General features: G+C 43.0%; 35 protein-coding genes across 57 annotated transcripts; 17 read left to right on the plus strand and 18 right to left on the minus strand.

Moving 5' to 3' along the window:
- Positions 1-25,355: 25,355 nt before the first annotated feature.
- Positions 25,356-40,612, minus strand: ppm1aa (protein phosphatase, Mg2+/Mn2+ dependent, 1Aa). The gene is made up of 6 exons (XM_076749467.1): positions 40,167-40,612; positions 38,341-39,194; positions 38,118-38,235; positions 36,628-36,739; positions 36,419-36,476; positions 25,356-30,493 (listed from the first exon to the last, which is right to left on the minus strand). Exons 2-6 carry the CDS (start codon positions 39,175-39,177, stop codon positions 30,464-30,466), a joined length of 1,155 nt encoding a protein of 384 aa, XP_076605582.1. The 5' UTR covers positions 39,178-39,194; positions 40,167-40,612; the 3' UTR covers positions 25,356-30,463.
- A 2,379-nt stretch (positions 40,613-42,991) lies between these two features.
- On the plus strand, positions 42,992-47,299 carry dhrs7 (dehydrogenase/reductase (SDR family) member 7). Of its 2 annotated transcripts, none has more exons than XM_076749468.1 (7): positions 42,992-43,234; positions 43,967-44,119; positions 44,418-44,524; positions 44,653-44,892; positions 45,145-45,267; positions 45,403-45,618; positions 46,982-47,299. In XM_076749468.1, the coding sequence occupies exons 1-7, from the start codon at positions 43,105-43,107 to the stop codon at positions 47,021-47,023; spliced, it is 1,011 nt and encodes a 336-aa protein (XP_076605583.1). In that variant the 5' UTR covers positions 42,992-43,104; the 3' UTR covers positions 47,024-47,299. The 2 variants fall into 2 exon arrangements, with proteins under 2 accessions (XP_076605583.1, XP_076605584.1); XM_076749469.1 differs by lacking the exon at positions 46,982-47,299 and adding an exon at positions 45,741-46,808 and having other exon boundaries at positions 43,004-43,234; positions 45,403-45,659.
- A 29-nt stretch (positions 47,300-47,328) lies between these two features.
- Positions 47,329-56,886, minus strand: pcnx4 (pecanex 4). The gene is made up of 11 exons (XM_076749466.1): positions 56,731-56,886; positions 55,076-55,850; positions 54,788-54,967; positions 53,353-53,891; positions 53,146-53,246; positions 52,741-52,863; positions 51,790-52,150; positions 50,091-50,194; positions 48,900-50,005; positions 48,593-48,779; positions 47,329-48,405 (listed from the first exon to the last, which is right to left on the minus strand). Exons 2-11 carry the CDS (start codon positions 55,771-55,773, stop codon positions 48,154-48,156), a joined length of 3,651 nt encoding a protein of 1,216 aa, XP_076605581.1. The 5' UTR covers positions 55,774-55,850; positions 56,731-56,886; the 3' UTR covers positions 47,329-48,153.
- Positions 56,887-58,651: 1,765 nt separating this feature from the next.
- Positions 58,652-75,613, minus strand: lrrc9 (leucine rich repeat containing 9). Its single transcript, XM_076748563.1, is given in 32 exon segments — positions 58,652-61,525; positions 61,631-61,787; positions 61,972-62,161; positions 63,268-63,393; positions 64,298-64,366; positions 65,231-65,448; positions 65,894-66,030; positions 66,802-66,935; positions 67,023-67,131; positions 67,252-67,382; positions 67,472-67,594; positions 67,688-67,908; positions 67,997-68,174; positions 68,369-68,509; positions 68,661-68,786; positions 68,877-69,068; positions 69,275-69,394; positions 69,473-69,634; positions 69,972-70,096; positions 70,184-70,324; positions 70,426-70,561; positions 70,918-71,032; positions 71,184-71,363; positions 71,449-71,580; positions 71,714-71,910; positions 72,057-72,212; positions 72,501-72,683; positions 73,500-73,570; positions 73,678-73,741; positions 73,936-74,076; positions 74,378-74,596; positions 74,861-75,613. Coding segments are annotated over 32 exon segments (4,485 nt in total). The 5' UTR covers positions 74,918-75,613; the 3' UTR covers positions 58,652-61,491.
- A 485-nt stretch (positions 75,614-76,098) lies between these two features.
- Positions 76,099-96,833, plus strand: rtn1a (reticulon 1a). Of its 2 annotated transcripts, XM_076748567.1 has the most exons (9): positions 76,099-76,321; positions 83,717-84,448; positions 84,913-85,596; positions 93,281-93,488; positions 93,860-93,998; positions 94,642-94,711; positions 95,091-95,137; positions 95,230-95,288; positions 95,972-96,833. In XM_076748567.1, the coding sequence occupies exons 1-9, from the start codon at positions 76,099-76,101 to the stop codon at positions 96,012-96,014; spliced, it is 2,205 nt and encodes a 734-aa protein (XP_076604682.1). In that variant the 3' UTR covers positions 96,015-96,833. The 2 variants fall into 2 exon arrangements, with proteins under 2 accessions (XP_076604682.1, XP_076604683.1); XM_076748568.1 differs by lacking the exons at positions 76,099-76,321; positions 83,717-84,448; positions 84,913-85,596 and adding an exon at positions 87,772-88,256.
- Positions 96,834-97,340: 507 nt separating this feature from the next.
- On the minus strand, positions 97,341-114,901 carry tdrd9 (tudor domain containing 9). Its single transcript, XM_076748566.1, has 35 exons — positions 114,647-114,901; positions 109,553-109,635; positions 109,349-109,416; positions 108,644-108,865; positions 107,495-107,617; positions 107,097-107,177; positions 106,844-107,008; positions 106,631-106,734; positions 106,434-106,553; positions 106,130-106,214; positions 105,995-106,052; positions 105,779-105,883; positions 105,588-105,685; positions 105,327-105,458; positions 104,617-104,779; positions 104,389-104,452; positions 103,838-103,901; positions 103,679-103,723; positions 103,312-103,365; positions 102,821-102,937; positions 102,548-102,655; positions 102,247-102,347; positions 101,953-102,123; positions 101,017-101,128; positions 100,704-100,919; positions 100,229-100,318; positions 99,868-100,125; positions 99,247-99,419; positions 98,717-98,794; positions 98,528-98,637; positions 98,310-98,406; positions 98,088-98,226; positions 97,857-97,975; positions 97,690-97,762; positions 97,341-97,574 (listed from the first exon to the last, which is right to left on the minus strand). The coding sequence occupies exons 1-35, from the start codon at positions 114,769-114,771 to the stop codon at positions 97,476-97,478; spliced, it is 4,020 nt and encodes a 1,339-aa protein (XP_076604681.1). The 5' UTR covers positions 114,772-114,901; the 3' UTR covers positions 97,341-97,475.
- Positions 110,481-113,611, plus strand: rd3l (RD3 like). Its single transcript, XM_076748569.1, has 3 exons — positions 110,481-110,939; positions 111,743-112,084; positions 112,736-113,611. Exons 2-3 carry the CDS (start codon positions 111,771-111,773, stop codon positions 113,100-113,102), a joined length of 681 nt encoding a protein of 226 aa, XP_076604684.1. The 5' UTR covers positions 110,481-110,939; positions 111,743-111,770; the 3' UTR covers positions 113,103-113,611.
- Positions 114,902-116,411: 1,510 nt separating the features above from the next.
- Positions 116,412-126,972, minus strand: kif15 (kinesin family member 15). The gene is made up of 35 exons (XM_076748565.1): positions 126,890-126,972; positions 126,547-126,577; positions 125,896-126,082; positions 125,702-125,778; positions 125,535-125,572; positions 125,338-125,435; positions 125,058-125,237; positions 124,565-124,774; positions 124,351-124,476; positions 123,776-123,898; positions 123,518-123,665; positions 123,215-123,294; positions 122,896-123,105; positions 122,417-122,594; positions 122,201-122,327; positions 121,640-121,781; positions 121,349-121,516; positions 121,130-121,258; positions 120,655-120,739; positions 120,385-120,550; positions 120,149-120,299; positions 119,971-120,056; positions 119,781-119,859; positions 119,585-119,671; positions 119,381-119,485; positions 119,114-119,236; positions 118,833-118,979; positions 118,618-118,713; positions 118,311-118,475; positions 118,079-118,173; positions 117,911-117,974; positions 117,759-117,796; positions 117,504-117,636; positions 116,734-116,865; positions 116,412-116,634 (listed from the first exon to the last, which is right to left on the minus strand). Exons 1-35 carry the CDS (start codon positions 126,930-126,932, stop codon positions 116,560-116,562), a joined length of 4,122 nt encoding a protein of 1,373 aa, XP_076604680.1. The 5' UTR covers positions 126,933-126,972; the 3' UTR covers positions 116,412-116,559.
- Positions 126,973-128,358: 1,386 nt separating this feature from the next.
- tacc3 (transforming, acidic coiled-coil containing protein 3) lies at positions 128,359-134,582 on the plus strand. Of its 2 annotated transcripts, none has more exons than XM_076749323.1 (17): positions 128,359-128,433; positions 129,862-130,018; positions 130,200-130,327; positions 130,410-130,456; positions 130,546-131,659; positions 131,765-131,807; positions 131,915-132,047; positions 132,226-132,284; positions 132,381-132,511; positions 132,655-132,742; positions 132,903-133,031; positions 133,415-133,482; positions 133,575-133,618; positions 133,706-133,866; positions 133,976-134,082; positions 134,157-134,277; positions 134,377-134,582. In XM_076749323.1, exons 2-17 carry the CDS (start codon positions 129,863-129,865, stop codon positions 134,440-134,442), a joined length of 2,595 nt encoding a protein of 864 aa, XP_076605438.1. In that variant the 5' UTR covers positions 128,359-128,433; position 129,862; the 3' UTR covers positions 134,443-134,582. The 2 variants fall into 2 exon arrangements, with proteins under 2 accessions (XP_076605438.1, XP_076605439.1); XM_076749324.1 differs by having other exon boundaries at positions 131,930-132,047.
- Positions 134,559-163,425, minus strand: LOC143332068 (fibroblast growth factor receptor-like 1). Its single transcript, XM_076749325.1, has 7 exons — positions 163,084-163,425; positions 162,280-162,375; positions 145,945-146,217; positions 139,893-139,979; positions 138,986-139,270; positions 137,960-138,313; positions 134,559-137,036 (listed from the first exon to the last, which is right to left on the minus strand). Exons 2-7 carry the CDS (start codon positions 162,362-162,364, stop codon positions 136,594-136,596), a joined length of 1,527 nt encoding a protein of 508 aa, XP_076605440.1. The 5' UTR covers positions 162,365-162,375; positions 163,084-163,425; the 3' UTR covers positions 134,559-136,593.
- Positions 163,426-164,824: 1,399 nt separating this feature from the next.
- On the minus strand, positions 164,825-187,875 carry zfyve28 (zinc finger, FYVE domain containing 28). Of its 4 annotated transcripts, none has more exons than XM_076748880.1 (14): positions 187,492-187,855; positions 173,916-174,056; positions 171,525-171,662; positions 171,127-171,329; positions 170,899-170,988; positions 170,678-170,767; positions 170,485-170,586; positions 168,848-170,392; positions 168,479-168,574; positions 167,984-168,147; positions 167,783-167,899; positions 167,086-167,187; positions 166,860-166,963; positions 164,825-166,730 (listed from the first exon to the last, which is right to left on the minus strand). In XM_076748880.1, exons 1-14 carry the CDS (start codon positions 187,525-187,527, stop codon positions 166,599-166,601), a joined length of 3,060 nt encoding a protein of 1,019 aa, XP_076604995.1. In that variant the 5' UTR covers positions 187,528-187,855; the 3' UTR covers positions 164,825-166,598. The 4 variants fall into 4 exon arrangements, with proteins under 4 accessions (XP_076604995.1, XP_076604994.1, XP_076604996.1 ...); XM_076748879.1 differs by having other exon boundaries at positions 167,086-167,190; XM_076748881.1 differs by lacking the exon at positions 168,479-168,574 and having other exon boundaries at positions 167,086-167,190; positions 187,492-187,875.
- Positions 187,876-189,816: 1,941 nt separating this feature from the next.
- cfap99 (cilia and flagella associated protein 99) lies at positions 189,817-194,880 on the plus strand. 2 transcript variants are annotated; one of them, XM_076748979.1, is made up of 14 exons: positions 189,817-190,136; positions 190,211-190,355; positions 190,463-190,557; positions 190,644-190,750; positions 190,843-191,020; positions 191,156-191,236; positions 191,415-191,483; positions 191,748-191,834; positions 191,910-191,998; positions 192,515-192,719; positions 192,922-193,063; positions 193,151-193,302; positions 193,392-193,597; positions 194,253-194,880. In XM_076748979.1, the coding sequence occupies exons 1-14, from the start codon at positions 190,023-190,025 to the stop codon at positions 194,473-194,475; spliced, it is 1,893 nt and encodes a 630-aa protein (XP_076605094.1). In that variant the 5' UTR covers positions 189,817-190,022; the 3' UTR covers positions 194,476-194,880. The 2 variants fall into 2 exon arrangements, with proteins under 2 accessions (XP_076605094.1, XP_076605093.1); XM_076748978.1 differs by having other exon boundaries at positions 191,748-191,998; positions 194,253-194,563.
- Positions 194,881-195,705: 825 nt separating this feature from the next.
- On the plus strand, positions 195,706-201,358 carry LOC143331725 (uncharacterized). Its single transcript, XM_076748853.1, has 9 exons — positions 195,706-196,019; positions 197,487-197,660; positions 197,834-197,972; positions 198,076-198,164; positions 198,347-198,410; positions 199,520-199,608; positions 199,735-199,847; positions 199,945-200,101; positions 200,694-201,358. Exons 1-9 carry the CDS (start codon positions 195,971-195,973, stop codon positions 200,849-200,851), a joined length of 1,032 nt encoding a protein of 343 aa, XP_076604968.1. The 5' UTR covers positions 195,706-195,970; the 3' UTR covers positions 200,852-201,358.
- A 1,389-nt stretch (positions 201,359-202,747) lies between these two features.
- On the plus strand, positions 202,748-204,164 carry mrpl35 (mitochondrial ribosomal protein L35). Its single transcript, XM_076748921.1, has 4 exons — positions 202,748-202,801; positions 203,040-203,205; positions 203,669-203,813; positions 203,901-204,164. Exons 1-4 carry the CDS (start codon positions 202,771-202,773, stop codon positions 204,087-204,089), a joined length of 531 nt encoding a protein of 176 aa, XP_076605036.1. The 5' UTR covers positions 202,748-202,770; the 3' UTR covers positions 204,090-204,164.
- A 1,406-nt stretch (positions 204,165-205,570) lies between these two features.
- On the minus strand, positions 205,571-212,017 carry reep1 (receptor accessory protein 1). The gene is made up of 8 exons (XM_076748923.1): positions 211,918-212,017; positions 210,296-210,368; positions 210,095-210,171; positions 209,839-209,959; positions 209,284-209,397; positions 208,884-209,046; positions 207,222-207,484; positions 205,571-206,430 (listed from the first exon to the last, which is right to left on the minus strand). Exons 1-8 carry the CDS (start codon positions 211,947-211,949, stop codon positions 206,359-206,361), a joined length of 915 nt encoding a protein of 304 aa, XP_076605038.1. The 5' UTR covers positions 211,950-212,017; the 3' UTR covers positions 205,571-206,358.
- A 1,131-nt stretch (positions 212,018-213,148) lies between these two features.
- Positions 213,149-216,220, minus strand: chmp3 (charged multivesicular body protein 3). The gene is made up of 6 exons (XM_076749512.1): positions 216,071-216,220; positions 215,474-215,534; positions 214,860-215,039; positions 214,577-214,698; positions 214,326-214,440; positions 213,149-214,177 (listed from the first exon to the last, which is right to left on the minus strand). The coding sequence occupies exons 1-6, from the start codon at positions 216,113-216,115 to the stop codon at positions 214,038-214,040; spliced, it is 663 nt and encodes a 220-aa protein (XP_076605627.1). The 5' UTR covers positions 216,116-216,220; the 3' UTR covers positions 213,149-214,037.
- Positions 216,221-218,104: 1,884 nt separating this feature from the next.
- On the plus strand, positions 218,105-226,738 carry hspa4l (heat shock protein 4 like). Of its 2 annotated transcripts, none has more exons than XM_076748643.1 (19): positions 218,105-218,588; positions 219,646-219,703; positions 219,827-219,967; positions 220,179-220,301; positions 220,389-220,488; positions 220,696-220,829; positions 220,916-221,160; positions 221,262-221,338; positions 221,429-221,580; positions 221,713-221,819; positions 222,009-222,142; positions 222,454-222,650; positions 223,041-223,115; positions 223,514-223,657; positions 224,335-224,460; positions 224,588-224,695; positions 224,866-224,985; positions 225,568-225,729; positions 225,827-226,738. In XM_076748643.1, exons 1-19 carry the CDS (start codon positions 218,482-218,484, stop codon positions 226,013-226,015), a joined length of 2,499 nt encoding a protein of 832 aa, XP_076604758.1. In that variant the 5' UTR covers positions 218,105-218,481; the 3' UTR covers positions 226,016-226,738. The 2 variants fall into 2 exon arrangements, with proteins under 2 accessions (XP_076604758.1, XP_076604760.1); XM_076748645.1 differs by having other exon boundaries at positions 218,168-218,588; positions 223,517-223,657.
- A 1,170-nt stretch (positions 226,739-227,908) lies between these two features.
- plk4 (polo-like kinase 4 (Drosophila)) lies at positions 227,909-233,902 on the plus strand. Its single transcript, XM_076748149.1, has 15 exons — positions 227,909-228,129; positions 229,062-229,157; positions 229,490-229,585; positions 229,737-229,851; positions 229,976-230,954; positions 231,035-231,126; positions 231,414-231,757; positions 231,848-231,952; positions 232,093-232,195; positions 232,287-232,436; positions 232,542-232,770; positions 232,858-232,960; positions 233,061-233,198; positions 233,292-233,398; positions 233,495-233,902. The coding sequence occupies exons 1-15, from the start codon at positions 228,100-228,102 to the stop codon at positions 233,598-233,600; spliced, it is 2,793 nt and encodes a 930-aa protein (XP_076604264.1). The 5' UTR covers positions 227,909-228,099; the 3' UTR covers positions 233,601-233,902.
- A 328-nt stretch (positions 233,903-234,230) lies between these two features.
- LOC143331364 (inositol-tetrakisphosphate 1-kinase-like) lies at positions 234,231-262,978 on the minus strand. Its single transcript, XM_076748150.1, has 11 exons — positions 262,749-262,978; positions 262,089-262,239; positions 257,841-257,865; positions 249,461-249,586; positions 246,370-246,487; positions 239,734-239,832; positions 239,439-239,479; positions 239,101-239,266; positions 237,803-237,870; positions 237,549-237,711; positions 234,231-236,979 (listed from the first exon to the last, which is right to left on the minus strand). The coding sequence occupies exons 2-11, from the start codon at positions 262,181-262,183 to the stop codon at positions 236,669-236,671; spliced, it is 1,212 nt and encodes a 403-aa protein (XP_076604265.1). The 5' UTR covers positions 262,184-262,239; positions 262,749-262,978; the 3' UTR covers positions 234,231-236,668.
- Positions 262,979-265,466: 2,488 nt separating this feature from the next.
- On the plus strand, positions 265,467-269,649 carry LOC143331554 (putative E3 ubiquitin-protein ligase UBR7). Of its 2 annotated transcripts, none has more exons than XM_076748562.1 (11): positions 265,467-265,683; positions 266,045-266,178; positions 266,269-266,329; positions 266,412-266,507; positions 266,614-266,667; positions 266,778-266,883; positions 267,011-267,147; positions 268,165-268,359; positions 268,529-268,685; positions 268,812-268,873; positions 269,057-269,649. In XM_076748562.1, the coding sequence occupies exons 1-11, from the start codon at positions 265,567-265,569 to the stop codon at positions 269,138-269,140; spliced, it is 1,203 nt and encodes a 400-aa protein (XP_076604677.1). In that variant the 5' UTR covers positions 265,467-265,566; the 3' UTR covers positions 269,141-269,649. The 2 variants fall into 2 exon arrangements, with proteins under 2 accessions (XP_076604677.1, XP_076604676.1); XM_076748561.1 differs by having other exon boundaries at positions 265,500-265,683; positions 266,412-266,510; positions 269,057-269,639.
- A 14-nt stretch (positions 269,650-269,663) lies between these two features.
- btbd7 (BTB (POZ) domain containing 7) lies at positions 269,664-291,778 on the minus strand. 2 transcript variants are annotated; one of them, XM_076748559.1, is made up of 11 exons: positions 291,414-291,778; positions 285,399-285,626; positions 280,962-282,104; positions 276,204-276,412; positions 275,645-275,720; positions 275,065-275,225; positions 274,825-274,968; positions 274,167-274,356; positions 273,746-273,924; positions 273,120-273,524; positions 269,664-272,977 (listed from the first exon to the last, which is right to left on the minus strand). In XM_076748559.1, the coding sequence occupies exons 2-11, from the start codon at positions 285,478-285,480 to the stop codon at positions 272,201-272,203; spliced, it is 3,366 nt and encodes a 1,121-aa protein (XP_076604674.1). In that variant the 5' UTR covers positions 285,481-285,626; positions 291,414-291,778; the 3' UTR covers positions 269,664-272,200. The 2 variants fall into 2 exon arrangements, with proteins under 2 accessions (XP_076604674.1, XP_076604675.1); XM_076748560.1 differs by having other exon boundaries at positions 269,670-272,977; positions 273,459-273,524; positions 291,414-291,757.
- Positions 291,779-295,684: 3,906 nt separating this feature from the next.
- Positions 295,685-328,707, plus strand: unc79 (unc-79 homolog, NALCN channel complex subunit). 9 transcript variants are annotated; one of them, XM_076748477.1, is made up of 51 exons: positions 295,685-295,971; positions 297,525-297,645; positions 300,913-301,226; positions 301,992-302,162; positions 302,424-302,519; positions 302,617-302,672; positions 303,007-303,136; positions 303,272-303,336; positions 304,798-304,886; positions 305,229-305,269; positions 305,644-305,672; positions 306,870-307,099; positions 307,345-307,516; positions 307,668-307,898; positions 308,217-308,407; positions 309,543-309,666; positions 310,430-310,570; positions 311,027-311,242; positions 311,564-311,791; positions 312,122-312,263; positions 312,820-312,899; positions 312,996-313,144; positions 313,253-313,410; positions 314,751-314,932; positions 315,089-315,290; positions 315,431-315,613; positions 316,262-316,330; positions 316,744-317,081; positions 317,225-317,407; positions 317,592-317,754; positions 318,138-318,287; positions 318,421-319,704; positions 321,067-321,168; positions 321,520-321,636; positions 322,106-322,208; positions 322,299-322,439; positions 322,566-322,604; positions 322,732-322,844; positions 323,266-323,351; positions 323,750-323,923; positions 324,206-324,274; positions 324,363-324,473; positions 325,768-325,872; positions 325,973-326,050; positions 326,173-326,262; positions 326,387-326,562; positions 327,037-327,220; positions 327,320-327,523; positions 327,748-327,825; positions 327,922-327,963; positions 328,079-328,707. In XM_076748477.1, the coding sequence occupies exons 1-51, from the start codon at positions 295,950-295,952 to the stop codon at positions 328,265-328,267; spliced, it is 8,151 nt and encodes a 2,716-aa protein (XP_076604592.1). In that variant the 5' UTR covers positions 295,685-295,949; the 3' UTR covers positions 328,268-328,707. The 9 variants fall into 9 exon arrangements, with proteins under 9 accessions (XP_076604592.1, XP_076604593.1, XP_076604594.1 ...); XM_076748478.1 differs by having other exon boundaries at positions 316,780-317,081; XM_076748479.1 differs by having other exon boundaries at positions 316,792-317,081.
- Positions 328,708-332,127: 3,420 nt separating this feature from the next.
- On the minus strand, positions 332,128-344,097 carry prima1 (proline rich membrane anchor 1). 2 transcript variants are annotated; one of them, XM_076749454.1, is made up of 5 exons: positions 343,287-344,097; positions 342,322-342,463; positions 339,762-339,894; positions 333,364-333,440; positions 332,128-332,779 (listed from the first exon to the last, which is right to left on the minus strand). In XM_076749454.1, the coding sequence occupies exons 1-5, from the start codon at positions 343,566-343,568 to the stop codon at positions 332,769-332,771; spliced, it is 645 nt and encodes a 214-aa protein (XP_076605569.1). In that variant the 5' UTR covers positions 343,569-344,097; the 3' UTR covers positions 332,128-332,768. The 2 variants fall into 2 exon arrangements, with proteins under 2 accessions (XP_076605569.1, XP_076605568.1); XM_076749453.1 differs by lacking the exon at positions 332,128-332,779 and having other exon boundaries at positions 333,199-333,440; positions 343,287-344,021.
- Positions 344,098-348,675: 4,578 nt separating this feature from the next.
- LOC143332157 (protein FAM181A-like) lies at positions 348,676-350,292 on the plus strand. The gene is made up of 2 exons (XM_076749447.1): positions 348,676-348,899; positions 349,019-350,292. Exon 2 carries the CDS (start codon positions 349,079-349,081, stop codon positions 349,853-349,855), a length of 777 nt encoding a protein of 258 aa, XP_076605562.1. The 5' UTR covers positions 348,676-348,899; positions 349,019-349,078; the 3' UTR covers positions 349,856-350,292.
- A 104-nt stretch (positions 350,293-350,396) lies between these two features.
- Positions 350,397-355,757, minus strand: asb2b (ankyrin repeat and SOCS box containing 2b). Of its 2 annotated transcripts, none has more exons than XM_076749442.1 (8): positions 353,258-353,463; positions 352,762-352,931; positions 352,457-352,612; positions 352,106-352,351; positions 351,851-352,022; positions 351,074-351,674; positions 350,827-350,980; positions 350,397-350,663 (listed from the first exon to the last, which is right to left on the minus strand). In XM_076749442.1, the coding sequence occupies exons 1-8, from the start codon at positions 353,389-353,391 to the stop codon at positions 350,533-350,535; spliced, it is 1,764 nt and encodes a 587-aa protein (XP_076605557.1). In that variant the 5' UTR covers positions 353,392-353,463; the 3' UTR covers positions 350,397-350,532. The 2 variants fall into 2 exon arrangements, with proteins under 2 accessions (XP_076605557.1, XP_076605559.1); XM_076749444.1 differs by lacking the exon at positions 353,258-353,463 and adding an exon at positions 355,567-355,757 and having other exon boundaries at positions 350,422-350,663.
- A 3,021-nt stretch (positions 355,758-358,778) lies between these two features.
- ccdc197 (coiled-coil domain containing 197) lies at positions 358,779-361,915 on the plus strand. Of its 2 annotated transcripts, XM_076749446.1 has the most exons (10): positions 358,779-358,923; positions 359,017-359,062; positions 359,269-359,445; positions 359,550-359,707; positions 359,794-359,876; positions 359,978-360,150; positions 360,231-360,341; positions 360,434-360,550; positions 360,631-360,847; positions 360,937-361,915. In XM_076749446.1, exons 1-9 carry the CDS (start codon positions 358,817-358,819, stop codon positions 360,814-360,816), a joined length of 1,158 nt encoding a protein of 385 aa, XP_076605561.1. In that variant the 5' UTR covers positions 358,779-358,816; the 3' UTR covers positions 360,817-360,847; positions 360,937-361,915. The 2 variants fall into 2 exon arrangements, with proteins under 2 accessions (XP_076605561.1, XP_076605560.1); XM_076749445.1 differs by having other exon boundaries at positions 360,631-361,915.
- Positions 361,916-362,248: 333 nt separating this feature from the next.
- LOC143331514 (ubiquitin thioesterase OTUB2-like) lies at positions 362,249-364,171 on the plus strand. Its single transcript, XM_076748447.1, has 6 exons — positions 362,249-362,376; positions 362,453-362,533; positions 362,625-362,743; positions 362,825-362,909; positions 363,547-363,738; positions 363,874-364,171. The coding sequence occupies exons 2-6, from the start codon at positions 362,453-362,455 to the stop codon at positions 364,078-364,080; spliced, it is 684 nt and encodes a 227-aa protein (XP_076604562.1). The 5' UTR covers positions 362,249-362,376; the 3' UTR covers positions 364,081-364,171.
- Positions 364,172-364,347: 176 nt separating this feature from the next.
- Positions 364,348-368,929, minus strand: ddx24 (DEAD (Asp-Glu-Ala-Asp) box helicase 24). 2 transcript variants are annotated; one of them, XM_076748444.1, is made up of 9 exons: positions 368,843-368,929; positions 367,756-368,630; positions 367,196-367,666; positions 366,951-367,104; positions 366,118-366,630; positions 365,396-365,471; positions 364,923-365,111; positions 364,707-364,836; positions 364,348-364,619 (listed from the first exon to the last, which is right to left on the minus strand). In XM_076748444.1, the coding sequence occupies exons 2-9, from the start codon at positions 368,624-368,626 to the stop codon at positions 364,348-364,350; spliced, it is 2,676 nt and encodes an 891-aa protein (XP_076604559.1). In that variant the 5' UTR covers positions 368,627-368,630; positions 368,843-368,929. The 2 variants fall into 2 exon arrangements, with proteins under 2 accessions (XP_076604559.1, XP_076604558.1); XM_076748443.1 differs by lacking the exon at positions 368,843-368,929 and having other exon boundaries at positions 367,756-368,756.
- A 482-nt stretch (positions 368,930-369,411) lies between these two features.
- On the minus strand, positions 369,412-371,080 carry serpina10b (serpin peptidase inhibitor, clade A (alpha-1 antiproteinase, antitrypsin), member 10b). Its single transcript, XM_076748445.1, has 4 exons — positions 370,477-371,080; positions 370,090-370,363; positions 369,689-369,836; positions 369,412-369,603 (listed from the first exon to the last, which is right to left on the minus strand). Exons 1-4 carry the CDS (start codon positions 371,078-371,080, stop codon positions 369,412-369,414), a joined length of 1,218 nt encoding a protein of 405 aa, XP_076604560.1.
- A 490-nt stretch (positions 371,081-371,570) lies between these two features.
- atxn3 (ataxin 3) lies at positions 371,571-376,761 on the minus strand. The gene is made up of 11 exons (XM_076748446.1): positions 376,695-376,761; positions 376,006-376,170; positions 375,878-375,922; positions 375,690-375,775; positions 375,528-375,594; positions 375,359-375,446; positions 375,151-375,280; positions 374,840-375,003; positions 374,526-374,667; positions 374,332-374,396; positions 371,571-373,490 (listed from the first exon to the last, which is right to left on the minus strand). The coding sequence occupies exons 1-11, from the start codon at positions 376,737-376,739 to the stop codon at positions 373,441-373,443; spliced, it is 1,047 nt and encodes a 348-aa protein (XP_076604561.1). The 5' UTR covers positions 376,740-376,761; the 3' UTR covers positions 371,571-373,440.
- Positions 376,762-377,299: 538 nt separating this feature from the next.
- ubr1 (ubiquitin protein ligase E3 component n-recognin 1) lies at positions 377,300-394,992 on the plus strand. Its single transcript, XM_076748394.1, has 47 exons — positions 377,300-377,367; positions 378,776-379,035; positions 379,732-379,810; positions 381,162-381,272; positions 383,123-383,250; positions 383,340-383,478; positions 383,604-383,666; positions 383,766-383,889; positions 384,042-384,149; positions 384,251-384,339; positions 384,424-384,522; positions 384,615-384,772; positions 384,930-385,029; positions 385,159-385,287; positions 385,452-385,632; positions 385,718-385,770; positions 385,920-386,030; positions 386,116-386,181; positions 386,282-386,383; positions 386,473-386,536; positions 386,627-386,751; positions 386,850-386,902; positions 386,994-387,096; positions 387,181-387,229; positions 387,318-387,472; positions 387,581-387,680; positions 387,786-387,889; positions 388,015-388,095; positions 388,297-388,478; positions 388,606-388,814; positions 388,909-389,008; positions 389,126-389,278; positions 389,379-389,479; positions 389,767-389,866; positions 389,948-390,096; positions 390,181-390,236; positions 390,344-390,440; positions 390,572-390,639; positions 390,838-390,985; positions 391,092-391,179; positions 392,145-392,281; positions 392,367-392,475; positions 392,581-392,637; positions 392,724-392,801; positions 392,891-393,061; positions 393,195-393,296; positions 393,864-394,992. The coding sequence occupies exons 1-47, from the start codon at positions 377,323-377,325 to the stop codon at positions 394,003-394,005; spliced, it is 5,226 nt and encodes a 1,741-aa protein (XP_076604509.1). The 5' UTR covers positions 377,300-377,322; the 3' UTR covers positions 394,006-394,992.
- A 930-nt stretch (positions 394,993-395,922) lies between these two features.
- On the minus strand, positions 395,923-398,589 carry prph2la (peripherin 2-like a). Its single transcript, XM_076748395.1, has 4 exons — positions 398,435-398,589; positions 397,428-398,248; positions 396,944-397,190; positions 395,923-396,218 (listed from the first exon to the last, which is right to left on the minus strand). The coding sequence occupies exons 2-4, from the start codon at positions 398,006-398,008 to the stop codon at positions 395,946-395,948; spliced, it is 1,101 nt and encodes a 366-aa protein (XP_076604510.1). The 5' UTR covers positions 398,009-398,248; positions 398,435-398,589; the 3' UTR covers positions 395,923-395,945.
- A 770-nt stretch (positions 398,590-399,359) lies between these two features.
- On the plus strand, positions 399,360-407,254 carry LOC143331418 (uncharacterized). The gene is made up of 20 exons (XM_076748267.1): positions 399,360-399,664; positions 399,821-399,980; positions 400,071-400,160; positions 400,245-400,388; positions 400,498-400,656; positions 400,750-400,831; positions 400,929-401,118; positions 401,264-401,407; positions 401,835-402,025; positions 402,158-402,293; positions 402,373-402,436; positions 402,534-402,666; positions 402,768-402,936; positions 403,022-403,361; positions 403,442-403,523; positions 403,639-403,715; positions 403,810-403,994; positions 404,101-404,566; positions 405,288-405,394; positions 406,768-407,254. The coding sequence occupies exons 2-20, from the start codon at positions 399,890-399,892 to the stop codon at positions 406,876-406,878; spliced, it is 2,961 nt and encodes a 986-aa protein (XP_076604382.1). The 5' UTR covers positions 399,360-399,664; positions 399,821-399,889; the 3' UTR covers positions 406,879-407,254.
- Positions 407,255-407,381: 127 nt separating this feature from the next.
- Positions 407,382-412,052, plus strand: tmem179ab (transmembrane protein 179a, genome duplicate B). The gene is made up of 4 exons (XM_076748269.1): positions 407,382-409,592; positions 410,082-410,219; positions 410,315-410,393; positions 410,474-412,052. The coding sequence occupies exons 1-4, from the start codon at positions 409,207-409,209 to the stop codon at positions 410,645-410,647; spliced, it is 777 nt and encodes a 258-aa protein (XP_076604384.1). The 5' UTR covers positions 407,382-409,206; the 3' UTR covers positions 410,648-412,052.
- c14h14orf180 (chromosome 14 C14orf180 homolog) lies at positions 411,731-425,140 on the minus strand. Its single transcript, XM_076748268.1, has 9 exons — positions 424,663-425,140; positions 423,848-423,878; positions 420,255-420,341; positions 418,618-418,738; positions 416,746-416,776; positions 416,383-416,491; positions 414,397-414,563; positions 414,107-414,239; positions 411,731-413,359 (listed from the first exon to the last, which is right to left on the minus strand). The coding sequence occupies exons 1-9, from the start codon at positions 424,813-424,815 to the stop codon at positions 413,154-413,156; spliced, it is 1,038 nt and encodes a 345-aa protein (XP_076604383.1). The 5' UTR covers positions 424,816-425,140; the 3' UTR covers positions 411,731-413,153.
- Positions 425,141-551,495: the final 126,355 nt, after the last annotated feature.

Raw genomic sequence — 551,495 nt, forward strand, 5'->3', positions numbered from 1 at the left:
TTAGCCTACAGTATGGTTGTAATAGTGCCGACAGCAGCAGCAGAGCAGGGAGGCTGCCTCCAGCCTGCGAGGGCTGTAAAACATGGCAGGAGAGAAACGTTATATTTGTGTACATGGGATTATCATGGCCCTGCCAGGCTACTCGGCTTTAGTATCAGACACACTCCGTTTTGTGCACAGGCTGATTTAGTAAATAAGAGGGCGGATAGATAGCGCAGATGGTTTGAAGTGTCGGGTCAGATTATTTCATGGCTGGATACAGTAGTAAAGTTCATTCTGACGGAAAAGCCTGATATTATTTTCACAGACCCCCCCACCCCCCACCCCCCCACACACACACATGCACACACACACTCTCTCTCTCTCTCTCTCTCGCTGCTCTGCATCCCTCTCTCTCATGCGCGCGCGCACGCACGCACACAAACACTCAAGCTGAATCTCCCTCGGGCTCTTTTTGCATGAATTATAGACTCTTGATGCGGGGTTATGAAATGCCTTCTGCACAGGAAGCTGTTCATTCTCTTGCTGGTTAACCGGAGACCGCTTCATCAAATTACGGATTTGAGAAAAAAAAATAAAAATAAAAATCTTAACAATGGCGAATTTGCACGTCATCTTTTAATGTTGATGGGACCTATTTGTTTGGGAGAAATAGGTCTGATTTGACAAACAAAATCGGCCGCACTGCCTTGATGAAATATCCAATTTACAGCAGATAGCGTGGCCACTGTGAGCGATGAACGGATTAGGACGATTCCGTCTATCGGGGTCGCCTTTCATCCACCCATATTATTACACCAACCGGTAAATATAGGTAAATAAAGGATGAGACCTCCATCAGATGCATCAGTGGAAGTAAATTACGAGGGCGACTGACAAGGTGCTGCTCTGAAATATTTAGCTTCCTGTAAATATTTCATCCCTGCAGGCTGCCCACCCCAACCTAAATTTACAAGGACTGCAATGCCTTTTCTAGGAAGCTCGCATCAATAAAATATAGTTGAGTTTTGGATCTCTTAAACGGAAGGCTGGAAATAACAATTGTAGCCGATGCTCTGTAAGCAACACGTCTAGGTTATAGGCACTGCTAAAACATTTATAGACTGAAAAAAAGAAGGTCTGGATGCATTTTTTTTTTTTTTTTCTCAGAGTGAATTCGTGTTTTAGACTCAAACCGGTGGCTGTGTTCTACATATATTCATCATCTGGAAACCCCGCAAATATTCGATTTTTGTTCACTTATTATTTGAATTGTTCGCCCCTTCCTCACATCTCTTCTGTATTTAATGCCCATATCGGGTTACCTTCCATATGAAATCATAAATGTTGCATGTCACCGTAAATATACTCTGACTCAGCCGAAGTGGCATAAGCTCTACTGTATCCCACTGACTGCAGGCCTATGTCACTGTGTCAGGAGATAGTAGGCCTCCTGACACCAATATCTCCGCACATTCAGCACAGCAACACAGTAGATCTCATTCAAACACGTCTATTTTTTTTCCCCTTTTGTCTGTTTGTTTCATGGATCCCACTGGCGTCCCTGCACCCAGTCCTCTGTCAGACAAAACAGACTGTGATGGTTTCCATGCTGGACCTGTTGATTTTTAATTGGCTTCTGTCTCAGTTTTAGATTTTAATAACGAATGTCTGGTTGATTTTGGTGCTCGTATTTGGAATTACATCTCCCTGCTAAAACCACTGACTGTGGAAACCAGGTGAGCAAGTAGTGAGGTACAGAAGGTGGACAAAATAACAAGAACGGCCGACAATACAATACAAGCCAGGCCACCCAAACTGAGACGTGAAAAAAATGAGTAGAAATATAATTCAGCACTTCTCTGACAGAGTTTCAACAAAAATAGACCATGCTAACCAGTATTTGTTGCAGGGTTATTGCATTCAGGTCTATTTTGCCAGATTTTCGGTTTGTAGATGACAGACCGGAGCACAATTTTTCTTAATTTTACCATTTTTACCGCAAAATATTAACAAAAAGAGGTCATTAAGTCATTTAGAAAAATGGAAATCTTCAATTCCATCAGCACTGTCAAACTGCAGCTGTCATTGAGGATCACGTGGTAAGACTGACAGCTTCAGAGCAGCTCATAAATGGACCTTTAGTAAGTAAATGTTTTATCAGCTGCTGTTTGCAGGGTCAAATATGAATCTTAAGCCTTAAAAATATTAATTAGGTTTCAGATTAGAGTAAAGTAACATTAAATGCCTGTTTACTGTGTGCACAGGTTATTTGAACTACTGTATGAGCAGTACTGAGGGCTCGGTAGTGCTTCATGGACACAACCAGCCGCTTACGTAGCTGCTGTTATACAGGTCCTTCAATGCATTAAACTGTTTGAGAAGATTATTGGCAAAGAGAAAAAGCTGGATACACTTTCAGTGACTGCAGCGACTACAAGGTGAAGAGCGGACTGATACAGCACAGAGGTGTGGTACACCTTACCGTCTCCCAATTTACAGTAAGAGACAAGTACGCTTACTTTGCGTCATCATTAGCATGTAGCTGGGTCGTAGCTTGCCCTGGGCAGAGGGAGGGAAGGAGTGGGGAATAGTTACATGTGAACAGGCTGGAAATGACCCAGATTCCCTAGGATCACTGGAGCAGATGAGACGCTACAAGAGCCTGTCGCCAACAGCCATCCTGCCACTATCCCATGCAGACCTACAGCACCTTTCTCTCTCCATCTGCCTTCCCCCTGCTCCCCCTCATAGTCGGAAACCCAGAGAGATGTGTGCAAGCGTGTACAGAGGCAGACACCCCAAAGAGTGCTCACACCAAAACATCACTAGTAAATGCCAATCTGAATCTGAAAGCCATAATATCATCTTAGCGTGAACATGCTCCGTTACTGTAAATGTCCTCTGATCTGTCTGTGCAGGCACCGAGCCTGTTTAAAGCACTTAAACAGCATCGAGAGAAGGCAGGCAATGATGTAAAACAGTGCCACACAATGCTAATGTATGCTGTTATAGTTGCCTGGGGCGGGTAGGGAAAGATGGAGGATGCAGACATTACTGTGTTTGTTCACAGGCTGCCTGCTTGATTTCAGTGTTTTGTTGACTTCTCTCTGCACGACAGGCTGTTTTAACTTAGAGTCAGCTGTCCCAGCAGCAGGATTAACTTTCCAATTAAGATATCATGTCAGCAACACTACCCATAACCCCTGGATGCCCCGGATGTATTTACAGGCCAGGCTCACGCAGTGGGACTTAAAGGGAAGTCATTTCGCTCATACGTTGCCTCGTGGCTCCGCAGTGACAGGAGGGTTATGCCAAAGCTCTCTGAGAGAGTTGTGTTTTCAGACCCATTTGCCCTCGGGGCAGCACTAGCTCTAGACGCTGCGTTTAATCTGCGGATTTGTGGTAACAGAGAAGACTTCTTATCCACTGACCCATTGGCCCCCCGTGTACGTAATCCAGTGCCGTTCAGTCACACAGCCCAGCTGACAAGGCTAGAGGAGAGCCAATACACTGCAGCAGTCAGTGTGGGGGGCGCACACACACACGCACACACACACATGGCCAGCCCTGCCCTGACACACATACTCCTCCCCTCTAGGCTTTTGTTTCACAAGTACTACACCACTGTTATTATAATCGGTGCACGTGATATTTGACCTTATGTCCACTAAGCCAATTCACACTAGTATGGTGAATAGAACATGTAATTCCATAATGCCCATTTCAAAACTGGGACTGACAGCAGCGCCAAATATTATTACCTGAAGTACAGATTCTCAGTGCTGCTATGAAAAGAGTAACAGAGCAGTGCATCATGTAAGCCACACAAAAGCGGAGACTGCCATTACACCTTGGCCAAAGAGTAAATCTCTGGAGTGCTAATACATAGTATGACAGGCTTTACCAACCATCTCTGGCCCGTAAACTTAACTTCACTGAATCCTGCCATTGTCGGGTGGCATAAAAGTGAGATCCTTTGTCGAAGATATCCCAGAATCTCCCATGTTTCATGTTCCCCGCAGGTCGCAAATGAAACTGATAGAACTACGTTTGGCTGTCACAAAACAATGCAGACAATACAGAGAGAGTGAACCTCGAATCCTCGGCAAAAAGCCATTATGAATACCTTGAAACCCACCCTTTTCCTTCTTCTTTTTTTGAAAACGCATTTATGGAGCATGTTATAGAGTGCATGCAATTATTACATCCATTCCACTCTTGAATGCAGTCAATTTCCAGCCAGATAAAGGGCTAAATGAAACTGGGGAGAGTGCACGATGCACAGCGCCTGGCTATATATTACCTGTGCTTGTGAGTGTTTGTGTAAGAGGCAGAGCAAGAGCGATAAGAAATTGCAAATGAACAAATGCATGCATCACCTATAGTACTCGCACAACAAAGTGATTGTGTGCGTGAGGCAGCATTTCGCTGTTAGAGCTAAAATGCCAACCTGGTAATTATGAACAGTAAATCCTGTATTCTCGCACAGTCACGTACGACATGCTTGAAATTGAAATTGAACAAGCAGTAAGTGATTTTCCACGTACGAAATATACATGAAATTGGCATCCAGTGGTGCGCTTTTCTTTTCAGTCCCTCCCTTGTTTTCAGTCGCATTGAACTGCAACCGCCGAGTGCAACAGTGAATGAATGTAAATTGTCCAAAATCAGTGTGTTTTTTTTAAAAATATCCAACACAATGGTCCGGTTGTCAAACCTGTGTACTGTATGAGAAGATATTTAACAAATAATAGTACAGAAAACCACCTTTTCACTGACTGTAATGTATTGATGCAGCCACAGACAAACTATCAAAACAGGTGGGTTGATTGAATGCTCGGTCTTCCTCTGCAGCCACCCACACGCCGTCTCCCTTTTTCTATTTCATTCCCTAACAAACGCACTTTACAATACATCGGGCGTACAATAGAAAAGCATAAGTGCAGGGTTTTTACATAACATCTCAAAGATCCTAATCTTTACATCTATTATGATACCTGTGCATTGAAAGTTTCGGACTGAGTTTGTAACACCGTCATTGTCAAGCATAACAGGAGGTTTCTAAAGAGCAAGCCTCTATGAATAGTTTCCCAATTATTCTGCCCGTATGTGACAACTGCAAAGCGTCTTTGTTGTGTTTCCTGGTGTCTTGACTCTGTCTGAAAAGCCTCCTCAATGTCTCCTCTCTTCTCTATTCCTCACTAGTGGGCACAGTGGTCACCCGTAAAGCGTTTTAGGCCGCAGAAAAGCACGCTCTCCAAATAAAAAAAAAGAAATAAGAAAAAGTCCTGTCCATGTCAGAGGATCTTGACGACACCCAAAGGTGACAGGAGTCAAAACTCATCACGGTCAGAAGTTCCTCTGGCGCCAGGAAGCTACATGATGCGTGAGTCAGGGCACAGGTCACAACGCCGCAGCCATGCTGCCTGGGCCTCACCTCCACTTCACATTGTCTAAGAGCCTCCTCGCCTCCTAGTCAACACACACGCACGCGCGCACACACACGGATGACTGTCAATAAATGTCTCTTCTAGCAACAGACTTTGCTCTTTTGTCTGCACTATCGCAGCTTTTTCTACGGTGACCTTTACACATAGGCTTTTTAGGATGTGCGATTTAATGTGTTGTATGGGAGGAGAAAAAAAGCTTGTTTGAAGAAAGAAACCAGCCACAAATACTTGGTTCTTGTATATATCCGGCATACTCGATTCATTTCATGCAATTACTTTTACGTGTTCCCCTAATAACTACCCATACGTGCTCTGGCAAATTGACAGAGAGGGGGGAAAAAAAATAAAAACAGAAGCCTGAATTGCGTCCATTAGCTCGGGGGGATGATTCATAGCGAGCCCCTCACAGAGCAGTGACTTCACCCTGAGCTCAGAATTACTTTATAGTAAATGGTACACTCATCGCTGCATTACAGTCTCCTATACTACAAGGATCAAAAAGACTCCTTTAAGTTCATTAGATTCCATAAAACACAATTGTTTCCTCGACCTAGTGTTTTATTAGTGCCAAACACAGATGAGCAGGAATTTGTGAGCTGCGGCGAGGCTCATTCTGAGCGCAGCCTCCTCGCACAATGCAGCGCGATTACATTCAGTCTCCATTGAATATTGAGATGTTTTCGTTGGCTGAGGTTGTTGTTTTCCAATCAAGGATCTTATCCGTGAAACGCAAAAGGTGCAACAGTAACGATCCTCGTCTGCTAAGCGCAGAGTTGCGCTGAAAGCGGCTCGTTTCAAAATCAGGGTGAGAGAGATTCGGGGGAACTGTGTTTTTGACGAAGTGAAAAAAGGATCATTTCAAGGATATCCAGGAGCCCTGAATCAGATCAAACCTTTCATGTAATAATCTGCACCCTGATTGCAAACGGAGCACTAACTCAGACTTTCAGAGTTGCGTCTACTACGAGGGCAGAGGCCAGGGATATCCTGGATTTCCGGACTCTTAAAGTCTGTCAGTTGTGCTTTATTGATGGCTTATGTCAAATGCCATTCTGACAGAGCTCATTAGGATGAAGGGAGTCGTCTAGGTAGAGGCAGGAGAAGGCAGAGCTGGCAAGCTGCCTGATCACTGTGTGCACAAAGCTCACCACTGTACCTAGAGGGTGATGCCTCTGACAGGAGATAGCTGACAGGGCTATCCGTGTGTGTGTGTGTGTGTGTGTGTGTGTGATACTCAGAGAGGGGTGAGGGAGGCTGATGGGAGTACAGAGAGAGAAAGTATATGTGTATGTGTTCATGTCATTGCTTGAGTTACCCGGTGTCACTGAGCAGGTCCCTGCTTGATGCCACGACTCCAAACACAACTGACAGGCTGAGAGTCATCTCGCTTTCGCCACTCACACATACTCAAATATTTATCCGCGCGCAGCCCTCTCAGAGCACTGTGTGGCATCAGCAGTCTTGTGCTACAAGGACAAGGCCCTGTGGAGACTTCAGAGACCTTGAGAAGATGAGTCAAATTTCTTTCCTCACTGGTCGCTGCTTCTCTGTCGCACAGTAAATGTAACATCCTACGACGCCTTTTAAATAGATACAAAGATTACGTTTTATTTGCAGCTGCATTATCACTTTTGGTATGGTTCCCGTAAAGGAAAAACACATTTTAGCCATCCTCCTTCAGCGATTACTCTCTAATAGCCAGCAGCCAGGGTCTAATACCGCTCTAAACAGCTGAATCCATATCTGCCATTGCCAGCGGCAGTAGTGATGAGCTCAGACTGTTATGTGACATCTTAATATACTGATTAAAAATGCATGTTTGGAGGGTAAGCAGAGGGGTGCTCTGGGTGCTCCTGCCAGGGAAGATTAAATCACTCTACTTAACAGACATGCTGGGGATTCGGGTCAATGTAAATGAGCAAGCTGTAAGACACCAAAGTCAGCAGTGGATTTTCTAAAGAGGTAAAAATAATAATATCACAAAGAAAGAAGAAGATATGATCAATAAAAGTCCTGGCTGTGAGCCTGAGGGCCGGCTGTGGTGATGATATGGCAGCGCTAATTCGGATGCTGAAACCAGCACAAGCAGGGTTCTGTGCAATTAACGTTTAATCTTCAGATAGTCCAGGAAAAAAAAAAATCCATATTGAAATCAGCCATGAGAGGTTGGATTCAGTCATTTAAGGAAGATACGTGTATCAAAAAAAAAAGACTGAACGCATGTGTTGTAACACTGTTTCAGAGTGTGATACAAGTTTGTTTGTGGTCTCATCAGCATCCAGTTTCATTAAAGTCCTGCCAAATGGTTTGGCACACTGCAGCACATCAGCACTGACAGCGGCAGGGAGGCTGAGCCGCTAAAACCTGAGACGGTGTTAACATGCCACCTTAGACTGGGAGTCGTGTGGAGCCTGGCCAAGGAGAGGTGTCTGATAATCCAATCAGCTAAAACACACAAGTCTATATGGGCCCTGAGCTGAGCTAATCAATTACTGTTGCTCTTTCTTTGCCCCGCACACAAACACAAAACACAACACTGCTACAGGCATTCATTTTAAACACACACACACACACACACACACACACACACACACACAATCTGTTCATGAATGTAAAATCTCTGAAAACAAGCTTAGCAGTACGAGCTGCTACAGTAACTGTTGCTGGAGTCAAAGGAAATATGGTCACAAATAGATAAAAATAAACAAAGTAGAAGGTCAAAAATATATATATATATACTGTATATATAGAATTATACTGTTTAATATTAAATAGCTACTATTGGATACGGGTGGAGAGTATAACTTTTTTATTAAATATTTCACATACTAGTAATAATGCTGTTAGTTTAATTAAGAGCTAAAACAGACAAAACAATGTAAAAATCTAAAAGTACACGTAAATTCCAGGTTTATTGGCTGCACAGCCTTAAGTGTCCTCCCTAGTTATTGTATCAAACACAATACATATCATGTTCTCAGGGAAACACAAGCTACTCTGTTTCTTTAGCCTATGGAAGCTATAACAAGGGTTATTTTACTATCAAATGCGAAGCCTATATCTTGTTCCAGACAATTTGTCGGGCTAACACGAATAAAAGGGAGCTATTGTATACAGTATCTTTTTTCCTTTTGTATCTCCGTGGGCTCCTGACAGTTTTTAGCATCACCATTTACAATCTTCCAAATGCTTTTAGAAACACTGACTGTCATGGCCTTGTGCTGAATAATACAGCTTTAGAGAGAGCAGGGGAATTTTCCTCAGGGCACAGGTGTGCCCCGATAGTCTCATAAGCCTCCGGCAGCACAAAGAAAGAAAGATGCTTTCTTGGTGAAAAGGAATAGGGAGGCACGAGGTGGAGAAACAGATCAACAATGGCTTTTTCGTTTGGGTGGATTTGGTTTTGACCTTCAGACAGAGCTTCAAATAAACGCGACACTGAGGGGGAAATCAAAAATCCCGATGACCCTGAATCCCTACACCCAGCGCTGGCATAGAATGAATATGTGATGTTCAGAGATGAATGGAGGCGAAAAAAAATGTCTAATTCTGAAAGTGTAATACATTTTCAGACAAACGGAGAGACGAAGTGCGCGGGTAATGCCTCTCCACAAACGGCAGCACCAGCAGCCGCAGTCGTTTCTTTTTATTTTGAATACTCTCGAAGGCAGAAGTGCTGCACACGTATACCTATACATGACAATCAAAAATATATTATGCATGTGACTGTGACTCAATGCTGACGCCTTTGTCATGTAGACTTTCATGCAAAGCCTTTTGGACGATGAAGCTACGGCAGAGAAGGGAAATGTCCACCGCTTTAAGACAGCACATACTAATATTTATGGGAATTTAGAGTCCGGAACCAGAACAGGAAGAAGCTGCTTTGGACTGGGAACTCTTTGCCTCTATTTCCACCTTACTCTCACCTCGCCTTACTTACTCCTAACTTCTGTCTGCAGATGGTCCTATGAAAGGGTCAGTGTGGCTGCATGGGGCTGAGATGCTTGACGCGCAGTGACTGGGGCTGACAAGGTAAGTGGTCACACTGCCAAGTCAGGCAGTCAGGAGATGGACAACACACTTATCGAACGAGGAGAGAGCTGAAGGAAGTGTCTGCTCAGGAAAACTCACTGAGCCTGTCAGAAACATCTTAGTAACCCTCCTCATACCGGCTCTAATTATCGACAGAATTTAGCTTTCAACGAGGAGGTAACAATCGTGTTTTTTATAATATCAGTATTTCAAATGGCAAATCTCCCACACAGCAATGCCTGCAGGGAGGTGGGGGCTCAGAGAAATCCTGCCTGTCCTTGTGTGTCACTTACCAGCCCCAGGAAGAGCCTTTTTTTTTTTTTTTTTTTTTTTTTGCTGATAGCGCAAAGTGTCTCCATGAGGCTAATGCTTTATGTCAGATTGTATACTAACTAGCACATTAGAAAGAGGGAATTCACCTTTACTTTGCCCATAAAAGCATTTTTCTTTTCCCACAACACTTAGCAGCAGTAAGGTTTTTAAGTATCGACATAGTTGAAAAGCTGATGACTAGGTTCTTAGTAGGTGCTAGAGGTGTACTGTAGAATCCTCCTTGATTCATCCTGTTTTGTCTATTTTCTCTTCATTTTATTATCTACACTTCAGAAACGAGGAGAGCTAGACAAGTGAATTGATGGGAGGGTGGAGCGGGGAGGGGAGGCGAGGTGGAGGGATGGGTGTGGAGGGGGGTTGATAAGGAAGAAAACAAAATAAAAAGGAAAACAGACAAGGAGTGCCAAGCTCTGAAAACTGGCATGCTGCAGTTGTATGTCAGTCACCTAGCAACAAGTCCTCCCCATCACTTACCCCCCGCTTCCCCGTCTCCCGCTGCGCTCTCTAATTCAACAAATCTGCTCAGAATGTATGGCTGCTCTTCGAACAAAACGCATTCTGCGCTGGGGGCTAAGGATGTGGGCCTCCGCTGAACACGCCACTCAGCTGCCCATTGACCACCGGGGCCTTTCTCTGCACACACTAAGGAGCGAGGGACAAAGACCCTGAAAGCAGGGGCAGCTCCACAGAGAAAACATTTGCTTGTAATTGTGTTTGACTGCATAATGAAAATGATGTTCTTTTTTAATTTGGGCTTGTTAAGGCCACACTATTTTCCTCTGGTCACCTGATTATTGTAAAGAAGCAACCCCTCACTTGCCCTATGGGGCACAGAGGGGGGAAATATTGAAAATGGTCCAAAGACCTCCCCACTCTTTACTTTAACCCCTCTTGTGTTTCAAGTGTTCTCTGGCAAAAACATAAATATGTAGACCCTGTTCATTACAGGATGGGAGAGTATGCTAGAATGAGTTTTTTTTCCTCCCTACTCGGAGAAAGGATAACGACAGCGAGGCACACACAGATGCACACACATACACAAATGGGAGTGCTGCCATGCTTGCCCTGAGTTGTGAAGCGCTGAGAAGGTTAGCATTCCTGGTGCTACTTCAGTGAAACAGGCCATTAGTGGGAGCATCAGGCTAGCACCCAAAAGAGTGCCTCAATGGACACATTCACAACCAGTGATTATTTGCACTTTTTAGCCCCCAATTTCCTGTTTTATTAATGCGCGTTTTTCACATTCATCTGCCTTCCCCTTTTTCTCCTCACTGCTCTCCTGTGGCAAAGGTGAGGAGCATTCAGGTGCATGTCTAAGCCTGGAAAAGAGAAAATGTAAACAACTCCAAGCTGAAGACCAACAGGTTTAGTTATTCTCTGAGAGGGTTGCACACTTGCACTACGCCAAATTTTGCATCATGTTAAAAAAAAAAAAAAAAAAAAAAAAAGTCTACCAGTACCTTTCTCTGATGCTTCAAATGTGCTTCAAATGTCATGTTACATATGATTTATGCCAGAAGCTAATGTCTTCCCTCTGGGTTTCCTGTCACCCTCCCTATGGACATCTATTCAGTGATTTAATTGGTTTAAGTCTGTCCCATTTTTACAGGCATCCCCACGAAACGGTGATAAAGTGCGAGTATGCTGAACGATCAAAGGTGAGAAGAAACAGGGTTGACCTCTGCTCACTGATATTCAAGTGTATTCTTTAGGTTTCTGTCTAGGAGGCCTAGATGGAGGGTCGGCTCATGCAACCCTGACGCTGAACTGTGGCTTTCACGACAAACAACACCTTTATCTGCAGGTGCAAGGGCAGAGTCATTCATGATCCTGGCTCATGGTATTGAATCTCACAGTATTTACAGAATTATATGGATTGTCAGAACATCCTCCAGGGCGCTTTCATGATCACATCAGGCAGTGCTGAACGTTCGCCTGCTATTCACTGCCGTCCTAATTATCTTATGTCAAAAAATGTGGACTTGATATGCACTTAATATTCTGTCATTATACATTCAATTTCATATAGCGAGAGCAATAAGCACCGAGCAGCAGCTTATAAGGTACAAGCTAAACGTATGCAGTCAGATTCAACCGTCACGAATGTTATTATGTTAACTGTTTTAGAGAGGCTTTGATTCAACTTTATGGTCATTCGGTTTGTGATACATCCACCAAAACCATCAAACAGTTGAATCAGTGCCTCTCTAAAACAGGTTCAACAAAAAATGAACATGGGACACATCCTTCTGCATACATTTCAGCGAGTCCTATCAATTAAACACCTGACAAATCCAATACAACCCCGGTTTTCAACAAACATGAATGAAACAGAATGTGTTAACTTGCTAATACTGTTTGACTCATACTCAATTAAAAACAGTACAAAGACAATATGTTTAATGTTTCACCTCATCAGCTTCATTGATTTTTGTAAATATCTGCTTATTCTGAATTTGATTCAGCAACACATTTCAACAAGTTGGGACAGGGGCAACTAAAGACTGAGAAAGTTGTGCAATGCTCCAAAAACACCTGTTTGGAACATTCCACAGGTAAACAGGTTCACTGGTAACAGGTGAGAGTATCATGATTGGGTATGAAAGGGGCATCCTGGAAAGGCTCAGTCGTTCACAGGGGAGGATGGAGCGAGGTTCACCACTTTGTGAACACATGACTGTCTAAAGGATGTTACTGCATGGGGACATTTTGTAAAACTGCTGTCGGTAAACACAGTTTGCAAATGTTTGCTTTCTGTTTATATTTCGCCTTTACACAGCGTCCAAACTGTTTTGAAAATCGAGATTGTATCATTATATTCAAGCAAAAATCCTGTAAATCCAATAACACCGTAAAGCAATTCAAGTTGCAAAATTGCCTGCAAAAGGTTTATCAACCAGACATATTAACACTACTTTGGTAGAAAACATAGCAAAATACTCATTGAAAAATCTCTTTAGCCTCACAGTATATAAACAAGTATTTGATTAATCGATTTGTGGACTTACAGAAAATTAATCAGCAACCAGATTCATTTTCTGAATTTTTCAAGCAGAAATGCTGGATATTCTGTTTCCTGCTTCTCCAAAGCGAGTCTCTGCTGTTTTTCTCTGTTTTGTATGACTGTAATTGAATACCTCTGAGCTTCGTACCGATGATGAGACAAAACAAGCAATTCGAAGAAGTCACCTTGACAGCTGGGAAATTATAATGGCCATTTCTCACTATTTTCTGACTGTTTTAAAACAAGTAATCAGTCAATCTGGGAAAAAAAAAATGTTAGCTGAAGCCATACCTACACTTACGAACAAAGGGATTTCACACACTATGATGAGATAAATGTCTTCTTCAAGGTGTAAGAGCTGTGAGATTAAAAGCAAATCTTGTCTGTCATGCTAACTTGGTACTTGGGACTGAGCAGGTGTAAAGAGGAAGGGTTGAATAGAGGGGTCAGATGGGACTGACTTAAATTGAAGGATCCTGTCAGACTGGAGTGGCTAGAGGGCCCGCAGTAACACCCCCAGACTATAGATTAACAAGTTTCAGCACCACACTGACGAGGCCCTGTTGCATGTGCTTCTTTTCTTCTTCTTTTTTTTTTTTTTAAGTGTCAACAAGTGAGCGTGTCTGTCTGTGTGGGTATTTTCAGGACTTTCACCATAAGGACCCCAACTTTGACACCAATTAAAGAGATTATGTCTGGAGATGAGAGGAAAACGGCGGCCGCACCACGGTGATTGCTTTTGACAAGGTCACAGGGTACCGTGCAACAGTGCACCACCTCAACAGAAAGCTGCTGATTTTACTGCGACGAAAGCGAGAAGAAAATAATCACTTTACAGACACTGAGACACAGCCAGAAAATAGAAAACAGGGGCCAGTGCAGACAAACTTTCAGCCTCAGGAACAAAAAAACAGTGATGATCAGAAGTTAGCAGCAGGCTGTGAGGAGTGATGTGACAACCTTACATAAACCTTCTCCACATTCACACCTGCAGCTGCAGCTCTGCTCCCCTAATCGTAAAATTACAATTGCAATACAATTATGCCTGTCATATGGCAAATATCTGTTTGCTTGAGTAAGTTTGAGTGATTTTTGATTTACTTGGTGCAACAGTGGAAAATGAAATGGCTGCATGTGCTTTTATCTGATGATATAATTTAGACCAAAGGCTTTATTACGACCTTGAAATGAAGCACGTGAAACCGAAAGGACACGAGCAAATGAATATTACTCAAAAATAAGAATAACAAACTTGTAGGCTGACTCTGGCTTGTGCAACCCGGGGGCCATGCCAGCGTTTTTCAGGTGCATGGGACCTCTTTGCGTCATATCGAGCGACTTCACCAATAATTCAGAGTAGTTTAACACCTGGAGGAGCAGGAATAAAAACCTACTGTGCGGACGGTTTGTGATACAAGCCTACAGAAACACGTTGGCCTTTCACCACATTCATATCCAAATTAAATCAAACGAAATATAGAGCCAAGGTGAAGGATTTATATTTATTTTTTAAAGCCCAGAAACGGCTCACAATGACATTTCTGTTGGACTTTCTCGCTGCTTTAGTCAAAGGAGGGAATGAATCAGCCTAACTTGCTGGCTTTCTACATTTGTCTCCTATTTTCTTCTCAATAAGAAACGAAATAAGTACCGAGTAAATGTGTTAGACAGTACGGGAGAAAATACTGACATGCCGTTAAAACAGAATAATTCAAGTCAAGACGTCAGTTTCATGCACTTAAAGCACTTCAAACAGGCCTGAGCACAGCTACAGTGTTAGCATTAGCAGAGAATTAGCTTGCGAGGAGCTAACTGTATGCTACATGCTAACGCCGTCGCCGGCGCTGCTCAGGAACTTTCCAGGAGTGTCTGGTGTCCTACCTTGACGTGGAGGGCAGGTTCAGCTGTGCGGCGGAGACTCCCGGCCTCCTCCCTCTCTCTGTGTTTTCCTTTTTTTTTGCGTGTTTTCACGTTAATTGGCAGCAGTTGAACTGTGAGCCGTAAATCAACAAGTGCGGAGTGTATTAATGAGTCGGACCACCCAGGAAAACTATTTTCTCTGCACTTTCTTCGCAGACAATGTGAGGATACTCGAGTGCGCCATGCTCTACAAACCATGAATGAACATTCACAAGAGTAGTGCTCCCCTGCTGCCACGTTTCCAGCAGGCTAATGGCTGCTGCAAGTAACCTGCGGATTTAAGCAGATATTTAAATAATAATGATAATAATCATAAAAGATGAAGCATTCTGGGCAAAAACAGATCTTTTTTTGGGGGGGGGGGGGGGGGATGAGGTTGAGTCACTGGAAGTTTGTGCTGCAGAGCGCTGGTCGTGAAGCTGAAAAAGAAAAAGATGTAACTTAAATGAACAAATAGTTGTTAATCACCACTGGCCTTGGCATCAATAAAAAAAAACCCTCCAGCTCCAGAAATGGTCCGCATTAGACTACACTACTTACTAAAGTGAGGATACGTTTTGACAAAATGACTTTGTTCAATTAATGCAGAGACTATTTAGCAATTTATTTTGGCAAATATTAACCTTTTTTTTTTTTTTGTAATACAAAGCAACGTTTTTAAAAACTTAAACGTGACAGACAAGTCATCTTATAGGTCAGGCTATTCAACATGTTTCATGACAAACCCAGAAAAAAATAAATATAACAACGAAATTTCCCTCTGCCAGACCTTTAAAAAAAACTGCCAAAAAATTTCTTGCTATAAATACATGTTTTTTTTTTTTCCTCAAGAGCAGATCCTCAGCAGTCAAAGTAGTGCTTAATTGTCTTCCATTATGAAACCTCACAAAGCTAGACCACTGGCTACTAAAATACCAAGGTTAATCTTGATTAAATGTCTTTCCAGGGTACAAAAAGCATATTTTACATAAAACATCCTTCAAGGGGACTGAAGCGTGATGTTGAAAAAAACTAAAATAAAATATTGCTGATGGCAAGGCCAAGCATCCCAAATCTCAAATGAAAGGTATCAAAGAGATTAAAGAAAAACCATTACAAATCAACATACCGCTAATACAGATTCATCTGCCTTCCCCATTATCTTCCTCCCCAATTCAAGTCACACCTTAGCAAGCCAAAGCAGCAACTTTAATCTTTCCTCAAAGTACATTTTAAGATTTCACATGAATGGTTTTCCGTGCATATGCAATACTTTCACATTTTCAGCTTTTCTAGCTACCATGCATTGTTAAAGGCACGTTTTGTGGCCTTTAAGAAGCAGCCTACAATAGGCTGTTGAAAATAAAAGTCAAAACCGACTAACATTGTTCCCTGCAGATTTCTTAACAGGCTGTGAAGGTGACTTAAATACAAGGGTTCATTCCAACTGACTCTTACACATGACTTTAAGCTTCATTGATCGTCAAATCTTGATATTTATTAAAGAGGAAACAAGTGCAGTTAATGCAGCTGAATGAATGCTTCTGCACAGCCAGCTGTATCAAGGCTTCCCTCTCTTCTTTCCTCTGCTGAGCGAGGAAATCCTCCTGCAGGCTGAATACCCCTTGCCAGCGACTTTTGTTCTCTCACACTTACCCCACATACTCCAAACGTAACATCCTTCTGCAGAGAGGAAAAAAAAAAAATTTCCTCCCACACCTGTTGATGAATTGTGTTTGTGTATGAGGCTCAGGCAGGGCAATAACACGTGCCTTTATACAAGTGAGGCATGGTCCCAAAATAGTAGTTCCCTCACATGGGTAGTGGTGAATGAGGAAAACCCTTTCACAAAACCAGCAAAGAAGCTTGTGGCCAAATTAGAGTAATCGTCATTGACAAACAGAAAATAATTCCCTGTTTGGGCAGGAAAGTCATAAGACGCCTCAATGACTGCTGCTGCTGCAGAGTGAAAGGGGCCTGTTTGTGCTGAGTGGCTGAATGGTGCCAAATTTCTTGCCAACACAGTCCGCCCCCCCAATGAACCCAAACGGCTTTATTATACCAGGAATACAGAGGAACAATATGGGAAGTCATGTTCAGTGTGCATGCTTCCTCTAACAGGTTCACAACCTGCGTCCAAACCCTTCAATTTCCAACTGAGTTCTGATTCTGTGGCCATTTGTGAAAAAGGAAAACACAAACATGTGTCACAATCAAGTGAATATATGCACAGATCATTCAGACAATCACAGTTTTGCAGTAATTTCACTTTAAAATCGAAAAGCACGTTATATGTTGCACCTTTTATTCTGCACTTTTTTAAGCTGTGAAACATCTAAAAAAAAAAAAAAATAACATGAATTTTAACAAATGCTGACAAATAAAATATTCTTTGGGAACTTTCGCTGCCTTGGAGGACCAGGTTTTAAAACTGACTCTAATTCAGCTGGAACAAGTTTTTAAAACATCACAAAAAAAAAAAAAAGATGTCAGATTACTTATAAGCCACAGAAACATATTCAGTAGCTGCTTTTCTTCTGAAAAAGTGATGGAAATCTCTGAACTGAAACTGTTCCATTGAGCTTTGTGTTTGCCTAAAGGTGCAGAGATCTTTGTGTCATGAGGATATGACATGTAAAGATGTACGTGCGTGAATCTCCCTCTAAATGTACTTCACTTACATGACCTTTCTCCTCACGACGCTGTTGCCAATTCCATGTAACTTTTATTACAAGGCTGAAAAGTTCAGCGGTATGAAACCACGACCATGCTCTAAGCTTACCATTCAGGAGGTCTTACTCATACACACGCAATCCTCTGACAAAGAGAACTATTAAGATTAAAATATGTCCTGGTTATTTAACACTATGAAGCTAGTTACACTCAACAAATAAAGAGAAATTTTCATTTCCTGGTATTGAGGGCTTGAATAGCCTGTGTCACTGAAGAAACTGTATGTACTTTTTGGTATGAAATGATGCAATTTTTTTTTTACATAACATGTTTAAACAATCATACAAACAGGGCACATTTACAACAAACAAACAGGGCACATTTACTCATCAAATCCTCAAACATAACCCTGCTCAAAATGGTCTAACTTAAAACTTTTAATTGAGCAAAAACTTAAAATCTAAATAGGTGGAGTGGCTGTTTTGTTCATACCTGACAAATGGGGTGATTTGTAGTATTGTTACAAAATCAGGAAAAGACACAAAAGTGTTTCGTGGGATACATCCTTGCTGAGAAAATACATGGTTTATATGAAATATGCAGGTACAGTGTGGCGTATTCGAGCACACAAATTCAAATAAGACCTTAATGAATTAGAAAAGAATTCATCTCACTGATATGCAGAAATCCTTTAAGGCTGACATTTAGTGTCACCTTCACTGAGTACTTGGACACAATGAAATCATACATTTACAAATTCATACAGAAACCTCACAGCCAGGCTGTTCAGTTCCTGACCTTCCCCACTCTTGCACCCTGCTTAATTTAGTGTATACAAATTGCAGAGTGTTCTATGAGAATGAGTGTATGTATGTTAAGTAGGAAGACCGACACAGAGGCAGACAAAGACACTGAAGGCACTTAATCTCGTCGCTTAAAGGATGAGATGTCACCTCGTCTGAATTGGCCGTTGACCTGAAGCGCACAGCCATGAATGCTTACAATGGCTTCCACATGACACAACATACAATAGAGTGACAGCTGTGTTCAAGGTTTTATTGGTCAACACAAATCTCAGACAGAACAATGTTGAAGATGTTCCTCTCAACCTCTTGGGGCACAAACATGTACAGTACAGTGCAGTGTTAACTTTTGGACTTGTAAGTGCTGGTCCGCGGGCTGCGTTGGTTAAATTCTCTGTGGTCGTGCAGCGGGAATAAAAACTCGTGCTACGTGTTCATGAGGGAGATTCAGCCTTAGAACCAGCAACTTAGCTCAGCACCATTGTTTAACACGAGACTATTCAGCTAGGAGTCGTGTGTTGGACCAGGAAAAACTGAGGAGCACAACCCACTTGGCTCCTCTTGAGTCGAACATACTGGCAGCGCAGATGAAGGGCTTTGAAGAAGTCAGCTCAAAGCCTCGCTAATGCCTGTTAACATATAATGTGATTCCAACATTTCTAAATGGCCTTATACTGATGTCAAAAAGTCAGACACATGGAGACTGGATAACAGGGAGGAAAGCTAACGATTTTTTTAACAGTGGCAAACAGCTGAAATAGTTATTGCTGCATGGAAAGTCACACTGAACATACTGTTATAACAGCTTTTACTGGCTGGATTCCTTTGAAATGGGGTTTAATGATTCTGCAGTAGGATGGAAAGGGATGGAAATGTTCACACACCAGGTTATTTCTTAAGTGAGAGGAAGGAAGCTCCGGCCTGATCATAAACAAAGGCAACTTGTGCATAATCAGACCATAATAAATAAAGGTTTTAGCTTAAACAGATGAGTCTCCAATTGTCAATGAGAGGGAGGGTTTTTTTTCATGATAGAGTAAAATGTGAGACCTCCAAAACTTTGCATTAAAAACCACCTGTGCACCTGCATGAACTGAAATTCTATGAATATTTAAACATATTGAACCTTTTGTGGATTATTTGAAGTGTGATTCATGATTAAAAATGTCACAGAAATCACTTGCTGTGATTAAAAATGTTCCTGCCAAGACAGAAGACGACATTAAGGCCATCAGAATGCAGTGTGCATCTCTTTCACTGCAGGTTTCATCTTCCTAATTCTAGCCGGCCATGACGCTGATGCTGTCTTCCATAATTTCCTTTTAGTTGTGGTGAATTTCACAGGTACGTGTTGCTCAACTGCCTCCACTCGAGCCTTGGGCCTCTGCAGTGTCCTCTCTTATCTTTAATCCACATTTAATAACACAGTCTTTAATTCTGTAACTTTGGAGGAGATGTTAGCAGTGGGTAGTGTGAAAAAGTGTGTGCCAAAAATGAAATCTTATCTAAATTCATCCATAACATATTTATCCAATCGGTTAATTGTGGAAACAATTGTGGACTAGAAAAACTGCCTAAAGAAGTAATAAAGTAACCGAATTCGGGGCACCTTTATAACTACACTATAACATTCTGCTGTGATTGATGTCACATAATTATTAACATGATCACATTTAAAAAAGTTAGATTATAGTGGACTAGCTAAATTCACATCCCTGCACAGTGTCTTAAAAATATTTAAATGAATACCTCAGGCCCTGTTTGGAGTGATGTTATGTAATGTCCAAGACAGGCGTAAGTAAGTTTTTAAAATGGGTAAAACTATATAGAGAATGACTTGGTATACCTGATGTATATGTGCATGAAAACCGCATTCAATAAATGGTGAAGTTAGAGTAGATAATGAAGGTGATGGACAACTATGAGGCAACAAATGCTCGCTCGACATCCTCTGATTAGTTCTTGTTCTAGCTGAAACCACGGAAGAAGAGGATGTCTGGGTCCTGGGGAGGAGAAGAGCGGGATGCAGATGAAGTGAAGTTCATAGATACAGATGAAGTGAAGTGACGGCATGCACGGAGGAATGACTCAATCACCCACGGGCTGCATGCCACCAGATGTCAGACAGCATGCAGAGCAAATGAAAAAGACAGATCAGTACAGAGAAAACAGACAAAAAAACACCTTGTGGTGTTTTGATTTTTTTTTTTTTTTTTTTTGAAAAAGCCATTAATGGTTGAGGGCCTACTGAAGACGGCATGATGACAGGACACCTATAGACAGTCATGGACATTTCCATCTCACCACAGCCCAATGACAGATGAGGGAGCATGCTGGAAACAAGAAAAGGCTGCACGGGTACAAAAGAAAAACAATTTGCTATCAGTCCCATCAATACATTTTAACAGTAAAGGACAATAGTTGGTCTTAGACAAACAGAGTAATGAAGAAAATTGCTGGTATGGATTGACAGAAGACAGCGACGAAGGTACAGAACAAACACTGTTCGCCTTTTGAAGTGCCTAAGCACTGAGAAATAAGCTTAAAGAAAACCTTGTCATTGACTGCGTAGTTAACCTATGTCTCACAGACTGAATTCCATCTCGTTCTTACGTGTCTAAAGAGTGGCCGTGAATTCTCAACGGTCATTTCTGAGGCTGCACTTTGTGGTCTGGTAAACACACCCTGAAGAGTATTTCAGTCAGTGCTGCTGAGCATCTACTTGTGACCACTGCTGGTCTTTGCTAATGCAGCAAAGTCATGTATTTTAGGACTTTCCCAAATCACAACATTTTGCTGTGTTTGCAAGTGACGAACCAGCAGTTCAGGTGTAAATCTCAATGACATGGAGAGCTGCAAGCTATACGTAACGTATTACGATTAATTAACAGGATTTAAAGGGCTCCTCCAGTGAGGTTAATAATCATTTTAATAACAATTTGTAGCAGCAAATATGCTTTGAAGGACACACAAGTAAGATTTTCTATTAACATAATGACATAAAGACATGTTGACACAGAACGTATCAGTAAAATGTTCATTGAGAATGTATTTCATTCGTGTCAGCGATGTAACACAATGCCCTCTCAGACTGTGGTCTTGTTGAATACAGAAAAAGTCTGCAGTGACTTGAAGTGTCAAACACAATCTGATTACCAACATTTACCCGAACCCTGATATTTGTCCTAATCACAGTGCTCTTGTTGTGTAAACCTAACCACACACAGGATTCAGGACGCAAAGCCTGTTCTCTGGAGTCAAAGTGCTGAACCTCATACAAAAAAAAAAAATGCTTTCTGTGAACACAATCCAGGCAGCGAACACGTTTCTAAACACAATGTAATCAGTAAACCAATTAATCAACGTGTAAATGATATTCATAGGAGATTTGGGTCGAAAACACCCATCATCATGGATATCTTATTAGACTTTGGAAAGCTCCTTCCAGAGCCACAGGTCTGCCTCACAGGTGGTAAGCTGTTGGTACAAGCCTGCCATTGGCTGACTATTTGTCGCCATTCTCCTCTTCGGTGTCAAAGTCCCGTCTCAGCTACCGACCTACATGCTGAAAATGGCAAGTCTTGACGAAGATTTGGATCATGCAATAAGGCAAACCTGCTTGGTCTCCCCTGCTGACACTATTTTGCACTGGCACCATCACTGCATCCTGAGCTTGGCGCCGCCCAAGCCAATGTGATTGGTTTAAAGAAAGCCAAACAAGCTGAGTGTTTTGTACTCTGATATACCAGATTGATAAGGGGTTCAGCCAGACTGGCACAGCACTAAAGCGAGGTGATGATGATGATTAATAATGATGAAATAACTTGCTTTGATCTGTAAAACTGCCCCTTTAATCCATCTGACAAACCTGTTCACTCAGTTTTCAGAGCAACGTAAAGAAACACGTGGAGGCTGAAGAGCAACTGCCTGAACCGCTGGCAATCAAGTTTAATCAAAACTGAACACATTATGAGAATCAACAAAATGGGTTTACTGTCATGTTCTGTTGGAAGGGGTTTCAGTTATTTTGTCCATCCCCTGTAGCTGTGACACACAACTAGTCAGCCACCTGCCAGACGAGCTATTCTGAGAAGGGTGTTTTTCTTTCCCACACAATGAAATATGGATAAGAGTGGTGGGGATAGCGGGCAGCTGTCAACAAATTCCACAGCTTCCCGCCACCACTGATCAATCAGTCGCATATCTGAACCACAACAGCACTGACCTGCTGGCTAGAGCTGACATTAATCCTAAACCTTCCAGTCAGTGCGGAGGAACGTCGGGACACGACGTGGTGGGAGCGAATTCTGATACAGGCTCTAACAAGCAAAGGTGCTGATGCTAATGAGTGTATCTGTGGCTGCCTAACAAGCCTGCATCGTTTGATGTCCTAATTTACAGTGAGCTGTGTCTCAGGGGTGCAGGATAATGAGCTGGCCCGGGATTCCCAGGGCAGCAGCTTGTGTAACCCACCTCATGCAGGGGACACTCAGTGTAAGTGAGAGACAGAGAGAGACTGTAAGCAGACAGAGCAGGAAGGACATATTTGATGTCTGTAGGAGAGAGGAGGGCATGGGGGTGGGGGGTGGGGGGTGGCATGTCATCCCTGCTTGATATGCTTGTTTGTACACACCAATCATTGAATCGCTGCAACCAAGTGAGAAAAGCTTGTGTTCTCTGTGACAAACTGACCTCGGGCAGCAAGAACACTCACAGAACGAGGAAATGGAGAGGGGAAGCATGGCGGGTGGGGGAGAAGCAGCAGCAGCAGAGATTAAAACAGAATAAACGTCGCTGGATTTCCTCATCTCATTCTTTGTCGGACGAGCTACAAAACCCGCCAACGACGTCCCTTCGCTTGCTCTGCTGTGATTAAGACAATCAAAAAAATTTCCCTCCGATTTACAGAGCAAACCCAGAAAATAAATAAATAAATAAATAAATCTGGCTCCAAGTGCACTCCAAAGCAAATTAGCAAATGTGGAGCTCAGTGACCTCAGTGCAGAGACCATCCACACAGAGTATGCGGTGTGCTCCACCACCCCCACCTCTTATACTGCTGCGTCTGCATGGCTGCATTAGTGAAGCCCAAATGGGTTTTTCCGCCATGAGAAGCAGAGCATGACATGCGCTAAACAATGGCAGGCAGATGACGAGCCAGCTCCATTTGATGATGGCCTCAGCCGATGCGGCCGCTTTTTTCTCATGTGGAGGAATATAAGGGCAGCATGATTCATTAGGGGTGCACAGGTGGCCCGGGATCTAATGAGTCACATTTTGTGCAGTTCTAACATGAAAATGGCTCGGGGTGGGGTGGGGGTTGTACACGCTTAAAAAAAAAACAAGCTTGTTGTGGATGGGAGTTATGATTTTCCTCTGATTTTCTAGTGGTGATGTGTGTCAGCCTTTTTTTTTTTTTTTCCTTTTTTCAAGAAAAAGGTTCCCAGAGCGACAGTAGGGACACACTTAATAGTAAAAAGCTAAAAGTGCAACAACACAGTGGCAGCAATCATTAACAGCAAACACAAGGATGATAAATTCAGGATGACTTAACACCTCGCCAGTCAAGAGGGTCGAATGCTGTTATTTCATGCAACTAAAAGCTGTCATCAACATCTACTTCATAAAGACTCCGACTGTGTCCATCAATTAACTTTCAGAGGACTGTTTGTCTGAGTGTCAGTGCTGCAGCTGGTGTTTCTAATCTGTCTCTGCTATTAACACTGCCCCCCTCTGGCTAGCTAGGTGCCTGATTAGGATGCTGTTTTGGCATGGATCAGTCAGAAATTGATTAGAAAGAGAAAACTATAGCATGGGAGGCTTTTTGTTCCACATCCGATAACAGGCACCCACTCACTAAGAAGTAATGCATAAAATACACACTTAGATGTAATTAAGCAACATTAACAGTTGCTGGAGAGACAAGACAAACTTCAAACTGCCTGATGAATCTAACCTTGTGTCAGCACCTTAAAGTATCCCCAGAAATATCTTGTTTCAGTATGCTAGTAAATTCATCACAGGGGCCACAACAATCCAAATTGTACCTGATCTATTAACTGCTCGCCACTGAGCACCGTTTGAACGTTTGACCTTCTAACACAGCTCATGACATTATGTTGACATTTAAAGTAATCCCTCCCACGGTTCTTAATCCCAGTGGCCGTGGACTGCCCTGACCCATCCTCTGAGCCCAAGCCCCTTACATGCACTCACCACACACCGACAGAAAAGGCAGGCAGACAAACACGGCTCTGATACCCTGATAAGTCGACAGCACCTCTGCGCTTTAGAAAGCTGGTGGGGCTCAAAGCGTGCGGCGATGAAAGGGCTCGCTGATTATCATACACACTCTGAAGCATTAAGTCACACGCTGAGATTGAATGTGTAACATGAGGACGGCCCCCGTTTGTGCCTCGCATGCCTTACCATCAGATTTGAGTCAGAGGGGGTCAGCATTGATTTTCTGAAAAATAATTAACAGGTGATGTTTGGAAAGCCAGCAAGTTCACTGAAGAGCACTTGAAACGAACACTCTTCTAACATCTGGATGAGAAACTGCACTGTAAAAAATGATTTTTTAATTTAACCCCTTTCTGTATTTCCTGGTAGCAGGAACTCAAAATGACACATATTTGTTCAAACATTAACGCCTTAAATGAGTCTTGAAGATTCGGGAGATACCTTCAGAACAGCTGTCAAAGATCTAGGTTTATTTTTCTGGAAAATCAGACTCTAACGCATGAGAAGCACAAACTGAGGCTAATGTGGACTGTCTGGAAGTCATTTTCAGGACACTGCCTTCTACATTTTAACCTAAAACAACAAAAAATGCAACATGCAAACTGTTCCAGAGGAGACACAGTCACTGCCATCTGTGCAAGTGCAGTGTTGAACTTCTGTTCCAGACAGAAGTAATCATGAATGCGTCTGCAGTTTTGTGACAAATAAAATGCTGCACTGCACGGCACACGGCGTAAATATTTAGGATCACTTAGCTGCAGATCTACACACCCACTCTGAGTTTGAAACTTACTGTAATGTATGGTCAGGTGGCTGGATGTTTTTTTTTAGCTATACTATAAACTAGCTTTCCATGTAAGAACTGTAGGAACCGAAGGAAGTTTCACTTGTGCAACAGGCCGACAGATTTAAAAAAAGGGATGAAATGAGAGGTACAAGATGACAACCCATTTATTTAGTAATACATTCTGCAAACTAGAAATTTTATTCAAACTTCAAAGGCTAAAAAATGAAAGAAAGGAGGGAAAGAAGGGGAGAAAATTTAAGGGGAGAGAAATGCATCAATTCACAAGCAAGGAATGCAATTTGTTCAATCGACAACACAAATAGTACAATTTAGTTCAGGGAACAAAGCTTTTTTAAACATTTTCTTTTTTTCTGCCATTCCTTTGGAGCTAGAACATAATACAAAATATACAGTTATTGAACTTTGTAAAATCACTCACAGAGGCCTCTGAGAAGCATTTGAATCAACATTGACAATACTTATCTACAGCAGTCTAAAGCTATTCTCGAATGTAACCATAAATATAGCAGACATGAATGTATGTATGCACATTTTGAATGCTTACGAGGTTACCATGTTAAAACACTTGCATTTGTTAAAAGTATGACATCATCTGCAGTGAAGAATTAAATAAGCTTTCGAGACCAAGATTCAATAAGAAAACATGGGAGGAAAAAAAAAAAAGCATACAAACCAGCGATGGCTGAAAAGTTGTACCTTGTGACAACCAGGACAAAGTCACTTTGTTGATAGCATAAGTACCCTAAACATGGGGACAGCTTTTAATCTGTGAGACTGTAACGTCAGCGGCATCACTCCTCCTCAGTGTTTTATTGAACAAGTACTTTAGGGGGCTAACATAAGATTGGGTAAGGCAAATCGGTGAGCTTATTTATGAGCTGAAAAAGGTCAGCAAAGTGAGGCTCAGGTCACCCTGCGAGGGGACAAATAAGCCACCACTGCTAAGGGTCACACAGTAAACGCCACAACCGAGGTACATCAATATGCACGGGAGGGCGGCGCAAGCATTTAAAATCTCTTCAACTTCTGCCAGGTAGTCCTCCGTACAAGAATATACACGATGCATTACAGGCAACCGAAGGTAACTCTGTAAATAGCTTTATAATCTTTTTCTCTACAATAACAATTTTCTGAAAATAAAAAGAAAAGAAAAAAGCTGATTATACAGATAATCAGTGCATATGACTATTGTCATTTAGTCACACATCTCACATTTCTAAAACCCTGAACTCTCAATACAATTCTAGATTTGAGCTAAGTGACACAAGTGGGTGAGATTACACAGGTGAGCATTTGAGGGTATTGTTGGGGGGGGGGGGGGCAGCTTATACGACAAGGCCGATAGTGTTCCTCGTTACTAAAATAGTCATTTGAAGTAGCCACTTAAATCCTTACTTGCTTCCTGAACATCAGCACAATTCAGTCAAATACTGTACATGAACACAGACGTACCCGTCGAGCAGATCAGTGTTCAAATCAGAAATTCTTGGGGGGGGGTGGGGGGCACAAAAGAACTGCTTTCTTTAAAGTCTCCACACGTGCACTGCTTTCTGAACAGTTTGAATCTACATAACACGAGACAAAAACACTTCCTAGAAATGTTATGAGGTATTTCAGTTCATGAAAACAAGGAGGATGGGTGCTAGGGGTCGTTTTTTTTTTGTTCTTTTTTCATTGAGGGAGTAACAGGGTTGGAAATTTTAAATAAAACAGCCTTTGCCAAGCCGCTGTTAATATCTGCTAACATAGAGCTACAGCAATTTTGAGCATTAAAAAGCTAATTTCTACATTTCTCATTCTGTACAGTCAGCCAGTTATAGAAATGGGTAACTAACCAGCATCATTTAAGGGCCACATCCCGAATTGTTATATTTCTGGGGCAATGCAGGACAGTTCAGGGGTGAGGGCGTATCGACGGCCCTGAGGTGCCAAAAAAGTTTGTTCCTTATTAAGCTTGAAGAACAATGTTGCTTTGAGAGTCAACACCTACCAGGTTCGCAACAAGCAGCCGGGGGCTGAAAACACGCAAAATAAAACAGCTTACAGATTAAATCTAAACCGCTCATCTAAAGTAAGAAAAAGCATTTTCAACACCAAGATTTTTTTTTTCTCAAACGCACTGAATAAATTTTAAGGTTCAACATATACAAGTATTGTAGTAGAAATACTGCGATTTTAGACCAAAATGATGTGAAATAAATGTCATTTCTACTGTTCTGCTGTTCGTTTAAATTTAGTCTTTCACTTCTTTTGTGGGAGGGAAAATTCAGCAAAACCACAGTTTCATGCAGAAACACACACAACGAAATCAACTTTTCCTATTACTTTTCCTGTTTCCAGTCGAGTCCGAACAGGAAATCCACTGGACTATGACGTTAGTCATTTCATTTCTGGAGTGAAAGAGTTTTTAAAGGTACCCTGTGGAGGTCCCACTGTAAACACACAGTTAGGTTTACATTCAATTTCTTACCCAAATGTATTTTGCGTGTCTTTAAGGCCTAACGTACATGTTCAATGCAATTCCACACATGACATAAACCGGCACTTTAACCCCAGCTTTCAGTCTTATTGTCTTACATTTTTAAATTTAACACTTTTGAGCCACGTTACCTTGACACCAACTCTTCATACACACATTACTGCCCCCTGCAGTCAGCAGAACTGTGTTTCTGTCCTGTATGTTCATCCCTGTGCTCACATTTCTCTACAGCACCACCAGTGGTCAATAACTCCTCAGAGTACCTTTAAAATCTATTAGCTAACATCATTCCCTAATCACTTCATATCTTTAACATCTAGATTCTCCTTTATATGATTACTTCTTATGATACAGACAAAATTTGAGTGGTCTTTGGCCTTTCTGCCACTAAAGCATGTTAGAAAGCAGCTAATTTAGGATTATAGTCAGAGTTTAATTCTGTTAAAGATTGAATAATTTACTTCAAACCTAAATGCAGTGACATAGTTAGGATTGTCATTTGATAAACAATTACAGATTTAGTACATTAATATTGTGTATTATATAAATGAAACTGTTCAAACCTTCAGCGTTAATGAGCAGGACACCAAAGTGATAGAGGGAGACCTTCGTTGGCCAAAACACACCCAAATTCAACTAACCACCCCGAGACAAACCAAAATCACATTTTATCCATGGCAAAAAACTAACTCAAGCGACATGATTTATTCCTTGAAAGTGTAAGTCAAAAATATATACATACATAAATTTCCAACAATGCAATTTTAGACAAAAAAAAAAAAGGTAGAAAATAAATCTGAAATAAAACCATTTCTCTTCAAGAAATATTTCTACTGTGTGTGTGTGTGTGTGTGTGTGTGTGTGTGTTAAATACAGATTTAGTAAGTGTCGATTCATCTTTTACGAGGGGGGAAATTCACTGAAAACAGAAAATCAACCCACAGATCATACACTATAGCAGCAAACTGTGTTGTGCTCTGGCTTGTGTGGTAGCAGAAGGTTTTAAGCAGAGCAAACCTGATGGGAAGAAAAAGGTGCGATACAACCATGAGAACGCATTGCAGTTCGCGTATTTGTTCTTGGTTTGAACGTCCAAATAAGGATTATGTAGGGGAAAAAAAAAAAGAAAAAAAAAAAAAAGCCTTGAAATTTTTAGAGTCAACAGTTTCTCCTATCATCAGACTGGTCATGGGCGATTTTCTCTAAAATAGTCAGTGCTTAAATTGTTTACATCAGTCAAATTACAGGATGTTAAAGGTAGAAGCTAAAAATCTATCTGTACCACATACAAAAACTGAATCTCGTGAAAAAACTTGGCATAGGCTGTCATAAAGCTGAAACAAGTGATTACAAATCATATGGCACCCACAGCGGGCACTGGTAAAAATGAATGTTTAGAAACTGATATTCAAATATGACACAACAGATGTGGAAACTAGCAGAGGCCTGACCAGCTGCAAACCATTGCACACCATGGGTAAACAGAACTACTCGTGTCATCTCAGGTTACAGTATAGCTCTGATATATAGCTTGAAGTTGTTCAAATAGCGTAACAGCATGTAAACTCTGTTATCCAAAGCCTTTTGGAATAAGAAGTAGTGAAAGCCGATGTCGGGGTCTATGTGGAACACTGGCTGAAACACGGGCAGACAGTGGGCGAGCACGAGGACAGAAATTCCCTTAAACTCCAGCCTGGTCTGCTGCTTGAACCACCTCAGCAAAAATTTCGAGTTGCACATACAGATCTGCCTTTACACTAACACACGTGCGCATATACATACACACAAGCACCCACGCACGCTTGCAAGTATCTATGTGCACAGACAAACGTGTTAACAGGGGTCTTTTTTTTTTTTTTTTTCATTAGATGCCTTGAAGAAATGAAAAAAACAAACAAACGAACGAACAAAAAAGATTATTTTTCACTTCACACTTCCAAAATGACTGAGAAACACCTTTGCCATTATTATTAGAGCATGTACAGAAAACCACTTACAAAAATAAAATACAATAAAAAAAGCACAGGGAAAAAAATAATTAGGATTTAAATGGTTTGATATAGAGAGCTTACTGTGCTGTCAACTATACAATTTACCCGTTTCTTAAAGGAGAATAGACTAAGTGGAAAAAAAAAGAAAAGAAAAGAAAAGAAAAGCGCAGAGACATTGTGCCTGGAGGACAAGCAGAAATATTCACTGAATAGACATTTTGTTACAATTCCAGAAGAGCAGGAAAAGGCAGATAGTGCATAAAAGGTTCTCTTTTTCATTTCTTTCATTTTTTAACTTAAAATCAAGCTGCATTAAATACAGGCTGTTTGTACAGGACAATTGCACTTCACAAAAACAGAAATATACAAACACACACAAGGAAATGTGAATCAAATTAATTACAGCAAAAAATCTTACTACTTAAGCTGATTATTGAACAAAAAGAAAGAAGACCTTGTGGGCTTGTTATGGGTTACTTTAGAGGAGAGCATTAAGGTGGGTGAACATAAAGGGGAGACAAGACGGTGGGGATCCTGAACTCCAGAGTGGACTGGTGCTGCACTATTCCAGGTTTGTGTGCATGCAACGCCTCTTCCTCCTCCTCCTTCTCCTCCTCCTCCTCCTCCTCCTCCCATGAAATTCCCTTCTTAGAAACCAAAAGCTCAGAGTGACGGAGAGACAGACTGCTGAGCTGAGCTGCTGTGGGTCTTGAGAGGATGGTGGTTTGTAAACTCTATGCTGTGTTAGTGGTAGGAGGTTGTGTTACCACATGTCGTCTGTGGACGCAGAGTCCTTGATAAGAGAGAAGAGGAAGGAGAAACCCTTCAGACTCTGGCTCTAGATCCACCAGATCTCTATCAAGAGCTGGACAGGTTAAGACATGTATGACACAATCTGACAGATAACAAAAATCATCCAGGAGCTGACAGAGAGACTTCAGCATCAACACTATTATTAATCTGGAGATGAAGTAATATGTCATTATTTTATCAAGTGTGCTTTTAATAAATGCTGCACTGATAAACTACTCAAATATACGACTTACCTAAAGATCACTGCCATACAAAACACTTGTTACTCATTGGCTGACAGGCGTAATTCCGGCGTAACACACACATACTCTAGCCACATGTGATTGATTTGGCTATTCATTTGTTGTATTGCACATTTTGCTTTAACAGTCTTCTTAGGTATTAACATGGTTTGTTGTACATTTGATCTTGGTTACTAAACCACTTCCACACTACTGAAGACCCTTCCCCTTTTGGAAGTAACTCCTCCACCGTGAAGCCAGTATTAATGTTATTTGTTGCTATGTGTACTGGTGTGACATCATTATGTCGAGGAGTCAGAATATTTCCATGATCATGACAGGATTTCTTTAACATATTGAAAGTTGTACCGATATTCTCACAAACTATATGATCTGGCACACCTCCAAACACTGGACACCAACCACCTGCTAACTCAGACTCGTATGATACTTCATACTTTACAAAATGTTCTGATCTATTTAAGGCCTCCTCTTTTTCAGGTTCAGGGCTATTTTAGGTTTGTAGGTAAGGAGGGAAGTTACAATGTTGGGAAACTCTTATTGACAAACAATGTGTAATTTGCCACAGGAAGCGACGACTGCAGCAAAAGTTGGATCCAAGTTTCTGCAAACTTTTTCAGACAGATTAACACGAACCTAATGACCTTTCATGAGGAGTTCAGATATAAACTTGGCACTGGCATCCTTTGGGTTGGAAGAATAAATCTGAAAATAAATTGATTTGCTCTCGTTCAATAACTACATGCAAAGAGCTCAAGCCTATACTCACAATGGCTTCCATTATTCTCGTAACTGCTCTTAGCACTACCTGCAAGATAAGCACTGACAATCACATTTAATTGCCAATCTTAAGGATCTATATCAAGGCCTATCCAGGCATATTTGAATGGATCGGCATGGGCTAAAAAACCTCATCAAATACCATCCTGTCCTTACTCTGCTCTGCTCTCCTTCTATAAAAAAATATTCCAGTGCTGTAGTGCGAGTGACTCAGACACCTGGATTGGCAAAATGTGGTGAGTTCCAAGACTAATGAATCTGTAGAAGAAGCTCCACTCTGTGATGCCAGGGTATAATTATAGAGTGTGTTTGCATTTGTAACTCAAACAGAGTGATATATTTATTTGATCACATCATGTCAATGTCAGTAATTCTCCCAGTTAGAAGGCGGACCAATAATATAAGCCTACCAACGTATTTGGAGGAAGAGGCCAACAAAAAATAGGGCGAAATTTAGTCGGGTACACTTGTTATTTGAATGTGCCAGACGTATATTTAATCAGCACTGCATATCCTTGGATGCTATGCATACATTTACTTTCACTGAAGCAGCTTTGGCACAAACTTTTCTTTCAGGATGAGTTAAGTTCTATAATCTCTCATTTTAAGGTTGTAGTCAGAGTACACTGAGCAGCAGTGTCATTAAGATAAATACATAAGATTTGGCAGATACCAAACATTAATAGACTCATTGTTATGATTACTTGATCCAGTTCAAAAGAAAACATTCATACTGTTCACGCCTGCAGGGACATTACCTGGATACAATGTGTGAACTGTAACCTTTTTGGCTCCGAATCAATTCAGAGCGTCCCTACAGTTTCAGTAAAGGCCTACACATTGGGATGGGCGACATGGCCAAATACTTCTACCATTATATATAATTGTTATGTCAACTCAGTTAAGAAATGGTTTAAAATAACCATACCGTGCCGTACATTTGCTTATTTCCTGCTTTTATTTGGAATGTCCATACAAACAAAACAGCTGCCTCACATGAAACTTTCTTTGCAAACAGAGGCTTTAAGGTTCCTAATGAGAACATCGGAGATGCAACAGAGGTGCATTATCGCCACCAACTGTCGCTCTCAGGTCACGTGAGAACATTGTAAGGAGTCCTGCTGCACAAATCACGTGACCTTGGCAGGCAGTTGATTATGACATTGCTCTGCCTGAATATATAGCAAACACTAAAGCCGTTTTCTCACATTAAGTCCAGACAATGTCTGCAGAATCATGTCCAGACATTGTTCAGGGTTATTCTTTCACACATATAGCACATTTGTCAGACACTTTCTCACTAACAGGAAATGCTCTGTTTGGTTTAGGCGAGGGGTGGCATCTGGGTTGAGCGTGCAGGAGGAGGACTCATCAGTAACTATGACTGTTTTTGCGTTAATATCAATACTATGTGTATTTGGATGTCTATATCAAAAAAAGGAGTGGAAAGCAATTTACAGGCAAGCAGAAAAGAGTGCGAAGCAGCTGCACTTTGTGCAATGTCATCAGCACGCCCACTCATTCCCTGTGTAGCAGGGCAGCAGTGCATACACTGTGGGGCTGTCAAAACTGGCCAAAAATGGCATTCAAAAATTCCTTCTAAAATATAAAAACAACCACGGCTTGAACCATTCAAATGTGTATTTTTGCGCATTATGTCCATAAGAGGGAAAACCAATATGAGAGACACAATACTTGTATATTATTTCAACATAAACATCTTTTAAAAGGTCTACATACCTACACATTACAGAATAAATAACACAATGTCCTATAACCGTGTTGCTGAATTATGTGCTCGTTCCAGTTTGACCTACATTACATCTTCAATCAATGAAAGTGACATTGTGTGCACTTGCACAGGTCCAAGTGTTATGAAAGACTTCAATGTCCCGAACAAAAGGGATGAATTCTAGTTGTAACATATTAACTGATCATGGACATATTTACCCTTTCATTTGGGTCCAACTGACTAATGGCTAATTCTTTAAGCTTTTAAAGTTTTGAGCAGGAGCGCTGCAGCCAGCAGCCACGAAACAGACTGCAACGTAATCCGTCCACGCCTTTGCGCACCATCAGTATACGTCCACCAAAATTGTTCGATTTTGCCACTGACAGGCTCAGATTGTTATAAGAAGTGTCTGACAATATTATGGAAAGGAATCCCGACAGAGATATCGTTTGTTAACGAGCAAGATCTGTCTTGTTTAACCAGAAAAGGCTGTTACACTGCTCTCACCAAAGCCACCAGACTCCATTCACGGAAACAGTCATTTTATTATCTTAAAATACACCTCATTCAAACACGACAAAAACTCGCTATAACTCATCAAAACCGTCTTGGTTTGTCTTTTCAATGTTCCAACAGTCACCACTAAGTCTGGTTTTAATCTAATCCAATATACCAAAATACTACGATGAAGATGGAACAGCAGAACTCCAGACTAAAGTCGATATGAGCTTTTTTTCTTGCCAAAGAAACACATTATCAATACGTTTCATTAAAGATAAGATATATCATTTGTCTATCATTGTGCCAAAAACCTCTGATTGTTAACAAAAACTAGCGCTGTGATTTTTATGGAAAGGAATTGTCATAATTATGCAGATGTGTAGAGAGTTTTGTTAAAAAACAGGATGATGTCTCAGATGTGACATAAAAAGCTGTAAGGAATGTATCAAACTATTGTAACCTACTGTTGATAACATTGCCCATATGATCAGCACTGAGGCACAGCAGCCACTGCTCTATTATTGACCCTTCTTTGCTGTGGACCACAAGCATTTTTTTTTTTTTTTTTTTTAAAGCCCACCAAATTTGAGGAAATAGCACAGTCAGGTGTTATAAAGAATTATTTTTTCTGGTGCAGGCAGAGTCATTACCGTCACAGGGGTAATGGAAGATTCCTATCACAGAGTCTCCAAGGTGAATCGCAGTTGACACACAAGGCGACAGATAAAATATTCAGCTAAGCTCACCTATTGCCACCTACCACTCAATGCGGTCATTGTGTTCATGACTACATCTGACATCCTTTCTTAAAGAGATTCAAGTTACAAGGTGTGCTTCTGCAGAATACTAGCCAGAATGCTTTACACCGTCTTAACAAACCACTCCAATTTGACTAAATAATATAGCCTTACTGACATATTTAACCCCTGTCCTTTCTATATTTTGTGGTGCTACAGGATGACTTTACAATGAGCTTTAAGGATATATTGTCACAGATCTACAATTTTGTCATCATAAGTGTTCACACCTGACACTGAATATATTTTACATTCAGCAGAATATTATCTATTAATGTGATCTTGTATGAAGTTGAATTGACACATCCAGTGAAGGATATAAGACGATTTCCATAAAGTTGAAATTTTACAAAGCACAGCAGACTCCATTACTTTAACTTTTTACAACACTGCAGATACTTCATAAAAGGTGGTTGTCTATCCAACCTTGGAAATTAGGCAAGGAGGACAGGAAGGGTCACTAGGATCATTAGAGGAACTTCAAGAAAAACAACAGCAAAGACAAGAAAGCAAGACTAAGAGCACAAGGCAACAAGAGCCACAAAAGATTGTGGAACTCTTCAGCCATAATGCTACGTGCTGTCAGACACAGTCCTGACAGCAGCACAGCGAGTGGTTGCAGTGGTTACAGACATATTCTTAGGGGAGAGACCAAATACTAGGGGAATGTGCTTCAAAAATACAATCACAGAGCACTAAGGGTGTAACAGTATCGTCACTTCACAGTTAGGTATGGTTCACAAAAATTTAATGAAGAATGACTAAGACAAACAGTAGAAAATGTCATCGCTCCTTAAGGCACAATTAATAAGTTGATATGTAAATCAATTTTTTTAGCTTCATGATTTCATATCATATTTTTAACTGTGCAATACCGTGCAAATGCTGCCTAAGGCGGTTCAAGTGAGTACTCACCCAATAGAGAGTATACAGTAACAAATACTGTAGAACATTTCTGAGCCACTTTGAATAAATCTGCAAACATTTGTAATAAGCTAATTTCACTTTCTCCTTGGGCGCTTTTGTGCAAATTTTGTTTCCAGGCTGCACCACATAATACTGAGGAAGTCAATGGGTCTGACGGTTCCCTAATTTCAGAGATAATTCAATGTGTGACAGTAATTTGAAAAGTCCATCTTTATACAAACATGAAATACTGAAACAAAATTTTCACTGTCAAGGACAAGATGACGACAACAATTAAAGTGTAGCTGACGCAGCGAGCTGAGTGGACAAGGGCAACAGCTTTGAGGTCTGTTTGTATATAAAGGGACGATGAGCAATGTCCCTTTTTCAACCAGTTTGTGAGAGAATGTAGGTTTTCATTACATCCACACAAGTGCCTGACAATTTCACTAATTAGCTCTTTCTCATCTTGAAATCAGCTCATGTGGGACGAAACTGAGCCTTTTTAGCACAGGACCTGCAATGCAATTGTGGTCCTTTGTCACAATGAAACCATGATATGCAACTTCTGTTTTACTGGGACTATTTAAAGGAAAACAAATCTGACCATTTTCTGACAGTGTCAGCATACAGAAAAATTGTAGTATTAGAATATAATGGTGCTTTAATAAATTTTCTCTTTTTTTCTGGATTCACGTTAACTGGACAGAAGGCAAAGAGACACCTTGGACAAGTCATTATGTCATCGCAGAGTCAATCTGTATCGTTTTTTCTGACTCCATTTAGAGTAAAATTCAACGGACAAGAATGTCTCCTTGTTCCATCTTGTTGAATACTAATGACATGCAAAAACGTGGTTAAAATTTGCTGGTCACACGTCAAAAAAGCATGCATACTCCAAGCCGAGCACACTTCCAAGGAGTTAAAAGACAAGCTGGGATACTTACTGTGTCATCACTTCGGTAGGGGTTGAGTTTGTTGTACATCGCTTCAATAACAGTTCGTCTGAAGCAAAGTAAAAGCACAATAACTTTAGATATTTTGAACCAGAAAAAATAAAAAAGATACCCAGTGATTAAACTGACAATCACTGTCAGAAAGAAAAACTTGTCATTGTTTGAGGCTGTCATCAATTCTAACCACAAAGCTCACTCACTTGCTTGCCAGCTCTCCTCCAGGGGGGAGGTTAGGGATTGCCTCAGATGCTAACGTCCGCATAACATGGACCAAATCTGGGACACCTTCATCCCCCTGCTTTTTAATGATCTCTGTTGGAAAACAAAAATTAGAGTGTTTTGAAATGTTTTACAAAAATGTACAATACAAATACACACAGAAATAATAAGAATTCTGATTGATTTGTGCAATTGGCATGTCAAAATGTGAAAATGTGGGTCTGTGTGAAGAAGAATGTGAGGTAGAGAAATATCGTCGCTGAAACCTCCCTTACTCACGTTTAGATTAAAGCACAGAAGTTGGAACAGGGTTGGGTTTGAAGTAACACCATCACTGATATTGTTCTTTAATAAGTTTTTAGAGTAACACACTCCTTCACTGATGTCACAGAAAGAGGAATGACCCCCCCCCCCCCTATTGATCTTTCTGAGTTTTTTTTTTTTTTTTCTTACTCAATGATGTGTTTTTTAGGAGTTTTTCCTCATCTGAATCAAGGGCATAAGGACAGACGGCCTGATACACTGTAATGATTGTTGTGATTTGTGACTTTGAACTACATAAAAAACTTCCCTTGACTTTTCCTTCCAATAGAAAACGTTTGATAGCGTAACACTGAAATGGAGTGATAACGATTTTTGAGACCTATGGCCAACAGTTGTATCTACAGTAGGAAAACATTAACCAGAAAAAGGTTTTATAGACACATACTTTTCCCGGTTCTCAAGCCAACGCTGAGCAACATGTGTTAGTTTAATACCCAGGTGAAACGGTCGACAATTTGAAAATATGAGTCTCATTCTTTCAAAGACACACAAATGGTTAATGTTACCTGCCAGCAGAATAGCCCTTTAGCTGAAAGCATTTTAAATATAATCTTTTCACATTAGAGTTGTGTCAACAAGCCTGCTATGCCAGAGGCCCTCCCCCTGCAGAGACTGAATGTATTAAAGTTGGTGTTTCAAACTTCCAGCATGACTATAATTCACAGACGTAAACACTGTAAAATGCTGCTACAGTGGTGATATATACTGTATATTCACCTGTTTTGTGTGATCTAATTAAAATGCATTAGATGTTTAAGAACCCTCAGCAGTTATGCGTAATCACACAAATTACAATAACACTTACACTCAGTGTAATGTTTTGTTTTGTTTTTTTTTTTTATTCTCCCTGACCACTGCAGATTCTCTCTGACATATGTGAAACATAGGAAAGCATCTGCTTTCTATCAGACAGGCTGTCCCTTGCTCAACACATAACTGTGGCATACAGACATGTACATCTGTCTTCCACATCAGCCTATGAGTTAATATGACTAACCTTATTTAAAACCTAATGGAATAAACAAGGAAAACATGGGGTTTCCTTGAACAAGGAAAAGTTCATAACAGAAAGAAAAAGGGGATTATCACATCAATATTCACTTGAGATGGTGGCCTACTAGCCCCAAGTATAATATTTCTCACCTACCTTCTACTCTGCCCTCCAGATATTTATCCAGCTCAGCCTCCCTTTTCACTGCTTCTGGAGATACCTTTGGAGCCCCTGGAAAGCAGATTAACACAACACTCATATTGTCCCGGCTTCCCTGAAAAATAAAGAACAAATACAGAAGTTGTGTTAATCAACCATGATATCAAAAGAGACAAGTGTGTAACAATACGTCAATGTAGTTATCGTGGACATGCCATACCTTGTACAGGCAGGTGTCAACAATTTCATTGCTGACTCTTTCAAGATCATCCGTCACCTCTAGCCTTGACCTGACAAAGTCACACAGTTCCTCATTGGCCATGACATCCCAGATGCCATCGCATGCTAGTATAATGAATTCATCTTCTGCCTCACATCTCTCTATTGCATAAACTTCAGGCTCAGGAGACACAAGCTGCTCTGTCGGCCCTTTTCCATGCACACACTTGTAGTCGAAGTCTCCCAAAGCCCGAGACACAGCTAGCGACCCATTCACTCGCTGGATCATGACTGAGCCACCGGCATTCTGGATCCTTTCCTTCTCCAGAGGGTTGCTGGGTTTGTGATCCTGTGTGAAGAAGTGCACAGCTCCGCCCCGGCTGAGGAGTCCCCGTGAGTCGCCACAGTTGATGAAGTAGATATGGCTCGGAGAAATCATCACTCCCACTGCAGTGGAGCCACTGCGGTCCACACCATGCTTCTTCTCGGATATGGTTCGCATGTGTTCATCAATCTGCAAGAACCCTGTGCGGATCCCATTCTTCACGCTCTCCACGGAGGCGTCCTCCTGCAGAGCACTCTGGAAGTCTGAGTTGCTGGTGATGTGCTCCAGCAGGTGCTCACAGCAGTACTTGGCCACCTGAGAGCCAGCATGCCCATCATAAACAGCAAAGAATGACCAGGGGTCAAGGCCATGTGGCAGACCAATTACTGCTGTGTGTGCATCTTCCATCTCTACCCGCCAACCTTGCATGCTACTCAGCCCATACCTCAGGTTGTTACCCTCACCACGGGAATTGTATTTTTCCATCTTTGGTTTATCCAGAAATGCACCCATTGTGTCCCTCTTATGACCTGTAATACAAATTAAAAGAAAGAAATCTATTTACAAGATAGAGCAGAAATTTTGAGTTTTCTAATACAGCCACAAATTTCAGAACTTTTTGTTAATATTCAGTCTCTAAACAAGATATTTTGCAATGGATGTGGGAAAGAATCCTTGTAATTTACCCAAAGATACACATACTTCATACATAAACTGAATGACACAACTCTCTTTATTAAGTTAGTTAACACAGATAGTCTATATTCCATCCATTTGTGGCAAAAGACGAGCATCTTGGAGCTGAGTTCAGGTCCCTGGTACAATCTAAAAATAGTGGACCCTTGTACACATTTTAGCTACATATTAGGAGCACTGCTGGTGTGGATCGGATTGTAACGCCCTTAAACCACTGTCTGATCAAGTTTAACATTCAATGTAATGGGTTGACTTAAGTTATTTAGCGTTAATTGTTTCATGAACACGCCACTGGGCAGCATCTCTCTGACCTTCGCAATGCACAACACTTTTCCACAGAAGCTAGTCGGGGTATTATTAGTTAAAGCCATCGTTACATGCCTGAAGAGCTAACGTTAGCTAACCGACTTACCAGTTACGCGATAACCACCACAAAACAATTACAGGAGATCTCACAAATCAAACATGAATGCTAACGTTAAGGTAAGCTAATTTACATAATCAACCTCCTCTGTAAGGGCAGCTTTTGCCGTTGGATTAACGGAAAAAGTTAGCTCTATAGCAAGTCCAGACCACAACCCAAATAAACAAACAGCCTTGCCTAGTTGCGGGCCTTGACCCTTGTCCCTCACAGCTAACTTTGACAGGCCTCTCTCTGCCATGGTTTGCTAACGTTATGTTGAGGCAATGAGAGCCCTCGGCCCTCTGCTAAGGTGTTAACGCTAAGTGCTAACATAGCTAGAACAGCTAACTGCCCAACGTTCCTCAGCAGCTGCTGGCTTAAGAGTTAACACTTTAAGACTTACCAAATATCCAATATACCAGTTGACAGCAACGACAGTGAGTAGGACTGACTGGCCGCAGTTCGCACCAGAGACGTACGCCGACGAAACTAGAGGGTCTGAAGCGGTTTCGCTAGGCTAGCTAGCCACTTAGCTAGCAATGAGCAATCGTCACTCAAGACTCAGTGCATATAAATTGCTTTTAAGTGCGGCGGTCCCTCTTTGCGTACGCCCGTGATGCATTACATTATCTCAGCTGGCGACATAAAGTATATTCTCACAGATTTTCTTGGGAATTTGTAGGCGGGAGCTTTGTGTGGCCAAGCCAGGGGGAAGCTGAAACGTCTGTCCCAGCCTCTCCACTAGACAGCTTGACAGCTTGCTAGCTAACGTTAGCTTCTGAGGAGCACAGAGCAAACCTCCAGGAACGGCGCTGTGCTGTGAAGCGATTTAGGCGTAGTGGCCGCACTGGGTAACTACAACTTCCGCTAGTTCAGTGGCACTCTTCTTCGCGTACCTCAGAGGGGTTAAACAAGGATGCAACATTTTCCCATTGTTATTTGTTCTGGCAGGAGAATTGTTGGCAAGTCTTACAAAACAAACAAAAAAAAAAGGATGTGAATTAACGGCCATACATGATTGCAACCTCATAGAAGCTTATAATATCAAATTTTCTGTGGAATAACGTTATCTCAGAATCCATGTAACCAAAGTCACAAAAATCATGAAACCTTAAATATACAAGACAAAATTCTTGAATATAAATATAGGCTGAATATATCTTTACAAAGAGGCCTGACAATTTTTGGAAGCACGTACCTCTAATGAGGTCCAAGGTGCATTTGTCCTGCTTGTTTGATGACCATACTAATAAATTCCTAAAAACTATCAACCAATTAAATGTTAATTTCATTTGGATTAACTGTGTTCATTGTGTTAAGAAATCAGAAACCATTCAGGAATGCAAAGATTGTGGTTTACAAGCTATTGATTTTGATAAATGATATTTATCCTGAATGTTTTCTGGATCTGCTTTTCAAAACTTTAGAACAGTTGTTCAAAATTGGATATCTGCAAAGGACTTTCAAAGACCCATGTTAGAATATAATGATATTAAAATTTGGAGTTATAAGGGAGTATAATAAGCAGAAATTATGTACATTAGCCTGATTATTATGGCTAATACATTTTTAAGAAAGCATATTTACAAAAACATAGCTTACTGTGCATATAGTGAGTTCTGATTAGACCCTGACCCTTTTATTTATTTATTTATCTGTTTATTAATTTTTATCTTGATAATGGCCAGACTTTGAATATATATTATTTACAAAAAAGAATTTTTCGGCATCGACCTATGTGCCCAGTGAGTAATCTAGGTCTACTAAACACATCCATGGCACAGAGCCACAGAGACCGGATGCTGCAGGTTGCATACTCGAAAACATGACATCATCCCTGAAGAATTGTGGCTGCTTAGGCAACACAGAGGGCATGTATACAAGACCATGAGCTCTACAGAATCTGATATATAGCCTGCACATCATTTTCCACAGGTTGCACTGTTAGAAACCTATCTTGCATCTTGAGTTTGGTATGCTTTTGTGATTGGGCACAGTTTGCACCTGAGATTCAAGAATTCAAAGGTGTTTGTCACATACAAGTAAGTAGGTAATTCTCCAGTATTTATTTTTTGTTGGCCTTAAAGTGGTCAAACTTAAGTTTATTAAGTCTAAATATATTGAAATCCATCAATAAATCATACATCATGTTTCTTAATTTAGAATGTAAACTCTTTTTGGTTGCTTAACTCTCAGATTCCCATATAGAAGACATGACTTAAGTGTCTTCAATGGTATATGCTACCAAGCAATGTCAAGTAATAAACATGTTATTTTTCTGCAGTGTTCAGAATTAGAAGAGGAATCTGCAAGCCAATGCTGCTAAAGCCATGTCTTAATGCAAAAAGATGCACAGCCTTTTTCAACAACAAAGGCACAATACAGGAGTCTATAACCTTGATGCTCAGAAACACTCTTGTCAGCTGGTGACGAATATGACACAGCCGGTACTTTAGAGACTTATTGTTTTATGTCCAAATATAAATTATGTAATATTATTATTCAGGATTCTGCTGCCAAAAAATCTGTATCTCTCTTCATAGAGGCCAGAATAACAGTCATCTGTTGACCTGTGTATCATTGCAACTTAAGGGACCATGGACACATTCTTTCCATGCTTTGTGCATTGCACTGCCGCATTTAATATGGTGAGAGTGAGCTTGGTTTAATTGTTTTTTCTGTTTCTGTTCTGATAGAGAATTTTGTTTGAAACTGTAAGTAAAAGACCAAACATGTATATCTTGTGTAACTGCTTTGCTTGAAGGTCATTGCTACAAAAAGCTGACATTCAACACAGAGAAAAAAAGGACAGTACAGCAGATAGATAGATAAATAGATAGATAGGTAAACCTTCACTGTTTAGTGAAACCATTTAAAAACTGAGAATACAAATATTAATATACATATTAAAAGAGTTAACATTAATAAGGACCTAAATCGAGTTTTAATACCTTCATTACTTCAGCTGAAGTTGTGATTACATGATGTGTATTCCAACATTATTTGATGCAATCTTCCAACATACCCTACACTGTATCAGTATATGATAACAAAAACAATGACAACAACAGCAATGATACTAAGAATAATAATAGTAATAATAATTGTTTTTGTCGTTGTCATTGTCTAATTAATATATTCATGTATTAATTTATCTACACTTCTGCTGGTGTTTTCTTTTTCCTTAATTGACAAGCACCGAGCTTTAATTTTGAAGAAAAAAACAGCGGAAGTGACGTAGATACCCGTCCGGTGCAGTATTGCATTTGTTAAACCTTAACTGTGTAGAAGTAGACAGCTACTTAGCTGAAGTCCCCAGTCTGTTTCTTCATTTTCAGGAAATGGACTGCTGTATTGTATCTGCGCTGTGGTGCTTTTTACCTCTTTACTTGCTTCTTCACTTCCTGTGTTTCTTTTTCGCAGATGCAGACTTCACTCTGCTGTGGGCCAGTTTGTTAGGACACAAACCAGGTGAGTTAATACTACCTATACCCCTGTCTGTTACTGAGTCCCGCTTCTTTTTCACAAATACAGGGGAAGTGTCGCGCGATGATAAGATGTGATGAGTTTTCTCGTGGCAGAGGGTGGTCGTCTGCTAAAAGCTGGTTGTATCGGCCCGCTTGTACGTTTAGAGTTACGTCTTTGTGAAACTTTAACGTTTCCTTTAACCGAATGATCACAGCTTTGGCCAAAGAAAGCGGTTTACAGTGTAGTCAGGCATGACACTGACATGGTTATAGTCAATATTAATAGTCAGCTGCTTTAGGTTCTCATGCAATGCATATCTGAACATATTTTAAACAACCCCTGGCTGTCCTTTCTATTTATTACCCCTATACAAAAACAAACGAACACACACACACACACACACACAAAACAAAACAAAACAAAACAAAACTAATTAAACTTGTGCTTGTGCTAGACCAAGCAGAATAAGTAGACAGTTGGGCTGTAAGTGAGGGGGCAGCAATAGCAGGCTTTGTCAAATCTGTCAGTACAACAGTTGTCCCAACACATACTTTAATTTTACTCAAAATCTATAATACAGCAAAAAGTTCTTCTGAAGCTACCTGGGGGAGACCAGAACCAGTGGTGGTTTAATTCACATTTTTAAAAAAAAAAAAAAAAAAAGCGAGAGTCATGTTGATGAGGAGTCGTCTCAGGCCCGGCTTGTGACATGAAGTGTGTCTTTTCGTTAACCAGAGAGGAAGCTGAAGGGGCTGGTGGCGTGGGTCACCGGAGCCTCCAGTGGGATTGGAGAGGAGCTGGCCTACCAGCTGGCAAAGTGTGGCTCACGTCTCATCCTGTCTGCTCGACGAGAGGATGAGCTACATCGGGTGAAACGCCGCTGTTTGGGTGAGAGAACGTTAGTATTATTATTATGGCAACTATTGTATGTGCTGGCTAAAAGAAACGTAAAATTCACCAGTGCTTCAGGAATTTAAACGTGTCAATTCAGGTGCTGCTCTGCGGTCTGATGCAATGATAACACTTTGCCGTAGGCCCTCTTCTTTTTTTCTTGCAGTCAGCCTCTGTTCTCAAACCAACAATAAATTGCATAAGGCTCTCAGTACTTCACCTGAGTTAATTTCATTTTCATTCAGTCTTGCTCTGTTGTGACCAGCTGAATCCTTTTCATCATTTATTCCTCAAGAGTGCTCCGACCTCCAGGATGAAGATATTCTTGTTCTTCCACTTGATTTGTTGGAGAGAGCATCGCATGAGGAAAAGACGAAAGCCGCGATCCAGTACTTTGGACACGTAAGGCCACTGCAGCTGCTCTTTTATAACACTGGTTTCATTACATTTCAGTTTGATTAACCACTGCATCACTTATTTAAGTTACTCATTTTCAGTTACATAATAGCCACTTTCCAATGCTCTTTCAGATTGATATCCTAATCAACAATGGCGGCAGAAGCCAGCGCTCTCTGTGTGTGGAGACCAGCATTGATGTGTATCAGGCCTTGATGGAGCTCAACTTCCTTGGTACGGTCTCCATCACCAAGCAGGTGCTGCCTCACATGACGCAGCAAGGCACTGGGAGCATTGTGACCGTCAGCAGCGTGGGTGGTATCGCTGGGGCGCCACTGGCAACAGGATACAATGCCAGCAAACATGCTCTTCAGGTGAAGGGAATACTTCTGTAGAGGTCTCATAACTTTGTGTTTTCCACTTGTTCTCTCATGTTTACAGTGTCCTCAGATAACGTGTTCCAGTAAGTTGTTGATTGACTTAATAGTTTTATTTCAGGAGGAGGAGCCGGTCTGGTATATCTGGATCTCTCCTTAACTTTTAATTAGTTTGCCTTGTGAAATGAACACCTAAGCCTTCCAGGCCTGTGTGCTTGCTGCTGCTGATTGTTACTGTACTGTCCTCAGGGTTTCTTTAATTCTCTTCGGACTGAGCTGACTGACTTTCCAAACATACTCGTCAGCACAGTGTGTCCAGGGCCTGTGCAGTCACAGATTGTCCACAATGCCTTCACAGAGGAACTGAACAGGGTAATGCATTTCATTTGTTCTAAAGCTGTTGATTGTGAACATAAAACCCCTGTATTTGATATGCGTTGTGTGATTTGACAGAGGCTGCTTCAGCTGCTTTGATTTCAGTAAACCATTTTCTTTCCATTACCTAAGCCTGTGGCCACAGTTGGCAGCCAGGAGCACAAGATGCCAACAAGTCGCTGTGTGCGTTTAATGCTGGTGGGAATTGCCAATGGTGTCAAGGAAATGTGGATCGCGCAGCAGCCCTTCCTTGTGTATTACTACGCATGGCAGTACACTCCCACATTTGCCTGGTTCATCACAAACCTACTGGGCAGAAAAAGGGTGCAGAATTTCAAAGCTGGTCTGGTAGGTATATAATCTCCTTTTAGCACATCGATGTGTACAAAGTTAATGTGGTGCATATTCAGTAGGTGATTTGTTAACCCCAACACTTGTAGTCATGTTTCCTCTAAAATCCTTAGTTACAGAGGTGGCTTGGTGTGGGGGAGTATTTCCAGCAGCACAGACAATACTGAATGATCAGACAGTGTGTCTGTATGATCCTCTCACTCTTCTGCGACTACACATTCCCACTTGTCACTTTAACCATGAAGGTGTCACTACTCCATAGAGTATATAGGCTGCAGTATTAAGTATTTAGATTATTTAGAGTATATAATTTAGAGAAGATTTTAGATCCAAGATGAAAGTGACAGAAGGGGCAGGACTGAGAGAAAAAGGCACTATTACAAATTCGTCTGCTACTTCAGCACCATGGACAGCACCATGGATTTATCAATACACAGCAGAGTCAAGGTGCTGATGCTTCAGAGTCACGGTCAGGGCCGGAGATTAGAACTTGCACAAACCTCAATCAGATGAAAGATCACAGAGTCAGGCAGACTAGTCTGACATAATAAAACTAAACAAGCCTGCTGCCCCTGCGCTCTCTTTGCCACTAGGATGCATTTTGGTCATTTTGCTAATTCATATTCAACCAAAGCATAGGCTAGATTTATTGTAAGTGACGTCCATCTGATGTAGGAGCCACATGCTCACACACCTGTTTGGGTGTATACGACCTTCAACAAAGCATTTCCTGTACTAATGCTTCATAATTTTCCAAATATAAGCACATCCGGTGAAATTCACATAAAAGGCACTCTCGTGTGATGGGGCCAGTTTGTGGTGACTGTATGGTTCACCTGGAACTGGGGAAGCCACACCATTTCAAAGCACTGAAAATACTTGATTAAAGCAGAAAGTGGCAGACGCTATGCAGAGCTCTCTTAACAGCTAGGGGGGTGCTCAGCTGTTATTGACCTTGCTTGAGTCTAATAAGAAGAAGACAGTGGTATGGGTATGACAGTGAGCTTCACTACATCCCTGCGGTACTGACTGACTGACTGACTGACTGACTGGCCAGTGTGTCTGTTGGCCTCTGCTGGACAGTGACAGCTGAGGGCCATGAAGAAAGGTCATGTTCCAACAGTCCAGACATTGGAGCATCACATGCTCATGCTTCAGTAAGGTATGTGATGAGTCCTGACCAAAAATTGAAAAAACAAAGTTGCAGCCTATACAACTTTACTAAATCTGCACAATATTCCCAAACAGTGAAGTCACTGGAGTCATGGTAATGCTTGTGACCATCACACAATTTACAAACCTCACCAGGAAGCAGCATGTGTCAAACCTCAGGGCTAACGACGAGCCTTTTCTCTTCCAGGATGCGGACTCCGGATACTTCACTAAACCCAAGACCTCCTGAAAGTCACACCCTGAAGAGGAAACAGGTTCACTGCATTCCTAATGTTTGCAAGTAATGTGGGTTTTCCTGCCAAATTTTGGGGTCTTTGCTTTCATCCTGATGGAAAAGATTTAAGATCATGACTGCAAAAAGCCTATATTTTACTGTTTTGCAACAAGCATCCTCAGATTATGTGATCTTCTAGTCGAGAGCCTACATGAATTATAACAAGGATTTTGGCTTCCACGCAGCATTGAAGCACTTCATAAATGCTTAATAAAATTTAGTGTGGATCAATTTTCTGTTTGTTTGGTGCAACACAACACTGCTTCTGCCAAGCTATTTTATTATAAGTATATACAGATACACTTATAAAAATCAACACTATGTACAAGAGACTATGGACAAATTGTAACTCTTCATTCTAAATTGTAAACAAGTGAATTGTAAACAAAACAATAGCACTAAACACCTTACACATACAGCAAGCCATACCCAAGGCACATCCTCGATATTCTCAACAAAACATTAAAGTTCTTGTCTTGTTTTTGTGGACACGGAGGGGAATCACCTGAAAATTGTGAAGTCTAAAAAGTACAATAAAACCAGAGGTATTCAGCAGGTGTGTTCTATAGGGCAGGTGGGCAAATGTATTCACTTCTTTATAAGCATTAACATTGATAAACAAACCACAAAACTTGTGTGCTTCAGTCAGTGGAAACCTATCAGGGGCTGTTTCAAGATACAAACATTCAAAGGGAATTTTTCATCTTTAATGTGCTGGTCTAGGAGGTAGTCCACATGGTCAGGTAAAATCTGAACAACATTTTGTATTTTGTACAAGCGTACAGTGGTGATGCCACTGCTACTTCTTCTGTGGTGCAGGAAATGAAGCACCAAAAAAGTCATATTCATGTAAAAAAAAAAAAAAAAAAAAAGTGGGTTCCTGCACGGACATTACACTAATGAACTCATGTGAGTCAACAGTTTCAAAAGGAAAACAGACTGAAGATTCCTCTTGATTTTGCTATAGTTTCCACATGACTTTCCTAATAATGGGAATGGACATTTTTCTGTGGTCTTACTGACTGAAAAGCATCCTCTTCCCTCTCCAGAGTATGTTCAGCAGAAAGGGCAGAAGAAGCCACAGGTCAGAGGCAGGGGAAGTGAAGGGGAGCTGAGGAGTAAATGGGGTATCCAAGAGGGGGATCGGCTGCCTGAACAGTTAGGTTCCTTAGCATGAAGGGGTGAGCCTGGATGCTGTAACGCTCCTCGTCGTCATTAGTAGCATACAGGAGCTCCCAGGAAAGGTTTGCCCACTGGCCTCGCACCCCCTCTCCATTCAGACGGCCCACGTGCACCAGCTGCTCCTGCAGGGACAGGACTCGCCCTGTGTATGTGCCCTGTGGACAAGGACAGCCAGTCATACAAATGTAATGCATACATTTCACTGAGATTGGATGGAAATTGCTATTGGAAATAACCTCAATGTTATGCCAATGACTGAATAAGATGTAAGGTATCAAGAGATGTGCTTTTTTAAATTGCAGCTGAGAGAGAATGTAAACAAGGACGGGTGGGTGTAATTACCATCGCAAGGTCATGTCCTAGAGAGAATAGGAAGGGTTTCTCCTGAAGTACACTGTCGTGCCAGCCTTTCTCTGTCACCAGGCCAATGTACCAGTCCTTTTCATAATCCTCCAAGGTGCTGAACAATTCCTCAGGGGACTCCATGGGCCCTAGACTTGCTTGATCAAACAGCAGCTTGAAACTGAACCTGAAGGAGAGCAAAACAATAGCGGCAGAATTCATTGAACACAGATCTATTTTTCTGGTATAAATAAGGTCTAGTGGTCAGAGTAACAAAAACCTAGAAACTCTAAACTGCCAATTTTACCTGAAAGCACGATGTGTGAGCTGGTAAAGTTCTTTACTTGAGGAGAGCCAGTCAAGTCCTTCCGTCCATGGTATATCTCCACAATAGAGTCTGTAGACGTAACTGGGACTGGTGAAGGCAGACTCAGCCCCCAGTGAGATGAGACACGAAAGTGCCACCTGTGCATGCAGCTCTTTTAAGGCCTCGTCCTCCTTCAGAGCTTTGGTCATGTCCTCTGGGGTCTCGCCCTGCACAGCAGGTCCAAACCGTCCCAACGTGAACTGAAACCAGTCCTCAGGAAACAAAGGCCTGAGCTGCAGCAAGCGGGATGGTAGTAAAGGTGCTGTCCTCCATCCTGTTGGTAGATTGAATAACTCCGACTGGGGACAGCTGAAGTTCAGCTGAGGGAGAGAGCCCGGACTATCTCTCAAGACCTCTGCATTGCGGCCTTTATCCACTGCTGGCATCCCGATGCCCAGACCCAGAGGCTGCAGTGGCTGCAGGGCAGAGAGAGCCATGTTTTCAAAAAGACTGTCCATCTCCACAGAGCCCGGCAGAGAGGCCCCTGTCTGCAGTGCTGTGTGTCCAGGCTGGGCCTCTGCAGTCACTAATGCCACTGTCCGCCTGGCTGGTTGAGGTCCAAATAAGTCGTCCTCATCTGACCAATCACCAAAGGAGGTCAAACTGGAGCTGTCCTGTCTGAACCTGAGAGAAGACACATTGGATTCCACAATGACAGCCTCAGGTGGCTGATTACAAGTGGTCTGGGCCAACTGGGAAGACTGGGACTTCCTGCTTCCAACCCCCGGCCCTTCATCGCTGCTCCATAGAAATCCTTTATGCTTCTGCACACAGTATCGGAGAAGCAACCAGACCAGTGCTTTTAGAAAGTCGTCCTGAAGTTTCCTCAAGTTGTCATGAGAGTCAATGATGCCAGAGAGAACATTGCGAGCATCAGAGTAGACTCGCACTGCGAGGGCAGCACAAGGGGTGAGGGCGTTCCCCCAGTGCAGGTTAAAGCCCTGGGTGAAACCAAGCCGCTCCGGGCGCTCAAAAGCGGCCTCGAACACCTCATCCACCCTCCGTGCCTCCACTGTGTGGCAAGATGTCTCCTGCAGCTCCAGACCCTGTGACAAAAAACACCACACACTGTGCAATCTGGTTGTAAATAACTGCAGTGATTCTTAATAGACAAACAGAAACACACAATACCTTAATGTTGACAGTACAATAGCCAAATCCTCTCTCCAGGATCACTATCCAAACCATGCGGTCCTGAAAGCGTCCAAGAAAATGAGAGCCTGGGGCTAAAGAACCTACAGAGGGGGAGAAAAATCATCAGCCATCCACGCATTTATCATGCGAAGACGTGATGTGCAAATTGAGGGCAGGAGGGAAGGCAAACACACAATACATGCACATCATGTAACATAAGTAAGTAAGGGACTCTTGGTGCACATCCTTTTCATTTTGCATCAGCTGTGCGTCCCTCTGCTGACTATGTGGATAACATGGCAACTGGATGAGCCGCAGGGAGACGCGTTCCATCACAATTGTACAGGAAGGTCATGATACTGTTTTAACTGGCTGACTGCGCAGAGATCTCAATATTGAACCTTTTCTTGGCCATAGCTTTCCATTAGTCTCTAAAAGCTAACTCCTTTTATGCAATGCAGGCTTTTCATTTTGGGCAGAAGACACCGGGCAGACATTCATTTCAACACAGATGAACAGCAACGGAAAGGTGATGGAGGCTTTTGTTTTAAGTTGACTAGTGCTTGCTGGGCTCAAGAATAATGTCACGTCCCATAACGACATCTCAGAATAGTCCCTGCCGCTACCTCATGATGGGAAGCGACATGCTGGGCAGGCTCCTTTCCTGCTCACTGCTCCATGGCCCCCAGTGTGAGCAAAGCAAAAGAACACCACAAACTGCCATCGTTAGACTGCGAGCATCAACCTAACAAGCGCTTATTCTGAATTATACATCACTGCTACTGGATACCGGGTTCACCAAACAAGATTGAGTGATGACATCACCTCAGCAGTTTTATTCCGTTTTGAATCATCAATCCATAAATAATGATTCTCTATTTGTACAGTTTTTTTCCTCTTGCTCCCCCTCCTGATTGAGTCCAGAACAAAAATCCTAGCAGCAGCTCCGTTTGGCCTAAGAGTATTACGCGGTTAATGGTGCGGAAACATTTGGATGTAATGAATACAGATCAGAGCTATTTTTTTTGGGTCACTTCACAGGAAGCTTAACTGGATCATGCGAGCTCACATTACTGCCAGCAATACCGAAGAGCTGCTCACAACAACATTCCTCTTACTATTAAACCATATGAGGTGATGGTTCAGTGCTCTTTGGTCTGCACATCGTCCATACTTGACCTATAGGATCGTCCAGTCACTGCAATTATTGTACAAGTCAAAACACACTAGTTTAAAAGAATAAAAAATAAGAAAAATATTATTGGGGCTCTGTAGACTGGTGTGTGTACTGTTGTGGGCTTTAAATAACATAATCAGCAAAAATAAATACTGTGTGTAACTGAAAGGAAAATAAAAAATCAATAACACTCGTAATATTACATTTAATTTTAGATATAATTATGAAACCTTTGATTAATCCAATTGTTAATGAGTGAAAAAAATCTGTTCCAAATATTTTCATTATCAATAAGTTCAGATATTCAGAGACAATAATAAACATTTCCAAGTTATTCATTGATTGGTCAAATGTAGTTTGTAGAGCATTATTTAGATCTGATTAAAATGCACTTGTCTGCTCTCAATTAGCACTTTAATAGAAAATTCAGATAGATTTGCAGATGCTAGATCTCTAAATGCTAAAAATAGTCATCACTGTTTACCAACATAGAGGAGATATCAAGCATGCACAACTAACCCAGTGACCCTCTTGCAAGGGCCGTCCTCAGAGCAGAGGCCAGACTTCCACTCATCTGCTGGTAGAAGATTGAGTCCGGGCACGGACAGGCGGTACCTACGGGGCCTGGCCAACTGCGCTGAGGCCTGGGGAACCCCACCAGGAAGATGGGCAGGGTGAAAAGGGGCAGCAGAGGGGCAGACAGCAGGGCAGATAGTGTCACCACCACCAGCAGCAGTGGGCACAGGGAGGCGTTCAGAGCCAAGAGAGTTCCAGCCGACTGCCGGCGCTGCTTCTTCTCTGTCCAAGATGTGACCAACACAGTCAGGGTGAACTTTAGCTTGGCAAGGAACTGGGCCAGTCTGTCAATCAGGAGGCCCACCTGCATCAGAAAGGCAAACATGAAGCACATCTACTGATCTACTGAAACACCATCAGGTCTTATCTGTAACATACAGTATGTTTGAGGGATTTGTGTACTTCATTCAATTTTCTCTTTTTTAAGTTTTGGATAATTTCACTGCAATATTAATATACACTGTGGCCTCTTTATTAGGTCCATCTGTAGACTCAAATTCAATCTAATATAGCTCAGCCATAATTGAATACAGTGTAGAATTTTTGCCACATGTTTTGAACCAGATTGAACTGTACAGGCGTATCTCATAAAGTGGACGTGTGTGTATTTTAAAAAGTTTTTTTTTTTTTTTTTTTAAATCAAGGTGAGGTGTAGTGGCATTAGGCCTTTTTTGAACCAGAAGAAAGAACCTCACTTTTATATTGTGTCTGTACTGTGACATTAAGTGTACACTGATTGGTCCAGATGTAAGTGTACTTTGATTGGTTTAACACATTAGCCAATGCGGCGCCATCTACTATTTAGGTCAGATTTAGGCGTATGCAGATATGATTTTTAGCGTACAGGGATCTAACACGGGCTGGAAATGAGGGGAAAATGAATGTTGACCTCACCAGAAGAAGCTGAACTCCAGTGCCCAGGCTGTCCCACCCTGGCAGCATGTTGTTTCCAGCTGCAAGCTGCATCAAGACCACCACCGCCATTTGCAGCAGCGCATCCTCTGAACTCTGCCACACCTGCACATCAACAAAGAGCAATCACTGAGCTCAACAGGCACAAAAATCAAGCGGAATACACTCTGTGATAAGTCCCTGTTAATTTTAAGGAAAAAACAGGAAATTGAAACGAACATGACAAACATGTTTTTCCACTGTCCTATTTTTCAGTTTTATTTTTAACAAAGATTTATGATTTGTGATGGTTACATTATGAATCTGCCTGGAGTTAGCCTTCACTGTGATGATTATTTTCTGCATGTTATACTCAAATTGATTCTCTGATTGTGAGTGTGACCATACCACTCTAAAGGCTCGTGTGAATCCCACACTGAGGGAAGCCCTGTGGAGCAGCTGCAGAGATTTGTCCATAGACAGGAAAGCAATCATTGCAAATGGAGACACTGTGAAGTAAAACCGTAAATGTGGGTCAAAAACAGATTCACATAGGAGCATTGTTGTTTTCACACGTGAGAGAGATGTTAAGATTGAATATAATCACAAACTCACCAAGATAAAGAAGGACTCTTCTGACTGCTGCAGCAATGTATAATCCTCTGTTCCTCTGCTTGAAAGTCTGCACACTGGACATGCCTTTGGGGTAGAGGGGATTGAGGAACACTCCTCCAAATACATAGGCCCCCTGGATCTCTCTAAGAGCCCAGCAGAGGCAGAAGAGTACGAGGAGGAGGTAGCTGACAGGAGCCTGGGGTCCCATAACCAGGCTCTGAGGCTGAGCTGAACCAAGGAAGTGATGCAACAGCCCTGCCTCTGCCATTGCCACCAGTAGCAGGCTCAAATATAGCAGCAGCTCCCTGCAGCCCAGATTCCAGCCAAAAGAACTGGGAGGAGGAGGTGGTGACCCCCCTCTGCGAAATCCACGGCCCCCAAAGGCTGCCCTGGAACCTCTGCACAGTGTGCCAACCTGGCTGAGGTCCAGGCTCAGCAGAAATCCCGCAGAGATGGAGAAGAGAACCACACCCAGTGTTGACGGGATCAAGTAATTACACACAGCTACGCCAGCAGATGCACCAAACATCAACAGCAGCCTGCGGGACAGCGTACACACAAAAAGTCAGAGCTGATGATACACAAACTACTGGCACACTTGTCATTTCAATGGAACTATTAGCATCTGATGAGGACTGGTTCCCACATAACATAACCATGATGTGAATGAACAAAAACTGTGTTGCTCAAACTTCCACAGTAAAGAACGCTGAAATTATTGCTTTAAAACTTAACATCCACACATACTATGATTGGATTTATATGTGGATGGATGCATTTTAGATCATTTACACTGAAGCACCTAATAAAACGCGATAACCCCAATTCCAAAGAAATTAGGACACTGTGTATCAACATAATGTGACAATTTCCTAATCCTTTTTGACATATACTTAACTGAAAACAGTACAAAGACAGTATATTTAAAGTTTTACCTCATCAACAAAACACCTTCTAACAGGTTAATTGGTAACAGGTGATAGCATCGTGACTGGGTATGAGAGTGGCATCCTCAAAAGGTTGAGTCGTTGACAAGCGAGGACAGTGCAAGGCTCATCACTTTGTGACATATGATTGTATGAAGGATGTTACTACATGGTCTCAAAAAATTCTGATAAATGTTGTTGGTAAACACAGCTCATTTGCAAATGTCTGCATTCTGTTTTTATTTATATTCTACACAGTGTATCAACTATTTTGTAATCGGGGTTGTAGATATATGAAATTACAAATACAACCATAGCCTTCATTATAGCTTGATTCTTTATTTCAATCTCAAAGCATAGGAGGGATAAACTGGTGTCACTTCCAAACAGGTTATGGTTGTTTATGACTTTCAGATTCTTCAACTCTTGGCACAGCTTGAAAAATAACATTTGTCAGTATCAGTGCAAAACTACTGATGAAAGCTGAGGCGTGCTTTTTCAATACATACCTGAGGTTGCTGGACATGGGCGAGCCTCCTAAGCCAAACACCAGAGCCTGCTCCATGCCCCAGAGGAGCAGGGCATCCAGAGGAGGCAGTATACCTAGCGCCCAAAGCAGAGGTAGGAAGAGAAACAGCACATGGAGAACCTGGCTGGCCAACTGGAGCTCAGGGACAGGGCCTGAGAACCTAAATCAGAGCAAGACATGAAGATTTGTTATGGTGGCAAGCACTGTAACATACAGTAGCATATAAGAGGACTTCTCAATTAATCAGACAACCGTTCGTGTTGCTCACCTGTCAGCCAAATCCACAGCAATGAAAATAAAAATGTAGAGAGGCCGGGTGAGAGGAGTGATCTCATAAGTGTCCTGTGCGTGGAAAGTGGCCGTCTCTGTGGCTGTATTTACGATGAGGGAGTACTCAGCTATACACAGCGTCACCCAACTCAGGACAAAGACGACAAGGGATATGCCAATGCTGCCGTACAGAGCAGTCAGTCTGCCAAGGAACACGTACCACGTCCCAAAGCCACACAGCACCCCAGCCAGGATTGTATGCAGCACCACATTGAGCCCAAACCTCTTCCCAGGAGCAATGAATCGGACTGTCTCTGGGCTGACACAGTGGGTGAATTCCACTTCCTCCTCATCAGCCAGGATGTTAGGTGCACCAAGTCTCTCCACTGCACCACTCCTCCGAGCAGCATACAATGCCAGGGCCTGGACACCCACTGCAGCCCCGAACATAAGCATACCAGAGAGCACTGTGGCATGGAGCTCCTGGAGCAACTGCAGCTGGCAGAGCAGAGTACCAATTCCCCCAAAAAGCCATGGTGTCAAGAACAAAACTGCCTGATTGACATAGACATATGGTGGAGCACAGTAGCCCAACTTGAAGCGTGGACCCCCCAATACTGTCTGGGGGAAGCGCTTCCAGAAGAACTCCTGCTTGTACTCATTAAGAAGGGGCACATCTGGCCCCATTCTGACCATTCCCAAAGGGGTGGCAGGTCATCTCCACACAGCTGAGAGAAGGTGTCCATTCATCGTCCCACACACAACGAAGCTGTCTGCAATGAAGCACACCTTGAGTCAGGCACTAATACAATATCATCATTATTATACAACAGCAGCCCTCATCTGTGCCTGTCATGTAATGACATAACACAAACTTAAGTGAAATCAGTTGTAAATAATCTAAATTTTAACGTGCACTATATTTCCATCTATTTTTGCTGCCTCTACAGGGATTTAGGGGTTTAGGAATTACAGAGAACTTCTCTAAACTCAGGATGTGAGTTACAGCTGGGCCCACTGCAATCAGAGTTAAACTGAATGAGCAGTAATTAATAATATAACGGTTACCTACAACTGGACAGGCATGTCTGAAAAAGTCTAACTCCTTTGGCACCTCATAATCTCTTCATCAATCTGATAACATGAAGTTGTCAGAGCATCCCTGAAACTCTTGGAGAGTTAACTGACATGTTGACATTGTTGTTAGCACCTCATACAGTAAGTCTATATTAAAACGGGATGTTTTAATTGCAGACGAAACGATAACAACCTTCGGTTTATAATGTATAACACAACAGGAGATACGGTACGATAACGTTACATGGGCAACAGCTGCCGAGTTACCATGAAAACACAGCACAGAGGCAGTAGCTTGTGGATGCGCTAACATGGGCTAACCTGTTCAAGCTAGAAACCGGACATTTCGACTCATACCTCATATAATAAACCAGATAATAAGCGAAAAGTAACGAGTTTTCTTTACCTTTCTGAGACTGCATTTGCCTCTTTATTTTAGCTAGCTATATTATTGATAGCTAGCGATGCCAGCAAGTCTTTTCAGCTTGACCATCCGTTAGCTTGCTATTACTATCAGGTAACGTTAAATAGCAGCAGGTTGGCAACCTTCGCTGTCACTGCTGTGAGACAACTTACCGTTAACAGCAGAACAGCCAAGTGAAGATACGCCTTGTGTAATATTTGTCGATATAAGTAGAATTATGGTGAAACAGGCGGAAATCGCCAGCGTTAACATTAGCTGCGGGCTAACCGCTTGAAAACCCAGCAAGAACATCGGCATGACACACAGACAGATTGTAACCAATACGAGTGGAGACAAGAGGAGAGCGCGTCCTCTGATTGGTTTAAAACATTTAAACCCCGCCCCTTCAACAACCCACCAATATAAAAGGAGCAAGAAAAAACCGTGTTTGTCTTCAATTTTTTTTTTTTTTTTTTTTTTTTTTCAAATTTATAAATATAATCAACGGACTACAACAACACGCTCAATCTAAAGGCAAATGACTGACCGTCACATCATCTGATGTCGGCCTGTTACACTGACAAACACCTGTCCAGATGTGCATCAGTGATGACCTGTGACTGTAAACACAAGAGCTGTGCATGGCGTGCGGAGGAAACCTTTGCACGCACTCGCCAGACGCGCGCACAGCTGCTGTGTTTACTGTTTCTGGAGTCCAGTGAACACCAACGTCTTTTGGAGTCCGTTCAACTGTGAATATTGAGAGGAGAAAATTAGCTGTCTTTTTCAAATATTGATTGAACACTGTTGCAATACATAAATACTTATGAAGCTCCAAATTATTAACAACTGGACAGAAAACTATGAAAGACTTCATGGGTATATAACCTTAAGACACATTAAAAAGCTATAAAAGATTTATTTTCATCAAGTGAAAGATTTGTAAAAGTTGGAATAACTTTGAACATAAGCATGATTAATGATTGTGATCTATGTATTTAATGCATTTAAGATAAAGCAGTGCTGTCTGCCCCATATAAATCAGGACACAGTAGACTGTGGTTGTCAGTTTTTCTGTACTGTAAGAAAAGGTGACACTGATGCAGAGTCAACTGAAAAATGCAGGTACTCCTCCTTAATAAATAAACAAGGATTTCATCACTCCAACTTGCTTTCGCCTGAACAATGAAAAGACCATCCATCTTTGTAATTATAATTACATCAAATGACACAACGGCTTGTTTATCCTTCTTATCCTAAATCATTTTTCAACCTCTTTCTTGCCAGTATCTTTAAATCCTAAATCTAATGCGCTTAGTTGACCCCAAAAACTGACAGGGGATTAGAAATATTAATATTACAATCTAAATCCTTGTTATCATGTTCTTAATACAAAAAGAGCAAATCCTACGAGGGTTTTGTTATTTCAATATAATGAAAGTGATTGCGGTAAAGTGTCTGCCTCTCCACAATGTTGATTTACTTCAGGAGAAGGAGGGCAAAAAGGAGGATCATAAAGTGATCAACTATAAAGGCCACTATATCAACACAAAGAAAGATAATAATCTGGAGCCACAGAGATTAAGTTGTTGTTGTTATTCTTGACGGGGCTGAGGGGAGGGTGGGCAGGAGGTTGTGCTTCCTTGTCATCTTGTAAAAGCAATTTCTGCTCTGTGTAGGACACAATAAACCACAACAGAAAAGCCCATCAGTCACGACAACATGTATTGCACCTTGTAATCCTCCCATAGCACCACTCATTTAAAATCAATGCCCCATTTTTGTCATGCTGCCTGATGAAGAATATCAACTTGAATTAAGACTTAAGAGTCATTAAAGGAGACACACAAATGCAAATACTGTGAAATAAAAAAGCCTAAATTGGCTACAGTCTACAAAAAGCAGACCATCTGACGGTGCTCTGAAAATTGATTCCTGCTAAATTTACAAGAAAATTGGGTATTCGTCTGTTGTTTGGTTACTGTTACCTTGTTTTTCCCATTTTAACCACAGAACACGCTTTGTGTGATTGAAATAATGTGATAAATAACACACAAGTTCAATAATGTGGTAAATCACACGCAAGTCCAGAAATGAGTGGCAGTTAAGATTTAATGCTTCTGCGAGGCGTGCTCTCATCCAAAATGTTTACACAAAATAAAAGCATTTTCCTTTTCATTCTAATTGTCGCTCTCACTACATTCTTTTATCTGTGTTTTCCCCATTCACTGTCTCCATCCGCTCTTTATTCTAGGGAGCCTCACAGGTAACAAATTACAGGAAAATGACGAGCGACAACAATAACTCAATGACAGATTTCAAAAGAGGCAATATGGCGAGATTGTTTTTGAATAGAGAATGTATTTGTGGAGATGAAAAATGAACTCGAGACATAATATGCACCTTTTAGAAACAAAATAATTTCTATTTTGATGATAACTTGTAGTTGTTTGCCATCAGCAGCCAAATGTGGAGAGGACATTTCATTTTTACAACAGCAATTCCAAGTCAAGTGGTGCTGTCGGTGTAATTGTAACCTCTACCGAAGCACTTCTAAAGTTAATACAAGCTGGTAAGTGTGTAATGCATGTGCAGTTTAATGTTGTTCATCCATTACACATACTGCATATAATGCTTCGATAAGCATCCCACAAGATGCAGCATTATCTTGGGCATCAAACATCAATCAACGTACTCATCCCTCTCACTTCACCCACAACATCAACCAACACTAGAACCAGAGTAGATAGCAGTGAAAACATGGTCCATTCAGCAATTATTTACAGAGTCTTGGACTAATGGTGCTCTGAATGCACAGACACAGCAAATGTAGGGAGTTAGTGGACCAGCAGTAATGGCCCCATACAGAGCATGTGTTTTTGTGTGTGTGTGTGTGTGTGTGTGTGTGTGTGTGTGTGTGTGTGTGTGTGTGTGTGTGTTGGTGGGGATGGGGATGGGGGAAAGAGCATCATCTATAACTGATGCACAACAAGCACAAACATGTCTAATTATGAATCCAGACTGCAGCAGTGGAGACCAACTCACATCCCCCTCTCCACCCTCTCTGTCTCTCTTTCACCCTCTCGGTCCCTCCCGCCCGAGCCGGGCTCCATATCAGGCAGATGAAAACATAACCTGTCACATTCCATCCCATTAAACCAGCTACGAACCATGTGGTCTGCTCACAGAGAGGGAGAGAGAGAAAGGAGAGAGGGAGAGAGACAGAGAGACCGGTGCATCTGGGTTCACTCAGAACTGATGAATTATTCACAATCTTTATGCTAATGTCATTTTAATGTTAAAAATAGTGACAGATATGCAAAAAGAAACATACCGTATGATGTGGTATGCCCACCATAAGCTTACTCCACACACAGAAGTACAATTGTTTTAAAAACACTTATACTTCTAACATATCCATACTGCACATACTGTACACAAATATAAAATGTGCAGTTATCCTTTGCAATACCTAATGCATCAGAGAGCTCACACTGAGCCCCCAAATCTGTGCATTAGAGGGTTTTTTTTTCTTTTTTAAATTTCAGTCCATCAGCTGCCATTTGATGTCAGGCAGAGCAAGGTAATAACAGTGCACTCACTTGCACAGTCATTAGCCCCGCTTAATGCTGGGAATTAACACAAATTAAGTGAAGTTAAGTACATGCATTAGAGGAGCTTGTTTGGGGAGAGCTTTTCACTTCTGCTGCCTAGAGCTGGCTGCTGCCTCACATGTTTAGCAAAGGAAACACAACACTAAGGCATACGCTCATGTGTCCACCTTCGACTGATAAATTGCTACCGACAGCACAGGTAGTAAATTCATTGAGGCCTGATTAGCAGTGTCACAAAGGGAGCGCTAATGGAGCTCTAAGGACACCTAGTGGTCACATTAACACCGCTGATTCATAAAGTCTGTATCTATGTATTCTAGAAATGTACAGGTCAAGTTTAATAGAAACAATTATTTAACTCTACAAGAAGTCATGGTGAGAATGGCTTTCTTTCCCTGCTGCTTTATAACTTGTATGTCCCGGCTGATGGATGGGAATGGATGTCCTATCACAATCTTTCACAGTATCAGTTTAGAGGTCCCAGAATGAAAAGGTTTTAGGTCACATAATATGGGCTGTATCCTCCACATTTAAGGCTCAGACTGGCGTTTTTGTTAACTACAGGACTACTAGATTACTAAACTGTGAGGAGGACCGGGAGGATTATAGTCTCATGTTCATCAGAACTAACATCATAAATATCAAGTGGAGTAGGTTCATTTCCAGTTACAACACACGAGATTTGCCTATTAGTCGAAACTGCAGTGGGCTTTTCGAAAAGAGGCTAACATGATGAAACTGACAATCTCTGAAATCCATTTGGACCTCATTCAAGATTACATCTTTATCTGAGTGACTGCAGATTATTGTCCACAGAGAGGTGTGCTAAAACTGGATTATCCACTTGTTGGGGATGCATTTGACCCAATGGATGCAGCGTGCCACCCTCACACGCCCTTACATCTGTGGGTGTTTTTTCACTCATTTGGGGCCAAGGATGGGATAGCAGCAGAAATGACACCAAAACCTCTCATCCTCAGATTACCATGGTTAGTGAGCCACATATGTGGATAGAAAATAAGGTCACAGTTATTATAAATGCATGTGAAAGGGATGCATAACAATCAACATTCAAGCAGCCGAATTTTTTTAAACCCCAAACATGATTTAGTTTGGGAACGGAAAGTTACTTATTGCTCTTGTTCTACGTTCACTATGCAGACGCTTCAGGCACACTTAGAAAAAGGCCATCTTGAGGAAATAATGTCCTAAAACACTAGGATATGTGACCACATCACAGTCATGGCTGTCGCATGTGTTCACCTTTGGATTGTGTACTGATTGATGTGTTATCAGTGTATGATCCACCTCTTCTGACCGCTACATGGGTGGAGGTTTGCCACCGTTTGGATATCTGGAATATAAATACGAGGGAACAGTCAGAGTATTATCTTTTAAAGAGATCTCTCACATTTTACAGAAGCATAATTTTATCTCTTGGATTTTGGATTTTACCAACCTGCTGTCTTGCTCCAGGTTGGGATACGTGATGATGACTCTGTTCCCATCAGGAAGGAGGCCTGTGGTTGTCAGGTTGCTTCCTGTTCTTCGAATGTGTCTAAAGGTGATATCAGTTTGCCCGCTTCGAGCAGCATTACCGTGCTTGTGCTTTTTGTCTGAATTGGGGATTAATACAAGGGTGTAGGATAGAGAGGCAAAATAAGTCAATTTAATTTAATTTAATTGTTATATTGAAAAGTGAATCTTTATTAAATCTGTGGCAATCGAAAGCTTGTTTTTATGCACAATCATGTATATCAAGAAACACATGATCTTCAAGAGGAGAAACGTCACACTCACGCTTGTACGTGTAATGAGATTGGGCCTCGTCCATGTTACTTGACAGGACATCGTGGCCCTGCATTAAGTTCTGCAGTCCTCCACTTATACTCATTCCTCTTAGAGCGGTGTGTCGAGGCATGAGGGGTAGCAGTCCAGGCAGGTTTATCTCAGTGGCAGGAAGAGAAGCTCCAGGGCACTGGGAGCATGGCTTTAAGACATGCATTAAATAGGGAACATAAGGAAGACAGAAGTAATACTCCCGGACAGGACTACATTGGAAAAGATAAGCAGATATTCAGATAACATGTAAAAATGATCTCCTCAGGGCCTCCAGAACCCGACCTTGAAGCTGTTATTTTTTTCTCTACCTTCATATTGCTACTACTGTCACTGCAGTGTGTCCAGTCCAAACCCACGCTTGGCAGAGGATTGATGATTAAATTGCCTTTTCCATATATATGAGCACCTATAGGGGTATAGTAATTACTGTTCATCAATAGCAATGTGTGCATTCAAACAGCGGCAGTCGCAGCCATAAACTCAGTGTGACAACTGAGATGGCAGTTATAAGAGTCAATAGGGGGAGGTTTGTGTTTGTGTTTTTAATGAGCGAACCCAGGATCTCTGCTGTGTCATTTCCACATCTACGATTAACAAGCGAAGGGGGTCGTGCTGACCTGGCTAATAGGGGGTAAATCCACTGGTGCATTATCGGCCGGGCACATTTCATCTAATCAGCAGGATGATGCCAGCAGGCTTAGGCTGCTTTTAATTCAGAATTGTAGGAGAATTACTGCCCTGGCCTCTCATTACATGAACATCGAATCAGTCAGACTGTAAGAGTTTGATCCAGGCTTTTCCCTTTTTTGTTTTGGTGTGTTTTGGCTGTTGTTTGTTTCTTTCAATTGGACTACATCGTACATGATAAGGCCCATCATGAGCTTTCAACATAAACAAGGTTTTAGTTCATTTGTTGTCAGGTTTCATACTGAAATACAAAGAGGGAAGTAGAGTATGACAGGGAGTGACAGATTTCTTTCCTGCAAACTAACCTTATTCCAAATCTACCAACGTGCTATAAGTAAAACATCTTGACTACTGAATATATGCAGGACTGTAGAGAATCTGAGATCACAAAAATACTAGAATCATCTATTTTTCAAAAAGATCAGAATTTTTCAGTCCCAAGTGGAAAAATTATACCGAGAAAAAATAGGACATGACCTCCGTGTCCTCAATGATAGCTGTGATCCTGTATATACGTGCATATGTGTGTGTTTCTGAGTGAGTATGCATGTTGTGTGCAGGCCTCACTGATAGATCAGTACTGAGGAGTTCAGCCCTGGTTCTTTCCTCCAGGGTAACCATCACTCCATCCAGAACCTGCAGCCGGGACAGACGGAGTACTACTGTTGGTCTGTGGAGAGAATTTCTGGCTACCTGGAAGAAAAAAAGGCATCTGTCTGATAAAACAACCTGGTAATAAATGACACTGACAGAAATGTTAACTGTGGAGTCTCAGTGAAGCCAGCCCTGTGACATCTGAGATAAATATGACGCTATGTGGATCCCAGTGTAGTTATCATGTTCCCAACAGCTATTCCAGTGACCCAGCTGACAGCAGCGGATAGCTCTGTGGCCAGCTGAGGGCATCCTGTGGCCAGGGTACAAATTCAGCCTGTCTAGTCACAGAACTTAATGTCCCTGTAGGACACTGCTGCTGTGATTAAGTTGTGAGTGCATGCCAATGGATGTCCAGTGGAGAGGAGTGGACAGACTCTGGCTAGGAAACATGGGTGAGGTAGTGATCTCATGCTGTCAACAGCAGGAGGTACTGTCTCTAGGGTGGCTACTGGCCTCTACCCTCTGGCAGGATTAACCCCTCCTGTGGGAGGAGAAGGGGGATGGGGTCGAACAGTACAGAGGCTATCACAGCTGAGCATAGCCCTGTGGACAGTGGAGAGGCCCGTGGGCTGCGGGCTCTGCTCTGGCCTGATCCATGAGCTCCAGATGGGTGATGTAACGGGGCCATAGTGCCCTGCCATTTGTTCAACGGATTTGTCTGTGATGCTGGCCAGTTTGAGGAGCAGCAGATGGCCCATCATGTAATCGCTTAATTTGAAACCACAGAGTTACACTGGGATCGTGTTTTGGATTGTGCAAGTGAGAAATTGGGCTTGTGAGCGTGCTTTTTGATAATTTGTTTGAGAGTGACAGAGTTCAAAGCATCCTGTGACTGACAGCTAGTAGATTCACAGCAAAGCTCATAATGACAAAACAAACCTGGATAATATCTCTTCCCAGTTCACATCACGGTAATTGTGTGTACACTTGTAATACTCACAGGATTGCCAACAACAGAGAGCTCTGTCAGCGAAGGAAGGACTTCTAGTTTGTTGAGCTCTGTGGTGTCCTACAAAAAGTCAATAAACAAAGATAAGTTCTTTTTCATTCACTGCCCACTCTTTTAACTTTTCTTTCCCACTGGTTGTAGTCTGCTGTGTGTTGATAATGGGGACATATGCATCAGAGCTGAACCTTTCATAATTTTGGTGTAGGGAGGATAGAAGCAGCTGATGAGAGAGATTACATGTGTGAGCTCTCATTAATCTCATGAAAGAGTTTGGGCACGCAACAGGGCACGCGGGTGTTTTCTGTCATTCCCAGGTTTACGGTTGCACTTGGCTGTGATTCAAAGACGCCCCCACTGTGAGAACTGCTGCGCTGGGATGATTGCTGTATTTTATGTCTTAATTGAATGCATGAAAACATTAAGGAAGTGAAGGGAGGCAGGAACTGGCAACAAAAGTGCAAATCACTCGCCCTGGTCGAGGGGGAGATGCAGACTGAGAAGCTGATTGCACGTTGTCCTGATTGTTCACCTCTTTCTTCACACACAGCCATGACCTTCAATCAAACTTGATTCTCCTTAATGCTACCCCTCGCATGCCACAGTGGGGTGGTAATGACTCATGATTACTATACTTCATGCCTGACTTTGCAAATGCAGGGAAAAGTAATATGACTGCACGCTGAATGAAATACATTCTTAAACATCTGACACATTCTGCATATGAACCAATCAGTAAAATCTGGTAGCAAATCAAAAACTGCACAAAAGCTTACTGTGACCTTGGTGGTCACGTCAGGAAGCCACTGCGGTGTGAGTCACTAAGGCAGTTTCATTTTCATTGAAAATCTGAATATGCACTTTTATTAAATCTCGGAATATAAACATCCAGCATATGAGGAGACAACTGCTGCTGGAGGAGAATACCTGCAGCTTGTTCATGCCAAGGAAGAGCTTTCGGAGCTCAGTCAAAGGATCTAGATGGCTGAGCTCCCGGATCCGGTTCTCTGCTAGGTGCAATTCTAACAGGACTTTCTGGGATATGAAAGAGTTATTGGCCAGGGCTTTGATCCGGTTCCTGTCTAAAACAAGCTCTCTGAGCTGGTGAAGCCCATCCAATCCTTCCACCTGGCTGATCTCGTTACCTAGGGAGAGAGAAAACCTCATCAAAATAAAGGAAAGATATCTAAAACAACAGCCTAATATTTCAAGAAAGAAAATGAGAGCGTTAATTGCACACCCTAAACAAAGTAAAAGGTGGTTTTTTAAGGCAATATAAATATTTGCTTGGTATTTGTTGTTTGCCCCTGGTGTTGAAATCACAGAGACAGACTTGACCAGTTTCTAAGCAGAAAAGGAAGGACAAGTAAGGTTTGCTTTGTGGGACATCATGACAAAGCAAAGCTCAATCAAAAGCCATCAAAAGCTGTTGAAAAGAAAGTCACTCCTTCTTTTCTTCGAGTCTCATCTCCCACCTGACCTAAGGCCTATTGGAGACTTTGTTGCTCGGTGCTTGCCTTTTCACAGGCTCTATACACCACACTTTTAACAGGCTTTGTGAGGAAGGGGAGCTACATCAACCATATGTACCTTGAAGAAAGAGCGCTTTAAGATTGGTGAGCCTGCTGAGCTGCAGATTGGCCATATTGGAGATGCCATTGTGACTCAAATGCAGCACCTCCAGGCTGCCCATCAGTGGTTCCAGACTGCCAGTGGGCCCAGTTTCCCTTAAACAGAGTCACAGAATGACAGTTTGCAACCTCTGTGGTTAAATGAACATCTCTCTCTCCCTCCCGCTGCCTCATTTAACTGGTCAGACATCACAGGTGCAGACCACCTAAAGGCAATCCCAGGCAGGGCAAACAAAGGCATTGCTTCCTATGAAAGGAAAACAAGACTGGAAGATCACATTAGTATTCCCATGATATTTGACATATGCTCAGTTGAAAACAGTACAAAGACAATGTATTTTATGTTTTACCTCATCAGCTTCATTGATTTTTGCATAAATGTGCTTATTCTGAATTTGATGCAGCAACACATTTCAAACAAGTTGGGCAAACGGTGGCTACTTTGAAGAATCAAAAATACAAAACATATTTTGTTGTATTTACACATTTCTGTTAACTACATAACTGCACATGTGTCCTTTTGTCATTTTGAAGTCTTCAGTATTGACCTACAATGTAGAAAATAATAAAAATGAAGAAAAAACACTGAATATATAGGGTGTGTCCAAATGTTTGACTGGTACTGTATATCTGCAAAGAATTTGTTTTATTTGGAATCAAATTTCAGTGTCTTGAAAGTGTGTTTACATGTAGATTTTATGACATTAGGCCACTGTGACAAACACACAGTATAACTGTCAAGAAAGCAGTTGATACATTGGCTGGTCAGTGCTGCCCCCTAATGGTTAAAGACTTCACATTCAGTTGAAGCTCTTGGAATTATAAAATGTAAATACAGATGAATTACTGACATAAAAGGTGTGTTACCCTTTGCCTTTGGATGGGCTCTGTTGGCCGTAACCACTGGAGTGAACTTTGCTGTAGAGCATCTGTCTGTTTGTCTGATGAGTCTTCTGTCTGGGCAGGATGGACTCGATGTGGTTGTAGTTCAGGAACAGAGCCTGTAAAGAAGACACTGGAAATAATGGATTTGTCCATGGTGCATTTCAAGCCAGCCTGTCGATTTCTGACATTCGTGTATTTTGTACTTTGATGTTGGGCAGGTAGACGAGGCCAGAGAAAGAGGTGAGGTTGTTGTGGTCCAAGTTGACACTGCGCAGGCTACAGAACAGGTCTGCTGGACACAGATCAACCATTCTGTGGGTGGAAAACAAAATACTTTTAATCAGCCTAATTTTTCAGCACAGTGAATCACTGTAATCATGTTCATCTCTGGACGCGTGTCATGTTGATCTGTCTGCATAGCCAAGCTGTTACCTAATGGAGCAGGACTGCAGGGTGAGGTAGCTGATGTTTGTGTAGTTTGAGTGGCCCAGCTTCTCTGCTACCATGTCAGGAGTTAGTCTTCCTCCGAACATATCCTTTGCAGTTTCACACTCAGTTCCCTCCTAGAGGAAACAACAGCAAATACAACACACTGAATTACCATCACCACAATATTTGAGATGCTCAACTGGTTGCTGTTGTCAGTACATACCACTGCAATCCCATCCAGAGCTTTTAGGGAGGGTAGGTGGAACACGGCATAGATCCGATAGTTTTCCAGTTTCTCCAGTAAAGGATTGCCATGAAGGTCCAGAATGATGAGGTTTGTCAATCCCTGACAAGAAAAAAAGGCCATATGAGCTCAGACAACGCAAGAAAAATGGTGGGAAAATCTGAAACCGACTGCTCTCATTTCTCTCCCACTTGCCTTCAGATAGTAGATGTCTTGCGATGTAGAAATTTGGTTGTTGCCAATGTAGAGCTCGAGGAGGGAGCGAACTCTCTGGATGCCATGCAGGGAGCTGATGGAGTTGTTCTCCACAGACAGAAAGGACAGGTTGGGCAGTTGATCTAGGACTGAGGCATCCAGACTGGACAGCTGATTCCCATCCACACTCAGTTTATTTAGGCAAGGCAGTTTTGACAGGCCTGAGAGCGAAGACAGACACAGAAATAATGATGGCTGTGATGGAACTTCATGCTGCACTTTTCCAACTTTATTGTCGGTGTGACTGACCTTTGAGTGTGCTGATGCTGTTCTTGTTGAGGGAGAGCTCCTCCAGCTTCGAGCAGCCGTCAAGACCCTCCACTTTAGAAATGTCATTGTCATTAAAGGAGGCCCAGCGCAGATTGACCAGCTTATTCAGATTGGTCAGTTTGGAAATCCTCTGGCTGTCAAGGTTCAGGGCAGTGATCTGTTCAAAATTTAGGGAACAAACAAAGAAAATATATATAGATATATTAGCTTAATTACAATTTAAACTACAATTGCCTCAGTATCAACATCATGCAGCCCGGTCACTCCCTGGAGGAAGCATTTTCCTAAAACTTTACAAATGCCTTTTTTAGAGATGATTCCTATGAAGAAATCCACATGCCTGTTGCTCACCTTTGCAGTCCAGTCTAGCTCTAGCTCTTGGCTGAAGCCCCACGGCGCAGGACTGAGAAGACACAAGAGCTGGGCTGTTGACAGCAGGCTGAGACTGCGGGGACGGTCACTGTTTGTACGCGAGTGAGCCAGAAGAGATGCCTGTGAGCAGTGTCAACAGGCCTGATTGAATTACGGTACATCCAGAAATATACAGGTAGATGTTCACATACTGTACTGCGTCCGTCACTGGAGCAAGTTGCTATTTATTCTTACTTAATAAAGGAACTATCTGTATGTGCAAGAGCTTAACCTGATCAATTTTGGATCCGGCAGCCATCTGAACTGCATGAGCAGCCTCCTCCTCTGCTACCATCATGTTGTCCAGGTGTGTGAGGGTGGTTAGACAGCCCAGCACGGTCCGTCTGACTGCTTCAGGCTGGAAAAAGGAAAACGTCTTCACTGTATGCCTCCTCATTGTGCCTTGTACAACATCTTTTCTTTGATTTTATGTGACAACAGCACACACCCGGTTCCAGGGGTTATATCGAGCATCAAGCTTAAGCAGAACAGGTGTGTGTTTTCTCAGAACAGCCATATCCTCTCTGGCCTTGGTCAACTTGTTCTAGCGCACGTCGAGCTGTTTGAGCTGTCCCAACGCCCTCAGCCCTTCGAGGGTCACCAGGTGGTTAAAGCTTGCATCCAAAAACTCAAGGTTGGGCTGCGATTTATATAACAAAGACAACAGTTGGTATTTGTTTCCACTTAATGCTATAGTCCAAAACTTTTGGTATTATGTCCCTACACACTATCAATTATCATTCAATATTACTGGGGCAAGTTGCTATTAAAATTCTGCTTTGTTACAACTTTAGACACACTGTTTAGTTTAAGCTCAATAACAACATTTTCTATTGTCACTTTTACCATGTGAGAAATGTCATTCAGGTGTGTGAACTCATTGAAGCTGATGGTAAGATGCCGCAGAGCTGTGAGGCGGGAAATCTCCTTGATTTTACTCAGGCTGTTGCCATGAAGGTTCAGCACCTGGAGATGTGATGAAGATCACTTATTGTGAGTGCATGAAAAGGCTTCAAAATCAAGGCGTCATTTGAGAATACTTACAGTGATCTGACTGAGGACATTGGCTCTGGCCACATTAAGCAGAATTTTGTCATCCAAACTCAACAACTTGGGTTGTGGTTTCAGCACGGGTTCCATGTTGAGGACTTCCTTGTCGAGGATGATGTCATTGGAAGGAGTATCGCCTGCAGGCTGTTCTTGATCCTGTAACAACACATCAAAAGGTGGGAAGCATGTGAATTGCCCAGGAGATACAAAATTATTGACTTACACTGGGTGTTAAAGTAAAAGAAACCGTAAAACAAGTGTGCAACTAGAGAAATACAAATCAGAATGATGTTTAATCATCTCTGAGTTTTGGTACAAAGACATGCATCATGACTTTTAATTGTATCAGAGCTCAGCATGACACAATTTCTTTTACTATTGTGATTTGTGCTCAAATTAAAAGTTCAAACGGACTGTTGAGCTCTTCAAGGCAGGCTGCATACAGTATTTTGTTTTACCACAAAAACAATAACAAAACAGGTGAATGATTTACCTCAGTGAGGTATTCAAAATATACGATGTACTCGGGCAAGACAAGCTCACGGTCAAACACAAACCACTGTCGTCGCCTTGGACTGCATTCAGGGCCAGTGTGTGTTTTGGAGGAGCGGGGTCTCTCTGAACCAAAAACACAGAGAGGCAATGCAATTGAATAAATGCCAACAGAAAAATAATTGTTTTCATGCCTTCTCAGATACCACATACCTTCACTTGTTGCAGTTCTTTGCTTCGTGTCCACATTGCAGTACACAGAGTAGGCTTTGGGATAGCTGCCCCGGTCCACTGGTTCTCCCACTCGAATAGGCATGCTGTGGCCCACAAACACTTTGGAAACAACAATCTGACCTACAGGCAAAAACTTCAGTGGTTTAGCTGAAAAAAAAAAAAACAATGGTCACAGCTAAGGGGAGTAAAAGGACATAACTCTATGAGAAGATCAATCTCACCATGCCTGAAGGGGATCGTATCCGTACTGTGCTTGGAATCGCCTTGGCTGGCCCGGCGCAGTGCATGTTCAATTCTGGGCTGCTCGGTCACACTCAGGCTATTGGATAGTGGTATAGCATCCTCTCTTTCCAAGGCCTAATTCAAAGCCAACATGACAAAAATCAGCATGTTTTGGAGTTTATGTGCAATTAAGAAATGACAGATTCTGCTTTGTTGTGTAGCTCAAAAGGGGATCATAGTGTTATGTAAAAATTGCCAACAAGACTTTTAATATGTTACAATTTCACACTAATAGAACCTGTCCTTCGTTACACTATTCACTGATTTCTGCTTACAAACTTATTTTTGCAAATGCTGTTCATTATGTTACCTATACAGCTAAAAAGCAGTGAACTGAGTCTTGTGATGCTCAGTGGAATAAACTGGGTGAGGAAACTGACAGTTGAGGGATGGTGGGATTGTGAAACTCACAACAACAGCAGTAGACACACCTTATATTGCTCAGCCGTCTTGAAGCCTTCCTCTAAAATGCGCAAAATTTCTTCCTTCTCAGTATTTTCAGGGTCAGCTATGTAGAATAAATGCTCCAGACGACGTCTGTAATTCCTGCTTGAAAGGTTTACATTAGATTCAAACTAATAATGGACGGTCCTGTTACTGTTACAGAGTTGACAATAATAACAATGACTAAATGTCTCTAAATCAATGGTAAAAATACAATTATTACCACTTTTCATTACAGTATAGTTTAACTTACTGTGAAAAGGTAGCAGACTCATCACTGGCTAGAAGGGCGTGAAGTTTGTCCTCAAAGCGAAGCCGCAAAGCACTGTTGTGGATGCGGATCACCCTGTTGATCTTAATGCCAGTGATGCCGTGAACCTTAAAGTCTGATTGAAAGAAGCGGGACAGCAGGAGGTCGCAACAGGAAGTAAACCTGTTGGGTACATAACACATAAACAGATTTTTGTCCTTTGGAAGTGGGAGTTTCATGATTGTACTTTATAAAACAAGGTACGCACCACGGGTCTGTGGGGCAGCCCTCTTCCAAACGAATATTTCCAACACTCTCTAGCTCAATCAACAGAAACTGGACAGTATATTCCATCCCGTTTGTGGCTTGGGCCAAATCCCGCTCATACCAGGCTTCAATCCTGAGTGTAGAAGGAACATTATTTTTTCCCATTAACCACATGCTTCAGTGTAGAAACATGTACTGTACAGTCTGAGACTAAACTGTATAAAACAGTGTAAAATTTTCTCTGTATTTTATTCAAATGTACAGACTCATCCAGCCTCCTTGTCCATAGCGCCAGTCTCTCCTTCAGTGCTTCAATCTTGCTGAGGATGGCAGGATCACGACTGATGTCAGTGGTCGGGTCATTTCGGTCAGTCGAACCTTCGACTAGGTGAGCTGATCCATCGCCCAACGTGCAGGTAGACTTCTTAGAACTGGCCGGCACCTTGGAGAGCTCACGTTCAAGCTAGGTATGCATCCAAATGGAAACAGCTCTCTTAACTTTGGACAGTAACAGCAACCTGCAGCTGGAGGTTACAGCTCAATAACTGATCCTATACTCTTGTTACAGCTGCCAAAATCAATTTAAAATGTTTCAAGGACTGTACATACATTCTTGAGCGCATGACTGACTGTTCTGATGCATTCCTCAGGTAACTGTAACATAGTCCTCTTCCTCTCCGCCAGACTGAGCTGAGCCTCTGCCAGGTTCCTCTGAGCAGTACGTACACGCATATTGTAGTACATCATTTTCTTCATTACTGTGGACTACAAGGAAAAAAAGGCAAAGAAAACACATAAGTGCAACATAAGAAAGAAAGAAAGAAAGAAAGAAAGAAAGAAAAGAAAGTATTACAAAGTTATATCTTGAATTTGATTGTGAGGGTGATATGTTTTTTTATTAATCAAGGGAAACCTTATTTTGCTATTATTTTGGCAAATCATTAGCAATCGACATAAATCAGAATTTGTCCCTTCAAGAGTCTAACAGAGACTCAAGTGAGCTCAGTTAGTGTAACGCAGGGGTGGCAGGGGTCCTGCTGGTCCTGACAATACCTCAGCTGCTTCCTTGACGTGCTTGCTCGAGACGTCATAGGTGTCAAGCCGCTGGAGGCCTGGCATGTGGTACAGCACGTGTGTGGCATAGTTACACAGCAGACACACTGGGTTTGGGGTAGACGTGGGGTCCTTCAGTGCTAGTTCTCTGAGACAGGGTAACCGGGCAAGCATAGTCAGCTCCTGTTGCGACAACAACAGAACACACAGGCTCGTTCACTGACAGGGTTTCTCTTCATTCGAAGACCCAAGTTGGGCCCTAAACACATGAATGATTCTCAAGAACAAATGAAGTCTTTACACCATTTTTTAAGGAAACAGCAGATGCTGCAGATGTCACCGAGGTCCACATTTTATTGCTCTACCTACATAATAGAACTGTCTGAAATATTTTTTATTTTCTTGAAGGCTGTTAGAAGCCACAAATGATTTGGCAACCACTGTGAAGACATAACATTTTTTTCCCACAATTTTTTTGGCCAAACACTTCTCTTGCAACGTGCCACTTGCTGCAGCAGCTCAAAAGAAATGTCAAAACGATAAAAGATAGATTGCAGGAATATGATCTGAGGTGTCAATCCAATCAAAGCTAGAGCCACAAAACATTTTTGTGTTGTCAGAATAACCTTGAAAAAGAGAACGACTGTGTAAATATTCTGAATCAGCGTGTCTGCTTGAGTATATATAATAAATGTAGAACTAGCACAAATCCACATATCAAGCAAATCTTAGATAGTCTTTCAAGATTATTTTTTAAATAGACACAATAATGAATGTATATCATTGAAATTATGCTGCTCAATAATTCAATGACGGTCTTCTACAGCGAGCCTATTGTAGAATTGATTGAAAATCTGAACTGACTGAGACCCTGACATTTCACAAAAAAATGTAAATACTCTTTCTTCAGACCAAGGATTTTAATAAGATTTTACAAAATAAGCAGACAAACTTTTCAAAGAAGGAATTTCAAAAGCATAGCTCTGTTTTTAATCTTACCTTAAAGGAACTGATCTTGTTCCCAGACAGATTAAGACTCTGAAGGCTGGCATTGGGATCAAGGCTGTGCCCTTAAGAGAAGTTACAAATGACTTGATTATTCATTTATTTATCTTGTTGTTTTCAAACAGGTCATTGAATCCTGTAACAGGAAATACAGAAGATTCTAAAAACCTACCAATCTTTTCAATATTGTTGTCAGCAAGGTTCAGTTCTCTGAGATTTTGAAGCGCATTCAAACCCTTTAGAGACACACACATAAACACATAAACAGACAAATGATTAAAAATGGGAGCGGGCAGCTTTCACAAAACATTCACAATCGTGTTTACTGTTATGGAAAATGTGTAAAAATGCAGTTTTGGTAAACCTGCATAGACACATGTATGGAGAGATAGACAGATAGACATGCAAATTCACAATTTAAAGTCCAAACCTGTATCTGAGTCATGCAGTTATTGTTCAGCCACAGGACTTCTAGGTTGACCTGCAATTCTAAATTCTTTATTTCACGGATTTGATTATCATAAAGGTAGAGTTTCTCTAGTTGTAGACAATTCTGTAGTCCAGATATTCCCTGCAAAAGGAGAAGACAGGACAGACTATTGTTTAATTTTTATGACAATTGGCTTATACAGGATAGTCTGACTTAAACTATGGGTTGTGATCTATAAATTGTGGTCCATGCATCTAAGGTTTGTCATCATTAGATGCCACAGAGGAGAAAAACTGTGATTACACTGTAAAAGGTTTAAAAACAGTTGCAATCACTCGCAACGTAAACCACAGTGGACTGCAATGATTCAAGGCATAGCATACTGTTGTTATCAGCAGTGCCAGTACTGATGATAGAAATCCAACCAGCATAAGAGACTTACTGTCAGATGGCACTGGACTACCCAGAGCTCCCGAAGCAGAGGACAGCACTCGAGTGCTTCAATGTGTTTTATGTTCTGGCCCACTATGGTCAGCTGGCAGAGCCTTGGGAAAAAGGAAAGGCCAGCCATGCGGGGAAAACCAGAGAAGAAGATCTCCAGGCAGCTGATGTTGCTTCCTTCTTGTGCAATTTTTTCATAGGACACTCCATTGGCCATGCACTGTTCATGTGAGAGAATAACTTATATTTATCCATCATATAAAACATATAACATAATCATAACCATTTGGATAATAAGATAATAATTCACTGAAAAAAACTAAACAAACTAAACAGAAAATATATACTGTGTGTGTGTGTGTGTGTGTGTGTGTGTGTGTGTGTGTGTGTGTGTGTTCTAACAGTTCAGCTGATGAATCCAGCTGTTACTAGAAGTTGACTTGAAGAGATTTACCCTTTTTTTAAGCAAATGAATCATACTCACCAACTCTTTGACCACCTCCTCATCACCGCGGTGCTTTTGTTTTTCACTCTGTATCATCACGTTTTTGTCTGAAAATTTACTGCAGCTGAGCTAACAATAATAAATGCTAATTGGTTATTTTGCCTTTACAATGCATGTATACTGTTTATCCCACTAACCAATAGTCTTTTGGGACAAAAGAAAAAGTCATGGCAAATTCGTCTGCCAGACAGAGTAAGTATGTGAACTAATAACTGGGGTTAGTCGGCAAACACGCTAAATATCACCACACATTCATGCTAACTTCGCTAGCCTTTAAACTTATGCTACCAGCTGGCGAGCTAACTTCAGCCGCAGAAATCGGGACTGTTCGCTCAGTGACAAAAATGTCAGTATTAAAATAAATCAACATGTCTAGTCAAACCTCGATTAAAAATTATCTATTTTCTGCGACGGAATGAATAATACTTCTGCTCAAACAGACACTCCGTGGCCCGTCTGAGTTCAGCAATGTTTGGCATCAATGTGTTTCTAGGCAGGAGCGTCTGGTTGCTAAGGAGCCATGTTGAAACTTTTGCGGTCCTGATCATTTTTTGAGTTGCCACGTGAGGGCGCCACACTGCAAGATAAATTTTCACAAAAACATAACATTTTGCTTAATTTGAAAGGTACGGTTTTATAAAACATTACCCTTGAAATTCTTGCTCTTTTAACGTTTTCAGTTCGTATCAGTGACGCGGGAATTTCGCTTCCTTTATCCTGCTCCCTCTGGGCCATACGTCCAATTACACTGAGTTTATCTGAGTCACTGTGGCCTCCTTCACCACAGCAAGCGTCATTTTGCTGTCATTCACTCCGCCAGTCTCAAACACTTGACTTCCTTTTGAGCCCAGAAAACGCCTTTCATATTTGACTCTGCCCCAAGTGAAGCGCCAACCCTGAGCCTCGCGGACACCATGACGTCACCGTCGGAGCAGTGAACTAAAACAATCACCCTCGCTCCTCTACTCCTGCTCCCCGACCGACCGCACCGCCTCATCTGTGGCATCTACAAACCCCAGGCTTCAGTTGACAGACGCCAGCCAGGACCTGCATCGCTGTTGGACTGACTCCGTCACCCACTCTAGCGCAAAAAGAGTAACCGCCGCTCACGAACAGTCCAGTCCCGGTATACGGTAGAGAAGAAGAAGAAGAAGACGAAGAAGAAGAAGAAGTCTAGTTGCTACTAGTATATTTTGTGTCCGATAACAGGAAAAAGCATGTCTGCTCAGCCCGGTGAGGAGCTAGGTTCGGAGGGGAGGTGGTTTGGGGATGACTACGAGAGAAACGGCCTGTTTGGGAACACGCCGACCCGGTTCGGCGAGTTACGCGAAGAATTGAAGCCTAGAGGCGGCGAGGTGCCGAGCGACCTGGATCAACAATTTCATCCTTTCCAGGACGACGGGAAAAGGCCTCCCGTTGCTATGGAAACTGCATCTACAGGTAAAGCGGGCAGTTATCGCAATTAACTCTCGCTGTTTACCAATTTACAGTGTTTCCGCCACGCTAGTTGTCATTTTACCAGGCATGAACAAACCCACAGCGGTGTTTCGGTGGAAATACAGCGGGGGGAGACGCAGTCGAGCCCATCTGTTCCGGACCTAGCGTCACGGCGGACGGCCTGTGTGCCAGCCGAGTTAAAACTTAGGGTTTGAAAACACAGAAACAAAGATGCTAGCGAGTAACTTCCACAGGATCAGAGTAAATCAGCTGTCACAGCAGTGATGCTGCAGCGAATGATGCCCGACAAATTTAAATCCAGTAAGACTTGGTTAGAGCTTTAGCTTTTGGTGGTTATGAAACATCAAATATGACCTATTGTTTCCCCCATCAGTCGACACAGGTCTTTGGTTGATGAGCACTGAGTCTGCAGGCAGGATTCAGATGGGATGCAGCGTGCATTAACAAATAGCCTGTTGAACTTTGAATGGCTTATGAGCGTTCACAGGCAAAACTGCTGCACCAGCTCCCACATGTAGGCTTACATTTAGAGTAAAATACCCGCATTCTGGATATGGTGAGGTAGAGGGGTGATTAACAGATCTCAGGCCCCTTAGCTTCCAGAGGCAGTGACTGGGTAGAAAATAATTAAATCCAGCAGTTTATCAACAGAAGGAGATTTAACAAAAAGATTTTACTAGTCCTGCTGTAACAAGTATCCTGCATGATGACAGGGTTGCTACATTCATGTTGATGAGATAATCATATTATTGGATTCTGGAGGCAGTGTTTTTGTGGGAACATCATGCAGACCTCAGTTGCAAGTCCGTCACTCTCCTCAGCACAGCTCGGCTCATGCTATTTTTAATCCTGAAGGAACAGGGCTCACTATTCGCTTGGCGAGCAAAACTAGAGCCCTGCACTTTCATTCACGAATTCACTGAAAAATTCATGAGATGATGTTTAAAAAAAAAAAAAAAAAAAAAAAAAGCCTAGTTTCCTCTCTTTGCTGCTCAGGCTTTTCTCATTTCACTGGCTGATGCTGGTCCAAAACAAGAAAAAGAAAATCAAGATGTGTTGTTGTAAAGATGTTTCGTATATCCATTAAATACGGGAGCATTATTGAATGTATAAATTGGACTTAAATCCTTCGAGGCTCAGAATTTGGCATGAAGGCAGCCCGTCAGAGCTAAAAGTGTTGCTTTGGGAAAAAAGGCACTGCAAAATTTATATAACCTACAAAAGCTAAAAATGATCCCCTCGAAGCAGACTGAGCGTAAAAAATATCTGTGAAACGTTGAACTGGCGAGCCGATGTTTGGCCTCACCTTCCACAAAAAACAAAACAAAGGATGTGCTCTGCTTTCATATCAGTGTGCCAGACGAGCTCAAACTTAAGTCTTGTGTGAGGTGCGCACACACACAAACACACACACACAGATTATGTTTTCATTCCTGGAAGAGGAAAGAATGGCTGTCTCTTATTGCTCTGGCTCCAGCTGAGCTGTGTCCACACCAGTGAAGTAATCCACTCTGTCACCTCTGTTCTTTGTGGGAACAGTGCACATCTCATCACATCCAGCAGGGCCGAGTGGACAGTTTCCTCTTGACCAGACATGTTATAGTCTGTTCTGATCTTTGTCAAGGACATTCACTCCCAAGCCCTTCTTTTCCACACGTTACATCTCTCCTTTGCTGGTGGATCATCACAATTATTTTGTGTTATGAGTTCAAGTTCTGGAAACGTATACGTTTTTCCTTACTGAGGCCAGAAAAGAGGTTTGGCCTGTGGAGAGCACAAACTGTGAAATAGTATCTCTTCAAGATGTCTAGAATTGCCTGGCGAGGTAATCGATCCATGCCTGTCCTAAATCTTGTTCACAACAGTGATCTACCCACAGGACGCCGATAATGCTGATTTCAGCTGTATTAAATTACCACGGGACAGGACCTTAGGCTTGGATCACAGGCAGTACAGTGCAGCATAGCCTCTTTTATCCTCAAAAGTTTCCCATCCCGTCAGGGTTTCAAAGAGTCATGAGAAATAAAGTTGTGGGAGATATTGCTGCATCCTGATCAGGTCTTCTGTGAAAATCCCACAGTGGAGTTTGTTTTTAGCACATGGCATGTGTACGAGAAGTGCGTATTGTACACAAAGAGTGACACCTCCTCCTTTTTTCCATCAAGCTCTTTGTAACTCCTTGCAGTGCATTATAATGGGTCACTTTATCATGTCCTGACAAAGTGCATCAGTCATGAGAAACAATCCAGTCCCTGATAGGTGGATTAGACTCAGGGTTTCTCCGTTTCAGCATATCAGCAGCGACAAGGATGAGACAGCATATGTCTGTCTGTCTGGGTCCTTTCCATACCTTTCGGGTAGTGAAAGCACTTAGTGGACTCCGCTGGCCTGCATAAGCCAGCGCAGCGCATTTGTGCCTTTAGCTGGTGAGAGCTCTGCTACCGTTCCCAGGGGGCCGAGCAGTGCTAGGTCTTTTCAGAGTAGATGATAAAGATGCAAGATAATACAGGGGTGGAGGAGGATAAGGAGGGGGGGGGGGCAGCTTAATGGCAAGAGAGGTGAGGCTGTGACAAGGCCGAGTTCAAATGGGCCGACTGTCGGGGAAAAGCTGGAAATACAAAGAACTGTCTTTTCCTTCACCTTTAATTCAGTAGCTTGCAGATGTCAGTGGTCAGCAGAGCAGGTGTCTGCATGTGCTACTATTAGCCACTGTGGTTATAAATGTGTTGTCCAACATCATACATAATTAAATAAGGCTTAAAGTGTGCATGATACATACTAACGTATTTGCTCTCCAGAATGATTTGGGCCTAAGTGCTTGTCCTGTGTGTTACCTGCCAGGTTTCCAATCTCATTCATCTTCATCTGTCTCCAGGACTAATTAGCTAATGCTGAGGGATAAAAGCACAGATAAAAGCGTGACAGGCCGAGCCCAAAAAGCTCCACTGCAGGGGACAATAACAAAGCATTACTGCTGTCGTCATATCTTTAAATCACAATTTCTCATGTCCTTTGATCCCCTGTGTTTACCCTGAAAACAATTAAAAGCCAACATGTGAAATATGATGCTATGTTTTCGATCTGACTGCCTCAGTCCAGCTCTCTAGCCTGTGGGCACAGAGTAATCCCTGAGCAGGGTATTGCAACACTGCTCATGGGATTAGAGCTACTATCAGCAGAGACACTTAAAAACAGCGCAGTCCATCTAAATCTTTTGTGTAGGTTATTGTAGTCGACGCATTCCAGCCTTCCTGCCTGCGTCTGTACTCAAGCCAAACTTCTGTCTGTACAATAAAAGTGAAACGCCAGTCCAAAGTCACCCTAATTTGACAGCTTTGACCCGAAGCAGACAGCTTGCAGACACTTGGTCTGGATCCTCCCACATCCTCTCCATTCATCCATAAAGCTCTATCCAAGCAAGAAAAGTGCGATCAATACAGTAGAAGACAGGTACTGTATGCACCACGGCTTAAGAATCTGAATGGGAACCGATTAGCTTTTATCTGAACTGGCTCTACATTGATTTATCTTTGACAAAGGCTGCTGGGACAACAACATTTGTCCTGTGTGGTCTCGAGTGATTTTTTTTTTTTTTTTTTTTTTTTTTTTACGAATGGTGGACACACTGACGTTTCTTACGGTAATTGTATGTCCTCGTTGTCGTGGATCAATGCAGCTCAGAGCAGTTGAATCACTCAGCACAGCTGTTCCCCAATCGACCTCTGCTAGTAGTTTTGTTGTACCTCTGCTCTGAGTATGTGATGGCTTTGTGCTCTCCATTTTCTTCCTCTTTACCGACATTAAAGTAGGACAGTTAGTGACGAGCCTTTGTGTATTTGTTCAGCCAAGGATAATGTAATCAATGCATTATATGAATATAAAAGTTATTGTAACCAAAGCTCTTAAAGCCAGAGCGGTTCTTCAGTTAAACTGTGACAAATACAGTGAATAAGGGAATTAATAAAGGAATCTTGTGAAATCCTGTGATTCAGTTGGCATCCATATGAATAATAAAAGGCAAATACTGAAAGTTCTTTATGAAAATAGCGTTATTGGTAGCATCATTTTGATTAGTTCGAATACGATTAGCATATATTATGTCATTATGTCATCATATGTCATTATGCAGTGGGGAAAGAAATCACCATAATTTTGTGCAGCCTTGATTGTTCACGTGAACTTGTGGATTCGTTTCATCATATGTATGTCGTATGTTGCGATGTTGCTGATGTTCAGGTGTGCTGCAAATACAGCAAATTTAATGTTGTTGTGCAACAGCACAAAAGTAGTACACTGGGAAGTTACTGTAGTTAGTGATTTAGTTTTTATTCCTGTGTCACGCCAAACATTTTACTCTTCCCACATAAGATTAAAAAAACATCTGTGCTTATCCAACAACAAAAAATGTAACTTCTATACACTTTCAAATAACATATTTATGTGAAGGTTTATGCTGATAAAGAGTAATTTTCTCTCTTCCCAGGCTTCTTCCAGATCATTAGTGTAGTAGTGCCAAGTCAGTCTTTGTGCATCATCATCACAAAATCCCTTTCTGTTTTTAATCTTCTAAAGTATTGCACAGTTCCCAGTGAACAGGACAGTTTATACCTAAAACGATAAAGCTGCATCATGCCATTTAACATCAAAGACGCTTTGAAAGGAGAGCACAGTCTCGATGCGTCTTGATGGATCGGTTTCCACAAAGTCACGCGGTGAAAGAGAACTCTCGAAAGATAACGCCACAGTGGAGAGGGCCACGGATGGCGTGATGGAATCATCACAGTGCAGTACATCAGCAGATGTTTAAAAGTACATCTGAATTACTGCTGGGATTCATGACGGTGTGTGCTCGGACAGCGCTGACTGACAGAGATTGTTCTTTTGAAAGTCAGTGCAGCTTGTTGCCGTAATGGTCTTTGGAACCAGCAGCACCTCCTCTTTATCCCACTTTGAGTAACTGCAGTTGATAAGTAAGTGTCTTCAAGGGAGTAAACCCTGCTGTGCACCAAGTCCCACAAGCAGCCCTGTAAACCCTTAATTTCAAAAAGGTAATATATTCATTTTGCAACTCGAGCTCTTTTGATATTGTCTGTGCTCACATGTTTTTGTCTGTAGCCTGATAATTAGGAGCCCATGCCTTGGCATAGCACAGATTGTCAGGCTGCATTAGTTTCGGAGCCGCACTGGCTGCACGGAGGACAACAAAAGGACTGCCCCTTCACAGCACATCCACCGGGACTTATTTATTTAACTGCACCATCCTTTCAGTGGCATGATGCTGTTGTGCGGCTACAGTGTGAGCTGAGAATTCCTCTGTTGTCATGTCCAATCCCATCTGAGCGCAGCAAAGCGTTTGTTTCGGCCTTGTGGGGGTTCTTCCCAGAGTATGGGTGCTACACCATATCAGCACATTCAAAATGCCCTCAATCTCATCTTAACACATCAACCCAAATCAAGTAGCTGCTCGGGTAAAGACCGTTAAAGCACCCGGCCTCTTTATTGCTGCAGATGCCTTATGCAACTGCTGGTGAGTTTATCTGTGTTGTTACGTAGAAGCTGTTGACAGAGGGGAGGGGGGAGTGTGTTGCCTACAGTCAACAGGATTACTGGCAGTTCATAGCACCAGAGATCACCTCTCTTCACAGTTTGTAGTGGCTTTGAGTGCTTCCCACATCTGCACAGTAGTACAGTGAATCAGTGAGTGTCAGATTATGATAGTGTTGCCAGGGTGATGGCTGATGGGACCCATACAATGGTAGTATACTAAGAGGATTATACATCGGTTCGCTTTAGCAGCACATCAAGGGCGTTCATGTCACTGAGCCGAACTCGGCTCAACAGCTGTGCACATCTATGTCGCATACTGCTTGGATCTATAAGCAGTTTGAATGTTGCTCTACAAGACGTTTGAGTCTATCAGATACAAAATAATGTAAAGGTCAAGAGTTTCTGGGCCTGCTTTGCTTTTCCTCTGTGTCACGTCACCCCTCCCCCCATGTCCCTGCATGGGTGTGTGGTGTTTATGCCATTGTGCTGCGGTATGATGTATTGTTAATGACTGAGGGAGCAGCAGTACAGTAGGAAGGACAGCAGAAGGGAAGGGTGGTGCAGCTTTTTAGAGGAAAAGGGAGGGATGTGACGTCCTGACCTGTTGGTTCTTCTGTCAGTCAGCCTGCATCCTCAAGAGCTAACCCTAAGGCTGCTATTTTAAATCTTCCCCCCTCGTCCAGCCCAGCAGCTGGACTCGGCCTATTTATAGCACCACCGCTGCCGTGGGAGAAGCAGGGCTACAGAGCGGCAGGAGGAGGAGCTCAGACTGTGGAAGTATAAACTCTGACTTGTACACAGCACAACAAAAACATTAGCGTCAGATGTGTGGCAATGTATTGTGTGTGTTGGTCCTGTGTTTATGCCTGTGCATGCGTGTATGAACAGCACGCAGTGTGTGTTTGTTGGCCGAGTTGCCTGACTGGGAGACTGGAATTTGGACATAAAGTCAACAAATCTGAATACTTGACCTTGACTTCTGACATGATGATTTTAAAATAACATCGCTATCAAGTGCGTCTCATCCTGTTTTGCAAGTCATATGTAATATGAGCATCCGTCACGTTACAAATTATTCAGTGAGATGTTGAGTGATAGTTTACAGCAGAGCACACACAAAGTCACAGCTAACACACACACACACACACACACACACACACACACACACACACACACACTGTCTGTTGGTTTTCAATTCATAACAGTGGTTGAGAACACTGTTAACACTACAGTTGTGTTATTGTTGTGCTGAGTACCAGGAGGCAGTGAGTGTGGAGTGTTGGGAATATTCATTTTATACATGTATCCGTGAACAGTCTGTCACCCTAGGCTCGAGTAGCGTAAACGATTTACATTTTTGGAGATGCTAGCTTGCACATACAGCACATTGTTCATATTTTCTGTGTGTGCGTTCGTTTTCGTGACACTGATTTGTCAGGGGAGAAGCCGGATTAGTGATTACAGAGCAGAGATGTGACTAGAGAAAGCCCTTTGCCTGCATGATTTAGAACAGACTCTGGTTGTGGCACTGTGGGTTTTTGGGGTCTGAACAATCCCCCTTTGTCCCACACCGGGTACAAGTACCCTCTGTTACTGCTGCCTCACTGATCTTCACAGCCGAGCACCCAGTCTGACTGTGCTGCTCTCACAGTGCCACAGCTCCTCTCCCCGCCAGCTGAAGCATAGCCTTGTTTAACTGGCTGTTTTCATTAATCAGACAGCTCATGATCGTGTGACACAGAGAGTGCTGTCATTCTTTCTTATCCTGTTTTTTTTGTGTGTGTCACCTCACTGAGTTTCACTTCTCTCTCTTCCTGGCATCCTCTGCAGATGACCCCATGTCTGGCCTGTTCAGGAAGCCTATGAATGATGATGGTGATGTCTACACTTCCCTGCTGTCAAATCAGAGCTTCACATCGGGTCGAGAAGCCTCCTACCTATCTGACGACCTGAAACCGTCCAAGCCCTCCTCTGGCTCCTCTGCCCTGGATGACTTCTCCAGCGACACCTATAGCTTCAGCTCCAACACCAAGATGACTTCTAACCTGGCTGATGACATACCAAAATCTCTGTTTGGCTCAGATAAGACAGAATCCTACAACTACATGGACATCAGCCACGGGGATGAGCGCCATGACCAACAACAGGGGGCTCTGCACAGCCTGGTGGACACTGGCTCAGCTGGTCGTGACTCATTGGGCAGCTACATAGATAAACACCCTGGACGAGATAAAGAGGAGGAAGAGGAGGAGGAAAACCTAGGTCCAGCACTGGGCTCCCATTCTTTCCCGTATGTGGAGGAGCCATCTGATGAAGAACTGTCAGACTACCGCTCTTACCGAAACCTCGGTGGCACCCCGCAGACGGCCAGCCCAGTGAAGATCACTTTGACCGAGTCCCAGCCTCCATCTGCCAAGACTGAACCACAGCACCAGCCCCCTCCAGTCAGCGTGTCCGAGCGTGAAAATGTCCTCAGTGTGGGCTTACAGGGGGTTCCCACCGTGACGCTATCAGAGCCAGAGGATGACAGCCCTGCTTCCACTCCCAATGCTTCACCAACACGTAGGTGCAACACACCCAAATGCCTGTCACATGGTCTGATATAAGAGCGTGTGATAAAATCCTGCATCATGGTATGTGTGATTTCATATTGCAATGTCACAATGGAGTACATTTAAGGCCACTAAGTGAGACTTTGATATCACAATTGTTGCAAAAATAACTAAAGTCATAAAGTCAACAAGCTGTTGTCCAACACTGACTATCCAATGTTTGTTAACATTAGCTAATATTAGGACTGGAAGCTACTGGTCACACCAGACCAAGTAAGGTTGTAACAGGAAACGCCTGAGTGTACTAAATTGAGCAAGGATGTATTTATTGCTTATAAAGTCAATATTTCATTTGCAAGAGGAGGATTGTGTGATTGCCTCATTCAAAAGTTAGATTATCTCGCTCTAGCTTTGGATTTGTAATGTGAATGAAGACTCTGATGTCCACTTTTCTCTGCATTTCTCTGTGAGCAGAAAAAGAATTCCCCTCCCATGACATGTTCAAGGCTGACGCAGTGAAGCCTGCTACTTCCAAAAGCACTCCAAGCACAAAGGCCGGCAGCAGGGAGAACGACGGCAGCAGCGCAGAGTCTGGAGACTCGGAGATCGAGCTGGTGTCTGAGGAGCCTCCAAAGGCCAGCAGCAACCCATTTGACCACTCGCCTAAAAGCAAGGGCACTTTCAGCCAGCCTAACAACCCCTTTGACAATCCCCCAGTCGCCAAGGGTGGTTTTGGCCTGGCTGGTAACCACGCTCCACCCACAGCCTACAGCATTCTGAGGGAGGAGAGGGAGGCAGAGCTCGACAGCGATCTCTTCATTGAGTCTGCGTCGGAAGAGAGCCCAAAGAGAGAGCAGGGCTTCGGTGGCCCCAAACAGGGAGTCAGCCCTCCCTCTCCCCTGGTTCCAAGTGCAGTCCCTCCCCGCAGCGCAGTTGAGGCGGTGCCTGCCGAGCCCCTAATCACAGAAAAGGTGAAGACCCCAGTGAAAACAGAGGAGGATCGCCCCGCCAAACCCAAGCCCCCCACTGCTGCCGTGCCCCCAGAGGTGCGATCAGAGAGGCCCCACCAGGACGACATGCACAAGCACACCAGTGAGGGCAAAGGAGACCTGGGAAAACCCGCTGCCTCAGTCTTCCCTGGCTTTAATAAACAAAAAGGTCAGTCTACAAAATTCTGATTTTCTCTTTTATCCAGAATTGGTTGTTTTTCTAACATATTGTGGAAGTAATTGGATTTCACAAAACATGTCTGTAATCTTTTCATTGTTGCAGTGGTTTCACCTTGGCTTATAAGTCACTATGTTGAGAACTGGCTTTCCAGAAATAGTGCTGTCAGCTTGTGGAACAGGTAGTGTTGCGTGTGCTGATGTCTATTCGTGCCTGAATGAAAGAGCTATCGCATGTGCGTTTTTGTTCAAAACCTTCCTCATCATGTTAGGGGATATAAATCAACAGCATATTTCTAATCATATCACTTATGCAATACTTGTACTTGTGTTTGTTTACCTCCTGGTAGCTCCATGCATGTTGTCAAGGCCAGAGAACAGGATTGCCGAGAAAAAGGGGTTGTTCCTCTGCTGAGTGTGTGTGACTTTGCAAGGGGTGGGTGGGAATCGCTTGTGTTGTACTTTCCTGAGGTCTGCTTCCCCCTGGTGGTACATTTGAGGAAAAAAGCAGAGTGAGGATGAATCGATTCACATTTATGCCAATGCATGACGACTGAAACTCAACAGCTACAACGTATAACCTGGAAACATTGCTCTGTGCTTTCACTGGAAACAGCACAAACAATGTTATTGCAGATGTTGAAAAAATAACAGTTTCTGCATCTTGATGGTGTCTGGCTCCTTACATCCCCCTTTAGCATCCTGTGATTAGATAAGTCCGACATGGCAGTCGCAGTCACAGTCAGCGGGAGTTAATGCTGTCTAAGCTTCACATTTGATGTTGATATTTTGACTTCTATTGGCTGCTCTCTTTGCCCTTGTAAACAGTGGGTTTACATAATGTCCTTATGAAAAACTGGGGCACACTCCTACTTAGCGGCTTCGAAGGCTTCCTCTTGGATTTCACACAATTACAGAGCAGAAGAAAATCACATTTAAATGAATGTTGTTGGCTCTTCTGCAGCGTCCAAAGAGACAGGTGCACGGGTTTCCTGAAACTCACAGCTGCTGATGCACCGTGATCCGACAGGATGCGACGATGGAGTCAGGTAAAGAGTTACAAATCTGAGATGTGTAACATTACGACTTGGTCGGATTGAATAGTAAATAAAAGAGGCTGTCCTTGTTTTGTTTACTCAGACTGTAAGAAGGTTCTGGAAATGCGAAAAAGCAGGTCACATGGGTTTTTTTCTCCACCGCTAGAGGGCGCTGTGTGCCTTTGTCATCACTGCTGTGTTGAAGACCAGCAGCAGATACTGTATTGTTTTCACTCATTGGTGCACTTCCACGCCAGTTGCCATGGCAACAGTGATGGGGGCGCGTGTTCAGTCTGGTTCAGAGAAGTCTGGTTTTTTTTTTTTTTTTCCTCCTCTCCTCTTGGTTGGTGTTGGCATTGAAGCCTGTCACGGTCACGGTGAGCAGAAGGAGTGAGGTGTGGCTGTCTGCAGGGGGGGCCCACCAAGGGGACTAATGGCTTTGATGGGATTGAAAAATGATGTTGGCCCTCAACTACAACGGAATTGTTGTCTGCTCAGTGCTGGCCCCACAATGACGGTGCTGCTTCTCTTGCATATCTGCTTTTAAGTGTTGCTAGGGAGGAGATCTTGCTATTCTAGGGAGGAAATCGTAAAGCACAAACACATCCTGAGGGTACTAAACAGGGAGCATTGTGCTGTAATGTTCAGTGTCTCCCGTTATCAATTATTAAAGTACAAGCACTTTACCTCTACAGTCATCAGTGAGTCATAGTGGAAACAGCTATTTCAATCTGGCTACAACCTTAAATATTGTTGAGTGCAAATGAAGAACAACAGATCTGGATGTTTGCCATATTTTCCCTCAGCAACATGATCTCATGTCCAGCCATTGTGGACCCTCCGAAAACATTGCTATGCTCCCTGCCTGATGTACAACATGGCATCAGACTATTAAAATTAATTAATTTATGTTGCACAGAATTTGTAGCATGTAATAAAAACCTAACTATATACAAGGAAAGCCAGAGCAGCATGCCAGAAAGTATACGACAGTGTTTTGGTGTCTCATCAAAGTGCATGTGCGATAACCCTCCCACTACTTGTACCCCCCCACCCACCCACCCACCCCCCCGCCAATTTCCAGTGTGTTCGGAGGCTCTGTTAAGGCTTTTATTGTGAAAGCTTGTGTACCTTCCCTTTCAAGAAAAAAGCTGAGCCTCCAACAATCACCACCCACCCTCTCACCCCCCTTAGGCTCTTAATCATTGCATGGATGGTTTGCTGCTGCAGCAACTGTGGTATGGTGTTTACAATTTAACCCCCCCGCACCCCCCCTCCGCCAGCACACAGACACATACGCAATTTCCCTGCTCCTTCTGTTCGAGCCAGCGCCACTCCACAGCATCAGTCTGTGTGCTCCGCGAGCCGGCAGCACCTTGGAAGCCTTTCCTCCCTCCCTTCCTCCCTCTCTGTCGTCGCCGCATCATTTTCGACCATTCATGCCTTTCTGGGATGAGTGAGTGAGTCGGTGCTGCCGAAGAGGGAGACAAAGAAGAAAACGGAGACGATAAAGAGAAGGAGAGAAAGAGAACAGGGACATAACTGATCACCAGCATGCAGGCCACTGCAGACGTGACCAAGAAGGAAAGCTCCTGGAGCAGCTGGAAGGGCCAGGGTACTGATGTGTTTACTGTCATTTACTCATCAGTGTGTCTGTCATTTGTGGCTGTGAGGGATGCACTGTTATCTTTGCATGTAGGTTAAATATTCATCACACTATTGGCGTGTATCCTAGACTGTGTGTATGTGTGCTTTGCATGTGTACATTTGTTATCTAGCTGCATTTGTCAAATGCTGGGGAAACAAACAGCAGTGTTTACCTGTGCCTTCTTTCACACGGACACGCCCTGACGACAGATCCTTTCTGCTGCATGTGTGTGCGTCTGAAAAAAAAAAACAAAGAGGAGAGGGGGGTGGAGACGCTCATGGGTGTTATGGAAAATACGTGTATACAGACCAGCGTGCTGGGAGCCATCTGTTTTGGGTGCATGTTAATATGGATGCCAGTGCTGTGCTGTGGACTAAGGCGTGTCATTGTTATCACCCTCCCCATTTTGCAACTGTGCAGGGGAGCTGGTTTTATGTGGCGTACACTCTGTTTTTGTGTAACAAGGCAGTCCGAGCATCTGAACGGCACTGTCAGACTGTCTCCATGGTAACCAGGGCACACCCATCCTGATTACATCAGCCCTATCTCTTCGGCTGCCATGGCACCTTGCAGAGACTGGGCCGGAGAAGAGCGTCCTCCGTCTGTCTGTTTCCATTGCATGGAGGGCTCGTAGACGGGGCCGAGAGAGAAAATGGCGTCCCTTCCTCCACACTGCTGGTCGTTTATTATCTGCCATCTTTTTAGGTTTGGCTGTGAAAATGCAATAGAAAGATTTACTTATTGTCTCCCAACAGAGACCACAACAGTTCCCGTCTGTGGACGTGCAGCTTTTTGATGACAAAACTCCTATTTGTCATTATCCATTTCATTTGGCCAAAATGAATGTGTAACACAATAGTCTATCTGATGGGATCCGTCCACAACACGAGGAACGCATCAAATTCAGCTGATACAGCTAGCACAGGATAAAACTGAGCAGATTTACTTTGTGCAGTTGAATGTTTGCACGTCACCTTGATGCTGGAGACATTTTTATGTTTAGTCATTGTTGCTGCCCAGGCACAGCACTGACTCAGTGCCACCAAGCTGCTCAAGAATTACCAAACAATGATGCAGGCATATCCAAAACTGAGTCATGCATGATTAAATCAAAATAAACACTTACATGATTCAAGATGACACACTACAGCCAATAGGTTTTCTGATGCATGCATCCAAATTTACTGCCAGACTACTGTGTACACTTGGTTAGAGGCTCCTAATCAAGTGGCTGCCTTTATCAGTCAATTAATATACCACAATGTGTCACAACATCACACAGACAGATGTTTTGATTCATAAACATGGCGTCTGCAGAATCAGTCTTACCATATTTCATTTAGCAGTTTCTCAAATACAGATACATGAACAGAAGTCAGAACACATACCGTCTGCTGTGGTATGCTGCATATTTAGTGGTGTGTGCAGACTCACATTTAATTTGCTGTTGTTTCAGATCATTATTTTGGTTGTTCCCCGGCAGAAGAAATCAATCTTTGGGATAGATCAGAAAGAGAGGAATAGGTCAGTTTGACATAACATGGTATGATTTAGTCAGTGCTCTAGAAATATCGAAGCATGCAAAAGTCTATTCAGTAGGTTCAGAGATGGAGAGGTCTGAGGAGAATTTAGAAATACACTAAAGATGGCTGAAACTTCTTTTAGTGCTGTTTTGGTTCAGTGTTTTTGTTAACTGGCTGCATTAGGACAAGCTGTCAGATTGATATCTGTCTCCGTCTGATAAGAAATTTGAAGTTCAAAATCGTCACGTCACACCCAAGTCTAAACTTATCACCCCCAAGTCCAAGTCCCACGTCTGAACCTCGAGTGCTGGATCTCAGCTGTGAGAGACTGTTGGCAGCACAAGTCCCTTTGCATGTTTGCTCACTCTGGCTGATGGCTTCTTTGAGGCCACAAGGATGTCTTTAGTGATTTAATGAGGTCAGGCTAAACTAGTTTCACTACAGAAAAGGGGGAGGGGGAATCATATGATTGTCACTGGTGTTAATCATTTGCTCTGGTTTTTGCTCAGTGTATCGGATTCAGAGTCATATCAACTAAAGTCTGATTGCACTTCCTCTTAAATCAACATGCTGCACGTTACACTCTCACCTATGCAGTTCCTTTTTTGCTACTGTCAACGTGCATGCCTTAATATGCAATATCAGCTTCAGGTTTCAGTTGAATGTAAACAATTGCAGTTCAGTCCAACTGTCACCTGATGTAAACGGGCTGCGCCTCACAAAAGAGCTGTTTTATTCTTTGAATCTGTCAGACGTCAGACTCAAATTTTGAAACATCTGAGCTTGTGATGTGATGCTATCAGATGATAATTTCAAATCCTTTAGACACAGCTTTTCTCATTTCCTTGATGACTAGCCGGCCTCGTGTTAAACCTGCCATTGTCCTTTTGTGCCTCACAATAAAGGGAGAGGCTGTCTTCCTGCGTCGGGGTGTGGAGACACATTATGTGCTGCTGATTCCCCAGATTCAGAGCAAATGAATCTCTCTCTGTTCCCAAAGGGACGCTCTTTCCCCTCCCTCCCTCTTCCTCTTTTGGGCCCCTCCCTTCCTCCCTCGCTCCATCTCTGAGTGAGTGGTGGGGAGAAAATGGAGCACGGTAACTATGGTAACTGCATCAGGCAGGTGCTCAGCAGATCCTTGCCGCTGAAGCATTTTAATGGAGCGGCAGAACATGGCTACAGTCTCTACGCGTTCGTAGCGCACATTGTTAGGGTGGTCGTATCGTCTTCTGCCACAGAAGTCATGATGCAATCTTCTCATGTAAAAAAGGTTTTCTTTTATTTCAGCTGCTGCTTGGCAGTCTGTGTCACGTGTCTGCAGGGCTGTGCTTAAAAACCACAGCGAAAAAGAGCTCACAGAGAGAGAGAGAGAGAGAGAGAGAGAGAGAGTGTGTTTGTGTGTTAGTGTCTGTTGGATTGCAATGTGATTCTTTGGCAACCGCACCCCATAGACGCCCCCTCCTTCCCCTCCTCCCTCCCTCCATCAGTCCCCCTGCGCAGGCAGATGCTGATTTGCTGGTATGGCTGTGGCCCCTCCCCTCCTGTGCAGGGGGGGGACTCCCCCTTCAGTGCTCTCCTTTTGTCCGCGGATAAAGCAGCTGCCTCTTTCCCTGTTCAGCCATGGGAGCCGCAGGTCAGTACATGCTTCTACTGCACTAGCTAAAGCTTCTCCGTCTGCGAGCAGTCTGTGCAGCACATCACGAGGCACAGTCACTGTCGCCGCTCAACACCTGTCTCTGGTGGAGCTGTCTGTTGATGATGTGTCTGTGTGTGTTGTTACAGCTGCTGTGTGTGCTACCTGTGCCTGTCTCTGTGTGTGGACATCTCCATTCAAATCAGTAGCCACATGGACTGTTTGTCACTGGTAGCAGCAACAATGGCTGCTGTGGGGAGTGGTGCATGTACAGCAGTGAGGGCACATGGATCCTGTTCCAACTGTTTCTGAATGAGAGGAGTCTTTGATTTGATAGTGGGCGGGTGGGTGGGAGCACTGATAGGTACTGTAAGCTGCTATTGGTTAGTCATAAGAAAAGACAGATTGTACATGTGATTATTTTACAGCTCGGGAACAGATAGTCTGCATGGAGCAGAGATTCACATAGTCACAATGACTGTTGCCACCCAGGTTTAGCTTGCCTTTTTGGCATCCACAGATGCCTTTTAGTGGAGAGTAAAGATGGCCGTCATCACTATGCTGCTCACAGCTCCACAGCTAAAATTAGAGCAGGCAGGCTGGCGGGCAGCTCAGAGAGGAAGAGTAGGCCTTATACACCCAAGAGACCACAGCCGCGATTCTCTCTTCTTAACTTCACACGAATGTGCCGGTTCTGCTGGCCTCCCCAGGAGACCTGATGGATTTCCAGGTGTCGGTACCAACAGATGAACATGGAAGTACTGTTAGACTTACAGTGGTGGTGGCAGCCGGGGAGGCAGCTGGTTTAGCAGAGGTGAAACAAGCAGCTGACAGTTCTCATGGAAACAGGCCCATGTTTCCAGCCGACACAGACGACTGCCAGCGGAGGACCATGTCGGCCTCTGGAGCTGTAATGGTACACTGGGCTAATCCTCAGTTTTCACTTCTCTCTCATCTTTGCAAGTGGCTTTGAATTACAGGCCCCGCCACCCAAAGAAGTGAGAAAACGTTAGAATAGAGGGAAAATGGTGCAGTAAGATGTACGAGAGCCTGCAGGCATGGTGGTTGTTGTATATTTCAACAGTTTGTTCCTGTAGGAGTGGGACGGTTTGGAGGATTCAAGGTGTTTCACTGCACTGATGAGACACTAAACTGAAGCATCATCATCCTTCATTACTGACCACAGAGCTGCTCGACTGGCCAGGTCACATTGCAGCATTATCTGTGAACTGCTGATAGTGCTTCTATTTCTGCTACTGCCTTCATCGAGCGACAGGTCAATCATTAATTCTGTTCTGAGAGCAGCTGGAGCAGGTGTGCCTTCACTGTACTACGGTTCCCTGTTTGTATGTATGTTTGTATATGTGTGAGACCAGACCAGGTGACACTGATGATAAGTACACGTCAGATGTAATATGCAAGACCCCACCAGTCCGGAGTGTGGCAACACAGACCGAGGCATCGCTCGGCTAGCCAGAGTCAGCTATTATCTTCTGCAAAGGTCGCTCTATATATAGGAGTAAAGAAACTGAAGTGACGAATCGTCACTCAGACACCTTCAGTCCCACGGCTCACTCTAACCTAATGAAAAGCTAGGTTAGAAAGCTGGGTTAAAACTGGATCACGTGACAGCTGAGGCTCTCTAAGGACGTCAGGTTGTGAACAGCTTCCAGATATTTGACCCAAATGTGTGGTGCGTAGCATGCAGCAGCCTAATCCACTTTGAAAAGGATCCGGTCACGGATGCCCAGGCCTACATGTCGCAGAGCGAGGGGTCAGGTCAGGCTGGTTGCGGGTCCTAACCCTGTTTGTCCTTCCTCTGTCCTTCCCTGCAGCGATTGACCTGCTCTACTGGAGGAATGTGAAGCAGTCGGGAGCCGTGTTCAGCAGCGTGCTTCTGCTCCTCTTCTCCCTGACCCAGTTCAGCGTGGTCAGCGTCGGAGCCTACTTAGCCCTGGCAGCCCTCTCTGCCACCATCAGCTTCAGGATCTACAAGTCTGTGCTGCAAGCTGTGCAGAAGACCGATGAGGGACATCCTTTCAAGTGAGTAACACGGAAGACTGCTGAACCAGACGGCTTACGGAGCACCTTAAAGAATCATTTTGTTTTCATTACCTTAGAATCAGCTTTTTATATCTAAAGAGGGAGCGGGTCCTCTTCTATGGAGTCTACCATATTGCACCACCATGTTTCTACAGTAGCCCAGAATGAACAAACCGAACACTGACAGAACAGAGCAACTTTCACGTTTTTAGTGGCCACCGTAGGTTCTCTTACAGGCTTGGAAGGGGTGGGTGAGGCAATGCCACTAAATCCTACACACTAGTCCTTAAATAAACCCTCCTTAAAAGATCTATGGCATTTAACTAACCGAGGGCTCTTGTCTGTGTTTCTGCCTTTGTGTTTGTTACCAGATCCTACCTGGAGATGGAAATCGCTCTATCCCAGGACCAGATTAGTAAATATGCCGACAAAATCCTGCTGTACACCAACACCTGTATGAAGGAGCTCCGCAGGCTGTTCCTCGTACAAGATCTGGTCGACTCCTTGAAGGTTTGCCTCAAACTCTTTTTTGCCTTCAGCTACAGTCTTAGATCAGCCCGGCCTCTGGTGGGGCTTCTTGACTGCAGAACAATCTGGTGAGACAACCCTGATTCCAAAGAAAAGCTGGGTGTGAAACATTAATAAAAACAGAATGCAATCATTTACAAATTAACTGTGTCTACTTACATTTAACAAAGTGTATTAACATCCTTCATACAATCATGTGTTCACTAAGTGGTGAACCTCGCTCCATCCTCACTTGTGAACGACTGAGCCTTTCCAGGATGCCTCTTTCATACCCAATCATGATACTATCACCTGTTACCAATGAACCTGTTTACCTGTGGAATGTTCCAAACAGGTGTTTTTGGAGCATTCCACATCTTTCTTAGTCTTAACTGTTCCTGTCCCAACATGTTTGAAACATTTTGCCGCATCAAATTCAGAATAAGCAGATATTTACAAAAATCTATAAATAAATATATTGTCTTTGTACTGTTTTCCATTGAGTACATGTCCAAAAGGATTAGCAAGTTATCACATTCTGTTTTATGTGTTACACAGCTGCAGCTTTTTTGGAGTCATTAAATTCATGTATCTACTGTCAGATACACAGGCTACAAAGACTAAGACATGTCTGTGTGTGTTTCAGTTTGCTGTGTTGATGTGGCTGCTGACCTATGTGGGGGCTCTCTTCAACGGCCTGACACTGCTCATCCTAGGTGAGGTCATCCCGATTCTTGCTCCGCTCCGTTTTATCTACAACAAACTTCCAAGCACTGCTGTTGACTCACATCCTCTCTGGCATTTCAATATCTGTGTGTCAGAAGTTCAGTCTTCTTCAGAAGAGTTGATGAGCAGAAATATATAATATCATTACTGAGAAGTACAGTGTTTCCTTATCACTACGCCACAACCACATTATTTTACTGGTCGTGTTTACTTCACTGTCGAACGTGTACAGTATGTGTTTACTTTTCCAGTGTACATTAGATAAGTGTCAGAGGTCCTGCTCATACAAGTGTGTTCTTGTTTGAGCACATTCCCACTGCAGGTCAGAATACTTTGACTTTAACCATTTCTCTCTCCATGGCTCTGCAGCTGTGGTCTCCATGTTCACCATGCCTGTGGTCTATGAGAAACACCAGGTAGGAATCAGAGTGTCATGACAACTCAAGTCAAGCCTGGTCTCCAAAACGCTGTCCAGTATTTACAACCAAAACCTTCCCTCTGTTTTCAGGCACAGATTGATCAATATGTGGGACTAATACGGACCCAGGTCAACTCGGTGGTGGGGAAGTGAGTGTTTGCCTTTCTTGTCCAAAGTTCACTTACAATATATGAACAAAAGCAGCTTCAAGCATTAAAGTCTGAGCACAAGAGGACATCAAGCAGTGCACTAATCCTCATCATGATCAGACGTCTTAATGTCGGAGGCAACCTGAAAGAGCAGCACTTGTGTTGTTTGATCAGAGCCACTGACGTGCCCTTGTGCAAGGCACTTAACCCTTACTCCTCCAGTGGAGCCACTCAGTTGCCAGCAGATAAGACTGGTTGTACTGGGCAAGTTACTGGGTGTAACTGGGAATGTGTGGAGCAGGGCATTAAAGCTTCGAATTTGCAAGCTCCATTCACGAATGAATAAACGGTTTGAACCATAAAGTCTATTTAAACAGATGCTAACATGTTGCAGAGTGGATCAGCATCACAGTTTTTGATGTTTTTAGGCAAACTGATAAATTTAACGAACAGAAACTGACGAGCCTGTTTTCATTGAATCTGTTGATCAGTTTGCAGCCTGACTGCAGTTTTTTGGGCAGACTACCATCAGTTTGCCAATTTTAGTAACACTGGTCTTGTTGGTTTGATGGATTCCCATAAAAAGAGAGAGCACAAAAGCAGGAGGTCAGAACAAGACCAACTTAATCCTGAGAAAATATCTTCTTGCACATGTGGTATGAAAGCCTGTTTTCTCTGTACAGGATCCAAGCTAAGATCCCTGGGGCCAAGAGGAAGGAGGAGTAGACCTGTCTGTCTCACCGTGAAGCTGACAGTCCAGTCCAGCTCAGAGTCAGGCAGCTCGCTCACTGTTGAAGAGCCTGGTCGTCATCTGTGGGGCGTAGTGCTATGTCATCTTGGTGTTCTCTAAAAAGCATCCACTGGAGAAGCCTTTCACCCTGTCTGTAGCAGTCTTGACACTAACACACAGTCACACGTACATAATCCTGTTTCTAGGTAGACAAGTACACAACTCGAAAAACAAAAAAAGGAAACTGACTTTTTTTTGTGTTGCTTATTATGAAGTGCATGAAGTCGAGCCTTGGGTAAATAAATATTTGATATCTTTTGTGCAGTTTTTAAATCATGCTACATTTTTGCTTTGCAGTGCTTGCCACAAACTGTATGGTTTGGCACAAAAAAGCTAAATGCCCTCAGACGTGCTCTGCTGCCAGTGTTAAATACTGCTTCATGTTTCTGAATTAGCAGACGGAGCTTCTCTCAGTCTATGTCAATATATATAAATATCAAAAATGATTTTCTTTTGGTGTTTCCAAGCACAAGATAATTTAACAATATGCGTCTTAGATGTGGTAATTGTAGGGTTTTTGCTTTTGTATAACCATAAGGAACAATACACATGCTCATGTTTTAGGTACTGTTGCACAACTACTATGAAGACAAGGAGTATCTGGTGATATTTAGCTTGTTTGAATAACTGTCCAACTTTGTACTATGTTCAACTATACTCTGTAGTTCTTTAGACCCTGGACTCTTTAACTATTTGCACTTACACTATGTATTTAATTACAAGAATAAGAAAAATAAATGTACCTTGATGTAGAACATCTCCTCAGCCATTTTACTGAACGAGTTCACATTCTCAAGATGACTTCAGGTCAGCGAAGACGAGTTTGAGTATGACACCACGGCTAAGTTTGAGGTGATAACACTTTGGATGGGAGACCTGGAAAGATGAGCTATAAATATAAGCCAATGAATTTTGGCACGCACGTACCTCTCATCTTGTAGTAGTTTAGTGTGTGTGTATGTGTGTGTGGGGACAAATTTAACTTGACTCCTGGGTCACAAAGAGACCACGTTTGAGTGACGACTGATTGACAAGCCTCATCTGTTGCAAAAAACTATTTTTAATGGGCCGCTGTGGAGGCGCTGTTACAAGGAGCTATTCAGGATGAACTTTTACAGCCACTTACTTAAACTGCCAGTAACTTCATCAGTGTTAACTGCAAACACCAAACCAAAAGACTGAGGATTTTTGCTGTGCTGCTTAAAGCAAATGTTTCTTTTGAACTTAAAATAAATGCATATATACTAAAAAGTATACTCCTCAGAACATAAAACAAAATTTGAACTTTTAAAAAAATACTCCTCTGAACATGATAAGATTAACTGCTGACTTGTTTGTGGTCCAACATTACAATTAGTTCAACACAAATGCTTGTGCGAGGCTTTTGGCAGGACTTTTTAGCTGTTGAGGAGAATGACGGGATGCAGCTGGAAGAGAACACCTCTGGTCTTTCTACCTTCAGACTCAACAATGTTCATCTTCAGAGCAGGATCCACCTGCAGGTTCAATACACAAACACTAAAATGTGCTCACAGAACAGCATGTGGCAGGACGAATGGTCAAATGAAAAGTAACAAATAGTCACTGCAGGAGCATCATCGTGTACCATACCTGGTTCCATTTGTTGGGCTTCTCATAGTACACTGGAGGGACGGCTTCCCTTGGCGGTGACTTGGTGAATAGTCTGCGTTACATAACATGAACACAATTCAATAATTGCATACTCATTGTTCGAACTTTAAACGTATTACTGATTTCTGTGGGTGTGTGTAATTGACCTTATGAGACGGTCCCGGCAGTCCTCCTGCAGGTGGTGGATTTTGTCAGGCCTCAGATGCAAAGTACCAGTGAGGCCTTCACACACCAGACGGTTTATAGCCACTCGCAAAGCATTTATCTGAAAACAGTAATACACGAAAGAGAATACTAAATCATGCAATACCTGCATAAAAGTATTCCTGCTTACTTCATCCCTGCAGTCAGTCACAACACATCTGCCTCTCCGTTACCTCAGTGATGTCTTCAACATCAAATCTGACGTCAAAGGTGAGTTCGATGTCACGTTCAGGTAGGATGCCCTCCTGGTTTTGCCTGTTCCAACCCAGGCCACAGAGGGCGCCAGTGTAACAGGTCCTTTCTTTGTCAGTGCTACACGAAAATGGGGGAAAAAACATGGGTTTCGAATTATACTGCCTTTAAGGAGCAGTGATGAGCCTGTGTGTCTGACTGACCGTAACTCCATGATGGGGGTGAAGAGCATGGTGACGAGTGCAGGCAGTCCGGGGATGTCTGGCATGATGGTGGTGTCTCTCAGGAGAATCTGTGTCCCTGCAACACAACCACACTTTAACCTCTGCAGTAACGGATTCTGACAAATACAAGAAGAACTTCAAGAGGAAAAGTAATTCATGTCCATGAGTTTGTATTTATGAGGAGAAGTTGTATCCACCTGCGGGGCTGACTGACACAGTCCCAGCCACCAGCATCCTCTGATGTTTGTAGTGAGGGTTTTCATTCAGGGCCAAGGAGTTGATGCTTCTCCTGTCAATGCACACCGTCCTGCAGGAAGACACATAAGAAATGGTGGCGGAGGGGTCTGTCATGACCTGCAAGTATAATAAGCATACGTAATGCTTACTTGTAGTGAATGTTGTGGCTCAAGCTGTGGACGTTCATCTTATTCGGACTGTTTGGTCCATACAGGGGAACCTGTGGTGTTAGAAGGAAGGCTGAAGTCAGACACATCACATGACGTATTCATGCATCCATCGGTTATTGTGATTCACACCCTGTCGTCATTGTTCTGCTTATCAGACAGAATGGGTGTGCCTATGAACGAATGCCAACACATGAACTAAGCCACTGAAATGGCTCCATCTCCTGGACAAACAGAGGAACAGACAGACAGTGCAGAGGCGATGCCATCACCTACCCGATCCCAAAATATCAGCATCTCAGACACTTTGTCCTATTTTAAATACCTCCTCGAAACCCATGTTAGTATGAAGGCTTCTCTTAATTTGATTGTAATTATTTGACTTGCTTTTAATCCTCCTTACTGTTTTTCTTTAGATTTGTAAAGCACTTTGTAACATTGTTTTTGAGAATTACTATGCAATCAAAAACCCAGATTTTAGTGCTAATATAAACATGTTCTGCAAGATGCATCTTGCCTTTGTCTTGGAATAGGACTGGTGGCTCTCGGAAAAGTGGGTGAGCAGGTTGTCAATGAGTTGCTTCTCCTCTTTCTTGCGATTGTGCCAGGAGCTGCTGACAACGGTGGGGATATATGTACCCATTTCCATGTCCTTGTAAAGTGACATCAGCACCTCATGGTTTCGCTGCATGAGCACACAGAAATAAAACATCTTGACTGAGAAGGGCACGCAGCATCTTTCTCAATGTGCGCTAGCATGGCTGAGATTAAAGATCAAGTTTCATCTCAACACATCAGGGTCTCTTGCAGTGCTTTATCGTCAAACCTGGGCCCAAAAACCCCCAAACTACTTCAGCGTTCATGTTTTTATTTTCAATGACACCAAAGTAATGTGGCTCACAGCATCCAACCACAACATCTGCTGGGAAACATCAGTACTGCAAGTAGAAAGGGGAACATTTGGAGGGGTCATTGTGTGAGGAGCACAATGTTGCTAAAACACACAAAGTATGTAATTCCCCATATTCTGGCAATCTGTGACTCATGACATGTCAATGTTTAATTATTTCCACGTTGCACACTGCCTACTACATTTTATGTGGGACAACCTGAGCCCCCAGGTGTTGTGTCACCTTGGAGTTGAAGCTCTCTTCAGCCTTCACAGCATGTCCTTCCTCCACCAATATGTCTACCACACTGGTGTTTGTTGTCTCTGTGTTGATGAGCAGCTGCACACGCATGACACCATGCAGGAGGGAGTACAGCGACACAACAAGTGAACGGCCCTTCACCAGGGCGATGAAACAGTCGCGGGCTCGGCTGCTCCACTGGTTCCCCAGGATGATGGACTGGGCTGAAGGACACATTCCAGTGATCTGGAACTCTTGAGCCTGAGACCACAAGCGGAGTGTTTGTGTGTTACTGTTTGTTCACAGTTTAAACAGAGAAACAGACAAGTGTGCATTCATTCTGACTAACTCACAGAACTCTTACCTGGAATGGGTGAGACACGAGGTCAGAAGGGAGCTCTCGGAGGCTGCTGCAGGCGACAACCGCTGTGTTGCCAAAGTCCAAGAAGAACACCTGCAGGACAACAACACACTCTGCTACATGAGGGAACATCAGCAGCTGCTATCACATACTCCCTATGCTCTACTTTACAACTGCTTTTCATTCTACAATTCATGTCTTTGGTAGAGATATTTCTTTTCCTGGCATCTGACTGGATCAGAATGGTTGAAGTGAGATTTTCCTCCAAAATTAAGCAAAATAACTACAGACCTTGGTGCAACCTGCTGCTGTTGTACGTAGTGGAATACATTAATGGAATGAAAGTGTTATTCGTCACTATGTAATCAGTTGTCCCACCATGTCAACATTCAGCATGGCTGAATACAAAAAGGAAATCATTCTTCTTGGTAGCACTACATCTTGACCAGAGAGCTGCAGTGTGTGAACACATATTCACCTCCACTGTGTTGCCGCGCATGTGCAGTATCTTGGCGCGGTAGTACAAGCTTATGTCATTGACCTCAGAGTAAGGAGCCAGACACAGCAGGTTGGGATACAGTGACACAGTTACAGGGTGCAGCACACGTTTGTTTATCTCTGCTGTCAGATGGCGCTGCTTCTCCAAGCTGGCTTCATCTGCCCGGAAACCCCAGAAATGACCCACATCCACCACCTGCAGCAGAGATTAGACATTCAGACATTTAGTCAAAAAACAGATATCTCTTTTGAAATTGAGCTCTGCTAGAACAAGGTAAATGTAATGGACTGACCTCTGTGATGTTGACCAAAAAACAGCGGTTGGGGGGTAGCTTGTCTGGGTCAATGATGCTACTCACCACTCCCACAGGGCAGACAGACTGGCTTTGGAAGTCCACATTCACCCTGCGCAGCAGAAGCACACAGAGAACTGGGCTTAAATATTATGTTCACTTTCACTGTACTCGCACTGAGCGATGTGGAAAACTTATTTCTGCTTTGATGTTGTCTGTCAGAACTCATTATTCTAATGAGTTAACAGAGCTGCTTGGCACCAGTTCATAAGGTATCCTAAATCACAAATTAAGCAGCAAAAATTTAAGTTTATTCAGTTCATGACTGATCACAGCAATTGATGCAATGATTTTCCAAGCACTGCTTATGAGACAAGAGTACTGACAATGCAGATGCTTGCAACATGGGGGCTTGAATCCAGTTCCTTTGGTTTGGGTGGAGCAGCACAAAAATTTTATCAAATAAGAATCGCAACATAAAATCTATTTCAGGATATTAAAAAGCGCAGACAGAAATACCACAGTTAAAGGGAAAGTAATCTGTGAGAATAGTCTGCGAGCTGTATTGTCATTGGATAGCTAAAAATGTGCAATGTCATCCCATCTCTCACCTCCCAGAGGGGGGAGAAGCTGGTGCTGTCTCTGCCTAAAACCTCCCCTCTGAGTCCAAGCGATAGCTGGAGAGAGTAATGCAGAGTGTGAGGATGTCAGATTACATTAAGGCTCAGTGCAGAGGCACTGACCAGTGCAGATTGTGCTGCAGGGGGCTCCATTTACCAAAAAGACGGTCAAGAACGGGACTTTTCTGCCCCCAAAACACAGACACAGTCGAACATTTGTGCTCTCGTTTCACTTTTTGCTCAACGAGCAAGTGTAAGATATATATTTTCCACAGAACTACAGTTGGTTTGCATCATGTGTGAGTAGGAGCCGCACCGTGCGCATTTCATGTGAGTTATGCTTCTGTTCCCAGCACTGACTTCTATTTGTTCAATGGGGTAGGCAGACAGCTGCATGGAGGGCTTATGCTGTGCCAGGAGGAGGGCAAGGGACACCTCGGGCAGCACACCCGGGTCTTGGGATGTCCTGTAGAACTCCACATACGCTCTGAGCAAACATACACACAAAACAAACACACACAGAAACACACACTCCGACAACTATGAGGATGCACATTTCAGTGCTCTTTCAATAAAATGGTTAGTGTAGATACAAATGTCTGATCAGCACCTGGAGCTCTCAAAGGAAATGGCTTTGACCTGTCCACACAGGCGGAACAGAGACTGCAGCTGCTTGTAATACAGGAAACTGTATGGAGGGAGGTTCCTCACCTGAAAACAACACGTGGTCTTAGGTTCTTTTTCATAATCCCTGTTTCCTACATAACAAGTCTAAAAGACTATAGCCATAGTAGTAGCCCAGAATGGGTTTTGATGATCATTACACACCAGAAAAGTGTCAATCAATAAAAAAAAAATGTTATGAGCTCAAGCAGTAATCAATTCTTGTGTCCCAGCACTGTGAGTCATACAATCACTGTTGTTCTGGGGTTGTAGCCACTCAAATCTTTGGAAGCCAGGTCTTCATCTATTTCCCCCTGGGCAAAGTAGTTGGGGTAGTAGGCACCAGCAATGACCACCTAAAACAGAGAGAGGGGCAACGTAAACCAGACATTTTGGTGTGTACGTTGAGACGATGAACATTTATTCACTATGATGACAAAGTGTACAAAGTAAAGCTTCATTTGGACCTGGAATGTCGTGTATGTCACGTACATCCCACAACGAGCAGCACCGACTCTAACCTGAAGGATGAACTTCTGCCTGTGTGTGCTGGTGTAATCCGAGGGTTCGGTGTTCTCGGGCACATGCATGTTGAACTGGGACACGCGATTCTTCAGGTCCTCGTACAGCTCTGCAACCTGGACAGTGAGTTACTGCTGAGGAGGTCTGAGCCACACTATTTTACAGACAGTTCAATTTCAGGTCATTAAGACCGGAAGGTGAAGTGTTAGGTGAAGGCTATAATCATCAACTGGATCAAATCTGTCATGAAGCTTAAAGAGCAAGTTATTGTTTATCGTTCCATTAAAACTTCACAGGAAATTAAGGAAACGTTTCAGGTTGGCTGAACAAATACAGACAGATTACATATTGACAGTGCGACTGAACCAACTTCAGTAAAGCCTCTGAAAAACCAAGACTCTCTGTCACCCAACAGAAGCAAGTTTAATTCCTTGACTACGAACTCCAGGATCAATGTTAATGTTGCCAGCTCTCTGCTTTATGTCCATACCTCCCTGATCCTCTTGATCTGAATGAAGTTCTCCTTGCCCCAGTCCAACTCATCCTAAGAGGAGAAAGCAGCAAAGGCAGAGAAATCTTACACTTCTATGGGGAAAAAAAAAACAGACAAAGTGACCTTTCTCCAACTGAAGAGAAATTGAATAAACCATCTAAAACTATTGCTGTGTTAAACGTTGTGCACACAGTGTTATGTTAATTCATTATCAACATGACAGAGCAATTATGCATACTTCAATGTCAACCTAGATGTAATGTAAGATGAATAACTGCAGGGTGTCGGGATGTGGCTCTGCACAACAGTAGCAGACTATTTGTATAAGTCAGCATAGTTTTCATAGTTTTTTTTTTTTGTTCACCTTTGGGTGTCTCAGCTTTCCTTTCTTTTTGGCTGTGTACCATGCCTAACAGTAAGAGACAATAGGGAAAAGGAAATGATTTTAAAACCAGCCATCAGGCAAACATGTAAATCTATCAAACACCACAACTGGCTGTTGACTTGGCATCAGACACGTTACCTTGAAGGCATTGACAAAAGCTATAGAATCACTTGGTACGCCACGGGCAAAGGCCAACTTGCTCCTGGAATTAAAAAAAATATTATTCATTGCACAAAAACAACAACATACAATAAACAAAACCAGTATCTGTTTCTGGACTAAAGGCAGTCTGATGGAAACATGTTGCAGGTTTGCAGCTGGGGTCTTGTAGGCATCTACATTTGTGCTCTGATTCACTAAAACATACAAACATCTAGTGGGGAAAATCAGATTTAAGAACAGTGCATGTATAGCTGGACATGCTTTCACACAGACTGTGACGTTTTCTATGTCCACAGAGGGCATCGTGTTTGTTTTCCACTGCAGGGCATCTCATCAGTCAAAAAACACTGTGACAGGACTAAAGATGTAAAAGTGAGTCAACAGTCAACAGACAGTCCCAGACTTTATGCAATAACATGACAATGTAATGTCCCAAACATCTTTTGCCACTTTAAAGGGACACAAAAATGATCGACACTGACAGCCTGGCAGTCTGTGAATCAGAGCAGCTGATGGATGTGACTCACCTGTGGCCAGCAAGCTGCTGCATGGATGGTATGGCAAAAAAACTCTTCAGAGAGTGTGCAGCAGCTGACAAGAGAAACTGTTATTGTAGTTTGTGCAAACAGCTCACAAAAACATGTTACATGTACAAAAACACATTTCCAAAGAGTGCAGTCACGAGAGATTTGTTGAACAAGCTGTCTCTGCAACTGTAACTGAGCTCTGTTCCAGTAGCACAACTACAGACAGACCTATGATGAGGCACTCATCCAGGCAGCCGAAGACGTGGCCCAGGACAACCATCTTCCCCAGGTACAGGTCCACAGGCAAATGGGCCAGCACTCGGCCCAAGAACGTTAGCTCGCCATCCTCATTGTGACTGCTGCCATCATTTTTCACAGACAGCACGCCCATCTAAAGATAAAAACATTCAGGGACGAAAGCTTGCTGGGTTTTTGTCTGAGGCTCCTCAGTTCTGACACTAATTGCCTGAGAATATCAGCGAGATTCAGATCCAGTAACATATTTTAAAATGCCCTCCTTAAAGGTAGCATCTTTTATCGATGTCTGTTACTGATGCACTGCCCTTGTCTTGTTGTTATTGTCTCTACTGTAAAGCACTTTGTAATCTAGTTTTGAAAGATGGTATAAAATAAAATGTATGTATCGTGAGTGATAGAAAGAAACCAGAATGAACATACACTTATTCCACTTTCTTTTCCCCACACAAACATATAATGACACAGCATTGCCCTTCATTACCCTCACCGAACAGACTTGGAGATGCTAACACTGGCTGACGCAAGGCTCCTGTCACAGCACTCCTGGTCTAATACTCTGTGACAGAGCTGGGTGGTCAGCTGCCCGCCCAGATACGTCATTACAACCGCACATTTATACATACTCGACTAGACATTAATGGCTCTCTCAGACAAGAATCATCAATCTGCACTTAACTTGCCTCTTTGAGTTGGAGCACTGTTCTCACAATGTCGCCAATGCTGGGGGGTGAGAGGGCTTTGGAGAGGATGGAGCAGGGATCTCCCATGTCCATCAACTTCACCTTCAGCAAGATGGTGGCCAACGGGGCAAGCTGAGAGGAAGGCAAACAGTAAGGAATGGAGTGATTGTTGCATTAGGGTTAAGGCGGTGTTAAAAAAAAAAAAAGAAGAAGAAGACAGGAAGAAAAGAAAAAGTCCTTGTCATCTGCACACTGTCGTACCAGCATCTCGGGGATCATGTACTCTGGGATTTCACGCCTCCAGAACTCTTTGGTGACAAGGCGGTAACAGTAGCCCTTAGACACTCGACCTGCCCTCCCTGACAGAGAGAGAAAGAACGTGTAAAAGGGTAGAAGTGAAAAGATATTTACACTTTAGAGGTCAAGTTATGTGCATTGTACAAGTATTGTACCTTTACGCTGGTTGCAGTTGGTTTTGGATGCCCAGGTGAGATGGAGAGACTGATAATTGGTCTCTTGGTCACAGACCAGGCGACGGGCCAGGCAGAAGTCAATCACTGCAATGACAAAAAAAAGCACCAATACCCATTAAGATTTTAGAAACCTTCATTACAAGAAACGCATTAAGGTAAGAGATAAAAACAAGCTGCAGGAAAAAACCCTCTCACCATATTTGACGTCTGGAACAGTCACAGAACTCTCAGCGATGTTGGTGGAAAGGATGACCTGTTAAAGTGAGCAGATCGTCGGTACAGCAGGTAGTAAGAACACCTGTGAGACAGAATGAGATAAATGGGTTTTACCTTCCGGTAACCAGGGACCGGTGACAGAAACACGCCATTCTGCTCCTCCAGAGTAACGGAGGAGTGGAGAGGATAAACCTGCAGCCTGAACAACAGACGCACATTCATGTTAAATGTTAACATTCATCATAAGTAAAAAGCTGCACAGGTTAACAAGCAGTACGGGTTTCAGAGACACTACTTGATTATTATTACTGATGCACAAAACCAACTTGTCTCAAAAGGAAGCGTGCAAAACAGACAAAGAACACCATAGTTATTGGCTACAGCGAAAGATGCAACAAAGATGAGTTGAAAAGCTCACCTTTTGTGGACCAGCCTGGCCAAGGCCTCCTGCAAGTAGCTTATCTCATGTAAACCAGGGAGAAAAACCAGCACACTGCCCCGCTCTGATGAAGTCACGCCACCTCCTGTGCATGCTTTGCTGCTCAAACACAAAGGCTAATTACTTTATGTGTCTGTGTTAAAGCAGTCAAGTGTGATAAAATACTGAGGACATACCTGGAATCTTTGCCCTCCAGCTCATCAAAGCTCTGGATGAGTCTGATGGCAAGATCGTACATCTCCACTGAAATGTGAGGCTCATTGACATGAGGCATCTCAACCTGATAAACAAACACAAACACAAACACAAACGCACACACTTGACACGTTAACTATCTGGCTTCATTACAGACAAACAGCAGCATCAGCAAACATCTGCCATCTTCTTACCCAGTCTGGAAACAGTTTGTGGAGATCATCCAGATAAAACTCCTCAATGGAGTAAGGGGCCCCCTCCACTTCAAACACGTAAGCCGGGGTCATCTTGCCCTGAATTTGGGTGCCAAAGTATTCAGCAAACTCTCTGCAGTTAATGGTGGCTGACATGAGGATGATCTGAAAAAATAGGGTTGAAAGATCGTATGATGGAGAACTGAGGCAGGAGGAGGACAGAGGAGGGACGTCTATGTGATCCTGCCTTTACCTTGACATAAGGAGAGTTGTAACGAAGAAGACTTCTCAAAACCAGCAGGACAAAGTCCATATCCTCAGTGCGCTCATGAACCTTGGGCAAAGGCAGAGTAGTTAAAGGGTTAAATTTGGATCAAATAGTCATTAAATCACAGATTAGATCATAGAATTGCCTACCCCTGCAGCAGCTTAATGCTGATGAAACCACAGCAAAAACAAAAAACACTGAACATATACAACAAATAACCACAACTAAATAAAGTAACAAACTTTAATTAAACAAGGTGAATATAATGGAACTGCATTTCTACCATTAACTAAAAATTACAAACTAAAACAAACAAAAAAACTGAACACATTTCAAAATATCAGTTAAGAGAGAAAAGCACATTAAAAATGATGTTTATGCACCTCATCTACGAAAATGTGGGAGTACTCTGCGAGGCACTTGGCTTGAACCAGTTTTTGCAGCAGCACTCCTGTGGTCATGTAGATGAGGCGCGTGTGCTCAGTAGCCATCTTCTCCAGTCCAACCTGAGACACAAACATGCAAAGTTGTGTTCATAGATCTGAACAACAACACACATACTTTTATTGCAGCACTAAAAATGACTATCATCTCTTTTCTGTACTCTACGGACTTAAAACTCACTGGTTTAACTGCTCACGGAAATGTCCAATGAGAAGACACCATCTATGTTTTGGTTTTCCTTTCTATGTGTGTTTTTGTACAATTTTAACCCAATGCACACTGAGTGACAGAGGTCATTACAACTCCAAAGTCTTTTGTTATATATTTTCCAATAACAAATCCAACTCCTGTCACTAAGATTATACAATTTGGTTCCTCTGCAGCAGCTTAAGGCCTCAACTTTTTCCACTGTCTTAAAAACAAATGTCTGCAACGCCAACATGGCTGTTTCTGGTTGGTCTTGGAGAAAACACCAGTGACCTGTAATCAAATCCAGTGCTACCCTGTGGGAAATACTCAGGGAAATACTTTTTGGTTCACTGACTTTGAGCACAAAAGAACTTTTCATTCACTGACTGCACGGCTTTTACACACCAAGACAAAAAAAAGGGAACAAGGAACGAGCTTTTTTCTTACAGCAAACAGATATTTCGGATGGGCAAAAGGCAAAAATTCAACAGGATCTCTGATATGAAATAATGTTCGGCTTATGCTGCATAGCTTGAGCATTACATCTCCAACTAACATTAACTGTTTATCACTGCTCCCACTGTCAGTGACATCATCCTTAACTCCAGAGGTCTGTACCGAGCGGAGGAGACAACAGTTATTATTAGACGTGCTGTTTCAGAGCCCTGTACAACACAGCCAGGCATCCTGGCAACAACGCACACACAAGAGATTCTTAACACACGCGTACAAACACTCGTTTAAGCTGTGATAGAGATGCAATGAGTGCCTTTTGGGCACTGTTTTTTTTTTTTTTCCTATTTTTATTTCTAAAAAATCAAGCAATTGGTAGGAGCTATGACTGTAGGTACAGGCTCACAGTTCAGGTAAAGAAGATTGTGTCTAAATGTTGCACTGACCTGATATCCCACCAGACTCCCCAGGGTACACTTTCGCTGTGTGGCAACCCATCGGGCAATGCTGGTGGCCCCAATTTTGCGTGGCTGGGTGACCACAATGTTGCATAAGGCATCTTTCTCATTGTAGTGGTCCAGAATGAACTGTGGCAGCTGGGTGGTCTTGCCACTGCCTGTGGCTCCACGAATGATCACTACACAGTTGTTTTCAATGAGAGAAATCAGCTGGAAGCAAGCACACACACACACACACACACACACACACACACACACACACACACACGCACACGCAGTTAAAACATCTTTTGTGCCATATCACTAAAATAAAACAGAAATAAAAAAATAAGTTATAGAGCAGATGGATGCTCTGAGATGATCTGAAACTGGAAGTCCATACTTTATAATCTGCATTAAGACAGAGCATCTTAAAAGACATATACACGTACTACTCTTTATAAAAGAGTCAAACAAAAAATTTGACACCAGTGAGTTCAAAGTTAGCTCTGGTTCTGCAACATAAAATACACTGAGTTCATCTTGAGCAAAGAGTAAAAGCTTAAGTGCACCAGTGTCCTGAGGACATAATGCTAATTTCAGTAAAACTCCTAACATGCCCAAAGAAGTTGTACTTGAGGAGAATGAAAGTGCACTTTCAGACCGTCAGGCTGTGCGGCTGGCCGTATGTGGCGTACGGATGGTAAAGAGTACCTCCTGTCTGTATTTGGTTATGGGCAAGCTGGGATACTCGTAGCTGGCAAGTTGAGGTGGAGCATTACCTAAGAACACAGAAACAAAGGTTAAACTATAAGGACAGAAAGTACATTCCTGTATATCTAACAATATAAATAATTTGTATTGTATTGTGTGTATTGTAGAGGATAAGGAAAAGCTAGCACACAGTTTAATACTCACTCCCTGCAGGTTCTGGTTTTTGAAACCACCCTCCATCAGATTTCACATTTTTCAGGCTGCCGTCATCAGGAACCTCTGATGGTCTGAAGCAAAATTAAAGCAACTGTAAACAGTTTAGAATGTTTGAGGTTTTATTCACCAATGAACTGCAATAACACCAAAATGCGTATAGACTCACGTAATGTGTTACAGACAAAACCGCCTTTCACTTCATTTTAAAGACGATACAAGAATCTATTTTATTTTCTTTTTTGTTCGTATGTGAAAGACAACAGTCCTTCTTCCAGAATGGCTCACAGCAATGAATAAGTAAAGAATTCAGTGCAGCTACTGCTCAGATCACACCTGCTTGTTTCATCTCAGAAAGCAAAGTCCCGAGGAGCATTTTGGTACGAAATGTGCAATTACTGAATAAAAATTGTGTTGCATGTACTGGTAAGGAGACGTCTGAGTGAAAGAATGAGCTTTAATCATTAATTTGTCAGGTGTTGTCTCCTTAGCTACATATGTTGAGGATCATGTTGGGCACTGCTGCATTTAACGGTATTCCACATGCCACGCATGAGAGAATACGGCAGTTTTCAGAAATTGTGTTTTTATAACCACAAAAAAAAGACAACCTTTGTTTCTAAGTTGAGCAACACTGAGGTTTTCATTAAAAGTATGCTCGAAATGTAAGCTCACAGTGGGTGAACATACCAGCAGCACTGCCCACTTCATTACTTGAAACTTTGCTCCGAGTCCCTGCCTCCTCTCGTCTTTCCCTCCAGTCAGCTCCACCAGGCCCACAGCACTGTAGCCGGGAGAGCATTCCCAGTTGCCTCTCCCTCTCTCTTAGTGAGGGGAGGATTTTATTGCAACAACAGGCACAAACCCTGACAGTACTAAGAGCAGCTCAAATACAACACACCCACGGCTCGTGCGCACACATGCACTCTCGCCCTCTTCCTTTCTCTCCAATGCACACGTTTCGTGCAAGCTACAAAGCAGCTGACCTGACAACAAAGCAGCACACTGCACAGAGGAGAGAGGGGTGAAAGGAGAGGAGAGGTGACAGCTCTTAGTCAGTTAGCAGTGTGTGACTAACTCTCCTGGAAAAAGTCTGCATGACAGGAGCAGTGGGAGGGATGATAAGGACAAGACAATAACTACAACACAAAGAGGACAAACGCTTCCCACAAACAAGACATTGGAGGATTGCTGCCAACACAAAAGTGATGTCCTCCTTTGATGGCATTAAGGGACGTAGTCAACTGCAAATAAAGGAATGATGGTAACGTGGACTGACCCATGGAGACAAGGAGCTGGGGGCCGTACCATGTGAAAAAGCTAATCTCTGCCCAGTTTCTGAATATTCCACAAAAGCGTTGCGGTGCAGTTTTCACTTGTAAGTACAGACCTTTCTTTTGAATTTTCAGCTGGATGTTAGTGTGATAATTCCTTCCTGCACATGCTACAAGACAGTTTTTTAAGTATTGATTATCATTGGAGCACTTTAACAGGAATCACATGAGATACGTGACCTGCTCAGTTTTGCAACCTTACAATGTATGGAGCCACGCATACAGTTTGTGTTCGGTGAGGCTGACCTCTGACCCTGCAGGCTGTGTAATCCATCTGAATCCCAGGTGGAAGGTGTGTTGAATCTATCAGTCTGGAGAAAAAGCCAAATACCTACACCTGGGACATCGTCCTTCAGAGTCTGACTTGGACTGATGGCAATCAGAGCAGCCATCAGGCAGGGACCAGGGGTCAGTTTACGGGGTGACCATCTTTCACTGTCAACCTTCAAGTATTAACCATAACAGAGCTATACTGTTGGTAAAAAATGAGAATCACCATTTCCTCATTCAGAATTGATCTTGTGATTTTCTAACACATTTCTTATCGAGGTCTTGAAGCCGAAAATGCAAACACATTTTCAGTACAAGTGCAAAAAAAAGTAGGCATAGGTGTATTATTTCGGCAGCAGGACTTATTTTGTCTTCATATTTCATTTTCTTTTTTAGATTTTTTTTCTTTTTTTTTTTTGGCTTTATCTGCTTTTGCACAGTTTGTCACTTGGTCTAATCCTGTGATTTGTAGGTGCAATTTAGAGAAAAATTAGCTCTTGGTTTGAAGCAACAGATATTGCTGTGGGGAAGTCCTGGCTTCACAATCCAGAATAACAAATACTTCTTGTGTCTTCAGTTTTCCAGGACTGTCCGCTGTGCTCGCCATGCCCCTGTTCAGATGGATGAAACTGTCCCATGACACAAGAGTGCAGGCTCAGGATGAAGTACCGTCTCGGAAGACCTCAGGGGTCGTACTCAGTCGCATGTTGATCGGAGAGCTCCTGTGGCATGTGGAAGAGCGTGAACGACTGGCGAGGGAGCTGGAGCGGGAGCACAGGCTGGCCCACAGCGCCCTGGGTTTTCACTGGTTTCAGAAGTACCCCAGGTTACGGACCCTCATCCCCACATCAGAGCTACACCAGCTGGAGTTCCTATGTGCCCAGATTCCACCCATCCATGCAGCCACCGTGCTCTCCAGGTGTTTGGCAGTGGTTATGCCATGCTCCGTCCTCACATTAGTATGCTGTCAACAGTGGCTAGCTGCTACTGCATCAACACAAAGCCTGACAGTAGGCAGAGAAGACCCAAAGGGAATGGGAGGCAGGGCGAGCTGCCAAGAAAGCCATTATGTGTTACTGTCAGAGAAGCAGGCAATGTAGAGTGTGAACATGTGAAGGTGAAGGATGCCCTGCAAGGCTGAATGAAGGCAGACTGCCGGGGTTTCCACTCATCATCTCTGTTAGCCATAATGATATATTAAAAAAAAAAAGGAAAAAAAAAAAGGCTGAAGTGTTGGTCTACACGGCTGAGCACTGTGACCTATTTACTTATTTGCCATAAAACTCACTGTTGGGTCACTATTGTGTGCTTACATAACCCCATTACCAAAGAATGCCATTTAGTAAGAAATGTATTATGATGTTTGTACCATTTCCACTAATCTGTGCTTCCAACTACTAGAGTTTAAACAGCTGGAAGACCATATCCATCTTGAATTTTGTGAAAGTTGAATTATGCAGTAGCAGAAAATACCAAGTGAAAATGTGTGATGCTGACATGGTGTCGCTCCTAATCCTTGCTACTTCAACAAGTGTTTAATTAATGCTGTTTTGGTCATACCCTTTCACAGGTTTCGTGAGGTGCTTGCCACAAACAACATAAGGCCCTGGGAGCTGGCGTCTGTCTTCAAGCAGGTGCTGAGGGACTTCCTGAGCCAAAAGGAATATGAAGAAGAGAACAAACTCTCTGTGCAGCCAGCACAGCTCCAACCAATGGAGGCTTGGACCAGCCGCTACAAAATGAAGCAGGGCTTTGTCACACCCACGGTCCCCAACTGTGGAGACAACCCAAGAGAGGAGATCCCAACAATTTCCGGATATGTGGACCGGGCCATGCGGCATTCCAGTTCTTTCACTGGGTCCAGCAGGGACTGGGACCTTCCATATTACTATCCAGTTCCTCACAGGCCTGTAGGGGTGTACAGCACGACACTGTGAGAGGACACACTGTTCAACTTGTCTGTGGCCCTGTGTTTAACATCAGAGAAAAAGTCACCACATCCACGGCATGGAGATGCACAAACCTATTTGTATTAGTTGTAGTTATATCATAGCTTGTGACCAAAAATGTGAAGACGATGTTAGGCTAGGCGGACAATGTATTAGACTGTTCCAGCTAACCCCTACTTCATGGTCCGTCTGTTTTCTGTAGTCCTGATTACAAACCTGTCACACTTTGACTGGGGCCTGCATTTCAAAGGTATATTGTCAGGTAGTGAGAGTGATGTCACAAGGGTACAGGATGTGAAAACATGCATGACTTAAACCAATGGGTCACAGTCGTCGTGGCTTGTGAGTCTTGTTACAGGCTGAAAATGTCTGTTAGATTTTTACTTTAGCAGTTCAAGCAAGGAGTGATCTTCCCCTCTCAGATTGTTTCATCTGGACAGTTTTTACGTAGGTAAAATTACCAAGTATTTAACAATAAAAACTATTTGTGAAATAGACTTTTTGTCTTATCTCCTGACTTGTTAATCATCCTGTTACCCCCAGTTTTGGAACTGATTCGAACCGTTTTGATTCATAGCCAACCGGGAACAGTACGCAACAGTTTACTACCTTCAATAAATTATTATAGTTTAAGAAGATGTAACATTTTACAGTTAAAAGAATTTATCTATAAAAAGCATTTAAACTGACTGTGATGTTTTTAGACTCAATACATATAAATGTGAGTACTTCTTTTACAAAGGGTAGAGAAGGCTTAAAAAACTTTAGATCTGAATGTTGGGGGGAAAAAATGCAGAAAATAACAGTTGAAAACATAACGTGAAAAATCTAAACGATGAAGACATTTTTCCTGTTGGTCTCTGTAAATATATTATGAGAGGGGAGAGGAGGGCTCGTATTGTCAGCCCTTCTAAAACTGTGGCTACAACACTGAAATCCTTTATCCTGTTTTAATTTGGATGACAGTCACCAAAAACTTCCTTTTGCAGTACTGACGCAGTTTCTAGACTGTGGGTATTATTAGCAAAGATCTTAAATCAGAGTTTACAACTGTGTTGATATCTGAATTCAACAGGAAAGTAGTTAAGCAGATGATGTTACTTTTGGAAACCTCATTCACACTTTTACTCAAGTCTAATGATTAGTGTGTCCATACATTGCTAGGCTGAATCAACCTTCTACTATTACAGTGTCACACTAACATGAGCTATTATACAGATTTTCATCTACCACCATAAAGCTAGTGGCAGCCGTCTTAGTACTGCTATCTAGTTTGCGGACAGACCAATGACCATCTGCCCCCAATTCAGACAGACGGGGTTAACTGACTTAGCAAATGTCAGCTAAAAACTCTTCACTTTTCTATGCTGTTCACACTAAAATGGCAAGCCAGTAAAGGTTTGTGGCTACAATAAAGTAACGTTGGTACCTGTAACGTGAATATGCATCTGTCACTACCTAAACAGGTTAGATGTATCCAAAGATGTTAGCTAGCATGACGTTAGCCAACTTCAAGCTACCGTTCGGCTCACCTGGATTCTTTCGATGATGGTTCCTCCAATTTTCTCTCCACCACTTCTGTGATTTTAATGTTAGCAAACGACGTCCCCGACGTGAACCAATCCGAAATTTGTTCAGCGGTAAACACTTTCTTCATGTTGAAGATGTTTACGATAACTGCATCTCTCGGTCCTGTCTGCACACGTATACTCTACAAGTAGCGCTAGCTGAAAAATGAAGCGCGAGGCAAGTGACGAATGTGTTCTACATCGCCCCCTGACGGCTAAACGCTTCACCTACACATATAAGACAAACAAAAGTACCCAAGTCAAGTCATGCAAAAAGGCCTCTATCTGTTTTGTAATATTAATACTGATGTATTATGTAAGCAGTACTTGTGGAGTAAATTTTGACTTCATTTAATTTTGAAGTTTTATCTGAACAATGCGTCATATCTTATAAACCAATCATATTTGTGGGTAAAATCTAGTGGAATACATGTATAAAATAAAATGGGAATACTCAAGTAGGAGTACCTCCAAACTGCACTAAAGTACAGTGTACAAATAAATGTACTTTCCGTCACTGACAAAAAAAAAAAACAAAGAAAATGTGACATGTTTATGTCATAGTATTAGTGAGTCAAAGGCCAGTGGTCCTTAACTGTTAATTTACCATTACTATTACTGTAGACATCCAAAGACATGGATCACATTTCTCAAGTTTCTGTGATGAGATTTTTTATTTTTTCAGTCCCTTTACCGTTCAGGAAAAAAACAGCATAACATATGAACACATGAAGGGAGACATATATACAAATGAGATGGCCAAGCAACTATCAGAGCACCAGACAAACCGTAAGCACCTAAAAAATTCTGAACATGAAAATGTTCAGTTTTCACATTGAGATGTTTATCAGCATTGTTGTAATTTCATTGTAGTCTGACACTGATGTGACAACCCATCAAGAAAAGCTGAAGCTGGTCTAAAGGCAGTAACGTCACAGCTGGTCAGTCCTTGCTGCTGTAGTAGCAGATCAACGTAAAGGTACAGTATGCTTCCAGGCAAAAACTTTGATATACAAGGCCCTCAATGGGCTGGGACAGCTTAACCATTTACCTTCAAGACTGGTTCACAGCAACAGCCCAGAGACAATGGGGGATGCAGCCTTTGCAGATTATGCTCCAAAGCTCTGGAACAGACTACATGTGGATATCAGGGACTCGCTAAATACTTAAAAGAAAGCTAAAAACTTATGTCTTCACTTTGGTCCTGAACTAGCTATGACTTTCCTGATACAGGCCTGAACCTTGTGTGCACTTTGCCTCACACTTATGCACGGCTGTGCTGCTTTTAAAATGTTGTATTTTATGCATTCATTTTACTCTCTATTTAACTTTAATGATATTATTCAGTGGATTTTATTTTCTGCCTTATGTTACTCATTCTCGGTTTTCTGTTTTTGTCTTTATTTTTACTAATATCATCAAGAGGGTTGTGTTCTCTATCATATTTTATGTTAACTGTGGCATTCAATTCCTGTTTTTATGAATCTTTATCTTATTTTTACTATTATTATCATCATCAAGAGAGCATTATTTACTATCTTTCATGCATTATTAATCTTCTATCCCTGTTTTAATGCTCATTCTATGTATTTTTTATGTGGAGCACTTAGTGTATGTGATTTCTTTGTTGTAAAGCACTTTGAGCTGCATTTCTTGTATGAAAGGTGTTATACAAATAAAATATTTTATTATAATGTGTGCACGTTATAAGAAAAACATTACTGCACATTCCCTGAATGAAAAAAATAAAAGACATGAATCACAATGCCTTTGTACTTGAAACCATTTTAAGATCTGACCAAGTCAATAAAGTAAAAAATGTTTAAAAAATTCACTTTTTCTCTGGTAAAAATGCAAGTTCATCACAAATGAAGAATTTACGTCATCTCTAGCGGCGGACATCCAATGTGGTCTCGCATCAATCCGATCTCCGTTCTGAGCTTTTCATTTTCCTTGAAAACAATAGAAACGCACAATGTTGGTTGAGGTGACATGTTCCCCGTGTTCATGTGAACAAAAAGAAACATTCGCTGAGCAGAAATGTCAGTTACCTCTTGAAGTTTGGTGTTTTCCTTTTTCAGCTTCACCAGATATTCAATCCTCTGTTTGTGGTTCTTATGCCCCACAAGTTTTCCATTCTCCTCCGACAGCTGAACATTCTGCTTACGGAGAACCTCGTTCTCCTGTAAAACAGAAAATAAGTGCTGTAGCTCAAATAATCAATTAGTCGATTAATAGAAGACTAAAAGGCAACAATTTTAATAATGGACCAATCGTTAAGGTTGAATCGTGGATCAAAAGATTTTTGTAAGTAAAAATACAAACATTATGGTTCCAGCTTCTCCAGCATGAAGATGTGCAGCAGGCCACATTACGCTTTTGGGCTTTCCCCCTTTCTTCTCTGTCTTATATAATTTTTTTGGATGTAAAAGGTCTGTAAAGTTGCAAAACCCAAAATCCATGCCAAGGGAGTTACTCTCTCCCACACAAAACTCTGCCTGAACTGCCTGAAACACCTCGTCTCTCTTCCGATATTTGTCTGCGTCACTATGTAACACAGCACCCCCTCCTGTTAGTTGACAGGTGACTGTCCCGCCCACTGCTAAGCCTCTTTTGAAGGCAACTAAACAACAAGAGTAAGAGATTGGATCGCAGTGACTGTTTTTCTTGTTCCTGTTTGTGTGTTTATACTGCAGTGCTAGCTCGGCTAGCCATTAGTCCATTACCTATATGATTACTATTTCATCATACTTGACAGGTACATCACCGAAAATGCTTTCTTTGGTGAAAGACATCCTCATCTACTGAGCAGAGCTCTGACCTGGAGTAGTTTCTCCTCATCCTGTATCCTGTGGCTCAGCTCCCTCAACTCTAGACAGCGGTTCCTCAGCTCAGTGGTCAGCTCCTGAACGCAGGTTTGAGACTGGGCTAACATTGACTCCTGCGCCTGCAGTCTAATCCACAGCACAAAAAACAACAAAGACATGTTTTCAAAGGTCAGTATCAATGAAGGATCAGAATGACATGCAATTACAAAATGTTGATTCATTTACTTAACTAAACCGCTGCTGCTCACCTTTTTAAAGTATCAGACAGCTTCTGCATTACTTTGCTCTGTTAATGAATAAGAGGAACAAATAATGAACTGATTATTCATTTCAAACAAAATTTATTGTTCTTATTATTATTATTGAAGCAAAAATCAAAAGCAGATAATGGAAGACAAACCTTCTCTGCTCTCTCCTGCTGTAGCTCTTGAATTAAGGATTGTTTGATGGTGTTCAAATCCTCACTGAAAATGACAAGATTAACATTATTCATTTCACCCTCAACAATGGATGACTGGAGGTATTTTAAGGTACCGGACTGCTCAATGATAGGATAAAGAAACTCAACCTATTATTATTTCCACTCTGGCTCTGCTTGGCGCAAAACCCATCAAGTAAAGTCTGGATCTCTATTCGGACCATCTCTTTCTCAGTCAGCTGTGTCTGAGGACAGAGAAAACACATCATCAATATTGATGGACTTCAAAGTTCATTATGACCTTAAACCTTTTCATATCTAGTCTAGAGTAGAAAAAAAATGAATGGCTATATATTAATTCAACCTTAGCACAGAGCTATACCTTAAGCCTTTGGATCTCCTCGTTCTTGGCAGTTCTTTCGGCGTTCAGCTCGGTTAAAAGAATTTCCATGGTCATCATGGAGGAGCGGCGATTCTCCAGCTCCCTCTCCTGGCTCTCCAGCACCTGGGTCAGGTCCCTACTGAAACTTCCTGGAGTGCACGGTGTCTTGAGAAATAGAGAAATTCAAGATCCAAAGAAGAGAGATTAGCACTTGTTGCATTTCTGGCTGGAAATTATTAAAAAGGCCACACAAGCTTTATTTGTGAATACAGAATTAAAGAACAAATAAACCACAGAAAAGTCTTACCCGAGGTAATGATCTGGGTGTGACTGTTGTCTCAACAAGGGGTTCAAAACTTCCATGTCTAATAGTTCTTTCAACAGCTTCTTGCTGTTTTCGCACCTGGTACAAAAGGAGAGTATTCATATTTAGTAATTTTGATTAGACGTTATTATTCAGATTTTTTTTTTAACTTCACTGATGATTTGTTTTCTGTGTTTAGGTGATAAAAACAACTTCACCTTCTGCTGTAGATTCTGTATCATGGTATCTTTCTGGGCTGTTTGCTCTTGAGCAGCTTGGAGGAGGTTGTTCTGCTCATCTAAGACCTTAGTGAGTCTCTCAATCTCCTCGGTGGTATAAGCAATCTCCTCCTGCAACACCTCGACCTGAGGACAGACACACACGTTTAATGTTGTAGCTTCATTAATTAGCCTAAATTTGTGCTATCTGCAAAACCAGTGAGGACATGAATTACTAAAATTTGCACAAACATGTATGATTTTTCTTTTTTCAAACATACCTCTATATTGTTGGATGCTATGCGTCTGTCTAAAGCTTCTTTCAGGTCACAGATTTCTTTGTGCATCTTGGAGTTTTGCTCCATGATATCCTCCTTTTCAAGGCAGGCAGCACTGTACTTGGCCTGGCAGAACAATGGCAGAATTACTATAAACATGCCTTGAGTGATTCAAACATTTAACCTACAGTACAAAGTGTAATAGGTAACTATTACAAATAGTGAGGTTACCTAAGACAAATATAAGGTGAAATAGGAGGAGTAACGTACTGTGATGTCTTTGATGTCTCCAGACAGGTGGGAAATGTTCTGGTCCTTCTGGCTCAGCTCACAGCGGAGGTCTCTGGTTTGATTAATCAGATCTAAAACAACATCCTGTCAAAATACACAGATGGGACTCAGGAATGTAGCAGACACATCAAAATCACATTTGAAAAAGTAAGAAAAGGGGAAGAATTGTTCACTCAGGCTTACTTTGTCCTGTTCAATCTTCTGCTCCAAGCCGTTCATTGTTTCATTGGCAGATTTGAGATTTTGTTCAAGATCAACAATTTTGGAAGCCTTAAAAAGCAAAAATCAGACAGACAGCTAGGCTTAGCTACTGAGCGGCAATGACTGTTATGCCACATAGTTAGAATTTTCAAACATGCACACTGTTCTTAGTACTGACCTGTTGTTGATTTTGTACTGTCAGGTCTGAGACTTGTATCCTCAGCTGTGTATTCTGCTCCACAGTTTCAATAAGTTCTCTGAGGGCACGCACCGAGGTCACTCATGTTAATACAAGCTATTTTAAACAATGAAATCTGCTGTCAGGTCATTTTAGAAAAGACAAAGCACACAGACTGACAAAAACTCACTTTGATGTATTTTCTTTGTTTTCTCTTAACTGGCAGATCAGGGTGCTTGTATGTTCTTGCTCAGTCTGCAGAGAATTATTCAATTCCTGCAACAGAAGAAAAATATATATAAGAATAGAACATATAGACAATTAGGAGACCACAGCCTACATTTCATTGAGCTCATGAGTTCACTGACCGTGAGCCGTGCTTTGAGTTTATCAATCTCCTGCTGCCCGTCCTCCAGCTGCTGTCTTGCCTGATCAGCCTCAAACTTGGCCTCAGCTTGCAGCTGGTCAAATGAATCCTGCAGTGTCCGATGCTGCTCCAGAAGCTGCTCCCACTCCAAGCTGGAATGAAGACACGGTAGTATTGGGTTCATAAACTTATCAGAAAAAGAAGAGCAACAGTGCAGAGGTGTTTGACTATGCTTACTGGACTTTGTCAAGTTGGAGCTGTGTGCTGATCAGACTGTTGGACAGCTGGCTCGTCTCTCTCTGCTGCTCGCTCTGGGCCTCTCTGAGCTCGTCCTTCACGGTGGCCAGCTCCTTATCAGATGACTGCAGCACCAGGCGTAAATCGCGGATCTCACCCCTCAACACTGCAAGGAGGGGAATGTTGGGAGGGAGAGTTGTCACCTTGGTAGACCAAACAGGTGATTATTCACAGGTTAAACACAGCACAGGAGAAACATCAGAACTTCACCTTCTGCGGCTTGCTGTTCAGACTCAAGGCTCTGCTGCAGGTTCAGCTGATCTCTGTTCTTGTTAGCTCGCTCAGTAGAAAGTAGCTACATCAGGTGTAAAGAACAATTAGGAACACAGAATAATTACAGGCATTTTTTTATTCCCAGACATTTATATATATATAATATATATATATATATATAATAACGACTGGCTTTCTGTATGAAGTCTATGTGTGTCAGCTGCCCCAGAGGACGACTGGTACCTGAGAATGTGGACTGTGATATGGAGTTGCCACAATTGAACTTTACTACCACCTACTGGACTTTCAGATGTATAGCATTTATTCCACCAAGACCAAATGATCTATCATGTAATGTTAGCAAAGTGAAAAATATCTGCCTTGTGATTGTGATCCTCTCCAAAATTTGAGGAGCTCTTCCTGGGCCTGTGCTACACTCTTCCAATGATAAGGAACATGAAGGAATTCCTACCTCATCCTTGCGGTCAGACTCCTGTGACATCACAGTGATCTGCTCCTCAAGTTTTGCAATTTGCTGCAACAGCTTGCTGTTCTTCAGCTCCTCCTCATTCAGCTGTGTCTGGACACGACTAGTTTGCTCCTGAGGAGAAATTCGGGAGAGTACAACACAATGAGAGGACTTCATGTGTTCTGTGGACATATATTTGAGAGATAATCCACATTTCTGTACCTGCACTTGACGCAATTCCTCAGTCAAGGCCATCTCAGTCATGTCTGAAGGCGGCTGCTCCTCCCAAATGTCGTCCGCATTGCCGTCTGTTCCATTCAGGTGGTCCGGGCTGGAGAGAGGCAAGAGACGGGAGCGCAAGTTGTATGCCTTGGTGGGCGTGGTGAGAATCTTGTGGAACAGATATTTGAAGGATGAAAGAGAATTTTTTTTTACAATGACAGCGAAGGTTTATTGAATAAAAAGGGTTCAGATATCACAGTATTCTGTCTACAAATTTCAGCATCCGCTCACCTTTATAGTTTCAACATGAATTCTGTTCAGCTCAGAGACCTCCTGTTTTTTGTGAGCGTTTGTGGCCTCCAAAATCTTTTCCAGATGCCTGTTTGACTTGTCAAGGTATCTTTTCTCAGACTCCAGCTGAGACATCTGTTTCCTAGAACACAAAGCAACATCCAAAAACCACATCAAGCTCTGCAGAAACCTGCTCCATAAGCCTACAAAGGCATTGAAGTCTTTCATTAAGATCACAAAATAAAACCACCTTACAATGAAGAAAACTATGATATTCTAGTGGTCTAAGTAAAAACAGCTTTGTCCTGAAGCTCGAAATAAGCCGTACAATATTTTAATGTGTCCAATAGGGAAATATTGTAACACTATAAGACATATGAGACAGAGTGAGATATCGTTTTCGACTATTTGCTGTTAATAGACTTCATGCTGGCAAAAGCTGGTGGCATATATTTTGAGCTTTTGGGGGGGCTTGCTCCTAAATGTTGGCTAAGCTTTCCTGGATAATGCGCATGTGCATCTGGTTTAAGAGTGGTTTACTTCACCAAATACCCTCCTTACTTGGTGACTTCTTTGTACTCCTCAAAGGCCTGAAGGGCAGCTGTGAGGTCAGACTGTTTCTGAAGCAGCTGAGCCTTCAGTCTCTCTGTTGTAGCTGCAGCCGTAGGGGTTGAAGAGGCTGCTGGAGCTGTGGAGGAACATGAGTTTATTCATACATGTATAGGATATAATACAGTTCTGTTACCTTTTCTCTGATAAAGATGATTAATATCTCACCCTCTGTGAGTCTCTCTGTCTCCATAGCCCTCTGGAAGACCTCCTCCAGCTCTGCAGCCACTGTGGCTGCAGCCTCTTCAGCTTTCACCACTGATTCAAGAGAGCGGAGATGACGGTTCTCCTGTCTGAGGCTGAAGTTCTCTGCTGCACATCGAGTCATCTTTGGGTGATGTTCAACCTGAAAGGGCATTGAACAGATTTAACATGTTGGCCATTATTTTAAGAAAAATAACTAATAGAGAATCTAACACCTGTTGAGCCTTTCAGACTATGAATACAAACCTATGAAGAGACCTATCTTGGATCTTAGGATTGGATTTCTTACTTTTGTCATTAGAATTGTTTGTGGTAACTTAAGGTTTTGAGATCTGAATTATAAGTCCTCATTACTAGCAATGTATCTACACATTATACACACATACTGTATATAGTCATGAGTAGCAGGTTAGGCAGTGCTCAAATTGGATTAGATTTTGTACCTGATCACTCAAGATCTTTATTTCTTCTTTCAGCTGGTCAATCAGAGCCTGAGACTCCTTGTCTGACAGAAAGCCTTGTCCCTCCTTCAATTTCTTTTCAAGGCGAAATATGTGGTCCTCTCGAAACTTGACAATCATTCTGCTGGAATGGATGAACTTGTCTTTCTGGGTCCAGGCCTCCTCAAGCTGAGCCACTTTCTCCAGCAGCATCTGAGTTTTGTCAAACATTACTGTAGGTTTCCCTGCACCAACATTATTTCTTCACAGCAACGTAATTTCCAAAAATAAACGGATACAATGCAGAAATACATTTCCATACCCTCTTCTCCTCTTCTCGCTTCTTCCACAGACGAACAGCAGCAATAAACTTTGCTCGATATGAGACATCGTGTTGAATTTCTATGGATGGACCAGATGAGAAACACTGATTTTCACTTTTGCAACATACCAGAAAAAAAAACAAAACAAAAGAAAATATGTTACTGTAATTGTACATAATAGAGTTATTGTGTTTAAGACATCTGTGTATTCCATTTTGGATGTGTGCAAATAGTTTAAAGAGGATGTTACTTTTACTTTCAGGGTGTTAAGGTAAACATACGTTCGATCTGCGTATCATTACCGTTAGAGAGTTGAGGTCCTCCTGGCGCTACATCTCTCCCACAGTGTACTGGCTGAGAAGCCAGTGCCTGTGCGAGCTGTTCCTTCAGCTTCTTCACCTCAGCTTGTAACTGCCTCACATTTCCCTGTGTGTCTTCATTGATAATGGCCTGGCAAGACAGAATAATTATACAGGGACGAGTCTATAAAGTGCGCTAATTTTTAAATCACAGAACTTGTTTAAGTCTGTTTTAACATAACGCTGAGTTGTGTCTGATACCTTATTCTTGATCAACTTTGCTCTCTGGGCAAAGTGCAGGGTGGACAGTGTTTCTCCAAAACACTTTGAACCAGGATGCACATTGGCTATGATGTAAGTCTTTGCATTTCCTCCAAGAGAGTCCTGAAATAACAAAAATAACAATAAAATTGCATAAAAGTGTATAATGTCTATTCAAATTGCAGAAAAAGTGCAATCACATCTTTGAATGTAATATTATAAACCTGAATGTCAAGTGTACAAGATTTATACATGCTTGTTTTAATTTGAACCAGCTCATATCATCACCAGTATTTGTTCAAATGGTTCATCACTGGGTTTAATGGATAACATACAATCTCTTTCCAAAACAAATATAGTGATTTCAGTAGACAAAACGGCAAAATGGAAACATATGTTTTATATAATAATAGCATTTAGTCATTTCCAAATGTTTCACATAAACACACATCACCCCATGCCACTGAACATATGGTTTGTATAATGCCATAATTCCAGGGAAACCGCCTCCATGCTGATACACATGACTATAGCACATTCTCCACTGAAGCCACAACCTCCACTCAGACACTCACCCTTAGCAAGAAGGTGAGTTTAGAATCCCTGTAGCAGATGTGGCGGTTCTTCCCATTGGACACGTCAACCAGTGCCATGATCACCTGACCAAGGCACATGAGGGAGCGATTGATACTGCTGGCCTCCTAAAAGAGAAGCAGCACAGACAACAGCTGTTAGCAACAGCTAAAATCATATACTCAGTACCTGAAGAAGAGATTGAAATCATCACACCTTGAGTCTAGAGCCTTCTGTGTGTGTGTCTTTCTGCCTCTCAGACCCTGCCAGATCTACCAGGTTCAACTGAGACATTCGGATGTTCACCACTTCATTGATGGACTCTTTGGACTCCAAAGTCATGGTGAACACGGCATGAGATCTGGAGGACTCGCGGTTCATGGAGGTGGAGGCCACTCTGCGATTACGCCAGCCCATAGACAGCACCTAAGAGGTTTCAAACACAAATTCTGTACACTCCCACAGTACATTTACACGTAAGATGGCATCTTAATTTAATGTCAACATTAGAGTAAAAATTTGACACAGCTCAATAAAGAATCCAGTTTATACTGCACAGCATCGTGTATTACATCATAATGGAACTGCATACAAGGTATATAGAAATATAGGGGTTTCATGCCAGCCAAGGATTCAGTTTTGAGTGTTACCACGTATTACAGTAAGAACAATAACCTTCCTTGAGACACAACAAGCAAATTATTCATACCTGGTAGGCTTCAGCAGCTGAGTTGACAAATTTCTCCACAGCTCCCTCAACAAACAAACCTTTCTTGATGTTCTCCCTGAGGAAAAGGCTGGCTGAGGCGGTGTCCAGAAGGTCATAAATTTGTTCATTGTATATCTCAATAAATGAACATTTGCAAAGGAAACTCTTTGACTGGCCAGACTTTAAGGAAAAAGAACAAACAAAGCACCAAATTCATTAGAAAGAAACATGAAATATTTGTTCTACAACACCTTCACAGTGATGAAAGGTTACAGCTCACCCTTTCCACTTCTCTGTTGATGAGAAAAAACAGATACTCAAAACTTCGAGGAATAACCCCCCTTAGTTCGTCTGTGAAGTTATCCAACTCAGACGGTCCTGGAACAAGAAAGAAAGAAATGGTCACTGCAATCATTCTACTGCTGGATCTGAAAGAATTTGAGGTTACACAATACATATAATATCTTGAATTCTCACCAAGCATGGTGAACGTTTTCCCTGAGCCTGTTTGTCCACTGCAGAAGCAAGAGAGGAATCACATAAGAAATTGAGTGGGTGCTGCACATGATGCACAGTGCAGTGTGACTGTGCCGTAACATATTCTTAATTTTACACCATACATAAACAATGTAAAGACCACTTACTAGGCAAATATGGTTCCATTATATCCATTCATGCAAGACTCAACAATATTCTTGCCCACACTGGTGAATACAGAGTCCTGTTGAAAAATCACATGTAAAGATCACACAGGGACCAACTTTATGCATCATACAGGCTACATCTCCCTCTGTACTGGTCACTCAAGGTTTTACTCATGCAAGGTTGTGCTCCCAACCTGAGATGTGTCCATGTCAGCAACATGATCATAGGTGAAGGTCCGTGGTTCTGGTTTTGAGAGCAGACGGATGGTGTTGGGTGAAGTGACTGAGAGACAGAGACTCTGATCTCCATCTGTGGTCAGCCCAGTACCCTGGGTCAGAGGTCGTACTCGCACAAAAACTTTGATGCAATCGCTGTCACTGCTGTAGGACCATAAATAATAATAAAAAAAGAATAAAAACATTAGCACCTGCAAAACAGGTAGATTATGTTGAGAACAAAACATCACCACAACACGTAATTGTTTGTTGCCACAGGTGTCAGTTAAGTTTAGAGGGACATTAAAACATTTATTCCTTTGTAGCTGTTGATTCATGATAGGTCATGATTCATTGACTATTAGAAGTACACAGTAAAGTTATACCTAATTGTCATACTCTCAATTACCGTACAAAGAAAAAAACACACAGATTACACAGACTTACTGTACATATAACCTATGGTATTAGCCCTGATGCAGGACCATAGGATAACTTATACTAATGGATATGGGCACACGACAAAGGTAGTTATATGTTAGTATGTGTAATGTTCATGTTAGCACAGTAGCGTAGTGTTGTCGTTTTAGTTTGAAAGAAACAAGCAAAGCGTCCTAAAGGTACATTACCTGGCAGCAAGCTCGGTTGAATCGCCACATCCTGTCAACAAAATTATAACGTTAACGTTTTATTTACCCTGTAGTTTGACATCCCAAAGCAGCAGTTAACGTTAACAGCTATATAAAATAGTGCATACACACTAGTATGCTAAGTCGAGATAGTAGCGTTACAGTCAGTTAGCTACTTGACGTTACCGCTAGCTGATTCCAACTAGCTTTAGGTTAACGCTAATTAGCTCGTGAACGTTGCCACAAAAAGCTGTGAATGTTAGCATCAATAAGCTTGGCTGACTGTGGCATTTTGACAGCATATTAGTTTGCTAACCGAACAGATGTATGTATTTTGCAGTACCTTTTCCGCTGGAATTCATTGTTGATAAAGAAATGTTCGCCATTATGCTGTAAAATTAAATCTCTTCATGTCGGAGTCAGACGCACTGTTTACATCCTTTAAAATTGGCGGGCTGGTCTGTCGCTACTTCTTCTTCTATTAGTTCACTGCCGGCTGAAATTTACATCACCGACACCGCCACCTACTGTACTGGAAGGTGCAACGTCACGCCTTCATGAGGAGTTTTGGGTATCATACATCACTTTCTCAAGATCAGCATTTTCTGCGCAGTTACAAACATCGATATGTCTGTTGTACAAATTTGTATGAATATCAGGTCTGCTACTAACTCAACTGTTTACGCTGAATTTTCAATGTCAGTCTATGACTTGCCGAAGATGATGAAATAAAGTAATTCCTACACGGTTTATCCCCAATTTAATAATAATCTAATAGGAGCAACTGTAGACACCAATTTATTACTTACATACATTAACTACTGACAAAATCAGGATTATGCAGTTGTAGGTGTGGGTAAATCAAAGATTGGGATTTAATTCGCTAAATAAATATAAAGTAGAAATATAACTAATTAATGTGAGGTTTTATCCAAGGTTTTATCAAAAATGGTCTTAGATTTTCTTTTTGTCAGGACACAAGTGAGAATTCATTAGCATTAATGCACAGAATTTGTGATATTTCAGGTTACAATGGCAGTTTTGTGCATACGAGATTGGTCAAAGAGCTCTTTGCTCGTTTTTTCCATCCAGCCCATCTTTACCGTTGACTTGTTAGCATTAATGTCCACTAGATCACACAGCAGTCCACAACGACACTGTTTACAATTGGCACATACAAAAGAGCACAACATTCACTGACGCTCAAAATTTAAAAAAAGCAACAAGAGAAGTCTCTCAGCATCACTTCCCACTTCGCTTTCAATGCGGGGAGACGATCCAAATTACTTTTCTTTTGACACACTCAAAGCAATCATGTTTTGACAGTGTATTCAGTGGGATTATCACTTTATTGCCTCGTTATGTATAGACAGTGTTATTTCTTTTTCAAGTGAAAATCAAGCATTGTGTTTCGCACATAAGGGAAAGTGAGTGAAAATGTCTCACTGTCATTACATAAAGCAACTTTTAAAGTGGTTCGTAAAGCAGTTAATGCCCTGATGGCACTCTAATGGTAGTGTCGTTGAAAAAAATGTCGTCTTGCTTATTTTCTTGCTGTTGCGTGCGGCGGGCGTGGGTCACTGTAGCTGTTTTTGGTTGTCTTTTCTTGCCATGTCTATACTCTGTGAAGTTGGCCCTTTGGGCGCAGTCGTCAATTGGATCATATCCGCTCTCTCGCGCGATTGGCTGCCTAACCAGGAAGCGCGTTTCCTTTGAATGTTTCCTGCAATTTTATTGGTACGTTTCAAGACTTTTAAATTCCAAACGGTTGTCGTAGAGAGAAGCGAGGACTTTTCAAAAGCTCACAATTGCTTGTTGGTCACCGAGCAGTTTGATGCTTTGACCAAAGACGGTGTAATTTCGGCCAACTGCATCTGTGTTTTTGAGGTAGGTGGTGACTATATGATCATAATATAGTAATTTGCGAACTGCTGTTGTCTTTTCATTAAACGTTTTAGTTTTCCTCCACTTTAGCGAAGTTTAACGTTTATCCAACGTTAACAGCTAGCTTAGTTAGCTAACGTAGCCTTTGTTGTTAATTTACTGTCAACGCTAAAGTTGGTTATGTAAATGTTAGCCTAACTTAGATGTCGATATAGGTTTGGGCTTTTATAAAATGCCTAGCTAACGTTCGGCAATGACCAACACGTTGAGTCACACGCTACACGGTCAGTATTTTGCTCTCTGAACGCTAACATCCCAAGAAGTAACGGATGGATGAAAACGTTGGCAACATTTGCCCAACACATCAGCATGACAAAAATGCAGTTCACTAACGATATGTGCGCACATGTCTTGCGTGGAAGTGTGGGTAAATCTCTGAATTCAGGTTGTTCTTGACCTTCAGTAATGTTACCAGCTAATCCAGAAGCTTGCATGCACACGTAATACCTCAGCATGTAATCAAAATGTTATTTGTCATTCAAAACTTAAGTTTTAACTTTCGTTGTCGCTGACGTTTATGTACTTGCTATTCGAATTGTGAAAAGTCTTGACTCTAAGGCCACCACACATTTATGGACATCAGAATCATTTAAATCTTTGGAGCAAATTAAAACCAAGTCATTTGGAGATTACTTCAGCCATTTCAAATCCTGTTCCAGGGCCCTGCATTGTGCATACTTACTCACCAGCATGGCTTACTGGTCTCCTTCATGGAACAGAATAGTTATAAGAGTTACAGTTTATTACACCAGTGCTTCTCCCGCTGTGACAAGTCAGAATGTAGATTATTAGACAGATCAGGTGACCAAGTCATCCAGCTATGCAGTTTGTCTCTTCTATCAACGCTTGTGAAAAAAGAACTTGTTAGTGCCCTCTGGTGGACAAACTGTGCAACGAACGCACTGTTTCTGCCTCAAAACCTTTTGGCATTGCTGTACTGCTGTCTTGATTTGACTTATTGGTCAAAATATACGCTACTCTGATACCGACGTGTATCTGCAGTTAATTAATATCACACAGCATCTTTGCCTGTGTGGCTTCAACCTCTTTGTAACTTTTGTAAAACCTAAACAGGTCATGGTTCAGCTCTTCAAGAAACTTTTCCACCTTTTTAAGCTTCAACATCTTAATGTATTTAGACAAGTTTATTATATCAGTAAAAACGTTATGCACATTCAAACCATGATTCACCAACATGAGTAAATTGGCAGAGTCACATTTGTCCTGATTCTGCTGTTAACAGATCATTTTTACACACCTCAGTAAACCCCATGACCAAAAGTGTCTTATCAACTGCCTGCAGCTGTCAGGAGGTAGCCTCCCTCAGTGCAGCCCTTTAACTTGCAGTTTGTCTCTCTCTGCGTCTTCCAGGATGAGTTCTGTCGATGTGAATGATGAAAATCGTGGGGTCTGCCCTGGAGGAAAGCAGAACAACGACATTTTTGCCTTGGATCAGCCAACTGGGAGGCCCTCCATCCTGCGTCAGACAGAGAACCTGCCCAGCAAGACTGTGCCAAAGGGGACCAAGGTACAGAATCGTCTCACTTCTTTAGATCTTTTCACACACCATAATGACACCAGGCTGAAAAAGCTCCTATTATGCATAAATATGGGGAAAAAACTGGTATTAATAAACTATTCATTTCTTCAGTAGATCATTTTGTTTCCAGGTTAACATTTACTCTACTGATCACATGACTTGTGTGTAGGTTTGTTTTCAGACTCCACGAAGAGACCCGATGACTAAAAGGATTCTATCTCCCACCAAGTCTGTCAAGATGACAAGTGTGGACGAGTGTACAAAAGCAATGGAGGCCTTAAATTTGGATAAAATAAAGTAAGTGACATTTCTCACACTGCAGCATGCGTCCAGTGAATTGACTGATCAATTTAAATCATGTCTGTTTTTGTTTTTACAGTACTTTGAAGCTGGATGCCACTGAGCCATCCATTGAGCCCCAACAAGGTAATTTATCCAACATTCTAAAGTTATTTCCCTTGAATGTCTCTGAATACTGAAAAAAAGGATGCTAATCGTCTTGAATTTTCCTACAGAGGTGTCCTCCTATCCCGATGATGAGATGCCAATACAGAGCAAAGGAAGCTATCAGTTGGATTTTGACAACCTTGACGCTATCAGTCCATTTCAGGGGTCTAATAAGACGCTCCTCTCTCCTGCGAGGCCTGCTGTTGAAAACCCTCCCACACCTCAAACTGAGCCTCAGCAAACAAACCCAGAGAATATTTTGGCAGAGCCTACCAATGTAGAATCGGCACTAGACGAGACACTTCCCTTCACCCAGTCTGTGGAAAACTCACTGGCTGAAGTCTCCTCTGACATCAGCTCCACAGAGAGCAGCGTGGTCACGGTGCTGAAGGTCCCAGCGGTCGAGGAGCCAGATTCATGCACTGCCACACCTGATGAAAAACCACCTGCTAAAATGTCTCAAAATGCTGAAGAAGACAACGTGTCAGGCAGTTTTGTGGATGATGCTCCACTGGCAGCGAAAGGTTCATACACCTTGGATTTTGACAACCTTGATGCAATCAATCCTTTCCAAACTGGTGGCTCTAAAATTCAGAATTCCCCTGTCCTTGGGAGGAAGGTGCCAGACAATGACCCGCCTGCAGAGGAAATTAAGGAAAATACGCCCACAACTGCTGTTGATATACCGGAGGCAGCTCAAGAGGTGCCCACTGAGCCTGAGGTGAAACCCTTATCTCCAGTGGCCCCAATCTCAACTAATGCTGCCAAACCTTCAGCTGCTGAATGCATGTCCCAGCCATCTGATGCCCCCAACAGGGAGGGACCAGTCAAACTTGAGTTCAACTTTGATGACGACAGTCAGGTCAAACTGAAACCGCCACCCAAGAAATTTGGCAAAAGGCCACCTGGTCTGAAATCTAAAGCGGGAAAGCGAGCATCTGACGTCAAACCACCGACAGAAACTGCGGTGAAGCCTGATGCCAACGATGTTCCAGTTTCCAAAGGGTCTTACTCATTTGACTTTGACAAGTTTGACAACCCAGACTTCAATCCGTTTGGCACACAATCAAACATTAACAACTCTCCAAAGTGCAGCAAGAAATCCAAGCCGGTGCTCATGGAAGCCCCCATTCCAGAGAAAACTGACAAGCCTGTGGAGAAGGAAGCTGTATCACCAGCATGGTATGTAAGCCTTTTTATCTGACCGTATTGGGCATTTATTTGTAGGAGACACTTGCCAACAACACTTTATTTCACCGTAAATTTCTCTGCTTTTTCCCTATGCAGCACTGAAGAGAGTGTCCCAGCTGCTGAGCCCAGCCCTGAAGCGGTAAGTGAAGTTTGATACAATCCTAATACATTTTCCATTCACCTTGCCTTCGTTTGTGTGCTATTCACAAAAAAAAACTAATTTCACTGTGGAATGCTGAACACAAGGCTGTCTCTGACCAGGGATTTCAACGGGCTCAACAACCCATGGAGAGTCTAACGGAGCTTTCTGAATTGTGTAAACCTGAGCAGACGTCACAGATATCAGAATTCAATGAGGAGTTTGTTCCTGGAACTATGTGTGAGTAAATGTTGGCCGTAACTCTATTTTGTCTGGTTCTACAAGGTTTTTAGAGTTGGATGTGTGATTGGGTCGAAGTTAAATGACTCTTCGTTATGTATTGCCGTAGTGTATTCTTTGTGAAGCATCATTAAACGGAAAGCTCATTTTCATGTTACCCTGTGATCTTCATCTTTAGTCATGGCCAATGATTTTGATGGACAGATCGATTACCTGGAACAGTTTGGGTCCAGCAGTGTAAGTACCACTGACACAAATGTCAAACAACTGAATTATTTGATTGTCCATGCGTGACCTAAAGTTATTTAAATGTTTAATTCTTTTGGTCTGCAGTTCAAGGAGTCTGCATTGAGGAAACAATCCTTGTACCTTAAATTTGACCCCCTTCTGAGAGAGAGCCCAAAGAAGTCTGCCGGCCCGGCCGCTCACACCCACGTCCCTCGCCCAAGTGCCTTACTTTCACAGTATGACGTACTTCTGTTTTCACTTAGTCTGATTGCTGCTGTCACTAGATGTTAGAGCTGAATTTGTTCTGCTTTGGACGTTTTGTTTGAAAATGTTACCACTTAAACTACTTCACAAGTGAGCTTTTTTTTCCTCAATACAGGCTTGAAACTCCACAGATGGCAGAAAAAGAGACTGCAAACGCACCACAAAAGGACGATTTCAAACCATTTGATGATGCTACAGTGCCAGTAAGTCACTCTGGAACCGCCACTATTGACTGTGCCTGCTGACTTAACGTTTCAAAATAAGTGGAAGTGTTTTGGACTGGACACTGTTTTGGAAAATGTATTCAAGGCATCCTTGCTGCATCTCCTAACTTGATTTATTTACACTGCAACTGTCATCTAGCCTCCAACGATCCTTGAGAGCCTTGTCCCTCCGTTCTCCCAGCCAGCAGACACAGAGGACGCCATTATTGAAGTGCTGAAGTACAGTCAGAAAGACATGGATGAAGCCACTGCCAAGGTTCAGGCACAAGTACGTCCTGCTCAGGGATTTGCTATTTGACTAATAACAGCAGCCGTTTCAAACTCTGACAAGGTTTTCCCATTTTGAAGTCACTTTGTTTGGGTGTGTGTGAATGGAGCATTTTTCTACAGACCACGACAGCGTGGTTTCTGTGGTTTTCCAAACAATCCCTGGAGCAGTTTCCAGTAATCCGATTCAACCACAGTGCAATCTGGAGCAAACACAAGCTGCTAATATCAAAGGAACGTGTTTAACAAGCAGTCGCACACATTTCAATTAAAATAAGTAAATTGCCTGATTTGGTTGGAAAAGACTCTTAATATTAACTAATAACTTGACTTTACATGAAACATAACCTCCAGAATAATTAAAGAGTTCATTCTGTCAAACAGGCAAAGGAAAAGGAGGAACAATGGAGTGCAAAGTATAAAAAGCTTCTTGACGATGGTCAAGAAATGAGGTGAGCCGAGCTTGTTGGTTTTGTTTTTGTCATTTAAAATCAAGGCTGCCAAGATTTCAAGACATTTGATGCCTTTCTTTCCCCTCATGCAGGAAAATAATTGCAGAGTTTGAGCTCATGATTGCTAAAATGATGGGTAAGTGAACATTTTTGCCACAGTTTTAAGCATTTTGGATGTAGTGTCATGTTAAAAAGAGCTTATTAATATCTATGTAATATTCAGCTGATCAAGAGAATGAGAGGGAGGTGTTCCAGGCGAAGCTCAACGCCGCCCTGCTGGAGAAGGAGCAAGTGTCGAATGACCTGAACACCATGGAGAGATCTTTCTCCGACCTTTTCAAGAGACTGGAGAAGTACAAGGAAATTATTCAGGGCTACAAAAAGGTTAGAAAGCATGAACACTTGTCCTGTTGGATAAACCACAAATACTTTGGTTTTTAACAAAAGTTGTGGCAGCTCGATTGGTAAATTGTTTTCTGTGCCTTTTCCCCAGAATGAAGAGACACTGAAAGCTTGTGCTCAGGACTATCTGGCAAGGATCAAGAAGGAGGAGCAGCGCTACCAGACCCTTAAAGCCCACGCCGAGGAGAAGATTGGCCAGTAAGAAACCGGATTATTGTGGTAATAGTGCAAACCGCAAGATGTGAAGTGTCTAATGTGTTGTTCATCTTCAGTGCAAATGAAGAAATTGCTGAGGTGCGATCCAAGAACAAGGCTGAGGTATCTGCACTTCAAGCACAGCTGCGGCGGGAGCAGCTGAAGGTGCAGTCACTGGAGAAGAGCCTGGACCAGAAGGTGAGTCATAATCAATGAAGACAGCGTGCATCTGCAGAGGTTTTGAAGATATCGTCATCAGATAGTATCTTCATTTTTTCCTTTTTCCCTTTTTTACAGGAGAAGGAGGCTGAAGAGCTCACCAAGCTTTGTGACGAACTGATCACCAAAGTCCAGAAAGGTTGAGCTCATTTGTAAATACTGTACGTTTTAATTAAGTCTTTTCTTTGTGTCCAGATCATTTTCTTGTTTGTCCAGTTGTCAATGTTCTTTAGAATACTGTAAAAAAAAAAAAAAAAAGTTAATAAAGAGGGTTTACAAGTTCACCAGTATCCTTGTGATAACTGTTCAATTAGCGTGATATTTTAACCTCTGCAGCATTACAAGCCACTAGGGGGCAGCGTTGGTCTTGTTGTTTTCAATCTTGTCATCTGGGTTTTGGATTTGAAGCATTATTTATGGATATGGAAGTAACATGGCTCTTTGAAGGCCAAAAAAAGCAGTTCTGTGTAGAATTTCTACTTTAAACAGACAAGCTATTCAACGTACTCACCCCTCATCTGTCTGGAGCCAAAGCTCATCCCCATCCTGCAATGCTAACAACAAAACAAGAGCTCACCTGACACAATGCTCCCCTTCTTTCCTGAGCAATCACAGGGTCCTGTCACATCACTCCCAGAGCAGGACAATGCACTTCCTAAACGGTGAAAGGAAATCCTACCTAGATTGGAGTTGAATGAGGTGGTAGTGCGGACCAAGGGGGGAGAAGGAGGAGGAGAGGGTCGATTCACTTTAAATGGGGGAAAGATGCTGGTCACTCGGTGTAGTCTTGCAGGGGCCATCACTCATCTAAAAAGGGACTGTGTGAGGCTGCTCTTGTGTCTGTACCGTATCTATTCAGTCATTCATCCCAGCAACTTCTGTCCCCCTGCTGGCTGCCCTCTGTGTCACCCTCAGCAGACTCTTCAACCGACTGAAAGGAAGAAAGCTCACCTGTCTGTGCCCGGCCTTTACTTTATGTTTTGGGACAGGTGACAGCCACTGTTACCGTTTTCTTTTACACCTTCGTTAGCGAGCGCAGACAGTGGCCTCGGAAGAATATTTATGGCTTGAACAAATTCATTAGCCTTTGTGAAGATTGAATTTGTTTCAGGTCATTTAATCAAACTACCAAACCATCACACTTTAGATGATTTAGTTTTTGAGCCTTGAACAGAGTACATCATACAGGATTGTCAAATATAACCAATTACATACAGAAATACCTAAATATTGGCATGAACTAAATGTGATTAAACTGGGTGACGAAGTACTCAAAATGTACTATACACGACAACGACTGTATACTTTAATAACATTATGTAGATACGTAAAACGCCTTACTCTGAAAAATAAACTTTTGATACACTTTTTTTAGCAAAATAAATTAAATATTCATGACTCAAGTTGATTATAAACGACTACAGCTTCATAAACTGTGGTTGGATAAGGTGGTGGTCTAAAAGACTCGTCCTCTGCTGGTTTACCTCAACACATTACTGACTGATGATGGGAACCTCTACCTAAAGAAAAATGTTAAAATGATAATAAAGACCAATTCAGTTAACGTGGAAACACAGTTCTTCCATCCCTTGCAGTCTTAGGCAAGGTTTACCTGCCGTGAAAAGGCTACAAAAACTTACCAGTCTACTCTATATCACTGTGAACAGAGGACAAAAGTGAGGGATGGAGAAAGGCAACATGAGGGATAGTGGTCAGCATTCCAAACATTTTGCATCTTTAACAAACAAAAGGACTACCTGAGTAGGAGCATAAAACCGGCCCCTTTGTAAATCTTGAGTACCATTTTTATCTCCACAACCAGTCGAAAAACACACGGAGCCTCTGCGCTCCAACAGCTGAAAACCTAACCCTCATTTTCTGCTACACCTCAGGTAGGAAAATGCTAAACTCAGCTGCTGAGGAAAACCTTTCAGCTGGCCTGAATAGCTGCGATTAAACTCACACGCTGCACAAAAAAAATAAAAAATGTCCTTGTCCTTTTTGTATTAAGTGCACAACAAGGATTCATGGATTTTAGTGGTGTGAGGAGGATCTGACAGGTAAAAAAAAAAAAAAGAGCACCAAATATGGAAGTTTGAATGTAAAAACACAAGGTGTGTATCACTGGCCACTGTTTTTTCCCATGTGCACACTCTTCCCAGCAATCTCCAGCTATGAGTTTTTTTTTTAAAGAGTAATGCCAAGTGAACGTCGCTGAGGAGCTGCTGCTCAGTCCACAGCTCATTGTCCCGCGGAGACACTGGAGAAGTCAGTGGGGGATATTTGGCACCGAGGCTAACACTGAAAATGAATGTGCTGATGCTGATGTACCTTCCCGTCCACGTGGGAGTGAGTGTGTGTGTGAATGTCAGTGTAGATTTTGGGGTAGATTTTCGGGGGGATCGTCGGTCCTCCCTGCGTGAGAAGGAGCTGCTGCTGCGCCAGGTACTCCTCATAGTTCATGGAGCTCATGCAGTCTTTCTCCGGGCTGGAGGAGCTGGAGGACGCGGCCACGTAGCCCCTGTCCCGCTCTCGATACGGCAGCCGGTGGGAGCTCTGCAGTACCTGCGCCGCTGCAGCCGGAGTGCTGGGAGGGGGGCAGTGCTTTCTGCTCTGGCAGAACCACAGCAGCACGGTGCCAAAGATGAACACTATTCCAGCAGGGATGCCAATGATGACAGGCCAGGGGAGGGAGCTGGAGGCTGGTGAGAAAATGGGCGTGATGGGAGGCTTCGTGTCTGCAAAAGAGGGCCAAAATAAAATAAAAACCAAGTTTTCCAACACTTCAATGTTGCCAAAAGAGTGTTTAAATGCACAGGTGAAGTGCTTTAGGGCTGATCACTGCAGGATCATTTTTTACTATCAATTAATCTGCTGATTATGTTTTGGATTCAGTGTTTAGTCAATAAAATGTCTGAACAGCAGTCCAGAGACGTTTTCATCTTTGAATCCTCTCATATACAACCATCTGTTATCAAAGTCTTAGGTCACGTGAGGAAAACTGACCAACCTCCTTCCACTGAGGAAGGCTGGGAGATGCCACTGGCAGCTCTGCAATGACTTAAATGTTTTTTGTCAAGTCAAATATGTTTGATTTATGATGCTATTAAACAGAGAAAGCAGCAAATCCTCACATTTGTGACAGCAAAAACTAACGAGAGTTTGGGAAGACTGACTAATAATGAATCAAAACTGTTGCTGATTATTTTCTAATCGATAAATTATCATTTTAACTCCTTGATTTCTTTCAGTTCATTTACAGAAAAACTCCAAAAACTAAAACTTTTTGCCTCTGCCGACTGAACTTGATGGGTTTCTCTAAAGTCAGTGGTCCAAAACTGTGTAAAACATGAAAAACTGATATAAAACGGGGAAAAACTAAACATTTCTGCTCATTAACATTGCTTTGTTGTCATCTGTCCTCATTACTTTTCCCTGACATCGACGCAGTCCTGCTTCCATTTAAGCTAAACATCCCTCTGATGTTATTGCGTTACGTGCACTAATGCAGATCCCTAACAACAAACAGCGGCATCAAATCCACAAACTGGTAGCACAGATCCTTGTCCAAGCTGCTGATCTGTTGCTCTGCAGTGTGTTTGTAATGCATCCTGCTGCTGTGGCAGCGGGACTCTGGAAACAGACATTCCCCAGGCCTCACCTGGCAGTACAGTGAGGAAGGCGCTGCGGAAGCTGTAGCCCATGGTGTTGGCGCCTAAGCAGATGTACATGCCGGCGTCCTCCTCCTTGGCGCGGGTGATGAGCAGCTTGTTGAGGTAGGAGCCGTCGGGCCGGGACCACACCTCCCCCGTGGGCAGCACCACGAATCTGTGGTCTCCCACCTCGATGGTGGAGTTGTAGCGGCTCTCCTCGTTCGACTCCACGCGTTTGAGCCACTGAATGACCGGCTTGACGTCGCTCCTCACTTTACACTGGAACGACGTGGTGCCTCCGTAGTCCACCGTCGTGTTGACCGGGTGAGTGCCCGTCAAAATAGGCTTGGAGTTTGTCCTCTCTACACAGACATGCAGAGAAAAAATGTCAGGAGGCACACAGACATCTTTTGACATGACAGGCCTTGTGTGGACAGAAGAGGTCTTAGTTGTTCATACCATTATTAGCCTCAGGCTTAGAACGTGTAATTGACAGAGAGGGACGAATACCACATGTAACACTAGAAGTATGTGTGATTAGTTTCCTCTCTTTCTTTGCTCCTGGTTGTACAGCACACATTTCTCATGGGAAGGGTGGCGGAGGGGGGGGTCTGGCAGACAGCTGGGCTTTAATCAGCTCCAGATTGGGTGGAGGGTCTCTGAGTTGAACAGCCCCCCCCCGCCCCGTGCAAACACCGGGGCACAAGCCCTCGCTCTCAAGCCTGCTTCCTCAATGTGCTTCTCATATACATGATTACACAAGCACATTCATCCATGCAGCGAGGATATGAATAAGACCTGCTGATGGCAATCAGACGTCAGGAGTGCGCAGATCAGAGAGGAGATTTTTTTTTTAAAGGTTACAGTTCTTCGAACGCTATTCGAATTTCCCGCAGCGATGAACAAAAGATCACGAAAATGATCCACACAAACAGCAGTAATCATTTAAATTAATGCCTCATCTGTTAGCATGAATATTTCCAGGTGAATATGTTCGGTATGCGCGGCGCTCAGCCGCTCAGCAGGATACTCACGTATGACCTCAACTTTATACGTGGCATTGATTTCCCCCGCCCGATTGGAGACCCTGCAGGTGTATCTGCCGCTCTGATCTGGCGTCAGGTTCCTCAGACTCAGAGTCCACTTCTTCTGACGGCCCTCGCCGACCTCCTGCTCCGTCAGTGGCCGGTCGTCCTTCAGCCACACAATGTCTGGCCGAGGATTTCCACTGGCCATGCATTTGAGCCGCACCGAGCTGCCGACGGGACGCGCGATCACCCTTTTTCTCATCTTAGCAGGCTGGGTGAAGCGGGGACGTACTTTTGGAGAAAGAAGAGGAAACATTTGGTAACTTATCAGTGGATACGTGACTTGAGCTGATTTACCCTAATTCTAAAGGACCATAACAGTATTTCTGTGAGGTTTTGCTCCTTAGCTATCATACGTGCAGCACCGTATACTTTTGCTGACCTTTTTCAAATGCTCGCTGTGATGTTTTACATTTTCATTTGTTTTGTTTCTTTCTGTTCCTGACGCCAATTGTTTTTTATTCATTTTCCAATGGCATGAAAATCAAATGGCAGATTATTGAAACTTGCTCAAGTCGTCTAATCCATCACAGTAAAATCTGCAGTTAAACTGCATCACCAAAGCAACAACAATGTCACTCTGAGGGAAATTAAACGCAGACATGATGTTCACTACAATGGATTCCACAGCTCAGAGTTTCAGGGGTCGGCTAATGGAGTTTCATATCATACAGAGATTAAAGGAAACCAATGGCTGCCTGGGGGAAAATACGTCCAAAAATCTTAAAACACAGCGGCATGGTTTGCAAAACATTTCACTGTTTGTGGTAAATATGATCAAACCTGCAGAACCACTGTTACGGTCGTTTCATTTACCACTGCGTCACAGAAATCATGCCAGCAGAGCTCTTACCAAATTTTTCCGAGAAGCCATCGGTGCCCAGGTCAGACTCTGCTCCGTCAGCCACCCTGGGTCCAGTTTTATCAGAGCCTGAGTCATCTGTTGAGACAGCAGGGCAACAGTTAGCCAACAGCTGAGGAGCAAACAAAACAGCGAGGTGTTCGTTTGTTTGCAGCGAAGACAGAAAATCCCTGCAGCAGAGAATTCAAACGACTATAAAAAACAACAGAATGGCTTAAACAGCAAGCGGTACATGACTTAAAAATGGAAAAAGCAGGTGGTGGAACAGGATATATGACATATATGCATATATTTTACATACATGTGAGGCCATTTAATCTTTTACTAATCCTGCAGGGGGACTTTTGCAGTGTTATAGCAGCAGCAATAGTTAGCAGCATCAGTCAAAGAAGCTAAATGTAAAGTAAACAACATAACAAGTAAAACAGACAGTGGTTGGATTCACATTATTGCTCAAATAAAATATTGATATTGCCCAGTTTAGTATGTACTGATGTTGCAATGAGTGAATTTATCAGTTTCGATGTGTGTTGCCCGCTGGGAGCAGTGACTGCTGATACCAAATCACTCCTCAATTAAACTTTAATATAAAATGTGAAACTGTATAGCTTTTGTGGAGCTTTGAACCACATTACCGACTCGTAAATGGGCCTTGATTTAAGATTATTGGATCAAAAAACTATTTTCAAGTTCAAGAATGAACTCAGATGCTCAACTTCCTTCCAGGGGAGAGATCATAGGTGCGTAATGCACCGCATGTATTCTGCATTGATATTAATCTGAAGCCTTAAACAGCAATTTCTCATCAACCTCATACTTCTTAAATCACTAAATATGCATTTTGCAGTTTGTCTAGAAATATTAAGGGCGGTGCACACGATGATACTGAAGATATATTTCTGCTTTTAAAGCCTGCGCTAACTTTGCATCAGTTGTTTTCAGTGTCACCGTCACAGCTCTGATGGCAGCGACCCAACACCAAACAGGCCCAGCAAAGTGTTCTTGGCTCTATCTGAGTAAATTTAGCATTTATAGATAGGCTCCTCTGAGCCGGGGGGCATGCTCGGGTCACACTCTGCAGCATTTGGAAGTAATATGATAAGTTTTCATAAGCCCGGTTCCAGGAGACAGCTGTGGAGTTTATGTCACTGGCTGACATCATGCAGTGGAGCTAAGACAGGGCTTAGAGAAAATATAATGAGTGAAACCTAATCGATGGTTTGTGATGCGTATCGACTTTTCGAGTTAAGCGCTGATGAATTAACAGAGCAGATCGGGTTCCTCGCCAATATCTGCCACTCTGTGCAGGAGGAGACGCTCAGAAGATGATTATTGGAGAAGGCCTGCTGTTAAATGATTTTATATGATACTACTGAGGTTCACGTTAGATGTGATCGTCTAAGTCATTGCCAACAACACACGAAGGGGAACACAAACTGTAAACTGTTAACTGTATGTTTTAATAACAAGGCAGAATGGAAAAACTGCGAGCCAGTTCTGTACCTTTCGTACCTTCCTCTGATTTCGGGTTCGGTGCAGCCTAACGCTGGGTTTTTCTAGATGCCATTTGGCACACTTTATTCTCTGGCAGGGTTTGATTGGGTCAGGTAAAGAGACCAGATGTGACTTCTAACCCCCTCGCTCTGCCTCCCCCTGAGTCCCCCCGAAACCCTCAAAGCTCTCTAGGGTTCTCTGGGTACAAACCCTCCTTTGTTTGTCCCCTGCAGCACCAAGCCCAGCCATGATGTCATGGCTATTTGAAGGGGTTTAACTGGCCAACTATAATAACCCATTCCTTTAAAAAACAGCCTCCACTGGAAGAAATATTTCTCTGTTGCTCACTTGGGCTCTCCACATTCCTCCCGGTTCCTGAACCTCCCAATCCAAACAGAACATGGTCCCACACTGCCGGGGTTTTCTTTTTGACTTTTTTTTTTCTGAATCTATTTCCTCTCTACTTTTTGCCGATTCTAGTGAACAATGGCGCCCTTCATACATCTGTCCTGTTAAAGCTAACCCTTGCCACTATTGTCTTTGCACAATGTTGGCTCATTAGACTGCAGACATGGGCGAGGTATGCCTCCCATATGATTGTTATTTTTGGGAGACTGAAAAATAAAATAATCAAGGGCTCTAAATATATGAGGGGGCTGTTGCTGTGCACGGAAAAAAACAAGTAAAAGCTGCAACTTATTATGGAATCAGTGATCAAACAAAAATCCCTATTCTTTAAGTACTGTGGGAAATCAAAAGGTTCATTATGCAAACTGACTTTCAATCACAACCACCATGATTCAGCTGCATGCTCATGCAAGTAAATGGTCCAAGAGAAGTATCAAATTGTCTAAAACGCAATCACCCTCCTTCCACACAACATAGATCCATTCAGGGCCTCGCTACAGTGTTTAGGGTCTGACGCCATCCCCTCCCACTTCATTCACAAATCCAGCCACAGGAAACGGGTCACTACACACTCTCTCCCTTGGCCTCCTGTGCCAGCTGAACAGCAGGAAAAGGCCTGATGATTTGAGGTCACAATGAGCTCCAGATGTTGTTGGGGACACTGTAATGTCCAGGGAAAGTTATGCGCAGTGGCCTTGCATCACTCTCTGGAAATCTCCAAACAGCTACCACATGTGATCAGTCACACACGGGGCAAGTTTATCCAACAGTTGGCCTGACAACGTCTCCAGAGGGGAGCGAAATGAAAAATGTGCTGCGAGAGCCAACATCTCCATGTAGACATTATGAGCGCTGCCAGCGCTGTATTAGCCCTGTAATATATTATCTGTGCAGACATAAACATTACAACCCAATGCTGTCAATGTTAATATGACAATCCCATGTTAATGTTAATACGAAGCCCGCTGTAGCCTGAGCAGCTGAGGACAGAGAGGCTGCTGCATACGTTGGTCTATCCTGGTGGGGGTGCTGGGAGGTGATGGGGGCCAGTTGTCAAGAGACCACCCCAAACAAGGCCCAAACAGCCAGCTGGAGGGATTGAGGAGGCGCCATGTTGCACTGACTGACCAGATTCTTCAGATAGCTCAGGGGAGGACAGGCTGTCCGCTGGCAGATGGGAGGAGGGATATCTCTCCAGCCGCAGTGGAACCCCCCCCCCCCCCTTACATCACCGTGCAAAGCCCCTCACTCTCCTCACCTCCAATCTCTCCCCACGTCTTTGCTGTCTCTTTATCTTACTGGCTCTCTTCTGCTCGGCCTCTCTGCTGGGTCCCAGGCAATGTTTAAAAAGTTATGCTCCCCACATTGGGCCTTGAACTTGAGCAGCTGCCAGGATTTCGTCGACCCTTCTCCCCTGACCGGCACTATAACCGACCGCGGTTGCTTCTCTTGCTTTTCTCCTCTGTGATCCAGTAAAAATAATAAACTGACATGATGGATACTGTATGCGGAGCGATGCTGGGAGCTACCCCTCATTTACAGTATCTCAAATAAATAATCTCTCCTCTGATCTTCATGAGCAACATAACAGGCCTCCCAGCAGGTCGCTACGGTTAACTGCACACAGCTAAATTAAAACGGCTAACAATTAGGCGATTCAACGTTGATGGAAAGTGTTGCTCATGATAATTGCACAGTGTTTGGCTGTTTTAAGCTTACTTCAATCCTGGAAGTATTTTGACAATGAGGCCCCCTAATCTTTGTGGCATAAAAAAAGCACCCAGAATGCAACGCAGCACTGATGGAACAATTACCTATAAAAACAAACGCTGTGGTGATGGCCTGCCAGAGCCTAATGGGATGACAGACAAGGGAGCAGAAAGAGGGGAAGGGGGGGGGGGTTTCTTGTGAGATGCAGACTGGCCATTTAGTATCTAGAGTCAGTCTGTCCCGCGCTCACTACCACCAGAGGACAAGTAGGAAGTGGAACAAACCAGATCAGGATTAAGAGTCAGGCCAGAAAGTCTCTAGGTAACTCCATAAAGGGCAAAAACACGGCTGATAAAAATCTCAGGGAAACATGCTTCCAAGAAAGACTTGTGATTGAACTTCCAATGGTATTTTTTCCTAAAGTAATCACCGAGTGGGAGTCGAGCAACGCATGCAGTCAGGTTGCACTGATCTCCCAGCGATCCCTGCCAGCTTCATCACGGCAGCCTTAAACTGTTTTCATTGACGTCTTCGTTCTCACTCAGTCGCACTGCAGCAGAGGCCAAGGCAGACAAATGATCTGTCACATAAACACACCACAGGGGAAAAACTTGCTATCTATCACCAAGATGAATTGGCTAATTGCGTGTGGGTGTCTCCTGTATGTGTGTGAGTGTAGGTTCACTTTGATTGATCAAAACTATCATTCTGGATCGCTCAGCTTTATATCAGTATTTAAAAATAAAAATAAATTACACATGCTAGTACAGTATTTGGCTCAATTGCTGAGACAAAGTCCAGCGGTCAGAGAAATATTTCAACCACTTTCATTGCTTGAACTTCATCTGAATCTTTGACTTCTTTCAGCACTTCCATTTTAACTGCTCATTCCACTTATTTCAGCATTTGTATTTCGACCGTTGCTTCAGCTACAACCCCGATTCCAAGAAAAGGTTGGGACACTGTGTAAACATAAATAAAAAGAGAATGCAACGATTTTCAAATGAGCTGTGTCTGCTGTCGGTTTTGCAAAGTGCTGCTGAGCACATCAATCAATCACGTGTTTCACAAAGGGGTGAGCATCACCCGTAGGAACTCTTCTGTTACAACTTGAAAGAATCTACATTTGCTTTGTGGAAAAACATTAAAAAGACTTAATCCATCACATCAAAATGTACCAAGAATTATGACAGCGTCCGATCAACAGAGCCTTAAAACAAACCTACGGTGACACGCTGGTTGTTATCCATCACATGGCTGATTCTGAACGTGTTTCACAAAGAAGTGTTCAGTGCGTGTAAAAACTCAGCGTGTCCTTTAATTGCAGTGCAGACAGAGACATAGCCACGTCTGACTTTGATACTATACAGCACAACTGTAGCATGAACCTTGACATTATAGCTGGCTCGGTGCCTCAATCTCCAACCTTTCATTTTAGCACAATCAGCAGACACCCTCTCTTTGAACTCACTGGCAACTTCATATTGAGGGGGACCCTAAAATAAACTTTGGTCCCGTCTATTCCCAACTCATGAGAATGATTTGCAACAAAAAGCACCATTTTCTGAAGTGCTCTGTGTTTTCCACATCTGCCTGATTATGGCTCTTCCTCTGAAGTCCGGCTGTCAGAAGACCATGCAGCAGCTCCCTCCACCAGAGAGAGAGAGCGCAGGCTCTGGCCCTAATTAGGCATCTTAGAGTAATTAGACTAAACACAACCTTCACGCTCCGCTCCGCTCATTCATCATGCTCTGCTCTCGCACAGAGGAAATGCACTGTATGCACACGCACACAGTCACACACTCAGTCAGACTGTGCTTAATCCTACAGGCCCCATTCAAGAGCTGTGCGAGAGTCTGAAGACAAACCGGCACTATTACACTGAATGTGTTTCTTATTGCAGAGCTGCAGACCTCCTGCCTCTACAGAGTGTAGCCTAAGGAAAAGGAAGAGTTTGAGATCCAATTGAGTCACAGAGGATGAAGGGGTATGAAACAATATCCCGCGCCGCTGTTGACTTTGGGCAGAGAGAGGTAGGGGCTGTAACACATACAATAGATGAGAGGATCAACCACTAAACCTCCATAAATCCACTTGTTTTAGACCTCGACCTCTGAGTGATGCTGTCTCTTAACATTTGAACTGTGGTGAGATTTTGACTGCAGAAAAGGGTTAGATATACGGTTCCAAGATATCACAGCAGAGGATGATTCGCTCTGATCGTACAAATCAGGAGACTGGCTCTCGGCCATGGTCTCTGGTTTCAGTTAGCAGTCAGGTGACTTCATGTTTTAAAGATGCTCAGATGAGCTTGGGTTTTTAACAAGAGTGACACATATCACAAACCTCAATGATCTAACCTCACAAACCTGCAGAGCAACAGGTTATACAAACTATTAAAGGTGAAGCATACAACTCTGTCCGCACTCACCGATGACGATGAGGGTATAGTTGACGTTGACACTACCAAAACCGTTGGTGGCTTTGCAGATGTAGGTCCCCGTGTCATCTGCCTCCACCTCCTTGATCTTCAGGCCCATGCGAAGGATACGGAAACGGATCCAGCCGCTGTGAATGTTGCGCCCATCTTTGGTCCACATTATGAGGGGCGGAGGGTCTCCTTCCACTGGACACGCCAGCTTAATGGCGGTCCCGAGCCGGGCTGACTGTCTGTGAGCGACCTTCTCAGACACCCGTGGAGGTCCTGAGGACACACAAACACAACATGCGGGAATTCAGTGAAAACAATTTTCCTTACTATGGTTTTTCAAAAGCAAAGCGTTGAAAATGGGTTTCTGGTTTCAAAAGCATCAAAAGTGTAAAGATTCCCCACAGTTTTATTCTTGTCAAGATGAAACAAACAATGAAACACCATCATCATCATCACCAGTGACTGACAGCGACTTTGACCTTTTGACTCAAATAATGCCATGTCGGTGAAGGGGGGTGTTCCCTTTTGATATAGAAATTTTTGGTTTTAATCATCTTTCTTCTCCTGTTATCATCTTTGCAAACCCTCCACCAAACATGAGGAAATATGGAGATTGGTGGAAGCTCACATCACCTACTGAGCTTCAACAATTTCAAAACCTTTAGTTTAACCACTGAATTGAAAGGGTTTACTCACCAAATGACAATGCAAAGACATTTTAGAGCATCACAGTGGGCTGCTTAGCATGTACTGGAATCAGCAAATAAAATGTCTGAATCCTGAGTTCCCTGGCCAAACACAGCCCTAAAAACCAGCTCGGATGTGGGCAGATGGAATGAGATAGAGGTAATTTGTCATCTTTTCGTCTGATTACCCAGAAATGTCGAAACCAGATTGTAATAATTGGACAAGCCCTGTCGTCCACTGCCTGCACAGAGAGGGTGAAGTGTTCTGGCTCTCGTTTTGCGTGCAAGAGATCAAAGCGATGAGGGGGGCGGGCCGCAGTGAGACGGACAGCAGCCTGTTCTCCCTGCTCTTAATTGGCTCAGGTCTGCTCCCTCAGATCTGGTGAAGTGGAGCGGGCCGAAACACCCTGTGATGGTGTTAGGAGGCCTGCACCGCTGCTCGCACAGCACCAGGCGTTCATCTAACCCCCCGACTAAAACTAAACAAAACCCCGAACCGCTAAGCAGACTAGACACCGGAGAGAAACAGGAGATTGGGGGGACGAAGGAGAGGAAATGCAACCAAACCCTATAGCTGCAACAGCCCTCAAAAGTACACAGAGCACAGTCTGTGCCCCAGAACAAATGGCCGGTCTGGTAGCAGTAAAAACAATGGGGAGGGTAAGTACACATGGCCTCTCCCAAACACATATACACACGCTCAAGCACACACACAGTCACATTCCTTTAGTGCATTTCACACATATGGTAAACAAGAAGTTCATTATACTGATGGAGGTGCGAGAGGGGGGAAGGTGACACAGGTAACTCCATCTGGCCGTTTTATCCATCAGGTTGCCAACACATGGATCTCAGGTGCAGGCACAACATCTGGACTGCTGGGTCGTTGACCTCTGGCGCTAAAAATGCTGAACTCACTTATGTTTTCGAAAAAAAAAAGAAGACATATAATGGTTTATAAGTCATGCCACAAAACTCAGCGGAAAAAAAGTGAAACTTGTGAGCGTAAAACCGATGAAACCTCCTTCCTTTTTTGTTTCCATGTCACACACACGCACATACACACACACACACACACACACACACACACACACACACACACACACACACACACACACACACACACACACACACACACTCTTCGACTTTTCCTTCCTCTCTGTGGATGGCCCTTCCTGGTCCACAGCATGCACAGGAAATTGGAAGTGTCATTGTTTATGTCTGTGGAGAAAACGCGACCACAGTTTTTTTGGCTGTTGTCAGCTGGCCCATATCTCACTCCTCTGCTACCAAGAAAGCGGAACAGAGGCACTCACTGTTCCATTTCTTACTCCGCGGACTTCGCTTCAAGACCACAAACAGGTCACAGCGTTGGCTGGGTGCTGTGGCCGCTCACATGGACCGAGTTCATTCTGAAAGACTGAACTGCCTTGTAAAAACACGAATACATTTCTACCAAATCTTGAACAAATAGGCTTCAGTTATCTCATCTGAGCTATGGCCCTGACAGCCACTCAACCATGTGTTCTGTCTGGATTAATGCAGGGGAATGATGTACAAAAACAAGGCCTGACTTATGTCAAAGGTTCAGCTGAAGCAAAGTGTCAAAACACACTGACCCAGTATAGGTACTGCTGCTGCCAAACAAAGGTTTTCTGAAAGCTGGAGGGACGTTTCTTCAGAGTTACATGTCAAGAAAATAAAAAGAGACAGTGAACATCTGAATGTTCTTTTCCATTCATAAAAATATACAACGGTGCACTGCAAAACCTCTCTGCAGTGATGTTTGCAACACCTTTAACACAGCAAGCCTTCAAGTGGAGGATCCCTCTTCACACTTTTTAAGCTTCTGACTGTTTTTTTTTTTTTTCCATTTATGTGATAAGGTGGCTTTATGTTGGAAGTGCAGTGAAACTTTGGCTAGTTTCCCTAAGTTAAGTAGAAATTTTATTTTGGAAGAAGATTGAAACCACTCTTTATTTCTGCACGCTGATCATAAGGCTACATCAAGTAGCTGGTTAGCTTAGTTTTGCACAAAGAGTGCAAACTGCTAGCTAGCTCTGTCCAAATGAAGTAAAACATGTCCACCAGCACATCACCCACCATGAAACCACAATGTCTAATTTTTAACACCATGTTTAAACTGATTAAACAAAGCATAATCCCCAAACTGTCTAATCGTTCCTTTAACTGTGATAAAGCTCTATGTGATCCTGAACTTGGGTTATTCAACACGACTCCAGCTCCCGAGCTTTTTGGCTTAATAAACTAGAAAGCTTTGGCTGGCGCTCCGAACGCAAGGAATGTGCAACAAATGATTTCCTCCCTCCATCTCCGCTATTGAAAAAACCTTTTGAAGTTCTTTTGAAAAACAAGGCATGAAGAAGTGTTGAAATCAAGGACATCGTCTGAATAACTTAATAACTATTTGCGCTGTGTGCATGACCACCATCCTTTCTTCAACAGGGACTCCTCCACCTCCTTCTCCTCCCTCTCAAGGACAGTTTCTCTTAACCTTGGAGTTCAAAGCTTTGAAACTACCACACAGAGGCCCTCTGTAAAAGAGTCAAATTCTGAGAAAAGGGTAATTATTGCATTATCTCCTTGACTGTAAGATACATAGTTCAAGATGTATGACTCGAACACGTAATCACTCTGGACTGGAGGTGGAATAGCTGCACTTTTCTCTGCTGTTTTAGCGTCAGCCTTCTGAGACTCTCTCCAGGTTGCTGAACTAAGCATTGTGGTCCTCTACAGAGGCTGTGATGAATGGGAATCCGCCAGATATATGACAGACTGGCGAGTGTTTACTCAAATTGTTAGAATTGTTAGCTGCTCTCTAAATGGAAAATGATACACATGACCATATGGGCTTTCCCATATTGCAGCGTCGGTACGGCGCTCCTTATTATAGCCGAGCCCCATGTGTGAATGGAATCTTTCATAGCGCAGGAAGAGGAGGAGGAGGAGGAGGAGGCCTGGCGACTCTCAGAATTAGCTCTGTTTTTCTTTGCTCAATTTGGTGATGGATTATTTTAAGAGAAAGGGGCACATTCAATAAGAGGCATTCTTGTGATTCAGACTAAATATAGCCATTTTTACGAAACCTTGTGAGCGGGTAAATGACCTGATCTGATGGGCAGGCATCTGCAGAGGGAAATAAGTTAGGAGAGAGGAGCACAGGAAAAAAAAAAAAAGTACAAACTACAAAGGCTGCCAGACTTGAGCAATGTTCAGATGTGCTGCTACCTCTCTCCTCATTTATTTTCTCTTTTACAAAACACCTGTGGATTTGTAATGATGTTGACATGCATTTTCCCCCCATACAAAGTGCTTTGGTCTTTCTAGCCATTGCAAACATGTCAATAAAGGGTTGGCTTGGCTGCTGACAGCCGCTCCAATAGCGAACACCTGGAACTTAACCAACCACAGTGAGAACAACTTGATAATGCACGCAACACCGTCTGCCCAATACAGGATATAGTTATTCAAAGAACACTGTAAACATCTTCTAATAAAAAGGATTTGGCCCTTAATCTTCAGCCAACTGCTTGAATTTCTTGCGCATCAAAAGGCTTTTGCACGCTGCCAGACTGAAGTGATTCATTACTTAGATAAACACTGATCTGAGTGAATGTGTCTTCAATATGCAGTATTTACTTAAAGGATAAGAGGCAGAGAGGCAGACAGAAGCAAGAGAATGCTTCCTCCTACTCAGCAGCACTGTGTTAGCTCAGCAGACCGTACAAGAGCAGACAGACCTCGAACACAAGAGAGGAAGTTTAATGGAGCCTGTGCTTCCAGGGAAATACTCTATCATGCATCTCTTAAAACCTCGGGAGCACTTGTATAATGCAAAAATATAACAAAATGGATGGAAAAGAGCAAATCGAGTTCAAGGGACATGAGAGAGAAGAAAAAAAAATGCACAAAAAAAAACACAACATGAAAGGTAGAAACTAAATCCAGAGCCGGTGACTCTACTTGAGACCAGAGGGGCCGGGTGACGGCGAAAGGTGAGGCAGACACCGCAGCTCAGGGAGTGTGTGAAAGGCCGGAGCTTCTGTTCAGAGCTTGCTGCTGCGCTATACATTTCACAAGCAGAGATAAAAATCGGCATAAAACAGTGAGAGGGAAAGAGAGGGGGAGAGCCACCTTGGCAAGCCAAGAAAGGAGGTGAGGTGAGGGGGGTAGGAGGAGGGGCAGCGACGGGGTGAAAGGGGACTGGATATGTGGAGTGGCCGCGGAGGCTGTTCTGACAGCAGCGGGGCAGTGGAGGGTGAAGAATGCCGTCTTTTCTTACCCCTCCAGACGTCCTGCCCAGCAGCTTCACCCAGTGTGGTAATCAATACCCGTTATTTTCTCCTCTCGGCTTTCCAATCAATAGATAAGAGCGGGGTAAGACCAGTCGGGACAATGGCTCTTTCTTCGGCACCATCTGATGTTGGCTGAATAGCAACTGCTTCGGTGGTGGGAATGGTGCAGGAGGAGCTATTGGGTGACATGAGGGACTAGAGAAACAGCAGGAGGGGGTGGAATAAAAAGAAAGCGGTAAAGAGAATAAGATGCTCCAGTCAATCTGTCTGATTAAAGCAGAGTCACTGGGATAACGCGGCCGCCTGTCTGCAGCGAATCTGCGTCTGCTTCCTCCACTAATGGCTCCAGAACAACAAGCTCCTGCCGACCCCTCATCACAAGAACAGGAGAGAAATTACTCCAGCGTCATAAAGCTTCTGGAAACATTTCCATCACGCGGCCTACCCTTAACAGGCCCTACTGCGGAGCCTTTGAACTCTAAGCTGCTATATTTCATTAAACTTGACTGCTTTCTCCCGGCCCCAGCTGCCTCTGTCAGAGGAAAGCAGCGCGTGTGTGTGTGTGTGTGTGTGTATTGTTCACTTACTACCATCATCTGTAGCTGCAGTGACACAAAAATCCAACCCAAAATAAATCAGTTGGACACAAATATTTGTTTGTTTGTCCATAAACCTTCAGGCAAAAGTTAAGTATGCGTGGCTGTTGTTTCATTATCATCATCACGAGACAGCAGGATCCAGCTGGATAACTGACAAATTTCCCGGCAGAAATCCTCCATCCTATAACTTATCGACACTTTGATTGTATGAAAAGCCCTTTTTAATTCAGCTTAAGGATTTTCCATATGGACTCCATACTTTTCCGTACTTCCACAAGCCAGGGAAAGCACCGAGTCCTTATGGAAAGTTGAATTAATAGAGGTCTTTCATATCATGTTTTTGGAGTGGCCATTTTGTCTTATTACTGGAACAGTTTACAGGCTGCTTTTCCGATGCTTTACCTGCTCTCCCACTGTACAGAGAGCTGGCTACTTTCTGTTGAAAGTTGTCACTGTTTTGGGTTATTACTATCAATATTACTTATTAAAGGAGGGGTGGTCCAGTATAGGATCATAAACTGTTTAACCTTTATTCTATTCTCTCAATAAAAATGCCAAAAATAAAATAAAATAAATACAATTATTGAGAGATATATTAAATACTTGGTCTGTGACTTTTCAATCAAATATAAGCACACAAAAAAGCATCCAGCGTTCAGTCAGTCATTATCTTTTTGAGGGAATGGTGCATACAAAAACATGTTTTCTGAAATATTCTTGGTGTATAGAAAACACTTATTCAGTAGCATAACTTTTCACGCAGATGTGAGTCAGTAATTCGCTGGTCCTGTCATAGAGAGGCGCGCAGTGAGTGGCACTCTAGTCGCTTTATCTCACTCCATTAGGCTAAGGCCCGGTGCACACACAGGGGCTGAGTGTGTGCTTAGGGCCACTTATCAGGGGAGAGGCAACAGCAGGGAGGCTGGGAAGGGAGAGAAAGGCCAGATAGAGTGACAGACAGAGACAGAGAAAGAGGGGTCAGAGGAGGGGAGAGAAATAAAAAAAAAAAAACAAGCCAAGGAGAGAGGGTGAGGGTTAAAGAGAGGAGGGCTGATTTAGAGAGTGGCGGGGAGCAGAGGCTAAGATGGCAGAGAGGCCTCCTTTAACACACAGCTCATAAGGAGAGGAGGGCTGCATGGGGGAGTGAAGGGGGATTAGGTGGGCCCAGGCGGCAGTAACCAGGAATCCCAACAATCTCACACCCCACTCCCTGGCCCGGGCTCAGCCTCAGCCACATGACACACTCAAACAGACCTCTCTCTCTCCAGAGCAGAGCAGGGCACCAAAGAGCACCTGTTTATTACTGTCTGTCTCATATGTTTGGAGATGGGCCGACCACTTGGCACTGAAAGGGACATTGTGTGGACGCTCACACATGTTTCGGCTGCTCCGGACCGCCTGTGTATTGTCTCTTATTCTCTCCCACAAACGCATGCAGATAGAAAGGTTTTGAGGGAAAAAGACTCGGATTAATCTGCATGTCGCTAAAATGCAGTCCTCATGTCACAGACAACAAAGGCTGATAAAGACTAAAGCCCTGACTATGAAGAATATAAAACATTTCCACTAAAAATCTATATTAAGAACACATATACCACATTAACTAGCTGCTTATTAGCATGAATATTTGTCGCACATTGGCTCTTTATTAGTCATTATAAAACACTTATTAATGCCTTACTCTGCATTACCATATTCTACAACTACTACAAGAGTTTACCCTCAATAACTTCCTAATTACTGCTAATCGATAGGAAGTAAGGAAGTTGTTGTACACGGCTTGACAATCTAAATAAGCGAACACTAACCATTAATAATCTTAACCCCCAACCCCAAGAATAAGGCATTAATAAGAGACTAATAAAGAGCCAATATGCTACTACTATACATGCCAATAAGCAACTGATTAATGGTGAGTATGTGTACCTTAATAGAAACACTTCTTTTCTTTTGCAAAAGCTTTTTTTCAAAACGCCAAACTTTCAAATGTTAAATGTTGAGTAACACAAGCAGCTGAACAAGTTAACCTAAATCAGAAACGTGTAATTAAATCAGAAATTATCAGATCAAAGAATAAATAAAGTACAAACACAGGCATGCATTTGATGCCAGCTTTCACACTTGAGAGCTTTCTGTCCAATCTTCAATGGAGAATGTGTAGCTGGTGGTTGGCCCTCTGCCCCATGAACTGTACATTCAGTATGCAACAGATGACACAAGCAGACACTGCTTCATCAAAACCGTTGGGAACCACTGCTCCACAGCCTGCTGGCTGGACAATAAACCCTGGCAGCCTGTAACATCATCTCCACATAACAAGAGCTCTGTTTATGTTTTTCATGGCCTCCATCAGTCAACAGCGAGGTGCATCCTGCCACTCCCTGCATGCCTCTTCCTTCAAACTTCCTGCATTCCACAACGGGAAAAAACTATCCAACCTGCTTTTGGCTCATTGTGTACAGTTGACACAGTCGGAGTCCAGTCTGGAGGTGCTGAATGAGATACAGATGTCTTATTAAGTCGAGCCACCGTTGCTCTGAGTTGGTCTGATGTTCTCCTGACTGGCAGAGGCTGTAAACAAGAATGTTTTGAGCCAGACATGCTGTCACCGGCGGACCAGTGTGTGTGTGTGTGTGTGTGTGTGTGTGTGTGTTGTGGTCACATCTGCGTGATGATGATGATGATGATGGCCAAGCCTGGCGCTGAGCTCCCCTCATTTCTCCGTCTGCAGGAACCCTACACCGGCGTACAGTCCGAGGATCAGCCAATCTCCATGACACTGGGAAGCGCTTTACACCAGCGCCTTTGTCAACAAGGTCTTTTCAGGAGAAGGCCAATGACAGACTGCGATGTAGCAGGAGTGTTTGGGCAGAATGGAGCGATTCAGACCCGAGCGGGAGGGAGGGAGAGGGTAGTAGAGGAGTGGGTGAGGGAAAGAGAAAGGCGGGTGAGACAGAGACGAGACAGACGGAGGGGGTGGAGGAACTGGCAAAGCTCTCACTGACAGCAATGGGGCCTCTTGACAATCCAGGAATATTGTCTGAAATCAATCTGTCATCATGGAGCTGTTGAGCCTGTCATTACGATGTGGTACTCGCCCTTTCACAGTGACAATTTGTTCAGTGCTTTCCCAGTTCACCTTACTGCTCGGCTGTACAAAGGTCACTGCCCTCTATCCATCTCTGTCTGCCAGTCTGCCTGTCTCTTTCTCTGTTCATCAACTGTCCTCACTGAGCTGCACAGTCCTTTTATAAAGATGAATCAGGCGGCTGATGACCAGAACAGAGGTCCTGCTGCAAGCACTTCTATTACATCACTGAATCTCCTTATTTCCTATTACCAAATATCCAATAAATGTAAAAATGCCTTAACCCTCCTGTTGTCTTCGCGTTCAATGACTGACTGAGAATTTCTCTCTCTAAATTATGCAGTTAATTTCAACTGTTTGTCATAAGGTTCCTTGACTTTGTTCACACATGGCATATGAACACACAAAATGAATTTTGAGATTTTTTTTTTATTCAGTTTTTGATGTTTTATTGAACTTACGTACACCTTCGGTCTTCCTGGTCAGAAATGACCAGTCATTAAAAATGAATGGGTAAGATTACAATTAGTGTATAAAATAGAGGTGTGTGTGTGTGTGTGTGTGTGTGTGTGTGTGTGTGTGTGTGTGTGTGTGTGTGTGCGTGTGTGTGTGTGTGTGTGTGTGTGTCTAAAATCCCAAACCTATCCCCGGTCTGACTGTTTTCCTGTGGGAACCACACCTGTTTGTAACATTGTTTGCTAAACTTTCTCGCAGATCTTGTATGTAAAGCTTTTTTGAGGCCTGTCTCTGAATTCATTTCTGTGGCAGCACAATGGCTGAAGCTTCGGATAATATCTTTGACCATAACACTGATGAGGAGGGGAGAGGGGAGGAAAATGACATTGAAGATGCTTTTGAAAAAGAGGTGTCAGAAGATGAGGATGAAACACGTGACGTGATAGATTGTGAAGATTTTTTGTAATTATCTTTTTTTTTTATTTTAATTTTTTCAAAGGGACCCAGAGAAACAGAGAATAAGATTTGATTTTTGCTTGGGCTTGATTTTGTTCATATGCTTTTGTTCTCTACTATATAAATCATACGAGTCAGTTTTGATTGGGAACATGGTATTTTGTGTCACTAATCATTGAGTGAAGTACCTCCTGCAATGCCACCACAACTGCCAGTTTAAAATTATTCTTTTTTGTATAGTACCGCATGATTATTCTTATATTATAAAAATTTCATGACTGTCCAACCAATAGTTGCTGTAATAATTGCAAAGAATAAAAAATTTGGTGCGATCAATAAAGCAGATCATGAGATATTTCTAGGGACTTTAAATATACGCACCAAATCCTGCTCCATGGATTGTCATGAAATATTGATCAAGACATTTCGTTCTAAACTACAAATGTCAACCTCCTTGTGGCTCGACAGGAAAAGTCAGAGGATCATCACGTCCAGTGGGAACTGTGAATGTCTGTACAAAATTTCATGGATATCCATCCGATAGCAGTGAAGATATTTCAGTCTGGACCACAGTGGAGGACCTACTGACCCACAGACAGACCCTACATTGCCATCCCCAGAGTCATGCCGCTAGCATGGCTAAAAATAAACAAAAACAACAGTCAGTTTATCTAATATTCAATGTAGACACAGAATTACTGTATGAATGGAGCAGTGCCCCCATCTGCCAAGCCTCTAACTCCAAGTACATCCAGGCTGGGGGCTGATCCAAGGCCAAACTCACATCCCAGTGCATGAGGAAATCAAATCAGTTTCACTGCATGGCGCAGAGTTCCAGTCTGGGATAGCAGTAGCCCTGCTATAAAATATGACAGATTATACTCTCTGCTCCTGAAATGACTTTTCCTCTCTTGTCCCATTCCACTCTTCGAGTCAAAGCAGGGACATATTTTTCCACTCATTACAGAGGTCCCCTGAATGAAAAATCAGGGCCTCTCTGCCTCCTCGCCACATCCCCAGTGTTGAGAGAGACTGCTGCTGCTGGAAATGGGTGCAAACAAATTCCATCATGACAGCCTATACACTCGCAATGAAAACTCCCATTTTGACGTACTGTGACAAGCAATCGCCCAGACCAGACTCTTTATAAGCTCAATCAATGGGGACAATGCGCACAGAATTTCCAAGGTCACTCAAAAGAATCGCTAATGAAAAACAAAGTGGAAGTGAAAAAGCCACAAAGCCATGTGGGGTCTCATTGAAGCTCAGCGGAGGTGAACTGAAAGGGGTGGGGGGAGGTTGAGGAGGGGAGGATGGAAGAAACTGGAAGGAGGGTCCGGGGGTGTGTGTCGAAGGCAGCGGAGGCCTCATTCAGAGCTTGTTATCCCAGCTGTCCCCTGGCTCGGCTTTCTTTGGGCTCAGCCAGCCATCGCTGTTGCCACCACCATAACTTTCAATCAGCCTTTTAACTGCAGGATGCCAGGGTTGGTGTGTTTGTGTGTGCGTGAGGGTTTGTCAGGACAGCAAGTGATTTCTAATGAAACCCCCAGAGGGGAGAAGGTGGAAGGAAAACAAAGCCAAAGTTTGGAAGTGAGGCTTCGAGGCTTGATATCCGATTACGAAGATGACGAGCAGCAAAAGTCATAAACATGAAGAAAACAATGAAAGACTTGATGGTGCGGAAGAGGAAAAAAAAAACAGATGAAGCTCATCTTCATGTTATAAGCAACAAGTACCTCCTGTCTGCCATGATGTGGTATTCTGATAAGTCAGTCTGAGGCTGCAGCAGCACAGATTCCAGCAGGCTGTGGCAAGTAGTAAGATGGGCCAGATAATATTTCTGCAGTTTAAATCAGCTTTTTATTCACTAACATCACAATGACAACTGCTGAACTTGTCCAAACCTGCTCAGCAGCATCCCAAAGGCCACCAGCTCATAAATACAGAATAGATATGTTTCCCCTTGACAACAAAAGGTTGTTATGGTACATGTTTTTTTTGCAAAGGTGGCTCAACACCAAGGTGCAACAAGGAGCCAATGCCAGAGGGAAGACATGGAGAAGCAGGGAGAAGACAGAAAAGTGGGAGAAAAGTTTGGATTTCTGCACCTCCAGCCTGCCTCTGGATGCAGACTCACGGCCAGAGTCATAAATCCACAAGCTCAAATCTACAGGAAAACAAAACCGGATTCTCCTGTTGAGGGGTGAAAGAGGAGAGCAACTGGAATCTCATCATTTCATTTACTGAAGGGACTGGGTGAACATCTGTGGAGTACAAAATGAAGGGGGGGGGGGGGGGGGGGGGGGGGGGGGGCATGGAGGAGGAGGGGGCGTCCCTCTCCGTGACTTGGCTCCTCGGAAGAAAAGGAGAAAACAGAGCGAGACTGGAGAAATGAAGGAGGCTTAGAAAGAGGGGTTGCGCAAGACAAACACTTCCCACTGTGGAGCTGAAATGTTATTGTAAGGTCACTTGTAAGGTTCCAGCGGGGCGGACCCTCACCCCCACCTACAGGCTCGCTTCCAGTCTCTCAGTCCATTCTTTCTCTCGGGGCCAAGGGTGTAACACAGCAGCCTGAACCGTGGAGTCTAAACAGTGTCCAGTATCATCAGATGCTTATTTAACAGCAAACAGCTGTCAATTAACAAAAATCTGTTATTCATACATCTGGTAAATCCCACAAGTCAGACCAAGGAAGCGCATAAAGTTGATTATCATCTCAATGGTGACAGCCTGGCACCTCCATGTGCACTTTGTAAGCAGCCACATGGGTTTTGTGAAGGTTAACGGGAGCAAAAGGAATTCTATTTAACTGAACCCAAATCCATTCAGCCAGCAGGAAGAGCGTGTGTGGTCTGAAAACACTCCTGGAGCCAACTGCCCAAAACAAACTAATGAGCATTGCACACACGCAGACCTTGGTATGATTCAATGAGATTTTCTGTAATAAATAAATAAATAAATAAATAAAATACAGCAAAAAGGAAATGCATCTCAGCATTAGCATACAGCTGAAAGCGACAAACACTGAAAGCGGACAATGCCGTGTTGAAATTCCACATGAATGCTAATTGAAGTGGCCATTAAAGTCAGTCAATGAGGGGAGTGTTGCTCACAGGGATTATATGACCCTGCTAAAGTAAACAGCCAGTGACCTCCATTATGACTACTTATCACAGCTACAGCCCTTTCCTTTCTTTCCCCTCGCAGGGGTGAAGTCTGACACATTCCTCTCTCCAAGTGTTTCCTCCTGAACTGACAGGGTCAGCAGTGTGCGCTGATAGATGTGGAACACAGATTGTTATAGTGGTGGTAACATTATTTCCGTGATAGAAACAGAGGGATCATAGCAGGAGGAATATTATTTCCACCTGGTTTGGAGGAGAAGGAGGTGGGGCGGGAATAGTTGTTGGTATACCTCTGAGGTTTTCCAAATTGCCCTGTGCTCCTTGGATGTCTCATTATCATGACTTTTCTCAGGGTAATTTCAGCCTGCTTAATAAAACGCACACATATATTCAGACGCACGAAAGCAGTGCTCATTCACTCTCGTAACTTCTTCTCACGCACCTCTAAATGGCAGCGCCTCAGTAAAGAGAGTCCCCCGTCTACTGTGAGCTCTCATAGATGGCAAATAAGTTCGCTCTACAGGGATGAGGAGTGTTTAAAATTAATCACTGCTGCCCTGTCCAACCTGGGGGACCGCCACGAGTAATAATCCATCCATTGTTCTCTGCAAATGGACCCAGACTCGGTAAATAGGGGCTACGGAGAGTTGAGAAAGGTTGGGTGGGACTAAAGGTCAGCTCATGCCTTGTTTTAACGACAGCACATTAACTTAACTCACTTCCTTCAACTTTACACTGGTAATAAATGGGAAGAAATGCAGAGAGAAGCAGGGAAAAAGAAGGGGGACATGTGTCGGGTGGGGGGGGGGCAGACAGTTGGAGGTGATGCGTTGAACAGTCACACAGATTAGAGCTGAAGCAGAAGACGAGTTTGTTTGACTTCCCTCGAGTTCCACTGTTTAGTGTGGGCTGGAAAACTAAACGTAACATGAAACTGATTTTATTAAAATACCTAAATGGAGCATTACAGTGTGACTTTGGCAAAGATCGTAGAAAAAAAAACATGCAACACAGCAGCGCAGCCAAGCTTTTTCAGCGCAATTCTTTCTCCTCTTCCCCCCCGTCTCACCAGCTCGGCCCACGGGCCAGAACACCACTGTTACACCTTCTTACTATTCGGGAGCTATTTAAAAAATAAGAGGACTTTGGGGCATTTGGTTACTGAGAAACTAGCCTCATTACGGTTAAAGGAAATGGAAAACTGTCTGGGAGCCAAATGGCCTTGTGATTTTAAAAGCCCTTGGCATACAATTTATCTCATAGTACCTTCTTGTTATGAAACCATGATGTAACGCTGCTATAAAATGTATATTTTCCAACGGGGTTGCAAAGCAGTTTGCAACTATGCTCTAAACTTCACCAGATGGCTCCAGAGGTGAAGCAAACATGTGCGTGGTTAGAAAACAGGGATAAAGCTGAGTCACATACATGCCCGAAAGGACACCACTGTATTTGATGCCTGTTTCTAATTAAAATGCATCAAAATAGTACCGATCAGTACGTGTGTATGTGGTTGTTGTTAGCTAGTCCTGGTGCAGAGCAGGCACCTGGTGCTTCTCTGTTTCTCCCAGGGTGCATTTCTGCAGATCCATATGTCCAGGGCGCCGCATTCCTCAGTTAGTGGAGCCCAGTGGTCCCCGGGCCTGTCACCACATTAGAGACTCTGCTGGGACACATCAGTGAGCACCTCCTCCAGCTGCTGGGGGTGGTGGAGCGCCAGAGGGGGAGGAAAGAAGGCGCTGGGACGGAGGAAGTGTGGGGGTTCCTAGGGGGGTCTTAAGAAATAATTCTTGCTCGGCCAGTCGCAAAGTCGAAGCAGTGGAGAGAGGGAGGGTCCATATGTGCCTGTGTGTGTGTGTGTGTGTGTGTGTGTTAGTGGCACAAGGACGGGGGGTCCAGGGTCAGATGTCGCCTGATGACTGACAGCAACAGGCTTACAATCGTTCACCCAAACATACTGTCTTCTCAGCTGCATTGTTTGAAATGTTTTGATAATCGCAGTTAAGTAATACTTCTAATGTCTTTTTGCCATTTCACACATAAGTCAAAGGGGGCCCTGTCCTTTATAATTTAAATTACATTTGTCAAAGATGTCATCATACATTGTTAAATTTTACAGGGACAGTTTTACAGCTTTTTTCTGGCCTTGGCTTCACAATAAAAGCACAAGCTGCGAGTCAAAACCCCCTGACTGTATTTCACAGGATGTCAGAGTCAAGCTGCTGCATTTGGACTGTAACACAGAGCTCACTGTATCACTGCTTCTGCTGGGAGAACTGTGGGATATTTGCACTTCACAGATTGTCAAGCATCATTCAAAATCATCTCACTCACTCTGTCTGCCAACTACATATCTGCTGATGTGTCTATCTGCCTGTGCATCTGTTACCACTTTCACAGAAATTATGAAAAACAGGCTGCAAATTCTTCCTTTTTGTCTGACATCAAAATGAGTTTAGACCCATCGGACCTCCAATCTCCACCATCTCGTCGGATTCTCCGCTGGGTTTCTCCTCCACTGACATCTGTTAATCTATAAACATACAAAATTGCCCATCTAATCTTATTTAGCCTTCACGTCTTGTTTACTTTTGGTTTAGTCGTGCCGTGAAGGCACGGCTGCCACACTGTGAATGAGGCATTGTCTGCAGCCCCACAGATCTAATCTCCCCCTCTAAACCGCCGCCAACGCAGCCCCCCTCCAACTCAAGCCCTGATGGCCACATGCAGGTATTGTACCTATCAGACGCCTGTTGAATTCACTTCCACGCTGAGCTGGAGAATAAAGAGAGCGCTATGGAGCCAGCTTGTTTTGCCAGTGCGTGGTCTTCCGGGGAAATGTGTCTGGCTTTCAGATTTCTCTCATTAAAGCCGGAGTGCAGCTTCGAGTTTTGCCTCGGTGTTTGACTCATGCCACTGGATTGCATCAGACATGGTTCAGTAGTCAGTTACGGTGGATGAAATCACAGAAATTGACTCGACAGTTATTCATGACCTGTTGACAAGCTCACTGTAAGTTGTCTTTATAAAGCAAAGTATTGATACTGGCACAATAAACACTGCAGTGAATTGTGGTCAGACTGAGGTCTCCCACTCTCCACTGTTTCGCTCGTGAACACACACACACACACACACACACACACACACACAGGCTGGTGTGAGACAGTCTCTTGGCTAGCAGCAGGAGAGCTGGACCCTGACTGACTGACTTGTGTTCTTTCACCCTGGGAAGCTGATGGATGATGTTTGTTTGGTTTAGCCGTAGTGAGTGTGCACACACACACTCACACACACACACACACACACACACACACTCACATGCATAGCCGTGACTGAAACACACACAAACTGGGGGTAGGGGTTGGCTTGCCCTCTCCCATTCCCCTGCCCTGTGTTGATTTTGGGCTCCGTTTAGAGTTTTTTTGGCTCTTATTTTTCCATCTCTTACTTCTCGGTGCGCACAATCTTAAGAACCAACTGAGACTTTCTTCATGCTCACAAGAAACCAGCCAGTTAACTTGAGTTTTAATGAGCTGGTGTTACCCTCCAGCTTTAAGACACGCATTAATATTGGTGTGAAAGAAAGGCGGTTTAAAAAGCAGCTCTCACCTCTTGCGCAGTCCGTCAGTAAAACAGCCTCAAAGATGAACAGCACGATCTTCAGGACGCCCATACTGTCCAAAGACAACTTCATGTTCCCTAAATCTGAAAGACACATGGTGACACAGGGTATATTCACCAATCCATGGAGAATAAAGGGGCTATAAGAGGAGTCAGTAGGAAAAAAAAAAAAAAAAAAAAAAAATCTTCACATGCTACGATTAAAAAAAACTTTCCTAAATGAAATATAACATAATGTACAGAAGTATTAGCAATGACTGTACTATAAATCACAGCTCAGTTTTAAAGTACTCAAAGGACTTTTTCTGACTGAATAAAGTTTTGGTTGAGTTGACCTCTAATTCCCAAACTAGACTCCTGGGACATTTTGAGGTCTACAGGGTCCAGAAAGAACCCAAAATCATGACGTTTATTGTCAGTGTTAGAAGAAATCACATATATTCCTTAACTATGCACTAAAAGTAAACTAGCCCTGTCACACAGTGTGAGACTCACAGTCCAAGTACAGTCAGACACACTCTGGGGTCTGTCTGGGGCTTCACAATGGGGTCTCTTAGGGTCCTTGTAAAGTTTAAGAAGTCCTAGTTATTTTAATAGCACATTTTGGACCATGTGCTAATATTCAACAAGCTAACTGGGGTCTTGCACTGTCTGTTTTAGCTCGTTTATCTTGGCTGCGTTTGGACTGAAACATCACTGATGCTGCTCACTTGAAGCTTTCATGCAAATACACGGTGAAAAAATGTAAACAAAGACGGAGGACAGGCCGGTGTGAACGTGTCGATAACGTACCTGGATATTCAATGAATGAAGTCAACCTTGAACCAGCCTCTTGACAGAAATGCCTTTAGCTAAAGTCCGTGTTGAGTCCATGAATCTAAATTGTCAGTGGTCGACTGTTCACCGACCTCCACCGGACCAGCACGCGCTCGCCTCTGACAGAAAAATAACGGACTCAAGGCCGAAACGAAACCGGACTCCTCCGCTAATCCACGGCCAAAAGCCTCATAAAGTCATTTTTTTTAAAAAAGTCAGTCCAGTCTGTGTAGTCCGCTTCGTCCACCGAGTGACTTCTCCAGCGCGCACGGAGCGGGGACTGGTTGTCCGTCCCAGAGCTGCCGCTGCGGGCCAATCACAGCCCGCGGAGTCCGGACACGTTTAACTCTTCATCTCTCACCCACACAGACCTCTTCATCACAAAGCCATTATCTCACCGCCGTCAGCTTAACGTACGAGACAGATAACAGCTGTGGAGTTTGATACTCACATCACTGCAAATTAAGTCTTTATTATGGGCGAGTTAGTGGAAGACTTTACTGATATTCTCCTACATGAGCTGTTGCTTATTAAATCACTGCTAGGCTTCACAAATCCCCACATTATTATTCAAATATTAACTTCAGAAGTCGCAGCTGGAAACACATTTGGAATACTTCATTTTCTATATTTTCGGTAGATTAAATAAAAATGTACGGTTCCGTGGTTTATTTCCCAGCGCTATGACTGACAAAGACCATTTTAATGCCACCCCATGAACAAGTGCTGCCACCTAGTGGTCCCTGTGTTGATCAGATCGCTTCCTACCACAATGCAGTTAACTGTGTTCACTCAGTTCTGTTTATGTTAGCAGGATCAGCAGTAGGAGATGTGTCAAACTGCTCATTTTGCCTTTAATCCAGTACTGACAGCTATATCTTTGAGGCAAAATGTTTTCCTGTGCTGGTCCAGTATGTCTGAGGTTACCCTTGTATTTTGCTGACAGGGTTACTCCAGAAAACATCCCACAAATTATTTCCAAGAGACGGATAGAAACAAAATTCATATTCAAAGCAGAGATATTCTGACTAGCAGGCTGTAACAAGGCCGACGCTCCGAAAGAAGCTGGATCTTAAACCTCCCATTATTCAATCAGTAGCAGAATTTCATTAGACCCAGCACGTCTGGTAAAAACCCAGGTCTTTCAAACTCAATGTCCCCATTTAGTAAGACAAACTTTCTCAAAATTGTACTCAGATTAAACAGAGGTTCATTGAAAGCTCCACGCTGATCCACACAAGACATTCATTATCTGCTGAGGTGGTTTCTCATGACAAGTAAACTGGTCTTTCTGTGTAAGTCAGCGTAGTGCCACTTTTAACTATGTGGGAAAATCTGAAGCGCTAAAAATGCGTCACTCCAACCCTCCAGAAAACTCAGAATTTCTGCAAAGCAGGGTGTTGCTCATCTGATGAGTAGGCCCATCCTGCCTACTCAAGTGGCAGGAAACACTGACAACTAGTAACTAAAATAGCCTCAAGCTGTAAATGAGCATCTTTGGAGAGTATTCAGTCCATCATTATTCAGCTGTATACTCAACTATTACAATGGTCAACCATGTCAGTGTTCACTGTCTCAACTTCACAGCCTGTGGAGCTGCACATCACTGTGACATTAGAAATGGTTATTGGATTTCAAGGACAGTAGGTCGATCAATGCAGGACAAAAATTCAACGGTGCTTTGCTGTAAAGGTAAAGAGAAGTTATCAGTCGCTAATTTTAAAGAGGAAAAAGTAATTTATTTCAATATACATCGCATTTAAAACTATATAACATTATTTGTTTGTTGAATATTTCACACAGCTCTTATCATGGAAATGTCCTGGAATTTTACAAAATAAGACAAAGCTCTGAAACAATAACAGGATATCCTGCCCTTTAATTACTGCATGATTCCTTGTATTTTACATTAAAGTAATTATAGCTTCATACATTACTTTTGTTCTTTATAAAAGAAAAAAACATACCTTTTCAAAGTGAGTTTACATGTCCTTTGATGAAAATAAGATCGATCCAACAGTAGCTGAGTGATTTTTTTTGATTATGTAATGCCTGAGAAACTGCTTTACATCAGAGCAGAATGGACATAAATGTGATATTTCATCGCTGTCGCTTCAATATCTGTATATGTAGATCCGCCACTTGAGACCATTCAGATGTACAAACTGTAATATATAATGAGCATGGAAGATACTTTGTATGCTGTCATTGCAATGGAAGCAGATTCAAGAGCAGAAAGGACGTCAGTTTGGGAACAAAACATCTGTTCCTGTCTGACAGTACCACCGGAGCCAAAGATGAAAATAATTTAGTGTAAACTCCAATCAAACTTCTCTCTTAAGAAATTACCTTTAACTACAATCTAAATAGCAAAGGGTGTCTCTAAAATGTGCAGGACCATTGCAGTTGGTAGTCACAATATTGCACTATATCAAGTGTGAGGAAGAGGAAATCAGTGGGCAACAATCGGCCTGTAGTCTGTAGGCCAGCACCTGAGAAGGCCTCTGGTTCAGAACAAATTGTTCCCAACAGGGGGACGAGAGGTCAACTCTCCACTAGGGGGCCTTCAAAGACCTGACTGATGACTAAGGAATCCCTTATATCCATCTCAATGTGCAGCGGAGTCCCCAGAGAAAACTAAACATGCTATGGCGCAACTGTAAAAGCAAGGGGCACAGCCCATTGCCATCAAGAGGTGAACGGTCAAACTTGTTGGAACCAAGACCCCCATTTCCAAAAGTGATACACGATCACACATTCATTGCCATTAACAGCATGAAGGAATCTCAATATAAAAGCCGTCCGTTTTTCATTTTTGCTTTACTGGGACTGGTGGTCGAGCCTGGTGGAGCCTGCTTTTCCAGTTCCCCTATAAACAGCAACCATTTACTGAAGACATTGTAGTGTAGCTATTACCAGAATTATCCTTATTTACATGTTTATCATGACTTACATTCTTTTGAGTAATCCGAGTCCCGTGGGAGCTCTGGCACAAATGTAGGAAGCTCGCTAAAGCATAAGAAAATATGTCACAAGTCCTTTCATTTACACCAAAAGCAACAAAACTAAGAAGGTGGCCTGTTCTGAGTTTGTGCCACAAACTGCTACAGAGGACTGTTGCACAATGCCAGTTCAAACCCTGTTATTGCCTGTTTATCCCCTCTCCCTTTTGCGCCTCTATAGTCAGACAGGCATTTGTGAATCATATGTGTGTGTTAGCTGGAAATCAAACCCTTTGGTTCCCAGTGACGCACCAGTCTCTCCGAAGCAACAGAAACAGGTCGAATCATCACTCGCGGCTGCGTGGCTGTGGTCTCTGCTCTGTCATCTGTCGTGGCCTTGCTCTGAAGCCTTGCTTAGCAGGTACTGTGACGACCATTAAGTTCAACCAGGGCACCTGTGCGGCATTTGCTTTGTACACAGCCGTGGATTTGTCCGTTGCATATGCTCCTGTTGTGGCATGCTTTCGATGATGATCGGATCTGATGGGGTCAGATGCCAGCCTTGTCGCTGTAGAAGGGGGTGACGTGAAACATGTAGCAGTGCGTGCACACCCTGACAGGCTTCACCTGGCCATATCGGGGCAAAGGTGCAGAATGGGAGGAGCAGCGAGAGCAGAAGATCTGAAATGACACAGTATGTAATGTATTAGTTATTAACCATATGATGATGATGCACAATGTATGAGTCATCAGTTTGATCAACTACGCATTAAACTGGGTTCGGCCACCTGGCTGTGTCAGTCATCATACCTTTCCACAGCTTCTACAGTGATGCTTCCTGCGGATGACAGTGAAGGGAGCCTTGCAAGCAATGCAGGAGTTGCAGGCTTCATCAGGCACCCAGTCCGGAGGGTCTACACAAAGCCAATGAGAAACAGTTAACACAAAGACAGCCTGGCTCCAGTCATCAGTACGTTTGCTGCAGAAAAAAGGGGGAAAAGGAACTCTGAGTGGCTCTGTTTGTGGATTTGCTGACCTTCGAACTGGCCCTCCCGGGCCTTGGCTGCCAATTCCGATGAGGAAATGGTCTCCTGGCAGAGAGCACAGTCCTCTAGCACTGCACTACGCATAACAGGACCTGCTGGACAACATAAAAGAAGACAGTAAAACCGCTGTAGTGTGTGATTGATTGTTGTTTTTGTTAACAGCCCTGTTGCAGAGTTATGGACCAGTTAGAGACAATGTAGTGAGGCATGCTGAGGCAGATGAGGAGGCATTACAGAAGTCAAGATGAGATATGAGAAAAGTATGGATGGCTTTTTCTAAAAGGTTCAGGGAGGGGCTTTTGAGGTGTCTTTTATTTGAAAAAAGCAGGACTGAACCACTGACTTCATGTGACTTCAGACTGGAGTCCAACCAATCAAGCAGATAGGTATTTATTCAGTTTTATCATTAAGTAGTTATACCTGCAATATCTGATTTTTTTGCCCTTGATTACAGTGGAAACAACATTGACATATTTTAAATTGAAAAATCAAGCACATTTAAGATTTTCAGCAACAGGGCCAAGTTCGAATACAGTATCAGGACCAATGACAACACTCCGCTTTCCCATCGTTCGCTCGAAGACATTTTTGGTCACACTAAAGCAGTTCTCAATTCTCTCTGTATCATATTAATAAGGGAAATACAACGTACTGTGACATACTGAATATCCAAGACATGTTCCCCACCTCTCTTTTGCTTATCATTGTCACCCTGCTCACACTTGGTTGCCATGACTTCAAACAGAGTCTTGAGGATGCTGCGAAGGTCGCTGGCATAGTTGGTCTGCAGCTGATCGGCAACACCTGCATCACACATAATGGATATCAGCATGAGAGAGACAAAGCAGTGGAGGGAGAGCGACGTACAAAGAGAGAGGGGGCTTCTACCTGATATACAAACAAAGAGGCGGTGGATGAGGTCGCTGCTGCTGTGGAAGCGTGATCGGATCTTGTTCCTGGCAGCCATCTTGGCATTTTGCAGGGCCAGCTGGATCTCCTGTTGGTCCAGGTCTTCTGACGTACCCGAGCTGGGGGTCAGACTGCTGACAGGACTGGAGGGAGCAAAGAGCAATTCACATATTCAAGTTATACTGCAGACATTGCATTAATGTTCAAGTTAAAAATTTGCTGTTATCACTGATTGTACTGGACATCAATACTCCAACATCTGTCTAATTAAATCTCCTCTCTAAGCCTGTGAGCAAATTAACGCTGTCAACCATACGGGAAGGAGTGACTGACACTTCAATCAGACTGGATATGAATGAAGTAATCTTTTCATCTATCCTGCAAGGACTTTTTAGTCACTATCAGAGCGTGGGCAGGAAAAAGAAACACTCACAATCATAAGACTGACACACACTTTCATGAGTGATTGGTTACCTGGGAGTGTATGCGCTGCTTGACAGACTACATGTGGTGACCGACACACTCTCACAGTCACTACCTGACACAGAGCTGAGGGGAGAGTTCTGAAAACTAAAGACAACCAAATGAATAGTAAAAAAAAAAAAAAAGGGAGAAATAAGAGAAGGACAAAATAAATGCAACGGTAAAATAAACACACAGCTACATAATTAAGGGAACATAAGGTTAACAATGGATGAAAGCAACAGAATGATCCAAAATATATGATGTAATGTGGTGAAATAAAACAGATATGTTGATGCAAGACTGTGTCGGGGTCATAGTCCCCCAGACAAAACCGATCACTCCAACATAAATCAAAAAGCTGGTAAAATGACAGCACACCTGGAGCTCCTCCTGCTGTCCTCTTTGGTGTCCCTCCTCAAGTCTTTAGTTCCTGGTTTGTCCTTATCCGTCTCCTTGTCCCTCTGTCGGCCTCCGCTGGCCTGCTGTCTCCTTTCAGTACCCAGCTGGTGGCTGCATGCGGAGGGTCCACCCCCTCCACTGGAGCCAGAGTCCTGAGCGTGCTGGCCTGGCCCTGGAGCCAGGCATTTCTCACAGAGCTGGAAGTTTGATTCCTCTTCCAGGGTCTCTGCAGAGCAGCGGGAAGAAGGGGGAGTCAACTGGGTGAGCTCACCCTTACTGTGAGGCTCTTGACCTCGTGGGGGAAGCCGGCGAGCAGAAGACTGGATGACAGTGCTGGGGGCTGCAGTCTTACAGTGTTTATCCAGTCCCAGGGCCAGGCCTAACCCGAGACCGGTGGTCTCTGTGGTGAGGGCGTCCTCGTGGCCATCCTCACAGCTCCCACAGCAGACGCAGGAGTTTAGCAGGCAGTGAGTGGCCACCAGAGGGCCGCAGGGCTCAATTTCAGAGGGAGTGGGCCGCGGCAGCAGCAGCTTGTCCACGGCCAGCTCTGTCAAGCTGGGGGAGCGAGGGTTGAAGATGACTGTGGCAGATAACTTCATCCCACCCATACGGTGGGCGATGACCTCAGCTGTTTCAGACGCTGTCCCTTCCAAACCCATCTCCCACCCGTTGGTGTAAGGCAGGGGTTCAGAGCCAGGAGCGGAAGTGCATGGAGGGAGCTTTGCATTGGGACAGTGTGTGTTCTGGCTGCGTGGCTGTGGGCAAGGCTGCTCTGACTGGGCCTCACTGTACCAGCCATTTCTGGTAGAGTCTGGCCGCGGTCCCGGCTTCCGCTGCACAGGACGAGCAGACTCTGGCGCTTTGGAGGGAGAGGCAACAAAATTACAGGCCTCTCTTGAGATGCTGGTGATGCTGTCTCCTGCTGCGTCCAGGTCCTCCATGAGGAAGACCCTGTCCTCCTCCTCTACATAGATGCCTGTCCTTCCCCGACCCCCCAGGAGCCTGTGGGGAGAGGCCTCAGTGCTGGAAGCCCCACTGGAGCCTCCTGCCTCTCCTCTGTGGGGTTTGTGTGCCGGGGACTGACCCTGACTAGGAGGCGACAGCAGGGTGGACATCTCATCGCCAACGCGGTACACCATCATGTTGAGCTGCTCCAGTTCCTCCTCATCATACTGCATGGAGCAGGCCAACTCGGCCTCCTCTGCCTCCTCGCACAGCAGGCCCTGTCCTTGCCCCTCCTCCCCCCTCTCGGTTTCCACCTCCTCCCAGCCCTTTTCCACTTCCGCCAGCTTCTCCTCCTCCTGGCTGGGACAGACAAACAGAGCCAGATGCTCCTGCTCCCCCTCACTCTCCTCCTTAGAGGTGTCATCAGCAGGTCTGCAGGATGAGTGTTTCTCTTGGACCGGAGCTGGTGAGCCATTTGTCGCCTGCTCCTGGTCAGCGGACAACTCCCCATCCTGAGAGATACACAGGTTCCTCTCCAGCGTAATCAACTCGTCCTCAGTCAGGGTCTGCAGCAGGTCTCTGCAAAAGCATCATTGTAACATGCTGATAGAGGAAAAAGGATCATTCAGAAAAATAAAATTACATTATGATACTATATCCACAGACGTTACCTGATTTTCTTCAGTAAAGTGCGAAAAGGCCGGAAGAGCTCAGACATGTCCTCTGATTTTTGGTCGAGGTTGAGAGGTCCCTCTGAATATACAACCAGCCCACTAAAAAATATGTTTAAAATGCTGTAAGAGAGAGGAGGGAACAGAAAACAAAGACGTGGGCGGAAGAATAGAGAGGACAGGCAACACTTACCACACAATGGCTAGTCTGGGAATTGTAAACATCAGTGCGGGTTCATAGTCATCGATCATGTCTTGTGTGAGATAGCCCAGCTTCAGAGCCCTGAGACAACAGCACAGAGGAAGACACAGTGAGGAATTAACCACTTCATCGCCACATATCATTTAGATTTAGTCAGCTGCTCTATAGGCTGTTATTCCTCATTTCAAATGCTCGGTCCTCTGTAATCTCACCTCTCCACAGTCTCACAGAAGAGCACAATCACCTCCTGCTGTACATAGTATTCTTTGGGAGACTTCACAGGCACCATGGCTGACACATAACTGGCAACAGAAGAAACAGGAACATAACGACATCCACAGCTTTGTTGAAAGTTTTTGGCAAACCTGCACCAACAAATGCTTGAGAGGATGATAAATGGAGAATAAGTTTGTTGCAACTGCCAATAATGTCTCATTTACCTGAGCTCAAACTCAGCAAAAAGGCTGTCGAAATGTCGCAATGCATCCTTCATGCGGTCCGTGTACAAGTTGAGGTCTCTCAGGGCCTGGTCTCTGGTGATGTTGCGTACCTCCTCCAGGCTGCGAGTGAGGTCCTTAGCCAGGGGTCTCATTGCTATACTCTCTATCTCCCTGTTCATGATGATGGAGCCAGCAGCCAGACACTGCACAGGAACACATACGTCATAAATTATCTCCCCTTGTAAAGAAGATTAAACCAAGAAAATGATGTATACTATGGCATGCTGGACCATCAGAAACAGCACAGTTGTAAAAAATTAAATACGTATATTTATGCATGTGTGGGGACTTGGGTAAGGTTGTTTTCCTCCAGACTGACACTGGAGGGAATACATTACCTCAGCTCCAAACCACAGCTGCCCGGCCAAGTTGTCATGACGAATCTCCTCGGGGAACTTGACAGCGAAGTCTCTGTTGGCCCGGTCGTTGGGGATACATTCATCCATGATCTGATTGATAATGTTCAACACATTGTCCTACAGATGAGCACGAGAGGGACAGAAAACAAAATCGAACAAACTAGTTAGAGGGATAAACACGAGTCTGTCAAAATTTGTTCCTGAAAAGCAATTTTCTCAGTGTTTACTTTTATCAGCTAATGTTGGTTGATAATCCAAGCTTCACCTCTTTCAAGAAGGCCACTGCATCGCAGCATTTAAAGACCATTGATTAGGAAATGAACGAAAACAATTTGACAAGCACATGAGACCATTACGGCGCTCGCAGCGACATTCTCCCTCAATAAAAACACTAAACTAAAGCCCATAATTCCAGCAGTGAAAATGCAGTGTCACACACAGCAAGAGCTAATCAAGAGCTTATGTGCCGCTGGCATGTACAAGAGCCATAACAATGACTTACAATGAGCCTTTCACTCAACCGCAGCTGCACTGTGCACTGTAATCTTGTCAGGCACAGCACTGCGTCTTTCTCTGCTCGCCCCGAGGAGAAAGATTAAAAAGCTTTGAGAAGGAGAGCTTAACCACTGATTCTTTTATGTGTGTGTGTGTGTGTGTGTGTGTGTGTGTGTGTGTGTGTGTGTGTGTGTGTGTGTCTTCCCTGGCCTGTTCAGAGTACCACCCCACTGTCTGTGAGCATCTCCCAGCAGGGGACACTGGTGATAACCTTCACTACCGTTGGTTTCGAATCATCCAGAGGTAGTGACTCCGGGGTGAAACCCGAGACGCCACAGTCACAAAAGACCAGCTTCTATCCTTTTTTGCAGCTTATCTCTTACTCCTCTCACCGTCTATCTCTGACCCTTTCTCTTCCCCTGTCTCTTGTGTATAGTGGCTAACTCAATCTTTGTCCATCTTAAACACACACACACACACACACACACACACACACACACACACACACACACACACACACACACACACACACACACACAGGCCTGCCTGTTCCAGCAGGCCACACTGTAAGAACAGCCGTGCCAACATAATATGAGCAGCATGCCAGCAACCCCCACAGAGGCCCATGAACAAGAGCCGATAGCTGCAGTGGCAGGTTCAAGTGCAAAATTTTGGCTTGAGTGCACTTGCCTTCTATTCCTGGAGCCTTGGGGCTGTGGGGTATCATGCTTAATTCATTCTCTGAAAACCTTGCAAGTCTAAACATTTTCATTGCAACTTGAAGGGTGAGACAATCAAAGACTAATTTGAGGCGCGGACAAGAGTTAGTCATTCACAACAGTAAAGGAGCCTGAGTTCGATCAACTCTGCGGTGATAACGAAATCAATTTCGTTAGAAGAAGAAGAGCATCAGAACAATGAAAAGAGGAAGAGGGCGAGAGGAAATACCGAAGAAAAACAAGGTGACAGATTGGCAGAGGGAAGGATGGGGAGGGAAGCGACAGAACAGTCGGGGATCAAGTGATGACCTTATTAAGTGGTTCAGCCCTGTGTGCTGTGGCGGCGGGGGGAGGCCAAGACACAACAGGCCAGATGACGACCTCCCCTCCACCTCCTCCAGCTCTGTCAGCATGATGCAGCATGGCAGCCATCATTCATGCACACCTTGCATCACCTTCTGAGCTTCTTCTCTCCCCACATAAAGACCTGAAGCAATAACCTGCAACACCTCATACAATAACATATCCTACATTAATATCTGTTTGAGTACCATTCAGCACTTTTCATACACAGTATAAAGTTACTCAGAAGAAGTTGCTCTTGTAACCATTTCCTAACAACCCACATGACACAGAAAAGTCTTAACAAAGTCTCCTTATCGTATCTTATCTGGGAAGCCGCTCGATGTAAGAACCCGGCCAAGCAAAGTTTAGTAAGGCAACGGTCATATCACCACACCTTTGTCCAGGAAAGGGTGATAAAGATGCTGTCTATTTTCAGCTTCTAGGCCAAACCAAGGTCCAGTCAGGTGATTATGTGAATGAAATGAAACTAGAGTAAACATAGGAATGTGTGGCTCAGAGTCAAATCCAAGCTGGGGATTAAATTAGGGGATACGCTCACAAGCCTCATAGCAGCTTCAGTTGCACAAAAAAGAGGAGTGAGAAGTCCCCCCATCACTTCCATTGAAAGCACATTAGGAAGGGACTCTTAATGGGCAGTGTGAGAAGGAGGAGCTTTACTCCACTTAAGGGCTACTTTCATGTATTATTTATAATGAATGAATGAAATATCAGCGGTGATTCAAACAGACTGAAAAGCATCCTCAGTGCATTGAAAGGCACAATCTGAGTGTGTTGATTTCTCCTTCCTGACCTGACATGATCGGAACTGGTTGACCAGCAGGGTACATCTCTGAGGGTCCTTCCTGCCGTCGAGGCTGTCCAGCTCAGTGGCCACCTGATTCAGCTCTTCATCAGCGTAGTAGAACTGGGCCAGGAGCTGAGGGTCCGTCCTCTGCACAGAAACACAAAGGGACACAAGGAGGTCATTTTCAACACAGGTATGGCTCTTCATGAGAAACAACAGTATGACACAATGCACAGAAACAATAGGAAAACATTATAAATCAAAATTACCCTGATGATTAATTTACTTACTGGCCTTGAAAATAGTCCACTCCCTCTCTATGTTACGTGTGATCAAGTTTGCTCATTCATTAACTGTGTTATTTATTAACAACTTATACCACAACGTCTGCACTCAGGCTGCAACCAATGACTACTTTCCTTTTCACTCAATCTGTCAATAACGTAAATATTGATTACTCGTTTCGTTGTTTGGTGTAGAAAATGTCAGAAAATAGATTCAAAAGTTCCTTACAGTTTCCTAAAGTACAAAGTGATGTCTTCAAATGTCATGTTTTGCCTGACAAACAGTCCAAAACCCAAAGATACTCAGTTTACTATCACAGAAGATGCAGACTTCTGAGGAAGACTGAGGAAGGATGTAGTCCAAACGTTGGAGATTTTAAACATATAACAGAAGATCTTTCATTGAGTGAACTTCACTCTGATCACAGCAAAGTCCTGCAACACAAAAACAAGACTTCTATTTGACTCTAAACAGAGTACAGGCCAGACCAAGCCAGGATCCACTGTGCTATATTTTACTCTTATCAGAATCTCATGTCTGACTGAGCTGTGAGAGATGTGAACAAACTCCCCAGTGTCCAACCTGCTTGTTGATCTATAAGGTGAGTCAATTATTCATTTCAGCTGCAAAATTTAGCAACAGACATAGAGGAAATCCAGCCAGGGAGTACAACACAATACACTCTTCATCTGCTCTATTTTAACCGTCAGGTCAACCAGTTGCTCAGGAGAAGGACCCGTGTTCATTCATTGCACTAGTTTCCATGAGTGGTGCTTTGGGGAATTAAGCTGCGCACTGTTTGGAGCTGTGCATGAGGGAAATACCGTGTCAGGCATGGACAGCTGCAGGCTCCACAAAACCAGCTTGATGCTTTGTGGCTTTCTGACTATGTGCAAGTCAATACATGAATTTTGTATTATATTCAGCAAGTCTCCTGGTTGCAACACTGTGCTGCTACGGCACCTTGGTGCTAACAGGTGGAGTATTTAAATCAGCGGAGTTTCACCTGCTCCTATTGGCTACACCCAGCAGTGACTGTAACTCTTTCAGGCACCTTCTGCTTTGAGGATATAAACCCTAATCTCATGCAAATGAACCATGAAACTGAGAGAGCAGCCAAGTCAACGCAATACAGCTCAGACATGAAGGCTGCATAGCACAGCAACATGCCCTGTAGGGACAAAAATAAAACCAGGTAAGTAGGCCATTGAATAGGCCACCTTAACAACAGATTGCTCTCTAATTTGCCAAGGTGGTGACTTATGAGAAAACACACAGCATGGAATATACAAATTCACACTCATGCCTAAACAATTTTTCAACAAATACAGGAAAGTAAATGATAAAAAAAGGGATTCATTCTGACAAGAGGAGTCAACAGAGGTTAATATAGTGTGAAAGCTCCCCAGAAGACTCGGTGTAATTAGAGAGCCTGGCCCTGGCAGAGGATTTTTGTCATTATCTCCCACCATGCTCTCCTCAGTGTGTGGGGGAACAGCACAGCGCAGAAAATCACTCGGCTGCCGCGTGAACGCACGAGGTGGGGAGGAGACGCCGGCGCACAAAAATCCTAAACAATTGATCATTTGCTAACCCAAAAGGAAAAAAACTGCAATTGAGATTTTGCAAGACCAAATTTTCAAACCACGACACCAACAAACACTGCATGCACTCACACGCGGCTACACACACATATCCTGGGGAGGGTTCACGTTGATCGAAAGGTTAATGGTTTTGAAAATGCGACCACATGCCGACGTGCATCATCACAAACCACATGCACCCAATGACGGCACGGGAGCTTAAAAGGACAGCATGACTGTGCAGACGGGAAGAAGGGAGAGCTAACACAGTAAACAGGCTCGTTGGGTTCGACTGCCGGGAAGAAGTTTTCGTGAAGTCGACCTGAATCCGGGTATTTACTGAAACCTCTCACAGGACCTTTTCCCTTTAGTTTGCAGTGCTTCCTGTTGCGTGATGCTCCACCCCGTGGGCCCTCGCTCCTCTCTCTGAATATGATACATGGTGCTGTTCTCTCACTCGCTCTCATTAATAATGAAACAAACAGCAAGGAGAAAACACAGAGATATAACCTACAGCTGGGGTACTTGTCGCATTATTACTGTGAGGGGGAAAACACATTTTGAACATCTTCAAGGTTATTTGGAGGACTGAGATATGTCACGACATGAGACTAAATCTGAATCAACGAGGGCTGTTTGTTGACGAATGGTAACTTAATGGTTTGTCAGAGTAATATTTTTGTTGGAGGGTAATGCAGTTTGCAAGAAGGATCATTTGCATTTTTTTAAACAACTAGTTTAGTCCTTTAATGCGTGATGCTTGATGACAGGTGAATCAGATCTACAGTTGGGTGAGTTACAGAAGAGCAGCACTGGATTAGAGCAGATTGGTATTTCTTCTCTTTCTTAAAAGACTTCAGTGGAGCAGATACTTGCCAAAATAAAACCCAGTGTGTCCCACAGAGCAAAATCAATAATATTCCTGCACATTTTGCTCATGTGTATGAATTTTGATGGCTCTGCCAAGTCGTGTTTGGTGAATAAACTGGAAGAGCAATGCAGAGAAGGCACCTAATCCCAAATGAATAAGGCAACGGTGAGTCTGTACTACAGCAGGAAAACACCGTAAGTGTTCTTTCCCAACAAGGTCACATACATGCTCTATATACACAACCCTGACTGCAAAAAAGTTTGGACGCTGTGCAACACATAATAAAAACAGAATTTGCAAATGAACTGCTTTACTTATGTTATGGACAGTGTCCAAACTTTTTTGGAATTGCAGTTGTAAATAATGTGTGAAGAATATGAATAGACAACCAAACAGAAAATAATCAGCAGAGAGAAAACAATATATAGGATTATTAATCACTGCACTGGCACTACTATAATAGAAATAAATTCAAGTGGGTTTCTCTGAATGTGGAGGCTAATGAGAAATGAGTATGAATTAAACCTTAATTAAACAAACAAACACAGTAAAAGAGGTACTTCTCTTTACATCCAAACTGAATCTCTGAACAGTAGAAGGGCGATGATATCACCAGTCAGGAGTCAGATTTGACTGAACTTTTAACAAGTGCACGACAATGAGTGAGTCTATGAGACAAATGTCATGATGACCAGACAGGAAACGGGAGTGGGAGACAGTGAACCCTTTTTCTCGCGCAGGCACAACACGGCCCACAGAGCGCTGGCATTCAGCTTTGAGATCTGTGAAGCATATAGGCCAACGCTGACGGAGGAAGGAAAGAAGCACTTGAGAGAGACGCCATCCTATAGCCTCCTCCTGCTGCATTCCTCACACAAGAGGGAACATTCCTGCAGCATTGAATCACAGGGGCAAAGTCAAAGGCAGGCAATGTTCAAGACAGGCTGATTTACTTTGAGATAGGCAGCAACGCTTCAGCTGCTTGGTGTACAAGTACCATGGAAACACGGTTTATCAATTATTAGAAAAAAAGGTATGAAAAGACTAAGTCAGAACTGACAAGGAAACTGGAATTTCATACACTGTAGACGTCTACTTCATCCCCATTACTGACACCGGTGTGAGAAGCAGGAGCTGCTGTAAGTTCAACTTTGGCCTCAATAGAATGGGAGTGGAGATTTACATCACTCAGTCAACAGGGTGAACCACAAAAACTAGTTCTTTGGTAGAAATGACTTGTCACTAAATATTTGCGCAGACTGACTTCCAGGTGTAACTGCATCCCAAACACAAACTACAGACAAAGACTAAAACAGCTCATCAGACACAGCTGACACATGACATTTGATTAACATGCTGTTCATTCAATTTGATTTTACAAAAGCAACGTCATATATCTAAGATTACAAACACTGTGCCAATAACGTTGGATTGAATTATGAAATATTATCAGTTTGGTTAGCATAATCAGACATTTCCAACTCATTGTAGACAAATATTTCTCAATGTATGTGTATATGAATCAAGGTCAGACCTACATTTACAAAGGAACGGCAGTAAAGTTTGATATATTGTTCAGCTTCCTAAAACAGCTATATTTGGCAGTTACGTTCCAGCTCGTAATGCTACAGTGACTTCCTGTTTACATATCTGATTGATTTTGATCGGACAGCACTACAGATGTTTCCTGACAGCTGATGATGATGTCAGACTGTCTTCTTCTGCTTACAAACAGGAACAGTGGTCGGCACAGAGTGAAATACTGGCCTTGACGTTTACTTTATACCTATAGAGTAAATTGTTTTTAAAAGATGAGTCTTACAATAACTTGCAACTATTAAAAAAAGCTAAAAAAAATTAGAGCTTTATAAACCTCCAGAGAAAAATAAATAAAAGGTGACAAAAAGAGGAAAAAAACTGACAGGTACCGATCAAATTAAGGGGATGAAAAACAATAACATCCTATAAGGGTGTCAAAATAGTTTTCCAAGTGTGTGAATCTGTGAGCTGACTCCTGAACTCGCCACTTGTGTCATCCCCACCAATGACAGCTCTACCTTGTGCAAGTGACGAAATGATTCAGCAGATTCAGCTCCTGTCCCCTGCGGCGCACCGCTCTCCTGTTAGACTCCTGCTGTCAGTTGTCCTGGCTGCCCTCTCTTTGAGATGACTCAAAAACTCGATCCACCGTGGTCGCAAACCCATCATTTCAGACTATTACGCTCCCACAGCTTCATCCAGAGTGACAATTACTGTTAAGCCCTTTCAATCACATCATTTTCGCAGTGACTCAGTGAAATTTCTGTCCCTTTTGTTTAACATTAAATCAATGACAGGCGATGACAGTGTGACTCTTATTGAAACGTGTTACTAACTGCCTGCTGCTGCACAATCAACATTGTCTCAGACAGCTTTCTCCTTGAGCCGCCGATTCGGAGCTTCATTTCTATTCAGACTGTGCGGATGATGGAGGCCGTCAGGCTAATGCTTCATGAACGTCCATAGCATCGGTGCGTGCACACTGAGCCCACTTAAGGGACTTATGAGAAACCTTGCCTCTGCCCTCCATACTCTATTCCAGGCTCAATTTGCTGCCTTCTGGCTGCCTTCCAAGGATCAGAGGTAAATATCGTAGGGGGGAAACCAGTTCACTCTGCTTTCTCCTGTCAGTTGGCAGATCGGCAAAAAAGCAGCCGGATACAGTTCATCACCTTATTTATTATTCAGGACTCAGCATAAAAGCCCTGGCGAGAGCGGGCCAATCTTTTTGGTAACAAACAAGGAAACTTCCTCGACCATTATTTATATTAAGTTTGGCAGAATAAAAAGTGCGCTCTCTCTAAGAATGCAGCGTTATGCTGAAGTGGGTTCAGTTCTGTCGAGTCATTCCTTTCATGTTCAGCTTGCATCAGGAGTTTCTGTCCTCACCTCTGTGTTGTCTGCAGCTACCAAGTTATTGATGATGATCTTTCAGGCATAAACGCCGACTGTCTTAATGTCACTCTGGTCACATTTTAAGACATATTAATTCATTGCATATGAAATAAATATGTAATCAAATAAACGGCACTGATCACAGAGTGCTGAGGAGTATTTCTGCACCATCCAGCTGAAAGTTGGATCCACAGCACACTACAGACTGAACCCTCCTCACTGACTCAGTATACTCAGAGTGGTCTGCCCATCTGGACTGATGGCATAATCTGTGTGCTTGTCTCCTCTCAGAGCGCTGCCCTAATCTGGCATTTGGACTACACAATGACCTGTGCGTGTGCCTGGCACATGGTTTAGCATGACAGGCCGAGGTGACACGGGGGGGGGGTGCGGAGGATTTAGGTGGCTAAGAGGTGTGTCCAGGATCCCCTGATGGTCGTGTGGTGACATGGGGACACCCCTCTTCCCTGCAACCGCAGGGAAGTTCTTACGCAAGAAATAATCTGGTTATACAACCCAGAACTGGCTGTTCAATTGTGGCAACATGAGGGGAAGAGGGACATTTTAGATCTACAAAATCAACAACTTGACATTTTCCATGGAGTGTGTGATTCTGTTTACACATTAACGTGCGTCTTGGGCAATCCAATTGCATGCGGACAGTTTTAAGTACAATCCAAGATGCATATTGATGGCAGGTGTAAACAATTCGAATGAGTCCTGAAGAAATTACAAGACTGGAGGAGATGCATGGCCCCTGTCTTTACACAAAAAACACCTGCGACAGAAAATACTGGCACACCTGACATTTAAGATTTTACCGAACCGAATGAAACTCAAAACAAACCCACCTATGCACTGTCATGATTCCTCCATGCACTGCTGAGGATGCACATAAGGCACAGTCAGGCTAATTCTGTCCACATACTGTTCATTGTTATGAACAGTCACTGAAAGCTGCCATTGTCCAGGCTGTCCCAAATTACACACAATGACAGCATGGACAGCAACAGTGTGTGTGTGTGTGTGTGTGTGTGTGTGTGTGTGTGTGTGTGTGTGTGTGTGTGTGTGTGTGTGTGTGCGTCCAAACACACATCTTTGATTGCTGTCTGTGGAGATTAAATGTATTCGAGTCAACATGCTCGCACAAATTCCACCTAAAATTGCACCGCTAACATCTCAATCTGTCTGCAGAGTCGCAAAAATCAGTAGTAATAAACAAATAAATATGCAAATATGCACATAATAAACATGTAGCAGTAATCTTTTGGCATCTTTCCACCTCTCCCAGTAAAACCTCTTACCCACAACAAAGATTTATTTTGCCCAGCACTGTTTGGTATGCGCACTGTCATTCACACAATCTTTTACATATTAAATACTGTATATCACTATCTGGCAAATCTGCTGTCACAGTGTAATCAATGTCCTGCATTCTTTTCAACCTGCTCCCATCCTCAGGTCAGACATTACTGAGTTTACTTCTGTAACTCCCCAGAATGAAGAGGACACAGACAGTTTTTAATACTCATCCAATGAGCACATACTGTTCAAATACAAGCAAGAATATCAATGTTTATCAAAACCTTGTTTCAATTTGTCAGTTCTTCAGGATTTTCTCATCATCGCAGCTCTAGACTCTGGTAAGAAGAAACACTGGAGCTGCTAAAGAGCCACATCTTCTCATCTCATCTCCTGCCAACTGTAACCAAGGCCAAAATCTAATCCCAAAAATACAGGCCTACTGTTCTCCTCCTCTGCCCTTTTCCCTCCCATTCTCCCCTGCTGCTGAGACAGAGCCCAGAGCAGGAGGGGTGGCATTTCATTCTACGGCTCTTCCAAGAACAGTCACTCCTGATATAGACACAGGGCACCTGGAGCGCATGCTGTATGTTGATCAGCAGTGAAAACGAAAGGAGGAATTTAAAATCAGAGAGGGAACAAATTATGACCAATGAGAAACAAGGTGTGGAAAACGAGCGCAGCCTCTCAGTCAATACCAGGACGGCCTGATTCTCTGTGGTACCTTTAAATCTCACTCTTCTTCCACTGCTACTTTCCTTCAATCATCGCTTCCTCACACCTCCGACAGCAGGCCCCTATTCCCCAATCCTGCAATGAATTTAAAAAGGCCTTCAATCGCCTGGCCTGTCTCGATCTGTACTCGGGTCAGCTCTCTAAATCCCGGCAGCTGACACCAAATCAATTACCGCATGGCTGGTGGGTAAGCAGAATGGGGCATCCACAAAGAACTCCAGAAACGGGGCTAAATATGAAGCCACGCTGGCCGCTGCTCAGCAGTTTGCTGCTCCCTCGTCCATCAGCCCTGTGCCAACTGCGCAGAAACAACTCTGCAAAGACAAGATCCTAATTGCTTTGCCTGATCTCGGCTCTTCTGGTCACATCTTAGCAATATTCGCAAACAACGCAGGGGAGTGATGAATGACAAAGGAAGGGCAAACAAGAGGGTGAGATAAATCATGTAAACAACAGCAGAACCGACAACAGCCAGGCCTGTCATACACTACATAAGAGGAGCAGTTTAAAGGAGGAAATCAACCACCACGATTCACCTGTTGCTAAAAGCTGTGACGAAATATATCAAAGAAAAAAGCTCTGATGAAATATACATGATAGGAATCTGTCAGTTTTAATTTTCTAATTCACATTTAAGAGGCTCAAAACAGTAACATTACTTTTATGTGGCCAGACGAACCGATTTATTGACTTACTGTTGCAGGTATAGAGTTAATGTGTATCAACTCAATGACAAATAAGGCTGTCGATTATTTTCTCCATTCATTGTTAGGTCTAGAATGGAATCAATGTAATGATTAATATACATAATGAATAATGGTCTATAAATATTCATAGAACAAAAGGCGATGTCTTCAATTGACTTTTTTTGTCAGACCAAAATCCAATAATATCTCATTTGAAATGACATAAAACAGAGAACCAGACTTTCAAATTTCAGAAGCTGCAAGTTTTGGGCAATTCTGGTTATCAATCACACGCTGACTGTTTGTTACATGATTACAAACAATCTGAGAACTGCTCTGTTCTTGGAAAGGATGCGCCTGCCCAGTGCTTTGCTTGTGGTGCTAAACCAAACACGCAAAGGTAAAAAGGCAGCACGCACACGGATCAATTTCACCAATTTATTCTGGGCACATCAACGAACATGCTAACGTTTCACAGCAACAGCTCTGGTGAAGACCACAAGGCCAGAACGTGCCAGAATAAACTGGTGAAACTCAAACTTGCCCTAAGGGTTTCCATCAGCTCTGTCGCAGATTGTTTAGAAGCACGAGGAATAGGAAACGTACCTCAAATGACCCTCCCATAATATCCCTCGTAATAAGACACAAATAGCGATTCCTGCTGATTTAACCATGTGTCATCTCCACCTCTTCATCGGTGAACACTTGCTTCCAAAATCAAATTCAACGGATGCATTTTAAGTAGGACCCACACAGCTGGCAACAGAAGGAAAACTGACTCGTGAGAGGACGATAAGTAAAAATGTGCTTTGTCGAAACCATCAGCTGTCAACCGTCTCTCTGACAGTGTAGACAAACATCTCTGAAGCATCTTTTATGATGGCTTGACAAGGATTCGTGACTACAGTGCCTCATCATGTTTCATTAACGTGTTTACAAAGGATTTCACACCATGGTTTCTTCATACAAAATGAATGATTTTATCAGATTTGACCTTAAAGCATTAAATATATGTGGACTGAACTTTTATTTAGAGCTGAACTGAGTAGCCAAAAAACAATAGAGTAATTTCTTTGTAATCTTTTAAACACAAATGCCTGAAGTTTATTGGTTCTTGTTTATCAAATGCAAACATTTGCTGGCTTTCTTAGTCCTCTAGCAGAGCAAATTGAATACATTTGTGTTTTGGACTGTTGCTCTGAGAAAACAAGACATTGGAACATGCCAGCTGGGGCGCTTCAGGGAACGGTGATGGGCATTTTTCCCCATTCTCTGACATGTCACAGAATGCATGATTGCTTGATTGACTGAGAAAATCATCTACAGATTGATTGATAATGAAAGCAATCACTAGCAGCCTAGTTAGGGCTGTAAATATTGTCTTACATGTACATGCTTTGTTAGTGTTCACTACAAGTATGGATTTAATGCTCCTAGATATGATCTTTTCACTGAAATGAAACTTTTTACTCCTTTGAAATGCAGTACAATCCCAAAGAATGCCAAAAGAAACCCCTGTTGACTCTACTTTGATGTTTTACAAGTTTTTGTTTTTTTTACACATTAAAATCAAAGCTGCAGTTAGGCTAAAAAAAACTACTCAAACTGAGAACTATTAAGATCTGTTAAGATTTCTGTCCATTAATTCTATTTCTTGAAAATTAAGGTGTATTTTCTCCTAGTTCAGCTGGATGTTGGGTGACCTTATCAAAGCAACCGGGCATTCACGTTACATATGTTCATCCACTTACTAACAGCTTACGTTGTTACACACTGATATCTGCTTGACATTTGGATAAGGAGGAGTGCAGCTCCCATCGCACTAAGCTGTCCGGTGGGGAGAGGGGGGAACGAAAGGCAAATCAGCAGCATCCTGTAGATGGAGGTGAGTGCACCCGGACTGATGCGAGCTGTGAGCCCGTCAGGCTGACAGATGAGGTGGTGTGGAGCTGAAGGTCAGCTCCTGAATGCCTGATGGAATAACAACCAAGAGACGAGCACAGACTCCAGAGGAAGTGTACAGGTTTAGCCTCCTGACATCTCTCTCTCTCTCCATCAGTCACTCTGTAAGTTTGCTGCTGATGAAAGGTGGCGGGGGGGAGGAAGAAGACAGCGGCCATTTTGGCTGCTCGGAAACCTGAGCCAGGTCTCGTCTTTGTTTTGGATTGCGGTGATGAAGCAGATGTTTGTGAATACTTTCCCCCTAATCTTGCTCTCTCCAAAGCCTCTTTGCCTATTAAACTTTTCCCTGCAGAAAGTACAGTCAAAGTTCAACAAGTGAGCAGTCAGATAAAAGAACCCCAAATACCAAGAACAGGGTTAAGTATTCACACAAAAACCAGCTAAACCAGTTTAAAGGCCTGGAGGGAATGTGAAAAATCTCACTTTACAGCAGTATAGCCTGACTTTGGGTGAGTTAACCATTACAGCCTGTCCCCAGCAGCCGTGCAGACGACCAGGACAATCCATTCTTACACATTCATCTTTTTCCTGTAGTTGGCGCTTTGATGACACAGTCTGGCAGAACAGACAGGTACATTATGTCCTGCACAGAGCTTCACACTACTCCCAAACACACTGGGAAGGGATTGTGTAGCAGGGGGAAAATGAAAGTCCTCCTCAGTGGGACTTATCTGTGGAGGTAAAGAGCAGCCCTGGAAATATCAATAGCTCCTCTTCAGTCAAGTGAACATGCTGATTCAACACTTTTGTGTCTCCGGGAGAACACAGTTCAATAATAAACGGCTTACCGTGGATGCAAAATGACAACGCTGTGAGGTGTTCGACTATAAATGCTGGAATATGTGGGTTGGGCGAAGATTTTAATTACCACAGAAATATTTTCTCTCCGCGCAAAAGAGAAACAACTTGCAAGCTTAGCTGCCGCTCAGCAGCAGGAGCATAGAGTGATCCGCAACCACCTTTCATTACTGTTGTCTTTTCATGCTGCTTGGCATAGTTACAGAGCACTTCTCTCTTCACTCCTTTGAGGCAGAAGTGGTCATTTAAAACCCACAGACTTATGTGTAATTCTGCTCATTCCCACCATGGCTGTGATTTGGCAGAAAAGGCACTGATATAATAGCTCAGCACTTCAGAGTCAGTAGTCATTCATGAATGTGACAATACTCTGGTGAACCCCAACACTTAGGCCTAACCCCAACAATGGACTGCCAAAATGCTGCGCCAGCAAACGTGGTCAAACAGAGAAACGGGGAATGACGCAGGTGCGTGTATGTGGTTAAGAGCAGGTGGATAATATGTAATCACAGGCATTTTATTTTATCCCCGTCTGACATTACTGTTGCAAAATCTCCAATGACTGTTATTGTTAGAAACACAGTCGTCTTCTGTTACCAGAGGGATCAGCTTGTACTGCCAATTAGAAATACATGTTGACAAATCTTTGAAAAGTAAAGCAAAAAATGTGATTTCGTATGCTACAAACACAACGCAGCCACCAGCTCGTTTAAGAGGCTGTCTGCAGTATATTTTTCTCAGATTCCATCAATAGAAAAATCTGCTTTTGAGACTCACAATCGACAGCAGTTACGATGTAAGGTCAACCTTGGCTGTGCCGCAGTTCTGCTAATAAACATGTTATTCAGGACTGTGGACTTGCTCTGGACAAGGACTAGAGAAGAAAATTTCACAGAGGCTACATTAAGTGTGTGCTACAAATGCATCATATGGCAAAGTGCTTTTCAATGGAATATTTGCTCGGTCTTCCTTGTAAATAGCAAACTTTCCACAACAGGATATGAGCAATGCGGACAAGGTTACGAGCATGCATACAGACTGTAAGCCAACATTAAATATTACAACATCTAGAGCTCAGAATTCTCTCGAGGTAGACCTGCTACTGAGTAAATCCAACTTAAGCACAAAAGCTGTGATGGTTTATTACTCCAGTGAAACTCTGTGATAATAAAAGAAGTACACACTGATCAACGACAACTCGGCTCAGATTTATGCAGTTTTGCGTGTGTGTCAATGATCATATTAAGTACATTAGTTTACAAATGTCTCACTTAAAACCTGAAAGTTAACACGGATTCTCTCCCTGGAGAAATATTCATATTTACTCATCCTAAGAAGTGCTGCAGTTGGCAAATATAAAACTGTTCATTTAACAAGGTGACCAAGCCTTCAATACTGCCTCTGCTGTGTCAGCCATGTTTTCACACTCTGAGCCTGATTTAAAGAATCACAGCACATCCATTACTAGCTCACCCCAAAAGTGATGAGTTTGCCTACAAATGTTGTGTCCTGTGCAGCAGCTGATTTGAGAAGAATTTATCCAGTTTGGGGTGATCTCTACAATAAATGAACACATCAAACTCATTCAAATGCCACAGAGCTGAAACAATAAATCATTTAATTAAACAATATGAGAAAAATAATTAACTATTCTGATAATCAATTTGTTTTTTCAGTCATTTCAAGCCTAAATGACAAACATTTTACCGAGTTTCAGCTTCTCAACTGTGAAGTTAATTAAATATCTGTGGGTTTGGGGCCATTAGTCAGATAAAACAAACATTATGAATACATAATCATGGGTTTCAGTAAATGGTAATGACCATTTTCTTCTATTTTCTGACGTTTTACACACCAAACAATGAATCAGTTGAATGAGAGCAGATGACTTAATAATGAAAATAACAATAGCTACAGCCCTAAAATGCAGCAGAACTTTTTGTTTACTTTTCAATCAAAACATATTAATGATTATAACATAATTCTCATTAACATTATGATGATTAGAATATTATTTTGTCATTATTGCTGCTGCTCTTGTTATCAATAATCGCATCATTATTAAGGTTTGCAAATGATTTATCCGCGAGTATAATAACAAAAGAAATCCACTTGAACAATATCTAACATTAATGACAATGACAGCTGAGGACAGTCAGAATAATTCAGTGTAAACTGGCCAGCTGTAACATTGTTAGCCCTGACTAGCTCTGGAAAACAAAAGCATCAACAACAACAAAGGGAGAGCTGCTGGTTAATACACAGTAACATCAGGCACACGGGCTAACGTTAGCAGATGTGTGGCAGAAGTGATCGGGCTAGCGAGCCACATTGATCGGCTGTTGTCGGCTAGCTATCTCCAAAGCTATGCATAAAAAATGAGTGTCTGCAGAGCTGACACGGCGTGAGGATCCTTGCTACCTTACCTTGGGCTTATACAGCCACTTTCGAAAGCGGTTCATCGTCACCTCGCCACCTTCCTTTGTCACCAACCCCTCCTCTCCTCTCCTGTACCTGTGTGTCTGACAGTATCCGCGGCTGGCTGCTAAGCTAGCTAGCGCTGGTGGGTTCCAAAACGGAAAATGGACTAAACACAATGGACGCTAAGTTGTGCTGAACGTTACAACGCGGCTCTGAAGGCGTACAAATGAGATATTCGAAAACAGCGACTTATTTCCATCTTCCCTGAATCCCGAGGTTGGCTGCCCGTCTCCCCCGCCCGGCCACTTTCCAAGTCCCGACGACACAGACAAGCGGAGCACCGACGGCTCTGCTGTTCTCTGCCCCTCTAACGTTGCTTGATGACAGTCACGTTGACAACATTCACCTCCCACTTTCCCAGGAAATGATGCCTTCACGTGTCGCTCCCAAACACCGTGCTCCCAACCGCTTTTGGTCGAAAATGTGGCAAAACAGAACAAAAGTGTTATAGTGTGACTAGTGGTTTTTATTCCGTAAAGATCTCCTCCAGGCGCTTTTAATGAGACGAGACGAGAATCATTCGATAGCCTAATGGTTCGCGTGTGTAATGTTTTTCCACGAAAATGTTGAATTACCTAGTTAAAAAATCTTAAACTTACATCTACTCCTTCTCCCTCATTCAAAAATCTCGAGTCGGTGAATATGCAAAGCTATTTTTACATTTCAAATGTTTAACTACTGGAGACAATATATTTCCTACTTTGCTGAAAAGTCCATTCTCAAAGTTAGAGGTGTCGAGTTGTCTAAGTCGCATATTGGACCATGATTGGCTTCTAAACTAGTGAAGATGCCACAAAATCATGCTTTTTTGTGCAAACCTTAAATTCAAGATTTGGGGTAAATAACCTAGAAGGAAACTACATAGATAACTAGATAAATGTGGGCAGATGGTATCAAAGAGAGGGAAGATGATCAGAACTGAGGGAGTTGAACTACCACAAGGCAGCATTGCAGATGTTCAGGACAGCTACTGAACAAATCCTTGGGATACCATAGGCAAATGGGGACCATGAGGAGGCTGCAAGGAAGTCAGTCACAACCAAATACCTATAAGGAGTAAGGCAGGTCCTGAAGAGTCAGCTGAACGGAAAGAACAAGGTCTAGGCTATCAACACCTATGCACTGCCAGTCATCAGATACCCCGTTGGTATAATCAGCTGGTCAGAGAAGGAGATAGAAGCCGCTGAGATCAGGATAAGGAAGCTCCCTGCAATGCATGGAGGGTCTCATCCCAAGTCCAGCACCCTGAGACTGTATGCTAAGCAGACCAAGGGAGGCTGAGGACTGGTGAGCATCAGAGCCACTGTGCAGGAGGAAACAACTCAGATCCAGGAATACATCCTGAAGATGGCCCCAAAGTTGAGCTGCCAAGTGAATATCTCACACAGCAGAAACCTGATAACACAGAAGAGGAGGACCAACCATCATGGAATGACAAGGCCCCTCACGGTATGTACTACCGCCAGATAGAGGAACTGGCTGATATCAAGAAATCCTACTGGTGGCTGGAAAAGGCTGGACTAAAAGCACAGAAGCATTTATCATGGCTACACAAGAACAGGCCCCCAGTACAAGATCAACTGAGGCAGGGGTCTACCACACATACGTGTGTGTGTGTGTGTGTGTGTGTGTGTGTGTGTGTGCGCGCGTGTGTGTGAGAGAGAAAACGGAGTGACAACCCGATAACTTTGTTTACATGCCCACAAAAGTCTTCTTATGTTAATGAGATTATGGCAGGAAATCAGATGATGCATTGTGAGGCTACAGCCGGTTTGCATGTGATTTGCTCAGTAATCAGCTTTTCCTCAATAACCCCTCAAAACCCTGATGTGAAGTTAGTCACTTTTCCCTCTAACAATTATTTTTCACAATCACTCCCTGCTGCCTTAATCTGGTCATAATTATTAGCATGTACCTATGTCCCCTTTTCCTTGCTGTATTTCTCACCATGTTATGCTTATTGCAATATTTCCAACAGCGCGTGAAGGCAGCGCATGTCTCAGACAAACGTCACAATATTTACGTCATAATTATTGTTATGGTAGCCAACAAAGGAAGGGGATGTCACACTTTTAATCTACATCCGATGTATTGAAACCATGAATGTTTTACACGTTGAACAGAACAGCCCGGTAATAAACACATCTCTCATAAATTCAAATGCGTGCTGATATTTCCTGTTTCTGTAAAGTGTTAATCTTTTAAAATTGGGTGTTTGAGCTCGGATACGTGTCTGTTTACGTTAGTGTGTTGCTAAGCAACGGCGGAACATGTCAACGGCTGGGCTGAAAACAAGCGCTTCAAACGTCTATGTAGGTTATGTAAAATCAACCGATTTGCTGGTACAATGTGACTTTTGACACAACCTGTGCCTTAGAGTTGATGATATAAAGTGTCTCTGCTGGATTTTCTGCCAGCAGAGATCTTTTCCCGCCACAGTTATCAATCTCCAGCAGCTTCTGCGGGTCGATATAAAATGGCACCAAGCTATGGATCACTTGTCAAGGAGGCCATCGCGTTGCTCGATAAGTTCAACGCTGGCAGTCAGTGTTTAGATGACTTCATGGAGGATGCTTCGAAGGATCTGCAGGTAAGCAGCCTCACGTTAGCGTCCTGATGCTGCCTGCGCTCGCACCCTAAAATCACACGTGCCGTTTGTTGCAGAACGTGGACGTTCTGCGTAAGAAGTTCATACTTGATGTCGTTTCTGGATGTGTTGAGCACAAAAAGTTACTGGACGTGGTTATCAGCGTCTTCTATGGCCAGAATGGGAAATGGCTGTCCAGAGGTGATCGCAGCCAGTTTGTCGGTAAGTAAAAAAAAAATTGCAAAATCTAATCCAAATTTTACTCTGCATAAAACAAGATCATCAAGATCAAGTCATTAACGTGTTTCTAATGATGCGTTGTTCTACAGTTATCTGTTACCTCGCCACATTTGCTCTTGATGGCATTGGATTTCAGCGTTTTAGCCACATTGTCAAATCACTGGACGCCAAGAGGATGCAAACAGTAAGAAAGTCAGCGTCAGTAGTGTTGTTGCAGCGGAAAAAGCAGCAATCAATAGCGCTTTTACTGTCCTCTGTGTTTGGCTGTAGTTCCTGACTTTCTTCCTCACGAACCTCACCACGTGGATACAAGATGAGTGGAATAAAATCTATGATGCTGCCTATGTGGAGAAACAGTGGATTGGGCCCCTACTGAGGTGAGAGGAGTAAAGGAAAACATCTTTTGAGCAATGGATGTTATTCTAAAGACAGGCGGTGAAAGCATAATGTATGACTATCCGTCCTTTAGGTGGCGCCCTGAGATCGATATTCTCATGGAGCAGCTTGCCGTCAAAATATCTCGCGGGAGTCAGGTCGAAAGAGCTCCAATTAAAAGCACCGTGCCCCAGGAGTTCTCTCTCACCAGGCCTAAATCTCCACGCCTGCCTATGCCTGAGCTCATCCCACAGCAGGAAAAATGCAAACCAGTCAGTCTCTTTGACAGTTATATACAATATTTCAGCCAACAGATGTATCCTTTAAAGAACAGAGACGAGACAGGCCAGTAAGCTGTATATCAAGGCTGTGATGGATGCGTAACTCAAAAGGCATTTGTTTTATAGGTACCAAGTAGCACATACAGGGCCCCAAAGGAGAAGCAGAAGATGGAGGAGATCAAACAAAAGAACCAGCAAAAGACTGAGGTGCAATGTCTGCTTTTACCATGATCATCAGAAAATGGCATATGTAACAGTTACTTAAAAGCATGCGGAAAAATGAACTGCTCAGTTAAAATAATTCTGTTAAAGTGGTAAATATGATTATTTATTATATCAGCAGTGCTGATACCAGCTTACACGGCTGTAATGTTTTTCTCCAAAGGAACTGCTCTATGAGGCAAATATGAAACAGTTCAGATGTGCAAATCCACAGAAGTCTGAAAACACAAAGGTAGGGGCTATTTTCTGTTTGGATATCCAGAGTAATGTTATTGACTCGTGTCCAAGCTTACTTATATAGACAGAAGAGGGATCTGCCCTTTGCTGCTTCTCCTGAGGTTTCATCTTATTTATGACTTTGGGCTGTTGAAGTAAAACTGACATGACTTGGCTACCTTAATGCTCCTTTCCCTCTCACTAAATTCCAACATATCCCTTTAGATAAGTCAGTTCAGAGTCAGTTCACACCTCTGAAGAACCATCATTTCTATTGCAGAAAGTGATATCTCAGATAAAAGCAGACTACGATTCAAAACTCAAGTTCAACTCATTTCACTCATCCGGACCTCCTTCCAGTCTTAAGGTGAGATTTAGTTATTCCAGTGGGTCGGTCAGTATGATAGTGATGAATATGAGCTCATTTTCTAATTCTGTAAAGACTAACAGCTGGCCCATCAAGCTCAACAGTGCAGCCATCCTGAGGCAGGGGGCGCTGTATGACCGCCAGGTGGAGGAGGAGCTGCAAAGGTACAGAGCTGCCATTGCTTCACCTGTTTCAGGGGGATTACACATCACACAGTGCTGGAATGAACTGCACTGCCACTTACTACCTGTTGCACATGTCACCTATACCGTGTTGCACATGATTTTATGGTTTCATAGAAATTACTTGCACTACCTGCACCTAACTCAACTGTTTAGATTGTTTTTTTACTTCATGCCACTTGCACTACTTACATGTATTTATATTTTTTGTGACTTTTTTATGACTATTTGCACTTCTGGTTAGATGCTAAACTGCATTTCATTGTCTCTGTGTTGCACTCTGACGATGACAAGACGTTGAATCTAGTCTAATCTAATCTAATTTAATCTAATTTAATCTAATCTAATCTGATCTAATGTAAAAACTATTTGAATCTCAACAACATTAAAATTCTGCTTTTGATAATACTTGTATATTATTTCTTCTAAGGTCTCTCTTGCAAGAAGATGTCAGCACAAGCCAAGAGTCATTTCTTTATGTTTGTACCTGTGACACAGAATGGAGCGTCTGGCCGAGGGGGCCCGTGAGCCCTCGTCTTTCCTCCGGTGGCAGAAGGAGATGCGTGAGAAGGACCTCCAGGAGGAGCTGGCCAGTATTGAGCGCAAGCGCCTGGAGGGACGCATCAGTTATGAGGAGGCTGCTATGGCTCGCACACGCGTAATGGAACGCAACCAGAGGGCTGCTCAGCTGAAGAAAGAGGAGGTGGGTACAGATCACTCAACAACTGATTTAAAACTTATTTACAGAAGATTACACAGCGCTTTAAAGTGAGTAATTAGAAGGGAAGGAGACAAAAGTGTGGCTGTTCTCTGCAAACACCCTTTAAAGAAGTCTCGTTAAAGGGATTTGCAACTAAGCTTGGAAAACGTGTTTTTTCTGGTGGTTGCTTTGTTGTTTCCTGTAGACAGCTCAGCTGATGAGGAGATACGCTGAGAAAAGGTTGCAGGACGAAAAGGAAATGAGAGACTTGGTGCAACAAGTGGCAGAAGGCCACAAGAACTCCAAGACAGCCAAGGAGAAGCTGCAGAAATTCAAGCAAAGTATAGGTATGCCTTTGACATCACGTGTGATTCAGGGATCATTGTTTCCTGGTTTCTCCCTTGTCCTCATCAATTTCATCTCAAATCTCACAGTGAAAGAAGTCTCACAGCAAAGTCGAGAGCTCCTTCGCCAAGCACTGGAGGAGGCACAGGCAGAGCTCAGCAGGAAGTTTGAAATCATCCTTGAAATCCGCGCCATTGAGTCCCTTCCTCACATTAGAGTCAGGAATTTTGACGACACAGCGGTGAGTGAAGGAGCGCCTGGGTGCTGTCTCACATTTGACACGCTTTCACGTGCTTCCTGTGTCACGGTTAATCTGTTGTCCCATGTCAGACTGCAGGCCACGAGCTGATGGGAGAGATGTCGCTGGCAGAGCTGAGGGAGCGGCTGGCCCTCCTGAAGGAGGCGCAGCAAATAGAGCAGCAGGAGAAGCGGGAGCGCATCCTGGAGGAGAAGCAGAACAAGAAGCAGCTGCTGTTAGAGCAGCTGGACACCATCGACCTCCACAGGAGAGCGCTGGCACAGGCTGCTGCCATCAGGTCAGGAAGAACATTCGGCTCTGACTTGATCATGATAGTAGGAAAATGTGGGCTGAAGCACACACTGTAAATACACGCACACACACACAAATATCATCATCATCATTTCATTTGCAAAAAGGACCAATAACATTTTAAAGCCAGTCTCCCAGTCTCATCATTAATATGTTGATTTTCAAAGACCAAATCGTCTTGGGACCTAGTGCAGTGTGAACTTAATCTATAGTAAAAAGACATGGTGGACGCCCGGGTGGGTTGCCAAGAGCTGCTTTCTAAATAATTAGAATGCAGTGCGGTTCTCTTCTTATTGCCAACGACTGCCATCCAAGTTTTTCTCATATAGTAAATAACGACACGTTTTAAAAGCATCCCCAGTTATGGACTTAAGGGCAGAATTATAGACTACATCAGGAGGCTGAAGAGTGCACATAGATGACATCACCGTAGTCCATAACGGGTAAAAAGGTGGACTGGACGATTGGCTTTGTGCACTTCTGGGTGACAAAGATATTTATAAAAGGATCCTCTTTCCACTGGTGTCCCATTAAGAGTAATAATATTCAATTCGGTGGAACTGTCAGTGTTTTAGAGCACACACATACCGCACACAAACACACACACACAGGTTCATGATGGGTTTTTTGGCACGTTGCAGGCGAGAGGAGAGGAAAGCCAGGCTGGGTTTTCAGCAGGCGGTGACTCAGGATGAGAAGGTTTTGGCTCTGCAGAGGAAGCTCGAAGAGAAGCAACAAGAGCGCCAAAGACTGAAGCAAAGTGAATGTGAGAAGACGGGAGCCTCTGAACAGGCAGCGGGGCACACTGTCAGAAAGACAGAGACACACAACAGAGTGAGTGCGAAGTCCGAAGCAGAGACGTAGCCTCCTGACTCTTCTCAGTAAATCAGTTGCAAGCTCTGTCTGTTTTTGTCAGCGTCGGGACTCTTCGTACTCGTCGCAGTAACGCTCCCCGATCTGTTGCAATGAAAGCGTGGGATGATGTCTTAATTTGACACATTTTGCGTTTTGAACTTGCTGTAAAAATGTTTGATTTATTTCCATGACTGAGATGATTTGTTTTTCTCTGTCATTCCTTTTGGATTCCCTGTCAGTGAGATTATCCAGGACTGCTTATCTTGACTTAAATCTACTCCTGTTAACTGTTGCTCTGAGGTTTGTTATGTACAGTAAACGTCCCAAAGTAAATTCCACCCACCTGTGTGTGTGACATAAAAAGGGAAGTGAATCTTCAACTTGTGACTTGTGAAAAAAAAAATTCCCTTCCCCAAAACAACGTTGGTTTTATTTCCGTGGTTTGTGTGTTTTGGTTACAAGTTACTGTACAAAATGTCACCGATCATTAGTCAGGAATCAAGATGATGCACCAGAATCATCTGCTAGAAAACACCCACTGCAAAGCAGAACTACAGCAAGAATAGCACAGAAATGTGACAGCAAACCTGTATAACTTGTATTTTTAGAATGCAATATCAGTTGGGACGCTGTATACAACCTAAATAAAGCAGGAGGTGATCATTTACTTCTCCTGTTTCATCATTTAAAAACACTATAAAGACAATATATTTAATGTTTGACCTCATCAGCTTCATTGATTTTTGTAAATATCTGCTTATTCTGAATTTGAATACGCTTCAAACAAGTTCAGACATGATTGGGTGTTAAAGGTGCATCCTGGAAAGGCTCAGTTATTCACAAGCAAGGATGGAGCGAGGCTCACCCCTTTGTGAACACATGATCGCATGAAGGATATTAATAGATGGGTTCAGGAACACTTTGTAAAACTGTCCCACCTTTTTTGGTATCTGGATGGTACAAATATTCCATTTTTGTGGGAAAAAATTGGCCTATTTATAATAGCACATAGAAAAAAGTACAATGATATCAATAGTAATAATGTTTTCTGTATAATTGATATGATACAACAACTGTATCAGGAAATATTATTGTTTTAAAATGAATAAGTAATTATTTCCTTATTGTAAAATTCACGTAATGGAGTTTTTGGAGCTTTCAGTCACATCCTGTGATCTATCTATCTATCTATCTATCTATCTATCTATCTATCTATCTATCTATCTACAGACCAACATACAGCGGGCAGTGGCGCCCCCGCTGGCTGTTCCGTGCAACAACAAGAGATTTGCCTGAATCCAGCCCATTCTGCTCAGTTTTCCCCTCTAAAGCAAAATCACATGATGTGTATTTTGTCATATGATACTGATGAGAGGACTGAACCCACTGCGAGCGGGCGTCACTGGCGTCCTCCGTGAAAAACAAAGGCAGCCCGACCACTTGTCAGGGATGAGATGCTGTAGCCTGACATTGTTTGGTGGAAGCGCTCAATAATACCTGGAGGATGGACTGTCGCGGAGTTGTGCCTGCGATATGCGCCGCTTGTCTCATTGGTAAGACATTCAAATAACACTCGGAAGGGCGCTGTAGGTCTGTTGTAGAGGCTTATTGTGCAGTAGACACAGTATGAAACGCGTTGAAATCTAATGCATGCTGGAACATAGACTGAACCTGGACATACTTTCTAAAACTGAAGTTCATGAGTTGCTGTACTTGTGGTTGTTGTCAAGATGGTCTCAGTGGGAACTGATTGTAATTTAGGCCCTGTTAAAATAAAGTTTTAGCATTAAAATCTGCCCCTTTTACACACAGACTTCACAACAAACCTTCTCCACATGGAAAATGACTATAAATTGAACGCACCGGCTTGTTTCTACGGTGGAATTAACACCTTATTTTAGATTAGAGTATTTTGCAGGAATCTGTCTGTAGGGACTTTCTTGACATTTGAATGGGACTTCCAGCATTGCAGCTTTCCTCTCGGCCAGTTGAACAGAGGCTCCTGTCTAAAAGTTTGCGAGAGAAACGTTGCCAACCCAGAAGAGACTGAACCAGAGAAATCACATGACCCCCTTTCTGAATAATTGCATCCCATGAGGAGGATGGCTCATATTCAAGAAAGCACTTAAGCACATGGCTAATGTGATTACTGCCACAATATGAGCTCTGTTTTGCTGATGTGCTTATACCTGCTGCCCCTGCTTCCCTCAGTGTTTAGATAATACTGAATGGTATACTTTAGATTTTGTGCAGTGATTTAAGATGTCGTGATAACACAGCTTAATGAAGAAGCCCTCTAAGTGTGTGGCAGCACCCTTCTGCAGTGCTTTTTGTTCTGTTTTTCGTGCCTTTGTCATGTTCCTGAGGTCAGATCCATGTTCAGTACAGCTCTGAGGAGGACAGAGTTGAAGTATAAATTTCTCCAAACCAAATTTCTATATGACAACACAAAGATGAACATCTGCTCAGGTGATCTGTATTTTCATGCATTTGAACATGTGAAGGGGGGCCTCCAAAGCAAATAACCTTAGGCCCCAAAAAGGCTTTGGCCAGCCCTGTTAATCCTGCTTAATATTTGGATTTTTTTTTTTTTTTTTTGCTTCCACTGTTTGTATTAAACATTCAAGATTAGACTACATACACCAAAAACCACAAAGAGATTTGAGCAGGTCAGCTGCAGGTTAAATCAACATTTCTCTGCCTTTTATGAATTATAAGCCATATTTTTAAATTATATTTGGGGTATTTTATTCCTTTATTACATAGTTTATAGCAGAGAGATGACAAAAAATGGAGAGAGAGAGAGAAGGGGAACAACATGCAACAAATGTCCTGCATAGGATTCAAACCAGGGACATTACAAGACGTGGTCAGACCCTTAAGCCCCAAGGCTACCAGTACAACACTGATCTTTTTTTTTTCACTTTCAGGCAAAAGAAATAGTTGAGTCTGCATTGCAGCCCAGTGTCAGTCCACTACCGGACGACAAATCTGAATCCTCCGGTGTCCTTGTCTTGCAGGCGTAGTGCTGAGCCAGACCACACTTACGCCTGCTGTGATGAACACCACTCTCATCGAGAACGTGACCAGTCTGACTATAACTCCCGTGATTCTCAGCACCACGACCACGGGCTGCTTTGCCTTCAACACTTCTACTTGTGAGCCCTGTGCACCAGGATCGCAGTACGACAACAGTGAGTCAAAGGCCGTGTCGTCTGACATGACTTTTTATTTTGTGTGATGGCGGATCAGAGAAACATTTGCTTTTTGATGTTACCTCGTTCTTGTCAGATACTTGTCATGTCTTTAAGCATGTAAGAATGAACAGTACATTTCATTGAAGAAATGCTTCTCTATCCCTCCCCAGGCACCTTGCTGTGTGAGTGCTGCTCCGACCCCGGGCTGTGTCTATTTCCTGGAGCCTGCCTGCCATGCGCCAGAGGTTTCTATCAGCCTCTAGCTGGACAGCAGCAGTGTCTGCCCTGCGCCCGCGGCTCCTACACAAAGTAAGGACTTGGCTCATACAAGCACATTTACTTCTTATGGTATTGGCAACTCTCCTGTCTACTTCACTGGTAAAGCTCTTGTGTATTTTACACGACTGTACAGTTTCACTGGAAGTCCTTTTTGTCAGCCCTGCCCTCCTGGATCCTTCAACAATAACACTGGCAGTGACAGTTGCACAAGTTGTTCACCAGGTGTGTTTATTTAGCTGTAGACTCACAGTACTGTTGTAAATCAGTGACTAATGTTATGCTCAGCAGTATGCCAACTGTCAGAAATTAGACATATACATGCAGTGATCTCAACACAGTTTCATGTAGTGTAAAACCTGAGAAAACAAATCACATGTGTTTTATTTTCTGTCTGCTGCTTTCAGGTTTCTTTTCGTCGAAGCAGAGTTCCACCTCATGCACATCGTGTGCACCGGGAAGCTTTTGCAAGTAAGTTGCACTTGATTGTCACCGGGTTTCTATTTCTGTTTCTGTTGTTGCTCGTAACCAGGACCCGGGGATCAGTGCGGAACTTTCATCCAACAGCCAGATCCAACATCACATGCTCTCATCCCATGTTTCTGTTGCGCCCACGCACACAAGGTTCAGTTACACAGTCGCTGCTTTGATTAATCAGCAGAGTGTCTGAACGTTTCAGTGGCATGTATAATCACGTCCCAGCAGACGTAAATGGTGCTTATAGAACTGGACATGGAAATATAACATGGCGTGTAAATTCAGGAGCAAGATGACCATCATCAACCCCTGGATTTTTGTGTCGCTTATCCAGGTTTTAGATACGGTGACAGCATGCTAAGGGACTTCAAGGTCTCCCAGGGGTGTCTTGAGGATTCCCAGGCTAGATTAAATATGCAGTCATTCCAGTGTGTTCTCAGTCTGCTCTGGGCTCCAGTCCCAGTTGACATACCCAGAATTCCTCCACACGGAGACGTTTTAGGGGCATCTTTATCAAAGCAAAAGAGGAGGAGTGAGAAGACAGCAGTTAATCTGAGCTGCTTCTGCATATCTGAGCCCACACACCCTGAGAAGGAAACTGATTTTGGGATCTGGTAACAGGGATTCAAAGCTCATGACCACAGTTAAGGTCTGGAGGGATCCATTGGTAGATCAACAACTTCACCTCTAGGCTCAGCTCTTCTCTCTGGCCTGAAAAGCCTCTTTCCTTCACTGCTGCTGTCCACCAGCAGGTTCTTGGCCTGTTACCTTCACAGCTTGCTTTCACTGACTAAAACATACTGTTTTTGGCTCTTGGACATCATGCTCAATCTTTGGTTTTATAAGCTTTCGCAGTGAAGTATTGACATTGCTGTGGATTGTTATTCAAACACTTGCTTGACCTTTGAAATGACAGACGTACAACAAGCTATCGCTCAAATGTTTGTTAGCACTGTGAAACCAAGCTGCAATAGCAGCTTTAGACTAAATCACCTTTGGCATTTTTCAAAAAAATGGCTCTAAGTTACTTGTGGTAACCATGAAATTCGGGAGTAGCTTGTCCACTTACAGTCATAAACAAGTGTTCTTTCTCCCTCTGACAGCTCATCTGGTTGTCCTCAGTGCCAGACATGTCCTGGAGGGACAGAAGCTCTACAAACTGCTGCCAAAGACTGCACACCATGCCGACCAGGTAATTGACATCATGCAAACTTAAAGCTGCAGGGCCCTCTTAAGCAGTGTTTAAGAGTACTGCAGCACATAATAGAAAAAGGGGATGCAAGAATATCCATCTCGGTCATATCTGGTTTTTGAGCAGGCATGCACAAGGCCCCCCATCAGACTATGTGTCAAATCTGCAGCAGTGGCTCCTTCCAGATCCACTGGGGCCAGGAAAACTGTGATGTGTGCCCAGAGAATCACTACTGCCCTGTGAGTACTGTGCTGTCACACTCCGCCTACCAAGAAAACACAAATCTGTGTGTGTTGTCTCGCATATGTTTGGTGACAGAGCGTGTTGTGCCCTCAGAGTCCAGACGTGAACCCCATTCAGTGTCCCAGCGATGCGTTTTGTCCAAAGGGCAGTCTGGCTCCAGGCTACTGCATGGAGACATTCTTCCGTAAAGCAGGGGACACTTGTGAACTGGCTCCTGTCACTATTGCTCTTTTAGTTATTGGAGGAGGAGGTGAGTAACACTGCCGGACGACATGAAAGAGTCATTTATGTTTTTAGTGCAAATGAAGAAATGTTCAAATGCAATCTTGTTTTTATTAACAGTTCCTTTAAAAGTATTGCTTTGCTGTCCAGCATGTTTTTGTCAGAGCTTCTGTTGTTATGCATGTTCCCTTTACTAAACACCGTGCTAAAGACATTGGACTTGCAGTTCTGCTTTTCAAACTGATTACCTTTAAAGCTCACAATCTTCAAGCTGATCTGACAACACGCAAAACAGTTTCTTTTAAGTACTGATAGCTGGTGTTTGATTTAGGAATGGTGCATAACTCCATTTTGATTATATTCGGCATGCCTTTTGTCTGAAGCTTAACAGAGCTTCTTTTTTTCACTTATAAAAGGAAATGAGTAAAACTTGAATTGTCAGAGAGACTCATTGTGACCCTTTTGGTCATTTGGCTTCGTTCAATAAGACTTTTCTTTTTACTCACTGGAAACACTGAGACCACAAACAGGACATAGATTGAATAAAATATCACATATCAATGTATGTAGATGGTCATTTCCTGTAACAGCCTCTGGTGTTTCTCCCTCTCTCCCTTCAGTGGCCCTACTCTTCATCATTTTAATGGTACTGCGTCGACGGAGGGACATTGACGGAGAGCTGAATGCAGCCCGAGCTCCGTTATTACACAAGGAGCGACCTCAGGGTCGATACTATGGGATGCCCTGTGATGCAGAGCCTGTATATGCTGGCTGGTGAACCAAAGGACGTCAGCTTAGCTCCATAGTCTCCATATGGGCCCCATTGACAATCCACCAGCTTTGGTACATTTGAATATATTATTGAGAACAGAAGTTGGCTCTTTCGTGGATTCTTGTAGTTTGACACTGTCACAGTTGTTCCGCTCAGAGATGAACACTCCTTTTGTAAACTCGCTTATTGGATTAAGAGAGGTATGCTGGAACAGCGATAACGAGATGTGTGTCTGGATTGGCTGAGAACCTCTCTCTCTTTTGAAATGCACTTTTTTTTTTACAGAGATAATTGATTTGCTGTGCACTTGTGTGTTGGTGTGTGCCTCCATTAGCTTGTGTAGTTCTACAGTTACAGAGAGGTGTAAACTGAGGTTGGTGCCTTGTGTTTTTTAATGAACATCGTGCTCTCTGCAGATTCATTCATACATTTGCTTAATGTTTATCATCTACTTTTTTAAGGTTATATTTGTATGTTTTGAAGGAAAATGAATAAAATGATTAACTGGAGCCTGATTTCTTACTCTTTCGTACTCACTTCAATTGTATTGTAAACTTAAAATATTTTTAAGAAATCTATGTTACAAAAATATTAGCTCTTAATATTTGAGCTCTTATTGCCCTCAAATAACGCTGGATGCCAAGGTTTTACTGTGCATGTCAAATTTATTGACCAAAGACTTTAATGGGACAATGGTAAACTCATGCAACCATGAATATTTTGAGCTTTTTTCTTCTTCTTTTGGCATAAATCATGCCACTATACATATTCTTTGAGGGCAGCAAAAAGGTCAAGAGTGTTTGAAACACATGGAAATTGCAAAATGTAACTTTGATCCAAAAATGTCCTTTTTTAAAAAATGTTTATTGGTATTTTGGCTGCAGATCTGATTTTCTGTGATTTGCATTTTGAATATCATTCTGGATTTAATGCCCCCTCTTTTTGTAGAAGCAGTGATATCTGCCTGTTAATTGGTTTGTCACAATATTTAAATAATAATAATTTAAAGGAAAGCCTAAAGCAAAACTGTGGGATGCTAAAACAGCACTGAGAGGTTTATTGCACACTATACACCTTTATTACAGCATTTTGATGTGTCATAGCAGTATATGCACAGGTGAAATTAATAACATTAAAGCCTACATTCCATTTCCACATCCAGGGCCATTGAACTGTCCACCTATGTTTTTAGCCGCTCCTCTGCATTTCCTGCTCTGACAAATGAAAATGTCTGGCATAAAAAAAAATGTCTGTTCAGTAGTTACTGCAAGGTTTACCAGACTCTAGGAAAGAGAGAAGTCACGCTAACAAGACTGTGGTTAGGTCCCACAGCAGTCAACAATTCTTTCCACATCTGTAAACATCCAACAGGAGCCTGTGACAAATGGCAGATCTCAGGATTAGATAAACAAGTTTACAGAGTGTGACGACCATGGAGAAGAAGACAGACACAGCTCTAAGCTGCACACAAGACTGTGAGTTAAAGTAACACCACACACAAAGTTGCCTGGAATTGTCTGTTTCAATCTATTTGAGATCTTTTATTTAAGTAAAAATAGGAAGTCCTGCATTTAAATAATTTTATTTGCTTCATATACTGTTTATTACAGGCCTTTACCAATGCATCACATTTCTGAGCTCATCATTTATCTATGTATATGTGGCTGTCAAATAAACACAGGGTAGTGGGATAAAAATTATAAATAAGTAGAAATTAAACTATTCTCTCCAACATTTGGTCTGTTAGAAGCATACAAACAGGACATGTTGAAGTGAAGTACAAGTACCTAAAAGCTGTAGTTTTCAGTGTATTACAAACAGTCGCTAAGTGGCGGTACTGCACCGCCTCGTATTCACTTTGGATGCGACAAAATGAAGTTTGTCCAAACCGAACTCCGTAATTACGTCAGCATTCAGGAGGAAACATGGCGTCCGCCCTTGTAAGGAGGGTGTCTGGTGTGTACCAACATTTTGACATTCGTACTTTTTCATTTCACTCTCGTCATTCTGTAAATGTTTAGTATTTTATCCATGTTTAATGTACCGAACTAATGTTGGAGCCTTTGTGCGTACGTGTAGTTTGTTAACGTAGATAATGGCTGAGGTCGGTACATCAGCTAACTAGCAACAGTGCTAGCTTGCTCTGTACTGTGACTCCTCTCGTGTGATTTCATGTTGTACCTGTGTCTGACAGGGCTGCTGAGGCCGTTGTCTGTCTCGCTGTGTGCCAAGACACCACAACTTTGTCAGCTCTCCAGCCTCATCCACCCTTCGCCTCTTTACAACTCTGCTGCAGCCGCCGCCCGCGCTCCTCTGCGTGCGGCAGTGTGTCAGACACCCCGGTACAACATCCTACAACGGTAAAAGACCTGAAGGAGTCCTCTTCATGGTTGTCAGACTGCTGTCAAGTGGATATAGATAACTATCAAGTGCATATAGATAACTAGTTATTGTAGTCACCTGATAGTAACCTAATATCAACACATACTGAATGTTTCCATTTTACACTCAGTCTGTTATGTCAGGGACCACGAATTATGCTATGTTTACACATTAGTACTAATAATTGGGGATTAGAAACTGCAGTGGTGCAAAAAGAAAAGACTTGATTCAATATTTACTTCATGTCATGTGAAAACTAGTTTATGTGATGATTGAAAAAGTGAGTGAAGCACCATAACCGAAATTCTATTTATGGAGTGAGAAGTCACCGAGACCGATGCATCAAAACCTGAGCAAATAAAACATGTGACATGATAAAATGCCGTTTTATGGAGTGAATTGAACCTTCATGTGCTCTTTCTCTTCTCTGCATTGTTGCAGGGTGTCGGCACTTGTTCCCAGTCTGACTCAGCAACCAATCAGAAGTCTGACGTACTACAGCGTGAAGAAGGCGAAGAGGAAGACTATAAAATCTGTGACAGATAGGTTCATGAGGCTACATTGTGGCCTTTGGATCAGACGTAAGGTACGAGCCTCTTACTGATTTACTGTCTTTTACACCTTTAAAACACAAGTGTTTCCAAGCTGACCTCTTGTTCTCCTGTGCAAACAGGCTGGATACAAGAAGAAACTGTGGAAGAAGAGCCCTGCCAGACGAAAGCGCCTGAGGGAGCATGTATTCTGTAACAAAACACAGAGCAAGCTTTTGGATAAAATGACAACCTCCTTTTGGAAAAGGAGGAACTGGTATGTTAATGATCCATACATGAAGTACCACGAACGGGTCAACCTCAAAGTGTAATGTGCTGACTCATGTAGTGATCTCCTGTTTTCTGTTTGAATATCATGTAATAAAGTTATATATGTAACAAAGTCACATGTCTTAAATGATCCTTTTCTTTTAGATGCTCTTGTGAGATCAGACAAAAACCAGACAAAAACATTGACACAGAATGTTTTGCTTCATATTTAATGGCTGTAATTTGACTGAAACAGAAATATTTAACGTATTAGAATGATGAATTGCCATAAAACATAATGTCATCACTTCACTGCTTTTTGTTTTATAATTCACAATCAAGTTGAAATTTAATTAATTTGACATTCTGGCCTGCCAGAACAAAATTTCTTGGGGCAGTTTGGAAAAGTGGTGTCTCTTCGAGCAAAGTCCAAGAGGTTAATTGATCAGTTACTAAGACATGTTATTCATATACGTATCTCTATATCCACCGTGTGTATAGTCATGACATTTTATATTCTTCCCACAACGCAGCCGAAAATCATAGTTTACCAGCAAGGCATCTGAAGAGGCCAACAGCTTCACACAAAATCATTTAAGAAATCCAATTTTCATACAAATCAATAACAAACATCATGCAATGATGAGTTTATCAGTCTACGCACAAGTCGACAAATCTGCTACTTAGCAATGTGTTTTTTTCTCCGTTTTACTTTGCATGAATCTTAATGGGAGGAAATCACCTCCAACACTAACACTGATACTACTAATGCTGAAACACATAATCTGATTTTTTTTTTTCACCATTTATCCATTAAAAGGACATTTCATGTGCATAATAACAAGTGTATCTACAACATCGGAGTGAATGACGTGTAAACAGAACAGTTGTACCTGAGAAGCTTTTGTTTCAAACTTCAAACCACCGTAAATGACAGATACAATGATGAAAACTAGAAATCAAATGCGCAAGTCAACCCACCAACGACCAACACAGTGATATTTTGTGTGAAATGCTGCTAAGATTCAGGCTCAGTGAATAAAGTACAGGATGAAAAATTACAGTGTATCACCACGCAATATTAAGTTAAATGTAAGTTTGTAAACCCGCAAACCAATAAAGTCGCTCTAATGAATTCCTTAAAGATAAAAGAAGCAAGAAGAAGGTAAGATCGTTGGATTTAGTGTTGCTCAGTGAACAGCAGAGCATTACACAGTGATTTAAAACATGGAAAAAGAGCCATGTTCATATACAGTAAATATTTACTTATGTTATATATTCTATATCTGCTACAGCTGTAACATACTGTATTCCTCATTGGCCTTAAATTGTCAATTAAATGACAAAGCGTGCGTACAAAGTGAACAGTAGATTGTCGAGAACAGTCCGCTCCACTGAGAGAAACTTGGTGGTTTCTTCCATTAGTGATGCAAATGTTCTTACTTGTTACACAAGTAATTATTTCTTCACCACAGAGGAAGTAAGCAATAATGATAAAGTTATTGATGATCACATTCAGCTACTAATTTGTTCTGATCATTGCTTTGTGTGTGTGTTGTTTTTTTTTTTTGGCCATTTGAGAGCAGTGATTCTAAACATAGTGCAAAGTGATTGTTTAATGAGAACATAGTTGTGTTGTAAATACTTAAATCATGTGTGGAGACTTTCTGTTTTTTCATGTCTCTTTCTTTAAGGCTTTAATCGAGAGGTAAATAACAGAACAGTCTGCCGCTGCTGTCTGACCGCAAAGGTAGGTTGTCTTATCTCAGAATATGCTTTAGGGTAACTGACTGATTTCTCAATACTTTGATATGATAATTAGTCAGTGCAGAGTTATCACAGATGCTTCTCAACAACAGATTAAATAAGGGTAAAAACAGCCGTGCCACACATTCTCCAACAGCGACCGTGTCTCTCTCAATGCCAGCTGTAGTATTCAGTGACAGTACATTCTGTTTAATAAACAGCAGACTAATGATGGGAAGACACACATGCAATTGCCTACCCGAACCTGATATATAAAAACAATCAAATCAGAAAAAAGAAATACACACAAACTGTACAGAAATACATGTTCAATAACCCACAAACTCAAAATGTCACTATCAGCATGGAGCCCATTCATTCATTTGTTCTACCTCAATGTCACAAACCTTTTTTTTTTTTTAAATCATGAGCCATGAGCTATATACTTAATATCAAGGGGTCATCAGAGGTCACTTTGGTAATACCTTATTCCAAAGCAAGGCTGCTTCAGTCATGTAGATTTTGGCCATTCAGTATTTTCACGTCTTGCAGCAAAGGCAGCTGGAGTAGTCTGTAGGACTAGTTTCACATGGCTTCATTGTTCGAAGAAAGAGCACTCCTGGATCTTGTGAGAGGCCTTAAGACTCTAAGAGGTGGCTGGAAGGGGTGGCACATGAGGAGAAAAACAAAGAAGAAGATGTTTAGTCAGCTAATAGCTGCAATGAGTTACACACTATCTAAATATGGCTGGCATTAGTTTGGATTTTTAATATCATCAACAAATCCCAAGGTAAGACTAACAGTGTTAGTCTGTCTCTCAATACCTCGCCTGAGAGAAGGAAGGTGTTTTGGAAACTTTGCTGAAACAGGAATAAAGAGTGTATTTGTATAAGCTATAGCAGGCTTTGGCTGCACAGACAATATTTGTTCATAAGATTCATTGTTTTGTTTTGTTTTTCATGGAATTTGCTGACAATAAGAAAAATTTTGAATATTATCAGTGTTATCCTTTAAACATGCTAAACAAACTGACATTAGATGTTGAAATGGATTAATGTATATTCATCCATTCATTCATTCCAGCAACTGATTATGCATAAAAATTACATCAAAAGTAAAAGTTGTTATGAGGGGTTGAAATACACTGAAAGGCAATCCATGTCAATATTTTCCCCATACTACATTTCCAAACAAGTGAGCAATTGCAATCATACAAGAGCAAGATCACGCATTCATTGGAACTAAACAACTAAAGTTAATACATGATTCAGCTCCATCAGTGCAGAAATCCTATTAGCAGCCAGACACAGTTGCAGAAGTGCTGAACCGTGTTAATTTATTTAGCTACACAGCAGTCGAAATTAGTGACTGGGTGAGTAGATCACCACTCTCAAGGGGCAGTTACAATCAGGCAGCAGCTGAGCAGCCACGTTGACAAAGGGGTATACCTCAGGAGCCTTCCTCTTAATCAGCCTGAGCTGTGGAGAGCTTGATGCTGCCTGCACCCCTATCCCCACCTCCTCAGGCTGCTCCGGAGCCGGAGGAGTGGAAGGTGGAGAGGGTGTGGAGGGTGCGGAGGACTGAGGTGTCAGTGAGGGCGTAATGGCTGTGGACTCAGACTCAGAGGGTGAATTGCTCTGGGAAAGCAACCCCTTTGGGTCCCATTGGTCCAACCCCAACACCTCATACTCAGTCATGTCAAAATCCTGTCCTGTGGTGTGAAAAGAGGTCGGTGGAAGCGATGAACAACACGTAAATCCCTGTCTCTGGTCTATGGAATTGAAAGCCAAGCACTTTTTGTGTATCTGATTTTGCCCAGTGGGGATTTTGAAAGTTCATATCGTAATGAACTGTCATTCTGCAGACCACGGAGCAGAGGCTGAGCAGCCTAACGAGCCTGTTTGTGTGAAGTTTCCTCTGTTCTTCTTTTTAGTGTCTGCAGAACTGTGTCCACCCAGGGCATGTTTTACGTAATGCAACATAGTATTCATTCTTCATATTGTCAGCAAATCCCTTGAAAAGATCAAAACCAACGATGACTTGATCCTGATCATTTATCCTTCATGGTTGTCCAAGAACTAAAAAAAACAGCCACACAGCTGCACTGGGTGACATGTTCCTCCATTACCATCAACATGGGCACTGAATCAATTCCACATGCACCATTCCAGCTGCCATATATAACTCACTACAGCACTAAATGTGTGTTAATCCGTGGCAGAAAATAGTCCCCAACAAATGCACTGTTCCTACAGTGACCAGCTGGTTTAAGAAATGACTGAGCTTTCTTAAAAATGAAATGTATTTATGACCTGCTTTAAGAGATTTGCGTCCTCAGTGGGAACCAGCGGGGTCGAGGCTGAGAGCCACAGACTGGGTGTGGAAGTCAGGAAACATTTTGAGACGACCGTAGTTCATTTTGGTCTCTTAATGGGATTTGTTGACAATAAGAAAAATATAGAATAACACCAGACTTCCTTTATGTAAGTGAGATTGCATAATTGAGTGCAGTCATTAAACAACAGCAGCTACGTTAAGAATATACTCAAATACTAACAGAAGTAATCTCAATTCCTTGTTTGATATAAAGGTTGGTTGTCCGCATGCTGCACAGGCATTTCGGTCCAGCGTAAACACTTGTGTCTAAATGTTCTATCTAAATTTATCTACAAAGGAATAATTATCAGCAGAAAAAAAAACATACACCCAATCCAGATTAAAACAAAAAACAACTGTTTCCACATGATGTTAAACGAGGAACAAATCCCTCCAGCTACATGTGAGTTTTTAATCACAGGATGGTTTAGCCTGGCAGCCCTGTGAGGCCTGACCTGCTCCAAACAGGAAGGCAGGACTGAGGTTAGGGGGCCACTCAGGAAAGCAAAGATACGAAACAATATCTGTAAGCTTAAACAAGCTTGAACAGGAAGACAGAAATCTGTGTTATAATCTGCTTTACACAAACTAACCAGACATTGTTATTGCATTATAATGGCGCCATTACAGCCAATGTTCTCTGTGAGCAAGCTGTATGCTAACTGAGTTTTACGTGTGCCTTTATAACACCGTTAGCTTGGTGGAAGAAGTCAGCGTCAGTAATGTCGACTCACCCTTGTTGTAGCTCTCCGACTTGCTGCGCATCATAGGTCTGGTCCGATGCTGTGCTGCTGCAGGCTGCGTAGTGCCAGGGCCGGCGTTAACGGGGTCAGACTGATAGGAAGACAGATCCTGCATGCTGAAACTCCTCAGTCTGTCTGACAGGACACCTTGGCTCTAGAACGGGTAACACCAGGTATTCATTTTAGCGTCAGCAGCAATGCGAGACAGCGAGAGGATGGATCAACTTTAGGGGCACAAGATGAAACAAACAAACATTCAAAGCTTTATTCAATAAGCCTGCTTCATTATGTGAATAGCAAACAACATAACAGGCTTGATACCCTTATCCACAATGACCCTGTGCTGTACCCCGTGGTCAATAGAAAACAAAATGCCCAGAGTCTGCATTACCTTTGTTGCAGCCATGACTGCAGCTGTGGCTGCAACATTCAGCCCTTTTCTCCCAAAATGCATCAGTGTGTCATAGCTTTTGTCCTTGGCTTGGCCGATATAGTCATCGATGTCCTGAAACAAGTGCAAGCAAAACAAAACAAGACACAAACACAGTGTCTCTGATTGTCACCATCAAACTTGTTTAATGTGCTGTGTTGATGTTTTTTTTTTCTTGGCTGCATCTTCATTTAATTCTGTGTCTGTTATTGTCTTCACCAACTCACTAATGTGTTTCCCGACACAGACAGAAGAGGGAAAAGGAAAGCAGAAATGTAGGAACAACATGACGTTTCCTGTATCCTGCCTTGCAAACACATCTTTAATAGCTTAAGTGGAAAAGTGAATTGGCACTAGAGCGCTTTTGTTCTCCAGAACGCTGCAAAGCTCAAATTCTATTAGTCACAAAACCACACATGCTAACTTCGAGCCTCGACTGAGTATTTTCACCCAAGCCCTTTCATGAACAACACCAGTGGAAATGAGAGGAATATCCAACAAAGGAAGGGTCTTCACCTTTTCTTTTGAGGAAAGCGTGGGATGGACAAACTTCCTGTATAGCACACTGGAGCCTTTAGTGTAAGGGGACAGCAGCCACACCACAAAGGCTATCTTCAGTTCATAGTAGAAGGGAAGCCTGCAATGAACGCACAGAATGATGGAGCCACTGGTGCAACAAAGCACAATGAAACACAAGCTTGGCATGTCAGTGACAAAATATTTGATGTGATATAAACACAACAACAGCAAAGAGGTGAACTAGATCACTCACCAGCAAAGAAACATGTCTGTAAATACTTCCACAGTAGTGAAGAGGGCAAATATTATCCAGTACATCATCCATTTCACCTAAAATATAACAAAACAGCAAAGGTTCGGTAAAGTAGCTACACTCAACACCTTTAGAGACACATTTATGAGGATGACACTGCCTGATATCATTTCATAGCTAAAATACAAACCAAATACTCACATATTCTTTCACATCTTTCGACTTCACAGCTTTATAAGATGAGTACGCAGGGTATAGTGTACCAAACACAAGTCTACAAGACAAAAAAAGTCATATTTAACACTGCAGTCTGGCAAAATGTGCCCAAATAACTTCAAATCAAGACATTTCAAATGTATTAAATCATGATTGTGGACAATGGATCACGGATTCAGCAGAGATTTCAGATTAGGTTCTTGAAAAATACCTGGGCTAAAATTTCAAATGCATTTCTCTGTCATCTGTAAATCCACGCTAAGTTACATTTTTACAGTGCAGTTTTGTGCATGAGCCCTCTGAGTTACGTAAGTAACTTGATGGACAGGTTATCAGGAGAGAGCAAGGTAAATCGGGAAAGGTGCAACAGCTTTTCCCTTCCAGAAGGAAACCATTAAATCACGCACGCTATGCTGGACTTTTGATTTGGGCAAACAAGCTGTCCAGGTGCTAAGCTTGTGCAGACACGAGGTAAAATTAGCTTGCATGTGTTTTTTCTCCCTTTTCTTTTCTATTCGTGTGCAGACACCTGTGCTGTGCTGCTGGGTGCCCGGGCAGAGACGGGACCCTGTGCTACAGCCAGGCAACAGCTGTGAGCTCGACCTGATCAAATTACTGACCCACATCATGTTGCACCTCTCCGGCCTGGCCAACTAACTGTGCTTCACCAGAGTGAAGAAACACAAGGACACCAAAAATAAACATATCATCTGTGCGAGCCGCAGCCTGTTAACCGTCCTGCTGGAGATCGGACCCAAAATGACCCACACAAGCAGGTTGTGAACAGCCAGCGCTGAGACACCCCCATATATGCAATAAGATCTTGTAATCTAAATTTAATTGCCTCACTATTTTGAGGCTGGGCCTGCTGTTCGTACACTCTACACCGTCTGCAATGGCGCTGATTCATATTTTGTGCAGGTGAAAAAAATAGCCATAACTTTCACTAATAAATGTCGCCATCTTGCTCAATCTCATTTGAATTCCTTGCCATAAGGGAATATATCGGGAAATTTCTATTATTACTTGAATAACTCTTGCATTGTAACCTGAGAGGGCTGACCCATCCCTTTTGTTTTTTTTTCTTTCCAATATGGGACATCAACAGAGAATACAGCTCCACTCTTTGACCGCTCCTGTTGTTCATTCAGGCACCTCGCCACTCTGTGACATTTAGGTTTTTGCCACTGAAAGACGCCTCTGATTTCTGAATCTGACTCATGGTATCATCTCATGGATGGTGACAGATCATTCTGCACATCACGTCACCTCTTTGTCTGTAATTAAGAAGCAATTTGATGAACACAAAGAGTGCCAGGCTTCTGTGCGCTGCCAGCCTGTTCGGAAAACACAGAGCAGGCCGAGCTCAGCATTCCTGCTGAAATGGCAAAGTACAATCCCGAGGTTTTCCGACGGTCCCTCAGTCAAAAATTAAGCGACCGACATCTGCTCTCCTTACATACTGGCGTCTGATTCTGATTAAATATTAGACAAATCTGCGGGGGCTTGTAAAGCGCACTGCTCCGGCACCGTCAGTGAGCGCCACAAATACCCTGTCCTAGAATATGAAAGAGCATATTGCGATGAAATAATAAAAACTGACTTACACCACAAGTCTGGAGATGATCCAGGAGACCATTGCGCTGGAAAGGCGACAGGACGCGCTGTCTGCGGGGAGGAGTTTCCTCCAGATGACAGGCGCGTCCAGGCGGCTGCGTCTGGACGCACACAGGCAGCAACGTGATGCAGGACAAACAACGAGAGGACCAACTCTTATCCATAGATGGCAGTGTTGCATAGGATAGACACCTCAGATATTCAGCACGCAGGGTAGATAAAGATGAGTCCTCTTGTTTACTGGATGTGATATGATTGTACGCGTTGTCTGTTTAAGCGATCTCTGTCGCCTAGATGTTGACACTGGCCCCATGTTCAGGACAGGGCCACGATATTACAGTAGCTACTGTCACCTTAGTTGATCTTACACTTTAAGGAAATAAACGACAAGATCATTGACCTTTCACGCCACTTGCTGTCATTGAATGAATAAATTGCGTATGAACTTAACATGTTTATGCTAAATTTACATGATGAATGACCTTTAACGGCAGAATTCAGTCTCCACTCTGTGAGAATTGGGGCAACTATTAACTACAGGATAAAAATGTAAGGAGAGAGATTTTGCCTGGGAATGCAAATTCCTAACCCTCTGGTCACCAAACCTGAGAAAACCTGCTCCATTAGAGCCACAGTACCTTTGTTTTGTCCGGGCTCTGGCCTACATACTGAAGCCAGAGAACAGAGACAAGGTTTTGTTACAGTACACCGAGGCTGAGGGAGGACTGAGGCTGGTAGAAATCTAATCCTTTTGTCCATTCTGAAGCCAAGATCTGGCTTCAAAACAAGGGTGCCCAAAATGCGCTGCTAAAACGCTTGACAAACCTTGTCCTTTTTAAAAAAAAAAAAAAGTCTCTACATACCAACATAAAGTATCTGTGCTCCCATCATCTCACAGGTTAAACACCAAAAGATTTGTGAATCATACCTCCAGGACCTGATTATTGGTAGACTGCAGAATGATGAACAGCTGTGCTCTCCTGTATCTCTTGACTGTTTGGCTTCAGAACTGTTGAGCAAGTTGTTTTATCTGTCAGACAGGCATTTGTGTCACCAGAGCTAGATTTTCTGTGCAGTACAGTTTCTGACCTGCTGAGTGGGCTGTTGCAATCGGACAGGTTCAAATTTCCCAAAAAGCTTGTTCCTGATCAAAACAAGCCTTATAGTAGTGTTTACTGTTATAGAGTAAGCTGATGTGATCAAGAAAAAAGGTCCAATACATTCTTCTCATTGGCAACGTTTGTTCTTAAAAGTTTATTTCCTTATTTTTCTCCATTCACATAGAAAAATTATACACACAATACTTCCACAATACATATGTTCTGCACTAACCAACCTTTCCATTTCCTCTGCATGTTCCTGCTGAGAAGGAACTCAGTTGTGATACAAAGTCAAACATCTAACGAGCTGAATGTTAATGCAAAGAAATGGGTTAGGGCAGTACGCGTGCATTTTTCTGATGAGGGTACTTTACATGTATGCCCACATATAGAATAGATACATGTTGACTGTACAGAAAATTAACTATCAAAAGAAGAATCCACCCATCACGTCTAGTGTTTCAGATAATGTGGGCTGGTTACCAGTAAACAGAACAGATGGAGCTGAGAAAATGTATCCTAACAGATTAGAACAGCTGCGAAGTAGTGATCTAGGATGTGATTTAAGTGCAGGTTGGCTTCAATCAACAGTTCGTTAATCTTTTTGGATCATAAATACCCAAGTACCTCCACCACCAGTCCATAACTTAGGACAGAAGAATATGACGAAGCACTGTAGGCACAGTAGGCTTTTCATACTTACATTATATACACTCTCTTAAACCTTCTGTTTGACTTTGGATAATAAAGACTTACCTGGGGTTACCCCCAATAATAAAGAGACAAAACGCAAAAACACATTTTCTTCTGGCTGAGTACACCAAATATTCTATAAAAAAAAAACCTTTTAAAGACATCAACTGTCATAGCACAAAGTTAACCCCAACTGATTATGTGGAATAATAATTTTAATATGAAGCGGAAAGGATGCTCAGTACTGTAAAACCTGCACCAGAATTGTCCTTATTGGAGTGAGCAAGCTGACTTTAACATAGCAGTGACAGTTCACCTTAGCTCCTCAGAGCTGCCAATCTTGACTGCATCGCTTCAATGTCCTCCTCTGACTCATCCTCTGAAGCTGCAGCCGCTCCAGCGGGCTCCATTTCAGGCAGGGCATCTGTGACTTTGCTCGGTGCTTTGCCAAGGGCACCTAACGAAGCACACAGAACCATGAAACAGAGTTTTCGGTATTCATAAATAAATAATGAGGTACTTCAGGCTTAAATTCTTCCAAAATCTAGGCACCAAAACAGGCTTGTAACAGTATTGTGATGATTTAGTTGAACAAATCTCTTCACCTGCTGTGATCTCAAAGAGGATCTTGTCAACTTCCTCCTCCGCTGCTTCCTCCATCTCCTCTTCATCTTCCATGCTCTCAAATGTGTCTTCCAGCATTTCCTCAATGATTCCAGCCTAAAAGATGAATTTATGATTGAGTGACTTTTTTTTATAAAGAAATAATAGTAGATGGTGCTTGGAGTCAGTCACAGTGTTCTGTTTCTTGACTGCAACTAAATTGTATCTATTCATGTTGGACATTGCTGCTGACCTTCATCATCTCCTTTGATAGCTCCCTCATGGTGGCCTGGATCTCTGGGATTTTCACCAGGTTCTGCATGGCTTTCATCACCTCTGTGCTCTTCTGCAGGGCCCCGGCTACACGCACTACAGCTAAAAAAAAACACAAATACTTTCCCTTCACTGACTGTGCAGAGCGGAACATTAAGTCCTTTGATAAAAGAGCAAACTATTCAACAAAGACATGAAAGAATTTTAGATTAAATGAATTTTCTCCCTCTCTAATGACCCAGTTGCTGTTCTCCCAAACTCACCGAGCTGATTCTTCATGCTGAGCAGCACAGAGTTCATTTGAGCCCTGGAAGCGTAAAGTTTGGTGACAGCTCGTTTTGACTGAATCATCTCCTTTGCTAGAACCACACACACATCCTTCTGGCCCTTTTTTGCAGCATCTTTGATGGATCTTTTAACTTTTTCTTGTTCTCTCTGAATATCTGAAATGGAAGGGCAGGTCAGTACATACAACACAAAAACAAATACAACTGACTGTAGTGAGTAATAAAATTCTAGGTATGGTAGATCATTGACTGTCATAAAATTACATAACACAGATTTACCATCTTCTTGAGTCACTGCCTCTAGTATCGAGTCATTTATACATTTATGCTAAAATTATTTTGTTTGACATTGATCTGGTCAACAAGCCAATGGTTAAAATCAATGTTTTTTTTAAAGCAAACGGTCCTTTCTCTGTTTTGATTCAATATATTCCAGTTGAAACTAATGGGATAGAAATTAGAGACCGTGAGACAACATTAAAGCAAATGTATAAACTTTTCAATACAATAAAAATTATAAGCCTTTTTTTAAAAAAGTAACTAAATTTACAAACTTTCAGTGGTTGTGTCCAATGTTGACTGGTTCTTACCTCGAATTTGTCTGTCAATCGCTCTCATCTCCTTCCTGATTTTCTGAGACCACTCCGTGATCTGAAATGATATATTATTACAAACTGCACTAACATTGCCTGAACAGTGACAGTAACTTCTGTCATCTCCATTTCAGCATAGCGTCACATTAGACTCAGGCAACGTTTAACTTTAAACAGCTAAACCGTATCAATCCCTATCGTCAGCTTACGCGAACAAATCAGTTTGTTTACATTGGAGCTACTGACAGCAGACCAGTGTTAGCTTGTATGCTAACATGCTAGCTCTTCTTTACAGAAACCAAAATAAAACTGGTTAACGAGTCATATAAACGTATAGCATTTAACACGTCACAAATAACGACCGTTAACGTCGGATACTATTTCAGGGACTGTTGGCTCATTTTAGCTAGCGTTAGTTAGACTGACGTCAACTGTTCACTTAGCAAGTAGTAGCAACAGATTGGACGAACTAAGCAGAGTTAACTGACAGCTAACGTTAGCAAGGTTAGCTACAGGCGCTGTCGGCTTTTTTTTTCGTCTTACTACGGACAAAACTCTCAAAGACAGTCCTGGTCATCAGCAGTCACTACTCACCAGCTCTTTTGGTGGTTTCTCCGGTGTTCTGCCGAACAGCCCCATAGCGATGATTGAGTTAAATGACAAGCTAACCTACCTGACTAATACTAGCTAGCTAGCTCAGATTGTTCAACTAGCACTTCCTGTTCTCGCTTTGGCCCCTCCGGTTCAGAGCGAACATGAAGGAACATTCAGTCCATCTGGTCCTCATCAAGGAAACAAGGACAAGTGTTCAAGGAAAGTTGAAATCGAACCAGTCACACAACCAGCAGCATGATGTGTTTATGATAAGTCATCTTAACATGTTAAAGGATGTTATATAAAAGATATTCACAATACTTTAATTAACTACATTTTTTACAAATCAAAACTCAAACTGAAGATATCTCTAATTACCCTCTGACAAGTGAGAATAATCTAACAAGAATGTCTACAGTTCAGTTTGACCTGTTACAAATTCCAGAGTCTTTTGTCTACAGCCAAGTGCTGAATACAACAAAGCACATTTACTCAAGAACTTAAAGGCTTTGCATGACCCCACAGATATTTATTTATTTATTTATTTATTTATTTATTATTAGTTATTTTAGCTGTTCATGCAGCCTTACTCAGTACTTCCATTGTCTACTACCTCCATTTTCTATTTCAGTTTAGAAAGGAATATTATACTTTTTAACATTCATTTCATTACTATAGTGATGTTATTGAAGAAGATTCCCCCCCAGATTTCTCTCATTAAAGACTCATGCCACTGGATGGCGTCAGACATGGTTCAATAGTCAGTTACGGTGGATGAAATTAAAGAAATTGCTGCGACAGTTATTCATGACCTGTTGACAAGCTCACCGTAAGTTGTCTTTATAAAGCAAAGTACTGATATTGGCACAATAAACACTGTAGTGAATTGTGGTCAGACTGAGGTCTCCCACTCTCCACTCAGTGTTTCGGAACTCTTAAACAAGCAGCTAAATGGAATTTCAACCATAGTTCACTGAATTATTTACTCTGTGCTTTTCCTACTGTGACATCTCAAGTGGTCCCACCCTAACAGGTTCAACGAAGCTATCGTAAGAGTCAGGAAGATGTTGAATCAAACACAGCCTGAACACATCCACATGGAAGGTACCATTGCTGTGTAGGACTCTGAAGTACAAAATCTGAATTCTTCCTCCGCCACTGCTTAAATCTGTCAATAGTGAAGTATTGTAAATAAACCAAGCAAACATTTATGCACTGAGGACACATGTCCTTCCTTCAGTTTCCCTTTAACCAGCCTGGCATCTTGATCCCCACCCCTGTGGAAATTTGGACACCACTAACAAAAGAGGAACAATCAACTCACCTTGTGTTCAGACCACAACACATTGTATGATTCATTGTAGCAGAACTATGACAATGTTTTAAGCCCAAAACCCATGTCATATTGATCAAGGCTATAAGTAAGGCTATAGTTGTACTGCAAGTGTAAATTGTGAATAAAAAGGCACTGTCACATGTACATTTGTGAATTTGGACATCTGGTCATAGGTCATGTTAAAACAAACCAAACAAGGAAAGTGATTAAATAAATTGCATTTAAAGAAAACACACAGAGGACCAAGAGATATACAGTGATGTAGTTACATTAACATGTTTTTTTTCCCACGTTTTCTGTCCATATGTAATAATATTCATATATTTGTCATTACATATTAATGTTTGGAGGCGCAGTTCGTTGGTACGTATGTCGAGACCACACCTGAGTCACAGCAAAGGTATTTTATTACCCTCTCCAAAGCCTTTCAGGACGCTCTTGCTTTCAAGCTGTGTGCAGCCCCTCACAAGCTCCACATGTTAACTACATATCTGAAACGTCAATTTCATGGATATTACAGTAACGTGCACGCACCAATCCTGCAGCACGTGAGTTCTGGACCGAGACCCTAAACCTGACAGGATAAATTCAGGCCAACACGTCTGTACTGCCACTCCTGGCCTTACTGCTTCTGACGTATCTACAGTCCCCCTTCCAGGGAGTTCTAGATTTTTCTGTTATCGATTGGTTGCCGCACCAATCACGTCAAGACAAAGGGTGTGACGCGGCCTATCACAGACGTCGGGGGCGGGCTTTAGAGCATCCGTCGGTCGGAGCCTGGGTGATGTGAGGGCTGCCTTGGAGTGGGAGAATCCGCTCTGGACATCATAGCTCCGTGGGATTACTCTGAATGAGTTTGCTATAAACAGCTTGACTTACATAACAGCTAGTAATTCAGTTAGTGCCCCCTCGGCGAGCTGTCTCGTATATTTCCCGAGCAGAGGACGCGCTTAATTACGTTTCATTTTGGAAGAGACAGCCATTGTATATATAGGCTATATTTTTTTTCTCGTAGGTTTCAAGTGCGGTCGTTGCGGAGGATAACTTACAAGAGGCGGATCTCAGAGCGCTCACTATGTCAGTGGTAGGCATTGATGTGGGTTTCCAAACTTGTTACATCGCTGTGGCCAGGAGCGGCGGCATTGAAACCATTGTCAATGAGTACAGTGACAGATGCACACCGTAAGTATAAATGCTGACAGGCATCATCACCCTGATATGCGGTCTGGCTGGGAGTTTGTTACGCAATGTTTGCGACTGGCTGAGCGGTGACGGCGTAGACACAGCAGGGGTGGTGGTAGCTGTGATGAGGCCCGCAACTACTGCTTTATTCACCGACAGCGCAGGTGGACGTAGGTCATAATGTCGCATGTGCCTGATATGACCGTGTCTTCTTGCAGACAGTTGACATGTCTGCTGATGACCACCACGGAGCTGCGCAGTGCGCCTCAAAGTTCCTTAAAGAAGACAGCATTGTTTTTTAGGCTGTGTAGCATGTTAATATGCGAGCATACTGTGTGCTCTAGAGGGAATAAATAGGTTTGGACATGACATGGCTGTAGTGCGTCTGTTATGGCCTGCCAAAAAGCGACATCCTTAGCGTCAACAAGAACCAGCCCAGACATGACGGGGAATGAAAGAACAGTTTCATAATAATTGTTTTATTCCTCGAGGACATAATGAATGAATTAATCTTACAATGCAAAGACGTTGCCTGATTCTGGAGGGACTTCTAGCAGGCTGACTGGAGTGCATCTGCTGCAGCATCCTGCAAACAGGGGTGTGCAGCTGGGAAGGAGAGTGAGCATTGCACCTTTAAGTGAATGGGGATATTTTTATGGCAAGGTGAAACCAGGGAGTGACTTGTCACAACCAGCCAATGCGAAATGGGTCCCTAAACCTTGTGTGACTGGGAGTGTTCGTCTTTGTCAGTGAACACAATGGTGTGCTGTGTGTCTGCGAAAAGACGATTTAAGTGAGGGGAGGTGATGTTTTCTGGACAGGCAGGGTGAGCTTACTTTTGAAGGTGAACTGTTCTGTCTCACTGCCCCAGTTTGTGGCTCTTCCACAGACTCCCTTGTGGAATTTCATTAATTGAAATCTGCCTCTCCGCGCTCGACATTTGAATCTGTCTGCAACAGTCAGTCAATTACAGTTCTGCTCCGTCTGCCTCTCTCTTAACAGGATTATTTCTATTGTAGCCTGCCTAATTTGCTGATGTGTTTGTCTTCCATCAAAGGGCTTGTGTGTCTTTGGCCTCCAAAAACCGCATGATCGGAAATGCAGCCAAAAGTCAAGTAAGATCATCCATGGCAGTTTGTCTAATTTCTTCTACTAAAAGCATCATTACGCACTGAACTGTTGGCTTTATTTGTGATTGTTGTCTTTTTGATTCTAATGATTGTATCTTCTTATTTTAGATTATATCAAACTTCAAAAATACAGTCCATGGCTTCAAAAAGTTCCACGGCAGAGCATTTGATGACCCATTTGTCCAAGCGGAAAAACCCAAACTGCCTTACAGCTTACATAAACTGGCCAATGGAAACACTGGAATTAAGGTGAAGCACTGTCCAAACTTCCAGCATGTTCTTCTTCATTGCTTTCTGTTTTTCACCCCATTCTCTCTGAGCCTGACTATTCTCTGCTGTCACTGCACACCTCAGATGTTTTTTTCCAGCTCCTAAACAATGTATTGGCTTCATGCTTAACACGCCCTACTCTCTAGTTTTTTATTAGCCATGGAGGGTCCTCACTGTACCTTGCTTACAGGTGCGTTATTTGGATGAGGACAAAGTGTTCACAGTTGAGCAGATCGCAGGGATGCTGCTCAACAAGCTGAAGGAGACATCAGAGAGTGCCCTGAAGAAGCCGGTGGTGGACTGTGTCATCTCTGTGAGTGAGACAAACAGGACAGAGGACCATCAGCGTGGTTGAGCAAGTGGTTCAATGTAACATATTGATTTGCGCTCTCTTTCACAGGTCCCAAGTTTTTTCACAGACGCTGAAAGACGATCTGTGTTTGATGCAACTCAAATCGCAGGGCTGAACTGTTTACGGCTAATTAATGATACGACTGCAGGTCAGTGTTCACTCAGCTTTGTTGTTTCAATGGCACCGACCTTTGCAGAAGTCACATTATAGTATAATATGACAGTCCCTGGGCTCTTTTACTAAAAAACAATTAGATTTAGCAACATATTGCATCTAAAATATACAAGACATTTGCAAAAATATTGTACTTTATAACTCAGCCAAATGTGACAGTCAATGTGTTTCTTATGAACAGTGGCTTTGGCTTATGGGATCTACAAGCAGGACCTCCCTACTCCAGAGGAGAGGCCAAGAAATGTGGTGTTTGTGGACATGGGACATTCATCATTCCAGGTCTCCATCGCCGCCTTCAACAAAGGCAAACTCAAGGTTAGCTCCTCACCTTTTGCCACCACCATCCTCTCCTACACTTGTACCCTTAAACCCCAAGCTCATCGTCAAATCTGGTCCACCAGGTCCTTGCCACCGCGTTCGACCCGTACCTCGGTGGGCGCAATTTTGACGAAGTGTTGGTAGAGTACTTCTGCGAGGAGTTTAAGAGCAAGTACAAGCTTAATGTGAGGGACAACCCAAGGGCTCTGCTGCGGCTGCATCAGGAGTGCGAGAAACTGAAGAAGCTGATGAGTGCCAACTCCTCCGATCTGCCTCTGAACATAGAGTGCTTCATGAATGACATCGATGTTTCCAGCAGGATGAACAGGTACCGGCTTTACTTCTTAATCATGCATCTTTAAAGTGAAAATCTAGCATTATAAATGTTCTATATAATATAGATTTTTCTTCTTTATTTGTAATCCACAGGGGCCATTTTGAAGACATGTGTGCTCAGTATCTGATGAGAGTAGAGATGCCACTGAAAGCAGTCCTTGAACAGTCAAGTATGTCCCTGACACTAGGCTGATTTGATATTGTTTGAATACCATATGAAGGAAGAGTCCACTCAGTCCATTGTGTGTGTTCTGTGGCAGAGCTTAGCCGAGATGACATCTACGCCGTGGAGATAGTCGGAGGGGCCACAAGAAGCCCAGCTATCAAAGAGAGAATCAGCAAGTTTTTCGGCAAAGACGTCAGCACCACGCTCAACGCAGACGAAGCTGTCGCGAGAGGCTGTGCTCTTCAGGTGCGACTCCCCTCTGAATGCTGGCAGATAATGTCTTCTCGTTTTGATCCGCTATTAACAAATATGATGTGGTTCACAAACTATAATGCAGTGTGCCTGTGTGCTGTGTGTGTTGTGATTGTTCGGGTGTAGTGTGCAATCCTCTCTCCAGCATTTAAGGTGCGTGAGTTCTCCATCACTGACGTGGTTCCCTTTCCCATTACTCTTCGCTGGAAATCTCCAACAGATGATGGATTGGGGTAAGGACATTTTGACATCTTAATTAGGCACATAAGGAAGAAACACTATGTAAAACCAGACACTATATTTCTCTGTAGTCATTTATGTGGTAAATCAAGCTAGGCCAGCTGGCTTGAGGATGACCGTATTTGCTGACTGTGTTGTAACAGCCTGACTTAGCTGTTTCTATTACTGTGCTTCTGTCACAGAGAGTGTGAGGTGTTCAGCAAGAACCACGCTGCTCCGTTTTCCAAAGTGATCACCTTTCACAAGAAGGAACCCTTTGACCTTGAGGCCTCCTACAGCAACCCTCAAGAGCTCCCCTACCCAGACCACAGGATAGGTAATTCTGCTCATTCTGCCCTGTGAAAGTCAGGCATGCCTGACTTTAATCTTTACCACTCGAGAGACCAATCCACAGATTTTAGGATGTAAAATTATGCAGATATCTGGTCTATGGCAAGAGAGGTCATTGATGCATATGCCGTCAGTAGTTGTTTTGGCGGTCCATTCGTGGTCCCTATGGGGACCTACCTCCTGGAAGGCAATTAGGAATAAGGCCCAGTCTTCTACCTGTCTGTTAAGGGAATATGTTGAGGGCCTGTAATTGAAGCTCTTTAACAAACCACTCATTTTGTCTCCATCTGTCACCAGGATGCTTTTCTGTCCAGAATGTGGTTCCTCAGCCGGATGGAGACAGCTCTAAAGTGAAGGTCAAAGTGCGAGTTAACGTCCACGGCATCTTCAGTGTGTCCAGTGCCTCTCTGATAGACAAGCAGAAAGGAGAGGGGGAGGACATGCAAATTGACTCGGAGCCAGTGGTGCAGAACGAAGGCAGGGCCGAGGACCAGGTCAGAGGATTTTTCCCCAACAGCTGTAGAATGGAGTTCAATGAAATTTGGTGGAAGGATTCCAGTGATCTCCAGATGATGAATCATGATTACTGAAAGAAAGTTTATTCCAACTATCTGTAGTTGGAATATGAAGATCCCGCTCCTCTGATGGTCTCATGAATACCGTATCTAAAATCTTGTGCTAAACCTGGTTTAGAAATACGAGGTTCCAGAGATTGCATATGCAGACTGTGCTGTATTCTAAGGTTTTATGGGTCTTAATTACAGTTTTCTAATGTACAGTAACAGTCTGCATTGCCTTGTTAATCAAAACTCAACTATGAAATATTATGTTATTTACATCTAATCTGACTTTGATAAAACAGCTGAGTGTGTGTTGTGTCTCAGACCAAAATGCAGGTGGACCAGGAAGGCCACAGCCAAGCGGACCAGCAGAACGAAGACAACAGTTCCAGCAGTAAGGTCAGTTGGAGTTGAAATTAGGGATGTCGTGGTGCTTTTTTGAAGCAAATACCACTATCCTGTGTTTTCCTGCTTGTATCCGCTGCTTGATACAGACACCAATCATGCTGGTGCAAACATATTTAGACTATCGAAGACGGTTCTTCTGTGGCAGATTTGACAAAGGTATTAACATACTCCATAAAAACATAGAAAAGGAGCCACAAAAATGGAGATTATAAAATACTGAATTTGTGTAAATGGTGCACATTGAGGCATCTCTACAGGTATAATATGATACCATATTAATCAGGCTGGAATATCAGTATTAGTTTGATGAAGCGCCCCATCTGTTAAAAATGTAGAATTACAATTATAAGCCAAAAGACTGAATCATGTTTTCTGGTCTCCACATCCAGGAGGCGGTGGCTGGGGAAAAGCAGGACCCAGCAGCAGGGGGAAGCAAGCCCAAAGTCAAGGTGAAGAGTATTGATCTGCCCATCATGGCCAGAAACATTCGACAGCTTGACAGTGATGTCCTTAACGACTTTGTGGAGTACGAGGTGAGTGCTCCTGCTGGCCTTTGGAAAAGCTGAGTCATGGTCCGATTGAAATGCCGATTACCCGCACATGAATGGATGGAGGGGGATTTAAAACCTGTTATGTGCTTGATGGGAGCAGGACTTGTCATGTTATGATCTGTGATCGTTTCCCATGGTGACTTGCGCTTGTTATTGTGCAGCCGCAGTGTTTGTTTAACGCTTACTGACTGGCCTAATCTGTGCCAGCACCACTGTAGGAGGATGATTTGTTCTGCATGTTGCCCCTTGTTTAAATCTCAGGAATAACGTCTTGATTTTAGCGAGACGTGACAGTTTATGTCTATGTGATTAGGCCTTATGCGTACATTTAGCTGAGAGCTTTAAAGGATTTTTTTGCACCACTAGCCACAAAGGCTACTTTCAAAACGTCCAGCCAACACTACGACACACATCCATTTTAACACATAATTACTAGTAACAATGAGACGCAATATTTGAAGTCTTTTACATATCATTTAACTATATACTGTAAGGTGCACTGGTATCAATCAATCAATCAGTCAGTCAGTTTTATCTTGAGTCAGATGTTTTGATTCATTTCTGAGCTCATTTCTGATGCTTTACTTTGTCTACTTAGTTAACATTATATTGTACGGCGCTGCTGTCATTGTTTGGCTTTCTGTGCTTTTTCCTCACAGCGTCAGATGGTAATCCAGGACAAGCTGGTGAAAGAGCTGAATGACGCTAAAAACGCTGTTGAGGAGTACGTGTACGATCTGCGGGACAAACTTTGTGGGATCTATGAAAAGTACATCACTGAGGACGTGAGCGCTGCTTTCTTTGCTAGTAATTGTCAGGCTGGCATTGTAAAGATGACTATAATTGAGAAGATGTGCCAAGTAAATGATCTACTATTGTATTTGCTGTTTTATGTTTGGCCATTAATAACAGGACAGTAACCGGCTGACACTGATGCTGGAGGACACAGAGAACTGGCTGTATGAGGACGGAGAGGACCAACCCAAACAAGTCTATGAGGAGAAGCTAGATGCACTTAAGGTTTGTTTTGATTTATTCCAAGAAAAATTTCAGCTATTTCAGATAGGATTTTACAAGGTACTAGAAAAGGGCTCTATCAGCCTGAAGCGTGAGGCATTTTAAAAGTTTTTTTCTAAGATTTTAAAGTGAGTCTAACTGTCAACATTAACATAAGCTCTGTTATTTTCCAGAGGTTGGGTCAACCCATTCAGGACCGCCACAGAGAGCACGAGGACAGGCCGAGAGCTTTTGAGGAGCTTGGAAAGAAACTGCAACTCTACATGAAGTTTGTGGATTGCTTTAAACAGAAGGTAAATCCTTTTAGTCTCGGGAAGCAAAGCCTTTACATCTTCTTTAATACAAATGTTTGAAAATGAGAAAGGCAGAAGGTTTGTACAGTGTTTTACACTATGAGTCTGAGAAGCTGTCTTCCTGATTTAAACATACTCTCTCACATTTTTGTCTCACGTTTAAGGTAGGTGGAGTCATTCTGGACAAAGATTGTTGATATTATATCTCCTTACAGTCTGCTAGCTGTCCATTCTGTGTGTGCTCTGAGATAAGATCTGTTTTTTGTGCACAGTCCTGCCTCCGTACATGAGAAACAAAGTGGCTCAGACGGTGCTACGCAACACCATTCCAGTCAATCAGCAACAGGTGGCATTGGTGCTTATACACAGGACAAGAGGAAGGGGAGGGGAGACGGGGGAGAGAGGACTAAATCTGACTCATGCCAACATGTAATCGCATGAATGGCGATATCAATACTCTTTCTCCAGAATGACTCACCACACCAGTAATGCGTTTTCTTGAGTTTTGGTGACACCCACTGCAATTCTTTTGGATTTGTAGGTGCAATTTTAGTAATTTTCTTGTCACAAACTGTGTCCTAGGATGAGCGGTACATGCATTTGAGTGCAGAAGAAATGAGCGCTGTGGAGAAGTGTGTGAGTGAAAGCATGGGCTGGATGAACAGCAAGATGAACGCACAGAGCAAACTCGGTATTACTCAAGATCCCATCGTTAAAGTAGCAGACATCATTGCCAAAATACAGGTATGTGAATGACTATTCAAGATATAATCCTTGTTAGCAGTGACGAGATCTGACGATTTACTTTTGCCAACACACTTTACGCTTCTTAACTCACCAGGAGCTTGAGAATGCATGTAATCCGGTGATCAACAGGCCAAAGCCCACAGTGGAGGAGGCCCCTGAAGCGAATGACCAAAACAGTGGAGCTCATAATGGCCCGACAGCCAAGCAAGGAGCCGAAGGGAAGGGGGATGCAAAGGGAAGCCAGCAGACAAAGCCTGGCACGAAAGAGATGGAGGTGGACTGAGATCAGCGTCTGAGAAGCTCACTCTGCAACCATCACCGCGTTTACCACAACTGACCATTTAAACAGTAGAAACGTGAATACCTGGGACCATTTCTCCATTGTCACTAGCCACTTTTGTGGATCTGTTTTCTTTTTTTTTTTTTTTTTGGTGCTCTTCCCTCCCATTGGACTTGACCTTTTGAGGTTTTTGTTTTCAGCCTTTCATCCTTCTGTGTGACAGTGATGTGCTTTACTCTCTCAAAGGTTTGAAATAATAAAAGAAAGAATGATGCAGTAGATTAAAGTGACGTAAAACTGTTTCCTCTGTACCATACAGGACGGTAGCCTTTGTGTTTGCATTCCATCTGTCTCATCAGTGTCCAGTATCAGCAGTGAATCCTCTCACTCATAAGAATAATAGATAGTGCTGTCCAAGCAATTGCTACCGCAGAGCTGTTAGTTTGTATGCAATAATACAAATTATATATATTTGTATTTAATGAGTTTGAAATGATGTCCATGTCTAGACACTGTAAATACTATTTTAGTAAAGAAAAAAGCAGCCAACATATAATATGTACATAAAGAACATATTCCTAGTACAATGGCAATGCTTCATACACCAGATCTCTTTAGTAAGTGATTGGTTGCCTATTTCCTTTTTTGTTTTCTTGCATTTTTCCATACTTAAGTGGGATTTTAAGATGGCAAAAATAAATGCATTTGTCTGTAAGACAAAAGTTCTTTAGTCTATACTGTCCTTGTGTCTGAGTGGAGTCCTGGGATGAGATCAGGACACTGTAGGAAGAGTGGAAGGTTATACTGTATGCTCACTTTTAAATTCCGTTGCAAAAAATGCAAAATGAGAGGGACAAAACTCTAATTGTGGGTTTAAGAATGACACTTACCAGCAGAGAATAACTGAAGATCTGCAGTTGCAGAGAAACACACCTGCGTGGGATTTTCTGACCCTCAGATGGTAAAATGAAGCTTTCAGGCATAATGTGCATGGGGCCCTGAAATGTTACAAAGAAAACAAATAAATTAGACTAAGAAATAATCATTGTGAATATTAACGGACAAAAAGTTCTTTCATTCTGCTGAAAGTAATGATTGTCCTTTATATTCAATTCAAGTAGTTTTATTTCAAACTGTCCTTTTTCCCAAAGCCAGTTTTCATTTAACAAAGTCATTTTTTCTGATGACATTTATGTCACAATGCCACTTTTTATCACCGAGTCTGTAAATCAAGACAAACATGGTAGAGCCAGTCATGTGATTTTGGAAATATTTGGAAGAAATATTCAGTGACTGATAGAAAATTCATCAGCGATTTGCTGATTTTTTAAGATATCATTGTAAGGTGAATATCTCTTGATTGGACAAAAGCAATTTGAAGACATCACACTGGATTCTGGGAAACTGTGATGAGAACTTTAGATTATTTTTGTACATTTTAACAGACCAGATGATTAGTTGATTAATCAAGAAAATGAACATCACATTAATCAACGATGGAAAAAACGAGTTGTGGCACAAGATGAAATAACAGTTCATTTGAAACATACAGGATTATTTCACCATGTGATTTTAATCATTTTAAATAATTGTTTTATAATGTATTATTTACTTATTTACTTTGAACACTGGGTCTACATAGGAAAAATGCAGGACCTATAGTACGTTCATACTAATGTCTAAGCACATGTGTGAATACATATATACATATATACATATATAATACAAATGTAAGCGTTACATAGACAAAATATGAAATACACAAGCTTTCAGGCATAAAACTCTGCCTTTAAGCACACTTTCATGGGTAATTTAATAAAGTTTTAGGGGTTCAGCGACTCTTTATGGAGTACTTAAAGGGGGCGTGGTATGCCCTGTTTGTTATCATGTGACGTTCGTGTGACGTAGCACGGGAGTAACGGGCGGATATTTTCAAAATGGAAGAAATGACAACGTTTTGGAGGGGAACACAAGAACAACATTTATTTACCTACGGACATCTCCTGTAACCTACTATCGATGCACTCAGCCGACCGAGAAATATTCGTACACTCCCGCATGAATCTACGAGGCGAAAACCAGACAAGATGAGCGTTTCGATCGGCGATAGAATTGAGGTGAGGTCTTTTGTTCGGCTAACACAAGCTAACTTCAAACCAGGCTGGTCACTTCAAGATAAGGTTGACGTTCACGAAGTCATTGTTGTGTCAATGTTTAGCTGTTTAGCTGTCGCTAAACAATGACATTGAAAGTGTTTTTAAAAATCATTCAGTTTGATAGATGTAGTCTAAACGTAGCTAACGTTTAACTGTCTGCTAACATAGCACGAAGTTAAAGCCATTTAATTGTCCAAAACATTAGCATTAGCTATTTTTTTGTTTCGTGTTGTTTCATTTGTCCCGAAAGTAGCTGTGTTTGAATTCAACTTGCTTATTATTAGTATTACTATTAATGTTGTTGGTAGTTGTTAGTGCCCGTATTGTCAGTGTTATTAGCATTATGATGCAGCCTCGGTACGTGGGTGTGTAACCTTACCCGGTCTCCCCCGGGACGAACAGTTGTTTGTCGTCTCTGCGTCGGTTTGGTGGCTCAACATGCTGCTTGGCGACGGCTGCAAGTGGTCCTCATTAGCGGGAAGAGAGCCGGGATAATTAAAGGTTTTGGTTGGCCATATGACAGCGTCAGGTGTTCCTGGCTTGTTTGACAGTTAACGTTTGTTGTGGGAGGATTTATCCTATGTGAGGTCGTTAGATGCTGGATTGTCCGTCTCACCGTCCACCCAGCATGTCGCAGCAGGCTCGAGGGGCGATGTTTGATCAAGTTATTCACTATTTCTTCCAAAACTTCTCTGCTGACGGCCAAGGCAGCAGAGATGAGGAGAAGAGTTTGTCTTCCGCTCAGGAGCACAGGATCGAGGTTATCAAGCTTTTTCAAGATCCTCTCCGTCATGGGATCAAAATAGAACTGTTTTATAATCTGATCAGAGTATTTCTCTGCAAATGCAGTTTCTCATTTGTAATACTCAATGTTTATTTTCCTCCTCATGCAGGATTTTAAAGTCCTCACCCTCATGGGCAAAGGCTCCTTTGCATGTGTTTACCGAGCAAAATCAGTGAAGACTGGTCTGGAGGTTGCTATCAAAACGGTAAGAATCTGTCACCCACCGTTAACGTCTTAGTGATAGGACATAATTATTGCACGCTTTACCTGTAATGTAGACACTTCACCAACACCCAAGCTGTTGCCAGCAACTGACAGTTGAAGTGTAAACTGGAACTGTTGGATTATTAGACCTTAGCAGCCTCCTGGGGGCTTCTTGTGGTCCCCCGACTCCCCACAAATGAGCTCTGAGCGGTTCACTGTCTTTGTGGGCGACAGATTGACCGACCCAGCCACCGTGCTGCAGCGCTGTACCACATTACATGATAATGCAATGAGTGGCAGGTGTATAATTATCTCTTTTGTTCCCATCTGCAGATTGACAAAAAGGCAATGCAAAAAGCCGGCATGGTCCCGCGTGTGACAAATGAGGTGGAGATCCAGTGTCGCTTGAAACATCCTTCGATACTTGAGGTACCGTTGGCTGGACTTAGCTTATTTCATGTGACGTTGCATAAAGTATGCTTTAGTTAGATGTATTCTAGATTTAGCTGCACTCATGTTTTTGTATCTTCTTACTTTGACCTGATAATAAATACTGTTATATATTGTGTCTTTTTTTAAGCTGTACAACTACTTTGAGGACAGCAACTATGTGTACTTGGTGTTGGAGATGTGCCACAATGGAGAGATGAGTCGGTACCTTAAAGAGAGGAAGGTGCCTTTCTCTGAGGATGAAGGTCAGGCAGAACTATTCTACCCTCAGTATTAAATATGAATTATGTCACAGTAAATGGTGCAGTGAGGTTCAGATTAGCGAGCTGCCTGTCTTTTAAAAAAAAAAACTGTTGTTTTGTTCCACAGCAAGGCATTTCATGCATCAAATTGTGAAAGGAATGCTGTATTTACACACCCACGGCATCTTGCATCGAGATCTGACCTTGTCAAACCTTTTGCTGACCAGCAACATGAACATTAAGATAGCGGACTTTGGCCTGGCTGCTCAGCTCAAACTCCCGAATGAAAAGCACTTCACCATGTGTGGGACACCCAACTACATCTCCCCGGAGGTGGCCACTCGCAGCGCTCATGGTCTTGAATCAGATGTCTGGTCACTGGGGTGCATGTTCTACGCCTTCCTGATGGGTCGCCCTCCGTTTGACACTGACACAGTCAAGCACACCCTGTCTAAAGTTGTGCTTGGGGAATATGAGATGCCTACCAATGTTTCTCGAGAGGCTCAGGACCTGATCCATCAGCTGCTGCAAAAGGACCCTGCCCAGCGGCCCAGCCTCTCCGCCGTGTTGGACCACCCGTTTATGACCCAGAGCCTGCTGGTCAGGACCAAGGAGCTGGGGCTGGGGGATGAGGGATCCATAGACAGCGGCATCGCCACCATATCCACTGCCTGCACCTCCTCCACCTCAGCCAGCTGCAGCAGCCGCCTCCAGAGGAGAGCCAGGCACATGATTGGCTCTGCCTTGCCTAATCGAATGGTGCCCATTCCCAGTCTTCCACACCAACCTAGCAACGCCTGTTTTGATGACGGAGACCAGTGGCAGCAGCAGCAGCATCCGGCAGACAGATTTCACAGAGAGGGCAGGAGCAGGGGGTTTCATGCTGGAGAAAATGGGCACCCTCATTCCCGCTACCTGAGGAGGGCTCACTCTTCAGATCGCTCCGGCTCCTCTGCATCAGGCCAGGGGCCGAGTCACGCCGAGCTGGGCAGATGCCACTCAGAAGAGACTCTGACTGGCTTAGGAAGACCAGTCTTCTCCTCCACTCAGCACCCATCGTCAGAGCGGGGAAGGCTCCCCTCTCCCCCTGTCAAACAGTCAGCAAAGTAAGAAGTCTCTCTTTTCATGATCTTGTGTTCATTTTTACAAACTTAATGAGACTAACAGATTGCGCTTTCTTTTCCAGTTCTGGCTTTTCGTTATCCACACAGACTGCACATCCTCCAAATCTGCAATTTCAAGACCTGGAGGGAGTTACTAATTGGCTCAACAATGAGGGTAAAATAGTTGTTTTCTACTTTATGATGATCTGTGTGTATGACAGATTTCAGCATTGTCACTTCAGCTTCAGCTAATGATCTGAGGCATCTTTTAGTGAGTTCAATGGAATTATCCTTTGTTATTAGTGGATTTTCCCTTGATATAGAGGTTACTATGAGCTTCAGTGACCCTTGTGAGACTGAATATGAATTAAGGGGTTTAAAAATGATCTTTAAACTCTCTAAACACAACTAAAACCATCCAGCTTAAGCAAATCTTTACAAATATTTCCTTTTCTTTCTCAGCCTCTGGGCACAGGCCCACAGACAGCAGCACTCACAGCAGCAGCGGCAGCTTCCACAGCAGCAGAGGACCATTACAGGTTCATAATTCCTGGACAGACAAGCCCACGGACAGAGGTGTGAACCCTCACCACAACCAGCACTACGTGCACCACAACCTTCCCTCCAACTCTGACTCGTACAGGGAAAATATACCTGGAGCAGAGTTCCAACCTCACGGCAGACAGCTGAAGCTCCCTGCAGCCAAGCCCAGTGTGGACAAAGAGAAGAAAAGTCTCAGAGACATTGTCCCTCCCTTGTGCGCGTCCAGACTGAAACCTATCAGACAGAAGAACAAAAATGCTGTTGTAAGATATTGCCCTTTTTTTTTTGATGATTTGTTGGTATTCACTGTCGAAATGTTCTCGTCTAATTTCTTTTTCTTGTATTTCGTGCAGGTGAGCATCCTGGACACAGGTGAAGTGTGCATGGAGTTATTAAAATGTCACGGTGGTCAAGAAAGGGTCAAAGAAGTCCTTCGGATTTCCTGTGATGGTTCAATGGTGAGCTCACTCTGTTCTACTCTGAAGTATCTGTCCTACCTTTTCCATGTGTGACTGGTAGGGGGTAGTATAACAGTGCAATATGACATAAGGCTGATGGCACAATATAATACAAAGCTTATTATTCTCACCTCCTGTAGGTGACAATATACCAGCCGAATGGTGGAAAGGGGTTTCCTGTGGTGGACCATCCACCCGCTCCTCCAGAAGACATTCTGATCTGTAGCTATGAGGACCTTCCAGGTATTGTGATTGCTGCATCACAACTAGTAACTTCATCTTACAGTATATGAGATTAGAAATTGTATGTTAATTAATACAATTTCTGTCACAGAAAAATACTGGAAGAAGTACCAATACGCTTCCAAATTTGTGCAGCTCGTGAAATCCAAGACTCCAAAAGTGACCCTCTACACCAAGCACGCAAAGGTCATGCTGATGGAGAACTCTCCCAACGCAGACGTGGAAGCTTGCTTTTATGATGGTGAGTCAGATGGTGAGACGTGATCCCACTGAGGGAGAAGCTGCACTGACCGCTTTTCTGTCCTCCGTCAATATGTAATCCGTCATTCACACTCGGGTTGTGCAGGAGCAAAAACCCACAAGACGTCAGAGCTGGTGCGAGTGGTGGAGAAGAGTGGGAAGTCGTACACGGTGAAGGGGGAGGTGGGGCTGAGCGGCCTGAGTCCAGAGAGCAGGCTGTATGTGGAGCTGTCCGACGAGGGCCACAGCATGTGTCTGTCCCTGGAGGCCGCCATCACAGCAGAGGAGCAGCGCAGCACCAAGAACGTGCCTTTTTTCCCCATAACTATTGGCAGGTATAAGAAATGCGCTGATATTCCTCTGGTCCTGGTTTTATTCTTGTCCTTGTCTTATGTCAGTTCTGTGTCCATCACCCCTCTTAGGAGACCTGTCAACCCAGACTCCCTGTGCTCGTCGTCCCTGCCCTCCCACCCGGTGCCTCCAGATACAGCATCGCCTCCTCAACCTCCACAAATCACTCCTTCAGTGAGTATCTCACAGCTTTACACATCAATATGTACAAGATGGCTTGAGTGCTTTAACAGCTCGACTATAATTACTTTTTTTTTTAAATTGTTAATCTCAGATGATCTCCTACGATGGGTCTGATTTCACAACAGCCAGCCTGGGAAAGAAAAGCTCCCCAGTGCGACAGGACCGGGTACAAAGCACAGGGAAAGTGGTTAAGTCCATATTTGTGCCAAACGTTGGATGGGCGTCCCAGGTAACTGATAAATAAATTCACCTCAATGCTCTATAATCAGCACAGCAGACGTCTTTGCAATGAGAAGATTGAATCTGTTTTTTGTGCCGGTAGCTGACGAGCGGAGAGGTGTGGGTGCAGTTTAACGATGGCTCTCAGCTGGTGGTTCAGGCAGGAGTTTCCTGCATCACCTACACGTCTCCAGAAGGGAGGATTACAAGGTACGAAATGTGCTCTGTTTAGCAGCTTTTTCACAGGTTTGCTGAGCTGTAGACGAGGCGGCTGCAGCTGCTCTCACTGATGTGTCGTCTTCACAGGTATAAGGAGAACGAGAAGTTGCCAGAGCACGTCAAGGAGAAGCTGCACTGTCTCTCCACTATCCTGGGACTGTTGGCCAACCCAACAACACATCACCTTCATTGACACATTGTGTTTAAAAAAAAGAGCAGAGAGGGCCTGGTGGGAACAGGAAGCAGCATTAACAACCTTCATGCCGTCTTTTGTCTGGGATTCTTGTACATATATCTTTATGTGTTGTGTTTTTTTTTGTTTTACATGTACAGATTATGAAAATATATATTTTAATAAGTGACCGTTTTGTATAGATTCTCAGTTGGCGAAAATGTTCGTGTCTGTCTTTTTTTACTGAATCTCCAATTCTATGAAATGTGCCGTTCATACATGCTGAGGCAATAAACATCTGGAGGCTGCGTGGAGAAACGCTGCACAGCTGTTTTGCAGTCTTCTCTTTGCACTTGATATATATTCATGAAAGAATTTTTGTAGAAAGAAATTAAAGTATTTAGAGCTACCTAATGGTTTCATGAATACAGAATTCATCAACACATCAAGGAAGCTGCTGCACCTGCAGAATATCACTGAAACTCATTATAGTGTAAGTCAGTTGTGTGCTAATGACCACAAGAGATTAACTAAATGGATTGAGCATAATTAAAGGTAGGTTACTATATTCAAAGATAATCTACATAAATCAAGACAAGACAGCATTTATGAGCACTTAGAAAAAAAAAAGCTGAATTAAAAGCAGGCAGGTAAGGTTTTGCATGTTTATTTCGCCCAGTTGTTTTGGCCATTTAATTAAAAAAAGGTCACAAAATTGTGGATTCCTCCCAATTACAGAACTGATACAAAACAACATACTGTACGGATGTAAGCCGAGGCATATATACACGTACTGTACAAGACACACAAGGTAAACATTCAGGTGGAAGCTGGGAGCATGATGACACTGTCTGGGTTGCAGAAATGACCAAGTGTAGGAGTAACCATTTATTTCCCATTTAGAAGCACGATAAGGAGCACAACATAGGACACGCAATATAGTGGTGTACACAGATATCAGTCTAAACAGGGACACACCCTCAACTTTGCCCCGATTTCTGGATGAGGAATCAAGGGGAAAAAGAATGTGAGAGATTCCCCTGAACCTGCTGTAGCTTACTGTAGCTTCACGATGCTCAAACTGTAGGAGATTAAACATGATGCTAACCGTGTTGTGGAAATATTCTCCCAAATTTGATGCGCCTCGTGAAATATTCAGAATGTAATTGGTATTCTTTTGTCCCAGAGAGATGCTGGTGAGATGGCTGCGCTGACACTATTATTTACGATCACAGGGGGAGCGAGAGGACAGTCAGTTCCCTCAGATACTGATGGAGGAAATGAAACAGCGAGGGTGAGCTCTCTGGGACAAGAGAAGCAGGCTCAGAGGAATGCAATAATCGGTATGTGCTGCAGGCTGGCACTCCTTCCCACTAGATGCTAGAGGGAGACAACAGTATCAACCACAAGCTCATTTGTCCCTTTGACACCACCTGTACAACCAGACCCAGCATTTTACTATACCTCTAGTAAATATCCACTGTTTGTTCAAAAACATCCTGTGCTCTCGTTTCATTTATATAAAACATTTTCCCCCATAAAATCTCAATAAAATAAAGTTGCTCTTAGTAGATATCAGGACAAAGATATTAACAAAATTGGAGTAAAAAAATCTCACAGTGAACACTGGGAACAAGAGCTGGACCGTCTCCCCCACTTCCCCTCCAAATGATTTCAACATGTGACACAAATACAGCAGCTGGAACAGAAGACAGAGAATTTAAGCTTGAAGCAAATGAATCGACTGGACTGAGAGTTTCTTTCACTGAGTTTGGTGAGAAATGCTGTTCGAGTGAAATTAAATCACAGGAGGTGTTGAAGTTGAACCTCAGTCATCAAGATGTGTTGTCATTTGATGGTACTAAAGTAATTCATACGCAGCCACGGGTATTCAAACACTCATTTTACCATCGTTTCAGTGGGATAATTGATTTTCTGATGGACAATTGGCTGGAAAAGTGACGAGCTATACAGCAGCCTGAAGTCTGCTGATGGGTCAGGTCGGCCTCAGGAGAGCAGTTTGCTCACATTACAGATGCACACACTGAAGACATGTGGAGAGTCTGTTTGAGGAGACTACATAAAATGATGAGAGAAAATCTCACACAACCCTCCTGGAATTCTGGGGAAAAAAAAAAATGATGGAATTCTCTGGAAACATTCACAAACACAGAAAGGAATGTGATCCTCGTCTTCCTGCACTGGAGCGATCAAACAACGACGCGGCCTGCTTGTTGAACACCTAACATCCGGCATCTGACGAACATTTAACACTCAAACACCTAGAAACATCGGTGCAACAGCACTCATTGGAAAAAAAAAAAAAAAAAAAACTTGGTCACATGTTCATGGAGATTTACTTCCTTCTTTCTGAAGATGTTTTTTTTTTTTTGTCTGCCGGCCTCCTTCCTACTCTTGACGGAAATTTGATGGCACTCGGAAAAGTAAACGGCTCACCTTTGTGTTCAAACTAACGAAACCTACAACAAACGATCTTTGTCATTCACGTTCAGACGAGCTCTGTCCTCTGCCGTCAGTTGGCCACAGTCACATAGCAGCCCGGGATCTGTGGAGTAGTGTTCAAATGTCCAGCCACCTTTTCTCCCCCTCACTTTGTGCAGAGGAGTCAGTGGTATTGACCAGAATACAAACACACGTCACTGGCACAATGTAACCGTACCTGTGTGTGTGTGTGTGTCTGTGTGAGAAACAACAAATCATACATTGCACATCTAGCGGCACATCTTCCTCCAGTCCTGACTCGGCCATTCCCGTTACACTTTCATGATAGAGAACTCACACGAGAGAGAAAAATAAAATCAGCTATTAGGCAAAAGTTCCCAAAAGTTCACATTACAGTACTGTTAAGTCTCATTAGACAAAACGAAAAATACAAAAAGGCAGAGAGAAAAAAGCTTACACCCAATCATCGTCATTTTCAATAACTATATAGGAAAAGGCTTGTTTTTTTGATTAGATATATTATCATCATTAACATCATAATTATTATGATTATTATTCATTATTATTGTCACCATTGTCATCCGTTTTTTGTTCAGGGGTCAAACGGAGTTGGGGCTGGGGATCAGTCACTGGGAGGAAGCCTTGGTAGCTATTGTGGAGACACAGTGCTGCTGGAAGTTAGGGGACATGGGCGAGTTGCAACCCAGTCTCTGACGTGGGCCCTTCAGCCCTCCGTCGCCCTCTACGATCCAGGGGCTGCCGCCGGCCTCTTTTCCCAGCATGCTGCAGCAGCCGGGGGCCGGCTGGGCGGCGTTCGGTACCGTGGAGCTCACCTTGGGCTGCTCGCTGGCGGGGGCGAAGTCTGGGTTGTGGCTCTGGAGCACGCTGGTGATGTGGTTCAGGAGGTCATTGAAAAACTCGGGGACGCCCTCATAACCTGAGAACGCAGGGAGACGTTCAGCTCATTCATCATATTCCACGTTTCCAGGGGACGCTACAACGATTTCAGCTGCGTCCCTGTTTACACACTCTGCTGTCAGCGGCCTTTTGTGTACCGTATATTTACAGTCACTTACATCAGAGTGGCAATTTTATTAAAAATTTGCCCAAAGTGGTACTTTAATTTTCCAACCTGAGGGCCAGAGTCCCTTTAACAGGTCACAGGATAAATTGACTCATTGACGGCGTTTTCATTTTGGAAAATAAAAAGTTGAATAAGCAGAAACATTAGTCTCCTGCCACGTCAACACGCTGACTGAGACCTGGTGCATGTTTTGCTCTCAAACACAGAGCTCAGGTGACACGGGAGAGGCCTTGAACAGGACAGGTTCCACAAAACAATGACATCACTGCGCTCCTCTTTTACACCACAGAGAGAGTGACACCTGAGAACCAGGTCACCATGGAGAGAGGCCGGTGAAGCTCCCCGTCCTGCTTAACGTGCAGATTAAACAAACACGATGACCGAGCAAAAAGTAGCCCACCGCTGTGGATGGGAGCACCTACCAGGGAATGCATTGACGTCAATGACGGCATGTTGGCCCGTTTGGTTGTTGATGATGACGTCGATGCCAAACAGGGACACGCCCAGCGCCTGCCGCAATGACCTGGACAACTCTCTGATGACATCATCATTAGGTGGCTGAGACACTCCCTCTACGTTCTCTCTCTGACATGAACATAAGACATTCAAGAGCATCAGCAACAAACACTCACACATGCATCACATGGGACAGCGGCGGGTGACGTTCTGCACGTACCGTGGTCAAGTCTGAGGATGACTCGGGTTTGGAAACATTGTGGCTGTTGAAGAAAATTGCTTTCCTGTCTGAGAAGGAAACAGAGGAAAAAAGTGAGGTTGACTTTCCCAGTGCAGTCATCTGTGGACATTCCTCATCTCGGGCACTAGGTGGCAGCAATGCTCAACTGCTTACACAAGAAGCAACTGGAGCTTTATAAAATTAATGTCTTTATTTGATAGTTTCAGCACCTGGAGCAAAGAAACACAGAGCCAAATCAAAACCACCCCAGCCTGAAGTCTTTTAACGTTTAACCCTCTCAGTCTTAACCATGTGGTGATGAGCGTTCACGTAAGAACAAGACAGCATGGAAGTTGTTTTCCTCCAGCGGAAGCAGTGATAAATGTGACGTGGATGAACTGCTAAATTTACCGCCTCTTTTCTCTTTGTTATCATTACGGTGATTAACATTGGAGAGTGTTGGAGTGTTGGAGGAGAGGAGGGAAAGAGTGAATTCCATCACCGTCCAAATAAATATGTCCCTCGGCTTGTAGAAGGTCGTGGTAACGAAGGGTCGCGCAGAGGGGCTTGTTCATCCAGACTGGATGAGCAAACAGCAGTTTAACTTGACAGCAGCGTGAGAGGGAAGGCTGGACGGGACAGGCCATCTCTCACACTGTTATTTTTAAGTTCTTTCCAAACACTAACCCCTACCTCTCTCTATTCTCATACCTCACCCTTTCATCCAGCCTATCCCCGCAACTTACTGGACACAAACCACAATGGACAGCGCCAGGCTGCAGAGCACGGCCATCTAAATGACGTGCAGATGTAACGTTGTGGTATGTTGCTTTATGTGTTTGACAGGGGCCGTGCTTTCCTGCTGCACCGCTCAGCATTCCAGGCTGAAAGCAACAGTTCTCTCTGTTACACAAAGCAGGCTGCCGCACTGATGGTGAGACCTGGTTTGCATGAGGGCTTCCACTATATTGCATGCAAATACTGGAGTCACTTGCGTCAGGGGACAGCCCTGGATTCAAGGCTGCGTCGCAGGGAAGGCCTCTGACGCGTTTATGGAGAAAAACACCGCTCGTCATGTTGATTTTCAACAGCGTGTATCAACAGGGTAAAACTCAATTGCACTCTGCTGCATCCCTTAAAAGGGTGAATAGGTCCAATCACAGGGACTGTAAAGCCACTTTATGAGCTCTTTTATTGGCTAATTTGGAGAAGCTGTGCAACTTGTATAATCTGGCCAGAGTGACTGTTGGCAGCCCTTGGACTTGCCCACCTGTCTCGCTCTCTGTCTGTTTCCTTACCTGCAGGTCCAGCAGGGAAGTTCTTCAGTGAAGGTCTTTCCACCACAGTGTAGGAGTCTCCCACCACAAACACCTTGTAGAGCACTGCATTGTGGTTGATGAAGCTCTGGATCACACAGGGAGGCTTCACGTCATTCAGGTCCTCTTCACTGAAGATAATGGCCATCTGGTGACAGGAGGACATACAGCCGAGCGACACACCAAAACTTAGTATTCACCAATCAGAGACCTGAGTCTAGTTCAATAGGCTTAGTTCAATGCAGCGAGTGTGGAGCAATCAAGTGTTCAAAGTAAACTGTGGAGGGTGTGAGTGACCCTTGAGCCCTGTGCCCTCTTACCTCGTGGGAGTTGGTTCCATGAGCCACCCGTGTTTTGCAAACTGAAGGAGAAACAAAGGCCAGAACAAACAGAGAATTTAGCAAGATAATCTTAGTACAATGCTGAAAAGAAGTGATGACATTTCAGCAGGGAACAAAACCTCTCACACTAGGATCTTTTCTGACATTTGAAATTCGGGTGTGTCTTCACTACCTGTCTCTCATTTCAACGGTGCATTGAGGTCTAAATAATGTATGTGGGGTACAGATTTAAGTCTTAAATATGTGGAGGAGGACAGAGAATTAAAATACTTACTGAAGGGGAATGTGAGTCCTTGCCTCTTGATCTGCTCCAGCACATCTGGGCTGCAGTCCGTATTAAGGACCATGAACGGAGGAGAGCAAATCCTCTCATCTAATGAAAAGAGATGTAAAAGAGCATGGAGGGAATTGGTGGAGTTAAGATTTGGAGAGAAAATACTCTTAAAAGGTCGTGAAAAGTTTCAGTTTGAAACACATTTTCATGGATTCACATGATGTGCTACCAGCTACATTTGTGGAGAGGAAAGGAGGGAAGAGCACAATCTGTACTACGATCCATGTACAATAAGGTACAATTTCTGATTCGCTATAGTCATGCTGGGTTTTAAACTAAATCTTGTTTTGGCGTAACATTTAAAAGAGTCTTATTGTCAGTCTCTGCTCCCTGGTGAACTGCTCTACTGGATAGTGATTTATGTTCCTTGTTTTTTCCTGAAATAGCAGCACTCCGAGCTATTCTTTCTGTTAACGTCCACAGCCTACTTAGGAAAAACATGAAGGGCAGCAGCACAGTCTACTGTAGCGTGAGCACAAAATGCTCAAGACCTGTTCAGACATGGGATGCAGACGAGTCTCTCACATATGTAGACACACCTTATCTAAGTAGATTTGGCCACGTATTTATATATTTAGATTTCATCCTTGTGGCAGGTTTAGACAACAAACACAGCAGAGGCCATCTGAGGCCCAGGGGGACAAATGACTTCTGTCCAAATAAATAAAGCAGAAAGCTGCCAGGCCCTTCTGCTCCTCCCAAACAACACACACACGCACACACAGGAAAATGCTGAAATACAGGAAGGCACACAATCTCATGAGGAAATATAGACAAGTCAAACCAGCTGAGGAGATTACAGAGTCATCAGACACATCATCTGACTGACAGGCGTGATAAGTAGCTCATTAGCAAACATAACATGCACTTTTATACAATATAAACTCGACCATACCTTTGTTAAACATAACTGGGGTCGGAACAAACAGTCAGCCTCTGTCTCACCCATCTCCACCATGTTCTTACATCACACCACGTTTGTTAACATCATATTTTTACATCACATCCTGTAGCGGCAGCTCGGTCAGTTCCGATAAGACTGGAAAAAATAACAAACATCCTGCAGATATTTCACCGTATAACGGCTCAGGACGGGTCTATATTAATGTTCTGCTTTCTGTAATTTCCCCTCTGCAGTCGGTAATGTGGGGGTGATAAGGCAGCTGGTTAGAAATATCACCACAGGAAATCAGTGAGGGGGCCAAACCAAGAGCTGGCAAATTGCTAATGACAAAAACACAATAGAAACACACCGGCCTTTGTGTGCTGTGGGCCTCAGCAGTGGCAGGGCTCCCTGCTCCCGCCAGTGCTGAGGTCAGGAGAATCTCATTTGCCTACATTTACTCCAGTGCTGAGCGCTGAACTCTGGGTGCACACCGGGCCCCACAGACATCTACAGCTCCCACAGCAGCCAGATACACACAGTTAGTTTTGGAAAACCCCCACAATGAACAGTTTTTTTCAAAGCCTGAAAGTTATCAAAGAAACTTTTTAAGTGACATTAAGCTGTCGAGCAGGTTCCAGGAAAACCAGTGACAGCTGCTGCTGTGGGAGGTGATAAATCAGCACATACAGTAATACAGTGTTAAGGATCCTGTTACTGTAATGGTGCTGCACGATGGCGTAGTGAGGAGGGAGACATTATCGTTCCGATTGGTCATAATAATATTGTACTGGAGTTGATTAATTGACAGAAATCTCATTGGCAGCTATTTCGATAATGGACTCATAGTTAAAGTAATGTTTAAGCAAAATATGAGACTATTTACTTTTTCTATGATACTAAACTGAATATCTTTTGGCTATTCTTTTGTTTTTGGTTGTCTTTGAGTTTTGGACGGCTGGCCAGACAAAATAAGCACTCTGAGGACGTGACTCTGGGTTCTGGGAAATCATAATGAGCATCTTTCACCATCTTATAGACAAAATAACTAATCAAGAAAATAGCTGGCAAGTCAATTGATAATGACACTAGTTGTAGCATTGTTACAGCCCTGCACTGTGCTCGTCTCGTGAATCGCTGAGGTTGGGGAATGTGGCGACATTCCAGCAGAACAAAGACCGAGCAGTCAGGCCATCAGACAGGTTTGGAAAAAAAAAAACACCTTTACAGAACAGTAAGTGGCAGCCTACAGTTTAATTCATGTTACCATATATTGCAATTTGCACCTTGCTTTGTTCTACATGTGCATATGTATTCTTTCTATTCTTAAATTCTGTACATACATCAGTGTTTACAGATCAATATCCAGGTCCAACTTTGACCTGTCATACCTGTGAATTATTACTGACATCAGGTACAATCTCTCTTGGTTTGGCCTCTAGAAAAAGCGGTTTGGATAACCCGGCTAAACCGTGGCTTGTTTGTCTGATCGCCTGACTTTTTTTAAATATCTCATCAATGCCTTTGGTGAGTCCAACGTCACCTCATCTGACAGAAATGACGACCACAGCTACGGAGATAAGAACTAAGACATAATAACCTGAAATAATCCATCCAGCATCCGCCTTGTTGATGTGCCCTCTGGGTTAAGAACTGCAGCTGAACATGTGCTTTGACCACGATGTACAAAACTAATTTCCTAATAGAAACACTTATAACTTAAAGAAGGAATAAATCTGCATCAAGGCCAAAACAAATCAAGCATGGCTCAAAGGCCTCGATGTTTTGCTGTTACATGACAAACACAGAATACTCCTATTCTCTCTCTCACAGCAGATTCTTGTTCTTTGCTCGATAACCTTTCCCTGTGCAGCTGGATCTATTCCAGCGTTGGCTCTGTAACCAGTCACTTTTGGGAGCGGGAAGCCTGAGGGGTTACCCATCAGTCATCTGTGGCCGGGCTGCAGCCACGCTCGTCATACTGCTGTTATTTTACCAGGACAGGAATAGCAGCATAATGTCTTTCAGAAAACAGTCTGGTAGGGAAAATAACCCCATTGCATCACTGTGTTCTCAAAGACTGATGGCGTTAAATTTTGTCAAACAAAAAACCATCAAAGGACTTAAACCTTGTCAAACGAAAAACATTTCAAGCTCCAAGTCAAGGATTTATAATAAAGAGACCAGGGAATGGTGGATAAGAGAGTGTGGCCAAGTTTGTAATAGCGTGCATGCTTGGCTCTGGTCGACGCTTTAGGGATGAGGGGGTGGAGGGGAGGGTGGGGAGGATCAATCTCTGGCTCTGTCTAAACACTGTATGCTCGCAGCAGACCCGGCGGAGCCGAGGTCCACGTTTATGGGACTCCGCGATGAGACGCTTTTTAAGTGTCATTATCCAGTTACACTGCTTTCTTTGTTTCGCTTCCTTTATCTCATCTGGACATCCGCTGCGTTTCCTCCTGTCCATTCAGATACATCATCTTCATGCATGCAAATAAATAAACTTGTAGTCAATGACTGGTGGGCCTGAGATTGAACAGAGAAGAAATAAACCTATTAACAATGAGCTTCATATAATGTGGTGCTGTTTAGGTACGAGGCTGAACTCTCCTGTTGCTATTTAGAGCTTGTTTCCTAGAAACCCCAGCATCCTCTCACTGCTCTCTCTTTATCTCCCCCCCTCCGCCCCCGAGGCAAAGCAGCAGGATTTTCAATATTTTAAATTGAACTCCACACACGGTTACATCCTGAGAGTAATGCCATTCTCAATATCGACTCTAAGAGGCTTACGCTCTAATTACTATCAAGAGTCATTTATTTTGAAGAGAAAACTCTGACTGTTTTCTCGCAAAAGGTATATCCTATAGTCCTTTGATGAATGATTGGGACAGCACATTATAGACCTGATAGGCAAGAAATCTCATAGTTAAGCTGGAGCAATCTGCCTGCCCACTTGGCTCACCGGACTTGGATGAGGGTTTAGGTCTTAATGTGTCTTTCTCATGCCGCAACTATGATTAAATATTGATCACTTGCATAAACAGGACGCTTGTTCTGTTGGTCCTTGCAGAGGCGTGGATTAATATTACCACAGGGACCTCAAGGCAGTCGGATTAAAATACGAATAAACCGAGGAAGGTTTCAGTTTGATCCTGAGGAATCCGCTTGTGTTCAGGGGGAATTCTGTTATCGTGAGCTTGAGAGGAATAAGCTTAGAACACTGAGAGAGGCTTTTGAGAGTTGACCTGACGACGGCTTCTGTCTATAAAAACAGTACGAGATATCAAAACTAAAGCGCACACAGAAAGCAGCGGATTCCACTGAGTAACATAAACAGTTACCTTGCTCTGGCTCACATAGGAAACACAAAACCAAGCTGGACAACAGAGCAGTGCCAAAGTTCTGAGACTTACAACTATGAACCAGTGACACTGATCCATTAGCGCTCGCGTGGCTCTTGTCTGGCTATTTTCTATCAAACACAACATTAAGATGAGCTACTTCTTGTGCTTACGTTTATATGGATTTAAACAATTCAGAGCAGAACAGTTAAATGTACTGTGACTGGGGCCATTTAACATTGAGCGACCACTCAAAAGATAAAATGAGGTTTTCCAGAGAAAGCACAAGCGCACCTCAAGTGCTTCCTCCTATTGAGTACTATTCTGAGTCATACAGACTGAAGCATGGCAGCCTCTCTATGGCCTTTTAGCACTGGGTTGCCTTGGCAGCTGCTCCAGGACTCCATGGTCTCTGCTGATAAGGAGGAGGAAGTGGCCGTGCCTAAGAAAGCAAGGTACACTTTCCACACTCTCACACTATCCTCTATTTTACTCCAACCTTCACCCAGTTCTCTCAGTCACTCTTCTTTTTTTCTGAAAGAGAGTACATTTAACCTTGGTCACATGTCTTTATTTTTTTTTCCTACAATCACAGAGGTGTGGTGTAGGATTATAATGGCTTACACTCCACGCTTGTGTCTAAACCAGCCACAATCGTCAGGGAGGTTTGGTATGCAGGCCTAAGTGCGAGCAGAGAGCACCACTTGCATTAATGGAAGCAGGGTGGTGAAAAAAAACAAAAGCTTCCCATAAATGCAGCCAGTGAGCAATCTTCCTCTTCAAACCAAATACACACAGTAAGAGAGTGATGCAGCTTATACTCATTCTTACGTAACAGCCATCATGTCTGTTTGGATAAAAAGACGTCTTCTTGCCGTTCTATTTTAAGAAACTCATGACACTGCCGACATGCTGAAACGCCTCTGATCTGCTGCTTTGACACCACACTGCAGTCCCTCACAGAGTCATGGACGCCTGTTGAAGTAATACTTAAAAGGTTTACGTTCCCTGCCATGTACGGGGGTAAAGGAAATGTGGATGAGTCACAGGTGTGTTTACAGTGTGTGTGGGTAGGGAATGTGCTCCTGTCGTCATTGCATTTCTCTGCCTCCAGTCAAAAGACAGTGCCTGCTGATTCCTTTATGGGCTCAACGACAGAGGAAGGTGTTGCTGCACCGACTCGAAGGCGAGTCCTGGTCCTTCGGCAAGAAACACGAAGAGCCAAGTTCACGCTGGGTTCAGGCAGGAGGAAATGGAGAGGTGCTTTTGTCGCGTGAAAGGAAGGAGACAAATTATGATATCAGCATAGAGCTCTACCGGCAAAAAATTAAACATCTGTTCGGAAGCATCGTGTAACATAATTCAAGCGAGGGGCGACAGTGCCGTCATATGTTGTCCATGTGTCCCCTCTAGGAGTGAAGAGGAAAGACAGACAACCTGCAGTCATCACAGCTCGGCCCACAAAGTACTGCACACAAAGGCAGTGTCCATGGAATCAACGGTCCCTTTATTATCTCCGACAACATCTGCTTTTATATAATATTGACGACTGGAAGAGGAACAGAGGCACCAATGTGTTTACTGAATTTAACCCATGACATGCCGTTGCACTGATCTGTGCACAGAGCAAAAGTCTGATCACACTGCAAAATACACTCAGTTGCCAGTTTATCAGCTGCTACTCGCTAAAACTAAAAGGAGTCCGTGTATTTTGGCGTTTTAGAGATTGATTCATGGTTAAGGACGTTTTGGAGGCTGCAGTTTGCACAGCTGTTCTACTCTACTGCATCACACTGAGTGCTGTTTTTAATACTTAGCCTACTCTCATTAATATAAATGGGGTAGACAAAATATCAGAAACTCTATATTATGCAGTATAATTCAACCATTACAGCTTCAGCAAAAACTGAACAGAATAAAGGGACGCTTCATTGTAGGACAGCTTTACTGGACTGCATTAGTTTCAGATAGGTGTAACTAATAAGCTGGCAACTGAGTGTAAATTAGCATGTCTTCCAAAATAAGTGCTGCTGAAAGCTTGCTGTCTTATTGGGGACATTAAAACAGTTAATCTTCAGTGGAATTTATCTGTACCATCCACTTTTGTCTCACAGCTGACTGCACACAATGCACAATCTATTTTGCGGAGCAGTATGTAAAATTGGGTGGTGTCACACAGCTAATATTATAGCTTCCTCAATTTTAGACTTCTATTTCTCTGTTTCCTCAAAAGTCAGCACAGGTCATTGGTCAACAGTTTGAATTTCTGAGTCCAACTTCACCAAACATTACCTCTCTGTGAAAGTACAGCAAGTACTTCCCCTCATCAGCAAATTATGTGAAACACCTCACCTTGCATACAGCTCTCTATCCTGTGAATGAGCTGGTAGGACTTGCAGCGGTCCAACAGAGTCCGGATGGCTGGGAGGGGGTCCAGGACGATAGTCTCAGGGTGGGCATCAATGTAGTCCTGAAACACAGCAGGCAAAAACATTTTGAGAACTTTTATTCACTTATTTGTTCATTTTTAAAGAAAATAATTGGAGCAGAAATAAAGCAGCATCTCCTCAGATTTTGGTGACTGGTAAGGTTTAATACTGAGGTAACACCCCGCGTGTGACCACCTGCTATGACAGGTGGTCACACACACTCAGATACATCGGTACAGACTAGAAATGTTAAACAAACATATTGGAGCAGGCAAACTCCAAATACAAACAGTGAGTTGAAGGGTCAACATACCTCACACATGTACAGTGTGAGGTATGCTAGAGAGAGCATGAGATGTATGCCAGCGGGTCTGTGTAGGTTACATCACTACATCCCTGCACGGCCGGCTGTTAGGTCAGCATGAGGTTCGCTATTTTACATAACTGCACGCCCCTTCCCTTCTCTCCTCTTGTCGTCTCTCCTCTGGCTCTGTCCCCACACCACCTCCTCTCCACTTTGCAGCTCTCCATGTTCTCCACATTTCCATCTCTGCTCTGTGGATTTCTCTGCCAACCCTTCCTTCCAAGCAATTTTTACTGACTCACCAACACTGTCAGGTGGAGTTGGCTGGCCTCTACATTACACAAACAGCCTGCCTGCTCACATCACGGCCCTTTAGAACACCACAGCTCCACTGTCATACATGTTTGCATGAAATGAAACATGCAGCAATGTCGGACATCAAGCACACACGTACAGCGGAACAACATGGCCATTTGTAAACTGATTATATACACATACTGACGCACGTGGCATTTAAACAAATGCCTCTGCTTTGACATGGAGGACCCATCTGTAGAATCTGCCGGGGCAATGCTGATCAAATCCAGTTGAGCGGTTATGTAAGTCTAACATGCTGCCGCCAAAGAATAAATCCAAATTAATCTTCTGGGAGTTTAGAGGAATACTCCGCTGATAAGGACCGTCACTTGCTGATGTCTGTGTCTCAGAAGAAAAAATGCATTCAAACACAGACAAGAGGAGGAGGTGAGGGAGATAAGCACTGGCCAGCAGGTGTTAGAGAGGAAAAGAGCCAGACATATGTCAGTGTGGGTGTAAATGAGTGGGTGTTAGGACTGCGCATTTTCTGCTCACATTTCCGGGCAGATCTGTTTCCAAACTATTAAAAGTCTATGAAAATATGGTCAGCAGAGGATCTAACCTGTGCTACTCGCTGTAAGCCATGTTTGTGACGCCACAGGCATCAAACCTGAAGTGTAAAATTATTTTTTGTATTTACACCAGATGGGTGTGTTTCATCACATACATAATGTAACATAAGCTGTCCATCACAGAGCAAACCACACGTACACGGCAGCACGTTCAACAAATAAAGTTAAATACGGATGAGGCGAGGTTCACCACTCTGCGAAACACATGACTGTACATAGGATGTTGAGAACCCCCTAAAAAGAGCTAAAAGGATGTGACTGTGAAAAAAGGAGGTCTAATAGAGATTTCACAGCTGCAAAAGCACATACTCGAGAAGCTGGAAACAGAAAATGTTTTTGCCATTTTGGAGTGATAAATGACTAAAAGGATGAAACTGACTATCAAAATTTTGCAGCAAATAATTATATCAGTACTTTTTTGTCTTCGTGTGTCTGTGTGTGTGTGCTTGTGTTAAGTGAAGCTCTGGGTGTAGGGGTCAAAATAAACCTGTGACGTGCCCGAGACAAAACCTGGCTGCTGCTGCTGCTGCTGCTGGACATGCACAGGCCACACAGCATTTCACTGTTCAGACGTTACGATGCTGCTTGTGGATGGACACAGAGCTAAACCAGTGACCACCGGTGCATACACTCCCTGTCTTCCCTCAAATGAGTGCCATTTGTTTTCAGTTTTCATTGCTTTGGAAAGCTACAACATATGATACTGAAACACACTGAAGACACAAACTAGAGATGTGTGTTATGCATCTTGGAGGATTCCACTGTTACATAATTGCACATGATCATCATTTTTGCCATCTGTATAAGATGAGGATTTATATTTTGCATATGTTCATCCAGAGTACTTTTTTTTTTTTTGGTCACATCACACGGTGTGTGCAATTGTTTCAAACTAGCCTCCAGGATCATAAAAGTGTGCAGATGATAATTTAACAGTTAACCTTAACCAGTCTGCTGTGTAGGTGATTGCTCCACACTGACATCCTGTTTGTCCTTTCTAAATGAGCAATCAGGAACATGTTGACAGAAATGCCCGACAATCATGATAAGAGCTCCTCTGTGTGTGTGTGTGTGTGTGTGTGTGTGTGTGTGTGTGTGTATGAATTACTCAGAGAGAGAAGGCGCTGGTGGAAAATAAAATAAGCTAAATTTCACACCATGTATAGTTCTACCAGATTAACAAATACACACACGCAGTTTTCTGTGTTAGAGTTGTCTGAAGTGTGTTCACAGTGCCACATTTGGAGCTGTGACCTGCTGTCCATGTGAGATTATTCTCACTTCAGGAGGAATGAGAAAAACTCTAAGTACTTTCATTGACAGCGCTTGGGGTTTATGAGTCACCCATGCTCAAATATAGCTTCTGATGTCCTTTAGGTTTCTAGAGCCATGGTTAAGGACCTTTAGCATGTCTGTTTGATTCCTTCAACTGGGACATTTCAGTGTAAACATAAACTTCTGTCTTCCAGAAATGCTTATTGCCTGAGGCAGTACTGTTGTGCTGCAGACAAGACTATGCAGAGCTTTGAAACTGTGTCTGAAGAGCACAGCCAATGTTCCATGTCATGCCTGCTGAAAGATGGGACATGCAGTGGAAAGCTCATAAAAACTTATTAAGTGGACCTTTGAGCTGAGATTATTTTGTTACACATACCGTTTCCAAGGTCAAGAATGATATATGTTTTAGAGGTTTTCAACAAGCGAAAATGATTCATTTAATTTGCCCCACTTTTCCAGACCTCTCCACTTGTATTCAAATGAGAGCAGACAAAGATGCATACCTGTACTCTTTGCACCAGCAGCACAGCCTGTGAATCATTCTGGTCAGCCTCCAGGATGAGGTCAGTCAGTTTGTGGATGATGACATCCAGTGGACCCTGCTCCTCCAGAGGCTGGCTGAGGTCCAGCTAAGGAGAGAAAGACAACCATGGGGTCAAGGGTTATGTTGCTAAAAGGGCAACACTGAGGTATTCATTTATCACATTTAGAAATGGTTTACCTCAACAATCATCCATGAAAAGCTATGCTTTCTTAATTTCACAGCAACAAACTGTCTCCTAAGCGCAAAGCATCATCTTGTGCTGTTTTGCGCATTTGTAAAACTACAGTGATACATCACTGTAATAAAAGGTGTAAAGGTTGAAAATGAATAATCAATAAATAACAGATTAAACACAATAAAGGGATTTGTTGGATTCATTCAAAACTATGTCAGTGTTCAACTATGTACTGCAACAGGAAAGCCAACATATATATACTATACTAGTTTGTTCAGGCCTCAAGTCAAAAAATGTCAAATTTTCCCCACAATCTCCTTTGCTGCCCCTAAAGACCTACGCAGTCTGTCAGGAAGTGAAGCGAATGAATTCAGGTCTTACGTGAAACTGTTTCCATTTTACCCAATCTTTTGTAACACCAAAATTATCTTACTGGCTGGCTGAGAAAAAAAGGCAAGAGGGAAGTTTATCGTATGTATAAACCTGTTTCTTATAGACTTGTACTTGCACCTTTGTACTGACCACACAGCTTAGATAGGAGGCAGTGCTGATGATGAAGTCTGGGACATACAAAAATCACCTTGTGTATCAACCTAAAACCCTGACTACAATGGCCTTGTTATACAAAGCAACAAGCGTCTCTACGGGTTAGAGAACGTCAACAAGCATAGAAAAAAAATGTACAATACATACAGTAAGTTGCAGAAAACCCCAAAAATGTAGCATTATGCATTATACCAAATTATTAATTGTTAATGAAGTAAATTTTTCCATGTCATGGATTGCTTTTTCAACATGATGGATGGGAGAGCATTTTTAAGAAAAGGACCACTCATTTTGGGGTATAACCAATCTGCCATTGCCCTCCTCATATGTACTCTCAACAGAAAAGAGTAATCTCTCCAAACCACCTCACAGTTCTGCTCTAGGAAACAAACATACATGTTTTCGGTTATAAAACAGCATCAGGGCTGATTCTAAATCATCTACTCCCTCTTTTATTTATAGCCGCAACTTTGGTACAAACAGAGTTATATTTGTTTTCAATTACACCATCAGGATTTATTTCTGGCATCACCTACTTTACTGAGTTACAAACTCTTTCCCTCTGGCCAGACCTCCTGTCTCGCTGGAAATATTCAACAGACTGAGAAAATGCCAAATTAGCATTCGTTTGAAGTTTACTGCAGCTGAAAGACCAACTGCACTGGCCAAGTAGTTCACAAGTAGTCAAAGCTGCTCTCCAAGTGTGATAAGACTTCTGTGTGTCAGCGCGCGCACGCGCACGCACACACTTCTATCCTTGTGAGGGCACTCATGGATATAACGCATTCCCTAGCCCCTTACCATAACCTTAACCATCACAGCCAAATGTCTACCCCTAACTCCTACCCGAACCTAAACCATATTCGCCATAACCTTGATCTTGACCTTGAACAGTTCTTTGAGGGTGCGTCTGAAAGTGAGGACTGGCTAAAATGTCCTCCCTTTCAAAAAATGTCCTCATTCCCAAGGTTCAAAACTCAAATTGGTTCTCACAAAGATACCACACACATGCACAAATGTAGCAGCATGACAAAAGCTAGAGGAGGGAGTCATCTGTGGATGAATATGCTAAGTCCAATTCACAAAAGGCCTCTATTCCAGCTGAATGCATCCAGTTTGTTGCGACAAAGGGAGTCGAGTTAGGGTTGTGTGCGAGAGACAACTTTTGATGTTAGGGGACGCAAGGGTGCTTGGAGTCGTGACTGCTTGTTTTTCCAATTGGTTGCAGTGCTGCTGTTGCGTAACGTGGTTATATGCTACCTCATTAGCGAATCAGCAAATAGAGATCACCTGATCATTACAGACAAAAGACAATTCAGGAACACCTGTGCAAATAAGCCAAAGCTGGGCAGCACCACTCTGTCCTTTATGCTGTCCAGACAGTACGTAAACCGAGAGCGAATACACCTTAGCCACACTGGTGTGGATCAATGCAAGAACTGTAAAACTGTACAGAGTTTCACTTGGTTTAGGGTTGGTCGCGCTCAAAGCCAACAATGCCTGGTTAATGATTGTGAGGGGTGCGATGGATAGATGACTAATTAGCGTACCCTTGGTCCTTCCCTGACACGTCAATTGCACAGAGTGGTAAATCTGTTAAATATCAGATGATTTAGATACAATGTTCTTTCACTGGAGACACCAGGAAGAACAAAATATCCAGGGTAAGACCTTGAGTTGACAGAGCTATGTTCATTGTTCTCATCAGAGTTCGACATAGTATATTGATTTTTTTCAATGCTGAGCAGGCACATTCTACACAAAATACACTCTGTACAGTCTGATAATATGCAAAGAAATGCCAAAACACCCTGTAGTGTTCAAGTCAAGCTGTACTCTCCTAAGAGCTCATTATGCCACATCAACACGACATGTCTTTCTCCGCCCATCTTAGTGCTGTTGGATCTCATGCTGTTGCAAGCTCCATTCCTCCTGCCTGTAGAAACACGCCTGTCAGCTCAAAAGCAACATACCACACCAGCTGAAAACATGCATGCAAGGCAATGAGGCTGAAAGTGTCCAACAAGTCCAGCAGGTTTGCTTCCAACAGAGACACAGTCAACATTTTCAAATCGACTGTATCTGTACTGGTGTGGCTAAAGGAGGGCTGAGGTTCGGTGGGGCGACATGGATTAAAACCTCTGGCACGTTTTCCACATTAACCTCTTGTAACTTTATGGTATTGACACATGTTGGAATGGGGTACATTTTATGGAAAAGTGATCAATTTTACAATGCAGAAAATCAATAAAAAACTGTTTTTGGCTAATCCAACGAACCAAATGTGTTTCGCTGAGCTATTTAAAAAAAAATCATATGAAACACAATAATGCCATAAAACCCTGGTCACTGATTTGTAATTTGTCTAAAATGGCCTAATGCAACAGAGGTGTTGAACAGATAAATACCTTGGTATAAACAGTATGCCAAAATGTCAGATTTACATCAGCTGAAAGTTCAAACCATCATATCTCTCACCACAAGCTAAGCTGTCTCTAGAGTCCGACAAGAACAAAATCTGTGAAAATGATTCAAGCTGCTGTAGAAGACAGTGGCTGATAAAGTATTTAAGCACAACATTGTCCTCTCTGGAGATCAATAAAGCTTATCTAATGATTCACTGACGGAATCAGATATTCTACCACCAGTTTCAGGAAGGTGATATGCATTACAGTGAAACATTATCAGAATCAACCAGGGTGATTACATAAACTACAAAAGTAAGGCCCGTGTATAAAAACAAATTACAGAGGTTTTGGTGACTCAGCGTCACAGCAGTCCAGCTGGTTTATCAGGAATGGTGTGGTAGACACAGAGGTGTGAGCATATGGCAGATGGATAAAACACAAACATGCTGCCATGACATTAATTGCACAGTGTTGGTAAGTCAACACTCATAAAATGTGTTGTCACCTGTGGGTAAACTACTACTGGGTCTATAACAGTAACTGCTATGAGCAGCAGTGGTGACAGGACTCAGCAGTAGCATGAGGTACAGCAGGCCGGTAAAAACTGAAGCGCTCGCTGTCATTTTCTGTCTAGCTAGCAGTGTCGGTGTGACAGGGCTGGGTGAAAGGGAATTTGTCTGTTCTCAACTGAGGCAGGACTTTTAATCTCTTGCTTACACAACACAGAGGGCCCATCCACAGCCTGGCCCCTCCACAAAAACAGGACTCTACATCGTGGGGGTCAACACCCACTGGCAAAGACACATCGCAGAGGATGAGGGTCTCCTCTCCCTGTGCGTAGACAGAATGACCTCGCTTTAGAGCTCATCCAAAAACCCAGCAGTAAAGTCACTGATGTCCTGCTACATGCTAAAAGCAGAAATGTCAGCTGACGTCTTTGCGAGTCCCTCTGGGACTGAGTGCTAGCAGTGGGCCATGGTAGTGATGGACAGCACAGAAAACACACTGGATCCTGGAGGGAGAGGGAGGGTTTGGGCCAATATATTTTCAGCTTTGATGTAGCTCCATAGTGGGCCCAAGCTATACCCCAGGGAGCTCTAAGAACAGTGATTTAGACCAAACTGCAGGGACAGGGCTCACAATAATACTTCATTATGTATACTATGTATATATTTCAGCATAGTTGTGTACAAGTATGGTGAGCATAAACTGTATGAACAAGTGTTTGAGGCAGGTTTGACCATGGAGCTGCTTCATCCTTTAGATGTCTCTTTCTAGTTGCCCTCAGCTGGATCTAATCTCACTTGGCTTTTGCTTTGTTGTCAGGCTAGCCCAGAGAGAGACTGTGCAAAGTGCAGACAGACATGATGAATGATTTATTCTGTATGCTGTGAGTCAGTTGACACCCTAGTGTAAAAGAAACGTGTGTCTGAGACAAAACTATGGCTGTCAGCCACACCTCGCATGAAGTACAAGACTAAACATGAAACGGGATCAACATTAAGGTTCTGAATCTACAGCCAAAAGCCATATGGAGTGCCAGCTCATTTGGTGTCTAATGGCGTCTCCTCAGCATCCCTGGAGGCCTCCCTGCTGACTATGTTCTGCAATGGAAACTTATGAAGGACCTGCCTTTCAGCTTTAATACAGACTTTATTGAGTATAATGTTACGTTAACCATCAATAAATGTGTGTGACTAAAGCGACTCAGCTGTCAGCTTAACAACATTGTACAAGACATTTTTGGTCATGTGGTTAAATCATGGGGGATGAACAAGAACTACTTTAGAAGGAAAGCAATTTCATACCTCGACCAAGTCTACTGAGAATGGCTCAGGATATTTAGGAAGATAAAGGAGTCACTGTGGAGTTGGTCAAATTGATGAATATCTCATTCTTCATCATCTCCACCCTGATCCCGAGTCTCCTAAAACAACACCCGTCCACACACTTCTCAGAGCACTTGAGAATTGTGTTGGTCTTACTAGAAATTCGTCAAACTAATAAGAAGAAGTGTAAAAATGACATTCAGCAAAACGTACATTTTGGCTTCATTGTAGTGACCTGTATGTGATCAAACTTTCTGCTGATTTCTAATTCTCTGCTTCATCTTAGCTAATGTCACCATATGCTAATTGAAAAGTATGGCCACCAATCAGCTTTCTTTGGATCACAGCACACTGGAGGACCAATAAATACCATCAAAAGACCATCGCTTGCTTGTCAGCCTCCACAAATTCAATATGCAGGTGAGATACTGTAGCATGGCGGAAATTAACTTTAAATTCTTAGGCACTTACCATATAATAAAAACGGTAACTCGATAACTTTTCCTGGATAGCCCACTCAAACGATGGCCATTTACCATGATGGGCTCTCTCTCTCTGTGAGTGAATATTGGCTTCTTCAAGGCCGATCCTGGTGAGTTAATCTCATCAGCTGTGTGATACACACAGGCTAATGTATGGAGCACAGGGAGGATGGCTCTCATGAGCTCAGGGCTAAGGGGTCAGTATTGATGAGCTGCTGTAGAAATCGCTTGGAAGAGGGAGAGGAAGAATGGAGGGGTGGAAAGCAGAGATAAGACGAGGGTGATAATGGGTTACTTAGAAAAAGAGCTAGAGTTGATAGATGCTAGAGGATAAAGGAGCAAACAAATGAACCCTATGTTCTTTTTCACTTCTGTTAGTCCAGATGGGTATACATGTAAATGGTTTTCCCACACTGAAATGGAAATATAAAATAAACTCCCCAGGGCTGCCAGATTTAGCAAAAATCTGTTCACACAGGGTAACGTCATAACCACTGCTAACCCTCTGGAGGATCCAGTATTTACCAAATACCATACATCATTATGTGGGAGTGCAATGAGAAATATCCATATGTTATTTTGACTAGTAGATTGTTAGGCTGCAACTGACAATTATCTTAACCAATTAATTATTCGATTAATCTGCTAATTATTTTCTTGATTAATCAGTGAATTGTTTGGTCTAAAAAAAATGGCAGAAAATAGAGAAAAGTGCTGAACACAATATCCCAAAAAACCCAAGCTGACACCTTCAGACCATGAGATGTTTTCAGCACAACAACCTAAAACCCACAGATGTTGAGTTCAGTATCACATTGGACAAAGAAAAGCAGCAAATGCTCACGACTGAGAAGCTAAAAACAGGGGACTAAACCACCGATGATACAAACTCTTGTACGCTGCCATTATTTCAACGAATCTGCAGTTTCAACACGCAACAAATAAGTGAATTCACTAAAAAAGCTCAAAACAACATGAACTATTTGTTTATTTTGTTAGAAAAAGCCAAGTATTAATTTATCCTTGGATATCGAAGGTTGAGTTGTTATCATCAGGATCAGCTAGTCTGTCAGAGCGCGGGGACAAGGTTAGGTGATTAAACTGGCTGCAGTAGATACATTTGCAGCTATGATCTACGGCGGCCTTCTAGAGATGGTTAAACAGGCTTGATATCCACATAACATCAACACTCCCACACACCCCTACAGCTTTAGAAACCCAAATTAATAAAACATAAACAACACTCAAGCTGAACGCTTTATCTGCAATGAAACACAACTTTCATTTTGAAGCTGCTGTAAGGGTTAGATGTGTTCTGTGCAATTTACCACCACTTCCTGCACCCTTTACTGCCGTCTCTCCCCGTCACACTTGTTATCTCTGTCTCCAATAAAACTCCTCTTCATTAGGATTCATTCATTAATTCACATACTCTGTCTCAATGTGCAAATTTCTCGTCGGTAAGATTGGTCCGAGGATAAAGTAAAATAATTACATGGCCTTAAGGATAAGAAATATAGGATGCAATATAACTATAAACAGCAAGGCTTCAAATACATAATCTCGCATTAGAAACTGCATCACTGATAGCAAAGTAAGGGCCTAAGGGAGAGTCTAAGGGTTGCTGAGCTCAGAATTCACTAGTGCAATAGGAGAAGACAGCTTTGTACACAGACTTGAATAACAAGGCCAAGGCATTACAATGGCTACCATTATCCCAACTTGTGATGCGGCCATGACATTACAGGCACTGACTGGCATTGGGTGCATCTCGGGCAGCCTTGTCATCGGTGCGAATTCAAAAAAAAAAAAAAACAACCTTTGGGTGTCTCAGCAAACTGAATTTCCTCCATTGGCAGAGATAGCCCAGCTAAAAATAAAATTGTTTATGCTGATTTGTGGGAGGAAAATAGTCAGTGGACAACAGGTACTCCTGGAAAAAGAGAATTGTGAAGGCCAGAGGGTTGTTCACATCCCTGGGTACACTGAGCTGAGGGTCTGTGAGGGTCTGCTGTCTCCCAGGAGGGCCTGAATGCACAGTGGGAAATAAAACCGTGCTTACTTTGGGACTATTCCCAGGACAAGGCTCTTTCTGGGTGTGCTGATATTGTCGGCACAGTGAGAGGAGAAAAATAACCTCAAAGCAAGGGAAGGGGAGGGGGGGCGCACCCCCCAAGAAGACAAGGGACGGCATTAAAAAAAGAAAAAGCAGAAAAGGCAAGATGATTTCCTCCTCAACTGCAGAAAGCACTTTAACTGACAAGCACTTTTCAGCGCTGAGCTCCCAGGACTTAGTAACAATTGTTACTATGCTGCTGTATTGGCAGTGTTTACTTACTCAATGTAGTGAGCTGTGCAATATCCATTAAGGACAGCAGCATTTTCTTCCCCAGGGCCTCCACTGAACTGAACATACAGTAACTCAGCAGCCGTCCTTTGGAGATACACTGTTGTTTCTTTTGGCACATCCAAATTACAGAGCCTTAAAGTGACTGTGATTAGTGATGTGTAAAGAGCTGCATCTGCTCACATTGATTTACAGTACAGAAAATATTGCTCTTGGTATAGGTGAATGATGTCAGATACTGCGATGGCCTCTACAACCACCAAGATTTTTAATATTTCAGGTCAGGTGTTAGAATACGACAAATGAACACGACTGGTCTGGTAGACTGTGACTGAGGATGCTACATCAGGTATGTAGGAGGTAACAAACACGCAGCAGTTTAAAGTAGAAATCTGAAAAAAGTATGTGTAGGAAAAAGGTTTGGTGTACTATGTATGGTGGTCTGATTACCCAGCTAAAAAAAATGAACGGGTGCTCAATTTTATCTAAAAAAAACAAAAAAAAAACAAAAAAAAAAACAACTGTATGAGACAAAAGATGTTGTCTACTCACCTGGACAACTTCTATTCCTCTTTTCCTGAAAAAGAAGACAAGAGTAAGTTATTAATTTTACCAAAAATAAACCAAAGTGATCAGTTACAAATCCACATTTCCATCTACAGAAAGTGCCTAAAAGCTAAAAGATGCACGATGTTATGTAAATGTCTGTCAGGTAAAGTGAGGATGTCAGTGTCTATAAACTCTGTCTCAAAGACTCAGAGGAAAAAATGACTTGATGAAGTCAGGAGAAGAAACACAAAGTTAAGTGATGCAACAAATATATTTCACTTGCATAGTGAGTGATGAGAACACACACTGAAAACCTATTATTACTATTCATTATTTTATTAAAAGAAAAATAAATAATATAATAAGGCCTGATATAATTTAACAAGAACTTGGCATGCCGTGCCAAGTTCTTGTTAACTTTTAAAAAAGAACAATAGAAAGCATCCTGACAGGAAACATTACAACTTGGCATGGGATGTGCACTGCCCAGGACAGGAGGGCTGATTAAAACCGCCTAGAACATCATTGGTACCCATCTTTCCTTCAGTATGTGTAGCTTCATTTTTCCTCTATATGTAAATGCATGTCAAAACATTTCCTTTCCATAAGGATTAAACAGAAACTTCAGGAGGTCTTCAACAATTTGACTCTTTGGACAGTAACAGACATGAGCTACTGAGTAAATCTGTCTGATAACAAGACAGCAAAGTAGAGCCACTGTGACTGAAAAATAAAAAAAAATCTCATTCCAGACCTAGAAAATTTCCTGCTTTTCAGAAATGGGACAGAAATACAAGTCTTGAGATAAAAAAAAAAAAAAAAAATCAGTTGCTTGGCAACCAGCAGACCACTACAAGAGTGGAGCTGTTGGTGAGGTAACAGTGAGCACCACCAAACTGTACACATGAGGAACCTGGACGGACCTCCTCTCCTTATCTCTGACAGGACAGCAGCATTTACGCAACTGACCATTTGTGCAAACATCTGAAAGCCACTTGACGTCTTCTCTTTTCAAAGACGAGTTGGTCTAGAAATCTCTCAAAGGCACAAAGGACTTCCCTCACATGCATAACCTGTTTGATGTATTTAAATCCCAACTCCACCACTGAGACAAAACAACTACTCAAACAAGAAAGTGGAGTCTGACATATTTCTGGGGGAAGTGGATTATCAAGTGTCCTGTCTTGCTCTACGACAGACAACAGCCAAAGGGCTTCAGGAGAAAATAACGAGTAAACCTTGAATGGCCAAAACAAAACATCTTCCACTCTAGCTGGGGGAATTTACGATGGAAACCAAACTAGTTCAGCGCTACCGCCATCTCAGCCGGTCCAGCCCAGTTGTTTTTGAGGTTACAGCCCCATGGTAACAGCCGTGCAGCCATTCACTGCTTCACAACAATGTGGATATTTAATACTGCAGCTGGCGTGTTTCATGTGGTGTGAATGGGGCCTTTAGTTTCGTCCCATCTCAGATATGGAGATCGTCTGCTCTCCTATACTGTAACACAGCCTGCAGAGTGAATGAGATGCAGCAGAAGACCCACCAGAGAAACAGGCCAGGGTCAGAACCTTTGAATAGGCTTGACACACAAGAACGTAGAGGTGTAATAAAAAAACAAGACTTTTTATTACGCCAGCCCACAGAATCATATATCCATAAACTCTGACCCTAAAGTTTGGCATTGATGGTAGATCGTGTTTGTGACTACTGCCCTGCATGACAGTATGTGATTACAAAGTTTACAAGTGGGTGTATTTCAGATTGTGTTGACCTGCAGATCAAGCACAATGATAACAGGAGGGTGAACATTTGTATTAGCAGTGGCTGATGATCAATATAAAGAAACTATGGTGATTATTTTAAAGCCCTACGAATTAACAGGATTTAGTGGAGCATTCTTGTGGATAACAATGGACAGAGACAGAGAGAAAGTAGGCAAAAAGGCAAAGCCGTTTTGCCTGTTTGGGCTACCCTTAAAATCCACAACCCCTTCTTCATAGGTTAACAGATTTTCAAGTGAAACTCCCAGCAGGTTTCAAATATTCAGTCTTTTATCATTGTGGTGAAAGAGTACGTGAGAGCATACAGTGGGTTGTAGCTCAATGTAATCTTGTCAGACTTTTTGTCCTAGGGTGCGTGGCCTTGCCTTGACAGGATGAAGTGACAATATTTTCATATTATGCAATGACGCTCAGGCTGGCTGTTCTCAAGGGCATCACATTTTTCTTAATCAGGTATATGCGAGTCAGGAAATTGCTGTGCAAGCTTATGGGACACCAACACAAAAGCACAAGTGGCTCTGACCAGCAGGAATCCCTTGAGTCCAGCTGCACGAGACAGCGCAGACTCCACACTGAGGCACTCACATTATCAGCTGCGTGCCATATGATGAGACAGAGAAAACCTGTTCAGTCACTATTCTTTTCATGTGAAACATTTGGTTTTATCTTTGATAACACACCCTGAAAAGCCAAAAATCTGCGCATATCTGTCTGTAAAGCAAAAGGATAGGAAATCCCTCAATAGATACAACTGCTTTTCTGCCTTAAGGTTTGATAATAAGGTGGCACCAATGCACAAGAGCAGCTCCAGCAATAGTTTACAAATGCCTGACACGCCCTGGAGAGTGGTGCCTTAAGCAAAGACAAAACACCTTTTAAAGAATGAGTTTAAGTCTACATACAGGAACTGCACAGAGGAACGTGGTCCTAATTCTAATTCTATCTTTTCCTTCCTCTTGAAGATGACTTTTGCTTTCTAATATGGCATATGATAAGGGGAAATATGTCAGGAAAAGGAGAACCTGAAGACAAGTTTCAGTGACTGATTGGGGAAAAGCAGTCTTGCTGTGAAGATATACACATTCACTTTGTGGCTCCTTTCCATTTCAGTGTGCTGGTGTTTATTGGTGTCTTGTACAAAGGCTATCAATGTGACTTAATCTTCCTGATCTTCACTCAGCCCCCTGTCCTTCATTCTAAACAGCTCTCTGTCCAGCTCTGAGGGAAGAAGGCGGTAGGCATGATGCAGGGAGGGAGGTTACTAGGAGGTTTATGAAGAGATTAAAAATGTTTTGTGGATTACGGTGGTAATCTGCGCTGGCTCAACCAGGTCGCTTTGTGAAACAACAAGCCTCTAGAAAAAAGGTGAAATAGCTTCAAAGCAATTGCCTGCACACTGACAACACACCTGGTGCTGTAGATCAGGTATGCAGTCAGTGCGCATTGTAACTCTAAAATGTTCTCTGTTCTCGCTCACTGTTAGCCACTACCAATGTTTGTGTTTTCAGCATAACTGCTGTTCTCATGCAGCACAGGCAATGTTGCAATGAGAGATGATAAGGCTGTTGCCAAACCTTAGAGCCATTTCCCAATCCAGTATAATGTATAGCACCTATTGTAAATCAGTGAGGAGGAGGGACTTCAGTTCTCCCAAAGTCATCTCTGCTGAGAAAATCCATGCCTTACTTTATAGCACCTAATGTAACATTTCACTTGGCTGGACACGGGTAAGCTGCAAAAAGATAACATACGTATATACAACCCTAACATAGCTGCTACAGTAGAAATACACCCCTGAACAAATTCATGTTATACATTAAGGACGGACGCGTCTCTCAACTAGAGACAAGGCTGGCGTGATATTGCACTGTTCCAAGTCCAACATAAGATACTGTAAGATAGGCAGAGATTCTTTTTTCCAATCAACTCAATCCTGCTTTAGATCAATTAAGGAACTGAGAACACCTGTTGTAGCAGTTGTTTAGCTCCTTGTTCTGTTATACAAGTATGTAAGGCCAACAGCCCTGCTCGCTCATACCGTCCTCCACCATGTCTCAACAAGCACTGAATCAAGACATGGCAGGCTGACTTTTGCTATTGCAACCTTCCTTTAGGGCACGCTTACATATTATTGTGAAAAAAAATTCCTTGCAATACAGCAGAGACAAAAGAAGCAGGGCAGACACAGGCGTGATCAGCAGACATGTGCAAAGAAGTTAATGACGCTGTGTGTGAGAATGAAAGAGAAAGTTCAAATGAAAAGTTCCAAAGGTCTGTTCTCTGATAGCAGAGATGAAAATCAGTCCCTTTAGTCTGAGTCATTAAGAGGAAGCGCAGTGTCAGCACACCTCTTAATTCACTGGGGCATGAATTGTTAATGATGTAGCCTACTGTGTAAATGTGTAGTGTGTCACGCTCTTTCTGTTTGTTGACCTGCACGCGTTACATTGGTGTTATGGCCACATACCTGCACAGATCAGCAAAGGCCTGAAAATTCAGCTTCTTCATCTTCTTCTCGCTGAGCCAGTAGCCGACTCTCCGGCCTTTGAGGAAGGTCTGCATCTCCACTGTGCTCCTGTTCCTTCCCTGGAGGTAAACGGTGTGACTGAAGGCTCAACCTGGACCGGCGAAAAACAGGAAACCACCGTGTAACGTCAGTCTCACAGTAGCCAACAACGGGCAATGAGGGGAAGACTCAAGTTCACGACTCAGTTTGAGAGACATTACTCGAACACAGCCAGAAGTGGCGCTTTCTACTCGTCTGTCTCGTTGAGCTGGACGCCCTCATGATTCATATCATCTAATTTTCAGACGTAATATTACAGTGAATGTGGTTCAGCATCAGCGAACCACACACACTGATCCCCTTTTGCTAACCACAACCGCTAACGTTAGCTGGCTAGCTGGGTAGTGACAACCTGCATAGCTAACCGATGGCATGCACTTAGGAGACGCAAGCTAGCTTGCTAACAAGGCTGACCTCCGTTAAATGACAGAACACATTCACACAACTTAAACATTTACAATGAGTTAACTCACGGTGACGACCAACGGCTAGCTAGCTAAAAGATAAAGCAACTGATTAAGTACGTCAACGAGAGGCTGTGGTGAGCTAGCATTAACTAACCTGGCAATTTTAGCACAGTTTCCCCCCCTGAATGTATGTCCTCTTCAGAAACTAGCTCGGATAGTTTCCCATTCTCGGTCCGTCAGGTGGAGAAAGAGAAGAAGTTTACAAAGAAGGTGACAGGTGACAGGCACAGCTGGACTCACGTTGAGATGTTCCTGGTGTTTTCTCTCCCAGTCTCTAGGTTGAACTGACTGCACACACCCAGGATCCAGGAGACTAATGCTGCCTTTATGAACCCCTCGGAAAATGCCACTCCCGCCTATCGAATCACCGTCTTTCCTGTTTTCACGTGCTTCCATACTCGTTTAACTTGAGGAGTAATCAGCTATTTGAGTTGTTTATTAAATGCCATGGCATCTTCCGAAATGTCTTGTTTAGTGTGGTCAAGAGTCCTAAACCCAAATATATTATATTTTCAATGATATAAAATAGACAGAAGCACAAATCCTCATTTGGTCAAGACTAAAGTCAGCAAACATTTAGCATTTTTGCTAAAAATTACTCAAAAGATGAATTAACTATCAAAAACAATCTCTAAATTATTATTACTTTGTTGACTAACTGACAGAATGACTGCTAATTTCGCCTCTATTGTAATGGGATTTCTTATTATTCATCTTCTCTGTTCCTCAATCGTGAACCAAATGATTTCATCTTCTCTTTACTCAGTCATAAGCATTTACTACCTTAAAGCCAAATGATTAACTATGTCATTTGATTTGGTGTATGTATGTGTTAATCTGCTGACCATGACACCATATATGTACTCATCTACTGACTAAGGGAACACCCTGCATGATCAAAGCTGCTGATTGACCATTGCCCTGACTGAACAACACATTATGACGTGCCTATTATGCTGACATTGTTCTGATGGTAATGTCATCCTATTTACAAGATAATGTATGTGTATAACCTGACAACTTTCCCTGTTCTGGGCTCACTTCTTGCCGTCTCACTCGAGGCGGCAAGGATGAGTCCGTTTGCAAGCCTAAGAATAAACTCCCAGGAAGACAACGAACGACTTTGTGCTTTTTAACACAAAATTGCCAGAACACTATACAAGAAAATAAAAACAGGAAATGTACGATTGGTTCTGTCACGTCATTGATCTTCATATAAACTTACAGACATGGTGTCGTTTGTGAACATTTGTTCACTGATAATCCTGATTTTAACACTGATATTTGTTTTCATCATTATGATTATACGTCAGCTGTAAAGATTACTTCACATTTTGTCTCGGCCCTTAGAATTAGTAGCTTTGTCCCTGTTCATTTACTATCATTCTGGGTTGATCACGACGGTTCGACGATATTTCCGACAGCCACTAAAGGCAGCCGGGATGCGGTCAGAAAAGTTCAGTCTGTTCCTCCCGAGCACCGCCTCAGCGTCTGTCAACTCACGCTCATTGGAGGAGGATTTAAGCAAGTTTAAGACAACATGTGGATCGGTGAACCGGTTTGTGAATGTATTTACAAACCAACCGCACATTACATAATTAACCGGTCTTCTATATATAGGCTCGTTGCAGCTTGCATAATGAGAGCACCCTCGTGCAGTAGATCACTGTCTTCAGAGCAGCAACGAGCACGTACTGTCGGCGGGAGCCCGAATGGAGAAACGTGTCACAGTGCCGCCACCCTTTGGAAAACCATGGCATTACCACGACGTTTTGAAAAAAATCAAACTAATTTAAAAAAATAGAAAAAAATAAATAAATAAATAAAAATAAATCAGAAATACACAGCAGCACAGACGCTGTTCAAGCGCCTGGAGGGAGGACAGACCATCGATTTCCTCATCCTCTCCCGACTTCTATCCATTTACCATCAGGAAAGATATGTAACATCCAAAAAGTGTTTCTGGCCACCAGTTTCTGAACAGTCAGCCTTCATAAAGGATTTAAGTTGTAGCAAACAGCTTTTCTGTTGCTTCTTATTTGACAAATGCGCACTAGATCAGTCAGGCTACCATTAATAACAAGAACAAAAAATTAAAACCTTTTGACTGCTATTTGCCATTTCTATTTGGTAATAATGTTATATTAGTTAATTCGTTAATACATTTTGGATTTTGTTGCAGATGCTCTGCAGACCTTTTCTGGAAGAGGCCATGTGTCATATCTGGGTTTATCTATTCATGATTCCTTACATGACTGACTAAACATTAATCAATTGATTAATTTCAAAAGACAGCTTAAAACGCATCTCTTCACTTTAGCCTTTCTCTAGCTATGACTTCCTGACACAGGTCTGAATCGTTTGTGCTTTGCCTTGCACTTCTTTTAAAATGTTGTATTTACTTGATTTTATACATTCTATGTAATATTTTTTAACCCACCAATACCCATCAGTTTATGCTGTGATGTGCCTTATTCTACTCTATTTTTTTACCAGGATTTTATCATTTTATTGTGTGGTTTCATGGATTGTCTTTATTCTTATCTCAATCTTATTTTACATTCATTTTTTTTAACTTAAAGTTTATCATTATTGTTATTATTATTATTCTTATAACCATTAGGTACAACTTATGAACCTTTTATAAACCGTGCCTTGTTCTAAAATGATACCCAAAATAAATATATAAGTAATCAATACAAAAATCTAAATGACAGATAAAATCAATAAAATTAAAAGTGACGGCATCTTCAGACAGCAGCAGGTGCCCAGCGTTGCTCACTATGCTGCGTCACTTCCTCCACGTGGTCGCGGGCCAAACTCCCGCCCGGAACAGCTATTTGTCAACAGTGTTGTGCAGCTCAGGCCGGTGTCCGTCTGTCTTTGTGTCTTCGTCGGCCACTTTTATCACAATGGCAGCAAATAAAGACGACGCGGACGTTGATGATATTCTCGCCAACGAGGAGGAGCTCGTGAAGGCCTTGTGTGTGCTGGCGGGAAGCGACCCAGAAAACTGCTCTTATTCCCGGGTAAGAGAAGCTCCCTGCACCGCAGCCGTGCAGCCATCGCCTTTCACCCACCTCCTGTCGCCTCTTCCGAGTTGTGCTGCAGTTTTGGATGTGGTGTGTCCGTCGTGACTGTGCGTGTTACATGCGAGCAATAGTGTTTTTGTTAAATGTGATTTTCTAATTTCACCCAAAGGGATTTGTTGTTCCTTGGGGCCACTCAGCAGTGAAACTATGGGGACATTGTAGTCCTGTATTGTATTCCTCTTTTCTAATTTTCCCTTTAAAGTATAATAAAGAACTGCAGTCGTCTTTTATTACAGGGGGCATCATCAATAATATATATACTGCAGTGTGTTTATACCTCCTGTGTTCATTGCTGCAGGGTTATGTGAAGAGACAGGCTGTGTTTGCCTGCAACACCTGCACTCCCAGTACTGCAGAGCATGCTGGGATTTGTCTGGCCTGTGCCAATAAATGCCACGATGGACATGATATCTTTGAACTGTACACCAAAAGGTATTTTGCTCAAGGTCTTTCAAATTCAGCTCAACAGTTTTCTTTATAATTTTGTCATAATTTGCTCATTTTGTTGTTTTTCTGCTGTAGAAACTTTCGCTGTGACTGTGGAAATGGCAAGTTTGGAGAATTCAAGTGCCAGCTAAGTCCCGTGAGTCCTCTGGCTTTTTTACTAGTCCTAACTGCTCTTAAGGTTCTGTCTGCTGAAGTTATTCCATCCCTTATGCTCACAGGCCAAAGACGAGGAAAACGTCAGAAATTCATACAATCACAACTTCAGCGGCTGCTACTGCACGTGCGACCGGCCGTACCCGGACACAGACGACCAGGTAGTCCTTTTGTTTTATCTCCGGGCCCTCATGTAGTTCAGATTACTTGGATGAAATCTACTCTTTGTCTGTCACTATGCAAAACACCTATTTCATCACCCACCAGGTCAACGATGAGATGATTCAGTGTGTCGTCTGTGAGGACTGGTTCCATATCAGGGTAAGATATGACATGTTACTGAAAGGAGCACTTCTCTGACTCTAATTTACGTTTTATCACCGCGATAAGTCCTCTCCTCATTATGTAGCCATTTTGTGTGTCTTTGACAGCACCTGGGCTGCACCGTAGCAGAACCCGAGGAGCTGCAGGAGATGGTGTGTGAGGCCTGCATGAACAAGGCTCCTTTCCTGTGGTCGTACGCTGCTCACTTTGCAGGTACCAGATGTTCCTGAGCTGGGTGTCACACGCAGCAAAGACAAACCTGTGTGTCTTGTCTAACTTTGCATTCATTTAACAGTGAAATCCAGAGTCATTTTTCCCGTTATTTGTCTTTGCCCTGTAGTCCCACCCGTGATCAGTGTCAGTCCTCCTGCAGGGGAGGTGGAAGTCGAGGAGGGAGCAGAAAAGGAAGAGGACTCTGAGCCCAGTCGAAGCAGGGATGAGGGACCGTCCACCAGCGCTGAGCATGCAAAGCAGGAGGTGAGAAACGGTGCTCACTGCCCTCTGCCTCTGTTTCTATGTTTGCATGGAGGGTTTGCTCCTTGTAGAGTGGAATAATAATAATAATGTGGGGAGTTAAAGTGAACAAGACAACCTACCAAAACCAAATCTATGCTGGTGCCGGCCTGTGCTGCTTCCATGACTGGAGAGCTGAAAAAGGTTTGCATTAACAAGAATGACTATAAAACTATAAAAAAGAGTTTAATTATGCTGAAGGACGTCGCTGGCTGACATGAGGTGTCGATGTTCGTTTCATTTTCCGATACTTCCATATTCTGAAGTTGAAAATGTCAGAGCTTTCAGAAGAATCCAAGTTACAATTACTGTTTGGATGCTGATGTGGAGGCTAGTTACAGGTCAGAAACTTGTAATTACGATAACTCCTGTATGACGTGAATGCAGCACCATCATCCTCCTCTAGCCCTGCACAGAGGAAGCATAAATTTAGCTTTCCTCGTCCTACTTTTCAATTCACAGTTTTGGTTTTGTTTTTGCTCTAATGGTTGATCAAAAATCAAAAGACCTAAGAAAAAATTAACCTCACTTTATAACTCAGTAACTCACCTCTAGCAGTTTTTGCTCCTTGTCTCTGGACATTGTCCCTGCATGCTCGTGCACGTTCCCTCCATGGCAGCTGGTGTGTTTTGTTGCCACAAGATGGGGCTGGAGGGTAATGAGCAGATTATAGAGCAGGCTCCAGCTCCTGCTAACGTGCTTTCCCCTCCTCTGGGTAATTAGGGGAGAAATGACCCATGAGGCTCTGCTTCTCCTGCTCTGTGGACGGCTTTGGCCAGGCTTCACAGGGCAGCTTACTGTAAACTGGTGATTTTCATCGCCCAATCATCTCATCGTGTCAGTCGCCTCAAGACTTCCCCGGATGAATCTGCAGTGCTCTGTGCGGAGATGTTTTACTGAAGCCCAGGAGTTCATCATCTGCTTCTCCTGCTGGTTTAACGCAGCATCTCGCCCCATCATGTGCTGTTGTTTGTATCTCAGGAAGCGGCAAACAGGAGTCCTCCTTGCAAACGGACTCACGAGGAAATGGCAGGCAGCCCTGCGAAGACCGCGACCAGAGCTGCGGCATGCAGGCTGAAGGAGCTGCAGGTCAAGGGGCTGGAGAGGCTGAGGCAGGGAGCGGTGTTCTGGCCTTACGGTTGGCGCTCCAAACTCTGCACCTGCACAAGCTGCAAGGTAGTCCACAAGTCCTAGCTCTCAGATTATAATGTAGGCTTTGGCACAAGAAAGCCACTTCAGAGGAGTTGGCTCTACATGTGATCCTGGTTCATGTAACCGTGTAATGAAGTACTTAGGCTTCTTTTTTAATGACTGTTTCTTCGCTGTGTGTTGGATCGGTGCACAGAAGGCCTATGTGGCTGCCGAGGTGCAGTTTCTCATGGATCTGTCCGACACCATTCTGGCCTACGAGAACGAAGGCTTGGCCGAGCCATTTGGGCAGCACCCACTGATGATGCTGACGAACTCGATGGACCGCGTGCAGCAGCTGGAGGTCATTTACGGTGAGCACGGAGAGGGCAGAGAGGAAGGCGTGGGGTCAGTTTTCCTCCGAGGATGTAATCACGTAAAGTGACATTTATGGGAGAGGCAATCGATTCAGACTAATTAATCATCTGTTCTTCCCTCAGGTTTCAATGAGCTGACAACTTCAATCAATGCTTTTTTAGACCAGTGTGTTGCTGAAGGAAAGGTGAGGAAAGGGGGCTTCTGATTGCAAGTACACAGTGCAGTTCAAATTAAATGTAACAAGACCTATGAGAGATTTGATGCATTAATATTTACTGATTTACCCATGGGCGATCTTGGTTTCATTCTGCATGACAAGAATGTGAAATTTTACACTCAACAACCATTCCCTCCCTCTGTCTGTCAGACGGTCACAGCCGAAGCCGTGCACCAGTTCTTCGAGGAGCTGCGGGCTCGAAAAAGACGCAGAACCAATGCAGGATACCAGTAGCAAGGAGGCCATGCTGCTATCATTCGGTGCTTTGAATGTGTGTGTGAGACTTGGAAGGTGACCCTGTCTTTGCTGAATAAAAGGGTTTCTAGCTGCAACCAATGTGATCCTAAAGCTTGAACGATTAGTGCTGACCTGTAGTTGTTGTTGTAGAGGCTTGCCTGTAGGGTGAAGGATTGTGGGTTTCGGGTTTACAGCTTCATTCATGTTGATTTCTAATGATGCCTTAGCTTTCAAGCTCCTAATGAAAGTTTACTTGAAGCATTTATGAACAAAATACATTTTGTTTCTGCACTTTATGGTTTGAAAATTGTCATGAACATGATGCTGCCATGTGCATTCCAGCAAACATGTCCAATATGCCACAGTGTTGAAATGGTTTAGAGGTTTTCTGGCGGAGACCAGTCAAGGCAAACTTGTTTGTAAAAGCGATGTGAAGAAATATGCCTGATTCATGTGGATTCATGTTCCAAATAAAGTTATCATGTTTGTAGTGCACAAAACAACCCAACTGAGATCAAATGAATTCCATAATATCAAACCAGTTTATTTTTGTGGATGCCCAAGTTGACCACTGTTATGCACCTTTTGAGGTGACAGTAGAAAAATAGATTCAGTGAAACTAAATGCAACTTAATATCAATCTACAAACATGTTTTATGATACCATACAAGTACAATGTACCTGTTACAATTCAACACAAGCAATCACACATTTCAGATGGTTCAATTTCAAAAAGGTGCTAAATAACACTATGTACACAAAACGAGCTACATGAGATTCAGAGAATTATTTGATGCAGGCTGGTAAGCTGGTAGAAAAGAGCTTGCATAGACATCAAAGTCACTTCTCCAATAAAAGCCCAGCCGCAGGCAGGGGAAGGCACTGACTTCTCTACAGCAAAGAGCAAAACAAGGGCTTTTATTTAACGGAACATTGTCCTGGAAAATAAAACAACTACCCAACATGAACATGGGGAGGAATCTGGAGTTTGCATTTTTTCCCCATGAAGCAACCTAGATGGAAAAATGATTTTTCTGCTTGGCAACGTCATCACTGCTAAGCTGAGAGCTAATGTCTTCAGATCATCTACGTATTCCTGTTACTTTGAAAGTAAAAGGAAAATAGGGAGGGGGGGGGGAAAAAACATCTCTACAAACATGGTAACCACACCACCTACAACACTGAACAAACTGCCCTAATGCATAACATTTAAGAACAAAACGGATTGAGACACAATCTTTATGTTTTATACCACACATTCTTAGTGAGATTTCATGACAAAGACATGTACACAGTGTTGTCCACTACAGTAAAAACACAAACCTTCAACAACCACTAAAATGCCATAGAAACCGTTAAAAATTCATTGGAACATGTGGAACTCCATTCATTATATACAATTTCCATTGGAGATATGAGCCAGCAATCGCCAACTTCTCTTCGACGTTAGATTCCTTTTGTTCGAAATTCATTTGTTCCTTTTCCCTTCAGCTAACAGGTGGCTCCTACAGTGCAATGATACTCGTATGTGAGGTTGTATTCCAGCTGTTGGGCTGCGTGTACTTGCAGGTTTCGGGAGCTACGGCTGCTGCGGCTATTTAACAGCATGTTTGAGAGTATCGACGCTGGTGGTGCAGGTCCATGATATCCTGTGAGGAGGCGAGATGGAGGCCTGATGTACATATATGGTTTTAGCATTTGGGTTCAGTGAAATCCACCTCTGCCTCTCAGAAAAACTGCAATGAATGTGTCTGTAGTGAACAGAACAGTCAAATAAGCAATTAACAGGGGCTGCGATATTATGACATCATACTTAATTGAATAAAGGTAGCTAAAATGGAATATTCCAAGCACTGATTAAGGCTTTAGATTTGATTACTTGATGCTATCGGATTAAACAGAACAGCAGGGAGCTCAGCACACAGCCACTCTGACACGCACAAACAGACCTGACTGAAGATGGGAGTGTACAGTACTGAGATTGTCTAAACACCTGTGTGTATCAAACTTATCCTCACACACAGGCGTAAACACACACACACACGCACACAAACACTCACATACACACACATCCTGTTCCAGCTGAAAAGCCAACAAACCCCCAGCACTTGATCACTGTACATCAGTTGCCATGGCACCCCTATATTTCCACTGTATCTCAGTAATGAACCTGCCTGCGATCCTCCCGCCCGTCCCCCCTCCCTCTCTGAAAACGCCAGGCTTCAGCCTCTAAGCTACACGCGCAGAGGCTGTGATAGTTAAAGCCTGACACAATTATCAGACTGGGTTACAGGAGAATGACGAGCTCTGATGACCTACTTCCTGTCAGATCCAATTCCTGCTTTGTGTGACCAAACCCCGGCCCATTACCCATCAGCACTGCAGAACCAGGAGGGGGAAACTAGTCAGGTGGGTTGCTATAGGCGTGCTACAGGAAGAAATGGAAATACAAGTCACGGGAGAAAAAGAGTACAGCCAGACAAATTTACAGATGATTTTATCACAACACTCTCTGTCCCAGACTGGCTGCCATTGTTCGCTTGTGTAAATTGAGATTCCAATCCTGCCATCTCCCCATTCTATGCTGAAAATAATCGAGAGACAACACAAAAGAACCTAGGAATATAGTCTTTGCTAAACCACCAGTTCATAACTGAGCTACATCTAGTGTTCGTGCAGGATTCACACAGCATAGAGCTAACCTCTTCCTTTACAATCAAACTCAATAGACCAAGTCATGCCAGTAGAGCCTGAGTCATCCTCCAAACCAGCAGGACTAGGCAAGCTTGCAGAGATCAATTACAAGCATCAACAATTAACCTACAGCTCTTACTCTTTCCATACTCTGACTGTGTGATGGATAGCACAGTGTGATAGAGGTAGGACAAAAGGACAGATCCTATAAATAGCAACCATCGACCACCCCTTTCCCCTGCTCCTCTCAAACACACACACATATACGCAGGCACACATTTAGTGCTTTGCCATCCACTGTGATGGACAGCAACTCAACACGCTTTCCCTTTTCTTAACTCAACCCCTGGTCCTCAACTGGGGTTAAAGTGCAGATTTCTTATAAGGGTAGTCAGGTTTGCTAGGTGATCTGCGGTCTCTGGCGATCTCCTCGCTGACACTGTTCCTGTGAGGCTGCTGGAGGGGCCCCAGGCCTGAAGACTCTCCAGCTAGAACCATCTCCTCTGGGGCATCTCTAGGTCCTGTGTGCCTGTCCTCATAGCTGTCCATGTTTCCACTGGGCGACCGTAAATGGCCTAAGCCATGAGTCAGGTCTGTCTCATTTGATCTGCCCCTTGGGATGTGTCCCATCCTAGGCTGGGCCCCGGAGGGGCTGGCAAGGACTCCATCATGCCTCTGAGAGGTCATACTGAGGACATCCAGACGTAGTGGGTCTGGGGCAGTCCGTCCCTGCGGGTGGCCCTGGGACTGAGAGTCAGAAATGTACGGAGGTGGATAAGAGCTGGAGGGGGTGCAGCTGTGGCTGTAGAGGTCTGGTCCTGCAAAGGAGGGCAGAGGGTGAGTGGAGGTCGGGGTTGCAGGTCGGCAGGAGAAGTCGTACAGGTCAGGGAACTCGGCTTGAGCCTCCAGCTTGGGTTCAGGAGCGTGTCTTTTGCAGGAGTGGCCGTGTCCAGGACCATGGCCGTGGCTGAGGCGGACAGAGGGGCAGGGCCCATGGGGCAGATGGTGGCCTGAGGGGCCCATTGGGCTGTGAGGGCCGTCCCTGTCCATCTCTGCCATGTGCTGCTCCCTCAGGGACATGACTGAGACACCCAGTGCAATGTCAGGCATGAACTCCCTCATAACAGGCTCCATGTTGATCTGCATCGGAAAACAGATACAAATGTGTGACGTTACCTTGCAGACAAGCTATTCATGATCCCAGGTACAAACCATGAAGCCACATTAGAATAATCAAAAAACGTAACACGAGGACTCTCAGAAGTAACACACACACACTCACCGCTTGCCGATCTGAAAGCAAAGCTCGGCCCATAGCCTGCGGGTTGGTGCAGTCTGGGGGCTGGGGCCTGGGCACAGAGGAGTAGTCTGAGCTGCCATGCTTGCTGGCTGCATGGCGCTGGATCAGGGTGCGGTTGCAGGGATAGGAGAAGGAACGGGTGGGGGTCGGCATGGGCACGCGAGGTCGCCAGGCACCCTTGAGCTGAGCACGGCTGGGTGTGGCAGGGGGGTGGTATGGGGGGGGTGGAGGAGGTAAGGGAGGGTGGAAGCCCGCTACTCCTTCCAGCTCTGTGAACATGCTATCCATGGCTGGGCTGCTGTTTACCCGACACCGACCCACCTGCCGCAGAGCCAGAATTGGACTCTCATCTCCAAACCGTTCATCAGGGAAGAACTTATAGGGGTTCTGAAAAAACACAAAACAAAACAGGGGCTAAAGAAATGGATATCAAGTCTGGTGTTGACAAAGCAAGCCCTATCTTAAGGGCTCTTTCTTAAGATTTATCTGCCTGGGGTTGTTTAAGGTCTACTGCATTACTGCATTACATCCCTGTTAGCATCCCAGCCATAGCCATCTCAGCCCCCTCTACCTCTACCCTCTGGGGACAAACTCTGCTTTCTGCTAACCTGCAGTAGCTCAGTGGCTCCGTCTGCCAGACCAAACTCCCTCAGCACCCGCAGCTGCAGCTCATAGCTGACGGTGGCTCCTTCACCACAGTTGAGGGCATAAGCTCGCTGGACCTGCTCTGTGTGCCTCAGTTCCTGTAGCCTCCGGATCATCTCCTTTACCACCGACAGCTGAGGCACTGAAAGATGCACACAATGCGAACACATACATCGATAGACTCTTCATTTTTTCACTTAATCACAGTTACATTAATATAACAGCTTGATCATTTATTGATGCAGAGAGGTGTTTTGGCCCCACCCGGGGAGCTCAGACTCAGCCACAGAATAGCAGCATATTTCTGGGTACTTTCACAGTTCAGATATTAGCATGAACGGCGGTTTCTGTTACCATTTAGTCATCCCTCAACAATTCTCTTACCTGGAATCTCATTGGCCACAACCGATGGAGCTGTGGTAGAGTTGCTTGCCATTTGCTGGTGGCTGATCATGTGACAGCACTGAGGCACAGCATTGTTGACCATGTAGAGTGTGTCCGGGACGTTGGACATGCGCACTAATCGCAAACGTACCAGGTCCGTCTGCTCCACCATCATTTCATCGAGCACAGACTAAGGACAGGTAGACGACAGAGGGAAAGTTAGACCAGAACTTTAAAAATAAAAGTCCTGTGTGCGATTCAAGGACACTGAGAGGGTTTGCAAATTAGTTCCACTTGATTGACACTTCATCTAATAATAACTCTCTGGTCTAGGGATATGTTCATAAATATTCATGGCCCTGGGAAGGCCTGTAAGTTATTAGGAAAAGTGTGCAAATGGACATAAATTGAATTTCAGTCAAGATGATGGAGGCAACTATTAAAGATGGGGTGTATGCATAGCAACAACTGGGCATGGATTATTTTAGCACGTCTGAGCTATGAACAGGTCCACAAATTCTCCCAAGGCTCTAAATGGTTAGCCTGTCCTTTTCACAGAGCCTCGATTCTGTTTGATGATAGCTATATGTGACACAAATAATCCACTGCTTCCTGCACCGTCTGGAAGCTCCATTAATCAGAAGTGAATGAGCCATACCTTCGCCTCTTCCACATAAGGAGAGAAAAGACGGGGGCGCACATAGATGCCAGCGTTCTTCTGTCTTAACCAGGCATTGGCTTTTCCCCCCTCAGCTGTGGGCAGCATGTCTGAAGGAGGGGTGCTGATCAAACCCCTTTTAAGCTGTGAACAGGGTGAAGAATGTGGATCAATGCTCAGTTTATGAAGGTCACTCGTACGCACACAGCAGCTGAGAAAAGGCAGACAAGGAGTACTGACCGCGTCAGCCAGTACGTCACTGTTGGGAGGTAAGATGTGCTCAGTTCGGATGAAGGGCAGGAGGGGAGACAGGATCTCCTTTAGCTCCTCCACATCCAGGTCTCTCCTTTTCACTCCCCTCTTGTTTACGCTGTGGGCTGTGCCGCTCAACAGGTTGGGCTCTGGGTAAATGAGGACAAGAACAGCCATTAGCAGCCTTTCAATGTAATGCATTTAACCATGACTATTTTTTAACTATGATTATGCTTTTAAATTAACCTGCTGGCTATTTTTCACATCATTCAAGCTATTCAATTTAAGAAATTATGGATAAATACTGCATTGCCTGCAGGTTGCTAGCCCTTAAAATGTGATGACTCATTACCTCGACCATAAACACAACATATGACAATTGTTTACTAGGTCAGAGCTCACAAGGACATGACCAATCACTATAAAGCCACTTCCTGCCGACCTTGGTAATTTTGGCTCCTTTATATAATGCTTTTAAGTGTATTTTGGAGGTTCTGGTAAGTGGGTGATTTCCTCAGAGCCATTAGGGGGGCTGCTCAGAGGGTAATTATAGACTGTATTATCTTACCCCTGTCTGCCATCCTCTTAATAAGCTGCTGCTCGCCCCACTTAACAACATACTTGAGAATGTCCTGTTCACTCGCCTGTGAATGAGACCAAGATACAGAGAGAGAGAAAGACAGGGAGAGAGAGATAGGACAGGGAGAAAGAATGAGACAAAAGTATTATTAGGACAAGGTTAGATATTGTAGAGAACAAAACTGGGAAGTTGTTAAATGAGGATAAGGTGAAAATGTAATATGTTGCAGCGGTGTCACAGCAAAACTCAGGCCAGGTTGGTTCGTTTGTGTAGTTCAATTACAACAGTTCACCTCAACCATCTGGTCTGATGCCAGAGTAGCTTGGTAGTACAGATGACAACTCAGCTTTGATTAGATTCTGGGTTTGAAGGCATTTCCCTGCAGGGAATGGTGTTACTCAACTCTGGAGACCCTCTGCATGTCGCTACTATGTCCATGTATAATGCATCTGTGGTGTGTGTATGGATTTCACACCAGAAGATGTATCTTTCACACTGTGAGATGTCATAGAGTGAAAACAGGTCAGGTGATGTTCTGCTTCCTTACCTGTAGGTAGTCAGACTGAATTGCACTGAGAAGGTGCTCCTTGCTCAGCTCGTAGAGAACATCTGAGGTGACAACCTGACTGAACTCCTCGCAGAGGAAGTGCATGGCCTGCCTGTGGACCCACTTGGAGCCGTACGGCTGGGAGCTCCACTTCAGGATGGGGACGAGAGAGTCCAGAGACAGGCTCTCCACAACAATGTCCTCACAGCCTGGGAGAGCCAATCAGATAGAAAAGTAATTCACACCTTGATTTTCGACCGAGTTTTTGGGCACAAATGTATCATATTGCAAAAACAAGTGTGGATGTTAAAGATAGCAACAAGATACTTAACAAAAGCTAAAAGAAAAGAAACACAAATGGATTGTATTGAACTGGCTGATTATTAGAATAAAAAAGGTAATTCTGCAGCCACCGCCAGATCACAAGTACTTTTGACTATTATTCACTGACCCAGGGAGTCTCCCCCTAGTAGCCCCCACATCCTCCTTGCTGCGTTTCCTAAATCAGAGCACATACCAGAACAGCAGGCAGTGGTTTAACTCTGCAACCCACCAACCCACAGAAATGCCTTTGATACCTTGATGTGTTTCAGTCTCGAGCTGCCTCCTCTTAACCGTGATGAGTAAACACAGCAGCCTGAGGAAATGTGTTACCAGTGCACAAGCACGCACACTTTGCAAATGTGTGCACACTTGTGTGCAGAATTCAAAAATACATTGACAAAACAAAGAATGCTTGGGGAATTATGTACATGCTGCTCGAGCCATTAAAAAAAAAAGAGCTATGCTTTGAAAATTCAGCCAACACTGGCACTCAAACTCACACTTATTGTAAGAGGGATCTATTTTGGCACAATTAAACCCCCTAACATCCACTCACACAAAAACAATATGATTTGCGAAGTCAAGCTAGCTATGCCAAACCCCAACACGCCAGAGCGTCACTGGCTCTTATTCTGAGCCTTTCTCTGATCAATAACGTTTAATACAGAATGGACATCCATACAGATAAAGCCAGACTGACTGACGTCCAGAGCTACTCTGAACTGAAACACAAACTTGCCAACTTCCTCATTCCAGGCCATCACGTCCATCAGCTCAAGGCTGGGCCAGTAGCGACGCTCCTCTGGGAAACTGTTATCTTAAACTAGAAGATCTAAGCTGCCTTTCCGCCCCCAAACCACTTTGAACATCTACTCTGGGAAACTGGACACCAGAATTGAGACTGATGGCTCCAGCAATTCCTTTGGTTTTGAAACTGGGGATTCATATCTGTCCAAGCAAAACTCACAGAGCTATAAGATGAACACATACACACATATAAGCAATAATGCACATGCACATACACGCATGAACGCGCACACTTATGATGCACTTCCCCTTTTGGGCGTCTTTAGTTGTAATGGCAATTTAGAGAAATGCAAAGCAGAGAGCCGCAGTGTTTTAAACGAAGGGTGAAAATCCTGCGTCATTAAGAAGACAGATGAAGTCGAAATGTGGATCCAGGCACTCTGCCTTTTTTATCTGCAATAAACAGACAGAAGGAGGGAATGGATTCCCAACATCTGTGCCTTCCGTCTCCACCACTTGTCCCTGTGCTGTCTGTCTTCTTCGAAAGTGCTTTTGCTCACGTCAGTCTTTCACCTTTGTATCTTTGCCCCCTCCTAAAAAGCAGACAGACACACGAACATGTGCACAGAGGCAGACAACTCCCCACTTGGGACCAGCGGCACAGGAAAGCAAACAGCTCTGCTCTGTGTTAGTCCATTAGAATTCACAGCGACAGCCAGTCTTTTAAAACGCAGCAGTTTTATTATGAGCTGGAGATTAGAATCAGCATTATATCTAATACTAACCCGCCTCCCCTTCTCTCCACGGGTGGTATACCACATTCACTGGAGCTTAGCCGACTGACAGGAATATCAACACAACAGCAGGGACAGCAACAGTCAGCTCTACAACGTTAACTTTGGAGGATGTATGCATTTTGTCTTGCTGTTATTATTTGGAGCTCCATGTTTATGGAGCTTGCAGTCTCCAAAGCCACTTAAAACATCAACTGCACTCAGTGGCCTGTAAACAAGCATGTGGATGTAAATCTTGTCTGATGATCGCTCAAGGACTGAGACTTCCGTCAACGCACTCCAAACTAGCGCTGAAGAATTAACCAAAATCACAATAATACCAAAACAATGGCAATATGATTTTTTTTTTTTTTCATATTGTTTAGCCCTACTCTAAATGAAAGATAGGGCAGTGAAAGCACTGGTCAGTCAGTGAGGAGGTACTGCAGTGCACACGCTGACACCACACCAACTGGCTATTATCTCTGCGGTGCACTTGAAAAATTAATAAGGCTTTTAATATTGGTTACTATTTGAGTGAGATGGAGTCGTAAAGGGATACACATCTTGAGAATTAATATGGACAAATGACAGAGAGCTCAACCTCAACCACAAAAACCTCCACGGGCCAAAACTTCACACAGCCAGAGGGTAGCAGTCGAGGACGCACACGAGGGGGAAAAGACAGCGTGACAGATGAGAGGGCCATCTCCGTATGAAACCACAGCCATAAGCTTCTCTGCTGCCTCCTGAAGAGACGTGGCAGCCACCGAGCTCTCCAGCAGTGTGATGGACTCATTTCATAATCAATCCACAGACGCCAGGATGACTTGGAATGTGTCTGATTTTTTAGATTAAATGTGAAAAGGGACATAAAATAGACATCTCCAAAAGGATAATGACAGGAAGTTGCAAAATAGACAAAAAGAGGGGACTTGGGATAAAATGACACCGGGTTAACCTCAACCATCTCACCACATTCCACAATAAGGTTTCATGGGAACTGATTAGAGTTGTGCAGCACAGTGGGAGAGGGAGGAGAGGGGATAAAAATACCCTCAAGTAGGGGCTTGTTGAGACGGGGGGATGGGAAGGAAGAGGAGGTGATGGTGTGTGGGGATGACACTATTTGCCTGCTCGTCAGCTTAAGCTGCCAGAGTGACCCTGAGAGCGACACTAGAGCTCGAGGGTGGGAGGTGGTGTCTGACCAGCTGTGTGTTAGTGTACAGTGCTATTCAGATGACTGCACAGATCTTAAAAAGGTGATTGATTCTTGGTCCTTTAGTCAATACAGTCAATTCAGCAACTGCCCACAACTAATCCTGAGCTTTTGAAAGAAAATATGTTTACTATTGTAGAGTGCACTCTGTCCCTGACATGCCTTACATTGCTCCCTTTTAGACAGAATGCTTTTTGTTGCCAATTTTAAGCTTAAATAGTAAAACATTTACACCCACTGAGCTTGCATGATATGCTTGATTTGTGTCAATACTGCAATGTGAATTTGGACAAAAACACTTTGTAAATGGCTGCAATATATAAGTGATGAGACTACATGTCATGAATTCCAACCAAGTTTCATAAATCAGTGTGTTAGCGTAGCACACACAGAGGCTACAACACTGATGAGCATGTCGTGTGTCTGCAGCTGCTTCACAAGAAAACCTTTCAGCCACAGAGAATCTGATAAAAGGACGGCACAAAGCAAGGAGGTGTGAATAAAGGGCCTTCACTGTAAAACAGTTTCACTAAGTGTTTTGAGTCACAACAAACTATATGCAGTATATTTTGAATAAGCTGAATATTGTTATAACTTGGTGTTTTAATAATAATGAAATACTGCTTTTATTTCATTACAGAGATCAAGGCAGTGGAGACTGTGTGCTAAATGATTTAATGCATCTCATATCACCTTTTAATATTGACAAAGTCATTCCCATCATCATCATGGCTGTATGAAAAATAAGATAGTAATGGCATATGATACCAGTGTTGAGTCATACATCCTCTCAGTATCCACGCAGTCATGGCAGGCAGGCCTAATGCAGCACTTATCGTGAGAATTTGAAACAGACTGCTTCAAGTATTGTATATGACAATACTTATTCTGATTGTAGGGGAGCTTTGTTAGCTGTGGAAACTGAACAGCGCTCTTGAGGAGTGAGGAAGTGACTGGCTCATGTCAAACCACGGCTGTAACCTTTGGCATGTCACTGACGTCATTCTGAAACACCAGCAAGAGTCAAAGGGACAGCATCATCCGGTAAACATAGGCCAGTGACGAAGTAGACGACTGGCAGTGACGGGTTGCTGACAGAAGCTCAGATGTGCTGCATGTATCAGACAGTAAGCTGTCTGCCCCTGGAGACACAGACAAACCCTCCAGCCTATATCAATCTGTTACTGGCAGCCGCAGTGCTAACACCCATCACAGTCAGCCAAGCTGTTTAACACTTGCCTGTGTCTACATGGCCATATTGCACATATGCCAACATATGTACAACGTAGTTTTAAGGAAAGGGTGGAATATTACGAGAGTCAGTGTGAGACACATTATATTAATGGATGGAGGGAGAGATTAAAGCAGACTGGAGTCTTGTAAGGCATTAATTCACCGAAAATCCAGCCAGTTGTAACAAAAGCCGTCATATTATTGAATCCAAAAAGGCCGACACCATAATCATGACAGCCCAAACTGACAAATTCACTTTGAAATGCACAGTAAAGTTATCTAACTACAATATCACAGATGGTATTTAGGGTTTGTAAGTGGAGTTACTCATATCAAACTACTCATATCAACATTTAAAAAGATATGTGTTCATACAGATTTAAGGCAATATTGGCCAGCCATACTCACAAGTACCACTAAGCATGAACAATGTGGCTGTAATTAAAAGAAAAGGGTATTTACCTTGAGCCAGCATACTGAACTCCAAGAACAGAGCGATGTGGTACAGCTCCATGGCCTCCTCGGTACGTGTGCTGGCTCCGCGGCCCCCAGACACCAGGGCTTGCACCTCGCCGAGGCTGCCCGCTGAGGGGCTGCCCCGCAACACCAGCCCAAGCTCCACCACGTCTGTGTACATGCAGTGGAGAATAACCTGCACGTATTTCCGTGGGATGATGGACTCATCTAGAACTATGCGGGTGGGTGTCTGCAAGGTGCGCTCTGTCATTTCCTCTCCCGTGCGGATGCGCCTCTGCAAAAGGTTCCTAAAGAAAGGAGAACGCGCTGACAGGATAGCTTTATGAGCCCTAAGGTCCTCGTCTGGGGTCCCGGGGCACCCGCTGCCTCCTGAGCCCCCTGTTGGTGCTGCAGCCACAGCCCCTCGCTCATTACAGCTCTCTATCATCTCAGAGTCTGAAGAGAAGCTGAGCAGAGCGTCATAGTAACACATGTAGTCAAACAAGCCCTTCATATCAGCCTCCAGGGAGTTGGGTGTACCAAACTCCTCACTGAGCTGGACCAGTACGTCCACGTTCTGCAGTCTGGAGTCCTCTGCTCCGCTAACCCCAAACTCCCCAGTGTACAGGTAGTGAAGTAGGGCAGAGAACATGGGCACATCAATGCCAGCTGTCTCAATGTCCATGAGTACCTCTGCTCCATAGCCAGGGGATGAGGATAGCAGAGTCTTGAAAAAGGGGCAACGGGCAGCCAGGATGGCCCGGTGAGCTGGGAAGCAAGTACCTTGGAAGATGAGGTCCACATCAGTGCAGTACTTATGCTGGTAGAGGGCAGCCAGATCCCGCTGCAAGCTCGGTGCCTCGGCACGTGCCAGGCTGGCCTGGAAGCTCAGCTCCTTGAGGGCCGCCGTGCCCTCGTATTCCTCCACCAGGGCGTTTGTGTCACGGACGTCCCACCCTGACAAAAGCTCCCGCATCTGCCGCGCATGATCTGCTGAGCGGCTGGACTTCCTCCTTTTGATGAACCTCCGTTTGAGGGTCGCCAGGCCAAGGCTCTTCTTCTTCCTGTCTGTGGGCCTCTCATGGCCGTGCTCCAGGCTGTATAGCTTCGACTCCCAGCCATATCCCTGCTGAGAGTAGGATGACGTCCCTGGAATGAACACACAAAGCAAGTTAGCTTCAGAAGTATTTTGTGTTTAAAGAAACAAAAATCTTAACATATAGTATTCATAAAGTAAGAAACCTCTCCTCATTAAATAACTATGACAGTTTTTCCTACATATTTCCTGAAAAATAGAGCTCTGGTGAGACACTCATTTCCTAACCCCAACACCAGTTCACTCTTGAGGCCACAGTGCTAGAAACACAATCTGCCTCTCGCACACCCGTGGTGCGGTGAGCTCCGTCAGGCCAAGCACACAGTACCCTGACCCAGCTACCAATGAATTTGGATGTAGTTCAACAGTGGAAAAAAACTGACAGAATCCCTTTATTTTGCTTTGTTTTTGTCCAAATCACAGACTAAGGACCAATTAGCTCATAGAAGACTTTGTCCTGCTTTGTACTTCTCAAACAACTTCAGTCCATTTGCAAACTTGGGCCCAATCAATTACACTAACTGGCAGTTATCTTTGGCTTGAAAGACAGGACTCGTACGTCAGAGGAAGCTCTGCCAAGGAGATCCTCTCTGCCTGCCCTTCTCTCAGCATCCATCAGTGTGACCCAAATAGTAATCATTCTAACACTGTGAATCATCTGTGGCCCAGGCCGGCTCAACCAAGCAACTACAGGGTTCAGAGTAGACCTCAGAGGTCTCAGGGGCTGCAGAGACAATTTGGCTCCTTTAACAATACTTTCACTTTCAAAAAGAAGTCTGCAAAAAACCTCAGAGGCAAAGTCATTTGGAAAACGAAACAAACAATGTATTTTTGTTAAGGACAGATATATTTTAAATTCATCTCTGAGGCAGTTCTCCAAACCCACTGGCACAGAGGAACCATAAACCAGAACGTCTCCAATGGTTATGATGATAGGAGTATCAAATAGGTCTCTTAACATACCTCATAATAGACATTTATGACAACCATCACTGGAACAACTATGCCACTTAACTATAAGCAATAGACTGAACTCATATGTATATAAGACAGACACACACACAGACACACACAGACACAGACACACACACACACACACACACACACACACACACACTAATACAACCTATATGGCAGACTTGTGTTACAGAAATATGCTCGCTATAGTACAGCAGCCTTCTCTGACAATGACATCCGCTGAAACTGGAGCAAAAGCAAAAGGTCTCAGACTGTAGCTGTCATGCCTTTCAGTTGAAAAATGTGACAATCTAACGAGCAGCCTGTAGCCAGTCACAGGGGCAAAAATCATGACACCAGATTAGCTCCCTCACTGTGTGACAGCCAGCAGCCTTATCATCATCACATCACACCACAAGCACACAGTAACAACAAAGCTAAGAAGAGCACGACTGCAAGGCTCATACTACTGCTGCTTTTTTTTTTTTTTTACTTTTAAAGTCTGATAGCAAACAGTTAATGTGATTTTAGTTAACCACCCATGTCAGACACAAGTTTCGTTTGTATATCTGCCTCTCATAATACTAAATATAACAAAATCCATATGGTTGGGAAAAGTAGGCGCAATGTAGATGCAGACTGCTTTTTTCTAAATTGCTTTTTAAAATTAGCAGACACATACACGCCCTTCAACATCAACAACAGAAAAAAACAAAACAAAACAAAACAGAAAAGTCCGGCTCCAAACCAACAACAGACGCTGCAGTATATCAAAATTAAATTGAAAGACAGGAGAAAAGAAAAAAAAAAGACTGCAAGGGTTTTCAGAGTCACAATTTGTCCAATTTAGGACTGAGATCATAAGCTAATTCTCCAGCGGGAGAGGAGCAGATATCTGTGACAGACCACATGGAGACCTGCAGAGCGCGCTTTAACAGGTAAAATGAAGAAGACAGAGTAAAACATTTACCAGCACCCTCCTGGATCACAGAATGAACCTCTTTCCAGAATGTCTGGATGTGATCACATGAGCAAATCGAGTAGGTAATGCACCTTTGTGTCTTTGACATTTATAACAGAGGTTTGAGCTGTGGGACATTTCTGCAGGTGAACAGGTGTCAAATCAGTCACACGGAAAATATGCTAAATTTTGTTCATGTACAGAAATCGCAGTCTTATGACCATTTCAGGGAATCATAAACTGCAGAATCAAGTTACAGCAGTAGATCATAAATCTCTGAGATTATCCCTTTGAGAGATTTGGCTGAGACGTGACATTTTCCAGTTCTGACAGTTTCAAGCAAATCCTGTTCTCCTTTAAGAGAGGCTCTGTAAAGTGATGAATTCAAGATTTTAAAAAAAAAAAAAAAAAAAAAAACCTTTATTGAGAGCGTTAAAATCAGTCTAATCAATCAAATTTGCTCAAAGGTCTCTAAAGAGCTGCAGATCAACAGGCCTGTAAGATCTGTCAGGCCCTTGGAAGTCCACTCCATGAGACCAACACTCCTGATCTGTGCCAGAAGATCAGGAGATTCAGTGCCAGAGAAGACCAAACACAAATAACAGAGGGAATAGTTAAATATTTTCTCACATCCCTCCAAACCAGCAGTGTGTTATAGATAAGTATATTATTGTTAAGAGAATATATGATCTATATATTGATAAGGGGAGGGATATAAACTGGATCAGCTACTGATATCTCCTAACGGTCTGATACTGACCCAAACAGCTGGATCGGATATCAGTGAAAATCTATTTATCTCTTCTTCTCTATCCATTTGTTGCTGCATTTAGAGTTAAGTTTAAGTTAGGAAAGCAATGTTTAGGTCAAGCCTGATGTTGCCTTACACATAAAAGAATGATCTCAGTCTCTTCCACCGATACAAGAATGAACTAGATTTTTGCCATTCTGAATTGTGGATTAAACATCCCATTTCCTTCGTCTTAGCAGTTTAAAGAACCGATCTCTGATGTTTCCTATTCCAAATATAAATACAGCTATACTGTAAAAAAAAAAAAGACTGCTTTTTAATGCATTTGTGTCCGTTGTATGAGTCAATGGCGCTGTTCAAGAGCTCTCATGCGCAAAAGGATTCACCTCTTGCACCATTAGTTGTCACGGAAGTAGGTTAATCTCATCTAAAGTGTGAGTTTGGACACGCTGGAAGCCCACTGTGTTTGTAGCAGAGGTGCACTGTGCCAAATTGGGTTCAGCAACACAGTTTTAACACTTCACTTCGGATCAGAATAGAGTGTGAAACTTGTGTTTTTGTTCACCTAGTAGAAAAACATTAGCATTTGATTACTGAAAACACAGAATCATCTACCCGAGCTGACTGTTTATTTGTGCAACATGGTGCTGTTAATTAAACCACAGATAAAATACGCACCTATGAAAGTCTGCTGTGCCTGTGCATTTCCCCCTATGCGTGGGGAGCATGAGTGTGGATAGCTGGATCCATTGGCACCCATCCTCACTTCTCTTCACTTGCTATTTGGGGGTCCCCCCTCTTGCTGAGTCATTCTGCTCAGACAACGTATTCCTCTCAATCCTCAGTCGCGGGTCGGGCACGGATCCTCTGAAGTGTCCTCAGAGCCCCAGGCCCAGCATGCCATGCCTGCAGGGAGGAAGATGGAAGAGGACAGAAACAACAGTGAGAGAGATGTTTGAGCTGGAGAGCGAATGCTTTATATTTAAATGCTGCTGACTAACATCTCACAGGGATTACAACATGATGAGCTTGGACTGTTTGGACCCTGTCAAAGATAATGAATGGCCAGGGGCGTCGATGTTAAGGAAGCTGAACAGAGGGATATCTATTACTATCTATCACACTGTTTCAGCCACATTGATTTCAGTGTAATCATGAATCATTGCTGTCTTGGCAATTTTACAGGCCTGGAATTTGTGCTAAATTTGTGTCGATTTTTTTTTTTTTTAACTGAGTGACGGTATTTATCTGAAGACTTTGTATTCAGGCTTCCACCTAATCTTCAATGGAGAGGTTAACAGAGACTTCCTCTGGTCGGCCCTCAGGAAACACTGACTGACAGTCAACAACAAATCTAATGCAGATGTACAGTGATGTTCAGGGGGAGGTCCGACCCACTCTGCCTTTGCCCATCTTGTCAAATTTAATAGTTTAAACATATGCAGTTTAATGAAAAATCTGGAAGTTTTTCCAGTTCAGAGTTTATATATCTATGCAGTGTGTAATTATACTGCAATTTTAGAGACAATTCTTTGACCAAGGTCACATCAATTAGAGCCAAGCAGCTTAGTATCACATTCCCATTTAGTTCCTCGAGAAGTATCTCAACTTTGGATCTCTATTCAGTTCATGTCGGCACACTCAGACTAAGCACTGCGTCACAGATGTAATGACTTGTGGTTTTTCAGCACTTAATTTTAGTGTATTATTTGACATGGGGGAGGGTAACATGACAACACAGACAACCATTAGGTTTTGCTGTGTCATTTATGCAGCGGTGCTTAATACTTCTGGTTATATTAGGCCACTGCGGGCAACGTTGCAATGAACAGGGCAGATTTACCGCAATATTGGATTTTGGTTATTTTGTCCATTAACAATTTCTAAACACACCTTCACAGAGGGCATTATAACAGTTTACACTAGGAAAAGGACAGGTGTGATAATAAAATGAATGATGGCTGAATTCCATTTCGATGCTTCAGTTTTAAGCCGTGCATGCTGGCCCACTGTCACACACACACACACACACACACACACACACACACACACACACACACACACACACACGGCTTAATGGGACACTTGAATACAACAGAGCCATCGTTAATGTTATTAGTAACACCTGCACGTTTCCCACCATGACAATCCAAACTGTGAAAAATACTCTGAGTCTCCGAAAAATTGACTATTATCTACACATACGCCGATACTGTGATATGAAATTTCATATGCCTTGATAGAGGATCTATCCCCATCATACACCCCGGAGGTGAAATTGATATAAGTGGCTGTTTCATAGAGATGAACAACAGCAGATAGCTCCACTCAGCCATTTTCCCTCAGCCTGTTCTCGCCAGCCACGGTGCCGGTCAAGGCGCCCTCGGTAACTTTACTGCTCTCTCCTTTGTACTGTCACTGGCTACGATCAGACAAAAAACAGGGCACCTCATTAATTAAGCATACTTTCAACCCACCAGGCTATTAATCACAATCTGAGCGTATCTAGCTTCATTTCTACCCGCAAGTACATTATTTTGATTATTTTCCAAACTTCTCAATTTTCCATGGCACTTATATCTTGGGTAACTTTGCACGAACATACCCTTTTCTAAACATTACCAAGAGACCTGCAAATGTAATTCTCATTACTCTGCGCCTTTAAATAGCTCTATATAAAAAAAACAGTCGTATGTATATGTGCACATGCCGCCTCTCTTCTATGCGAGACCAGACGGAGAACTGGAGTGTGATGGGAGATCCGTTTTATCTCAGCCTGCTACTTTTTCCTGCCTACCCTACTAATAAATCATTGTGTCTGCCCCTGTAGAGCAGCACTCCACAGCCTCCCAAGGGTTCAATGGAAAACCACAGCCTCTTATTCCACACAGAAATACTCACCAAGCAGTCACACTGGAGCACTCCAATAAAAATGTTGGTTGATCTTTATTTCATTAGACTGCTTTAAATAAGCACCATCTTCATAGGGAATTCATTTGGACAAAATTAGAAATTGAATTTGAATATGTAGGAGAGAGGAGGAAGCCCCTGAGATATATACTGTCTTGTTTACAAAAGAAGGTGTGGGGCGGGTTGGGGGGGTCCTCAAAGGAGCACAGCAGAGGCAGAATAAAGCAAATCAACCAACACATCAATTGAACAATACGCTGACTCCCGGCTACGCAGACTCACAGCTTTAACTCATTCAAATGAGCGAACCAAATTTAACTTCAGCTGCAGTGCAGAATTCTAAAAGCATAATTTAGGACAGCTATTTCCTTGAGACCTGACTCACACCGTTCAATAAGAAGCATCTCTGCCATAATCTCTCTGATGTCGAACGTTAAGACACTTTTCCGCAGTTTAGACGGAGACAGAGTGCTGCTCTGTTGTGCTCGGGCTGGGAGCAGAGGAGGGCAGTGGCACAGACGGGGGAAAGCAGACGCCGGCCGAGCTGGACTATACGTCCCTAATGAGAGGTGACAGGAGACACTCCCTGCCCCCACGTATCTCTCTCTCTCTGTCTCTCTCTCTCTCTCTCTCTCTCTCTCTCTCTCTCTCTCTACAAACACACACAAACACCCTTTCAAACTGCTCCGCTTGCCTCAGTTGTTTGGTTCATTTTATTTTATTTAAATCAGCCACTTGCGGAGGTTTAAAAGGCCGAACTGTAGCGTCCCACAGAACATTACCATACAAAAATGCTTGGCATAAGAGCAGGACCAATGTATTATTCAAATGACAGTCAAAGCACTTTATCAATCATTTATGCGGATTTCCTCATCATGGCTAGAGGAAAGGGAAGCGGTAGGTATCTGGATTTCCTTTCCAGTCAGAAACCCCAAATTTCAAAAGCACATTCTTCTTGCTTCGGGGCAGGTTTTTACTGGTCATCCCCTGGCCTGACCAATGCCCTGCTAATGAAACACACAAAGGCCACATTTTGAATCAAAGTGACAGCTGAAACGAAGCCATCACGGCATGACAACACTTCCACAATCAAAAGTGATGTGAAGAATTAGTTGGGCAGTATAGCAGATGATTGAGAAATTCATATTTCTGGCACAAAGAAACCAGAGTGCTGTGTTCTCTGTTGGTCCCACTGAGAATCCTATGAATGAAATGATGAAATCACCACCTTTGGATAGTAATCTTTGTTGTTAGGCTCAATGACACGGGCCCTAAGCTTCTGCAGAAGAGCAATCGCTGTGCCATTATCACAGCCAGGCTTGAATGAAAGGGCAGCAACTCTAGAAACAGCCAAATACAACCCCCTCCAAACACTTCCCAGTCTAAAATTACACAGTAACTGCAAAGTGCTCTATATGCGTCAAAGCACTCAAATACACAGCACTTCAGTCTAATTTCTTTAACAGGGAATTTTTATTCGTCCATTGTGGGCATGTTATTATCTCGTCCCTGTCACACTGATCCCAGAAGAAACATAAATAAATTACTTTCTTGACTCGCATACAAAGAATAGGAAAGATGCAGTCCAATTAACATAAAAATACAATCAAATTATATCAACTAATCCCTTGTTATAATTAGAGTTTATAGTATGATATGACAAAAAGTTTTGCTGCTACAAAAGCTGTTAAATGACCCGTGGGGAGAGCTGGCCATTATTTGCTTTGCTAACCAAGCTGGACAGAAATACTGCTTCAGACAGTAATTATAGACTGTTTGACTCTCTGGATATTTGATACAATCAGAGATGCTCTAAAAAGGGCCTTAATAAGCAATGCAGCAGAGAGCAGAAACCAGAACTTTCTAACAGAGTGACCTCTACTGTATTGATGTGTCTGCATACATCCCACAGCGGAATATGGGCCACAGGTGGAAAGAAAAAAGAATAAATGCCTCCCCCCAAATATAATAATGAAGTCATACTTTGTCTGAAATAATGGCTGGAGAAACAAAATTTCAGTGGCGGAGCAGACTGCTTACCTCTGCAGTGTTTTTCCCCAATCAGGTCAATCAGTATAACAGTTAATCAGGCTATTCGACTGATTACAGACTTTGCCAGGAGAGCTACAGGAAACTACAGGAATCAGAACAGGCTAGAAACCGCAACACAGTGAAATGAGAGCGAAAGATAGAGGGAACAAAAGTCCACACAGTGATGACTCATGGTGGGCAGCCTCTGGATTAGCCTGTGTCAACCAACAATATGAACCGTAATGCTGCATATTTGACATTTCACAGACTACGCTGTCAGCTGGTTACCATTTTTTACTCTGGAGGCAATGATACACAAGCGAAAAAAGGTGGATATCACAAATAACCATCAGTGTCCAACATGTTCCTTTCTTTTAAATCTTTGCGTGAAAACACGCCGATGCCTTCACTGACAAAGAATGAATGGATGAACGACGTGCTCTAGGTGTGCTTGCAAGACAACACTGCACATCTTCTCAATCAAAGACATATTAAGCGCGCACACACAAACGACTATACAAACACAGCCTGGCAGTCAATTTCCAGAGAATGAATGGCAGCCGAGGAAACAATGAGTGCTTCTTTCAAGTCAGTTGTCAATGCTCCTTGTTGAGTTCTCCATCCAACTGGCCAGAGTAAACAGCATTCAGGCCAAAGTCCGGCTCATTCAGATACTCTGTGGCAAGTACTTGCAAGCTCATGGCCTTTCATGCCAGTCATGGACTTCAGAGAATGCAACTCCAATAATTACATGTCATTATACAACCCTGCAGCGGTGAAACAAATACTTAACCTTGTCAAATGACAAACCTTAATGCTGAGGAGTGCAGTGAATGCACCTTTCCCAAATGAAAAGGCAGGGAGACACACTAAGAGGAGGGCAGGGTGTACACAATGCTGACTCTGACCAGAATTTCTGTGAGATTACCACAGGATTATCACAGAGGGCATATGGCTGCTCACCACTTTAAGAGATGGTGAAACCAACAAGCATTATGAACATCGAGAATATCAATATAAAATGAGTCTTTATGAGTGGGTTTGTCACGTAATAGCGTGGACTGCGAAGAAGACAGATGCCTACAAATTACATGGAAAGCTGCAAACCAGTCATGACTGACCTCCGAATTTAAACTGGATATTATTTAACTGCTGCAAATGAATACATGATTTTAACACACCATTATACCTTCATCCATAATTATGCTATAGATCGCAATAGGTGACAGGCCACATTGTTGCCATAGCACAACCCATCAACAACTGACACAGAGGCAATCAACAGCAACATGTAGGCTGAGTGGAAATGCACTTTCCTCCCGAACTTTTCTATCGATCTGGCCTCACAAGAACGAAATTAGTGGCCCCTCATGCAGCCCGTGCATAAAGAAATCAATCATTTGCGATGGCTTTGTTAGCCTTACGTTAACGCGGAGCTATTGTTGCTCTTTGGGGCTGCTGGTGGGCTATCGCAGCTCAGCGGAAGCCTTGGTTAAAAGTGCTGGTAAGAGGAAAAAACAAGTCGGTTGTTTGTCTCGGCTGATAAAAATGGGAAGTAGTGTCCAAATATTTCCCGACAGCCTAGCAAGAGGAGTCACATTCACCACAGCCCTGTAATTAGTAGCATATCCTCAGAGGCTAGGGTAAGCTATCTTTGCTGTGTCGCTTCGACTTTACCCCTCGGAAACAGCAATTTACTTCGAGCAGGATGCGATGCAACTGTTGAAAAGCGAGCGTTCAAAACATATTCACCTGAAAGTGGAGAGCTTCGTGGCCATTATTTCTCTTCGTATCAGCTCGTAGTTTAAGCAGTACTCCGACCCAAGTTGTCTCTGGCAAAGGGAGAAAAAATGCAGCTCAACACCTTCTTTTTCCAACTCTGCTCATTACGCACGGCTCGACGTCAACGTCCACATTTGATCCCTAATGTGCCATAATTTCCACTTGCGTCGACTTTCCGGCGAATTCCCAGCATTTACCTCGACTAAAAACTAAACCCAAACCGTTTTTATTCTCGGTTCGGTTCGGTATTTCCCCATAGTAGCACAACGCCTTGTTGGGTGGTTGTTATGGCCTATCCCAACGCAATCCGTTTTAAGATAGCCAGATTGAGAAACGGCGTTTCCGGTTACACCCTTCAAAATAAAACTCCCGGCTATTACAATTTAGCATTTGCACAATGAAATATATGTCCGATAAAAGCCGTTTCAATCACATGTTCGGTATTCTAACTTAATTAATTTCAACAAATAGCTGCTGGAAAGTCAAGGATATACAAGGCATTAGATAAGGTAAGCATGCCTTACATCTCAGTCGCGCCTTTAGTATGGATGCGCAATAGCATTGTTTCCCGTATTTTGATTAACTTTACAGGTTCTCAACGCTGTACGCCGACTGGTCAAGAGGCCCGTCAGTGCTCCAAGCGGCTTGTGCAATAACACATTTGCGAGCGCTCTCTAACGGTGTGTTAGTGGCAGTGAGGATTATGTGGGCCACGCACATGTCGATATCTTTTCATCCTTCCTTTACTTTTTCCCTTAGATGTGAATGTCTGATTTTGTAGAGGCGAACATTTATGTTAAAACTCAAAACTACTCAATCTATATACCCCATGCAGCTGGAGGGACCCCACTACACTGTTTGAATTGATCCAATATTTTTAGAATGTAATCTAATATGATAGTTTCTCAATGAAGCGAAACAATAAATTCTTAAAGAGATCATTATTTTGAAAGATATTTTATTAGTAAAGGCTTTAGGGCTGAAAGTTTGGTTGGTTTTGGTTGAACTTCTTTTGTCCTCCTGTAGAGGGCGACACATTACATCTAATGCAGACCAGCACTTCCTTGGCACCCACTGAAGGCCTACGTATGTATCTTGTCTTTTCAGTCATAATCCTTGTGCTCCAAGGTCATTTTTGCAATTTTGCCTTCTGCTATAAATAGAATCCTAGAATGCTGTACATTGAAAAGACTTGTCATAAGACCATGTAAGTGGGATGACACTGAATATGTAGCAAGGAAAAAACAACTGAATGTGAATCCTACAAGAACAAAGTCAAGCTGTAAATGTTTATACTCATCAGCCTACTCTTACATCAATAATGAAGTAGCTTAATCTATTTTAGGTTTATTCAAGCAGCCTGTCCCCTAATCTGACAGTCAGGGAAATATGAGTCACTAATTCAAGGAATTGAGTCATCCTGTGTTTATATTAAGTGTTACTGTAGATAATAGGTTAATAAAGGTTGCAGAATCCAGAGTTATTCTTTAGATGTTTTTCAGCTAGCACTTAGGCTTGGTACTAATTACCTCAAAAACTAAACAAAAAAGCTATGTCTATCAGGTATGGATGTTATACTTTTTTTTTTCCAGAACAATTTGGCTGTTTTTATACTTAACCGTTTGCCCTGACAAGTCTGCAGACATAGTAATTCAGTTCAAACCATATATGTTCCAGTTTTGGCATTTTTATGTCCAACAATAAACAAAATAGAAACATTTTTCTATCATCTTTATGTGCAAGAATTGATGCATAAACCTCATTTGTTTTTTAAAATAAACAGTATGGCAGAAAATGATCATAACTGTCGTGTAGTGCAAGGACTCATTATCACATTGGCTGAAAAGTTTGAATTTTCACTCTTGGCAGATTTTACCCATTCATTTTTCCATGATATGAGTGATGAGTCACTCATACAGTTATTGAAAGCTGTTTCTTCATAATAAATATTCCTATATTTACATTAATTGTCATAATACTCCTATCTATTGGAAGCACATGTTAAATACTTGGTCCACATTAGTTCTATATTTTTAAGTTTTGATTTCTGAAGAAATGTTAGCTCCATTGCAGCTGTTAATAACTTAAGTACGACTCCATCTTACAACAAAATTGTAACCAACAGTTCATTATAATGTAGAGTCACTGTTTTGTGACAGGAGTATTTTTCGATTCAGTTCATTTTAACCTGCAGTCTTGCAGACAAGACCGCATTTCTTATCCTGATGAGAACTTGGTCGGTGTTTACATTGCTGTCTTTGGCCCTTGGAAGTGACTCCTCCCAGGAACAGTGATGGGAATTAGATGAAAGTAGTGGCTATCTGTTAGTATCTCACAGGATATGAGGAGATATTTCCGCAGACACATTTCTGCACAGTAGGGGAGAGTGACTGCTTGAGCAGAAAGATGTTCTCTGTCCTGAGGAGACCCACACTGACCTGCTTCAGGATGAGGAAAACCATTCAGCAAAATCACAGGTCAACCATCTACAGCAAGCCAGCAAGGGAAAGGATCGGGCCACTGGTAGGACTGAATATCTTTGTTAGTAGTTGTGTAGTAGAAGTTGAATGAATAGACATCCCAGGTTGTTCGACTTCATCAAAATGTACTACAGAAACAGGGACTCTTTGTTGTCACCTGTGCTAACTGGGTGCTAAACTGCAATTGAGCCAATTATAAAGACCATGTTGGCATGGGCTACAACAGTCCAACAGTACAAGTCAGTCTTGGGAAATCGGTATATGTGATACTTCACTGCCTCTAATGTGAAGAATTCAAGCGAACTGTGCTCCCCAGCCTGCAGAGTGGGAGAGATGTTTTATTCATTTCTTATCCATAAGTCAGCGTGAAGCTGTGGCCTCTGTAAAGGGATCCCACGATGGAACTGCAATATAGCGGCCAGTGTTTATGCCACCATAAATCTGTTGATCTGTCCTCTGGGACATGCACAGGGGCTTTTGAGAAGCCAAGCTCAAGTTAGGAATGCCAAAGTGCAGAGGGACACAGGGAATATCATGGTAGGTAGATATAAATGGGCACTGGTGTTATGTCACCAGATGAGTCACTGAAATCAGGGCCCCTGTTGTGGACTCAGGTGTTCGACCATCACCATCCAACTTGTAGGTGATGACAGGACAGGTTTGGAAGCTATAATACTTTGCATTAAAATGTACATTAAATGTCATGCGTCATGCAGTTGTTTAACCCTATTCCAAAGAACAGAATGTCTATTGATTAAGCATGTTTGTTTATGTTCTCATGAACTTTCTTACAGCAGTCTGTCTTTGCCATGTGTATGTTTGCTGTGACTCTCCTGGGCCCTGCTGGATGGATCATGCATCACATCCCAAAGTACCGGGAGAGATCACCTGCCAGACCTTCTGCAAGAGAGCTGCAACCATGAATGCACAGTTACTGAGCTTAAATCCTTCCAGTGTATAAAATGTTATGAAGGGCAATAAAACTTGATGATGAAATTGTTTGATATTTTATCTGCGGTGGTACGTTTCATTTTTAAATAAAGCGCTTCTTAAAGAAAGAAAGAAAGAAAGAAAGAAAGAAAAGGCTAATTTGTTGTCTAATCTGATTCTTGTACTGTTTGAAAAATGCTTAATATTTACCTCAACACACTTTGAGCAGTACCTTAGGTGATAGTAACAAGCTCAGGGGTCATTCAGATGCTGACTGCAGTGACAACATGCTGCTCCCAAATCAACTCAAGTCTGTTTATCTTTCAGTTGCATTTTCCTTCTAGAAAAGGATGCAGAACTTAATTTTTAAAAGGCTGCATTTATTACAGACTTAAAGAATGACATTAAACACATTTATGGATCAAAAATGTGGTTTAATGATAATTTAGGCCTTCAGGGGATTAATATTTCCTCACTGCTTGTCACCAAAATTGGGAAATATTATCTCAAACAGAGGGAAAATCTAAATTTCCTAAAAGATAAAAACATGTTAATATTTCCTGCTGCATACGTCATGTTCATGATTAGAACAATGTGACAACCATCTGTTGCATGTTTAGCCTTTTATATGCAACACAGATGCACAAATGCGCAGAAATATCTCGGTAAACACACCTCGGTGTTCCCCTCCTATAGGCTAATCACTCCAAAGTGGACCGATCGGGGTTGTTGGAGATTTCTTGAATGACAATTTGTCAAAGCCGGATCAGTCCATTTGGAAAGGTATGCCGTGGCACACGTAAATCAACATTGCTCTCCGCCGTCAAAGGATCTAAATCTTAGAATTAAAAAGCGACTCACAAAAATGGGTCTTGGTTTCAATTCCGCTAAAAGCTCACGAAAACGACCGCACCACCGCTGAAAAGCCACAGCGCATAAATCCATCGCGTAGAGTGGTACAATCAAGCCGAGCCTGGGCTGCAAGGGGGGTATATTCACTTTTTCACGACTGAGGGAAACACAACGCCGGGGAGGGGAAAAAAAACACTAAAACAATTGACAGTCTGGGTTTTGTGTTCCACCAAGTGTCTGCGAGATGTCTACGAAGGCAGAGCAGTGTAAGTACGGCCGTGTGCGGGTGTGTGTGTTCCCTGTCTTGTCATGGGGGTTTGCAAACTGGAAATGTGATTTTTGTTTTAACCAAGAAAGCGTTTGAGGGGAGCTGTCCTTGGTGATGAAACCGCGGTTGCCATGGCAGGTTGCAACACGTCCTCTCACTGCAGAGGATGGCTGGAGGGCTCAGAGCTCACAGGAAGCCCCCCTGCATCTCTGTGCAGTGTCCGTCTCAGTATTTCTCGGCATGTTGAGGGAAAACAATTTCATGGCTAAGATCGCACAGTCGTCATGTTTGTGTGTGTGTGTGTGTGTGTGTGTGTGTGTGTGTGTGTGTGTGCGTGTTTCATTATTTATTTGATTGACGTGGTTGGATGAGGTGCGTGCGAAAAGCGAGGTGTGCTGCTGGATTCAAGGTCGACCTGGCAGATTCTTTACTGAACAATATGGTGGCATGAGGATGATCAATAATGTGGATTGATCACGCCGTGCTCCTCTTTCCTCCGATTGCTTTTGAACAGGTGGAAAACAGCCTCTGTGCTCCGTATTACTGGCTGATCTCTGCACACTTTTTCATCAGATATTGCCCCCTTTAGGTATATAATATACCTCAAATGTGGGGTCAGACTTGGTGTTTGGGGCTTCCATCTCAATTGGCTGAAAGTTGTGTGTTGCTGATATTGTTTACTGGTAAATATATGACAGAATGAATCCAGATAATATCAGAAAAAGATGAACCTTGCTTATGTGACTACATTTCTACTGTTAAGCAGCATATTAGCTGCTGTTATGTATAGCTTTTAGGGGATTTATGCATCAAAATGCTTAAATATATAAGAATGCACACTCAAGATGTTAAAATTGAAAGAGGGAGAAGCATGTGAGCCACAGCTTGTATTGCAGCACAGACTTTGACCACACAAAGCCTGCAGCTGTTATTTTTATTTTCGGGTTTGTCATTTACAGGTCAGGGAGGAAGCTAAACACTACTGCCCAAAGTCACAGAAAGTGGGTCAGCGATCACCCGCTCCAACTTATTATAACTCGGACTCAACTAGGCATAAACGACCAGCAACACATTCATACCTCAACCAGTGGCCCGAGGGAGAGGTTCAACATAAGCAGCACAGAAGGGCTCGCTGCTGAAATGTCCCTCAGTATCATCTGCTCAGGGATGAGTAAGCCCCCTCTCATGTTCACCCCCTGACCACAGTTTCCCAGCTTGTCTTGGGACTTGAACTGGCAACCTTTTGTACGTGGGCTTATTTCTGTAAGCAATAGTTCACTGCCTCCTCTAGGGCTTCCTGTGACCTCGCTGCTATACCAAAAAGGTCACCTGGTGAAGGCCAGACAGCCATGGGAACACAGACTCTAAGCCTGACTTGATAATTAAAGCGTCCGTGTCACATGCTGCCCAGTGTCGTAGATGAATCTTAGCCAGGGAGCACCAGAAGCACAGCTCCATACATGTCTTTGTGCTCAGATGAATATTTTTACCCTCCATGAGAGTCTCACTAGTGTTGATTTTGCTTGTTACTCTGCTCTTTATTTTGTCTAGTTGCCTCTAAGATACGATACTTGCAAGAGTATCACAACCGTGTGCAACACAATATTTACCCTGTGCCCTCCGGAACAGACATTGCAAACACACTGAAATACTTTTCCCAAACCCTGCTCAGGTAAGTACCCTGCTCTGGAGCCAACAGGTGAAGTAACAGACTGTAGAATGTTTGATATTTAGCCTCCTTCATGATCAGATAACTTACAGAATAGCTTGTTCTGACACACTATCTGAGGGGGATGACAGCGACACCTTTAAAGGACTGATATGAATTTTAGCAAGGAAGTTAGAGAAGCGGACAACTTCGACAACCACTCATCCGCACTGCTTTGGAAGGTAGAAGAAGGTGGAGACTGTAGCAGATTCCTTATGGAGCTATGTTGTAGTGTTAAAGCAGAGATAGACAGCTCAGTGATGTTTATTGATTCAGCGGTCGGCTGCTAGATGAACGCTTCCCTGGGGTGGCCTGTTGTGTCCTTCCCAGAGGGACCGGCGGAGAAGGCAGCTCCTGTGACTCTGCAGTTGCAGGGTCAGCCTGCTCCCCAGGGGGCTGTGAAAGCCCGGGGAAGAACAGCATGTTATTTCCTCCTCCAACACAGGTCAAGTGGGCGGCCATTTTGGACACATCTTATTTCATGATGTGTCTATTCCCTTTTTTCCCCCCCCTCCCTCTTCCTCCATCAAAATGGACTGCAGTGATAGGATATTCCTGTATGTCTCATGGTTTAGCCTTACTGCCAGCTGGCTTGACAGAAAATAGCTATGCTGTCCTAACGTAATGAGCTAATTTACAAAAAGGGTGGGATTACTAGAGGCAGAAGTTGTATGCCCCACTTTTATCATTATTATCAGCTTAGGGTGCAATCTATTTGAGATTGGCAGCTGGCCTCAATTCTACACTTTATTCCTCAGCTCCATAAGGATTATTCCTCTGCTGAGTGATGCTCTCAGAGTATCCTGGATACTTTGTGCTTTGCCGAAGGGCCGTCAACCTACCACCGCCACACCAGCAGCGTTTTAAACATGGCCTCTCGTATGCCTTTGGCACGGGCGGAGCATGACAGGGGCTGCAACTGTGGGAATCTGTGGAAACTCAAGTGACGATTTTGTCTCTGAGGGCCGGCGTCATTTGACTGCAGAAGGAGTCACTCGCTGTGATGCCACTTTCAACAGTTGCTTGATATTTTCCCAGAAGCGGAGCCTCGCAGCCTCAGATATGCAGACCAAATAATTTCCCCCTTCCCTTAGAGGGGTCTGGTTTCCTCAGCAGGGACTCCAGGATTATCCATACACCTATGCCCCCAGAGAGTGGGAGTAGTGAGCCTTGAGAAGTGAAGCAGGCATTTGTCATGTTCCTGGAAAGAAACTCTGAAAACGGCCAGAGGAGGTGGTTTGCTGATTCATACGCTGGTTTTAGGTTCAGCGCAGGTCAGTCGCAGAGAAGAAAATGGAGAAGGGTTAAATTATTCTATTCACTGACAATTATACATGCCTCCTTGAAAGATGAGGCATGGCTTTGTCATATTTCTTCAAGTCAGACTGAGCTCTCTGCATCAGTGAGCCACGCTGACTTCATGCCAAACTGTATCACTCACAGGAATGACTGCAGGGAGCAGAAATCATATGTAGTGTTGTTTCCATATTATTCTAGATGTCAGGCAAGTCTTGTTTCTACCTCATCACACCTGAAAATCTGCTATTTAGGAAGTGTGACTGTGCTTTGAAATACTGCTACACACAGTCAGTGATTTTGTATTGACAGCGCAGGGCTTGACAGTCAATGTTATGTCATGTGTCCGTACCAGTGCATTTCTACATGTGTTTTACGTGTCGTACGTGTCTGTAACTTTCTGTGTCGTTTGTATGTTTGTGTGTATGCACATATGTGTGTGTGTGTGTGTGTGTTTACGTGTCTGTGTTCAGTGTATGCGTGTGAGCGTGTCTGTGTATGTCGATGTTCATTGTTCAAAATAATGATGTTTTCTATATGAGAAATGGGCAGTGAAAAAGTCATACTCTGAGATACGGTCTGCTGTTGTGAGTCAGTCCTGTTGGAGTTTAAGCTGGATAAAGACGCAGCTTTTCTGAATGAACCTACACTGACTAAAATCTTACAGAGTATAACTTTGAGGGGATGAGTCAGAAAATGTTACACTCTGCTGATGTTATGTGAGTAAAATCTTAATGAAATCCCCTTTCTCACTTGCCGAGAATGCTGTAACTCCACTTTTTTGAGTGACCTTTCAAAATAAAATAATAATAATAATAAAACAATACATCAGCATTTATAATCTGGGCTCTCATGATAAATCCCAATCATTTGCCTGATAGAACAGCTTAGCTCTGTGATAACGTGCAGTAAAAAGAGCGATGCTCTCTGGCCCCCCCTCCCCCCTCCTCCACCCTAGACGCTCCACACTCTACCCAACTAGTTTTTTCCTTTTGTTTTTCCTCTCTTAAAATTGAATATGTCCACCACCTTCCCCAGGGGACAGCAAACACAATTGTCCATCCTGCATTAGCTCACAAACATAATGCTACCAGTCATCTCCCCCTGATACAACCTATTCCTTTGTCATTATAGTTTCTCCTCTACTGTAGATTAGTTGTTACATTTATTTTAGAAACCTGAATCCATATGCCTGTTGGATCTCATTATTTCTCCTGATGATACTGACACAGTATCATAACGTATGCATACAGACATTATTTCTCTGGTGCAATAAACATGTGCTGTGACCCAGGAGCACTTGATCTAACCTCACACACATGTTTATTACTGGCTGAAGCATGTTTCAAAAGTGTCACCTCTGTATTTTCCCGAACCAATTTGGTGTCACTCCCATCCTTGACAGCCCCACTAAAGACAAGGAAATTTGTTTTTCTTTTTTAAATTCCACGGCTCATTGGCCTTTTTCGCATGGTAGCCTCTGACCTTGCTGATTGGAAGACGGCAGCCATCGAGGGACAGTCATTTGCACTGTGCCTTTTTGGAGAAGTATGGGGTTGCCACTGAAAACATGCCATTTTTTATATTTTTGCTCCTTGTCACCAGATACGCATGAGATGCAGTGATCATTGCAGTTTGTGCTCATGTTTTTTTTTTTTGTTTTCCAAGTGCAAAGACAGACCAAATGAGATAAATTGAATTAAAGTCACTCTGGACAGACAAAGCAGGGAAAAATTGCCCGTGCCTTCAGTGATAGTCAAATAGTGAGACACTGCATCCTATGTGGGGTTTATCTGGGTTTGTTTTTTTCTATTTACGCTGTCTCTGTAGTGCCATTTCAATGTAATGTGCTGTTTTTTTGTGTCTTTGTTGTCTCTTTTTTTCCCTTGTTCCCTTCCCCTACCCTCCCTCCCCTCCCCTCCCGCCCCGGAGCAGCATTCTGTCCCGCACAGGCAGGAAGGAGAACCAGGAAGCTTCCAATTTGGCCGTGCCCATGACCATGTGTCTTTTTCCTGTGCCATTCCCACTCACCCCATCTCTAAGACCACAAGTCAGTTCCATCAACCCTACAGTTACTCGCTCCCTCCTTTACAGCGTTCTGCGCGATGCCCCGTCAGACCGCGGGGGGCAGGGGCAGCAGAGTCGGGACGCTCAGCTCTCAGAGTACCCCTCTCTGGACTATCAGGGCCTCTATGTGACCCTCGTGACCCTGCTTGACCTGGTGCCCCTGCTGCAGCACGGTCAGCATGGTGAGTCAAGGCCCAGTGCACCACTGTTTGTCATCATCATCCCCGAGCCGTCTGGCCTCTGCATGAAGCCACTGCTGCTTTTTTGGCCTCTTTTGTAACTGGAGGAGAGAAGTCCTGCTGAGGATCTTGAGGGATGCATGGGGTGATTGGGAGCACGCTGGATCCTGTCAACTTAATCGTTCATAAGCCATTGGATACACCAGACATAGGCCTCCTCTTCTGTGTATCATACTTGACTGCATGTTTGCTATGTTAAGTGGGAGAAATGTTTTACTTATGTCGTCCTGTGCAAATACAAAAGTTAAATGGAGAAGCACACGTAGGAAAATGTAATGTTTTATGCTTTTAAGTACATTTAGAATACATCTGAGAGTGACTTATTGCCACACTGTTTTTCACGGGCTCAAGGCTGCATCACAGTCAGTGCTCTTGTTGTTCATGAATATTTTACCACTGTTAAAAAAAGCTCAAAAGCATGAAAACCCATCTCTTTGACTAGAATGCTCCACTTTTCCTGAGGGCAAACTATATTTCAGTGGTTTTTAAAGACAGCTCACCGCCCTCAGCTGAACCTCGTATTCTAAATGTTCTCTTTTTTTTTCCACTGTTATACTGTTAAATGCCTGAAGTTTCATGTAACTGTGACATCTGTGGCTGCATACAGTATGTGAATACTGTATGTACTGTTAATTGAATGAGTGTCTGTGTATCTCTCTTTGTCTCTCTCTTTTTTTTTTTTTTTTTGCCTTTTCCTTTTCTCATCAGATCTGGGACAGTCCATATTTTACACAACAACTTGCCTCCTGCCCTTTCTCAGTGATGATATTCTCAGCACTTTGCCCTATACTATGATCTCCACTTTAGCCACATTTCCCCCTTTCCTCCACAAAGACATCATTGAGTACCTGAGCACCTCTTTCCTCCCCATGGCTATTTGTGAGTATGACCTATCATTATTTAGACAAGTATTTTGCCTCCTGTCATATTGAAACTGTACCTTTATGGTGAGATAATTGGTGATTGTTGTGCCATTAAGTCTTATCAAAAATATTAAGCAATAAGCTTTGACATTCACCCCAAACACTCTGAATAACATAAACCAATGCTACGATCTATACTACCATTTTAAACTGTGCCTTAAAATGATCTTATAAGTAATTACCGTTCTCTCTCTTTCTCTTCTTTGCTCATCTGTAGTGGGCTCCACTCGGAGGGAAGGGGGAGTCCCGGCCTACGTCAATCTGTCTGCCTCCTCCATGCTCATGATTGCAATGCAGTACACCTCAAATCCAGGTGAGCTATCACAGGGGCTGCATTTGAAGCATGCATTCCAACATAATCCGCACTGGAATATTGTGTAGTGATGCCTCTCTTCTCTACTTCTTCCCAGTCTATCACTGTCAATTGTTGGAGTGTCTGATGAAGCACAAACAGGAAGTGTGGAAGGTACTACATGTGGTCATTTAAAGCACAATGGACGAGTTTCATTCCAAACAGAGAGCCAAAATCATAACGTCACATTCGGGCTAGCCTCTGTTCCTTAGCTTTTGTAATCTCTCTGTCTTGTGAATAAGCATATGTCTCTGCCTAAAACTTTAAATCTAAAACTATAGATATACAGGGTCCTCAGTGTTTTGTTACATAAGGGAACGGTTAGTCTACAAAATGGATATAAAGCATGATGGAATGAAAACCGTCAGCTAGTTGCCTTCTGTTCATTAGTATGTCTTTGAATATCATTGCACTTTGTAATTACTGATGATGTTTATACTGTGTGCAGGACCTTCTTTATGTCATATCCTATGGCCCGTCCCAAGTAAAGCCTCCAGCTGTGCAGATGCTGTTTCATTACTGGCCCAACCTGAAGCCACCAGGAGCCATCAGTGAATACAGGGGGCTGCAGTACACAGGTCAGACTCCCTTAATGCCGCATCTGCTGCTTGATCTGTCCTTGAACTGACTAAAGGTCTAACCTATCCCATATTTTTCTCCTTTTCTGCTCCCCTACTGCCAATCTTCTGTCTGTATTCAATTTCCCGGATCAGCCTGGAACCCCATCCATTGTCAACATATCGAGTGCCACAATGCCATCAATAAACCTGCAGTCAAGGTGATTTCAGTCTTAAAAAATACATTAAACAAGCCTTCAACATTAACGACCATCACTGGTACATTTATGTTTGTCGGATGCATAAAAAAGACCCCACACGCTGTCTATAATGCCTTGTTGCTGCAAGGGGATAGATTAGCAGAGCTCTCTGTATTCAAAAGCTGCTCCCCTTGAGAACTTCATCGGGGATGCATGGGGCATGTGCCAGATTGCCTTGCCGAGTTCAACCGAGCGTATCGCCGTGTTTGCTTTTGTGAACCCCTTGGTAAATAAATCAGTGCATGCACGAGCAGCTGTGGGAATGGGGTAATGATATCAGCTTCAATGCTACTTTACACCAGTCTCTGCTGCTGCTGCTGCTGCTCTGCTTTATCAGCTCTGCCTTCCTTTTCTCAACTGTGCTCAAAACTGACAAATAGAGTCGAAACAGGGGCATGGACAGAGGCTGGATTTCAATTACCAGGAGCAGGGAGGGGGGTACAGGAGGAGGGGGGCTTAATTGGAAGCGTTGACCCCACGCAGCCCTTGAGGGTAGGGTGGCATCAAGTGAGCACAGTAAATTGCGATGCACCATCTGAACATTGAGGCCATGAGCACTGAGGTTTAGCACAGGGCCAGGCACAGGTTGCAAGAGAACAGAGTGCAGCATATGTGCGCAACCATCCACACAGAGACGTGGGGAGACAGGTATAGGTGTCACCTGATTTCTTGGGCAAGATCATGATATATTACCCTCAGAGAGGACTGTGTGAAAGGACAAATACAAAACATTAGCTGCAGTAAATGCAGTGTATGCAGTCTATTCTAAGGGACTGTAAGAAAATGATTAGGGGCAAAGGGGGTTTGGAAAAGGATGAGGGTGTTTTTTTGTTTTCGCAGACCGAACTGGAGTCTGATGATCTTTAGTGGGTGAACTCTATCTCTTCAGAGAGCACGTCATAGTCACTATTCTATAGTGATTCACACCTTGACTTTATACTACATTTAAACAGACCACAGACAGTTAAATATGTCACAAAATGCCAATGTTTCATATAAAGTTTCAGTGATGACTCTTCAAAAATAAAGGATTTCCAGAATATGTGCTGGACAGGATGCATCACTTTGTTATGTTTGCCATAATTTTGGCAATTGCTAATTCCTTCAATTGGTGGCTATGTCAAAATTATCATCCCATTAACAAGGTTAAAACTGAAGAACACCATCTTAAACTCCTGATGCACATTTCTTTTTATTAATGGCAAAATGATTTGTGCTAATTCCATCATGTTATATTACTTTTGGAAGGTGGAGCCTAATGTTCAGCCCCCTGCCCATCCTGGAAATGTTTGTACAGTCCCTGAATGAGCAGAAACTGTTTCCTGTCCTCTTGTTTGCATGAAAATGAAACTTCAAAGTCTGAATAAACTCACATTTTCAATACCACGTCCATACACTAACACCGCCTGTCTTACTTTGCAGATGTGTATAGACCCTACTCTTTCCGTTGCCCTGGGAGACAAGCCCCCTCCTCTTTATATATGTGAGGAGTGCAGCCAGAGGATAGCAGGGTATGCATCTGTTTCACCTCTTTTCTCCTCCCCCTCTTTCAATAAGATGTCATCCCAAACATGCCTGCCTCATTATTCCTCACTTTAACCCAGGGGAAATCCATCGCCATGGTTACGTAATCCCTCGCGCCGATAATGAGATCATCATCACAAAAACCACGCAGCCACTTGTTTCTCTTCTCTGCAGCATGTGTTAGAATTGTATGGGTGTGCAATTTGGTGTTTTCTCCGACGCTGAGGAAGATAATTTTGTGTTAGAGGTCGAGACTGCTGTGTTTAAGTGGGATCACACGCAGGCTCTGAGGATCAAGCGTTGTTTATACTTTTCTTTGACCTTTTCAGAGACCACGCTGAATGGCTTGTTGATGTACTGCTGCCCCAAGGTGAGAGTTCACAGACAAAAGGTGTTTGAGTTCCTTTCACGCTCCCCACAGACAAAGAGACATGCTGAATAAGTAAATTGGATATACATGGACTATGTTAGCACAATAATATGATACAGGGGTTAGTTTAGGTACACATCTTTGCTATGATTATGCTCTTAGTATGTTTTTTGCATAATATAAGCACAACACTTTTTAATGCAAATAGAGACATTTAAGGCAGTGGGTTGTGACATTATGAATGAAGATTATTTAGCTGTTGTTTGAGTTGTATTACAAGCTGCTGTATGCTGTATATAAAGCTTTTGGACACCTATTTTCCAATGAAACATATGACTTATTGTAAAAAGCTTTTTGTTCATTTGTCTTTGCAGCAGAGATATCTGCCATTTGTCAAAAGAAGGTAAGATATTTGTACTACAGCATGAACATTAATGCCACTGTTTACTCTCTCATCTGCTCACAGCCGTTGTGATCTATTGTGTTATCCAATATTTCTCCATATTCGGGATAAATAAAACTTTCATTTTTTAGTTACTAATTGACCTCACAGCATCTTCAGAGTAATGAAGTCCTGCCTTAAACTGCACAACAATACACATGCCTTAAACGGTTGTATCACTGAAAACAGAAACGAATTGAACCTAACTTCATGAAATCCATTTTTACCTGTGATCCAGTGCAAGGTCATTTATTTGCGAACCTGAAATGTTTTCTTCATTCACTGGAGTGGCTCAGTCAAGGCCATATCGTTTCAAATGAAGCCGCTGGGGCGTGATGTTTGTTCGCTGTTGTTGAACGTGCTGCTGAGGGCAAGTGCTCCCTGCTGGTTTCCAGGGAGACACCAGGAAACCTGAATGTGAGATGATCTCAGGTACTCCAAGCAGCCGCCGCATATTGTTACGGGAAACAGCTGGCCGGCATCCTGGTTTGTCCAGCGGTTTATAATCCCCAGCCTCCCCTTCTGATCAGGCTTTGTCACACTCATTTCAGAAAGCCCTTTAAACACCCACCTGGATTGACACTGTCATCATTAACTGAGACATTACTCTTTTATAAATACACCTTGATACCCAAGATAGAACATACTGCGAAGAGCACCAATATCAGTCACATCAGGGTCGTGTTTCTTGGTGTTGAAAGCTGGATGGGTGAATGAGAGAAGTCACCATCAGAGAACAGATATGTTAATTTGATAGGGAGCACTGCATCCCCCTAATGGCACAAGATTAGAGGCTGATCAGATTAGGATGGCTCTCTCGTGCCATGCTTTTTATTTTTAGAAACCTGAGACACCATGGGGGCACATAAAGACTTGTCTGTTACTGCAGATGTAGACAGATCAACATCTCGAAGCCAATGCATATTGGAGAGGGCGATGTTCATTGTTAGAGCTGCTTGTTGCTGTTGAGGGCTGGAAATTTATTTTTAGAGGTCCATCACATGGCAGGATTGGCTGATTTGCTGTGATTATACCATGTTTTTATTTTGTTGCCTACTGCCCAGAACAGAAATAAACTGATCTCCTCCTCCTCCTCCTCCTCCTCCTCCTCCTCCTCCTCCTCCTCCTCCTCCTCCCCCCTGTTTCTTGGCTTCGTAGAACTGTAGCTCTCATGTTAGGAGGGCTGTGGTCACCTGCTTCTCGGCTGGCTGCTGTGGGCGCCATGGCAACCGGCCTGTCCGCTACTGCAAGCGTTGCCATGTCAACCACCACAGCAGCGAGGTGGGGGCTGCGGCGGAGACCCATCTGTACCAGACCTCGCCCCCTCCCATCAACACCCGGGAGTGCGGCGCGGAGGAGCTAGTGTGCACTGTGGAAGCTGTCATAAGGTACATTAACAGTGTTTACACTGACATATCACAGCCACAGCTACTCGGCATATGCCTGTAATGCTGTGAAACATGTTTTTACATGAGACAACAATACTGCATGAAATTAGATTATTATAGTAGATGCTGTGTCAAGTGTCTTTATCTCTCTCCTGCTCTTTCTTGATTAATATGTCTCCGTTATGTCCTCAATCTGCCCCTGTGAACCCTCTGCTACTCCTCTCATCCTCTCCATGTCCATCCAGCCTTCTCAAGGAGGCAGAAATACACGCAGAACAGCGTGAGTTTGAGCTGAACAGGCGTCGTCAGATGGGCCTGTCCGCCTCCCACCACTCTCTGGACAATATCGAGTTTGACAACAAGGAGGACGACCAGCACGACCAGCGGCTCCTCAGTCAGTTTGGCATCTGGTTCCTGGTGTGTAATCACATGCTTTTTCTGTGTCTGTCAATAACAACGAGCTGTGAGATAAGGATGTGTGCAGTACAGGGCCTCTTATCACTACCCTGCTGAATTCATGGTTACCAGACTGATGAGTTTATTCTCCGACCTTCACTCACATCTGTAGGTGAGCCTGTGCACGCCCAATGAGAACACGCCCACAGAGAGTCTGGCTCGTCTTGTCAGCATGGTCTTCCAGTGGTTTCACTCCACCGCCTACATGATGGACGATGAGGTTGGAAGCCTGGTGGAGAAGCTAAAGCCTCAGTTTGTCACCAAGTGGCTAAAGACAGTGTGTGAAGTGCGATTTGACGTCATGGTCATGTGTCTGCTGCCCAAGCCTGTTGAGTTTGCAAGGGTGAGGCCAAAATGCAGGTTTGGTGGAGGAGTTATAGAGGATAAACAGCACAGGGTAGTGATATTGGATGGGGGTGGGAAAAGGTAATAAGTTTAATTAGAAAACACAACTAAGATGAACTTTATAACTTCAAATAGCCAGCCAATGCACATCCCAGCTTCTCTCAGCTATAGCTCCTGTTAACCTTTGAATGAAGAATATCATTAAATTAGCATGTCACTGAGGGCCGAGGTTCATTAACATTATAGAGAGCAGGTCACCATCTGAACTCTCTCGGCAGTGTTTGATCTAAGCCAGTCTGTGCACACTTTTGCCCAGGTGGGAGGTTACTGGGACAAGTCATGTAGCACAGTGACCCAGCTGAAGGAGGGCCTGAACCGGATCCTGTGTCTGATACCTTACAATGTCATCAGTCAACCACTGTGGGAGTGCTTTATGCCTGAGTGGCTGGAGGCCATCCGGACTGAGGTTCCCGACCATCAGCTCAAAGAGTTCCGGGAGGTGCTCAGGTACATCCACCCCCTTGAAGTGTTTGCATATTGTAGGTGTTAGAATTATCGGACAAATCTGTACCTTTGATTTCTGTCATGACTTGATATTTCCAGAGCAGCTACAACACAGTCTGGTAGCAGATGCGTATTTTCAGAAGTCTGAACATTAAAGATAAATGACTTTTTTGGTGTGAACAGAGTCAGTGAAAGAAGGCACTCCAAAAATACTACTGCTGTGATTCATCAGTCAAACAGGGAGTAGTTTTACTTTGAACATTTCAGCCCCAGTAGTCCATAATGCATGACGCTTTAGCAGCATGGGAAAATCTCAGACTATAGAGGTGGATGCTTTTTGGACAAACGGGCTGATCCACAGAATGAGTATCATCAGTGAAAAGACAAGCGAATATAGACGTTTAACATTTGGAGAAATAGCTTTCCATCACTCTGATGTCTGTATGGCGAGGACCAGGAGGTGATTAGCTTAGCTTAGCAGGAAGCAGGGAGAAACAACCAAGTTAGCAATTATCAAATGGTATCCTGTTTGGTGTGTACAACCTGAAATGGAAAAACAGCTGGCCGCTAAGAAATTGTTACACGCTGTCGCTCATCTTAAAACTGCAACTTGCCTTTTTTAAATTCTGCTTCTGTAATGATTAAACCAACAAACTACAAGGTTTTAATTAGTGAATGTATTGAATAAATATACTGCAGACAGTCAGGCTAGTTGTTTCCCTCACTTTCAGCCTTTATACTAAGCTAAGCTAATTGCCTCCTGGCTCCAGCTTCATACTTACAGTGGGTACCAATCTTCTCAACTCTTGGTAAGAAAGCAAATAAGTGTATTTTCCTAAATGTTGAACTAATTAACCATACCAAACTTTGAGCTAATCTGCTAATCACAGTCCAAATCTTAACATGTTGCAGTTTATAAACTATTATTATAACGCTGCTGTTGCTAGTGTCCTCTACCTGTGCATCATTATTGAAAATATATGCATAAATGAAACCACCAGCTGAAGAAGAAAAAGAGCTGACAAGGCTGACAGTACAATTTTTGCATGAAACAGCATTACAAATACCAGGAGTGAAGCTAACAGCAGCGACTGTGTAACAGTGCCTGAGAAACGTCATATTCTGTTGCTGCTTACAGTAAGATGTTTGATATCGAGCTGTGCCCCCTGCCCTTCTCCATGGAAGAAATGTTTGGCTTCATCAGCTGCAGATTCTCTGGCTATCCAGCGTCTGTGCAAGAGCAGGCTCTGCTGTGGCTGCATGTAAGCGCACACACACACACACACACACACACACACACACACACACACACACACACACACACACAGACACAGACACACACAGACACACACAGGCTGTCTTGTGTCCAGTTCACATCCTGCGGTTCTGTCCACAGTGCGTGTGAATTGAACAGGTTGTCACAGAGTGTGAGAGTCTGGGCAGGGGCCCTGCTGAATATGGATCTGGGTCACAGAATGAGACTGAGAGGCAGATAGGAGGGAATTCGCCTTTCATCTCATATGCACTCACAGCTTGCTGCCCTGTATACATGGATCAATTTCAAGTTTTCTGTCAAAACTATGATCAAGAGATTGCATTAACTTACCCTCATTAAATAGGTCACAATCAAATACAGTTTGTACATGGAGTGTGGGCATACTGTGTCGGTATTTGTGCTGTTATAACTTGAAATTGCACCCACATTTTTTCACTTACCTCACTGGTATTTGGTGATGTGTGCAGTGTTCATGTTGCAGCATAGAAAAACCTTCAAAAATCCTACAGTTTTCATGACCATCTCCTCAGAAGAAGATGGCTCCTGATGCAAACACAATGATCTGTCTGCATCATTCTGAGTAACTTGGGATTTGCTTCTGGAAGATCACATCGCCGTTGAGTTTAATGTTATCTTTCAAAGCTCTGAGCTGCATGAAAAACTGTATTCTCCCTCATTGTGGTCGGTAGGTTTGCTGTGCTAATTGTGAGTGGGCCCTGTAAACGTTTGTGTGTCTGGTTTGGATCCAGGTGCTGTCAGAACTGGACATTGTGGTGCCTCTTCAGCTGCTGATTGGGATGTTCTCTGATGGAGTGAACTCCTTGAAGGAGCTGGCCAATCAGAGGAAGGCGCGTGCCTCAGATCTCTCTGGCAACACTGGAGCTCGCAGGGTGAGGGAAACAGCAATGCTGATGGTCCACGCAAAAGCATTCAAATATATGATGCGTAATAAGTCGTAATAAGCCGGGGCTGACGGTGTGCTGTTAAAAAAACACCCGACTAGATGTTATTACACCTTAGGGAGGATTTTTTTTTTGATATTCTGCAATCTGTCAGATAGCTGGGATTAGGGTGTGCACATGTCTACTTTCAATTGCTACCATTCATTTGGATGTGCTGTATGTTGCCATGGTAACTGCCCATATCTAAATATAGTTCCCTCAAAGGGCTTAATTGAACTTGACTATGATTGCAGATTTATCATTGAAATTTAAGTCATGTGTCATTGTTACTGGCAGGAACAGGGAACACTGGGGAATAAAAGACTGCCAGGGGCATAAATAGTTGGAGTTTAAAGTGAAACACGTTTATTTAGCATTTTATAGTGACGTGCTCTTTGCTCGTAGGTGAGTGTGGTGTCAGATCCAGGACGCCGTGGGCAGCACAACACCCTGAGTCCATTCCCCAGCCCCTTCAGGAGCCCGTTCCGCAGCCCCCTGCGCTGCAGCCCCTTTAAAAACCTGGGTCACGCCACCGGCCACTGCGCTCTGGATCTGGACTGTGAGGACGATGACATGAACCTTGGCTGCTTTATCCTCATGTTTGACCTCATCCTAAAGCAGGTGATCACACTTCCCTGATGAAAAATTGCTCAAAAGATAATAAACATATTCGTAATGGGACAACCAGTGTATTTCTGATGCTCAATTGTGATAATATTTCTGTATATGTATGGAGTCATATTGTGTTAGGAAGGCCAAGGATGTACACTGAAGTGCTTTTTACCATAATATATAGCACATTATTCATCTTGCTCATTCACATAGAGAAGAATGGCAACCAGTGCAATGACAACAATGCACACAGGTGGGATGTTGAGATTTGTATGTCGTGCTCCACTTTTTGTTCCCCTGTTTTTACGGTCGTCTCCGCTGCTGTCCCAGATGGAGCTTCAGGATGACGGTGTGATGCTGGGTCTAGACAGCAGCCTGGGGAAGGATATCGTGGGCATCATCAACAACGTCTTCCAGGCCCCGTGGGGTGGCTCACACACCTGCCAGAAGGATGAGAAGGCCCTGGAGTGCAGCCTGTGCCAATCCAGCATCCTGTGCTACCAGCTGGGCTGTGAGCTCCTGGAGAGGCTGACCCCACGGGAAGAGATTCGCCTTGTGGTGAGACACCCTGTGTGACTGTTTATGTATCTAATAAAAATGAACCATGTGCAATATGGCCACATAAGGCCTTGACATGGATGCCGTGTCGCCGCCATGTCCCAAACCAGAATGCTGAAAACTGTGTCTCTGTCTGAGTTAATGCTGTTGTAGATGACATAAAGGATGTTCATAAATCATGCCAATCTCTGTCTCTGTTTTTGTCAACTTAGAAATACGTAGTCCTAAAATCACTTAACTGAACGTTACTGCTGATGCTCAGCTGAGCTACTGATGAATATATGGAACATATACAGGAGATGTTTTGAGAGTGTTTGGTTTCCTCTGCAGGAACCCACGGATAGTTTGGAGGAGACGCTGCTCTTGTCTCAGCCAGATTTCTCTCTCGGGACGGAGAATGGAAGTGAGGAAGGGGACAACCCAAGTGGGGCTCACACCGACAACCCTGTTAACCACTCTCCTGACAACGCACGTGTGTATCAACAGTATACAACATTGTTCAAATAACAATTGTACATACATGAGTCAGACAAAGCAAATTATAATTCCATTGATGTGATTAATGCCAAAAAGAACAATAATCCTGAAAAGAATGGTTTAACAATTTGTGAAATGGACATATTTGCTTTAGCTATGCTAAGCTATTAGCTAAACTTACTGGTTGCTGATGTAGCTACCTATATAAAGGAATACTTTATTTTGGGAATATGCTTATTTCCTTTCTTGCTGAGAGTTAGATGAGAAGATTGATACCACTCTCATGTCTGTATGGCAAATAAAAAGCTACTGCTAGTCACCAGTTAGCTTAACATAAAGACTTAAAACATTTTTCAGAAACTGAAGTAAATTCACTGTTTTGCATGTAGTTTATGTACCTGCCTGAAAGCTGGCTGTTGCTAATCTTTTTGCTAAACTAAACTAACTGGCTACTTGCTACTTGCCATACACCCTCATGCGGATGTGAGAGTGGTATCAGTTTAGGACAGAACGTTGAGCTGTTTCTAAATCTACGCTCCTCTTCCCTCCAGCCATGAAGAATAACTCTGATACAAGGTTCTCCTATCAGCAGCTCCCTGTGTCTTTGAAGCTCATATACACCATTCTGCAGGTACTAGTTCTGCACAACTGAATATTAAAACTGACCAGAGGCATTCAAGTAGGTTTTCTGAGATTTACTTGAGTCACACATCTCCTCTGCATTCAGGAAATGTCCAAGTTTGAGGAGCCTGACATCCTGTTCAACATGCTGAACTGTCTGAAGATCTTGTGTCTCCATGGAGAGTGTTTGTACCTCGCCCGCAAGGATCACCCCCAGTTTCTGGCCTACATCCAGGAGAAAATGCTCATCCCAAGGTGTGTGCTGACTGGTCTGAGAAGAACATGTGAAATTGTTGTATTGAACCACCTGCATGGCAGAAATGTATGTGTGTGTATGTGTCTCATTTGGTGTTTGTGTTTTAGTCTGTGGTCCATGTTGAAGTCAGAGTTTTGCCAGCTGGCCTCCCTGGCTGTGCCTCAGCTTCTCCACGCCCTCTCCCTGTCGCATGGGGCGGACATCTTCTGGAACCTCATCAACACAAACTTCAACAGCAAAGACTGGAAAATACGATTTGAAGCAGGTGGGAGATGAAGCTTATGGTGCATCTGATGTATGTATTTGCATTTAAAAATGATTTTATAGAGTGTAGAGCCTCATATGCAGGTAATACCGCATCAAGCTTATCATAATTTGACCAAACCATCATCAATCATGTGTTTGTATCTTCGGTTTAATGGCACGTTTTGCGAGCGAAGCGGATGCAGTTGTGCCCAAATGAACCATTAGTGGAAGACCCCCAGTCTGTTTATATAATATGCTACCCAAACCACTGCCTGCCCACAACTCCCACTTCTGTTGCCATGGTTACTGTGCAGCTCAAGCAGGCGGAAAAGAGGAATTGTGGGATTAATAAGGTTTTTCCTGCTTTGTGATTGGCAGAGAGGGGCTGTATGACCTTGAGACAGAGGACAGGTCCTATGAATAGAGGGAAACAGGGAAACACTTGAATAGACAGTAGCCAAGACATGCAGTGAATAATGCTCAAAAGGCGTAAAGTTATTAGCCTGTTTTCTATATCAATACACCAGAAAATGGTCAAATAAATTCAGTCATTCAGTCTTTCCACCCATTAAAATTATGCATCACAATGACAGCTTGAGATGCTGATGGTCTATACAATGATCACAAGCTCTAATAATGTTATTATACCCTCTTCTAAATACTAAGAAAATAAGTGTACGTATATTTTTTAAAACCTTAAATGTGTCTGGCAATGCGGTGCCTCTCTGGGATGTCTCTTGATTGCCACACTGACACCTAGTGGTTCACACTAGGTGCTATCCATCAGCCCAGGATGGGTGAGAGTTTATAGATTTAAGAATAAAGCCCCTTTTTGTAGCCTTTAATCTGATAAATAAAACAGTAACTGGAAGGAGCTTCTTTTTTACAATAACAGTGCATACTTATTTTATTCCGCACACAGGGCATCTGTGTGTATGTCAATGTTTGTCTTGCATTTACAACATGACATCATATAAACTTGTGTATTTTTACATCTATAAAGTAGATGACCAGGGAGACTTCTGATTGACCTCACTTCATAAATTTGCAAAGATACTTAGAACAGATGCTGCATGATGTAATTTTATGCTATTTATATTACTTACAGCACATTTTTCAGTTCTTTAACAAAATTCATATTGATGCTCTGATGTATGAAGACAGATATGATCACATAGAAATATTCACTCAGTAATACATGACCTTATCTTCACAGAGACCTCAGAGCTGGTTCTTTTTATTATATCTAGCTAAATTTAGCCGGCCATGTGGCAGCACCGTTTCCTCTTCGTCTTGTGTAATCTGTCTGTGTTGCTAATGATGTTCCCTTTCTCTCTGTATTTTCATGAAAACTCCCAGTGGAGAAGGTAGCGGTGCTGTGTCGGTTCCTGGACATTGGTGCGGTGACCAAAAACCACTTGCTGAAGTATTCCCTGGCCCACGCTTTCTGCTGTCTCCTGGCTTCTGTGGAGGACGTCAACCCAGCTGTGGCCACCCGGGCCAGACTGCTGCTGGACACCATCAAGAGGCCAGCCCTGCAGGTGACCTGCAAACAATTGTTCGGACCATATTGGAAAAGTCATCATTGCACCTTCTAAACCTTTATGTGACACACTTGTGTCTTTCTGCACCAAAATTTTGCTGTGTATATTCATGTCCTGCTGTGTATTTATATGTGTGTGTTGTTTATTTTCCAGGGGTTATGCCTGTGCTTGGATTTCCAGTTCGATACTGTTGTGAGGGATCGGCCCATCATCCTCAGCAAACTCCTGCTGCTGCACTTCCTGAAGAAGGACATTCCCGCTCTTAGCTGGGAGTTCTTTGTCAACCGCTTTGAAACATTATCTCTGGAGGCCCAGCTACACCTGGACTGCAACAAGGAGTTCCCTTTTCCTACAAGTACGTAGCTGCTGTGTCCCCATTCAGAGATTTTACACCTGCTCCACCTACTCTGTGTGTTTGTCATCATAATATTTATTGTAACACACATTACAGCCTGATAGTGCTCCAAATGAAGTTCATAATCCTTGTTTTGTCAGCCATCACAGCCGTAAGAACCAATGTAGCCAACCTCAGTGATGCAGCAATGTGGAAGATACGGCGGGCTCGTTTTGCCAGGAATCGACAGAAGAGTGTGCGCTCCCTCCGTGACAGTGTGAAGGGAGGCCCGTCAGAGTCTAAACGGGCATTTTCACTCCCCGAGTCACTGAGCAACCGACTTCGTGAGTAGCACAGATCAGCCAATCTGTCTGTCTGTCGATTTGAATCTGAATCTGTGTCACTTTCACTCAGTCTGTGGTCTAACAGTGTTTGCAAATACCTTCTGCGACCGTGAGTGCCTCATAGGTGCTTTGCCCGACCAATCCAGGACCCTCTTTTTAAGTCAGCTTGTTACCTGACACAGTCTGCGCTGCCCTAATGTGGTGATTTCTATTCCCAAGTGCTCATTTATTTGCAAAGACTATTTGACCAAAGCCTGGTCCCATTTTCCTAATGTTTCTCTCCTCACTCATTTGTTCCCAGCGTCCATGTCACTTGACTGTCTTAACACTTACTTTCTTTAATAAAGGAGGAACTCCCTATCATGTTTATTTTATCTCTGGCCCTCCACAGAAGGCTGTCTGAGTTTCTGTGAGATGCTGCTTGTGTTGGCTTCAAACATGATGTGGATATTTGATATCGGTGATTGGTCCAAATGCCCGAATTCTTGATAACACTTGGATTTTATGTTGTTTTGGGCCATGTAGTGTGTTTTGTGTGTGTATGTGTTTGTGTGTGCACATATGTTGGACGACGATGAAGCTCAGACACGTGTCCTGTACTCCCCCTGTACATTCTCCTAAATTGTGTTCTTCATATGTGGTTTTTAGCTCTAAGGCTTACAAGGCAAGAGCACTCTGCCCCGACACTGGGAGATATGATAGAGAAAGTCCTGCCAGGTAAATAAATCTAAATCTGAAACATACAGTATTCTTCATAATCACATCATATTGGAGGAAAAGTACAGTATGATTATCTTATTATTATCTATTATGTGAAATTATGAGAGAAAATATGAAAAAGCAATGTTTGCTCTGTGGTGACAGTCATTGTTTTTTCACCCTGCCTCGATCTTACACTAAAAGGAGTGAAAAGGAACTCTTAGCAGCTAGCTGGTCATTTTTTGTGTTCACCCCCTTTACATATCCCATGAACATATTGCACAGTTGTATGTATATTGCATGATGATGTCTCCACCTCTGTGTGCTCAGGATGAGTTGACCCCCTCCCTCCACCTCTGTGTTGTTACCCCCCCTCTGCTCCTGCACCCTTCCCTCTCCCCATCTTCTCCCCATCTTCTCCCCATCTGCAGCACGTTTCCTCCCGCACTTTAACCCTGATGCTTCAGCCCCTCTTGTAGGCCAGACTCCGTCTCCCGAGGACGACACCATCATCAGAGACCTGCTTCCCGAGGATGTTGGCATAGATCATCAGACAGTTCACCAGCTGATCATGGTGCTCATGAAATTTATGGCCAAAGACCAGAGCAGTGCAGAGGCCGACATCGGCAGTGCCAAGGCTTTCAACACAGTGAAACGTCACCTGTATGTGCTGCTGGGTTATGACCAACAGGAGGGCTGCTTCATGATTGCACCTCAGAAGATGCGCACCTCCACCTGCTTCAATGCCTTCATTGCTGGCATTGCACAGGTGACTGATATTTAATATATTATCACCTTTTTTTGGCATTCTGTGACTGTAGCTACAGATTAACTGCCATGTTTAGTAGCATGATGTGAGGAATATAACAGTATAACATGAATTCAAATGGATTTAACTGCTGTTCCTTCCAGGTGATGGACTACAATATTGGTTTGGGGAAGCAGCTGCTCCCCCTGGTGGTCCAGGTGTTGAAGTACTGCACATGCCCCCAGCTGAGACACTATTTCCAGCAGCCGCCTAGATGCTCTCTGTGGGCCCTGAGGCCACACATACGACAGATGTGGCTCAAAGCCCTACTAGTTATCCTCTATAAGGTACCCTTTGCATTTCTACATGTCAGTGGTATTTCATAGCATGGATCATTATTCATTCAGTTTCCTAAATAACATGTTTTGCTGATTGCTGACTCTTGCTGTTGCATATTTTCTTTATATCTTGTGATATACAGTATGAATTGCAAAGAGAATGACACAATTCTATGTTTTCTATGCACCACAGTACCCTTACAGAGACATGGATGGCAGTAAAGTGGTCCTCCATCTGATCCACATCACCATCAACACACTGAATGCTCAGTACCACAGCTGTCGTCCCCATGCTACAGCGGGACCACTCTACAGTGATAACTCTAACATGAGCCGCTACAGCGAGAAAGAAAAAGGTGAAGGAAAATAAAGGATGTTGTTTGACTCAACACAAGACTTCTAACCTGCTGAGCGCTTCACAATAAGTAAAAATGTATACATTTACTCTAAGATTGTATTTACTATCTAACAGCTTGCTGCTCCCTAGAGTAACTTTAAGACCTTTGCTTAAGAAAGTTTGAATATTAAGAAAATATTTTTTTTAATCGTTCGCTTTAGGTGATATTTTTTTAAATGGATGCCATTTATGACTACAAATTAGGAAACATTTTGGAAGAAAAGCCTTTCTGTACCCTGTAGATTATAATGATAGGATACGATGAAAATGACACTCTTCTGCAGTGAATGAATCCGGTTGCCTCGTAAATGCGGCACTGATGTTAATTTTTCTCCTTCTTAGAAGAGGACAGTGTATTTGATGAGTCAGACGTCCATGACACGCCGACGGGTGCTGCTAACAAGGAGTCACAGACCTTCTTTGCCCGCCTGAAGAGGATTGGTGGCAGCAAGTCTGTGAAGTACCAGCCGGTTGAGCTGAATGCCAAGAAAAGTAAGAAGCAGAGGCTTTCAGGGTAAAGTGTGGTGTAACAGCACATTGATTTAATCTTTTTCAGCACAACATATTTTAGAGATTGCAGGAGGCTTTCAGTCGGGTGAAGTCTAATTTTTCTTCTGTGTATCAGGTGAAATTGAGCTGTCAGAGTACCGTGAAGCCAGCGCCCTTCAGGACAGCATTCTGCACTGTGTGAGGGAGGAGAGCACCAGGAAGAAGCGGCTGCAGGCCATGCACAAGCAGAAGTCTCTGGACATTTCCAACACTGACTCCATCCTCTTCAATCTGGATGAACATCGTCGGAAATCCTGCATCGATCGCTGTGACATGCAGGCGCCCCCTGTGGTCCTGCCCCCATCCTCATCCACGTCCCACAGCAGGCATCATGGCAAAGGATCATCTGATGGCTCTTCGGCTCGGGTGGAGGGCATTGATGCTGTGGACCGGCGGGGCTCCCGAGGCGGCCAGTCCGACATCTCCAAGCCTGTCATCCCAGAGGTTCGCCTCAGCTGCATGGAGACCTTTGAGGACAAGTTGGACCAGAGCTCGCTCGGAGGATCAGCTCAGGGGAAGGAGGACCAAGACCTCATCGACCTTTCCTCTGACTGCACCTCCATTCCAGAAAAGCACTCACTGCTCTCCATGTCCGACAGCGACTCCTTGGTGTTTGAGCCATTGCCTCCTCTAAGGATCGTAGAGAGCGATGAGGAGTTTGACCTTAGCACCATCTTAGCCTCCAAGTTCAACGGGAGTCCAAAGGTCTCGGCTTCCCCTGCAAGCAGCAACACTCTGCGACTGTCTCCTGTGGTTCAGGTGAGTGTGGAGGACTGTTCTAGTGACAAAAAGACCCAAGACCGTGTGGTGGAAAAGGGAGGGGCAGAGCAGCCATTTCTGGAAAAGAAGCCAAACCGTGTTACACCCAGCACCTCTCTGGATCTTCCAGACCGACCAGAAAATGTCTGCCATGAAAGTCCCATGACCCTGAAGCAGAAGAGAGACCTGCTCAGGAAGACCCCACATGTCCCTTACAGCTCTCTCGACGACATGCCCGTGACCCCAGAGGAGATAAGGACCGGAATGGGACTAGGGACAAGTCCATCTGGAAGGACCATCTTCTTGGACATCCCAGAGGACAAAGCAGAGCCTCTTTCCTCACCAGAAATAAGCAAAAGTAACAGCAATGACGAAGAAGAGTATGGGGATGACGAAGAGGACGACGACATGTGCGATGACGGGGACAGTGACCTCAAACCTGACGATGGAGACGACAATGATGAAGCAGAGTTTAAAATCCAGATTGTTCCCAGACAACGGAAACAGAGGAAGATAGCTGTCAGTGCGATCCAGAGGGAATATCTGGACATCACCTTCAATATGTTCGACAAACTGGGCGGTGAGCAGGCTGCAGAAACTGGTAAGAAGGATAAAGATAATTCCTACTTCACCACTGTGCTCGTCAGGTGCTCTGTAATTAGTTTCAAAATGTTTTTTGAGGAGGTGTCTTAGCTTTGAGGAGGCTTACCCTTCAGAAGCATAATAAGCACTTCTTGTGCCAGGGGATTCAGAAGTGTGTATCGTAACCATTTAAAGTATGATAATACAGTTTTAGATCATTTTCTACAAATCATCTATACTTTAGGTTACACTTAAGCATTTTTCAGACCATCCTGGTGTGTTTTTTTCCACAGTTTCAGGCATTCAGTGGTTTCCATTTCTATAAAATGTCCAAATCAATTGGCAGACTTTGAAAACGTGTGTTAAATAACTTACACATCACTTCATGGCCTCACTCCAGACTAAATCAGGACTAAAGCCTACAATGATGCTGTGTTGAGTTCATAGACTCAGGAAGCGTCTTCCTGTTGATCTGAGAATGTGCACCTCACTTACAACTTTTAATGATCCAGTGCATGGGACTTAGGAGGATCTGGTCATTTAAAGCTTGAAAGTCACCTTTTCAGACAGCTTTTAGTCGTGAACTTGTGCCATATTTACCTTACCCACAGTGTGAATTGTCAATTATTTGCTATGAATTTCATTAATTCATCTTTCTTCATCTGCTTCATTCATCTTCATTCATGTGTTTTTTGATTTGTCCCTCAAGAAAAAAAAAATCCATTCTGATATGTTTTTAATGTCCTACATATTTTCTTTTCTTTTGAAGCTCACTTTATTGCATCTTTTTTATCTGCTATATAAATACAGTTTTATTATCATTTTATTGCCATCCAAGTGACATTATTAGTGTGAGGTAATGTAGTGCAGACTTTTCAAAGCAATCTGCACTTTAACTACATTTACACATAATGATCGCAAGAATTAGGACTTAATTAAGGCTTGATGTTCCCCGTGATGGATAGCACAATTGAAGCTACAGATGTTCACACCATATTCCAAATAAAGCGGAAACCAATGGCAGCCTGGCATGCTCGGAAAAATGCACCCAAAAATCTAAAAGTGATAGCATGCATATAGTTAGACATCATAAATTTAAAGGATACATGATTTGTAGTTAAGGAGATCAATATTACCAGCACGCAGGTATGCATATAAATGTACTATGGAACATGTCCAACATGTCCTAAATAATTTGACTAACTATAAAAGAAACAGAGGGAGCAGTGAGGGAGGCAAAACACTAAAGTTCACGAGAAACCTTTAACAAATTAGCACTAAATGCTTTAACTATCTCCTCAAAAGTAGTATTTATTGCGACTGAATGTTTATAGCTTAGCATATATTCTGAAGCCAATGCCCTGCCCATGTTGCCTTGCAGATCACAAAGTTCTGTCTACACTGGAAAAGCCACGAGAATCAGCCTCAGCCCCAACACTCGAAGCTGCTATGCCTGAAACAAGCCACCGCTCTTCAGTATCAAGTAGGATCCAAATGCTTCTTAGTCTCCTCACAAACTTGAATCCGTCCGATTGTTGTGGTTTCATTTGACGGCCTTAATTTCCCGTTTTTTTCTAAAGTATTTCTGTGCTATCTGAGAAGATGGAGAAATCTTTTAAAAATTAATTTTAAAATCAGTCTCACTCTAAAGTGTTGTTATAATGTTGAGTTTAATTTTGTCTTTATTTTTTCCTGCATTATAAAATTACACCAACCATCTCTTTTCATGTGTGTCTTACCTATTTCCATGCAACCACACACACTTGTTGGCACTGCTGAGTCATTATTTGAAGGTACTTTAAGCCAGGTGTTGTTTTCTGTGTCTGACCTTCAGCTCAGTACCGTCAGGTGAAGCGAGGCTCTCTGGGAGCTCTGACCATGAGTCAGCTAATGAAGAGACAGCTGGAACATCAGTCCAGTGCGCCACACAACATCAGCACCTGGGAGACGGGTCAGTCACTCTTCTTTATTCCATAATGACTCCCTGAGGAGATGCATGGACATCCTGCGCCGACACTAACACGTTTAAGAAAATAAACGAAACAGAAATAAAGTGGAAAACAACACTTCATGATACGTAATTGAAATCACAACAGAATGAAGAAGAAAAAGATATGTAAGCAGAGACATAAACACATTCCTACTTACTAAAGTTACTAAAAAGTAGCCTTGATTTTTTAGATGAACTTTGCAAGATTGGTTCACTTTTTCTTACTTTTCGTATTGAATCATTTATCACATTTTCAGAGTGCTTGGACTAATCTAGTCAAGTAGCCTCAGTATCTCCTCTTAGAAGTTATAAGATTACGACCAGTGTACCTTCATTTAGACAGATTTAGACAGACCAACATGTTATTCCTCAATGACCTCAATCAATATCTAATAACTGAATTTTTTTTCTTTTTTCATTTCCTTTGTAGGTCCCACGAAGACCAGCCTGCTCTCTGCACCGAGCACAGTCAGCATGTTTGTCCCTGCGCCTGAGGAGTTCATAGATGAGCAGCCAACCACAATGTCTGACAGGTGAGTGAATCAGTCGGCAGCTATGCCTTCCCTCAAATGAGTAACCTTAATGCTCAAACCGGCCTGGTTTATTGCTATGTGATGTCCCAGATGTCGGGACTGCGCAGCCGTGCTGGAGGAATACGACGAGGAGACTCTGGGCCTCGCGGTGGTCGTTCTTTCCATGTTCATCCACCTCAGCCCTGATTTGGCTGCTCCGATGCTCCTCGACATCATGCAGTCTGTGGGCAGGTACAGCCGCTCCAGCAATCTACATCCACACAGCACTTCACCGTTAAATGAAGTTTCATAACTCACCCTTAGAGCTCATGCATAATTCATCCTCGAGTCCTAATCCACTGCTTTAACTTCTTTCAGGCTGGCATCTAGTGCCAATTTTTCTGGACAGGCTGAGAGGTATGAGACATTAAAGCCGTCACACTGGCATGCTCAGATATTCAGTGTGCTTATAGATGAGTTTAATAATAGATGTGAAGTGTGACCGCCTGTCCAACACAGCCGTTCTCTCTGTGATGTTTTGCAGTATGTTGATCCCAGGGAATGTAGCAGGTGTAGCCAAGCAGTTCCTCCGCTGTATGTTTCACCAGCTGGCCCCTAATGGCATCTTGCCCCAACTCTTCCAAAGTAACATCAAAGGTCTGCTCATATCACTGACAACTAAACTCAGAAATCTTTTAAAAGTATCTGCACTGTTTCTGTAGACTTACAGAGTCTCTCATTGCTGGTGTCTGTGTGTTTTGACCTTGATACAGTGAGTTTTATGTTTTGTAACCTATAGCAGATGCATATTTTACTGCTTTTTGTCACATATTTATTTTAATGCATCCATTTCCCCCATAATAATAAGACTAAGGATTGAGGTGCTGTGCAAAACATGAAACAGAATATATCTGATGTTTCACCTCATCAGCTTCATTAAATATGTGCTTATTCTGAATTTGATGCCAACAACACATTTTACACAGCGTCCCAACTTTTTTGAAACCAGGTGTTACTGTAGACTCCCAATAAATATTTGTCACCCTCATCTATTTATGTTTTTTTTTGTTTTTTGCAGATGGGAGTTTTCTGCGAACACTTGCATCTTCCTTGATAGATTTTAACGAACTGAGTTCTGTTGCTGCCCTCAACATGCTACTCGAGGTGGGATTTTTTTCTTTCACGTTTGTGTGTTGACTTGTTTAGCCAGCAGGAGGAGCTCTTGTCAAAGCAAAAGCTTTTGTAGGTTTGGCTACATACACAGCATAAGCCCTAAAACAACAAATCACTGGGGCATTCAAGAAAACCTGCCTTACTCTGCAATACTCTCTCCACTGTACCAGTTTATTGTTACTGTTAAGCTAAATAAATGACACAGATAAGGACCCGGTGGTGCATGAGCTCATCCAAGCAATCATCTGTGCTTCAGTGTCCTAAATCCCCTGCTCTCATCATGAGCATTATGATTGACCAGGACTGAATGATCAGTTAAATGGAAATATCTTCGCTTATAGAATGTCATTATATAACCCTGTTATGGTTTATGCCTCTGTGCCCTCAAGGGCTTGAACAACAAGAAGAGTCTACCAGCAGGGGGCACAATGCTGCACTGCCTGGAAAACATTGCCACCTTCATGGAGGCTCTCCCAATGGACTCTCCCAGCAACCTGTGGACAACCATCTGCAACCAGTTCCAGACCTTCCTCGCAAAACTGCCCTCCGTGCTTCCTCTTAAGGTAGATATCGACTCTTCCGTTCACTTAGTCATGGTCTGATATGGTTTAATGTGATTATGGCTGGAGGAAAAAGCATCTAGCGGTGCCCTTGTCAGGTTCAATAGGACAGAGTCTCAAAATTGTACTTGATTTGACTCTGATGCTTTTGACCTTGGAGGTCAGATGAGTGAGCGCTACTCAGTTTATCACTGCAGACACATTTACAACACCAAGTCCAGGAATAAAGCTATGCAGCATGCAGTAATTTTCAACTTTGTTTTTGCAATCTGTGTGTCTCACTAGTGCCCCATGGATTCCAGCTTGAGGATTATCATTTGTTTGCTGAAAATCCCAACTACAAATGCAACCCGGGTAAGCTCCAAGCAGACTTTTACATACTGATATGTCCATTTTCTGGCCCTGGATATCTAACCGTTTCTCCTCTTTTTCCATCCTGCAGAGCCTCCTGGAGCCTTTCTCAAAGCTGCTGAGCTTTGTTATCCAGTATGGCATGTTCAGTCTCTCCTACCTCGTAGAACTGTGTGGACTGTGTTACAAAGCCTTCAACAAGGTAGTCACAAGTGTGTTTACATGAGAGCTTTTTGTGCAAAATGTTGAGCTTCATATGTAGAAGGAAAAGACGTGCTGACAGCCAGTATTTACATAGCCATGAAAGAGTTAAACCTTTTAAGCTAATCTGCAGTGTTAAGAATGTTGACTTCCTTTTCGCAGGCCTCTCGCTCATCTCTCTTTTGGTGCTACACCTACTTCCCTGACTCTCCAGTCAGCCAGAAATGTGGCCATGTGTCACAGATGATTAAATAGGCAATCAGCCAGTATTGATTAACATGATTAGTTGGTGTGCTAGGGCTGAGGATGTATGGTGTGTTTCTGAGTGGCTGTCTCAGACAGAGATGGAGCCAGGGCTGTCTGCACTGTTGGGCCAGATGGATCCTCAGTCCTCCACCACTGTCAACACTGCATGCTTTATGTCTCCTGCAGTATTGATTTTCTACACCCTCTTTAATTCCTCACCGTATAATATCCGCTTTTCAAAACCCAGAGTCACTATGAGCAATTGCTTTTGGAACCTGTCCTGTGCACTTGTTTTACGGAGAGGTGAGATTTCAGCGAAGCACGCGGAGGATTTTTCAGCCAGTTAGGTTATCTTTGGAGGTCAGGTCTTAAGGACAGAAAGTCAGGTTTTCTAGACCTACTAAAGTTTGTCACACCATGCACCATTTGTCACAGCTGCACTGCACTATACACCAAATGCGACAGGGCCCTCTAGCATAAGAAGAGCCCATGATTTGCTATTTACCAAATGGACATGCTCCATTAACTTTTAATTAAGAGAGTGCCACGGACAGGTATGCGCATTAACAAGCCACACAGTGAGAAATGTCAGAGGCAGCTCTGCATTCTGTAAGAGCGGAGGAGCATGTGCCTGCGCCTAACATAAGCAAACATGACTGCATAGAGAAAGAGAGAGGCAAAGTGGAAGCCAGAAGATGACAGTGTGGTTTGTAAACAGGCAGCTGGGCTTTGTGTGGAAGGGATGAACAAAGAGAGCAGCCTGTCCTCAGGGAGGGAGAAGGCAGCCTGACAGCCTCATCTGAGCTGCCTGGGACTCTGGGAGGAGAGATCTGGACTGGCCTAAATCTACTCCTCAGCTTCACTATTCTCTGTCTATTCTCTGTCTCCCTGCTTCCCCTCCCTCCCCTCTCGCTGCCTGTCCTTCCCCCTCTATTCAGACTACAGACTTTATGCTCTCCGCGCAGCATGAGTAAGGGAGAGTGATAATAGAAAAAGGCAGTCTTGCTGCATCAGTACATTTACTCCACTCTCTATCTCCTTGCATCCAGGAGAGAGATAAGTTCTACATGTCCCGCATTGTGGTGTTAGAGCTTCTGCAGGCTCTCAAGTTCAAGTCTCCTCTGCCTGACACAAACTTGTTACTGCTGGTCCAGGTACAAAATACTGTTCTTTATGCACTTTAGTTTGCAACAGTCAAATAAATCAGTGTTTCATCCTGACTGTGATTCTAAAACTCACTGTGGATTTTCTCAGTTTGTTTGTGCAGATATTGGTACTCGGCTAGCAGAATCCACCATCATCCAAAAGCACATGATCTCAACGCTGCCGGGGGTAAGACTTTAGTGGATGTGTGTTTGGATCTTATTAGAATCAGCCTCATAAAACCGCAGGAAACAAAGATAGGCCCCACTGTGATTCCTCCTAAAGGATAAAGTGTTTTTTGTTCCCGACAGTGCACAACAGCAGCCATGGAATGCATGAGACAATACATAAGTGAGCTCCTGGACTTCATTGCAGATATGCACACGCTAACCAAACTTAAAGTAAGTCTTGTTCTTCACCTGAGCTCCATAATTTGCTTAGCATCTTATCATATGTGGAGTTTCCCCCCCATACTGTGCTTATTGTTCAGCCTTATCTTTTTTGTACCACAAATCTGTCATTCAGAGCCATATGAAGGCTTGCTGTCAGCCACTGCACGAGGACACTTTCGGGGGGAACCTGAAAGTGGGCTTGGCACAAGTCGCCGCCATGGAGATCAGCAAAGGCAATCACCGCGATAACAAAGCTGTAGTCCGTTATCTTCCCTGGCTTTATCATCCGCCATCCACCATGCAACAAGGGTAAGAATGACAAAGCCACAGACGAGTTCAGTAATGATTCAGTGACTTAAAGGGTTAGTTCATCCAAATTACAGAGTCACATATTTCCTCATATGTCTCGAGTAATACCTAGCTTAATTATCCAGATTGTGTCCAATAAAAGAAGATGTATTTTTACTTTTTTTTGGTGCTTACAGCATTCAAAAATTGAAGAAAAAAAATAACAGCAACATCTCTTTCCAGCAGAATCAGTATCTCAGTTGCTCTGGATAATCCACAGTTTCCCCTATAAAAAACAGTCAACAGTGTTTTGTTGTGAGTTCAGAAATCTCAAAAACCTGTAAGATAAAATCCTCATGATGAGATACCATGAACTTTTCTGTGACCAATGGTGAAATATTGAGTATAATCCTGATGAAGTATGAGAGTACACAGAGTATTGAATACTGTATGGTGTGGCGTGATTTGTGAAACTGAATGTTTTTTTCTCTGCAGGCCAAAAGAATTCATTGAGTGTGTGTCTCACATTCGTCAGTTGTCCTGGCTGCTTTTGGGCTCCCTGACACACTGTGCCCTACACCAGGGCTCCACCTCCTGTATGCCCATCCCTCTGGATGCTGGCTCCCACATCGCAGATCATCTTATAGTCATCCTCATTGGTTTCCCAGAACAGTCAAAGGTCTGGCAGAAACACATCCCCCCCAAATGACCCCACCCAGGTTTTGGTAATCTGATCTATAACCACCTTTTCTGCTTTGCTCTTGATCTCTGTCCCCAGACGTCGGTGCTGCACATGTGCTCTCTGTTCCACGCCTTCATGTTTGCCCAACTGTGGACCATCTACTGCGAGCAGGCAGCCGCTGCTCCGTCCCTGCTGAACCAGAACCAGACGGAGTTTTCCTCCAGCGCCATCCTCACTGGCCTGGAGTTCTGGAGTCGGGTTACACCCAGCATCCTGCAGCTCATGGCCCACAATAAAGTGGTGAGTGCTCTACCTTATCCTTTTCCACTGGGGATCTATGTAAGCCAGCTGCAGTAGGAATATGGGTCTGGAAATGTGATGCGCTTCTTCATATGTGAAATATGAAGAGAGATGTTCAGTTTCAACTTGTGGATTAATTTAAAGTTTTGCATATGATGATGAAGCTGTAACTGTGTTAGAAAAAAATCACAGCTTTGATTTATATCTTTTTTTTTTAATGTCAGATGGTGGAGATGGTGTGTCTTCATGTCATCAGTTTGATGGAAGCCCTGCAGGAGTGCAACTCAACCATCTTTGTCAAGGTTTGCTGAAACTCTTTTTCTCTTTTTCTTCATGGTTAATAGACGACAAACTTAGCACATAGCCTCATACTTATCCCTCCTCATTCTTTCTTAAAGCTAATTCCCATGTGGCTACCCATGATTCAGTCAAACCTTAAGGTAAGGCTTTTAAAAAAAACTTTATTGACACGGATTAATAATATGCAAGTAGTTATCGACTCTTTAGAGGATTTCAAACTAAAACGCTTTCATCTTCCCTTCCTACCCTCATCAGCATTTGTCTGCGGGACTGCAGTTGCGTCTCCAGGCCATCCAGAACCGGGTGAATCACCAGTGTCTGCAGGGCCACACAACTGGGACCCCTCCCTTTGCTCTGCGCAAGTGGCTGCAGTGCACGCAGTTCAAGATGGCTCAGGTGGAGATCCAGTCATCTGAGGCTGCCTCGCAGTTCTACCCCATGTGACCTGCTCTGCAGTCACCTCAGGTCCGGTCTGGGTCCTTAGACCTGCATGTACCTTCTGTGGCTGAACCCTCCTACCAAAAAAGGACTCTTGTGTAAACTGATGCTGTGGGGGATTCATTTGGACTGAATCATTTTTAGCACCTTTAGTATAATACCTGTATATGTACAGTATATCTATGCTATTTTGAAGTACTAGCACTGGAGCTGATCATTAAGGGTTTGGCAAGCTTGTGTGGGATAATTGTATCAGGTGCCTAACTGCTGTATTCAACAGATTTGAAGAGAAAATTTCTATAGACCTGTGTAAAAGTGAGGGTCTGAAAGCAAGTGCTTGTTATATCTTAGATATGTTTACCCTGTGACATTCATATTCTATCACTTTTTAAGTTGCTTGGTTGCGAGCTGGATAATAAAAGTATGAGTTTTTCTAAATGCTGAGACACTTTGTCATTTCATATGAATTGTCAACCTCCTCAAAATTCAAATGTGACATTTACTGCCCTTTGATGTCCTGACTGATGTGGAAAATGTCCAATTTACCATAATGCAGATGGCAGAGCGATAAAATCAGCTCTGTTGTTTACTCTCCTGGAAACTGAACCTCAGGTGTCTCCGGGAAAATGACATGACATGCATTACTCAGCTCCCGTCTGAGATCCTTGTCAGGCTGTCAGTCATGCTGCCTCTCGCCCATCAGAGCTCAGATTGATCAGAGGGCCGATCTGAGTTGCAGCAGCAGCTTTGTAACTCGATAAGGTGGAGCCAGACATTGGAGGTAAACAAGACTATTTTGGCTGTGCCCCCCTCCCCGCCCCAAAGTGGAAAGCCACCCCCCGTCGCTACTTCTCCATCCCCCTCTTCATTGGCAGCAGCGAAAACAGATTGGACCATGCATATACCAAGCAAACACAATTACCTTTGGCCTAATGTGGTTTGTTGTGATTAAGCATTGTTGTGAGGTCTAACCGCATTACCACGAAGCTGTTGTCTGAGAATAACAGATGACATGACAGCAGGGCTAGAAAGCTGAACAGCACATTAATCTTTGTTTTGATCTTCACTGCTGCAAGGATTTCATTATCAAGCCTTAAGATGAATTAGATCTGATGATATAAATGTATTCTGCAAGAAGAAATTAGTTTAATGGACAGAAATAAGCCCAATTGGGTTTGCATATACTCTTTAAAAAAAATGTGCTTTTTAGTCACTGCAAGTATCAGAGGACCCATGTTGAGAGGTGCGTGCCAAATGAGTCACTGGTATAATGATATCACACAATGTGACTAATGCACACACATAGACACACACACACACACACACACACACACACACACACACACACACACACACACTCTCCCCGGTGACCCCAAGCTAGCTGAATCAGGCTGCAGTGCCCCTTCTCATCAACCTCTAGTCTTGGCTCATCAAAGAGCACCTCTCCTGCTGTGTGTCTCTGTGCGTGCGAGTGTGTATTCCAGTGATGCTGGATACGTGTGTTTATGTGCATGTGTCCCAGCATGTGCATAGGTGTGTGTGTGTGTTTAATCAAGTCTCCCTTGCTCTGGGGTTGCATCTGTCAGCCACTGCCACCGTTGTGATCGTTTGAACTCGCAGCCCTTTTCCAAAGAACCTCTCTCATTAGCAGCAGCTTATGTAATCAGTGTCCCACAGGTATCCAGCACTTTCCCCGCCCATTCCTGCCTGCCTGCTGCCTCCTGGAGGACCATATGGGAGCGCTGACCTGACGAGCAGGCAGCTGGAGGTACTGAGGGTAATTAACGCTGACCAAAGGCCTCTCAGGCGGAGAGGGTGTGAGTGGGTCCTCAAAGATTGTGAAGGTCAGCTTTAAAAGGACTGTGCAAGCTCTCAAACACACACACATTGTACTCGTGCACCAGCAAGGCACATCACCAGGTGCGTGCACTGGTGACAAAGCTTGATTGAAGAGCAGGTTGGGTGAGGTAGGCTCATACAGGCTGGAGCAGATCAAAATAACCGTTTGTTTTGCGCAGAAACATTTTCAAGAACCCAGTTTTTAAAGAATCTGTGTACCAGCGTCCTCTCGCTCTATGGAAATACCTTGTGAGAGCCTGAGAAAGCTTGTTGAGACAGTGACAATCCCTGGTCCCCCCGCCTAGTGCTGTCACATTGCTTTTATTACAGTGAAATCCACAGTGCCCTGGCTGGACAATGCATGAATGTTTAAATTGCTCAGAGTGTCCATTGGCATTACCATCAAGTGGCACATCTAAAGCAGGGAAGGAAAAGTACTCCATGGTCCCTCATTCACAATGTAATTCATTGACATTCCTCTTCAGTGCACCTCTGCATCAGCCTGTATAGTACAGGTTTGTCCCCCTGGTTTGTTTCACATCATTAACAACAGTTAACGTATAACGTGCAAATTGAAATAGAAATGGGAAAATGTCTATTTGACTTAATGCAAGAGTGAAACCTCTCTTGCAGAGGTGTTTTGAAGCTATTACCTTCTTTTAGCTTCCATTTAAATCTTAATTCTGTTACAGCAACTTCTTGCTTTGGCTGCAGAAATCCTTCACACACATCCATGATTTCGTTTGCCACATTAGCACTGATTGAGCCCAGAGCTAGCACAATATGCAACCTATAACTTTTCTTATTTGCGTCATTAAGCCCCATGGAGTTGAATACGCTTGGTAATCGCAGTTCATTAAAGATGCACTGTGTGAGACAGCCTGAGAACATGTCCTCCACTGCGGGGGGCCCAGGAGACACGGACAGCACAGCTCTGCCCAAGACATGAACGGCACAACACAGCACAGTGCAGACAGGATGGGCACAGGCTAAATATAACAGTCTCACTTTTATCACTTTACGGGCCAGTTTGTCTGCCTTAGCATAACAACAGATTTCTGCACAAATACCTCTTTAAACACAATAGACTGTAGCTCCATTGTTATGTACAGTTTTATTTACAACTGAAAAACTCAGCAATGAAATCAACTTATGCACATCTTTCTATCTGTTTGGTATAATGCATAAATTGTGTATGTACTATTGATTGCCATATATACATTAATGGCTTGCTCCATCAACATGACAACATTGACATAATTCTAAATGGTAGCACATTGTTTAAGTTTTACTATGTATAAACATATGTTCTGTTACACTGTACATTAATTAACAGTCCAGAAGGCAGATATTTAAATATCAATATTTACATTCATGCATCCATCATTTCTCTCATATAGGTACATGGTGGGGTATACTGTTAGCTAATAACCTGTGCATGTTTAGATGCAAGCATGTGTTTTTCCAAATTTCCACAGATTAGCCAATATCTATACTTAACTGACAGCCACAGAGTACAGCCCACTCTCACTGAGTACACTCATCAGCATGCACACTCACAGACAGACACACACACTCATACACACACACATGCATGCACGCACACACACACACACGCAGATTTAATGTACAAAAAAAAAAAAAAGAAAGAAAGAAAGAAAAGCAGAGCAGAGCAGCGTTGAGTGATGCTCCAGTTCATCTCAGTTGTGTTTTTCCAGCGGGGATGTGGAGGATGCCTGTGACAGCACTGAGTCACACACATCCCTGCTGAGGCCATCCTCTGTGCAACCTGATCTCTGGCTATTGGCTAAGTCTCCTGTCTCTCACCAGTCACAAGGTCAGCCCTGGGCTCATGTCCCCTGTTTCTATAGCGATGGGCTAAGCCCTTCTTGACAGATAGGAAAATGAAGATTGTCAAATCCAAACAAAACACGGCTGAAGGCATCTAGCTGACCCCAAGACTCCGACACAACAAGATTTAACCAAATGACTTGTGATAGCAAGTTTAACTCTTTTTTTTTTTTTTTGAGGGTGGGGGTGGGGGGGTCTTACATTGAATGGACAAATTGAAAATGGGGGCTGGGATATGATGCAGCACAGAAATAATGTTTGAAAAACACACATTCACATAGCACATCATAGAGACCCCTGACTCTTTAGCTGAAGTCTCAGGGAAACAGAGAAAAGCATATCAAACACCCAGAGACAAAACAGCTGATACCAAAACTCCTTGCAGAGCAAGTGTGTTTTCTGCATCAGCGTCTCAACAAAGTGACAGCAGGCTTAAAGCATCGGAGCATCACAAATGAATTATATGGTTTATAAATTATTCACTTAAAAAACAGAGCAATCGAGAAATAAAATGAATTTGTCATGATGTTCAAGATTTGTAAAGATGTGAGTGACTTACAAGACAGATTTTTTTTCTTTTGAGTAGAAAAATAAATCCAAAGGTAGATAAGTAAATAAATAGAGCAAAGAAATCGATGAATGACTGAAGTATATTACATTGAGCATAAGTCTTCGGTGGCATTTTTGGCATGGTAAAATAACCAGAACGTCCCATGTTGATGTCGCTGCTCCTCTTTTTTTTCTATGGATTTCTTTAAATTGCATAGTCAGATGAATCCACATCTCAGAGCCAGGACCGACAGTAACATCATGCCTCTCACAAAGCATCTGTCTCAGAAATGGAGAACAAAAGATGGACAATGTGTGGATTAGAATATAAAAAACATTGCATTCTCTGTAAAAACTGCATGCACTTTATTTATTGTGTGTGATGGGCTGTCCTGTCTGGCTGCCCATGGGACTTCAGGGCTGCTGTATTGTCTGTTGTTCCATTGCAGATGTCAACAGTGTGTGAGGTCTGGATCTGCGGCAGACTGGCAGACAGTCCCTCTCCAGCCAGCAGCCAACCAGCCTGTCAGCAACACTTGCTGTTACTAAGAGCATAATGTTCAGCCTGCTGTGCCACTTTCAACACCATGGGGGTTTGTGGATTTTTCTCTCCGTCCTTTCTGCCTTGATTTATTTTTTCCTTCCATCTTTTACAGCTCCTCTTGAGCTGAATGGTGTCTTCGGTCCGGGCAACATGCCAAGCAAAGAGGGAAGGTTTACCTATTCGAAAACCTCGGGTAAAACCCATTCGCAATCTGGGTGAGAAGGGGTTGTTGTATTCAGGGTAAAGGTGAGAGACGGTAATTGTGATGTCACTTCCTGCGTCTACCAGGAGACAGTCTATACCACAGTGTTGTTCGTACCCATGGCCTTCTTGTTACGGATGCTCATGGCATATTCCCCACGACTTGTCCCGTTCTCTTCTTTTCGGAGTGGTTTCCTGCGAATAAACATTTTCACAAAGTGAGGACAAATTCCTCGACAAGAGAGATGTGATGTTAGCTACAGGCCATGTCATTAAACAGAGTTTCTCGACTGTTAACCTTTAGGCTGATTTGATTACACGGGCTGCTCTGGGTGGATACGCTGCTCTCAGTGATCCTTTCTAATAAGCTCAATGTTCAAAGGTCACTTTTGCAAGGAGACAGGAGGCAAAGATACATTGCAACACAGAGGATAAGGCAATTACCTTCTCTGACGGGTGGATGCAATCTTCCCCCTAAGTAATGAGTATGTGTATGGCTGTCAAAACAACTTGGGAATGATATTGATACATAACCCCCTGCGAAATTCCCCCTCAACACTGGTTGCGCTGGAATACTGTCGTGTCTATGAGTATGTTCTGCCACGAAATAAAGCTGCAACACATGATCCCCTTGCTGCTACTGGCCTGTGAAGAGCAGTATCATTCAATGCAGCCCTTTTCATGCACTCCTTGATGCCTTTGTGGTTATTATATTTGTCCAGTGTACTGTGGCTTTTGCATCGACCCCCTCAGCTGCTCTCCCCTGCTCGGGCTTATGTAACGCAGAGACAGATCTGAATACAGTTAGTACAGTCATTGTCCTACTCAACGCTGTACAGTGCCTTCATTGCCACAGAGGACCCTTGAGCAACATCTTAGCTCAGTGTCTCCTCTCCTCTGAAAGCCCTGGTTGACCAGTCCAACTTTGACGAGCAGTCATTCCCAGTCCAGTCCAGCACAAATCTTGTCCCCCTCTCAGGCATCGTGCAGAGAGGGAATCCTTACAGGGTGAAATGAGCTCATACATGACATAATGCCGTCCAATGCAACACAATGTTGCTCAATTCAGTACACTCAGGAGTTTTGCAGGTGCAGCATTTTCTGGTCTGGTAGGGCCAGTAGCGTATAGCAGCGAGCTAACTTTGCATAGATGTGAAACTGAAATTAATGAGTTACTTAACTGACTTTAGGACTCTCTTCTACTGGTGCTTCTGGACACTACATTCTAGCAAATCATCCAATAATTGGGACTAATGGCCAAAGTTCAGCAAAGAAATACACAGAATAGCTTCAAGATGGCATTTTGTGCTGTTGTTGTATAATGTTGTGTAATACTCTTTCTGCTATGGTTTGACGGTGTTTCTCTTATTACGTCCTTGGACTCAAAACCTTATCATTGAGCTAAATCAACACCTTTGACATGTAAAAGTGCACGCTGCATGCATGCATCATGAGTTTGAAAATTGGAGCATTTATCATATACCAACAAATGCATTAAAATTTATACCCCCATGTGTATTTACACAGAGATCTGCTGAATCATAATCAATCTGAGACTATGAAATAAAAACATTGGACCTTTCTCTGGAAAATAACATGATTGATATGAATTTCTTGCTGCTGGGATGTTCAATTAGGATGTGTACTTTTCCTGTACATGCTCATTTTCCCCTCGCTGTCAACTCAATTTGTCAGCTGTCTTTTTTTGTTGCTCCCATACACTTAACCCAATCTGATTTCACCACACCAGTGAAACAACCATCTTGTAGCTGTCAGGTTGTAAAACTGTTCCTGTCTTGGCTGTTTTTCAGCTGTCATTTCAGCGCTGTGAACCACCTCCGCCCCTCCACCTCCTGTGTTCATCAGGGCTCCTCAGAAATCCTGCTCGGCAGAACTCCATCCAGTTTTTCATCTGAAGATACACCAGGAAACTTTCATCTGACAGTAAAGTCACTCTCAGGATCTTCACCAGTCCTTTAAAGGGTTTTGATTCAATGAAAAAAAAAAAACAAAAAAACAAAACACTCTCAGTATGTCTCCTCTGTAGTTTTCAGCTATGCAAGCAACATGACTCTGGGGATAGTCTTCGTAGTTTGACTCTTTGGTCCAGACTGAAACACAACTGACAGATTGCCATGAAATTTTGGATAGACAATCATAATACCCAGAGGATGAATCCGTCTGACTTCAATGATCCCCTGACTCTTCCTCTAGTGCCACCACTGGTTTCACATTTGTTGTTTTTAGTGAGATATCTCAACAACTACTTAATGGACTGTCATGGCATTCGGTACAGACAAGCTTGTTCCCTTCAGGATGAATTCAAATAACTAACAATAAAAGCAGTCACAAGGAGTTTTTAACTGATTATGAAACAGTCTCAATTTAGCACTGATGAATCTATATGACTTGTGTGAGCAAGCAAGATCATCAGTGAGAAGAATTGCCATTTCTATATAGTTATTGTTGATGCCTGTCGGTAGGTCTGATTCACCGCAAGACCAGACAAAACTATTTATTGAGTGGAAGAGCCTACATTTACAGTGAAGGAGCAGGGGTGAAACCACGGATCAACCTTTGTCTGTCATTCAACAGATGGAGAGAGCATGCATGGTTTCAAAGCATCCTAAACTGATCCTCCTACACAGGTATGCAACATATTTTATTTCTGAAATACATTGCAATGCAAAAACATGGTTTTACATCAACACATGAATTGACGTTGGTAGCTATATTTTTAGCTTTCTCTATTAGTTGTAGGCTTACATGTGATGTCAACACACATGTATAAAGTCTACTAAAACAAAGTTTACTTTGTTTAACCATGGTCATACTACAGTTATTAATCTAACATACCCACAAATAGAAACAGTAATTAATCACTATGCATCCTGCAAACATCTGTGTCTGTAAAACAACAATAATTTTCACAATAATAACAGGGACCGCCAAAGTCAGCACAAAAATTCCTTGTACTTGCTTTAAGTTTTCATTTTGAGCTGGTGGTCATCATTTCAGTTTACAGTTTTGTCCAGTATTTTAATTTATGACAGTAGGCTGACACACAGCCCTTGAACAAATTGGTTAGAATAACCCATCGGTCAGGTGTGAGGACTTGACCTCTGCACATGTGCGGCATGGGTTCGGTAGGTTTGTGGATGGGACAGTGACAGGAACCAAATACCTGAAAAATTAATGACATTCCCAAAAGCCTCTGCTTTACTTTGCATTTTAGCATGTTGACGTTAGCATTTAGCTCAAAGCACTGCTGTGCACTGTCTCACAGAGCCGCAAACATGGCTGCAGACTGTCATTATCTATAAAAATAAAAGTCATAGATATATTATTAACTCTCTTTACTTTAAACTAAAGCTTAATACTGTACATTGAGCTTTCTTTGCCATGTTATAGTCTCAGATTGATTGTGATATTTCTGTTAATATTTGTGCCATGTATGAGCAAGATGACTATGAATAACTGGCTGGGGTTGTTGGAGGTGATCTCGAGCAAAGCTGTAAACATAACATAAGGCAATGACTCAGACTTCCTGTGGGACTGTGTCAGCTGGGAGGGGTCGTATGGCTTAGGACACCAGGGATACATGCTGGCCATGTAGGACAGATGCTGCTTGCTGTGTCCCTGTGGGACCTGGGGAAAGCCTCAAAAAGGAAACTGTCCGGCCCCAGGGTGGAAACATATTCTGCTTCAGGGCAGATGATTGGCTAATTGGCTGCAGCTAGGGGAGTTGGGATATACCAAAGTTTTCTCTGCAGGACAGATGGCGTTGCTTATAGGCAGTCTGGGAATTCTTCTACTTGGAATAGAAAGTGAGTATGGTCGATATTCATTTAACGTTATGCAATGTCCTTGCGGCTCACTAATGAGTTTCATTTTGAACTTTCTGACAGGTCAATATTTCATCTGTTATGTTGTAAACAGCTGTTTGACACTGGTGATCTATAGCCTGCTTCGAGGGTGCTTTGGCCCTGTTTACTTCTCCCAGGACGTAATCTCCGCTCAGACTGACCGTGTCGCTTGGGGCCACCACACAGGGCAGAGCACTGGGGCCTCAAACCGACCTCTACCCAGGCGTTCAATAATAAATGCCATGCTGTTGACACATGGCAGGTGGCAACACAACACTTCACAGGTTAGATGAATATTTCATATCAAAGCTGTGCAATCACAGCACACTTTCCTGTTTGAAGTTTGGGGAAATGGATCATGGTGAAATTGGGACATGTGTTGAGCTGTTTACAATTACTCCAGCCATCTGGAAATTAGAGTAACATGCTATGGTTCAAAGAAAAAGCATTTAAAAGCAGACTGTAAAAATCTGTCACCAGTTTTGATGGTGCTGGTATAGTCATTTTGAACATAAAACACGAGATTAGTAACGTATTCATAAATACTGGATTTTAAACCATTTTGCCTGATAAATAGTTTTCCTTTCATTGCACCAGTGGTTGGGTATTTTGGATAGACTGTGTTGCCCATGGGCAGGGCCAGCTGTGATGTATTATCTGTCTTTGGACACGCCTCCCAGAGCGGTAAGTGATTGGGGGGAAAAAAGCATCTAGCTTCATTAGTCAGTTGGTTTGAGTTTTGTTTGTTTTGGCTTCTTGGATAGCTGACAGCCTGGACTGCAGCATCATGTCTTTTGCTTTGGATGGCACAGCAACACTGAAACACAGCATGTGTCTGAATCCTCTTCTCTCGGCTTGCACACACCAGCCTCCCTAGTGCTGTGGACGCTGAATAGAATTGTATGAAAGTGTTTTTTTCTCCCCAGCCCCTTTGCTTCTGACAGATGACTGGCAGACAAAGATTATAAAAAATAACAAAAGGCCAGGAGGGCTGGGACCTGCAGAGCTAGCTCCTCTGCTGTCTGTGGTGCTCAGGCCTTGGCCCTCGGCCAGCTAAATTTCATTGGGAAAGCCCGGAGCACAGAGGGGCTGGAAGGGCTATATATAACTGGCTGTGTTTTTCTCACTGACAAACCCTCTCTCACATTGTTATTGACTAAGACGCTCAATTACTGCCTTTGCTTGCTCTGGTAGACAACATTTTTTCTGTCCTCTTTCACTGTGTTGTTTCCTCTCCCTTCCTCTCAGGAACGATGTATGATTAGAGCATCCATGACAAATGTTAAAGGAGTCACATTTTTCCCCTATTGCCCTCCTATTGGCTGGTGACTAATGAATGTCTAATGAGGCCAGTCTGGCTGGACCTGAGTATTTTTCCCTTCTCATTCAGAGTGGAGGGCAGCTTGGCGTGGCACAAAGTCTGCAGTCTAGAGCCCACAGAGCTTCAGGACACGACCCGCTTGCATGTATAAAAGATGTGGCCTGCGACTGAATGACTGCGCAAATTAATTCATAAATAATGACTTGGGTTTGGGGCTAGAGCCCGTATTGCAACAACACTTTCCTACCACTGCTGCATTAAAAAAGGTGCCCCTTGGCTACACAGGGGGCTGGAGAATTGCCATAATGAATTCCTGAGCCAACCACCCATTACTTCCGCTGCCTGACTTTGCCTATTTGTTGTTTAAAGAAAGGAGAAATAAAGTTCTGCTGAGGAAAGCCATATCTGGCGTGCAGGCTTAATTCAGTTCTATAAATACAATAAGGTATGATACTAAATCAATTTAAATACACATAAATAAAACATAGAAATAGCCCCCTAATTTAGCACACACACGTATGGGTTTGTGCCAGTCGATATTTACGCCATATTTTATAGTGTGTGTAAATATGCCAGGATGATGTATCTATGTATGTTAAGATGTTGTGTGTTTATGGATGGGTGCACACAAGTATCCTCTGCATGCCTCTCTCTGTGTACGTGCAGTGCTTTGCACGATGCGGACATGAGTGTGTGTGTTTGTTAAATGTCTGCAAACATTAACGTGGATGTCAGAGTGCATGTGTGACACCGTGCTGCCTGAATGTCACACAGAGAATTGGGTCTGGGAAGTGCTGCAGGCTAAAACCTCACGCAGCCTTTTCTCTAATAAGCCAAATGGGGGAAAACAGTTCCCGCTGCAACAGCAGCGTCTTGGGATTCCTCTGCTCGCCTCTTGCTTTCACTTTCATGAACCCAGCTGCCATTCCAGGCAGCCCAAGACACTTGTGCAAATTAAAACCAACACAATATTGTAAAGTCGGGTCTTTATGCCTCTCAATGAATTAATTTAGATTATAGGATCTTTCTGGGTGACTCAGTGTAGTGGATCTCTCTTGTTGACATTTATAACCCATTCCATTATCTAACCTCTGACCTCATTGTGACCCAGCAGGGTGATAACAGGGTCATCGTAGAGTCCTGCGTCACTCGCACACAAAGGCAGGAGAGATAATTCAGCCTCCCAAGGGTCAAATTACGCATGACATGTTGACTAGTCTGGCTGTGACAGTTCCTATTTCAATGTGTCATCGCATTAAAATATTTCAGAGATTCGCCGGAGTGAGATTTAACTGCAAATAAGAAGAGGACAGAAAAGTGACATCCAACCTCTTGATGGCCTTGTAGCAGATGATGATGGCTGAGAGGAGGAAGACAACTGAGGCACAGCCCACCGTTCCAAGCACTATAATGTCCATCTCCATCCACCAGGGCCTCAACAAGGGCACCATGGGCTCGGCCACTTTGAAAAAAAAAAAAGAGAAGAAGAGGGGGCAGGAGGAGAGAGAATTGATGCAGAAGAAGAGAGTGAATTTAAGAAAATAAATCAGAAAAATCTGCTCAAAATGAAAAAACATTTACTATACTGATCACTGACTTGAGTCTTGTTATTGGATCCTTAGCGATTGCATCATACAACACAATAACAGTGCAGCATGGAGGTGATTTTCCTCCCTGCTCTCTGAGTTGGGAAGACGCTGTGTCCTCGCCTGTTCTGTAGGTCTTAGGTTCAACGTTCAAAGATATCCAAGCCGACACCATGAATCATTTAAGGTCCCGTCAGCCTTCCTTACACCAGCACTCTTGTCCACACCAATTACTGTTGCAGGAACCTCCTGCTCTTTCCACATTAGATCCGTGGAGTAAGACCACTCACCAGGAATGTTGAATAACATTATGTGCATCAGCAACTTCGTGTATGTAATGCAGAACTTTCCTCCTCTCTTTCTGCAGCATTTGATGCTCTCCCACCATCTATAAATCAGTTTAGTCATGTGCATATCTATCTATCTAGCTATATGAATGCTGGTTTGCTCCAGTTCCATGCTCCTCAGAAAATACGCCTCCCTGTATATACAATAACAAACTCGTAGCTCCTGCATTTACAGTTATTTCGTTATGAATGAGAGGAAGGGCTTACACCATTGCAACAAATACTCCTCAGTAATGCTGTAGACTATTTTTCAACACAGCATCTTTCTGTGGAGCAAATAACACGGCACGGCTCTCCCCGGTACAGCACACCACATCATAAGTCACTATGAATTTAAAAGCTCCTCTCAGCCAAACTTCCATTTTAATCCCGCGTTTTGTCAACGGCTGTAGGATTTAATTCAGTCTGTGGTAAGGATCTACTTCATTGTGATAAAGCACGCTCCTTTGAAGGACTTCGGAAACCATTTTTAGCACACACAGACTTACTTAACGTTGCCAATTTTTCACTTTTTTTTTAGACTTGTAGAAGATAGATATGGTCTCAGTCATTGTCCCAGTTTTTCACATTAGTTATGCATATTCATTGCATTTTTAAAGACTACAGTTTAAAGCAAAATTTCAGCTCCAACCGTTCTGCAAATTGGGCTACTGAAGGGATATCAAGATAATTATGCGCCTGTATAGATTAAATTAAGAACTAAAGGGAAAAAAAACTCCCTTTAAGTGAATTATTCATGCTGTCTCCACCCTCCGCAAATATTTCTGTGTACAGCTGAAAAGGAATAAAAATTGGCCTGTTTATCATATTTATCATGACATACTGCTGTTTATGGAGGCATCAAACACTGTAGCTGTGGTGTTCCACTCATGCGTTGGCTGCAATTGGGCATTCAAACCCCCACCTGGGCTTACAGTCAGATGGTCCTGGCAGCATTCATGCACTGACCAACATTCACAGAAGGGTCTATAACTCTTGATTCATAGGTGGCTCACATGGTGAGTCGGGGAAAAAAACAGGTCCATTTAAAGTGGCCAGACAGAAAAAGCACTGGAACTGATTGATTAAAACCTATACACTGCTCTCTGTTGAGACTTTAATGATTAAGTACTCCTCCCTACTCATAATATTAAGGGCTCAGGGTGAGTGATTCTAAAGAGCCACAGTAATAGCTCAGAATGGCTGCATCATCAGCAACGCCTGTCCCATATTTCAGTGCACAGTTCATTTAGGTGCTTGAGACTACATACAAATCATATCAAGTTTCAGAGAGCAGGCTGGTGAAATATGCTCGCCTATCTGTCAGTGGATTTAGCATCTCAGAGTGGGACCAAAGAGGGAAAACCACTTCCAACAGGCAGTGGATCCACACAGGTATACTGCATGTGCTTGTTGTACACAAGCACTAACACACAAAGACACGCACCCTTATTGCCGGCAGCTCAACTTCAAAACGAAGCTGAAACTACTGGGATGGTTCATTAGCCCTTTATCTCTACCAAATTAAAGCTAATTTAATTAACTCATCTGTGTTTTAATCAGGGGTCCTCCGGGGGAAACCCTACCACTGAACCACTGAGCTTGGCAGCCCAGCAGGCATGGATTTCACAAGCAGCTGGGTACTCCCCAAGGTCAGACCCGGCATAAATTAGTCCTGTGTTCAGCTGTCAACATCCTGCTGGCTCTATCACACGCACAGAGGCACACGTGCAAAAACTGTGCCCATGCACGGGAACTCACACAGCAATCTCTGGGGGGCTGATGGTTCGTTTTTCTTTCAAACACAAAATGAAACACTTCACGTCAAAACAGTGTCGTCAGACTAGCCAGTTGCTTGACACCTGTGCCTGGCTAGAAATGAGATCCAACTGTGGGGCGAGAGCAGACTGAGAGTGAGACGGACAGACTTGGAGCGAGACAGGTGTGAAACCTGGGAGTGCGAGCCGGGAGCCTTACCTGTGGTGCCCAGTAGCCGTGGGGGAGGCGGTGGAGGCGGCGGAGGAGGGAGGGGAGGGTATCTTCGACAGTGGCATGCCAGCTGGCACTGCTCACTAACTTTCTCCGCCACAGTCCGTGAGCATGACCTCTGGAGTTCTCCCTTATGGTGAGGGAGAGAGAAAGACAGGGAGACATTGAAATGACTGAGGCATCGTCCTTCAGTGCATTACTCAGAAGTACCATCAGCACAACACCGTGCAGCACAAATGGAGATGCTTGAACACTCAGCAGCCTCTTAGTAAGCAGCACTGTGGATATCCTCTCAGCATTCTTTTCATATCGCAGCTCCAGTGTTGTTGTCACCGGGGCTGCTGTGTATGTAGTACATGCAGAATAGTATCACGTCTATGGCTGCAGCCCGCTCCCTGTAAGAAACCACCCACCAACAGAGTGGGCAGCAGGCTGCCCCGAGGAGTGTGCGTGGGTGGACTTGGAAACTCAAGCAGATCACATTACACATGAACCCTGGCAACACTGTGTGCGTGTGAACAACAGCTCACCACTATCTGTAGGCAGCAGCATGGGGCAGAGGTTAGAATACTCATCACTAACATATGCCTGCTGCAGGGATCCTAGTGCGATAAGTGAATATTGTTATCATAAAAACACAGTTGGCTACTCCATGTTCCCACTACAAGAGAGCTGAGTGTCTGCGTGTTTGTGTGCATTGTTGTATTTCTCATGCTTTGGTGCAAACATGCATGCCCCTCGGTATTTCCTAAACACAGGTGCTGCCCTGCACTGGTGACCTCAGCATCCTGCCTAAACACACATGCAATATTAATTGCAGCATAATAAGTGCACAAGTTGCTTGGAAAATGGAAGCAGCTCCACAGATCTTATCCTTGCTTCACCAGTAAATCAAACTCTAGGGTAACCTCATGCGTAAATTGACAAGTGGCGCGCCGGATCATGGTGCTTACCTGGCATGAGAGTAAAAACAGTGAGAGAAGGCAATGACCGAAGAAAAAGGGCCAAAAACTTAAAGTAAATGGCAGTAGATCTTGGACCAGCATTCCTCTTGCGCTGTTCTCGAAGATAATAGGCAGCGTTTCCAACAAATGAATGCAGTATACATAGGCTTGAACAGTTTGGGAAATAACCATCCACCCTGTCCAGTTCAGCGGCGATATCTGTGACAAGCGTCTCCAGAAATAGTTTATGCCACAATCATTTTCCTCTTGAAATCCCGTTGTCGATAGCATAGGACAGGCGAGCCGGTGGAATGAGTAGCAAATCTCAATAAATTCACATCTCGAAAGTAGTTTTTTTTTTCTTATTGGCACTCAGATAGCGACCTGAATCACGCCGCTACTCCGTGCAATGTGAGGGCGGTAGATGGCCCGTACCTTACATCCCTCCTCGGCTGCGAGCATGAGTGCAAATGGGCCACTCAAGCCATCGAAGTTGAAGAAAAAAAAAACGAACAGAGAGAGAGATCCTCAGGAATATCGCGCGGCAGGATTCCTCACAATAGGATCACACATCCCCTCAACTTATCTAGGCTGAATACTGTATGGGCGAGTCCGGAGGGCAGAGCCGAGGGTTAAACTGATGCATCCCCCTGTGTGCCAAAATACAGCGGGCTGTTTTATACGGGAGCATCACCGCCGCGCACTTGATGCAGCGCTCACATCAGCTCAGTCCTGACAGCGTGTGCTCAAACAAATTCACCCTCCGCTTCTCAAAAAGTCCCCCTCCCCTGAAAACACACACACACACACACACACACACACACACACACACACACACACACACACACACACACGCACATACACACACAGTGAGGAAGGGGATGTGGTTATGAAGGCGTCGGTAATCTCAGCTGGGATTTGTTTGTTTTGTTTATGTTTGATTTTTTTTTTTTTTTTTTTTTTTTTGAACAGTGGTCCAGGCAGAAAGTATAAGCCCACAATGCGTGGAGGCGAGTCCGTAAGGATGACGCGTCCTCGACCGAATTAAAGTCAAGTGGAGAGAGAGGGAGAGAGAGTGCAAGACGCCTACCGACTGAAAACATTGCCGTACCCATGTTTGATGTGCTGCGTGCCTGCTAGAACACTCCGTGGTCCAATGTCCCAAAGTAGGCTGAGATAAACAACACTGATGCAACCTGGCATTTACTGCTAATGCTCGACAACAAAGACATGTATAAGATATTTATTAGAGGTTTATTTTTAACGCCCAGGCTTCATTTTCTCTCCTGCCACTATTACCTTTGACACCGCACTGACAAGAGGTGATGCTGTGGGCCAGAGTGCACAGAATCAGACCGCAGTGGGCAGTTTTTAAGAGCAGAGTTGCATAATGTTGTTGGTGGTCTCCACTAAGGCACAGTTATGAAATTACCCCACAGCCCCCAGCCATGTACGTGGTACTAGAGAGCCAACGTGACAGTCACAGTTTATTGGGATTTACTAAAACATGTAAGTGGCAGTGGGAGTAAAACCTTGGTGCTATCTGAATAGATGAGGCAATACAGAGGAATCATGTTTGAGTCTGTACACGTCTGTGTGAAATTATTCTTTGATGCCATCATATTATTTTACATCACCACATTTCTAAAAGTCCTTGTACTAACTACTCCTAGAACTAAAAGTATTAGAATTGTGATTCTTTAGTCAATTAATTGATAGGGGATTACATAAAATTAACTGGTTAATTGTCTCTTTCCAAGAAAAATCCTGCAAAATCCTCTTCTGGCAACTCAAATGCAATAAATACTGTTTTATATCATTGTAAATGGAATATATTTAGGTTCACCAACACGCTGCCCAGCCTATATGTCAATTTCATTGCTTATTCATGTTTCATAAACCCACAATCACTTGTCGTGCCCAAGTGACTTCTGTTCCTCTCAAAGTATTGCTTGCGATTTAAATAACAGAAGTGACAGCCAATGGTGTCACAGGCTGCTTATTCCAAATGACACAAACAACATCTGAGCCAACTATTCAAACAACTTTGGATTAAGATCAATGGCTTCAGCATCCAGCCTTACAGCCTTTTGTTGCGGCTGAGCATTTATCACATCTCTTGCCTATCAAAACGCTCTTCACAGGCTGTAATGGGGTGAGCTCATACACAAGAGCTGTGGATGACTTTTAGAGTGGAAAATCCACAGCTGCTGTTAAACTGCATTTGCACGTACAATGCGGAGATTTTTCAGAGTTTCTGAAGTACACAGCAAGCCTGGATTTGGCACATAGTGAGTGCCCAGCGGTTCAGCTCGTCCATCCTCTCCTACAGTCTGTCCCAGTATTGATTATCTGACAAGAGAAAAACACTACATCCTCCTGCTTCCTTCCTGCTGCCTCAATCTGCCACAACATACATCACATCCCCTTTAAACTCAGATAAGAAAACCTCTTAATAAGATTACTGGGGTCTTTCAGTGTTATTAATCCTGCCAAGATGGTTCATCAGCACCCCTTCAAACAAACAGAGTCCCAAAATATTACATCAAACGATGAGAGATGTTAAAACCCTGTGTCACTTAAGGAATATTAATGTTCAGAGAAAATGAACTCAACTGCATGTTCCCTCACTGTCTGTGTATATCTCCTTTATTGCAACAGTCCAGATCGGCTGGATCGCAGTGGAGGTGGATTGCCATCTAGTGGGAAAGTCGGGCAACACATGACATTAAGGCGCTCCGTATAAACATATTCGCCAATCAAGTGCAAGTGGATAAATGAAGCAGTTATTTAAAGTGTTAACCTGCGTAAAAAACAAGCGAAACACCACATTATTTTAACAAAGTGGCCAGTCAAAAGGAATGAGGAAAACGCACTATTATCTTAAGTGATTGACAGCACATATTGTACTTTTATTATAGTTCTTTTCTACTGTAAACTCTGATCACTTATTTTGTATCTGTATGAATTGTTGTTGTCCCTTTTTATTCATAACAATTTAAAACATTTTACAATAGAAAATAGAGCACAAATGTCAACAAAGCATGGAAACCACATAGGGAACACATTGGTCTAATGTCTTGTTGTGTATGTCCATATTGTCCTTAAATTTCTCCACATTCAGAAATAATAACGTTCTTGTTGTCTGCAGTGACAGTGATCCATTTCTCCTATATTGTGGCCTCCACACTCACCAGTGAAAATGTCAGTTTTCCATCACATATCTCTCTTGCTAAGCATAAAGACTATATACCACTTTTGTAGTTACTGTTATTTTGCAGCTAACCTGCAGAATTTCAGAGGTACAGGTTGCTTCCTAACATGACTTCTCCTGTTATCAATCAGAGATGCACCATCTCCCTGTTCTCAAGAATCTAAAGATATATTCTGTCAGAATATGGTAATCTGTTCCATCACCAGAGGATGTGAGAATAATCAGCATTTATCTCCAACGCTGTTTTTTTTTTTTTTTTTTTTTTTTTAAGGTGAAGCGTGATGAAGAGGCAAATGAAATTCTTCCAATCAAAGTAATTCTGATTTTACTTTGGCCTATAGAGAGCTATTATGGGTCTGTAACACCTGATACTGTATGTAACTTTAAATTTTTTTTTAGATTTTTCTTTTATTCTGTGTATCTTTATCTGGTCTTTTTATTGCACTGCTGCAACATTTTGTTCTCCCCTGAGGATCTATACAGTCTTATCATATTTGTAGCCTATATTATTTGGGCTATTTTTGAGCAATGCTTTCCATATGAAGTTACACTAATGGATGTGTCTTGGACAGCTTCTGCTGAGGAGCTCAGATTTCAGTTTTATTAGAGCCCCGCTGGGCTTCCACTAAATAGATTTCTGTTTCAAAACGCAAACATGGTGAGGAATGATGGTTCAGTAGTTTGTAACCTCCCAGTGCATCATTGCAGAACTCAAACACTTCCGGGCTACAACCTTTTCTGAGTGCAGTTTGCATGTGCACCAAAGATATGCAAGTTAGGTACATATCTTTGGTGCACACATGCAGCGGTGACAATTGTGTGTTGGTATGTCTGTGTTAGGTGGATTGACGGTAAATTCAGGCAGACACCATGACTCTCTGAAACTGGATTAAAGCGGATAGTGAAATATAGAGAGACTCCATCGATCACCTCAACCTTCAGAATATCTGAAATGATCGGCAAACATTGTGTCCACCTGTCTTGGCACAAGGACGACAGTTTGTGGGATTTATGGATGTCACTGTGCTTCCTCTTTCTCATTCTCCCTCACTTCAAAAGCGCAGGAGTGGGGTGACAGGCCAGGGGAGGGGAGCCCCATTGTTAATTGGCCTTTTCAGCTGAGCAGAGAGGTGAAGGGAAGAAGAAGGGAGGGGGACAATAGGGTCCCATTGCCTCTCCAGAACAAGAGGGATGTACCGCCTAAAAAAGATAGACCAGTTAGAGCACATACAGACCTGCAGGGCTCTCCTCAGACAACCCCAAACTGAGTGAATGAGGCAATCAATCATGTAGCCTGCAACTCCCTCTGAATAAATGGTCTGTAGCATCAATATAGATTGCAGGATTTTTTTTTAGGACTCCCTGTCCTGCTGCTAAAGAGGTGCTTTAAGGGCAGCATAGTGCACAAGCATGAGGTGTTACTTACCAGACAAACGGTTTCCTCACATCTCACTCCACTGATTCAATGGAACGATAGGTACTCTTTTTCCACTTCAATAAGGGGATGAAGCTCAATTAGCATTTCACAAGTCCCCCTTTCCTCCTCCATTGCAACCTTCCCCGCGGAGCCCATGCTTTCTCTGGGGATTGTCCTGTTTTGGGCCCTTGTTGCCGTTGGCAGGGTGACAGTATTCGAGTGTGCAAACTTGTGCTATTGTCCGCGGGCCAGAGGGAGCCATGGAGACCCCATAATATGACACAGGAAAATGTTTGCTGATGGCAATTCTATGGGCTTTGTCCGACTCTTTCTCCTTCATGACGACTCGATTTAAGTCTCTAAATGTTTGACTACAAATGCAGGAGTGCTATCCAGCTCCTTTCCCTTTGTCCCGCGAGGTTTGAATGAGTAATTCAGCCTTTGTGTCGCTCGATTGAGGGGGCAAACAGAAAGACAAGATTCTTGAGCGTTCAAGCCCCTTTCCATGGTTATGCACTCTTTAGATCCCCCCACCCTCAACCAAATCCTACAGCTGACATCACTCTTGGGGAGGGTATGAGGGGTATCTATGTTACAAACTCAATGTTAACCGCTCCAGGATAAAGTCAGAATGCACGCATATTTCTGCCGAATTTGCACGCATTTTCATTCATGCACACTCCGGACTTTAGGAGATGTTTGGCCACCGCGCAGAAATCACCGTGCAGGAAAAATATCGCATCCCCTCAGCGGCTTTTTCCAGATCTCCATGACAACAATTTGCAATGGTGAAGAATTCGATACCAGGGCGCTTGGAGGCTGATTGGGGTGCATTGTGAGGGGCCTGGGGTCGCTGATTGGTTCAAGGAAAGCACCATAACTACAAGGAGTTTATATTCATTCAACTTGTTGAAGTGCTCCCTACTGCAGCCTGGAGAGAAGTCTGTGCTTGGACTGTGGGTTTGAGAGCGTCTGGACTCATCCAGCAGTGGTGAGTAAAGGGTTATCACACACCACCACCTTTAATTTAGGCTTGATTGCAGAATTCCTACGATAGAGGGCAATGCGCAATTACGCAAAGTCTAAATTTGTTTTCTGATTTCCCTTTAGATCTTGATGGTGGACTACAAGTTCTAACATGGACTGATTTTACCAGAATATTTGCAGAAAATGGCAAGCTCAGACAGTGAGGTTAAGACGCTGCTGAACTTCGTGAATTTGGCATCCAGCGATATCAAAGCGGCCTTGGACAAGTCAGCGCCGTGCAGACGCTCTGTGGATCACAGGAAATATTTGCAGAAGCAACTCAAGCGTTTCTCCCAGAAGTACTCCAGAGTCCCGAGATGCCACACGCACAGGTCTGCTGAGTACGGCTGCGCCAAACCGGTGGGGACCGTTCAACAGAGCGTGAAGGTCACAGAGAAGGTCAGTTCGGATGCCCAAGGTGTGGAGAACGTGGGCAGCGCTGTGGAGCAGGTGCCTATGAGGAAACGCCAGCTACCAGCCTCATTTTGGGAGGAACCCAAGTTGACCCAAAGCAAGAGGGAGCACTCACATTTAGGATTGAGAAAGCACCCTGCAGGCACGTCTGAGGGCAGCGACAACGACAAGAGGAAAAGGAGTTATGATGACGCAAAGGCCACTCTGTCTGCGTCCAGCCGACGCAGCGCTGCGGACAAAGAGTCTCTGAAATTGGACCTGACCTCACACCACTGTGTGAGCGTGTGCGGCTGCTGCCCCTTCCAGTACCACGGACATCAGGTCCTCCACAGTCACATTGTTGTCCCCCATCCGCCCCTGGGGCTGTGGAGCAAAGCAGCAGGGACTGAGATAGAGAGACCAGAGCATCCTTACGGACAAAAAATTCACACGCACGTTGTGGTCAAACCCATACCGACCAAACCCACCGTCCAGTCACCGATCTTCAGTGTGTTTGGGTTCATTTAAGTACACTACTAATGGAGCCATCACACAAAAATCTGTAAATAGGACTAATTATTTCCCTTTTACGTTCTACACAGACTTCCTCTTTCAACATTTGTACACGAGACACTTCCTCAAGCACTTATTGGAATGCTTCATCTATTTTTATTGTTTAAATCTAAAGGACTAAGTTGCACTTGCAGAATAACTTCACCATATTCGCTTTCATGCCACTCAGATGCCAAGTATCTGAACACTGACAGTAAGTTGAAAGGTTTCCACTTTTAGATTTTTCTTAAGTACCAAAAGTCATGCAAATGAATGAAAGCATCCTGTTTTAGTTTCCTCTTTCAGCTATGAGAATAGAATGTGGGACATAGTTTGCTTTTTCTTTGTCAAAGTAATGTTTGATGGGCACATTTGAAACAATGCCTTTTATTTTCAAATAAATGACTCAACTTCCCTCAAGAACTCCTTTGGGCATTGGATCATTTCACTGAGCAATTCTGTGAAGCTCCAAAACATTGTGACGGACAGATTAAAGAAACGCATTGTCACATTACATATGTTATAAATAGAGGTTTTATACATAGAGAATTGCATTTACAGATTCAAGATAATAGAGGCGACTAAAAAAGGAACACAAAATGATAAATTTAGTCACATCCCTGATGCCTATATTGCTTGATGTTCATTTGACGTCAGTCAGCCAGGCTCAGGTATCTGATCAGTCTGTCTGGCAGAGGTAGGCTTATGAGAGATTTCAGTCTGTGTCTCCCCATTTGGGTCCGAATCCGTAGTCTGCAAAGGTGCAGGAGTGGACGAGGTGACACTGTGGACGAGACAAAAGAGAAAAGACAAAGAGGACTGTGACTTGAATATTTTTAGACTATATTTGTGTTGTATGCATATGTGAGGAAGTGAAAGGCAGCCACAGAGAGACATGTTTGCACGTTAGGGTGTAAGTGACTGATAAGATTTTGTCTAAAGCTTACATGACTTCCTCTTAACAGCGAGCCATTCTTCCCGGCTGTCCAGTAGTTCAGTCAGCTTGCTGCACAGCTGAACATGACCAACATGCTCCAGCAGCAGGTCTATGATCGGTCCTGCCCATTTACTCATAACTGATGTTGAGATCCATTCACAGAACTGAAGAAGAAAATCAGGAAAAAAACAGTTAACTTACTGATCAACAACAGTTCCAGTGAAGTCTCTGATACTGTTCATGCTTATTCTTCACACCTGTGTCGCCCTTTCTGGTGGCTCACTGCAGTTTAAAGGAAGCATACTGTCATTCTGCAGAACATATCCATTGCTGCCACTTCTCATACGGGATCCTCCTGCTGTTGGGTGAGGGGCACTGCCATGTGAACATGTAAAACAAGAGAGGGCATCGCAGCCATTGTCCAGGAGGCACTTGAGGAGAGGGAGATTATTCATGCAAAGTCCAACAACTGCGGGGAACGTTGTGGCATAAGATGCGATTCTGGCGTCGGTATCGGCCCCTCTCTCCAACAGTAAGGACACAGTGCTGACACAGCCCTGCTGTACAGCCATCAGCAGAGGACTGACTGGGTCCAGGCTTAGACTAGCACCTGCTTTCAGTAACACCTCTGCTGTCTCGGTGCAGCCATTGGCGATGGCAAAGTAGAGGGCTGTTACCCGTCTATCAGCATACTGGACGGAGTGACTGTGGGCCAGTGCGGCATTTACATCTGCACCTGTCTTCAGCAGCACAGCTGCCACAGTGTGTCTGTTGTGCTCTGCTGCCAGGTGGAGGGGGCTGACGCAACTGTGGCGGAGCCTGGTTCGACTCGTCACCGGGACCAGCAGGGAGACAATCCTGAACACAGAGTGAGGATGTTAACAACAGAAAATACACAAAGATAACAAATACAAAGCAGTTTCTTCAACTCTTATTGTAGCTCCATGCACAGTAACCACTTTACTGTAGTTTTGTATCTGAACACTCTCTATCATGATGATATCTAACTAACAAGTTATTGTGTCTCAGCTTACTCATGGTGTCCATATTGGGCAGCAACATGCAGTGGCAATAGTCCTGAGTTGGTGGGTCTGTTGGCATCTGCGCTTTTAGTTAGCAACACTGCTACGCATTCCTTGTGGCCATTTTTACTGGCCTCATGCAGTGCCGTGGCACCATCACACGTCTGCATGTTCACATCTGCACCTACAGAAAAGCATTAGTCCATTAAAACCTTTAAACGGGGATCAGACACATGAAAAGGAGGAAGAGTTTGTGAAGAAAAGTACCTTTTCCAATAAGGTAGCGCAGTGCGCTCATTTGTCCCCACTGAGCCGCTACAATGAGTGGTGTGATGCTGTAGGTATTAGCTGGATTGATTGTGGCCCCGGCTCTTATTAGGATCTCACAGATTTCTGTGTTGTTCCTGGATACAGCCTCATGGAGGGCTGTCCAACCCTGAGCACACCGCTGGTTCACAGTGGCCCCATAGGACAGAATGAGGCTCACCATGTCCACATTCTCCAACTCACAAGCTGCAGAAACAGATGAAACACTGAGTCACTGCAGCCTATACAGCCTATACAGTTATCCATGCTTGTTTTTAGTTCTGCTGTATACAATTGATTTCACAGCTGTACCTTTGTACAAAGGGGTTTCTTTGTTCTTGCTGCTGATGTCGGGGTCGGCGCCTGCCTCCAGAAGGCACCGCACACATGACAAGTGCTCACAAGACACAGCGAGCAGCAAGGCTGTCTGCTCCTGCAAGGTCCGTTTGTCTACTGAACCTGGATGGGCTGGTGCAGACAACATCACACAAACCAGCTGAGTGACATATTTATCATTTGGAAAATGTTGCATTTTCCTTTTCCTACATTATCACTGAGCCCATATGACTCAAACTGAACACTGTCTGAGACCCTCAATAATGCTGTCAATGGCATACCTCTCAGTAGGGTCTTCACGCACTCCGTCTGTCCACAGAAGGCAGCATCGTGCAGCGGTATCCACCCGTCTTTGTTCTCCTTCAGCAGGCGGTGAGCAGCGGATGTTGCCAGATCACTAACAGCCTTCGCATCCCCTCTCCTGACGGCAAAGACCACCGGGTCAACATCCCTTGAAAGGGGGGAAAAGGCACTTTAATTGACTTACACTTAAATGCAATTAAGTGTGATTTTAGACAGACATAAGCACTGTTTGGTGGCTGTAGTTTTGATACAACCATGGACCTTTGTTTGAATTGTATTGGCTTTATTTAAACTATATAAGCAATTCTATTAAATATAGTATGTTATTAAATCATTTAACACTAAAGATGTCTTACTCATATTCTTCTGTATACAAAAGACCTCAGATGCGCGCAAGGACCCCAACACACACACACACACACACACACACACACACACACACACACACGAAGCCTCCGTGTCTGCATGACTCACTCCGGCTCTGACGTTACGTCGCTGTGACCGTCTCCTCTCCTCCTGTCTCCTCGCAGTCGCGACAGAACATTATTACAGTGACCCCCAGCATTACGGAACTGAGATAAGTACTCGGAATAGCTGAATTTGGTCATTATTGATGAGAGATTTGACGGCAGTGTGTCCTCACAGGGCGCAGCGGCGGCGGCGGAGCGGGGCGCAGCTGTGCGCTCTCAGATTATTTTGGGACTGTATTGTCAGGCTGGAGGGTGACGGGCTGATCCTTATATGTAAAGAGACTCGGACATGCAGAGATAAGGCAATCAGCGCCGGAGATAATGCAGGCCAAACCGAGGTGCCTCTCTTTGCATTATGTCTTTATTTCATCGGCTGGTCTCCACATTAAACAACAAGATAATAAAAAGCCACACAAAATCTTAAAGGGGAACAGGAATAGTTGAAGAAGAACACAAAACAATGAATAACAATGACTAATACAGAAGATAAAAGACAGACCCACCGTTCTTCAAGAGTCACTACTCACTGTTGAAAGCCACAGCCGAAAGCTCCTGTAATCAACTACAGCAGCAGGGCCGCAGCCAAGAAATACTGGGGCCATGAGGCCCCCACTGACAACCCACTCCCCCTCAGAAATATTTGACTGGATGTATATGAAATACGAGAATTATGCCTTTTAAACCCCACTGTATGTAATCTGAGTGTATTTGTAGAATGCAAACAACTCGTCAAACCCCTCCAGTTCCTTGAAGCAATACTGATGAAATGGTCTCTTTGTCCTCAGTGGAAGCTATGGGAATGACCGTAAGGATGTCACTGTAGAGATGGATGTTATTAATACTCCTGACCATCAGAGGGCAGCAGTGACTTGTATTTCTACCTGTATGCTGCACTTGTATTGTTTTGGTTAAATGGGATTTGTAGAAGAAAGCCCACACAATGCTGGATGTACATGTTACCTGAGCTTTGCTACAGTTAATAAATAATTAGGTGACATTCGTCTATCGTCTATCGTCTATCCTCTGCAGATGTTGAATATTTTCACATGAGACAAAAGTAGTGACTAACAAGCCCATTTTGATCTCAATAATTACATTTGTGTTCCTTTGTTTGAGAAAGTAATTAGTTACATTTCTAGTGTAATGGGATCTCTTATTATTCGTCTTCTCTGTTCCTCAATCGTGAACCAGATGATTTCATCTTCTCTTTCCTCAGTCGTAAGCATTCACTACCTTAAAGCCAAATGATTAACTATGTCATTTGATTAGGTGTATGTATGTGTTAATCTGCTGACCATGACACCACGGACATAATCATGTACTGATTAAGGGAACACCCTGCATGATCTGCTGATTGACCATTGTCCTGACTGAACAACACATTATGACGTGCCTATTGTGCTGACATTGTTCTGACGGTAATGTCATCCTATAACCTGACAACTTTCCCTGCTCTGGGCTCTGAGGAGTCCATCTGCAGGCGTAAGAATAAACTCCCAGAAAGACAATGAACGACTTTGTGCTTTTTAATACAAAAGTGCCAGAACACTAGTTACCACCAAAAGTAGTGGGATCACAGTAATGTGTTACACTGTTTGTGACCAGCCACAGTTCATGGGCTGTTTCTCCACAAGAGGGAGGTGTTTTGTGATTGACAAACCACATCAGTCTATGGCATCTACAGGAAACTAATATTATAGAAGCAGCATTTTAATCATGCAGATGCACATATATATTTCAGTCTTACAGGTGTAAAAAGAAATCGCTCCTGCACACTGACAGTCAGGCTGTCGGCAGGCTGGGGTGCTTCTCTATTAGATGCTCTTTTTTGTATTTGTATTTTGTATTATTGTATTGTTTTTTTTATATATTAGATATAAAACTTTTATCACATTAGCTGAAATTAAACAGTTAATAATAACGGAATCTAAATTTGTCCCACTTCACCTCCAGGGCATGTTAACACTATAGAACTACAATTCAGTGTGTTGCTGTAAACACCACATGTTGGATTATAGAGATTTTTAATGTGATAATTTATCGAACATTAAATTTCTGTTCAGGCACTTGATCACATAAGGGTTTTTGGAGAAACAGACACCTGTTCTGAGCTAAGCTTCACATATTTACTGTAAATGTTTCTCTGTCAGATATTCAAAACAGACCCTAACCACATAAAATAACTAATTTGAATATTTCAAAGGCACTACTCAGGATCGTTTTATTATACGACATTTGTAAAGGCAAATCTCAAGTGCATGTGCATACTTTTTGTGAAAAAGTGTCTCATAAAGTAATATCATGTTTCCTCACCTGAGCAAGTTTACTGTTGAGTTTGCTGAAGTGTGGAGACTCAGGGCGAAGACTTTGGTATCGTTGTTTAGCCTCTGGTAAAGAGACCTGGATCTGCTGACTGCGATCATCACAGGAGGAGACGTGTTGTCCAATCTGAGGACTCAGGACGTCAAGCAGTGTGCCGCTGTCTTCTTCACAGACCAGTGATGACGCCGATGATCCAGACCAGAAGATTTAAAAAAAGAAAGTCAGAGCAGGAATAGCAGCAATTGTAAAAACAGGTTAGCAAAGTCCATAAAGCAAAAGATAATACATGCACGGCATAATACACACACACTACATGGACATACTGTATGAATTAGAGACCACCCTCATTTGACAGAGCTGAAATCTGCACTGGCAGACATCAGAGAGCAGCAGCTCAGGCCATGAGGATAGATGCCTTTTAAGGGCATGTTCAACTGTGTTTGAGTCCACTTGACTCTGCTGCTCCAGAGACAACACTGATGTGAGGTGGTGTGTAGTGCTGCAGCGAGTTATGCAGCAGAAAGATGCCATTGGAATAACACATAAAGCTAGAGTTAGAGTTTATTTGTTCAACTGTGACAAATGAACACAGAAAATACTGTTGTTTCACTATATGTTTAAACAATGACCACACACACACACACACACACACACACACACACACACAGAAATAGAGAGAGAGAGATTTAAACACATTTGTATGACCAATTGCAGAAAAACTGTTTAAAAACTTTTCTTTAAAGCTACAACTGTAATTCAAAGACCTCAACTCACCACATGAAAGTGTTCCTGGTTCTTCATTCACAGAAGTGGCTTTAACATTACGTGTGTTGATCCCCTTTATACCACTGTGCAATATCCCTCTGTTGTATCAGCTTGCACATGAGCGTGTGAAGAGCGAAAACGTGCTCGACCAGCAGACGTCTTTGACAGCTGATTTTTGTGTCACAATCACTTCTTAGGAAGTGTTTGTGACAAAAGGCTTCCTGCATCAGCATTGGAGGCGGCCTCTGTTTTTTTGTTTTTGTCTTTGACACAAACAAGTCCTGCTGGAGGAACTAGACTACCACAGCTCTGGGGTTGTTGTCAAATTTCTTTTTGGCTGGTGATTTAGTTGTGCTGTGCAAGTTGCACCACCCTTTGTTTCCAGGTAATGCTACAGAAAGGCCAACCAGCACACACACAAATGATTTGTAATTTATGGTCTTCTTAGTTACTTTTAAGGTGAAATTAGACACAACAATTCAAGTTCTCGTTTTTCCTCTGAGCGTTATCAGCACTTTCGTTCTCTGTGACCCTTTTCACGGGCTTGTCATGGCAAGAAATGCCCGGGCAAAGCTAATACCATTATGGATGGCTCTGTGCCATTTAAATGTCTCAGAAGGCCTGGATTGAGCCCTTTTCTCATCAGATATTTTGACTTGTCATGGCAGGAAAAGCACAGGTAATTAATAAGGTTAGCCATGGCTCTGTTCCATTTATGTACATCAACAAGCCTTGTCAGTGAGCCAGCATACACAAAGACAGAGCCCTGAAACTAGCTGAGCTAAATGAAGTTCAGCCCTTATTCATACTATTGATTACACTTGTGGTTCTTATGTCATATGAATCAATCAATTGGTTTCTGTTTGTTATATTTAATGTGACAGATTTAAACTTCCCCTTCACTCAGGAACGTGGTTTGCTTCTTGTTATTACACTTGGACGTTTCACTTCATTGTGCAGAATGATGTATGTGCAGTGTCTGACACTAATTGGCTGTTTCTGTGAGCTTATGTCAGATCTGGATTTACGATGCATCTATGCACAAGGACGATTTTGTGACATCACAACTTGTTTGGAAACCATCATGGTTCAATATGCAACTTACACAAGTGTGATGTGGTAACTTGAAATCTCCCGTGTCCACACTACACTGAGAGGGAACTTTTTAGCAAAGTGAGAGTAATCTTTTATCCACCAATTAAGCTTTGTGTCATGAAAAGGAAAAATATTTTCATATTCAAAGTTCCTGGGAATTTCAATAATGGTCAGAGTATTTTTAAATGTCTAGAAACATGTGTGAGCCTTTTTCCCCCATTCCATATCAATACTGACTTAATCGTGGGACACATCCAGTGGTGGCAAGTAGCTAAGTACATTTACTCAAGCACTGCACTTAAGTACATATTTGAGGTACTCCTACTTTACTTGAGTATTTCTATTTTATGCAACTTTATACTTCTGCTCCACGACATCTCAGAGGCAAATATTGTACATTTCACTCCTCTGTGTGTGTCTAACAGCTTTAGTTACTCCTTTCAGATCACAATTTCCATACCCTTCCTGCTGTGAAAACTATGCATCTCCAAATTTGGGGGTTGTGTCTGTGAATTAAGTGTTCCTCTGTGGGTTGAGAACATTCTCGGACTTCTTCAGCTAAATAAACTCTTTAAAACCCCACTTGGATTAGCTGGAAAATGCATCACCACAAAGCTGAAGACAGGCTGTTTCTCTGAGCTTGTGAAAACCTTTTAGACATAAGTGGTTCTCGTGGGACAGCGACACTACAGACATATGATGGTCTTATAGAATATGATGCATTGCTGTAGACTGATAACAGCGAAATGCATCAGGCACACTAATGCAGCAGTAACATTAATCCAAAAACATCATATTTAAGCATTTTTCAGCAGAATTCATGGCCTACTTTCACTTGGTAAGGTTTGGAAAGCAGGACATCTACTTGGTGGAGTGTTTTCACAGTGTGGCATTGCTACGTAAAGGATCTGAATGCTTCTTCCATCACTGGACACATCTCAGTGGTAAGAGTCTGCAGAGGAACAGCTCATCATCATGTGAGCTCATGACGGACAGCAGTGCATCCAAACCCGTCCTGGACCTCAGAGTCAGCAGTCCGTTGTCTCCTCCTCTTGGCTCGCGGGAATCAGAGCGGGGTGAGCGCTCTTAATGCTCTCCTCGTCTCGGACCTCCAGTTACAGATCTCCTTTCTCAGCCTTTCATTCAGTCAATGGAACACAACCGCCCCCCTGGCAGTTGCCATGACGACGGAGAAACGATCCCGTCACGTTCCCCGTTGTCTCGCGTGCGTTTCCCGGGAAACAGCTACACAGATCCAGGAAAACATCCGGAAAAGACCCTCGATCGTCTGATCTGTGATCGCCCCACCGAGGAATAACTGCAGGACGTGTTCTCTCATCGGGGTTCCTGGACGATAGGTTAGCACAAAAGAAAACAAAACATGACAACTTCCGTCCTCCCCGCCTTAGACAGCAGCGACCCTCGTCTGAAACTGACGGTGCAAAACCGAATAAGAAATATTTTTGTAACTCAGCTGGACGACACCAGGTAGGCCGGTGCTCTCATTAATCCTCCTCCTCCCTCTTTAAAAACCCGTTTATAAATGTCTAGATTGAATGATGTCATCCTTTTTCTCCTCAGACACAGAAAGGAAGAAAATGTCAACCTCATACCTGTTGTAACAGAGGTAAGACTCAATAAGTAAGCATGTGATGCAACAATAAGGATACTAACCTGTGCATGTTTTATTATAGTAATAATTGTAGGCTAATGTTACAATAATGATGCAGAAATAATAGATGTTGTTGCCTGTATGACTCACTTTTTAAGATCTTTTAATGGAAAGACAGAGTTTGAGTGTTTACGCGGCTGATCGTAGTTTTATATGTGCAGACTTCAAGCAGGGTTCTTGAGACAGGAGTGAACACTTTGCAAAAGACCCTTGTTCTGAAGAAACAGGCTGAGTTGGACAAGGTGGACGAGCAGCTCACACTCAAACGGGTGGAGTTTAAGTGCTGTGCGGAGGCTCTCGCTCAGAGGAGGTCTGAACTGGAAACAAAACAAAAGCAGGTGAATGGATCCTCCTGAAACTATAAGGCCTCTGGAGACTATCTGTGACTGGTGTCCAGGTGATGCTGTGCTAATGCAGTTTCCTTTGGGGTTTGTTTACCCAGACTAAAGAGAGGGCGATGAAATTTGAGAAGTTTGTGGCTGAAAATGAAGCGAAGCGACGCCGGGCGCTGAAGAAGTACGAGGCTGCACGGGAGCAGACCATTTTGAAGCAGAGAGAGATAGAAGATCTGACAGAACAGCTGAGACAACTCAGAGCCAGGTGAGACCTTTAAGCTAAGCCTTAATGTGAGGAAAGTGCTCATTAAGCCACCTCTTACCTCAGTTTCACTATATCCCAATTCACAGGCAGCAAGTTTTAAAGGAGAGAATGGCAAAATATAAAATCTATGAGGACTACTTGATGAAAACCCTGGATTACCTCCCCAGCAGTACGTTCAAAACAGACTTTTTAAATGAACCCCTTCTGTTTATCCCAATGAGATTACACACTCGCTTCTAGGATGAAGAATACTGCACAATCTATTTTCAGCTTACCTTGATAATGGGTCTGACTCGTTGGTTATGCCCATCATTCGGCGCCATGAGACCCTGTCCATCACCCACCAGGAGCTGCTGCAGCGTTTGGGACGCCTGGAGGAGGAGGTGGAGCAGGGTCAGCGACAGCTGCAGGCCGTGAACCAGGAGCACAGCATAAAACAACTGGTCAGACATGCAGATATTATGTAGATATGTATGAGAGAGCTTAAATGAAAGACCTCTTTAGAGTTTTTTGTGTGTTGCAGATGGCCAATAAGGAACTGTCTGAGCTCCAGAGTGAGTTTGAAACACTGAAAGAGAAGAACAAGCAGGCAGAGGTTAACCTGCTGATGGAGCAAGGCCTGTCCAGAGAGAAGGTATGCTTTCAAGACTATGAGTTGGAAATGACCCTTGGCTAATTTGATAGGAATTTTGGATAAATATGGTCGTATGTGCCATTATTGCTCAGGTTGAACAAGTGGGAATCTTGCTTATGGCCATCAACAACCTTGCAGAGCAGTGTTATCTCACAGCATATGGACCTCTGGAGAACATGAACATACTGACAATGATGGACATGGTGAAGGTAAAAAAACAACTGGTTGTGAGTAATCATCCAAGGAATTTAACCTCTGTGACCTTTTAACTAACACAGTGTGATTTCAGGAGTACATCCTGGACAAGGCAGACACAGAGAAGAGAGCGAGGAGACTGATGGAGTCAGGTTCTGCAATGACGAGCAGAACAGCTCTGACAGACAGAAGAGAGAGGGGATCGATGAAGAGCATCGGCAGTAAAACACAAATCAAAAGCTCAAGCAAAGTCAGCAGAAGGAGTGAGATGACCAGTTGATGTAGAACTGTGTTTTCATGTCTACAGTAATGTAAGTTTGTTGGGTGTTAAAGTTCATGTTGACCTTGGAAAAAGCTCAAAAATGAAGCTTGTATAAAGATCTTTCCATCAACATTTAAGAATGTTTGACTCTTACATTTGAGTTTGCGTAATTTTGCATTAAGAGTTTCATTGTACAAAACTCTTCATGCAAAATGCTGTATGCAACAAATTGTGCACTTTTTTTTTTGTAAATGAGGTAACCAAGTGTACTTGAGCATCAGAGCTGAGTCTGTCTGGAATCTCTGGAATGTTATCAATGATGCATTTTAAAATAAAATGGTTTCAGTCAAATTATGCTGTCAGGCGGGAAGTAATACCAGTCAAAATGCCGTGTGCAATGGTTTTATATGCAACTTTCTCACATGTAGGTGATACAAATGGTTATTATGAAAGATTGTCAATTTAGGAAGAACTTTTTTAAGTGATGAAGAGTATGGATTCTTTATGATATTCTACATTTTATTTATGAAATACAGTAAATATAATGCTTCAGAGAGAATCTGACTTTCCTACTGTAATCCTACGTATCATGCAGGGCAAAATGTTCCATGCATTTTCATGACAAGCAGCCACTTGATTCTGGCCTGCTCTGTGTTGTCAGAAACTGTTCTACAGGTTTTCTTACTGCCTTCAAGTGCAGACAATGATCACCAATTATGCTGCAATGCTACTCATCTGGGAAATGCAGTTAAAGCAGTGAAACATGTTAAGACGTACTTTGTAGCTGTTTAATTTGTCTGTGATTTGCATACATAAGGATTAAGAAATAATCTCGTTTATTAGGTTGAATCATCAACTCGGTGTGAGATACCTTTGGTTGGTGAGAGTGTCCTTTGACATATAATAGTAAAAATAAGGAGGGATCCCTCCCATGGACTGTATAAACCCATCCCCAGCCCACCCCACATTCAGGGTTTCAGATTCAGTAACTATTTACATTTATTTTGAAAAACCTGTACCTGTACATGAATATTTACATTTCATGATACTTTACACTTCTACTGCACTATATCTCAAAGGGAAATATTAAATCTGTTTACTCCACTAGAATAATGTGAGAGCTGTTGTTGTTTCCTTGTGTTATATTCAGTTAAAATCAAGCAAACATTGAAATGTAGTATTCACTTTAGAAAATGCATGCTTTTATTATTATTAACTTAGATTTTTCTAGGATTTTACTTGTTGGAAAGTATTGTTACCAGCTTTTGCTAATTTTAGCCTCCTAGAGCTAACAGTAACGAAAACAGGGCCACAGTTGGCTAATTCCGGGTAGCCATGTTTTGCGCAAACACGGGTTACACAGGTTTGTTCAAGACTCAGTTGTGGCCTTCTTGGCTCCAGCTTCACACCGCCCCTGTACTGTCCCTTTAACACGAGCACGTGGTGCAGTAAAACATCCGGTTTTCAGATAATGGAAATAACAATGCAGCAGTGTGCTAACACTCGGCTTTGACGCACGGAGACTTGCCAAACTGATTACGCTTTCTTGCGTTGTTCCCATGTTGCTGAAGTCCGGAGGTACGTCGCGCGGCCCGTCGACGCGTGAAGCCACTGTTTGGTCTCGCGGACAGTAACGCTGTTTGTTTGTCGACAGATGGACGCTGGCAGCCTGGTCTCGTGCAGAGAGGATATTTCTACGCTGTTTCCCGAGCAAACGCCGGGTGCCAAGTATAAAGTAGGCTTTTGAGATGAGGTGGGGGGGGGGTCTACTGCAGTTACCCTTCTTACATTAATGTCACCTACTCACACCTATTGTCCTTTGTTAGGATTTAAGCAGCCAGTTTTCCTCCGTGAGACATGTGCGCGGGGACGGAAACTGCTTCTACAGAGCCCTCTGCTTCGCACACTTGGAGTCAATCCTGCACAATGCACGAGCTTTACAGAGGTCAGTTATCGCCATTACTGCCATTCGTCCAAACTGGAAGTCTTTTCAACTTTAAGGTGGTCTTATTGGTTTCACTTTCAGATTTAAGGAGACAGTTATTCAAACCTGCAAAGACTTTTCTTCTGCGGGATTTGATGAGAGTTCCTTCAAGCACCATCTGAACACAGTAGGATAATAATGCTCCTTTTACAGTTCAAGTCTCAGGTAGCATTAGGTGTCTAATAAGCCTGGAAAAGAACATGATGTTCATTAAAATAAATGAAATGCTCAGACAATAAGGGGAATATATTGTATGGAATGAACCATTCAGAAAATACTGTGTCAAGCAATAAAGGTGGAAGCAAAAGTTTTGACTAAGTGATCTATTTGTAAAACACCCCCAAAACTCTAGCCTGGGTGATACATGGTCCCTACAAAGGAAGCCTGTTAATACAGAATAAATCAAGTTATCTTAATAACTTGGCTAAATGGGAATGTGTGTACGGTGGGTGTCAGCTTCAGCTGCAGAGTTTCAAACACATCTTCTGGATAGAAAAGTCATTTTCCCACTGTACTTTGAATGTATTTGAATCTAACATTTCATTAGACTTCTATGCAAATTTAAAGCACCAGTATATTTTATATATGGAAATAGAACAGCTGAAAACCTCATCTTGAGGGGAGCAAACTAAAATAGGAAGAGCACAAACTCCTGTGTGAGTATCTCCTTACTCCTGTGCTCTCGGTTAAGGGTGATTTGTCTGCTACTAGATGTCACTGCTTAATAAAAAGGTGGCTACCTAATGGTTTCTGTTCTGTTGAAGGTCGTAAATGTGGTGGAGCAGTGCCAGACTGATGAGCAGGAGGACCGACTGCTCCAGCTCTTCAATGAGCAGGTGACCTCTGATAGTGTGGTGCAGTACCTGAGGCTGCTCACTTCAGCACACCTGCAGAACCACGCTGACTTCTTCTGCAACTTTGTGGAGGCGCCTAATCTGCAAGTCTACTGCCATCAAGTTAGTAACAAGAAGTGATGTAAAGTGCTGCTGCCATCTAGTGAAAAAGTAGTAGATTATCTTCAACTGTCCAAGTGAAAAAGGGTAAATGAAGCATCTGTCGGGTTTGGTAATGTCTTTGTTCTCTTCCTTCAGGAAGTGGAGGCCATGGCGATGGAGTGTGATCATGTGGACATCTTAGCTCTGTCACAGGCCCTGGATATCTGCATCCACATCGTCTCCATGGAGGGCGATGAGCAGCAGTTGGCTCACCACGTCATTCCAGAGGGTGCTGAACCCTCCTTGCACCTCCTCTACCAAACATCACATTATAACATTCTCTACCCGCGACCTCAACACTGACCAGGGATCCAGCAGGATCAGCTCAACTCAGGAATACTGACTTTGGTTGAATAAAATCTCACTGGGGCTTTAAGACACTTATGAAAAGAGATTTTTATAAAATCTTGCAGTGTACAGCGAGTCAACATCAGGAAATACAATTTTTGCACATTGTGCAATAAGTATTTCAATGAATTGCAGGAATTTATGTAAAAAATTACAGAAATCAACAATTACAGAAATCCTGTCAAAGAGGACCCTTTTTAAACACTCATTTCTATTCAAAGGTCACTGCTGCTGTTTTTTCTTCCGCTTTTTCTGCAATGGCGAAACACATTTCTTTGTATTTTGTTTCTTCTCCTGTATTGAAACTCTAGTCAGGGCACTTTCCATCCCTGCTAGGGGCATGTGAGGCACGGAGAGCTTTCCCATCTGAGTGGGGTACTTGGTCTTTATCTTATTCTTGAATACAGGCTGGGAGATCAAATGCTTCAAATGCTTTTTCATCCCCTTCACCATCTTCTGCTGCTCTCTGTCATCTTCCTCGTCCTTTGCTTTGCCTGTGGACATAGTTAACGGTATATTTGGTTGTCTGTATTTGAATGTTTTTGAATAAACTGGACATGTTACGTCAAATTATGTGTTACCAAGTAAAAGATCCTCATCCAGGTCCACCTCCAGGGCCTCTGCTGCCTGTCTGAACCAGGAGTTGTGGTGCTTCTCCCTGCTGTTGTGGAACTCAATCTTCTCTATCTGTCTGGCCAACTTCACCCGCTCCTGTAGAGGAACACACTCGACAGTAAACTATCAAAAATAATCCCTTTCAATGTCACATAAAGGCATGACCTGATGCTGGATCTCACCTTGATTGCTTCCAAGCATTTGGTCTCTATGGGGAACATGGGAAGCTCCTCATCCTTCCCAAGAGTCTTGTATATCCTCTTGAAGTTCATCATGTCGTCCGGGCCTATGAGCAACAAGCTGAGACCCTCTTTGGTAGCTCTTGCTGTTCTGCCACTCCGATGGACGTAAGTCTCAGATGTCCTGGGAACCTGATGTCCACAGGAGAAGATTATTAGAAATAATTTGACCAAGTTCCAGTGAGGCCCTCTTTATGCATATGCTGCAGGAAAATGTCTAGATCAGCCTAGTCCAATACATTACTACAGTAAACACAGTTATGTAGCTGTAAGTAACTAAAGCATCTCCTGCACTACAGCTCCGTCGTGCATAACGGTCTGTGTCACAGTTCTCTAGTGCCTTTGTTGACAATACTCAGGTCATTAGGACACAAGTGCTGTCAGTCACAAGTAATAAATGCAGTCAACAAGCTCACCTGGTAGTGAATAACATGTTGGACGTTGGGGATGTCGAGTCCTCTCGCTGCCACATCAGTAGTCAGCAGTACACAACTGTGAATGAGATGCACATATTTTACTTCTTTTTGAATTTGAGTTGATAGACGAGAAATGCCAAATAATGACATTTTTTAAAGTAAGTACTAACAAAAAAAAGATGTGAATGGCACCAACTATGACACAAACACGAACTAGAAAAAAAAAACCCTGGACTCTACATGACCAAATGAATATTCTGACCTTAAAATAAGTACATCTCAATGTATTCAATGATTATGAATCTCTTGTTTTTAACTTCCAGTGTTTAAGTTTTACCAAGGGAGACGTTACCAAGATGGCAGCAACACAATTCCACGTACAAACAAAGTGCATGTGAGTTGTTTCTCCACTCTCTGCTTTAAGGAGTGAATTCTCAGAAATTGAAAATCTTGCACTATTGAGAGGATTTACTTCAACTTGCAAAACTACTGCGGTTGCAAACTTGTAAATTACAGAACATAATCTGTAAATATGTATTAGGATAAAACTGTCAAATGATGGAACTAGCCATGGGAAACACAACATGCATACCAGATGAGTCTTAATCCCTTAGTAGCACCAAACAGGTTTTTACATTTCATCATAGGGACACAATTACGAGATTAAGTCCCAACCTAATGTAAATACCTTCAGACCGTGGCTACAAGTATGTGCAACTCACTTGTCCCTTTCGGCAAACCGCTCCAGGTTTTTGAGCCGTTGTTTCTGGTGCATGTTGGCGTGAAGAGGCAGTGGAGTGCTGTCCAAGATAACCAGCAGGGAGTTCAGTCTCTTGATACAGTCTATACTGTTGGCAAACACCATGGTGCGGCCAGGATACTGCAGCAAGAAGTAATAAAGGTAGAAGTCCTTATCCTCCTTCTGACAGTGGATTCGTGTCTCAGTCAGCGTCTCCACAGTTGCCTCCTTCCTGGTCAAGTCAATGATTTTGGGTTTGGACTTGATCCCCACTTTCTCCATGAGAAGTTCCAGCCTGCTCCTCTGGTCCAGATTCTTCTTCTTCCTCTGCAGGACGCGGGCGGGCATGCTGTGAACCATGGTCAGTGTGGCCGAGAACACGAATGTTTGCCTCGTGGGGTTGAAGTGCACGGTGTTCAGCATCTCCAGCAGACTGTCCAGCTCTGCAAAGTGGCCTCTCTCTACCATGCGATCTGCCTCATCGATGACCAGGCACCTGTACAACGACCAACAGGAAGGCAGCAGGAAAATCAAACAGACAAGCCTCTGTTCAGAATCGATGCCACTGAAACACTTCACACATGAAACCCCTGACACTTCTGCCACATGCTGCTGATCCCCTCCCCTCTTTTTGAAGTCCAAGAAGTTAAACTGGGTGTGCAGACAGGTGGGGATGAACACACTGTATGTTTCTTGTTTCTTGTTTTGTAATAAAACATGTGATCTGTGATTTTGCACGTTTGCCATATCTTGAGCTCTGAAAGATACAGACCGCATCACCCAGTGACATAGGAAGCGGTGTGAACTGTGACATACCTGACTTGTCTCAGGTTCAGCAGATGTGGATGCCTCTCCTTGATCAAGTCCCACAAACGTCCCGGAGTGGCAATAATGATCTCTGGTCTTCGCTTTAGCATCCGTCTTTGTTTCTGCTGTGCCATTCCGCCCACGACTATCGCTGTTTTGATGTCTGCACAATGGTCACACCTTCAGCATGTTGACATTGTATAATTCTGCTTAATTAATTACAAAAGACCTAACATGAAACTTTCATGACTTACCTGTGAACTTTGCGACAGCATCGATATGGTGTTTGACCTGAACAGCCAGCTCTCTGGTGGGAGTGAGCACCAGTCCGAGCAGAGGCTGATCCTGACTACCAGCCGGTTTTCCTCCTGTTTCAGCAGTCGGATCAAAGTCAAACTCTGCGTTCTCGATGACCTGAACACATCCGAGCCTCTCGTCGTCGTCGTGTTCGTCAACGTCATGTTCATCTTCACTGCCATGCTCATCTGTGTCAGTCTGATCCTGCTCTGTGATGCTTTCACAGTCCTCTGCCTCCATGGTGTCCTCCTTATCTGTGGATTCGAGTGCCTGTCCTGACTTTGTGGACTCATCCACAGCTGGTAAATACAAACTCTCTACCTGTGTGGTTGCTTTGGTCTTGTCATCAGTGGCCTTATCTGTACCATTCCTCCACTCCAGGATGGTGTGGATCATGGGAATGCCAAAAGCCAATGTCTTCCCACTTCCTGTAATGACAGTGCTCACATTAGCTCCACTTATGAAAATATGAGGACAGATTATCATGGGACAAAAGAAAAATGGTATTTTATCTTACCTGTCTCAGCTGCCCCCAGGATATCCATACGATCCCTGATAGCTGGAGGCAGAGCCAGGGCTTGAATAGGTGTTGGCGAACCAAATCCAAGACTGCTCAGTGCCTTCAGCACGGGGGAGGGAACAAATAGGTCCTTCCAGGCACTCACATCAGCGTTTTTGTCATGAGAGCCGGAAAGTGCTGCGTTTGTCCAGTTTTTCTGCTGCTTTTTGGGGGGCTTCGTCACTTTATCTTGAGTGGATTTTTCTTTTTCCAGAGCCTGAAGTTGTGAGGAAGACTCCTGCTTTGGCTGTTCTTGTGGGACTGTATCCTTTTCCATCTGCTGCTTTTGTTTCGTCTTCTTCTTTCTTTTGCTCTTCTTTGCAGGCTTTGATTTGGCATCAGGTTCTGATGCATCTTCTTTAGCCTTTTCATCTTCACCCCCCTCCTCCCCTGCAGCTACATCCTCCAGTGTCCCTTCTCCAGAGATGTCATCTGGTTGGACTGATTCCTTTGCAGCCTGTTTCTTATTTTTCTTCTTCTTCTTGGCTTTTTTCTTGGCAGGTTCAGCCGTTTTCTCGCCCTCTTTGCTCTGCAGGTCAGCCTTCTCTCCAGCCTCCTCTCCCTCACCGGCTTTCCTTTTCTTCGCTTTCTTCTTCTTCTCTTTTTGCAGTTCTTTGGCTGCTTTAGCTGCAGCCTTCTCTGAGTCTATCATGCGGTAGTTTGTCAGCTCTTCGAAACACACCAGACCCTCCAGGCCCTCCTCGGAGAAGAGACTGGGATCAAGCTCTACAGCTTTCCACTTGCCTTTTACATGGATGCTCTGCTTGGCATGTTTTTGCAGCCCGGGGGGCAGACGCTTGTTATTCGGCTTCAACTTCTTCGTCTTCATTTTCCTACAAATAAATGAGTTAACTGAATTGTGTCGAAATGTTAAACCGCCTCCCTCAAACTAAGCTGTTAAAAGCGTTTATATGAAGTCAGCTAACAGCTAAAGTGCCGAAGCACTCCAACTGCGTACGAAATGCTCGTGACGTATCAGACACGGCTGGATTGTTAACCCTAGAACAAGTTAACAATACGTAAAAACAATGAAAAAAAACTCTACCTTGACTGGCTGTAGGTTTTCGAAATGTCAAAATATTACTACAGACGATAACCACGCATGACACGAGGGGGCAGCCATGACAGTTTTGATCACGTGTTTCGAAAAACTTTATTTGTCCAGCATCAGGATCAGTGACAGCTGCGGGATGAGGCTGTTCACGTTACATGAAACGTTATGGAAGTCGATATGGGACTACATCAAAATGAAAATGCGAACTTGAAAATAAAATTGAAGATGTAAATGTAAACTATTTATTTGGAGCCAAACAGTACACAGAGCTTTCTCCTTTTTGCCTGGATGTGCGCACGCTCGGTCCTCGTTCGCTCGCATGAACATTATTTACCCAACACTGCTCTGATTTAGTATGAACACATCATTATTTGACAACACAAATGATTTAATTAAATCGAAATGACACAGAGGCACACTGACATCAGTTCTTTATTCATAGGGATCACATATAGACAAATTTAAGATGAAAAAGTGTGTCGAAATAGCCCAGCAAAAGCCTGAATAAACACATTGTCATGAGCAATCACCTCACAAGTCAAACAGTACAGTCATGACTGCTAGTTTTTGGTGGGGTCAATCACCCTGCCCATGAACAGCATACAGTTTGTGTCTTCATGGTATATGAAGAAGAAGAATGGTCTGTTGACAGTGAAGGTTCTGGGTAAGGAATATGGAGTAATGCCAGATGTTGTGGTAGCTGCTGCAATGGTCCCTGTCTCATCCACCTCAATCACAGCCTTGTGCAGCACCTGTGATTTTACAGAAAAGATCAAAAATCATCATCTGCACAGGTTGGAATATGCACATATGTTTTAACGTTACGTTGAAACTAACCTCTGACACTTTGAGGCCTCCGTTCTTACTCAGCTTTGTCAGATTGGCTGAGTTGCTGAAGATGCTGGCCATGCCCATCTCTGGTAGAAGATTGTGGAGGGAATACGACTGCTCCATCTTGAATTTGGGTATGTTGATTTCCAGTTTGCTGTGAGCAAGATGTGGCCATGTTACATAGACTCACTTGTTATTTGTTGCTGTAGATATTTCATATTAGGTGTTGGCAGGTTTTGTTGCCGTGTGCTTTCTACAGCACCTCTCTGGACCAGATGTCACAAAATGCTCTGCTATTATAGCTTAAATACAACAGAATACATTCAACAAAATAGAAGAAAAGCTAAAGAAACACAAGTCTGTTATGTTGGTGTAAAACGTGTCATTTTTCCACATGAAAAACCTACGTTTTTTGCAGCTTTTTGATCCAGCTGAGGAACCTCTCAGCGTTGATCTCATCATCAATTGCAGTGTAATCTATGCCTTTTTTAGGTAGCAGGATAAGCATGGAAACACCTTCCTGGTAAGGCAGCTTCAGCACTTTGGCACCGAGACGGGCATCTTCCATCATGTAAAACTTATCCTCCATAAACATCATTGGCACTTGCACAACACTATAGTTGTCAATGTAGAAGGGTGCATTATTGGTGAAATTGGGGTTAAAAGGCATCTGCCAGTTGCCTGTAAAAATAATACTGTTAGTTTAATTGTGGGCACTATAGGTCAAAGGTCAAAACACAGTTATTAATGACCCGAGATAACACTCTAAACTACGCAAGAGTGATTGAGCTTACCCTGGAAGAAAATTGTGTTGATTAACATGACTTGGGTCATAGCATCCAGGGTGGAAATCATCTCCGTCACTTTGTCCTGAGTCTTGTGTCTGATATACTCATTGATGAAGGCGATACTCCCTTTTGTGTCACCGAAGTCTACACTTTTGATGTCAGCATCAAAAAACATCTTGATTTGGTCGGCAAACATTTTCCCCACCTCAAACTGCGGGTGCACAAAGAGTGCCATGCTGTGGTCCAGTTTCAGTGATCCATTCTGTGTGATGTTCTCATTAAGGACCTGAAAGAGTTTTGGGATCAGTTCTGGCTGGTCAGCCTGCTCAAGCTGCTCCAGGTTGAGTACCTTCAGCATTTCCTCATGCGTGACACCATCAGAAGCCATCAAGAGAGCAGCAAAGCTGGTAGAGATGCTCAGAGGGGAGAAAAAGATGTTCTTGTCATGGAAGCTGGATATTTTCCTGTAAAGGTTCATGGCAAAGTCCATATTTTTGAAGGAAAGATCTGAGATGGTGGCACTTGGAGGGTGTGCTTGGAGGACAGGAGAGAGGAAGCACATGTAGGTTACAATGAAAACAAATCCGATCTTCATTTTGGGTACTGCCATGTTTTGAGTCTCTGAAGATTCGGGTGGGCAAACTGAAACATGCAGACATTGCAGATGTCAGAAGATTGCACAAGTGAACAGTAAGACAAATGACCCATGTACAGAAAAGTATGACTCATGTTAAATCTCATAAATTATTCTTTCCATTTCTTGCTACCAAAACAGCTTCAATAAATTCAGATTTGAAAGACAACACCTAATTTTGACTGAAATATCTTTTTTCCAAAATTAACTAAGTGTCATACGTACCATTCATCTTGGGCAAGATTATGTCTGAAAGCTACATCTATTATTTGGGGATACAAAGTGCAAGTGTGCTCTGAGCGTTACATATTAACTACGGCACACAGCCTGTTCCTGTGCTGTTCCAAATGTCGTCAAAGCTGTTTTTCAAACATTTAGTCCCTCTTTTCCAGAGGTGATATCACAAGAACCATCAATAATTGCATGTTAAATGTTAAATGACCAAAAATGAGACATGAGGACACTTCAGGAGGAGTGAATGTCACTTTAATCCTGGAACAAGAACTAATACATTAAATGAAAGAATGTGCTATGGTAACATGTGAAATATAACAAAAATGATCAGTAATTCCTGTAAGAATGTAGTGAGTGAAAATAATGTCATGATAAAAACCCAGCTACCGACATTTTATGCTCTGGTGTGTTTTGAATAGAAAAAAATAAACAACAACTAACAGATCCAAAGGAAACAAACACAATAACGAAATCGTGGAATCTTCCTGGAAATCATCCAGCACAAGAAGTCAAAGTTTGCATGACATCCAATACTTTTGTGGAAGCATCAAGATATATCCATGCTGAACATCGGTTCCAGAAAACATAATAACTGTAAACAAATGTCACCGTTTTAATGCTGTAACGTGGTCTATTCATCAGTGTTGTGTGCTGTAACCGGATTATAGAGGGAGAAGAGATTAAGTCAGAGTCAGATGTCAAAAAATAAAATAAAATAAAACACTTCAAAGTGTATACAAGGTGACACGTTTGATGTTGTGTTTCTCTCTTTGGATTTTAAATACAAAGTATGATGTTAAATAACAGTCACCCATAATTGTCACTATCTTACTGCTATTTCTGACATCAATCAGCCAATGGCCTTCGTAGCTTCAATCCACGGCGACCTCAGTGCAAATGTATGTATGTTTGTACAACCAATGTGTACAGCATTGCTCTAAGCGTAATTGGAATACAGGGTAGGTCGAATTAGTGCAATTAAAGAAGTATTTCAGGGGCTTTATAATAAATTCCGACATGGTTCAAGACAAATACTGATGAGGAGAGTCATATACAAGGAAGGCTGGCTGGACATGTCAGACTCCTTTGGTTTGAAGTGATCATGCTGTGATGGAAAAATGAACAATGTATTTATTTATTTATGTATCAGCTGCAGATCCATGGTGTTGTTTACAGAGTGCGTCTTTGTTCCCTGTTACATGTCAACTTATTCTGGACAAGATATGAAAAATATGCGTCAGTCGAAAGCATCTTAGGTTCAGCAAATAGCTCTACTATGTTATTCACCGTCCATCCAGAATGGACAAATCACCCTTAAGTGTTTGTAAGCTGTGTAATCTTACATAATTCATTATGCCTATTTATACACTTAAAGGTAAAAACAAAGCCACAACACCAAAAATATGTTGTCTAAATAACTTAGGCGTTCACTCTTTGACATTCATAAGTAATATGACTGATGATGTCAGGAATAAATGACCCACACATGTTAGTGCTGCTGGCTAAAAGATATTTCAGTGCACTGCAACAAGAAATGATTTCAAAACTACAACGGTGTTCTGGTGGGGCAGGCGCTGGAAACACATCTTACGGCCTACAAACGCAAGTCTAATATGAGGGAAGGAGGCTCTGTCATTATCAGGCTTTTAGCTGTGGTCTTAGCATTGGTCTCCTATGACTGTCACAGAAAACTCATCTGTGTATTCATCTCTGTATGTACTCGCCCACTCAAGTAAACACACCCTTTGTATGCTGAAGATTCCATCTCTTCCAGAGGAAAAACGAGAATAAAAAACAGGATACAATAGAAATAGAAGGCGCCATGGTAAAAAGGCAATTGCAAACTTGGATTAACTGCATCGTGAGTTCTGTGGTCACCCTTTTCCAGCCTCAGTGAGTTAGATTAGACTAACTGCTGCCTTTCTTTGCCGTTGATCTCTTCTTTATAGCCTGTCAGCGAACTAACCAGGGGAAACATGTCAGCCTTCTGACCGTCCTTATGTTCGCATGGGCAAAAGGTTAGAGGAAGGAGCAAAGCTACCCCTGTATGGGGTTGCTAATCCAGGCAGCTGGTAAACAACATAGGCAAACCTTTCACACCTTCACTGGCTGGGCTTTTGTTGTTGGTCCTCCTCGCCAGTGTTTACTGATCCTAGAAAAGGGAAGGGGGCTTGGGTTAGTATATCTCATGGCTTTCTTGGATAGGCTTTTTGATAGAATTCATTAAATTCTTCCTTTGGAAGGATTTCTACATCCTACCTTTACATAAGCAGGGTCAGTCCAATGAGCTGAATAATTATTGACCAGTTTCCAAACTATCACGTCCAGCTCAGATTAACCATCAAGTAAGAACATCTTTATCTCAACGCTCCATTTTTAAATATTATCAGTCAGGTTTCAGACTGGGGCACAATCCTGTGACAGCACCACTGAAAGTCTTACCTCAGGCTTTCAATATCACTGATGATCGAACTCTTTTGAAATGCCTGGAATCTATTGGATTTGATGAAAACTCATGAAACTGATTTACTCATCATCTCAGTGGTGGAACACAAGCTGTTGTGGCTGATGACTATCAGTCCAGCTTTATTAGTGTTAACAAAGGTGTGTCCCCAGGTTCTGTTGTAGGATCTCTTATATTCACAAATTTTAGAAATTAATTAGGTGTAAAAGTTCGACATAGTACAACTCATCCGTAGGTGGATGATGCCATTTTACAGACAACAGCGCCCTCTGTTGCACAGGCAGTTCACAATTTGCATTTTGATTTCTGTACTGTGACAGCAAACTTGAATTTATCTTGAATTCCTGTTGAACTCAGATAAAACAAAAGGTGTGCTGTTCTCTACTCTCAATGGGACACCATCTGAAAAAGTGTCCTCCTATAAATACCTTTATTTCTGCCTCTTATCAAGTTCGCACTGCACTAGTTCCCAAGATAAATAATAAATAATCTGCACTATAATTATATATTCAAAATCAGATGTACTTACCTGAGCCACCCGTTGACTTTGTGTCTGGTTGTTGAGGAATGTTCGACTGAGCTTGTTGCTGCTGCCTAAGAAGTCAACAGAGAGAGTCTGTATCATAATCCATGCACTAATTTTCTGTTCACTCAAAGGAGCGAGATGCATTATCATGAATAGCACCCCTGTGCAGTCGTCACCAGGCATGCAGTTAAACCTACCGATCAAAATAGGCTTGTCTCCTCTTCCGCAGCTCCTCAGCTGTGAGCGTCTCATTCTGGCCTTCTCTTTGTCCTCCTGCAGCACTGCCTGATTTCACGTTTCCCATTTCAGACTCTGAGGACTTGTTGCTCATCACTGCTCCTAAAACATTATAAAAAACCAAGGACCTGATTCTCAGCATGACCTTTGTAAAACAAATTGTGAAGATATGGTTGAAAACTAACAAACTAACTCACTGATACGATCCACGGGCACCGAGAAGACAGAAACAACAGACTTTCATTTTAAAACCGTTGGATGCCTCATCCCTTACCTTGCATACTGAGCTGTATGGCCCTGCGAAGATCAGCTTCTTCATCCTCCACATCTATGTCCTGTCTGCTGAGTGCCAGAGCTCTCTTCAGCTCTTCATCTTCATCCACGACCTCATCCTCCACACCAAAGCCCATTTCTGTCTGAGCCAGAGCTGCTGACCTGCTGCTCACAGTACAAAGTTTAATCAGTTGCCACAAATAAGTCAAATGTTTATCTTTAACAACTTGAAACATAGCCATAAACTAAGATAGTCCTTTCTGAGTCATATCTGGTTCCTCCATATTGAGCGTTTGCACATATACTACAAACCCTGCACTTGTTTGGGCCTCCTCTTCTCCAATCAGCCTTGGTCGCTGCTGTTGCTGCACTCTCATGAACCGAAGGATCTGCTCTGCTTCACACTCAGGGAGGTTCCCCCGGATCACAAATATGGAATAACCTGCGCAAATTCAACTTTTATAATCTTTTCCACATCGCAACATCTAAATATACTACAAATAAGTCAATGTTACGATACCTTCTTGTTGTAACTGTGCAAGGAAAAGTGCTAGATAAGTGTCTGATATCAACTCTGGTCCCGTCAACAGTGAGTTCAGATTAAACCACTGCAATGAAAACAAAACAGTGTTGTTAATTAAAGTAAAGATGAATTACAACTGTTTCTGATGACAATAAGTGCTTCATACCTGTTGTCCAAGTTTGCGTATAGTGAACCAGTGCTCCTTGTAGTTGCAAATAAAGGCTTTCTCATTTCTGAAACATGAAAGCAGGAATAGCTGTCACCATCAACTTAAACTATAAAGTAGTTAGGTGAAGCATACAACAAAGTCCTGACAAAGAAACTTTACATTGGATTAATCATCAGGCTCTGGTACTCCCGGCTGTTGAAAAGGATTAACTCCAAGCCCCAAACTCTCAGAGCATTGCTAATCACCTAAAGGAATTAGATGACAGGAAAGGGAATTGATATTACTGACTGAGAATGATTATTGATCTGTTATTAAGTAACAGTAACAACTGAACCTCTTAAGCTCACTTGTATTGAAAAGAAGCCGCTGTCGTCCATGTTCCCAGATGGTTGCTAGAAACACAGTCAGAGGACATAAAGTCAGAAACTGTTTGGTAATAGCATGTAGCTAGCATTCACCTTCTGTGCCTCCTCACCTGTAAGAAGGTCCTATACTCTTCACTGGCCATACCTCCCTCCGCCATCCTCATTCTCTCCTCCTCATCAAGCTGATGAGCAATGGAGGACAGATCCACAGGAGTGAAATACTCACCCTGCAGGAGGTTGTTGAGACAGTGTTGGGCGCAAAGAGAGCCCTCTTGCTACAAAACGATGAACTTAGTTAGTCTCAAGACGCCGGCGGAAATGACACAGCACGATGATACAGTTACCTTAAAAACTTAGTTAGCTTTGTAGACATGGTGATGATACAAAAATTGTATGGATTTGGTCTCTCCCCACAGTAACAAAGTCATACACCAGTGGAGCTACATACAGCTAACGTTAGCTTACGTGCAGCTATTCTTAATACTCCTTTATAACACCGGATAGCTATGCCGAGCCAGTTCGTTCACTAACTCGATAAAAATAACAAACCTACGGCCGTTACGAAGCTTTCTGCGTTCATACGCCAAAGCGAAAAGAAACTTTTCATAATGTCCAACTAGCAGGTTCAATTAGCATTTTAGCTGTCTGGACAACAATACTGCCAAACACCATCGCAAATCTTTTAACGGCGGCCCAGCAGAGCCGCTGAACACATCGCCGCCGCAAGCTTCAAGACTTTGAAGATGAGCACGACAACTTATATGTAGTTTAACATTTTACGTTAAGCGTTTTAACTTACTTTCTCATGGAATATGGAATCCATATTCAGCTTTCTGTCAAACATTCAACTCTGACCTCTGGCCCCGCTACATTCATCACCATGGAAAGAAGGGACAATCCCGACCAGCGCCCTCTACCGGCCGGGATCCTTCACATCTGAATTCAGATCTCCATTCTCTCCATTTATACATTTATACCAGCGACATCGGTCACTGGCTCTGTGAGACACACAGAACAAAGTAAATACTATCCATACAGACACTGATCCACGCAGGGTCTTGGTGCTCATTTTTTGCCTGTAATATCACAAAATTTAGCAAAAAATAATACAGAATCGTAATATCGTTAAACCCAGCTAAAAACAGTCAAATCACGTATGAAGATTTTATAGGATACAAGCAGGAGGACGAGTCTGACAGATTTTTTTGTTAAATAAAATGCTTATTTTGATGATACACGTAATATTAATAGCAAAATAATAATAATTATAATAGTATCTTTTGATTAATAGACTATAGTATGAGGTCTTAAACTACATATACGCATTTCTTAATGTTTTTATTATGGCCTAATAGCGTCGCAAAAGGCTTTTGATTACAAGTGGTACAGTCCCCTAGTGACACTTCCTCCTTTACGGCAAATGGAATATGGCGGAGGGTGAGAAATCTCTAGACGGACTGGAGCTCAGCAAGGTATGATTTTCAAATAGCTAATGTAGCTGACAGTGGTCACCGAGACTCGAGGACAAACCACTGAAGTATAACGTCTTTATTCCTTTCTCCAACATAGTTTGACCGTGCAGTTAATGGGGATATAATTAACTTACCAGGCTAGCATTCGTAGTTAGCTCCTGTGCTAGCTACCGAAATGGTTAAAATGTCTCTGCAGAGGCTACAGTATGTATATATGTTGCTCACGAGCGGTGAGTAAAGGTTAGTGGTTTTGAGGTCAGTACTTGTTAGAGTAACGTTAGACATCATAGTGTGTGAGTATATGGCAGTGTTGTCCGCACTGTATTAATCTCCATCCTGTGGTATTTTGGTGGTCGTTTTTGTCCAAAGCGCTCAACACGAGATGTCATGAGTTTCTGAATTTTGATCACCGCAGTCCGGACTGTTTCCCGACTACACACTCCTGGAAGATTTGTCAGATATAAACTATTTTCCAACATGTTGTCCGCATTGTGAAAGTGAAACTGGCCTGCTTGGATAGGAGTTCATGGCGCTACACATTTACAGCTTGACCCTTGTGATTAAATTGATTTGACAGAGTGATTTACAACAAACAGAACAGATAAATTACAGGCGCTTGTTTGTAGATGAGGCCTGTTCAGTCTTGCAATGCCATGGGATATGAAATTGATCTGATGAAACTCCAGCCTCCACGCACAACGCACAGTATGCAACTGCAGTGTGACTGCCAGCACGAATGCAGATAAATACACTCACCATTGTTGCTTCCTCCAACCTACCATTTTAACTTACCTCTCAGATTTGGCTGAAACTGGAAATGATACAAGTGTGTGGTAAAACAGGGCACTGCACAGAAATCCAAATTCACGAATGACTGTGAGTGATGTAAAAAAATGTGTAGATTATTTATATTTACTGCACGCTTCATGATGAAAATCACTCATCATTCAAATGCTGTTTGGGGATTTGACATTTCTTTACGGGCACACTAAAGCATCCTTACCCTTTCCTTAAAGAACAAAGTATTTTCAAGGTCTACTGGCTCAAGTTCATATCAGAAGAACATGTAAGATGTTATGCTCTGCCGTACACTGTAAAATATAATGTATAGATGGTTGTATTGTGGTTGTTCCACCAGTAGAAAACAGCCCTGAATACATGGTGGTTTTCATCTGGCTGCCTGCCACTACAGGAAGTGTCAAAGTGAGTAATTTAGTAAGAAATCGTGAGGAAGCAGTGAGACAGATTTCTTAGTACTAACTGAAGTTACTAGAAACTGAGAAATGAGAACACTGACGTGTGTGTGTGTATATATATATGTATACATATGAGCGGTTTTGTGTCACTAGGTGGAGACAGATGTGAGTCACTGCAAAACAAGTTCATGCTCTTCTCTTTTGTGCTGCAGGAATGGCTGGAGGCTGCAGACAGCAGGGCGGAGCTGCTCCGTTACCTGAAGGAGCAGGTGCCACAGATCTTCTGCCTGAAGACAGAGTCCAGCCCTCAGGAGGAAGAGGAGCTTATGCAGCGCAGACTCTTCCACCCTCTGGAGTGTTTCCTGTTTGGAGAGGATCCCGAGGAGGGTCTGGAGAAGCTCAAGCAGGGCTGCACCTCCTCCCAGCTCTGTGGACGTGTCTTCAAAGAGGGAGAGACCGTCTACTCCTGCAGGTCTGAATCGAACCTTTGGTCTTCTATAATAAATAACTTCTATCATCAATATTAATAGTAGTTATGATAAAATACTGAATACTTATGTGCTGTTACCAGTAAATACCACTTGGGCTAAGACTTAGACATGAATTGCCAGTATGAGAACGTGTCAGCCACAGTGCAATCAGGGGTTACTGGATGAGACATTTAGCCCCACAGTTCAAAGACAGGAATACACATACATGGAGGCTATTTGACATCATTAAGTACTTTTGGGGTTAATAGTTTGGCCTCAATAGGTTTTAGTTCTGTCGTGATCTAATTACACGACAACCCCGCAGTATTTAGGCTAAGTGTTAAAAATGAATAGTTAATGAGTCGTCTCTCTCAGGTTTCAGTCTGTGAGTGGACCTAAAGGATGTGAAATATCGTGCGTACACCCTGCATCTGCTGCTTCAGCAGTTTTTGCTGCAGCAGCCAATGACAATGAATCAGTATCAGCACAAAATACAGCTAAAGCTCATGCGCTCACCAAGTTGACACTGTGGATATTCACGTTGAAGAAAGCCAGTTTGGTTCATGCAGGAGAGGTCGCCGTGCAGTTCAGTTTGTGCAGTAACTCGAGTGGCACGTCCTCAGGCTCAGATGATGGACGATGCTTTTGTTGACATTTGCATGATCAAGTAACAAATCCTCTTCTAATGCTTTTTGCAGGGATTGTGCAATAGATCCCACTTGTGTCTTGTGCATGGACTGCTTCCAGGATAGTGTGCACAAAAGCCATCGCTACAAGGTTGGTGTCAGTATAAATACTTACATTTTAATGAAATCCAAATGAACATGTTTTCTTTGGGTACGTTAATCGGCCGCAGTCAGCTAACTTGTCCCCCCTTCGATAAATGGGAGTAATATGGACTCACTCATCAGGGCAATTCTGTTTTGCGATTTGACATCTCTTTATGGGCTCACTGATACTGAGGCATCAGTGCCGTGTCCTTCTCTGTTACTAGTCTCTGTTACCCCATTTACACCTGGTATTAATGTGGACTCTGTATTCCCATAATAAACGTCCCGATCTTGCCTTTGTGTTTATACCTTCTCGTTATTCACATTGATGTCAAAGAAAAAAGGTAAATCTTGTATGAACCCTTTTGAAAGTCAGTGTGTCTTTTCTCTGTGCAACAATATTTTGTTGTAATCTAAGTTGTGTGACGTTGTATGCCGTCACGATTCAGAGGTCAGGGGTCACACAGGACTTGCGTCCAAGCGGAGACAGTTATGATTAAGTTACGTCGCTGCTAATGCTGTAGAGTGGTGTCCAAGAAACGTCTTAAAACATACTCACATGAGTCGTCAGTGTTATCGAGAGAATCCAATATGACAAACATCACAGCATCATGTTCTGTTAAATATTGTTATCTTAAATATCACAATCCAAATAATATCAATAAGGTAGTTTGTCCTATGGAGGGCAGAGCAAAGTTTTGGTAAGCAGGCTTATGGAAACAGATGCAGTTTGTCAGATCTGTGGAAAGAGACAGCAAACACTCACTCATGCTGATTAACGGGCTTTAGTGGGTGGACATGCTGCTCCACCAGAAACATCTCTAAATGCACAGCAGGGCACAGACTCTAGATTATTTTTAACATTTTACTTCTAATAGTAAGTTGGTTAAATTGTCTTAATATCGACGTCGATCATCCCTTCAGTCGTCAATGTACGATCCGGTCACCAATCAGCACAAACCTAGTTTACACCTCTCTAAGATCCGAACACAATGTGAGCCAGACTACCTCCAGGTGCTGTCAGGCAGATCCAATCACATTTCCATCAGGACACATTTACACCTTGCATTAACATGCGTTTTCCCTTATCCGGATAAGGTTTCCGTGTGCAGATTGCATTTCAATAAACGGGGTCTGTGATTCACTCCTCTTTTCCCCTTTGGGAAAAAAACACAACATATTTCTACGTACACTAAGATCTATAAATCATCTTCAGACTTATACATGTATTTTGCCTGTCGTGTTGAAACCCTCGTGTTTCATGCGTTCCCACACTTTCAGTAGTTGTATAACTTAATTGCTGTTGTGTGTATCCATTACTTACCATCAGTGACATTGTGCCTTTTTTTCCCCCCCAGATGCATGCATCATCTGGCGGGGGCTTCTGTGATTGTGGGGACGTCGAGGCCTGGAAGATTGGTCCCTGTTGCTCCAAACACAGCCCAGGGGCAGCCACTGCCATGGTAACGGTGAGTTACATAATAGAGCGGAAAGAGGGATGTGGGAGGGCTGTACTTGTCCCATTATGTGTCAGTGAACCCCAGAATGCTTATTTTCCCATCTTAGTCCTGGATGCTGCTCTCTTGGCCGTGGCTTTGGCTCCGGAAATGAGAAAAAAAACAAAAAAAACAACTTTGTTGACTTGCACCAAGCGAGATAATTTATAACTAGGTTAAGAGATTAAGAGGGTGATTGAGTACATGAAAGCTAGTGGAAAATGGTCGTCGGTGGGACTGGTGGGTAACAGCCTTTCTTTCTTGCTCACATCCTGTCGAATTGTGCTGAGATGTATTCAGTTTACAGCGTCACCAAACTGCTGCTGGGACACACTTTGATGATTGGTTGTTAGCTGCTCAGCAGTTGTTTTCTGGGGTGTTTTTGCAGTTCTTTGCTGATCACCGTGTTTGGGCTTTTCTCTGATAAGATCTCGCAGGTCAGATGTACAGCTTGACAGCTTTGTGGCTGTTTCCGTAAACAGCAGGTGTTTCTGTTAACAGAGGCATCGGTGGCACCGGGCTAAGAGGCTGCTTTGTTTTTTTCCACACCAGATCTTTACCTGTGCTTAACAGTAAGCCTGTGCCTATATAAACATTTTCAAACCTGTTTGAAAGCCAAAAACTGAACTGGACTGGACTGGTAAAACTCTATTTTACTTTCACACAACTATAACTCAGCCGCTCCAGAGTGGAGCATCATGAGAGCCCATGAATGAGAGTAGCAGCACCACAATCAGGATAACTGAGTGACACAGTGTGCTTCAGGAAGCACCCTTTGCTTATCCATCTTTGATTGTATTCTGATAAATTTCTCTTGTTGGGAGGCTTTTATTGCACTTACAGCAACGTTGCGAGTTGTTATCAGTTGGAGTCACATCGTCCTCTCTTCAGCTGTGCTGTGCTCTGTGTGTGAGGAGGGGCTAAGCCTGCCCTCGCTGAAACAAAGAGAGCGGACGAGGAAAACTGCCACGACCATAAATGACAGTCAGACTCAGTAAAGCCTCTCACACTGAGCTGAAATGAAATGAGCACATGCCAGTTAGGTAAATAACAAACATAATGTTATATTAATTGCACTGTCATATTGATTATTACTATTACAAAACAACTTGGATGTAGTGCCGTCGGCACAGGTTGCTGATCTAGGCTGCTTTTTAATTTGTCAGTCCAGTCGTTTCTTATAAAATCAAATCAATTTAAGCTCCTACACTGGACCAGACTGGCGAAACCAGAAACCGATCCAGGCCTACCGAACAAGCAGTGACACATCACATGGCCATGAAAGCATCTCCACACTGAATATGCTGTTTCAGATCCCTCGTTGTTTAGATTATGGTAGATTCCAGTGCTTGTTCTCCCACAGTGGTGTGATGTAGAGGCTGGTGTAAATACACAGACATCACTGTATGTTTTGTTTGGTTTGTGTGTCAAATGTATGAAATTCTTGTCTGTAATGTGGAATGTTTGTTCTCAGGGATTTTGATATTAACTCTATCTGGCCAGCTGCCAGATTGGCTCTATTAAGCAAAATATTTAGACCACTTCCTTGACATATTGTGGAATCACTGCTGGCAACACAGGAAATAGGGTATTAACGAAGGTTATTACAACAAACTTCATCCGTGTCAGTTTAGCTTCAGTTTCTGCAAAGTTGAACGTTTGTGTTGAAGATGGATTTTTTTTCCATATTAATCCCGGAAAGTTACGATATTAGAAAAAACAAATGTCCGACACCGTGTTTCAAGTGCAATTACTTTTGGAGCAGGAGAGCAGAGAGTGTGAGTAGTGCGCTGAGTGCTATGTGATTCTCTCATTCTGTGCAGGATGAGTGTTCATTGCAGCCTGAGCTATATGAACGTGCTGAGAAGCTGTTCCAGGGACTGTTGCACTACGTCACTGATTTCTTGGTGTGGGAGGAGAGCTTGGAGCTCTCATCGGAACTCCAGCCCCGGTATGACCTGTCTGATCACAGGCAAATGCTTAAATCTATATGCAAAGCACTTAACTTAACTTTGATAGTGTCGTTCTCTATCCACACAGGACAAAAGACAATGCATACTACTGTGTGCTGTACAATGATGAGCACCACTCGTATGACCATGTGATCTACACTCTGCAGCGCTCTGTTAACTGCAATGAGGCTGAGGCACAGACACACACAGCACTTATTGACAAGGAGGTATTTGTCTTTATTAGCTCCTGAGTTTTCTTTTATGAGTACAGTCATACCAGGCTTCCGTAATTGCACTCATCATATCCTTTGCAGATTATGCCATTATGTAATCATTGATTATGGTTGCACAGGGCCGGCGGGCAGTAAAGAGAGGAACCCTTCGTTCCTGCCAGCAAGCCAAGGATCTCATCACGGTAAACAACAGCCACCGATCAGTTTAGACATTGATGTAGAAATTTGGAAAGATCTTTAGTCCCGAACCTGAATCTCTCTCTTTCACTGCGGTGTTGCAGGCCAACTCCGAGCACATTTCCCTGCAGCCACTACGTGTGGAGATCCTTCACGCAGCCGTCATGGCTCATCAAACTTTTGCTCTGCGTCTCGGCTCCTGGTTCCAAAAGATAATCAGTTACTCAGGTGCCGCCATCATTACCACCACACACACACTTCACAGCTCTGTTTATTGATGTGCACCATTTACGTGCACCTTCTTTAGGAACAGAATTAACACTTTAGTGCTCAGTTGTCCATGCGCAGTTGCATTGAACCTGTGTGTGTGTGTTGTGCAGTGGGCTTCAGGCAGGCCTTCTGTCAGGTGGCACTAGAGCCCAACGCAGACAGCGACCAGCCCTGCCTCATCAGCAGACTCATGCTGCACGATGCCAGGATGTTCAAAGGCAAGTAGATCAGAGCTTGATTTTCATGGGCTATAAGCTCCATCTCAGCTCCATCCTGCAAGATAATAACACGAAGACTTTTTTTGTCCTTTTTCCTGAAGGAGCTCGCAAGATAGTGCACGAACTGATTTTCTGTAGCATGCTAATGGAGACAGAGTTCAAGAGGCTTTTTGCAATTGAGTTTACAAAGGTAAAAAAAAGAGATTTTTTTTAAGCTTTTTGCAATTGTTTCACTTACTGAAATTTAATACATGCCCCATCTTTGTCTTTTCAGCACTTTAAGCAGCTGCAAAAGGACTTTATAAATGATGACCATGAGAGGAGTATATCCATCACTGCCCTGTCTGTTCAGATATTCACTGTGCCCACATTGGTAAGTGATGTTTGTTGTTAGGGCGTCAATGTAGATGTTAATATCTTTTTTATTTATACTTCTTCTTTCTCACATTCACTTTCTTCCTCCAGGCCAGACAGCTGATTGAAGAGGCCAATGTCATTAAAGTGATAGTTGATACAGTCATGGAGCTGCTGCGTGAACATCTGGATGTCAACAATCGCTTCTTCTTCCTTGGCTACAACTCAGACAAGTTCTCGCGCATCCAAGTCATCTTCCACGACCTCAGGTCATTAAACAGGAACCAATTTCAACCAAAGCTTCATTCCTAACTTTTTTTGGTCTCTATCTAAGATAAGATGAAAAAAAAAAAAACTTTATCGATACCACGCTGGAGAAATTAAGTTGTTACAGACGGTTATAAAGATGTAACTTGTCTCTCTCAGGTATATTCTGATCAGTAAACCCTCAGTATGGACTGAAGAGCTGCGGACACAGTTCATAGAGGGGTTCAAAGTTTTTCTCGGGCTTCTCAAATGCATGCAGGTAATAATTATCTCAACCCTGATTTATTCTTTGATAGATGGAATAAAGCAGACCCATTACATCAGTTTACGGTAAATATTCAAAGCCGATGTTTAATGAATCCTGGCCTTCTTTCACTTTCCTTTTCAGGGTATGGAGGAGGTGAAGCGCCAGTTCGGTCAGCACATTGCTGTAGAGCCAGAATGGGAGGCAGGATTTTCTCTTCAGATCCAGCTCCGCCACATTCTTGCCATGTTTCAGGACTGGTGTTCCTCTGATGTGAGTTGTCATGCAACTTGTCCAACACAACAACAACAGTTATCCTACACATAGAGGGAGCATCGCTGTACAACCCCCTCACTGTGCCTTCATTTAGAAGTAGCTGAAGTAGAGAAGAGAGGAGTGATTTGCTGTGGTCAGTTATTGCTTGTGTGCCTCCTCAGGACGAGATCTTGCTGCTTGCATTTAATGAGTGCAACAAAGTCCTGATGCAGTGCAATAACCAGCCCTTCCATAGGGAGCCCACTGACTACTACATGTGCAAGCACATCCTCCATGTTCGACCGTACAAAGTGTCTCAGCAGCCCGTCAGCATACATCTGCCCATCTCCAGGCTGCTGGCTGGTAGGAGAGCTAATATTTGAGACTGTGATTTATCGTGTTTTTCTGTCAGCTGTAAACTTATGACCCTGTGCGCTGTGATCCTCAGGTCTGTACATGCTCCTGTGCCGAACGGGGGCATTTAAACTTCTGGATGATCCTGTAAGTGAAAATAAAAAAAGATTTAAATGTGTATTGATGGACTGCTGTCAGTGAGTGGGCAAGCAAATATTCAGTGTGAGCTGTGTTGTTGAGTTTAGTGAATGAACAGTATAAACATCTGTGTTATGGTTTCTGTCTGCCTGCTGCAGGAGATCTTTGACTACACCCAGCTGGTAGAGCATCCTCTGCGCTGTGTGGTGCTGGCTGCACAGGTCTCTGCTGAAATGTGGCGGAGAAACGGACTGTCATTGGTCAGCCAGGTATACTAGATTCTTTAATTGTTCAAGGCATTGATTTCTTATTATGTTACTCTTCTTTTAATCAATCGCTGCTTCACATGATCAGGTCTACTACTATCAGGATGTTAAATGCAGGGACGAGATGTACGATAAGGACATTATCATGCTTCAGGTTGGTGTCCATCAGATTTTTCTCATGCTCTGAACTTTTGCATTGTATATATATGCATACAGTGTGGTGATATATGACCCTTCCCACACATTGTTTACAGATAGCTGCTTCCAAAATGGACCCCAACCACTTCCTCATGTTGATCTTGTTGAGATTTGAGCTCTTTGACTATTTTAATGGGAGTTGTTCAAGCAAAGACCAGGTAAGCAGCATTGCAGTAATCATTAAGGAAAAGATGTTGGCCTCCCACCAAAAGCTCTTCTGAGTGATGACGGTAAACCCAATTTGCAGGATGAGCTGACACAGTGGAATCGTTTGACAGAAGAGATGCTTTACCTCCTCATCGTCATCGTTGGTACAGTATAATTTGAGTCTAATCAAACTTGGGAAGTTAGTCAGATGGATATGAGCTGTGCTTTGGTGTCTGACCTTTGCTGTGTTTCAGGTGAGCGCTACGTTCCTGGTATCAGTCATGTGACCAAAGAGGATGTGACGATGAGGGAGGTTATCCATCTGCTGTGCATTGAGCCCATGGCTCATAGTAGCCTGGTCAAGGGTCTGCCAGAAAACGTAAGATGCATACACTCTCTGAATTTTTACGTTCATTTCTTAGTTTTTATGAGGGAATGAAGATAATTTACAAACAAGCTCAAACCTTTTCTCTGCAGGAGAGCCACGAGACAGGCCTGGAGACTGTAATTACCAAAGTTGCCACCTTCAAGTAAGAAAAGACTGGAAAACAGCTTATGAGTTTTTATCTGAACAGTAATTCCTGAGAGGGTTTAATCTGTCTATTCTGCTCCTGTTCTTAGAAAACCAGGAGTTTCAGGACATGGATTATATGAAGTGAAAAAAGAGCGTCTGGTAGAATTCAACCCTTTCTTCTACCATTATTCAAGATCTCAGCACAGCAAGGTAATGCAGTGTCTGCACAGCTTTACGTTAAATTGGCACAAATTCTGTTGAATGTGCCTCATTTCATTCTTTGACGTGTTGTAGGCAGAAGAGTCTCAGAAGAAGAGGAGGACTCAGGAAAGCAATGATAAAGGTGACTGACGTCTTTGCTCTGCACAGGCGTCTCTGTACAGATCCAAGAGGTGTTCAGCTCCGCTAACTTTCCCCCTGTTTGTTCTCAGCTCTGCCTCCTCCGGTGCCTCCACCCTTCTGCCCAGCTTTCTCCAGAATAGTGCGTCTGCTGTGCTGCGACATTATCATCCACGTCTTGAGACGCGTCCTGCAGAGAGCTGCAGAGGACCGGGCCACTCATTGGACAGAAGCCATGATCCAGAGGGTACGCATCACATCTGCTTTTTCCTTTCACAGAGTTGACCTTGTTCAGCCGCTGCTATTTATTACTCCAACCACCTTCAGTAACAGACTGCATGCATTTACCACACAGGCCCTGCACTTGATAGGTCAGGCACTACTTGAAGAGAAAACACAGCTTGAGGACAGCACTGTGGAGGAAGTGACCTTTGATTTCAGCCTCAAGGCCCGCAGTGAGTGACAGCCAACTGTTGTTCCCATCATTTTCAGTTCTCAAAGCTATAAACTGGTTTGTTTTTTTGAACTTTGTGACATAAATGTCTCCTGTCTTCTTCCAGAAATTGGCTCAGAACACGGCAAGTCAGTGTTCCTCCTGCTGTCCAAGATTAAGGCTGTTCCTTCCCTGGAAGCTCAGAAGGACATGGTGAAATGGGTTCTACAGGTAATCTGTTCAGCTAGCCACTTTTCATTCTGCATTTTTGTCATTTAAATCACATAAGTTTCTATCATTTTTGTAGTTAATTCTCCAGTTACCCTAACTATCCTGTATTAATGTTTTTCTCTTAGATGTTTGAGATTGTCAAGTGCCTTAGAGAGAAGTCCAGTCCGACAGCCTCCATGAGCGTGGAGGCAACCAAACCTGAAGAGGTAAAAGAACAATGACTGATGAATTTAACCTTCAACAGTCAGTTACAATTATGCAAATTCAAAGTACATTGATGGAGATTTGGTGTCCCAACAGGATTTTAAGGTGCCAAACAGAAACACAATCATGCCCTCCTCTGAAGTTATAAGAAGTAGACTCAAATGAATAGAAACATGATGCCGTCTGACTTGTTATTATTCCAGAGTGCTCAGGATAAAGAGAAAGCTGAGCGCAAACGGAAGGCAGAGGCAGCCAAACTCCACCGGCAGAAGATCATGGCCCAGATGTCAGCAATGCAGAAGAACTTCATTGAGTCGAACAAGATGCTGTATGACAACATGCCAGAGAGCGGGACACAGGGAGAGCCTGTTACTGCTACTGAGAGGTGAGGAGAATTGGTCCAACAAACAAACAAACAAACAAACAAAACATGAGCATTTCAACCGGATCTAACAGGATCCAAACCCAATTCATTTGGCTAATTCTGCTTTGGGTTACATTAATTCCTCAAGTTGTGCCATGGAGCATATGGAGCTGTGTGTAGCCATCGGGCCCCAACGAGGGTCCACTCCCGCCGAGAGGGAGGTGCTCACCTGCATTCTTTGCCAGGAAGAACAGGAAGTGGCGGCCCAGGCTCAAGCCATGGTGCTGACTGCGTGTGTGCAGAGGTCCACGGTGCTGACACAGTGCAGAGGAAAGATACCGACCAGCAGAGCAGATGGTCAGTCCCCAGTCACTAATTATTTCATTTAATTGATGACAGCTGTAATTTCACAGGCAAGATGAAATATGTTCATTGGATTTATCCCTTAAAGAGACAGGGACATCATATCCGCTCCTCATGCCCCCTGAACTGGCAGTTGGGACCCACACTGGCAGCTGCGGACACGTCATGCATGCCACATGCTGGCAGAAGTGAGTTATTACCCAAACAAACTTGCTAATTATTTTTTCTGTACTCCTCTTGTTTGTGTGCCTGTGGTCCATTTGAAGGCTCACTTCAGTTCATTTGTTCTCTTCTATGTTTTCCAGATACTTTGAGGCCGTTCAGAATACGACCAGGAACAGACTCCACGCTGAGCTGATCATCGACCTGGAGAACGGGGAGTACTTGTGTCCCCTGTGCAAGAGTCTGTGCAATACGGTTGTCCCTCTCATCCCCCTGGAACCGCTGACGTTTAACTAGTAAGTCCAGTTCACCTTCTCCGGGTCAATCTGGACTGTTGGATGGACCGTTGCTTCAAAATGTAAAGAGCTTATTTGAATATTTGTTTCCTGTGTGCAGTGAAAATGCTGAGATAATAGGACAGCATTTGACCCTGCCTCGCTGGATCCAGATCCTCTCTGCCAGGATTAAAGGACTCAAGTCAGTCACTCAGGATAATGGTAAGAAGACATACTCAACATATAATAATGGCATGGGGGGGACAGCAGTGGTGCAAGAAAAGGCTTTGTGTAGCATCGCTTAAGAGTGTGTGCATGTGGAATTTTTATGTTCAGCCACTGCTCTTTGCCTTCAGCGTCACGTGTAAAACTGATCCACCAATGGAAAACATGCATAAAATGTAGCACGTCATCTAAGCTGGCAGACACTCACACTTGGTTGCATCATAATATAAGTCAACCTTAGCTTTTTGTGAATGATAATTGATGATTTTCTGTCTCTTGTGCAGACTGCAACTCAGAAGGCAGTAGTGTTGATGGGGACACGGGGCTGTGTGGAGAGGGCCAGCCAGACTTCAGGTCCATTCTGAGCTACGGAGTGCAGGAACCGTGAGTGAAACTCTCAGCTCCTTCAGGATTACTCAAGCTGTAGCACAGCAGTCTGATTCTCTGCTGCTGGTTGTTTTTTAGGAGGAAGTTCTCGGACAGCATACTGGAGATGCTGGTTGTGTGCGCCACCACAGTCCACAGGGTGGGGCTGCAGACGGCACCCAACGAGCTGTGCCCACGTGTGCCCCTTATGGTTTGGAACACATGTGCCTTCACTGTTCAGGCCATAGGTACAGTAAGGCTAAGCTCATTGTGTCACACCGTCCCTCTTCGTCTGTTTGCAGTTCTCAGAGTATGTTTGCTTGTCTTCACAGAAAACATCTTGCAGGAAGAGGACAAGCCGCTCTTTGGGTCCCTGCAGAACAGACAGGTTGGATGCCACATATTGATGAGCAAACAGCTGTCACATAGTGGATGTAATGTGTGATGGTTTGGGTCTGTCAGAGATCATTTTGGTGAGATGTTCCTCTGTTTCAGCTTGCAGGTCTGAAGGCAATTGTTCAGTTTTCAGCAACTCAGAGACTTAAGAGCTCCCAGGCTGTCATTCAGAGGCACTTCGCCAACATGTTGGGGGGTATGTGCTCATTTAAAAATACATCTATTGGATGTACAGCTTTCCATTTCATGTAAAGCACATTGTCTTTTCCCCTGTGTATGAAATGTGCTGTATGTTGCTTCATGTCCACTTGTCTTGTGTGTCCCCAGTCTTGCTCCCGGTCATGAGCAGAAAGAACACCCCTTCTCTTCTGGAGGTGGACTTCTTCCATCTCCTGGTAGGTTTCCCCTAAAGGGAACAGCTCTTATTGTCCTCCATTACAATTACAATTATTGTCCTCAAAGTTATGTTGAATTACAGTTGCTAAGTCTAATGCTTATTTAGATTTCTCACCGTTTACATGTTTTCTTGCATTTATTTGCATTAGAATTGGCATTTTTGTTAATAGTGTGTTTGTTTTTTCATGTTTTGTCAGGTGGGCTTGGTGTTATCTATACCCTCACTGTATCAGGAGGAGGCAGTAGACTTACAGCCGTCTGCTGTCAGCTCTGCCTACAACCACCTACACATCCTGCATCTGGTCACCATGGCTCACATACTGCAGATCCTCCTGTCTTCCACAGGTACGAACAACCAAGATCTCAAACACGATTTACTGATGCGTCTTACAGTGCTGCACAATAACAAGCATGATTATGATGATTAAATAATGCTGTCACTTCTGCCTAGATTTCCCTGCAGTAGCAGGTGGAGAGGAGACAGAGGAGGCGAGAGCAGCAGCAGAGCTGTGGACGACAGTGTCACAGCACACTGGAAGGTACATGTGTTTCTCGTCATCCTGTTATTTATCTGACAACAGCCATTAAAAAGCTAAGAGCAGCATGGCAGGGAGCAGCGGTTTCCTGGCTTTATAATTACTGGTGTAGACATGTAATTCTTCTGAGCTCAAAACTCATTAACAGAATATTAACCACACTAAAGGGTGTTCTGAGGCATTCAGTGTGGAGTTTTAAAGACAACACAAATTATTGCCTCTAAAGTTGTTCTGTAGATATATAAATATATTCAATGAATTTCTCTTGTTCTTGTTAGAGTACAAGCTTTACACTTTCATAAAAGCCCACGACTTAGCTCAAAATTGATCTTGTAAAATAAAGAGGCTGTAGTAAACTGCATCCAACGGCAGAGGCGACATGCACACTTCCATGATTAAACATAGACATAACTGTGAATTGTGCAAAGTCCATTAAGCACCTGTCAGAGAATGGATGTCATTCTGAGCTGCGAAGCTTCTTGTACTGTGAGACATGAATGTCTCAGCGGCGCTGCTTAATCTCTCATGCTGCTGCTGAAATTGAGTCTCTGAAAACGTAAGCTTCTTGGTGGTAAATGGCCTGTTTTTTCCCCACAAAGGTTTCTTTGAAATGTGCATTTCTAGCAGGAGAAAATTGTTCTTTTGAAAGCCTTTGTTCATATCAGACATGAAACTAAATGGCAGCCGTATTTGATTGTTTTTTTTTTGTTTTTCATTCGGACTTTAAAGGGCAGCTCTTGACAAAAGTACAAATCATTTATAAATCATTGCTAAAGTTGAAACCAGGTAGCATACTGTACACTGCATGTCAAGATTTAGCTGCAAAAATTCGCCACCTCAGTTCCTCCATGAACACAATCTACAGACAGAGTGTGGGGGGGAAAGCTCCATGTTGCATGCTCAGGGCTTTTTATGGTCATTTAGACTGTCCTCAGCTTGTCTGACAGTTTGCTCTGTTTGCTCTTCAGGCTGATTCCAGATGCGTCCGGCAGTTCAGTGGCAGAACAAGTGAAGAGAGGAATCGAACCCTTCCTCCGATGTGCTGCTCTCTTTTTCAACTGCCTGACAGGAGTGCATCCTCCAGAGGAGCTCTTCAGTGCTGCTGGTAGGTCAAAGCGAACTATCACGTCACTGTAACATACTGCATGTGATGGCTAATGAATTCAAGCTGGCTTTTGGGGTCTTTGCAGTAACTTCTCAAGGACAGATGGAGGCACTGTGTAGCTACTTGGCATTACCCTCCAATGTGTTCCAGCTCTTCCAGGAGCACAGAGAGCCTGTTACTCCACTGCTGCAGAGGTAGGACATAAACACTGAGGCGAGGTCAACGCATTTTGATCGGTGATCTTTTGGTTTTCATTGGAGGGGGTGAGCAGTTTTGTGACCATGTTTTTTCTTTCTTAGGTGGTGTGGGAGCCCAGCTGTAACCAAAGCCCTGAAAGGCAAAATGCAGACAGTCAGGTAGACTTTGACCTTTGACCTCCTTCAGTCCCACTTTTATTTTAATAAAACCTTTCAAATAATCGATTAATTAACTGTGTCTTCAGATACCCAAGGAGAAGGAATCGTTTGATTGATCTTCCCGAGGATTACAGTGCTCTCCTCAATCAAGCCAGCCATTTTCAGTAAGGGGGACGGTTGAAGTCTTCTCAAACACCAGCATTCACTGGAAAATCAGCTAGAGGTGTTAAACCCACTCCTCTCTCGTCCTCAGGTGTCCCAAGTCCACAGATGATGAGCGGAAGCATCCGACCCTGTGCTTGTTTTGCGGGGCCATGCTGTGCTCTCAGAGCTCCTGCTGTCTCAGCCAGCTGGACGGGGAAGATGTGGGAGCTTGCACCGCCCACGCTGCTACCTGTGGTGCTGGAGTAGGGATGTTCCTCAGGTCGGTCAATTGTAGTCTTCATAGGGAGCAAGGGGATATTTTCCAGCTCTAAACCTGCATGTTTTGACTTTGAATTGTAATATTTCTTGCATGAAATGTGCTATATGAATGAAGTTTGGATTCATGTTAACAGGATAAGAGAGTGTGAAATCGTACTGATGGCCAGTAAGACTCGAGGGAGCACATACCCGGCTCCTTACCTGGACGATTATGGGGAGACTGATCCTCACCTTGGGTAAGAGGCATAGCTTCTTTTCCAGGTGCTGAATTGTTATTACTTCTGCTTAGAATTGCAAATATAGGCATGTCGATATTGCCTCCTACAGGCACCAAAGTAATAACTGCTGCAATTTAAACACCTCCACCACCTGCAGACAGCGAGAGATGCTGCTGCAGTTTTACACAGAACTGCAGGTCTGACACTCCATGTGCTGCAAACCTGCATTTGGACAATATGTGCAGGGCCTGGTGCTCTCCATCATGACATCATGTGCCCTTCTTTGAAACTGGACAAAATTGATTATATTTCCAAATTGGGAGCACAATTGTATCACATTTTTATAAGACAAGTCCGATTTTGTCATGCAGTCCTATTGTGCAAAAGTCTTCCATTAAAGTCCTGCAGAGTTTAGTGCAGCCAATCATATGCATGATTACTCCCATAATGTCCCTCCCTTCATTTCAGCGCAAGAATCTGAGCAGTGTGTAGCCACGGCCGTGAAATACATTATTTTGTCATATCAGATGTGTTTTCTTGGGCAAACTCTTGAATAAATCAGGCCTTCTGTCTTTTGATTTCCAGAAGGGGCAATCCACTGCACCTTTGCCCGGAGCGCTACAGGAAGCTGAACCAGCTGTGGCAGCAGCACTGCATCCTGGAAGAAATCGCCCGCAGCCTCGAGGTGGTCAACGTTATGTTTGCCTTTGAGTGGCAGATGTTGTGATGATGGCTCCTTCTGCGGCGGCTTGGGAAAGTAAAGAGTACAGCCATAGAGCACAGTCTGCTCCAGTGCTCCTGAGGCGCACGCACATACACACACACAGACACACAAACAAACAACCATCCTACAATCAAAGGAGGCCTGAGCAGCCAATCCTTCCCTGATGAAACCCCTGCTGGAGTCGAGGGAAATGAGACAGTCAAAAGAGGAGGAAGATGAAGAATTGTGGAGGGTGATGGATAACCCAAGTCGCCTTGTTTTAATTTGATTGTTTGCCGTGAGAATGAGTTTCTCCTAGAGTAATGTTATTTGCAAAGAGGCTCATTCGAATAAAGACAAACATCAGATACACACTAACACGTTTCTGCTATCAGTTCATGTATTTGATTTCTCTCCTCGGTAATGCTGTGAACTTTCTGCATTCTCTTTTTGTGTTAGAAATTCACATTTGTCCTAAGTTATAATTGCTGAATTATGCTGTTTTGGAGGGTACATTCATATGGAAATGTTTAGGCATGGCTCAGAGATCCTACACATTTTTGTGGTGACAGTCACATTCACAAATTTAGACACATTTACAAAGTTGTTTTAAAGCACGTTCAGTATCCTGAGAGCAGTATTCTGCTCATCTGCTTCCATAATTTCCTTATAGAGATGCATTTAATGACAAGCAGACGTTTTACACAAGTGTAAAGTTTCTGAATATTTCAGCTGTTTGTTGACATTTATGGCCACTAGTCCTCCCTGATCTTAAGAATTATTCACTTAATGCAAATTGAATTTAAGTAAAAAGAAACAAAACAAATATTTCACTATATTTGGGAAAGAAATGTGCTATACTATATGATATCTTTTCAGGTACTGTATTCAATATTGCTCAGCCCTTCCAGGAAAGAAGTGTGTGAATATAAGATTTCCTCTTTTTGTGTTGTTTGACAGAACTACATGACTTCCAGGCTGTGGAAATAAAGACACTAGCCTCTATAGAGACGAACTGTTCCTGTGCCCTGAATCAGTCTGAGTGCAGCAGTGTCACAATATCTAAAATCTACCGTGTAACGGAAGAAGATTTGTTTCATAATAATGGAACAAATCTCTCCTTTTGCTCACCCTCAGAATAAATTAATGATCCAATTTTCTATCACTCATTCTGTTTCGTTCATCAAGTGAGCCCCAGCTGAAGCAAACATAGGCTAGTGGACAAGGTGCTGCTTTAAAGCCTTTAAGAAACAGCCTCAAACAATAAAACCCAGCCATGCATCACCAGCTCAGAAGGTTTATTGTCAAGCTTTCGGTAGCTCATCCCAATGAAAATGACTGTGTTTTCATAAGACCATGGTGGCATTGCTGAGGCACATGAGATCCATTGTAGTGACAGCTCAAACATTCGGGAAAATTGTTAGGATGTGTTATCAATTCGATCTCTGTCTGGTTATATGTGCTTAACTAATGTGAAAGCAGGATCATACTGTACTTGTTTGCTAGAGTTGGGTAAAATGCACAGAGGGGAACCAAAAACATTACAATTGATTTAAACACCCAGAACTAATCTAAAACTCATCGTCATGCTCTTTAAGGTCTTATACTGTGAGACCTGTTTAACTTGAGGCCAAGTCACCCTGTTCCACTATTAGGAATTTATTTATCTTATAAATTCTGCTTTAGTCATTCTAAACTCTTCTAATTGGATTTTGCATCATACTTTTAGGCAAAATCAGGCAAAGAAGAAACAGAAAAAACAGTGGGCTTCGCCTGCTGACCCCTATCACTAATGACTCCACACAATCCAGAGGCAGCGAGATATCATTTGTAAACAACAGATTACAGTACAGATGTGTCCAGATGTGCAGGAAAATATGCAGATTTGTGGTGATTTGTGATTTATGTTATGCTGTTTGCATCAATGACAAAGGAGGAGGCTGTTCACTGAGGCCACAGAAAGGTCAGCTGGCTTCAGGTGTTTGCTTCGGCGGCACGTTGTCTGGCCCGTAGTGTGCTTTAGAGGTGGAGGGAACGTTAATGTTGGGGTCTCCGTTGTTGGCTGTGTCTATCTGGTTGCACTTGCCGAGGCTCTTGATGATGTTCAGGTTGGTACGAGCCGTTTCCATTAAGCTGTTTTCCAGCAGCCAGCCGTCAGACTCAGAGTTGGGGTCGCCCTGTCTCAGCACATTCTCCAGGGAAGTCTGGAGGAAACGAACCCCCGTCAACACCGACAGCTGAAACAGGACACACAGACACGCGTGAGTGACAACATCACACAAAACATGAGCACAAGTACAATACAAGAGGTGAAAAGTAGAGCTTTGTTTGTTTCCTCCATATGGTTTGTTGTATCTAATTTGTATCTGCAGCTCTGAGACAGAAGCTGATATGCAACAGAGTAGAGGACAATAGGAGAGTCCAAGCGCTGCATGGATGACCCAGAGATAATACGACAGCAGAGATTTACTCAAGGATTAGTGCTGCAAGTGTGTGAAGTGGATGTGCAGTAACAGTGTTAATGCAAAGGCTGAGAGGACACTGAGCAAGTCCAACACTAGTGTCAAGGAAAAGGAAAAAAAAGCCAATAGTCAAACGTTATTTAACGAATCAGGCAAGACAATGTCTCATATTTCAAATTGATATTACAAGAATCTGTAAGAGCTGTGAAGCAGAAACGGCTCCTCCAACAGAGCAGCAACACAAATGCAGCCTTTATTTTTTGGAGGAAGAAGTGTGTTATGCTAGTGGGAGGTACTGTAGCTTCAACCTGCGAGCATTAAACTCAACAGGAAACTTATAGTCTCCTGTTTCGAGTGACATTGACTCAAGTTACATCACTTGAGGCAATGTATCACTCCTGGAGCCCCAAGATCTGAAACAGACAATGATGTGTAAAAAACAAAGTGTAATTAACGTCATTATTAAATCCTTTTGTTGTGACCGGCTTGTATCTCCTCACCTCAAACAGCCAGGTGATGAGGACTGTGAGGCCAATGGACTGCATGATGTGGGTGTAGTACTCCAGCAGCGCCTGGCGGCACCCTTTCATCCACAGGTTCAGCATCTCCGTCTGGTGCTCGTAGTTGAAGTGAGCCGAGTTGTTGGTGATCTGCTGCTGGATGCAGGGCCGCGGGGAGAAGGTGTTGCAGCAGCTGAAGGGGACCCCGTCCGTCAGGTACTTCCCCTCCACGTTGCTTCTTAATCGGCTAGAGAGCGGCAAAAAGAGGGAGAAGCTCAGGGTTTTTGTAATCTTTGTGAGTGAAAGACTCACCCCAATCTCGTTTAGTCATTAATTTGTATCAATACTTATTTTGAGATATCACAGGGAGGATTTTGTAGCTTTTTGTATGTGAATCATTTTTATGCAGTCATTTTTTATGCCATCCTAAGTGTGAATATAGTCCTTATTTCATCAGTGTCCTTAGTCTGAAGTTTGCACTTACTCTGCCACCTCTTTCTGGGACACATCCAGGTAACGGCTGCTGACCCACTGGATTTGAAACCAGTCTTTATGACCATTGTTTCCACAGCACTGGAACTCTATCTGCAGCATGTCCACAGTGCGCTTCAGGAAGCATCGTCCTGGTGTGTCCGTGTCCTTATAGAACCTCATGGCCTCTGTCAGCCCCAGGTTCAGAGACTCCTCTAGCTCCCCGCGCATGCTGTAGCACATCAGAGCCCCCACCAGCACGCAGAAGGTGAAGAAGAAGGTGCATATGATGTACGGCAGCATGATCAGCTTCCAGCGCAGGAACTTGGTGCTGTCCACGCAGTCGTAGCAGATCTTCCCACCCAGGAAGTTTATGGCACAGGCGATGAGGCCCACAGCAATCAGCATGTTGGGAACGTACTGGATGTTCCTCTCAGTCATCAGCTCTTCCCGTTTGTTGAGCTCCACCTTGAGGAAGAGTCCCAGGCTGAACAGGATGGCTCCTGTCACCACTGAGATCCAGTTCAGGATCCATAGTACCTGGGCCAACTTGTCCCTTTTGGTCTTGGTGAACTTCACTCTCAAGACCGCCATCACATGTATCTCCTCTTTTAAGTTTTCTTTACAGTCCAGGAGGGATTAAGGGTGGGATGCAGGTAGAGCCGGGGAGAGGAGCAGGTTATCCTCCAGTGGTTGTGGGGGATTGAGGGGAGGGGGATTGGTGGTGCAGTTCTCTGAAGGTCCTCTCATAAGCAGCTTAGCCTGGCATTCATGATCAATATTTTGTGGACGCGGCATTATGGTTATACTGCAGTTGCAGGCAGGTCTGCGAGACTTCAGCAGTGAGAGTATGAAAAATAAAACATGTTAAGACTAAATGCAACGACATATGATAATCTGGACAAACTGAGGAAATATTAGCAACATGTCATTTGGTTTAAACATCGTAATTTCCCTCTGGACTCAACGATTCTGGCATTTCTGTCTGGACAAAGTTCAGAAAAAGTTCACTGTCCCTACCTTATCCTGGTCACCATTCACCTTGAAGATCTGACATCATTCTCTTCCCATTTTCACTTTGTTTTCCTGCTGACGTCCTCAGATTTAGTCCTGAGAGAGGCGAGTGGTCGTAGTGACACAGATAGTATGAAGGCAGCCACGGCAGCATCAGAGTGAGACTAGTAGCCAAGTCCTGACCCACCTCCTAATCCCCTTTAATCATTAATCATCCCTGGGCCCCACGAGGGATTTGGACCTACCTTCTGCCACCTACGCAAATCTGTAGACTGTCCCAGCACTGTGAAAGTAATGGATGACGGCTGAGCTTGTTTGTGTGTGTTTGATTCAAGAGTAGAAGTAGTAAAGAAGCGTAGACATCCATTCTGAAAATAGTTAATCTCCCGTATCTACAGCGTGAGTCAATTAAGATGGCTTTTATTGACAAATAAAAATCAATGTGTGAACACAGAAATAATGAAAAATCCACTGTTTTTCAAGTAATTATGTCTGAAGGTGTGGTGCTTCTTACAACGACCACACACATGATCTAGATAAGTAAAGAGGTCATTAAGGGTAAACTAAGGCCACACACTGACACAAGCATAGAAGAAATGAAGTGCTGCTGCTCTGCTGCTTACAGCTGGAAACTTTCCAATAGGCCTACAACTACCCACTGTTTTCATTACTGCCAATAATTCCCACCATTAATCATCATGTCATGTAATCAATCATGTTTCTAACATAGAAACAAAGCAATTATCTAGAAAAAAGTGATGGAGTGATGTCTTGTTTTTCCCGAATAACAGTCCAAAATCCACAGATGCCTTTGCAAAATATTGAAACGTGTGTTATGACATCACTGACTGGGGTGTGGCCAAAGGTGCCACAAGCCTGAAGCCAGATTCGAGCTGCAGAGAGCAGACAGTGTTCTTCACTCAGTCATTTAAGAAGCTCATTTTCACATCCTGCCATCATCTCAACCCTCTTGATCTTACCTATTCGGTTTCCAACTTTCATTTCAACACACACACTAATATACTCTCAGAGCCATGCTGCAAATCAGCCAATGAAATGTTAACTGAGAGTGAGATTAGTGGATTAACATGTACCAAAGTAGCTTGTGTAAGAAGAGAGCGTTACTGTAGCCACTGGGCCAGTCAGCAAATCCCCGAAGCAGACAGCACACTCACTGCTGCACAGACCAAGAGTGAAGTTTAAAGGAGCTACTGGACAACTAAACAGCCTCTCCAAGTGAGTACTGAGAAACCAATATCTTTACAATGCTCTTCAACATTAGGACACACAGTCATGCTTTAATCTGTAAAACACCTCTAGTCACACAGTACTTCAGGTGTTTTCATGACCATTTGCTCCTTTTGCTATAATGGACCACATTTTCTTCTTCAGCAGTGGTCTCTTGATCCCACCATGTGAACTCCCTTGTGTCTGTCTGGACCCCTGTGTCTGAGGGCAAAAATGCTGGATACAGAGGGCAAGTGGTCTGAGGCGTTAGCCAGCAACAACGTAAGAGCCATCATCCGCTGGCTGCAGAAGCTTACAGCTGAAGGTACATAAGGCGCATTTTACCACCATAAAAGTAGCCTTAGAAGTCCTTATTGTTTGATTCGTTAACATATCCAATGATGCCATGCTGCAGGTGAAGTACATGTGGAGGAAGTCCTACCGACGTTCAGCTGCTGGGTACAGAGGACATCAGAGTTTGCTAAAAAGGAGTTACTGACCTTATGTAAGAAGATGTTCCTTCGTCAATCTCGTCTAAATGTCTGTGATTCAAAGTACACACAAAGGATCTCTGTATGTCTCCCCACAGGTTTCAGCCGCTGCCAGGGCCTGTGGATGTTTCTGGACCGGAGCTCTTTCACCAGAGTGCACATGCTGCTCCAGAGACTGAGGAACCTGCTCACGCTGGCCCAGTGGGCAAGAAGGCAGCTCGGTTCAGCCCACCTCTGGCACGGTACGCACTTCAGAAAGCATACAGCCTGAACATCATGGTGGTTTGGATGATGTTTTCCTAACCTTCTGACATGTGAATTTACTGTAATAACATGCTGATTTTCATTTAGGCATGGGGGTCCCATGTGTGGTCTGCAGGGATTCATTCGGCTCCTCAGACGTCAGACATGGCTGCTGGAACCAGGAGCACAGGGCTATAAAGCAACACATCTGGCTGGGGCGGCTGGTTCAGTGGTGGGGCATCATGGGGCTTCTGCCCAAGTACCCTGGTACAGATATGATCATACACTTTACATTACATTGACTGGATGACCTGTTAGGACACCTCTAAAGGTTTTTCTGCTCTCTGCTGTTGCTGTCAGAGGCCCACGAGGTGAAACGTATCTCTCAGATGTGGAAGGAAATGGGCCACAGCCATCGGAAAGCTTGTCTCGACACACCTGGGTAACTCGGATGATTTGAATCTATGGAAAAATTCAGAGCCAATGTTACTTATTTTTTGTCTCTTCATCTGCTTTTTTATTTTCTCACATTTGGCTAGATGGGAGGAGGGAAAAATGGGAAGATTTAGCTCTTTGATACAGGGGATAGTGACTCAGCTGGACAGGCAACATGGATGCATCTGGACTTCAGAGGACCGCACAGACCAGTGCTATCCTCCTCCTAATCTGCAGGCCCTGCTGAAGCTCGTCCTGGTGCCTCATATTGACAACATGTCAGTCCAAGCGCTTGTATCCATCCAAATACATCAACAAGGCCTTCTATAGAGCATAATGTACATCCTCTTTTCTTCTCCTCTGCTCTGTTCTGTTTAATTCAACATAAATACTATATCCGATTCATTTTTATGCAGTTCTTAACCTTTACACATCACAGCTCATGTACTTTGTCCTGGATATGGCCAACTTCCTGCAGTGCAAAGACGACCTCCTCCAGTCTTTCTGCCATGCCTTCACTATTCCCTCCAGCTTCTCCCAACAAATCAGGGCCTTCTGGATGCTTGATCGCGGACACATCAAGGTATGTAACCACGAGGCAGAATTGATTTCATGCATTAGGCGAGCGACTCATTCTGAGTTTGATGAAGTCATTACAATGAACATATGCAAGCTGACTGCGATGCCAGTGTGATTGAAGCACCAGTTAACCATGTTGATTACATTAGTGTCCTTGTTTCAGGAGCCATAAAGGTCTTTAGGTGACACTAATGGGCCACTTGAGCAGCGTGTATGATTAATGTAATAACGCTTCTGCTGTGCCACTCATTAGTGATGAAATTACAGTATAATTGTCTTTTGGAAGAGGAGATGCTTTCATGGATGAGAAGAAAGTTGCCAGTTTATTTCTCAATAACAACAAGTAGAATTTTTAACTTTTGTGTCATTTCAATGATTAAATTTCAGTCAAAAAAATGAACTGAAATAAAATCATATTACTTGTTACCCAGGTCTCCATGGAGCTATTACTGAGCCCCAGGGCTGCCGTTCCCTGGCTCTCCTGGCAGCATCGTTGCATCGTCCACAGTCTCCTAATGAAGAAGCAGCCTCAGCTGGCGTTAAGGTACCTCCACTGGACCAGACCCACAATAGAGAGTGCTGAGGATGCTAAGCTCTGTGCAGATGTACTGCTTCAAAACAGGTACATTCAGACACACTAATGGCTCACTGGTCATATTTCTGATCATCTAAGATTATCTATCTACATGTTACAGTATGAATATTAGATTTTTTTGTCTTAATGTGTGTTGCTGCCAATGTCTCTGGTCTCCAGTTGTGTCTCTGAAGCCTGGGCTCTGCTGAGGAGAGGCCACACAGACAGCAACAACATGGTCATGCACTTCCTCCAGGCTTGTAATGGAGCTGGTCTGTGTGCAGAGGCTTTAAAGTACATCCCTGCAGGATACAATGTGGGTGAATGTAATGCAAAAAATGTATTTAACAAAGATGTTTAGCCTTGAATTGATGATTTTTCTCTATTTCTATCAGGGTGAAGGAGACATTGTGAATGGGAAAGACACTACAGGGCCACAGTTGCCACTCATGAAGAAAGGTAAAGCATCATAAATGAACAGAATGTTAAATGGTATCAGATCAGAATAAAGTTCATTATGCTTAACCATGAGGTTTCATTTTATTCGACCATTCAGCAGGAAGACCACCTATCCCCCTGTCTGCCAAACTGTATCAGGCTCAGAGAGCGAACACAGTGTCCCCAGAGGAACTGCTCCAACTGGTCAGAAACGCTGTGACGGAAGTGAGAAAGCCACATCCCAAGATAAGGTGCTGAGGTTGTAGATGGCATGTAGACAACAGTGGCTGGATTATATTGAAATGTATGTTGTGAGATCTCCGCTGATCATTTCTCTATGTTCTTCTTCCAGTGTGGTGGTGTGGCCTGAGCACACAGACAGAAAATCAAACAGAGAGATGTTTCTGTCAACGCAGGCTCTGCGTCATCTCACGCCCAGCCCCTCGCCGGTGGACGCAGTCGAAGACACTGAGCAAACAGCACATGCAGATGAAGGAGAAGAGGAGGAGCCTGTTCAAAATGTATACGTTTTCATTGTCTCTGCTAAAAGATTATTCGTTTTTACAACATGTGGTTTTGGAATAATGCCCTGTCTGTGTGTTCTAGTCCCAGCAGCAACCTGAGACACCAGAGCACGTTTCTTCTTCTGAGGAACACTCAGTCTCCTCGTTCACCTCAGCTTCCTCCTTGCCTCTATTGAGACGGGACCGTCCTTATGTGTATGAAAGCACCGTGACTCTGCAGAGGATCTCCTCTCTGCTCACTGACGGAGAGAACCACAGCAGGGAAGAGGAAGACGAGGAAGAAGACAGCAGAACCCCTTCATCAATTGACTTCTTGCCAGATTGCCCTGAGCTGACGCTGACACTAGATGGTGCTACAGACCCCATTTTGCTCAGCAACTTGAACAAAGGCGCTTTGGCAGAGCTGTTGCTTTCTGCAGATGGTAAGCTTTGTGTTTCATTTGCACTCACATTAAAGGCGACACATTAAACAAAGGCAGTTGAAACATAAACTCTTTTGTAGAGGGAGAAGATGTTTTCTCATGTGAGGATTTCATCGGCGTTTCAGGACCTGCCGTGGATGAAACCCTGGCAGTAAATAAGAGGTCAAAGGTCATCTTATCTCTCACTGCATTCATGGTGCACTCAATACCAAGTACAATAAAACTATCATTTCCTATAGTCCAATTTCAGAATGTATCTTCCCCCTTTGCTCTACAGCATTGAGGACAGCCAATCAGTTCCCTCCCTCTTTGAGCCCCAGGTGGAGAGTCACAGCTCCCTCTCACCGGGCGATGGTGTGTAGGTGCATCCAGCTGAAGTGATAAAATTTATCAAGCTTAATTATGGTCTACTGAATATTCACATCACTTCATGAACTTTTATCTGCAGAGAAAATGGCCTGCTGTAAAGGAGTGTCTGAAGAAATCGTTCACGGTCCCCCAGACGTCGCTGATCTGTGGCACTCTGCCGTATCACTCCACCAAGAGGACCAATTAGATTGCGCCCCTTATGGGAGTTTCAGTTTTAGTGAGGCAGCAATGGCTGACTGTTTCCTGGAGGAAGAACCTCCTCAGGTATGCAGTATCTCTGCTGAGCTAAACAGTTCACATCGTACATAGATCCTCACTGTGCCTATTTTCAGAACAGGGCTCTTCATGTGTTTTCCTTGTATGTGCCCAGAAAACATATGAGGATCACCAGCAAGAGGACACAGTAGGATGCTTCAGTCAAGGTTTCTCCTGTGCCGTGTCTGAAACCACTCAGAACCTGCTGAGTGACCCTCACCAGGGCCCTCTGTCAGAGGATCCTGTAGCCAGCAGCTCAAGGACCTTAACAGCTGTGGGTCACATCTCCCTCCTCCCTCCTGTGTGCAGTTCACTCTTCCCCACACAGCTTCAGCAGACCTCTGGTAGCTTGATGACCCCCATCCTAACCTACAACATCAAAACCACATCTGCTCCCTCTGACACCACCAATGAGAGTCCTCCAAAAGTCCAATCAGAGACGGATGAGCCCTGTGTCCAGAGCACCTCAGCCTGCCTTGATCGCTGCAAAGTGGGCAGCTGGTGGAAACAGGACCCGGAAACCTGCAGAGCTTCCAGTGGCCCTCTACATGCTGCAGAGCCAGGAGCAGCTATCACACCAGGTGAAGATTTATTTTTTTATGTGTCTTTATCTTTGCAAATAAACAACTCTTTCTATATGAAACCACATACAAACATATACAGCATCCTAACGTGCGGTGGGCAGTAGAGATAAAGAAATCTGTGCTACGAGTTGCCTGATTGAAAACCAGCTCCAAAAACATTGCAAATGGCCATTAGGATTATGTTAAAAATCCATTTATTTCATTGCCAAGTGGTTCACGGGTGTGTGTGTGTGTATTTTTTGCCAAACATAATTGTATGTCAGAGGTGCTGCTGTCCACTGCGGGGTGCAGGACACAGGAACACGTAGCAAAGGCGGGGGGTCTTGGCTGCCAGGGGAGGGAGACTGGTGAGGAAATGAAGTGTCAGAAATTGGTTCCCTTAACCTTGCTGCAGCAGTCAGTCATCCATAAAACAACCCCCCTCTCCCCTCCCTCCCCCACACTTTCTATGGGGGGTGTGGCCTACTGTCAGCCACTGCAAGCAGACCTCCCTCCATCTGCTGGGTTGTGCTGATCACCGCTGGGCCTCAGGGATCCATGGCCTATTGCCCCATGCTGATGCCCCAACCTTGTCCCTGGGACAGGAGTTAAAGACATAAAAGTGGAGCAATGTTGCATAGAATTAAAAGAATAGAGCCAGATTTTTCCCCAGACAAATGAAATTTCAGCATAAAGCAATTCTGACAGTGTTTCTTATTTTGTTTCTGATCCTTCACAGATAATGTGAGGCCTTCTTTTGTGCTAAGCCAACCATATCCCTACAGTCTGGTCAACTTTATGGACTTCACTGCAGAGCAAAAAGGAGACAACAGAGAGGGCAAACAGGTAAGCTGAAGATGCGGCGTGTTCGTCATAGGTAGACAAAAGCCAGTGTGGTCAGTAGGGGTCACTATTGTTCCATTTAAGGAGCTTGACAGCATCTTTGATTTGGATGATCTCATTTCTGGTCCCTGAGGACTTTGCTTCATCACAACCCAGCAGGTGCCCTCTTTACTACCCTTCATCCCTCTTTCTCCTGTCCCCCATCGCTTTTAAGATCTCCGCCTACAATGATGTCATTTTCCAAATATGAAGGCCGTGTTTCAGGGAATGAATTATTTGTATTGTATCTTGAAGTACAGAGTCATATGTACACAGAGTACAGCTATCTTTACATGTCAGAAACACAGACTTGACACTGATGTCGTCACCTTTTTATGATGCATAATTTCACTGCTTTCTCGTGCATCGAACTGAGCATTACACTGGTAAGCGCTGTAATATCATTGCACGGATCTGACCAGGTAATTGTTTTACTGAGGTTTCATTGGATAATTGTTTAATTGGGATGCAGTCAGCTAATTATTTTGTTCAGAGCTGGGGACCATATGGAGCTTGGCAGGTGAAACATAATTAGGCCATGTTAATTTATGATGATTATACCTTTGGCCCGAGTATCCTATATTGTACAAACAGTGTGTCTATCACGGTCAATCTATTTTGGTTGTACAGTACATGCTTGTAGTGAATGCACTGCGTTCATTAACTTGCACTGTCAGTGTGAGTGTGTGCTTCCAGGGGGCTACATTGAAAGAAGTGCTGTTAGCATTATCTAATTGTTAATCCAGGACAGAGACGATGCTCTGTAGGATTTGCTTGATAGAGGGATATTAATGACTAATTTGTGGATATTAGTTTAAGGCAAACCCTTAATGGCTGATCGATCTATTTAACGCCAGAGGGGCTAAAGATAAGAAAACCCGGATATTAAACAAAGTTATTAGGGCATGCTATAATTTTGATCTCGTTCCATATGACCCCGTTCATGACTGTTTATGATGGTTACTGTGACACAGTTACAAATGAGATATTCGCCATGATGAAAGCAAAGCCATTGATCAAATCGTAGAAGCTCACAGAGAGATCATCCCGCTTAAAAAGATATCGCAAAATGAAATACTATCGACTTTGCTGTCTTTATGAAAATGCCAATATTTGCAGAGAAAGAGGTGGGGAGTCATAGCGCTGGGTATGTTGAAACATTCAAGACGAGGGGAGACGAATGGCCTCTATTAGGGGCATTTAATCAGTGCTCCTAGTCTCCTGCACCCCCTGGGGAAAGATTAATGGGTACAGGATATTTCATCAGGTCCTCCACATCACTGCCCAGGATATGAGGCTGTAATTGTGTCTGTTTTTGCTGTTGTTTTGTGTTACAGGCAGACAAAGAGGAGCCTGCAGGTTGGAGTAGTTTGGGGAGGGGTTCACAAGGTGCCATAAGAAGTGGGAGAACACGATCAAGGAAAGGAAAACGGGTGAAGAGAACATGAACCTTTAGTGCATCTCTGACACAAAGACCAGCACATGGAGAACTGAAGTCTTTTAACATGATGCATCTTTCTTTAGGATGGATCTAAAATATATTTTATGTCCAAATCTGGATTAACTCACGCCTGATCATACGACAGGTTTGACGATCACCACATAGACTTGTCACCTTGATACGACCCACCTCCCCTTCCTCATCAGTCACCTGTCTGATTGTTCTGATGGCTTTCCCACCCAGTGATATTGTCCTGCCACACCCTTTTTCTTCCGCTGTAACACCACATGTCAGAAACACTCACTCAATAATTAATATCTCAGGAATTATTGATAGACATAAATTATTGAAAATTTTGCTAATTAAAACTCCAGTAAAATGGCTTCAACTGTGTATTTTTATCATCCGGTCAACATCACAAGGATGCATGTTGGTACACTTGAAGCATAAATGCACTGCATTTAAAATGCAGCGATGGTGTCCTTGTAAATGATTCTGCACTTTAGATTCTTCAGTGTTTTTTTTTTTCCCTCTTGAAAGAAGGATGTTTGCTTTGCTGCCATTGCATCTCATGAAAAATGGATGACCTCCCAATGCTTTCTGCTGCCCATCGCTCCCCATATTTGCACAGAGCCCAGGGACTGCATTTGGGTTAGCATCCTCCTCCATCCCTCCCTCCTTCCCTCTGTGGCTTGTTCTGGGGGTGAATAACTTAACACATATTTCAGCTTGACACACTTCTGCTCCGGGTCTCCCCTGGGTGCCCAGTTCACAAGCCCACACATGCTGTATTATTTAAAAGTGTGGTTTGGACTTCTGTGTGTGCGTGGATGTGAGTGTAATCTTCTGTTTGTATAAGGGGGATGTCTTATACAGTTGTTGGGCCTCTCCTTATGACCTTGCAGGTGTGGCTGTGCCACTGATGTCAGATGATGGCTGAGGTCTTTTGCTCGTGCTTTGATTTTTCTATTAGAAAAATGGAGAAAATGTTGTTTCACAAGCAGTACGATACTCCAGCAATAATATATCACAACTGAAAGGTTTAAACCACCAAACGATTTATTAGAAGAAATAGTAATCTGGACAATGAATCATACACCCAAGAATAAAGATTAAGTAAAAATACCCAATGATGATGAAAAGCACGCTGGCTGTGAGTGTTGGAAAGAAATCAACTTTTGGGCCGAGACCACACACGCACATGAGCACACACACAATAACTCAAACTAATCTGAGAGCTGATAACGTCATGGAAATCAGAGCGCTGTGCTGCAGCAAAATGACACATAAATCATGTGCAAGGGAGAGGATGCAAAATGCTGCAGTTTGTATGATAGAAACAAATAGCCGTCTGATGCCTGGAAAGCTCTCGCATAAATCCTGGTGTTTGTGTTGCATGGGATACCTCCCAGGAAACCGCCAGACGATTCATGCTAAATGACTCAATGCCAGCCTCTAAGGAAGCCCTTCACTTTGTTGTTTCAATTTGCGGCGTCCTGCATGTGCAGCCTGTACATCAAGGCAAACAAACACACTTCACACATGAACAGAGGGGTCTGACTATGCAGCTGCGTTGCCCACTGGAGGGCACTGTGAGCAGCACTGAGGCTGGGTGGCTGAGGGAGGTTGAAAGACACCTTGGCCAGCTCACCAGATGGGCTCAGTGAAGCATGTCAGATGGCTGTGACAGCTACCTGCCCTTCCTTAAGGACTGTCACCATGTATAAACAAACCATTACTCCAATTTGTGAGTGCACTGACTTATGTGTGTGCACAAATGTGCGTGTACAAGGGCATGCTTGCATTGAACCCACTGAATGAGCATAATTCGAGAGTTGCATTTTAAGTATCCCTACAATAAGAAAACCTGAATTTTCTTTTGTTCGTTAAGGTATTTGTGTTCATCTCTTAAACCACAGTCACGCTGTGCAGCCTTTTAAATGCTAGTGGAGAAAACAGAATTTCCAAAAGCAGCAGATATGTCAGGCTGAATTTTGGCAAAATGACAAAAATGACACATAAAACATCAAGAATATTTGCATTTGATTGAATAGCGCAACCATAAAAGCATGGAGTCCAAGGTTGAACTATTTTTCTCATTGTAAACATCAATGGAGGGTTTGAGCATAATAAGAGATACTGTCAGACAGCGTGGTGTAAGATTCATTTCAAAGGGTAACTCTGTATGTTAAATGTCATAATTAACTGTTAATCGCTTAAACTGTTGCAAATGGGAACACCAGTGAAGAGCAGCATCTCCACACCCTGGATGTAGATAAGATGGAGAGCCCCGAAGGCCCCCTGCTCATTAATTTGCAGCAGAGCACGTCGTCGGATGCTGCGCCTCCGCTGGCCGCTGCCTCCACTGCGCAGCCGCGCTTTCTTCAGGACGCAGCGAGCAGAAGACGGAGATAGAAAAATGGCCCTCGACAATTTGATTTTCGCCCAGTGCATCCTTTATTTTTTAGCCTTCGTATTCGGTTTCATCGCCGTGGTGCCTCTGTCTGAGAACACGGAGGATTTCGGGGGGAAATGCCTGCTCTTCACGCGGGGTATGTGGCAAAACGAGAACATCACTGTGTCGAAGCAGCGCTTCATCGTGGAGGAGTGGGGACCCGAGTCCTCCTGCAGCTTCATCACTTTTGTCGGGATAGCGTCCCTCATCCTGTCCGCAGTGCAGGCATGGAGGCTGCTGTTCTTTCTGTGCAAAGGACACGACGAGTGAGTGACATTTCACTTGTGCTCGTTCAACACAATTCAATAGCAGCACCATGAAAGCTCAGCAGGGCAGGCTCCGGTTTAACGTCTCAATGTTAAATGTGTGTGTTTTTTTTTGTTTTTTTTTTCCTTTTTTTTCTGGCCATCTCCCACACCCTTACATCCGAGCCATCCTGTCAGAATCCTGCAGCCCGCATGTAGGCTTATATAAGATGTGAGATATTGATAAAAACCGTAGAATGAGCCTATAAAATGATTAGTCACTGTCGTCCTCCATTATAAAGATGGAGGGAATACACTTGTGTAGCCTTTGAAAAATCTAAATCATTCTGTGGCTCACACAGTGTTTCCATCACATAAAAGCAAATCATGCTGTGTGACAGGCTCAGTGTGTTTTAGCTGCATAGGTTTGTGTTCCAGGGAGAAAACGACAGATTTATTTTAACACCACAGAGACTGAACAGCTTCAATTTCTGTTGCACCTGCCTGCAGCTCCATCTTCAACGCCTTCCTCAACCTGCTGATCAGCTCCCTGGTGGTGTTCACCGTGTTCCTGTCCAGCACCATCGTCAGCGTGGGTTTCAACATGTGGTGCGACTCTGTCACAGAGGGTGGGACCATGCCTAGCAGGTGAGAGAGAGCACAAACTTTTCACACTATGATCATCATTATACAGCGCAGTGGTCCTCCTAAACGCCAGCACATACATGTGTGTCATGTTTTAGCTGTGAGGACCTGCAGGACACTGATCTAGAACTTGGCCTGGACAACTCTGCTTTCTACGACCAGTTTGCTATAGCTCAGGTGAGACTCTTTTACTCTTAATTCCTACGAGACTGTTTACCAAGTCTCACTCATGTTTAAGGTCATGTTCCCTCCTGCAGTTCGGCCTGTGGGCTGCCTGGCTCACCTGGCTCGGCATCGCAGTGATGGCCTTCCTGAAGGTGTACCACAACTACAGACAAGAGGACCTGCTGGACAGCCTGATCCACGAGAAGGACCTGCTGCTCGGCCGCTCCTCGCGCCGCAGCTCTGACCTCAAGACCGGCCTGATCTAGAAACCGGAGGATGCACAAACACACACACACTCACTCACACTCAACCGTACAGTCCTCTCGCCTGCCATGAGAAACACCAATGTTTGCCTATGTAGACAATCAAAATGAATTGGTTTTTGCCCCCGTTGACCACAGATCAAATCGAACGGAAGGTTTTAGCTTTGTTCTCCAAAGGAAATTGATCTCCCCTCAAACAATCTCCCAATGGTTGTTTATCCTTTAAGAGTCCTGCTTTATTTAGTTTGTCCTCTGTGCGCATTCCTCCTCAACACACACAGCCATAGTTCAGCTCTGATAGTATTAAAACCATTTAATGGAAATATACATCCAGTTTTTCTCAACTCAGCACAGTTTGATGACTGGGACAGATTGGCTGATGGATCATGTTGTCTTTGTGAACTTGTGCATGGACCTTATGCATGACAAATTGATAGGGTGATGTTTTTTAGATGTAAAGGGATGTCCTTTTGTTTTCTACACCAATAATGTGTTCCTAAATTAGGCTTCTTTCTGGTAGGATGTGCGCTGCACACTACTTGGCGAAGTCAGTTCTTTGCATGCTGCAGCAAAGCAAAATGATGTGAGCTTTTGCAGTGTATTCACACTTTTATCAACAGTGACAAAAGGTTTTTTGAACAAATATGAGAAACTGTACTTCAGAACATTCATGTATCGGGCAGCCAGTCCAACAGTGCTTTTAGAAATCTGTGTGAGATTAAAAAAACCTATTTTGTGCCATATACAGTAGTAACTCAGGCTTCTCCTTCTCTTTATAGGCTACAAACCAATATACTGTATTACTGTGAATAGACGCACAAATGTACCTGCATGCATCTCTCTCCCTGTTACGTACACATCACACACTCACTTACTGTCAGAGATTACAGGAAGAAAGCAAATCATCCGCTCGACTTTGATAGGCAATGACAGTTTTATTCAAAACAACTGAAATCATAAACCGGTAGGAAGTGAGAGAACCCTCCATAAAGGCACTTCTTTCAAAGTGACCGTAAATGTTTGGACAGCCGTGAAATGCAGCTTCTAAGCTAAATGTGCATATACAGGACATGAGCTCACTGGGTATTGTTTTATTGCTAATCACAATTTAGTTTGACAGTACAGAGCGGAGAGTATGTCTTGCTTCCACACAGGCGCTATTAGCCTTATATTGCTTCGACATTCAAATGTGAAACCCTCAGAATCGTTTGCTTTTGAGTTCCCTGAAACCTGTTATATAAAGAACAATGTTTTACTGGAGACTATGTGATGTGTGTTATTGCTCATAATGAGAGGTCTGTGGGATGTGCATCACTGTGCCCTTTGATATCCTCTAATCCGTTTGTGTGGTGGTTTGGCTGTTTGAATTATATTTGCTTCATTTGATAAAGGGACTGATGCAATAACATACAGTATCTGATTCTGTTATATTTCTGTGTTTGGCTTCATATTAATGGTAATCAACTTGATAAAAGGAGTTATGTTTTTTATGCATTGCAAATATCTGTTGAGCCCACACCCATCCGTACATGTGTCCAAAGCTTGATGAGCATTTGACATCATGATTAAAACCTGAATATTACTGTTTTTACATATAAATGTAACAGGTAACAAAAAGCTAAAAAATTGAAAAGAACTGAAAGTTGGACATTTGCGTAGATGTGGATATACAGTATAGAAGAATAAATAACATTTGGGATAAAGGACACTGTCAAAAGCATCAGCATTCATTCAGTTTGAGTATATTCTCTACGGCGATACGTAAGGAGAGAGAATTCATAACATTGTGCTGCAGATTTCCTCCTCAGCGGAGCGAGGACTCGGCTGACAACAGTCAGCCGCACAGAAGAGCAGACAGTCTGTAAAGAAAGAGGTGTTTTTCATCCGTTAGTCATTCGACCTGGAACGGTGAGGTGATGCAGCCCTGTTGTTGTCTTTCACATTACTGAACACTTTACAGATTTGTGCCTCCATCCTCCTCCTCCTCTCGAAGCTCTCAAAGCTGTTTCCAAACATCTCTACATTCATTTATGTGCAGTTACAAGGCTGAACATTGTGATAGTCCTTATATATTGAACCATATATACACATTCAGTTCTGTGTAACGTCTGATAATACACAAATCATGTTCGGTAACAAAATAAATGTTTGCATTCCATGGAAACATTCACTCACGTACAGCAGACGGTGGCGTGACCTGAAAAATCCAATGGTTGTGGTGATTAAGTGAGAGTTATATGTGAGCGTCAACATTGTAGATGTGCAAAATCATTACAACTTAAGTAAGGAGTGGCATGCCCACCACCTTACTACATATATACAAACAGACATGGAAGCTACATATTTCTGGGATTACCGATTTTTCCCTTTTTCAACACCGCAGACAGTGTACAGAGCCTTTCCAAAAGGCTGAGGTGTTCGTCGGCCTTAGCCCCTTCAAAGATAGGAAAAAAGAGGGGGGTCTGAAAAATAAAGGAGGCTCCATGTCGCCACCTGTGGTCAGTCTCTGTCACTGCATGGTCAGCCATATCCAGCAGCCCCACAGAAGCTGTTTCATGTGCAGCAGGTAGACAGCCAGAGCGGCCTCCAGCTCCTCGCACACTCGCTGTGGGCGCCGGCGGTCCGTGCAGTACATGGCTACACCCAGGAATGACATCAGCAGGAAGAGGCAAGTGAACAGGGCGAGGTGGGGGCGGGACGGTGTCGTTTCATAGGCTGCAAACATGAAAGGAAGACCAGTTTTTCACAGTTTTTGGCTTGTAAATGAGCATTTGAATTGCTGCGTGCACGGAGCTCGATCTCTCTCTCTCTTTGCTCTTGACCCAACAAAGACCTCGCAAGGCAAATTTTGGTGGAGTGTTTTAAGTGATTACACATATGCAGTGCAGTGTCACACAAACTGTGCTTTTTGTGTTTCCAACATTGTTAAGAAACGGGGCGACAGTGAAAGGCTTAGCTCCATTTTGCACCCAGTGTAGTGCTGTCAGTCTGCCATGCACGTGAACATAGTGATTCTTTCAGACAGACTTACCACCTAAACAGTCACAGTAAGGAATGTCTGTGAAGCCGACAGAAAAGAGGCCAGTCAGTCAACAAGAGCCAACCTCTGTGATGTGCAGCAGCTCCCAACCAGCTGCTGTGCCCTTATAGACTCCACTATCTCACTGGAACAGACTCCACGGAGGCTCATTTGCATGCATAATTAATTACAAAAAGAGTAAATCACTTGCTCATGTTTGGAAGTCTCTTGCTATTACATTATTTTTAAACAGCAGCGAATCCCCCGAGGACAATAGTTTACGATGCAATCTCAGGATGTTTTAATGCATTTTGCTCTTTCTCCTCACTGCTAAGTGCAAGGCGTTACATATGGGTTGGAGGCACTCTTGTTCTCTCTTGTCATACAAACGCATGTGATCATGTGACTGAGCTGAACGGTCTCGTTGCAAACTGTTTTCTCACCATGTACTGTGGTCTCTGGCTCCCTGAATCGAACCCTCCGTTCCCCTTTCCGTCTGTGGTTGGGTTCTGTGTCTGACCCGTAGATGGGACTTGGCCTCTTTAGAATGGAGGTGGGGACTTTGCCATTGGTTACCTGCATTTGATACAGCTCAGGATGAGTATCATAACAAACTCCAAGTACATTTCAGAGACTGGCAGCAAACAGCTGGAGGGGACAAATGTTTTGCAGACAAACTGCTCGTATCCGGAGTAGCACTGCTGAAGACGCCTGCAGGTGTTGTCAACCCTACCTTAGGTTTCGGTGCATCCTCCTGTTGGTGGTGGGTGTCTTTTCTGTGGCGGACCTCTGAGTGTTTCTCCCGGTGGGAATGAGGAAGACAGTTGACGGTTGAGTCTCTGATGGACTCTGCAGCAGCGAAGCGTTTGGACAGCGCAGACACACACTGACCCAGGGAGTCTAATAAGAGAACCATGACATACATGAGTAGTTATCGAGCGCTCTGGAGTTTGCAGACTGCTCTGAAGACGAGCGATGAGGTGAAGTTAAGCATTCAAAGCTAAACATGCAAATGCATCAGCCGATGTTTACAGCACTAGGTGGAGTGCAGCTTTGTAGCTTCCCAGTATGTTTGCACTACCCAGCTTTGATATTTCCTAATCCAGGATCAGAGAAAAATAAGTTCTCACCAAGTGTAATTTTAATCGATCCCATAAAAGTTTATAAAAAAAGACATACAGCTGCCCAGAGAGGTAAAATGAGCCTCAGTCTAGTTACTCCTTCATTTGTATTGTCAGAAAGTTTCCTGCATCTCTATTAAATACTGTGTGTGTCGTCCGTCAGCACTGGTTGATGAATTAGCCACTTGCCTGACTGATGAGTGATTGAATCAATTGATAAATTCATCTATTCTTCGTCACTCACAACTAGAATAGCTTCTATGGAGAATGACTGATTGAAGGAGAGAGACACAGACAGACAGGCAGACATTTGGATGTTAATGAGCACCCTTTTAAGAACACAGACTGCTCTCATGAAATGCTAAATGCTACTAATTTTACACCATTTTAGACCATTTTTACACCTTCATGAAACTTAAGTTGTGTTATTTACAAAAAAGAAGAAAATATGTGATTAACATTTTTTCTGTCATTTCAAGACAAGAGTCTGAAAGTTTGAAAGCATTTGAAAGTTTTGGTAAAAGTGGGGAGGAGCAGTGACTCATAAGCTTCAACTGCCCTTTACACCCAAAGCATTTTCATACATTCCCTCATTAGTTAGTAGTTGGGTTGATCACAGTTTCAAACATGTGACCATGACCACGTGAACATGTGACGTGTGACCAAAAATCAACCACATACTGCGACACAGCCTACTAAAGTCCAACTACAGTTGAAATACTCAGCTTGCAAATATGTGTAAATGGTTTGTTAGCAGAGGGAGGGTGACCCGGTCTACAGTGAGGGGTATCTAGAGGACAAGCGCTGTAAACAGTTAAACTGGCCTCTGTTGAAGCGTCTCACTGTGGGTCAGAGAGGATTTCTCTGTGTACGATACAGAATGAAAGGTCACATGAAGTGCACAGTTCTGATCTGCAACAACAACTCCAACCGCTCTCTGACCCCGCACTCTTTCCCCGTCTCACCAAACACGTTCGAGACCGTCTGAGGAGAACGGCGAGGAGCGCTGTGAGTCTTTGTCTTTATGTGCTGTACGCTCCCGTCTGTACGTAGCTGGCCCTGTTCAGCGCCGCTGCCTCTGAACGCTGACTCGACCACAAAGCCGCTTTCTACATGCTGCTTTTAACACCGCAGCAGTCTCCACAAAAATGCAGAGTTCAGAGTCGGGCAGGGAGTGTTGTTCCCTCTTAATGCAAGCCAAGCATACATCCTGTACAACAAAACTGTGCCCTCAAACTGTCACAAAGCTTCGGCTCTTTCTAGCTCTGCATAAAAGCACTCCTGTGTCCAACAGGACTGCATGTGTTTATTAATTCAACATTTTCACGGGCTGACATGGTTTAAAGGCTAACTGAAAGCTCTCCAAAGCAGTGAGCAGGGAACTTGTTCTTGAGATTATCATCATTGGTATTGTCACGCGTGACACTGAGGGCTCCACCCTCATGCTTCAGACTGCATGGTGATGGTGTTAGATTATAGAGTGCTGCTGTTTTCAGAGTCATGCAACCACATTTGTTTTTCACTATTAATACTACCCTTCTCCCTGCGTCGTGACATCGTGTCAGGATGACAGTGGTGTCAGTCAGATGAGTGTTTACCTGAATATTCAGTCTTGCCAATCTCAGCATAGACGGTGGCCATCAGCTCCAGGCTTCTGGCCGTGATGGGGTGGTCATTACCAAAGGCCCTCTGGTGGATCTTTGTAGCCTGAAAGAATGAACAGATAGATGAGATTTGAAGCTGACACAGGAGAGCAGTGGTGGAAGAAGTACTCAGATCTTTTACTGAAGTGAAAGTAAAAGTATCGACATCAAAATAAACTTAGTACCAAATGAAAATACACGAGTACAAGAACAAGTACCTCAGGACTGTATTTAAGTAAATATAATTAGTGCCATAAAATGCTTTATTTGTTGAAAAATGTTGGTGAGGAAGCAAAGAGGATGATGAAATTGACATACCTTACCGCTGTACTCTAAAGCAAGATGAGGCCTGCAAGGAAAAGGAAGAGGAAATGAACCATTAAACGAAAACACTACCTCTACTTGTGTCTGTGACACGAGACTAAAAATATTTTGTACCTGCTGAAAACAAAAGCGGTGTCGTAAAAATAGATTATCAGATGAAGCCAGCCTCTGCACATTCTTCCTCCATTAAAACACAAACATTGTCAGGGACAACAATGCCTGACCTTCATCAAAAGAAGTGGCCCATGACTGCACCGTCAGGTGAGTGTATCTGTTTCAGCTGAACACAGCAGCGAGAGAAATCTAAACATGCGTGTGCTGCTGTGATTAGACACAGAGAGCAGGGCTGCAGGTGCTCAGGCACCTCATGGAGGAAGTGGAAACCTTCTATTTCTGCCAGTGCTGACTGCCCCTTTCTATTCCCCTGGGTGAATTACAGACGGCATGGCGCTTACAGCTTGGTTTACTGACTTGTGCCCTTCCACCGCTCTGCTGCGTAGTGCTAAGCCAGAACATGTTGTGGTACACTCAGGATCTGCCAGCTGTTCTGCTCATATCTGTCCCAGAAAGTCAGCCAAGGACAGTCATCACCTTCACACCCTCACGTGTGCCTATAGATGTAGAGCAAGATGTGTTTAGTGTGACAGATGTCAGCTTCGCTGTTCAAAACCCACACTTCTCTTCAATTAGTAATGGCCAGGTGTCGGTTTGCAGTGCTTTAGAAGGTCCTTTTCAGGGGACATCTGATAGGCAAAGACAGAAAAGCCCTTCACTGGCCCAAAGAACTTCCTACGACATCGCTGAAAGATTCAGGAAGTATGACAACTTCCTGTCGACAAGAGAGAAAAACTGGGGCTCAGGCTTCTGGTGGAGGTCTGCAAGAAAAGACCAAAGAGCAAGAATTCCTGCTTGGCCAGACACCCAAGCCTCTGGGTGCACAATCAGTAGCATCTCATTTAAGTTTAACTACTGTATGCTCCTTGCATTAATGAAGCACCGTGACCAGCCCTCGGCCAAGCAAACCTTCCACCCCCTGTCACCCTTGCTGGCAATCAGGTTAAATGGCCTAATCCAAACAATGACGACAGAGGCACAGAAAATGGGCGCATGCTACGCCTAACAAAGTACTCCTGCAACAGGAGCCACCAGATCCAGTTAAGGTGTTCCTCCTGTAACACTCACGTAGAGTGCGGTGTCTCTTTTCTCCACATCTACAGGGAAATTCAACTCTGGCTAAAACGGCTTGGAGCTGGACTTTATCTAGTTTGAAAAATTTCCACTCCGAGGACGAGCATGTGTGTGCGTGCAAATGGATTTGCGTACATTTTTTACACGGGCCACATAACTATGAAACGTTAATAAGCCAAGATAAAAGTGATTCATGAAGGTGGGTTTTTTTAAACTGTCACTCAAAATTAGCCTTGAGAGCCAAATACTCATTTCATTGATCTTGGTGGAAATTATTTATCTCAACGTGTTTTCAGTCTGATCTTATGAGCTAAGACGAGGCTTTTACTCTGTAAAACATGAGCTTTTTATTGCTCCAAGCTGCTGCTTATGTAATAAAACTGATAACAGGAACAAATGCAAATGTATTGTTTGCTTTGTTAGTACTGAGTCAGCACCATTTTCACTTCAGCTCTGTGAAGTGATGAAGGCTCACACACACACACACACACACACACACAGTACACATACAGTATTTTAACTGTATACAAAACTGGTGATAAAACCGTCATAAAAGTGACTTTATTTAACCATAAATTCACTCACGATGAGCCCACTGGGCCCTTCACCTCACAGAACATGTAATGCTCCATTAATTACCAAACAACAGAAGCTACGGCAGGACACAGTTTTACCTACTGTTTGCTCATGATGCACAGCTGGGCCAGCCGTTCCAGGTGCTGTGCCTGGGAGGCCTGCTCTGAAAGCTCCTCTGGGGTTGTCCATCCTGCAGAGCCCAGCGTAGCCTCCTCCTGAGGCCCTGTTACACAAACACAGGGCATGGAATCACAATTAGCCCACCAGCAAACTACTCAGCCTTCAGTCCTCTGCTCGTCTGTCTGGCCCTCTCTCCCCACTGTCCTTTGCTCTCTTTGCCTTTCTAACACTGCACAGGGTTTGAAAAATAAAACCCAAAAAAAAAAGACGAACTATCAGGCTGCCTGGCACTGCTGCGGACTTTAAGCCTGAACAGCAGAGTGGGGCCAACTGAGGACTGGAGACGCGAGAGATAAGGGCTGGGCAGAGTGGATAAGGGCGTCAAACAACACACTCACCACGCCTACTGGAACACACGCATGCACACAAGGACAAACCACAAACATACAGTATGTACAGTAAACACCACACACGTACAAGGAGGGGGGTGGGAATGAGTTTGGCTCATAATGCACGCCACGAGCAAGTGCAAATAAATCACCGAAACAGGTGTTTGCATGACAAAAACCACAAAATGACAATTATGTCAGCTGTCAGTGAGGAAACACTAAGAGGGATGCATCTGAAAAAGCCACTGGGGAGAGAAAGAAAGCTTGTGAGCTGCAGCTTTAAGCGCCAGCTCTGCCCCCGGAGAAGTCCAGCATTCAATCCAAGTGAGTGCTGAATCAGGGGCCTCGGTATTGTATGGCGGCACACAGCTCCTAATGAGCAAAGCATGGCCATTTGTCTTCTACTATGTCTGTCCCTGATCTCCTCCACCGTGCCCAGCACGCTACACTGCGCTGCTGCCTCAGCAGCAGACAGAGAGGCAGAGGCAGACGTCTGGAGCGGCAGCAGGTGATGAATGAGCAGCCTTGCCGTGAATATGCTCACTTCATCCTCCACCAGGTATATAGTAAACAAAGATGGACTTCATATTCATTGTCATTTCTTATTGGCTCAATGAGTTAACAGTCTAGAGTTCGTTAGTTTGTAGATGCAGGTCACACAAGTTCCTTTGGACAGCTGCCAACGACAAACACAGTCTTCTGCTTCAGTGTATCTGCTGCTTTGCTAACAGCCTCAGCTTTAATTGAAAAACAAAATTGTTTTCCCAAACAATTTTCTTATGATTTCCTGATCATTTCTTGAAAGTTTTCATAGAAAAAAAAACATATAATTATGTTCTTATTATAGGGAAAATTAAGACAATGCAATTTAGTTACTTTAGCTGTTTTGAGCTCAAATAGTGAATCCAAGCGAATCAAATCAAATGTTCATTCACAATTAACTTATTTTTGAAAACTTGCTGACAAAACTGAACTGAAAAATAATTAAATTGACTCAAATGATTGAAAGCGTAGAAAATGAACTCTCTATTTAATTAACAAACACATTAGTAACCACCGACATGCGTTTTCTCCCTCAGACATTCTAAGGAAATTAAAGCATCACCAAAAAACATTCAAAACCAAAGCAGACATCTTATCCAAGGCTGCACGATATCCATGCAATACTCCATGTGCTTACAGTATATTCCCAGAAGTACTGATCGATAGCTTGATGTCAAAAGTACTTGCCTGTGCTGCCCTGAAGAGCCGTGAGCTCGATCAATGCCACCTCATAGAACATTTTCTCAGCCTGGATGAACTGGAGGGCCTTGCCATCTGTTTATATGGGTGAAGGATCAGTCTCACTTGTCAGCGGGATTAGTCAGTAACTGTTGTCGAAGTTAAAAACAGCCACGCTGGTCCAGCTCAACACTGGGGCTTTTTTTCCAGCCCTCTTCAGAATGACACCTCCAGGCAAACAGAATGTGTAGTAATCCAGAGCAGACTGTTGATCTTGAGGTCTGGATTGTGGGCCACAGATTTCCACTACAGGTGTCTGTGTCATTGGTGCATGCTGTTATCGATGTGCTGTGGTTTCTGTACTGTATTTCTAAAGGGGGCGACTGTGATGCAAAAACCAGCTTTGAATGCTGGATCACAATGTAGATGTGTCTGATTACACCTTATTGTATCTTCTCATATCATATTCCTTATTTAGTGTCTGGTTTTATCTCTTCTTTTTGTGTTTAGGACAGGGTCCTCTTGATCAATCTGGATGCCAGATTTGTTTCCATGAAAAGACTCACTATAAAAAGCACTCTAAAAATAGAGCCTTTGTCAAAGCAATCTGCGGACTGAGAGTCCGTCCTGCTGTAAAATGACACCACTGATGCTTGTCAGGTGAATTTAAAGACCAATGGGATGGAGAATGCTTAAAATAAACACAGCCCTGCTGGTCTAAATGTCCTACTTAACACCACATCTCTCACATCTCTCACTAAATTCAATTCCAGGTATTTCATCACTGTGGTGACACTGTTTTTGTACTTTAACACATCTCGCATAAAACTACATATCTTCTACTTTCATACTGAGGTTTGAAGATGGGCAGTTGGTGTCCAGTTTTAAAGGACAGCCAGTGTCCTTCATTATCTGACCCTTAAAATCAATCAAAACAACACGGTGCCTTTAGAATAATACTGTACACGTGGCCCTCGACAAAAGAAAAGAACAGTTATCAAGGAGCAAGATTAAAAATTTAAAACGTTTCATCCTGATGAGCACCACAAGATACCGGAAAAAATGATGGATGGTGAGGGGCGGATGTTGAAAAGCTATTAGTGCATGTACATCTGAATAATTTAATGTACCGTACAGGAGGAGATGACATAGTAAGCAAGTCCTGAAATTCTTTTTAATGAACACATCTTCAGATGCATTACAGGACCACTGCTAATGTGGTATGCTAGTGCCAGCTCCTGGGAGTCACCTGGGGATGAGGTGAGTATGAGGTGGACCATGAGGGAGGGAGGATTAGGGGAACAGCCATCTTCAGGGGTCAGAGCGCGACTTCTGCCTGCTATTTTTATCCTGGCTGGACCACAACAACACCACAACAGGAACCTCACACAATCCTCTCCATGGAATGTGTGCTCCACTTTACTCTCTCTCACACACTCACACACACACACATACACACACAAACACACACACAGCCTCCCCTAAACTGGAAATTGGACTCTGCGCTCCAAAACTCGACAAGAACTTGCATTAACACTGGTACCTTCAAAGGCACAGCTGATCGCACGTGCCACACATCTCTGCTAAGACTGCACTGAAATAAACTTGTGGAGCACGCTATCAACTCTGTCCAGTAGGAATGAGGGATTTCCTCTGGAATTATAGGTCATGTGATCAAATACGACCACATTTGATAGTAACATATTGATTAGCTTCTGTTCTTAAGCTCCCTGTGCCCAGAGGTGGAAGAGGGACTCTTGTGTAAAAGCAGTTCTACCACAGTGTAGCATCAAAATATACTTAAAGTACCAAATGTAAAAGTACTCATTATGCAGACTTGAATATCTCAGAATCTATATTATTGTATTATAATTACTGATGCATTCATGTGTGTATCACTTACATGTTGAAGCTGGGGGTTTAAAGGTGGTTTAACTACCTTATATGGTCTCCCTCAGAGAAAGATTAATCTATAATATTATATTACCATTTACTGTGATCATATTTGTACTATTAAACTAAATCTGCAGTGTAATTACTGACTAAAGTTGTCTGATAAATATAGTGGAGTAATGCCTCTGAATTGTACTGTAGTAGAAGCATTAAGCAGTAGTAGAAAATAGAAATACTAGTCTTACTTTCCAGCATATTCACTCTAAAAATGTAAATATTGGAAATGCCCAGATCTTTTATCTGATATCCTCCTTTATTTGACATTAAAGTCAAATCGTCTCGGTCAGCATACTTTCCAAGAACCATGTATCAGTAAACACTCAGCAGCCAAAAGAGCTTTTGGCTTTGGACAAAGGTCACTTGTGGATAACTGCCAGCTCTGATAACAATACATCCAGCCTTAAGTGGTCACAGCGCTGCCACCATCACTATCAGCCGCACCTAATACAATATATCTATCTGGCATGAAATCAGGACACTTTGAATACATAAAGTCAGCTTTGTTTTCCTGCTAGTGGATTTGCTTCAGACATCATGTGAAGAAACGCTGCAGATTCTGTTGTAATAAACATTTGTGTGAAACTCCAAAGTTCCCACATTCGCTCCTAATTTGAGCACACTGACCCTTCACCTCCCTCCCTAGAGGACCGCACCGGAAGAGACCACAACATCACAGCTTCAGCTCCTTTGGTGCTCATGAGAACGACTGAGAAAGAAATGGAAATTTTATGGAGAACGACCACATGCTTTGAATCTCTCCACACGACGATACTACTGACTTGCTCCTCTCTGCTGCTAAACAATGTATGACGTAGTTACAGTTTCATGGCTGTAACCTTACCCTAAATGTAAAACAATGTAATATGGTAACCCTACCAAACATAAAATACCACAGTTTGACATAACACAACACCATTACTATTGATGACGTTATTTAATAATGTACAGTATGTCAAAAGATTTAACCCCGTCACTGTAGACGACCCTCTTAAGTAGAAGCCTTTTCATGCTGAGAAGGGGCCTACCGCTGGCTATTGATGAAGTGAAGCTCAGCAAATCGACCTATTTTGGAAAACAGGCCGTGAGGGGTAGAGGCTTGCTGAGGTAGATAACCTGAGCTGGCAAGTTAAGTGTTGGAGTGTCTCAGTAACGGGGAGAAGAGCCATGGAGGTAATATATCCTGAAATGCAACACCTCTCTATTATCTCTCAGTCCTATACTGCTACAGTTTATAGAAGCAGTGAAGTGGCAATGCACAGACTAGTCAGTGCAGATACAGGTTAATTAGTGCTCTTCCACTCTGTTGTGCAGAGATAAGAGCCTACAAATCCTCTTAGGAGACATACACACAGCCTGAGCTACACACAATACGCATGGCATTCTGGGACAAATGAGTTATTATGAACTCGCCCAAAGACATCCACTCATCCCCCTCAGTTTACACTGCTTTCTATACAGGGTCTGCATCCTCCATTGTGCCAGAATTTGCCATGGCTACCACCACTGACAATCCTTCGTATGTTCACGGATATAGAAGGCTAGTTTTATAGTTAGCCTGCCTGCTAACACTTCCTGACGGGGATGGTGAAAGTAAAAGTGTCAGGCGTGAGATGAGGAGTGAGACTTTTCCCTGAGTTTGTAAAGGATACAATTCTTTTCAGTGATGAAGAGTTCTGCGATCTGTAAAGCACAGAAAAAACATCCAAGGGACATGGTTAAGTGTTAAATAATTCACTCCCAGCATTATTCCCGGTTGTGCGTGCACATGATGTCACCAGCTGTCAAAACAAGTAATTCTGCTCTCCTCGCATTGGTCTGGTCAACATCAGGCCACACGTTCCAAAGTTCTGGAGTAACGGTTTTGTTTGGACATCGGGGACATTCTTTCAGGCACTACTAAACAGAATTAAATTTGTAGCCTTGCCTTTGTAGGAGGATCTTGTAAAGCACACCAGCATTTAATCTGCTAAGACTTCGGCCTGGATACACAGAGCCAAAACATAGCCTACACACAATGAGGCAGACATGAGCTGGATATTATAGTAATTTTAAGCATGTGAGCTGTCTAATAACACTGTTGCTGTGTGCTGGAGCTGCATCCGATACCTCATTTAGCAGCATGCACACTGTCAGTCCTACTGAGACTGAGATGGTCTTACAGTGTCAACACGGGGACAAACGATAGACTGTTAGATTTGACATTGGTGTTAGAGATATCAAGGTTGAATGTGTGCTGCGGTGTGGGATAATTTATCAGGTTCAAAAACACAAGTGATGTAAATGTGTGTACAGCTGTGTAAATCCATGATACAGCAGATTTTGTGCATGCATGTAATGCATATGCACATGCATGTTTACATGTGTGTAAGTAAAAGAAAGGGAGAGCGACACATAAGTGTTATGAGTGTGTGTGTGTGTGTGTGTGTGTGTGTGTGTGTGTCCAGTCTTCAGGCATGTGGCTCACCTGGTGGAGGCAGTTGGGCAGAGAGGTGAAGCTCTGCACATGGGTCAGTCCCAACAGGCAGCTGAGGAAGCAGTGGAGGGCGGCCTGGTACTCCCCCTGCTGCTGGAGCTGCTGTCCCAGCTCAAACAGGCCCTCCCTCCCCCCGTTCAGCATCCCCAGTCCCAGCCAGAGCCAGCACTGCCTCCCATCAGAGCTCCACCGGCCGAGGACGAACGCTCCTCTTCTCCCCACTCCACTGAAGCACCACAGGTAGAAAGAAACAGCCCCACAGAGTGAAAGATTTAAAAGAAGGAAAGCGAAGCTGCTGACATAAGCACAGACAAAGAGGCACCAGAGGAGAGGAGTGAGCAGCACAGCTCCCTCTCAGTCTCGTCTGAGCACAGTAAGTCAAGGACAGGTGCTAAGGAGCAGGCTGAGGGAGCTCCGGCGACTCACACAGAAGAGATCCATTCCCCTCCCTTCCCTGGCTGCACCACGTAAGGAGGACAGAGGAAGTGGGAGAGCATTTGCTGTTTGAGTGGCAGAGCTGTTGACCAATCCCTGCTCTGCTCATGCACAGTAGCTCCGCCAGCATGTGTTTAGCACATTGGGTCGCTCTCCAATCCTTGAAAAGGGGGATTGCAATGCTGTAGGTGTTGATGATGAAAGCCAAATATGGTGTGCACATGTTCTATGATGTATCTCTGAATGTAGTACAAGATCACTTCAATTTTGACCTAATTTACTATCTACTGCACATCCGGAGAGCAGTGCATTATGTTTATACAGTGTGTGAGTCTTACTGCCCCACTTATGACTTATAAATGAGGAGCGCATAAGAATCAACAAGCAAACTAGACTAAGTGCTGTGTGTGCATATTTCACATTACTAAAGAGAGACCCAGCTTTTGTACTTTCTCTAAAGCAAAGCAGACAGCTGATGCAAACACAGGGTCATTAGGACCAGCCACTGTACGGTATGAGAGACAGAGAGAAAGCACTCCTGACTATCCAAACAAGCCCAGCAAATATTTATTCACAAGGAGCGCCTCCTCTGGATGTTTGCTCGCTTCCCTTCACACTCTGGTAATCAGCATTAGTGTGGGGCCAATCTTTGCCTGAGGAGACAGCGAAGAAGAAGAGATACGGACACAGCGCTTGATCCACGGATGATCCAGAGGATTATGAATGGGTCTTGACTTTGAGAGCAGCACTCCTCACAACCTGCGCTCCATTTGGACACGAGCGAGGCGGCTGGAGAAAATGAATGGGCTAACACAAAGCAAATGGGCAGAGTCAGTCTCCATTAGTGTCCGATGCACCTAGCTGAGCAAGATGGGATTTTAATGGTTGTGAATGCCAGTGGACGAGGGATAAGAGAGCATTAAACTTGCACTGGCAGGTCAGACTCAGGGAACTGTGAACAGTGCTCATTTTGGACTAACAGCATCCAGAGCGTGGGACTTGACTATGCTGATGCAGGGTCGCTTTATCCCTTCCAAACAGAGAACTGGGGAGTGCAGACAGGTGATTCTGCTCACCTTACTCTGGTGTCAATAGTGCTGAGTTAGAACACAGTGAGAAAGTAAGCAAAGCTTCTGATGTGACAGAGCTGCAGAGCCACTGGCTGACTCTCAGTGTTCGGTCCTAATTGAAAAAGAGTGGGCTCCGTCTCCTCATTAACGGCCAGTCAGGCTGAACAGACACACATCAGGTGTGAGGAGGTGGCACTGCATTTTCCTGTCTTCATGTTAACAACATCTGACAACAACCACGTGACAGGAAACCCACCCAAACAGAACCCTTTCAAGATAAAAAAGTCATTGCCATGTAACGAGGCACATTATAGCAATTAATGTGATAACACTAAAGCAACATATATCTTAATAATATAATATAATAATATAATGGTTGTGTGGGGAGTAACATGTAAAGGAGTCTTGCTTGCTGTTGAGCTACTTGGAGGTAAAAACACGATTTTACAGCTCATGTTATGCTCTGTTTTAATGTTGTTTGGAAAATACAGAAAGATTAACATTTTGCTAAACTGCTGTCTCGTTTTCTAACACTTGAACGTCAAACTGTCGCTTGGACGATTGACTAATCTGACTTTGCGGCACCACAAAGCTGCATTCATTTGCTCGCATCCTGCTCCGAACACTTTTTTGTACATATGCTGGCATTTTGACAAAGATACTGACTGATGTTCACTATTCTACAGTGCAAGAATGGAAATCTACCTGTAATTGGAATATTGATTGTCTGTCTCGCAGAGTTGGTGGACAAATACATCAAGATGATCAGTAAACACTCTCCACGGCAGCCGTTCTCAGGGAAGCCAATACTGCAGACTAATGTAAATGAATGGTGAGCAGGCCCTGCAACAGCACGCAGAGTGGAATGAAAGAGTGACTTATCCATAGAGATAAATCTAACATCAGCAAGTTATTGCAATGCAGTAAACCTCAATATGTTCAATTAGTGCTAATGCTTTCTGCAATCTATATTTATACTGTTCTTCCACGAGCTCATTTTGAGCTAGCGTAAATATCATGGCATACCCCGTCAATAAGTACATAACCAGATATGAAGTCAGTACAAAACTTTTTCAGCAGATCTCCGTGGCTCTGGTTTTGCAGAGTCTGACTATGTGGATATTTACCATAAGGCCATAAATCTTCTATGATTTCAGAAACCATTTGTTAGAATTACGCATTCTGCATTGTCCAGCAGGTTTGCGGAGGAACATCGCTTCTCTTGTGTCCTCGTGTCATTTCACGACACTGCGCATGGCCCTGCATCAGCATATACTATTTATATTTCCTGCATTGTGCACATACAGCCACTCTATGCAATTTTGCTGTAGCCTAGAGGCCTCTGGTATGGAATATTTTACTCTGTGTGAGTGACAGCCGCGACGCCCCCCACTACAGCGTGCCAACTCCAGTGATGTGAGGAGATCGAGTCTACTCTTTCTGAAATAAGGCACCACAGAGATTCTGCAGGAGTCCACAGATGGAAAAGTTGCAAAAAAATACCATATGTTCAGATATAGAGTACATATTGTGTGCCTGTACTCTGGATATTGAAGTCTGTCGTCTTGGCTCACTGTTTCATCCCCTCCACTCTCCTGTGCAGCTGCATCCCTCTAAGATTCAGGCTCTGGCAGTTTAACAGCCTTGGACCGGACACCCCCAGCTACTGAAAGGCAGTTTATGACCTCCATGTAATCAGCAGTAAATGCTGCCACCATCTGTCTCTTTTTACTCAATTATCTAACCCAGTGACTTTTACTGACAAACACTGTCCAGGTAAACACAGCAACGCAAATCCCCCAGCTAGGATTATGACACATCTATACATCTTCCCACACTCTTTAAGATTTCTTTTTGGTCAGTTCTTATTCCTGCAGTGCTTCAAACGTCACCGCTGTCCTTCAGTTACGTGCCGGAGGTTCTTGTACGACTCATCATAGATCCTGTTTAATTACAGCTGTGGGGGCGTTATTACTTGGATCCTCATTACTGTTTCATTGTGGAAGAGTCACATACAATATATAGTTCACACTCAGCATGACTAACACTGTGAGGCAAGTGCTTTATTTAAAAATGCTTAATGAAAACAGCCACTTAACTGGGTTTATCAATTCATTAAGAACTGTTGATTAAAGGAAATGCCTCTTGCAGCACCTCTGCTGGGCTCATTATCTTTTGTGCCACTCTTGCACCCCCTAGTGGACAAATCAAGTTCAGCTCCTGTACTGAAGGAAAAGTAAAAATACTACAATGTACAAATACTTTGTTCAATGTAAAGGTCCTCTGTATACTGCTAAGTAAAAGTACGTAGGTATGACCAGCAAAATGTAAGTAAAAATGTAAATATCAAAAGTAAAAGTACGCAAAATGGTCCCTTGCAGGGTGTTAAATTATGGCATTCCTCAGGTCCTGAAAGTGGATAGCTTTTTTTATTCACACAACAACTTCAAATCGCTAATTACTTCAAGGACTCTCCTAGTTTTGTTGTGGAACAATTCACAATTTTATCATTCGAGTTAGTACAACTGCAATTCGAAACAAGTTTGGACACTGTGTAAAAGATAAATAAAAACAGAAAGCAATCATTTGCAAATTAACAGTTTTCCTGAGCCCATGTATTAAAATCCTTTGTACAATCATGTGCTCACAAAGTGGTGAACCTCCCTCCATCCTCACTTGTGAACGACTGAGCCTTTCCAGGACGCCCCTTTCATACTCAATCATGATACTATCACCTGTTACCAATGAACCTGTTTAAATCTGATGAGGAAAATCCCTCTAGTGGAGTGTATGTATAAAGTAACATAAAATGGAAATACTCACTTAAAACACATAAAAATTGAGTAAATATACTAATTTTTCTTCTTTCTACTGTATATAAGCCAAAATGAGTGTTCCTTTATTCATGCATGACAACAGCCTCCGTCAGGACTCCACGAGAATCTAGCTGAATACGGGTCAGTTAAAATGCGAGTGAAACAGGAAACGAAAGTAAGCACCTATGAGGAGTGACAGACGCTGTAAATCCTTCCAGGCCCACATGTCTCACGGCCCCCTTCGCTCATTCTTGTCTGCTTTTCTCTGCGTGGGAGGTTAACTGAGAGACAACAGCATGTGTCAGAAGACAGAATTTACTTCTTACTGTTAAACTGATATGTCAGTGACAATTACATGCCTGTAAGTCACTTGTGACAGCCACTCAGATCTGACTGCTGGCTGTTTGATACTGTCACCCACCCCGACTCGTCCTCTGATACTCCCTGATCTGTCACATTTATTTGCATGCTACTCCACGAGGCTCCCTTTCTATTCTTCTCCTCTTTTTGGGCTTTATTTCTCAGTGTTTTTAAATGCTTATGGGACGTGCTGTCAGAGTGTAAGATATGAACAGTGACGCTCCCAGCTGCTTACTCATTCTCACAGGGATACCATGATGCTCACAGTCACAGGATCTCTGTCAGATCTTGCAGACATAACCCTATTTCACACTGCTTTACGCTGCATGGTCATACTGCGCACAGTCATTACGAGCACCACCTGGGTCTTTGGTTCGCTATTTCTCCGCAAGAGGGGGGCCGATCATAAGAAAACCAAGCAGAAAATCATATTACAGCATTTCAGTGAAACTCTATTTAAATAACAATAAATAAATGACACACTGATGAGATTTTAGGCTGTAAATGTCTTGTCCACACAGCATCCACTCACGGTAGGTTGCCATGGTGTTAGTCTAGCGAAGGATCTTTCCAGTAGTGGAATAGGTCACTGGGTTAATGTATGTGATGAATTCAACATGGACGGCATGCTACCTGTCAATCAGGCTCAAGCGTTAACAAGGCACCTGTGGCCTCGCCGGCCTTGTTGCTGCTCATCATTTCATCATTTCCATTCTTCCGTGTTCCACCTCTTCCTGCATAATCATGCAGGTGTGGGCCACTCCATCAAAGCGGTCACATTTGGCTGCTTGCTCCCCTTCAGGGGCGTCTGAGTGGAACAATAATGATGAGATCAGAGAGTCTTTCATGACAACAACAAAGCGCAGTGATTTTTTTTTTTTTTTTTCCCAATTTGAGCCAAAGACAAACAGATAGCTTCAGTCAGCAGAGCACTCCAGGACAGATGATGTCTGAGGCTGAATCTGAGGTGAGAGGAACAAAAAACAGCCACATTGACTGTTTTCACCTTTTTCCACTAAACGGAGCCACAAAGAACCACAGACACAGTGACAACAGAGCTACTGTGGGATACTACATTAAAATGAATGCCCTTCAGAATATTTTATTTTTTTTTTTCCAAAACAAGAGCAAACAGGGAGACAATTTGGATGACAATCATTAAATGATAATAAATGCATTTTTTAGGAGTCAGCTACAACAAACCATAGAATGTGTCTGATGGAAATCCAGGCACGCAGTCATTAAATGTAGATTCAAGTTGTCAAATAAATCAAAATAAAATGCTTTGACAATAGCGCTTTTTTGCTTTGTATGCAGCACAAGACCAAACCTTTAAAACACATGCATTAGCTCACTGAAGCTAATTCATTTTATTTTTAGCCAAGCTAGCCATGTCGCTCTATAGATGGCAATGCCAGTGTGTTGGCTCATCCACCACTTTGGTCCAGAGTCTCAACAGACTGTTAATAGAGGATGAGGATGATTCCCATGGACTTTGGTGACACCCTGCTTTTTCCTCCAGGGCTGAACATGGTAAACACTATACTGATACACATCAACGTTAGCACAGTGTGAGCATGATAACATGATGCTGCTGGCATTTAGCTAAAACAACAGCCTATTTTTGTCTTTGTTGTGAGAGCTCTCCTAAGACATCTCAGGGACTACTGCATGTCCCTAATCTGATAAACTGAAGCTCTTTGCAGAGCCCATTTCACCTTCACTTTCATTAAATGCTAATAAAATGCTAATTTGTTGGATATTACTGTTGATCAGAGCAGCAGAGTGTAGTCAACCACAACTATCAGGCAAAACAGCACTCTGATAACGACTCCTGCTTTTTAATGTAAAGCTGAGAAACTGTATTTCGATGTGTTCCTCTGGCATGACTTCACATCAGGAGCAGCATCTCACAGGTTTAAAGGAATGCCAATGAGAGCATTAAAGGTTAAGCGTCACCTCTTTCCACACTCAGTGACCCACAGCCGTGACCGTGACTGTGTGATGGTGCTGCCTCAGGAGGAGCTACGGTCAGCGTCACGGTCAATCAACCACTGACACAGGCTTCAGAGACACACACCTCACTTTATGATAACTCAATAGGGTCAGGGGGAGGGGGAGGGGTGTTCTCATGGAAGGGCAGAGAGGGCCAGTGACTAGCAGGGACTGGCCACACACAGTAAATGTTTATGTGTCATTATTCATCCTCCAAGAGAAGCTCTCCACTTCTACTTGCAAATTCCTTTTTATTATGGTCCATTCAAAACCGGGATAAGAGGCTTTTAAATTTAATTGGTTGGAAAATTTGGTCGTTTTGTTTTTGGTGGTGAGCTGGTGCTACTGTACATACTTAATCCCGGGAATTTCCAGCCATTTTACATGCGAGTGGTTTAGAGAGAGTCAGGGAAATTGGCTCATCGCTCAATAGAGCTGTGAGATTTCTGCTGATGACATTTCCATTAACAACAGCACATAATATGTTTATAGATCCCTGTTTGCTTGGTCCTTTAATTTCTCCCTCTGCAACACAGTTTCAAACAGCTGTGTGGGCGTGAGGAGGGAGGGCTTTATAGATTGTCCATACAGTGGATCTATAGGCAGTAAATTGTGCTGACAAAGCATGGTAAGGTGGCTGAGGTAGAAAACTACATCTCCTGATGACTTACAGAACATGCAGAGCTCAATTAAGATGGTACAACAGGGCTGCTATACAGTAAGACACTGATAATTTTACAAAATGTGCACATCGGGAAGTGAATAATCTTATACTGTACTATTTGACGTACTAATGAAGACATTTTCAGCTAATGATAATGACGTGATGAGGTCAACTGATTTTTTAAATCACTCATGAACTCTACTGCAGCAGTTGCCAGACTTCCTGTTTCTGTGTCACGGTCCAGGTTTCAGCTGCTCTGGTGTTAACAGACAGCTCCTGCCACATGATGTCCATTAATTGTCAGTAAATTAGATTCAATTCTGTATGACCGGGTCTGCTCATCGGGTGTAATTGGGTTTGTGAGGTCCCAATGATGCGTCCCTTACACAGCGAGGAGGCTGTTGGATTTTTGAGGAGACATTCGTCTTTCTTAAAGCAGGTTGGGCTAAGATACATTTTTCATCACCAAAATCAAATCTCGCCAAAGGAACCTTCTCCTTTGTTGCCTCAGCTTTGATTGCTGTAAAATCTTTATTGAAAATAATATACTGTAATTGTCCCCTCAGAATCGAAACCTACCAAAAAAAAAAAACAAAAAAAAAACATGCAGGGAAGCTCGCTTTGTTTCAGTTTGAGGACACCAGTATGTTAGTGACACTGGAAGTGGTGGAGGGTGGCGCACTTCTAAAAGAAATAGGATTTTTACAAGTAGAAATTACACCCTGAGCCAAAGGTACTGTGCCATAGGCCGACGATAGGATGCAGGTGTGGTTCTTACGTCTCTTTGAATTGTAGGAATCCACCTGGACATCCACATCTGCTCCGTGATGATTACACAATAATAATTACGTTGGTCATCGGAAGCCAAGAGCTACTGCTCCATGAACTGTTTATTTACAGAGTCATCAACCTCCGGACAATTTCATCATGGGGAATAAACAGCCAGGGTCACGTCCTTCACCAGTGAAATATGTCAACTCGTCTGTGAGGCACCACGTTAATAAAACATTCTGGCACGGAGACATAAAATTCAAATATAAGGTGCACACTCACACTCACCCGCACAAGGTTTAGACTAGATTTAGGCCCAGCTTAACCATCTCTAATCAGCGTAGAAAAAAATCAAATGAGAAGCTTGCTGACATTTCAGTGTGCCTAATTAACAGAATCCATCTGGGATGGCGGCTTTGACATAATTTGGATTTTCATTTAAGAGAGAAAGAGCCAGAAATCTCAGAGTGTGCATACTGTATATAATGAGCTTGAGCTTGACAACAGAGGGAAGGTTTTATTAAAAAATCTGAAAGATGATCATAAAGGAAACTAATAGACTGACAGCTCAAATGTAAAATGCATTTGATCCATCTTTTTTTTACAGTGTAATCAATGTGGTATAAAGACAAAAACAGGACAATCCAGCTGATCCACACTACATGATACCGTCCCAGCAGTGCCACTGGATGAGCACCATGGTACTAGACATGTACTGCACATGTATCAGCATGATAGTCGTTTGAAAAATTTCCTCTCCACGCTACAGCATGTCCCGCTCCTCCTCCACCCTTGTGCTGTAGGTCTTGCTGCATGAATCAGGAGATGGATTAAAATAAAATCTGAGCGTAATTGCTTGTCTGCAAAATGAATCAGAGCATTTATTCAAAAGAATGACAGGCGTGATCGCATGCCGATTTATAGTGCATGCTCGGGTTTTGTGCTAATAATGGAGGCGAATCTAAGCCTTGCTCTGCCCTCCGCACAAACACACCTTTTTAAAAATGGTGTTTTAACTGTTTTCATCTGGCTGTGATGCCGTAAAGCATGTCCACTGAGGACGCCGTGTGGGGGCCGGGGAGCTCTCCTGGGAAATCTAGTAGTTTGTTTGGCGGGAAACAGGAGGCGTAAACAAATGGAAGGCGGTGGAGAATTTACAGCTTCCTGATGCATACATCTCTGCGGTGGGACAGTCCCACCTGCTCAGCCATGGCTCATTCTGACAGGCTGCAAAGAGGCAGTCAGAGAAACTAACCTGCTGCTCCAGTGAGTGTCAGTGTGTACTGCTGCTTTTCTGTTATACAACACTGAGGTAAAACGTACTAAAACTGCAGAATTACCTTCCAAGCAGTAAATTAGACTGAGGCAAAACCCACGGCTGGCCGGAAACAGCTGCTGGTGGATTTGTGTCTGCTATAAAGGTTAGAATAATTAGCCACAACTGCCCAGTAGTTGGTTTAACATGTATTTTTAGAGACATTCTTCACGATAAAAGGTAAGCAATTCCCTTAGCTCAGTTGGGCATGATGCATAGCAGTAATTTGGTTTTAATGCCGCTCAGAAACCTTGACGTGTTGATCCCTCCCTCGCTCACATCATTGCTGTCACTCTGCAGTCACATAACAATAAAACAAACATGCCAGCCTCTCCAAGAATAAGACTTACATGTATTTTATTAGGTTCTGCAGGCAATCAAAAACCAAGACACACGAGTATTTGGAGGATGAAACCACTTTGTGTGCAGAAATTCAGGAAGAAAAATACATGTTGGAAGGATTCTGTGCCGTATGTTAAGTGGCTCTCCTGCTCTCAAGCAGACTGAGGGGGGATATTTACATTAAGAAAACAACTGAATTGGATTCAATATTTTATATAGTTTGTTATTTTATTAGTTCAAGAGCAAATTGGCAGAATTCAACTTCACGGTTTAATTTTACTATTTATATGCAACCTTCTGTGGTTGCTTTGGGAATAACAAGTGTATCTTTTGCATATAAGCTTCTGGCAACAACAGAATACAGATTGGCAAATTTTTTAATGTTGTGGCCCAGCGGGTCAGCATCCACACTGTGGGCCCATCTGGACATTTGTTATATCTCACAAAATATCTAACATTAAACCAAGTGATGATACTATATGACGTGCATTATCCTGCACATTTACATTAGTATGCAACCACTGATGCGCTTATTTATTTATTTTTTTTTTTATCACAGGTTCCCCTGACTATAAAGCTAGGCTCTTATATTACAACTAAGATAGTAAGGCAGTGTTTTACTGTGAGCTAATAAAAGCAAAATTCATCTGCAAACGCTTGACAGTTTTCCCTCAAGGAGAAATGCAGTAGGCATATTGTAAAATCCATGATAATTATCTCACAATATTGGTTTTATTACTGGAGGATGTATCCTAACCACATGCTGTTTTCTGGTATAATTTCAATGCTTCACTGCTACATCATGAGGGGAGGATTACACCATGAAGCAAATAGACAAACCCAACAAAAGACCAGTCCAGACTCTGTGTGGTATTGTTCAGTTCAGTACAGACAGGCATGAACTCACATTCAAAACGTAAACATTAACTTCAAATGTCATTGTGATTTTAGATGATGTATTATGTGTCTAACAATGCACGACATTCTTTCCTTTCCTGCTACTTCCCAATCACTGCATCACTGTAAATCAGGCATTGCACTGAAGCAAAAAAATTATTCATTGTTGTATTGTTGTAGTCACTGTCGTAGGTTAACCTTGTTCAGGCACAGGAAAACAGCTTGTTCTGAAGCAGGCTTACACATGTATTTCCTTTTAAATTCCCTTTACAAATACATGCTGTACATGCTGTATGTAAATGTTGGAAAACTGAACTAAACGTACTGTATGTGATGCCCAAATTCTCCATTAGAATTAAAAACAAGCTGCCATGCTAGCAGCTCTGTGAGGCTGCACACAAGCACTGTGGAGCTCCAATAACTGTTGAGACATCTCACTAAAAACCACAAATGTCAACCTCGCGGCGAAGTAAAAGCCAGAAGATCACCAAAGTCAGTCAGATCGATCGAGTCCAAAGTGGTGGACTAACTAGCTGCATGACGGAGTGACACTGACATCCACAGAGCTTCGCAGCTATAGCTAAAAATCAGGAGTTTGTCCTCGGATGAAGAAGCTAATTTTATTTTAGTATGTAGGATGCAGCCTCTAATGGCAAACCCCCTTCAACAGCTTCCAGAGGCCACTCAAAACGTCTTGGCATGGAAACACAATTTTCAGTGGCTCTCCCTTAATTTATTCTTTGTCTGGTGATGTTGGTGCAGCACAGGGGGGAGCCACTAAAAGCCAAACATTCATCATTCAAGTCTCTTCCTGCTCACCAGCCAGTACATGTGGGTTTAGCATGCTTGTTGCCTGATGGTCAGAGGAGAATGAACCCAACAGGAAGGAAACCTCAGCACAACCTGCACCTCCTGTAGCTCTCAGTGGAGATCAATCTAGCGTACAAGCCCTGATCCTCAGCTTCTATTCTCCTGAAACCATCCAGACATAATGTACGTGAAGATCTCTGTGCAGCTTACTGTCAGACCTTAGATGGTCCAGGTGTAAAGACTGAGGTTCTGTGTATAATCCTGAAGAAATGCTCCTCGGATTGTGTGTGTAGGCCTGTCGGTGAAGGAAGTGACATTTTCATTTTTGTTCTCCTTGTAAGAAATAATGGAGGTATTGCATGGTTTCTATGAGTGGGGCTGTATTTCTCATTTGGTGGCTGTTAAGTTTCCATTTTTGCCTTCTGGCTTACAATGATGTCACTTTGATGTCAATCCTGACGGGATTGGAAAGGGAAAACTCCACGGTGTGTGTGCAGCACAGCGCCGAGCCCTGCCTGGCTAAAAGCAGTCTGGCAGTGCAGTCCAGTAGGGCATTAGGCCTGTCATAATTGCATCCGCTGTCTGAGGTCGCAGAAGGCCAGCGAGTATTGGGCTGAATGTGTTTTACTGATGGAACCTTGTGGAGTGAGAGGAGCCCATTACTGCAAGTCCCAGACAAGAGTGAAAAATGAAATGGCTTTTGAAAAACTGGGCTGCTGTAACATTTTGTTGCCATATAGAGGTGGAGTAACTGTGTCAGTTGCAGCGGGGGGAGTTGGTGAGGAAGTGGGCAGCTCAACAGGCTCAGAGAAGATGGAATGATATGAGAGCAAGGTGTAATTTCCTGGAAGTCCCCCAGAGAATTCCAGTCTCTGGATGGGAATTGTCACAAATTGTAGATGCACTTCTGCAAGCGCACACACGCACGTGCACGCACACACAGGGAGAGAGAGAAGGAGAGAGAGTTCTGCACTTCTTCGTTTTTACTGAAGGAGTAATTGGCTCCAGCTCCAGCAGCAGCTACAGATGCTGTTGGGGAGAAATGGGGCAAATAAAACAAATCTAATTGCAAATAAGTTACCTGGTGAGTTCAGTTAGATATTCCCCTTCAGGGCCTCTGAAGAAGGGAAAAAAATAAGATGGGGGGGGGGGGGGGCACACCTGCTGAGATACACCCAATGCTGCATCTGCCACACCTGTTGGGTTAATTGGATTTTCTGACATTGAGAATCAGATCATCTGCTGTATAGTACGCTGGCAGTTTCACATTTCCAAATTATTTTCCAGGCCTGAAGAGGGCAGACACGTCTTCTTTTAAACACGGAGGGTGGCAGTCTTTATCACATCCACAATGTGCTTTCCCTAAATGCAACTACAGGCATTTCTTAATTTGTACAAGATTCATACAACTGTAATATAATCTGCTAATGTCATTCAAGGCATTTCATCTCATTATGGAGGACCAATTAGATTTTTTCATTACAATGACGAGAATTTATTAGAAATCATTGTGAAAACTCTGCAAATGCAACACCACATCCACATAAAGCTATTTATATATAAAACAGCATATTATTAGAATGTATGGGGCTTGGCAAACACAGTCCTATCAGATCCATTAGTTCCACCAATATAACAGTGACAATAGCACGATAACTGCACACGAGACAACAGCAATCAGGGGAAATAGAAGTGTATTTCTCTGTGACGTGTGCCATAAAAAGCATCCATCCAAAGGAGTGCGTGTGTGTTCAGACAAAAGCCAACACAGTGGCACATGGCTGGAGAGCAGAGAAAACACCTGTCTTCTTATCTTTATGATGCTGCGGCAGTGGCGCTTCCTGTGGCTGAGGCTTTTACTACAGCGGGAGTTCCCCCCTCATTCACATCCTTTTGTTTTCTGTCCAGGAGAGTTAATGCCAGCCACTGCGCAGTTACCGTTTATGGACTCATCAATATGGGGATGTGAAGCTTTACTTAAGAATATGCAGAGAAACAAATCCTCTTCACGTAATTATGTTAGAATGACCGATACGATGAAGTCTGATCTAAGGTTTGATCCATCATCACGTTCATGCTTTGGAAATAGAAGAGGGCACATTTTTATGGTGAAGGTTGGAGCCTTCATATGCAATGGGAGCAATGGACTGCAAGGCTTTACTGCTCATAAGCAAGAGATTTCGAGATGATAAAGGGCTTAATGAGGCAACAGGACATCTCTGGATGCTGGAAACAGCAAAAACAGAAACTGACCACCAGAAAGAGAGTGTCCTGTAAAGTGAAAGAGACAAGCTGGATATTTTACAAAATGGTCTTTTTATGGGAAATGAGATTATCATGGAAGACAATATGGTGCAATTTCTAGTAAGGTAATAAGACAGAAATAAACAGTTTTTCCACTGTAATCACATTTATGCATGTTAAACCCAGTGGTGTGGTGCAGATGGATGCCATTACTTTGTGGTCACCAGCTCCATCGCTCTCACTGTAATAGTCCATAAAACTCGACTGCAATCATCTCTCTTAGTACAGTAATGTTGCAATGTCTTTGAGGAACAATGGCATGACTCGCACAAGATGATATGTCTTTGGATTCTGTAGCGAGATCGGCTTGTCTCAGACAAAATAATGGCTCTGGATGCCGCTCTGTCCTCCCTTTCATAGTGGAAATGAAAATGAATCAGGGCAAAAGATAAAAGCTTGACAAGCAGCACAGTCAATCCTTCAGTTTAACAGCCAGAGAATTCACTACTGAACAAATGAAAGTGGGCTGCTGGGAAGAGGGGAATGGCATTATTGTGAAAGAGGATGGCGTCGCGAGAGCCGAGCAGTTAAATGTGTGTGTGTGTTTGTTGCCACTCTGCACTTTCTCACTGCCAGAGAGAGAAAAAGAAAGAAGGCGTGAATGTGTTTAGAGGATATGGGCTTTGAACACAGAGGCGATGTCAGCTTCAGACCTTCCTCCGAGAGGGCCGATCTGGCCGAATAAACCCCTCTAACTCTCTGAAGTCTGTCGCCCTTCTCTCTGAGGGGGACTGCTGTGTTATTCACTGCAGCTCGGTGAGTGTGTGCAGCTCCGCTTGGCGGTGATGCGGTGACTTATAATCGGTAAGTAACTCTAGCATCAGCATTTCTCAGAAGACGTGTTGCTGTCTCTTGGGCCGCTGACCTAATCGCTGGAGCTAGCAATGAGCGGACTAATCCATCAATGTGACACCACCAATCCCCCCATGCCCACCACCTTCACCACACACCTCTGCACACACACACACACACCTAGCCTCACTTAGAGGGTGTCCACAGTGAGGAACAGGACACCAGGATGGGAAATCTTTTGTTAGCTGAGGGTCAAAATGAGCCCAAAATTTCTGCTTAGCTTGTGTTTTCTGACAGGGAAAAGCTTCTGAGTGGTGGTCTTGGGAGTGTTCACAGTCACAGGCCTCTAAAAGTTACAGTGTCCTTTGCCCCTAATCAGATCACCACATCTCCTGTGTTAGGTCCTGCAGGCTCCACTAATCTCATTACAACCCCCCATGTGGAGGAGCTGCAGAGGAGCCCCTCCACACACCACACCTGCTCACACAACAGAGCCCCACGCACTGATCTAATCAGGTGAAATAGCCGCCGCTGATTTTCAGCTACGAAATTTTGAATGGGATTGAAGCGGATTGAGGTGAGGAGACAGACAGAGGAAGCGATGAGAGAGAGAGATGGAGACAGCGTTCGAGGAAATGAGGATAATGTGTGTGACGACTCAACATCCACGGCTCGCTCTGTCTGCTGTCATCTGCATATCCCCAGGGCTCAGGCAGCAGCAGTCAGTGTTGAAGAGTGACTTAATGATATGGAAAATCCTAAAATTATTTGTCTTTACAAATCCTTTGATTTAATGCTCAGTCTAACAATCTTTTTTCTCTTAAAACCAATGACAAAATCGGCTTGACGGATTGCGGTAATACCATTATATTCCATTCTGGTGTCATATATTCCTGACAAGTGGAGTGAATTTCTGTTTTCAGTTTTGGTTCTTGACTTCAAATTCAGTACTTTTTTCTTGTGTGAGTGAGCACTTATATCACCTTATGATACTTAGTTTATCAAGCGCAAACCCACAGACGTTTAAAGTGTGGATAGTGGCACACAGAGCGATGATAAGCATTACACTGTTTTATCTCTTCAACTCCAGCTCGTTAATGGCCTCTCACTGCCGCTGCTCTTGTGTTGTTGATTGCTGAGGAAGACACATAGCAGGTCTGTGGGACAAAAGGAGGATTAATAGGGAGGCTGCTTTGGCTGCTGATACGAGGTCCAAACAGACAGAGGACTGGGTTCCTCCCTCAGGGGACAGTTTAATGACAGACATTAAAAATAATTAGGAAACACAAAAGAGTCCTGCATGAAATGAACCCTCCTTAAATCCAAGACATGTCCCTCTGCACGCAGCGTTCAGGCCGTTCAGTCAGGATTATCAACAGATACGTCAAACATTGGTAAAACTGTTTCATGTTGTGGTGTTTACTAATCCGTATTAATTTCAGTTAAAGTAGAAGATGTGATTTCATAAGGTCTTCCATTTTCTCTTAGACTTAAACTGACATCAGGAAAGTTTCTTTGCAGCCCATGTTAGTTTTATAATTCCTCTGCCTTTAAGCCAAAATACGGGGCCAAGGCGAAACTGTGAGGAGAAACTGTGATTGGATTTAAGACCAAGACAAGATGCACATTAACCATTTTAACCCTGGATAGATCCTGTATTCATTATTCAACTTAAATCACTGAGATAATGAGGCTTTAGTTTTCTTTAGGGTCTCACTAAAACAAGTTCAACAATATTTTGCCTACTTATTATTTTCCAGGTGGATTTACTCAGGAAGGTATTTAAAAGGGGAGAGAGATCCTTGACCAGTATAGATTTTCTTATTCTAATTTCATAATGCTCATCTCATTAAGGAAGATTTAAAGGCCCTTGTGTCTTTCCACTGTAATAAACAAAATGTGTTGAGATTACATTAGCAGTGAATCATGGGAATGATGCTTGAAATGACTTAACCTGTCACTTGTTGCGTTCTTATCCAATTAACTTTCAGAATTAAGAGCAGAGTAGGGGCACTAATAGATTTTTCAAATCCTACACACCAAGTATGAAAACTGAATACTAAATGAGTTGGGAAATAGCTTGTTGCTGAAATGAGACTTGCCCATTGTAATTTCACAGCAGAGGACTCCATAAAAAAGAAAAAGTAGAGACTAACTATAGAGAAGATGGGCTTGGGGAAGTGATTTGTGTGGCTCTCACGACCATATAATTTATAGGCCGTCGGGGAGTGTTAGTTAGAGTTACATGTCCAGTGGACAGCAGCTTCATATTTCCATAAAGCCTCCTTTCAGATCCCACACTGGGTATGAATGTCAGAGACATCCGTCTGCTCGGCTCTGGGGAGGACTGGGACCCTGCCAGAAGCGCAGTGGATCACTGTTTAAGTCCAGTATCCCAGACAGAGAGAGAATGGGTGGGGTGGAAACCAGAGAGGGCTCCTTTTCCCCCTCCTGGTCCCAAAAGAAGGGATGTATTGGCATCAGCAAGCTGCAGACCCCCTCAGATAATTAAAAGTGAGGTATAAATCAGTGTGTAAGCAGTAATCACACAAGCTCCTGCCAACTCCCTGCAACGATCATAAATCTAGAGGAAAACAAAGCTTCAGCACTAACAAAGGCTCTGCAATCCCCACTGATCTGGGGTTGGATATGCATTTCACAGAAACCACATTGCCCTTCTGTTGCAGGCATGATACATCTGTAATACAGAAGACTTGGTTTTATGTTTGAATCGATTTAAATGGATCAAAGACTCTGTGAGGGATGACTTCATACAGGAGCCTTTTCATTAAAGAAATGCTCTTGTACAAGAATATGGATTAAGAGCAATTTCAGTTTTAATGTTCTTTATGCAATCTTAATCTCCTCGGCCTGTGTTTAATATGTTTACTGTGGTAGAAAACCATTACAAGAGCCATAAAGAAAGAGGAGATGTTACCACGTGTAACCGACATTTTGACAGGAACAAGTAAAAGCTGAATGGAGCCGATGTTCGTCTCACATTGGCGTGTGGATGGCGAGGCGGTTGAAGAACAACACATCACGCACCGTATTGATTTGCGGAAGAAAAAAAAATTGTGAAAAGTGTGAGACATGAAAAGAAGTTATTGATCCTTACTGAAATCATGCTGATTAAAGTCTGGGCGAAGAGGGAGGTCAATAATGGTTCACCAATGAATGCATCCTGATAAGGTCAGGGTGAGGTACGAGAGAAAATGAAGAAAAGGAACCACAACGACTGATTTGATCTGATTTGCTTGTCAACTGCACCAGTTAGTGAAACATGTACAAAAAACAGAGGTTATTCCCCTCAAGACATAATTTCAAAACATGACAGATGATATCCAGATCACATGAAATGAGCTGATCATTTCTTTGTTCTCTAATTTTACCTTGTTGCTGAAAGAGAATCGAGGACGAGGACCTCCGGGGTCAGAATCAAAGCTATGCTGGTGCGCCGAGCAGTCAGCTGTAAAACACTACGCCTGAGGACTTATCCAGACTCACAGTGAAGACTTCCTTCTATCGTTCAATGAAATCAAGATGAAACACCTCAAAATGTTCTGAAATGAGATTCAGGAGGAAATATCTGGTGTGAGTAACTAACTGGAAGACAGGGAGTATTAAGGTTCAGGTGTCTCAACTTGCTGGAAAAACAGTGGAATAAATTCTTCTAAAAGCCTGTTCTAATAAGCACCGTGTTTTGGTTTTCAGGATATAAAACACCTAATCGGCTCCATTACTTTATAAAGCACACAGCCTGACCTCTGGCATTAGGCAAAGCTGGCTTTTATTACAGCTAAACAGAGAAAAATACATGAAAAACTTCACATCTAAGACCACTGGGCAATGGAGCGAAGACGGATTATAGCATGTCTAAGCTATCAGAACAAACATGTTGTGTACTTATCCCTCTGCTAATCTGCAGGGATCAAAGCTTGTTACCGAGATTACCTGCTAATCAGCACAAAAACCACAAGTGGATCCAACAGACAATGATATTACTGTGCGTGTGTGTGTGTGTGTTCAAACCCCCATGTGATCAATAAGGTTGTAAGCGTGTGTTTAAATCACGCTGCCCTCTGTTCTTGGGTAAACATCCGTGTGAATGCCAAAGACAGCTATAGTATAGTCAGTGTTTTCTCAGTCAGGGCCCCGATTTTAAACAATAATGACTTTTTAATGTGGAACTGTGATTACATTGTCATGGTGAAATATGGGTCTTCTTGACCGCATTGGAAATGAGGGCCTAAACGTGAATTACTACAGCAGCATAGATTACAGCGGTGCGCCAGGTGAGGCAATCTTCATAAATTCAAATCTAATCTTAACAGAGCCAGCAGCGTCAGCCAGTCAGCCAGAAGGGCTTCACTGAGCGGAGGCAGGGCCAGAGGGGACGATGCCTGAAACTCAGGCTACTTAAGAGAGCACGAAAGAACAAAACACAACCACTAAAGGAATTGTTTGATATCCTGGGAAATACGCTTTCAGTTCATGCCGAGAATGAGACGAGAAGATAGGCGCCATTCTCATGTCTGTAAGGTAAATGTGAAGCTAACGTTGTAGCTAGCAGATACTTAGCTTAGCATTAAGACTGGTAAACAGCTAGCCTGGAAAATTGTCTCAGGCTCACTAATCAACATTTATTATATCTCATTTGTTTATTCCCAGCAAAGAATAATCAGGCACATATACATGTTTCACCAGTTTAAAAGCTAAGCTAAGCTAACTACTGCTAGCTGTAACTTCATATCTGACAAACACACACGAGGGTGGTATCTATCTTCTCATTTAATTCTTGGCAAGAGAGGAAATCTTCTTGTTTCCCCGATATGTGAAACTATTTCTTTACCTCGTTAAAAACTAAAAACACGAGTTCAGAAAATCTTCTGTTTTTAAATGCAAAAAATAACAACTTGTTTTGGTTGTTTTCAATGCAAATGCAACATTTCAAATAGTGGTACAATGCAAACAAATTAAGAATTTACAGTTTCTACTGAATTAATGTGTCGTTCAGATTTGTTGGACTCATTTCCAAGAAATTCCTTAAACAAGTAAAACGACAATGAAAAAGTGAAACCAGGAAAAAGTGGACTTAGCTCAGCACACACGGCTGAAAAAATGTGTTTGAAGAAAAGAATGATTTTAAGTCTAATCTCTAACTACTGCTAACTGTTGATTCTTCTGTAATGAATCCTTAGCTGAGGTTATCACAGACAGTTCAATATGTGCAGAAGCTCTGCTGAATTCAACACTTAAAGCAGAAAGCAACTCTTTTCTATTTCTTTTGGTGTCTCTGTCCAGGACATGTGCCAATCATGTTTTATTCCCCCATGAAGCGGAGACACAATGGTGTCAGCGAGGTGATAAATCACAGGAATGTGGTGGGGAGCGAAGCCGGGTATCTGTCAGCACCTTGTCAGGGGCTGCAGCCCTGGTTTATCCATCCTCTGCCTGCGACCACAAGTGATCACAGTTTGATGGCTCGGGCCACTCTCCTCACAGGGACATTTCTTATTCAAGTCACAATGCTGTCATTGACATTTTAGAGCCTGCGGGGTGCTGCGGTGATGAAAGCACAGTTCCTATTAGCAGCAAGCATTCTGACATGCTGACAGAGTTCTTATCATTATGTCGACAGCATCAATATCTCACACCTCCAAGTACAAATCATAAGTGAGGGACCTCCCACATCTCAGCGCGAATACAGCAACGACTGTCACCTGCACAGCCTCAATTCTCAAAATCCACTTCACATTTGGCACTTTGAGGAAAGAACAATTGAGGACACAGACGTCATCATGTTCCCTGTTATGTCTCTGAGAATTTGGGGATTTTAGCAAACAGAAGTAAAGTTGACAGTAAAACAGCTGCACACTGTATGTTTTTAAAGGCTAACAGCAATGTTTTGGACTGAACTGGCTGTATTTTTAAACGCTTATCTTAGCATAAAGATTGACGGGGGGAAACAGGACACTTTTCCCAGACAAGCTGGAGAGACAGTCATGATACATGCAGCTGAGTGTCCGAGATAACAGTGATTCTGGATGAGGAAACAGAGAGAGAAGACGAGTGGTGGGAACAAGGATGACAGTAAACTTTTAATTGTTCCTGTGACCTGTGCGCACTGAACATCTCAAGATGAGCCTCAGTGGTTCAAAATCCTGGCTATATCCTGAAACTATAAGCTCCCGGAATGATTTCCACTTGGCTGATGCTGCTAATCGAATATGAAATCTAAACGTGCGCGCTTTTCCCCTAAGAAGGTATATCTATTATAAATTACCCTTTGCTTCACTGATACATCACACATTAACCTTTGCCAGCTGACAAGTCATTAACTGGCCTTGTTAGCTGAGATGCATCTGCAGTCAGAGGTGCATTTACCAACCTTTATACCTCAATATAACTTCAGTGCTTCAAGGGTCTGTTTCAGGGGCTGGACGCATACCAAATGAAAATAGTTGGGGGATTTTTGGCACTTTTCAGTGACCCCTGGTCTAAGAGAGGCGTATATTTCTGCATCCCATCCCTCCATGACAGTGACACAGTAAAAGGTCAAAGCCTGTGAGCGTGCCACAGAGCTGGCAGAGGAATTAGAGACCTGCTGAAAACCTGCATCACCAGCTTTCATGGCTCAGCGCTCTCTTCCCATGTTCTCCCCAAGCAAGCGTGCACATTTGCATTCCACCCTGCTGATGTGCCCTAGACGGAAATCACAGAACAAAAGAGATTATACGAGGGTGAAATACAGTATTATCACGTGTGTGTGTGTGTGTGCGCGCACGTGTGTGTACAGTTAAAACAAAAGGAAAAACAGCAATCAGAGAATCTGGGACTTTTACACATCCATTGTACAGAATTACACCTGAAGTGCTCCCTCTCTCCATGTTAAGGTATATTAGAGGAAAGCATTCTGAGAATAGAGAATAGGGAATAAAGAGCAGCTGAGTGAAAATGCATCTTGTCTGAATCCCCCAAGCCCTCGCGTGCAGCCATTATCCTTCTTGTGTATGATTCTCTGATGCCTCATATGCTCTGGTAAAGTGCTCCTCTCATTAAAAAACAATGTGATATCTCCAATTTCTAATTAAATAGGACATTATCTCAAAGACAAGCTGGAGTGGAATGAGGCCCTCAAACGAGTTATGAAAAAGACTAGCTGCTCATAGCCTAATCATGCTTATGTTGATCTCGACGGTGTCTTTGCACTCAGCTGATACTCTGGGATAAAGCGGGGTTATTACACAGCTAATCTATTCAAGAGAATGGTTATGTTTTTTCCAAATCTATTGGTAATTTGAGAAGTGCTACTTTGCAGAAGAGAAAACCCATGTGGTTTGAGGCATGTGATGGAAAGCGAGTGTGGTCTTAATAGGCCTTTGTTTTCTCCCTGCTCCTCAAACGTTTTTCATCTTCACACAGTATCCTCACACAGCCAGTGTGTTTTTTCGGAAGCTCGATTCATACTTCATCGTATAAATGGCTTCGGCTGCAGGAAAAACAGCCTGTCACCTTTACTCAGGAACAGATAAGGCAGATAGTAAGGAGGACGGAGACAAAAATATATCCAGCACAACAGATTAGAGGTGAACAAAAACAAGCGTGATTCACTACAATGCAATGCAGCACACAGTATAGTGTGAAGCAGATCTCTCAGCTAAATTCGACTTGAACGCAGAAAGTCTAGTCTTTACTGCAGGTTCTCTTCCACATAATTTGCTGTTCTTATCTATTATTGATTTAATCTTTGTAAAAGTGTGTATGTGTGTCGGTCCGTCCACACAAGGATCCCGATGATGTCATTCACAACACAACCTGCTTCAGTCAAGGAGCGAACTGCATTTCCCACATCCTTTTTTTTTCTTCCAGGACAGTGCTCTAACACAGCGTGGAAGGAGCATCCTGTTGCCGCTGTGCCTCGGCCCTGCTGACAGCCAGAGCGGCTCACTGGCCTGAATATTCCTGCGAACACTAAGTGTTTTGCTGTCAGTTCACATCACATGCATCAAACATGACGGCTGCTTCCTCTGTGTGTGTGTGTGTGTGTGTGTGTGTGTGTGTGTGTGTGTGTGTGTGTGTGTGTGTGTGTATGTGTGTGTGTGACAGCGCACAAGAAGCGGGCGCTAATGGGTTAAATCAGCTGAAATACCAGTTTGGGCAGACAGGGGCTCCATTGAGAAGCACAGGTCTAACAGTGAGATGTCTATGTTTACATGGGAGTGCTTGAACGCAGCTCACATGTGCTCCCACAACTGTTTGGAAAGGCCTCCTTCATCCTGGGCAGAAATATTTCCTTTTCTTTGTGTGGAATAAGAGTCAAACATGCTATGAGATGTGGCTTATTGAAGGGAAGACAGCCAGTTTAACCTGTAGTAACATTAAACTGTGCCATTCCGCATGCATCAGTGTTTTGATGCTCTATAAAAAGAGTAACTGCCCGAAAAGGCACCGTCCCTGCTGCAGTGCCATGGGGCCACGCTGGCATCGTGCTTCCTGGCCAGCGTGCCATTCATGAGGAGATGACAAGGACACAGCCCGGATGACTTCTTCCAGCACCGGGGCTGCCTGGACCTGATAAAGACACATAATTACACCGCTCCATTTATCTCTCAGGGTCAATCCCATCTCTACCTGATGATAGCAGGAACTCTCATGCACCAAACCTGAGTTCAATTTCAGATAACATTGTCCGCACCGTTACATTCAGCAGCTTGCTTACTGTAGATGTGTATTGCAATGAAAATAATGTGCCAGATGAAAGAGGGGTTTCACATTGTCAGACTGGCTAACCTCCTGAAGGAAGATCACCAGAGCTCAGCAATTATTTCCTCTGGGTTCGTTTCTGGCTGGTGTAAAACCCACGTTGTATTATTCATGTGCATCGCCCCTTATTTAAATAAATGAATACACATTTACTACACATTCTCATTTGTAAACAACCTCTCCTTTCTGTATTTCTATGTAAGTACATAGCAGTAGTACTGCATTCAAAGCAGCTGTCTGTTCTGGCTTTCCGAGACAGAGCAGCGACAACAAGAAAGGTCAAGAAGAAAAATGGGGGTTAAAGTTTTCAGGTCGATGAGGAAAACTGTGGATGCAGTGATGTAGTCTAGCTCGTTTGCTATGGCAAGGGAGTCTAAACCCGTTATGTGAGTATTACCAGCATGTTGTCACAAACACAGAAAAGTGCTATTCTGGGCACTAAAGTTACTTTAATTAGGCATTAAGTGCCTGCATAAGCTCAGTTTGCATGCAGCATAATAATGACTCTGAGGCTGTGTTTTGTGTTTGCTGCCACAGAAGAGAAATAAAAAGTCCCCGTTCATGCAATGTTACCTCAGTGTCTTCCTGCATTCTGCAGGGTTCATCTGGACGGTGAAAAGTTACTTCCTAACTGAATTTTGACTAAATAAATGGTTAGGTTGTATGGATTAGATGACTTGAGCAACTGCAGAAATCTAACTCCATTAGCAGCGGACCTAATGAAACAAAATCATAAGCCAAGCGTGATTTATTGATCATATCTAAGTTTGTATTGATTGAGTCTGCAGATGAGGGGAAACAGGGGCACACCATCAAGAGGTGTCACAATCCCAGCATGCCGAATCTATTTCCAGTCATCCTCTGTGGAGCACGAACAATCAAATTTCCTCTCAGTGCCACAACTGTCTGCTTGTGCGTCACTGTTTGTCTCTGGAGAGGGAGATTTTATGCAGGTCTGTGGGGAAGTTGCAGAAAGGACCTGGATGTATCCTCGACTATGTGACCAATGGCTCTCTAAATGAGATGAAAACATACGAAGAACACTCCAAAAACAGCTCGATACATCAACCACAGATGGTAGCACAGAGCTGACACATTCAGCAGTGACACATAAGGGCTGTACATTCAATTAAAATAAGCTGCTGTTTGATTAAGAAGCTGCTAATCTTCATCTTAAAATAATGTGCAGCATGCAGGAAGGCAATATATTGGCGTGCTTTTCATGCGCAGTGACCTATAAGTTTCAGAATCATGACCTGCATCGTAAATTTCTTCTAAGCTACAATTTATATTCATAGACCTTTAAAAGGCCTGTTACACCACAGGAGGCAGGTATTCAAGTCTCACCAAGTCATAGGGTTCAGGATGTCTTCCCACATTCTTATTTGACAAGAGAAGATTGTAAAAATGTGATTAAGTAGGACTAGCTGGCAAACCAATGCCATTTAAGATGACTTTTAATGGCAAAGATATGACACTTTGTGAAGTGTTTCTAAAATCAGCGTCGACCTCTGACGGTGCAGCTCTTGAAGTGCCCGTCACAGTGAGTGCTGATGGAGCATCTCTGAGAACAGTAAGTGTAGGTTTCTGTCTCTTAATGACATGAAACAGGGATCTCCTCCACATCAACAGGAAGCTCATCCTCCACCATCAAATATGCAACAAAGCCGCCTCCTGATACCATCTTCAAACACCGGAATTTGCTCCAGGTGAGCTGCAGGTGGGCGTGTGAACGTGTTTGTGTAACTCTTTGTGAACAGTATTATTCAGCTCATCTGTTTCAGCATGCATCACGCTATATGATAATCATCTCTATTTGGTCATTTCTACAGTGTATAACCTCAAACATACGGTGCATTTCACAAGATTTCATTTTTCTTAATGCAATTTGATGTTTTTTCATTAATTAAAAAAATGTAATTAAATTGTATATAATTTCATTGTTCTAATTAATACAATTAACAGTTTTAAATTGAATCTGAGTTTAATTCAATCACACTGAAATCTCAGTTTTGCATTTTCTTTCAATCTAGTGCAATTTTAGTTGATGGAACAAGGATCTCCTCCACATTAACAGGAAGCTCATCCTACATCATCAATTATGCAGTGAAGTTGGCCTCCTGATACCGTCTCCAAACACCGGAATTTGCTCCAAGTGAGCGGTGGTGGGCGTGCGAATGTGCTTGTGTAACTCTTGAATATCATTACAGAGACATCTATTTCAGCATAAAGACCAGCATCGTTCCCGTTTGGTCGATTTTACATTGCAATAAACGGTGACTTTGGGAAATGTAAATACTGTGCATTTTTTATTTAATTCAATCTAATATATGTACATATTCTATGCGAAGATTTCTCAATATGCAAATGAGCAAAACAAACTCGGGACTGATAAACTTAATAAGCTTGCTACAACTGCAAACATAAGAGCAGAGACACAGGAGCAGCTTTCACCTCAGAGGAACAAACTTAGCGACAATAAAAAGTTCTTTTTGCAAACTCAAAAGTACTGACCTTCATTTGAATTTAGCAGCTGTCACCATGCACTTTGTCTAACAGTGGCAGCACAATAAAGTATGTCACTAATGAGCTTTTTTTCCTCTTTGTTCTCCAACACAGGCCTGTCTGTACCACAGCGAGGTGAAGTCCTTATTCATACGTTTTCAATCAAGGTTGTAGAAGACAATGGTGAGGTGATGAATCAGATCTTTTGTTCAAGGGTGTCGCTGTAATGTGTGTAAAAAAAAAAAAAAAAAAACCCCTCAAATTACTGCTTCAAACCAAAGGTTTTAAATCCACAGCCATTTCTCACAAATACTGCACATTTCTGCTCTACTTGAGTTCATTATTACAAAGTAAAGAGAAGATCGTATGTCAGCGCAGTGAGAGAGCAAAAGCGCCAATCCTCACAACATCCTCTCCTCTTCTCAGATGAAACCTCAGAGACGTGGTCGTCCCAGCGGTTGCAGACATGTGTACCGTTACAGTAGGTCAGGGATGAGTCAGACTGGATTGACAGTGTGAGATGTCACTGTGAGATGGTGGTGATTACAGTGCTGTCTGTGATAGATTAATAGAAAGCGGAGGTGGACTGCAGCACTTGTGTTCAGGTCTGGGATGGTCAGGTGTGAAATTAAACAGGAAACAGACATGGACTGCGCAATGCGAAAATGGATCGGCCCTGCTGCATGTATAATTGATGAAAACATTTCAAGTGTGCAGCGCGTCAAATGCAAGCGAATATGATGAATCAGTGAATTACAAAGTGAAGGATGTGATCCAGTGGCCGAGGTTTATAGCATAAACGTGGCTATGAAGACAAAACACAGATAGAAAATATGTTCCCAAGTTCAAGTCAATGAGAGCAACTCTCTGATCTCTGCTTTGGAGAATGAAAGAAGAAATGGGAAAATGGGATTTATGTGCTTATAGCCACTGGTAGCCGGCACCACGGCTGAAGGAGATAAGGAGGAGAGAAACACAGAGAGGAAAATAAATGTAATCGAAAAAACAAAATGCAGACAAAGATACAAGTCAGCTGTCACTAGGAAAACACATTCCCCACAAGCAACAATCACAATCCATATATCATACTGCTGTGAGCCCATCATGTCTGCGTGTGTGTGTGTGTGCGCATCTCTGCCCATACAGTATATGCGTGTGTGTGCACCGGAGGGGGTGGGAAATGCAGAGCGTACTGAATTATTGAGTTGAATTTTCACGGGCTGAAGGTCAGTGAGCGAGGGGAAAAAAACGTGCCCGATTAAGAATAGATGTTTTCTTATTGTCCGCCACGGTGAGTGCTGAAATATCCAAAATTGCGGAGATGATTGTTGCCACAGTCTGACACTAAATCATCCCCAATGAAAGAATAAACATGGGCAAAATATGAGCTACAGGATTGTAACAAGAGGCTGAAATCAGCTTCAGACAGTCCATTAGAATAACACACATGACTGGACTGGCTGATATTACTCACTAAAAATCTAGGATTATTAAGTAATAATCATGATTACGGTCTCCATTAGCACAGCATAATTGATCTTTAAGGAGCTTCTGAGATTTATACATCCCCTGTGCAGTGAAACTTTACTCCAATAACAAAGATTTCTCAACCAGGAGAAATCCATTGTGGACTAATTGGATTATCAGTGGAGAATTACAAAATGATCTCACAGCGTTGCCAGTAGTCCTCTTAATGAGCTCTGGCCTCATAAACGTAGCACCGGCCTTCTCTTATGGCCTAATTGATATTTCATTAGAACCTTTCTATTTATGATTTTAATGGCTTGTCCTATCCCAGTACAAGCCGGGGCTGTTAGCGGGACTAGCCGCAGGTTTGTATTGGATATATTGTCAGCTTCAATGTGGTTAGGATGGGCTCTAATAAAAAAGCGGGATTTATGTTTTTACCCTTTGGATACTGGTTTACAAGAAAATGGAGTCATTAAACAGATCTAGATGTCCCTGTCCTTCAAGTACGCACACACAGACATCATGTTCATGTAAGAGCTGTGTTAAATGCTGCATGTTCCATGTCACTCCTCAGCCAGAACACAGAACGTGTCATTTACATGCACTCGATTTGTAACCTGCTTCAATAGGCAACCTCTCATGACTTTCTTGCTCTCTGAGATCTCTCAAATAGGGATGTGACGATCAGTTCAGTAAAGACGATCAGTAAAATATAGTGAATTTAATCAAACCTAGGAAACTGAACAGTAGCAGCTCAGTGTAGGCTCCAGTGCGAGCCTCTGCAGCCTACAAATATCCATGACGCCCTCCTCTGTTCGAGTCTGTGGAGATGATTAAATGTGTCTGTGGAGAAGCATAATTCCAGCATAGCAAACACCACGGCCAGAGCTGAAGCTGACCCACGAGGACGGCTGCAATGTGTGCAGTCTTGATGCAGGTACTTTTCTCTTTGACAGTACATAAAATGCATGCTCTCTGTCTCACCGCATGTTATGACCCTGCACCCATAAACTAGCTGCACTTCAGCTAGTAGACTAGCGACTAGCTAATATTACAAAGCACAGAAGGTCACGGTCAGACTTGCTGGACAGACAAAGAGCCTGGCTCGCTGGTTCTGCTGTGTCTCTGTTTTACTGGGAAAAACGCAATGCCATGTGGCTAAAGACATTAAAACTGCTGATAAAGACAGATGAGCTATGGTGTGTTCAAGGTTCACTCTAAAACTGGTCATAATCACAGTATTGACAGTATTAAAAGCTGTCGGCACTATTCATCAAAAGTTTCACCAGCATGCTGGCACAGATTCCAAGTGGTTCCTACTTGGGATTGCCTAATCAATGCTTAATATGATGTGGTGTATCTCCAACCTTGTTAGGGGGTTCGGCTGGACAAGTGATGATTCTCCTTGCCAGAGATGACACCACCCCCAGCTGCAGATCCCCGTCACTTCCTCTTTATAGCTTGATGAATGCTAATGGTGGATGCAGAGCGTGTAAGCTGGAGTGGGGCCGGATAATGGTGGTGGTGCTTAGGGTGGGGGTTAGTGTGCAACGAAGGGTAACTGTTAAACTAGTTAATAGATTTATCCTTCCAAAAGGGACCACTTCTGTCTCCTCCCCCTGCACCTGTCCTGATCCCCTGGACCACTTGACAATTTGTCACACTCCTCTCTCCATTCTCCTCTGGTCTCATTTGCTCGGAGAGCAACAAGATGGAGGAGAGGAGCTCCACGGCCGCTTGGAGAGGGTGTTGGTGGTGGCTCTCTGACCCTGCAGGTGTCATTATCTGTGGCTCAAAAATGGGTAAGAAAATACCCTTGCTGTGGCAATTTGATGCATGTTGCCTCACTTCTGACAACAGCCAGCGGCATGGTGACGCAGTCCATCACCCAGTAACAAGCAGCACACTGGAGAAGCAACGTTACAAGCAGAGGGCAGTCTTCTAATGACTTGTGTGTAGCGAGCCCTTGCTTTGTTTGAACATGAAGACTTATGAGTGTGGTTGCTTGAAGGGAGTGTCCACAGTTACAGTAGAGTGGGGAGTAGGGAGCGAGGCATAGCATAGTGGATTTACTCTGATCAAAGGGATGGGACTTTGATGAATGCCAGTCATTAGGCACACCCGAGTGTGTTTAAGGGAAAGGACTTAGGGCCATCAAGAGAGGGTTACAGAGAAAGAAAGACAGAGAAAATAAGATATGTTATTGAAGGGTAAGATGAGCAATATTATGCAACACTATGGAAACAAATTCTCCTTTCAGGAAAATCTCCAATATATCTTTGTGTGGAGTTTCCATTCAATTTCCAAGATGGCCACTGGGTGGAGACAGCTGTCCTATGAGTAAAACGGTCCCTGTGCTCAGTGCTTCACAGCATGAGTCCACACATTAGGCTGACCTGTAGCATTTTTCGGTATTAATCTAAAATAAATGGGGTAGTGGGTCAGTGTGGGGAATTGCGTGTTAATCTGAGCGAGTGAATAATGAGCGGCCATGAAGAACGCAGCCACTCTGTGGACAAAGCCAACGGCCCTGCGAGTCCACCTGACTGATTGTTTTATGGATGAGGGCTGACATGCACAAAATGGGGAATGACAGATGAACTCATCCTCCACTCATTAATATCTACAACCGGATTATGAGGTTAAACTCTGCTTCTTCTGTCGGCGCTGAATTTAGTCTGAGCTGCAGATGCTGGTCTAACAGCATACATGTGTCATTAAGGTGTAATGGTTTAATGGGGTACAGAGGCAGATTTTCTTTGACTGCCAGAAGGAAGGGATGCCAAACAACAATCTGTCTCTTCTATTTGCAGCAGTAGTGTACAAATTGATTTGGTATGCTGTCCGCCTACATCTTTGCTGAAAAATATGGAGAGAGAACCAGATGTCACATGAAGTTTTCCGAGACACCTGAGATGCAATTCCACAGATATGAATACCATTTTCGAATCCGGTGCTCGGAAATTAAATGGACAGGCAGCAACAAATGGGGAATCTGTGCTTTAGACTGTTATTTTAAAATTCTCTGCTTCTCCCATAGACTCAATTCAATTCCACTGCAATTCAATTTGACTTTATTTCACCAAGATAATCTGCTCAGTGTCTCAGCAATAAACAGAAACAATATATCAGCCAAGAGGACACAGGAGGACTGAAAACAATTAAAAAATATCAAAGAGCAATAAGAGCATATGCTATAATAAGCATTTGTGGCTTTGGAAAGATATTCTTAAATTAAAGCTGAAAAGGGAAAAAAGAAAGTCAAAGTAGATAAAACCCGTCTGTTCAAAGTCTTCAAGAATGGAGGCCTGATGAGGGTAGGAGTAGGTGTGAAATGTTTGATATTACGCTCCCGTGATGTGCACTGGCCAGGTGATATTTAATCTCATTATGCGACATTTTCATTAGCTTTCCGTGCCTCAGTTGATTCAAAACGGAGGAGTGTTACGCAAACAGGATGACAGGCAATTAGCTTCCCATGACTTCATCTAAATTACGTATCAATTATGTGATAATGAGGAATTAGACTCATTCATATGTGATGATGCAAGAGGAATTAATGTGGCTCATGCAGAGGAGGAAGATCTCCAAAAGCAGCAGAAGTACTACGGCACAATGCAGAGATGCTGAAACATAATAGGCTTTGCATTGCAAGGCTCTTCCTGGGCCACACACAAAATACATGCCGTGTGTGTGCTTTTTGTGAAATTACATTGTCATAGTGCACATTTCGTGGTGTACAGACTTGGATTATTTGTAGTACTGGACTAAGAAGTAAATTAAATGTCAAAAAAGCCAACTGGCTAGTTTTCTTAGAAGCCGTATCATTTGCACAACAAAGGCTTCAGCTTTTGCTTTCGAGATGGCTCCACTGTATGACAAAAAGGGAGGGCCTGCGCCACCTTCCAAGGATAACTCAGCACCTCTTCATTATTCTTTATACGCACAATTAATGGAGGGTCTTTTTTCTCCTTTCTTCTTAAAGGGCATCTCACGAGTGATAAACTCCGGATGCAAAATGGTTTTGAAACCTGCCGAAGTGGTTTGAGGGATGAAGGAGCACGGGGAGGCTGGGTCATAAACTGTGCAGAGAACTAAATTTGGATGTGAGATGAGGAGAGCTGGGGTACGAAATAGAGACATCAAAGGACAGAGGAAGAAAGAGGGAGGCTCTCTGATGGGAGTTTTTGTCTCTTGAGATGTACTCTGATACTACTTTTGACCACAAATCCTGTGTTTGATGTGCGCTGGTGACCGTTCAAACCATGCTTGACCCACTCATACCTGTTAATCCCTGGTCAGCCTCAGTTACACCAGACCTGGTCTGCAACTGTAGTTTCTACAAGTCTAATAAATCCACAGGGTTATTTATATATGGTAGATGATATATTTATATGACATATTTACAAGTGCATAGTACTCAAGTAGTTATCAGTATAATAATCCTAAAGGCCATGTTTACACACATAAAGCCACACTGACAGCAAATTTGGTCACTGCGTCTGTGCAGGAGAGGTATAATATTCAGCAATTCACTTTAAAGGAACGCTCTGACAATTTGTGAAATGCACATGTTTGTTGTACCCAGTGTTAGATGGGAGGATCAATATCAATTTAATTGCATTCAGTACTAAGAGAGGGCTGGGACGTGTTTAGCCTAGCTTAGCAGAAAAACTGGAGGTAGGGAAAGGAGGGTTTTCAGGTATCACTGGACATCTGCTGTTTCTGTGCTGATCATTATTCAATAAATGTGGGAAAATCCTTCTTTATTTATGAAAAATACTAACATCATGGACAGATTGGAGTTGAAAACCATAAGCACAGTAGTGCTATTGGATAAAACAGCGAATATTTGGAAAAATTTATCTTGTCTCACTTTTTAGGAAGGTAGTGATGCAGCTCTGACTCTTGAAGCTTTTCCATTTGCTTATCTGTCAAAGTTACAGTAGCTTATTCAGCAAGTGTAAACCCAGCATCCAGTACATCAGACAAAACGCTCAAACAAATACCATAAGAAATCATGTCATGTTGTACTGTACACTGTATGTAGTAGGCCCTTCTAGATTAGCTTCAGTGTACTGTACAGTACTCATCATACTGTAGCTTTTACACTCTTCTAGATGAAATATGAAACCATCCTGCAGAAATTCTGACATTTCAGCTTTTTATCAAATGTGATTTAAAATACTGTCACAGGGATTACACCAGAAATTGAGTTTAACTGAGTTTGAGGGCTGGCAACAGAGAACTGTTTGTATTAAGCACAGTTTACATAGTTTTCAAGCTGTATAAACCACACAGCATACAGCTGTGTATGTTGTCAAGCCTCATTGTAAATAAAGTAAACCCCTTGGTGGGGTTACTGGTCTCAGAACAAGGTTAATGTCTGCTTTCTCAAGGAATTTATAAAAACAAATGACTGACTCTGAATCACAAACAAATCTCAAACATCTAAACTCAACTCCAAGAACTGATTAATTATAAATAGTAAAAACACTGTCCATCTTGTAAAAGAGAATTGTTAATATGTAGACTTGACACATCATCCCTTGAGAACAACATATGTTTTATGCATGGTTGTTAGACACCAATCTCATATTGGCAAAGTCGTTCATCTCTGGACGACTGTGGCAATGCACGCAGCATGAACACACAGAATTGTAATTAAGAGCACTGGGTGGTGAACGCCATGGCAGCCACACAGACGGACGGGAAGACCCTGTCAAATTCCAATATGCCCAACATATTTGGTTACACTGGGTCTTCTAATTCAGGGTGATGATCCAAACATGAAACCAAGATTCATCCACAGACGCAGCACACAGTACATGTGAATGTAGTATCTATTGTAGCTTTGAGTAACTGGTTTATTTCTGCTTAATCCAAAATAAGTGTACATACCTTCACAATGTTTACAGGAGAGAACTACTGCATGTTATAAAAGGTATTTTGAGGACCCAGAGGGAGCTGCCCAAAGTTTGGTAAATTGCCTCATTTGAACATCGGTTGGGGCTGAAAGTTTGAAAATAAAAAGTCTGGAGTTATGAAGACGTGAGCTTAGCAGACCTCTGCAGCCTGCAGATGAGGACTCTGCTTGAGGCTGGCAGCTTGGGGCTATATTTGTTGCTACTGGCATAAGAGAGCTGACTCTCCATTCAAACTGCTGGTGATTGATTTGCATTATGGGTAATGGCCAGGTTTTGCCAGGAGGAAGAATGCATGGAATAAAAAGTACAATATCTGTGGTTCTGCGGCATAGATTCTGCTAATAATAAAACAGTACTGCTCTTTATTGATGGATTGCTCTTTTAATTATTTTATGGCATCCACAGTCTTTAGGTGACCATGAATTGCAATAAAAGTCAGTTTTCTAGCACCACTCATGACGGCCTTGAATTGTGATTTTCAGTTAATGAATGAAGGGATGGGGCCGAACATAAATGTCTACACCATTTGAATGTTAGAAAATAGCTGAAGATACATGATATCATTTAGCGTTATACGTCAGTGGAGATTTGTATTATCACATCTTTAACTCAAAGAGAGTAATGGCTAATAGCTTACCCAACCTAGACACAGTGATAATGTTGATGGTTTATTGACTGATTCGTTGTAATTAAATCCTCCATTTCATTGCCGCCCTCAACAAAGCAATCAGAGTGCAAATTGGGTGAAATACAAAACACCACAAAACCCTGGTGTTGCGTGGGATTCACTCCGGTCCGAACACTTCAGGAGAGCAGAGATACAGAGATTCACGAAACAAGATTCTCCATTATTAAGGTCAGTCTTCCTTTTCACTGTGATTGTGACAGATATTTCAAGCACACACCGACACACAATTACACCAGGGGGTGAGACTATGAAAAAAACTGTCAGTCAGGATTATCAATCTGGGCAACATGGCATCTCATTAAGAAGGTATCTTGAGAGACCTCGATTAAGGCAAAATAGAAAAGTGTGAATGACAGTAAGCAGTGCAGGTCTATGCCAACTGATAGTAGATCAGCAGATATTCCATTGCAGCTCTACAGCCAAATCTCTGTTGTATAGTTCAGAGCTGAGCTGCCGCTATTGTGTCTGCACTCATTCATTGGAGCGTAATCCCATATTGAGGAGTAATCCACAGGCTGAGCAGTCAAAGAGAGCTCTCCTTCTTTACTCAGCCAAGCCTAACTGAGGTGGCTGAGGGGATTTTACAGCGCTGCCTGCTCTGTCTGCAGGGTCAATGAGAGGTGAAAATAGACCAGAGCATTCACAAGGTCTGTAAACTGGTTAAAATTCACACACATGTAAAGCACAATGTCAGATTTCAGGGACATACATGGAGGAAAGGTTGCAGTAGGACGCTGGTGGAATTTTGATTAGTTGGCATTTGTTGTGTGCTCAGCAGAAAACACTTGGGGCCACACTGGGTGCACATACGCGTGTTGCATGCAAACACATACACATACTTATTTCATGGCATATGCTTGACTGAGTGACTTGTTCTATGCATATCATTCATAATTCTGACCGTCTGCAAAAGATATATTATTGGGGGGGGGGGAGAAATTCCCCACATCAGCACTCTGTGGTAATTTCCTGCAACGCTCGGGACATGCCACACTTGAATGGCAAGCTAAATTGCAGCAGGGAGCATTACCTCCAAAAGGTGCCTTGCTAGCTCTTAGACAGGGCTATTAGCACTGGAGTGAGCCCAATGATACGGCGGCCCCCAGGGAGCAGGCGAAAGGAGAGGCTGTAATGATGACAGTCACCACCACTCTCCATCTATCGGTGCTTCTGCTCAACTGAGCTGGTAAATGCAAGACACCAATCAAACAGAATTTGCATGTCCATACTTTATTTCAACTGCGCTATGCTAGATATCACATGATTTATGTCATGTGAGTCTCATATCAAAGCAAACTATGAGCCAGTAACATATGTTACTATTAACAGGTGGCATCACATTTATAATAGACCATAGAGCATATAACTGACTTGAATATGAACTGACAAGTTAAAATCATCACTTTAATGTGGCTATATTTCTATTTTATAATACAAATGGATCAAACAACTACTGTGTAATGTAAAGGAGCTGCTTGCATACCTCTACTGGGCATTGTAGCAGTTTTCAGCTCATAGACTTTATGAGATCAACTTTACTGTTTCCATTCAATTTAATGGCTTTATCTCTTTTCCAGGGGCATTTGGAGAAAATGCCCCCCCCAAAAAAAAAAAAAAAAAAAAGAAACAGCAAACAAAACAGCAGACAGACAAGCTTAGCAGCTAGCTAATAAACACAGTGGAGCATTTAGATGCTGATGAGCCGGGACTCACTGGGGACCAAAAACAGAACTACAGTGAAAATATGTCAACCACATCAAACAGGTGACAATGATAATATGGTAATAAAGATTTTTGCAGAGCTTAAAATTTTGCCAGGGATTAACAAGCTAACTGCTCTCTCCTCAACTGCTCCTGCTACAAGCTAATGCTAAGGTGGTGACTCAGTCAGTGTACAGGTGGAATAAAATGGACTCTGTTAAACATTTAATCATTAAGACAACAAAGGACGGCATGTGAGTAACGGAGACTCTCACAGTGAACGTCTGCTTTCTGTGAAACGGTGATGTACAACGTCCTGTCGGCTAAACCGATTAATGGGTCGCACTCTAGTTTCTCATACCCCTGAGTGGCCAAAAAGTTTACTGCAGGTCCCACCAGTCACAGTTTTGTCAGTGAACACTTGTTTCCTTTGTCTAATTTTGTATAAAAATCCCTCAAAAACACAAACAAAACACCCAGGACATGCAACTTAAAAAAAGCTAATTAGTTTTTTTGACATTATCGATGGAAAACAACCTGTGGCACCATATGTCACTCGTGCTCATCCCTGATTGCTGTGTCCTAGAAGCCATCTCACCTTGCCTGGCAGTGTCTGGTACACCTGCAACACACTCTCTCTGCCTTATCGCCATTACCCAGACACCAGCCGTAACAAACAACCTGTAATCCTCTTAGAGCTGTCGAAAAACACTGGCTCCATGGACCCATATCGCCATTAACAGAGTGAGACAAGAACTCTGACACAGTTTAATACACTACTTATTTCACTGTCACTTCATTTAGTTTTTTTTGTTTTTTGTTTTGTGGAAACTGGATCAATAGGAATCAGAATCTGGGGACAATGAGGAATATTTCAAGCTCCAACAGTGTGACATAAGAGAGGATGATGAATTTTTTAGGACCTGTTTGCTCTAAATTTGGAGCTAATTTCATGGTGTGAAACAGTATCTTCACAAAGCTCTCTCACAGACTTGTGGGATGGAGCCTCAGACACAACATGTGTGTGTGTGTGTGTGTGTGTGCGCGCGTGTGTGTGTGTGTGTGTGTGTGTTGGCTTTCATGGCTCCATGAGTGTGTGTGCCACTAATGACCTTGAGTGTCTCCTGCATGCCTGCCGCTGTCACCAGGCTGGCACAGTCCTTGATTAGGAGTAATTAATGCTCTCACATCTGGTGGGAGCTCCCTCATCCCGTCTTAAATTTGGCCCTCTCTCAGATTTCCCTAATACTCTCTGTGTACCCTTCCTTTTAATTTCTCTATCTGTCTCCATTTCCAAAACCACACAGAGAATCATTGATTATCTGTCATGTGTCTTCCTTTTGCGTGTTGAAGATACTCTGCATACCGCCCTCAGTTTAACTTCCTAGAGGTTTGTGTGTCGGTGTTGATACGGGCGAGCCTCTGTCATTGTCACCTTTGCTGTTGCAGAGCTTTTGATCTGCTTTCCATGCTAACCCTCGCTGCTTCGCTGTGCAAGAGATGAAACGGCTGTTTTCTGGCAACCTGAGCAAAGCAAGTCCCCCGGCAGTGATCCTTAACCAGTTTGGCCTCTCCCAGGAATTGCACATCACATGCTCCTAGGAAAAAAGAACTGGAGGAAAATAAACAGTTGGCCAGACACCGCCTCCCTTCAAATACCAGCAACAGATGTGAGTCGTGGTTGACACAGGAGGGAAAAAAAAGTGGCACAGCCTGGCATGCTTACATTTCGTAGTCAAAGATGAACTCCATCTTTTTTTCCCCACATAATCAAGTAGATTCTTGTCGGCATATGATGTTAATAGAGGTGATTTTTTCAACAACATTCATTTTGTCTACAAAGAGCTTTTTCTGTTCAAACTGAGCTTGTACATGTCTGCTTGAATTTGAAAGTTTGGTTCAGCTAAATTTTCTGGGCCCTTCCAAAATGTAAACCCTCCCAGCGGTTGCTATAAAAAGCAGAACGCTGCATAACTGCAGCCCCAGTTTGTGCTTCTCCCTCACGGCTGCTAGCTGCGCGAGCAACCAGGTAAGCACCAGCGGAAAAAACGACGTAGCGCAAGATTTATTCCTCTGCAGTGGCAGTAAACGCAGTGGGCCAGCTGGTAACGGTGCTGAATTCAGAGCTTAAAAAGACAATCCAGGGCGACAAACTGTAATGTTAAACACGATAAGCCACATGGCTGAAAGAGGCTTTCAATCATCTACAGCCAAGCCCAGTTGTCATAGATTCAAATCGCCTGGGATAACCATGACGAGGAGAATCTTCACAGGCAGCACGGCTATGGCTATGTACTGATACGCCTCCACAGAAACACACACAGTCGCCCAGCTACAACACAGGTTACCATACAGTAACTCTCTCAGAGGGACTACAAGTTCTACTTTGGTGTCTGTACTGCTGTGTGGAGGTCAGTCAGACTCACCTGTGTAATGTTAGCCTGGACTCTGATCCAGGAGCAGCTCCCAAACAGTGAGGAAATACTATTTTGAATGGGACCTTTACATAGCCTGTAACCCCACAAAATAATGGAAGTGTGACATGCTGCTGGGAAGTAACAGTGGGTTAGGATACTTCTGTAAATAAAAAGCTATAGTTGGCCAGGCATGGTGATGTTTGCAGTTTACATTAGGGCAGATCAACACTGACACACTGTGACAGACACACTGTTTAATCCATTCCTTACACTTCCGCTGTTGTATTTGGGGTTTTGGAGAGAGCAATCCCAAGCTTGACAGACCTGCCATGCCTAGTTCCAGTTGCCAAGCTATGATTGGACAATAGCTGTTTTGGAGATGGTCAATTGCTTCAATCCAAAAGTCCTCTCTCCCCCAAATGGAGACTCATTTGATATCCTAGTGACTTATAGGTCAGGTTACAAAAGGTAAACCATAACTGGTCACCAAGGGTTTTGTTCCTGGACAGCGACCAGCTCAGCTGTCAACACCATCCCATTGACCGCTGTCCACACAGCAACACGCCCTGCCTCGGTCCCCTGGCTCCCTCCATTTCCCTGGCTCAGTACAAAGAGCAGCTGTCTGCCAGAGAGAGGGCCATGTCCAGCTATTATCACTCCCAGCATGGGGCAACATGCAGGCAAGACAGGGTGGGGGAGACTCCAGGCGTATTTATCTGTTCAAAAGCTCAGTCTTTCCTTTCTCTGCTTGTGTCTTCCTGCTCTTCCTCATCATCAGAAGAAAATAATCTTATTTTTAGTTATAAAATAGTATGATTTCTGAAATCTGGGTATCTAGAATTTCCTGTGGTTAGTGAAAATGGATTCAAACACCATTGTTACAGAGTGTCTCTGTTTGATGGTGCTCCTCCTTTCGATCAGATCATATGCCTTCACTGATATGGAGTCATGGCGTTAGTGATAAAGTGAGAGTGAAGATGAAGGTCTGGAGGGATTGCATGTATGGATTCAGTCAAGCAGGGGGTCTCAGCCGAGGTTTTCTGTGTATCTGGAAATCGATGGAGTTGGGGGATGTGCAGAGATAAATATTCAGCAGACATGCACATAGGTGAAAGGCTGTCAATGCATGACCGCATGAATAAACATTGTCCCCTGTTCCGCTGCAATTACAGCCCATGAGCAAGTGGCTGAAGTAATTGACGCCCCGAAAAATGCTCTCAGAGCCACTGGACCAAACTGCAAATTGGGTTTCCACCTACATGATAACTAGCGATGGATTGACCACTGGGCATATTCCCCTTCTTCCCTCTAATGGTTTGTTCTATTTAGGATTTCATCCATGATGGTCGGCTGTGTGTGTGTGTGTGTGTGTGTGTGTGTGTGTGTGTGTGCGCGCGCAGATCCATTTATCTAAGTTTTTTGCATGTGCGTTTAAATAAGTGTGTGATAATCTATGTGTCTACAGTATGTTACTGGGCAATAATGAGGGAAGTTTTCCCAGTAAAAGTAAACTTCTCAGTGTTTAGTATTTATATAACCAGCCTCTGGGATGTTTTGCTTGGGGTTTTAGGCAGGCAGACAGTGCACCAGACCCAGCAGGCCCAAGCAGTAGTCCCAGGATGTGGGAGGCTCCAGGCCCACAGTCGCTCTGTGGCCCATGAAGAGGGCTGCTTGAGCTGATAAGACCCAAATCTGTTGGGTACCCCAGAGCCAGAGCTGGCCCTCAATAGCCCTGACCTGCAGTCAAAACACAAAGAAGACTGTGGGGTGCACAGACGGACACGCTCAACACTTCGCTACAGCTTTTCTACAAATGAACAGGAAACTGTCACCCATAAATCACAGGCATCAATCCTGGGGCGGACTGGTTTTAATGAAGTGAGTTCGCTCAGAAAAGACTGAGGGATATTTTTACTGTGGCAACAGCATTAATGTTTCAGGGAGAGGAGAGGTGACGATTCAATTTAGGAACCCGGTCTTTTCTCTATCACAGAATGTGAGCTAATACATCAATAGCTCAGTGAGTAATTAGAGGTTCTAGGCTATCTTTAGATGGATCAAGACATTAGCAGCCACAGGCAAAGGAAATGAGCTGAGTCAAAATCATTTATATTGTTCAAACAAATTGAAGCTGAAAGCAGTCGTCCACAGTGCGGCTCTGCAATGTTCTGAATGCGCACAGTCAAATGAGCACAGGACCTGCATTTCTATTCAGAGCAGTCCACAATTACTCAGATTTCACAGCACATTTAAATAGGATAAATAAACCTGGGAAATTTAAAACTAATCAAGCCTGTTGAATTATGCAGTACTGTGTGCTGTGCGCTTGACATGACCAGGGATTTCTACAGGAAAAAAGACAGGGCAATTTTTCCATTCTCTGTGATTTATTTGATTATATAAAACGGAGGACAAAGGAGGAGCGGGCATGGGCAGCTGCTGTATGGCAGACACATATCTAGAGCTCTGATGGTCCCCTATGGAGACAGAGATAAAACCAGAGCATGCATCAGAATGCAACATTAGTAATGTGGTCACCAGCTTGCAGCAGTATTAAATAGACACAATCTCTTTGCCTGAAGGAGCATAGTTCTGCAGCGCACTGTGTCAATGCATGAGGCACCACAGCAGATTATTGTGTCACGCTCATTCACCCAAATTTCAATAAAGCATGTTACTGTTTTTTATTGCTCTCTCTTCAGCAGTTTGTGTATTTGATGCACAACATGCAGCTGGAATAGTTTTGCAGCTTCTCTTTGAAAAAACACGGCTTGAAGTGGTGTTTTCCCTTTGAAAGGCTAATATATAAAACTGAGGTGCACTACCCACATGACCGCAGCACACTGCACACTTACGTTTCATCTACTCCCACCAGCATGTCCAAAAAAGTAGAGAAGCTAACAAGTGATCAAAAGGAGAACGAGACACATACATGTAGACAGCCAGGAGTACATTCACACAAGTATGCACACGCACAAAGCCAATGTGTACATCATCCTACAAAGGAAAGACATCTCCCCAAGAGATTCCATTTCCAATTCCCAGATTACAGCCCTGCTGGTTAAACGCTGATTGAAGATTATTTAATCATCTCCAAGAGAATGTCTGTGCATATCTTAGACCAAAGACGATTAAAATAAGATTCTGGTCAGGGAGTCTAATTATGGAAATCCAGAGAAGAAATATTGAACTAATCACTTGTCATTTACATCTTCAAAGGAAATTACAAGTTACATCCACTTGATTCAACTGGAACAGTATTAGGAATTTATTAACCGTCACGTATCAAAGCCTATATGTTTTTCCACAGGTAGTGAGGAGCATTTTAAAAGATGACAAAGGATGGGCTCAACATCTAAGCCTGTCTGTAGGCGTGAATCTCAAACTCTGGGGCATCTTTGCTATGGAGAAGAATCCAGAATTTGATGATGACTAAATGAGCAGGTGTTAGCTGCTCTATGCTAATGGTTTTGTTTGTTTGAGACCTGAGGCAGCTCTAATATGCTCTGTCCAAATTGTAAAAACCACTTAAGCAATCTGAGCTGCAAATTTCTCCCCATTTTTTGCATTTTGTCGCCGTGTTTCTGCAATCAAACACAATTTTTGTCCTTTTTTGTCCTTCTTTTTCCAAGTCTGCAGCACAGCACAAGTCCAGATACGCAGAGTCGTGTAACAAATACGAATGAAGACACGCATTTTCTACAAGTTCAGAGACAGCTTTTGAACAACATTTTACAGCAGGTGCATGCATATAAATTCTGGCAGAGTTTGTTTGAAAAACGGCTTTTAAAACTTCAAAATTCAAGTTTGTTTTACTGCACTGCTGACAAAGAAATCTCCCAACTAGAAATTGTACATTCACAGAATGCTGGTGGTGGAAAGGATGTCGACTTGTAACATCAATGAAACGCTCTCATCTGACCAATAGGGGATCATCTGGGAACACTCTCATTACGTCCTCTTTGTGGCATTTCTACGTGACCATTTGAGTACGTTCTCCTAAAGTCATATAGAGAACCCTGAACAGCAGAACTTACAGAACCAAAAGTGGAAGTTTTATGTACGTCCCAGATGTTCTGTAATGGTTTGGTTCCATCACCACCTTTAGAGACCTTTTATGGAACGTTAAGTAAGGTCTCCAGATTGTCCCTTCCTACGTGGGCTTCAACTGCTGAGGTTTTACAACAGGTGATACTGTAAACAATGTACATCATGCACATGCATCAGTTTACTGGTCAAGGAGAGTTGGGCTCAACCTGTGAAAAATGTATATAATATATAGAAATTCTGTGCATTTGGAGGGACCTTCACGTCTGAGAAAATGACTCAAGTGATGTTGCTCAGTGCTGTCTGAGCTTGTGGTTGAAGACAAGTGAGCATATTTGAGATCTTCTCGAGTTAACCCATACTAAATGCCCAGAGGATGTGGCCGTGATGCACCACTTTTTGCAAGTGTTCCAAATTTATCAAAGTGCAACACTACATAACCTGTTTAGAAAAAGATTCCTGGCAATAATCATTCCAAGCCAATGTCATTGAACTATTCATAATGAAACTAAAGCAGCAAAAGACATGAACATAATTCCCAAAAACGTTGTATACATAACCTGAGGAAACCACTGAATAACCCCTGCAAGTTCCATTTCAACACTGTGATGTGAGATCTCACCTCTAAATACGGAGAAAAGCAAAGCGAAGCTGGTTTTCTGTCCGTCTTCACACGTCGGTCATAAATTGTGAACTGGTCCTCCCTCAGTCACCACTTGAACAGTTAAGATCAAGTCTTTTCTGGCGAATGTGGTCCATCTCTGAACCCAATCAACATTTAATATTTGAGGGAACTCAGGTGAGGAGAGGCGATGAGAGTGCACACAGATGGACAGATACACACGCTCACACACACATGCTGTCACAACAAAGTTACTTAAATACACATACACTCACACCTGCTGCAACACAATCATTTACACTTGCTTCCAACCATCGCTTTGAAGCAATGAAAGTCACAGTCTAAAGGGAGAGAAAAGTAATAGGATTGCTCAATTAGGTGCCAAATGGCTTTCTGGGGGCCAGTATTTCATCTCCACCGCCACTGCAAGCGAAGTGGAGAGAGAAGCATAGGCGTCTGAAAGGTGAGTGCAGACATAAGCTGCATATTGGAGTGATTTTATTGCCTTTAAAACACAGGCCTGATACTTTCTACGGTACTGGGGCTCTCAAGGTCTATCACCCAAATTACCTGGATAACATGTATGCTGATGACGTCCTGAATCAACCAAAGCATTCACTGATGGTATAAAAGGAAGAACGCATTTTCATGCAAGGCTGTGCAGTGTCATTTTATATGTATTAATGGAGGGAGTACAAGGGAAAAAGCAACTTATAAATAGAGCGAGGGTGTCCTCTACTTCACAGAAAAATGTGCCCGGTGCACTGCAGGCGAAAAACTGCTGACAATAATGGCCACTCATTGCTTCACCTCATTCCTTTGTATCCAGCTCAATTGCTACTTTTAAATAACGATAAGAACAGGGAATCAACAGCGGCAAAGGCAATTTAGAGATTTAAGACCTTCTGTGTAATCACCCTCATACAGCTGGATGTGTTATTTCTGAGAACGAATCAGCGCTCTAAGGCTAAAGGTTCAAAATTCAGCTCGGCCTTTCTTTCAGATGTGGCAGTCCACCCATTGTTCATTGACACTGCAAAGACTACAAAAAACAAGGTTTAATAAATATTATAAATGTTATAGATACTATTTCCTTTCTTCTGGGTGTTAGATTAGAAGATTGACACCACTGTTATTCGGGTATGGTAAATATGAAACTGCAGTCAGGAGGTGGTTAGCTTAGCTTAGCACAAAGCCTGGAGATAGGGGGAAAGTGCTGGCCTGGCTATGTCCAAGTGCAAGAAACTCACCTCTGCTTTACTGCACCAGAAGAAGTTTAATACACAACCCTCGATAACCCGGACATTTTCACATTTTAGTACAAATTAACCAAACAAATGCATTCAGTAGTGAGCAATGGATATACTGTTAGCTCCACTTTAACCTTTGTACGCAGCCGGACTAGCTGTTTGGAAGAGTGGTATTGATCTTCACATCTAACCTTCGAAAAGAAAGTGAGGCAGCATATTTCTGAAAATGTCAAACTATTCCTTTAATTATGTACAATATTCCATTGCATCTAAATATTTCATAGTGAGACAGATGCAAGATTCCAAGATCATTCCACCGAGAAATTCCAAAACAGGTAATTGCTGAGAAACCCGAAAGCTCACGTATCAAACACAAACACAAACAACAGAAAACACAGAGGTCAGGAGAGTCTGTAATACCAGCAGTCCCTCTGTTACCTAGGCAATCATGGATCAATAACATTCACAACATGTTTGTTGGACCCCACAGATCCTCCAAACCTGCCTTTCTGTGACTCCAGGGCTTGGCATATTGGGATTTCCATCCTACTAGTATTTTATATTACTAATTCAGTACTGCCTTGTTATCCCGGCCCTCTATGTGGCCATCTCCTCCTGGGAGGCACTGCCGTAATTGTGTTCAGCAGATCTGTGGCGTAGAATTGCTGAAATCCCTGACTGGGGCAGAAATGAGAATATCAATAAAAACAGACCCTGGATGATCTTTGCTTGTGGCAAAACTGCACTGCTGCACAACACTGGATGGTGAGGATTGTAATTACATTCCCCTGAATAATTGAAATCACTGTCCTCAGGCTATAAGTTCATCTAACTGAATGTTCAATATTACATCATTTTATATATCACATATTTTACATGCTGCCTCTCTGGCAGTCCTTTAAGACTTTTAAAATGTCACGAGGGGCTCCAGTGAGGATGCCCCAACAGCACAGTCAACAGATGACAAAGCCAACTTGGTCAAATGTGAACTTCGGTCAGTCCACATACGTCCGCGCTCCCGGCTGTCACACAACACGTTTTCAACAGGCTTTCTCATCTCACGTGAGCTGTCACGACAGCCGTGATCTGCAAGGCTGTGGTAGTTATCTGTGGAAGGGGGAGGTGTTCTGGTCACTCAGCACTCATAAATTGCCGTTGGGGTTTATGGCAGTGCAGTAGCAGAGCAGGTCTTGTCAGTTCATCATCACAGCAGTATAGCTTTCTGTTTTCATGATGTCTGCTCGCTCTGTCAGGATTTATCTCCAGCGCTGTGGATATGTCTATGTCACTGCGCCTTTCCTGTCCGACAGAGAGCTAAGACACAATGCTGTTTCAATCATCAGCTTATGCTAAGCAGGGAAATTATTCACACTGATCAGCTTTAACCACGGATGGCCTCGGTGTTTTGTTTGAATTTAAATGACTACAGTAGTGACAGCAGAACTAGCTGCATTTGATGAAGCAAGGTTTTCTGTCCTCTTCCTCACAATGCTTACACGCTGTCTATTCCAGTAGCCTCCGCTGCTGACCTTTACTGAAAGAAGTGTGTCTTATCTTCCTCTTGCTTAATTAGCTATCTGTGTGGTCACACCTTTACAAGACTATAAATATGCTTGCATCGTTATTGTCTTGTTATCAGACGCTGCAGGGGCTTAATATCTTTCTCAATTCTCATTAGCATCAAATAGCGGGCATATATGCACTACCAAGATAGCGTGAAAGTGACTTTTCCTTTGAGCGGAGACTCAGAGACTATATAATGCTACTTGACTCTATACTATCTGCAGACAGTAAGCTTTAATCGGCGAGATAACAGAACGTGAATGAGGTGTAAGGAGAAAGCATTAAAATCTAATTCAAAATTGTCTAATTTGTCACATAATTGACTGAGGATACTATTGACTCGTAAAGTCTCAGTTTAAAGCAGGTCTGTTGCTGGATTTCCAACTTGATTCTCGACCCAAACATAACTGGATCTGGTCCATACTGATGATGGAGTGCTTGGTGCTTGTAACATCTGTGTGTTTCTGTGTTAAAAGATATAAAGAAGAGCAAACATTTGGGCCAAAACTCAAAATCCAACTACTGATATTCACACCATGCACACACAAAAAAACATATACATAAAAAAAAAAAAAATCTGAACTTCACATGAAACACTGATCAAAGCGACATTTCCTCAGTGACCTGTCTCAAGGTTCACTGATGCACTGAAAGAGTTCCCTGGGCTGACATCAGTGATAGTGATTGATTGAGTTGTGTTTCCATAATGGAAGGCAACACCTCTAAAACTGACCAGCTGAATCACTGAGGGCTGTAAAACTCATTAAGAATGGGGAAGCAGCGATACATTGAAGTATTTATGAATTCCCACCAAAGTTTACTGAGCAAACATCTTTGCTTCAGTGTCAAACCACAACTGACATATCAGCTCAAACTGAAAACAGGTTGACTCCTGTGACTGCAATATTTTATCATTGGCTCTGATTAATAACCTTGACGCACGCTGAATCTAAATCATTAAATGCAACCTTGTAAAAGGAGGTAAGCCGAAAATATCTCAAAAATAATGATTATTTAGCTAATCCTCTGCAGATGTTTAGAAATTACCCACTGAAAAGTCTCTTTCCGGTGTCTTTCGTCCTTGTTCATCCTAAAGCAATTATGGACACTGTGGCCAGTATGAAAAGCTAATCTCCAAACCAAATTATCCAGAATAATACCCTAATTCAATTGAGAGAAACAGCTCAGGGAAGACCCTGCAGCGCACTTAATGACCTGACCGATGATTTAGAGTCTGAATGTGATTCTAAGCCGTAGATTTAATCGTGCTCAGCAATTCTAAGAGAACATCCATCGCACATGCAGACCGCGTGTGCAGCGTGTGTGTGTGACCTTGGTTAATATGCTCAGTCTCACACACATATGGCCTTTCTTTTCAATCACCTGAAGGATTGATTCTGCACTGTGACCCAGAGTTCAAAAGGAGGGGATGATTGCTGCTTTAAATATGTCTCATTATATACAGAGGAGGGTAATGTTCCTCACTAGCATAACTCTGATGGCTAACCCTTCCTCCCACATGGAGGTGATTCATTTTTTTAATATCCCATCAGTCATCGCGCTGAGTGGAGACGCTAGTTGTCACCACCAAATGGCTCTGACATCAAAGGGGCAAAAACAACCCATGTCTTTCTGGCGGTGATTACATTATTGCCTTGGAGTTAGCTAAATGCTCGCATGTTGAGAGGTTTCAATGTTGGTTAGAGTTGAAGTGCACAAGGAAGCTCTCTCCTCTCTCAAACAGCTACATCCCACCACACACAACAGCTATACATCCCAGCAGGCGGTCTTTCCCTGGGGAGTTTTCCAGCTGTATCCTGTGTCCATGTATTTCTACATGTACTGTAAAAATAGATGTAAACAAATCATGCCCAGGCATAAATCTACCAGAAAACAGCTGAATGTAAATACAGCTTCTGATCCCTTGGGTGCCTTCTCAAAATACAGCAAGAACACACAGACAGTGTCCCTCAGCACGCACATGCACACACACTTGCTTTGAATCAGGGGGGGACCTGCTGGTCACATCCTATAAGTAAGTTTGCACAATGTATTAGAAAACCAGAGCTCATACATATTTTAAATCTCAGCATCGCTTTATAGTGAGGCACTTATTTTGCTATTCACACCAGGGGGATAAAAGGCAGCAATCTCATGCATCGAGCTGTTCCCCCTTCTGCTTCACAGTTTTTTTGTGCTGGCTCTTGCTTTGCCGATCAGTGGATGGGCTCCTTCGCTGGCCACAAAGCCCCTCAGATAAAAGCGAGAGAAAACAGAGAGGAATAGGGATTACCTCCTTCAGGTGACCTTCCACGGAGAGAGAGAGGGAAAAAGCAGAGGCAGGGAGGAGAAAAAGACTGCGAAAGGCTAAGACACATAATCCCACTCTCTTATAGTGAGAGCAGGCCTATCCATGCATGGATGTGGATGCTGAGGGCATGCACTGACTGCAGAACCATACCTGCTATCTCCACTCAAGGATACTGAAGGATCGGATTCTGCCAGATTCAATCAGAGCAGAATTGCAGATCTCACACTCCTACAAAAACATTCACATAGCAGTTCTCATGTGTAATGACACGTGTGTGTGTGTGTGTGTGTGTGTGTGTTGGTTTTCATCAAGACGATCATTATTTGACACTAGCAAATGCACCAGCACAGACGCACATAGACAAAGGTATGCAGCATGCATTCCTCACTGGATACAGAGCACTGGACAATGTTCTTTACTGAATCAAGCCACGAGAAAGAACAAAACATGCACACGCACGTAAGTCGAAGTAATTCATTGCCTATCTGACAGCCAAGACATGGAGCTGACATCAAGTCAGCTTTACAAGGCCTGTATGTTTATGCATCAGGCTACAAGAGTATCAGTGGGATGCGTTAAACCTCACAGAGGGATGTGAATCCACGCTGAAACACTGTCTTCATTATCAGGGCCCGGCACTCCTGGCCCCCAACTCTCAGCTCAATAAATATGGATATGAGAGGAGATTTATTGACAAAAGTTGGTGAATACAGCCGAGGCGCAGGAAATTGGCTATGAAATACTGCTACTCAGAAGAGCCGTGATGCCCTATTGTGGAAGATGTGATGAAATGATTTGCTCTGCCAAAGCAGGTCTGTAGCCTAATTACCTTGCTAATGCTGTCTTTATTACCTGGCTTTGTCTTTGGCCTGCTCCCACCAGGAAACACACAGCCAGCTCTCAGGTTAAAACGAAAGCGATCGCTTACATCAAGGAGATGACTGCACGGAGAGTCAAAACAAATTTGGGATTCTGTTGTGGCGACTCTGCTCCTTCGTTCACATGCATTTGCAAGCCATATTAGCGGCCAGGGACAACTAATGTAATTGTGCACACTGGCTGTGATCAGAGCAGGTGGGTAATCTGAAGAATGGGATAGGAGCCAGGGTTTCATCCATCCAGCCTTGACTCAGTGGAGCAAGTCTCCTCACTTTGTTCATCAGGCACAGGAATAGCTATTTTACAGGCAGCCTTGCAGGGCTCAAGATTAAAGTCTGGTTGCCCCGGTGAGTGACTGGAAGTGGACTTTTAACCTGACTTAAACACATCCATCCATCACAGAGCGAGCCAGTGCTAAGAGGTTAGGTTGCAGTTACAGGGCTGACACAGAGACCAAAGACAACTCTGTGCAGCTGCGGCATATAAATCTCCATTCCTGACAGGAGCCCAAAGCTTTTCTCACTGGTTTCACTTGGTATGTATACAAACTAACCAGTGCGGTACCAGCCACACCATCCAATATGTAGTGTAATACATATCTCACTGAAACTAGGTAAAAGACTGAATCCCGACTCAGCTTATTTAACTAAATTATATCTTCGATTATACAATAACGACTCTATTTTCTATGTCAAACCTGCCCTGACAGTACATTAATCAGCTGTGTGCCCTGCAATCACTTCTTATGTCACTCTTTGTCTTGAATGACACTCAGTAATCTGCGTGTCATTTCCAAAGCGGCCTCACTTGACCAGAGCTCCACCACCATTAAACTTGTTGCCTACAGAATCTCATAATGTCCTCCTGCTTCAATGGCCAGTCGTACCTGACAGCATGTTATTCTTCCATCCACCCCAGACAGTGAAACCACTCGCCTCCTGCTAGCTTGGAGACTCCGATGAGTCTTTCATTAAGGCTACTGTCAGTTGTGTGGCCCATACAACATTTTCTCTCAGCCTTCTCAGGCTCTGAAAGCACTGCCAAATTGTTTAAGGATGGATGATCTGTCAGGAGGGTCCAGAGGAAATAGAAACATCCCTATCCATCACCCATGACGCTTACATACACACACATACAAAGAAACACAAATGGAGACATACAGCACACCCAAAGAGAACGCATACATTCAGGCGTGCATCCTGTGTGCATCAGCTGCACCTACTGAGTTTCTCAAGCCCGCAGCTTTCTGCCAGGACCCGGCTCAGTATCCATTCTATTGACTAACAGAAGCTCAGTCTTGCACAGCTCTCCACAGGGGCATCTTGGGCCTTTGTGCCAAGGCGCTACCACTTCTTGCGCAATCATTAGACAAACTATGACAAGCAATAATGAATGAGCCTGCTGAACATACAGCTTTTCCTGTGGAGAGGAAACAAGCGTTTGTCTGATACTCTGCAAGGAGATATTATTGTGAAACAAAGGTTGTCTATATGTATGTTCGTACAGTACAGTCAACCAGAGGGATGTTAACAAGCAACAGAAAGAGATCCCTGCCTCCTTAACTTTGATCTCCACTTCATTTCCAACGACAGCACAGCACAGAACAACACCACAGCATGTCTCTAAACTCTAATTGATCCTTTTCTTTTTCATGCAGCAAGCTTCCATCACCCACTGGATGTCTGTCCTGCTAAAATCCCTTTAGATTTCTCAAAGAAATCAATCTCAAATCATCTCTCTGTGAGGAAATGTCCATCTTCTAAACTTATTGCATTTTTTCCCCTAAAGTTTAATTAGTTTAGATGGATCAGTTTCAAGTGCCAAATGCAAAACAGTGACAAGTCTAAACTCTACGTATGACATGTGGTTACTCAATCTTTTAGAGGTGAGAAATGAGTGGCAGGGAGACAGGCACGCCTCAGTGTGGTCCCCAAAGAGCGCTGTTATGTCTGAGGCCCAATCCACCATGACAGCTCAGGCATGACCTTTAGACCTACAAGACATTACTGAAGCATCTGAGCATGTCAGGAAAGGAGGATGGAGGCTTGGGGTATATTTGGTGAGAATGGAGGGCGGGTGATGTGAGGGGACAGTCAACCTGGTCCTGAGGCTGAGGTGGGGGATGGCTGGAAGAGGTGGTGCCTTGGGGGACTCGCAGAGGTCAAGCGGTGCTGGTGGTTATTAAAGAAGCCCCCATAAAACGCTGTCCTGGTCCATGATTACACTGTCAGGTTGTAAGAGAGAGGATGCATGGGGGAGGAGATGCAGAGGGACATCTTATAGATAAAAGCTGCTTTCTTCTATGAGGAGCTCCTCAGAATGAGGGTAAAGCAATAGTTTTCTGATTCTAGTTACGACTATAATTCACATAAATCTAAGGCAGTACAGCAGTATTCTGCTTATCAAATATCCAATATGTGAAGGCAGTGGAGAGATGGATAGGGTAACTAAAACAGCAGCCCTGGCCTGCAGATTTTATTTACTGTATGCTTCCAATGTGAAACCTGAAACAACATTTTTCTTGTCCATGTTGACAGATGAAAGTGTGACGTATTCCCTCTCCAACAATCGTGAAGGACGTTGATAGGCAACCAAACCCTCAGGCAATAGAGTGCTGATTTTTTCTGTGAAATATAAATACATGCAATCTATTCTCCTGTCAAACTCCCATGATCCGCAGAAGGCAGTTTGACACGGTCACTGGGAAAGGGCTCTAGGCAAGCCACCACTAAGAGAAGCCATATGGACATGGACTTAAAGAGCTGTTTTACACAGTTACAATATGGGACAATGAGGAACATGATGGAAATTAAATTTAAATCCAAATAAGCTGTCAGTTCTTTGAGGGCATGTGTCAATACATCAAACATGAGCAGGAAAGCAAAGATAAGCTGGTCATGGAAATTTTACTAGTTATGTAGGCTATAACGTCTTAGGTGTTACACAGTGAGAGGCTCCTTAAAATGACAGGATCCTGGCATTACTGTAATGCTGTCTACAAGGGTAAAAGTGCCATCTGCTTGCTGTTTACTGTAGAACTGCTCAACTAACACGAAACAAGCCACAAATTGAATGAGATTCAAATGATAAAATGTCGTTGTATACAGTCAAACACACAGGTATATCACTCCTTGCCTGTCAAGAGCTTTTCTTTATATGCTATTTGACCGATGACAGGGACAGATAATGACAGCTAGTGCACTATCCTCCAAAAATGGCAGCACTGGCCCAGACTGCTCTGCGATTTCCCCTAATCCCTCATTATTCAAAAGGGTGCCGTGCTGCTTATTCTTGTAAGATTTCTGAGACGCTCCAGGTGTCATGGAGTTCACAAAAGAGAACGTGATACATCAGGGTCCGACTGTGTGGCGGCACTGTGGGACAGGCTGGTGTTTCTGCAGATGTGAAGGGCAGTTTGAGGACAGCTAGTCCTCCTCTGGCAGAAAACAGGCTGCAAATACAAAGGGAGAGAGCAAACAGAAGCTATGTCCACTGGGAGTGACACTCAACTAGCATGTGAGCACTTACAGTAGCAGAGACACTGTGCTGAGGGGAAGAACTGAGGACAAAAAATGCTTTATTGTTTGTTACCTTTGTCTACATCCATCTAAGCGCTTAGGAAGTACACAGAGTATGATGTCATATCCTGTAACTTTTATATTATTTAGAATTGCTACTGATGCTATATTGTACCTAGAGCTCTGTTTGCAGGCCATCTTCTCTAGCTTTAAAGAAGGACAGAATTGTCAATTCAGAATCACAGTGGTGCACCAGAATAGATTCAGGAGCATTTAAGAACACGCATTCACCTTGTAGATGTGGCTGTGGAAGACTAATAGCAACAGCTTTGGTAAAGGGAGTTCCAAAGCACACAACTTAGAAATTACAATAAAGGCCAACCACTGGTAGTATTTTAATGATTATACATTTTGAACACCCCAGGGAGAGGTGCATGACGGCTTGTGGGCCAGCATTTAAAGCTGGGGGGACAGAGGGGGTTTGAGCGCTGAATTGACTTTTCACAGCACGCCCTCTGAGGTAATCAGTCATTTTGACTGGCAGTGTTTGTGTTAATGTTCACGCCTGTTCAGTGGCCTTCTGCCTCGCGCATGTTCCACCAGCATGTTCCTTCCTGCCTGGAAATTATGTTGTGATCTCTCACTCCACCGACTGCCAAAGGAGACAGTGCCACAGAGTGATGCATGTGTCCTCCTTTGCCATGGCTGCAAGAGCCTGACTGTAACCAAATCCTCTAACCTGTGGTAGGCAACAGCACACAAGCAACCTTTGTCTCTACCCACACACGTATCAGTACGTAATTTCCCCATATCGCGCCTTCATTGGCTCAAGATAAGACAGTAATAGCGGAGTGAATGTCGGTATTCAGGGTTGAGTGTCTCTGTTGGTGGTTTTTAGTTGAATGAAAACATCTCCTTGCTTCCCTCTATAAACATTATTAAAAAGGAAGTGTATCTCGATGAAGGATTTCTCACCCCTCCCCTGGTTTCTCAGCGGTAGGTCATTCTATCTGCAATGCCTGTGCACTCTCACTGACTCTTATCACTGCCCACTCCACCCTCAAACAGGGCTTGTCAACAAACAATCACACCAGGCAGAGAGGAGGTCACCTACACCCACGTACCGATGCCTCCCTGTCCCTCTGCAGCAGTAATGACATCCTAAAGAGAGAAATGGGCACATAAAGAAGATAAAGCCAACATATCCAAGACTTGAACTGCTATATCTACAGTGCTGTAAAAACACATTATTTAGGCGCAATGCAGGCATGTGATAGATGGTACACTGGGAAAATAGGATTATGGCAGTAAAACAAAGGACAGAGAAAATGGAGTTATGGAATTCTTCCATGTGATTTTTTTATGATTCAATCATCGTTCCAACAACCTGTTTACCTCTGCTGCCTTGTGATGTCATTGCTGACACTAAACACTCGGAGCAAAATTAAATTATTTGAGGAGCTGACCTAATATATGTCACAGGAAGAGATACTGTAACAAGACACGAGTCTACAGACAAGATAGCAACTCTGCAAGAATGTACTGAGGCACAACTGTGCTTTGAGCTAAATGCTAACAGCAAAAGGCTAACATACTCACAATTTGCTAATTGGCTAATTATTCTGAAGCTGAGGATGATGGGAATATCATTAAATTAGCAGGTGTTCATAAGTCAAAGTAGTGGAGAAAGGAATATTTTGACCTGATGATGGCACTAGAGGAAAAGTTAAGGGATCACCAAACTTACTATTCAACATGAGGAGAGCATGAATGTCTGTACCAGATTTCCACATTTGCAGATGGCAATCCGTCCAATGGTTGTTAGACATTTTGCTGGATAGGTGAACATTTTGACCTGCTGGTGGTGCTAGATAAAAGGTCAAGGGATGATCTAAGTCATTAGGATTCATCCTCTAGGGATCAGAAATGCCTGCTCCAGATTTCATGACAATCCATCGTTCAGACACTGAGACATTTCAGTGTGGATCAAAGTGATGGACAGAACATGCCATCCCTAGAAGCCCTATGCCTCGAGCATGGGTAAAAATGATCAAAACAACCCCTAATGATAAGTGTTTTGAGCCCTGGATTCTAAAAAAAAAAACAATTTGTTGTGCAAAATAGAGCATAAATATATTTTTTTGTCACTGCCACAAACAATTACCTAAACGTCAACAGTTGAGCTTTTGCTGGTCTTGGAAATGTGTACTGTCACCTAAAAAATGGTATGGCGACAGGCCATTACAGAAGAGTCACTTTATTCTGACCGTGTCACTGGCTGATCTATCTCAGCCCGGCTGGGTTGGGCCATTTGATTGACATGGCCAGCACAATGCTGATCTCCACCACTCAAAGCAGCTCTCTCTCACTCTGTCAAGGACAATTGCAGGGTTCAGCTGCCATCCAGCAAAATGCTGCTACATCTATCCAATACAAACAATCCAAGCAAGGAGAGATGGCAAACCCCTACAACAGAAAGACACTCCACAGAGGATTCAGTGTGTTCTGGCACACGACGTACTGCTGCATGGTGTCAAAATGACCATTTGGAGAGAGGAAGCTGTCACTGTGAAGGAGGCGGGAAGAATTTATTGTGTTGCTATCATTTGGCACTTCAGCTGTTGTAGTAATAGTATCAATTGACAATCAAAAATGCCTATAGATGAGACGTATGTAAAGAAACTATTACATTTTTTTTCCCATTTTTACTATTCAAGTCTCTGCTTGTATGACCGATTAAAGCGAGTTCTTTTGTGCAATTACCTTTGTCTAGGCAACACATGGCGGTGACACATATTGCTTTGAAGTGTTCAGTCAGACAAAAGCATGTACAGTCATCATTGTGTTTACTGGGTGTGATCATGACCAACAGAAGAATATGGCGACCCCTGGAGACAGCATATTCCCTGGCTCAAGGGCCATAAACCTCAAATTGATTTTCAATTTGTAAACCTTTCTGTATGATGACCTCACACAAACACTATATGAAGCGGTTACTGATTGCCTTTTCTACTTCACTTTCACATGTTTAGCAGTATGATCATTCCACAATGCCAAGTACTATGCTGGGATGCACATGGTAACTCACAATATGCAGCCCTGTACAATGGCACAGTATTATGATGCAGACGACAAGAGTGCAATTGAGGGTGAAAATGAATAAAAGCTGTTTAACAGGTGAATAATCACCTGTTAAAATCTGAATTAGCATTTATGCAGATCACCTGAGGCATTTATGCACAACTATTTACATGGATTAGTACAGTTTGTCGTGTTTGAAAGTTTCACCATCATTTGTTGATGGAAAACACAACCTTAAAGAGCAAAGTAGCTATTAACATACTATATATTTCCATTATGAAGTGCTTTTAGTTTTAGTTAGAGATTCAAAGAGTAAATAATACAGAGAGAGTAGATCAGAGTGTAGAGGTAAATAGAAAGTAGCAACACAGCAATGTGTCAGCAAGTGCCATCATGTCAAAGAGACGAGTATTAAGTGCTGAAAATCACTTAAAAACTCAAAGGCACTCACATTCACTTACTGGTAAACACTCATTCACAATTTATAAGCATATGCTTCTTCCATGGTCCCAGATGGACAACTTAATAAAGCAGATATAAGTGGATCTTGTAAAACTTTAGTTTTTACATGTGTAAAATTGGTGTAATTTACTTTTCTAACTGTTGTGTGTCAAAGTTCATTTTTAAAGCTGTTTTTAATATGAACAAAATAACAATATGATGACAATAATAAATCCCCTGATAGATTTATTAATCCAAATTAAACACCTCGATTGCATAGAGTGAATGCTGAGTGCACTTCTTCGCTCACGTCCACTTTAGTTTGCTTTCGGTACAATTACATGTCACAGGGTTCACTTGCAGGAATATCAGCAGTATAGTTTCCCCTTCATGCCCTGCAGGAAGACTTTACCCTTTGTCAAAGTATGCCATATAAAAATACCTGCTGCCTTACAGAAAAATAGTGTGATGGTCTGGATGAAAAGCCAGCTCATGCAATAGATAATGATAGTCATGAAAGATAATTACAAATGTGCCATCTTGTTAAGTTGTCATTGCCTGTGCAGCTTGTAACCTCAGATCCTGTTCTATCATGCAGCGCCTCTCCCTCCACCATCAGCGGTGTTGGTACCTGTCCTCTATGAGAGGATCTTTTCACAGCACGCTGGCGTTTCCCTCCCGACCTGCACTCAAATCAAACCCAGATAGCTGAAACCGAGGCCCTGTAATCACAAAGTCCCCACAATGTTTATGGCCCAGTGAATGAGGAGCATGGACAGATTTACCCATGGGCCTCTGAGGGCCTGTTCCCAGCATCTTCCTTACAAGAACAGACACAACCCCCTGTGAGTGACAGCTGAAGGAAGCCTCAGTGATGGATGGCTTTCCGCAACAGCAACACCTTACCTAATCAGTGCAGTGATGGAAAATCCTCTCATGATGTTATCAATAACTGAGAAAATATTTTGACTTGGAGGCAGAACATAGGGATCAGACTAGTTTCAGTCTAGTATCAGAAGCCAAGGTATCGTCGGACGGCAGGGAGCAGACTTCTTGCCACCTGTTATGAGAGCAGTCCCACATGGTGCATTTTGGCTGGCTGATGTTCACACTATTCACTAGTGAGACTCTCTGCTCGGAAGTAGCGGACGCTAACAGACACTTCTCCTGATCGATGCTCATTCTGTGCATCACGAGGGAACTGGAAGCACTTTCCCTGCTCGTCCCTCTTTTTTGCCGTCTTCGTTTTCTCTTCCTCCTCTCTCTTTATCTCAGCCTTAAGTCTCCACGGGTGCTTCCCATTAGCCACTCTGCCTGCTTTCCAGTCTGCAGAAGCCTCCTTTTAAATCAGACTGTGGTGTGACTATAGCCCGGGGGCCTTGAGGGACCACATCCTTGCCATATCCATCTTCCACCTGGAAAACGGCAATCAAACGGCCTTGGAAGAAACTCATTACTGTAGTATTCCTCTGTGGTTCTAAATGATGATTGGAGGGATTGTGAATTTCTTATCAACTTTTCAACAGAGCAAAGAAGCATGAAGAGATGCACACCGTGTTTCCTAGATTAATCTGGGCTCAGCTGATCCCACCAAGTGACAGCGACGGGTGTCTCGAAGATGCCAAGCGCTGCAGCTCAGAGGAGCCGATAAACATAGAATGCAACGTACAGAGACTCTCACTGAGCTACAATATGGCAATGTTTACACTTGCTCCAAGCCATGTACTAGAATCTTGCCCTGCATAATCATTGCCTGTCTGCAAGTTTAATTTAATTCCTTGTAGTGTGTATCACCTGAGAGAATTAGGATTCAAACAAGCAGAACAAAGTATGCTGAATTTCTCAGCTATCATGCAATGAATTCCAGCTGAACTTAATAGATGAAACAAACAGAATGATTAATAATGTAGACAAAGCGTAATATATAGATATTAACTTATGCAGGCAATGCCATGTTCTAAATGTGAAGTAATGATACCATAAGTCTGTTTCCTAAATGATTTCCTGCCTGTGCATGTTTCCTCAGTCCAGGTGCAGGAAATAGGAAATAGATAAGCACTGCAGGAGCTGTATACTGCAGATGATGCACCTGTCCAACGTCTGGGAACATAAATAACTGTCTCTGAGTAAATACAGTATGTGCATGTAATTAGATACTCAAATTCTCAACCTGCCCATTATGGATCTTGGAGCCGCAGCAGGTCACAGGGGTACCATGTTGTCCACTCATGAATCCTAATGAATGCCGTTTCAAACACACAAATTGTATTCACGTGTGTCAATCAGTGCTACAACAGGTACACTCCTCGTCCCTTCCAGTCTCAGTATCCGATGTAGGTGACCAGCTGGAGGCAATTTAGTCTCCGATGCTTCTAATTTTCCACAGGGTGCAGCCTCCTCTTGGAGCACAGCCAGTCCTCTCCATTTCTCATTTACCTGACATTATTCAGTAGTTGAAGCCATTTCCAGCTCCCAAGACCCTTGAACGTCTGTAAATCGTTGTCATCTGACATCATGGCTGCAGAATTGAATTTCCAGACAACAGAGCATCCTGGCATGAGTGTCTACAGATCCTGTGAGCTCATGTTGTCGGGATAATATGCACTGAAACAAACTGAAAGCGCCAATTTTCTACTTGAAAATGCATCATTGCAGTTTTACTACTTAAAAGTTATGCAAGAATAAAAAAACAAAGTTTTCAACGATGATCAATTACTGCATTAAGATCAAAAAGGGTTGAGATAATGTTTGCAAGTCCATGCTTTCCAAATCACTTCAAATTAAAGGTACCCTGTGGAGTTTTAGACCTGTAGTAGTGCTACAGGTATTCAGGAGTGGGTCCTCATTATGTCGGTCTTGCGTCCACACGAGCACTACTGATAATGATTTCTATTCCACTTATCTATAGAGATGCACCAAGAAATGCAGCAATGTGCCAGAGGCATGGAAACAATGCAGGATTTAAAATATTAAAAAATATATATTTTATGAGGAAGGACATGATTTCAACATGACTGTTAGACCTCAAGGATACACACAATTTGTTTTGGTGAGTAACACTCAACGTAAACATAACTGTTTGATTGTTTAGACGAAAACTCCGCTGGGCACTTTTAAGAAGAATGAATGAATCTGCTGCTAATTAAATAAAAATTTAATGAATGAATTCAAATGAATATCTAGTGTAACCCAGAGAGACTTTCAGTTATCACGCAGCAGGTCAGGCCAATTAAATATTTATGAAGAGCAAAGGAAATAATGGAAATAACTTCCATAATTAATTTCAATTTCAATTTCAATAAGATTTCTCTGATAAACAGCTGCTGAAGACAACTGAGTAAAGTTAAAAAACAAACTCACAGTTTTGTATTCAATTGCCCTGGAATGACAAACAAATTACATTTTTCTTTCAAGTAATCGTCCGAAAAGGCTATCATGAAATCACAAATCTGTAAAATAAAGTGCTGTTGTGGTTGACAAATAACAGGGTAAATTAATTATTTACTTTTATATTAGTTACTGAATCACATAAATGGTTTTGATCTATCTTACTCTGATGATTAATTGAATTGTTTGGTTGAATTAGCCTGGATTTGCATTCAGTCATGTATTGCTTACCATCTGATTATACACATCACAGCCAAACGGAATACATTTGAACTGAAACACAAGCGGCTGCGTCGCATTACTTGTTTCTGTGCAGCTTGTTTCATTCTCGAGGGAAATCAGCAGGGAGAAAACAAGCAGAATAATCTGCCAATAATTGCGGATAATTTACAGCTAAACTATGGACGTTTCCAAACAATAAAACTATTTGCTTCTATCCATTACAAACTATTTGTTATGTGGAGGCTAGCTCCTTAATTGGACCCAACGTCTAATCGATGTGATTTCCGACCAATTGCCCATGAGTCATCATACAACAACAGTGCCAGCGATCACAAATTTACAGGAGTGTCAATACACTTTGCTAAAATGATATATTTACTGTATTACCATACACATCAATTTTAACCCTCTTGACACAGTGTATTGATCTGTCTATGCCCTATGGAATATTAAAAGCCCCTCTCAGGTATGTGGATGTCGTCGTTTGGCTACAAGCCCAAACGCTGCATGACAGCTGCCTGAGGAGGATACTGCGGTTTGAGATTCAGGGAAGCAATGCTGCCAACCCATTCATCTGAATCATATTATGGAAGTGTCCTTCCCAGGAGTGCCTGGTGCACGCTGTCAGTCAGGATGCTCAGGTGTTGCTCCACTATCATTAGTGGTCAGTGTTTCTGGGAAGAACAGCCCCGGCAGCCAGGGAATGCGAGGATGTTGGTGGTGGTGGTGGTGAAGTGAAGGGCTGCTGCTTCGTGGAATGGCTCATGTTTTCCACCTCTTGGGTAATCGCTATGTAATCATCGCTCTTTGTTATGTGCTACGACTTGGCTGCTGTGGTGTGACAAGGTGGGGGTTGCAGCGAGATGAGGCTGCCAGTTCAGACGTGGACCACAGTCAGCTTGAAAAAAAAAAAAATACAAGAAGTTAATTGTATATCAAAGTCTTGGATGAGCTGGAAAAAACCCTCCATCTGCACTTGAAGGGTTACAGAGCCCATTTTCAAGCAGTGGAACATAATAGAGTCACAAATGAGTTGTTGCTTTTAGGAAGCTTCTTTGAACATCAAACAGGAAAAGCACAGGTGACCCAGAAATCAGAGCGGGAACTGAGCAAAATAACTGAATAAAACAGAGCTCTGATTAAAAATGGAAAAAAGGGAATTTCTTGTTGAGGTCTGTGTGCCAAAAAATTTGATCATCATCACGAGAGGGAGAAAAAAAAAACCTTTACGAAGTCACTGGGTGCACATACAACTATTTTCCTGCAGCGGATTCATTAGAGGGCATGCACTTATAACGAAACAGAGAAGCTGCTTTTATTTACTTGCACTATGATTTACAACTTGGCAAGTGTCTTTTCCAAAACCGCCTGCAACAATTTTCCTTGTGTTTTCCCCCTTATGATTGGCCGACTGAAGGCGCGATGATTGATAAATGGTCAGGTCATTATAACGATGACAAAAAGTCATTTGAATATCTAGGTCATTTCTCTGGAAGGAACTCTGCGATCACGAAGTGTAACAGTGACACAGCTGCTCTGCTAATTTTTTTTCAGGCTGCCTTTGTTTGATGCTACATCAAGGAAAACATCAGACACATTGCAGTAGACTGACCTGAAAGCCTGTAAGCACTGTAAGTTTTGCCTCTTGTATCCATGTACAGAAAAAGTATACTGTTTAAAGACCAAGAAACAAAGACAGGAAAACCAGAAAATGTAAAACAACAGGAACAGAGGACTGTGAAGGACTTCAGCCTCCTCTTTCTAATGCTGCAATCAAAGGGGGGAACAATGCAGCATAATACTGCAGAAAGTCACATCTCTGGTAAGAGCTAAGGGGGAATATAAACACAAGTTTTATGGCTATTTCGTTGTAGATTAGAGGAAAACAGTACCAACAGACATAGGCTGCCTTTGACTTTAGAGAGCTGAAAGTGTACAGAGGGAGAGACCCAGTCTGATGCCAAAGTGTGTTAAAGAACCAACGAATCCACTAACCCTAACCCTTATTTGAAGCCAAAACATGATCTTTTCCTAAACCTAACCAAGTAGTTTTTGTGTCAAAACCCAACCAAACTGCGAATGTCGCCTGAACTGTTTTCCAGCAAACTTTACTTTGAAAGTGTAACCAGACATTTCATAACTTGACTGCAGAATGAGGTGTTGTTTTCACACTTAGTTGGTGGAAAATGTGATATAGACAGGGTGGACCAGCTCCAAAATTAAACAGGTTCTTCTTTGGCCCATGCTGCACCCTTCCACCAAGTTTAATGAAAACTGAGCCAGTCGTTTCTCCATAATACTGTTTACGGAGAAAGAGACAAACAACCAGCAAACAAAATATTGTTTGCCTCATTTTATGTAGATTATCATTCCTAAAATACCAACATCAGTCTGTCACTGTGCAGATGGAAAGTTCATCTAAAGACCATAAAATGTGACCAGCGGCAAACAAAGAGCTTACTGGAGCAGGATAGAGGTCTAACATGCTCTTTCTCTGACATTTGCACTCTTGATCCTGCTGCGTCTTCCTCTCACCCCTGAATCTGAGGAAATCTTAGACCCATGGAGCAAAAACAGCAGAAGCAGTTCATGTTTTTGAAACTCTCTAAACTACATTATAAGTTATGCATAAACCCTGACACGAAGTTAAAGATGATCTTCACAATGTGAAAACTGTCAGCAGACACTGCAGATCATTCGGCGAAAAGTATTTCTGCTTCCTTCAAAACAAGAGACAGGCTGGGCTCACGGCAATCAGCACAGCAGTAACAGCAATCAGCACAGAATTAACACTACACATACTAATATATCCTTATAACATTTAACCACATAGCACCTAGTAGTATGGCACACTGTGCATAAATGTCACAAGGCAATGAAGGCGCTTCACCACTTCCCCTCTAGGATTATGGGAAAGCCTGTTCAAATATCTAAATGTCAACTGCGCATAAACACTTTCCAATTACGCTCTATGCAAGCAGCAGCTGGGGGGGGTGGGGGTGTCACACATGCTTTGTCAAGCCTTCAATCCCCACTGGGGTTTGATCACACACACACACACACACAGAATTCACAAATATATCAAACAATGGAAACATCTCATCATGCTACAATTAGTGAATGAAAAAAGATGGAACTCAAGAGTAGAGATGTCAGTAGATGCAAAAGAATTAAAAAACCTCTACTTTATAAATGTTTATCTGCAGATTTCGGTGTTGGAACGACTTGGAGATTAAAGACCTGTTTGTGACAGCAGGCCTGTATTCTTCTTGTGTGGTGCTGATGATGATGATGCTGATGGCTGCTGGCTGCTGGCTGCTTGTCATCACCGCTCCAGCAGCACACATGTCATTATTACCACGGCAGATGATGGGTCATTTGTGTCTCACTAGTGCAACAGGCATCGCTGGACCTCTTCTGACCCGTCTCCTAATTAGACCCCCAGGACACGGCAGGAGCCAATCGCGAGAGAGGATCAATGGGGGGGATCTCCGGTCTGGTTGCCGGTCAGATATGAGGCTACTGCAGATGTGACTGCAGAATCTGAGGCAACAAGCGATAAAATCTCCTACATCTTACAGACACACCTCAGGCCTTTAAAGAACTCTAAATACTGAGCTTCTTAAGGGGTCAGCTGGCTGTTTGTGAGTTCATGCCCGCTGGTGGGGTGTCTGATGGGCTAATGCAGACAAGGTCGTTTTAGTTGCATTTGCAGAAGCTAATTGCACGCATTATTAGCATAAATAGCAACCCTTATGCCCCAGACTGGGAGGAAGAAGTCCCTGCCCAATTATTACAGCCACTGCTATGGTGGCAGCATGTAATCCCCACAGCCTGGTTAATACTAGTGTTAGCCTACGGTTTAGCAGGAGGCAACAGCTGACAGTCTGTTCCTCATGCAGACTTTTGAAAGTGCAAAAAGATATTTAAAGTGTCAAGCTTTATCAAAGATGAGGATTGATATGAGGAAAAACTGTCCACATTTAAGAGGGCCTCATTTCAAGAGAACACTGCAGTAGGTAGAGCTCAATAATATCACCAGCAGTATCGCATCACCTTTCAGTGGAATTACTGTATACAGCGATAATAGAATTCTATGTTACGGTTGATCCAGTTTTCTGGTCAATGACTCTGAGCAAATTCTAATGCAAAATTAAGAAAATGAGTTGCTTAAGGCCCTACACATCCCAACAGGTGGTCTGAGATATTCTGGCTAACTAGACCTCTGCTCAGGTTGAAGACAGAAAGAACCATGCTGGGACTCCAAGTACTAAATGATGAAGAGAATTAAAGTCAAAAGGATGTTAATCATGTGTCCAAAACCACTTCCTCCTTCACTTATTTGCTACCACCTGTATAATAAACATTTTATAGTTGACTTCATAGTGATAAGCAAATTGCAATTTCTTAAGTGTCACCACTGACAGGTGCAGTGTTGGGCTCTAATAGGCCATGTTGATATATCACAGTAAGAACAGCACAGGTGTAAATAATAAAATAAATAATGGCTGAATTCTGTTTCGCTGCTTCAGTTCCAGGGTTCCTTTATACTGGCTCACTGTCACACTGTCATGGCTTATTGGAACAAACACTTTGTTCATGTTATTGGTAACACCTGTACTTTTCCTACTATGAAAAGCCAAAATGTCTGAGGTGTGAAAAAGGCATCTATAAATTGTGACACCTTGAATTGTGGGATTGTTGGCAGAAAGCACTGTATGTGCCATTGACACTACTTTGATCATGCAGTGTTTTTACATGATGAATTTCATCCTGAGAATTCAGACGCTCAAGCTGTTGAAGCTGTTGCCCTAACAGGTAAACGAGAGTCAGGAGATGTCAGTGATGAGAAAATTGCCCTCTCGTAAGTCCACCACACGCTCTCATCTCATCAGCACCTGCTTGATGAGATCTATGGACAGGTCAGCCCATTGGCAATCACTTCATCTGACCACATGGAATCCCTCTCTAAATCTCTGGTAGACAACTGTATGTTCCACCTGGAGTTTGCACGTTCGCTGCACATAGATCTGAGCCACATTTGTGTACAGACTGTAGTTTGAAATAAAAACATCAGAGTACATAAGGCTGCTTTTACACATGTATTGCTCTCATACTTTTATCCAGCACATACAAATATTTCCCAGATGTCAGCCTACACAAACATGTTTATATATGAACAATGAAGGTAACAGGTAACTGAGTAAATGCTGTGGTTATTTACAGTCATACTCCACCTATGTGCACAAGCCTGCAGCAGCAGAATGTTGTTCAGACTTTAAAGACTCAGCAGGGAAAGATATTTGAGTGCTGTGATCCACAGAGTAAACACTTTATACACTCCACAGGTTCAGCTGGCTGCACGAGGAGAGGAGAGGAGAGGAGAGGAGAGGAGAGGAGAGGAGAGGAGAGGAGAGGAGAGGAGAGGAGAGGAAGGAGATATCACATGATGATTCTCCAAGATATTTCATTACAGCATCAACTCAGCAGCAAGGTCAAAGGAGGGGTAGGCACTCATTGCAGATATAACTGAGGTTAGGTCAGGGGGTCTGTGACACGGTATAGCCATCCATATGTGAGTATTTATCCCCTTCATTGTAAAAGAATAGCAACAGGTTGTCCTAGGTACCAAGACGGGAACATGCAGATTCCCTCTCTCCTCAGGCTGCTTCAGGTTCTGGCTCTGCGCCAGATCAGATGTGTTTGACCGTTTCTTATGCTTCACCTGAAGACACGCTCAACGTACAAATTATTCAACACCCTTGTACCCCTACCAACCCAGCCCCTGAGCTGTGGGGCATGGGTAATAATAATAAAGCGTGAGTAGAAGCACATTCTTGCAAACCAACATGGGCCAAGAACAAAAGGACCGGCTTGCCTGCTGTCATGTAAACAACAGCTCCGCAAAGTGCCTTTCCTGCACGCAGTACCATTTGACATCTTAATTCATATTACTCTTGGAAAACAGCAATTATGTACAGCATATCCTGGGGAAAAAGTCATTAAGGTGTTACTGTGAGGTTTATATGATCAACTCATTACCATCAGACACAAACAATGACACAGTGCACGTGTGCTTGGATCCTTTCATACGCTCAGTTGCTGTGTATTTGCCTAAGAAGGTGTGTTGTACACACTGTTACTGAATTCCCTTTCCCATTGACCTTTTTGCTTTCATTACCTGTGACCAATGAAATAGTGTGTCATTAAACACATCTCTGCTTCTGTTCCTGATAGGGGGTTGTAAAGCCAGACAAAGATGACAAAAAACAGGGCAGTAAATATAAATCACTAAAATTTATAAAAATGTACTACTGAAGTCTGTGGTTTCTAGAAACTAGATATTAAAGCTGCAGTAGGTAAGATGGAGAAGAGAGCAGACTAGTCTGAAGATTTGAAAAAACACAAGTGTCCGTCACTCCCCTTTCCTCTCCGCTGCACTCATGCCCTGCCTCCAAGCCCCTCCTCCCTGCAGTGTCTGCACAGCTGCCGTGACAACCAGTAACATTAGCCTTAGCATTGGAAGCAAGCTAACTCTGCCCAGCTGCTACATCATAGTCGCTAACATACCGTATGCGCTGCGGAGTGTTACTATAACAATCACCATATTAGCTTTATGATTATTTGTTGTGTTAGCTGTATATGCTGTTGTTGTCAGCAGCAGTATGGGCAGTTTCTCCTTTGAGGGTGGCTGTTGCTCCACCATAGCTTTCACTAGCCTCCTGACACCGCTCACAGAGCTGTTTGACTGGGCAGCAGACAGCAGCATGAGCGGAGGGAGGGCGTGGTTCGCAGCGTGTGTGAGTAGTGATTGACAGATGTCAGATACTCCCTCAGACGCTCTTCTGGCTCTGATTGGTTGTTTTGTGACGGGCGCGGTGGATTCTTGCAAATCGCAGTAGGAGTAGTAGGTGGGACCAATGGAGCTGTTTTTTTCACAGATGACATGTCTCATTTACTGCGGTCTGGGCATAGGGACAGTTTATGACAAAAAATTACTTTTATACAAGTTACCTACTGCAGCTTTAAGTCTAATGCCATGTGCATTTTCACAAGTACAAAATTTTGCTTTCTCATTTGGTCCATTGTGGAGAAAAATAATAACTTTGCTATAATGCAGAACAAAGTCTTCATGTAAGGACAAGTTTACTGTGCAGCTTACTTATGTTTACAACTGGCTGACAAAATAAATAGATCCCTTATAATCCCTCTGGCAAAATGCTTTTCCTCCAAATCTATCGACACTATAAATTTTTCTGTGATGAAACTGTCAAACATTACTCGTATTACATTATTTTGCAGCACAAACAGACAACTTGAAATCTCTCTTTCCGATTCTGATGAGACTGCAATACAGAACAGAGCCAATGTACCAGATAAGATCGGCCATTCTGTGCCTCAAAGCAAAGCATCTCAATCAGTCAAAGGACAATATATCTCCATGTGTCCTGCCGCAATATTGTATGTCTTCCTAAGACAATCTACAGCCTACACAGCTCTCTATCCTTTCGCTCCTTTTCATTTATCTGTTTCAATATCCTGTATCCTGATGAGTCTGGGAACGGGGTGTTGACCTGACGTTTAAATCCCCGGCGAGTCCATTATGGTAAGACAGCAAAAAGTGCTGATAGGGGAGAGATATAGCTCAGAGGACAAAGAACATACATGGCCACCTGGCTTTACGGTCCAGTACAACTATCTTTGTTATTGTGTGTCGTGTTTGTGTACAGTATATCTATCTGCCTGTATGTGTGTGCGTGTTCCTGTGATTGTACTGCCTTGACTGAGCCACCGGGTCATCAGAATATACCATACGGAGAGTTATGGTCAGCTCCAGTGTGCTGCTTCCATTTCCAAAACCAGCCGAATCTCTCCCAGCGGACCAAATCCTGTCAGATAAGAGCAGACAGCTATCGCTCAATTTCATCCACACAGACATGCCAGCTCCACGGCGGGAGAGATTACGCCAAAGGAGAGGGGGACAACCCTATCTCTAGGCTTTGGGGATCTTTGTGACAGTGCCTGGCTTATCAGACCTGCTCTGATGTCTCTTTACCAATGCATCTACAATGACAAAGGACACTTGGAGAATCATATTTTTAAGCATTTGTATTTTAAGCTCTTGCTCACCAACAGCAGCTAATTTCAAATAAGGACAAAGACATGCTATCCAGCTTGCAACCATAACTGACAACTGGTGTGACAGTTTATTTAAAGATGATGCCTAGTAAAGACTATTCTCATTTGACAGGTTTAAAAAAATGAATCTACCATAATTAAATCTTTAAAGCTCTCAATATAAAGCCAAAATATATGCACTCAAAACACAGAGAAACCTATTATCTGAATACACTTTATGCCTTCAAAAAGCTGAATAAAGCAGATATCTGTCCATTTTAAATACTGAATTAAAGCCTTGTATTCTCCCTCATTAACTCCCGGGTTGCTGGAGCTCATAAAAGGCCATATAGTGCAGAAGCTTTTTACTCTGTTTCGCATATTCATTAGTTTCAATTTTCAACAATAAATCTGACCTTGGAGCCAGTGACCTATGGGCTTGTAAACATAAAGCAATTTCGAACATGCTCTTAAAATGAAGAGCAAATTAGCAGTAAAACGTCACATAAGGTAATGAAAAATACCCACTGAATATTTAGCCTTTAGCGGGGCTATTAGGTACAAGGACTTCTCGTACATTTTGTGGAGCTCTGCGTCATCAAGAGAAAGTCAGCAACTGATAGAACCACATATCAAATGCAAAGGAAAACAACAACGAACTCACAAACAGGTTTTATGTGGTATATTACTGAAAATGGAAAATTACTTCTGCAGTGAACTAAAACAACACCACTTATGCTCACACTTACAGCAATCAGTATATTAGCTGCACTTGAGTAATTTAATGTAATCCAGTGCGATAAGCCCTGTTTTTGTAAAGCTCACCATGCTCCATTTTTTTTTACTCGTGGTCACAGAGGTGGTCTTTGTAAAGTACTGCATGGTCATTTCTGAAATTGTGGTTAGTGGGGGTGTCGTGTTTGACTGAATTATATTGAAGGTGTCACTATACAATTATAATGTATTAAAGGTGCACTACATTGTTGTTGACCTGTGGGTCACTAATGTTTATGTTTGCAGGGTTTTCCCAGCCTCTCAATCTACTGTATATCTGATGCAGTGGTTCTCAAACTGGGGGTCAGGCTTGAAGGGGCATAAACTGGGGGGGGGGGGGGGGGGGGGTTACAAAGAGTTGAATGAATATGATTCATGTAGGAAAACACAGGCAAACGAGCTTGTGGATGCTGACTTTTATTATATATAACATGAGTGAAAGAAAGCAGACTCTTTCCAATGCTTGCATGCTGTTCATGTTTTTGCAGCACAGAGGCCAGTGTAAGTCAGTCAAAATACACACTATAATGCATGTGGACACGTTTAACCCCAGTGTACATAAAGCATTTTCCTGATCTTTCAAAGAAATGAAGTAAAGGATATCAGAGCATCTTGAAGAATCAAGTGAAAAGAACATCCTGCACAGTTCAGCTGCCACCATGCCATCACGTTTTGTGGCATTATTTCCTCTCATTCATTTTCATTCATAACAGTGAATGTAAACTTTTCTGAGGACTTTCTATTGTCCTTGTGGTTTACAGTCAGTCAGACTGGAATGGCTTTAGAGAGCGGGTGTGACAACTTGAGCTCCTGATGGTGCAGATGATATGCTATTGATTTGTTTCCTCATTGTTCGGCTGGCTCTATAAAATGTGACTGACAGAAGCTTCCAGACTTTGAAGAAAACCCAGCAGCTCCTTTCTTCAAAAGTCATGGTCCAGTGAACACCCACAACTATACACACAGCCAGCCACTGTTCCACATGTCAGAAAGCATTATTAAAATCTTTACTTCCTCCAGTTGCTTTTGCACTAAAGAGAATTTCTCTGTATTGCCATGCTGCTAATTCATAAGAAGGCAAAGCAGGCAGCTCCCATTTGTGTAACACTGCTTTTTCAAAGCGCTGGCCGGCTAGAACAGCAGCAGCATTCAATAGAGCCGGAGGGGATTTTATTAAAAACACAGAATTCTCCACATCCAAGCTGGTGATTGGGATAAATGCACATTTTTTCTGTCAATCATTATCTTGCATCCCACTGTACATACTCCATTTACAGAGATAACGACATCTCACTACCCCCAAAAGCACTGTAAAGTGGGCTTTATGGATGAAATCTCTGCACCACACAGGTATAATTGCATGCTCTAATCTGACATTAAACCACTCAAAATGCAAAATGTAATTTGAGCTTTTTCTTTGAGTTCCATTTCACAAAAGAGTGCCATAAAAAGCACTCTGCCTCACAGAATGCCGGGTTTTTACAATGTGTATCTGTAAAGGCTGAAAAATAAAAAATCCCTTCAGTACACAAAAATGCACAAGATTACAATTCTAGGAAGTTGCAAAAGGGGAAATGGATGCTTATCCACGGATGAAAAAAGTTAGCACTTTTGAAGTAATGAAAAGTCAAAAACATCATGCAGAGCCCTTTAGATGTTCCCTCTGAAATAAAATGCACTGCTCACAATTACAGGCAATTACATCACTTTGACAGATACTCCTTAATGTTTCTTTTGATTCAAGGAAACTAAGTACCCCAAGCTGATCTTCAGATCGTTACATGCAACATGACATACTATTAAAGGTGCTGATGGATAGCAGAAAATTACTAAGGTCACACTGAAGGGAAGTGCAGCAAAGGAAGTAAGGAAACACACTTTTCGAGCATCTCAATTTTCCTGGGAAAGATCATATCAGATCCTATTAGCCACTGGGGAACTCTTCCCTCATAGCTGATGTTGTTTTATCACAGTGGAGCCAGGGGAATGGGGGAGAATAACCTCCACATGGTACTGAGGCACTCTTGTATTCAGCAGCAAAACTGAAGTACAGCAGTGATCAGCATTCCCAACGATTCAGGACATCACTCAAGGGCGAAAACATACTGTTGAGGTTGACGTGCTTATTTCAAGAGTGCATCTACTGCAGGTGATCCCAACTGTCCTTGTGTGCAATAATAAAACCTAAGCAGTAACAGTTGTGACATTGTACCCTTTATTTCATAACTTCCTTAATGTTTTTGCTGTCTGCAGGGAAGACGTCCGGAGCAAAGATGGGAGAAATGTTGTGGAAGATATTCTTCTTTTAATATCTCCAAACCTGGACAATGTGCCAGCCGACAAATTATGATACAACTGGACTTGGGCTTCATTTCAGTGCATGAAAATACATACATGACATGACAGGAGCATCTTCTAGTTGGTTCTGATTTGAATGAACTTTACTGGCAATGTCAACAAAGACAAGAGCAAACTGACAAGCCACTAAGGCAGAGAATATTTTTCCAAAGCTGCAGAGAATGTCTTCAACTACAGAGTGAGTTTTGTGACAATCTACTCTGCAGATCGAAGAAACTGTCTCTTCTGGTGTGGTGGGCTGCTTAAAACCTGCACACTGCCTTCTCCACGGCCAAGTCATCACCTCCAGTAAAGGTCATGGGTGACCATGATGGATGGGCACTGCTGTGGATTTAATTTAAAATAAAGAGCAATAAACACAGGGCTCATGCTCATGGCACGGGGGATGATAAAGGATCCATTAGTTAAGCAAAGGTCGCAGGCTCCTCCCGTCACAGTGGCTGTCACCGTGGCATCACAAACAGTGGCATGGGACGAGGGGCCAAAGAGGGTCACAGGGCGACATCAGACCCACAGAGGTTCCTCTCTGTCTGAGCTGTCTTGTTTATCAGCCATGTCAGAGAGGTTCAAGCACTAACCTACTGGCGGATGATAAGGGAATGACCTCCACGAGTCTCTGAGGTTGTTATGAATGTCAGACATTGTTGTTAAGATTCAGAAATTGAGATGCATTTTAAATGTCACTTCATTGGCATGCACCGGCCGTGAGCACTGTATTCAAAGTAAGGCAGTAATGCTCTCCTTCTTCCCTTCAAAATAACAGGTGTCCCTTGTGATTCTAAGTCTACTCTCTGCTTGGAAGGACACAGTTAAATTGGTTTATTAGAAAGCATTTGGAGCACACACACACGCAGCACAGTCCTAACTTAAGTGAGTGGATGCCAAAAGCTAAATATATACAGTGCTCATAGTTCACAGTCCATGCCAAAGCAAACATTTTGAAAATGCTGTTCTGATGCAGAAACCTGGTTAGCACTTGGGTAATTTGTGGCCTTCAAATGCTCCCCCCCGCTAATGACATTTAATAGTTTCCGTGGGCCAAAATTGTGACAGAATGATGTATTTGGCCAGTGAGCAAAGCTAATGACTGCCATCAAATGTGATTTCAGTTTTCAGCCGTGGTTATCTCAGTGGAACCCAATTTATTTGGTGTCACCTTTTAACTACAGCGTTTGGCATAGACACATGGCCAAGGAAAACATGAGTGAAGGCTATCTCCTATTAGCCGTGCTGATTAGCTAGTGATGGAGACATCTCATGTTTGTTTCCAATTTACAATATGAAGCCTTAATGGTGCCATTTGTCGTAGGAGGTGGTGATAAATAGAGAAGGTGAGAGTCTAGACACAGTGTGACAAAAAAGATGAGAATTTGGGTTTGGTTGATTGTGAAGTTTAAATGTGGTCGAGGAAGTCGACTTTAAATGAAAGTGGAGAAAATATGTGGTCTCAGATAGATTGTTATTTTTTTCAGTCCATCATAATGAGGCAATATTTATACTGGGTTAATCAGAGTTTAACTGTCAAATAAAGGAGAATTTAATGAGCCAACGCCACATGTCGAGTTCAGATGTCTAATGCAGACTGTTGACAGCATTTAATATTGGACATAAAAGGAAAATCAAACATAAAAACAACCAATCTAAACAATCAAAATATGCCCCACTCTCTGTTCACCATCTCTGCCACTGACTGACATACACACTTGCCTTCTACCACTTTTCTTGATGTTGCCATTTGCAAAATACATATATTTGGGTTTCATGAAATGTGAGTAACACGACCCCTTTTCCTCTTTGCAAACAACATCTGAGCAAACAGACATTCTTTTATTGTTACGACACTTTCCCGAACAACGGCACATTCATTTTGCTCTTTTCCATTTGACTCTCTCTTATCAGATGGCTTTTTAAAAGAAGACCCTTTTTTTGAGCACCCGCACACTTACAAGCCTTTATCAGCTTACCATTCATTTACATGTATAATTATTACAGGCGCTTCAGGAGCCATTTGCTAAAAAGCTTTATGCAAATTGTAATTAACGGTAATTAAAAACCAGGCTGCCTTGAATGGGAGCCACGGTACCAGTGCATCATTTACAAAACCAAATTGAATCTTATGACTTTACGGCGTGAAATCAGCAGGGGGTCTGAGCTGGGGCCAAGAATGTCCTGTCTGACATTAAGACCAAAGAACACAGCGGTGGTGTCACGTTGCTGCATATCTGTGCATGAGCCAACTGTTGATGCCAATACTTAAACGCCGTAATTATTCACTCAAATAATTACAGATCTATATATGTGATATGTGAAGATATACGAAAATCAATGCCTTGTCGACCTACTTTAGGATTCTCCCTTGCAATTAAACGTTTAATTGATTATATTAAATTATATAAAGGGTTAGGGGTAAGACCTTTCCGTCAAACTTCAAGTTTCTTAAAGAGGACTGAATTATAAAGTTAATGATTATTGGAATCACTGTGTTCTTTCATTTGCTGTAGCATTGAGTTTAATTATGTATGCAACACTGCAGCTTCTTAACAGAAGTGAAAAGAATTGACTGCCAATCTCTACTATAGTTCATTCTTGTCTTGGACAGCATCCCGAAAGATTAGAAGCACGCAGACAACCTTTGTATGCCTGCGCACTTCAGCTAAATTGCATGATGTCTCTGACACGGCTGCAGATTAACTGCGTCTTCACAGGCACACAGACAGACAGACAGACAGAGAGCTGGAGCTCAATGCTTGATGGACCAATCCTGGATCTCTCACTGGATTTTATCCTACACAAACACCGTATTATCATCTCAGAATACAAAATAACCTGCCAAGAGGGTAAAACATATATTTAAGCAATACGAAGCAGCTGACTGGCCTAGACATGATCTCTAAAGAGATTAACAAAAAAAAAAAAGAGATGAGAAATGTCTCACAGGTAGACTCCTTTTTTTTTTTTGTAAAACAAAAAGAAGAAAATGCAAACTCTTAAGCAAGGCAGCTTATAAACCATAGATATGGGGAAAGTAGCTCTGGTAGTTTGCCTTTATAATAAAGCTGACTGTACTTTCTCCCATGTTGGATGAAAGCCAGTTAAGAAGCTAATAAACATCAAAAGGAATTCTTAATGTAAACAATATGGGCCTCCTTTCGTGTTTGTGGAAGAATATGCTTTCAAATTTGTTACAGATTTGCTGCAGCTCACACCCCTCACACACCCACACACACTACAGAGGATTATGCTTTTTTTCCTTTTGTGTTGCCGACTCACACAAACATGTCCACATGGAAAAGTAACCACGTGCAAGCATGTGGATGAAACATTGATAGCAGGACTGGACGCTGGATCCAAATATTTGTCGGGCACCATCAAACCAGTCGTCTCTGATTTGGTGGAGTACGCACTCCTTATCTTGCAGTGATGTGCTAATGCAGCATAACTGAGATTAGATGCATATGTTGGGCCAAAGCTGTCATTCAGCATATTTTTGTGAGGCAAAAGTGAGATGCTGAGTGAGTATCTTAAACTATGCAAATCCCCCCTAAAACCCTGATGTTGCTGTGTAGTCAAATCACATTTGGATTTCAATGATAATGTTATTCATTGATGGTTTGTAGCTGCACTTTATGGAATTAGAGTCCAAATTACTACTGAAAGAAATGTCTTTCTTTAGTCTGCTCATTGGTTACATTGGCTTTGAAGACTGTACTGTATGCTTATTGGTTTTCTTGCTGACAGTTAGATGAAAAATTTGACACCACTCATGTTTGTACAGTAAATATGAAGCTACCGCCAGCAGCTTATGCTATCTTTGCTTCGCACAAACTGTGAAAAAGGGCAAACAGCTAGTGTGGCTCTATCCAAAGGTAACAGAATCTTCAGCAGTTCTAAAGCTCACTCACTGATACTTTATATCTCATTTGTTTAATTTGTACAAAAAGACAAGTGTAAAAACATTCATTCGCCATTTTACAGGTTATTTGTCAGATTATTTCTTGGCCTATAGCTTTGGACAGAGGCAGGCTCGCTGCCCAGGCAGGGAATCATCAGGCCAGCGGTCAGGCAGGCGGAACAAAAAGCTGGAAAGCTAAGGTTTAAGCACAACAGACAATCTGGCAGGGAATGACTGGAAATGAGCCAGTACATATACGGCAGCGCTGGTGAGGGAAATGGGGAACAGGTGAGCAGCTGGGCAGGGAAGGTCAGCTGGTGGGTATGGTGGGAGGGGGAGGGGGGTACTGCCGGGCTAGTGAACAAGTGAAAGCTGAAGTAATATACTGTTCATTAGCTCTGACGTATTTCTATCTCATTAAATCAGTCATTTACACACTACTGTCCAACTTCTATTTGTGGACATACTGCTGCTGCGTTTGGATGCTCAAAACATGTCGGAATGCGTTGTTATCCTTGTTTTCCTCGAGCCGTTCGTCTTGGTTTTCCGAATGATTGTACTGGAATGCGGTGAACTCGGGCGTGACCACATTCCCAGCTCCGACTTCTGAGGGAAATGGAGCGCAGCAAAAGTTAAACTAACCTGCTGCTGGCTTCAGCCACATATTTACCACACAGACCAGGCCTGAAACTAATGATCATTTTGTTCATTAATGAACACCTCAATTATTTGTTTCAATGAATGAATTGATTAATTAGTCAATCTCTCTAAAATCAGTAAAAATGTCCATTACTGATTCCAGAGTCCAATGTAAAGCTTTCAAATTGCTTGTTTTGTTTGGCCGACAGTCCAAAAGCCCTAAAATATTCAATTCACAATGAAAGAAAAGAGAAAAGACAAAGAGAAAAGTCACACATTTGAGAAGGTGGAGCCAGCAAATATTTTCCTTTTCCTTGATAAATGACCTTTTCATCTAACTCTTGGCCAAATAAGCACATTTCCTAAAATGTCAAACTGCCAAATTAATAAGCGTGACAGTCCTCATAAGCTGGTAGACAACCCTTCACACACTATGTCAGTAGGCATTCCATTGGTCTACCTTATTTCTTTTCTATGTGCTGTGTCCCAGTCTGAACTTGGCTGCAGGCTTGCAGCAGAGAGCGACACGCCTCACACATTTCAGACACATCACCCATTCTTTTCAATCCCTTTCCCATCACTCATCCATCGGTCAGCTGGGTATAGATATCGGGCCTCGCTCTATAGACTCTATACCCACATGTCTTCGGGCCATTAAACTGTCAGCCAGGATTTACTCAAGGAAAAAAGCCAAGAAATTATCTCCTCCTGCACATGTAAGGGGACAAAGAGTGAAAAAAGGGAGCGACGCAGGCAAGAGCACGAGGAAAGATGCTTGAGAGTAAATAACGGGTGTAGTTGCAGGAGCTCACAGCAGGAGACGATGATTACACAATGGAGCACGAGAAAATGAAGAAAGACAGATGATAGCTTGTTACTGCTCTTGCCATCAGCCCACATCTCAGTTTCTTTAAAGCAACGGTGCATGGAGAGATTGTCCTCCGAAGACATTTTTTTACACCATGCTCATTTTTAATGTTCTTTTCACTGAGACTTTAAAAAAAAAACAAAAAAAAACAAAAAAACAAAAAAAAAACAGCCTCTTTTGATTACTCTCTTCAAATCTGCATTCAACTGCAAACCATGCTTGAGGGTTAATAATGTGTGGCAAGTCCATTCTTGATGGCTACACCAGTGTGAGTCGTGTGGTGGTGTGAGATGGGGCATTGGGGTACTGCAGCAGAAAACGCTCAAAGATCTCACACTCTGTCGATTTATTCATAAACTTCTCTCTCACCAGAACACACACACACACACACACACACACACATGGTGGAACAAGGTGTGACAGACTGAATGAGGCCAAGGATGTGTGTATTGATGGCTCTATCAGGACACTACCACTCATACGGCATCATCTGCTCACTTATGTGTGTAAAACTGACAGCTAGAATAATAATGGCTGTCACACATCAGTGAAGGAGCTGCTGGACCTTCACAGTCCAGGATGTATTGCGCTTGTTTACTTTGCATCTTTTCTTAAAAATGGCGGGTCAGCACAGCTTGAGGGATACTCATCAAACCTAAAGCTGCTCAGAGGGAGGTGACATGCGCTGCGCCTCTGTCGTGACAGATGCTAATGATTTCACATTTGCACACATTAGCTCTGATTTTGCAGTGGAAGCTATCCTGATGCAAAGGAAACAGATTACAGGCTGACATGGAGGAAGCGGTTTACTGAAACCTTTGCTGCTGCAGTTAAATCCACAGCCTATACGGCAAAAAAAATAAATAAAATGGCAATGTCGGTCAGTCAGACCACTTGGAGATTATTCATGGTGGCTAGCTTAGCTTAGCATTAAGACCGGAAACTCCTGGCTCTGTACAAAATTTAACTTCTTATGTTGTAGCTTTTTTTTTTGTTTTTAACTTTTTGAGTTGTGTTTTATGACACAACTACACTGAACTACCACTCGTTACTCTCATTAGCATATCCCTCCTATCCACTCCTGCTCGATGAAGTTTGCTCTGTGACAATTTATAGCTTTCAATTCAAAATATCTTCTGGCTTTTTTAATACAGCCTTTTTACACACGATTGAATTTTAGATTTGCATCTGGCTGATCGTGTTATTTTTCATGTCATTCTGCTCCTTGGTTGGTCTTTGCCGTCACCCCCCGCCCCCTCTCCACTGCAGTTACAGATATTAAATAACCTTTAAAAATACTACTGGATTCCACAGAGCCTGAAATAGGACAAACACACACATCTTTAGGCTCCTGATGTATTATGTGTTACTGTGCATTGTCAGCTTATCGCAGGGATAGGTAGGAATAGGCAGATTTAAGAAGATCAATCACTGAGGCAGTACACCCTTGCATGAAAGGAATTATGAAAGTCTGTAATTGTTATTCATGAAAAATGCAATCTGACAAAGTAGGAATTTCCTATCCACAATAGGCTTGCCAAGAGGTGCAGTGAAAGAACATGCACTGCTTTATTGACAGCCCAGGGGAACATGATTCCCTTCAATGAATATCATTTGGCATATCCCCACCCCACGCCTTCAATAATTTACAGTATTGATTTGAAACAAAGTCATACACTGCGAAGTGGATAGAGGAGTACAGTGCTTTCATTTAATGCTTTAGTGAACTGTGGCTTCTGATTTGATAACACAACAGCCAACAACTATGAAACATCCATGTGAACTAATGCTGTACTAATTTATACCTGCGCCAATCTATAAACAATACGTCCTTCCTTTGCACTTCTGGTTAGATGCTAACTGAATTTCATTGGCTTTGTACCTGTACTCTGCACAATGACAATAAAGTTGAATCTAATCTCATCTAATTCAGCCCGTGGGGAGCAGTGACACAGGCATCTGTCAGTGTGAAATAGGTTCTCGAAGAAGAAAGATATTCACCACTGATACTTCACGTCTTGACATGATACCACCGAGCGGCATGAAGAAATGCATTATGGGCCAAATAAACACAACATGAAAAGAAATCACTTAATCCACCTTTTTGGAAAAAAAAATAAAAAAAACCCTTCAAGTTATTAATGATATTGCTCATAGTCTCTGACATTTCCAATCAATAACAGATTGTATCCAGGTGATTTAATTTGATTTCGTGTTGCAGCGGAGCGATTTTGGGATGCGCGGCATTAATCAAAGAATTATGCGGAGTGAAACACAGGGGAGGCCTGTTGTCACTGTTACAGCCAAATCAATCAGACTCTGCTGAGCCCCCCTCTGAACACACACAGGCCGTTTTATTCTCCTGATATCTGCATCTCTCTGTGCGCGCCTATACACACTCGCAGCTTTTCTGTTGTTTTGACACTGTCTCATCTTAAACACTGGGGATACATCAAAGAGCAATAGACATGTACTCAAATCTCACATTTTAATTCAAACTGGATGAGACAATTTTAGGTGAAAATAATACATGGGTTCTTCCCTGATGTAATTCCTATACCTGGTATTAAAGCGCTCTTTTATGAATATCTCACTCTTAACCCAGACATACAGAGGACTTCCTCTGTTATCATATATTGTATGAGTTATAGAGCGAGCTGCTTCCTCTATCCCCCCTGGCACTTCAGAATAAAAGGCTTATAGCATTTTTTATCATTATTGGGAATATCAAACATGTTATATCCTTTTCCACAAGCCCACCAGTGAATTAAACTCATCGCTCTCATCTTGATGGGTCTCATTCTTCTTTTTCCAGAAAGACTGATGCTGCTACCCGCCAGGTGAAAGTCATATTCTACCTCCCACTTGGTGTTTGTGTAGGTCTCTGTGTGTGTGGCTCTGTATACAGTAGACAGGAGTCTGCTAAGCCAAACAGAAAACAGTTATTTCCCACGTTCGACCCCCATGTGTTCAAAGTTGCATCAGTGTGTAGGTCGTTAAATCATAGTCTGCTCATAATTCACATCTGGAGCTTTTCCAAGATTCTTATCTAGCCACAGAGCAATTAGCACAGCGCTCCCAGACTGTTTTCACTATAAAGCTTATCTGATCCCACTGCTAATATAACCCAACAGATTTAAATCAACGCAAAACAAAAGGTCACCAAAGGGCAATTTCTTACAGAAACTGCACAATTATCTGTAATATATATGGCCAGGCACCAGCCTTCACTACCACACAGTATGATCATATGATACAAATCAGTGGAAGCAGAGGGCTTTTCTGCGCTGTCTGAATCTGCTTTATGGCAAGTCACATGGAAAGCCTTTTCTTTCTTTTGGTCTACCAGCAGAGATCCAACAGCAATCCCCCTGAGATCCGACTCCATTCACACCTCTGAATGACATATACTTCATCCAGACTGGGATGAGGACTATAAATTATTAAATCCTAGCGCTGTCTATCCTCTCCACTTCATGAAATGCTGCGCTTGCTTCTTGAGAAAACCCCCAGATGCATTAAGCGCCATCAAAACGATCTTTGAATAAGTGTCGTACTGAGGACGATAACATTCTGACAAACAGTTAGCTAATAACCCAAAGTGATCCTTTTTTAATTTGACTGAATCGTATGAAGTCCCTCTTATCAACAGTGTCATATGTTGTGTGTGATGCCTCTCCAACAACAGGCTCCCAGCAGGGGAGCGGAGGATTAGAGGAGGATTCTTCTGACATCTCTGGAAAGCACACGACACAGCCAGCTGTCTCCAGCCTACTGGCAGAGGCTGCAGCCCATTCACAGCCAGGCCTCTGACTGAGGCACATGCAGGCCGCCAAGCCAGCTGCCCAGTAATTAGCCTATTAAAATGGAGATCCAGGTACAAGTAGAACAGCAATATGAAGATCAACCACGCTCATATCTTAAGCCCTGGGCAATGTCAAAATGGATTTGTAGGGCTTTCTTCTTTTCAGCTGGAGACTGCAGTCACACTGTCCAATCAGATCATTGCCCTGCTATAGTAAAATATACCTGATGGTATCTTGCAGCTGTGCTTTCTAATGCAGACTGAGAACACACAGTTCAGCGTACAGTTAAGTGTTGCCTTGTAATAGCAGATCATCTCCATGGAGCAGAGGTAGGGAACCTGGCCATACTAAATTAGTGAACACATATCACACTAACCACTGGAAAGGCTGGAACTGCATCTTTTTGGGGAGGGCTCTGATGTCAGATGGTGGTGATGATGATGATGATACACGCAGCTGGTTGTCCAGGTTTGGGTCAGTCTGTCCTGAGCAGAACTCACAGTAGTAGGTCATTGCTTTGTAGCTCACTGATTTCATGTTGTGGGGTGTCGGGCACATCAGCTGGCTCTACATCAAACTGCGCTGCAATATGTTAAACTCCGTTTGTATTCTTCTCATGTCCTGAAACCTCTCACCAAATGTCTGAGGGAGTTTTCCCTCTCAGCAGCATATCCAGATGTCACAGCAGGCTTCTGTTCTTGCACAGTGTTACCTCTTTCCAGTTGAACTTGCCACAGCTTCAACTTGGCTTCAAATGATTTCACATGTGAAAGCAGAGAGCCGAGAAGCTGGCTGGAGCTTTGACGTTGAGCTCTGAGAGGTTCTTGGTTATATCAACCATGAAGGCCAAATCACACAAACTCTTGCTATCACATCAGGTTTTCTCTGTGAATTATTTCTCTGTGAATTATTCCAGCAAAACGGACACTTTGGAACAATTTTACTTTGTCTGGTGCAAAAGCAGCAACAAGTTTCTCCTTCATAAATTCTGCTTCTGAATGAGGTTTCAGCTTCTTAGTTATTAGCTGAAACGAGCAAATGTTTGGCAATTTTGCTTGATAAATGACAATCTATTAATCAAATCAATCAATTAAAAAATGTTATGTCCTGTAAATCAATGAATCAACTAATTTTTTCATTAGTGGCATTTTTCCATTACAAATGACTTAAATAGCGGTGCAACTAAGGTTTATTTCATTTTCGATAGAACAATTAATCACATGGTCTACACATTTTCAAAATAAAGTGCAAACTTCTCATCTCAGCTTCCCCAGGTTAAGGGTTAAGTCAAAATTTTCAAATTGCTTGTTTTGTCTGTTTAACAGTCTAAAACCCCAAACAGTCAGATAGAAAAGAGAGAAAACCAGAAAATTCACACTTCTGAGAAGCAGGAAGCAGCAAATGTTTTGCACTTCTGCTAAATAAATGGCAATGAACTATGAATCCATGACAATTGTTAAGAATTGTTTTGTTTTGTACCATCTAAACCAGCTTTACATTGGTAATATAAACAAAGATAGTACAAAAAAAAAAAAACCCAGTGTGATCAAACACCAGCATGACATCATTAACTCCAGCAGGAGAGACCATCTCTCTCCTTGAGGAATTGCTGCCCGTCTGCACACCAGTTATAGAGGAGACATCAGTCTCTGGTATAACAATGTTGAATCACTCGCTGTATCAACCGCCTGGAACGACAAAATTAAGCTCCTAAATTTCCCTAACAGTGTCTGATGAGTGATGAATCTCTCTGGCTGCCGGGCACTCTCATCCTTTACCAAAGACATGTTGATTGTCGTGAGATGGTTCTTTGTCTGACTGACAGAAAACACTGTATGCTCGTATTTAGAGGGAGAATGGAACAATTACACAAGTGAAACTGTGCAGTATGAAGTGATCTGTACTGGATCTTTATGTTCCATTGACTTAACAGGGTATTAAGAACATATTAAAGTGGTCAAATTGTGATGTGTGTGTGATCTGAATAAATTCAATCATGTTTTCATGCTGCATCTGTTCACAGTTCTGAGGATGCTGGTCCAGGTAGCTCTCATTAATGAGGAGTGCATTAGACTGTGAATTGGAAAGTGCAAATGAACAGAACAGATGCATTAAGCACTGATTTACGCAGATATGCATAGTAAAAAAGCGCAGGGGGAAATGAGCGTTGATCTGACTGGACTGGGAAAGGCACCAAGGAGCACTCCCATCAACGATTCAACCTTTCTGAGATGCACAGTGACAGCACAGAGCAAGAATACAAGTTGTTTTTAATGAGCATCACACCAACGTGTGCTGTGATGGTTGTGGAACTAAACGACTGCAGATTGTTCAGGTTAATTTTCTCCTGCCCTAATCTGCCTATGCTTCGGTTGGCAGGTGAGTGAGGAGCTGAAAGTAGAACACTAATGATGTGCATTTAACACATGACCTGACCAGACAGGCCAGCTATTCAGCTTGACTTCAGAACATCGGATGAAAAATTTACATTCGAGATCACCTCAATCAATACTCCCATTAAGCCCAAATCAATTGACCATTAACAAGCTGTTTCTCAGAAAATCACCAAGCAAGGATTGTGTCGGACGAGATGTGTAGAGCAAAGCACAGAACAACCATGAAGTCAATTATATGAGAAACAAATCTGGAGCCTAGCTTGGCATAACTTTGAAAAAGAGCATTATGGCATTCCTATTCAATTAAGGTCATCACATTAATTTTCTCTCTCTCACAAACATGTCAATCTTGATATTAATATTTAATGATCCTGAGAGAAGGTCTGAAACAGGCTGGCAGTATAGACATCCTGTTATTGCCTTTCAAACTCTCTGCTGCTAAAGTAGCATGTGTAAGACTTTTTCTGTCTGTTTAATGTCCACCACATGAATTCTTTATATTAAAAAGTAGTTCCCTGACAATACTTGAAGGCAGACAGTGGGCCTGTCATCCTAGATTTGGATTTTATTTCAGCCTTCCTTTGCATTATTGTAAGCAGTTACTTAAATTACTCCACTAAGATGACAACTTTCACTTTGCCACATGCAGAGGACATGCAAAGGTCTCTTTGTAAAGGTTTTATCTAGGAGTACACTGAAGGTGCATACATTGCAAGTTCCATTAAGACAGTACTGGGGTACACAACAAGTTCAACCTATTTAACATGGTTATATTATCATTAATATAACATTAATAACACTTTGGACAGACGTGTTTTTTTTACAAGTGAAACATTAGGTTCAGCTCTGCTCGCAACCCAGATCTGAATCTAGTAACACACTCTCTCTTTATGGCATCTAAATAGGCACAAGAAGGCTAATCCCGCTCACACTGCGCCTCTAATCTCCATATAGAAGACAAGTACACAAAGTGAACAGAGAGATGGTTTTATCCACGGATGCACTCTTCCACTGTCTGGGCTCCAGAGGTGTGGGTGCAGAGATAAACGAGGGGGAAGAGGGATTAAAATGTCCCAAACATTCGGGCCATTTAATTGAACCGTCCCCTGGGACACCGCGGAGGGCACGAGAAGGCGGGAAAGCTGTCGAGGGAGCTACCGCTGGGGATCGTCGTAGGTGAATCCATTCCCTCATCGCCTCTCAATAGGAGATGATGAATAGTGTGACATCAGTATCCCGCAGGGGAGGAGCAGTGTGCCACTGTCCAGAGAAAAAAATGAGCGCTATGTGGCCTTTGTGTCAGGGATGGAGCACAGGGGGTGGGGCCCTGCTCTGATCAATAATTAATCAAAACATTAAAAGCTTTTTCATTTTTTTTTTGACAGGCCAATTTGGGGTCTTATGAAGAGGAAAGAAGAAAGAGTTTTTCAGGAATGGTGCACACTTTCCCACCCAAGTCCTGAGTGGAGGCTGCTCACACACATCTCACTGGGAAATAAATATCAAAAGGTTACTCCATTCCTACACATGAAAATGTGAAGTAGTGTTTGACACCTTTCTTTCTTCTGAAGTCTTAGAAAATACCCCAATCATGTCATCAGTTATCCCGCTTTGGGATAACCCTGCCTAACCCAAACCCCACGTTTGCCTGATGTTATGTCCCTAACAACCGACTTCCGTTGGGGAGGGAGATTTGATTCTCTGGAACCAATCACTAGAGACCAACATATCCACGTAAATCTAACATCATTTTAGGTGCCAACATACTGGTTTTGTCAGGGTTGTGAGAGTGGAGAGGAGGGAAGTTAAAACAAACTAAAATGTCGGCTAAAGAACTGTCTTCATAGCAGTGTCTGTCTTGTCTATAGCCATCAACACTGCTGTTATTATAACACGACAATAATCATTAACAACAACAACGCTTGAGAACAGCATGAAAATGCTTTTAGCTGCTACATGGTGATGATTGGCTAACTGCTAGTCCCCCACATCACTCACTGGATCCTCTGCTTTTCAACATTTTGATCATTTGTACTGTTTTTGTATTCAATTGCATCATTACTTTTTGCAAGTGCTACATTGTTTCGTTTTAAATCCCTGAGACCACTACAGTATCTGATCTTTTGTCCCTCCTATAGTAGGACACTGAACCATGTGACTGACACTGCTGAGTGATCGCTTTTATCAAATCAATGAGATGTGAACAAGTGCTGTGATAATGTTGTTAGTGGCATCATTTTCCTTGTGTTCTTGGTTGAGCTAGTGATTGATGGAGGTGGCAGCCATTGTGTCCAAGGTCAACAACTAAGAGCATTACACTGCTGTGTAGTATGAGTCCTTGAAAGTGAGCCACCAGTAAACAGCAAAAATGACTATCAGCTACTAATTTTTCGTTATTCAGCCATTGTACAAGGATGTGAAAATCAAACAGATGTTGTCACAGGGTGAGGTATTCCTGTGAGATTAAATGCATCCAGCTTGGCCCTGTGAAAAGCCAGGAGATGCATAAAGAGAAGCCTGGAAGCAAAGGTTTCACGGCTCCATGTTCATTCAATGTTGAGAAAATGGCACTTAGCCTTGATTCACAGTAGATGCAGCGTCCATCAGGGAGAGTCACAAAGACTCACAGCATCGATTTGATGTTAAGAAGCCTCTCCTAATGCTTAAGTTAATACCACTTCTGTTTCAAGTTGAGCTAATAAGGTTAGAATGAGTCTGTGTACCGGTGTCAGAAGTACAGAGGCGCTGAAGCTGAATGGTGCAAATTCACCTTTGTACAAATCCCCACAGTGGCTATCAGGAGTTCAGGTGATATCTTTATGAAAGGTTCTTTCCATGGAAACAACTTTCAAACCCAAGCTTCAAATAATGAAGTCTCAAAAACACAAAGAACAGCCCATTTTATTGTCATTTTCCACATGGCTCTGGCTGGTGTGACTATATGGGCTCTGAACTCCTGTCAGTCTTACTTCACACCAAACTCACTAGTGTATACTCTGGTTTGGATTTTTAATTAGCTAAACTGAGAATATTAATTAGATGGGAAAATACTATTCCTTTCCGTTAAACAGATTAGAGATGCTTACTCGATTCTCAATTAGCTGCTGAAATTAAGCTGTGTGCACTTTGTTTGTGTGAATCCCAGTTTGTTCCAAAGCTAATACCCAGTATGCAAATTTTGTTGAGTACGACAGTGCAGGATAATTCAACAAGAGAGACAGACAACAATTGAGTCGGTCTGGGTTTAGTTCCTTTGATCAACAGAGAAGCAAAGCATGGCGGTCATTTTCAAACAGAAAGTTTGACAAATCATTACTGTAGCATCAGGAAATCAGGGGTTTGTTTTCCATGGGGAAATCTCTGGCTAAGCTCTTACACGACAGCAGATTCCTGGGACTTCTAGTGAGGTGTGATGGGTGAAATGCTGTTCCCACACTGCAGTACATCAAACAGGTTCTGCTCTAAATTCCTCTATTAAAACATTACTTGTTCACATTCATAAGAAATTGTTGTCAGGGTGCACATGCAATTCAAAGTCTATCTTCAGTAACATATAGCTGTAATATTTATCTGTCAACTGATCAATTTTCTTTTAAGTGAATTATCTGTATGCACTGCAAAATAGACAGATAGATTTTATTGTCCCCAAAGAGAAATTTACTTCCACAGAGAGCGCATTATGTGTGCCTCTAGAGCATAGACACGTGACAACATATACCACAGACGCATTTGACAGAAAACAAATGCATTATTGTGATTAGGAAGTTATGGAAATTTAGCACTGCTCAGTCAGAGTACTGCTCCCATTATTGGCATCATACAGCACACTGTGATGGACTACTACAAAAGAAGCAGGGTGAATTATGACATCTTCACTTCTGCTCTTAACCATCTGGTGGCACTCTTCCAGCTTTTAAGGACCCGGGAGTGCTACATGTACAGTCCCATAATGGGACCAAAAGCTGCTGCACCCACTGAACAAAGGCTTTTGTGATGGAGATCCTTACAGTAACACTCTTCCAATCACATCAAGCATCTATGTACAGTACAGTTCCTGCTTACACTGTTCATTCTTCTTTGTTCTCTGAAACCTCATCCAGCAAGTTCAAATGCAACCAGTTCAAAAATGCTCGGTCTCTGACAACTATATTGCAATTAATGAGATGCATCATCTAATGATTAACTATGATGGAGACCGACTCTGTAAATTGCATTTCCACATTACAATTCATTAGCCATAACTGGTGAGTGGCTTCATTATTGATAGATTGCAAGATATTACAATCATTCTGAAATTCATTCAGATAACATCTCTTTCCTGGGCTGATCATTAGAACGTTCATAGTTTGTTTTTCCTCATATGTTTTGTGCTAATTCTCTTTAGGGTCTCGAGTTTTATTGATAAGACACATCTGTGTTCAGAACATATCAGTTACTGCCAGTAAGACCGTACAGAATTATACAATACTGATAAAGGATATGAGATTTAACTGTAAACAAAACTCAGCGAAAGGAGAACGCAAATCAACCCATTGATGGGGCAATATTTTGACCGTGGAGTTAATGCACACTTATGGTGGCTGTCCTTTGTGTGACATGATGATGAGCTAATGTCTTCCACAGGATCAGAATCGCCCTTGTTGTGAAAGGACTTCAGTTGAGCCCCTCTTCTCCCTGAGTGGCAGCAACCCCCTTCTCTCCACGCCCCCTGTTTTGACTGTCAGCAGCCCCTCCCCTCCTCCTCTCAGCCCTAATGAGCCATCTCCTGGGGCAGGGCTTTACCCCCGCCAGGGGTAAAGAGGCCATCATGTTGCTCATCTAAAGACGACACATAGCCATGACTTCCCCCTAATTGTGTGCCTGTGTTGGCTCATTTGTTTTTCGTCGTTAAAAATTCACCCCCATATTTTCCCCTCCCCACTGATAAACCGGCTGTAAGCAATTTGGGGGAGAGCCGACCGTTGCTCCTGGCCTGGGAGGGCTTTGAGGCCTATTTCTCTGATGTATGGAAAACCCAACAGACACGCAAACAAAGGCAGACCCGCAAAGTACAATAAAAATATTAACACATAAACATTCTTCATTATGCATACACAGAGACAAACCCACAGAAGCACACACACACACACTCACACACACCAGTGAAACCCCTCGGGACTGTTTGCTTCTGTGGTGAATTTCAAAGTAGTAAACATCAAACCCAGACTGGCTGCGACCTGTAGGAGAGGAGACCTTTAGCTGGCACATTAAATATTGATGCGCTAAAGTTATGCAGATTGTTTATTGACCAGCTTCAGAGAAGAAATGGGGGGTTGGAAAAAAAGAAATCATGTCTGTCTGACCAACTACTGTTCCTCGACTAATTAGTTTGATTTCTGAATACCATTTAAACGTACTTCTTCTTCATGAGAGTTGTGTTGTAATTCCAGAAACAAACAAGCAATTCAGAGAATAACTAAAGAATATGCTGCCTTTCTGAAGTGCTTCTCTGGAGTACTGCTTCGGTTTGCACAGGATGGAAAGCATGAATGTAGACACAATTAGTCTGTAATACCTCAATCACACACAATTACGGCTGATTCAAAGTAAACATGGCCTTCCCCTCCTTCACTTGACTTAGCTGTGACATTTACCAGGTGGTGTTTGCCTTCACCATGCTTCAGCTATTATTAGTCTAATACCCAGAAAGCATCCTGTTTATCTGACTGAAGGCCATTATGATACAAGAACACTGCACCTTCAAACATAAGCTATAGTCAGTGATCTTGATTTGGTTAAATCTTGTTTGCTTTTTAGCATTTTTTATTTGCATTGAAATCTCTATGGATGGAAACTTATTATTGGACAGACCCACTAGGCACTTTTACAGAGAACATGTTCAGGTCTAACAGCAAAAATAAACATCTGAGACAACGGGATTATTTTGTGTTTGAGGTATTTGTGTCTAAAATGTCAGCTGGGGATGAATCTGGAGATTATTTTCTCCATAAACTGATTTCCTTGTTCATCCCAGTTTCTCAGTCCAAAACTCAAACACATTGTGTGTACAATTGGATGACTAAAGAAACCACTATGGAAATGATATAAAAAAAGCTGCCAGCTTCTGAATAATTTTCCGTGGCTGGAATAATCATTTGACTGACTATTCGTTGCAGCTCTAAAGTCCATATAAAGAAACGAGGCATTCAAATAGTCAATTTATCAATAATTTATCTCTCAACGTAATCGAACAATGTTACAATTTAACACTGTATATGCAAGAACTACTGCGTTCAGCTCCTAAGTATTTCTATTTCCTTTACTTGTAGTATATATCCGAAAAAATAGGACTGCAAATATTAAATGTTAGATTTAAGTGTCTAAAGAAGCCATATGCTGTCTTTGCCATTTCCAGTGATTTGTGTAATCATGGATCATTACGTCACTGTCCACACAGTTTTGAAAGGGGTGTGAAAGCATCATTAACTCCATCCACTCAGGGCGATAACTGATCTTGGGTAGAGCTGCGCTTTCTTTCTTCTGTCTGATTGCCGGAGCTTTATCTCTTCCAATGACGGGGTAATTAATTATCATTTGGTAAATATTACATTACCCAACATTTGTACAGCCTGAGGAAAACCATGGGCAGAGAAAGATGACAGATACTCTGAGATACAAAACTGAGAAGCTGGAGAAAACTGCTGTGGAGAAAGATGCTGCTTTGCCTGCCCCCACTCTGACCTGAGTAAGCAGCTGATGAAGAGACGGACGCATGTGTTTGGATACGATGGCCATCTGTAATGGACCAAAAAAGGTTTAAATTAAGGACCTCATACTAAGCAGGATATATAACTACTAATTAATACAGAGTTGTTTAAAAAGTACCGACTGTATGGTTGATGACAATATTACTTTTTTGTGTTCATAATCAAACTGATAAATTCAACTGAAACTGCATTTCGAGTACATGAGCGTGAGGCTCTAGGAGCCAGACAGATAATAATGTCAGGTTCCTGTGAAACACACATCATACTGTCAGACAGAAGTGTGCATAAATTAATCTGACAGTGTTTAATCAAGGGAGCAAGCCTCTATTGTTTTACAGTCAGAGTAGCTGCTTCACAGAGCAGGGAAGTGAAGGAAGGACGAGGCTTTAGAGGTAAAACACAAAATGTGATGATTCATATAGTGCACGATGTAAACCAAGAGAAAGGAGAGCATTTCTGTCCCTATTTTCCTAGAAATAATTCAAACCGTTACCTTACTGTCTCATTTGCACATTAATCCCACATTCCACAATGTCATTTGCAGTCACTGTGAAATCTCACATCTGTCATTCGGCGTGCTGGATGATATTTCACATTAAATCCAATTTGCAGTAAAGATTTACACTGCGCAGGGTCACTGTGTGATACCATGATGAAAAAAAATCAGATAAAAATTGCTAAACACACTCAGGTGAGTCATCAGATATGGGGCTGATACCAGCACCTGATCTGGTCTCTAGTGCCTGGCACCGTCTGGGTGCTGTCTCTAGCGTAACAGTGTTATGGCATGTCCTAACCTTCTGTTCATCTAGCCTGCTCAGCATGGGCGCATTGCTGGGAATGTGTCCAAGCTAGGCAGCACCATGTGGTTAATCCCTATGAAACTATGGTGCCAAAGATACCTACAAGGTTGGCACAGTGGAGGAGCATGACGGAAGCACTTCTCTCATATGAACTCTGGACTCCAACAGCAGATAATGTCCACAGAATCAGGTCGTGACAAACTCTTCCGTAATGATGATTGTTTTTGTGTTGGCATCAATATTACAAGCATTTGGACATTACGCAGATTTCGTACTAGAGAGCTGGCAGAATAATGTCCGGTCCAACTGATTTGGATATTTGCATTCTATGCAGCCTCTGCAGGCAATGTCTAGATAAGTTCAGGGTTGCATGTGTGAAAAGAACTACAAACATAGCCTGAGTACCAGATTCACTACAATGTTCCTGATTTATGCCAGAGAGCTGCAACAGTAAATAACTGCTGAGAAACAAAGAGGAAGACAGTGATACAGTGTTTTTGCCTGAGGTGAGACACCTGTTACTGTCTTGACATGACAGAGAAAACAGAGATCAGAGAAGATGCTCAGGAGAATGGGCTTGTGCTTTGTGTGTGCATAGCTGAGCTCCTACCGCTGACACGGTTGTTCAGAAATCACTTTTTTCAGGCGTCTGTTATATCGCATACACAAAACAGTCAAGCAGATGCAAGGGAGCATGCTCGTATGATCACACATATATAAACACACACTCACTACTACACAAACAGCATCACAGATGATCATAAGCTTGGGCAAGGGTCCTTTTCACATCTCCTCCTCCTTAAATCAATAGCTTCAAGAACAGCAGACAGAACACTCCTCATTTTCACCCCAATTCTTTCACTGATATAAGTGTTTCTATGGACATCAGCTACTGCAAATAGCAGAGAAACAAAATCCTGCTTGACACACACCCAACACCTTGAGAGTAGGTAAATCAATGCTGGCAGCCATGCTACAGTGAGCAGACATTACATAGCGTCAGTGTCAGCTTAGCTCCATGTTTAGGTAAGACAATCCCTCTGACTAAACACACTGATATCTGCCACACTGCAAAGTACACACACAGAAAATTTAATTAGTGGCTTTTCTCAAGCGTTGTCAATGCATGAATGGATGTTGTGATGGGCATATGTGTCCATACCTACGGGGATTCTGCGGTGAAAGAAACAAACTGGAGGAGAGAGTCAGAGAGCGCATGTTTGTGTGAGTGCATGGAGGTGGAGGGGATTAGCCTGACAACCTGATTGGCATGCAGGTGGAGTACTGCCTTCTCTGAATGCAGCAATATTTTGCAGCTACCCTCTGACAAGCAGGTGCCACTCAATCATGTGAGCCCTCTGCAAACCCTTTCCTCAAAGCACAGAATAAGCAGGACAGAATAATGAATCCACCGCTGTTATCCCCCCAAAATCCACACAAACACATTTCACCATGCACAGGTTTTCCTTTAATAAATGAGACAGCTCCCATCAAGCTTGGTAAAACAGAAATCTGCTCTAACTGAAGTTGATAATGACATTAAAATAGGAAGTAAATGAGTCCTCATGAAAATCTGTGTGAGACTGTCTTATCAGCAATTCATGCTAACACGACACCTTACGCTGCAACATGCTATTCACCGGCAGCTGATCTCTATGCTGCTGTGGCACTGTGCCTTCAGGGGAGGTTTTTTGAGAGGTAGCTTCCATTCCCACCCGGCACTCACACTCAATATGGTGACACAAAATGTGTCAGGCTCTACTATCAAACTCTGGATAATTGTGTGGCCTCATAGAGAGCCAGCACATGGAGTTTAAACCTGCCTTCAGCTATAAGCACAGCACTGTCAAAAGCAGAAATGACAGAAAAGCAGAGAAAAAGAGTGAAGACACTGAGTTTGCTCCCTCAAGGGAATGATATAACCTCACAGAACAGGTATTTGAGGGATTTTTGAACCAGCGCAGGTGTTTTTATAATGTAGGGTACAGCAGGAAATCTGGCGAACAAAATCACTTCTCCTCTGACAATCAAAGAAGTGATTTTATCATGCAGAGGTCTGTAATGTGTTTCAATAAAGGGATAACACGCAACAGACCCTTTCAAAGTGACTTATGTTCAAGACTTATTTCAAACTATCTGGCATTTGAATGTATCAGAGGCTTTTTCGACTAACTGCGACCGCAGCCTAGATTGCGAAGTGACACCTCCCCAGCCAATCTGACACAATCTAACACCTTCAGATGTCCTTTAATCCACTTTATTATTATCGCCCCTCTCCTCTTTCTTTTCCTCCCCTTCACTTTCCCGTCTCATCTGTGCCCAGACCATGAAGTGACACCTGACCCAGCTGGTCCCCGAGGTTAACACAAAGGCTAATGACTTAGAAAACTGACAGTACAATTCCAACCCGTACGGCGCAGAGAAAAGGCAACGGTAATTGAAATTCTTAAAACTGAACAGGATCAACAAAACTGAGGAACAGAAATTAAACATAACACTCCTTTACAATGCAACACAGAGTTTCTATTAACGCCTCTGCAACCTGCTGTGACACTATTTACTCAAGAACCAAGTGTGATAGAAGCCAGCCGTAAGCTAGCTTTCTTGCTCCACTGGCCACTCCCAGACAACCAGGACACAAAATAAGCTTGTATTTAAATTTGGGTTACACTGATAACAGCTGTAGATAATTGGATATCATGGCCATGCTTTAATTTGGCCTGTAATTTTGCATTAGAAATGAAAAACGAGTGCTTCGTCTAACTGCTGATCATAATCATGATAATAACTGTAAATATCTTCTGAAACTCTGTAATAACATGACATTATAGCGATAAATGTGCCTGCATTGAATTGGTACACATTGATACTGCCGTATCTGGTCAAACGTATCAAAATAATAGAAAGTTCCCCAGCCTTACATTATTTTCTGATATTATTTGCAATTGCTACTCCATTTCAAATGAAATCTCTGGTGATGGGAAAGGATTCAGTGTCTTGTCACGGAGTAACTGCTTTAGTTTATAGTCCTGCCAGTATTTTCAGATCCTGAGGGGCTCGCAGTAACATGCTGACACCATTTTATCCATTTAGTTGAAAATGAGAGGAGAGTGCCTTGCAGTTTTATGATCTTATCCCACTTGGCGAGATTTCTGTCGCTCCTGGTATGTCTAACGCCCAGGGCATGGAAAACAGAAAATATGCTCGATGTGCTCTCCCTCTCTCGGTCTCTATGTTTGTGTATGAGTGTTACAGTTACAAACACCTACACACAAAAATATTTGTCGGCACACTAAAATATATGTGCGTGGGTGTTTGCAACCCCAGAGTGCTTGCCCTTTGCTTAAAAAAAAAAAAAAAATCAAAGCCTCTGCTTCTGTGCTGCTGTACCTGTCATCTCCAAGCCTCTCAGCTATTGTTTGGCTCTTCCTGGTATCTCTTCCCCTCCTGGACTGAATGGTCTGCTATGCACAGAGTGAGTCAGCAGATCAGAGGAGAAGTCAGGCTTCAGGTGGAGTTCTGGCTGTGTTCAGAGTCAGAGCCAAACCATGGCTGTGTGATGAGCCACCTGTAAAGAGGAGATGACAGTCAGAGACACAAAGACCACCAGACTGAAGCCTTTCGCTCCAATGGTGTTAAAAGCACAAAAATTCCTGGAAAACTCCAAAGGGAACCATGTTCTTGGATATGATAGGTGTCATTTCTATGACCCTGAAAGAGGTGGAATCTAATCTGTTGTTGTGTTTGACGGGACTAAAAAGTATTATGTAACCAAACATTATCAAAGGTATTACAAGCCATCAGTGGTGGAATGTAGTACATGCAGCTCAAGTACTATACTTAAGTACAAATTTGAGGTACTTTGAGGTACTAGTCTTTTCTTGTCATGCCACTTTCTACTTCTACTTCACTACATGTACCTGATGCTTTCGTCACTAGTTACTTTCCAAATAGAGATTTTTGCATAGAGAACATATTGTGATGCTTCGTTATAAATTCAGCTACCCAACAGTACATACAAGCACAGCTGAGACAATTAGTTGATTGACAGAAAATTAATTGTCAATTAAATCACCTTTTATGCAAAAACATTTAATGATTGCTTCTCAAATGTGAAGATTTTATTGGAATTATTTGAATAAACGTAATTTATTTTTGGCACGACTACTGGTTGGACAAAACAAGCATTGTCAAGGTAACGCTTTGGGCTGTGGATAATTGTGACGGCGCTTCCCGCTATTTTCAGGATGTTTACAAACCAAACAATCAGTGGGTTAATGGAGAAAATAACCGGCAAAATAATCCAGAATGGAAATAATCATAAAATAGTTGAAAATGAGCTCCAGCTCAACTAAGTACAGCAGTAAAATCCTGCTTCCACATTAATGCAGCTGTAATAATACAATGATATAATATAGAATATAGAACAGTATTACAGTCAAGGGGGACATTTTTCTGTATTGAGTACTTTGTACTTCAGTACTTACTACTATTCCTGACTATACTTGGAGACTTTTACTTACAAAACATTTCCAATGTTGAGTTGTAACAGTCTTTTTACAGTGTGGTATTAGTACTTTTACTGAAGTAAAGGATCTCTCCACTCCTGCAAGTCATGTAGTTGGATAAAGACTAAACAATGAAAAACTGACAAGCGGACATTTCAACACTGTTCACACACCGAAAACCACTATAATTATGCAGGTTTCATTTGTTATAGCGGTTTGGTGTAGAAAATATCCAGGATTACCAGCTGTGACAACCCCTTCGGTTGACTATGTGCTGCCTCTGGGTTTCACTGTCAAGACTGCACATCTGGAAGCCCCTTGCTTCCTCTATACCGTCACACATATAACAACAGCCATACAAATGGCACGTGAACCAGCTCAGGCAAATTCATTCATGGCATAAAACAAAATGTCTCCAAAAGCTTTAGATAAACCATATAGCCATGGGGTTGCAAGGTGGAGGATGGGGGTGGTGCTACAAAACAGCAGCGAGACAAGGAGAGGAGCAACTCCAACAGACTATCTGTGATTACATGTCATAACACACCATGCTGAAGACTGCAGGTGTCCTGCCAGAGCGTAAATCACTGCCTGTGCTCCCTTGGGCTTTCTCAATAGGTGACAGCTCCAGACCTTGTCTCACCTACTCTGCACACCTCCCCCTTTACACAGAAGTGGCCAAAATATAAACACTCTGCATAATAAATACAGAGACAGAATGACAGTTACTGTAATCTCATACCCGCGCTGGCAGTTAATCAAAACCTCTTGCATATAGTCATCACACTGGAGGGGAGGAGGGTGTTTGAGGTGAATATATTAAATTCTGAGTTCTGGGTTTCTCACTTGCAGTAATAATAAGACACCTATCACAGAGTAATTTTGTTGATTGGAGACAAAAAAAAAAGCAGATATCCGATTAATATTTAACAAGTGATAATCTTTGCATTTGGCCTTTCACAGCATTTGCACACGGGTTGGCAGGTCAGAGTCACAGAGTAATGCAATTTCGCACTGATCCTCTCCAACAACAGTCACAGAAATAGTCATTTCATTACTTCAACTGATCATTTCTAGAAAGTAATGTTTAGTGGATGACTATGAAGTCCAAGAACCAGAACAGTTGGATCTTCCTAACATGCTGCTGGAGGACCCACACTGCGGGTTTGATACACATACGCTGAGGGTTCAGCAACAAGAAATCCCCCCCAAAAAAATGCTGCCTTAGTGGGTCAATGAATGGGTGAACAACATGAAATGCTGTGGTGAAGATTTTCTATTTTCCACAGTAAGACAGATGTACAGAACGGCCATGAAACCCCCGAGACAACAGGCTCCGAGTCCCTACTTCGCCACAATCATTTACTGCTGCGAGTGACAGTTCTGCCTTGTAACAGAAATGTATGTGCCTGTTTATCCTCCATCTGTGGTGGCATCTGTTTCATATTGTGCTCTCTCTCTGTTTGCCAGCGTTTGGCATCAACACATTTCAAATGTTATTTTTATCTGAATACACAACGAGGATTAGGGAGGCGGCCTATTTCTGTATGTAAGGCCTGCTTGGTTGTATATGCCAATTTCTGATGACAAATTTCAATTGTATTTATTAGAATGAAGTAAGGATGACTGTCGAACAGCCAACACATACATATCAGCTCCAAGAATAAATGACTGCCCTGATACTCTCATTATTGTGTGTTTCTCTTCTTTCTTTCTCTTCTTCTCTCAGTGTCAGGTGGAAGCGCATATAAAAGTCACTTGTGCTAAAAGCCAGGGTCAGTGTGAACCTTATGTCTTCCATGCTCCATCTTCTACAAGGTCAGGATCCTGTCAAGTTCCATGACCCTGGTCAAGAGTCAAGACTGTGGTCACAGGGCACATTGTGTTTTGGACGGATCTCCATCTGAGGCCTGGACTTGAGGGTCACGGTCAAGACAAGATTTAATTTGATAGCAACAGTGTGCTTCACCACGGCCGGCTTTCAAACAACTGCTCGCCTTGGATTGCAGTGTGACAGGTCACAGTCATAAATTTCAACCAAAGGCATAAAACTGTCCAATCAAGACCACACGACTCCAGTGTAGAGGTGTTTTCTCTCTCTTCTACTTTTAAATTTAACCATAATTACATTTTGAATTCACATTTTATTTCGAGAAAAGCGGTCATTGTATGTTTTACATATTTTCTCAGTTAAAAGCGGCATTCTATATTTCACCTACTATACCAGAGGCTCTGTGTACTCAAACATAAACGCAGTAAAAGTATCACTTTCTCTGATATGTTGGCAGCCCTTTACATACATTTTGCCTTTAAGCATGGTCCAGATTGAGGAGTAATGGAGCCTATGAAATCAAAAGGGGAGCTAGCCATGCTAAAAGAATAAGAAGCGGGATTCACCACACACCATTTCACACATACCAGACTTAGAGCGGCCGGATGAATGTCAGAGGCATGTGCTGTTCAAGAAACCTATGCATTTATACGGGCTTAACCCTCGTTCAATACAGAGGGGGATGGTGCACTGTGCCAACCATGAAATTAACTATTTCAAAGACATATCAGCTTCACACCGAGGCAGCTCCACACACCTGTAGGCTACAAATTCCAACTGAGCTGAAGCCCAATGTAAACATACAGTGCATGGCAACAGTAAAGTATAATCTACTGTAGAGTAGACAGAGCAAACACGGAAACCTCAAGTTTAAATTCTGCTTTTTACTCTACCTGCTGACAGTCTATCCAAAAACTATACCGACAAATAATGCAGAACGATTTTTGGTGTCTAAACCAAATCCACTAACATCCTCCTGTAGTCGTACTATCAGGGTGATGGCCTAGGACTGGCGCACATCACAGACTCTCCCCCCTGCCAGCAACGATGTCAGACAGACAGAATATGTGTGTGTTCAGTACAACGTTTCTGGTAGGTGGATTTTGTTGCCATTCGTCAAGCTAGCATATAATAAGCACTTTCCCCAAAATGTCAAACTGTTCCTTTAAAAGTATACTAACCCTAGGAATTACTATCCTACAGTATGCTTTGCATAAAACAAGGGAAAGGAGACATTTATTAAACATTTTCTCTCTCTTCATGATTGGAAAGAGCCCATACTTAAAGGCGAAAAGGACGGGAGTTTTTGAAATCAGTGCTGCAGGTCAAACAAAGGCCACATCATTGCAAACTCAATAATGAATGCTCTGATTTAAACAGAGTCATAGCACCAATTAACCAAGTTTTCCCATAAAACAGAGGAAGTGACAGGAATGAGATGGGCTAAGCCATATCAGCCTTCCTCTCATCTGTCCTCATCTAGTTCTGGTGCGTGTTGGTATTGTAGCACTCGATGTCATTACACTGCAGACAGAGTAAAGAAATGTGAAGAGGTCAGTTTTACTATGCAAAGCTGTAAACCTATTTTATGGTCACTCTTTAGCTGCTTAGCAGCCGACAGACCCCAGCTCCATCATGACCTCTGATCTCTCTTATACATTGTATTTGCTCTTTGCAACCTTGTCTCTGAATGTTAAGCCCAGCTGGAGTCCAGGAAGTTGAAAGCTCAGTCTTTGAAGTTGGGTGTGATTAACACATAATAACAACTCTATTTTCCTTTTAACTAATCATGCTCAAAATGGCTCGGTTTTTATATCATATAAAACAGGTGCACGATGGTCATATTCACGCAGACTGAGCTGGCTTTATGTGACAGCATTGCGAAAAAAAGCTATTCATTTATGTGGCCATATCCCATTGAATTTATAGACCCTGCTGCAATGGTGTTATTGCTTACAAAGGTGACTAATGAGCATGAGGTGAGAAGTGAAACTTGTCATTAGAGTGAAGAATATGAGAGGGGCAAGCTGAGAGGGTCAAGCCTTGTGCGAAAGGAAACGGGGATGGTGATTGAAACTGCCGAGTAAAACTTGAGCTATGGGGTTGTGATTAAACTGAAAGGACAGACATTATGGTCCCCCCCATCATTTAACACCTTGATTGCATGTCTGCCATGTCCCCGTCAGACTGACTGCTCCATCAGTGGTCTTTGTCTGGTAAGAGTACTCCGTTTGGTCCTGGGCCCTTCCCTGGAGACCACAGGGGACAGGAGAAAAAATGTCCAAAATATCAAATTTCTTTGCAGAGTTACAATAAACTAAGATGGTAAACATGCTAAACATACCTGCTAAACACCAGCATGTTTATCCAGCATTGTGAGCATGTTAGCATGCTGCTGTTAGCATTTAGCTTTAAGCACCATGCTCGTTGCAGTCTCTCAAAACCGCAAGTCTGGATGCAGACTTTTATTTCCATATTTTTACTTGTTTTACAAAAGGTCTCCAATCAACCTTTTTTTTTTCTTTTTTTCTTTTTTAAACCAGGACCAGGCTCCACTTACCATTAAGCGCAAATGTTTATCCTCTGGCATTCTCAGTCTGAACAGAAAAGAGGGGGAGTTGATACAAAAATTACAGTTTTTGGTGAAGTATTCGTATAAGATGGAGATTAAAAGCCCATTTTGAATTGAGTCATGGAGCAAATTATGTCCAAATCACTTCTCTTCTTAGTGCTCTCAATAAAATGCCTCACAAATTGGCAAAGGGTTATGGGGTGCCACATCAAAATGACAGAATAATTAGGGTGATTTCATTGGTATAAAAAGGATTCTGAATAGAAAGAGGCCACAGAGAAGAATCTGTGTGTGATGTAGCACTTCTTATACTTTATACAGCATTCTGTCAAAATAATACAGTAGATAGCAGCTTGCTTGAACATTTAAAACACATTCAGGACATAATTTATTGTACTTTTGATTCACATCTTCATTCTCTTTATCATCAGTGTTCACAATGCTCAGACACCCCATTCTGGTCCCCACCCGGGAGGTCTGGCCCTCTCAGCGACCCCAGTGTACCCCGTCAGACTAAACAATGATGCTGGGTCACCTCCTCACGGCCCAAGACAGATGGCTGGCTCCTCTCTGCGGTTGCCACCATGGCCAAGGTCACCTCCCCTGCTCTCTGTGCACCTGCACCCCAACACTCACATCATCATCATCTTTATTCCTGCTACACCTAGCACACGCCGCTGCACAAACCCTTCCCCCAACCCCCCCCCCCCCATGTTAACAGAGGAGAAAATGAACCATTTACATTCTGCTGGTGTGTATCACACCATGCTGAGGACTACATCCCACTTGCCAAAAAAATAATACATGGGTAATGCAAATACAAATCTACTCCGGTGAAAGAAAATTTCACTGGGAGACATTTTTTAAGAGGTGATGAGTTGATAAATCTATCTCTACAGTCATTACTCAAGAGATGTTCTGTTTTCAGTAAAGAAGACATGATGCAAGGTTGGCAAAAGAAGAGAATGGAAAAGCAATAAAAAAAAAACCCACTGAAATAATGCTGAATTACGACAAATGCCTCTCTTCAGTACCCTGAATCTATTGGCACCTGTGTCATTCTAGAAAACGCTCCACAGCAGACCAGTGGAGAAGGGGGAGCAGTATTGACGAGGGGCTGTGATCCATGAGACAGGCTACCTGTCACCATCACAGGAGTCCCTCCCTCACCAATTCAATACAGCAAACCATCAGATCAATGTCCACAGACACAGTCCTCCCCCCTGCAAAACTAATTATCTGAGCATTTTATACTGCCAAGTCTCCTCCACGCTTTGTTTATGCAGGCTGCAATTAGTGAGATAGTCAATAAAGCACTGGGGGAGGTACCGGTGGAGGAGGAACAATAGCAGAAGGTGAGAGGTGGAGTTTCAGGGAAGCTGTCACAGCAAAGGAAGCCACAGCAGGCATGAAGGCATGAAGGCAGGGCTGAATGTGTGACAGAGCAGACTGTACACCGATTTTTTTTTTCACCACGATCCAACACAGACTGTTCCTGCAAGTTTCTCACAAGTCAAGTCCGAGTGAGGTGCCAAAGTACTCCGCTCTGTAGCATCGATTCCCCAGAAGTGTGATGCTGCTGGGTCTTTATATCACTTCAGCACGCACAATTAAGTTGCTGTGAATATTTATGACGGGTTTAAAGACATCTTTGTCAGTCCCCCAGGTGTCACAAAGTGGCTGTAATCAGAATTCAGAGGAGTCTTCCTGCTCTCTGTCGATAGCCTGCTTGTCTACTGAGAGCAGTAAAATCCAGAGCTCCACTGTGCTTCTCAAGGTCTGATTAAGTAGCAGAAATCTACGTTACAGCAGGAGCTCACGATCTCAGACACACATACGGTACACCATACACATAAAAGTGTCTTCTACAAACAGTGCAGTGTAGTTTTTCCAAGTTTCTTAAAATAATATGCTATTAAACAGATGGCAAGGATGAGAAACTGTTAATATAAAGTCCTTATGGCTGCATTATAGTGTCTTTGCTACCTCTCTTACAAAGACACTATTACAACTGTGTTTTACTACTACTACTGTCATTAATTACCTGTTTATATATAAGCCTCCAATTATGGGTGGGTTATAGTTGTTGATAAATTCATCAATAAACTTTTCCATCTGCTCACAACTATAGTGTGTTAGAAACCATTTATTAAATGTTTATATACTCTTTATAAATGGTGAAGTGGCAGACTTTATTAAAAATATCATTTCATAAACAATAATGGATGTGAAAGAGTTGATCCAAACACCCACATGACAGTAAGATTTGCCTCCTCTGTTTACCTGTGTGTGTTTGTGAAAGTGTGTAACACAGCAGGGTGCAGACAGCAGAAAGATTTAAATTGGACTGTTTTCCACGGGGATATGATGATTTTTTCTGTTGAATCTAAAGTCGTACATCTGTCAATAGAGCTATTTTGAGTCAGGCTGAAGCTCGCCCACGTGGTTGAATAACATCGGGGGACGGATCTGCAGCGATCGTACTCCAAATCCTGATTACTATGATTGGAAGACTTGAGGTGTTATTGAACGCTATAATGCACGAGCATGGTGACACTGTAACTCCACTACAGTATGTGGCAGAGCCAATAGATCCAGGTTAACAGCAGAGTAGTCAGCATTTAATTTTCCTCTGGAGAGCTGCTGAGCCTGGGCCACCAGCTTGTAAAACCTAAAGACCTACACACAGCATGTCTTCGTGTGCAGTCTTACCTTTAATTAGATTAAAACCTTGATTTCCCCCAGCTGAGAGTTGATTTCCTCCTGGTATAATTATGCTGGGCAAACATGTGCACTGGTGTGTTTGGTCACTGGCAGATGATCTATCCAGAGAGCACTGATCCCTGACCATCATAGCCAAGAGGACTCATTGCTTTGGTTTACATCAGATTCGGAGATACCACACTCTGAATATTTACTGAGAAGATGTGTTGCATCGATGGCAATTAATAGTTTCACAGTATATTATTTGCAGTTTCAACAAATGATATCATTAGATTGACATAATTAATACTGTGCTTTACATGAACAGAGTTGGCCAGTCCACTACTTTGGTTCAGACTGAAATGTCTGAAAATTGAATTGATTGCCATGAAATTTTGTACAAACAATCATGGTCCCTGGAGGACTGATCATACTAACTTAGGCTGTGCTAATTAGCAAATGTTAGTATGCCAACATATTAACACAAGAGGGTGAACATAGCAAACATTATAGCTGCTCCACATACCCAGCATGCTGCGTCACTGTGAGCATGTTAGCATACTGATGTTAGCATTCAGCTCAAAGTACTGCTGTGCCTGCGTACAGCCTCACAGAGCCACTGGCATGACTGCAGACTGTGAGAAGCAACAGGACTGTGAGGTTTACCTCTAACAGAGGTTATGTGAATTTGGCGTATACTCTGAAGAAGAACTAATAGAGCAGTAAAAGTCCCATTTCAATATTTCAGTGTACTTTTTGCAGCTATGACCAGGAGCAGCCTATAAGACGGATTCTCTGGTTATGTACTTTAATGCTGAAACAAACAATTCTTGCAGCTTGTGATCTTTACTGTATATCATCTATATACAATTCCTGATTCCAAAAAGCAGAATACAACAGTTTTATGTTAACTGTTCCCAAGTTCATGTAGTAATATCCTTTAGACAATCATGTGTTCACAAAGAGGTGAACCTCGCTCCATCCTTGCTTGTGAACAACTGAGTCTTTCCAGGATGCCCCTTTCATACCCACTCATGATACTATCACCTGTTACCAATGAACCTGTTTGTTGTTTGGTGTTTTTATTCCATTACATTGTCTTTGTACTGTTTTCACTTGAGTATATGTCAAAAAGGATTAGCTAATTATCACTTTAAGTTTTATTTATCCCAACATTTTTCAGAATCAGGGTTGTAAAACTGTAGGTGTTTCAATTGAAAATGACCAGTGGTTTAATGTTAGAAAAGTAACAGACATTGTTATCTCGCTGCCCACCCCCTTTTCAATTGTTTCCCTTCATACATAGTGAGTAAACAGTGTGTGTGGCTAGCTGACTAACTTCCACTGCCCCACAGGTATGCAGACAATTAGGAAAGCCTCTCTGTTTGGTATTACTCCCTGCAGCCGTTCTGCTGAGGGCAGGAGGGTGGTGCTGCCTTTTAATCAGCACCAACATAGGAAGCTCCCATGTGTGACCAAAGCCCCCCAGACAATCTAAAATGAGTCAAGAAAAATAAGAGTTAGTCCCATGCTCTCTCACAATCGCCCTGCTTTTTCCTCCCTTGCTTTCCCCATTTCTTAGCCTTTCTCCAATTGCTCTGTGGCATTAGGTTGGCGACTCTAGCCTCAGTGTTATCTCCAGACAGCAGCCATGCCAGCGAGAGCCAAAGTGTGGAAAACACAAGATGCTGTCTCAAATGCAACCTTGGAATGGAGTCTTATCAAATGCCAGGTATGCCTCAGATGCCTCAAATAGGTTCAAAAACATCAAAAACTGCCATGCAAGTGCTTTAGACATCTGTGAGCAACTATCTTCTTATCCATCCATTTATCCCCGCTTACACACATTCAGGATCATCGGCGCCTTTCCCAGCATAAACTGGGTGAGAGGCAGGTAAACAATCTTTACAGGTCACTAGACTATCACAGTGACAGCAAGTGCTGTGTGTTTTCACATTTGGAAAGGATTCACTCTCTCACATTACGTTCCACAGAACAAATCACAATAACAGTCTGTGCTTTGGTTTTTTTCTATAATTTGTTTTGGAACAAAAACAAAGAGTTCCCCGACTCAAACAGTTTCCTGACATCCTCAGCACAGCAGAAGGAAGCGTCCTCCTCCTCTTATCTTAGAGGAAGACGCTCTTTGTTCTGAGCACAGTGGTGAGAATCTTTGACGACATCAAAGAGTTGCAGACATTTCTCCAACCCAAGTGCTAATGAGAGACGACCATCCTGCACGAGTGTGATTACAGCAGCTTCATTAAGGGGTGAACTGATATCATGCGCTCAGCTCTGGAACTGCTGCCTTTGGGAGCTTGTCTCCTACACACAACTCACATTCACTGAAGATCAGGTCTGTCAGCGATGAGTGACTGGGTTAAAGCACTTCTCTGATGACTTTTGATCTTGTGGAGAAACAATAATGAGTGATTTCTATTGTACAATATTAAGAAGATAAGGCGAGTGTGTTGAAAGAAGATTACATGTAAAATCAGTATCCTACGAGGGCTGACAGAAACTTGCCTAGTCTGGTGCAAAGTCTCCTCAGGGTGAAAAGAGCCAGCGCATGCAGCTGAGCTGTTTATCATTGCCTCGAGAGCTTGAGAGCTATTCACTCAAAACAGAGAGGAAGGGGAAAAACAAAAGGGACTCAGTTAGCATTACTTGTCACAAAACATAAACCCAACAAATCACCAGAAACCAACCGAGAGCAAGAAAGAGGGGAAATGAGAACAACTTGACCCTGAATTTCATTCTTTCACCGAGGGACTCCAGTAAGAGTTTATTTCCAGCGCAGTCTTCAGCAGCCATGCGTCACGCCATCCAGCTGCTGTATTTACAGCCCGGCCGCCCTGCACTGATATTGTTATGGATTATCCTGTAAAATTGGTCTTTGTAATTTATCGTTTTTTATGGTTAGATTAATTGCTTGACCTTTTTGGCCATGTGTGTGGGAGTCTGTTCGTGTGCGTGGAAGAGGAAGACAAAAGTGAAAAACTGGACATTTTGTAAATCGTGCCGTTTTTACAAATCCAATCACAAACAATGAGAAAAAAGAATCTACAAACCACAGTTGCTCACTGACCCATATTACCTGCTATAAACACCCTCAGCAGAATCAATTAGTGACAATAGATCTCACTGCACCTTTTGATATACAAACCACTATCTCCTCCTCGCCCTCGTCCTCTAAATGGGAGTGAATGATTCCAGCCTCCCTCTGCTTCTCCACCCTCATCCGATTTTGCCATAATTGTTTGAGTTGTATTAGGTCTCCCATTAAAATTAGCAATGTTTTATGGTAATTCCTTTAGAAAACCCTGTTGCTGAGGGAGATAATTATCTCGATTATTCAGGCTCTCATACCCAAGATGCACAGGGCACAGCCTCTCGTTTGCTTGGGGCCGTTCTTACCCACAAGTGGAAATAATTGAAATGTGGCAGATGTTTAATTATTGCTATTTTAAACACAGCAGATTGTAATGAAGAGTGTATCATTCTAACATTACTGAGTCTGATAATCACACATTTCATACAGGCTGTGAGTAATTATTTTCTTAGTAATCTCAATGTAGAACTAGTGAAATGTTTATCAAGTTCGCGATTCATCAAGCAGAGGAATTAACAGCAGTTTACTGCAGAGCAAAAAAAAAAAAGTGGGGGGATTATTTAAAGTGATTCTAATTTTACAAAGACATCCAGGACTGACCCTGAAGCAGAAATCCAATACAGCAACATACAGTGCAGCAGTATAGAAAACACCAAATATTAGTGGAGAAGAAAATACACAACATCACATATGATGATGTATGATATGTGCAACGCCAAGGCAACATGATGGATCAGTGGCCAGTTGTGAAAAATACGTTCCAGCATAGGACCCCAAAGGAAACGTGCTGCCCCGATATGATCTGGAATTCTCTTAATAACGAGGGTAGGCACAAGGGCACTGGTCTCAAAGGACGTCATCTATTATTCATCTGAAGATCTCATGAATTAACAATGAGATAATCTCACCATATATGTTTTACATCATAAACAGGAAAAACACGATTATCACTATTATTGTCTTATTTCCTTGCATGAATTCAATTGTAAATGGACAAGGACACATCGCACATAAGAAATATTAATATATGACTGAAATGGGAATTCTCTGCAAAAACTTGTGAGATCCATCAAGTCAGTCATGCAAAATAAAAGACTCATTTTCACAACTGATAGCAATTAAAGACGCAGTAGGCCTGTTGTGTATTCATAAGATACAACTGTTTTCAACAATATAAATGATACAAAACTACAACACAACTGCAGTCCTCAGAGGCAGATTATCCTCAGGAATAAGTTGCTAAGAGGCATCACAAACTGAAAAGATAAGTCTAATAATATGCAATATTTTTCTTATTGTCACCAAATTCCATGAAAAGACCAAAAACAACAATAAATTGTTCCTACCAACAAGTATTGCCTGTGTAGACAAAGCCTGACCTTGTTTATTCCTCTGTGTCATAGCCCTCCATATGAAAAACACATCAGTAAGCCACACTGTTGTACTGACACGTTCCGTCATTATAATGAACTTGATCAGGTTTGATGCTGGGAAATGGGATTCCTGCGAATACCTATCCAAACCTTTCCCTGAAAACATTAAGAGGGTATCTGAATATATTTAGAAAATATGTTGGCCTACAGTTTGCTTTCTTAAAGCATAAGCAGCTGTGAGCGTGCACCAGTGGAACACACTGAAAGATTACTGGAATTAATAAACATAAGTTAAATCTCAAAAACAAGTGCAGTCTCTGGGATTGCCGGGACAGTGAGCCTGTTCCCTGAGTAGAAAATATCACAATTTCACAAAAAATATTCAGCCCTAGTGGGCACTGTAGTTTACACTGATTCAATCCTGCAACCACAGTCCTGCTGCCAAAAAAACTCACTAGAGCACCAAATGTGTATCAATCCGCTGCTGCAAATAGTCCCTTGCAATTACACTGTTTACTTATGGGATTTGTTGACAATGACGGAAACCTTATCACCAGCCTTATCCTTTAAGATCAGATAGGAACTGGCCATCATACACTTTCATACTTCAGGTCAGCGATAAACCGTTATCATCTTCATATTAATTAGCATTAAAGGACCCCACAAGGGTGTCCATCTGTCTTCATGCTTGTGAGGGCAGATGTCTCTCACCCTATGGTCCACCTCTCACCCTCTGAGCCTCCCTCCTCTGAAGCAGCTCTTTTAATTAAAACATTGTACTCAGACTGTACCATGTGGGAAACACCCCCTCCTTCCATTAGAGAAGCAGGTCGAGCCCAGCATCAAGCCGAAGTGGATGCACAGGGCCTGCCGAGACAGAGATGTGATAAGAGTAGACATGATACAAGTGCTTCACCGCAGGGTGGAGCGAGGACACGGAGGTACGGCCCTGGTCCAGCTGTCCCGCCCTTAATGCCAAAGAACACATCGGGTACGAAGGCTAACAAACAGGATATTTGACAAACTGCTGAATAGTCATTAAAAGAGTCGTGTGCAGGATGTGATTGCAGACATGGTTACACTGGAAATTACACTTTCGTAGTTTTATCAACACAGATTTCTGTCAGTGCTGTTCACCTGTCAGCCTGAAAACTGGCAGAAGAACTACAATACCCATCATGTTTTATGGGCATTTCAAACAAAGAGCGACAGCCACATGTGTAGTCAGACCGGTGTGCCCTGCAGCTCTCTGGAGAGGGAGCGCACTGAATCAGGCACAGAAACAGTTTTAGTGCACATCTGTATGCTCGTTGGTGTTAATGTTTATAGAAAGCTATCTACCTAGTTGTATTGTTACATAATTCTAATGATGATTTTCAATTACAGCTGTAACCAAAGTCTTATTAGACAAGTCAATCCACAACCTGGTCCATATGAGACTGTCTCAAGAGTTATTATCAGTAAAATGTACACAAAGTAAAAATACTATGACAGATACATTATTATTTATGCCACTGTATATGATTGTTAATACTGACGCATCATCTGTGCTGTGTAAGTAGCATTTTAATATTAGAGCTAGTTTTAACTACTTTACATACAGTTTGGGAGTTAAGTCCAGTGGTTAGATTTGAGTATAAAGTAGCATAAATGGAAACACTCAAGTACAATTTTGAGGTACCTGAGCAAATGTACTGGCTTTCATCAGGCCTCACAGTAATCTTGCACTCCAGGGTTCGAGACATACAGACGTCTAACCTAAACGGAAGCAATTTAGTGTTTCAAAGCTGAAATCTGGGGGGACACCAAATGAGTAAACTGGATGACACTGCGGTGGTGCTGAGATTTAAGTCTTAATGTTTTAGGCAGACAATCTCACTTAGTAAGCATATCCACAATCTCAGAGCAAACCATTTTCACAGACGACGTGTCATTTCATTCTGCTAAATTAAACTTTAAGAGGTGTATTTGTGGTACAGAAAGATGGATATTTGCATAAAATTGCTCAAATGCAAATGGTGCTGATAACTTGCACATGTGTAGGTGTTACGCAGCAAGCGCATAAGAGACAAGATTTGTGTTCAGGTTTTTCCCTGGAGAATGCAATCATGGACCAATTTACACCCCCTCATCTTTCTATGCTGCATTTATCTTTAGCAAAGAGCACTTGGGTTGAAATGAAGCATGGCAATGGTCTCTGTTTATGAACACTATCAAAACTCAGAGGAATTGTCTGCCATATGTGCCACCATGCTCAGGTTGCCCATCAAAAGGACTTCAAATTAGAGAGAATTCATCCCCCGTGTTCCTATTTGATTTGGGCTTTAACTTTAAGTCCACTTAGCATCAACAGATTACAGCTAATTGGTGTTTTCTTCTTGCCAGGATGGGTGCCACACTGCTGGAGCATCTCTCATGTCTTGTCGTTTGAATGTCTACAAGACGTGCTTCTGCTCGGCTGTTAACATGCGAGCACAGCACTACGTTTAACACTGGAATTGTTTTCCACTAATGCTTCTTTGGATGGGTAACCGAAGAGCAAGGGTGAATCTCCCGAAGTGGTAATACGTCTACAAACACCATTTAACAATGCCTGATGAATATTCAGAGTTCTTTTGCCCAGGCAGGAAACCCCTCTCAGCCATTTTACAAAGCATAGCACATAATTATGCCACCTCTAAAATGGAGATCTAACGCCCAGTCTTGTCTGATGCCCCCCAGCTTTTAATTAACTAAATTACTGCATACTTCTCCCCCCACTGATTACTACTATGGGGATTGATTATTTCCACACACACACACACACATGCACAGAACTGCTGCAGGTGTGAAAACTAGTTCTAATGAGAAGAAGTGTTTAAACTCTAGAAAAATGTGACAAAATGAAAGTAAAATATAGACATTGTGCTGGCTGTAGGTTTCACCCTACTGTCTGACCTCATTTGCAAATGAAATGTATTACAGGTTTTGCAAGTGGGGCTATGAATGTCCTCTAAACGCAGACAGAGGACAGATGTCCGGCTATAACCACAGTCTTAGCCCTGATCACTGTGGGGTGACATCGAATCACAGCACATCCACAGCCACAGATTACCAGTGTCTGACTGCAGCCATGGGGAGGACGTCACGTTTACCCAAGCTATCCAGCTATTTACTTGACACGTGTGAAAAGAAGGGCAGGAGCCTGCAAGTTGCATCTGTGGTCCTTTATAAAGATGGACATTTTCAACCAGAGTGAAACTGCAAGGTTAAATTGAGCCAGACTGGATGGAAAATTGCAGGCAATGTGTATCCTGCCAGTGGAGAGTGAGTGTTTGCTTGGCGGTGTGTGGCGAGAACGTGATCATTCAGCAGCACTCCCCCTAAATCTGGAGTTACTGATCAGACTGGTTCTTGTTTCAGCCACACCTTAAGGTGCCCTACAGTTTGAGCTCGCATTACTTTGAGCTTCAACCACACCTTAATTGAAAGGTAATGATTAAAAGGCAATTAATCACACAGTCAAAGTCAGCATGCTAATACAGATTCAGAAAAAAAATAATGTCAAGAGAAAATATTTCATCAAGACAATACACAAAACACATGAGCAAATACTACTGCAAGTGAATTAGATGGTTGTAATTCCAATCAGACATACTTCCACTTACTGCACGGTTTACACATACTCACATCATCACACAATTTAAGACTATGCCCGAGGCTTCCTTTGAGCGAGCTGCAGGGCTTTTACTCTCAGAATTACTCTTACCTCATAACCACAGTTAAAGGCTGATTTTAAGACAAGCCCAAGTAAGAATTCAAAACTTGTGGGGCTATTTAAATACATGCTGGTGTGCAGACACACACACACACACACACACACACACACACACACACACACACACACACAAACACATTTTGTTCCATCTGTAAAACTCCCATGCACTGTGAACTTACTGACTTTGCACACATCAGCTGGTGAAACATCTGTCCAGATGCTTGCTGACCATTCTTATTTTCATCCGACAGAGCAAATGTTGCAGCTGTATGCATAAGGCACCTTTTGTGACATTCAGAAGAGGTGATTTGCAATCTCTCCACCACACTGACATTCAACAACATGGGCTCCATGTTATGACAGGATCTCTATCTTTTTTCCCTCTCTGCCCCCTCCTTCTTCCCCTCTTGGGCTCTCAGAGAGATGGTACAGGCTGCGGCTGCCACAGCCCTGCTGTCAGGCTGCCATAGCAGCGTCTCTCTCCCTCTCTCAGCCCATGGGGTACAGCTGACAACACATGATCTCCGGAGCCAGACAGCCAGCTCGAGCACAGCAAGAGAGCCTTCAGCTAGTGCTGACATATTCCAGAGCCCATTTCAACAGATGGAGTTTTTACAGGTACCGTTTGGGGTAAAATACCTCGCTTGAGGGTACAGCATCTGGTCCATCACAAATTGGATGGTGTACCCCGCCTAACCCCCTCCGACTGACATCTTCAACCCCTATCGCCTCACCCTTCCTTGCCTTTCTCCTTCTCCATTATGTACTGTCCATCAGAACAAACACAACATCCCCGTAAATAAAAAAGCCCTGCTGGAGAGAACACACGGCGCCGGTGAGGCATTACTGTGTTGATTCATTTTCAGATAAAGTTTCAGTCCATAATTCCTACCAATATAATGCACTAAACATCTCAAGCATTGCATCAACACATACAATTCAGCTCCACTCAGACATTTTTTTCCTCCTCTGCTCGGCTAAGGTCCATGACATGACACAGTGTTAAATCTCATTTCCGCAGCAACTTGAGCCTTGTGGACCACTCCAAGTCTCCATCACTCACGCTGTGCTCAATAACCTTGGACTCATATTTCTCTGGCAGTGATTTAACGACTTGCAAAATTACATTGCGGTTGGTTGAGCCTGTGTTGATGTTGATATCTCTACTCTTTACTGTCCTGTGTCCTGTCAGTGTACTCCTGTTATTTATCATGACTTGCGCCATGACACATGAGCAACGCCCAATCAGCCATTCATCTCCCTGTTAAATAATACGTGCCAGGCTGGGTCCAGATCAGAGGAGCAAGGTGAACTATGAGGTTTTGAAAAGTGCAGCAGATGAATTACTGCCATCCAGGAGTTCCTCTGAAGTTGTGCCACCGAGCGTCTTGCTAAGGCCTGACAGGCTGTAAAAACAAATTTACACATGCATGACAGTTGCTGCCATTAGATTAGTGAGCCGCTAGGTGGAATTTATGTGTTTTTATATTACAGAATGACGCAAAATTACCATTGCATTATGTCGGAAATGATGAAATCCTGAGGTAAACTATAAAAAGACAGGGGAAGACAACTGGACAAGAAACAGACCTACTAGTGTAGCCTAACTACCTTTTCACACTCCTTTGTCTCACATGCCACAGACGGGGCTAAATCGGAGGTTCTCCGCATAAAAACACAATTGGAGAGAGGGAGAAAATCAATATTTGAAGAGTCTCAGTCTTTGCATTTTAAGTAGTCTATGAGAGAAAAAGCCTGCATATTCCACTACGTCTGAATTATTAACAATTCTACGGTTTGTCTCAGTATTGGTGGAGCGCAATGTAAAGAGAGGATAAAAGCATTCATTTAGGAGTCATTTATATATTTTTGTGATAAATTTTGTATATATATTTACTAACAACCAGGGCTGTATGTATGTTCAAAACTTCTTTAAGATATTTTGCATGCAGGTTAAAATGAACACATTTGAAGATACACTGACACTCTTGTTTATCTTGGGCCAACACTTCAGTTTACTGTAAATGTCAGCTATTCAGGGAGCATTCCTTCCAGTTGATATCCCCAGTGACTCTTTATTTATTTACTCGTACTAATCGTAATTCAGTCCACGCCACCCCCTTTGCAGTAATTACTACATACTGCACATTGCTGGTAATTAATTCACTGAAAATGTGGTGCAGCAGCTAGAACACATGGATGTATACATTACATAAATACTGTATGCATGCAATGATACATGTTTACACTGCAATGTGCCATGCGTGTGGGCATTTTGATGGGTCCACTTTGCTGCAAACACTCTCCTGCCAACATGGTTCTGTATAGCAGAGATGTGAGTGTGGAGGAAAACCACAGCCACAATGATGCAGGCTTCATTAGGGCCTGTACAACCACTACTTTATAAAAATCTGATTTTACCATTCATTTAAATGGAGATTCACAGCAGAATGCATTAACAATACATAGGCCCCGAAAACCACACTAGAAAACTGAATTTTCTTTTTACTGAACATTATTCATTTATTTTGAGGTTTCTACAGTGGGTGTGAATTAAATCTTGCGAACAGGATGAAAGGATGAGGGCTGATGAGGGTAGACTTCTTACTGGAAGTCTGTCATGAACGTTAGAATTGGGTCTCACACATGAATATATGGCATCCTATGAAAGAAAATCCTAACATCACTACAAAATGTTCTTTTACTCCTTTGTCACATCTGATGAAGATATGATGGACACCGCAATAACGAGATTAACACTGATATGACAGCAAGACAATCATGGCAGATAAATGGCTAGTAATTCAATCACTGGTGCAGGACATGTCATGTCAGCCAGTCTATTGACTCTGACAGGCTGCACGAGGTGCTGGCAGACTTAAATTGACCTGGGGCACACAAAGCGCTGATGCATCATTGTGTAAAGGAGAATGAGACTGGTCTCCTTCACCTTTGACCAACAGCTTAGGAGAAGCAGGCCTACAAATTCAAGAGAGAAGATACTAACTCTTAAGCAAAAGAACGCAATTTTGTGGCTCCACATCAACATCCATCTGGAGTAGATTTGTCACAGGAGGTAATTTTTTCTTCTTGGTTGTCATTGGTAACGACAAAAAAATGTAATTTCTGACACAAAAGTACAATGCCAAACACAAAAACACTCTGCACAATGACCACTGAAAGTACCATTCTGATAACTGGAGAAAGACTTCAATTGAAAATGAACTGAATAAGCTTCCTGGGAAACCAGTGTTTGCGGTCTAATTTATTTAAAACAATAACTGCTAATGCACAAGACATGTCCCGTTAGGAAGAAATATTAGCCTCAAAGCACAAAGGAGATGGTGGCACTGATGAAGAATAATAAGATGTCCCTTCAGTTGCGATTCCTGACACAGCTCGGATGCATGCACAGCCACACATCCACATGCTATTCATTAAATAATTTACGTCCGGCTGAGATGAACTTTGATTGAATTGATCTGGGCAAGGCTGGTGCAGAAAAACCGATGGGGCACAATGTTTGGCTCCGCTTCCAAACTGCAAGAGACTCTGTGTGTCTGGAGGATTTATTGAACACATTACAGCAGGAAGCAGAAACAAGCGCCTCTCACCAGCATGAATAATACCATTACAAAACAAAAACCATAGTTTGTGTTTAGGTAATTACTGTTCAGACACAGTGATGGACAGAGTAAACACAGTTGATTAACGCCTACATCCATCCGCCATGATGTGAAGAAAACACACAGTGTCTTTCAGGCTATTAATTTTACTGCCATCTAAGCCCTGTTGGTAATTAAAACATGTTTTGTCATTTTTTCCCCTCTTTTCTAGGGGCACAGCTGAGTCTGATGCATAGGCGCCCAAAAGGGATGCTCTTCTGACGCCTGACGTGTATGTGTGTATGGAGGGGATGCAGGAGGGTGGGACTAAATCATGGAGAACGCTTAATTCGTTTTCTTACTTTTGTTCAAAGGCACGATACAAAGACAGAAGGGAAATTAACAAAGAAAGGTAAAGGCAGGCGAGCACTAGAAGTGACAGACTGCACAATAAGTGGGGGCACACGAGGACGTGTGAAGGTAAGTGGTGATACCTGTGCCATGGCACCTCAGCTGCACAGCTTGCATGAGGCAGGTGTTGCCAGCCTCAGGGGCTGGACCGTCTTTCACCTTACTGTACTTGATATTATTCCACCGCCCAATGCATGCAGAATAAGCGTGCACACAAACATGGGCAAACAAGCGTTCACACAAAGAACAGAGAGGTGGATGGGGGTGGAGACACGGGCGAGGCGAGCAAAGGAGTAGGCACAGCACAAAAAAAAAAAAGGAAAAAAAAAGCTGCTGCTGCTTGTGTAAATTGGCTGATGCTGCCTCCTCTTTGCCAGATTAACTCCACAGGGCAAGGAAGAGAAGGAGGGAGGAAAGAGTGCGAGTGGGGGGCTGGGTTCAGCCCTTTCATCAAAGGGCCTTTCTTTCCCCCTTCTCTTTCTTTCTCTGTGTGAGGGAGTGCCAACTCCAGAGTGGGCGATCCGTTCTGTGATTGCATGTCAAGAAGTAAACGCTGCATTGTCTATGCTCAGTGTTGGGGAGTGACTACTTACATGTAACTGTGTTAAATAAATAAAATACAAATGAAATGTAATTGTAATCCATTGCAGTCACTGAGAAAAAGGGGATACATGTGAAAATATTCTTTTTAATAAGAAGCTAGAATATAACATTCATTCTGTTGTTTTGCAGCTTTTCACTGTGCAGGAATGGCTTCTTCTGACATATTTCTGGAAAATGCAGGTCAGCTGACAAATTTTAGTGTGACACCATCAAAGGTAGGACGGTTTACATGGAGCTGTCTCTTTGTAGACAGGCTCCATACCTGTGGCAGTAGGAGCTCAAATTTTGAGCACTGTTTTTGATTGGTTCTCCTATTTGAATTTGCACCGCCTCTTGTCTGCCAATCAAATCAATGCACATTGCTCTACCTGAGTCTGCCATGGCTGCGACCAGCCAACCACGTCAAACCAGGTGGCCATGATGTCGGACAAGAACGCCTTTCAGTGCTGGGAATTCAACAATATTTTCCTACTGAAGTCAAAAAGGGCTGTGACACTGCTGTACACTGTGGAGCTCGTTTACCAGCAATGAAAACACATTTTAACAGAGTAACTAGTAATCTGTAAGTTATTACATTTCAAAAGTAACCTCAACAATACTGTCTTTGCCAGAAATCACACCAGAAAAGACAACAAGTTTTGCCCAAAATCTTGCAAAACACCATGCATCAATCATACACTTCTCCATTTTGCTTAAATTTAGTGCAACAAAAACAGGCTGCACAATTTACATGGGAAGTCAACCCAGTGGAAGTGCTTGGAATAACAATGAATTACACGTCTCATCCACATGCCCCATTATTCTAATTCCATCGCCTGAGTTCTGCGTTTGGGCGCGCTGTCTCCAGGCCCTACGGCCAGGATGTTTTAATCTCTTGTGCCTCGCCCGAGGCCATGAGGCCGACCCTCAACCCTGAGAGACAAGTCTGCTGACACTCCTCTGCTCTCTATTGTGAGGCTGTCACATCCCTCTCTCAAATCCTCAGCCCACTTCTGCCTTCGTCTCTCCCCTGAGTGGGTGTAATTACATTAAGGAGTCAATCCGTGCTCAACCTTCCTCTACCCACATCTCCATCCTGCTGCATATCTTGGCATGAGCTTCTCCCTAATCCTAACCTAGGGCAATAATAATGACCCGTGTCCATGGGGCCACCCCCCTCTAGCAACCTACCGTAACAAGACTTAGCTCACCTCTTCTAGAAGTAATAGCTCTCTCCTGATTTGGCTTGTTATGTCTTCTTTTTCTTCAATCTGGTCGAGTTTATTATTTAGTCAAATATCAACTGAAATCAGTTCTGTGTAGCTGTGGTCGAAATTAGATAAACGTTGACCAGATTAATATCCGAATCAGTGAAAATTTATTGAAGAAGATATAGCCTGTGAGGCTAAGTTATCACAAAGGTACGTTTAAGTGGACGTCAATGAATCTGAATATTAATGTCACTGTAAAAGACAAGTCAAAGGCAAGGGGAGGTGTAGCTACGCACTTTATGGATAAATTGTGTTTTATTTAATCCTGCGGGGTTGAAGTTCACCATGCTAATCAGATTTGGGAATATTCACTCAGCTTGATAATTGCATTAGCACCAAACCAGTAGTTGTAATTACATCACTTGGTTAATATCAGCATCCGGCTACTGTTAATCTAATTCCACATGAAGTGGGAGAGAACTGCTCCAAAGTTGTTGCAATTGAGTTACAGGCTATCGTTTTCAGCAAATTCGCCTGGATTTCCACGCCTCTAAATGGATGATTTGCTGGTGCACAAAGTCCCCAAGGAAATCAGAGCCTGATCAGACATGAAACTAACGTGACAAAAGAATTGCTGCATCAAAATAAAACATTAATCGTGGTTTTACAGCTTCTTTATGATGGAATATATGGCATTAACCAGCTATTCATCTGTGCTTCATTACAGTGGAGCAGCTCAACAGAAATTATAAAGAATGTACTTCTTAAATACTGTAATATACTCTAATAAAGGTTTGGAATTCCAGTGTGAAGTTATATGACACTATAAGGAAGTTTACATTATGGCATAAATGCCCATGTAATGGTATAATAAAACATTTGATATCAATAGTGGAAAGGGAATAAATTCCAATCTTTCCTAAAATTTTCCTGCAGCTCTGACGCTTGAGAGATACTTGCAGGTCTGTCCCATCTGTCCCTGTTTAAGTCTGATGTTTCAAAAAGGTGTTATAGAGCTGAAAAGATCTTCTAAACTTACTTCTAAAAGTGAAATGCCTATTTCAAATGTAAAGCAGGGTCTGAGGAAATACGGCTGTAACTTCTTCCACTTGTATGAATTATCTCATGAAAGATCAAAGTGTTGCAGCCACATGTTCAATGATGAACTTGCTGAATAATTCTCTATAACTCGTCAATTCATTAGGAAGGAGATATCAGTACAGAGTATTTGAATCATCTACAGTAGCTTGCATTGCTATTGGAGACCAAGAGAAAGAAAGGAAAAACACTCCAGCGCAACAATGCAGTGGGGCACCATTCCTCCTAACACATAGGCTTCAAAAATATTTATCCATCCTCTGCCTTTGCAGGGTAAAACAATGAATTTTGTATAGCTTCTCTCCAAAGACAAAAGTGCCAGGTTTGTGAAGAAGACTGGCATTGTGGTGCCCCCCAGAATCCACTCCAGACCCCCCGCCAGGAACCCCGTCTGAAGTTACTGTGAGAAGAGAGGAGATGCCTGCCTGCCTCATCCAGGCCCTGCTACTCCATATTCATGTGTGGATTTGGGGGGGGGGGGGGGACTCACTCATCAAACACGAGTAAAAAGTTGAACTCAAAGCACCTCCTTTTTTTGGGATATGGAGTCCTGTTTGATGTTTGCCGTGGTGTACTGTCATGCAAAAAAAAAAAAAAAAAAAAAAAAAAAAAAACATGCACACAACTGTGCAAAATTTAATTCCTGCACGTACATAAAGGATCAGTGCTACATATTGGTCATAGAGTTTTTATACATCTATCCATTCTTTTTGTTGACACTGTTTCCAAATAGTGTAAAAATGTGTTTTTGACAGCTGTCAACATTTACACCAAATTCTAAAGTTTACATCCACAATTTGTCAAATACCCAATAAAACACTGCCGTTGCTTGAGATGAGTGAATCAGACTTTAGTCCAGAGTAAACAATAACTCACTCTTCATTCTGAGGTGATGGTGATGCTGAGTAGGAACTTGGGATACACTGTCATATCTGAATCTAAGGCTGCGCTCAGACCAACAACAGCACTGCTTCAGGTAGGAAAAAAAAAAAAAAAACAACATTAGGTGCCACAATTCCATTATCATTCTGGTATATATGGAAACAATGCTCTGGATTGTTTATATTTCTTTAAACCAACAACAATCACCTTGGAAGGCAGTAAGATCAGGATGTAGTGACAGTGCCCTTGAAAAATAGGGCTTGTTTTGGTGCAACATTTGCACATGGGGAGGCGAACCCTGGCATTAAAATGATTCAAAATGACTGCAAGAGAAAACACGGAGGTAAGGAAAATCGTATTTATATAGCCCAAAATCACAAATTTGTCTCAAAGAGATTTCTCATCTGTGCATAATGCACAAGCTAGCACAGCGGTCCACGCTACAGTACATGCTACAAGGTTTTCTACCTGGTGAGATTGGATGATGTTGCACTGCAGTGCGTGAAAAGCTGAGCCAGGAGCAACTTTTTGAATGGCAACTGTGTTTTTTTTGCAGGAGCCCTCTGCAGCACCAACCCTGCTCTGCCAGCGCAGTGGTCTCCTTGAAAGAGAGCGAGTCTGTTATTTTTTGACGCAGTGCTGTTGTTGGTCTGAACATGGCCTACGGATACACATGGCGTGTTCACGTGTAGCACAAACCAAAGTCATAAAGGTTCCTATTCAAGAACACTACAGATGGCTAGAAGGTCTTTTAACGGGCAACAATACGCACCGAGCATTTGTGTGTGTTTCATGGCTGTGTGTGGCTTTGTCAGAAAGGACGAGAGGGGATGAGGCTGGCTGCCAACAGATTGTCAAAATGCCCTCAGTGCAGAGTCCAGCTGCTGATTGTGCCATTTACATGTATTTTGCTTTTACCCCACCATTCTTTCCACAGAGAGAGACTGAGAGAGGTAGGGGCTTTTCATTTAAAGAAATATCTTGTCAAATAAGTTATACACCTGTTAAGATCATTGTTCAAAACTGCTGTTTGGGAACTAAAAACATAGAAACTAGTCATGTAAGTCAGAACAACCATCCTCTCTTTACATTTCTGTAGAATCTGACCATCATGCTCAACCATATCAGGACGAACACTGCAATCCATGTAGTACAGTACTTTAACAGAAGTGGGTAGTGACAGTTTAATGTGTGACAGTTTAATGTATCAGAGCTTTTCTTCCCCACGATGAGAAGCCAGAGTCTTGTACGTCGATTGCAGCTGTGCATGAGTGCCTGTCAGCATCCCAGCCAAGATAAACTGTGTGCCTGTAACTGCATCCAGCCTGGTCACATGAGATGTTTGAGGCTGTTAACACAACAACACAACTGCAGTAATGTAGGACCCAATCAAGTCACCGAACAAGCTACTAACCAAGAGCCCAGTGCTTCTCCTCTCAAGAACTGTTTGTCTTCCTGACTTCTGCCGGTTGTTATCACGTTACATTCTTCATCAGAGCATTTGGAGGTTTTATGGTGATGTGATTTATATGGGCTTGTGGCACGTTAATGATGCCAGGGAGCTTTGCCTGCCATCCATATTCATGAACAACTGTGTTAGGGGAGCTGAGGAGATGGAAGGAGGAGGAGGTACTGCCATGCGTCCGCCAAAAGTCTCCCGAGTACAAAGTCTGGATGGTGGAGCTGCTGAGGCCTGGAGTTCACACGCCTGTAGGCACTGGCCCACCTGTTCATCCACTCTAGTCACATTCCCAAAGAGATGCCATGCTGTGATCTGGATATTTAATGTGCAACTGCCAAACTTTAACCTCACATAGTTGCTACTATTTTATAGATTACAGATTGAAACAGTGATAATATCTATGGCTACCTATATTGAAAAATCAATAGGGGTGAAAATCAGAAAATTGATCATTGCTCTAGTTTAACCATTTTTAAAAGTATAATCATTTAGATGGACACTGGCACTTAATCTGAGACAAATATCCATTTTCCCAATTTTGCAGCTGTCCTTGTAAACTGGTAAAAACCGAAAGTGATGAGCCAAAATTATACAGAGGAGAATATACTAATACCTTACAACCATCCTCTTGATCCAGTCAGATCCATCCAACATGCAAAGCCACACTGAAGGATGTCACACTGCAATTTGCAGTTTCAGTAAAGTCACAATATCAACCTTGAATGGTCATCCAGTTGGGAGGACATTACCTGACTGCATCTCATGGCAACAGACTGGCCAAACAGGGATCACTGTATAACTCTATATATAAATATAGATATACAAAATGGTAAGCACATCTCTCATAAATTCATGGACTCCCATTGTTGTTTTTTGGAAAACCTACATAAATGAATGACTTACGGACAACACAGTATCAGTGAGTGATTGTCATCTAGACAAGCTGATGAAAAAGGATGTGCACTGAAAATGCTCCTAACTCCAGTGCCATTGTAAAACACTGTTATTTTGCATTTGCCTATTCAAGCACTTAATTCTGAGGTGAGGCGCCGATTTAAAACCTCCATTCATTCTTGTCTATATCAATAGAGAAGGCAGCAGGATTTCACGTCCTATTAGCGATCATGACCTAATCAATGAGCTGTGCCTTAAAACAGCTGACAGCTAATTACGAGGGGCGCTCTCTCTGTGTGCCATGCCATTCAGGTAACCAGTGGTAATTAAAGAGGAGGAAGAAATATCTGTTGAAGGTTGTTCGTAGTGCAATGGAGGCAGCGCTGAGTGAATTGCATGGACCCTTCAGGGTGAGGCCTAATTTGCGCCTGAGCAAATCAATAACCATTTCATCTCAGCTGCTGTGGAACAACATATATGAAAAAACACAATGAACATTACCTTGGGGAGATTGGCACCAGAAATAATCTCACTGCTGCTACTTGGAGCAATATCTTCTTGCTTCATTTGGAAAAGAAAGAGCCCAAGTGTTGTCAAGGACATTGTGTTTTGTTCCATCCTCAGAGGAGATTCCATCCAGTTGCATTACTGTAACAAAAAGGATAAAAGTCAAATTACTTTCTTGTACCACAGTGTACAATAAAAAACATGCACTTTGTTATAAAAGTGATTCTCGCTTTAAGACAGTTAACCAAACAGAATCATACATTCTACGATACCAACCATAAAAAAGGAGACTGGTTACCAGTCTCTGTGATTTTAATACCTTTGGGAACCTGCATAACTCTACGATCTTCCATACAAGGCTTCACAGAAAAATATAATCATTAAAGAAAATAATTAGCAGGGTTCTCCGGTAGAATACAAGTCATCCATGAAACTTTCAGTATCTTGAGATCTTTGCACGCACACACACACGCACACACACACACACGCACACACACATGTGCAATAGATTTCTCATCACTTCAGAATAACAGTATTATTCATGCAGTATACTGCTTCAGAAAGATAACATATGAATTCAAATGTCCCCCTAGTTTGCTCATAATCTCGGTCACTCTGAAGCCCATACTGCGAGTCAGCAGTCCTGCTCATTACTGCAGTGTTGAGAGGTCCTACAGGGTGTGACGAGAGTGGATATGTGTGTCACTGACAGGTCAAAGAGGTCATACTTTTAAGCGAACTAGATGAAAGCTAGGGTGTTAGTTCAGGCGACCGAGTGTCGACATTGATGACATGGAGTGACTGGTGGCGGCCATACTTCTAGAGCTGTGGACGAGGTCTCCATGTTAACACATGAGGGGGTCAGTTGAGAATGCCATATCTCATTGTGGCTGTGTTTCACTTCAAAGTTTGTCACTAAAACTGAAACCAAACCTCTGTATGCTTCACCTGTTTCTACTTTGTCTAATGCCGTAGCAAACTAGCAAACAATATCCACGGGTTAAGAGGCTAGGGTTGAGTACCGAACCATGCTATTAAGGATAATGATTAAAGTACGTCTGTAATACAGAGTGCCAATTCACATTAAACCAGCTGTGCCAAATTTCGGTAACTGAGAGCACATCTGGGTGAGAGAGTAACTGAGAGCTAGAACACCTCTGCAGCTTGTTCAAGTCACAGGGAGTCAGGTCAATGGGCAAGACTGAGGAAACAGCAGGTCAAGCTCATAATACAGTATATCTACAAGCTGAAGAGTGTACCGTGCTTGATAGCCTGAAAGCAAACTTCACTGACATCTTCAGTTAATCAATTGGCTAGTTGGATAAGGTGTAGAAAGATATTCACTAGTCTCAGCCAACACTCAGCCACTGGCTTTTCTGAAACTGAGAACTCTGGACTTATTTTTTCCATTTTTGGTATTACAGAGAGAGCAAAAGGTACCCAATGCCATGAGGCTGACTGTAAAATCAGATATGACTGATTAAAGTATAAACTATACAAGAACATATTTTTTTGAATATGTTTTGAACACGCAAGTCGTTTAGAGAGCGTGATAATATATCTAATGTAGCTCTTTCTATTGCATTGAAATAAAAAAAAAAATTCTGCTATATTGTCTCCTTGAATGGTAGGCAAATGGGTTCCTATTTCAACATGATTGCCAGCTTTGATGAAGCACAAACCAGAAACAAGTAAGAGCGATCCAGTCCATCAGTAATTCAGAGAACACATTTATTCCCCACCTTTTTTTGGCGATGGATGAATAGCAGTAAAAGAGAGGGGGGATTGAACCAGCCTGCCAACCAACTCAAATAGGCAAACAGCAGGACGTGCGCTCCCTGCCAGACGAGCCGCCATCACAGCAACTGTTGCCACGGTGCAGAGCTGCCAGCCTACTTTTGATTAGCGAGCATCTTGGATGTGATTGGCTACAGTATGAATGATGAGGCAAAGAAGGGTCTTAAATGTTGAGTAATTAACCTCTTCACTTGCACAAATTCCACTTCAGACATCACAACTACTGACAGCTTCCTGTCAGCAACCTGCACCAATCAAGCTCTAATCTGGGAGACAGAGGGGGGAATACAAAGGCGGTGTTTGGGCTGTCACCACTGTGGTGCGTCTGAAACTGTCTGATGAGACAATGCACTGTGTCTCGGTGTTGACAATGAAGGGGCCACTCACTGCTGCGAGGGAAATGCTCGAGGAAGAGGAGGAAAAAAACACCTCACGGCTATAATCATCATCATCTACATGTGTAAATGAAAACAGCACACGTAATCAAGAGGTGTGAGTGAGGGGCAGACAAAAGCATGATGGGTAGAACGAGGCTTTGTCTGATTGGTGGATTAACCCAGAGGCTGGACTATGACAGTTTGATTATATTTTTTTAGTCATGTTAAAAACATGCAAACTGTGAACGTGACACAAATGGCAGCACAATAACGTGAAGAGTGACAAAAAGACAAAAGAAGAGAGCAGAACATATTATAATTTATACCAGCATTGCTACAAAATGTTCATTATACTGCAAGAACATTCACTTCTCCCTTTGAAATGGAGAAAATAGAAGTAAACATTGTGCTCCATTTACACTGAAATATGTAATTAAGTTCATGCGGTGTGCGGTTCAATGTGGAAACATTTGCTGGACATACTGCATCCTTTTTAGGGTGTAGCTAAAAGTTGTAATTTCCATCAAATTAAACTATTTCAAGTTATCATATGGATAGAAGAGCAATTGCTCTCTCTTGTCATCTACATCCTGCTTTTTTGAGGCCTGCACACAACAGTACTATTTGGTGTTGCCAATTCCAAACTAAGAAAACAAATCAAACAATATTGTGTTAAGATCCTACTTTAGAGGGATTTCTCACACTTGAAGGTTGTTTGCATACAGAAAGTCATTTTTTTTCCAAAGGCAGACAGCTTGATCCAATGCGGGGTTTCTGAGAAATAATCAAAGGCCTGAAAAATCAAACGGCCCTCTTCAAAAACATACACCAAATCATTCTTTCCGGTCAAACGAGGAAGAAACACACACAATTCTGCTTTCCAATGGGGAAATCCAATTCAAACCATATTAGCCTTTGCATTTCATGAGTCACAGTTCATCCAGGAAAAGATGGAAAGCACAGAGCTTTTACACATGAATTGATCGATCCACCAAAAAGGGACAGGATGTAAGACAAATGACATGCCAATCAAAGAGAACTGAATGTCAAATCATCCTACTGTAGCACAAAGATGATGCTTTCTGTAGGCAAAACAACCTTCAACATGTGTCCTCCAATCTTCTGATGAAAGTATCTCTCACACAGCCTTCAGAAATGCAATCACCGGGTGGGAATCTTTCTGAAACTATACGCCATTGAAGTGCATGAAGTATATGGTTTTATTAATAATGGGTCAATGAGAACCAAATAGAAAATGACTACAGAGGTCATGAAGATTTCCATCTTTCAGGTAAGCTTTTAATTATATATGTAATGTATTGTATGAGTAAGATTTGCTACATACTTCACTCATGTCAACACAGTTAATTGCATTTAGATTGTGCCATGTTCTGTTGGACATACTTCTTCAATATTAAACATCTTGGTGTGTAGTTTGTTAGTTTGACCTCTGATCCCCACACAGAGCACAGAGGTACCACTTTAAACAGAGTGAAGACCCATCAGAACGAGCCTTTTCCTCGTGTCCTTGGGTTATGTGTCGGCTCAGTGGAGTGGGGAGCCACCCTGTAGCCCCTGTGCTGCTGTCCACCAGATGGCTGCTGCTGTGAGCCAGCAAAGAGCCTGCCTGGTGGCCACTGAAACTTAAATGTAGAGGGGGCTGTTGGTTATGAAGAAACGTCTTCAGACGAACTAATTAAAAAGGTCTTTTTCATCACGCCCGCCCATCTGTTTAGAGAACAAACCTGATGGAATGGCTGGCTATTGAGTTTCACTGTGCAATTAACTTAAATCTCTCCGTGAGCACTTTTTCTGAAATTAAATTATTCAGCTTCTTCTATGGCAATGATGAATTTTTTTATGTCCAGTGATCTCCTGAGTGTAATTTGCAGATCTTTAAAGGAGCTAAAACCTTTTTACAAAATAAACAAAGACCTCCATAGGAGAACACCAAGTCATTAACCTGACTGTAGTGTACTGCAACCTACCCAACAATTGATGTAATTAAGGACTTTACACTGTCTTTTTTTTCCGCTCAATTGTGTAGAACCTTTTTTCATATCATGAATATTCATTGCTCATTAATTCCTCACATCAGTATTCTAAAAGCATTTTAAAACAGTGTTTCTAAACAAAGCCTTTATGTAAATCAGCCGGCATCTACAAGCAATCTGAACGAAGGGACTACAAGACCACAGATTCAACAAGGTCAGTGCACATGGCGGAGAAAGCAGTTCTCCCCACTGTCCTTTGACAAGGTTAGCCCGTCTTGTACTGGCCAAACATGATAAAACCAATGACCGTTGCAGGAATAACTAGCACTTCAAATCACATACTGTAGTCAATCCTGGTCAAGTCGTGTGAAATGATGGAGGGAATAACATAAAGCATTAAAAATGAAGCACTTCATCTCAGCAAAAACATAAAACATCCACCTCTCCTGTGACTCATTGCTCCACCAACACTCTCAGACTACATAATAGGATGACACTGCCAGCTCACTGTCAGACGGTCGGGGTGTGTGTGTGTGTGTGTGTGTGTGTGTGTGTGTGTGTGTGTGTGTGTTCATCTTCATCACCTAAACACTCGTTGCTTTGCAAGCTTGCAGGTCAACATACAACAGGCCGGTTTGAGCTCATGACCCACATCCTCATTGCTGTCGAAACCAGACAGGCTGGATGAGGACTCTGGGTGTTCAGTGATGGCAATAACAAGGGAGATGATTCACATTACACTTTGTACCAGTATGGTGAATTATTATCTCTTCATCATCTACACCATTACAACTTACAGCAGCAATGCTTGCTTCATCCCTAGCCTCTCTTGCCCCTGATGCTTGCTATATTACACACAGTAAACAAGGTTAGGTCTTCAGTGATACATCATTTCAAGTTGTTTCTATGAGGCTAATTAATTCATATTCACCTTATGGACTGTGTTGCTTTGATTTACTGCCTGCAGCGTTATCTCAGTTCAGTGGCATGTTGCTATGCTTCTATGGCCATCCAACCTGAATTTACATTGCTTATGACAGAAAAGTGCAAACTCCTCACACATGGAATCTGTTTTGAGGATTGAGATGTCAATGGTTACGACCCCCCTGAAGCACGACCATGCATGCAGAGAGAGACTGTGTGTGGGGCTTACATCTTGCCCAGCCTCTGATAATTTAAGGACTTTTCTACACGCCAGATTGTTTTAATTACTGAGAATAAGTGGCAGCATTTGGTCAGGTTTATGGGTCTTCTTCAAAGAGCGAGCTTGGTTTAGACAGACCAATCTGTGGGACTGCAGAGCTGTAAATCCAAAACTGAGCAACCACTGCCACTAACAATGCCCAGGGCAGATGTAGGCAGCCTAATGGAGGGGGGGCAGAGTGTTCAAAAAGCCTTTCTTCCTTTAATATATCTGAAGTTATGATCAGCATTCATTCTGAATGGGATATGAAGTCATCTAAAATGATGAACAACAATACCAAAGCAAGTTAAAAAATCAAAGTGCCATTTTCTTTTTAAGATTTGGACCCGTGTTTCGACATCTTTTAAGTGTCAAGGGGTCAATGAGAACTCAATTACGAATGCTCTGACCTCTTTGAACAGACAATAATGGAAATGAAGACATAAGACGTAAAGAAAGGGAAAGATATCAAATGAATTGAGAATTTGAGTGGTATGGGAATTGCTTGTGGATAAAAACTTTCACAGATAGGAGTGAGTAGAGTTCCAGCATGGGAAAACAGGGTCAGTGCTGGGTTGGGGTGAAAGAGAGAGGGAGGGGGCAGACTCCTGACTTTTCAGTGAACTCATTTCTATTCTCATACAACACCCAACTCTCTGCTAATGATGAGAGCCCTGAGGCAAAGTGGGCTGGGATGCACGGGGGCTGACTGTGCTCTGCACAGACTCAGCAGCCATCAGACGTCTGCAGCAGCCCAGGCCAACTGTTTCCACTCAGACACCGACTTCCTAAGAGCAACGAGGTACAGTCTGAGCTGACAGGCTCTTGAGTGATTTGTCAAAAGGCTCTGTGCCAAATCAGTACAGGCTGAACATTAACAGAATACTAATTTTAAAAAAGGATATCATTTCCTGTATTTCATTTGTCAGACTCGCGTGCAGCGGCACATTTGAGTCTTTTGTAAGGTGAACTCTGCCTGCGACTGACTTCACAGGGTGTCAAAGAGTGCCAAAGGCCACTTAGCCTGAAAGCAAAAATCATCCAAAGAATTTCATTTGAGACACAGTGACCAGCTGGTCTTTCCAGCCAGCCAGACTAACCTCTTATGCTTTTGATCAAAACAGAATTAACTGGGAGGAGGCAAGATGTTATTGCTCAGCAGGGTTCAGAGTCTGGCTGAACATTCACACATCTACAGT

This window comes from Chaetodon auriga, chromosome 14, assembly GCF_051107435.1.
Source record: "Chaetodon auriga isolate fChaAug3 chromosome 14, fChaAug3.hap1, whole genome shotgun sequence".
NCBI classification, from domain to species: Eukaryota; Metazoa; Chordata; class Actinopteri; order Chaetodontiformes; family Chaetodontidae; genus Chaetodon; species Chaetodon auriga.

What these genes read in the sequence shown, in the direction of transcription:
- ppm1aa (XM_076749467.1), bottom strand. Translation starts at nt 39,177, where the DNA reads ATGGGTGCATTTCTGGATAAACCAAAGATGGAAAAATACAATTCCCGT. An exon ending in TCTGGAGGGCAGAGTAGAAG is followed by an intron (nt 36,740 to 38,117) that starts GTAGGTGAGAAA and finishes GTTTTCCAACAG; the next exon opens with AGATCATTAAAAAGCAGGGG. An exon ending in CCTACCGAAGTGATGACACA is followed by an intron (nt 30,494 to 36,418) that starts GTAAGTATCCCA and finishes TCTCTTATCAAG; the next exon opens with GACTCTGCGTCCACAGACGA.
- dhrs7 (XM_076749468.1), top strand. Translation starts at nt 43,105, where the DNA reads ATGGACTGCTGTATTGTATCTGCGCTGTGGTGCTTTTTACCTCTTTAC. An exon ending in GGTGAAACGCCGCTGTTTGG is followed by an intron (nt 44,120 to 44,417) that starts GTGAGAGAACGT and finishes TTATTCCTCAAG; the next exon opens with AGTGCTCCGACCTCCAGGAT. An exon ending in CCAGCAAACATGCTCTTCAG is followed by an intron (nt 44,893 to 45,144) that starts GTGAAGGGAATA and finishes TACTGTCCTCAG; the next exon opens with GGTTTCTTTAATTCTCTTCG.
- pcnx4 (XM_076749466.1), bottom strand. Translation starts at nt 55,773, where the DNA reads ATGGTCAGAATGGGGCCAGATGTGCCCCTTCTTAATGAGTACAAGCAG. An exon ending in GCTGTGGATTTGGCTGACAG is followed by an intron (nt 54,968 to 55,075) that starts GTGAGCAACACG and finishes GCTCTGATTTAG; the next exon opens with GTTCTCAGGCCCTGTCCCTG. An exon ending in CCCATGTCCAGCAACCTCAG is followed by an intron (nt 53,892 to 54,787) that starts GTATGTATTGAA and finishes GCTGTCCCGCAG; the next exon opens with GCTGCTGTTGATGTTTGGTG.
- rtn1a (XM_076748567.1), top strand. Translation starts at nt 76,099, where the DNA reads ATGTCTGCTCAGCCCGGTGAGGAGCTAGGTTCGGAGGGGAGGTGGTTT. An exon ending in TATGGAAACTGCATCTACAG is followed by an intron (nt 76,322 to 83,716) that starts GTAAAGCGGGCA and finishes CATCCTCTGCAG; the next exon opens with ATGACCCCATGTCTGGCCTG. An exon ending in GATGAGGGACATCCTTTCAA is followed by an intron (nt 93,489 to 93,859) that starts GTGAGTAACACG and finishes GTTTGTTACCAG; the next exon opens with ATCCTACCTGGAGATGGAAA.
- rd3l (XM_076748569.1), top strand. Translation starts at nt 111,771, where the DNA reads ATGCCCCTGTTCAGATGGATGAAACTGTCCCATGACACAAGAGTGCAG. An exon ending in GCAGCCACCGTGCTCTCCAG is followed by an intron (nt 112,085 to 112,735) that starts GTGTTTGGCAGT and finishes ACCCTTTCACAG; the next exon opens with GTTTCGTGAGGTGCTTGCCA.
- tdrd9 (XM_076748566.1), bottom strand. Translation starts at nt 114,771, where the DNA reads ATGAAGAAAGTGTTTACCGCTGAACAAATTTCGGATTGGTTCACGTCG. An exon ending in CCATCATCGAAAGAATCCAG is followed by an intron (nt 109,636 to 114,646) that starts GTGAGCCGAACG and finishes ATTTTGCTTCAG; the next exon opens with ACCATCAGAGGTTCCTGATG. An exon ending in ACAAACTGTTTCCAGACTGG is followed by an intron (nt 106,735 to 106,843) that starts GTAAGAAGATGG and finishes TTTGTTTATCAG; the next exon opens with GTTGAGATGCCTCATGTCAA.
- kif15 (XM_076748565.1), bottom strand. Translation starts at nt 126,932, where the DNA reads ATGGCGAACATTTCTTTATCAACAATGAATTCCAGCGGAAAAG. An exon ending in CAGAGTGGAAATAATAATAG is followed by an intron (nt 117,975 to 118,078) that starts GTTGAGTTTCTT and finishes TGTCATTTTCAG; the next exon opens with TGAGGATTTGAACACCATCA. An exon ending in AGCAGGAGAGAGCAGAGAAG is followed by an intron (nt 117,797 to 117,910) that starts GTTTGTCTTCCA and finishes ATTCATTAACAG; the next exon opens with AGCAAAGTAATGCAGAAGCT.
- tacc3 (XM_076749323.1), top strand. Translation starts at nt 129,863, where the DNA reads ATGAGTTCTGTCGATGTGAATGATGAAAATCGTGGGGTCTGCCCTGGA. An exon ending in TTGATGATGCTACAGTGCCA is followed by an intron (nt 132,743 to 132,902) that starts GTAAGTCACTCT and finishes ACTGTCATCTAG; the next exon opens with CCTCCAACGATCCTTGAGAG. An exon ending in AGAAGAGCCTGGACCAGAAG is followed by an intron (nt 134,278 to 134,376) that starts GTGAGTCATAAT and finishes CCTTTTTTACAG; the next exon opens with GAGAAGGAGGCTGAAGAGCT.
- LOC143332068 (XM_076749325.1), bottom strand. Translation starts at nt 162,364, where the DNA reads ATGAAGTTGTCTTTGGACAGTATGGGCGTCCTGAAGATCGTGCTGTTC. An exon ending in TGGCTTCTCGGAAAAATTTG is followed by an intron (nt 139,271 to 139,892) that starts GTAAGAGCTCTG and finishes TTTCTCCAAAAG; the next exon opens with TACGTCCCCGCTTCACCCAG. An exon ending in CTTCCTCACTGTACTGCCAG is followed by an intron (nt 137,037 to 137,959) that starts GTGAGGCCTGGG and finishes CCTCTTTTGCAG; the next exon opens with ACACGAAGCCTCCCATCACG.
- zfyve28 (XM_076748879.1), bottom strand. Translation starts at nt 187,527, where the DNA reads ATGAACCGCTTTCGAAAGTGGCTGTATAAGCCCAAG. An exon ending in CCCAGACTAGCCATTGTGTG is followed by an intron (nt 170,587 to 170,677) that starts GTAAGTGTTGCC and finishes CATATTTTTTAG; the next exon opens with TGGGCTGGTTGTATATTCAG. An exon ending in AGCAGCGCATACACTCCCAG is followed by an intron (nt 168,148 to 168,478) that starts GTAACCAATCAC and finishes TGCTCCCTCCAG; the next exon opens with TCCTGTCAGCAGTCTGACCC.
- cfap99 (XM_076748978.1), top strand. Translation starts at nt 190,023, where the DNA reads ATGGCACCAAGCTATGGATCACTTGTCAAGGAGGCCATCGCGTTGCTC. An exon ending in TGATCGCAGCCAGTTTGTCG is followed by an intron (nt 190,356 to 190,462) that starts GTAAGTAAAAAA and finishes GTTGTTCTACAG; the next exon opens with TTATCTGTTACCTCGCCACA. An exon ending in GGAATTTTGACGACACAGCG is followed by an intron (nt 193,303 to 193,391) that starts GTGAGTGAAGGA and finishes GTCCCATGTCAG; the next exon opens with ACTGCAGGCCACGAGCTGAT.
- LOC143331725 (XM_076748853.1), top strand. Translation starts at nt 195,971, where the DNA reads ATGGACTGTCGCGGAGTTGTGCCTGCGATATGCGCCGCTTGTCTCATT. An exon ending in AGGATCGCAGTACGACAACA is followed by an intron (nt 197,661 to 197,833) that starts GTGAGTCAAAGG and finishes ATCCCTCCCCAG; the next exon opens with GCACCTTGCTGTGTGAGTGC. An exon ending in GCCCGCGGCTCCTACACAAA is followed by an intron (nt 197,973 to 198,075) that starts GTAAGGACTTGG and finishes ACGACTGTACAG; the next exon opens with TTTCACTGGAAGTCCTTTTT.
- mrpl35 (XM_076748921.1), top strand. Translation starts at nt 202,771, where the DNA reads ATGGCGTCCGCCCTTGTAAGGAGGGTGTCTG. An exon ending in CGGTACAACATCCTACAACG is followed by an intron (nt 203,206 to 203,668) that starts GTAAAAGACCTG and finishes GCATTGTTGCAG; the next exon opens with GGTGTCGGCACTTGTTCCCA. An exon ending in GCCTTTGGATCAGACGTAAG is followed by an intron (nt 203,814 to 203,900) that starts GTACGAGCCTCT and finishes CTGTGCAAACAG; the next exon opens with GCTGGATACAAGAAGAAACT.
- reep1 (XM_076748923.1), bottom strand. Translation starts at nt 211,949, where the DNA reads ATGGTCTCCTGGATCATCTCCAGACTTGTGGT. An exon ending in ACAGACATGTTTCTTTGCTG is followed by an intron (nt 209,960 to 210,094) that starts GTGAGTGATCTA and finishes CGTTCATTGCAG; the next exon opens with GCTTCCCTTCTACTATGAAC. An exon ending in CAGTCATGGCTGCAACAAAG is followed by an intron (nt 209,047 to 209,283) that starts GTAATGCAGACT and finishes TACCCGTTCTAG; the next exon opens with AGCCAAGGTGTCCTGTCAGA.
- chmp3 (XM_076749512.1), bottom strand. Translation starts at nt 216,115, where the DNA reads ATGGGGCTGTTCGGCAGAACACCGGAGAAACCACCAAAAGAGCTG. An exon ending in CAGCATGAAGAATCAGCTCG is followed by an intron (nt 214,699 to 214,859) that starts GTGAGTTTGGGA and finishes GTTTTTTTTTAG; the next exon opens with CTGTAGTGCGTGTAGCCGGG. An exon ending in CCTCTTTGAGATCACAGCAG is followed by an intron (nt 214,178 to 214,325) that starts GTGAAGAGATTT and finishes GTGCTTCGTTAG; the next exon opens with GTGCCCTTGGCAAAGCACCG.
- hspa4l (XM_076748643.1), top strand. Translation starts at nt 218,482, where the DNA reads ATGTCAGTGGTAGGCATTGATGTGGGTTTCCAAACTTGTTACATCGCT. An exon ending in AAGGCAGGGCCGAGGACCAG is followed by an intron (nt 222,651 to 223,040) that starts GTCAGAGGATTT and finishes GTTGTGTCTCAG; the next exon opens with ACCAAAATGCAGGTGGACCA. An exon ending in ACAACAGTTCCAGCAGTAAG is followed by an intron (nt 223,116 to 223,513) that starts GTCAGTTGGAGT and finishes CTCCACATCCAG; the next exon opens with GAGGCGGTGGCTGGGGAAAA.
- plk4 (XM_076748149.1), top strand. Translation starts at nt 228,100, where the DNA reads ATGAGCGTTTCGATCGGCGATAGAATTGAG. An exon ending in TTCCCCATAACTATTGGCAG is followed by an intron (nt 232,771 to 232,857) that starts GTATAAGAAATG and finishes CACCCCTCTTAG; the next exon opens with GAGACCTGTCAACCCAGACT. An exon ending in CTCCACAAATCACTCCTTCA is followed by an intron (nt 232,961 to 233,060) that starts GTGAGTATCTCA and finishes TGTTAATCTCAG; the next exon opens with ATGATCTCCTACGATGGGTC.
- LOC143331364 (XM_076748150.1), bottom strand. Translation starts at nt 262,183, where the DNA reads ATGCAGACCTTCCTCAAAGGCCGGAGAGTCGGCTACTGGCTCAGCGAG. An exon ending in GATAGAGAGCTGTATGCAAG is followed by an intron (nt 239,833 to 246,369) that starts GTGAGGTGTTTC and finishes TCTTTTCATTAG; the next exon opens with ATGAGAGGATTTGCTCTCCT. An exon ending in CATCCTCAGACTTGACCACG is followed by an intron (nt 237,712 to 237,802) that starts GTACGTGCAGAA and finishes TGTTCATGTCAG; the next exon opens with AGAGAGAACGTAGAGGGAGT.
- LOC143331554 (XM_076748561.1), top strand. Translation starts at nt 265,567, where the DNA reads ATGGCAGCAAATAAAGACGACGCGGACGTTGATGATATTCTCGCCAAC. An exon ending in CGGACACAGACGACCAGGTA is followed by an intron (nt 266,511 to 266,613) that starts GTCCTTTTGTTT and finishes ATCACCCACCAG; the next exon opens with GTCAACGATGAGATGATTCA. An exon ending in GCACCTGCACAAGCTGCAAG is followed by an intron (nt 268,360 to 268,528) that starts GTAGTCCACAAG and finishes ATCGGTGCACAG; the next exon opens with AAGGCCTATGTGGCTGCCGA.
- btbd7 (XM_076748559.1), bottom strand. Translation starts at nt 285,480, where the DNA reads ATGGGTGCCAATGGATCCAGCTATCCACACTCATGCTCCCCACGCATA. An exon ending in GTTCAGTATGCTGGCTCAAG is followed by an intron (nt 276,413 to 280,961) that starts GTAAATACCCTT and finishes TGGCTCTCCCAG; the next exon opens with GCTGTGAGGACATTGTTGTG. An exon ending in TAAGAGGATGGCAGACAGGG is followed by an intron (nt 275,226 to 275,644) that starts GTAAGATAATAC and finishes TCATTTACCCAG; the next exon opens with AGCCCAACCTGTTGAGCGGC.
- unc79 (XM_076748477.1), top strand. Translation starts at nt 295,950, where the DNA reads ATGTCTACGAAGGCAGAGCAGT. An exon ending in TCATATACACCATTCTGCAG is followed by an intron (nt 312,900 to 312,995) that starts GTACTAGTTCTG and finishes CTCTGCATTCAG; the next exon opens with GAAATGTCCAAGTTTGAGGA. An exon ending in CTACAGCGAGAAAGAAAAAG is followed by an intron (nt 317,755 to 318,137) that starts GTGAAGGAAAAT and finishes TCTCCTTCTTAG; the next exon opens with AAGAGGACAGTGTATTTGAT.
- prima1 (XM_076749453.1), bottom strand. Translation starts at nt 343,568, where the DNA reads ATGCTATCGACAACGGGATTTCAAGAGGAAAATGATTGTGGCATAAAC. An exon ending in TGTTTTTACTCTCATGCCAG is followed by an intron (nt 342,464 to 343,286) that starts GTAAGCACCATG and finishes CCTCACCATAAG; the next exon opens with GGAGAACTCCAGAGGTCATG. An exon ending in TGCTACAAGGCCATCAAGAG is followed by an intron (nt 333,441 to 339,761) that starts GTTGGATGTCAC and finishes GTTTATTCGCAG; the next exon opens with GAAACCACTCCGAAAAGAAG.
- LOC143332157 (XM_076749447.1), top strand. Translation starts at nt 349,079, where the DNA reads ATGGCAAGCTCAGACAGTGAGGTTAAGACGCTGCTGAACTTCGTGAAT.
- asb2b (XM_076749442.1), bottom strand. Translation starts at nt 353,391, where the DNA reads ATGACCAAATTCAGCTATTCCGAGTACTTATCTCAGTTCCGTAATGCT. An exon ending in CGTGAAGACCCTACTGAGAG is followed by an intron (nt 352,613 to 352,761) that starts GTATGCCATTGA and finishes TGTCTGCACCAG; the next exon opens with CCCATCCAGGTTCAGTAGAC. An exon ending in AGAAACCCCTTTGTACAAAG is followed by an intron (nt 352,352 to 352,456) that starts GTACAGCTGTGA and finishes CTGTTTCTGCAG; the next exon opens with CTTGTGAGTTGGAGAATGTG.
- ccdc197 (XM_076749445.1), top strand. Translation starts at nt 358,817, where the DNA reads ATGACAACTTCCGTCCTCCCCGCCTTAGACAGCAGCGACCCTCGTCTG. An exon ending in TGGAAACAAAACAAAAGCAG is followed by an intron (nt 359,446 to 359,549) that starts GTGAATGGATCC and finishes TTGTTTACCCAG; the next exon opens with ACTAAAGAGAGGGCGATGAA. An exon ending in AGCACAGCATAAAACAACTG is followed by an intron (nt 360,151 to 360,230) that starts GTCAGACATGCA and finishes TGTGTGTTGCAG; the next exon opens with ATGGCCAATAAGGAACTGTC.
- LOC143331514 (XM_076748447.1), top strand. Translation starts at nt 362,453, where the DNA reads ATGGACGCTGGCAGCCTGGTCTCGTGCAGAGAGGATATTTCTACGCTG. An exon ending in TCAAGCACCATCTGAACACA is followed by an intron (nt 362,910 to 363,546) that starts GTAGGATAATAA and finishes GTTCTGTTGAAG; the next exon opens with GTCGTAAATGTGGTGGAGCA. An exon ending in TGCAAGTCTACTGCCATCAA is followed by an intron (nt 363,739 to 363,873) that starts GTTAGTAACAAG and finishes CTCTTCCTTCAG; the next exon opens with GAAGTGGAGGCCATGGCGAT.
- ddx24 (XM_076748444.1), bottom strand. Translation starts at nt 368,626, where the DNA reads ATGAAGACGAAGAAGTTGAAGCCGAATAACAAGCGTCTGCCCCCCGGG. An exon ending in CTGAACCTGAGACAAGTCAG is followed by an intron (nt 366,631 to 366,950) that starts GTATGTCACAGT and finishes GTCGTTGTACAG; the next exon opens with GTGCCTGGTCATCGATGAGG. An exon ending in CGGTTTGCCGAAAGGGACAA is followed by an intron (nt 365,472 to 366,117) that starts GTGAGTTGCACA and finishes TCTCATTCACAG; the next exon opens with TTGTGTACTGCTGACTACTG.
- serpina10b (XM_076748445.1), bottom strand. Translation starts at nt 371,080, where the DNA reads ATGGCAGTACCCAAAATGAAGATCGGATTTGTTTTCATTGTAACCTAC. An exon ending in CAACACAATTTTCTTCCAGG is followed by an intron (nt 370,364 to 370,476) that starts GTAAGCTCAATC and finishes TTATTTTTACAG; the next exon opens with GCAACTGGCAGATGCCTTTT. An exon ending in GAGGCCTCAAAGTGTCAGAG is followed by an intron (nt 369,604 to 369,688) that starts GTTAGTTTCAAC and finishes GTAAAATCACAG; the next exon opens with GTGCTGCACAAGGCTGTGAT.
- atxn3 (XM_076748446.1), bottom strand. Translation starts at nt 376,739, where the DNA reads ATGTTTGACAGAAAGCTGAATATGGATTCCATATTCCATGAGAAA. An exon ending in AGCCTGATGATTAATCCAAT is followed by an intron (nt 375,595 to 375,689) that starts GTAAAGTTTCTT and finishes TTCATGTTTCAG; the next exon opens with AAATGAGAAAGCCTTTATTT. An exon ending in AGACAAGCCTATTTTGATCG is followed by an intron (nt 374,397 to 374,525) that starts GTAGGTTTAACT and finishes TTGACTTCTTAG; the next exon opens with GCAGCAGCAACAAGCTCAGT.
- ubr1 (XM_076748394.1), top strand. Translation starts at nt 377,323, where the DNA reads ATGGCGGAGGGTGAGAAATCTCTAGACGGACTGGAGCTCAGCAAG. An exon ending in ACCAAAGTTGCCACCTTCAA is followed by an intron (nt 386,903 to 386,993) that starts GTAAGAAAAGAC and finishes TCCTGTTCTTAG; the next exon opens with AAAACCAGGAGTTTCAGGAC. An exon ending in AGCTACGGAGTGCAGGAACC is followed by an intron (nt 389,867 to 389,947) that starts GTGAGTGAAACT and finishes GTTGTTTTTTAG; the next exon opens with GAGGAAGTTCTCGGACAGCA.
- prph2la (XM_076748395.1), bottom strand. Translation starts at nt 398,008, where the DNA reads ATGGCGGTCTTGAGAGTGAAGTTCACCAAGACCAAAAGGGACAAGTTG. An exon ending in TCCCAGAAAGAGGTGGCAGA is followed by an intron (nt 397,191 to 397,427) that starts GTAAGTGCAAAC and finishes GCCGCTCTCTAG; the next exon opens with CCGATTAAGAAGCAACGTGG. An exon ending in TCATCACCTGGCTGTTTGAG is followed by an intron (nt 396,219 to 396,943) that starts GTGAGGAGATAC and finishes GTCCTGTTTCAG; the next exon opens with CTGTCGGTGTTGACGGGGGT.
- LOC143331418 (XM_076748267.1), top strand. Translation starts at nt 399,890, where the DNA reads ATGCTGGATACAGAGGGCAAGTGGTCTGAGGCGTTAGCCAGCAACAAC. An exon ending in ACATGTCAGTCCAAGCGCTT is followed by an intron (nt 401,119 to 401,263) that starts GTATCCATCCAA and finishes TACACATCACAG; the next exon opens with CTCATGTACTTTGTCCTGGA. An exon ending in TGGAGGAAGAACCTCCTCAG is followed by an intron (nt 403,995 to 404,100) that starts GTATGCAGTATC and finishes GTATGTGCCCAG; the next exon opens with AAAACATATGAGGATCACCA.
- tmem179ab (XM_076748269.1), top strand. Translation starts at nt 409,207, where the DNA reads ATGCTGCGCCTCCGCTGGCCGCTGCCTCCACTGCGCAGCCGCGCTTTC. An exon ending in GGTGGGACCATGCCTAGCAG is followed by an intron (nt 410,220 to 410,314) that starts GTGAGAGAGAGC and finishes GTCATGTTTTAG; the next exon opens with CTGTGAGGACCTGCAGGACA. An exon ending in ACCAGTTTGCTATAGCTCAG is followed by an intron (nt 410,394 to 410,473) that starts GTGAGACTCTTT and finishes TCCCTCCTGCAG; the next exon opens with TTCGGCCTGTGGGCTGCCTG.
- c14h14orf180 (XM_076748268.1), bottom strand. Translation starts at nt 424,815, where the DNA reads ATGCTGAACGGGGGGAGGGAGGGCCTGTTTGAGCTGGGACAGCAGCTC. An exon ending in CTTCATCACTGAAAAGAATT is followed by an intron (nt 420,342 to 423,847) that starts GTATCCTTTACA and finishes CCATATAAACAG; the next exon opens with ATGGCAAGGCCCTCCAGTTC. An exon ending in CTGTGCATCATGAGCAAACA is followed by an intron (nt 416,777 to 418,617) that starts GTAGGTAAAACT and finishes TTTTCCTTGCAG; the next exon opens with GCCTCATCTTGCTTTAGAGT.